This window comes from Malaclemys terrapin, chromosome 1, assembly GCF_027887155.1.
Source record: "Malaclemys terrapin pileata isolate rMalTer1 chromosome 1, rMalTer1.hap1, whole genome shotgun sequence".
Taxonomy (NCBI): Eukaryota; Metazoa; Chordata; order Testudines; family Emydidae; genus Malaclemys; species Malaclemys terrapin.
This window is the reverse complement of record NC_071505.1, coordinates 29,107,518-29,617,510: the sequence shown is the minus strand read 5'-3', so window position 1 is coordinate 29,617,510 and position 509,993 is coordinate 29,107,518. Positions and strand designations below refer to the sequence as shown.

The 509,993-nt window shown below is 42.6% G+C and overlaps 3 protein-coding genes across 3 annotated transcripts; 1 reads left to right on the top strand and 2 right to left on the bottom strand.

Annotated features, from left to right (window-relative positions):
* Positions 1-36,303: 36,303 nt before the first annotated feature.
* Positions 36,304-100,658, bottom strand: ABCD2 (ATP binding cassette subfamily D member 2). Its single transcript, XM_054018991.1, has 10 exons — positions 99,572-100,658; positions 97,941-98,121; positions 92,514-92,635; positions 85,421-85,589; positions 81,188-81,282; positions 79,292-79,437; positions 54,018-54,163; positions 44,227-44,311; positions 40,898-41,023; positions 36,304-37,441 (listed from the first exon to the last, which is right to left on the bottom strand). The coding sequence occupies exons 1-10, from the start codon at positions 100,559-100,561 to the stop codon at positions 37,231-37,233; spliced, it is 2,271 nt and encodes a 756-aa protein (XP_053874966.1). The 5' UTR covers positions 100,562-100,658; the 3' UTR covers positions 36,304-37,230.
* Positions 100,659-108,788: 8,130 nt separating this feature from the next.
* Positions 108,789-139,060, top strand: C1H12orf40 (chromosome 1 C12orf40 homolog). Its single transcript, XM_054016199.1, has 13 exons — positions 108,789-108,811; positions 115,030-115,069; positions 117,538-117,676; positions 118,988-119,120; positions 121,116-121,182; positions 124,918-125,121; positions 126,671-126,804; positions 130,125-130,645; positions 130,916-130,988; positions 132,003-132,063; positions 136,854-136,920; positions 137,977-138,059; positions 138,446-139,060. Exons 1-13 carry the CDS (start codon positions 108,789-108,791, stop codon positions 139,058-139,060), a joined length of 2,160 nt encoding a protein of 719 aa, XP_053872174.1.
* A 34,114-nt stretch (positions 139,061-173,174) lies between these two features.
* On the bottom strand, positions 173,175-497,587 carry SLC2A13 (solute carrier family 2 member 13). The gene is made up of 10 exons (XM_054018969.1): positions 496,866-497,587; positions 414,476-414,635; positions 387,246-387,454; positions 327,035-327,143; positions 277,179-277,342; positions 270,280-270,400; positions 239,041-239,166; positions 181,583-181,704; positions 181,291-181,443; positions 173,175-180,442 (listed from the first exon to the last, which is right to left on the bottom strand). Exons 1-10 carry the CDS (start codon positions 497,413-497,415, stop codon positions 180,216-180,218), a joined length of 1,941 nt encoding a protein of 646 aa, XP_053874944.1. The 5' UTR covers positions 497,416-497,587; the 3' UTR covers positions 173,175-180,215.
* Between the last annotated feature and the right edge of the window lie 12,406 nt (positions 497,588-509,993).

Sequence of the window (509,993 nt, the reverse complement as noted above, 5' to 3'; positions counted from 1 at the left end):
CCCCTCAGGGGTCACACAGCAGTGAGTGCTGTCTAGCTACAGGGGTCCCAGTTGGAGACAGGTATTGAGGGGCACTGGCCAACTGGTAACACAGAACCCTTCCTTTCTTCATGTCATTCATGGAGCAGACTGTCGATCTGTGGGACTAGGTCAATGAAGGCATCTAGATAGGTTGGGGGGCGTCCACCCAGGCTAGCTCATCCTTAATCTTCTCACATAGCCCCACTGGAACTGGTAAAGCTGGGCTTCTTCTTTCCACTCAGCGTTGGAGACTAGATGTTAGAAGTGCACGGTGTAGGAAGAGGCCGGTCCCTGCCACTGCTAGAGTTTGGAGTGGGAATTGTTAGACATGGCAAAGGATGCATGGAGGAAGGCATCTCAGATCAATAGCATCAGGCTCACTTGTATGAATAAGGGTGAGGCCCAGTCCAATGCTTCTCCTGTCAGAAGGCTAATAAGGAGTTCTACTTTCACTTGGTCAGTGGGGTAGGACTTGGGGTGGAGAACATTGATTAACAAATCTCCTGAATTTTTGGTGGTCTCCATTGAAGCATTGTGGGAGGGGGACTCCAGGGACTTGACTCCGGGTACATAGCCATAGCGCTTGCCCGTAGTGCAACGTTTTCATCCTGCAGCCAGGTTGCCCTCTCATCTACGGCATGCTGTGCCAACTGGGCCAGCAGTACCATGTTTTCCTCATGGAGCTGGGTGGTCTGCCTGTGCAGAGCTTGGTTCTTGGTGAGTTGTAATAATTGTGTTTGAAGTGTGGGGAGCTCCTCCTGGGAGCGGTCAGCCTGTTTAGGCATTTCCAGTACCCTCTGGGACAGGCTGGGCAGGGAGTGGCCTGCTGCCTTCATGTTCCCCCAGAGTAGGCCTTCACCACAGACTAGATGGTCAAGGCAAACTGTCAGGATCCCAACAAGGTCAGTCAGGGCCATGCGTCAAAGCAGGAGCAAGCCTGAGGCTAGGAGTAGTCAAGGAGTTCATTGTCAGTTCCTGGCCAGGGTGGATATGGAGGGTCCGAGTCAGGAGGCAAAGTCCAAAACAAGCTGAGATCAAGCCAGGAGTTCAATAGCATAGAACAGGAGCAGTCATGGCGGCTACAGAAAGTCCACACTGTTGCCTGGACACTTCCTGGAATGCCCTTTGGGTTTATATAGGTCAGAGAGCCAATCAGGAGTCATGGAGTTGCTGCCCGTCAAACCCTTGAGGCAGAGCTTCCCATGGTTTGTGTCCACAGTGGGGCATGGGAAATGGAACACATGTTGGTTACAGCTGCTGTTGGGTGGTAGCCTGGAGCCATTAACTGCCCGGTAGCTCTAGAAGCCTAGGTTCTAGACCTGTGGGGCCTTTAGCTATAAAATTTTATGGGATGCAGATGAAATGATGGGATGGAGAACACTGCATTATGGGAAGTTGATCCCATGCTCCCAGTCACCCCTGTGCAACTCATTTTGTCCCCATCAGGCATTGCAAACATTTCCCAAAACACCAGTGCTAGATGGTGGTGAGTTGCACAATGGGATACCTATCCACGATGCATTGTATTCTGCATCAATACAAATGCTCCTCATGAAGACATGCACACACAGAAGTGAAGTAATAACTGTGGTGGCGGTATACCAACGTAACTTAAAGTCAACATAATTTTGTAGTTAAGACATGGCCTCAGTCTTTGTCTTATCCCTCCCAGGTGAGTTCCCAAGCCACTGAGCTACAAAGTCATTCAGATGCTTTTGCTTTGGCCCAATGAATATTTACTTGTACCAGCTAAATCAGTTTAAGCAAGGGTTAAACTGGTTAAAGTTTGAATAGGGGTTTGCATATTTAATGTTCATTAAGTATCACTTTTCTGATACTATACCTAAAGAATTTATCAGCATAAGAGATATTTTGTGGGACAGAATTCATTGGAGCTGTGATAATTTACATCAGCTGAGACTCTGCCCTGTAATATTTGTGTTGAGGTATTTCTGAAAGTGTTGACTGTTCATTCAAGGTGTCATATCTAATACAGCTTCAAGATCTAGCAATAATTACATCAATGCCAATTATTTTTAAGAGTCCATTGCACATCACCCTCTCAGCTGAGTCTGTTGCTGTCATTCATTGTACAGTCATGGTACATAGCCATATCATTCAAACTTTTTCAGCAGTGCAGAACTCACCATCAACTGCATGCTTTAAATTAGGTGCTTCCCTGTTGTTTTTTCTGTGACCCAGAGCGGATATTCGTTTTGTGGAGCTTAACAATAAACAGATTCTTGTGACTCACTAACTTCTAACTAATCTGTTGTACAAACAGTGCCACCCTATTAGGACCAGTAGAAGACTAAGCAAAACCTGCTTTTCTGTCAAGTTTAATGCTAGCTCTGTCACTTGTGAAAGCTACAGTATTCTGGTAAGTAAAAATGATGTTACAATTGTTTAAGAAATAGGCTGTCTGAAAAAAAATAACTTACAGGTAGACAGTACATCATCATGCATGAGTGATCACAAATTTTCTCTGTGGTTTGTTCCCTTACCAGCAAGTCAAATGTTGAGGACCTGGGGATGTTCCAGATGGAAGAAGAAACTGATGGAGTCTGGTATTCTCCTTTATGAAATTTTGTTTATTTACAAGGAATGTACATGTTCTGTTTCTCTGAATGCAGGAGGAAGAACAAACAAAAGGAGCAGTTTCTTAGCTTACAAACCCAAGCCCCTTTAGCCAACAGCTTTTCCCAAGGTCACACTGTGCTCACAAGCTACTGCTTGACTTCATTGCTTTTTACCTTTGCTTGTCACTCTGTGTTCTTGTCTGTTCTGAGTTTCTGTGCTCTCTCTCACCCACCCACCCTGGTTACAATACCCAGTGGAACACCCCCTTACAAGAATTACAACTTCTGGGCAGCCTTGATTTAGGTGTGGCCCCTTAACCATCTTTTACAAATATCTTAAATGAAGGGTGCCTTCACACATCAATTTGAATGGGGTTTTAAACTCAACACATAAGGTTTCACTCAGCTTATTACAACACTTTGTGCAATTACATGAGTCTTTAGTTATTTGGATTCTATATCTTTCACAAAAAATTTTAAGTGGACTTCTAGATTTGATGCATTGTGTGTGATTGAAATTAACTCAGTTCTTCAGCAATCTATACTCTGTTTTCTTTAAAAGCACCAAGAGCTGCAGCAATAGAACATACACTGCATCCAAGTTTCTACCTGTTAAGGTCAAACTATGGTGGAGCGCCTCATTTCTTCTTCTACATCTCTGATTTCCACATGGCACATCAGGCTCGGGTGAATGCAAAACTGTGTCACAATGTTAATGTAAAGAGGCTATGCTAAAAACTAAATTAATGCTCTAGCAGATGTTTCATTTCTTGATTTTTCTAGGGACTTTCTAGAAGGAAATTGATCTCCCTTTTGTTGGTTGCCTTTTTTGTTTCAAAACTTCAGAACTTTGAAAGCATCAAGGCTTGTAAAAAGCTGAAATGGTTTTCCATTTTCTTGACATCGCACATAAAAACTTATATCACAGCAGGAGAGGAGAGAAAAGCATAGGCTACTCTAAACTGGCAAACAGCAATTACTAATGGTGACACAGGATTATCTCAGAAGCCAATTATGGTGGAATAGGGAAATAGGCCACTGAAGGAACTAATGGCTTCGTTGTTGGAGGATGAGGTTTCTGAAGTTTAGGTTAAGAGGAGAAAGAAGGCAGCATTGAAAGGCTCAGTGGATTTATGTACCAGGTTGCATGGAAGAATGAAAAGGTCCTGGACAGGGGAGGTGTCATCTCTGGTAGCAGGTCCAGTAGGAAGAAAGAAGTTGGAGAAGTTCCTACAGTGCTATTAAGGGAGCGAAAGGTCAGCTAGGGGATGTATCTGGAACCCGTCAGGTAGAAGAGAGAACAAAATGGCAGTGTAGATGGCTGTGGAGGGAGGATGGCTGAGAAAGCAGGATGAGTGCTGAAGGGAAGGAGGGAGAGGTGGCTGGAGAATCTGTGAAGCCACAATCAGGTTCAGGTTTGGCTGTCTGTCCCTCTTGAAGCAAGTCAGGTTAGGAAGGGAAAGAAACATCAGGAGGGATTTAGGACTAGATTCACAAAGGAACTTAGGCATGCTGATGCTGAGTGTCACAGTGCCTAACTATTAGGCACTGGGATAGTCGAAGGAACAACACTGTGATTCACAAAGCCTGAGTTAGGTGCATAGGCTCCCTATACAATGAATGGGGAGAGACTTAGCATGCTATTCACAAAAGCCAGCATGCTAGGAGGGAAATGCCTAAACTATCCCACTGGAGATGACGACAAGAGTATGTGCTGAGCCTCTCTCACATACATAGGCACCTGGGTCCAGGCTGCAGGGAGGCACCTCTCTCTGCTACCGATTCACAACCAGAAACCCCTCTCCTGGAATCTGGTAGCGAAGGTGTTTCTTGTGAAAATGGCTTAGGCAGTTGTCTCACTCCACGCAAAATGGCTAGAGAAGGTGGTGCTGTCACCACCCTCCTTATAACTTTTAGCTCCTTGAGGGCTGGCTCCAGGCCCCAGCCAACCAAGCATGTGCGTGGGGTGGCACCTTATAAGGGGTGGCCAATGTTAGGGTGGTGGGGGACGTTCGCGGTGTTTTTGTTGCGGGGCGGCCCTCGAGGGTTTTTTGTTTTGTTTTGGTGGCGCGGCGCTGGGGGGGGGGGGTGGGCGGGGGTTTGGGCAGCCCGGCGCTCGGGGGTTTGGTTGGTGCTTGGCGACCCAGAACTCGGGGGAGGGGGGTTTGGGCGGCCCAGCGTGGCAATCGGGGGGCAGGGGGGTCGGCGGGTCGGCGGCGCAGCACTGGGAGGGGCTGTTACGGAGGGGCTGTTCTTTTTTGCCTGGTGCAGCAAAAAAGTTAGAGCCAGCCCTGGCTCCTTGGTTAGAGCACTCACCTACGATGTGAGAGACATACCTTCAATTCCCCCCATAGTCAGAATGGGGGGAAAAAAAGATTTGAACAGGAGTCCCTCACCTCTCAGGAATGTGCTCTAACCACTGAGCTATGGGATAGTCCTCCTTGTAGGGCTCCTTGAGTCTCCCCTGTTGAAGCTGTTCCACTGTGGATAATTAAAGAGACATTGAAGCACTGGACCCTGGGTCTCCCTAGCCACCGGACTACAGTGTCATTTTCACTCTCTTGCTGACCCAATGACTCTTTCATTATTCATCCACAGTGCAACAGCTTCAACAGGTGAGGCCGAGGGTGCCCCATATCAAAATATCCCATTGCTCAATGGTTAGAGCGCTCTCCTGAGAGGTGGGAGACCCCCCCCCCATCCAAATCCTCTCCCCCCTTCTGGAAGAGGGGGGGAATTGGATCTGGGTCTTTCAAATCTCAGCTAGTTGCTTTACTCACTGAGCTAGAAGTTATAAAATGGGTAGTGGAGTGGCTCATCCCTGGTCACCATCTTTTGAATGGGGCCCTCTCCAGTAGCAGCTCCTGAGCATACCTACCCAGTTTGGACTCTTTGCCTGTGGACCTTCTTTAAATGCCTGTCTTCCCTAGTTCTTAATTGCTGTGGCGCTTAGGTAAGAGATAGGCATCCAGATGCCTAGAGGGAAGCAGCAGTGAACATGCCCAGAGGCAGAAACTTCAGAACGGAGGGGAACTTTTACCATGAAAATTTAGGCATCAAGTGAATTTAGACACCTATAGGGTTTGGAGTGAACACTGTGGATAAGAAGGCAACCTAAAACTGGGACACGGGTGCCTAGGTTTGGGGTTTAGGCTCCAAAGTGCCTGTGTGAGTCTGGCATTTAAATGCCAGAGGAAAGGGAGTGGGTCCCTGTACTTATGTTGCAGCAGGTGGAGGGGGAGAAGGGGTGGGAAGAAGGAGCAAGGGGCTGACAGCTCACTCAGGCAATGGATGAGGTGGACAGAAGAGGTAGTGGAAGAGACCAGGTGGAACTAGGCGTACATCTCTGGAGCCAGGCAGAGTGAAGGAGAGGAGGAAGCATTGGAAGGGAGTAGATGGCTGGGGCTGCGTGTCAGGTGAGGAAGAGAAGGGGGAGAATGTCTGTACATAAAGTGGTAAAACCTTTCTGTGTAACTATACAAGTACAGTTAAAGCAATACAACCCCTTAGTGTGGACACAGCTATAGCATCATAAGTATGCTTGTACCAATAGAGATTATTCCTTTGAAATTATACCATTACACTGGTATAATTGTGTCTACAAAAGGGGGGGTTGTACCAGTGTTACGGATGTACAAGGTCCGAGCCTTTATACAGTTTTTTGGGGGAATACCCCTATTATTTGCCAGGCCCTAGGCTTAGTTTTTGTTACAACAGCAAGCCCCACAGCTGTAGGACTCAGACTGGGCCTTTGAGCTACAGCACCCCTGTTTCTCACTGTGACTCGTCAGTGAGTCCAAACGAGTTCACACTCTTGTTAGAGACTTGCCCCCTTCAGGGAGCAATGCAAGCAGTAAGTATTGGCAGTAATACAAGGCAGCTTTTGAAAACATTTAGACACCCTAGTTAGAATGGTGCAGCAAAGCTTAAATCAGAGACCATGGCAACAATCATCTGCCCCACTTTCCCAGAGCCTGCTAGGATTTCTCTCATCTCCTCTGTCTGCCTGCCATGGGCAGCAGCAAACTTAAAAACCCACTCTGTTCACACCTGGTCTCTTTGTCCCAAGTTGCAGTAACACTGTACTCACAAGTTCACGTTGCCTTGGCTCCTAGTTATTGAAAGTTAATGTTCAATCATCCAGGCTTTCATTTTCTCTCCCGATGCTCCATTCATATGTGTTGATTCTAATCAGTTCGTGATAATGTAACCTGTTCTGGCTCACACAGGCATACCTGACATCTGCCTGTGTCTCACTTCTGCTGTTCCTGGGCACAAATCATCTTCTTCACACAGAGGGTACATCTATGCTTTGTGCTGGGGGTGTTATTTCCAGCTCAAGGAGACCTACCAGCACTAGTTCTGATTATTTTTAGGGTGGTAGCTCAGAGTGTAGCCATGGCGGGTGGGACTAGCTGCCCCAAATATGTACGTAGCATCTCACATGGACTCCCACTCAGCAGCTAGCCCCTCCCACTACTCATGCCACATGGCTATACTCCATTTTTAATGTGGTAGCTCAATTAGATTTAGCATGGGTACATCTTCTCAAGCTGGGAATTACACCTCCACCTCAAAGTGTAGCCATACCCTCAGTGGGTAGCAATCCAAAGTGAGAGGGTAAACTGAGTCAGGCACGCCATAAAATATTACAGCAATTCCCACATTCTCCACAACCAGTATAGCTATTTTGGTTAAAACACACACACACACACCCATAACCAACAGTTATACTGGGGAATGGTACAAAAATTGTGGGTAGGCCAGGCCTAAGTGTCTCAAGGGGAAACCTCCTACTCGGCAAACAGAATCATAATAGTTCCACTAAGTGAGGTGAACAGAGTGATATCAGGATGAGCATGTCTTCTGTTTAAATTTTAAAAAGAGAGTCAATTGAGGAGGAAGAGGAGATGAACAATAATATTGCAAAACCTTGCTACTCTGTCCCTAATGACTGGGAGATGTGAATTAGGAAGTGAGCACACACAATAAGAATGGATTATGGATCACAAAGTGGCCTTTTTTGTAAGTAGTAATTTAGTTTTAATTATTTATAAATGCCATTCAAATCTAAGGTAATATGCGCTGCAAAAATAACAAAGCCTTAGAAGTGTGAGATTTCACTGCAGCTCAGTATTATTCAAGCTCTCCTGAGAAGTGGGCAGAGGCTGCCCTTTTTACATGTGACGTAGAGTTTGTGGATTGGCACCATTTTATTGCACTTAGCATTTATATACACTTTTCAGGCCTGATTCTCCACTACCTTAGACAGTAATTTACACCTTGGCAAAGTGAATGAAATACTATCAGATCAGAATGTTTGTGTTCCACAATCACTTTGGACAGGTGTGAATGACTACACAACATCCAAGGGAATAGAGAATTAGGCCCACTATCTTCAAAGTGCTTTACAAATATAAACTAAAATGAGGATTAGTATTCTGATTTTTCAGATGGGGAAACTGAGGCAAGGAGGTGAAGTGGCTTGCCCAGGGCCACAGAAGAAGTCAGTGACAGAGCTAGGATTAGAATTCACAGGTTTCTGGCTCCCAGGCTTATGCTCATGTCACTCAGCCACACCTGTCTCTTGATGAGATTAATTATTACCACAAAAGATCAGCAGGAACCACATCCTTACTGCTTCTCAGCATAGGAACCAACTGTGTTCCTCTATGCAATTCCACTATGCAGAGTTGAACATGTCACAACACAGTTACACAACATAAAAGTTGCCTCAAGGGTACAGTTACCTAACAAGAAAGTTTTCACAACATCTATCCCCATAGTATAAATGTCTCCCCTGCCTCTCCTCCCTTCTAATATGGTGTTAAAGCTTTACTGGGTTCAGTGCTTGTGGAAGGTGCCAGATTGTCAACTTGAAGACTAGAGTTCTGCAGCCACAGAACAAGTGCAGCACAAGTAGTGGCAGTGCAAGCTTCTCCCCGGTAGTATTGCCTATGATCAGAGAAAATGCAGATCCCGTATTTAAAAATGAAACAAAAAACCCCTAGCACCACACGAAACTAACTTTTTTCTTTATCCCTGGTAAAATAGCAGAACAAACCCAATAACAGAATCAGCCCAAAACATCACTGGAAATTTTTCAAGTCCTCTACCTTTCCTGTGATGCCCACCGATCACTACTGCCTGGTATTGGTTAGACTGGTGTCCAGCAGTGACTACTGAGACTACTTTCACAACTAATCTATACAAACACCTTGTCCTCTGAACTGAGGGGTTCAGTCCCTCTCACCTGGCCTCAGGTTCCTTGAAAGTACCCCAGCCCTTTAAGACCTTGCTCCCGCGGCCTTCTAGTTCAACTCCAGCTGCCTTCAAATCCCTATATTATATTCTTCACAAGCCTGGCAGCAGGACCTCAGGGAGTCCGGTTTTCCTCAAGCTCGCAAACAATAGGAGAATGGATACCTGCTCAGGACTCTGCTCCATCACCTGGCAGTTTCCCCCCAGTCCTTAGAGGCTTCTGGATCCTGCTCCTTGGTCAGCTTTCTACTAGTCTGTTGCTGATACAGCATAGCTGTCAGCCTCTCTAACAACACTGGTCTACAATTGTTGAGAAGTCGTCTGCTTCAGAGATAAAATGTGCTATTTATTATGTATTTTGATGTGCTGAATTCAAATGTGACAATTAAACAACTGATTGGCTGTTTCTAAGATATTTAAGTTTTTACATTTTATGTCCATGTATATTGTGTAGATAGTAGAGTTTTAATCATAAATTGTAAACCTAGGTCTTTTCACGTGTTTATGGTTGCTTTACATGATAATATTTCACCTGTCCTGTTTATGTAACACTTTAAAAATCAGCAAAAGGGTTATATAAATAAAATTTATTATGAAACAAAAGGCAAAAAACTATTATGTACATAGTTTAGTCCTATTCAGTGTCTACTCGGCGCTTCTTGGCTTGTCTCTTGAATTCATTAAATGGAGCATCTCTTGTCACTGTCCAGCAATAGTCTGCAAGCATTGATGGGCTCCATTTGCCCTGATAGCGTTTCTCCATTGTTGCAATGTCCTGGTGAAATCGCTTGCCGTGCTCATCGCTCACTGCTCTGCAGTTCGGTGGAAAAAAATCTAGATGAGAGTGCAAAAAATGTATCTTTAGTGACGTGTTGCAACCAAGGCTTTTGTATGCCTTGAGGAGGTTTTCCACCAACAACCTGTAGTTGTCTGCCTGGTTGTTTCCGAGAAAATTTATTGCTAGTAACTGGAAGGCTTTCCATGCCATCTTTTCCTTGCCACGCAGTGCATGGTCAAATGCATCATCTCAAAGAAGTTCACGAATCTGAGGACCAACAAAGACACCTTCCTTTATCTTAGTATTACTTAACCTTGGAAATTTTCCACGGAGGTACTTGAAAGCTGCTTGTGTTTTGTCAATGGCCTTGACAAAGTTCTTCATCAGACGCAGCTTGATGTGTAAGGGTGGTAACAAAATCTTCCTTGATTCAACAAGTGGTGGATGCTGAACACTTTTCCTCCCAGGCTCCAATGACTGTCGGAGTGGCCAATCTTTCTTGATTAGTGGGAATCTCTTGCACGACTATCCCATTCGCAGAGAAAACATCAGTGCTTTGTGTATCCAGTCTGCAGACCAAGCAAGAGAGCAACAATCTTCAAATCGCCACAAAGCTGCCACTGATGTTGGTCATAGTTTATGCACCTCAAAAGTTGTTTCATGTTGTCATAGGTTTCCTTCATATGGACTGCATGACCAACTGGAATTGATGGCAAAAAATTGCCATTATGCAGTAAAACGGCTTTAAGACTCATCTTCGATGAATCAATGAACTGTCTCCACTCATCTGGATCGTGAACGATGTTGAGGGCTGTCATCACACCATCGATGTTGTTGCAGGCTACAAGATCACCTTCCATGAAGAAGAATGGGACAAGATCCTTTTGACGGTCACGAAACATGGAAACCCTAACATCACCTGCCAGGAGATTCCACTGCTGTAGTCTGGAGCCCAACAGCTCTGCCTTACTCTTGGGTAGTTCCAAATCCCTGACAAGGTCATTCAGTTCACCTTGTGTTATGAGGTGTGGTTCAGAGGAGGAGGATGGGAGAAAATGTAGGTCCTGTGACATTGATGGTTCAGGATCAGAAGTTTCGTCCTCTTCCTCTTCCTTGTTTGACTCAAGTGAGAATGATTCTGGTGCATTAGGAACCAGCAGTCCTTCTCCGTGGGGTACTGGGCATATAGCTGATGGAATGTTTGGATAATGCACAGTCCACTTTTTCTTCTTTGATACACCTTTCCCAACTGGAGGCACCATGCAGAAGTAATAATTGCTGGTATGATCTGTTGGCTCTCTCCAAATCATTGGCACTGCAAAAGGCATAGATTTCCTTTTCCTGCACAAGTGTTGCTGCATATGTGTGGGGCCCACCTCTTGTCCTGATCTCCAATTTTGCAGCCAAAATAAAGGTGATAGGCTTTCTTAACCATAGTGGTTATACTGCGCTTTTGTGATGCAAAAGTCACTTCACCACAAACATAGGAGAAATTGTCTACACTGTTCACACAAGTACGAGGCATCTCTGCTCACTTTGGCTAAACAGAAATGTGTCCCTTTGCAAAATCAAATACTGACAAATAAGAGAGCACGACACTGTATGATTTCTAGAGCTGATATAGGGCAATTTGTTCAGCAGAGTGATGTAAGCTTCGTTATGATTGCATCATCCATGACTTCTAGGAATAACATGATGCAATCCATATCATGTATGACGCAATACCAGCTTCAGATTGCATCCTTCATTGTTTTGCCTAAAAAGCAAGTACTGTCCAAACCCAGTCATAGATTTATTCATAGATCCAGTCAAAGATGTATTTTAGTCATTTCTGGTTTAAATTGAGATCCCTTCCCTTTATAACTCACTTATCCTCCGCCATTCCCAAGTCAAGGGTCGTATATACTGACCCAATAGCATATCTTGAAAACTAAAGCCAATCAACAATTTTAAGCATCATTTTCGTTCTCAGTGACCCAGAATTAGTAAAGTTTGACTACATTTATTTCAGAAGCATTTTGGGTGTAGAGCAGTGCAATCACCCCCTTCTGCCTGGGCAGCAGGCTCTTACCCCAGCTGCTGCTGGTCAACCAATTAGCCAGTTGGGGAGGTAGCTACTCTCTCTCTTAATCCCTTAGTGCTGTGACAGAACGGGGTTTATACTCCCTAACCTATTTCTGTTTCTCTGCTTATTCACCTGCCGCAGCTTGTCTAAGACTGTGAGCTCTGGTCGGGGCAGGGACTGTCATTGCATTGGTTATTTTTACAGTACCTTGACCAATGGGGTCCAGACCCTTGATGGGAGTCCGGAGGCCCTACCACCAGAGAAACAATAACTTATCATCAACTAAGAAGGGTAATAATGGTGGGGGAAATCCCTAAATATTTAAAGAATAACAAGACCATAGGCAACAAGCAGCACAGGAGGAGCAAGTGGAGGGTGTCCTGCATGAGAGCAAGTTTGGCAAATAAAGAATAACTCTTGCCAGGCAAAAACTGATATTTTGATAGCACCACAGAATTCGTAAATGAAGGGATGGCACTAGATATGTATTTAGCATGTCATGCATTGTCTTATGAAATCTCACTTTCAGCATTTACTCAGCTTGGCTTGGATAAAAGTACTGTCAGATGGATTAATAAATGTCTTCAGGAATACACATAAAGGGAATGATAAATGGCAATATATCAAGATGGGAAGAAGTCTAACTGGGTAGCACGAGGATCAGGTTTAGCACTGATCTTATTTAACATCTTCATTGAGGATGTGGAAGTGGGAGTACATGGTGCATTAATGAAATGTGCAGATGATATTAAACTGGGTGGAGCTGTGAGTACCAGTGAGGCCAAAGAAATAATGCAATAGGCACATATGAGCTATGGAAAACAGACTGCAAATGGCAAAATGCCTTAAAAAATTATGCATTAAGAAGTAGGAAGAACAAACAAAAACCAATGCTAAGCACTTTGTGGACACACAAGAAGGGATGGTCCCTGCCCTGAAAAGCTAAAAGAGATAAACTAAACATGAATTTGCCATGGAAAATAGTGTCAGGGGCAGGGGAACTGGGTCACTGTCAGTCAGGCCTAGTGGTCAGAGTCCAAAAGCCAGAGCCAAGGGTTGAGACACGGTCAAAACCAGGGCTGATGTTCAGGACTGAAATCAGAATCTGAATGCCAGAGCAAAAGGTCAAAACAGAGTTGTAGTCAGGAATCAGAAGCAAGGATCGGAACCAGATTACCAGGAGTAAGAGGAGGCAGGAGCAAGACTGGGACAGGATGGAAACAAGGCTGGGTGTAGGACAGGGTCTGAGCTGGATGTGTAGTGAAGCTTGGAGAGGGACAAACACAGGGAGGCAGTGAATCCATGGACATGGATGTTGAGCAGTCAGCAAGCTACTGCTGCTGCTGGGCTAAAGAACTGGCCTGCTGGCTTCCTCAGGCAGTCAGGCAGGATGGTCCATGAGGCAGCCTAGCTGGCTCATTTGTGTATCAGGATTACTGAGAAAGTGCAGCAGCAGGGCCTTACACCTGACAAATGGCATCAGCAAAAGCCAGTGCAATTTGGGAAGGTATGCGCAGACCTCACCTCATGAAGCAGGGAGGTATTCTCAATAGAGTTCTAACGTAACCACGCCTGCTTGTCTATCAATGGAAGGTCCCTATCAGCTTGGTATCTAAGTTTCTGAATGATTGTAAGTTATCAGAAGCTATTGACAAATCTGAGATGAGCAATAAGAATGATTAGAGAGTTGGAAGGACTGATATGAGGAAAGACTAAAAAAACTAAATGGATGTATAGCTTGGCTAGGTGACGACCACAGAGAGCATGACAAAAGTCTAGAACTATTTTGAGGGTGTGACCAAGGAGTGAGAAATTATTTAGGGTGGAACAAAGGGTATAATTAGTAACTGTAGTAGTACAAAGTTAATAAAGGAGAATTTAGGGTGAATATTAAAAGAAGTTTCTACCAGGGAGATGTGAGAATGGGGAAGGGAAGGGAAGTGGTAGAAGCCTCCTCAGTAGGGATGCTTCAAACCATGCTGGACAAGACACCAGAAAACCTGCATTGCCAGAAAGATGGACTACATGACCTCATATGGGTTTGCCATCTCTCATTTTTTTGATTCTATAACATGGAGATGGTAGAGATCTTTATTCCAGTTACTTACAAGTTATGGAATGCAGAGGTAGATCTTAATTAAGGTAGAATGCTAGGGAGTCAATTAAGGCCTTGAACTTGCAAGCCCTTAAGTGGTGGATGGTGAACGCTGTTGTTGCACTCTAGCTCAAGGAGAGGTAAAAGCTTCACATAGGCTCAATTAAGGTTAAGCCATAGGGGGGATCCTCCATACCAAGCTGCAGTAAGTCTTGAGCCCCTGGCACATCAGTTTTGTTGGATAAAATAGTTGAGGATGGAGAATAGGCATGTCCGAGAAGGTACGGGCTTAGTTAAGCATGATCCTCATCATGCTAATACCATCCTTAACTAGTTGCTCCCCTCTTAGCTACTTGACAGGGGCAACTCATCAGCCATGCAATAATACTGTCATTAATGCAAAATCATGTTCTCTTGCTCTCCCTCTCCTATTACCTTGTGCTTATATGCACAAAACACTGCACCTGCTGTCTGAAGGACACACCCTAAATCTTTCCTTGACAAAATTTAGCAAACAGAGCTAATACACCTGCAGTTTTTAAACTATTTCCACACTGAAGCTTGTTACTCAGTGTGTGATGATTCTTTTGAGCCCTTTCTAGTTTTATACACACACATACTCCAATGGAACACTAAAAAGCTGGGAAACAGGAATGCTTTACTATTTTTATATTACATTTTTTACTTACAGTTTGAGTTTTCTGTCCCAATGATGATAGTCATCATGTTACAAATAAGGCCTAAAGTCATAAAACATGCTTATTTTCTTCATAAACACAGAAGGATAATATTTTAATGGAGATAAGAGCACCATCTAGTGCTAAACAGCATTTGTTGGTCCTGATGTCTGTCACTCTTTAATTTTTTTATAGGTCATCAGGTCAAAGAAGCATTAAGCTTTAGAAGCGATGAGCACCCACAACACCCATAGGCAGTGGTTGAAGGCACTCACCACCTGTTCAGATTTCACTGGTAGGAAATAAGGTAATGCTGAAGGCAAATAATTAACACAATTGTTATTAACTTAATTCACTGAGAGCCAGAGTCTACCACCCTCACTCATGTTGAGTGGGAGCATATCACAAGCAGCCCCACTGACCTCATTAAAGGAAGGTAATACTCAATAAGTGTGTGTGAGCAGTATTGACAATCCAGACATTCAGACTCATGTATTGGGCCACCCAAAATCATGAGACTGACTTAAAAGAGGTCCCCAGTATACTTCTCACTAACTGGGTTACCTTAGAACCTCAGTTCTGCTGGTAGTGCCCAGGAAGTGAATTGGCTTCTATTGGTACCAGATTTTTAAAAGGGCTCAGGGCCAGATTTTCAACTGCTCAGAACCAACAAGTGGGGCAAGATTTCCACAAGAGTTCAGCTCCCATGAAGACAGCTAACTGAAAGCCAGATTTTCTAAAGCTCAGTACCCAGATATGTACCTGACATGCTGAGCTCTCTTGAAAATCTGGACACCTATTTAGATGCCTAAATGGGAATTGAACTCCTTTGGAAATATGCCTATAAAAGTCCTGGGGAATATGATCATGTTTCAGCAAGGGGGAGAAGGTAGATATGTATATTTGGTGGAAATGCAGATAGGTGTGGAGGTGGATTTTGTATGTGGGTGTATATCTGAATGGGGTCTGTAAATATGTGGTTTCTGGTTATCAGGGTGTATGTTACGTAGTGTGTAGGGGGTTGGTTTTGCATCTATTTTATAGTTGTAAGGAAACTGTGGACAGTTCTGGAGTGTCAGTGTGAGTATAATTACCTGCGGAGTCTGTATCTGGTGTGTAGGTCTAATACTGTTGCTGCATTGAGCGATGGAGTTTAATGCATGGCCACAGTTGCACTCATGAATCTGCAACTAAAAAAATTGCTACAGATGATGTAATAGTCTCCTGCTTCTAAGCGGGGAAGGGGGAGTTATTTATGTAAGCGTGCTTAAGTGACTGTTTCTCTTTAAGGAATTAGCCAAATGCCATGTTTGAAATTTGACACTGGAGCCAATTTTGAGTTAAGACCCACCATTTTGATTATTTTTCTGCTTGCATAACTGATAAACAGCCAGGCCAGTTCTTCTCAAACTTTCCCCAAAAATGTGAGATGTATTCAGTCATGTGATGTTTAAACACAACTGGAACCTTCTAAGAAAGAGAAAACAGAAAATACAGATTTAGGCCCAAATTATGCCCTACCATGATAAAATCCCAATGAGGGTGAAAGAGGACTGAAAGTCAATGAATTTCAGAGGCATGAGAGTCACTAGAAGGCTTTATGGCTTCATGGAAGGCCGAAGGGTATATAGCCTCCTAACCCACAGAGTATCCACTAGGAAGGCAAAATCTTTCTCCACCGATTCCAGAGCATGCATGCACAGTGGCCTGTCTTGCCACACTGCCTTCCTAGTTCTTGTTCCATCTGGCTGTGTGACTTGTGGTTCCAAGAGAGGCTAGACTCACCGACTACACTTTGTAGAAGAATGAGGTCAAGCATGAGTAAATGGTCAGTCTGGAAGCCTGATTCAGTACCGTCTGGTATAGAGTGACCAGACAGCAAATGTGAAAAATTGGGACAGGCGTAGGAGGTAATAGGGGCCTATATAAGAAAAAGACCCAAAAATTGGGACATCCCGTGCCAGGTGTTGTCATTTACATCTGTGCAACCTGAGTGTAAACCCCAGATCAGCATGACATGTTTCATAGGTAAAAATGCAAGGTGCAAGACAGTGGAGAATCAGACCCCAGATTTTTTAAACTATGGATTTATTTTCATTTCATTTTGGATGTTTAGAGTCCCCTGATTGATCCCTCTCCTTTTCCCTTCCTTTTCACACTCAAAAGCCCTGCCCACATTCAGGAAGGTTCATGCTCATTGGCAGGAATTGTGGCTGGCAGCAAGTAAAAAACCTGAGTTCTACTACACTTTAAGTATAGCTTTTGTTACAAGCAGAACCAAACAAACATCATTAGTTCAAAAACTCTTACAGACCACTTTTTTTCCCCCAGACTGTTTCTAGTTTTGGTTTTGTTCTATGTTTACAGCTACTATATAATTACCATAAATAAAACAGCATGACAAGACATGTCAAAGCCACACCCCAAATGTGTTGTGAGAAGTGGCTTGAGAAATGAGGTTACTCAACTATAATTTCCTAACACACACTCTGAAGTGTCTCCTCATAAAATAGCCTTTATTTTTACTTTAAAAAGTTACATATTAAATCTTTTCAAATCTTGATACTTTGTCCAGTGTAGCCTTAGTTTAAAATGTTCTATCTTTATAATTATAAACATACAATGTATTACAGCTATTGTATCATAACAATGTTAATATCATGAATACAAATACTATAGCTATCTTATTTCTCACAAATGTATAGAAAAATATCCTTTAGTATCTTGGCATGGAATATGGCTCATCATGCAGATTTGGGAACATCATTAACCTTCATTTCAACACCTTGATATTCCTGTGACTGACTGGCTTGCACTTTTCCTTTATCTAAGCAGTCTCTACTAAGATATTAGGAAACCGGAAAGCTGTAAAATTGTGGTGTTGTTGAGTAGGGTTATCAAGATGAATTCCTGACTCACTCATGGAGCAGCAGAATGTACTACCAGGGAATCATTGGGCCTGCCTAGTCTTTTAAATCGAAAAAGACCAAAATCCATTCTAGGCAAGTTAGAGAAAATGGATTATTGTGACTATATGAATAGGACTGAAACATATAGGAAAAATATGTTGAGGCTTTGTTTTTTGTTTGTTTGTGCACAGATGTAATCAGCCTAACTTTTCAGTTAGGATGACACAGCAGAAGTTTAGAAATTTATTCAGGAAACTGGAAAAACGTATTACTATGTTTTGTTCTTGTTCTTGAAAAAGCAGAGTAGAGTAGATCAAATATGCACTCTGTGATATGTTTTATGACTGTAGAAAAAGGCATGAACTGAGGAAGCCCTAGAGCTCTATATTAAATATTTCTATGCTGATTTTAATTCCAAAATGTTTGTTACATGAATGGACAGTCTTCAATGATTTTAAACCAATGTTTGTAGTCTAATAAACAAAATATTTGACAAAGAACTTGTGGAATCCAGCTCTTGTGTTTGTGTTTACTTTCTGAATTAACAACTGTTTTATCCTGAATAAAGTCTCACTACTTGATTAAGTATGGACCAGATCTTGAAGTCCTTACTAAGTTTTTACTTAAGGCTCAATTCTGCTTCTGATATAGTCAGTCACTTCAGCAGGTGCTGAGAAACAGGAAATATTTTGTTCACATAATTAACCTCATTACCACAAGACATTACTCAGACCAAAAATATAGTAGGATTTCAAAAAAAGAATTAGAAATGTATGAGGATAATGGAAAACATCCACAGTTACATTAGACAGAATAAAAATTGTTTAACTTAGATTGTGAGCTCTTTGTGACAGTGCCTCTTTATATGCTGAGCACAAAGGGGCTGGCACTTTTAGGTGCCTTCATTATACAAATTATGAATAAATAATAATAAATCCCTCATGTTTCAGAGCATAAGAGAAACTTTAATTAGTTGGGGTTAGTGGGAAGCTTCCCCTGTGGGCTGATTTTTACATAATTGTCCATTATGGGATTTCTTATGCCCTCTTCTGAAATGTTTGCTGCAGGCCAGCAGGACACCAGATTCTATGGACCACTGCTCTGATTTGGTGTGGCAGTTCATTAACTCCGGCAGATTCCTATTGAAATCAATTAAAGATGAATAAACACCTAAGGATTTTGCCTATATTTTTAATGTACAAAGCGACTTTCGTACAAAATATACAGTGCCTCATTCTGGCAGTCACAGTGCACAGACACCCAGCTTGACTAGAAAAACTGCACCTGTAGTGGCAGCACAGAGTGGAAATTGCCTTTCCCTATGCTTACTCTCCCCAGACCTCACAGAGGTTGTCAGGAATGATGTGTGGTGGAGTGAGTTCATAGAAATAGGCCTGAGGCTCCATAGAGCCAGAACACAAGCCCACGTTCAACACTGCCTTAGTGTGCACATCTGGATGATTCCAAAATGTGGCCCTGAATACATACAACTACTATTCCCCAATGTCTTGTATTAGATCATTAGTTCTCAAATACAATCAGTAAAAATTCGCAGTAAAGACTATGGTAAGATCCAGATAATTACCTGCCTCAGAGGCATTGTAAGGTAGCCAAGGCTCAATTCCTTTGACAGCATATGAAGGGCTACTATTCTTGTATAACTTCCCTTAGAAGTGCAGCTTGTACTGCTTTAATAACTGTTGATTGTTTTTAAATGAGGGTAATGAGTCTGACTCTAAACCTGTTTCAGTATTCTGGAGCGGCCACTGAAATAACTTCTTTCATCCCATGCATTTTATAAATTGATTTTAAATGATACCATTTACAGGTAGCAAACACTATAGTTAAAGTTGCAAAACAGTTTCTATATTCTGTAAACCACTATTTTGACTCACTCATAACTTTCAGAAAAATCCTCCTTTGCATAGGGTTAAAACTTTTCAGTGAACTCTTGCTACATTCTTGTTGCTGTAAATATAGGAAAAGGCTGGACTTGCTGACTAGAAACTTAACGCATAAATAGTCCCTAGAGAGTAGCAGCCAGTCTTCTAAATGCAAAGATATGGGCTTCCAATGAACAGAGTAAGTAACAGCTACAAATCCCATTCTGAGAACTTGCAGTAAAACATGTCACTAACTTCCAGGATGCCCAAGTCCAGATAGATGCAGTGTACATGACCCGGCAGCTCTGGAAGTGCACAATTTTAGAACTTTTTAAGACGCTGTAGTTGTTTTTTCTATCAGATAATAATCAGACATTGCTTTCTAATGTCCTGAGGTCTGAGGCTTTGCATCTTAAAATGTATGATGGCTACCCCGCCTAGGAGACTTGATATGGATAGGCAGCTACTTTTCTGGCTGAAGTGCAGGTCCCTAGGCTGATCCTTGTTTTGGTGGTGGTGATTTCCCAGTTTTGCTGTGGAGTGGGTTCTCAATCTGCTCTCTATCACCTCTAAATCAGACTAGAGCAGCAGCTCTCAAACTGTGGGTCGGGACCCCAAAGTGGGTCATGAATTCATTTTAATAGGGTCACCAGGGCTGGTTTAGACTTGCTGAGGCCTGGGGCTGAAGCCGAAGCCTGAGCCCCACTGCCTGAGGCCAAAGCCTGAGGGCTTCAGTGCTTGGCAGTGAAGCTCAGGTTACAGGCCCCCTGCCTGGGGCTGAAGCCCTCAGGCTTTGCCCCCCCCCATCTGGGGTTGTGGGGCTTGGGTGGGCTCAGACTTCAGTCCCCCCTCCTGGGGTCATGTAGTAATTTTTGTTGGCAGAAGGGGGGTGCGGTGCAATGAAGTTTGAGAAACCCTGGCTAGCGTATAGGGACCCATAGGGTCTCTGACCTTTTCACCTCAGCGGGGAAACATCTTCTTAATTTGTTTCTTGGATGACTCCATGAAGCCCCTGGTACAATACCTGTAAATACTGCACTATCTCTGTGAAAGGCACAGTCCCCAAAGCTCTTCTGTGTGCAGACAGTTTGGAATTAACTTCAAAGATGCACCAGTTCGGTGCTTAATAAGAAATGTGCTGGTGTGTCCAAAAGGGATGCATTCCATTCCATTGGCTTCTTTTCTTTAATTTTTTTTTAAAGGCCTATGCTACTGTAATGTAGTTTGCAAATTTAAACACCCAAAAGTCATGAAATGCAGAAGTTACCATGTACAGGAGTAATCTACCCAGGTGACAATAATCTCAAATAGTTCCTTTCATGGAGTTTCCTTTGGACTGAACAGCTGAGGATCTGGCCCTTAGTTTCTTACTGGACTGCACTGATAAAACAGATATAAAGGGTAATGTTCTCCATTGCAATGAAAACTCTGATACTACCCTAACTATGGTCTCACTACCTCTCCATCATAACATACAAGAATCACTTAATCACCACTGAAAGTCAGCCACAAATGGGGTAGGCTTGACAGGACTTACCAGCACACAGTACATCAGTTTAGTACAAGATATAAATACTATATTCAAATGTAAGTAGGTGGAATACACTGTAATAACCCAAACGGGAATTTGATCACAACACAGGAATGGTCAGGATTTCAGTCTAACGTCTTATCTGAAAGATACCACATACTGCTCCTTAATGCCATGTTGGAGTATTGGTTCTGTACTGATTAAGAGAGCAATGCCAGCTAATGAATCACAACCCAGCTTCTGCAATACCCTCAGTTTTCCTTGAAGTTCTTTCATCTAAGTACACACAAAGCCTGACCCTGTTAACCTTGTAAACCTAATGAGATCACAGTCCAGCAAGCCACATTGCTGCAATGTGAGATGAAATGATAAAAACTGCAGCTGAACATTGTGGGCCCAATTCCACACTCGTTACATAGGTGAAGGTCCCATGGATTTCTCTGAGTGTGGCACCCCTGTGTGGAAAGTGGGGGAAGCATTAGAGTCCAGAGGTTTAGTTAAGGAGAACATGGAACCATTTTTATTGGGGAATTAATGGGGCTTTTTTTTTTTTTTTTTGAAGGCACCTTACACCCAAGGTATTCTGGATATGGGTTAAAGTGCTACCCTTATTGATTCTTGGTTTTGATATAAATTCAGGGGTCTTCACCTGAAAAATCTCTACGTAAATACAATATAAGGCAGGACAGCAGCAGAACTGTTGGGTGGGTTCACTCCCTTTGGGGGACCCGGCATTGGTCACTGTCGGTAGACAGGATACTGGGCTAGATGGACCCAGTACGGCCATTATGTTCTAACTAGTAAAGATAGACATGGTTTCCACATTTACCAAGCGACACCCCACAGGTAAGGGTGGACAGGGCAGGGAAACAGAAATAGAGATTAAACAATATAAACAACGAAAGAAATAGAAATGCAAATATCTTCAGCACAAATGCCTCTAAGCCCGATGTACCCCAGATGTCCCTGCACTGTCTCAGCCACTGATTAGGAGCAGAGTAACTGACATAGTTCTTCTGGGCTACACTGACGGATTCATCAGACAGCTCTAATCCAGACGAACAGAAGAGGAGTGAGAAGGGAAGTTGCTAACACAAAATCTGTAGTAAATGAAGCTCCTCCTCTGTCCCTGGCCTGTGCCAAACCTCCTCAGAACACCCCTTTCTGGTACTCAATCATTTCTGGGCTGCTGTTCACTACTAGGGGGTCCCCCAGCTGTATGCGTTTATGCTGCTGACTTGGAGCAGTCAATACAGGCTGGTTTGGTATCAAGCAATGATAGGCCTGGTATGAGACCTGGAAGAGAACAGCTTAGAATGCTGCTGTGTGGCAACATCCGTGGCTGGTCAGGAGGGAGAGAAGCCTGGTTGAACCAAAGCAGTGTGACTTCTCTCCCCAGACCTCAGCTGCCCTCTGAAGTCTCTGATCCCTCAGCCTGGTATCACAAATGGACCTCAGGGGGTAACATCAACCCCCTTTACTATATTTTCACCACTGCCAGGAACCCTCTGGCAGAGAGCGGTAAGGGCTTCCTAGTTCAATCATTCCTACTAATATTTTCCCTGTTGATACATACAGGTGCCATCTAGAGGCCAAGGGAGGCAACATTCAGAGGAAGCCAGGCTTACAGCACTATTTTTAACATTGAGCAGGTGTTTGGGTTGCAGAAGTTGGGTGTGTCAGTTACCTTCTCAGTGGTGCCAATTCTCACCATTTTATCACAAGTGTCCTGGAGGCAAGTGATTGTGTGAGAATCTCAGCTTCCATTTAAAAAAATGCCAAGTTTCTAGCTTCCTGGTTGTGGAGTAAAGCCTGAAACAGGAGCTGAGCACCTTAATGGCTCAGAACCCACAAGGCAATTAGGAAAAAAAAGTCCCAAAACTATTTTTTCTTTAAATCTCATGATTTTAAGCCAATCTCATGATTTTTGACCTCTTGGGGCAACCAGTCCCGCTTTCTCTGTTTGGGAAATAGGAGACACTTAAAGAAAAGAATTCCTGAAAAGAAAAGAATTATGCTGAAGGTGTGGGATTCTGTTACTAACTTTGATTTGACTAACCATCCACATATATTGTTTGCTCCATCTTTTGAGAACACAGATTTGATAGGTGAAGGCAAAAGCAAACAGAATTAGAGGCACAAAGGATCATTCAGGGTGGGAGGTGTTTCTGCACTCTCATGAGTGGAATCCAAATATATCCATATGTAGAGGGTTTTAAAATTTTTTTTTATAAATCCTTCACCACAGAGAGATCAGGTTGTAGGACCCAGGAGCTGCCCTTTTCTCACTCTGAACACCACCTTAGAATTCAACATAAACAGGACAATATTGTCCTGTTCATGATCCCTGAGGTCCAAACCTGTTTAGAAAGTGAGCTACAGAATAAGATTGTCTCTGGAGGTCTGGCATAACCTCTTGAAAGTGCAGCAGGGAAAGTATCATCTGCTTGATAGATGAAAGGAATAATGAATAAGATTTAATTAAAAAATTTTGTCTTCCAGTCAGATTGTTTAAATATTAACTCCCATGCTCCTTCAATTCAGCTTGGAAGCTTAAAATATTGATTCTGCTTCTTGGATTGTACATTGACCTACATTTGCTGAAGCTCAGCAGCAGAGAGAATCCCAGGATTATTTTCGGGTGGGATTGTTCTTGTATAGTGGTTAGGGAATTACGGTGTGTGGGGGGGGTCATTTCAGAATGTAGAAAGAGTTTCATGCAAATGTTTTAACTTCTCCAACTTCATCATGATTAATTATCTCAAACTGGATCCCATATCAACTACATAATGGATCTCTCAAGAAGAAAGCTTTCTGGAGATGCAAGTTGCAGTTGTTTGATCAAAGTTGTGCCCTAGGCAGTGTAAGATAACTATCCTAGCCTACTCTATACTGGGTTCTGTAACGGACAGTCTGCATCAGTTTTAGTGTTGTAACTGCCTAGGACGAAACATTTTATTAGCAGTGTTTCATTTTCTTCAATATTTTTTGTCTCTGTTTGGCCGTTATTCATATGAGCTAGATCTTCAGGTGCTGTAAATCAGTGTAAATCCTCAACTGCTATAAACTTGTCCTTGATTTAAAAGGCATTTTACTGACTTACATCAGCTGAACATCTGACTCATGTGGTGTAAACAGTGTTGGCTGGCAGCAAGCATAATGCAATCAGGTGCACGTTCCCACACAACATTGGCAATACTTCTAACAGTGCCAGGAAAATACAGTGGTGATAAGTGGAGGAACCTCCACTGAGGCCTAGGCTGTGGCAAGACCCTAAGCAGGATTGATCTCAATTTCACTTTGTCTGCACACCAGATTTAAACCCACATCTCCAGGGATGAAAAGCCAGCACGTGAACCCAATTGGCCACATAACCCATAGAAGTTGTGCTTATTATGTTACCAGAACCAGGCTGACAAGCACTCGTCTGTGCCAAGGGTGGCTGCACTGTTTTCAGCAGTGGTAGAGAGAAAAGGAAACACAATGGTCTGGTATTTAGAGTGGCCACATTGTGGCCTCTGCTTCTTGGCACACAGTTTTGTGCCCACAGTTCATGGTGGCTGCAAAAATACAGGTATAAAATCGCCTCTACTACACGCTCCACTTCTGAGAAAGTGGGTCAGTGAGTCAGTTTAGTTTTTCTCACACTTGGGTATTTTGTATTTGCTCTTACTACATTAATGAGCTGGCTAGTTGTCAGGCAGTGTCATTATTTGTTGGTTTTAGTTGTGCAATGTCAGTACTAACTAGATTGTTAATTAACTATTAAAACCACAAAAATATGTAGAATGTCACTAAACTCCATTTACCTGGTTATGAGCACAACCTCAGCACAAGGAGCTAGAACAGAAGGGCTCTGCACCAGCAGATATGCATTAAACCTAAGCAGGAAGCCGGAACTAAGGGCCAAATTCAGTTCAGCTCTTATTTACACATTGCCTTCACTGAGGGAGTCACAGAACACAGTTCAGCCATAAACTTCAGCCTTGCAGTGTGATACTCATTAAACTCTTGGCGGTTGCTAGGTTACAGTACCCTCATAGCAGCACCGATGAGCCAATCAGAGATTGCTCAGATTAAGTAATGCAGGGTGCAATCTATGGGGAAAATGTATTTTAGGCAGCAAGAACTCTGGCAATAATTTTGTAAGCATTTCAATATTGACTTTAGTTCTCATGGACTATGGGTCCCATGGGAGCTGAGTGCACTTGGGATCTCCTAGGATGTGCCGAACACCCTGGCAGAATTATATCCATACCAAATAATTCCTTAAATAAATAATTAAATAGGGTATCTTTTCCCCATGACTGCTATTGCTGCAGAACAGATAGTGCATAATGTCAATGTTGCAATGATGACTTTTCAGTACACGAAGAGTGCCAGGGCTCTCTGCTCTGTTGGCATCACGCACAATCATTCTCAATGAGCCGGAGAATGCGTGGCAATAAAAAATTACCCTATCTGTCCTGCGAATAATGAGGAAACCTTTGCAGTGCTATTCCAACTTGTATCTGTAAACCTGGTAGAGTAAACTCAGACCCTTATAAATTGCTGTCCAATTCTCGAATCAGCCCCATCAAGACAAGGGGGAAAAAAGCAATACAGACTATTAATGATTCTGAGCTTCATGGGCCAAGCTTATATCTAGTTTAATTCCCCTGAAATCAATGGCGTTTCACCAGGGATACATTTAGCCCCGTGACTCTAAAAGTTCTCCTGCTGCAGCACCCAAAATCACAGAGTCAAGCAGCTTTCCGGTTCCAGTCCCAATAGATCAGAAGCTTAAGTGAGTAGTTTCAGATAGGGTTCCTGAGTTCTAAAGTCATGTGTGGGGCAGGACTCAGGGCTATAAGAGTGCACATATATAAGACATACATTGAAGCCCCTGAATTTGAGTCTAAATATCTGTGTGATACTCACGCCTGTCATAACTGCAGGTGAAATTTAATGAGATAAATGATGCAGGAGGTTAGGTGGGATCTGCAAAAGGAGTTAGGTGTCACAATGCTGAGTGTCACAGTACCTAACTTTTAGGCCCCCAGAAAGTCACAGGAACAACAGTGCAATCCACAAAGCCTGAGTTAGGTGCCTAGACTCCCTGTACAATGAATGGGGAGAGACAGGCGCCTAAGAACGCAATCCACAAAAGCCAGCACTCTACGTGGGGAGCTGCCTAAGCTAGCCAATGAGAGATAGCAATAAGAGGAGTGTGTGCTGAGCCCTGCCCCTCTCTTGGAGATAGGTGTCTAAATCCAGGCTGCAAGGAGGTGCCTACCTCTGCTTAGCAACCCACAAATGGGACCCTGCTGCCTGCAGTCAGGTAGCTTAGGCGCCTAACGCCATTCCTTGAAGGAGTTAGGCACCTGCGTCACTTCACACAAAATGGCCGGAGGAAGACATGCCCACATTATAACCCAAGGGTTAGAGCCCTCTCGTGGGATATGAGAGACACACATTCAATTCTCCCCGCCCCCCGCCTGAGGGGGAGAGAGAATTTCAACAGGAATCTCCCACCTCTCAGGATAGGTCCCTAAGCACTGAGCTGTGGGATATTCCGACGTAGGAGGAAGTTGTTCCACTGCAGATATATCATGAAAGCATGATTGGAGCAGGGGGTCTGAACCCTGGCTCTCCTGCTCCCCAAGTTGGTGCCCTAACCCGCTGGACTACAAAATCCCATTCTCAGCCTCTCTCTGGCCCAATGATTCTTTAAGTATTTATCTACAGTGGAACAGTCATTGGGCCAGACAGATTCAGTAGTTCAGTGGTTAGAGCACCCATCTGGGAAGCAGGAGACCTGGCGTCCAGTCCTCCTGCTCTAATTATTCTTTCATTATGTATCCACAATGGAACAGCTTCAACAGAAGAAATTAGGGGAGTCCTGCCTCAGACTATCCCATAGCTCAGTGATTAGAGCACCCTCCTGAGAAGTGGCAGACCCCCGTTCAAATCCTTTCTCCCCCACTCCCTGAGGTTGAAATTGAACCTGGGTCTTCTACAGCCTAGATAACTGGTCAAACCACCAACCTATGGGATATGCTGATGTGGGGCTCCCTCAGTCTCTCTTGTTGAAGTTGTTCTACTGTATATAAATAAAGAGTCATTGGATCCTAACTCTTCCAGGCCACAAAGTCATTCTTACTCTCTCTCTGGCCAAAGTACAATTGTATGTGAGATGTGCATTTGCTGGTAGAAACTGCAAGAATGTAAGAAAAGGTCTAACTGGACACCTCTCTCTCACCAACAGAAGTTGGACCAATAAAATATATTACCTCACCCACCGTGTCTTTCTAATTTCCTGGGACCAATCTAGCTACTACTACAGTGCATACAAAGTGAAAAAGAATAATTTCTGCCTGAAAATGCCTCATATTTTAGGAAAACGTGCAGCTAACCCTTCTCACCAAACTAGCAGCCAGCAAAAACTCCAAAGCATCTTTCAGAAATATCAGGAGAACTAGATTGTTGGAGGAGAAACCCAGCACATGGCTGATTTAGATACTTTAAGGTCTACAAATCTGCGAATACCAAAAATGTGGACTTTGGAAACGCAGCACTAGACTACGAGCGGGGAAGGGCCTTGGGGAAAAGGCGGGGCCTCAGGGAATAGGATGTTTGGTTTTGTGTGATTTGAAAGTTGGCAACCCTAATTTTAGAGTTATGAACAACCTCCATTCCTGAGGTGTTCGTAACTCTGAGGTTCTACTGTAATCTGTAAATATTAAGGGCCTGATTGTATATCCCTTCCACACCCAAAATGAAGATACAATTTGGGCACTGAATAAGTAATGAAATACAACTAAATGCAAGATGTAATTATTTAGTGAAGTTTTTAAAAAGCAAGATTATTACCTATTACACCATACTTGATCCTTCACCTGACATCCCATAAGGGTCAGAGTATACAGCCCTTAAAGCTTCAATTCAGTTATGCTTATTAAACAGCATTGCAAATAAAGTGAGTGCACACTTTATTATAAGAGGTAATCTATTTGTTTGGTCTTGGGGGTGACTAACAATCTCGTTTTTAAGAAACAGACACTTTTGAGTCTCTCTAAAATGTATTTTAGAACTAATTTTTTTCCTAGTCATTAATAAATACTATTTCAGGCTATTGCCAGTAATTTGAAAAAGAAATTAAAATAGCTGTCACTCAGCAACCCAGGAGGTGAGCCTTAACAGTGGACGTGCTGATAGACATTCAGCCAGCTTTAACCTTTGTATGAAATACCTTAATGGCTCCTTATGCAACATAATCATCTAAATAAGAAGGATCTAATAAACGGAGCGCCCTTATCCTCTGATGCACAGCAATGTGCCATATGGCACATACATAAGTGAAGATTAGCAATTAGACAAGGGCTGAATTCTCTGTAACATGATTACAGTATAAAAATAGGCTAGTAAGAGACTGTAAAAGCATCTGATAGTTTTCTCATTTTGCACCATCATGGAAAACAAGGATTTTTAATGGTTTGATTCTGTGGCTATAATTTTACAAATGGTCATTGTTAACCGAAGTAGCTGAAAACAGGAATATAAAATTTCAAAGTATCAAATATACTTGTGTACAAACTTATAAACATTCCCTGAGGATATTATAACAACTCTGTGATTTTGGAACCAATTGTAAAGGATTAACAGAGGATTCCAGAAAGTTCACATTTGGTTTTTATGGTTATGTGTTGTTAACTGCCATTCCGCTCTTGAACTGCAGGAATAAATGGATACTGAAAATTGCTTAGTCAATGGGAAAAAACTCTGTTGTGAGTATACTCATAGTAAACCACTATTTTATTACTACCAGCTACGGTTTTACTGAATAGTTTTAGAATTATTTCTTAAAATCTTTAATAATGGGGATTCTGACTGACTCATTGAAAATATATAGAGATGATGTATACAGTTGATTGCATCCATCTCCCTCTACCCTCACATGTGCATAACTTTAAGAATGTGACTTGTTCCATTGACCTCAAAGTTAAGTATGTGCAGGACCTGGACATTAGCTATTTGGGGCTGGGACTTTGCTGGGACTTTGTGTGTGTACACCTAGTGCAAAGTGGCCCTGATCTTGACTGGAGTCGCTGGGCGTCTCTGCAATACAAATGTTTAATAATAATAATAATTGTGAAATATTTGTTCCATAGGGTCTGGCTTTCTCAGAGAGTTTTATTAATTTTAATAGCTAAGGAATAGGGACACAGTCACATTCACCATTGGCAGAATTCAGTGACATTCACCCCAGAACCAACAGCCTGCATGGGGCCATTCATGCTGCCCAACTCCGGTAGTGACCCCAGGCAGGCTTTTTGTAGTGGGGAGGACAACAGACTGAGTTGTCGTAGGGCTAAGCTCTGTGCTCATCCCAGATCAACCAGCATGGTGTAATGGGTGAGTCATTGAATCCTTTATTATACCTATGTAAGGCCCAATCCTATAAACCTTTACTCACAGGTGTATTTCTGACCTTCAGTGCGACTACTTACCTGGCAAAGGAGGTCTTACACAACAACTTGCAGTACCAGGTCCTTCGTGGTCCTAAACACCTGCAGAGAAGACACATAAGGTCAGTGAACCCTTTAGTACATGTGATAGAGTTATAAAGAGCAAGGGTGTTTGAACATTATTGATCACAAGTTTTGCTCCTCTTTGTCTTTATGTTTTAAACCTTGCTTTTTGTTGCATTACCTGCTTAGGGTAAGAATGGTGAAATTCATTTAACAATTTTTATTTAATACAGTTATGAAGATCTGGAATATAATGCCCTTTAGGTTTGAAATGTAGGTAAAAAAAAACCATAACTCCATTTGCAAGTAATTTTTCAAAGTATGCAACTTTTATGTGGGATTTACCCAGACACACCCAGAGATTTTGCTCCTGGTTCTCATGTTAATCCAGAAATGGGATTCTGTCAATATTATGTCATCTTATGGTTAAAGGTACTAACAGGAAAAAAGGAATATTTATATATAATGTGTGTGTGTGTGAGTTAGTTATTATTTCCAATATCCATTGGAAACACAAGGAGAAAAGTCAGTTTTGACAGCTGAAATATGCAAAATCAGCTGGGAAACATATTTATTTACAAAATCCTAATTAACAAACAATTAATAGTTAAACAAAAATTGTTTTAAAAAGAACTTGACAATGTCTGGAAATATTTAGTTTTAAATAAAACAGAGTGTAAGCCAAACAAACACACCCAGGCAATTTGAAATTAATAAACATATGTATTAGTAATATATTAAAATATCAAGTAATATAACTACATAAACATTAAAATGGCATGGTAACAATTGGGCAGTTCTTGGACACTGGTTGGGGTGTGTCTTTAGAGATATGCTTCTGTTCCTGGGATGACCAGAATTTGTAGATTACCCATAAACTATTATTTTTTTAAGTCTCTCTGGCAGTTTAATATTGTTTTCTGCTGGAATTATATTTAGTCAATGCCATGAGCAATTAAGTTCTTCAGTGTGAGTATCATGCCTTTAGAGTGATGAGGGCCAGAACAGTTTCTTTTACAACTGTAGCGTTTAAGCCACAAGACAGTAATCAGTTTTTTGATCTTCTTTGCCTGGGGAAGCCTGTCAAAACATGGATGGTGAGACTCATTAGAATGTGGAGCTCTAGTTTTATGTTTATCATCTGTGATTTAATAATATAGTACATTATGCTCTTTGATGTGTGAGGAAATGTACTTGTACTATAATGCATTTTTTGCACCTGCACTTTATGAAATGGCTGTGGAGTAGTGTAGTCAAGAGTAAATGGCGTTTACTTACTACTTATTTGCGGAATGTGGAATTTAATTTAGGTTTACCTACTTCTTTTTTTTTTAATCACTACATCACTGAGCTATGGCTTAGTTATTATAAGCAAGGAAAACCTTTACCCCCTGGAGTAGCTCCCATGTACATTTTGGACATAACAAGCCCACACATGTTTATGTGAGCATCTGGCTATAGGAGAGGTGTCGATGAGACTGTAAACCAGGAGGAGCTACTTTGCATGGAGTGCATTTTTACTCCAAGCAGTAGGCCTAGATGTGGGAATACCTGGCTAGACAGGTTCCCTGTGCAGGAGAAAGGTTATCCTGCATGGGACAGGGAGGCCCTTAATAAGCAGCACACAAGTCACAAGGCAGTCAGGAATAACAGAGAGCTGGTGGGTGTTCAGGCAAGGGAACAGCTTGGTGTGGCACTCATTTATTCATGGCTTGGCTGTAGCTGGAGCACTGCAAGCACAGGGCCTGGTCCCACAACTCTTGCTCATGCTAAGCAGCACTTACTGCTGTGAGGAGGTCTGCTCCGAGGCGGGCCTGCTGCTCAGTGAGCCAGGTGTGGAGTGGCAGGGCCTCCTGCTCCACTGGAACAGGGGTGTTTATCCAAAGCTAGCTATGGCTCAATTGGGTGGGAAGAGGTGGGGTGGGATGGGGGCTTGGAGGAAGGGGTGAAGTGGGGTCTGGGGGTGGAGCAGGGTTCCAGCACCTCCTAAGTCAGTTTATGCTGGTGCCATAGGGTTAAAACTTACCGTGACAGCCTTTGAGGCTAGTCCAGCTAATGCCAGTTGATCCTGCCTGTGCTGCTCTCAAACAGTGTCAAACCTCTCCCTTAAACCTCATTGCAAATGGTGACTGCATTCTTGTCACAGATCAATTCCAATCTAAAGTTGGCTGGCCTGGGATGTGAGAAGCCAAGCAGCAGCCTGTCATTTCAGTCTGTCCTAGACAGCAAAGCCCACAGCTTCAAAGATAGTTAGGTACCTAACTCCCTTTTAAATCAAGGAGCATTCAGTGCCTAGGTACCTTTGTGGATCTGAGCCCTTTACTCCTCTATGAAGGAAATGCAGGTTTTCACTTCAAAAACTGAAAAATCTCATGAAGTTTTTAGCTCTTTCAGGAATATAGTGCCAGCCCTATCAGGGTGCTCTCTTAGTATAGTGCAGGCAAAGATCTCACGTGCTCCTTGGACTGCTTTTTGAATGGTTCAAAAACAACACAGTACAATCATAAAGCAAATGCCATGGATTTATTTGGTGTTGAAATAAATTACAACTGTAAAGCATAATTTATTGCATTAAAAATGGTCTGCTTTTAAAGGGCATTAAACCAAATGTAAACAGAACAAACGCAACTTTGATTGAGCAATTCATTTGTTTTAAACTTTATAAATAGCCAGCTGTAGTAATTTAATTCTATACTCTATATTGTTGAAACCTCTGGACATAAGTTTATAAAAAGACTTGCACATGCACAAAGGTAATTCGAGTTTACCAAAAGGATAATATAGAACTCAAATATGTTTAGTGGCTTCAGGGAGGAAGTTACTATTGTGAATTCTCCAGTACAGTTCCTTAAGCGCCTAGTCCTGCTTTCCTCATGCAGACAACTCCCTTTGATTTTAATGGAGTTTGATCTGTGAGAGTAGAATCCAGCCCTAAATGATGAATTAGTATAGAACCAAAACTGATCAGTAAAGCAAACATTCATTGCAGTTACAGTGTTAATATCCAGAGAGCAGAGACTGTTTTCTAACATGTTTAAAAACAAAACAAAACAACCCAAACCCCTGACCTTCAATGAATTAGTTTTGCTGGATAATTTGTATTTAATTTTTTCCCCCAGATATAACCATTCCTCATTTCTGAGATTATATTAATTCTGCTCAAGGCCTTTTCTCCTGTAGTAGTCAGATCCTGTGAAGTGCTGAGTACCCTGAGTTTCCATTAATTAGAATAGGGTTTGAGGGTGTTCACAGCCCACCCAGAAGTGCTCTGCACAATCCAGGATCTGGCCCCGGTTGCATAATGATTTTAGCACATGAAATTCCTTGAAACAATGAGCTCAGCTGTGGCTAGCTCTGCATGGGCGTGCAAGGGGAAATATAGGCACAAGGGCCCAGTCCCTCGAAGATATGTAGGCTCCCACCTTCCAGAGAAATCAATGGAGGTTAGGAGCCTAAACACCTTTGAGGATGTGGGCTAAGGAGGGGTTTTCCACACACCCTGGTGCTGAGACTAGACACAATTACAACGTTTGCACTCACAGTGTGAAATGACTCTGAAAGGGCAGTGCTCACAGAGGCAGAGAAAAGGGGTGGGGGGCCTGCATCATTCCTGCCTCCTGAGCTAGCTGGCTGGCTGGCTGATGTTGCGGAGAATAGACAGTGCCACAGCCACGTGCGCCCTGTACCGGATCAGTTACAATGCCTGCCAGAGCACCCATTTAGGCAGCATGCCTCCAACCCCTCGGCTCTCTGTCTCCAGGCTGCGTCTGAAGAGTCACAACTGAGCTCTGTATCGGCTCAGTCGTGCTGCCAGTAAGTCCATGGCAAAACACTCGTTGAAAGCACTAGGAACAGGATTGGGCCCTGTAGTCTTTATAATGAGTGTTTGGAGCAGTTCAGAAAGGTTACTTGGAAAATCTCCGGGGCAGCTTGTTTTTAAACCACAAAAATCAAATTTGAAAATGATGCGTCACTGGTGGAGTAACTGTGTGAAACATTATCGAGGGTAAATGTAACATATCGTAGCCACTTGGAAAGGTCCAGTTGAGTGAGCGATGTCATATATATCAAAGCGCTCACATTCTTTTCATACCAATTGGAATTTAAATCACAGACTGAAGTGTTAAAATACTTTGTACTGTATTTCTGAACTGGAATGGATAATTTATCACATCACTGGCTCCAGTAAATGTGCATCACACTTTACGGGGCTTATGGCAACATTATCCAGTTGATTCCAGTTCAATTTAATCTTTTCATTGTAAAAGAACAGGGCTGTTTTCACAGCAGTATGCAATTTGTGTACATTTTACAGAGAATTTCATTTTAAAACAATGAGAAAATAAAGTTAAAACTTCTAGACATTTCTTCTTCAGAGGCGGTCTTTCCATTACGCTTTAGTGGGCTGCATGTTTTGCAAGTGGGACAGCTCAAATAACAGGGATTCCATTGTTGCATTTAGTAATATTTTTCAAATCCCATTTAGAATGTTTCAGTGGGAGTTTATGAACCTAGGCCCAATTTTAGAGCTGCGTGGGCTGCTCACCAGCTTTTTGCACCCCTGATCCAGGGGTCAGTGGGGGAGGTGTCCATTTAGCTCTCAATGCAAGTAAGAACAGCCTTAGGGAAAAGTGCCTTTCTGACAATTGGGGAATTGCTGGAGTCCCGCAACACTCCTTCCTCCACCATCCCCCTTACACCAGGCACCATGAGAGTGGTAGCATGGAACCAGTTTTGCTATCTATGGAGGTCCCCGGGCACTGGGGGAATCCTGGGGTAACATAACTTTGTGGCTGCTTTGTGCCAGCAGGCTAATACTAAGCTATCAGGACCATGATCTGGCCTTATACTTTTTCCTGTCATCCCCATGCCTGACACAGCACCATGTGTTACAGAGGTATAAGGCCGAAATACACTGGCCTTTTCCCTTTTGAAAAGTCAGTTTTGTTAGGTTATGCTCATTTGTAACAAAGATTTTGACCCCATGGACTTTTTCTAAGCATTTACATATTTTTATTTGAAGACTAAAAGAAAGAAAGAAAGTTAGCCTTTTGGGAAGAAAAGTGCAGAGAAGCTTGCAAATTAAAATGCATGTACGTCACCAGCCAAATCAGTGACCTCCTGTCTTTGCTTTTCACCACTGCATCTAATTAGGTACTTAATTTCCCAATTCTTTTCCAATGTTCTCCGGGGCATTCCATTCTGTTCTGTTACACTGAGACATCTCAGTGGTTGTCTGAGGGAACACCTAATGAGACTAGCAAACAACTGATGCAAGGGTAGATACACGATTCCCTTCAGGAATAAGGGAGAGAAAGAGACTCAGCTGCACAGACTAAGGGCCAGGTTCATTCCAGGGTCTGGTGTAGTCCTTGGTGGAGATCTCTGGCAGCAGAAAGCCCAGGAAGGGAAGAAAGGAAGGAAAGTCATGTGCTAGCCTAGGACTTGGGAGAGCTGGGTTCAATTCCCTGCTTGCACCACCCTTCCTTTGGGACCTTGAACAAGTCACGTTGTCCTTTTGTACAATGTACTTCTCCCCTGCACCGGGTGTTGTGAAGGATATTACAGATTGTGAGTGGCTCAGATGCTGCAATCTCTAGGTACAGATAAGTGTCTGTTAGGTAGCTGCATTGCCACAAAACAACAGCCTCTCTTGAACTGTGAAAAGTGGGTGGTGCTTACCAGAAAGGGGGCACAGTCGGGATGGCGCTGGAGTCTTCTGTGGAGCACTAGCAGGAGTTACAGCTGACCTCTTCCTGATGGAAACCCCAACTAAGGGCAGTGGCAAGGATATCATCTATGGCAACCAGCTGGCATTTTGGAGTCTTTTCTAGTGCAAGTTTATTGAGCCTCCTTCTCTGCGACTAATGTCAATGCAACTCCAGTCTGAAGTACCACATGGAAGAACTAGCAGTAAGTACAGCTAAGCAAATGACCTAAAACCTCCCTGAGCCTTAACACATCGCTTGTGTTTTGTAACTCACCTTTGTCAGCCCGCAAAGCACCAGTCACACAGCAATCCCCCAAGAATTAACTCTCTCTTTCTTTTAAAAGAGACCTACCACACTTCAGATCCAATTTCTCTCTGCTTAGCCTTTCTCGTTTCCTCAGAGCACACTAATCACTTTCAAAAGCTGTCCCTTCCTATTCTACCTTCCAGAGCTGTCCATTATGAGTGGCCTGTTGTACCAGAGGGGGAAGGGATAGTTGCACATTTCTGGACTGCACTCTCTTCATCCTGTCTCATCTACCCTTGTGCTGCTGCCGCCAAGTAAAATATGGGATGCAGCAAACCTTTTATCTGGAAGGTCAGAGGCTCTGAGGCAGTGTGTTCTCGAGGAACTGGAACTCAGGAGCACTTCAAATCTATTCCCATCTCTCACCCTGACTCACTGCGTGTTTGGCCTCGGGCGAGGTACTAAGAAGGTCAACGTTTCCAGAAGCATGCTGCACTTGAGGCCCTTCAGGCTGACTGTCAAGAGGTTCAGTGCTCCCACTGAGGTAAAAAACAGAGGTGCACACAAAATTAGAGACTTCTGAAAACATGGCTGCGAACTTGTGTGTTCTCCCATTTGTAAGTGAGGATAGCAATGTTTACCCACCTTTCTGAGGGGCTGTAGGCATTAACTGATGGTTACACAGGGCTGTAACATTTTAAAGACCTCTGTAATTGCTGGGCATTTTTATTATCAGGGTGGTAGCTCATGAAAACTAAAGGGTGCATTAATAAAAAGACCTAGATCTTAGATAGGCCTTTTCATCAGTCAATCACAAAGTGCCTTACACCAGTGACAAGTATCAGAGGAGTAGCCGAGTTAGTCTGGATCTGTAAAAGGCAACAAAGAGTCCTGTGGCACCTTAAAGACTAACAGATGTATTGGAGCATAAGCTTTCATGGGTGAATGCCCATGCGTCTGATGAAGTGGGCATTCACCCATGAAAGCTTATGCTCCAATACATCTGTTAGTCTTTAAGGTGCCACAGGACTCTTTGTTGCCTTTTACACCGGTGAGTGAGTATTATTATCCTCTTTTTACAGATAGGGAAACTGAGGCAGAGAGGGGTAGTGACTTGCTCGAGGTCACAGCAGGTCAGTGGCAGAGCCAGGAACAGAACCCGAGTCTCCTGACTCAGGATCCAATGCCTTGCCTACCAAAGTATACTGTATAATGGGCATACATAAACCTTTGAAAGGTTACTAGGAATTAATGTACATGTCCTGAGGAAAAAAGGCTTCTTAAATTATGCATTGTGGCACTCCGTACTCTACATGTGTATTATCTGTCTTGTTAAATCCATGTTAATTGGTTGAAAGGACAGTTGGATGGCTGTTATGACAGTTATCTTCTGGGCTGCCTGTCATGTTGTTATTTTCTAAGGAAATGCAGCTAACAACATGCATATGGCTCAGCTGAGGAACAGATCAGTTTTACATGGACAGAAAAGTATTTCCTTGTACCCAAATTAGATTTTTGCATGCATGTGCATACTCACCCAAAGCCTGCCTTGCGTTGCTCCACGCCTGAGTTACATGCCAGATTTGCTTGGTTTAGCAGGCATATCATATGCACATGGCAATCTGGCATGAGAGCACATTCTGCCCTTCAACTCCCAAGCAAGAATTCACCAAGCAAATCTATCTGCCGGTAACTTTGTGCAGTGAATTGGGCTTTCACTAGGAATTACTGTAAGCTCTCATGACTAATCTTGTACACAGTGTATTTGCTGATCTACTTTTCAGGGTTCAAACTACTTTCTTCCTTAATGCCAAAATGCTAAAATCTTATAAAGCACTATTTTTGCTGACTACGTTTCTCTATGCTCTAAACCTACCACAAGGCATGCAAACAAGTGTCGTTAAATTCATAAAGCTTTTAACTAAAAAAAAAAAATTAAAAATATCAAACATAAATTAAGATATTTATTCCTCTTTATCCATTGTTTTAAGCACTGAATCTTCTCCCAAAATTTTGCAAAGTTCATTCAGTCTCTGCTGCATTTCAGGAATTCCTGCAAGCTGGGATTCTAGTCTTTGTTTTTCCTCACTGAGTGATAAACGGATAGCAGTGTCCAATTGTTCAAAACGCCAGCCTCCTTCTCCATCAAACTGCAACAAGTGAGTATGGTACTTCCTGCAGAAGAATTTAAAATATTAGTAATGGCTTTGGGGACATTTTCGTAAGTAAGGTTTGAGATTCCTGAGTGTCAAGTGCCTTAAGGCAGACTTTGAGCAAGGCACTTCTTTTGTATAAAACATCTTCACACTGCAATACCACCATGGCTGAGAACAGGCCGTTTTTAGAGTCACTGGGTAAAGCTTTTAAAAGTGAGTATGTGACTTGGAAGCCTAAATCCCATTTTCAAAAAGAGACTTCAGCACTTTGTAGCCTAAGACTTATTGAAAGTCACTAAGGCCTTGCCTACACAGGGATTCAGCAGTTGCTGGCCAGCAGTCTATGTAGCTGCACTGGTGCTGACCCCTGAGTTTAGACAAGCTGCAGTTTGCAGCAGTTGAGCCCCCCGCCCTCTCAGAACTCCCTGCTGAGGTGGTGCTGGAGGGCGCCCTCAGCTGGGTTATTATGGGTGCCACCCCAGGGCCTTCTGCCTCGGGGTGGAGGTGGCTGTCCCCCACTTCCTGGCTGCCCAATGAGGAACGGCAGTTGTGGCTGAAGCTGCACCCCCCTCAGGGCCGGCTCTAGCATTTTTGCCGCCCCAAGCAACGCAAAAAAAAAAAAAAAAAAAGCTGCAATCGCGGCGGCAGCTCTATCATCGCTTCATTCTACGACGGCAATTCGGCGGCAGGTCCTTTGCTCCCAGAGGGAGTGACAACCCCGCCGCCGAAAGGGCCGGACGTGCCGTCCCCCTCTTCATTGGCCGCCCCTGGCACCTGCTTGCTAGGCTGGTGCCTGGAGCTGGCCCTGACCCCCCTTCAGCTGCCAAGCAAAGTCCTGTTTCTTCAGATACTGTAACAGCAGCAGCATCTGTGGCTCTCGGTCCAGAGGGGAATGGCAGCAGGGAGCCCCCTTTCCTGGCTGCCCTCACCAAAGCAGTCGAGACCTCTACACCTCCTCAATCAGCCAAGGAAAATCCTTCTCTCCTGAAGACAATTAGCAGCTGCTCTCCATGAGCACTTACCTGAGCAGAATGCCTCATGCTGCAGGGAGTCCCCTTCACACAAGGACATCACAACTGTCATCACACAACTCCACAGCTATGGGGCCTCTATACAAACCCTATCCCCCATTTATATAAAATGGCCCCTTCCACGCCACAGAATGGAGGGAGCATATAGACCATTTAATTTTATTTATGTTACTTTCTATGTGATATTATACCTTCCTACCAGAAAGTCCACAGGTCCCGACATTTTGCAGGACGTGGTGCAACAGAATGCTATTGGTATGACTGTATTTATTTTATGTTATACATCAGCTTTCCTGAATTTCAAGCCCTGACTGTAAGCTTTGCTTGTCCAAACACTTCAGTCCTCCAGTGTTACTTGATTTGCAAGCAGTGAAAAAAAACCAACCCTGCACAGGTGTCATAGATCTTTCAATCAACAGCAAGGCGTGTGCTCAGAGAAATATTACAAGATGTGCACGTGGACTTTTTCAAGACACACTCAGACACTTAAAAGAACATGGGGGAGGGGAATTCCAGCAGATGTGCTGTTATGAGCTGGGTAATTGATAGTGAAATTTATTGATGTTGAACTATATCACAATGTGGTGATTATCAAAGGCATGTAATTCCGTAAAGGAGATGTGATAAATTAATAAACTTCCACAGTTTATGACATAATTAGCGGATGAGATATAATTAAATCATTATAATGACCACATCACATGCATTGTTCTGTATAGCACAGATTGCTTAACCAATCTTCTTATACCCACTCCCAAAAGTCACATAAATTAGAAAGAAGACACTGTCCTGAGAAGAAAATAGTCTGAGATGGCTGATTAATGCTGTCCGGGAGAGCAGCCAATCTGCTGCATGAAACATAAAATAACTGGTATTGCCCAGTGTTGTCCTTGAGGAGGAGAGAACAGTTCATAATCTGATCTTCTGTCTCTGCACTGCAATAACCAGGAAGCAAAGCTGAGTTGAAGAAGTTTTAAATCTAAATCTCAGAATGTGGTACTTCCTTCTTCCCATTCAAGACCAAGAACATCACCTGCACCTGCACAATACACAGTGTATATTCCCCACAAGTCTATGAAATGGATGTTTTAAAATTTGTGTCTTTTGCTATCAAACCATCAGATCAGTTGATAATTTTGATAAACAAATGGAGATTACAGGAGGAACTGGAAACCTGCCTGACCAGCATAATTATCTGAAAACAAGTAAAAACAGTGGAAATGTAGACCTCCAAAGACCTTCAATCCAAACCAATACACAGAAGCTCCCTCTGGGTTCTCACTCTCTTGTAGGCTAGACACCTCTCCCCCACTCCCGTACTTAACTAGATACTTCCTTTCTTATCCAGTGATTTTAAAATAGTCTTGCCCCTTTTTATATTTAAATAGGATTTTTTATTTTTAAATGTAATCTAATCTCTTTTAAAAATAAGTGGAATATGGGAGCTGAGCTTGTGGGTGGCAAACATCTATTTTTCCAGATTTCCTGTCATTTGAGTTTTTTCATAATTTAGGCCCCAATCCTACACATGCTTTACTTTCTGCTCTGTGAGTAGTCCCATTGACTAGGGAGGAATACGGCAGAAGCAATCCTTTTCTCAGAGAAGCTAAGGGAATGGGACAGAATTACAGCATATTTCAACTGTGAGGTCAAGCTGGCAGAAGGCCTTTTGTCACAGGATAAAAAAAGAAGGTGGCAGTGGAGAACTTGGACTTGAGAACTAATGGTTCCCATTTAGTAACAACAGATTTGTGCTTTTTTGCTTTCTTTGCACTTAACATTTGTATGTATCCGACTACTTGATACGCTCTATAAAAATATTGCCTATGCTGGGATCTTTTATAGTTGTTACTGCCTAATTTAGAAAGGTCTCTCTCACTGTCCTAATATTTTTCTTTGTATAAACAACCTCATTTGTAAATATGAAATATAACTTTTCTGCCTGCAGGTGCACTGAGAGGTTAAAAAAAATGCAGGATTAGAATGCATAATTGACGCTAAAAATGATGGGTCTGTTCTTCCTTGTAAAAGACAAAGGAGATTATCTTGGTGACAAATTGGCCATCTTCTTCTTCCAAGCAATGGACAACCTACCTGAGAAGTAGCCATTCTATTTATCTTTTCCCTTCATGTTTACAGAATAATATGGTGATATTTGCTGCAGCTGTGACATGATGTATTAATTAATTGGCTCTTTAGCTATCTGCATGTTGCTATTAAGAGTGAAAAATTCAATTGCATTAAAAAGGAAATAAATAGGTGTACATAAAAGGGAGAAAATCAATGCTAAATGCATTTACATGTCTATTATTGTAGTCAAGTTATCTTAAAAGGAGTGTAGATATTGATTTAACAAGTGTACTGGAGCACAGAAGAAAAGCGAGTCTATCATCTGGTAGAAAGCTAAAAATAACCCCCCATTGTAAGTACTTGGATATACTCACCAAAGAGAAGGTCTGTGTGTAATAGAAAGCAAGGATATCCCAGAACCTTTTGCAGCTTGGAATATCTTTCCTTCAACATCAATGCTTACAGCACTTGTACATTCATCCAACAATGCGTATTTTGGTCTTTCAAAAGAAAAGAAAATGTGTTACTCATTTAGTTTTTCCACAACATTCCTATACACTATAGATACAATGCTTAATTTAAAGAACAGAGATGATGCTTGTTTTGGGGTAAGATAACTGGTTTTCAAAGACCACTGTGACTCATCTAGTACTGTAAGCTGGTATGCAACAGCACAATGGCCCCACTCCTCAAACCCTTACTCAGTTAAAACTGCCTTGGTCTTTTAATTATAACCCACTAGTGCGTGGGGGTAGAGTAGAGGCTTCACTCTACATGCAGCAGATTAGTGAGAAGTTTGCAAATGCTGTACAATATCATCAGAAGCTCCAAAGTACTAATAAAAATACATTAAAAACCCTAACCTAGGAGCCCAGCTTGGTGGATCAATGATAATACACTGCACTGCCACTCAAGAGACCTGGGCTCAATCCCAGATCACACTCTCTTACTCCCCAGGCCACAATGGAAGCATACAGCACCTGAAGGAAGGGAATGCATTACGCTGCTTAAAGGCAGCCACTCTGGCTGACAAAAGAATACAGTGGGCAGCTACTCAAAATAGGTTGATGTTAAATTACACACATGAGGCTTATACCCTAGAACATTGGTTCCCAAACTGGGAGGCATGCCCCCCTGGGGGTGGATTGAAGAAATTCCAAGGGGGGCACGAGGCTGCCCGGCCCTTGAGCTCCTGGCCAGGGAGGCTAGCCCGCAGCCCCTCCCCTCCCGCCCCCCACAGCCATGCTGCCCTGCAGGCAGCACAGCTTGCACCCACCCACCTCCCAGACTTTTCAATAAGCCAGTTCTGCTGCTCTGAGCAGCCTGGTAAGGGGGAGGGAAGCGGGGGGGCAGGATAAGAGGCAGGAGGTCCCGGGGGGCAGTCAGGGGAGGGGTGGGGGCAGTCAGGGGACAAGGAACAGGGGCAGTTGGATAGGGGGTGGGGTTCCGGGAGGGGGCGGTCAGGGGACAAGGAGCAGGGGGAGTTGGATGATGGTAAAGGAGATATGGGTGTGTGTGTGTGAGTGTTTCTCAAAAATTAAAAAGGGGGCATGATGCCGAAAAGTTTGGGAACCATTGCCCTAGAACTACTACACTACTACCTTTGGAATGGAATAGATAGACTACCATCAAACAAAATCATCAGAGACAGAGATGAACATGATATGTTGGGGAAGAGTCAACACAGCTTGTGTAAAGGGAAATCATGTCTCACCAATCTGTTAGAATTCTCTGAAGGAGTCAAACAAACATGTGGACAAGGGTGATCCAGCTAATATAGTGTACTTGTAGTTTCAGAAAGCCTATGACAAGGTCCCATGTCAAAGGCTCTTAAGCAAAGTAAGTTGTCATGGGATAAGAGGGAAGGTCCTCTCATGGATCAGTGACAGTAACTGGTTAAAAGATGGGAAACAGAGGGTAGGAATAAATGGTCAGTTTTCACAATGGAGAAAGGTAAATAGCGGGGTAACCAAAGGATCTGTACTGGAACCGGTGCTGTTCAACATATTCATAAATGATCTGGAAAAGAGGGTGAACAGTGAACTGGCAAAGTTTGCAGATGATACAAAATTACTCAAGATAGTTAAGTGCAAAGCTGACTATGAAGAGTCACAAAGGGATCTCACTAAACCCAGTGTCCACTGGGTGACAAAATAGCAGATGAAATTCAATGTTGATAAATGCAAAGTAATGCACATTGGAAAAAATGATCCCGACTATACATACAAAATGATACGATCTAAATTAGCTGTTGCCACTCAAAGAGATCTTGGCATAATCGATAGTTCTCTAAAAACATCTGCTCAATATGCAATGGCACTCAAAAAAACGAACAGAATGTTAGGAACCATTAGGAAAGGGATAGATAAGAAGACAGTAAATATCATATTGCCAGTATATAAATGCATGGTATGCCCACACTTGGAAAAATGCGTGCAGATCTGGGTTGACCCATCTTAAAAAAGAGATACTAGAATTGGAAAAGGTGCAGAGAAGGGTAACCAAAATGACTAGGGGTATGGAAGAACTTCCACATAAGGAGAGATTAAAAAGACTGGGATTGTTCAGATTAGAAAAGAGATGACAGAGGTCTATAAAATCATGAATGGTGTGGAAAAAGTGGATAGGAAAGTGTTAAGTACCCCTTCACAAAAGGGAAGTAGGGGTCACCTGATTAAATTATCAGGCAGCAGATTTAAAACAAACAAAAGGAAAGGCTTCGTCTCACAACACACATTCAGCCTGTGGAACTCATTACCATGGGATGTTGTGAAGGCCAAAGGTATAACTGGGTTCAAAAAAGAATTATATAAATTCATGGAGGATAGGTCCATCTTGGCTAATAGCAACCCCATGCGCCGCTGTCCCTGAACTTCCAACTGCCCAAAGCTGGGACTGGATGAGAGGGGATGGATCATTCAAAACTGCTCTTTTCTGTTCATTCCCTTTGAAGCATCTGGCACTGGCCCCTATCAGAGAGAGGGAACTGGACTAGATGGACCACTGATCTGACCCAGTATGGCCATTCTTATGTTCTTATTAGATAAAATACCCAGCAGGGAATCTAGGTTTGAATCCCATGCTGGGACTGTTATGTGGTATATGTGTGTACAGCACCTAGCACAATGAGGCCCAGACCTGTCTGGCCTCTAGGCACTACTGCACTATAAGTGTTAAATGGCTTTTGCTTCCTGATCTTGCTTGGTGCATGGTGGTGGAACTTCTGGGTGCAGGGCTGACCTGTATTACTCAGCAGTGTTAATATATCAGAGGGTAACTAAAGACCAACTCAAGATGCTTCTATCCCTCCAGGTGCTGAGTGTGGTGCTTTGCAGAGTTTCCAGCCTCCGGTAGCCCAAGAGTAAAGGTCCAAAGGATAGGTCTCAAACTCACCTCCCCCATACGACGATATTTCCCATGATATTTCTAGGACTGCCCCAATGTAATCATTTTTGTTCAAGATGCTAAGGAGAGTAATGTCTGGAAAACGCAATGCTTTTAGTGACAAATCAAAGCAGAAACAAGAAGCATCACCCAAACTGAAAAGCTGATCTCATACACACACCTCTTATAAACTGTGAAGTCTCTTTTCCTGTGCAATTGCAGACCAGTATTGTGTGGGGGTATAAAGACTATCACTGCTCAAACCATTATCGCAAGCCTCCAAAGCTTGGCTGCCTGAAAAGCAAGTGAATACACTTACTTATGATAAAACATGCGAGCCATGCCCATCCTCTGCTTTTCTCCTCCTGATAAGACATCTTTCCAGTCCATCACAGCATCCCAGCCTTCAAAAAGATACAAACAAAATGGAACTATAATGTACAAAACAGGAAACCATAGAAAATTAAGTCCCTGCATGTCTGCAATCCTCAATTCAAAGCAAAAACAAAATTCCCAGTGGTGTGGTAGAGGAGGTAGATCAAGGCGCTGGGTAAAATTTTCCGAAGTGGCTAAGATTTATGATCCTAAATCCCATAGAGTCTTAATTGAAATAGGCTCCTAAATCCCACTTCAATTTTGAAAATGGGATTTGGCTCCTAAGTCACTTATGCAATTCTGAAATTTTTACATGTCACCTCTTTGACAAATGTATTCTTTCAGCTGTGTAAATCTATTTGTGCATTTTCATGGCATGTTTATCTCATGGGAGAGTATGCAACACTTCCTTAAAAGTTGAATAGGAATTTTCAAAAAATCAACCTACAGGATAAAGAGACAGGAAATTTAAGAAAATAAATGAGAATTCAATGAGTCAAAATATGAAACCATAACAGTTACAGAGTGACTCTCTTGCTATTGCAGGTAAGAATGATGTCTGCTCAGATTTTTGGTGACGCAGTTAGAAATGTCACACACACAGGCCTCTGCAACTGTGAATGCAGACTGTATGAACCAATGGGTACCTGTGCAGCACATGTGCATGCACACACAGATTTTTTTTGCATGCAAACCTCTCCACCCCTTTAATAAAAAAGTGACGCCACAATTTCTATAAAATTTGACACTGTTTATATAGATTTTTCCATAAATCTTTCTTTTACCATCTCTTCCTCATAGAAAAATCAGTAAAAAACCCCATTTGAATGCATTTTATTTGCTATTCTTATTACTGTTGAGCTGTGTTTATGTCAGCATTGTGGCATACTCCTGACATTATGCAGGCTACCTTATTAAAATTAAGATTTTAATAAAATTAAGCTTGATAGAACAGTGCAAAACAAGAAATTATTTTTAAAAGGGAGAAACTAGGGTAAGCACATTTCTCCCAATCAATCATTTACAGAGGAGAGAGACAGACTGTCTGACAGGTGCGAGAGCGGGTGGAAGAGGAGGAGGATATATTTCCAGATCAACCCAACAGCACTGAAACTAGAGGAATAAGGAGACCCACAAAGACCTTTTGCTGCTTCCGCTGCCTGATCCAAAATGAACAGTTGCCAGATAACACCGTAAACAAGGTCAAGTAAGCAAGTTAGACTGTGTCATTTCTTGGCTTTGGTCTATGGTTAGAAAAGTGCAGGCAGGGTTTTGTAAGGGTGCTGTAGGCTTTTGGCTACACAATTGCATTGTTTGAATTGTGCCAGGGCCCACCAGAGCTGTGCCTTTGTCATTTAAGAAGCCTCAGTAAGTCTCCTGATGGGAGGTCAAGCTAAATGAAAATGGGAATCAGTAATGCTGGAAGCTGAATTCCTAGAATTTTCTGTCTACCTGATTGTAAAATATATAGTAACACAATGACATTATTCATATATGTACATGTACGTAAATGACAGAGAAATACAACTTTTTCAGTCCTTGGTTCTATTATTCCTTAGAATTACATTTGACTCAAATCTGGAGGATCCATCTGGCTCCCAGTATATGCTGAGTGTATATTGCTTCCTATCAGCTGATTTCCTTTAAAGAATGTTGCCTAATTGTCTCCCTCTCGAGTTACCATTTGGGTGAATTCTGCCACTGGTGATAACAGAATGTGGGGGCTCTTTGTGACAGGGTGTCCCAGGTGCTAGAACCCAGCACAGCACTGAGATGGAGTGCTATTCTGCAGACTCAGCCCAGCAGACAGATGCCATAGGTCTGGTGAGCTCCAACCAAGGGGAACTGACGTTTTGGTGTGTCTCTTTACGACAAGGGGAACTGGGGTAGGGACAGAGAGTAGTAGCCATGCAAACAACTAAACTCAGGAAGTAAGTGAGGCTGATGCTTATATTCTCTTTTTATTTTACGTTAATAAAAAAGGAAACCCCAGGGACGTATTGGGATGGATGGTCTGGATCCAAAGTGGTCTGTGGGTGCGCATGTACTAAGAGTGGGAACTGTGTCCACCTATAGCCTATACCAGATACGGCACAAGAGTGATGGAAGGCAAAAGAGAGGAAAGGTTGCTGGAAAATGGAGGGAACATGACTTGTTTAGTAAACTCTGCTTATGGTCCCCTCCAAAAGAAGATATGACCTCCATTTATTAAGGCAAAATTGCCAGGTTTGCATCTGCTTTAACTTATACTTTAATCGTATTCTAATATTTTCGTTTGTTTCTGCTGCCCTATTCCCTCTAATGCCTTCCTCATCCATCCCCTCCACGAGACTTAGCAACATAAGGACTTAATAATGGTTAGGGAAGGAACATAATATAAATGTTACCTGTTGGCTAAATTTAAAATCAATGCTAATTTCTAATGCTCTGATCTCTTCCTCTGAACAGTTATTAGTGTAGCTTGCAATAAACCAGCTTCACAGTTTATATCTGCAATAACAATTGCACGTGGATAAATCCTTTGCACTTACATAGCACCTTTTAGCAAAGTATCTCAGTGCTCTGGAGACTTCAATAAAGCTCACAACACCCGGTGACACAGGCAATTATTATCCCCTTACAGATGAGGAAACTAAAGCAGAGAGGTTAAAGACCAAATCCTTATACTTCTCCTTCGTCTCTGATTGCACAACACAGGTGTAAAGAATATTGAATATCGTATATATATTCATTTTACAAATGGGAGGAAAAAATCACCCCAAAGTTGTTTATGAAAGGAGAACTGTGAGATTTCAGAATGGATTTAAAGACATTTCATAGTTAAAAGGTTAATTTAGTCACATGACAGAATATATGTAACAAAGCGATCAAGGGAAAAAAAAAATCAGACTATCAGAATAGCACACATTTAACAGCCTGGATGCTCTTGGCCAGAGTATCGTAAGTGGACGCTCTTGTCAAAACCACTCTAAATTTGATTCAGTTCCTTGTACAGGCTCCTGGATCGTCCTCTCCCACTTTCAACAACAAAAAGTAGGCATTTGTTCTGAGCACATTTGCGGCTGCAGTAAAGTACATCCCTTGAGTCCCGTCGACATGAAAAGAGTGGCACTCTGCTACCGCAAAATGGCCAATAGACAGTCACAGGTTCTTTTGAAACACTGAAAAATAGGCAAATTGAGGATCGGGGTGGTGTAGCTTCATTGGCAAAAGCATAAATAGAACTATAGTTATTAGACTGTGAAGTCTTTGGCACATACGCCAGGTCTGTCTGTCTATATAGTGCCGAAGCCTGTGGGAACCAAGTCCTGACCAGGCTCCTGGAGCTATCGTAATGCAAAATAATAATGCTGCAAAGTCATGAACTAGTTCTACTTGCTTAGCAGTTCATCAGTCCCTGAACGGGCAAAACTGGGCAAGCACTAGGCAGGTTACAACAGATGTCTGGGGATTTTATAATGTAATAAACTGATCAGTGTGCCCCAGGCTGCAGTGCTACTGACAGTTGCTAAATATGTACACCTTTTGACCCAGGATGGGGAATTAAAGCTCTACAGACCCATATTTACTTTTTTTTTTTTTTTAACTCTTTACTCTAGATTACTGGCCATGTCTTTTCAGCATCAAATGCTAAACGTGGCTTTATTTATTATGTCTAATATATTTTATGTTTCTATTCATTTATTTTATTGTAAAATTATTGGACAGCATTCTGAGCACCTTCACCAAGTTGCATTGTGGGTTTTATAAATAAACACAATATTAGGTTCCCCTAGCTCAGTAGACACTATCAGTGTCCTTTTTGTGGATCTTGGACCAAGTCCAGGGGCGGTATAAATTAACTGGCTATCAGCTGGCTAGAAAACAAGGGTAAGTGCCCCTCATCTGATCTCTGAGGCAAACCTGCAGTCAGGCCAGGGCAGGTCACTCAGCTGTCCTGACTCACTCCTCCAACAGAGCCTGCAGTGACTCATCACTCAGTATGCTGCAGCAGCCTATCCCTGAGCAAGACCCAGGTCAGATGACCCCCAGGCACAGGTATTTCACTGACCCTGCAGAGCTGCAAGTCAGTCTGTGCAACAGCACTTCCTGGCCAGGAACCCTTCTGCTGCTTTGCAGTATTACTCAGGCCCTACCAAATTCATGGTCCATTTTGGTCAATTTCATGGTCAGAGGATTTTAAAAATTGTAAATTTCACGGTTTCATATATTTAAGTCTGAAATTTCACAGTGTTGTAACCGTGGGGGTCCCAACCCAAAAGCGGGCTGGGAGGAGGGTGGTCGCAAGGATATTGTGGGAAGGTCCTGGTATTGCTACCCATACTTCTGCGCTGCTGCCTTCAGAGCCGGGTGCCATACCGTACCATGCTGCCCTCACTTCTGCGTTGCTGCTGGTGGCTGTGCTGCCTTCAGAGCTGGGCTACTGGCCAGCAGCTGCCGGTCTCCAGCCACCTAGCTCCGTGAAATCTGGTCTCCCCTACAATAACCAGACTTCATGGGGGAGATCAGATTTCACAGTCTATGACACGTTTTTCACAGCCATCAATTTGGTAGGGCCTGCAATATTACAGATTTCCTATGCTTCCAGCCTGCTCTTGATCTGGTTCTTGTTCCTGCCCCCAAGCCTTGGCCCAGTCTACTTCAGCCTGGTTCATGCCTTGCCCTGACCCTGCTCCAGGTCTGCATTAGCCTCCTGATCCCCAGACCCTTGGACTGACTCCAGCCTGGCTTCAACTCGTTTTCTGACTGTGATCCTAATTTAGTCTGTATGTGGACTCTGATCCCAGTTCTGACCCACAGCCTGTCCCTGGGCCCTGGTTTCAGAGTGGGCCTGGCCCAGTCCCAACCCCACATCTGGCTTTGACCAACACTCCAGCTACCAGGCCTGACCATGTAGAACCAGGAGCCTGACAAGTCGGTGTGGAGAACAATGATATGGATAGCAAATTCAGCCCCTAGCCTAAGGGAGTGCACCTCACACTGGGAGTTGCCTGCTGGCACCAGAGCTGAATTTGGGTTTAGGAATGTTCAGATTCAATCAGCATAAATTAATGTATTGATGAGGAAAAGACCTGCTTTTTCTTGTACCTGCTGGTTAGTTGCTTTTCCTGTTACATCCTTCTTCTGCCCCCATGGAGAGTAAGTTACATGTGGATAGTACATCTATTAAATGCCAAATCTGGGCAAGTTATTTTTCTTTGTCTCTTACACTCACTTTGACCCATTTTAGGCCAAATCTTAGTCCCAGTGCAGTAAATGGAACTTCTGCTATTGGCTATAATGAGAGTAGGAATTGGGCTCTGGGAGGGAGTTTGTGCCGGGAGGGGTGCAAGCTTACATCACCACTGAACTTGGTCCAGAGACTTCCGCAGCAGTTGCACCCGCTTGGCCAGATTTTGATTATATTTGTACCGATGTAAATCTGAAGTAACTCTACTGAAGACAATGTGATTATTCTGGTATAAGTCAGATCAGAATCAGGTTTGCTTACTCCAGGCTGTGTTTGGCTCTCTCAACCCTACCCCTAGGGAGTGGAGCACAAATCCTTACAGCACCTTATTATGTGTACCCAGCAATCACAGACGATTAAAATATAGACAAACTGTAAACTCCTCAGGGCACAGCCCTAACAGAGACATAATACAGCAAGGGATGGGAAACAAAGGGAGTGGGATGTGAAAGACAAGAGGGTGAACAACAACAAATAATGAGAAATGCTGTTTGTTATAGATATACATCTTGCCCCTTTTCTTACAAATAATAAAAACGTAAACTGTTAAAATAGCTCGCAGATATTCCCCAGGACTTGCTAGAAATTGGCTAAACTAATAATGGTTACATGAGGACCTGTTGGGTATAGTAATGTGTATTTTTTAAAAAGGTATATAATGTCTATTAACATGCACATATAAAAATGTATGTAATGCATATAAAAATACACATATTTTGATTGCAATCCTTCTCCTGCACCCTTTGTATGTTGTTTGTCTTGTGGAGAGGAAGGAAGGAGGGAAATGGAACAAACAAACTGAGAGTCTATCATGGCTCTGATTTTTTTTGCTGGTATGTTGTAACCTGCTCCTGGTCTCTTTGTCTGCTTTTGTCTTTTTAGATTGCAAACTCTCTTTGCAATCTAAAAGAGGACTTTTCTTACCATGTGTTTGTGCAGCACCTTGTGCAGTGAGGCCCTGACCCTGGCTGGGACCTCTGATTACTCCTGCAATAAGACTAATTATAATATTGTCATTTGAATTATTTGTATAAAGAACATATCCAAATCTGAGGTTCGAAAGTCAGGCAGGAGAGCAGGAATAGAGGGCAGTGATGAAAGGCTGACTGAAAGCCCTCCAGCCTCAGAAGCAAGAGACCAAGACCTTGATTTTGGGTCTTCCACTTGGTAGTATATAGCATTATTGGCAACGGCTGCTCTTTAGGTGCAGCACTGTAACTGCCTTATTGTTATCGTTTATTACAACAATCTGTAACTCCACTAGCTGTCCCCCCTTTTTTTTGGTCCTGTGACTGCAGAAGTGTTAATGGGCCACTCCATTTGAATAGGCCGATAGAACAGTGGTTCTCAAACTTTAGCAACCCGAGGACCCCCATTGTCATTTAAATTTTTTCAGGGACCCCTAAGCCCTCCACTCAGTCCTTGCCCCGCCCCCTATCCCAAGGCCCTGCCCCTTCTCTGAGGCCCTACCCCCTGCTCTCTTCCCCACCGTCACTCACTTTCACCAGGCTGGGGCAGAGGGTTGGGGTGCAGGAGGGGGTGAGGGGTGCAGGCTCTGGGAGAGCGTTTGTATGCGGGGTGCAGGCTCTGCGCTGAGGCAGGGGACTGGAGTGTGGGAGGGGGTGAGAGCTCTGGCCTCCAGCTCCCAAAAGCAACCTGCACATCCCTCTGGCAGTGGCTCCTACATAGGCGGGACAGGAGGTTCTCCGTGCGCTGCCCCTGCCTGCAGGCACTGCTTCTGCAGCTCTGATTGGCCGCAGTTCCCAGCCAATGGGAGTTGTAGAATCGGCACTCAGGGTGGGGGCAGCACATGGAGACCCCCTTTCTCCCTGGGGCCTCGGGGACATGCCGGCCACTTCCGGGAGCAGTGCGGAGCCAGGGCAGTTAGGAAGCCTGCCTTCACCCCGCTGTGCTGCCGGACTTTTAGCATGCAGGAGGTGCTGGGAGGGAGGGGGAGGAGTTGATCAGTGTGGCCCGCAAACCCCCTGGGATATCTTCAGGGACCCCAGTTTGAGAAATGCTGACTTAGAATATGTGCTAACTATCGATGCTAAACAATCTGTTCCATCTTGTATTTAGCTGTGAGGCTCTGAGTAACCTTCCCAGACCTGAAGAAGAGCTCGGTGTAGATCAAAAACTTGTCTCTCTCACCAATGGAACTTGATCCAAAAAAAAAGATATTACCTCACCCAACTTGTCTCTCTAATTAGCTGCATGTGTTCAGATACAGAGCAGCAGGCAATTCATACTGGCGCATGCAGAGATGACGCATGGCCCCCAGGGGCATGCGGCAGTCAAGTGACCCCCAGATTAGCTTGCCGGAAGCAGGGAGGGAGAGGGGCTCTGTCCTTTTCTCCTTGCGCCTCCCCCTCTTCCGCTTCCCTGGCACGTTTGGCTGCTCTCCCTGGCAGCCAGAACTGGGCGGGGAGTGGGATGGAGCCACTTCTACCTGAGGGTGCCTGTCTAGGAGGTAGCGGCAGCCCACTCCCTGCCCAGACTCGGCTGCTAGGGACAGGGGCTGAGCATGCGGCGTGGAAGAGGGGGATCCTGTTCGCTTGGTCCCTGTCCCCGGCAGAAGAACCCGGGTGGGGAGCCAGGCTCTCTCAGGCAGACGGCTCCGTCCCGCTCCTCACTCCCCACCCAGCTGCCAGGTAACGTGGGGGTAAGGAGAGCATGGTGGCCCCGGGCTGGGCAGGGTGTGTGTGGGGTCACTGGGCAGAGGAGACTTGTGGGGAGGTCACGTGTCCTCCCGTTCACATAGTGTCCCACCGCATATTGGGAGGCACGAGTTGTCTATGGTTGAAGGCCTTTTTCTTTGCCAGAGGCCTCAGGAAAGCATTGACAGCCTATGAACATACACCATGCGATAGCCTATTGCTATTATAGCACAGATGCTTGATATGAAATGTCTTTCTTTTAAAAAATATTTCTAACACTGCTATTTGGTGAAGTGTCTGTAACATATCCTTCCACTATGAAAAATAGTTCATAGTGGAAAGCTAGCATAAAAAAGCAGGGGAAAAACATAGATCCATCCTTCCTATTCAGCTCTGACTTTATTTATTGTGTGTCTTGTTTTGGGTTTATTTTGAAATTACTTCCTCCCCACCTCATCCCCAGGGCCCATTCTGCTGCTGCCCATAACAGCCACAGCTTAGCTGCTTTCACTGCTGCTCTTTTTGGTCCCACCTTCCATTACAGAAGCTAAATTGAGACTTATTAATATAGTTATAATTTTTAATTCTCGATTTAGTTAATTGGGCCCTTTGACCCTTCTGCATCTACCTCTACTAACAGGTTTAGTCTTCTGGTAAATGTTTCATGCTGTGTGTTATATTAACACATGTGAATGTTAAATATGAGTGGAGATGAAAGTAAATTTAATTTACTTTGATTTTATTTTCTCAGATTTATCTGAACAGGGCAATGTCCCCAAAACCCAAAGGGCAGAACCATCATGGCTTTTAGGTCAGTAGGTCACACAATCATTAAATTCTTCACATGGGAAATGTTAACCTAGGTAAAAATATGAGTGCAGGATTGTGGATTGGGAAAAATGGGATAGGTATGAAAAATATCATTACACACATGGACATAAAAGTGATTACTAATGTTATACTCAGGAACTATTACTATCCACACTCCACAGTAGCACAGAAAGTCACCAGTACAATATGTTTTTCAGAAAGAAACCAATATCCTGCTTTTTTAGCAGAGTAATGGACTCCAGGCAGGAACTGGAATTCAAAACTAGCCTTGAGTGTCCGACTGCCTGAGCCACCGGGGACGAAGTGCGCTGGGAGAATGATACTGTTGGTCTCCGAGAGTATGAATTACTGCACCTCAAGTATCTCCTCCTAAAGGAGCACCAACTATAGCTGCACAGCCTGCCCACCTACGGTATCCTCCTCGGTATCCTTCTGCTTTTTTAAATGCTAGTAGTTCTGTCACAAACCAATATCTACAGCACACTGCTAAGGGAGTCAATTCAAACTACAGAAAAGGAACTGGTGGGACCAGAACTATGTAAATATTCTACAGGAAAACACAACGGAACAAAAAACTCATTGACATCAGTGCTCCAACTCCCTAGATACAACAGGAGACATTAATATCTTGACATTTACTGCGCTGAGGTATTTAATGACCCCTATTCTTAGAATGAGGAATACTGGGAATACCATGGTAACTTATACTGCAAGTTATAACATGATGGTTCTAAGGGTACTCGCTGTAGTTTAGTTATTTTTAACTCATTCAGTCTGGGGATGCTTGTAAAAAATACTACTAAAAATGTGCTTGCTTTGGTCAAAGCCTTATAGGAGATATAACTGATAGTTGACAATGAATTTGAATCGCCTCTCACTTGCATCTTGTGGAGTTAATGTAGCTGCAATGTTTTAAGACAGGCGTGAGAAGGAGAATTGGGCCCAATATTTTCATGATATTACACTAACATCTATGCCTGTGAGATGTTCAATTATTTACTAAAATATAGGATTTACCTCCTTCTCTTTGAACTATGTGATACAGATGAACAATGTGCAGGATACATTCCAGATCCTGGTCTTGGTATCCTTTTTCATGCATGTCATCCACTGAGTCTGGATAAATGACTTGATCACGTAGTGTTCCAATGGACATGTAGGGCCTGTAAAACAACAACGTGAAACTAGTAATCTACACCAAGTCACTTCTCTGCCCTGCTATTTAGTACATCTTGCTGATGTTCTATGAGCAGGGTATAATGTTTTAAACACTGTTTCTAAAACTGTAATTATCTGTGGATACACCATGGGTGTATGTTTCTCTAAACTCACTCTGGGGACAATGCACTGTTTACATAAAAACTGATTACAGTGCAGCAACATGCATAACATTAGCATGAAAACAACATGATAGTTAAAGGAGAATAAACATTATTTCATGACCTAGTCTGAATCCATGTTTTTGAAAACAAAAATCGGATACTGCATACTGTTTTGCATATGTTTTATTTTTAGATTTTAAAAGTTTAACTCAACATATATACACCAAAAGGCAATTACAATAAAAACTTAGCACCGGTGAGATTCTGTGCTGCATCTCTTAGAAGTGAAACACAGAATTCACAAGCCAGAGGGAAAGACGAGGGAAGGTGCCACAAAGTCACCTTTTCACCCTCTCTATCCTGAACTGCTTTGGAGGATGGGAGGCAGCAGCCCCAGGCAGAGTCAATGGATTCTTCCTAAAAGTGGGGGGTCCACGAGGCCCTGCCCCCTCTGTGGCCCTACCCCTGCCCCTCTTCTTCTCCCTGAGGTCCAAGAACAGCCCCCGGCTCATGTTCTCTCCCCCCAGGTCACCCACCCAGGGCAGGTGGAGGGTCTGCGGCTCCTCACAGCTGCCCGCGCAACTCTTACCCCAACCCAGTTCAGCCTGGGGTCGGGGCCTCAGTGGGCAAAGAGCTGCAGCCAGGCCATGGTAAGAGCCATCTGGGCAGCTGTGTGGAGTCGCGGACCCTCCATCTGCCCTGGACAGGGGACATGGGGAGCGGGACATGGGCCAGGGGCTGCTCTTGGGTCCACCAACCCTGGGCAGGTGGAGGGTCCATGGCTCCTCACAGCTGCCCAGGCTGCTCTTACCAGCGCCAGGCTCCAGCTTCTGGCCTGCTGGGGGGTGGTGCCTTGGGGGGGAGGAGGAGGAGCAGGGGGCTGGGCCCGTGGAGAAAAGTAGATGGGCGAGGCCTGTCCACTTTCAAAAGTGGGAAGGCCGTGGCCCCTTGGCCCCCCTAACCCCAGGCATAACTCAGACAGCTGTGGTACCTGAGCTAGTGCTGACTCTTTGGAGTGGCCTAGGGGCAGGCGCCAGTGCTGCTCAGAATCTCTGCCATGCTTTGGTCTAGGGTTGCCAACCCTCCCCGACTGGCTGGGAGTTTACGGGAATTGGCATCGATTTCCCGGTGACTACTGAAAGCAATCTGGGAGATTTTAATAGGATATTTTAAGAAAACAAATTGATATAATGAATGCACATAATTCATACAGAAGTTCATTCATTGTTAAAACAGAATGGTGTCATCTCATTGTGTTTTTCTTTCCCTTGGCAGCATAATGACCTAATACGTAATAGAAACCGGTAGTACTATCATAACTGACGCGTAAGTACGCTGATGAAAGTTGCCTGTTTTTTCACTGCATTTCCCAACCGAGTGCTAGAAAATGTATTAGCTATTTAGCTAACAGTTCAAAACAAAAACCCATAAAAATGACGGTGGTGAGGGGTCATTTGAATAGTGGCACAGTGAAAAAGAAAAAGTATTTTTGCTGTTTTAATGACCAATGGTGCAAAAAAAAAAAAATGCATTCAAAAATTGGCTTCACAAAATTGACACAGTTACAGCAGAATGCATTCTGTGTTGGCAGCTTTAAGGTAAAAACATAACATTTAATTATAATTAAAGTATTTGAGTATAAAGGTTTAAAGTTTCAAGCTATTCATTGCTGTTGCTCTGTAGCTAGCTTGATATTGTGAATGGGTTAAACAGTACAATTAATGACATTACATCATGGGGGGAAAAAAATCTCCCAGAATAGCTTCAGTCAGAGTTGGCAGAGTGTGGCCCTACTGCTGATACACTACCACTCCCATTCCCCCCACACCCTTTAAGCTTGGACTTGTAAGGGGGTTCTCAGAGAATAGCCTTACAATCGTCTCTGCAGTGCCTACATTGGGAGACTCCTCCCCTACCTGGATTACTGGCTTTCAGGGCCCTTTTATGCTGCTCCTTCACTTTTATCTGGTGTGAAGGAGCTGGAGCAGGGGTGAGGATCTCACCCCATATCACAGGTGTAGCTATGGCCCACCCAATTAGCACCCAGACCCACTCAAATCTGAGCCTGTGGGAATGCCAAACTTAAGTAAATTTATTAACATGCTTTAAAAAATTTATTTATTTTAACCATGCACCCTGAAGGCAGCAGCTCAGATATTGGAGAAATATGATATTTTAAAAATATGTAACAGACTTTGGCCAATCAAAGACCAAGTTACTGTCATGCAATATTTGGGTGGGATCTTCCTTCTTATACAACAAATTATGTGCAAGCAACATTTCACTGAAAGGTTGTGACCATGTGGTGCAAATCTGTTAGAAGTCCCAACTGTTTCCATATACCAACTTTATTTTAAATGTACACACTGTGAGGAAACTTAAGTTCTAACATAAATGATTTGCTGAGATTTCACTGCTTATCCACTATAAGTAGGGGCCCACCCAAATTTCCATTTCTAACTATAACACTACCACACATGTACAAATGCAACCATCAGATTTGTGTTTTGTATGTAATTTTTACAATAACATTTGAAGACTAAAGGAAAATTACATAACATATTGAAGGGACACAAGTATTTTCTTATGACTTGTTTATTTTTGATTCCTCACTGAGATAGTTTTAAAACACCCATTCTGGTTTTGGAGCTGATTAAGGAAAGTACTTATGCATGTGCCTAAGTTTAAGCACAAGGGCAGTGGGACTACTCATGTACTTAAAGTTAGTCATGTGCTTAAGTATCTTCCTGAATCAGGGCCTTAATTATTTATTACAGGCATCTATACAAGTCCCATCACTGTAGAATTAGGCTGCACCGATTGTTGCTTAGGAATGAGGCAAAACACAATTCCCATTTAGAGGAAGTTGCTTCTCTCATTTTCTGTATGGCAAATATTGATTCCCCCCCCCACACTATAGTGATTTATGAAGAATAAGCTGGTATAGAACCTACTGCCCCTTGCTTCTTCCTCTCATAAGCACAGCGATGATAACAGTGCTGTTGGCACAGTGCAAAGAACAGAGTTTGTTAGTTAACTACAATTCCCCAAACAGCTGGGCTCCAGATCATATTATACCTACTCAGGTGGCTTAGGCCCAGTCCTGCATCCACTGGGCCAGATCCTCCAGTGCAGCCGAGCTGTGCTCAGGGCACACTGGGGTAGGTTAGTAAATGTAATTTTGAGCCACCCTGCTTCTAGCCTAAAGGCTGCTCTTTGCTTAGCTGCCCGTCTCAAGGACTGCAGCAGTCAGGGATGGCTGGTGACAGGTCCATGCAGGCCAGGCCTCTTTGCTGGGGGACCAGGATAGGTGGCATCAGTTCTGTTCTGGGGAATCCTCAGCAGACTGCATCCACTGGCTTTGTGCCACTGGAGGATTGCAAAGCCCAAGATCTGACCTTTGACTTCAATGATTAAACCTTTATTATTCTGTCTGTAATAAGTTTCTTCAGTTGGTTGCCTTAGTACTGAGGCAAGGCTCATCTGCCTCTAGTTCTGGAACCAACCTGGGCTCCATTCAAAAAAATTTACTACCTTACTACAGACACTGATACATATTAGATTGATATTCATTGGACCAGATAGTCCTAGTAAATGCACTTGTAGAGGGCTGATATCTCCCTTCCTGCTATCACCATCTTCTGCTCTCTGGGATGCTGTTGATGCACCCTGTGGGTGATCTATGAGATATTTGGGGGCGCAGGCAGGGCCTGCACAGAATCTAGTCAGCTGCAAAACACTGTTCCCTGCATTTTGTGTAGAAATCCAGGAGGAAATTGTTATAGCTGGGAGCTATATTAACTCCCTCTGGGTCCTCTTTAGCTGCTGCTGCTGATGATCATCTGCCAAAATCAGTACAGCTCCTGTTAGAGCTGTGGTGCCAGAGGCAAGAGGACCCAAAGGAGAAGTGAGGTGGGGCCAGCAGTAGAGAGCTCCACGTAAACATCTCTTGTCTCTGTGGATTGCTGTTACTGTTAGTTTTACAGTGCCCAGAGGTGTGGGCAACCCTTCTCTGCAGACTCCAGGATCTTTGGGGCTGGCAAGTCTCACCCAGGCAAACTCCATGGCCCCCATGGCCCCACTCCTTTGAGGAGAAAGTTTACAGAAAGCTGTGAAGTTATTCTTGAAAAGTTTTTGTGTCTTCATGGCCTCCTCCCATGGGAGTCCTTTCAGGAGGGAGTGGTCTAACCCACTGATATTATGACACCGATCAGACCCCACTGCAGGGTAAAGGGAAGGAATTTCATGACACTAACAGTTATGGACTTACCGGACTAAGGCCCTATATAGTTTTACATGTATTAGTGGCATTGGCCTAGGCCTCAATTACACTTTCTGTAACAGAGCTGGAAATGGTGTTGTCCTGTTTACACGAGCACAGTGGTTCCCAAACTCTGTGGTGCAACCCCAAATGGGGTCATGCCATCAGCAGATGGGGTCATGGCCATCCCGCATGTGTGGAGGAAGCCAGTTTGCTCGGAACAGCATGACCTTGTGTAATGCCAACAGACCCTGGCCATCGAACCTGGGACCTCGGAGCTTGGTGCATGAGCCTCTACCACAAGAGCTAAAAGGCTGTAGAGGAGACTCATTCTTCTCTCTCTCTCTAAGTGGTCTCAGTGCCACTAGCTGGGACAGAACACCATACCCAGAAGGTGTGTGGGTTACACTTGCATGTATGGTGTGTGTGAGTTCTCAATGCGTGGAGGACATCACTTAAAAACGGCAACCTCCACACAGCGTGATCTCACGTGCACCATAGGTACAAGGTCATGCTGTGAGGACAACACCACATTGTAGAGCAAAATGGCATCCCCCATGTGGCATGACCTCACACACACCATAGGTACGAGGTCACATTACTCTTCAAAATGGCATCCTCTGTGCTGTCTGGGGTCACGGGAGGAAATAATTCATTAAAATGGGGTTGTGCCGACAAAAAGTTTTGGAATTGCTGTACTAGCATTTAGTGAAAGTTAAACTGTTTTCAGCACCAGCTTTTTGGAGTGGGGGAGGCAGGGAATATGAATTGCTGAAAACCACTTAGTCATTTTCCTACAAAACCATTGATGGTATTTTCATCCAGGGCTTTGGAGGGGAGCCCGAAGCTGGAGCGCGGAGCAGTAGGTTTGTGCCCGGAGCTGGAGTGGAGCAATTGAAAAATTTGATTGCTCCAAATCCCTGTTTTCATCCTCTGGATAGATGGCTTAAACTGCCTCATAGGTTTCCACCACAACTTCAACAAGCACCATCCATCCATTAAACTCTCTCTGGAACACTCCCACGCTAGCATCAACTTCCTGGACACAATAATCAGCTTCAACAATGAAACCATACACACAACTATACACAACTATACACTACGCTCTGAAATGAGCTCACACAGGAAAATGATAAAAGACAAAACCACCACATCACCTGTGGGTGAACACTTTTCACAAAGCGATCACTCTGTCTGACCTATCAGGTCTCATCCTCAAAAGGAAGCCTGCACAACAGCACTTTCAAAAGCCGAGTCCGGGAGCTTAAATTCATTACTCTGCTAGACACCAAAAATCGTGAACTGAACAGAGACACTGGATTTATGGCTTATTACAATTGGTTACCCACTAACCAGAGGTGAAAGTAAGTCAGTATGGTGTACCGGTAAGAAAGTGGCTGCCGGTATGGGCTGGTACACAGCCGACTTTAAGCATCGTACCAGCAGGGCTGCTGACGGGGAGGGGGAGGCAAAAGAGGCATCTGCCCTGGGGCCCGGTGATGTAAAGGGCCTGGGGCTCCAGCCGCTGCCATGGTAGTGGTGGCCGGCAGCCCCAGGGCTCCGGCAGCGATTTATAGGGCCCGGGACTCCTGGCTGCTGCTACTGCAGCAGCGGCCGGAGACCTGGGCCCTTTAAATCGCCACCGGAGCCCCGGATGGCGCCGGCTGGACAGCACTGAAGAGCTGGCTGGGGGAGTCTGGCCCCAGCCCCAGCCCTTCCACACGAGGCCCCGCCTCTTCCAGGGCCCCAGAGCCGTCCCGTCCCGCCCCACCTTGCCCAAGACCCCAGCCACCCTGCATACCAGTAAGTCCTTTAAGTTACTTTCACCCCTGCCACTAATCCCCTCTTTTTGTCCTATAACTGCAGAGATGTTAACAGGTCACTCTAGCTTGAATAGTCCCTTATAATATATGTTAACTACTTACGCTCAATATTCTGTTCCAATTTGCATTTTCCTGTGAAGCTGGGAGTTCCTTTCTCAGACCTGAAGAAGAACTCTGTGTGACTCAAAAGCTTCTCTCTCTCACCAACAGAAGTTGGTCCAATAAAAGATATTACCTCACCCCTCAACTCTCTAATATCCTGGGACCGACACAGCTACAACTACATTGCATACAATGAAAGAGGTAGTTAACTATATGCATTTACTTAGCTATTTACGTAACAAATTAATTTAAAACACTATATACATTTCCTAAGTAATATTGTGTTACATTTGTATTGCACCTTCCATCTCACCATCCCAAAGCAGTTCCTGGAATTATTTTACCCACTCCTGAAATGCAACCATCTCTGGGGTTGAACACATCAACAGTATCAGGGCACAGCAACAGAACCCTACAATTTAGATCAAGAAGTGAACAAGAAAACTGTAATTAATTGAAAGTGCAGGGAGGATTTAGGTGGGTAGAATGTAATTACCCAAACTATAATTTGGCTGGGACACTGGGGATAATATTTTTTTAATCTTGCAAATAATGCCAAGGGACCTTTAATGACCACAAGCTCTCAGGGCCTCAGTTTCAACTCACACCTGAATGACTGCATTTCACACCAGGACACTGTGATCTCAAAACATCTATGGTCTAAGTTTTACACTATGCATGAGGGTGATGAAATCTTAGAGAGGGGACAGGATGAGGAAGAACAAAAGATGCAGGAACACGATTTCATGGTTACTCAGTTTAGACACATCTTTTTTAAAAAAAAAAATACTGCTTGCATTACTGTTATGCACAGCTCAAAAAGACACTGTTTGTAATGGCTACTGATCTCTCCAATCACAGGGTTAGCATATAGATGATGTGTTACCAAAGGAGGAGTAATGCTGGTCCACAAGGCATGACGGGATAGAAAGGCTGTAGTCCAATCCAACTGTACTAGCATTTTCTAAGTCACTGTCTTGAAGTGTGGAGGGTCTTGTTAGCATAGACGTTGTCAGGGTAGCAGGTGAGGAAAATCCATGTTTGGATGCCTGGAAATTCCTATTCCAAACCAGCATTTAAAAATACTTCCTGAATGTATTCAGGTTTTTTTTGTTTTACATGGAAATTCAAAACAGTTTAAGGTAGGATGTGCTTATAGAATGGATTAAGTATTCTAAACAACCCCAATCTTACCATAGAAAATTATTGTAACTGATTACATTTTGATCATTTCTGAGATAGGACTGTGAACCATTCAGATTAATTAAAAACAGCATGCAGTAATTAATGCACTTAAAGTATATTTTAATTAAGTGGCTTGTACTGGAGTGTGACAGAGCTCAATCCAAATGAAAAGCTAGAGCACACAGGAGACCAGATTTCAGAAGTGATCAACACTACTTTACTTCTATGGGCAGGAGCTGCAACTGTCACAGAAATGCTTTGTTTTGTATGGGGAAGAGGCAAAAGCAGCACAGTTTGCACCATTCTGTCACAACTCTGTGAAGCTGACTCAGAGATGGATATAATCTTGGATGAGTTGGCTCGCCATACACCATCCATGAGTGATTGCAACTATAACATCAAATGGTGGCTGTTGCTCGGAAGGAAGGATTGGGTTATATAGGAAAAATAAAGGGGATGTAAAAGCCCAATGAACCCCGCTCAGATTGACGTACGTTTAAAGTTTCTGCCTTCGGATGGTAAGAGACCCCCTTAACATAGGGGTAGGGCAGGGAGAGACTATACTGGGATGCTGGGATCTTGATAACCAAAGAATTACGGGTGGGATTTTTCAATAGAGCTCAGTGTTGGCTTAGATCCACTCCCTAGTGAAGTCTATTATAAAACTCCCACTGATTTCACTGGGAGGCCCAGACCCACAAAGGTACTTAGGCACTTAAACCCCAGACTCAGGTGCCTAAATCTCAGATTTAAATCTCTGAGATTTACACATCTAAGCCCCAGTTTTGGCTCCACTGCAATCCATAAACTCTTGTTGAGCCCTGTAGGTGCCTAAACTCACACAGTGAGTAAATTTTCCACAGTAAAAGTTCCCTCAGTGCCTATGCTCCTGCCTCTGGGCATGAGCACTGCTGCCTCCCTCTAGGCATCTGGGTGCCTCTCTCCTGCCTGTGCCCCAGAGTGAGCCACAAACTGGGGGAAGACAGGTGTTCATCCACCTAAATCACATGCAGGGCCCAATCTGGTGGGCCTCCTCGGTGGCAGCCTACCAGATCAGATCCATTCAAAAACAGGCTGGAAGACGTGGTGGTGCTGCCGTCCACCTTAGAACTTTATCCCAGGGATTTGAGCACTCGTCAGGAATGTGGAAGACCCAGGTTCAATTCCCCCCTGATTCCCAGAGGGGGAGAAAGTATTTGAATAGGGGTCTCCCACCTCTCAGGAAGGTGCTCTCATCACCGAGATAGTCTGACACAGGATTCCCTCAATCCCTCCTGTTGAAGGTGTTCTTCTGTGGATAAATAATGAAACAGTAATTGGAGGAGGGGGACTGGCCCCTGGGTCTCCCACCTCCCAGGTGGGTGCTCTAACCACTGGACTACAGAGTCATTTTCTCTCTGTCTCTCTGGTCCGAAGACTCTGTAAGGGTCCAGTCCCCCCTGCTCCATTCGCTCTTTTATTATTTATCCACAGTGGAACGGCTTCATCGGGAGAGATTAAAAGAGCTCCACATCAGAATTTCCCATGGCTCACTGGTTACAGCACACTTTCCCCTCCGGGAGGGGGGAGAATTGAACCTGGGTCTCTCACATTCCAGGTGAATACTCTAACCACTGGGCTAAAACTTTTAAGGTGCGCATCACCTCCTCCTCCAGCTGTTTTGTGGTTGCCACTTGTAAATCACTAAGCAGAGAGGGGAAGGGTTTAGCACACACCTCTGACATCAAAATATCTCCTATTGGCTAGCTTAGGCAGCTCCCCTCCTAGAATGCTGTCTTTTGAGGATTGCATTCTAAGGTGCCTATCTCTCCCCATTCATTGTACAGGGAGCCTAGGTGCCTAAATCAGGCTTTGTGGGACACAGTGTTGTTCCTGTGATTTTATAGGTGCCTAAAGTTAGGCATTGTAGCGCTAAGCATTACAGCATCTAAATCCTGTGAATCTGGGCCTGAGCACATTAGAAAATCCCAGCCTACAGCTATAAAGTAAAGTGATGTCGGTTCCTATTCAACTCTCTGCTGGGACTAATAAGGTGAACAAAGAACAATCACAGCAGCATAACACAACTAAGAGCTTTTATAAAGTTATAGAGTCTTGAAAGAACATTAGTTATGTTCCACTGCAGACACCAATCCTAGGATAGAAAAAGATGGCACTATTTAAAAAGAAAGTAAGATAGTGGAAATGAAGATTAGTTAAGTGGAGTGTTACTTAGAGAGCAGTAGCCTTGGTTCATAATATATTTGATTCTACTGTATCTAGTTGAAGGATTTTTTAAGGGCCAGGAAACCCTTCTGAAGTTATAAATAATTGATCTGTGCTTAAAATAGCCTACACTAAACTTTCCTCTCCACATGTACAAAAGCTATCCAAGAACATCTTCTAAATATTTCAGGTAGCTCAATTACCAAAGCTGAATGTAATTAGCTTACATCCACTAACAGGGTACGAAGTATAGAGCACAAAAGATATTTTCACTCTTCTATCAAAGGCAGAAAAATCACAATGACAATTCTGTGACTCTCTCTATAGAAAGTGCAAGCACATCTCTGGTAGAAAAGAACCTGGGAAGAAATAATAACTAGGATTGTTAACTACATGCCTTAATTAAGTATTACTGACTCGCTGCTACCAATTAGGGGTTCTCAAACTTCATTGCACCATGACCCCCTTCTGACAACAACAATTATTACATGACACCAGGAGGGGGAAACTGAAGCCTGAGCCCATCCAAGTCCTGCCGCCCCGGATGGAGGGGCCAAAGATAAAGCCAAAGGCATCAGCTCCAGGCAGAGGGTGTAACCTGAGCCCCTCTGCCCAGGGCTGAAACCCTCAGACTTCGGCTTTGTCCCTGGGCAATGGGGCTCAGGTTTCGGTTTCGGCCCTGGGCCCTAGCAAGTTCCTGGCAACACCATTAAAACGGGGTCATGACCCACAGTTTTAGATACATGCTTTAACTACCAATTCACCATCACCAAGATCACTTACATTAAAACTAGAGCTCATGAAATAGCATAAAGAACTTTTTGTGAACAATTCACCAAAACTATTTTTCCATTTAGCCTGTTCATACCTCTCTATGTAAATATATACCACAAAAAGCACCAAGGTCAACCTCTAGGTTCTTTAATCTAAAAGACACCACATCCATACAAAATAAAGACAAGAAATGCAGCCTTGAATTACCCCAGCTTTCAATGACACGTCACATTAATCAAGCAGAAAAATGAAAAAATATTCCACTTCTCCTAAGCAAGCAGTCTTTCCATGCCTCTCCTCTCTCCCTAACAGTCCAGGAAAATAGATGTGCCTAGTTGTAGACCATGAAAGTCAACAAATATAAGGGGTACAGAGGAGCAAATTTCAAAGTTAAGGACCCTTCATGGATCAGTGTATTGTGAGCCATCCCCTCCCATTTTAAACAGCGGTGCTTCAACTCAAGGGCCTCTGCTGATCACTATGTGACACAGTCACTCTGATTTACACAGGTCCCAGATCATCCATCTGTGTTTGTACAGCACAGAGCACAATGGGGTCCTGGTCCTTGACGAGGGCTCCTCGGTGGTATGATAATACAAATAATAAATAATCATAACAAGTAATCAGTTTAGGCTCATCTTCATTCTGTTTTTAAATACCAATCGCATTACTCTTATGTACATTTCAGAAAGTGTATTAATGGCATGGAAAACTGCAGTCTAAATTTCAGTCTTAAAGTTTGGCAAAATTATAAGCAAATGAAATCAGGCTCTTACCATGGGAAGTGTTGGGGAACCTAAATAATAGGCAGTACTACCAACCCCACTATAATAATTTTAATACTTAGCCACTATGTTCATTGGTCATGAAAACTGTGTAAGTGAGCCAGCAACAGTTCCCTCTAAAGAAAACATTTCTACCACCAAATACCCTTTAATACAACAGAGACCTTGAAAAGTGAAATCTACAGAAAATCAAAGAATCATAAATTGAAATACATTGTTTGGTGTCAAGAAATCTCACAGAGTTGCCTACTCTTCCTGTTCATGTTTGACTGTGTCCTTTGGAATTTCCAGTGTTTCCTAGATTGTGTTATGGTGTCAAATTGCTACTTATCACACTACATGCACAAGACACCAGAATATGCTATTTTATATTCCTGAATAATTCAAATATGATATTTAAAACATATTTCTGAAATACTAAATAGTCCCTATTGTATTCTTCTATCAATTCAATATTTACAGTATTTTGAAATCAACTAAAAGGGTTAGGTTGGAACGAATAACTCAAATTGAACACTGGAATTAGATTTCTCCATAGAAGCTACGTCATCAAAACAATGACTACCAATTAATTTGTCTAGAATACAAAGCTGTCCCCAATATAGATAGATAAAATCCACAACTTAACTTAATGCACTTTCTCTTGCCACCAATAGCAAGTTTTAAAGGGGTTCTCTCAGGGAAACAAACACCATGCACAGTTTAACTTTAAGCAAATGGTTACCTGCTTTTCTGAATCAGGTCCATAAATATCAGCCAGGTACTTCCATTCTTACAGTGTATGAAATTATAAAACATTTGTCAAGTTTGGTCTGACAATGTTACTTTAAATTGTTTCTCCTACGTATTTTTCAGATCAAAATGTTCAAGGCCTTGTTTTTCCATATTTTTAAGCCAGGTTCAGTATTAAGAGGTCTCAGTCTTTTACAGATGCAAGTGAGGGTATGAGAACACTACCAAGCCACTGGTCCTGAAGAGACTACCTTTATAAGCAAGACAGTAATTAGATCGTTATGCCAGAGTAATTCTTGGTCTCTCTGCTAAGACAAACTTGCCAATAAATATGCCAATTTGTGCCAAGAAAGGAACTGGTTTCCATGAAGAAGACAAGGGGGTCCACTAGGAAGTGGATGGAGGTGATGACCTGCCAACTGAACTAGCTTTTATCCACTGCTGACCTGGGCAGGATCTGAACCAGAGGCAAAGTTCTCTGTAATTGGAGCATACAGGGGACACAGCAATACACTATTGATATTTGCAAAACAAAATAATATAATAGAGAGTTAGCAGTCCCCTAAGCCATCCACTCCCGAGCAGTAATATACGTTACCAGAAAAAAAAAAGAAAAAAAAAAAAAGCTTATACCATTTTATATCCATGTCAGTCCCAGGATATTAGAGAGACAAGGTGGGTGAGGTAATACCTTTTATTGGACCAACTTCTGTTGGTGAGAGAGACAAGCTTTCAAGCTTACACAAAACGCTTCAGCTCATCCCTCTCACCAACAGAAGTTGGTCCAATAAAAGACATTACCTCGCCCGCTCTGTCTCTCTAAACTAAGGTTTGGTGATTCTCTCCTTGAAGATTTGTTCTCATCATACAATACAGAATGATTACTTGTTTCTGCTCAGGAGAGTATCCAAGGTATGAAGCAGGGTTAACTTAATTGCAGGTAAGGATCAATAAGCTCATATTCTGCATGTCTATAAGCAATCCTCTAAATCCATTACTCACATGAAAATTATCAACATAAAACTAGACATTTTCCCTCATTTGACTGAATCTCGTCTTACTCCAATTCATATCTCCCCAACAAGGGGACCTTTGATTTATGCAAAGAACTTTAAAATATAAACCCCAGTGTAGCATACTGAGTGTGGTTTACAATCTGGGATTTCCATAGCTCTTTGCCTACACAAAATAAAGTGCTTGTAAGCCCTACACTAATTAGTAGACTCAGTGTCTGGGTGGTAGTCAAGGCACTTTGGACGGCTTGAGAGGAAATAACAGCTAATCCAGAAAGCCAATTTTCACTTCTGGAAATGAGCCCAGATAAACCTTACTCATTTTGCAAGTCGCCTGCTGATCATTCCGGTGTTCAGAAACCATGTGCAAATTAAAATCCTTTGAAGTTCACAGTTCTAAGTGAATCCTTGATAGAACTGGGCAGATCTTCCACTGACTCAGACAGGCAAAGCCCTTAACTAACACATATGATAAAGACAAGGCCTCTTCTGATCTAGACAGGATAAGATGGACCTTCCTTCCATGAGGATGGGGTAGAGCCAAGCATCTCAACACTGAAGGTGTCCTCTATTAATTCAGATGAAGCGTTACCTGGCCTGAATTGTATCATTAGAGAACTCCTCAGAATCATGTTTAAGAAATATTGTGAAGGCTGTGTCCTAGTTGATGGACATAGCAACAGGCCTGATGAACAAAATGGCTCATTTTTTACAGGTCAGCAGAAGCTCTGTCTGACCTTAGTGCATTTGCTTCAGAAACATTTTTTTTCAAAGCATCATTCAAATAAACTAATAGCCAATTATCTAAACTAAACCTAGTTTGAAAAGGCATATGTCACTCAAAGGCTGGTTCAATAACATTTAACAGCAAGCCCACCATTAGTTTCAAATCAGACTACTTCCTCCCAGGCCTTAGAAATCCACCTATTCCTTTTTCAATATACATTAATGATGGCTGCTCAAATAAGGATGCTAGTTTATATCAGCTAACCAATTACATTGCTTTGGTTTTCACACCTCTATGATGAGTGATAACGTTTAAGGACAAATATTTGTATAGGGAGTACAATGAATATGATGAAAATCAGTCTGACAAACAATGTCACTGATGAAAACTATGTGCAAAGGAGTTAGTTTTGTGTATAAAGTGACCTGAAATAATGGTGAAAAGTTAGGAAATAAAATAGGTGGTGGCACATCGCTATTCACAAGTAGATGGGATAATAGAAGATGTTAACATGGTGCTGGAATTCAGAAGAGAACGCTACATGGCATAGTCGCAGCCAACAAACCAGTTAACTTTCTCTGCCCCCAAAATGAGTCACAGATTTACCAGAAGATGTCAAGATTATGTGACAGATACTTTAGAATATTAAACACTAGAGAGTCAGATGCACTTTACAATTGTTTGCAAGAACTACAGTATATAAAAAATGGACCTGAAACAAGACAGTCTCTGCATCCGAAGAAGTGGGCTGTAGCCCATGAAAGCTTATGCTCTAATAAATTTGTTAGTCTCTAAGGTGCCACAAGTACTCCTGTTCTTTTTGTGTCAACATGATAATACATGCTATAAAAAACTGACAGTTTACATGTCCACTAATGAAAAGAGCAAAACAAGATTTGACTTATCTAAAATAAAGTAGATAACCCACAGTTACCCACTTTACAACTTTGTCTTCTTAAAGTTGTTACCTCATCATGACATTTTGTAACATTCTGATGCATTGTCACACAAAGAAAAGCAGATAATCCAATATCTGTCAAAATACAGTCCATCCTCACTATGATGATTGTTTCTATAATTAAGAATTGCCTGTAAAATAACCATATTTTACACTTACTGACTACCTGTATACGCAAGGTAACACTGGGGCTTGAATTATAATCCCATGCTTTTAACTTTCTGAAAAAGTTATTTTAAGACTGAAATTTTCCTTGCTTAGTCTCATCCCGGAGGTGAAGTTTGGAGCTATTTGAGGAAAATCACTTCAGACATCTGGGTTACTGAAGAGTTTAGGACAAAAGAAAGAGTATCTCGGTAGTTTATGCAATTTTATTTAGTAGCCAAGGAGAATTTTAGAACACAGAAGGAGAAACACCAGGGAACAAAGCCTTGTAATGGAAATCAAGATAACACAGCAGAAACAGAAAAGTTGGAAGAAAGGACATAAGTTTCAAGAGGACTCTAGCACATTTTGCCCATTCTGTTCCATACTCTCCTGAGCTACATTTTAAACCTGAGCAGGTGAAAGACAAGTAAGGTGGGCAATACTATCAGTGAATCTTTGGTTGTTTCCATTTTAAAGATTTACAAGCCTGGTGTTGAAGGAAAAGGCTTAACATTAGAACACAGATCAAATTTCCGATTATCACTATCTTGCTAGAGAGGTACTGGAGGAAGGGAGAATTATGGAAGTGGACTCTGATGCTGACAGATATGAAAGTGGTCATGTAAGGTTTCTGTATAATACCAGAAGACTGTGCACAGTGAAAGAGGGGATATATATAGTAATGAAGAACCATATTCCTCATACAAAAAAGGCCTGATTTACACTGGAAACTATGCTGGATAGGAGATGTGGCAGCATGGGATGTGAAAATCTGAGCCTAACTGATTAAGAATATGGTTCAGAGAGATGGTTTGTGTAGTGGTCCCTTGCTCTTGAGTGGGGAGGGAGGCCACTCCGTCTCACTACAGGCAGACTGCAAGTCACGTTTTGTAGGGGAAACTCTGGCCCTCTGCACAGGGCTAGGGTTGCCAACTTTCTAACCACACAAAACCGAACACCCCTGCCCCGCCCTTCTCTGAGGCCCCACCTATACCCTGCCCCTTCTCTGATGCCCCTCACCCACTCCATTCCCCCTCCCTCCGTTGCTCACTCTTCCCCAGCCTCACTCACTTTCACTGGGCTGGGAGCAGGGAGTTGGGGTGCAGGAGGGGGTATGGGCTCTGGGCTGGGGACAACGGATTTGGGGCGCAGGAGGGGGCTTCGGACTGGGCCAGGGATTTGGGATGTGGGGGGATGCAGGGTCCCGGCAGCGCTTACTGTAGCTCTGAGAAAGCGGCCACCAGGTCCCTGCGGCCTCTAGGCGGAGGCACGGCCAGGTGGCTCTGCGTGGTGCATGCTGCCTTCACACCCGCAGGCACCACCCCTGCAACTCTCATTGATCGCAGTTCCCAGCCAATGGGAGCTGCGGAGCTGTACTTGGGGCAGGGGCAGCGCGCGGAGCCTCCCAGTCCCTGTCCGCCCCAGTGCCTAGGAGCCGCAGGGACCTGACGGCCGCTTCCAGGAGCAGCATGGAGCCAGGACAGGTAGGGAGCCTGCCTTAGTCCTGGGCCCCCGCTCCGCCACCAACGTGACATTTAATGGCCTGGGTCATTAAGGTCCCTTTTCGACAGGGCGTTCCAGTTGAAAATTGGACGCCTGGCAACCCTAGATGGGGCAGAGCCACAGTCTATAGCCCAGCACCTTCTGGCTGGGGCCAACAGTAATTAACAGTCTATAAGGGAGCTCTGGCCCTTGTGGGCCAGTGCACAGTCTAGGCTCTGGCCTGCAGTCAGGGCACAGCAGCAAAGGAATCTATGAGCCCAGGCCATTAGGGCACCAAACAGTCAGATGTCCTTACTCTAGCAGGCCGACAAACGCAGGCCTCTGGGCCTAAAGGTGGGGAGGCTGCTACCCCAGGGGTTGGAAGTCAGGGGTGGGAGGGACCCAGGCCCACCCGACTCCACCAGGTCCCAGCCCAGGGCCCTAACAATGGCGGGGTGTTCCACCACTGGGGTCAACACGCTAACTCACACTCCAGCAGCTGAACTGGACCAGAGTCTGGTTCCCCTGGGCAGTTTGGGTGTAGGGCTCTGTAGTCCAAGGTCCTCTGTCTTATCAGGGTACTCAGCCACCGGCAGTTCCCACAGCTCTTCAGGGCATTTGTCTGACGGTAGTCCTGGCAGCTCCTCGGGGTACTCATCTATCTCCTCAGACTGCAGGGCACAGCTCCACTTGGGGCCTAGTCCAGGATCCGGTTGAGATCCCAGCTCTCTGGAAGCGACGTTTGCTCCCTCTGGTGCTCCAGCCCCAACTGAGCTCCAGGGAACTCCTTTTATACTTCCTGTCCCACCCTGGGACCTCTGGTGAGGGAGGTGGGGTGGATTTAGCTCCGCCCACTGGGGGGAGTGTAGTGGTCCCTCACTCTTCAGCTCGAAGGGAGGCCACTCTGCCTCATTACAATCTGTAAGAAAGCTTAAGGAGCTAATGCTGGATGTTTTAGGAATGTGCTATACTAGGAAGATTGTGAAAAACTGAAATAGGTCTGACTGATCAACATGAACTGAATGATAAATTGCCCAAAAACAATGAAAGCCTGTTACTATAAGTAGAGCATGGTGAATAATGAACATCAGTAGCTCTAAGAACGTTTATGCTGCCATGAAGATCTACAGGCCGGAAATGTTCTAATGAATGACCTGTGGCATTGTCAAGGTAACCCACTGGGATGTCAGTCTGGGATTCTGCTGGGGATTATACTGAAAGAGAGAGAAAAGAAGTCAGAGACAAGATGGTCTGAAGGAAGCTGTGTTTCCTTACAGCTGAAGAGGTTTGGAGATTGTTTGGAGGCTTTGGATAGAAAGTGAGGAGAAGAAGAGTGAGCACTAGCTTCATCAAAATAGGAATGGAGTTCTAGAGTTCATTAGTTCAACAAAGAGCCAGAGCCAGAATATTCTCCCAAGACCAGGAGAGAACTAGGGGAGGGCAGACTTGGCAAGTCAGGTTACCCAGAGGCACAATGGGTGTGCCTACAAAGCTTGCGCCAGCGAACCTCCCAGCCCGGGACAACAGCCTCAGGCTCATATTAAAAGTAGCTGTGCAGATGTTGTGGCTTGGGCTGGAGCTCAGGCTCTGAAGCCTAGGGATGGGGGTAGGCTTCAGAGCCCAATCTCCTGCCTGAGTCGCAACTTCAAAGAGCTGGCTACACAGCTATATTTAAAAAGCTAACATGAGCCCTGCAAGTGCAAGTCTGTCAACCTAGGCTAAGAGGCTTGCTGCCACGTGTTGTGTAGGGTTACCATATTTCAGCAAGCAAAAAAGAGGACGGGAGGAGCCCCGCCCTAGCCCCGCCCCTGCCCCTCCCACTTCCCGCCCCCCCGAACCTCCAACCCTCCCCCCGTTCCTTGTCCCCTGACTGCCCCAACCCTTATCCACACCCCCACCCCCAGACAGACCCCTGGGACTCCCATGCCCCATCCAACCACTCCCCACCCCCTGACAGCCCCCCCCAAAACTCCCAACCCATCTAAACCCCTCTGCTCCCTGTCCCGACTGCTCCGATCCCTCTCCGCACTCCTGCCCCCTGACAGCCCCCCCCAGAACTCCCAACCCATCTAAACCCCTCTGCTCCCTGTCCCCTGACTGCTCCGATCCCTCTCCCCACTCCTGCCCCCTGACAGCTCCCCCCCAGAACTCCCAGCCCCCCACCCCCCCGCTCCTTGTCCCCTGACTGCCCCCTCCTGGGACTCCTGTTCCTAACTGCCCTCCAGAACCCCACCCCCTACCTAAGACTCCCTGTTCCTTGTCCCCTAACTGCCCCCTCCTAAGACCCCCCCCAACTGCCCCCCAGGACCCTACCCCCTACCTGTACCCTGACTGCCCAAAACTTTCTCCACTCCCCCCCAAAAGCCCCCCCCCCCGTTTCTTGACTGCCCCCTCCAGAACCTCCCTGCCCCCTGGCCCCCTTACCCTGCTGCTCAGAACAGGGTGTTGGGCTCTGTGCCAGCCGGACACGTGGCTGCGCTCCCCAGCACAACAAAACCCGGTCCCTGGCCCTGCACAGTGCTGCCGGAGCCGGGCTGCAGGGGAGAGCTGCCCTTGTATCAGCACAAAGTGCTCTCGCTCCCGTTTTGCTACGCTGCATGGCAGAAACCGCTCCCAGTTGCAAAAGGGGAGGGCTGCACTTTGTGCTGATACACTTGCTCAGAATGCAGGGCGGAGCTCCTCTACAGCTGCTCCTGAGTCCAGCCCGGGACTTTCCTGCAGCCCTCCCAGCCGCTCGCTCTGCTCTGCCGGGGGAGGGGGGAAATCCCGGACATTTTGAGTGCTTTACAAATTCCCCCCGGACGCTATTTTTAGCACAAAAAGGAGGACATGTCCGGGTAAATCCGGACTAATGGTAACCCTAGAGACATGCCCAATTGCTTTAGTATGGAAGGAGTGAGATTGTTTCAAGGACGAGTTCCATTTTCATATATGTAGAGTTAGTTCTTATGTTCTCCTGTGCAAGCTTTTTTGTTTTTTTAGTTTTTAAAAGTGTTTCTGGATTTTTTTAAACAAGATTTTCCGTGTCCCTTAAATTTTAAATGCATTCATCTTTTGCTTCACTCTACCCTCTTGACCATTTACATTCAATTAAAAGGGAATGTAAAAGGAATAAATAGACTAACTTTGATCCACTCTTGAAAACAAGACACAGTTAGGCCTAGAGTGACCCTGGCCTTATCAGAGGAAAAAGAGGAAGTGAAAGGAGCCTTTCCTTCACTTCCCCATTATACACCTACTGAAGCACTAGGACAGTTGCAGACCCTGTGCTTCATGGAGCACGTGAACTGCTCTCTCTATGGGCCCATGCGGGTGAAGACTGTCCCATTAGCATTACTGAGAATTTTTGCTCGACTAAGTGCTGCAAGATTTAGCCCTACGTATTGAAAAAAAAAATAATGGAAATCTCATAGTGAACTGGTAGACAGAGAACCTGGAAAAGAGATGTTGACAACAGGCCTAATTAATATTAATCAATCTAGGAGATAGAAAACAGGGAGTCCCAGGTGATGCACTGTTTTCGAATCTAGAAATCTCTAAGTAAAGCTACTGAGAAGTGTTTCAACAGCAGCAGAAATTTGGTAATATAAAAGGAGATAAATCGACCTTTTTACAAAATTTACTTATGTGTTCAGCTTTGAATTCAACCAAGCCAGCTGACTGTCCATGCATTTTTGGGACTGGATATTACATACAAAATCAGCAATGAAACAGTAATCATTCCATTTAGCCCCTTTACTTTGGAGTTTTTGTGATGGTTCATCTTTTGCCTGCCTAATATCAGCAGAGATTCTTTTTTTATTTCTTACTCAACAGTCTTTGATGCACAGCTGATGATCTCACCTGTGAGAGCACTAACTATATTGGTCTATGCAAAAAAAAAAAAAAAAAAAAGCTGACAGAGAACCACATTCAGCTCTAAGTAAGCAAGTATGGCTCCCATTGGTTTCAATGGGAATTGTGCCCATTTATTGAGTACTCAATAGGACCCTGTGATGGGATATGCAAACCCTAAATTGGGCTGGAAGGTATTCAAGGACAGTACTGGGCCCAGTCTGTTCCAACTGGAAAAGGGGTTGAAAAAGGAGCAACCCAGCCCAGAAGTAGGAGGTTGGGGAGGGGACAGATCTGCCCTGAAGGCTCCTGACAAAGGTGTCAGAGAAGCATCCCTGAGGGACTGTATGCTGAGCCTGGTTGGGGCTGATGGTTTGGTGGCTTCTACTTTTTCTGTTCACCTTATATTGGACTGGAAGCTGGGGGAGAACAGCAGATGGTAGGAAGTAACCCAGGGAGGGTAACTTGGAGAGCACTTTCAGGGGCCAGACACTGTTGACCCCTTGGAATCTGGTGGAGTGGACAGACCCAGGCTCCCCTACCACTGCCCAACTCACTGCATCTCTGGTTAAAAGAGGACTGGGACTGCAAGACCTGTCCACTGACAGGGAGCACTAAGTGTGCTAACAACTAGGCAACCTAACCCACCAAAGACTATTGGAGATATAAAAGAGATTCCAAGTATACTTTTGTGCTTCTTTAACATATTGTATTTTATGAGAGGGCTGTAATCTAATAAGCCACCCCATGTTTCATCCGCCAAACTCACTGCTCCACCAACATAGAGTTGCTTGAGGGCATTCTGCTATACAACACATTTTTCTTCTGTGAGCAAATGAAAATGGTGATCTAAATAAGCGAACCATGGTCATGCAGACCCTCTCTGGTGGCCTACAGCCTCCTTAAATCATCTCAGATTGATAGTCATGTGCCTGACTCAAAGGAGTTTTATGGAAAACCTGACATCCTGTCCCCTCTCCAACAGATCCTCTTCAGGAAATCAGGCAGGTGGACAAAGTGTTATCAAGTCTGCAATTTTTCAATTATTTAAACAAACAAACAAACAAACAAACAAACAAATAAAAATGTCACCCTGACCATGCAGCAAATTGTAACAGGCTAATAAGTAAACTGGCTAGATTTCCCAAGACACATAACAATTTGCTTCAATTGCAGGATTCAAGCACAATTTACAATCTGCTGGGATTATTCTCTGTCTCTTTTAGTCAGGAACAAGCTAAATATTTAAAACACTATATACAATTCATATAGGAATACAAATACATACTACAAAAAAGGAAGGTTCAACAGCCTTAAAATAACCCCAGCAAAGACTATTAAATTATCCACCCTTAGCTATAGTCAGAGTTCCCTGAATATTTGCCTAGCACCCCACCTAGGAAGTAACACCATTCTACTGGCCATGTTCATTCCAGGGCTCCCAGAAGAGTAAAGTCAATCCTGTCAGGTTCATATGGATGCTGCTTTGAGATCTTGAAAAGATTTGATCATAAATGTGGTAAAATAACTTGAGTGAGAGGAGAGGGGGAATTTTCACCCACCAATCTTCAAAAGTTTCAATCCCACAGTCCTTTTTACAAATACAAGCTACTTGCTGGCTGAGGACCAAGCTTCTCAGTTTTAAGGAATTTATATCCCAGAGAGCTGGACTTTCCCTTTCCTCAAAAAGAGGACTTTAAATCCTTCAACCCAGTAAGACAGAGAAGCTTTCTATTCAGATTTTAGAAGGGTCCTAAACTCCATCTCTCACTTTCATCCCGTTCTGAAGTAGAAGACCATAATGGGGCCACCTGAACTAAGATGGAACTTAGTCAACTGAGAGCTCTGAAATGGACCTGCTAGCCAGGAAAGACAACAGTCTCATTGATGTGAAAATTCCCTCCTTCTGGGGCAAGGCACACTCCAGCACACTCCCATAGGGATACTAAGGGCAGCCTTACTTTGGCATATCCTAACTTTTGAGTGCTTGACCTTATTATTGTATATAGACTATAATTTGAGCTACTTGTGTGTTAAGCTTGAGAATCTATTTTGTAGTGTAGACTATTTTTCATAAACAACCCATTCTTCTATAATTACTACTACAGTCAACCTGGTCCTGGTTCTCATGATTTTTGAAGATGGGAGAACGGGCAACAGTGCCTAAAGACCCCCTTTTGTCCTACAACTACTCATACGCTGAAGGAACAGTCTTATTTTGCAACAGTCATGGACTCTATTGCCCTTGTTTTTACTGAACTCTGTTTGTTATAGAGTTTTGTTATGTTTTGTGACCAGGCTCTTTCATCAGTTCGTTTATTTGTAACTATATAGAAAAAGATAATTGTAGAGTCGCCAGCACATTAAAACACTGTGCTTTATGCCTAATACCAACATACCTAGTGAAGCACATTAGACTATACAGTATCTTTCTATATTACGTTACATTTTTTGCTTAGACTTAACCATCATAAAATGTTTATGCAAGGATATCTCAAAAGTAGAGATTTTTGATATGCTACTTGGAGATTATAAATGAGGAAGGGCGAGAAGAGCTAGTAGTAAGATGATGATGAGACATATAAGCCCCTTTTTGTCATATTCTAATTCTAGTAAAAGCTTATGTATATGTTTATATGGCAGAGTTCAAAAAGCTCCTAGCAAAGAAATCTATTACTTTGGAAGTAGTGACAGATGTTAACAGTGCAGAGGCAAAGGCATTAACACTAAAAAAAATACCTCTTTAAAAGCAAGGAACATACTAATGTTCACCTTTCACCTCCGTGTCACAGTTACAATCAAGTGCTATGCAAGTAGTGACTGAAAGTGATAGTATCTGATGGCTACCCTGAAATGAACTGATGGTTTCAACTTACTTCCAAGAGGACATCTATGCACATCACAAAACCATAACCCCAACTGGTACCTCTGTTTGCTATCTCAGCAAGGAGGGCAAGAATTCAATGGCTAAGGAGAGTGAATTACTCTCTCCCCTTTAGAGGTGACCCCGTCAGGTCACAGCTAAGGATCACTTGCAGAGCAGTTTGGGGGAAGCCTTCTCCAAAGACACAAAAAGAGATGTTGAACACAGAAGTGGCTCCTCCAAGTGGAGTTCAGCCTCACTAGTGTCTAAATCTCTAGCAGTCAGAGGGAAGTTTAAGATGTAACCCTTCCTGACCCTTCTAAATGTTTCAGGTGGAGCCAGGAAGGAAATGAGGAGGGTGGCTTTTTCTTTAAAACTTGTTTTCCCATTGCCTAAAAAAGTCCCCTACGGTTCCAAGTGCCACTTCCGTCATCACTTCAGATCTCTGGTTCAAGGGGAGCTGGAGGATTGTAATCACGGGACCTTTGTTACCAACCAGGCTTCTTTTCCAAAATGGCCTATTTTCTTATTGCAGCTCTGCCTGGCTCCTGACAGAACTGCATTCACACTGGAGGATAATTATCCTTTGCTATTTCTATTAAATAAGCTGATTCTCGAGTTGGCTTTTAAAATCTTAAATAGAACATAAGACTTGCCATGCTTATTCAGAGCAATGGCTTACCTAGTCTAATACTGTGTTTCCCACAGTGGCCAGAACCAGATGCTCTGGGTAAAGATGCAAGAAACCCCTGAAGCGAGCATTTATAAAATAAACTCCCCATAAGGAAAAATTTTCCTAGCCACCTCAGTAACAGATTGAGTAACATGCCCTGAAGCATGACAGTTTATATCCCTTCTAAACTTCTTTTTTTTTTAATCCTTACTATTGTAACTGTGGGTGCTCATTATCCATTTTTTTAAATCCTGCTAAACTCTTGGTCCTTAATAATATCTTGTGGCAGGGAGTCCCACAGGCTAATGTTGTCATGTAAAAAGTATCCTTTTATCAATTTTAAATTTGCTGCCTTTCAGTTTCACTGAATGTCTTCTGTTACCCTTTCTCATAACAACAAGAACAAGAAGTGCCTGGTTTACCTTCTTTATACTGCTCATCATTTAAACCTTTCTTTCCAGGTGAGTGTACACCATTGATTTCTATAGTGATGTAACAGCTCCCCAGAAGTTCTGAGAAGTTCTTCTTGGGATTGTTCAACTCTTCACTGCCTTCTACTCAGTACTGAGCTTTAATGACACTATCTAGTTGCAATATACTCCTTTGCGTTATTTACACACAGGCTTTTTATGTTGTTTTGAAGGCTCTGTTTGTCTGCAGAGAAAAAATCTATCCATCACTTAACAGCTTCCATTCTACTTTATCACTGCTATTTTCTAAGCAGAAACATTGTGAACATTTACTTTTACCCAAGTGAAGAGGGTGAACTACAAAAGGCAAGCAAAGATTTTCAGTGCTTGATTTAGCTTTTGCAAAAACATGCAAGTTAGAACTCTAAAGAGAAATATTGGAATATATTGGATTGGATTGTGTTCTGGGAGGCCTACAGATTACAAAGGAAACATTCAAAACATCATACTTTCCTTGGCAAAAGGAACACAGATTTAAAAGTGAAAATGTAAAAGTAATGCTGGATTTGGTTTTGGTTTAGTATTGCAAAATTTAGGGGTTTTAAATTGTAATTCAAGTTTGGGGAAAAACAATGTTCCCCATTTGTGATACTTTATTTCACATTTATTTTAAAAACAAGCTCTATTTGGCCTATTTCAAGTTTTGCTTGATGGAAAAGGAAACTATGTTCCAAAGCCTAAACTTTCCCCCAGTGTTCTTCAGTCATCCAGCCCTCTCTGGCTGTATGTGGGCTCATCCCCATCACACGTTGGTGACTGGCAATGGGAGCTCTCCCCGTACAACTGAATGTGGCGGCAATTCTTCTGCACTTTCCAGTAATAAGAGGTGACGGTTACCACCTTCTAACCTTACTTTAGATGCCTGGGGTTCAGAAAGTGGACCAAATCTCACAAAATTGGGAAAAAAGTATTTCCAGTGTAGGCAAAGCACGTACCTTTGTGGGATATAGAACATGTGCTGGGGAGGCGGTTTGTAGAGAACACCATCATAGACTGGCCACAGACCACTTAAAATTCTGAAAAGAGAACTCTTTCCACAACCATTGGGGCCAGTGATTAAAAGATGCATTCCTTCCTGTACCTAAAATAGTCATGAAAACGATAAAACAACCACCTTTCAAAATATATCACTTTTACTATGAAGCATATAATGACACAATCTAGCACACCCCACAATGAAACCACCTAAGCATTTAGTTTAAGTAAATACAAATTGTGAAACTGGCTACAACTCTTATTTGGTCTAGTGCTTGAAAAACTGTATTTGCATAGAATATGTGGATTCAAAGAGCAAAAGCAAAGGAACCAGAAGAAATCATATTTACTAGCTCCAAAGATACAATTTAGATGTTTTTTTCCCTAATTTAGGAAACAGATGGGTATGGTACTACTTACAAAAGGCTATTTTGTGGAGGGGCATGAGTCATTAGCACTGAAACCTTTTTTAATATTTGGGCACTTTGTGTCTTAGGTAAAATCTGACTGCAGTTCATTTTAACATGTAGCAAAATTAGACCCTAGTCACATAGAGCTGGGAAAAACATGCCCACATACCATATGTCACTATCTATGATGAATCTTGGGTTCAGTATTCCTTGTTCTGCATCTACAAATCATATTTAGAGCCAAATACTCCCCTCAAGTATTTGCATGCACTGACTTTTTTGAGGAGACTGTAAGGAGTTAAGGACACTCACTACCTTAAAAACGTTAACATTTCTATAACTACACTAAATTCCATCACAATCTCATTAAACAGCATATGGTATTTTTTGTATGGGTGAATTAGGCACAAAGGGGTGAACCTCAAAATTCCATTTCTGCTTATATAGTGTCATTTTTATGCATTTCTTATATACATACATTATATATATACACACACACACACACACACCTTTGTTTATTCACCCTATACACCCCTATACTTCCCTCCACCCACCCAATAGCACTGTTTGTGAATTCTCTCTATAAATATACTAGATAAAGTGTACAAACATACAAGTATCTCTGCCTAAATATCAGTCCATCATTTTATAGTGCTAAACGAAATACATTTAAAGTAGCTGGGAGTTTTGCCAAATTAAAGGCCCTATTCTGCCAGGTGGTGACTATTTCCTTAAAGGGGCTCTCTCTCTCTGTTTCTCGCACACACCCAGAATACAAATACAGAGGTAACATGAGCAATTAGATGCATAATGAGGTAGTGGACGTTCTCATGCAACTTTCCAATGCTTTCACCTATTTCTATATAATTACTGCACTAACATTCAATATTGTGACATATTTTGGAATCATTCAATAAATGAAATGCATTAACAATGTGATGCCAATAGGAATCGATTGCTATTTGCAATAAATCATTGAAAACAATGTGAGTTTTTACTGAGCAAAGATTGTAGGATTGGGCCTGCAGATTATACTGTCAGCTGTTAGTTACTATTGATCCTTGGAGTGGTCAAGTGAAGTTCCACAGACTCACTGTTCACTCTAATGTTGTGGACTTCGAAGATTTTTAAAGCATCCTAAAGGTGTTAAGCACCTCAGTCCCATAGAAATTCAATGGGAGTTGGATGCAGAACTCCCTTAAGCAATTTTGAAAATGCAGCTGTAGTTTTTAATCTGACAATGACACAAGTCAAACCATTCCTTCTCCTCTCTCTCCATTTTCTTTGAGCAGGATACACTGTACATATCTGCCTCTAGTGAGCCACTATGCCTACCTTTCTTGACTTCCCCTCTTCTCCAAGTATTTAACATAGGGTACATGAACTCTGTGTTGTTTTGTGTTAATGTGATGGCAACAATCAGAAGATTCTTGCATATCATCTTACTTTGAAGTTTAGTCTGGAAACCACCACATCTCCATTTGGGGTAATAATAGGAACATTTTCACAAACAATTCCATGATCAACATCAATAACTTTTCCTATAAATTAAAAAAAAAAGTTAGTGAAACATTCAGGGGGACAGTGATATCTATTAGTCCAAGAACAGTGCTGAGAGCCACGAATTTCTGGAGTTTGTATGTCCCTTCAAGATATTTACGTGCCAGATACGCTAAACATTCGCATGTCCCTTCATGCTTCAATCACCATTCTAGAGGACATGCGTCCATACTGATGACAGATTCTGCTTGATAACGATCCAAAGCAGTGTGGACTGACGCATGTTCATTTTCATCATCTGAGTCAGAGGCCACCAGCAGAAGGTTGATTTTCTTTTTTGGTGGTTCGGGTTCTGTAGTTTCCACGTCAGAGTGTTGCTCTTTTAAGGTTTCTGAAAGCATGTTCCACACCTCGTCCATCTCAGATTTTGGAAGACACTTCAGATTCTTAAACTTTGGGTCGAGAGCTGTAGCTGTCTTTAGAAATCTCACATTGATACCTTCTTTGCATTTTGTCAAATCTGCAGTGAAAGTGTTCTTAAAACGAACAACATGTGCTGGGTCATCATCCAAGACTGCTATACCATGAAATATATGGCAGAATGTGGGTAAAACAGAGCAGGGGGCATACAATTCTCCCCTAAGGAGTTCAGTCACCAATTTAATTAACGCATTTTTTTTAAATGAGCATCATCAGCATAGAAGCATGTCCTCTGGAATGGTGGAGAAGCATGAAGGGGCATGCGAATGTTTAGCGTATCTGGCACGTAAATATCTTGCAATGCCAACTACAAAAGTGCCATGTGAATGCCTGTTCTCATTTTCAGGTAACTTTGTAAATAAAAAGTGGGCAGCATTATCTCCTGTAAATGTAAACAAACTTGTTTCTCTTAGTGACTAGCTGAACACGAAGTAGGACTGAGTGGACTGTAGGCTCTAAAGTTTTACATTGTTTTGTTTTTAAAATATTTGTAATAAAAATAATAATATAAAGTGAGCATCGTACACTTTGTATTCCGTGTTGTAATTGAAATCAATATATTTGAAAATGTAGAAAAACATCAAAAATATTTAATAAATTTCAATTGGTATTCTATTGTTTAAGAGTGCAATTAAAACTGTGCTTAATCACGATTAATTTTTTGAGTTAATCGCATGAGTTAACTGTGATTAATTGACAACCCTACATATTTTGTCAAGTCTTAAACTAATCCAAATAAAGAAACAATTAAATACAGGATTGTTACAGGTGGATCTGGTAGCACTGCCTATAATTAAGGCTCCGTTACACTTTCCATTATAAGACCCTGTTTTCAGTTGCTTATAACTTTACCAATCTGTAACTATTTGGGCTGAAATTTTCCATGTTGGGCATTTTCCTCAGGCTGAATTTTGCAAAGTTTCAGCTAAAATATTTTGGTGGCTTCTGGGAATGAAATTAGGGTTGTTGTTCCCATCTTAAAATAGTTCTTATGACCACTTAGTTGAGAAGCTCTGTTGCTTCCAAGCTCCGTGGCAGGAACTTGAAATTTGGCAGACAGGTCACCCTGATGTCAGGGGCGTGCCTTATGCCATCTCCATGAAAATTAATCCAAATTTGGCCAAGTTATAAGCCTCTGAAAAAAGTTTGAACATAAAGGCTTGTTAGAGTTTGGCAGCTACATTCTCTGAATATTCCATCTGTTGCCTGCCTCATTTGTCGGAGAAGTTGGAAAATGTGTAGTGAAGGAGGCAGGAGACCATCAGAAGAGAATATATAGTCTTATGGTTAGAGAATTAAAATGCTATCCTGGAGAACTAGATTCTACTTGATTGCCTCTACCATGTGATGCTGAACAAGCCACTTGAACCAAAATCACCACCATTGGCCACTAACTGTGCGTTCCTTATTTTCTAGGTGCCTGACATCAAACAGCTCGGACCAGATTTTCAGGAGTGGTCATGACTGCAACAGAAGTCAAACCTGCACTTTGGACATATAAGGTGTTATAAAAATACTAAATAATCTGAAACCCCTAGGCGTCTCAAGTTGGGCACCTATGACATATTTGTCCTTAATTTCTCTATGCCTCAGTTCCCCAGATAGAATACAGGGATAATAATACCCTCAAACAGATGTTGTGAAGATCAATTCATTAACATTTGTAAAATATTCAGATATCATGGTGAGAGTTGCATAGGTAACATTCATTCTGGGATTTCCTAATATTTGAGTGCTTGACTTTGCGACCGTAAGGCTCTCTTAATGTAAGGGGGTTGGAGGTTGTTTGTTTTGTTTTTTAATGTAATGAGGCATATACATTGATAGCACAGCTACAAAAGTTAAGTGATGATCCTTTTTTATAATTCTGAATGATAAGATAAGGAAAGACTAAGTAAAGTAATATATTATTGTTATTTGACTAAAGTATTTAAAAGGTTGTATGCAGTGTAGTTGTAGCCATGTTGGTCCCAGGATATTAGAAAGATTAGGTTGGTGAGGTAATAGCTTTTATTGGACCAACTTCTGTTGGTGAGAGAGACAAGCTGAAAAGCAGCTCTGTGTGGCTCGAAAGCTTGTCTCTCTGACCAGCACAAATCGGTCCAATAAAAGATATTACTTCACCCACCTTGTCTGTTTAAAAGGTTGTCGTTCTTTCTTAGCCTACATCAGTAAAGTTATGGGCTATAGTAAATACAGAGGATAATATAACATTATTTGGTGGCACAAGTTGATACTGACGATTTAAGAAGAAATAAGTGGTGTGGGGCAATGTAATAAACTTGCCTTAAAAGACATGGATTTTTCACATGTATCCACACATGAGTGTACACACATATGCACAGATACCCACCCACACACCCCTCCACTGTTATAAATTCTATGCAGAGATTTCTGAAATTATCAAGGCTGAAAGAAAGGAAGAAAAATGTTATTACAGTGGAACTCTGATGGGAGAGCCTCAGAAAATATGTTGCCTCTGCAACTGTAGTGGAAACAAAGTCTTGGTATGGACTGAAGAATGGGATGCTATACCGCATGGAAACATCAGCAGAGTTCTCATATTTGAACTGCATTCAGTCTTTAAAATAACTAGGCAGTCATGCTAAAGAACAATTGCCTGTGGGCCAAGTACATTAATTTACCACTATTTGGACTAAAAAACCCTTTTCTCTACTACATTACAAAATGTAGCTATTACAAAATGTTGTTTATTTTATTGGTAATCACACATTGTCATGTCCTACAAGGTCAAGAAATCAGTTAATGCTTACAGTTAATGTTTGTGCCGCCTCAGGGTGTTTATTATGACCCTGTTGAGAAATCTGTGCTGAAGGGCAATAATGTTGTAAGAGAAGGAAAAAAATATTTCACACATAGCAGTTTAACTCCTTCGCCTCTGAATAGCTACTTTTTTCCTGTGGGGGTGGAGAAGGGATTTGGTTTGTCAGCAGCAGCTGGGAAGCAGGAAATGGAAGGAGTCCAATGTGGGTAATCAGGAGAAGTAAATGGCAAAAGGCCATATGAGGGGATTGGGAAAGAAATTGGATGGTGGTGAGGGGTAGAGACAGAAGGTGAGTAATGTGGCACAGTGAGAATTCAGTCAGAGGGCACATACACAGACCTTAGAAGGAGGAGAAAGAGGGGAAATGACAGAACGTAGAGGGTAGGAGGAGCAAGGGGAAAGGCAGGCAGGAGGGTTGGAGCTGATCTGAAAAATTTTCAGTGGAAAATTGCGTCTTTTTGTTGAAAATATGAAAACTGAACACATTTTGATTTTCAGTGCCTGAAGTTTTTTAGGCCAAATCCTACTAAAAACATCAAATTTTTTCTCTTTTCAGATGAAAAATTTCAGGTTTCAGTTTTCTAATTAAAATTTAAAAAATGTAAAGGAAAGCAGATTCTTTCTGGGCGAAAAAAAATGTAAAAAAAAAACAATTTTCTGTGGAGGTTTTGATGGAGAATTTCCAGCCAGCCCTTGTGAGAATACATTGGGAAGGAATCTCAGGGTTGTCTGCTGGGAGGCATAGAAAACTGCAAAGAAGTAGGTTAGGAATATGTAATGGGAGGGGAGTTGATCTGTAGCAACTTTGAAATAGCAGCAAGGGTTGTGTAAAGAAAGACTTTGTTTATACCAGTAAAGTTGCATAGTAGGCTGAAGAGTTTATAGAGAAAAGTATCAAAATATGAATTACCCACCCTTGATTTCCAAAGGGCCATCAATGTGTAGTTCTGCTTTATCTTCATTCTTGCTGTTGGTTTCAATCTCTTGAACAACAGCAGTTCTTTTGTAAATGCCCCTCTTCACTTCATCAAAGACTGAAAACATGTTGTACACTCGAGCTGTATAGCCTGCTAACTCAGTGACCTGAGAAACAACAAATTATCTGTTTAAATTACATAATCTGGAAACTGGAAATTAAATACTTTGTCCAGTCATTTATGGATAGCATTCCCAATCGTTTTGACTCAGTACTACTTAGATTTCATTCTGGATTAAGAATAAAAGGAAATTTTTCCTCACCAATTAATTTTATTTCTTTGAGATCTTCTCTGACAGTCCCCCCAGATGCACACGTACAGTTCCTATCTGCCAGCAGATGGCGACATTACGTTGAAGGACAGATCCTAAGCTGACGTAAATTGGTATAACTCCAATAAAGGCCTTGAGAATTTTTAGTGATGTCATCACCAGCAAATAAGGGGGCTGCTACCTCCCATCTGTCAGCTGAATCTCCTAAAGCAGTTCCTATAATAGCAATTTATTGTGCAAAATACACCACACACAATTTTTAGACCTTGGAGCCCTAGCATAAAACTTGATGTTTGAAAAAGTCCTGGAAATTTGCAGAAGACAGTGCTAAGTTTGAAGGGAGGAGGCCTGGACTTGCATAGACGATATCAAAGAAAAAAAATTTAACACATAAGGAAAATTTTCCTCTCTTTGATTTTCTGTGCCACGCCAGATGTTTGGCTACCTCCAAAAGCAATGCTGTGCCATACAGTAGGCACTGATTACACTGCTCTACAGCTAAAATGCTTCTGAAATAAATGTAGTCAAACTTTACTAATTCTGGGTCACTGAGAACGAAAATGATGAGAAAATTGTTGATTGGCTCTAGTTTTCAAGTTATGCTATTGGGTCAGTATATACGACCTTTGACTTGGGAATGGCGGAGGATAAGTGAGTTATAAAGGGAAGGGATCTCAATTTAAACCAGAAATGACTAAAATACATCTTTGACTGGATCTATGAATAAATCTATGACTGGGTTTGGACAGTACTTGCTTTTTAGGCAAAACAATGAAGGATGCAATCTGAAGCTGGTATTGCGTCATACATGATATGGATTGCATCATGTTATTCCTAGAAGTCATGGATGATGCAATCATAACGAAGCTTACATCACTCTGCTGAACAAATTGCCCTAGATCAGCTCTAGAAATCATACAGTGTCATGCTCTCTTATTTGTCAGTGTTTGATTTTGCAAAGGGACACATTTCTGTTTAGCCAAAGTGAGCAGAGATGCTCGTGTACTTGTGTGAACAGTGCAGATAACTTCTGCTATGTTTGTGGTGAAGTGACTTTTGCATCACAAAAGCGCAGTATAACCATGGTTAAGAAAGCCTATCACCTTTATTTTGGCTGCAAAATTGGAGATCAGGACAAGAGGTGGGCCCCACACATATGCTGCAACACTTGTGCAACAAATCTTCACCAGTGGCTGAACAGGAAAAGGAAATCTATGCCTTTTGCAGTGCCAATGATTTGGAGAGAGCCAACAGATCATACCAGCAATTGTTACTTCTGCATGGTGCCTCCAGTTGGGAAAGGTGTGTCAAAGAAGAAAAAGTGGACTGTGCATTATCCAAACATTCCATCAGCTATACGCCCAGTACCCCACGGAGAAGGACTGCCCGTTCCTGATGCACCAGAATCATTCTCACTTGAGTCAGATGAGGAAGAGGATGAAACTTCTGGTCCTGAACCATCAATGTCACAGGAACCACATTTTCTCCCATCCTCCTCCTCTGAACCACACCTCATAACACAAGGTGAACTGAATGACCTTGTCAGGGATTTGGAACTACCCAAGAGTAAGGCAGAGCTGTTGGGCTCCAGACTACAGCAGTGGAATCTCCTGGCAGGTGGTGTTAGGGTTTCCATGTTTCATGACGTTAAAAGGATCTTGTCCTATTCTTCTTCATGGAAGGTGATCTTGTAGCCTGCAACAACATCGATGGTGTGATGGCAGCCCTCAACATCGTTCACGATCCAGATGAGTGGAGACTGTTCATTGATTCATCGAAGACGAGTCTTAAAGCTGTTTTACTGCATAATGGCAATGTTTTGCCATCAATTCCAGTTGGTCATGCAGTCCATATGAAGGAAATCTATGACAACATGAAACAACTTTTGAGGTGCATAAACTATGACCAACATCAGTGGCAGCTTTGTGGCGATTTGAAGGTTGTTGCTCTCTTGCTTGGTCTGCAGACTGGATACACAAAGTACTGCTGTTTTTTCTGCGAATGGGATAGTCGTGCAAGAGATTCCCAATACATCAAGAAAGATTGGCCACTCCAACAGTCATTGGAGCCTGGGAGGAAAAGTGTTCAGCATCCACCACTTGTTGAATCAAGGAAGATTTTGTTACCACCTTTACACCACAAGCTGAGTCTGATGAAGTACTTTGTCAAGGCCATTGACAAAACACAAGCAGCTTTCAAGTACCTCCGTGGAAAATTTCCAAGGTTAAGTGAAGCTAAGATAAAGGAAGATGTCTTTGTTGATCCTCAGATTCGTGAACTTCTTTGAGATGATGCATTTGACCATGCACTGCGTGGCAAGGAAAAGATGGCATGGAAAGTCTTCCAGTTAGTGGCAATACATTTTCTCGGAAACAACAAGGCAGACAACTACAGGTTGTTGGTGGAAAACCTCCTCAAGGCATACAAAAGCCTTGGTTGCAACATGTCACTAAAGATAAATTTTTTGCACTCTCATATAGATTTTTTTCCACCAAACTGCGGAGCAGTGAACGACGAGCACGGCGAGCGATTTCACCAGGACATTGCAACAATGGAGAAACGCTATCAGGGCAAATGGAGCCCATCAATGCTTGCAGACTATTGCTGGACAGTGACAAGAGATGCTCCATTTAATGAATACAAGAGACAAGCCAAGAAGCGCCGAGTAGACACTGAATAGGACTAAACTATGTACATAATAGTTTTTTGTCTTTTGTTTCATAATAAATTTTATTTATATAACCCTTTTGCTGATTTTTAAAGTGTTACATAAACAGGACAGGTGAAATATTATCATGTAAAGCAACCATAAACACGTGAAAAGACCTAGATTTACAATTTATGATTAAAACTCTACTATCTACACAATATGCACAGACATAAAATGTAAAAACTTAAATATCTTAGAAACAGTAGCCAATCAGTTGTTTTAATTGTCATATTTGAATTCAACACATCAAAATACATAATAAATAGCACATTTTATTTCTGAAGCAGACGACTTCTCAAAAATTGTAGACCAGTGTTATACCTCATGAAAGCTGCCTTCAGCGCTTTCACCAAATGATGAATCAGCTCATGCCTAAACATTACATTTGCTGAAAACTACAGGTTAAACAGTGAAGGACATATACCCCAGGTGGCTGCCTTCCCTATCTCCTGTAGTTCTGTATACACCTTCCAGGACACAATGCATTTAACTTTCTAATGCCACACACTCTGTATGCTTCTGGGACTTCCTTGCTGGCACTGAAGCAACTTTCCCTGACTAGAAACTTCATTCTCTTGGAAGGAATGGATTTGGATGCTGCTCACTTTGTTTTTCTCTCTTTCTTCTGTGGCACTCATGCTGCTGTTGTGAGGCTCTGAACTGCTGAGCCTTTTTGCGAGATTCCTAACACCCATCATGGGTCAATGTGGAGAAAAGCCTGCCAGTGTACCATTCTATTTAATTGTGGCAATCTAGTCTGTTTAGGTCTTCTCCTATTGTGACAAATTCTCTCAAAAAACTCACTCCTCTTTTCCACTCTCCCTAGCATATTTAGGATCTGTTTGGCTAGTCTGCACTGTTGCATACTCTGACTATGGGAATAACAAATAGGATGGCTAAGAGGAGCATGAGGGGCTGCTTTCAATACCTGGTTTTCCTTGGCCATCTCTTTGTTCCAGGTCAGTTTATTTGAGTGAGAGATGGTGGCTGTTCAGTGTACCCACGCCAAAACATTTTTCAGCCTGTGGTGAAAGTGCAGAGGAATGAGTCCAACTGTTCTCCTCCGGATATGACAGACAGACTCGTACATTTGTCAGTGAAAACTACTCCAGGGTCATGTCGTACCCCAGATACTCCCCTCTCTACACACTGGTATCTGTAGTCAGGATTCCTGGGTAGGCTGAGGCCCCAGAGCAACTGAGACTCAAATGAGAGAGGTATCTAAAACTGCACGGAAGGCTCTCCAGCAGACCCTGGCAAAGGTCCCATGAATCCTCCTTTGGATAAAGATCTGCTTGTCTGCCTGGACCTTGGACCCCCCACAATTGAGGGGGCCTCTGGGGAACAGGGCTGACAGGGTCTTGGGGAAGGTAGTTCTCACCCTTACCTTGCCCTTTTTTATTTTTACCTTGTCATCCTCTAACTTGCAGGGGAGGAATCCTGTGGGGAGAAATCTATTTTGTGTGTGAAAGCCTGAAACGACTGCAGCAGTTAGTCAGATAGTACTCTTGAGGGCTAGCTCATTGCCCGCCACACTGTCTATGCCTTTTATGGAGCCTCATATTGGTGCATAGTTGGAAATCCTCCTAGACCTTTGATGCCTGCTCAAGGACTTTCTCCTTTGTTCAGGGCTTTCTCCACAGCCATTGAAGATACTGATCCTCAGCCTGCTGGAGAAAGAAACAAATGAGCTCTAGGACCTGGCAAGCCCCTTTTCTTGCAGGTGATGACCTCACCAAAAAGTCTCAATGTACTGTCTCCATCTGCTGGCAGAGAGGAATTACACCCAAGCAGCTGCAGTAGTATAGAAGACTGAAGGGAAAAGTATTATTCCTAATATAACTGTATGATTACCAGATTCAGAAAACACAAATTCTGATGTTGAAAGCTAGAAGAGAGGCAAGAATAGCAGGACAATGAGTATAAGAGTGCATCTAAACAGCATGCTTCCTTCTGCGGCATGCAGAGCACATACTGCGTAGCCCCCACCCCCAACACGGGTATAAATAGCACCATAGACAGACAGGCACAACTTAGGCAAGTAAAGTAAAAGGTGTGGGTATGTATCTAAGTACAAACCCGACACCGCTCCAATTTGCCCAAGCCATGCCTCCTCATCTACATAGCTATTTCTAGCAGCATAGTGTTGCGCTGCCTTCCCACTGCCGGAGCCTTTTCCTATCGCAGGAAAAGATGCAACCAGGGGGGAGGCAGAGGGGAAAGGTTTTGCCAGTTCCTCATTGCTGAAGTCCTTCCCTGCCGTAGGAAAAGACTGCAGTAGGGGGAAAGGCTCTGACAGAGGGGAGCTGCTAGAACCTTTCCCAGCTGCCTCCCCCACTGCTGGAGCCTTTCACTGACACATGTAGCAACACACCACAGTGTGAATGCAGGGTGCTTTTCAATGTATCATGTAGCACACGTACCTTACACGCCACTGAAAGTGGTGTGTCGTTAGACATGCCTTAAAAAACAAATAAATTAGCTAGTTGTAGTAAAGCATTTAGAGATAGCCAGATCCAAACCTGGTGTTAGAAGACGTCTCTGGTGTAAGGAACTGTAACTCTAGACAAGTCCCATAATTGTACAAAATTCAAGAACAGCTATTTATTATGAATTATAAGGTCCCACTCTCAGTCATGGCTTTATAAGAGTATAGGAGTTTATAAGGAGAACTTTACAAAACCCATGGTAATTATCAAATGTTTCAACTCCATGAGTAAGCCTAGACTGTCCTGCACTGGCAGGTTTTTGTCTCTAACACTTGTGAAAAGAGTTGTACTGACAGTATTTAAGACTGAAGATCTCCTGTTACCAGTAGAGCAGGTACAACGTGGACAGCAGCAGGACAGCCTTTCCACATCGTCTCACCAGTGTGCCCTCCATACTGACCTGCAATGACCACTTCTAAATATGACAATGTAGTTCAGTCTCCAAGCCTATTCAAGGTCTGATCCAACTCCCACTGGGAGACTTTCCAGTGAATTCAGTGGGAGTTGAATCAAGCCCTCAATCCTTGGCCTTTGCTAAGCCTGCAAACCAGCATTCCAAATAGTGTTCTCTGTTACAGTGATTTTTGTGATACTGAATGCTGTACCCTATGAACAAACCTTAGACCATCACCTCAACTCACACGGTGCAGGAAAGGTAGCAGGTGGTAACAGTTTCAAAAGCATGAGCCTGTAGACTTACCCATCAAAACACTGAAAATTTGGATTTACACTGGTGGCCTACAGACAAAAAAATAAAATCGCAAAGAGCCAAACACTGCCCATCTTACTAACGAGGTCAGTTCCAGTGACTGCTACAGGGCTGCTCATGTAAAAAAAGGGAGTGGGATTCGTACTTTATTACCATAAAATATTAAAGTTCACAGGAAGCATATTACCATTCTATGGAAATTGCCTAAAAGTAACTTAGAATAAAATATGAAGGTGTGGTATCCCAATACTACTTTGGCAAAATGTTATGTATAAAATTAAGATGGAAGCTTTCATTTCACACTCTCTGAATTAAAGTGTAATTGTGTTACAAGTCAAATCAGTTTGCTGTCTTTCACCTATTATTTAGTGGATATTTTTTCTGCGTCATAAAGCAGCCATGTTTGCAAGGCGCCATGTAAATGTATAGCATTATATAAATGATTTTAACACTGAATGCTAATAGTAACACCTTCACATAATTGGTAACCAGGCAGTCTCTCTACATTGTAGGCCAAGTATTGAAACAGATGAATCAAAAATCACAGTCTATTAGAAGAACTGCTTGAGAAGACTGCACAATATCTGGCTCTAGTCTAGAAAATGCTGTCATGGTTTATGCTCACGGGCCACAAATTATCCCCACATTAAAATACTATCTGTACTTAAGTTACTAAGGGCTAACTTCTGCAGTCTTCACTCAAGAGAAACTCCCATTGATTTAAGGACCGCAGAATCTGCCCCAATATGATTACAAAAGAAATTAAAAAAAAAAAATCTTACGTTTGCAAATTCTGTTTTATTTTCATTTATTTCTCTTTTCAGTTGTATACTACAAATGACACCCAATACCTCTTTGTAAGAAGACATAATCCTTTCAATGGCATCTGCTCCAGAGGCCAACAGATTTCGTGAAGTAGTAAAGGCTTCTGTTCGCTCACTAACCATTGCTTGTTTATGGCCATCTTCTAATTCTAAAAGCAAAAAAGGTTCTTCTGTTCAAATATTCTTCTGAAAAATATCTCTACAAATTAAATTATGGTTAAAATGTGAGCCATTATTAAAACAGATATTAAGTTAAGAATACTAACTCTATGAAGACAACTTTCTTAAAGGAATCAGAAAGGCAAACAATTGGAATAAAACTTCTAGTAACAAAGAAAAAATGGGAGTATGAGAAATTCTTCTTCTTTCACAAATCATCCTTTTTTCTTTTTAACACCCATCAACCTCTTTTTCTTTTTAATATACTATTACTCAGTCTGAGTTTTACCACAACCGTAGTGAATCAAACAGAATTTCAGTTTCATTGTTTTGTTTTTACTAGTACTGCTATTACTCATTTTCAACCTTACTTAATTCTTCACTCCACTTAAAAAGGAACATTCATACTGATGCACATTTGGCAAAATTAGAATATTTTATAAGAATGCAATTAACTGACAGTAAGTTTCTATATTCCTCTTGGTAGTATTAGAGGGATCTGTGTCTGAGTCAGAGTCTTCTTTCTCACAACCCAGTTTCTCTGTCTGTTTGATTCCATAATCCTTTGTTATAACATTGTAGCCTGTTAGCATGAAAATTCTTCCGAATCAAATAAGAGCAAGAAGTGATGTGTGGTGAGAAAATATCCTTAACAACTGACAAAGGCAAAAATGGCAGCCGAAACTAGAGAGGGCATGGGAAAAAGAAACACTTATGTTTCAAGTATAGTATCTTCACATGAAGTGTTTGTTTTTCCCAGAGTAAAATTCATTAAGTATTTCATGCCTGGAGTCCAATTCTGCTACTGTGATATCTCTTGCCATCATCACACCCACAGAAACTGCTATACAGCATGGAGCCATCCTGTAATTTGCTCCTCCACAAAATCATCAAGATAATAATGTGGCTGAATTTTTTAAGAATGAATAATGTATAATTCTTAACATTTGCAACTAAGCAAATTAAGATGACAATATATGGTCAACCAAATGTGAAATGTTAGGTTGCAAGAGGGGTTTTGGGAAGATATCCTTAACCAGTCTATAACATTATGCAGACTGGTTAACTGTGTTGCAGATTGGAACTTCTGTCTTTCTCTGAAGTATGGCTACTGCCAGACACTAAGCTAGCCGGACTAGTAGGCTGATCTAGTATGCCAACTCCTACACCAGGAATTATTATTAATATCTTCTATTAGGCTGGCTCAGTGCTTTTAGTCAAGAAAATCTGTGAGCAGTTTCCTACAGGTGAAACGTGATGGTCATTTTATGTGCTGTTCTATGGCAGGTAATGCTAAAGCAACGTAAGCGAAATTTTCTTACGCAGCGAGTGGTTCTCTCACCTCCATGACAAGGTCAGACTCTGCAGTGTTTGAAAACATAAATCCCGTACCAAATCTTGTTGTACCTGTCTGTATCTTCTTTTTGCTTTTGAAGCTCCTGATACCCAAACGCTAGTTTGTTTTAATTTATCAAGCCACCAAAAAAAAAAAAAAAACTGGATAAATACATCTTTGGTATAACTCCACTTACATCAATGAAGATACACAAGAGATAAGTGTAAACATTTGGGGCCAAAAATATTATATAGAAAGTTACTGTCATACACATAAGACCCCAATTTGGCCTCCCTTTGTCTCAAAATTCAATTTCTGAATTATTTAAGAAAACTGTGGCTGTTCAGATTTTTTGATTTAAATTATTCCAAGTCAGTACTGCGTCACCCAGCACACTGGGATATACACATCTGGTACACAATGAGAGTCATGCCTTTCGAAAAAAGGACAGAACCTTCCTCAGTCAGGGTGTGATCCTAAAACCCTCACTCATATAGATAGTCATGTAAATTGTCACATTTACTCCAATGGGAGGACTCGTGTGAATAAGGCTCTGTAGGGAATCCAGTCCTCAGTAGTGATGCCAATTCAGTAGTTACAAAACTAAAAAAAAATAAATTATAACTCTTCCTTGGCAGATAACCAAGTTTTACTGATCTAGACAGCATTTTAGATGTCACTGTGGATTTAAAATTGGGTAAATCTGAGGAACTTTAAACTGCTCCAGAACACAATTCTCCATTATTGCATGACTGAAATCAAACCACCAGACCTGCTCAAAATAACTTTTCTTGATCATTTTCTCCAATGTTTTTCACACATAGGATTTTCCTTCTGTGTTAGAGGAAGTGCCATATTACAACAGACTGGGCCAGTGGTCTCTCTTTAGTCTAGTATCTAACCTCTGTCAGTAGTTTAACTTGTTCCCCACTTATAAAACTTCTTAATCCCATTTGTTTTATGGAAAACCCATATCTATTGTGCCTAATGAAATTAAAGTCTCATTGTCATTAATGTTTAATTTCCAGGGAACTAACTACATTCAGGATATTTTGCTCTACTTGTGTTTTTTGTATGATTCCTTTTGCATACTAGCGTACTATAAAATGATGTACAAAACTCATATACTGTAGCAGCAAACGAATATCAGAAAAGGTAGCACTAGCTGTGGTGTGTGTGTGTTTTAAATACACACAAATACCTAATTTTTTTTTTGGCAACAGTGAAAAGGCTATTGCTGTACTGATGCAATCCCTCCTGTCTGAAGACCATCTATGTGAACAGTTTCAGATTGATTTCAGGCATAGTCATAAGTTCTAAACACTAGCTATTCGGTTCCAAACACTTCCTGGATTCTAATGGGTTTATTCATCAATGACAGTTCTAGTTCCCATTCCTCAGATTTTAACCAACTTCATTTGCCTTCCACACTTGATCTGATTGGATACAGTACTATTTCACCAACTAATTCGCCTTCAGCAGTGAGCTGCACTTGTTGGATTTTTAGCATACCTGGTTTACTTCTTACCACTTGATGGGGTCAATTGGTCACCATTAATAATGCATTTCTGATCTTGTCCCTGTTCTTGTAGAATGCCTCAGGGCTCTGTAATAAGTTCTACACTTTAACATTTTGCATGTTCCTCCTGGCAAATACTCTTCAGTATTACACCTCTACCCCGATATAACACGACCCGATATATCACGAATTCGGATATAACGCGGTAAAGCAGTGCTCTGGGGGGGTTGGGCTGTGCACTCCGGCAGATCAAAGCAAATTCGATATAACGCGGTTTCACCTATAACGTGGTAAGATTTTTTGGCTCCCAAGGACAGCGTCATATCGGGGTAGAGGTGTATGTGACAGGCCTACCACTGACATGGAGAAGACAGATTTATTTTTCTGACTTCTGCTCCGTCCACATTTTAAACATATTTGTCAGAGGTCCACTCCTGGATGTCAGAGAATGTTACTTACTGTAGAGTTGATATGGGTGAAATACTGCTCCTTTCCTCTCTCTATAGAGGCTCTTTCTCTTTGAAGGACCCCTAACCTGTTTATGATTCATGGGTGAAGGGCTAAGGAGGAGACATTTACATTCTGTGGTTAAATAATCTCTTTATCAGTTAAGGGATTTTGCTGAGCTGCATTTATTTCCATTTTAGCAGAAAGTACATTAAATTGGTTAACCTCATTTCTGTTACCAAAGTACTAAAACACTGTTATCCTTCACTGGTTGTTCTGTATAATGTGGACCTGTATAAACTCCTTTGTTGAGAATATGATTGCCAAATTCCTTATCAAATTCAGACAATATGCACAGATTTCACCTCCTCTGAAAACAATCCATTGGTACTTGGTTAAATGTACTGGATTTAAAATTGATCTTTTCATTTACAAAGCATTACAGAATCTTTGCATGGTGAATCTTATTGATTTTTTAAGGCTTCTTATGATTCCAGTCATGTATATGGAAATTTGTTGAGCCAACGTCAAAGTCAGTTTTTCGCTATCCATTTATTTAGTTTAGGTATTGCTAGGATACTTATCATCATAATTTCTAAGCTCTAATATGCAGTATCTAAAAATGTTAAAAAGGAATTTTTAAATCATTGTATTCTTTTTTTGTGGATTTCTCTTCTACTGAAGTTAGTATACAATCACAAAGTACAAAGACTTGCACATGTTTCAAGTACATAAAAAGGCTGTTACAAGGAGGAGGGAGAAGAATTGTTCTTCTTAACCTCTGAAGATAGGATAAGAAGCAATGGGCTTAAACTGCAACAAGATAGGTTTAGGTTGGACATTAGGAAAAACTTCCTGTAAGAGTGGTTAAGCACCGGAATAAATTGCCTAGAGAGGCTGTAGAATCTCCATCATTGGAGATTTTTAAGACCAGATTAGACAAATACCTGTCAGGAATGGATTGGATAATACTTCGTCCTGCTATGAGTGCATGGGACTGGATCTCTCGAGGTCCCTTCCAGTCCTATGATTCTATGTAAACTACAAAATGAACAAGCAAACAATTTGTTTTTGCTTGTTACTACTTCTTAATCTAACACATTCCCCTTGCCTCCTACTCTGCCAAGTTGTATTTTTTCCCTGACTTAAAAAAAACATTTCAAACAACATTAAAATCAGGGCTTCACTTCGCTCTCATTGCTGGAAGATCTGGACATGATCTTCAGAAGACCTGAATAGTGCTGCCATACAAGCCTATAACCTGAGCTTCACTTCTCTTTCTGTACTCTACTTGAGGTGAGAGGAGATGCTGATTCTTACACAGGTCAACACAAAACAGAATAAATAAATATTAATTAATCAATGTTTGTGAAGCATTCCGATACTAAGGTGATGAGCAAACGCCACAGAAAACCCACTAGATAGGTAGATAGATGGATAGTATTTAGTAATATAGCAGCTAACATTCTGAGAATTGACACATCTTCCCAATCCTGGTTGGGCCATGAGGGCTACAGCTAACATTACAACTTGATGAGACCTCACAGCTTAGGGCCTCCTTTGAAGAGAGGAAAGCGAGCACCTGACATTCTTGATATTGCAAAAATAAAAAACAAGATTTTATTTTAAAGTTTGTGAGACCATCTTCATACATCAAAAAGGGCAGTAAATGGTTCAAGTGATATTTAAAAACTGCTTAACCACAATTCACCTTGGCATCTTATTTGAAAAACCTATCCTTTGATTCAGAATGTGTTTATCACGCTTAAGTTCAAAGATGCAGTTTCTGTCATTGATATTTCTTCAAATGGTTTGTTTGTAAAGTTTTACACATGCCAGGAGCTGCCCAAGGATGAGGCGTGTATGGTGTTTGAATATTATAGCACTACCGCTATAAATGGTATTATAATGAAATGTAGTCTTCTTACATGACTACTCTTCTACACTAATATTTTTAAAGAAACATTTGAAATTAAATAAAAGTCTTTATTACCGCCATCTGCAAATCCTGTTGCTGTGATGATAGGTACAGCCACCATAATCAAACCACAGCTACTCCAGACATACTTCATCAGGAACTGCTCTATCATGATGTACCATAAACGTTTGGACAATATGAGGTTCATTTGGTCTGCCAAAGCCTTGTAACTCTTCTGTAGTTGTTTCATTTCCACCTATAGTTAAAAAAATGTAAGTATTTACACAGTATAGTAAATATTAATATACATATGAGTACAATACACACACGTACATATAATATAATCAAATGACCAGTGTTCGGATTTGAATTCTTCACTATATCTTGCAATCAGTACAGCAAGCTATGTGGTACCTGTTTAGACAAAGGGCCACATTCTCAGTGTAAATCAGCATAGCCCATGGAACTCATTGGGCCGGATTCTGATTTACACCAATGCCCCTTTACCCCACTCTGGCAGTTTTATACCCACTTCACAGTGCCAGAGCAAAATGCAAGCGAGTGATAAAAGCTGTTCCTTACCATCGAAGTAAAACTAGTTCCACATGTTTAATGAGGAGGATTTTAAGAACTATACACCTGTAAGTTGAAACTGCAACTCCATGAACTATGCAACATTTGGGGACTCAAGCCTACAAAATTCCAATTTATTCCAATGAGAGTTTTGCCTGAGTAAATCTGCAGAACTCATACCCTGAATTGGTATTTCATGTCTTTCAGCAATGTGCCAAGAGGAAATGATAATGTACATCAAGGAAATGAGTCAAGAATAGTGACAAATCAGTATGACATAATGCAGTCAATTTGAGCCCACACAAAAGCTGGAATAGGAAAAAAAGTATTGAATTACTGTTTAATTTAGCTGCAGTTAATGCAATGCTGCAGACAATTTTTGGTGCTCATTGCTACTATAAAAATAAAATGTTTATGTTGTCTTATTAATACTTTTGACTGAAAGGGTAGTGTGAAATTTTACTATTTTCTTTTTCACATTATGGGAAACTTTTTTAAAAGCCATTTTAAACACATTACAGTCAAAACTCACAATATAATTTTGAAAATGTCTTCAATATGCTGATTTTTAAATTATCTGTTACTTTTATGTAACTGGTGACCTAAATACTGTACTGTATTTCAGCAACTTTAGGACTATAGTGACTACAATTTTTCTTAGCTATCTACACAAGACAATGTCAAAGATCGTGTTGCCATCTAAACTACAGCAAAGTTTTCTTCTGGATTACTGTGTGCTACTGATTTTTGCATTTAGAGAAAAAGTATTTCTGTATCATTAAATATTCTTAGTTAATAAAATAGGGGAGAAATAAGAGCCTGGAAAGGTTAAAAGGGCACCTTTTGGAAATGAGACAGAAGAGGGAAATTAAAATTTATTAGAGAAATGTGATGCTGCTCAGAATACTTTGAGAAAAATAAAATGGGGAATACTCTATACTTCTGTCTCTCTCCATACAATGTGAGAGAGTATATATCGTAAACGGGTTTAGGAATCAGAGGAATTCATATCCCTCATGGGGGAGAGGGTGAGGGCACATGACCAGCATTATTACAGTAGATCAACATCTAGTAGTACAGCAACAGTTCTGAACCATCTCAGATTTTAGTCCTTGCCTTTATTTCCATTTTACCTTGTGTCCTCTGTAGAAGGCGATCTCTTCCACATTGGCTATAATCCGCGAATGGACGAATCGCAGATAACCCTTTCTATGAGCTTCCTCTGCGACCAGTTTGCCAAATTTGGGCGAGCACGCTTTCAGTACTCTCGCCGTGGCATACACCACTAGGCCTGCCAGCAGCGTAGGCCCGATGGGGCTTGCTCCCCTGGACCTGGCAGTCTGGATAAGACTGTAGGATGTCAGCACCACATCCAGGATGGGCTTGGTCAGGTTGGAGTACAGGTGTGCCACCGACTGGGAGAACATCATGATGTCCTCCGTCAGGGACTGGTCGGGGTTCGCTAGCCTCCCATCCATATTGATCACCTTGTAGTAAGTTTGATTGGCAAAATAGGTCTCATAGGCATGATCCACCAGGCGGGTACGGAAGGCTAGGGCCAGCTTGCACTCCAGGTACCGTATGGCGCTGTTCACAAAAGTGGCAGGGATTGCAATCATGAGCCACTTAATTAATTTGATGGCAAAGCTCCTGGGCTTCTTCTCCACGATGCTCTTGACGATCTTCCCATCCAGCCCGGCCACGTAGATGGAGAGGAAGGTCCGGGAGACCAGAGCCACCGAGTGGAGGCAAAGCCAGCCCGATTCGGCGCTCACCAGCTTCGGGAAGAGGATCTTACGAAGTTCCAGCAGCTGCCTGAAAAAATCCGCATTCACTGCCGGGGAGGCTCTGCCCCGGATCCGGCTGCAATGCAGCGGCTCCTCGCCCCCTCCAGCCCGGCAGGCAGCATGCAAGCCCTTTTCGCAGGCTGTCTGCTGCAGGCGCTTGCGGAGGACGGGGTAGAGGATTTTCAGCCCATATGCCGCAGCCACCAGGCACGCAGCACTCTTGGCCGCGCTGGATCTGGTCCACTTCCCTCGCCCGGCTGCGGCACGCAGCAGCTGGGTCATGTCGCACAGCCGCAGGGACCGCCGCGGAGCAGGGATGCTCTGGCGCTGGGTCATGCCCAAGAGGAAGACCGCCTAGGAGGGATGTTCATGGAGCCCGGGCATGCCCCATGGCTCCTTCCTCGCCGCCCTTGTTGTGACAGAGGCGGACGGACGCCGGCTTCCACCAGGGGATGGTTCCTTCAATGCACCGAGAGCTGCCGCACGCTGTGATCCGCCGCCGCCAACTCCGCCCCCGCCGGCCGCTCATTGGCTGCGAGGAGCTGGGGAACCCGCTGATCCCTCTGGACCTTCACCAGCCCCGCGCGGCGCGCTCTGAATCGTGCGCCAGGAACGGGGCAGGTCGGTGCTGGCAGCACCCGATTCAAGCAGCCGGGAGGCTGCTCAACTAGGGCTACGCATTGGCCTTCGCAGGGGCCATCAGTGCGTCGCTAGACACTGCGAGGACCACGCAGGAGCAGCATCAGAGGGGGAAGGGAAAGAGCAGGGCTGCTGATTTTGCAAGTGTATCACTTCTAGATTTACCTACAGAGAGAGGAACAAAAGGGGAACTGAAGTGGGGGAGGAAAGGTGCTTGGGAGCTGCCTAAACTCTTGAGTGGGGAGAAGAGAAAAAAAATCAGGCATAAATTGAATTACCCCCTCTGTAAATAATGTTGCCAACCCTCCAGGATTGGCCTGGAGTCTCCAGGAATTAAAAGATTAATCTTTAATTAAAGATTATGTCTGGTGATTAAATCTCCAGGTATACATCCAGCCAAAATTGGCAACCCCAACTGTAAATGAAATCAGAATCTGGCTCTAGATGAGAGCTCTAGGCATGGCCCTAGCATTGCAACTAATTCAGAATGAAATCAGATGGGGGAGAAGACAGAGAGGAAGAATAGGCCCCATGTGAGGGAACTTAATTAGCTGGAGGTTTGAATTCTAATTCTAGGTAGGCAGTTGGGACAGCGTGAAGGATCAGATGGTTCCCTCTGGGAATATTTTGAAAAATACATGTAAACTGGAAATATTCCTCCTCTCTCCCTGCCTCCGCCCCCATTTATCCTGTTGCTACACTACTACATACAATTTATTGTATTGTCAATCATGGGACTCTATCCCCGAAAGAGATTTGAATTCCTGTTACCTGAATCATCATTAGCACCTATAACATATCATAAATCCACAAAAAATAATGACAATACAAACATGTTTCTAGCTATTTTTCATTTCCCTTATTCCCCCGATCCCCATTATCACATTATTTCAAGGTATATTGCTTAGTAAGAGTATAGTATTTAGGACTCAGAAGGAGAAAATAAAATGTAAAAAAGAGTAGTTGAGCATATTTCACATTTTAAAAGTTAAGTAATGGAGCCACTATAGCTATAAATGCAATAGTTCTTCCCCCATTTGGTGGCGGAGGGTAAATCAGAGTTTTGAAAATACATTATTAGAAATAACCATAAGACTAATATAACTAAGGATCACAAACTTCCATAAGAAATATTCATTAACATAAGGCCACTGAAAGGTGCATGACTCAACTATTCTATAAATCAGCTTATGCAGAGTAAAACTAGCTCATATTACTGCTAAAAACAGACTTTTTATGTAACAACATTTAGGAAGCATTTTACTCTGGATGTTTCAGAAATAGTAAACACTACCTTATCTTTGTGAAAGTTAGAATTGGAAAAAAAAAATCTAATCAGGCACCAATCACTGTAGTGTGAGAGCCCCCTAAACAAACCCAAAACAAGACAAGGTTCAACAAATCAGCTATTTTTCTGCCTCCTTCCCTAACAGGGTTGCAAGAAATCTGTACCCATTGTTGATTGGAAGAGTTGTGTAGACAGATGGAAATGTAAAAACAATGGAGTTAGAATATTTGTAATTCTATATATTGGCAAGGGTGTCTAGTGGCTTGGATGGGTGTCTATCTTTTTACTGTGCAAATCAAAATAAATAAAATTAATTAGATCTTAGAAAGCAGTTTTGTTGATATATGAGATAGCTGTACTCTGGTCTAACTCTTTCACAGCTGCACTTAAAATAATAACTAGTGCAATAGGGTGTCAGTAAAATAACCAGAAAACATACAACTGAAAGATACACAGGAACTAGACATGTTGAGTAAGAAAGTGCCTAGTTCAGACACTCACCGTTTTTTTAAATCACAATTTCCATTTGATGATTGCATATTTGTGCACTAGGCATAACATTATCTTAAAGTTGGTTTGCCAAACCACAGTTACTTGCAATGTGCCCCCACCCCAGCATTTTTTTTTAAATAGGGAAAAAGTTCATAGATTCCTATTTCACTTCTGCATATCTGCTGACTTCTGGCTGTACCAGAGTCTGAAAAACTGAAGCTTTCAGTCATGCGGGGCCTGTGAGAACATAAATGAAACAAAAATCTCCTGACCATACAGTACTGTAATGAATAAGAGCAATGCATTTTCTCCTTTTTTTTTTTTTTAAAGAACATGGGAAACGCCTGAACTGTCAGTTGAATTACCCACTTCCTTCTATTCTTGCTGCCCTGAGATTTTTGCAGTCACTCTCTATAACCTATCAACAAATTACATCTTTTGTGGAATGTAGCCTTAGTTGTTAGAATTTTTGGAGTGGTTGTGACTAGTGATTTTATCACTTCATAATAAAACTACTCAGGCAACACTGATGAAACAGTTACCAAAGCTGTAGTAACACCTAGATCAGGGGTCTCAAACACCCGACTGGCCTGTGGAGTTATTTCCTGCGGACGCCAAGCTCCCCTCACCCGCCGCTCTCCCTCCCCCCCAGTCTACCTCCAGGTGCTTAGCGCTTTCCAGGAGGGAGGGGGGAGGAGCGGAGAGCCACGCATTCAGGGGAGGAGGCAGAGAAGAGGCGGGGCAGGGGCGGGGATTTGGGGAAGGGGATGGAATAGGGTTGGGAAGAGGCGGGGCTTCATGGAAGAGGTGGAGTGGTGGGTGGTGGTGGGGGGGCTTTTGTACCTTTATATGAAAAGGTGTCAGTGATGTGGCCCTTGGGCCAATGTACTAGTCCTCATGTGGCCCTCGTGGTGATTTGAGTTTGAGATCCCTGATCTAGATTATTTTTAAGCTATAGGGTCTACCCAATTTCTAACAACTGATTTTATTTAAAAAACACAAAAAAGAAAGTCCATTCAAATAAATTAGAGTAATTGACACTGGAAAGGGGGCACTGTTGTAATTTCTGTCATGCATACATGGAGATCCAGAGATATGCATATGTTTTTTTGTTTTTAAAGTAATTTGGCTGCTTTTTTATTGATAAAACTGGTTTCAATCAAATACATTAAAAGTCACCTGTATGCACTTCTGAATGGAAGAACAATCCCAGAGAAGGAAAAATAAGGAGGATATGAATGACTTCTAAAGGCCAAGATGCAAGCAGAACAAAGTATACTGCAACCATCATGTTGCTCCCTGGAGATCTAATAGATTCTCCTTTTTCCAAACAGTAAAGTTGTGATGAAGGAAGGAATAGAATCATTGCATATGGAAATGGGTTGTATTCAGATAACATTACATTCTTTGGAACATAAATAGAGGTGATTAATATTAGGTTAGATAAGTTCTATGGACATATGAACATTTAGGAACTAGAATGGAGAGTGCATGAGGATGCCAACTGGCTCCTGCACCACTATAGTGTCCTGCACTACTTGTGGACATTATGCAATACTAGAGCTGGAATATAGGTGACAAGAGAATCATTTAATGATATCATCCAGCCTTCCCAACTTTTTACAATTATTTTATATCTTTTGAATAATAATATAAAATGCAAAATTTGAGGCAAAAGCCCACTTACCTGATCTCCTCTAGGCTGGTTCTATGGGATCTTGTGGAGGTTGTAACAGACATGGGGGTGGTGGAGTGTCATTGTACAGTAGGAGCTGGCTGGTGTGATATTGGAGGATTTGAAATTAAAGTCAAAGGTAAATATAAAATAGATAAATACTGTATGTCCCATAGTCTTGCTATTTTGTGCTTTCAACATTTAAAATACATTTAATTCATATATGTATATATTTTTACACACACACACAAACTGATTTCAATGGGAGTTGAGTGGCTTAGCTTCTTACACAATTGGTCCTTTAACATCTACTTTAACTAGAGATATTTCTTCTGTATTTCTACAATATGCTGATTAGTTGATTATATTTCTTCATTTTGGATGAATTCTTAGTATTTCTGTTGCCCTTCTGTAAACTAGGTACTGTGCTGTTAGGTTGTGCAAATATTTTCTTCTTCTATTTGCATTAAGAACCACCTAATTTAATATTAGACTTCAATTGTAAATTATTTGTAAGATATGCAGCATATGAGTGCATATCATAGCGTCCCTAATATTTTGTGACCATGCTTTTTTTTTATTTCACTCCACACGGTTATATATTATTGTAGGAAAGATCAGCTTTGATCTGAGCCAAATGAAATAGTGCTTGATCATGCAAATCCTTATTCACATGAATACTTCTACTCATGGGAGTAGTTCCATTTAATTTAGTGTGACAACTCACGTAAGTAGGGACTACTCTTGTAAGCAAAAGTTTGCAGGATCAGGCCTAATTCCGGTCCCCAAAGCCAATGTCAAATTAGGCCTTTTAACCAAAAAACCATTAAGGAGCCTCATATTTATTCTGAAATGTTGTGTCAGCAGCAAATACTTGCTCAATATAACTCCTGCTTTTGGTCTGACCCAGTATGGCCATTCTTATGTTCTTATGTTTAATTGCCTAATGTTTGATGACAGGATTGAAAATTCTGGCCAAACAGAGTAAAAAAAAGTGTGTTAAATTAACACACACAAAAGTTCAGTAGTAATAGACTTCATCTAAAGCCAGTTGTGAGAGTCCTCAGATTTTATCATTTATTCATTTGCTAAGTAAACAATTTTACCTAGATCCACAGAAGTATTTAGGCACTTAAACCCTAGATGCAGGCACCCAAGTCTCTGGGCCAAAGAAAGAAAGTGAGAATGACTATAGTCCAGTGGTTAGGGCACCCACCTGAGAGGTGGGAGACTCTTGGTCCAGTTTCCCTACCCCAATCACTCATTTATCTGCAGTGGAACACCTTCGGGAGAGATTGCGGGAGCCCCACATCAGAATATCCAATAGCTCAGTTGTTAGAGCACCCCACTGAGAGGCAAGAGACCCCTCTTCTAAAGTTATAAGGTAGTAACCTCCTCCTCTGGCTATTTTGGGTGGAGCACAAAATTCCTGCAAAAAATGTCTTAGATGCTTAAGCAGCCTGGAGTCAGGCAGCTGGCTCCTGTTCTTGGGTCACTAAGCAGAGATCGGGGCAGCTCCAGGCACCAGCACAGCAAGCACATGCCTGGGGCAGCAAGCCACGGTGGGCGGCCTGCCGGTCGCCCTGAGGGCGGCAGTCAGGCTGCCTTCGGCGGCATGCCTGCGGGAGGTCCGCCGGTCCCGCAGCTTCGGCAGCAATTCGGTGGCGGGGACGCCAATGATGCAGCACCGGCGGCCCTCCCGCAGACATGCCGCCGAATCCACGTGACCAGCGGACCACCCGCAGGCGCGCCACCAAAAGCCGCCTGCCTGCCGTGCTTGGAGTGGCAAAAAACATAGAGCCGCCCCGGCAGAGATAGCTACCTCCCTGCTGCCAGACTTAGGTGCTTATCTCCACAAGAGGAATAGGACTTACCACCCACACCTCTCACTGGCTAGCTTACATGGGTTCCCACCTAGCATGTGGCTTTGTGGATCACATTCTAAGGTGCCCATCTCTTCCCATTCATTGTATAGATTGCCTAACTTGACTTTGTGGATTGCAGTGTAGTCCCTGTGATTTTCTAGGTGCCCCAAAGTTAGGCCCTGTGATGTTCAGTATTGCAACACATTTGTGGATCTCGCTCTTCCTTTACCATAACCGGTAACAGATTGAGATCACTTGCTCGGAAATAACTATAAAATGAAAGGATTTAATAAGAGACATAAGAATCATTTATAATCATAGAGAAAAAGTTTATTTCTAATAAATGAGTTGAAAACTCAGTTTTTATATATCTCCTTTTGGTTAGTAAATACAGGGTTTTACATTAGCTGTTCTAATTCACTTCCCTCCATGTGAGACAGTCCTACTGAAGGAAAGCAGAGAGCTGGAGTCATTACTGAGCAGAGGCCGTAGGCTCTGTCAGTGCTCACCTCTACAACAAATTGTGCCCTGATTGTGCCCAAGAAAAAGCAGCAACTTTAGAACTGTACCTTCCCTGCCCCCAAGTACTTCTGGCAAGCCACTCTGAGCAGTTCAACACGGGAGCATTGGCGTGTGGGGCGGGGCTTGACAAAGGAATCCAGGGCAGAATTCTGTTGTTTGATGAGGTGGCTATAAAAAAATGTTATCAAATAACTGAAGTCTTCAAGACTATTTCTTTCATCAGGTTATTTCAGTTTCATGAACAGAGGAAACAGCTTTGCTGTGTACTTCACTACAAAGAAAACCAATTGGGGAAAAAAAATCATGAAACTCAATATCTCCTCCTTCCAAAAATGAATAAGAATAATGGTGTCATGCAATCCTTTGTATGTGTGATATCATCCTATACCTGAGCCCATTGTCTAAAAGCTTTCAAATGTTGACAGTGAAAACGTATTATTTAAATATTAGAAATCCTAGGTCAAATTCATCCTTGGTGTTACTTCAGTACGTTAAGCTCTGAAGATTGGACTTGAGGTCAGGAGGGGACACTGTCCGGTCATGGACTGGCAGTGACCATGCAGACACCCGTAATTAACCTGGCTGCACCAGATCAGTCATAATCCTGTGGAGCTTTTAGATGCTTGGAATAAAGCCATAGTGTGGTCATGGACTCCGTGCTACATTTCTCCACTGTTTAAGCATATTGTTGCTACTTCTCTGACTTTACTAGGCTTACACTAGAGATAAATGTGATTCCTTATGTTAAGTTTGTTTGAAAGAACTTTTCATGATTTTGGTTCCAAAAACACAATTTGCGGTGGGAGGGATGTCAATATTTTTTACACTAAAATATAATCAAGTAATTTAAATCTTCATTCATGACAGTTTTCCTAACTACCAGATCTAGTAAATGAAACAAGTGAAAAAGTTACTTGTGGTCTTTTTTCCTTTGACTCAAGGTAATACCACAAAGTGCTGCAGAATAATTAAGAACAAAGGTGGTATAGAAAGTATCAAACCTTCGTGACCAAATTCAACTCTGATATAAGACAACACATTTGCCATTAAAAGTTGGTTCAACCAGGGGCAACTTGGAAAAGGCTTTGGGGACCAGGGGCAGCCTGTGTGGAAGGGAAGCTGGTAGCTTGTTGCCAGGGTAAGAGACAGGACCCTGAAGCAGACCCCCCCCTCATTTTGCCCCATCACATTAGCCTTCCCCTGACTCAGAGTCTGTGGGAAGGGGCTTCCTTCATCCTCTGTCTCCCAAGCCTGTCACATTCCTTTCCTGCTGGTGCACCTGGCAGCTACCACTAGGGTTACCATACGTCCGGATTTTCCCGGACATGTCCGGCTTTTTGGGCTCCAAATCCCTGTCCGGGGGGAAATCCCAAAAAGCCAGACATGTCCGGGAAAATCGGGACATGCGGGGCCAGCGGTGCTAGGCTGGGGGCCTGGCCGGGGGTGCCGAGCCGGGGGCCGGGGGCCGGGGGCCGGGCCGGCGGTGCCGGGCCGGGAACCAGGGTGCTGGGCCGGGGCCCGGGGTGCTGGTGCTGGGCCGGGGGCCGGGCCGGGGACCGGCAGTGCTGGGCGGGCCGGGGGTGCTCAGCCGGGGGCTGGCCCGGAGCCGGCACCCCAGGGCCCAAGCCGATCCAGGCTGGAGACGCGCCTCCTCCCCCCACCCCCCTTACCTGCTTCAGGCTTCCCGCGAATCAAATGTTCGCGGGAAGCAGGGGAGGGGGCAGGGACTTTGGGGAAGGGGTGGAGTTGGGGCGGGGGCGGGGCCCCGTGGAGTGTCCTCCTTTTGGATACTCAAAATATGGTAACCCTAGCTACCACTTCCTTTCTTCTGCTCCTCTCTGAGCAGTCCAAGCTTGCTGGCTGCCACTCTGCCAACAAGGAGAGCACAGGGAGAGGAAGAGGAAAGACAGGCTCCCTGCTCTCAATGCCAGTGGTCCCGCTGGTTGCAAGCCGTTATTACAGAAGGTCCCAGCTGCAGCCGCTCTGCAGGCAGGCTGCCTTGATGTGGGTGGTCATTTGCGAGAGTCACACCCCCTCACCCTCAGCAGCCCTCCAAGCCCCCTGCACTCGTTCTCTCGGACAATGAACTGGGTTGGTGGCTCCCGGTGAGTGAAGCTCATCCTGGTTGTTAAGGCACAACCAGGCCCCAAGACAGTGTGAGGCTTTGACCCCCACCCCAGAGCACGCAGCCTGGAGCTGTGTGCGATGCGGCCTACACACTTCCCCCACTCCCAGACGGGGCAGCCTGGAGCTGTACACAATGGGGCCTACACACTTCCCCCACTCCCAGACGGGGCAGCCTGGAGCTGTACACAATGGGGCCTACATGCTTCACACACACACACACGGCAGCATAGGGCTATGTGAAAGGGGCCTACACACTTCCTCAGACCAGCAGCATGGGGCTGTGCAAAATGGGGCCTACACGCTTCCTACACCCACTGGGCAGCATGGGGCTGTATGCACTGGGGCCTACACACTTCCCCAGCCCACATTGGGCAGCGGTGGGCTGTGCACAATGGGGCCTAAGCATTCCCCCTGCCCAGACTGGGTAACATGGGGCTGTGCACTATGGGCCTCCTCACTTTCAAGTTGACAGAGTCAGACTGTGTGAAGGGGCCTCCCTTCCTTGGCCTCCCCTCATTTGTGCTGTGTACAGGACTCTCTTCCCAGGACTGGGTAAGGTGGGACATTCAGAAATGGCTTCTCTGCACCTACTTCCATCCTTACTTTTTGTTTGGGCAGTGCAGGGCTATATGTGAAACATAGCACTGGACAGAGTGGGGCTGGGTGAAGGGGCCATAACAAAGTGTTGTTACTGCAGTGTCATCTGACCTGGATTTACTACCCCTGTATGAATGCAATGTGTATGTTGTTAACTGGAACAGATATTTTTTAACATTTGTTCAGCAGCATCGTGATACTATCAGTACAGGAGGCTTCTATACTAAATGTTAAGATAGTTTCAGTCTATTATTATCTAAAGGTTTTAGTAGTATGACATGTTTAACATTTGTACAGCAAAGATGCATGCATTACTAATTCACAGAAAATAATTTTGGATTGCACAGAACAGGAATTAGGGGTGAAAAATATTAGGTCTTCTAGTCCTTTCTTCCACCTGTGCAGGATTGATCTCTTCAGTGTATTTTGTCAAGCTATCTTCAGTTCTGAGAGGAATTTCAGCATTATTGTGCTCTTGCTGAACACTGATCTACTAATTCAGACTGCTACAAAGACTCTCTAAATCTCAAAATCAATATTAGTAAATTCTCCCATTGTATCTCTTAGCTTAGGTCCTCCTCAGAAAGAAGAGAAAGGTAAAGCATCTTTGAATGGAGTTTCTTTCCTTCCTTCACATTCCCATTATGCTTGAGAAGATTATCTACCACATCATTATAGCTTTAGGGTAGAATTTTCAGGAAAGCCTAAACTCCCTTAGGCACTTTTAAAAACCCTAGCCATATTTATTACTCTCAGTTTCCTTATCAGAAGGAGACAAAGATTTCTCACTTCAAAAGATTTGTCTTGTTTGAATAAAAAAACACAGTTAAATGGTTTAAAAAGATAATTTCTTCCGGTCTGAACCTGGCAAAGGGATTCTGCGGACAGGCAGAGGGGTCTGCCCACTTCAAGCCCCATTGCAGGACGGGGGCTTTGATCACTAGAATAGGTTTAGTTTAATTATAGACATCGGATTCTTTTTCTCCGAATATATGCCATATGTCCTATACAGTTTTGACTGGATCCTCTTTGCTCAGTGTTCATTGGCTGTTTGCCCCCAACCCTCCCCCCTCACTCTTCACTTGAGCTTCACTGCACACTTGGCCATCTTCGCCCCTGCCCTTCCCATTTGGCTTATCCCCTCTTATTATTAATTAGTATTATCATAGCACTTAAGTACCCCCGCTCCCAACACACAGGAAAAGTGGAACATTTTGCCATCCCATTGTTCACTCTGCTGGTGTGTTCTACCCCATGTCTGTCTTGTATATTTAAATTACAGCCTCTTTGGGGAAACAGTATTGTACTCTATCTGTACAGTGCCTAGCAGCACATGGGGACCCCATTCTCTAGGAACTACTATCATAAACATGATTAATCATATGGTATTTTGGAAGGATGAAGAGTAAAAACCTGAGTGAGTTTGAGGGAAATCTCCCACCACTGTTTTAGCAAATACGAAAGACATGATGCTGGCAGCACTATACATTAGAGCTCCTTTCATTGGGAGCTTTGGCGGAACTGCAGTGGTACTAGAGCAATGGTATGCAGTTTCCCTAAAATTGTCAGTGTGGACAAGGGCTAATTGGCTCACTCAGAGATTTGATGGTCCAAGACACGTTGTAAATCTTCTGACTTCTTTTAAAATTTAAATGAAATTAAGAGGTATTTTGTAACTTTACTTTTCTGATTTTAGTTTCCAGGTCATTTTAATGATGTTTTATATTTTTAAATTCTTAGCTGTAATAGAATCATGTTATCATCAACACATCTTGTTGTTTTCTCATTTTCTTGCAATTTGGAAACAGTTTCAGACTTTGTATTCTGCAACTTTTGTAGTCTGAATTAACTATAACCTTTTATTCATATCTGCTACATTTCTAATCAAATTCAATAACTTCATCATATAAGCCAAATGTACATGTCTCAATCATGAGAAATTAAAAGGAGACAAGCTCATCTTCTGATCATTAGAATACTTTGAAAATAAAATGACAACGTTTAATTAGAGAGGAAACCTTCAGTGACTTTTGCTCCCAGTAATGGTTTTGGTGACAATATTGTCCATTCTCTTTCAACAGTGAAATTTGAAAGTTGATCATGTGTATTTTCTATTACCCTAGCTATTTTTATATCTAGTTCTGGGGAAGCGGATTTGAGACTACTGAGCTGTACAGAAACAGTAAAGTCACCACCAGCAGGTTTACTAACCTTTTTATACCAAATGATTTTGAAAAACTTTTTAAGAGCACTTAAAAAGCACTCCACCATCTATTAGAAATTTAAAATTCAAAGGATTTCACCAGGCTTTTGAGGTTAGCCTTGCTAAACAATTTTGTAATCATCCTACCCATATATGGAGAATCAAACTAAAGTAATTCCAAATGCATAAGGAAGCCTTTTTGTAAGATTCAAGTTGTTCAGCACTACATATGTGGGGGAAATTTCAGCTTGGCAAACACTGGCCTAAATGCTTGGGAACACTATCCTGTGTATGTATATATCTCATAGAATATCTAGGAGGATAACATTCATTTTGAAAAATGTATATCCCTTGTGTATTATTACGGTACCCAATACTGCTATTAATTGCATGTCAGGATTCCAGTGGTAATTCTGGGACTTACACCTTAGGCAGCAGAAAAATTGCCTTTGATTGGGGGCCCCACCTACTGCAACTACATATGATATATATTTATAAAGTGCTTATCAACACTCTGTATACTACACAAAAAGTTAAAATGTACAGTTCCATGGAGACATCCAATCCTCACCTGGTAATTGCAGAAAGAGACCTTCATACTTCATATTCCTATTCCCATAAGCATTTCCCACTTCAGCATACTGAGGCCCCTCAATCAATCAGCTGATCATCCCGAAGTCATCCCTCTCCTGGATTCCTGTCCCATAATTACCACTTAGCCCGCCAGACAAAATACCAATTTTCCTCATAGCAATGTTGAGAAAATGGGTTGGTTTTGTACTGTGTCCTGAAATTAAGACTGTGGTGAACCAGAGAGGGAAGTCAGCTCCTCACCAAGATGCTCCACTAGCAGCACCTGCCTCCATTTATATCAGGGATTGGTTGCTCCAGTATCTCAGATGGTGTCAGCTGCCATGTTAAAAACAAGAGACGGAAGGTCTCTGTCAAGGTCCTCTCACCGCTAGGGCAGCATCTCCTCCCAACTACTCTGGGGATTAGCTCGATCCAGGGCTGACACCCCCCATCTGTCTTCTCATTCTCACTAGGCCCCCACTTGGTCTTTGGGACTTTACATATTTTTTCTTTGTGACTTAGTCCTCCAGACAGGTAACTGTACAGTCCTTCCAGGCTATCAAAGTTCCACTGGATCAGCTGTCTTCATCCACTCCCCACCCAAGACCAAGTCCTATACCCCTTTCCCAGCAAGGGATGGGTGGTCCCAGGTTCCCCTACTACTCTGGGTTTCAATCCAGAGAGCCTATGTCCAGCAACTATAATCTGCTTGCTCCCAGACCCTATTGTTATTTCCCTGGACTTTCTAATTCTCTACTCTATTTTCTGTCCTCCCATCCTCGTTGGGTTTACTAACCCAAATTCCTTCCTCCAAAGGAGTGCCTACTTAGCTCTGTAACCCCGAAACATGTCTCCCAGAAAATGACTACAGGCTACTTCATCTACAGCCACCTTCTGGATACAGCTTGCTGGCTTTATACCAACCCTTTCTACCCCTGCCCAGCTGGGCTCAATCATAATCAGGCTTTCAAGCCCTGGCTCTCCCTCAGGTGCATCTTATCAGGTCAATCGACCTGATTTAACCTGCTCTACCTTGTGTGAGGGTGGACATCCAATCACAGTATCACATGTGGATGGAGCCGAACCATTAGAGGACTTTAAAGGTCAAAAAACCATACAACACTTTTAAAACTTCCAAGTAAATTGTAAATAAATGTATATGGTCTGCATAAGGCTAACCTTGAAATTCACTTAGAAGCTCCAGATAGCACTGAATGTAATCACCTGCCTTCTGAGTGATGCAGGATGCTATGATCCCATAACATTTGTAATGGCTAACACCTTTACTTATGGTTTCAATTCAAAATGTGGGTTATAATCTTGGAAGCCTAGAATGATGAGGAACTTGAGCTATATACATTAGCTTTTGTTTTTCTTTGCTATTATAACATCTGTACTACTGTTGAGCCATGGCAGAAAAGGCAGAAAGAGGGCTGTTGAAAAACTGCAGGAATAAATATATTGTCAAAAATTTCTTGTATTATTCTAAGGATTTAAAAATAGATAATTACATAGCTGGTTAGTCACTTAGAGGTTTGGACTTTTAGGTGCACAATGTATTTAGTATCATAGAATATCAGGGTTGGAAGGGACCTCAGGAGGTCATCTAGTCCAACCCCCTGCTCAAAGCAGGACCAATCCCCAACTAAATCACCCCAGCCAGGGCTTTGTCAAGCCTGACCTTAAAAACCTCTAAGGAAGGAGATTCCACCACCTCCCTAGGTAACCCATTCCAGTGCTTCACCACTCTCCTAGTGAAAAAGTTTTTCCTAATATCCAACCTAAACCTCCCCTACTGCAACTTGAGACCATTACTCCTTGTTCTGTCATCTGCTACCACTGAGAACAGTCTAGATCCATCCTCTTTGGAACCCCCTTTCAGGTAGTTGAAAGCAGCTATCAAATCCCCCCTCATTCTTCTCTTCTGCAGACTAAACAATCCCAGTTCCCTCAGTCTCTCCTCATAAGTCATGTGCTCCAGCCCCCTAATCATTTTTGTTGCCCTCCGCTGGACTCTTTCAAATTTTTCCACATCCTTCTTGTAGTGTGGGGCCAAAAACACAGTACTCCAGATGAGGCCTCACCAATGCCGAATAAAGGGGAATGATCACATCCCTTGATCTGCTGGCACTGCCGCTACTCATACAGCCCAAAATGCCGTTAGCCTTCTTGGCAACAAGGGCACACTATCGACTCATATCCAGTTTCTCGTCCACTGTAACCACTACGTCCTTTTCTGCAGAACTGCTACCTAGCCATTCGGTCCCTAGTCTGTAGCAGTGAATGGGATTCTTCCATCCTAAGTGCAGGACTCTGCACTTGTCCTTGTTGAATTTCTTTTGGCCCAATCCTCTAATTTGTCTAGGTCCCTCTGTATCCTATCCCTACCCTCCAGCGTATCTACCACTCCTCCCAGTTTAGTGTCATCTGCAAACTTGCTGAGGGTGCAGTCCACGCCGTCCTCCAGATCATTAATGAAGATATTGAACAAAACCGGCCCCAGGACTGACCCTTGGGGCACTCCACTTGATACCAGCCTCCAACTAGACATGGAGCCATTGATGATCACTAGCCCTGATATAGAGACAATGGACCAGATCCCCAGCTGGGGACATGGCTCAAATTGACTAGAGCTATGCTGACTCACCAGCAGAGGACTGGCCCACTGTCTCATCCTCAGAGGCAAGGGTTTATACATTTATCTCTCAGTAGTATTACTAAGAATTACAGTCCTGCCTCCTCATGTCTCAACTACCAACTACACTCTGCAAATAAATAATAATCCCTTTTTAAGGAACTAATTAGCTATTTGCCACCTTTCAGGAGCAGAATCATACTTAAACAGGAAAGGAGAAAGCAAAAGGTAAATTGTTATAGCTATTTGTAATAATTTTAATTTGTAATAATTTTACACGACTAAAAAAATGTTTAACATTGATTTCACACACAGATAATTTTTCAAAGCAGTTGAAGGGAGGTATAGTGCTATGGGATTGGACTAGTGTGCATACTTTCAGAGTAACTTTTCAGGGAAAAAATATTTTGTCCAGGAGAGCTTTAAGCTGAATTTCTGATTTTTAATTATTATTTGTGTGTGTATTTCTATGCATAAGAATCATGCAAAGTTTAGTAATTTCTTACCCATTACAAACATATGCCCGTTATATAGATAGGACTGCAGGAATGGCTTGCAGATTCACAGTCCTCAAATACTTGGTCATTTCAACTAATAGCTAATTACATATAGATGGTACTCTTCCTGAGGCTAAACATAAGAATCTTTAAGTACTTTTTTCTGGCTGCCAAAGTGCACTGAGTGGATCAAATTCTGCCTTGATATAAACAGAGGAAATGTCAAACCATAGGCAGGAAAGGAGAGAGGGAGGGCAGGTGGGTGCAACTATAATAAGAACAGGCATTCTCCTTCTTGGCAGGAGCTAGGAGCAGTAAGACAAGGTTAGGAAGCCCAGGCAAGGGGCCTGGACACTGAATAGATTATGGAGACTAGACTCCAAGTGGCACCTTTCACCAAGCCATAGAGGAGGAGGAAAAGCAGGTTTGTAGGATGTAGCCGGTCCCAAAAGCAGACTCCCAGCAGTAGGATGACCCTCTGGAGTCCCCTTGTTCCCTTCAAACACTCTCCCAATCCCTTGGATACATAAGTAATATGGAGCAGCTCATCAAGGGATAATTGGGCTAATCAGTAACATTACAAGTATGTAAAAAGCAACCGAGGGTCCTGTGGCACCTTTGAGGCTAACAGAAGTACTGGGAGCATAAGCTTTCGTGGGTAAGAACCTCACTTCTTCAGATTACCCACGAAAGCTTATGCTCCCAGTACTTCTGTTAGTCTCAAAGGTGTCACAGGACCCTCTGTTGCTTTTTACAGATTCAGACTAACACGGCTACCCCTCTGATACATTACAAGTATGTAGTGTGCTCCAGCATTGTAGAGATGGTAGAAGCTGGCTGGGGGGGTCCAGGAGCTGTTGGAGAGGAATTTGGTACAATAACTCTAAACAGTGCATTTAATAAGTGTGGAAGTAATGGGAGAAAGGTGTATGGGACCGTATCTGGATTTTTGCTGATAAGGGACAAGTGTGGGATTTTGAGGGTAGAGGCATTCAGAAAATTCTTGTATTGTGAGAGGGAAAGAGATTGAGGAAGAGTATGAGGGAGGGGATAAAAGTGGGAGATAAGGAAGATTACAAGGCAGCATTAAGAACACTGAGGGAAATGAAAGGATTAGAAGAGCCGGATAAGAATTGTGTTCACTTATGTCAGGGTTGAATTTGGCCCCTTGTCTTCCTAATTGGAAATAGCTTTATCTGAAGCATATGTGTATTTTGCAAAGATCAATATCATAATAACTTGAAAGATTATTATACAATTGCTTATCCTGGAAAATATATTTACCAAAAAGTTATATCTGAAATCTGTCAAATATCACATGGAGGTGGTTACTGGTCCAGTCCAAAATTATATTCCCATGAAAAGCATTGCAGCATTTTGTAATTTGGCACAGCCTGGAGTCTTTGATGTCCTTGTGGTGGCCAAAATGAACAAGTTACCATTGTTCTTATGTACTCATTCAGTATTATTTGCTGCATTTGATACCGATGATCTCAGGATGATTATTAATAATCTGTTCTCCTGCACAAAGCTTGTTCCCTGCATTGCTATGAACAGAATTCAAGGGTTAAACTGAATTTTTTACATAATCCATAGACTTTAGAAGTGTTAACCAGATCTGCTTTAGACTATTGCCACACGAGGGCAGCTATGGGAGTTTCTTTTTCTTTATTTCATAGGATTGTATATTCTGTGCCAAAGAAGGCCGTCTAAGAGAATGATAAGCTCTTTGCATCTTTGTGGATGGCCAAGTGTATATAATCCTTGTTGATTTTTCTTGCTGGTTTATAATGTGCATACAAATTCTCAGCTCTTCAAATTATTAAAAAATAGAAGTTGTTTTTCTTCAAGGGAGTCTGACGCTTTAAAAAAAATCATACAAAGTTTTAAATTGTTAATAGGTAGGTGAAGGTTGAAAAAGTGAAATTTCAGAGACTGAATTTTTCCATCAGAAGCACCATCATTCATTTAGCTTTAAAAAAAGAAATTCAGATAATATTTGTACAAGAAATAATCTTTTCAAAAGAGATGAAAGTGAATTTAAATGCTAGATTTGTGAGTATAGCAATTCAGCCATGTGATTTTGTTGATATTAAAGGCAATTGTGCAGCTAAATCATGAATATGCACCACATGTACTTCTGCGGTGCTCTGTAGTATATATCAAGCAATTTATTGTTCTGTCTTTTGAAAATTATAGGAATTCTTTGAAAAGAAAAAGCTTAGATCAAAGATGAAGCTGCTAGGAGTATCATCACCCCATAAAAGTTCAACAGTCAGTTTAGATCTACTCAATCTGTATGTTGTTAACCAGATATCCACCAAGAAAGACACTGCTGGTGAGTATAATATAGTAATAGACTTTACAATTGGAAGACCCATGTACTGTAACCTATAACTGCTATTGCCTCAACCAGGGCCGGCTCTAACTTTTTTGCTGCCCCAAGCAGCAAAAAAAAGCGCCGCCCTCCCAACCCCCCGCCGAGTGCCGCGCCACCCCCCCCCCCCAGCGCTGCCCCCCCACCGAGCGCCACTGGAACACACACCCCCCAGCGCCGCGCCCTGCGCCGCCCGCCCCGCTGAGCGCCGTGCTGCTGGAGCCCACCCCCCCGCCATGCGCCGCCGGAACCCCCCCCCCAAGCGCCGCGCCCCACGCCACCCCCCCCCTCGCCGAGCGCTGCACCGCTGGAGCCCGCCGCCGGAACCCCCCCCAGCGCCGGGCCCGCGCCGCCCCCGCGCCGAATGCCGCGCCGCCGGAGCGCCCCCCCCACCCCCGCAGAATGCCGCACCACCCCGCGCTCCCCCCGCTGCCCCTTACCAGGTGCCGCCCCAAGCATGTGCTTGGGTGCCTGGTGCCTGGAGCCGGCCCTGGCCTCAACTCTTCTGTACTCCCTTGTAAGATTGTAACTTGTAGTGTCAACAATTCAATTTATCTTTAATCAAAATCTAACTGGAAGTGAAACAACAACCACACAAAAAAGTCAGAGGACAAAAGAGGAACCCAATAATCTTGGCTAGCACATAATTTCACCTTCAAGGCTGTGCACCTGGCTAAGTAGCTGCACTTGTTTCATCATACATCCCTTTTCTTTGTTCCTTGTGACCTTCCTTCTTAAACACTCCATTCATATACTACTTCCACTTTCATTACTTCTTTCCTGGAACATCCTGTCGCTCTGGAATACCTTATCGCCACCCCCACATCAAGTGCTTCCTTCAAATCCCTCCTCAAAATCCGCTTCTTTCACAGTCTTCCTACACTGATCTCCTCAGTAACATCTCCACACCTCTTGAACCTTAATTGTTGTCCTGTATTGCATTTTTGTATGACTCAAACTGTAGAGGCCTTACCTTTCAAGTTTTTTTCATGGGCTGTGGGAACACCTTAGCCCTCAGAAACTAGATGAGAAGTGTAATAGAGCCTTGCAGTGCCCAAAATCTGATGGATTAAAAAAAGTATATACTATAATAGACTGTAAAATAGAGTTAATAATAAGCAGTTCAGATAGTGATAATGGCAAATAAAGCAAAACATGTATTTCATATTGATTATATAGAGTGAAGGATGGGTTCTGCGTGCTTATTAAAATTCAGAAATCTCAAATCCCTCAGTGACACAGATACTAACGCTCTGAACACTTTCATTACAGACAGAGTGAGAAAACCAGTCCATGTGGATCTGAACAAGGGGTTAAAAACCCCTACAAGGAGACAGAATATTGAACTTCCCATGTCACCACAACGTACATCATCTAAAATAGGCCTAGATGACATCCAGAACAGGTACTTGAATAATTATGGCCATTAGACAAACGTTAATGAAGTTCAGCAAAGATAAGAGCTTTATGATGCCATTTCTTTCTTCCTTTTGATTTATAAAAGATATATTCTAAAAGTGCCAATCCAGGCACCATCGCAAAATTGAAAAATACAATCAGAACAAGAGTAAAACCAGCAACTTCCACAACCCCAACCAAAAAAAAATAGTCAGCCCCATAGATACTCAATTCACACTAACAGCCCTTATCATGCGGCTAAATGGATAGAGCATGCTGCCGGGCCTCCTGGTCAACAAAGTTGTGCTATTTCAGACCAAAGGGAAGGGACTAAGTCCCCCGGCTGAGGACCCCTCACACAAAACATACTGCCAACAGACCCTTCTCTCTTTTTTTTTTTTAAACTGAGACCGAACACCTCTGCTGATTGGTGGTGTGGCACTATAATTCTGGGAGAGAAGCAGTCTCTCACATATGTAGTAGGTGCCAAGGCATTTCAGTCAAAACAAACACCTGAAATTCTACCTGCAATCTACAGACAGCCTTTGCAGATCCTAGGGCACTTGTATCATGTGCTCTCAGCAAGATACGCTCCTTAAAAAGTGGGCTGCTGGATTCTGCAGCAGCTTCTGGTTTCCCTTAAGATACGGCCCGATATGGAGCACACTGCAGTATATAATGTTGAGTTAACAAAGGCAGGGATCACAGTAGCAAGGTCTGCATCCAGAAGAAATTATTGCAATGTCTTAGCTGGAGCAAGATGAAAAATACTGTTGCTATGTGATTGTTTAACAGCAGATGGAAATCCAGCAACACTTCAAATACAGGCCATACTTACATAATAGGGGACTGTCTCCTGGAAACAGTGACTCTGAAAAGGATGTAGAAGTCATAGAGACAAACAACTGAACATAAGCTCCCAGTGTGATGTTGTGGCAAAAAGCACTAATGCAATCATTGGATGTATAAACAGGAGAGTAGTAAATAGGAGTAGGGAAGTGAGACTGATACTGGAATACAACATTCAGCTCTGGTGTCCACATTTTAAAGGGGATTTTGAAAAATTGGAGAGGGTGCAGGGAAGTGTTATACAGAATGTCAGACTAGATGATCTAATGGTCCCTCTGGCTTTAAAATCTCAATTTATGAACTGGCAGGACATGCACCCTCCACAGAAGGACAGATACAATTCTCACTATATTTTCTTGTTGCTTTCCCCAGCCTTCCACCATCATCTCAGCCTTATCCAGATTAAGTTCTAGCCAGCTAGGTCTCTTCCATGCCTGAGTCTCTTCCAGACATTGGGCCAGGTGCTCACCAGCACTGGCTATATTGGATATAGAGATAAGGATGTTGTCATCTCCCCACCGCTCATGACTGATACCATGGGAAGAAGGCAGTTGGAGGACTAGTGGGTGATTGGGAGCCTAGAACTGTTCTGGATCTGAAGCAGGGGATCTGCTCTTGTGAGGAGGTATCTGTATTGCCTGTGCTTGTAGCTGTCCTGTTACCCAGATAGTCCTGTCTTGAAAAGAGCTTCTGAGGAAATGTAAATTATGAATAGAAAAACAAATACAATATTTTAGGGTTGAAATAGTTCCACACCAGTGCTTTAAGTTCCAGTTAGATGGGTCATAAACATCCTTACCAATGTAATGGAGTTTGGAAATGTATTTTGAACAAACAAAAAGTTGTAGATGAGGCCCTAGATTTTCAGAAGTGACTAATGACTATTTCTTTACTCATATAAGACGCGGCATGCAGTAGCTGTATCTGAGGAGCAGGCCACTGTATTCAAACATTATTTTGAATCCTCAATCTTTCTGTGCCCAACTTGAGACCTCTTAAAGGAGCCAGATTTTCAGATGGCCCATGGTGGTTGTTCAGGACTCTTTGAAAATCAAGCCCTTTAAAGATATCTCAATTTAGGTACCCAAAATCATGAGTCTCTTTTGGCCAAGAACTCTAAATCACACAGATTTTTCTTATACTTTGTTACAAGAATACAACAACAAGTATTAGAGAACAGAAGAAAGCATCTCACAGACAAGATGAAATACCAAGCTCAGGTAAGCTAAATATACATTTCTAACTTAATATCAGTTTTGTAAACCAATGCCTAATTTCATAGATTTTGATGTGAAGTGAAGCTTTCCTCTTTAAGACTATGCTGCATCATTAAAATTATCTGCCAAATTATTCTAGGTGGTTTCAAAACACTCAAGAAGAACAGTCTCTGCTCCAAAGAGTTTACAGTAAGGACAAACAAGTACACAGAGGTTAGGGGAAAGGGAATGGGAACAACAAAAAGCAAACTATGTAAAATGTACATAAAGTCAGTTTGATTCACTATGAGCAACATGGCAGAAATGAATTTTTAAATGGGGACAGGGTATGGGCTGTGAGGATGAATTCAGAGGAGTGTACCACACGTAGCAGGTCACGTGGAAGAAGACACAGAGGTCATTGTAAGAAGTTAAGAAATTGGCAGACGAAGTTGGGAGCACTGGCAGAGCCTGGGGGATGGGAGGTAACTTGACAATGGAAGATAAACAGGGAAAGGGCAGGGTTATAGAAATCAAATTTCTCCTCAAATCGGGCCCTCAAATCTTGTCTCCCAAAACACTTTGAAACAAATTCTGCTTCCACTACACCTGTTCAACTTGATGGGGCTCTAGGGGTATAACTGAGAAGAGAATTTGTCCCTGAAAAATCTATTACAAGCATTTCCAAAAGTATATTGAATTTAGGGTAGATGTCATTAACCTATCATAAACAAATCTGTGCAGTCTTTAAAGGCATTTGCCAAAAAGAGGTGGGATCAGAGGGAATCTCGCACATCACCTCGTCTTTTAATGGATGCCACTGGATAATCTTAATAGACTAATTTAGCCTCACTTTTACTATCACTATTTTATATACTTATGGGAAAGATCATTATTTTTTAAGTTCCAGTAATTATTTCTTCTGTTGTAGTGTAAAATAGTTAACTTTCTATATGAGGTTAGGCTCTGGCCTAGAATTAAGCTTTTTTGCAGTTGTCAGGTTTGGAGGTGCTGAATGTTTCTATGTAGTCAGATGCCCATTAAGATTCAAACCAATACGTCTGCTCAGTTTCATCAATTCAGTGGGTCTTTTTTAGGAGCAAAGTACTTCTCAGCATGAGTAAGAGTGGCAAAATGTGTCTTGTAGTGTAGTGGGCCATCAGTAATGTTCACATATGGACTCTTAATTAGGCCCAGATTCAGGAAAGGACATGGTTTAATCCACCCCATTCAGAATAGAACTTAATTATATGTTTAAGTTTAAGACCGTACTTAAATAACATTGAAGTCAGTGGGACTTAAGCACAAGCTTAAGTGCTTTCCTGAAAAGAGATGCTATCCTGAATTGGGGTCATGAAGAGGATATTCTGTATGCTCCACTAAAGGGAGTGGGCTCTCTTAAACCTGTTTCCAGTCAGCCACAGAAAACCTTTGGTGACATGTAGAACTATAGATTAAAAATGTAAGGCTGAATTCTGTTTCCATATGTGAGTGCAGCGCCTATTTTACTTAACAGGAGACCTATACCTGTGCATCAGTGAGCAAAATTAGACTATTTGCATGCAGACATCCTGATTTCCAGCCAGAGTTTTGAATGAGATATAGAGTGTTGACTTGATCATTTTTTGAGCTGAATTATCCTTACTAGTGGAAAATTATTTAAAAATATAGAGAGGGATTTTTTTTTAGCCTTCCTGAATCTTACCCAAGAGGAGAAGTGGGAGGATAAAATCTGATGTTACCAACTCATGGATATTTTAAAGGAGTTCCATAGTTAAAACATGGTTTGTTTGCCTTCTTTTAGATGGTCCGAACGAGGTGATAACCATGGTTTAGCAACTTGCAAACCAATGTACTGATGGGTGCAGCTGAGTAGGAGATGGAAGGATAGCTTTATTATCCACAGGAGGCTCACTGCTAGAAGATGCCTATGAAAGAAGCTGAATCAGCACTTCTCCAGAAGGCCTAGCCTTACCTCAACCCACTTTTGCAACTGTGCTGGCCCACTACCAGGCTCCTTGGTGTAGCAGGGATTGCTGGCAATTCATAACACTGCACTCTTTAGACTGTCAACAACTGAGAGCCTGGGTTGTGTCCTCTTGCACCAAAAGAATCCATTAAGTGAATCAGGCCTATAGGTGGGACCACTAGGACTTGTGCTCTGCTCAATTAGGCCTTTTCTCTCTGTCTAGACTAAACAAACCATGTTGTCCCCAGTGTGTCACAACAAAGCTCAACCATCATTTTGCTTTAGAATGCAGATATTGAAATATTAGATCTGTGCAAATGTTACACTTCTAATAGTTTGTGTGAAAAGCATCCTTTGAATAAAGTTATCAGCCGCTTAGATGCAGCTACTAAACACAGATTCTTCTATGATTAAAGAGAGAAAATCTCTCTAGACCTAGCAATTAAGCCAAGTTCTCTACTGACATAATCCACTGAGTTCAGTGCGGTTATGCTGGTGGAGAATTTGATCCATTGTTCCTAAAGTCATGCAGTTGGGCCAAGTTTTTTAGACAGAGTAAGAAAGATAGACCTATTTGTAGGATTAAATCCTTTTTTTGAGCAAAGGAGAATTACTTGGTCTAGGTTAGGTGTTTGGCTATGAAAATGTATTTTACAAAGATCACAGCTTGCAATAAATTACTTTCCTAGACATTACTTTAGTAAAACTCTTCCACTACAGTTGTATCCCTCATACTAGTTGGGGAGAGAGAGAGAGAGGCCATCATTTTAGGTTGGTATAGAATGTCATGAAGGCAGATTGTCATCTGGGCCTCTGCCTGACTTTCACTTGCATGTACAGATCTGTGTAGGGTGACCAGATAGCAAGTGTGAAAAATCAGGACGGGGTGGGGGGTAATAGGAGCCCATATTAAAAAAAAAAAAGAGCCACAAATATCGGGACTGTCCCTATAAAATCAAGACATCTGGTCACCCTAGATCTGTGCCTGCTCTTTATATGTGCAAATACTTGCTAACACTGTGCACGTACAGGTGTCAGGCTGTTTTGAAAAGTGTGCGCCAGCATTTGCACCTGCATGCTTGTTTGCATCCAAAAATGGAGACACTGGGCTAAAAAACTATTGAAAATAAATAATTGCATTGGGTGAAATTTATCCATCTCCACAAAGCCTGAAAAAGTGGGATTTGTACAAAGTACTAAGCAGAGAGAGTGGGTCTGAAGATTCACATTCTCCAGCCTATGGCAAGCCATCGGATTGCAATGCAAAGGCATTGTCCATTAGTTTGAACAGAAGACCTTGCCACTATGTGCTCCTTATGCTGGGTGTAAGGGCCACCAGGATCTCTGTAGTTGCAGATCCCATGGCACTTCACCCAGTCTGCCTCCAAATCTCCTTTATATGCTGACCGGCTTGGGCCAACATGGCACCCTCCCTCCCACAAGAGAGCTCTCCAGGCTAGAGAGAAAAATATTCCATTTTGTCAATTTAAGTCTGAACTCAGCAAAGCACTTCAGTACATGTTTAAATTTAAAGACATGTTTAAGTCCACCTCCATTCATCATAGCCCTTAGGCACATGCATAAAGTTAGGCATGTGCATAAGTGCACTGCTGAAACCGGGCATTGGCAGAATTCTTTTTCTTCATGAAAAAGTTTATATATGGATAGGTCACATAGGTTTACATTTTTCTTGTAGTAGGTATATGTGTAATGTATTCTGTAAAATACAGAATTTTACTGAAAGTAAAATATGTTTAGATAAATAAAATGTCTGTTGTGCTTTACTTAAGTTATCACAAGTAATGGAATCAACTTGCACAGACTCTAGTCTTGAACATCTGTACAATCTAGCAGCAGACTGTAATTCCTATCCAGTGTCCTCTTCGGTTTCCTGGTCTTCTAATTACAAACAATCTCCAGAACAAAATTTCAGAACGAACCTAGCATGCAGTCCTTGGGAAGTGGCCTACGAAGAGGAGAAGCAGAGCAAACAGGTTTGATATGTTGTCATTTCAGAGGAATTCTATTAAATGACATTTTTTCTTTTGGGATGGGTCTAGTGAAATGGCAGAAGGTTTCTTGCTGATTGGTGCAAGCTACATTTAGAGTGACATTATTTTTTTTAAACAATTGGTTGGTTTGAAAATAAGCCCAGCTTGATTTTATGAACACGCAGAACTTTCTCTGAGTTCTTACTCATGAATACATAACGATAGTGTAAAGGCTAAGCAAGTTCTATGGCAGGGGTGGCCAACCTGAGCCAGAGAAGGAGCCAGAATTTACCAGTGTACATTGCCAAAGAGTCACAGTAATATGTCAGCAGCCCCTCATGAGCTCCCTCACCCCTGCTTCCAGTGCCTCCGACCCACCGGCAGCCCCACCCATCAGCGCTTCCCCCTCCCTTCCCGCACCTCCCGATCAGCTGTTTTGTGGTGTGCAGGAGACTCTGAGGGGAAGGGGGGGAGTGAGGGCATGGGAGGCTCAGGGGAGGGAAGGGGTGGAGTGGGGGCAGGGCCTGGAGCAGAGCCAGGGACTGAGCAGTGAGCACCCCCCGGCACATTGGAAAGCTGGCGCCTGTAGCTCCAGCCCTGGAGTCGGTGACTATACAAGGAGCTGCATGTGGCTCCGAGCCACAGGTTGGCTACCCCTGCTGTATGGGCTACACACCAACAGTGGCAAGTACTCTGTGGAGAGCTGGCTGGTAATATGGTGCTGACTCTACTTCAATGCAGGAACAGGAAACAGGAAAGACCGCTAAAATACATGAAATATTTTCCTAATATTACTTTCCCACATAAGCAAGTACAATCTAATTTGTGATAACACACCATCCCCCTAACCAATCTCTCTATTAAGATGTTCTCAATGCTCTGAAAAAGTTTGAGAACTCCTTCTCCAGAGGATACCTTTTAACTTAAGTCAATATTTTGATATGCCATTTTAAGGCAATTAATGACAGTTGTCTATTCTTAGGCCATCTGATTTTGTAGTTTTATTTTGTTTTAGATTTGAAAAATCATGTGAAAGAATACAATAGCAGTTATGAGCGGTTTTTCCTGCTAAAATATTTTTATTTTTTAGAAAATAATTTTTTCACACACATGTAAACCTTTTAAATTCTATTAGTGATGGTATCTTAATGCAAGTTCAGGAAGTCAGAACTTTGTAGTTCTGATGGCATTGGATGCTAGATGGACATTTGAAGGCCTTCAGCAATCTGGCTGACAGCCAGTATTTAAAATACGACCTGCACTGAAGTCAATTGAGACACTTCTGTGAATAAGGCAAGTGGGATTTGACCTGTTACATAGTGCAATACAATGAATGTTTTTCTCCATAATGAATTTATGGAAATAAATAGCATTATTCCATTTTTTCAACTGTATTAGAATAAAATCTTGTTTTTCCCCATAGAGATAGAAGGGACATTGTCTTGTTGAATTTTATTGTAAAAAAATTCTAAATAATCACAATAGTTATATAATGTGAAATGTCATTTTAAATATTAAAATTAACTATTCTCTATATTTAATATTTTGGCAGTTTCTACCATTTTCTCAGCCGGGAAATATTCTCTCTCAAGACCCTTGGGTTTCAAAACCTCAAAACAGGCAATGCATTTTTAGCAAGTCCAATATAGCAGGACCATTGGGAACATTGTTTAAGAAACTGAATAGGTAGGCAGAGATTTTGCTTTTTTTTAAAAAAAAGATAGTCACATTTAAAAATAAGAAAGAAAGGACTTTCAAGACTCATTATCTGATTATTTTTTATTGTACTTCAATGCCTTTGAAAATTAAGTTGGGATGAAATGTAAATGACAAAAGTACCAGATTACTTACAAATTACTGAAATACATCAAAAAGTTATTTTAGTTCAATATCCTAGATTCAATTGTTCATTTTCTCACTACATTATTCAGTAGTGTCACTGAATTCCTCCATTACACATGCAATTTGCAGAACAAACAAAAGCATGCACTTGCCTCCTGTTGGTTAAATAATTCTTCTAGTTTCCTTTTCTAATTAAGAATTTAATTTTTTTTCATGAAATCATTCCCTTTTCACAAAGGAGAAATAGAAACATGAAATAAAATATATTTTGAAAAATGTGCTGATAAGAGAAAACCTTTACCTATTAACTGACTGCTTAGGGTCATACGCAGTTTATAATAAATATCTTATTTCAAGTTTGTTCCAGGGGTTCTCTGCATGTCTCTTGAGCTCCTAAGGAGTCTAATTTTCCTCCCAGTTTATTCCTTCACTTGCTCTCAAGTCCCCGGTCCACCATATGACTGAGGAGGGCAAGACAGAATGCCTTTTGGAATCCATCATCATGTTCCAACACTGACTAGCGTGATCAGGGAAGCACAATAATGGGAGCTCTTCTCAAGTACACGCAGTCTATTCGCTTGTCCCTACAAGAAAGGGACTGTGGATTTCTCACTTGGTGGCAGGCAGCACTAGCTACAGAAACACTGGACTGACGCAGTCATCAGAAATTTAACTTATCTTTGCCTCTCACTTCTCCCACCTTTTCCACAGCTATCTAAAATGCAGACGATTGAAGTCCTCTTCCTGTTCTCTCACTCTGACTACATCATGCCCATCCTTGAATCCTTTCATTAACTTCCTGGACCTCATTGCATCACATTCAAAGCCCTACATAATCTTGCCTCCCCTACATTTCCGCTTTCATTTCTTCATGCCCCTTCACTCCTGTGCTCTTTTCAATCCTCTCTTCTTACTGTTCCCCTTTTGTCTCCTTCTCCCACTCAAGGATTGCACCTTAAGCTTGGACCACTTTCCTCCTCTTTGCTGAAGAAATGCTTCTCTCGGTCCTTCATATCTTCCCTCCTCCGTACTTGATGCTCTTCATCTATAATCCCTACAACCTCTTATCTGAACTGTTGTCCCACATCTTATCTTGCCTTTGACTGCCAGTTGTTCAAGGTAGGAAATGTGTTTTTCATTGTTTGTAAGGTACAGTGAAAACTTGGGGCATTATAGGAGTTTTTTTAAATAACAATTTAGAGTATTTGCATTTATTTATTAAGCAGTAACCAAAAACTTGGATGTAATGTACAAATGCCAGATGGCTATGACTCTAAATAGTAGTAGACTATGTCATAGATTAGCACTTATTTTTACTTAGCATTAAATAGTGTCACTTGGCGGTGTTATAATGCTCACAGGTTAGCTTTGGCCAACACTACTGAAGGCCATTTCAGAAACAGCATGGTATTACTGATACCACTTGAGGGAAAGAAAGACCAGGAGACAGGACAAAGTGGGAAAATGAAGTGGGAGGAGACCAATTAGGAGCTGCAGGGAAGGTAAATCAGCAGAATAAGAGGTAGTTAAAAGAAGCTGATGGTGGCAAACAGTAGCTTGGAGGAGGGCAGAAGCATAAGAGCAGAGCCCCTGCATTCTGTGTTGCTTCAGTTCTGTTACGTTCTTACAGAGATGTGTCATAGGTTTCTGCAGATAACATTTTTCCCTCCTCTCATGTAGTTAGTCTCTCAAAACTTAAATGTTTGCCAGATTTTACATAAGCAGAGGACACTGCTTTCACCCAAGAATCATTTTGGGTCTTTGTCCAATTTCTAGTATTTCCTAACAGACATTCCAACAGGGCCACCCGGGGGGTAGGGGGGCAAGTGGGGCAATTTGCCCCAGGCCCTGCAGGGGTCCCCCCGAGAATATAGTATTCTATAGTATTGCAACTTTTTTTTATGGAAGGGGCCCCCGAAATTGCTTTGCCCAAGGCCCCCTGAATCCTCTGGGCAGCCCTGCACTCCAAAACTTTTACCATGGTATGCAATACTGAGGCATTTCTCTTTCTCTGACTGTCATGCAGTTGTGCCCTGCATTGGTGACAGGACTCAAGGATGACGTATCAGCCATTGATTTGCACTCTCTTGCTTTTGTCAGTTCTCAGAGCATCAATGTGGATTAGTACTAAGATACCTCTGTATTTCTGTTCAAAAACTGTGCTGCACGTGAGCACATGTATCCTTCCTTACTGTACATGGACATGTGCTATATGCATGATTTTTTTCCCAAAGGGCTCTTCACTTGGTCAAAATCAAAAACAATTTTCACCAGAACACACCAAGGCACTTCTCTCTAGTGAGGGATTTTTCCAGATGTTTAAGTTGTGTGGTATTCAGGAAAAAAGACATATGCACTCAAATACAGTTAAACTTATTTACTTAGACTCCCCAAAAAGTTATCCTGCAGGCAGGATCCAACACTGGAAAGTTTTAGTTTGAAAGATGAAAATTTCATTAAGGTTCAAGTGAGCTTAGAATGGAAATATTTATGCAGCCTTAATTATAGTGGTCATTAATGTCACCCCTACTGTAGGCTGAGACTGTTCTATGGGCAAAAGAAAATGTATGTTTATTAAAAAATTCTGTGCTAAATGTAAATCACTGCCACTAGATACAAATGAAATTTCCCTCTGTCCACAGAGCTTGCACAAGGCCTATTCACCACTTAAGAACAGTGACTTAAGTGGCACAGAGACTTTTCATGGGTCTTCTGTACAGAGGGGAATTGTACCCTACAAGAACAAACCACCTTTTAAAAACCCTAAAGAAGATTGTCTTGCATTTGGATGTTGTGCACAGTCCAGTGTCTAATTCAGATGAGTGGAGCAGCAGTGACATACAGTGGTTGATTTAGTTATTCACAGCTCTTTGTGCAAGGTCCCCTGTTATGTCCAGAGGTGGCATGAAGCTGAATTCTAATTCTCTTTAAAGCTGCAGGTCTAGGTTCTATGTTTTTTGCCTTACTATAAAACCACATCTACAATACAGGAGAATTTATCCATTAAAAGAACATACGTTTTTGATAGAAGTAAGTATGGAGAGCATAAAGAGTAGAGGTTTTTTTGAGATTCTTAACTTAAAATTGGTAATTTAATGTTTAAGCATTTAGTGTTTTGCTTACTTTTGAACTGAGCAGGCTTTTTCTCTTTTTTTCCCTCAAAGTCCAGAATATATAAACTCTGTTGGTAATACTCCAGCTTTAATTACCAGTAAAGATTCCGGAAGCAACAACAGAATAAAAGAGCCATTATTTGGTATTGTGAAAGAAACAGCAGCAAACGACACTCATGATGAAAATGGTCTAGCATTGTCTGAAGATGAGAGGCCACTGATTCATGATATTCCTTCCATGGAATATTGTGGTCCTTTTGTTAACCAAGCCAGTATCAGCCAGTTATTTACAGATCCAGATGATATGAATGAAATATCCAACAGATGTAGCCCTTGTAATAGAGAAATTTATAACATGACTAAATGTACTGAAAGGTATACTGTAGACAGATGCCTTAAAGGGATTTTCACTGTTCCAGAGCAGACTTTCTTTAAAAGTAAGAATATTTCAAGTGCAAGCCATAAAGAAAATAAACAGCCTAATAAAAGCGACTTGAAAGAATACCCTGATGGACATTATTACATTATATCTTCTGAAAACCAAGAAAATCCTTCAAAATATGAAAGAACAGGTAAGTATAAGTGATGCAAGGAAGTAAAATACTATGCTTCCATCTTTTTGGCATTGTTTTAGTGAGCCACATGATTTGTATGTCATAGTGAGAAAGATGTTATGAAACTAGGCACTGCAGTATTTTTGTTTCAGGTGAAATTATATAATGGTAATCATCTTGTGAGCTAATATGTCATTTAATAGTAATTTCTGATCAAAATTGTTATGGAATCATTTGTTTTAATTCAAAATTGTATTTTAAATTCAAGGTTTAATTTTTGTTTTTAAGGAGCATTTACAAATCACCACAATCACAAGACTAACGTAGAGAAAAAAATACAGAATTATTCAACAATGAATAAGTAAGTTTCATAAGCAATTGTTAAATTAAAAGGTGATATCTGTATATGATAGACTTGATGGGCGAAATCCTGGCTTTACTGCAGTCAGTGGCAAAACTCCAATTGACTTCAGTGGGTCCACAGTTTCACCCACTGAGTATAAGAACATGAAAATTTCTTTAAGATTATTAGCTTTGCAGCCCATAAGTCTGCAAACATACTCAAACTAATGCAAAGTGCTTTAAAGGTAATAAGTTAAATAGACAGTGTGACAATACACCTCTACCCTGATATAACGCTGTCCTCGGGAGCCAAAAAATCTTACCGCGTTATAGGTGAAACTGCGTTGTATCGAACTTGCTTTGATCCACCGGAGTGCACAGCCCTGCCCGCCTGGAGTGCTGCTTTACCGTGTTATATCCAAATTCGTGTTATATCGGGTCGCATTATATCAGGGTAGAGGTGTATTTTTAAAGAAAATAGCCATTATTGAGCAGACCCATCAGTTACCTCAAGGCTGCTCAAGTACCCAAGTATTTCCATTACTTGCATCTGAAGAAGTGAGGTTCTTACCCATGAAAGCTTATGCTCCCAATACTTCTGTTAGTCTTAAAGGTGCCACAGGACCCTCTGTTACTTTTTACAGATTCAGACGAACACGGCTACTCCTCTGATACAAGTACCCAATGTTACAGTCTTTCCTCTGGAGCTATCTTTTCATTTTACAAAGTGGCATTGTCTTCAGTAATCTTTAATAGCATACTGTTCCACAGAAATGATGTTTATAAAATCAAGTTCTTTGTATTATATCTTGAGAATTTTAAAAAACATATAACTTTAACAAATTGTAATAGTGGAATGCATTTTGTAATTAGAGAGCAGTGACATGAGCTTACAAATTGCTATGTTTTATGAAAATAATCAAAGTGGACTGTAAGATTAGTAGTAATATTTTTCATTTGAGGAGTAAATAGATGCTGAAAACCACAGTATGAATCTCTTACCTTAGGACCTTATTTTGTTTTTATTCCTTAGTGACAGTACTCCTCAGGAACAATTCACTTGTGAGTGCTCACAAGTCTTTGGATTTGAAAAGGTAAAACAGTTTTACTTCACTTTTGCTTAAGGAGACAAATATACTTTTGTGCTATATACTACAAAATGTTGGTGCCAGATACTTTGGATCAGATTCTTTGCTGCACCTCCAGAAAGCAGCAGACAGCTACTGTTTGAGGGGTGGGTACTGTGTGAGAGGTTGCCACATACCATTCCCTGCTCTATAGCTGTGCATATGTGAATAGCTATATAGATAAGAACAGGAGTACTTGTGGCACCTTAGAGACTAACAAATTTATTTGAGCATAAGCTTTCGTGGGCTACAGCCCACTTCTTCGGATGCATAGAATGGAACATATATATATAAACACACACATACAGAGAGCATGAAAAGGTGGGAGTTGTCTTACCAACTTTGAGAGGCCAATTAAGTAAGAGAAAAAAACTTTTGAAGTGATAATCAAGATAGTCCAGTACAGACAGTTTGATAAGAAGTGTGAGAGTACTTACAAGGGGAGATAGATTCAATGTTTGTAATGGCTCAGCCATTCCCAGTCCCTATTCAAGCCTAAGTTGATTGTGTCTAGTTTGCATATCAATTCCAGCTCAGCAGTTTCTCGTTGGAGTCTGTTTTTGAAGCTTTTCTGTTGCAAAATTGCCATCTGCAGGTCTGTCATTGAATGACCAGACAGGTTAAAGTGTTCTCCTACTGGTTTTTGAGTGTTATGATTCCTGATGTCAGATTTGTGTCCATTAATTCTTTTGCGTAGAGACTGTCCGGTTTGGCCAATGTACATGGTAGAGGGGCATACATTATGGCATTTATCATATTGGTAAATGTGCAGGTGAACGAGCCCCTGATGGTATGGCTGATGTGATTAGGTCCTATGATGATGTCACTTGAATAGATATGTGGACAAAATTGGCATCGGGCTTTGTTGCAAGGATAGGTTCCTGGGTTAGTGTTTTTGTTCAGTGATGTGTGGTTGCTGGTGAGTATTTGCTTCAGATTGGGGAGTTGTCTGTAAGCGAGGACAGATCTGTCTCCCAAGATCTGTGATAGTGAGGGATCATCTTTCAGGATAGGTTGTAGATCTTTGATGATGCGCTGGAGAGGTTTTAGTTGGGGGATGAAGGTGACAGCTAGTGGTGTTCTGTTATTTTCTTTGTTGGGGCTGTCTTGTAAGAGGTGACTTCTGGGTACTCGTCTGGCTCTGTCAATCTGTTTTTTCACTTCAGCAGGTGGGTATTGTAGTTTTTAGAATGCTTGATAGAGATCTTGTAGGTGCTTGTCTCTGGCTGAGGGATTGGAGCAAATGCAGATGTATCATAAATACCACCCTATACCGGAAACCTACTGACCGCTATACTTACCTACATACCTCCAGCTTCCATCCAGGACACACCACATGATCCATTGTCTACAGCCAAGCTCTTACTTAATTGGCCTCTCAGAGTTGGTAAGACAACTCCCACCTTTTCATGCTCTCTGTATGTGTGTGTGTGTGTATATATAATATATATATATATATATATATATATATATATATATATATATTCCAGTCTATGCATCCGAAGAAGTGGGCTGTAGCCCATGAAAGCTTATGCTCAAATAAATTTGTTAGTCTCTAAGGTGCCACAAGTACTCCTGTTCTTTTTGCGGATACAGACTAACACGGCTGCTACTCTGAAACCTGTCATTATATAGATAAGGGGCCAGTAGATGGCATTCAAAAATACGTAGAATTGTTCATGAGTTTTGTAGGCCCAAAAGTACTTCTGCACTTCAGTGGCTTCCTCTGTGTTGTTCTTTACATGGAACTCTTAACATTCACCACTTGATCCAAAATATGATGCAAGGATACAGAAAGGGGCTCCTGGCCCCTGGTACCTCTCAGCACCAGAATCAGGGCGGCTGGGGGCCATGGCTCCCCAACTTTTTAACAAAAATAAACACAAAATTCATGTCTCCTTTATAAACCGCCTCCCTCCCCCTGGCAGAATAATAGATTCTGCTGGGGAGGTGCTGCAAATACATTTTTCGCCCACCAGGAGCTGCTGTAGCATCAGAAGATAGGGGAGCTGACTCACCACTGGAGCAGCCAGCTGCAGAGAGGGAAGGGCACTTTTGCCCCCCCCCCCCCCCCCCCCGCACACTTCTACAAAGGTTCTGGCATGCTAGCCTCTCAGTTGTGTTCCTTGTAGATTCCTGGGCTAGTTTCAATTCCAAATCAGATCTCATAGACCGCTTCTGTGAGAACTGGGAACTGTAGGATCCTCCCCTTCACAGTCACTATCTTGGTGTTTCTCCATATTTGGCAATGAAATTATTTGGTGGCAGCATAATTCATTTTACAACTTAAGTTCTCTGGTTATGGCTGGTTGGAGCTTTGCCATTAAAACAGAGTGACCATCCGTCCCGTTTTTAATGGCACAGTCCCGTATTTAAGCCCTCTTGCAGGTGTCCCACCTTTTTAAACAAAACAATAAAAAGGGGGCAAATTTTCTGGTATTTTCCGCTTCCCTGCTGGTCAGCGCAGCCCCAGCTGCATCTCGTTTGCGGCAGGCGGGTGAGTGCGGACAGGCAGTGGCTGGTCAGTGAGAGCATGTGGCGGTCTCATGCCAGGTGGAGAGGCGGGAAGCGGTGACATCAGGTAGGAGGAAAGGCAGCCCTGGAGGGGGGAGGGTAGGGGTGTGTGTCACCCCTCCCCATGTGAAACCTAAAGCAGGAGTTCTCAAGGGGGGTCCACAAGTCCTTTCAGGGGGGTTACTGGGCACCAATGCTGACCCAGAGCTTGACCTCCCAGTGCCCCCGTGGGGCTGAAACCCCAATCCCCGGCACCCTCCACAGGGCTGAAGGTGGGAGCTGTGGGGCTGAAGCCCCAATTTCCCCTCCCCCCCCAGGGCTGAAGCCCTGATCCCTGGCATCCCTCCTCCCCCTGCTGAAGCCTGGAGCTGCAGGCGCTGAATGCCTGAGCCCTGGTAACCCCCATGGGGCTGAAGGCAGGAGCTGTGAGGCTGAAGCCCTGATTCCCTAGCACACCCACTCCCCTTCCCAGGGCTGGAGCCGTGGGGCTGAAGCCGTGATCTCTCTCACACACACCCGTGCGCGCACACACACACACACACACACACTGGGCTGAAGCTCTGATCCCTGGTGTCCCCTGTCCCTTCCCCCGCTGAAGCCGGGAGCTGCGTGGCTGAATGCATGCCCTGGTCACCCCTGTGGGGCTGAAGGCAGGAGCCGTGGGGCTGAATCCCGGATTCCCGATGGTCCCTGTGGGGCAGAAGCTCCCTAAGCCCATGGGCAAGGTTGGGGGCATCGGGGATGTTGCCCCCCCCCCCCAAATTGCAGTGCAAGTGCAGGGCAGTCCCGGGGACAGCTCCACCCCCCGCCCCCAGCTCCTGCCATCAGCCCCACGGGGGTCGCCAGGGGGCGGAAAGCCCCGCAGTGCGGAGCAGGCAGCCATGGTGTTCCCTCCTCTCCTGCTGGTGCTGATGCAGGGGATGAAGCTACTCCTCAGCTCCCAGCCCCTTTTTTCACTCAGCTGGTAAGAGCTGCAGGGGTTGGGGACCTGGCTTCATGGCTGACAGAGCCCTTAGGGAACAGGGACCGTAGGGGGACCCTCCTGGCACACAGCCCCTAGCTACTCCTTCCCTGCACCCTGAGCTACCCCGTGCCTGCACTCAGCTCCTAGCTACCTCCCCCTGCACCCTGAGCTACCCCCTGCCAGCACCCTGAGCTGTTTTCAAACTTTTTGAGCTGGCCCCCCACCTTTTGAGTTATAACTTTTGGTTGTGCCTCTCCCCACCACCACCACCACCAAGACAGGCTGGGTGGGCTGCTGAAGTGAATCAAGGGGTGGAGGCGGCACTCCCTCCCTGGACCCGCCATATGGAGCTAGCTTGAGCCCCCTGCCGGCCCAGACCCCCAAACTCCCCCTTCCCCCACTGGGCCCTGGAGTTTTTATAGCATGTCGTGGTGTGGGGGGTGTACTGCATAGTTCTGATTGATTGCCACTGAACTCGCTTGAATTTGATTTGAGCAATTTTCCCAGGTGTCCTGTATTCAGCATAGGGAAATGTATGGTTACCCTACATTAAAAGCTGGCCATGCAGACTCCTCTAATGTTTCAGCCATGTGACTAGGTGGGGCCCACCATCAGATAAAATGATCCCAGGACATGGAAGGCAGCGTCCTTTCCTCAGATATACTCACCAAAAAGAAAAAGGCAAGAAACATGCCAAATGTTAAGGGTCCCTGCTCCAAAGCATGGAGACACAAGAGCTTCTCAATTAAATGGATGTAAGCATATTTTTTAACATGGGCAAACCATGTTTTTTCTCTCATCTTGGCAATGGCCTAACCACTTTAGCTTAAATTTTCCAGAAAAATTCATCCTGATGCTGGAAGATTTCAGCCCAAAAGGCTGAAGTGTGGCCAAGTTATAATCAACTGACAATAAGGGTTTACAATAGAAAGTGTCAGGAAACCTTAACTATTGGCAGCACTACCTGTGCCGACTACAATAAATGGTCTGGCAACTAATTTATATTTCTTAGTCAGTGAATGAAGTGATAAGTTATAAAGTGGACGAATATTAACCCCAAGAGAACTAGATAATTGCCATGTGGCTGCTATTATGTTCTTATGAGGGAAGGCTGGACACATTAGGAGGTCAGGCTAGATGCATGGCAGAACCATCATGGAGATTTCTAGTATCCTCGTCCAATGGGATACAGGAAAAAGAGATTTTATAAAAAGGAATACAGTGACGAAAAGTATGACTATTGGACTGAAAAATGTATTAACTTCCCTTTTTAAAAAAGGTTCTGACAGCAGAGGAGGAACAGTGTGATTTTGAAGTGAGTTCAAAGCTTGGAAAGATGGAAAAGGGTCAGTATACATAGTTCTAAAGTAGATTTTTCTCCATGTAAAACTAATACAGCTACATCTAAAGTCAAGAAAACAGGATGTAATCACTTTTAGTGAGCTACTACTATGTCTGATTCACCCAACAGTGAATTAAGAAATTGGAACATTAGTGCACAACTGAAATACTTTTAATTGCTTTTACCTAAAAAGATTAAAGTTAGCATCTCCCTAGTGATTAATCATCTGTAATTTTTTCATTGTCTCATTTCTCCTACTATTGGCATCTCCAAAATCATAAAAAGCTAATTCTGCGAGCAGTAGTAATTGTAAAAAAAAAAAAAACATTCCACTAGACAGCTTAGCAATGCTACTATGAACACAACAGCACAAGCCTATGAATGTCTGGCATTTGATAGTATAAGGTGATGGTTCCAGGTATAGTTTTTTCATTTGCTTCCTTTCTCATTCCTTTGGACCATGATTAGCTTGAAAAAAATTTGTAAAATGTTTTGACGTGAATTAGTCCCTGCACTGGAAGTTCAACCATAGCCTCTTACTAGACTCTTTACCCTCTTAGTGCCAGACTTTCCTGCAGCTCCACAGGGGCATGGTAGTGGTAGGAGTCTACAAGGAGTCTGCACCCCCACCTATCCCTCTGTAGCAGCAGGGCACAGATGAAGTCTGTGGTTTCCAGGAACATCCCCATCTCCTGGGGTACAAGATACCCAATGAGGTACAGCAGCTGGCACACTCCCCATAGAGCTTGCCTCTGACAGTACAGCTGCACACTGTGCCCAGCACAGGGCTGCACTTTAATGGCACAATTTGGGCTTTAGTGCATGAATAAAATTCCCATGGATTCTACCAGGAGACAACACCTATTCTGAGAGGAGAATAGGCACTTTATAATGTACTGCACAATGAACTAGCTAACCCTTAATACTATAAATAGTGTCTTAACATTGACCCAATTTATAAATAATTTTATTTTAAAGTATTGTACTGGTGCATACAGTATATGAGAGGTTTGTTTGTTTGTTTGAACTTAATTTTTCTCAGTCTAAGCTCCTTTTGTAGACATTGAATCATCACTGAGCAGTCAGTCCCCCAGTTACTCTCCAAAGCAAACAGACAGTTGTTTCTGCACTAGTTCTGAGATGGTAAGCAATGGAATTTTATCTTTATGCTTTTTATTTGTAAGAGCTCTACCACCATGCTATCTCGTGCCAAATGCAGAGGACCTTGCTGTATTACCTTAGTTATTAGCTTTCTTAATACAAGCAAAAATCACTTGTGAGAAATATAAAAAAGAATCAGTTCCAAGCTTTAAAATAGCTTAGTTAAGCAGTAATTTGCATTGTCTGTAAGGGATATTAGACCATAGGGAATTTTGATAATATCTAACGAAATACAGTTCCACTCAGTTCCTTCTATTACAGAACTGTTCATGAACAAGAAGATCATAAGTCTAGCCTTTTCACGTTACTTACAGTAGTTGTGGTAGCGACTTATGTACAACTGCATTCATACAAATCTGTTTGTACAGTCTGAAGAGGACGACCTAGCTGAAAAGTGTCTTTCTGACAGCTCCTTTCAAGTAAACAGTGCCAATCCAATTGCAGCTTCAACAAGCAAAGGACCACACCCTAGCTTTGGCAAGGAAAGTTGGCTTTTCCCTCCTGGCACTAGTGTTGCTATGAACGAAGCCAACATTACGCAACAGGCAGAGCCCAGTTTACAAGCGACAGAGGAGGAAAATAAAGACCAGGCTGCTCAGCCCAACTCTTCACACCCATCATTTAAAAGGAAGACTATTAATCACAGAGAAAGGTGTGATGCTGGGTCACAAACTGAGAGCCCTACTGGAAGGGGAGAAAAATTAAATGCTGCCGTACAATGTGATATAATACAGGCATGTTGCTGTATAAATCATCTTTCCTCTGTCCACAGCGCTGAACTACTAACTAATGTTAGTAAAGCAGATACCACTGGAGGGCAGGAAATTACAGCAGATGAGGCATTTCGGTCTTCAAGTACAGACAATGCACCAATTATTGCAGAATTTCCTCCTGAAACGGAGTATCTGACTTTGCCTGACAAGATGACTGTAGATGTACTGAACTACATTCACATAATGAAAAAGAGAGAAGAGAGCAACTGAGTACAAAGGAGAACCTATTAAATATATTGTGGGGACATCAAAAAGCCCTGTACTCTTAGGGAATTTTATTCATTCCACAATACATTATTTCCTTTTATTTGGTACATTTGGTTTTTGCTGTTGGACAAGATATTCTTTTACAAATTATTATTACTGTGTTCTCAATATTTTATAGTAGCTTAGTGAAAATAGCCCTTATTCATTAGATACATTTCCACAATACAATTATAACATTTTGTGGTTTGGGATGGATCCTGTTCTTATTGAAGTCAATGTAAATACTCCATTGACTTCCAAGGGCATTGGATAGGGCACTTGGTGCACAAAAACATGCACATGGTTATACACACACGTATCCAATTTTTATGATTTTTAGTTAAAAAAACAGCAACTTCACATCTATGCACACAGAATAAACTGAAATTATTACAACATATTAAAATGAGCTGTAGTGGTAGGTTTATGTTCTGATTGCAAATACAGACTCATCTTTTTGTAGTTTGCCTGCCGATTAAAATGCTGAGTTCTAACCTTTTTTCTTATTTAGTTCAGTATTTGTGTTAATCCATAAATCTTGAAAAATAAAGAGTTGTATTTCCTATAACACTGTTCACACTTATTTCCCCCCCCACACACACCACACACTTTAAAGTGTAGATCTCGTGAAAGGGGCCATGCAGACTACAGCTGAAATCTTCTATTCACCTACATGACCAACAGTAGACGTGCTCAATCCTGTTCAGAAAAGGCCACCCCTGGAGTTGTCTCCATTTCCTTTCAAGCTTTAGCCTCCTGCCTTCTTGCAGCGATCACATTTGTTGATAAATGAGTTTAGGCAAAAGACGCATTAGCAATTCTTCTGTGAACAGTGCTGTGGGTTTTCTTTATAAGGGTAATATGCTGTGGTTTCTCCTGTTGGTGACCCCTGTTGCAAGATTCCCTAGTTCTACCCCCATAAGGTCAGTTTCTCCTCCTACTGTGCTTTGACTACAAAGGATTCCTGGCTGAAGGGATGTGGGCAATCCCACATTGCTAAAATCCCTTTCCAGCGTAAGCAGAACGTTATTTATCCCCACGCCCATTGCTAAGCTATAGTTTGCATTTTCTACAATATTTTATGTTTGGAGCTAAGGGACACTTATATGGAGCTATTTTAAAAAAGGAACTTGGCAGTGCTCAGCAATGTGCAGGTTCGGGGCTAGGATGTTTCTAAAAAAGTGCTTTCAGAACTTTCAGAGCACCAAAATTTAGGGTATTGGCCTTTTCCCATTCACAAATCTTGTGTGCAGGGCCAGCTCTAGGTTTTTTGCCGCCCCAAGCAAAAAAAAATTTGGCTGCCCCCCACCCCAGCCCTGGGATCCTCCTGATCCTTGCTGCCCCAGCCCTGGGCTCTCCCCCCGAACCTGCACCCTCCTGCTATCCCAGCCCTGGGTCACTGGTAACTCACTCCCAGGGCGGGTCATTCAGCAGGAATTTTGGATGTGCACAGAACACAGACAGGATTGGTTCCCATATGGTTACAGAACTGCAGTAAAGTGAAACAGTTTTCAGCTTGTGTGACTGGAGGATATCTGGATGCATATTATAAGACTGTCCTACATAAATGAGGAAAAGTTGAGGTGCCTTTATTATTCTTTTGTTCCACTCTTTCTTTCTATAGGGAATTTGCCAATGCGATCACTGTCTTCCTTTTAAACAAATAAAACTAAAAAAAAAAAAAAGCAATGGCTGTTGAAAATAGCAATTCCAGTCCTAAAAATCACTGGGAAGCATTTCTTGCTCAATTTTATCCTACTTTTTCTACAGCAAGTTACAGTGGATCAGTATATTTGATTTGGGGGAAATGAAGTAACAGCTGCCCAAATTGAGCTTGAGCACTCCTGAATTTTGAGGGTGTTCAAATCTGGAAGGCAGATGCTAGATTCCCTTTCTGAATATTAGCTATATCTGGAAAGGAAAAGTCAATTTCTGCTTCCATAGCTTAGAAGTGGAATTCCTCCTACGTGCCTGGTACTGTATCTAAAGCTGCCCAGGTCCTCTAGTAGAGCCTCCCCTCCCTTACTTTTCATTTTAAAGTCTAGTGGGATCCACGTACCTCCCTTGCTAGGCTTCAGATAGAGAGGTGCACTGTCCCTTTAGTCCACCCAATTCCTTCTTTGGGGGCTGCAAGGTGAGGTCACACCAGTATCCCTAATCCAGTCTGGGGAAGTCTTCTGAAGGGGATATCTGGGGCAAAGCCTTCTACTCCTTGGGCTGGGCACACTTGTCCCCGACTCACAGTGCCACCCCGTTCTAGCAGCCAGCTCTCCATTCACAGCAAGCTGCAGCATGGCTCAGCTACCTCACTCCCTCCCCCTCCCTTTCCTGTTGATAGCTGCCAAGGGATTGCTGGGAAATGTAGTTCTTTCCCTGCTCCAGGGCTGGCTCTATAGGGGAGCTAGGCAAGGAACTACAGCTTCTGCAGCGTTGCGAGAGGGGAGGAAGTGAGTTTAAAAAATTTTTTAAAAAGGATGGCCAGAATGCCGCCCCCTGCAAATGTGCTGCCCCAAGCACCTGCTTGTTTGGCTGGTGCCTAGAGCCGGCCCTGCTTGTGTGGGATGGGATTTGTACAGCCAGACTTCTGAAAGATGGGGCCAGTATTCAGCCAGAACAGAGCCTGATTCCTGGGGCCAGACATAAACAGATTTTCTTCATTCACATTATCTCAATCTGACTTCAAAGAACACAAGCCTCCTAGTAATTTTCTTACCTGAAATTACAATGATCATCTTCCTCACAGGGAGGTATAATTATCTGAATCATATTTATGATTTGCTAAAACCACAGTCTTAACATATCATCTGAAATACTGTCCCCACAGTTCCTGACAATATTTAGTAAAAATGTGATATCCAGTATCACAACTATGAGCAAGGAGTCTATAGGGTGTTGTGTTGTAACAGGGACATAATACATTGCACACATCCCTGCAAAACTTGTGCAGACTATGTCACGTGAAGGAGGTTTTAAGTGTTGAGGTTTTAAGTCTGTGTATCCCCGATTTTCTTTTCAGAGTCTATTATATGGTATCAGAGTACCTGTAGATAACAGATTTCTTGTTGTGTCTGGAGGATTTAAGTGTGGTGGTCCATGGGTCTCTTGTATATAGTAATCTGTTGGGTTCCATCATTGAAGCTGATCGTGGTGTCTAGGAAGTTGATGCTGGTGTGGGAGTGTTCTAGAGAGAGTGATGGCTGGGTGATAGTTTGAAGTTGTGGTGGAAATGTATAAGGGAATTTAGACAGGGAATACACATTTAAAACCACCTTCTCCACCAGAGAAGTAGATTGCATCATGGAATATGCCACCTGAATACACTGGGAGAACCTGCTTTAATACAGGGGGGGAAAAATCCTACTAATCACACACCCTGAGTTGTCACCTATCACCCCACACTAGAACCCATATGGGCTATCATCAAACAATTACAATCCATACTTGAAAGGGACTGCATCCTGAAATAATTTTTTTCTAAGCCCCTTCTTCTGGCATTCAAACAAGCTCCCCATCCTCATCATCAGAAGCAGGCTCTGCACAGACCAGGATACACCAAAGCAAAGTGGCACCGGTCCATACCAGAACAACAGATGCAAAACCTGAAGATGTATTTTCACTACTATGATGATCAATACCCTCCCCCCCACACACACATCTTTCAAGATCCTGGATCCCATACATGCCTATCATAACATACAATATACTTCATCCAGTGCATCAAATGCCCCACAACAGCTATGTGGCTGAAACCAGACAATCATTACACTCTTGAATGAACTTACACACAAAAATGATAAAAAACAAAAACACCATATCATCTGTGGGCAAACACTTTTCACAAAGCGATCATGCCAGATCTGAACTTTCAGTCCTCATCCTCAAAAGAATCCTGAACAACACCTTCATAAGACAAGCCTGGGTCCTTAAATTCATAACTCTGCTGGACAATAAAAACCATGGACCAAACAGGGCCACTACTAATTTTATGGCTCATTACAACTATTTGTAACACATGCTGCTGCTTGCAAACCCTTAAGTGCCCACTTCATGTTAAGTGTGTGAACCCCTTCTGCTTAACAATCTGTTCCACCTTGTATTTAGGTTGGATACTCTGGTTACCTTCCCTAGACCTGAGGAAGAGCTCTGTGAAGCTCGAAAGCTTATCCCTTCCACTAACAGAAGTTAGCCCAATAAAAGATACACCTCTACCTCGATATAACACTGTCCTCGGGAGCCAAAAAATCTTACCGTGTTATAGGTGAAACCACATTATATTGAACTTGCTTTGATCCACCTGAGGGCACAGCCCTGCCCCCCGGAGCACTGCTTTACCGTGTTATATCCGAATTTGTGTTATATCGGGTTGCGTTATATCGAGGTAGCAGTGTATTGCCTCACCCACCTTGTCTCTCATATTTACCTGTCCGTTTTTTCAGTAGTTTGTGTCAAACATCATGCATGGCTTTACATGCCACATGTTTTTGGGCTCTGTTCTAGGGCATTAGGCTGTGCCATGCTACTACAACTATCCTGTGGCATGGATCAGCCTCCTGTAGGTGACATGTCACAGCCAAATGTTCCTGAATGACACATTTTACATTTGGGCTGCTGATTTAGCTGGAAAATGCAAAAAATCCCATGTGGCCAAGTAATTCTCTAGTGACTACGCTTGGGCAGATGCTGAAGAGTACAAATGATTCTGTCTTAAATTGGCATAAGGTTGCAGTTAAAAATCTGGCACTATGGGGACCTATTTCAGATAGAGTAACATTTCAAATAGAGTATTCGAGGTTTTTTTAGTTTTGTTCTTGTTCTCTTAATACAGCACCACCCACTTTTGGACAAAAATGGCTGATCTGTAGGCCTAAACTTTCTGCAGGACAGCATTCTACCTTGGTGTAGTGAAGATGCTACTGTAAAAAGAAAGGCAAATTTCAGGGATGTACAATACATATGTGAGAGCATCACAGAGACCTAAGCAAGGTAGCTTTAAAGGAGGCAACACTGCTTGATAAAAATAAATGTAATGTAAATATAAGAACTTAGAGCCATGCTATAGGCTGGACATTTTTCATAAATTATACTACTAATTTCTGTGTCCCCCAAGCTTATACTACTAATTTTCTGTGTCAAGCCAGATCATTGCCACTAATGTTGGCAGTGCAAAGACCACATAAAGCCATTTTAACCAGCTTCCTGAGGGTTCCCCAGCATAAGGGCAATCACTGCTTTGTGCAGATTGGTTTGACAGTTCTTAACCAACCTCTTACCTGTCATAGAAGTAATGGCTGAGGGGAAATACCTGGATGCCAGATAGGTGCCTTGGTGCTCCAGGTAGTTTAGAGCCAGCTTGAGGCTGTTCAGAATTGCACGAGGGAGGGACAAACTGGCTCCAAGATTGGAAAGCTGCAAAGTTTGTACCTCCCCTCTGGTTCAGTGGCCAGCACAGCTCATTCTGTCCAGAATGTCCTTACCAGTTTACTTAGTTTTCAGTTTCGGCTAAATGTTCAGTTTCAGTTTAGACTGAAAACGTGCAGCTCAATGGCAGAAGCAAGCATTGTACTGAGTATACGCAGGAGAGAGAGATAACGTATGTGTGAATAACCAGTCCAACACAGGTCTAGATGTCTATAACATGTAATAATTCTGTGCCAGCAATGTGTCTATCAAAGTAGATAGCCTTATTCCAAACCCTCTGGATGAGAGCATGTAAAATCCAGTTACTCACTCTTCAATGCGTCTCGCTTATAATGCTAAACCAATGAGAAGGATTAAACTGATTTTTCTAGTTATAAATATGGCAGCATGTTCCCTTGAGACACTACAAAGGTATTTTAAAGTATTTATACGCAGATAATGCATATAAGCGAATAATCCAAATACATTTGCCATAACATTCTATCCAATTTACAGAATACACAAAAGCTTAATAATAGGCATGTGTCTTAATCATCTATTCCTTCATTCTATTCATGTGCATCCTGAAGGGAATCAAAGCACATTTAATATCCTATTGAGATCTCTAAAAACTGAAAGACATGCTGTAATGGAGTCCATAAGTAAGGCTTATTAGCTAGCACAGACAGTCATGCCTTGTATCCTAGCCTCAGCATTTGTACTACTAACCTTTTCTTGAAACCCAGTTTGCACCACAGGAGTGTTTATTTACAGACAGGATCCCAAATAGACTGGACACTGCTGAAATTTGCTATGTTTGTTGTCTCAAATAAAAAAACAGGAGCATCAACGTATTGATGTAGCCCTCCCAGGATGATCAATTCAAACGAGGTGGTACAGGTTCAATTTAATAACATCAGAGTGCCATAATCAGAGCTGGGCTACATACCTCACACCTCTTTCTCATACTCACCTGAATGTCAATCCAGTTCAAGAAATCATAGCACATCCTTTCACATTTCAGGGGCTGGGGAGAGGGGGGAGGAGGTTGTGAAATTTTGGAAGCGTGAAAGCTGAATTAATGGGGATTTCTTCAGTCTTTTCCAGTGGGTGTTTCTAATAAAAAAATTCCTTAAGTCTTCACCAGCTGAGGCTTTCAAGCAACTGGTATTGGTCAACTGTACTGAAGACCATGATTTCACTGATGCACTGAGCAACCACTTCAGGTTTATCTAATCTAATGAAATTGACAGAGATGTGGTTTATCAATCCATATTTTTCTTCCTGAAATTGTAAAGGCACCTTTGAAAGTTTTAAACAACGTAGATTTGCCTTATGTAGGTTTAGTAGGAGTCAATTCTTATGTCTGTGCTATACTTCTCAGTTCACTTTTAAAAAGAAACCAGGGTTTTCTTAAGGAAGAATGTAGAAAGGTATCTGAAACTGACCACAAACTATAGAATTCTCTTAATATCACTTCAGCATTTCTAAATATAAATCACCCAGTTCTGACCAAATTTTCTAAACAAATTCATTCCCTTATTGAAAACTTTATACCAAGTCTCAGTCTGAAGCAATTTTAATGGCCAAGTTAAAAATCCTTTTTACATAAAAATGTTTCTAATTACAGTGGCCCTCCTGGGAATAAATTTAAATAGGTATGTTTTTTAGGCAAACACCAACAGGACTGTACCTTTAGTGCTACTCTACTTCATTTACTTTGTACTGGATGCAAAGATAACTGCAGCCTCCATGAACTCGGCAGAAATATTTGTTCAGTTTTTATAAAAGATCATCACTGTGTGAAATGAAAAGTTTAATGTAAGTCTTCAGACAACTGACTAGTTCTCAAGTGGAGACCATTTGGGAGAAATGGTCTCAAGTGGAGACCATTTCTCCCAAGAGTTTTAGTGGAGAGCTTGGTTTACCACTGTCAGCAGGTAATATGAGGTTGGGATTCTTGCTTAGTGTTGCCCATAGGGCTAGCTTGCCTTTATTATATTCAGCAGTAATGCAAGGAACTTACAGGCCTGTATACTGTAAGATATTGACTTCAGCCATTAGCAAAAGGCTTGAGGCAAAGATAAATGGCCTAACAATCACTCCTAAGTTTTGGGGAACTGGAAAAATAGTGTGAGGGGAAAATTTGTCCATAATGACATCATTCAAGCATAGTAACATGAGCTAACACCAGCTTTTGGATAGGACATCTGCAAACGTCTGACCACAAGAGTGCCATGGCAACGAGTTAACGCACATGATAATAAGCTGAGGTCATTAATATACTAATCTATAGGAGAATGACACCCCAACATTAGTAGAGTGAGGAAATACAAATAAGGAAGAGGGAAAAAACCCCTACTGAATATGCATTAGACATAGTGGCATCAGCGTAACATATTATAAAAGCTGTATCCCAGCCTGTGTGAGGAGAGGAGAGAGAGATGTAGCCCTTGAGAGGTGCCAGGATATGGCCACTGGTGATGATGAGAAAGGTGATGGTGATGAGAAAGATAATGGTTAACATATCAGATTGTTCTGCAAGGGATTCTGTGAGTATATGGATATCCAGATGTATATTTTGTATTATTTCCATCAACCTTACTGAGTTGGAGTGTCGATGACTTGCTAAATGTATTAATAAACCATTGTAAATATAGAAGAGTTCCTATAGTGTGAGTGTTGCAACTGTGCACATCAGGGTCCCCAACTCTACAGTAAGTTTAATAATATTGGGCCTGCTCTTGAGACACGAACCTGTCAAATCTCGACGTGATAACTGGGAATTCTTAAGTAATCAATAGAATTAATACATAATCCATAGCTCAGTTACATTAGAACAAGTCCCAACTCTCCTATCTAAATTGTAGTCTGTCCCTCTACTCCAGAGGTACAAAACCTCCCTGCTACTATTTCTCAACCTAACATTGTAAACATCCTCCTGTGGATCAATCCTGTTCATTCAACTCTGACGCACAAGCCTCTAAAACCTGAGCTAAAAGAAAACTCCTATCAGAGCTGACCCGTCCGTAGGAGGAACCGGGGCAACCGCCCCGGGCCCCGCACTTTGGGGGCCCCACATCTCAGAATGCAGGGTCCAGGGTGGCCTGAGGGGTTAGTGGGGGCAGCAGTAAGTGGCCTGGCCCCAGTCTGCTTCACTGCTGCTTGGGGTGATAATGTGGGGGCCACCCACAGGGAGCCATCTGCTGAAATGGTGGGCCATCACCCCACCAGAGGGGTCTCCTGCCAGCTCAGTAGAAGGTCTTGGCTAGACCACAGTTCCAATAAATGTGAATGCCAGCCTCCTCCATGGACCCTTGCTCCTGGAGGTGGGATCATGACCCCCTCCTGGCTGCCTGGAAAGCGTATCTGTGGCAACTGGGTCTCTCTTCCCCAGAAGAGCAGTTGGCTGGCCTGTCTTTCAGCTGTTGGGCATTGGGTACTCACCAGAGACTACAGTTGCTAATAGACAGGAACAGGCCAATAGTACATAATGTGACCCCAGGTTAGAGCTGGATACGTTCACCTGGTAGCTCTCTTCCCTACAGCCATTGTCATGAATGCTGGGGCAATCCGAGCCTGGATCTCCTCCTTTGGCCAGTGGACCGTACAGCAGCTTCATCTTTTTCTCTGTGGACTGTATGCCAGCTGCAGGGCTGATGGAACCAGGGACTCAGGTGTGCAGTGACTGAAGGGAGGCAGCTGTTCAGTGCTGGCCCATCTCCCTTCTGCCTGCTGCATTCAAATCTCCTGCCTGTCACTGCTCCAGATTTCATTGGCAATGGCCAGCAGCAGCATTTTACTGAGCCACCAATTCCCTGCCCCTGGTCTAGGTGTTTGTAAACACAATTAACAGATAATTAACAGCTGTGGTGAACCCCAATACTTAGTGGAATACAACACAGTTCTGGGCAGGATCAGGGGCTGTTGCAAATCACATTTTGAAAGAATACATGATGTTTCATCCTATGGGGTTATCTTAAGCTTTCAACTTTTCCCCATGAATCTGATACACAATAATAATTTCTGACATACTAGGAGGCTTTATGTAAAAGATATCTCAGCCGCTATCAGGCAGGGGGCATAAGTCATCCAGCTACCCAGCTTATAAGAAAATTGCTTGCACTGTTGTGACTATTTTTATGTTATCTTTACCACTCAGTCTCTGCCCAGTAATAAGAAAGCAGCAGGTGCACCAATACCAACTCCTGACTTAACTTTGATGTTCTACAATAAATACAGCCTCCCCCTCTATTCCTCAGTTAACTTGGTAGACATTGTCAAATATAAAACAGAGGGGCAAGGAGGGGAAGACACCACAGAGCATTAAGGACCAGGTCTAACTAGAATCTCATTTCTGTGACAGTCAAAGAGGACATGATTGTGACACTCTTCACCCCAGGGGAGCAACCTGTAACCCCCATGTTCATCATTTGTATATAATTGTGATATTGCATATAAGGCATGCCATGTAAGGTATCATGGGAAAGGTTATGATCTGTTGATACCCACTGTTCCATCTAAATATGTATATCATTAATGCATATGAAGTTATGAGATTGTGTTGTATGGCTATCACTAAAATATGCTGTGGGTTTGGGAAGCATCTGGATACTAGCTCCCCAAAGACAATAACCAGGGGTTTAACCAATGTCCGTGCGGGTGTCGAACAACCATAAACAGCTATTGTCCAGCAAGGGAGCTACAATGCAATGACTCATTTGCACAAGGCCACACTAGGGGAATTGCTCAACCTTGCCTGGGGACTCAGTAATGCCCCCAGACATGCCTGGACATGTGTTCTCCAAGCACATGGACTAAGAGTATAAAACAGACCACAGCAGGCCCATGCTTCGCCTTTTCTTCTTCCCCCACCTATGCTGCAAGCAACAAGGACCCTCAGAAGACTGAAGACTCTAACAGAGGAGACTGGCCCAGGTTTCAAGGGTGAAACCTGTGTAGTATGAACTGCAATATCCAGTGGGGTGAGAAATCTGCTTAAGCTAGATGTTGCCTAGTATAATTGGGTTTAGAGTTTAGACTGCATGCTTATATTTTATTTTATTTTGGTAACAATTCTGACTTTTTCCCTATCACTTATAATCACTTAAAATCTCTCTTTTGTAGTCAATAAACTTGTTTTACTGTTTATCTTAACCAGTGAGTTTGCCTGAAGTGCTTGGTAAATCTGCTCAGTTTACAAAGGCTGGTGTATATCTGCTTTCCATTGATGAAGTGGTGAACCAATTAATAAACTTGCATGGCTCAAGAAAGGGTCTTGAGCAGTGCAAAACACTATATTCCTGGGGTACAGTGCTGGGAACTGGGGGGATTTGGCTAGTGACCTTCTCTGTGTGATTCATGAGTGGCTCTGGGAGCATTCATGCAATCTAGCTGGGTATAGGGATCCACATGTGGTTGTGCTGAGTGATAACAGTGCCTGGAGGGGTTTGCTGCTTTTCACTAGCAAAGCATTGTGAGAGACAACCCACGCTGGAGAGTTAAGGGGGCACAGCAGTCGCACAGGCCTAGGCTGCACCCCGGGGATCCCGTTACAATGATTATCTGATCAAATATCTTAGACAAAACAAGGAAGATTAGTGGGAGCAATAGCATGGGATTTGGCGCTGTTCTAGTGTGAAAAGATTAAATAGGACATCTCTTTAAGAAAAATAATTACCCCCAAAGTATCATGTTACATTGTGACCATCCAACATCTTGACAGATGAAAGGAGACGCGACAAAGTTGGTCCCTCAGTGGTGCTTAGCAATGGTATGGGAAAAGAGCCCAATGCGCGAGCAGCAAACCTTTCCCAGAGCTACAGATCCATTTGCCAGATGGAACTTGAAGCATACCCTGCTTCTTGGCTTGCCTACAGGCCTCAGCCTGTGCTCTCTGATAACTCTCCATGGCAACTGCACCAGCCTTACCCCAGCTTCTCCAAACTGAGCAATTGTGGGCAGGATTTTCCCACTTGTCAGTGGGAATGCTGAATTTCTTGATACCTTTGATCTTGTGGCAGTATCAGAGCTTTGGCCTTCCTCTGCATCGTGGGCAGTTCTTAAGTTGGCCATGGAGCACAGCCTTTGGCAGATGATCTTGAGGCATATGCTCTACATGTCCCAACCAGAGAAGCCAGTGAATGTCCAGTGTAGTCTGCATAGACTGTAGGCCAGTTCATGCAAGGAACTCATTATTGGTGATCCATTGGTCCCTGTAGTGAGTCGGTGTGGCTCCCCTCCTGTCCAGAAGAGGGAGCCCACGTGCCGGCACCAGAGTGGGTGGGACCACCACCGCCTGTCCCCGCCCCCCGGAAGTCAAGGGGCGGGACAGGAAGTATAAAGGCCGGCCGCCAGAGCTCAGTTGGAGCCCAGCCACCGCAGGGAGCAGACGTGCGGCCGGGAGCTCCTGCCCAGGAGACCGTTGAAGACCGGGGCTTGGACCCTGGCTGGCCTGAGCTACCCCGGGCCCGCTACGAAGAGGAGCCGCCGGAGCCCGCTCACGCCCGCCACTGGGAGAACCCCTGGGAACCGGACCCCACTAACCCTGAGGGTGAGACTGGACCCGAACCCCTCCGCCCCTGCTGCTACCCAGAGGAGCCGCCTGGGGACCGTTGGCCTGACTTCCCGGCAGAGCTACCGGACCTGCCACCGAGCCCCGGCCCAGAGGAGCCCATGCAGGTGGACTGGCCTGAGCCCGGCGCGACGAGCGAGGTAGGCTGTGAGGGGGATCACGGAAGTAGCCCGGGGGTAGCCGACCCCGGTCCGGCTGCAACTGAATGTGAGCCTATGTCAGTGTGTTGCGGTCTGGATACCCCACTGACCAGCAGCGGCAGCAACCGCTGTTAGGGCCCCGGGCTGGAACGCAGTGGAGTGGGTGGGCCTGCGTTCCCCCCTGCCACCCCCACTCACGGGTGGCAGGCATCCCCCTCACCCGACACTCGGCTACAGCAAGCCTAGGCGTGCCTTGCGTGGGCTTTGAACTATTTGCTCGCTCAGCCCCTGCAAACAAGGGCCTGAGCTTAACTGTGTTGGCCCGCCCTGATCCAGGGCCTGGCCTCTGAACTATTTGCTCGCTCAGCCCCTGCAAACAAGGGCCTGAGCTTAACTGTGTTGGCCCCGCCCTGATCCAGGGCCTGGCCTCTGAACTATTTGCTCGCTCAGCCCCTGCAAACAAGGGCCTGAGCTTAACTGTGTTGGCCCCGCCCTGATCCAGGGCCTGGCCTCTGAACTATTTGCTCGCTCAGCCCCTGCAAACAAGGGCCTGAGCTTACCTGTGTTGGCCCGCCCTGATCCAGGGCCTGGCCTCTGAACTATTTGCTCGCTCAGCCCCTGCAAACAAGGGCCTGAGCTTAACTGTGTTGGCCCCGCCCTGATCCAGGGCCTGGCCTCTGAACTATTTGCTCGCTCAGCCCCTGCAAACAAGGGCCTGAGCTTACCTGTGTTGGCCCGCCCTGATCCAGGGCCTGGCCTCTGAACTATTTGCTCGCTCAGCCCCTGCAAACAAGGGCCTGAGCTTACCTGTGTTGGCCCGCCCTGATCCAGGGCCTGGCCTCTGAACTATTTGCTCGCTCAGCCCCTGCAAACAAGGGCCTGAGCTTACCTGTGTTGGCCCGCCCTGATCCAGGGCCTGGGCTCTGAACTGTTTACTCGCTCAGCCCCTGCCAACAAGGGCCTGAGCTTAACTGTGTTGGCCCCGCCCTGATCCAGGGCCGGGGCTTTGCACTGTTTCCTCGCTCAGCCCCTGCAAACCCGGGCCTGAGCCAACCGTGTTCGCCCCGCCCTGATCCAGGGCCTGGGCTTTGAACTCTTTGCTCGCTCAGCCCCTGCAGTCAAGGGCCTGAGCTTTAACTGTGGCTGCTCCGACTCTGCACTAAAGAGCCGGAGTTCCGGGACTAACTGACTACTTGTTCCCACAGCAGTGAGTCGGTGTGGCTCCCCTCCTGTCCAGAAGGGTCGAGCCCCGGCTAGGACCTACTACAGTCCCAATTTTTCTAAGACAGCAGAGGAGGAAACTGTTCAATCTCCACTCCTGCTTGGAGAACGTAATCCAGCTTTCACAACCATAAAGGAGGGTACTAAGGACATAAGCCTGATAGATGGACTCCTTTGTGTTCAGGGTTAGCAACTTGTTGTTCCAAACACGTGCAGTAAGTTTGTCAAAAATAACAGAAGCTTAGCTGATTCTAGCATTAAATTTCCTATCAAGGTTAAGTGAGCTGGTAGGAATTGAGCTGAGATAGCAGAAGTGATCCACGTTTTCCAGAGCTTCGTTATTGATACAGATTTTAGGTGGAATGTTGGTACATGTGACATGACAACTGTTTTCTTGATCTGATTACCATGCAGTTCATCAGGTAAACTAGAGATGAATGTAGCATCATCTGCGAAAAGCAGATACTGAATAGTTGGGTAACATGCCTTCTGCTCTGGAATTGTTTGATGTTAAACAAGCCACTGTCCAGCCTCAATTCAATTAATGCACCAGATAGATCATTTCCAAAGCTGTACTTAAGAAGAATAGAGAAGAAGATACCAAAGTCAGTGTGCACTAAGATGCAGCCTTGCTTCATACCAGAATCAATACTAAACTCAGATGATGTTTCATTTTCATACTAGATGGTAGCCTTCATTCCCTCATGGAACTCCTTGAATAGGTAGAGCACCTTTTATGGACAAATTTCTTGACAGCAAATCCAACACCATGTATCCTTGGTTCATTGTCAGATTTCCCAGACCAGTAGAAGTTGTAATTTACTTCATTTAGTGATCCAATTTCCAAAAGCCTCATTCATAGAATCATAGAATATCAGGGTTGGAAGGGACCTCAGGAGGTCATTTGGTCCAACCCCCTGCTCAAAGCAGGGCCAATCCCCAACTAAATCAATCTGTAACGCGGTGGACACCCGTTCCTGCCTGGAAGGGCTTGAAAGAGGCCCTGGAGAGGGCTGCAGCTCTAAAAGCTGGGCTGATTGGGGAAGCGGCCACAGCTGGGTCACACCCCAATCAGGCCACAGCTGGCCTGTATGAGGCTGGGAGCTAGGAGTTCAACAGTCTCTCTCTGAATTCAGAGAGAGAGAAGGGCCTGGCTGCAGGAAGCTAGAGACAGGGTACCTGAGTGGAGCAGGGCTGGGGAAAGGCAGAGAAGCTGGGGAGCTCCAGCCTGGAAAGCCCTAGGCTGTGGCCTAGCATTGGGCTAAAAGGTACTGGGGATTGCAGAGGACAGCCAGGGGTAGGCCAAGGCAGCAGGTCCAAACCCAACCATGCCGGTGATGAGTAGGCTGATACTGCAGTCTGCCCCAGGACGTGGGGCTAGACGATGACTGGCAGTAGCCTTATACTGAGGCGAGGTGAGAATAGTTGGGGGTGGTTCCCCTGGGAGGGGAGACCCTAAGACTGAGGGGTTACTACCAGGGGGCAGCATCCCAGGTAAAAGGGCACCGGGGTCCAGGGAGGGACATGGGGGCCAGAGGACAGGCGGATCACCAGCCTGCAAAGGGCGCTCCAGAGCTGGAACGAGCTAATTCCTGGAAGTCACCAGCAGGAGGCGCCACAGGGGTGAGTCCACTCCTCTACACAATCCAATCCCCAACTAAATCATTTTACTAAGGGCTCTAATATCAATGCCCAATTGATGTAGTTCTTTAGCAATCATGGCTGTTTTCCAAAGTTCATAGTCTTCCAGTTCAAGTTCAACGAACAGAGTGTGAACATTATATTAGAGGTTGTGATTCCTGCGTTTAGGATTGATTACTCTCATCTCATACTTGCAGGATAATGTACTCATATCACATGATGAAATACTTTCCAATCCATTAGGAATGAAGGAGGATGTTAAACAGCATGTATTGGGGATAAATATTATTAACCCAGTGGGCCATCATAACTTGGACCCAAGAGTCCTAAAAGAGTTGGCTAGGGAGATCCCTGGTCAGCTGTTTTTAATATTTAATAAATCTTGGAATACTGAGGAAATTCCAAAAGATTGGAAGTATGCTAATGTTGTGCCACTATTCAAAAAAGACATATAGGGTTACCAGGGTAAATATAGGTTGGTTATCTTGACATCAATTTCAGGCAAAATAATAAAAAAGGCTGATATAGGATTAAACTGATAAAGACTTAAAGGACAGGAATATAACGAATGCCCGTCAACATGGTTTTATTGAAAAGAGAACTTGTCAAGTTTGGTTGACAAAAGTAACCGCATAGATGTAACATAATTAGAATTTTGTAAGGTGCTTGATTTAGTGCCGCATGATATTCTGATTTTAAAAATAGCAGTATACAATAAATCATATATTAAATTAATTCAGAACTGACCTCTCAAAAAATAGTTGTCAATGGAGAATCATCATTGAATAGTTTACAGTGGTGCTCTGCAAGAATCGGTGCCAGGCCCAGTGCTGCTATTCAACATTTTCATCAATGAGCAGGAAGTAGATTCATAAAATCACTGCTGATAAAATTTGCAGATGACATACAGATTGATAAACAATGCTGAGGACTGGGCAGTCATACAGAGCAATTTGGATTGCTTGGTAAGGTGGATCCCGTCAAACAAAATGTATTTTAATACAGCCCAATGCCTAGTTCTATATGTTGGAGCCAGTGCTGGTGCTAGCCCATTGGGGGCCCTAAGTAGGACTACTTTTGTCCCTCCCCAAACACCACATACACCCTACCCCGATATAACGTGACCTGATATAACAAGGATTCGGATATAACGCGGTAAAGCAGCGCTCGGGGGGAGCGGGGCTGCACACTCCAGCGGATCAAAGCAAGTTTGATATAACGCAGTTTCACCTATAACACGGTAAGATTTTTTGGCTCCCCAGGACAGCGTTATATCGAGGTAGAGGTGTACTAATAATTAATAGGGGGCCCTCTTGAGCTGCTCAGGGCCCTAAGCAATTGTTTAGTCTACTTATGCCTAGCGCCGGATCTGCTAGGAGCAATGAATGCAGGCCATCCCCACAGAATGGGGGACTATATCTTGGAAAGCAGTGACTCTGAAAGCCTTAAGGGGCCATAGTGGACAAGCAACTCAACATGTATTTGTGCTGCGATTCAGTGGCATTAAGGGCTAATGCGATCCTTGGATGCATAAACAGGGAAGTAGCGAGTAGGAGCAAGGAGGTGATTACCTCTGTATTTGGCATGGTGAGCCTGATACTGGAATATTGTGACCCGTTCTGGGTTCTGCATTTTAAAAAAGATGTTGAAGAACTGGCGAGGGTGTAGAAAAGTGACACAAAAATTACTCGGGAGCAAGAGAAAATGCCTTACAGCAGGGGTCGGCAACCTTCGGCATGTGGCCCATCAAAGTAATTTGCTGGCGGGCTGCGAGACAGTTTGTTTACATTGACCGTCCACAGGCATGGCCCCCCGCAGCTCCCAGTGGCCACGGTTCGCCGTTCCCAGCCAACGGGAGCTGCAGGAAGCGGCGCCCAGCATGTCCCTGCGGCTGCCGACCCCTGCCTTAGAATGACAGATTTAAAGACCTCAATCTGTTTAGCTCATCCAAGAGATGATTGAGAGGTGACTTGATTACAGTGTATAAGTACCTTCATGAGGGAAAAATACTGGGTACAAAAGGGCTCTTTAATCTAGTGGAGAAAGGCATCACAAGAACAAATTGCTGGAAGCTGAAGCCAGACAATTAGAACCAAGGCATACATTTTAAAGAGCGAGGGTGACTAACCACTAGAGTAACTACCAGGGAAGTGGTGAAAGCCAGATATGCATTATCCAAACACAAGTTATTAGGGTTAATACAGGGGTACCTGGAAGAAATGTAATGATTTGTGATATACAGGAGATCAGACTAGATGACCTAATGTTCCCTTCTGGTCTTACACTATTAATCTACAATATAAACCTTCTTATTTTTATCAGATACACGGCTGCACATATCATGATGGATCCTGAAAACAAAATTGCACCTGAGCTGACAACTTGTATTTTACATTTCAGCTCTGTGAGACAGAAATCTCTGAAAATTGGGGATTAGAAGAGAAATGCCAGATGACTTGTCTTTCTGTCTAGGCATTTGGAGCATCATCAGTGCAGCAAGAATTTTTTTTTATGTAGAGTTCCATTTTACCTGGTAAGTGTAAGTATTTCCTGTGAAATATGCTGATGGCCAAAAAGACAGTTTTAAGATACTGGAAAAAACATGTATATAGCTTTGGTTCGCTGCTCTCCTGGATGTAGCTAATGGCAGAAGAACTCCTTTTGTTGCCTTGTACCCATGACACTATTTGGAAATTCCTGCTGAAATTACAGTACAAATAATTAAGCTGTTGCAGGCTCTTAGACTTCCCCACTATCCTACAACCTAATATGGGCTGTGGGATAGGTGCTGGGAACCTCCTCCTGCCTTAAACTAAGGCCTCTTATCCGTACTCATTCTCCTTGGTCTCTGCTGCTTTGTGAACTGGAATTGCTGTTTTGCCAGGAGACCTTCTTCTCCCAGAGAAACCATGTCTCTGTGTGTTCCTGATTCTCCTCTTGATGACCACTCCTTCAGTATCTCTTGCTTCCTCCCTCTGACATCCACCTGGGTTTTGTTCTCAATTGTCTTTTCTCCTTGCACCCTCATTTTCTTGGCAACCTAATCCAATTCCAGAGTTTCATCTACCATCATCACTCTGAAGCTTTGCACCCCTACCCCAGCCTTTCACCTGCTGTTTGACCCTGGCTGTATTGCCTTCTGCTCTTTTGATCCTCCTGGATTCCTTGCACCCTTCTGCCCCTTTCTTTTTTGCCATCTTCAATGGGACACAAGCACATGCTTAAAGGCTTTGTTAAATAGGGATGGGCTTCAACATGTGGTTAAGCGCTTGGCTGAATTGAGGCCCTAATGCCCATTTTTCTACCCCTCCCATATATGAGCTGGTGCCTTTTATGATGCCATCCCTATACCTGGTACAGCCTCTTTCTTCCCTCGACTTGCACCCTCCCACTTCACTTTCAGTTTTCTCTCTAGCACAAACTCCACTCTCGTGTTATCTACTCCTGTAATTGGGCCCGAACAGTCAGAGCTGTGTGTACGCACTGCAGATTGTAATCTCTTCAGGGCATGTGGTATTCCTACGTATGTGAGCTATTTACACTCATGGCACTCTCCAAAGATTAATACACCCAATATGGATTTGTGGGATTTTTTTCTTCTTTCCCTTCTTTTTTATGTTGTTATTAAATATGTGTAGCCCATCTCTCTGTGGCTATCCCATAACGATTTTCTTGCTACAGGATTGCGCATAGAACTGGTGAGGTATTAGCTACAATATGGATTTCTGTCCCCTGTTACACAACATGTTGTTGTTTTGGATTTATGTACCTCTAATTTGACTACAGAATCAAAGTTCTTCTTCAAGTGCTTACATACCTCCATTACACTGTAGCTGTGTGTGCATCTCGTGCTCCAGTGCCATGGAGCTTTCCCTAGCGGTACCTGCAGGGGCAGCCCCTACTGCTCCCTGGCTTCCTCCTGCTCCCAACCAAGCACATAACGGTGTGGAGCCACCTCGACCATCCTTCCATTCTTTCTTACTTCTGTGGTTGGCAGTTGGGCTGTTACTGGGCTTTACAGCTTCATTTGTCTGTAAACAAAATTGCCCGTAGTTACTTTGTTATCTAGTGGTACTTGCTGTTCATCCACTGGACATCCTATGATCTGTATTACATTTTTTCTTCTCTTCTTATTTTATATTTCTCAGATCCAGCGGTCTCAAGGCCTTGCCGGGTACCTGGAGAACCTATGCCAAGGTCCCCTGGTTTTAAACTCTGCTTCGGCTGTCATTAGCCAGTGCCTGTTAGTGACCTGTATTCTCACTGCTTGGGTGAGGGTCATGTTAGACGGTCTGCTGCAGTTTCAAATCCAGAATAAGGAAGCAGGGAGAAGAGCGCCTCAGATATATTTTCATGCTCTTTGCCTGGTGTTGGAACCCCCTTGGTCAGCAAAAGGGAGCTCAACGACTATTCCTTCTAGAGGTGCTCCCTTGGCCTTGCCAGCAGACACAGACCACAGGACATCCCCTTCACCAGGGCCATCCTCTTCAAAGGATAAGAGCTCAGACCATTCCCATCCTCTGAAGCACAAGACAAGAACAACAAAGCCCTTGGTATAGGACTCCTCTTCAGCAGAAGGCCACTCTGGTACTGAAGAGCAGGGCCGGCTCCAGGCACCAGCCCTCCAACCATGTGCTTGGGGCGGCACCTGGAGGGGGGTGGCGCTCACCTGGGGAGAGCGGGGCTGCGGCCAGGCTTGCCGCCCTCCCCCCGGCGCTCTGGCCGGCCAGGAAGAGCGAGGCCGCCCTCCCCCGGCGCTCCGGCCAGCTAGGGAGAGCGGGGCCGCGGCCAGGTGCTCCGCCCTTCTCCCAGCGCTCCAGCTGGTTGGGGAGAGCGGGGCCGTGGCTGGGCTCGCCGCCCTCCCCCCGGCACTCCGGGGACAGTGGAGCCGCGGCGGGCTCGCCGCCCTCCCCCAGCACTCTGGCCGGCCGGGGAGAGCGGGGCCGCGGCCGGGCTCGGCGCCCTCCCCTGCCACACTCCCCGCCAGGGGGGTAGGGGGGGCGGTGGGAGGCTTTTTTGCCTGGGGCGGCAAAAAAGCCAGAGCTGGCCCTGCTAAAGAGGGTGTTCCCTTTGGCTCTCTGCTCCCTGGTACCAGCTCACAATGGCACTCAACACCGTTCTCTCTGCTTCTCACCCTGGGACCATCGAGGCCAACTACTACATCGGTGATGGCCAAAGAGCCATCATTGCTGCTTACAGAAGAGCAGCCACTCATGTTGGTGCTGACAATAACAGAGGCCTACATGGCTGTGAGAGACTTATTGTGCCTATTGGTACTGCCATTGCTGCTGACTCAGGGAAAAGACCCTCTACTCACATCATTGCATGTGCTGCAGGCACTCCCGACAAGGTCGGTTGTGGCCCCCATCAGTCTCGGGTCTGGTACCACACTCATTGGCCTGTTTGGTGATGATGTCTAGGACCCTACACCCAGCTCAACCTCATTGCATGGCATGAATAGCTAGGAAGCCTTCGATGCTGCCACAGTCTTGACATCAATCCAGATTCCAGGCTCTGAGGATGCCTCTCAGTACTGCACCACCTGGCCCTTCATAGTACTCTTACTCTTTGTTAAAGTCTGAAAATGGTTTCTGGGTTTCCCACTTCAGAAAGTCCAGAGCCCCCTTCGGAACCCATTCCCCACTCCCATGGAAGATGCTCTGTCAAGTCCAGATTCAGGGATTGGGAAGCCTGGTCTAGGCACAACTGGCCTCTGGTACCACATCAGCCTCCTCACTGGCCATATTGGATGCCTACAGCATCAAGGCTGACACCTCCACTTCTTCACAGAAGCAGATCACCAGGAAAGAAAACTTCCCCAGATGGTATTGAGACCAGAAATGGTCAGCACCAAACAGCCTCCAGAGAGATTTGCTGAACTTTCCCCATCCTGCCTTGGACCAACAGTCTACCTCGGCAGTGTAAGATCAGCCTTGACTGAATATCATCCTCATCGCTGGATGAGGCTTTCATGCTGGAAGCTTCCTTCCTGGTACTGGATGACTACAACTCTACCAAGAGCTCCTGAAAAGGATAGCTACATCTGAGGGTATTCGGATGGAGTTGGTGCAGGAGAATCCTCACAAGGTAATCCTTCCTATAAATGAGGATCCATAAATATAAATAAATACATCCCATCAAGTCACTGGGGCAACCCCCTCTCATCTGTTCCACCCGTGGTTAAGTGCATGGAGTGCAAAATAGGTTCTATCCCAGAAGCTTGAGCAATTTTATTCACACTCTGCAGCAGGCTCACTGTTAGTGGCCATGGTGAATAAAAGGAACTGTCAAGGTCAAGCTGAGTTTACTTTCCAAGAAAAGGAAGCAAAAAAGCTAGATCTCTTTGGGAGAAAGATTTATTCGCTTGCAGGGTTGCAGCTCCACATTGCCAACCACTCACTTGGGCCAGTAGGACTATAAAAATTGGGCAGCAATGTCTCAGTTCAAGGATAAATTGTCTGAAAGTGATAAGGAACAGTTCCAGCCTCTCTTGGTAAAAGGTCATCTGGTTTCTCATTCAGCTCTGTAGGCTTCCTTGTATGCAGCCAATTCTGCAGCGAGAGCCATGGCAACGGCAGTAACTATATGCCATTCGTCATGGTTGCAGTCATCAGGGGTCCTTGCAAAAGTACTGCAGACGATTGAAGACCTTCCTTTGGCAGGCTATGCTTTATTTTCCTCCCAGACTGAAGAGGCTTTGCACACATTAAAAGACTCGAGAGCAGGCTTAAATTCCTAGGCTTATACACACTGGACTCAAAGAGGACAAAATATCAGCCTCGATTCCAGATGAGACAGCAGTTCTACCCCTACAGACTGCCTGATTGTTCTAGGTGCAAAGATGTCAAAGAAGGAGTCCTCCCTGTTCTATCTCTTCAGTTACTTCATCAAGGCAACCACAAACCTGTATTCAGCCTGTTTGACCCTTCCGTCAAGGACAGAATGCCTAGCAACTCTGATCTTACCGGCTCTCTCCCTCAATTTGGAAACAGGTTACTCCATTTCCTAAAAGCATGACATGCCATCAACTGAGTGCTTTGCATGGTGGGATCAGCATATACCTTACTGTTTATTTCTATCCCTGTGTCTCAGCCCCTGTTCAAGGACCCATCTTACGAAACTGTGCAAAGTCAAGAAGTGAAGAGTCTATGTTCTTTTGAGCTAAAAAGGAAGTGCCTCCTCAACAGAGAGGCAACATTTTTACTCCCAATGTTTCCTAATATCTAAAACCAGAAGGGTTCAATCCCATTGTAGACTTTCAGAATCTAAACAGATAAATGTTAACATTCCACATGAAAAGCAACAGAGGGTCCTGTGGCACCTTTGAGACTAACAGAAGTATTGGGAGCATAAGCTTTCGTGGGTAAGAACCTCACTTCTTCAGATGCAAGTAATGGAAATCTCCAGAGGCAGGTATAAATCAGTGTGGAGATAACGAGGTTAGTTCAATCAGGGAGGGTGAGGTGCTCTGCTAGCAGTTGAGGTGTGAACACCAAGGGAGGAGAAACTGCTTCTGTAGTTGGGTAGCCATTCACAGTCTTTGTTTAATCCTGATCTGATGGTGTCAAATTTGCAAATGAACTGGAGCTCAGCAGTTTCTCTTTGGAGTCTGGTCCTGAAGTTTTTTTGCTGTAAGATGGCTACCTTTACATCTGCTATTGTGTGGCCAGGGAGGTTGAAGTGTTCTCCTACAGGTTTTTGTATATTGCCATTCCTGATATCTGACTTGTGTCCATTTATCCTCTTGCGTAGTGACTGTCCAGTTTGGCCAATGTACATAGCAGAGGGGCATTGCTGGCATATGATGGCATATATAACATTGGTGGACATGCAGGTGAATGAGCCGGTGATGTTGTAGCTGATCTGGTGATGTTGTAGCTGATCTGGTTAGGTCCTGTGATGGTGTTGCTGGTGTAGATATGTGGGCAGAGTTGGCATCGAGGTTTGTTGCATGGGTTGGTTCCTGAGTTAGAGTTGTTATGGTGTGGTGCGTGGTTGCTGCTGCCTCTGGAGATTTCCATTACTTGCATCTGAAGAAGTGAGGTTCTTACCCACGAAAGCTTATGCTCCCAATACTTCTGTTAGTCTCAAAGGTGCCACAGGACCCTCTGTTGCTTTTTACAGATTCAGACTAACACGGCTACCCCTCTGATACTTGACAACATTCCACATGGTTTCCCTGGCTTCTATTATTTTCTCTCTAGATCTGGGAGATTGCCCTCAATTTACAGGATGTCTACTTCCATGTGACAATCCACCCTGAACCAGGAAGTTCATAATGCTCATGGTAGGAGGAGATTACTCTACCAGTCCACCATTCTACCCTTCAAACCATTATTAGCACTGACTGTTTTTCCCAAGTGCACGGTGGCAGCCTATCTCCACCCGGGGGACATCCTTCCCTGCATGAATCCGTACCTGGATTATTGGTTGGTACAACGTCACTCCAGTCATCAGATAGAGGCCATAATCCAGCTGATTCTCCTGTTCAGCAGCTTGGGCCTGAAAATAAACAAAGAAAAGTCAATCTTGTGACTTTTTTAAATAATAGAATTAACTGGTGCAGCTCTGGATTTGACCTAGGCCATACAGAGCCTCTCTGTGTTGTTTAACATCAGCCACAAACCACAGTGAGGAACTGCCTCAGGCTCCTACGTACATGGCTACTTGTATATATATGACCCCTCGTGTCAAGCTTCACCTCTGCAGCCATGTATACATGGATCAAATCAGTCTACTGCCCTCGGATTCACCATCATTTTGGTATATATTAACAGGAGTGTTGTAAGCAAGAAACAAGAAATAATTCTTCCATTCTATTCAGCACTGATAAGGCATCAACTGGAGTACTGTGTCCAGTTCTGGGCACCATCCTTCAGGAAAGATGTGAACAAATTGGAGAAAGTCCAGAGAAGAGCAACAAAAATTATTAAAGGTCTAGAAAACATGACCTATGAGGAAAGATTGTTTAGTCTGGAGAAGAGAAGACTGAGGGGGGGACACAATAATAGGCTTGAAGTATGTAAAAGGTTGTTATGAAGAGGATAAATTGTTCTCCCTAACAAGAAATGCTGGGCTTAAATTGCAGCAAGGGAGATTTAGGTGAACTTAGGAAAAACTTCTGTGACAAAGTTCCTCCTCTGCCTTGGTGGATTCTGCACTTTCTGTTGGATTTGCTTGCCTTAGAGGTTCACGGCAGTCCTCAGTTTGCCTCCTTTTGTTAGTAGCACAAAGCTGCCGTTCACTCAGCTAACCTCATTACTGGCCAGCATGGGGAAAAGGAGAACAATCCCCCGCAGTCTCTGCTGGCCCACCTAATAGGTCGGGGATAGGCCAGAGACCTTCCCCTCTGGTGGGACCCACAGTCCAAATCAACTCCTCTTGTATCAAATAGGGAGTTAGGAGGATGGGGGGAACCTGGGCCCACCCTCTACTCTGGATTTCAGCCCAGGGCCCTGTGGATTGCAGCTGTCTTTAGTGTCTCCTGTAACAGCTGTGTGACAGCTACAACTCCCTGGGCTACTTCCCCATGGCCTCCTCCCAACACCTTCTTTGTCCTCACCACTGGACCTTCCTCCTGATGTCTGATAACACTTGTACTTCTCAGTCCTCCAGCAGTACGCCTACTCACTCTCAGCTTCTTGTGTGCTGCTTGCTCCCAGATCCTTACATGCCCCCACTGACTGCAGTGAGGTCCTTTTTAAACCAGGTGCCCTGATTAGCCTGCCTATCTTAATGGATTCTAGCAGCTTCTTAATTGACTCCAGGTGTCCTAATTAACCTGCCTGCCATAATTGTTCCAGCAAGTTCCTGATTGTTCTGGAACCGCCCCGTTACCTTACCCAGGGAAAAGGGACCTGCTTAATCTGAGGCTAGTATATCTGCCTTCTATCATTCTCCTGTATCCACTGGCTCCCTTGACGCCTTTGAGGAGTAGTGGGCGCTGTCCGGGGTTCTCTGCTCGGTGTCGCCATCAGGTTCCCTTTGTTTGACCCTTTGACCGCACTCCTGTCCCTGTTATTTCATTAGTTGTCCCCCGGAATTACTTGGCTTCCAGGTCCTGTGGATCCTCCCCTTAAGCTCTCCGCCCGCCCACTTCCTGGATCCCAATAGGATCACTCTCCTGTAGCCATCTGGCCTGACCCTGTCACACTTCCTAACTGTAAGAGTAGTTAAACACTGGAAAAAATTACCTAGGGAGGTTGTGGAATCTCCGATATTGGCGGTTTTTAAGAACAGATTAGATAAATACATATCAAGGATGAGCTAGATAATATTTAGTCCTGCCTCAGTGCAGGGGCCTGGACTAGATGATCTATTGAGGCCTCTTCCAGTCCTACATTTCTATAATTCTATCTGGACATGTTATTATGCATACCAGTCAGGGTGTTATCATCTCTGAATTGATGGATGAGTCAGGACAATGTGTGCGGGGGAAGTTCCCTTCTCTCCATTTCTCCCCTCTTTGGTAATGTACACTTCAATTATGGGTGGGGGGCCCATTTGGGTGATCTTCAGGCTCAAGGCTTGTGGGCCACCCATTAGGCCAGATTACATATAAATGTCTTGAGTAGCATGCAATATTCCAGGTGTGTCAACAGTTCAGAATGTCTTGGCAGACCACCCCACCTGAGCAGATCCTTCACCCTGGACCACAAATGGTTTCTCAACACAACAGTTCTAGGATCAGTGTTTTGGATAGTAGAATTTCTGACAGAAGATTCATTAGCAACTCATTAGAACAGGAAATGTCCCCAGTTCTGTTCAAGAATAGGTCACAGTCCTGGGTTGATCGCTGACACTTTTCTCTTCCCATGAGGCAAGGGCCCACCAGTGCCACTCATTCCCATAGCTGTTGTCAAGCTGAAGCAAGAACGAGGCAGAATGTTTCTCATAGCTCCAGCCTGGCCAAGGCAGGCTTGGTACTTGAATCTGCACAGGCTATCCACCAGAGAATCCTTGCTTCTGTCACTAAGCAAAGATTTGACAGCCTAATGCCACGGGTGAGTAGTGCACCCTAATCCTCAGGTGCTACATGTCACAGTGTGGTTCATTAGTGGTTAAATACAGAAGAGGTGAGCTGTTAAGTGGCAGTTCAGAATGTCCTTCTTAATAGTAGGAAGCCTTCCATGACAGCTAATTACCTTAATAAATGGTTGGCTAATCCACAATTCAAAAGATTTTGGACTCTCTTTTATATCTCAGAGAATCAGGATTATGAGTCAGCTCCATTAAGGTGCATCTGGCTGCAATTTCAGCCTTTCAACCCTGTATTTAGGGTAGGACTGTTTTCTCCAAATCTATGACAGCTAGATTTCTAAAAGGGCAAGTTGTTTCCACCTATCAAGGATCCAGCTCCACCTCAGGACTTCAACTTAGTGCTGTAGCACTTATGGGTCCTCCATTCGAGTCCTTAGCCTCCTGCTCATTATAATACCACTCAGTAAAAGCGGCCTTCTTAGTGGCCATCATCTCTGCTAGAAGAGTGGGGGAATTGCATGTCCTGGTAATGGATCCCCCATACACTATATTCAGGACAATGTGAAGCTCAGGCTCCACCCCAAGTTTCTTTCAAGTTGGTGTCTGATTTCCACGTAAATCAGTATATGGAGTTGCCTGTCTTCTTTCCAAATTCACATGCTCATGAGGATGAACAAAAACTGCACACTTTAGAGGTATGCCAAGCCGTAGCTTTTTAGACCAAAGCTTTTTTCGGGTTTCTTCTCAGCTCTTCATAGCTTATGCAGAACAAATGAGATGAGAGGTCATCCTATTACAACACAACCACTCTTTAAATGGATTACCAGTTGCACTGTCAAGTGCTAAGCTGCCAAAAGTATCATGCCTCCCATGATGCTGTCAGTACATTCAACCCGAGCACTCTCAGCTTCCATGGCGTTTGTGAGCAAGGTCCCTATTGTGGATATCTGCAGAGCAGCGATGTGATCCTCGGTCCACACGTTTACTAGATACTATGTGATTACAGCTGCATTCAGGGAAGATGCAAAAGTCAGAAAAGGGTCCTACAGTCCCTCTTCCGATGAGGCCCCCTAACCCCACCTCCTTTTATAAGGGCTTGGACGTCACTTACATCGTAACAGACATACGCAAGCACTCAAAGAATTAGCAGTCACTCACCTTCTCATCACTGCTGTTCTTTGGGATGTGTTGCCCGTGTCCGTTACAGGACGCACCCTCCTTCCCCAACGCATCGGAGTCTATCATCAGGATCCCAGTGTGAAGGAACTGCAGAGGTGGCTGTGCACCTTTATGCCCTTGAGGAAGCCAGGGTACATGTGGGGCTCCCTCATCATCAGAGCACAAGACACACACCCCCTACAGCATAATGGACACGTGCAGCACGTCTTGAAGAACAACAGTTATGAGAAGGTGAGTGACCGTTTCTTATCGATCCTTTCAAAACACCCAATTTCTTGATTTGCTGTATTAATTCTATTAACACCCAGATGGGAAATGTTCTCGTTTGAAATCCAAAAATATGGTAATATCAATAGCTGCTAATTGCGGCAGACGACTGCTGTGTGTAAAGAAGTGACTGATACCAACAGACTTCTAAAGGTCCAGCCCTGCAGGCCTTCTGGATAAAACCCTCCCCTAGAATTCAATGGGTTTTTGGCTCCATAAGGTATATCTGACCATACTGCAGTTAACCTTCTTAAAAGGAGTATTTGAAAGCTGTTGAATATTAACTCCAGCAGTGCTCCCATTTTACTATTGCACTGCATATGTGTTCCCTCCTACACCCCCATTGCCAATAAGTGTCAACATCTCCCTCTCGCCAAACATCACCTCCCTCACTCCCCCCCATGATATCCCTCCTTACTTCCCATTAAACTCCCTTCCGCTCCAGGCTTCCCGCAAGCCTGTGTCCCCTGACCTTTCCTGTTAGCTCCTCTCCCTAGCTCCTGCGTGTCCCGCGCCAGCTCCCAATCCTGCCTGTGGCTGCGCCCCCTTCAGCATAACCCTGAGGCTTAGAACCTCCCCCCAAATACCTCCTTGCTGGGGTCCCACCAGCTCCAGCTTCCTCACACCTGAACCTCCTTCGTGGGCCGGGGGAGAACAAGGAAGTGTTGCTGCTGGGGACAAGGCGTAGCTGGTGTCCTGCTCTGTGCTCAGAGCCTGTGGTGGGGAGAGGCAGGGCAGGAGCTGAGGCTCCATAGAACAGCATCCTGTCTACCAAGTGGGGGAGCAGAGCAGCTCTTCCTCAAAGCCCAGCAGGTCAGCTCAACAGCTGCTCAGTGGGAAAGCCAGGAGGAAGTGCTGAGCTGCAGTAACCAGCAGGGAGACTGCCCCTCCTCGTCTCTGCTTCCTCCTCTGCTACCAAAGGGGCATAAAAGTTGAGGGGAGTGGTGGGAACAGTATGGCCCTCTACAAGGTGAACGTTGGGGAGGAAATGTCCTTTCTGGTTTAACTTAAATCAATTTTTAAATCATAGAATTATAGAAGATTAGGGTTGGAAAAGACCTCAGGAGGCTCATCTAGTCCAGCCCCCTGCTCAAAGCAGGACCAACCCCACTAAATCATCCCAGCCAGGGCTTTGACAAGCCTGACCTTAAAAACCTCTAAGGAAGGAGATTCCTCCACCTTCCTAGGTAACCCATTCCAGTGCTTCATCACCCTCCTAGTGAAAAAGTTTTTCCTAATATCCAACCTAAACCTCCCCCCCCTGCAACATGAGACCATTGCTCCTTGTTCTGTCATCTGCCACCACTGAGAACAGCCGAGCTCCATTCTCTTTGGAACCCCCCTTCAGGTAGTTGAAGGCTGCTATCAAATCCCCCCTCATTCTTCTCTCCTGCAGACTAAATAAACCCAGTTCCCTCAGCCTCTCCTTGTAAGTCATGTGCCCCAGCCCCCTAATCATTTTCGCTGCCCTCCGCTGGACTCTCTCCAATTTGTCCAAATCCTTTCTGTAGTGAGGGTCCCCCCAAAACTGGACACAATACTCCTGATGTGTCCTCACCAGTGCTGAATAGAGGGGAATAATCACTTCCCTTGATCTCCTGGCAATGCTCCTACTAAATGGATTTAGTTAACCCAGTGCAAATGCCTGTTTGGGTACTCTCTTTTTTGGGGGAGTGGGGTGGGGTGGGGAAGGTTACAAGTGGCTTATTTCAGTTCAGTTTAAATCGGTTCCTAATCTACTGAAGCCAAATTGAATTAAGTCACTCTTAGGGTATGTCTACACTATGGGGACTATAGTGGCAGAGCTATGGCTCTGCCGCTATGTCAGCGTTACCCCTTGTGTAGATGCAGCCTACAGTGCCGGAAGGGGTTTTTCTGTTAGAGTACAAACACCACCTCTTTGAGTGACAATAGCTAGGTCATGGAAATATTCTTCTGATGATACAGATGCGTCTACACTGGGTGTTAGGTTGGCCTAACTCTCTGCTCCCTGCTCTGAAGAGCTCATCCTCCAAAACAAAGCTACATAGCTGCTACCTTTTGTTAGCCTAAGTAACTGACATTTCAAGTCACCACAGTTGTCAAGGCTCCTTCCTCACTCTGAACTTTAGGGTACAGATGGGGGGCCTGCATGAAACCTTCTAAGCTTAACTACCAGCTTAGATTTGGTCTGCTGCCACCACTCCCAATGTGCTAATTCCCTTCCTTGGGTAGCCTTGAGAGACTCTTCACCAATTTCCTGGTGAGTACAGATCCAAACCCCGTGGATCTTAAAACAAGGAGAAATTAACCATTTCCACTCCTTTCTCCCACCAACTCCTGGTGGATCAAGATCCAACCCCCTTGGATCTAAAAAACAAGGAAAAATCAATCAGGTTCTTAAAAAGAAGGCTTTTAATTAAAGAAAAAGGTAAAAATCATCTCTGTAAAATCAGGATGGAAAATAACTTTACAGGGTAATCAAACTTAAAGAGCCCAGTGTTGTAACTGGAGCCGAAGTTGTGGCTGTCAAGGACAAGTGAGCAGGTGCTGTTGTTCAAATAACTGTATGGCACTAGGAGTGGAATTCTTTGGGATTAATTTTACCCCATGCAGAGGGTCAGTCCAAGGCCTAGAAACCACTCATGTCCTCAGCTAGTACTTTTGTTGGCCCTCTGCACAGATGTGAATTTCACGCTTCTGATGCGAATCAGAGCTTGTTCCAGCACAGTGCCAGAATGGACTAGGCAGATGTAAAGATAAAGACATGCGGGGAAACCCTGACTTTACTGAAGTCAGTGGCAAAATTATTCACTTCAGTGAGACAGGCTTTTGCCCGCAGTCCCTGCCCCAAAGAGTGTACCCTCTAAATGTCATGTGACAATAAGTGAGGGTCATAAGCAGCCATAAAGCAAAGATAAAAAAGGCAGGGGGGGACGGTGGAATGAGCGAGCTAGAAGAGTACCAGTAGTAAGCTCACATGGCTACCCAGCTAAAGCCTTGCCCCATTGCTAAGATCAGATCAAACCTTTTTGCTTTAACTTACCTCTTACCATGTGTAGCAGCTTCTTGTTATTGTGGTACAAATTGTAACAGCATCAGACAACAGGCAGGGGAATGTCCATGTCTCACAGGGAAAACAGAGCGAATGCAAATGCTGTCCTATGTGGCTGATTTGGGGTTAACCACAGCTCCTCAAAGCTTTGATGTTTATGGGTTTGAGCCTGCAAAGCCTTACTCATATGGGCAATTGCACTTATGTCAATGAGAGTGAGCCTGGGAGCAGTACTGCTCAAATCAGTATACATTTGCAGCAATTGGATTCTGTTTGAGCAAAGATGTGTCCATTGATTGACCTGTAATTCATCTTTGAAAGCTGCTGGGGCGGACTGGGGTGGGAGGCAGACAGAAGGGGATTATTTGACCGTCCATGTTCTGTCCTCTTTCACTTTCCACACAGCTGATGTATGCATATCGTGAAAAGTGAGTCAGAAAGGCGAGTGTCAATCACTTTGACAAGAAACCTAATAAAGCGTAACCTGTCAGTGCAGCTAGATTAGCCTCCCTTTGCTCATACCTGGTGGTGAGCTCGGTCACACATAAAGGGGATTTGCTAAACAAACGCCCGTTGCCACTAACTCTTCTCTGAGCCTTGTCGTTTTGGGTTGCATGTGAAAAGGCTGCAGCTTTGTCACAGCTGTCAAAGGCCTCCATGATGTCTGACCTTGTGTACGTGGGTAGAGGGACATAACAGCACGCAACAAGACCAGATTCACTCAGCATCTTGAGGGTTGCTCATTTAAAGCCTGGCTTTTCCGGGAGGGTAAGTGAGCAGGAGCTCACAGTGTTAGGGGTAGGGTGAATTGTCAAGATGGTGTGTGCTTGCATGTGTCCGTCTCTGCATCCCATGGCCTCAGCATTTTGGGGAAGTCATAAGTAGGGCTCCAGAACTACGGCAGTGGCCAGTGTGGCTGACCCCAGGGCTGCCCAAGCAGCTGGCTCTGGGGCCAGCTGCTCAGGTGGCCTCAGGGACAGTCACACCAACTGCTGCTCGGGCAGCGCCAGGCAGCTGGCCCGAGGGACTGCCTGAGCAGCGGCCGGTGCAGCTGGCTCTGGGGAACCGCCCGAGCAGCGGTCCTGGGGGGCAGCTGGAGCAGCCACTTTTTGGCAGCCCCTGGCAGCAGTCCCAGGGCAGCTGCTCCGCTCCCCTCCTCCCCCTCCTGCGCAGCGGTCCCAGAGGCAGCCAGAGCAGCCGCTGCTTGGCGGCCCCCGGCAGCTAGTGCCGTTGGCTCCACTCCCCCAAGCAGTGGCCCGCACTCTCCCCCCCCCTCAAGATTTAGTCAGGGGTATTTATAGTATAAGTCATGGACAGGTCACGGGCTGTGAATTTTTGTTTATTGCCCAGGGCCTGTCCATGACTTTTACTACTAAAAATACCCGTGATAACCGTAGCCATAGTCAGAAGGCTTATGTAAGTCGGCATCAGAGGGCGCTGCAGGGCCCTGCTCCCTTTGTAGTGGCTGAGTCTGGGAAGCAGTGCTGAGGAGGAGGCGGTGGCAGTTGTGCTCCCTGCCCAGCTTCTTGCACGGCAGCACGGCTGAGCCAGCAGCCATTGGGATGACAGGGTTAGCTGGTTGCTGTACTATTCATTACACTTCATCACATAGCTCTGAACGGTTTTCGCTGCAAATTACTTTAATTAAAATATATACTCCGTGACACTGGGCAGTTTTTGGCTACACATTTGTGACTTCTGCGCCCTCCTTGGTCCCCATAATCAGACAAAGTCTTTGAGTATAAATTGCCCTCCTAAATCGTTAGACTTTGTCATAAACTAAGCAGAGCTAGGCCTGGTCTGTACTTGGATGGGAGACACGGAAGACAGCAGTATTAGTGCCGCAGTAGGTGGCACTCTTCCCTTGCAATCAGTAGTAAAGCAATGCCACAGAATGATGTAAAGGAGGCATGGTGCTGGAGTTCCTTCATTCAGATGACACATAATGCATTGACCACTTGTAGCCTTAAAGAACCTAGGATACTTTTCACAAGGGTAGATGGGTAAGCCACATTCCCCATGTCATATTCAGTCTTGGATATTTACATTCTGCCTACCTCAGTGCCACCTATAATTGTAAGTGAAGTTATCATCATTAATTTCTGCTCCTAAAAAAACACTTGTGTAGTGTTGCTGGCAAGGAATCATATAATGGTTGCTGCATTTTACTCAGGGAGGGCTGTGTTTCACGGCTGCCCTGTGCTCCTGAGTTCCATTATACGTTTTATTTCAAGCCTCCAGGAAGGAAAGTGGACCAGTCAATTTTTAAGTGAGTGCTACCACCATCATTAGAAAAACTCCCTGTTTTTGAGATACCTATATAATAATATGAGCTGAGTGAAACCTTGTTATGCCTTGGAAAGCCCTGTTGATATTGATAGGTGTGAACTCATCCTTCAATTAACGTAACTGTAAACATATGCCCACCTAAGACAAAAGGGTGTGTGGACCCGCCCAGGAGCTTTTGGGCTGAGTATTGTTTTGAGAAGGAGTGGAGGCGAGTCTGAGAGAGCACATAGATACTGAAATAGCAGACAAAAAGAGAGAGAGCGGCAAAGGAAAAGAGTCAAGAAAAAAACAAGCAGGAGCCTGTAAGCACAATGTGACCCAGGAAAAAGCTAGAGTGAGTGCTTTTGGGCCTAGTGTTGGCTAAAGGGAGGCTGGTAAGCTAAGAAACTGCTTCTTTTGGTCTTGGTGAATTCTGCATTCAGAAACACAGAACGTTGTACACTCCTTGTAAATAAACAAGACTGCATCAAAGAAATACCTATCACCAATTTCTATTCCCAGCTGTAACACCCCCAGGGCCAGGGCCGGTGCAAGGAAGTTTCGCGCCCTAGGCGAAACTTCCACCTTGCGACCCCGCCCCGCCCTGCGGCAGCTCCTCGCCCCCCCTGCCCTGAGGCGCGCCCCCCTCACGGCAGCTCCCCCCCTGGGGGGCCTTGTGGCAGCTCCCCACCCCAGCTCACCTCTGCTCCGCCTCCTCCCCAAGCACGCTGCCCCCACTCTAATTCTCCTCCCCTCCCAGGCTTGCGGCGCCAAACAGCTGATTGGCGCTACAAGCCTAGGAGGCGGGAGAAGTGGAGTGGCGACCACACGCTCGGGGAGGGGGCGTAGGAACGCTGTAAAAAAAATTGGGGGCACCACTTTTTGGCACCCCCAAATCTTGGCGCCCTAGGCAACCGCCTAGTTTGCCTAAATGGTAGCACTGGCCCTGCCCAGGGCCTAAACTTTGGCTAGCCATTTGGGTCAAAAGGGGCAACAATAAGATTCCAGGAACTCTGAAGCCTAAAATGTCTATTGAGTCAGTGTGAAGTGATGGAACCTGTTGCAAGCATCGTTGAGAGCTATTTTTGTTTAGAATATTACCAGGTTCAACCATCAGTGGGATTCATGGTTTATTACCATCCAGTTTTTAAGTTCTCAGCCACTTTTGGCTTTTTTACACACACGACTTTATGAATGACTCTTGTGTGTCATCTTGGGCTTTCAGCTACTAATGTTATTTAACAGCAGAGCAATCAAATAGATTAAGAAATATTTTATATCATCTAGGCCAATATTTATATCTCATTTTGCTAGATGATTTGTTTTTCCAGCTATAAAAAGTTACTTAAATTCTAGTACAAATAAAACTCTTAGAAAGATTGTGTAATTAACTATCTCACCTTTTATTTTGTTCATTTACAAGTCTGGCAATAACAATTCTCTGAAGATGTTTATTTTTTATGTAAAGCCATTAGAACATAAAACAATCATTTAACTTTACATCACTGAAATTTCATAAAATGTACAACACTTTCATACATTATAGGCTTGTTTGGCTGCAAAAGGAAACAGCACATGTTCAACAGGCTGGTGAATAACATATTCACATTAGTTTTGCCAAAACTCATTTCTTAAGTACTACATACTGCAACATGCATTCAGGGATTAGTGTATGCCCACCAGCTTCACATGTGTACGTGTTAGTAATAAGCACATAAATATAACTAAATTTAGTCTCTAATAACATTTTGTTTCAAGTATTCTAAATCTGACTTCATTAGATAAATATCAAGTTAAAGATTCTGACAGAGTCTAAATGAGAAGTTCTGTATCTATAGGCCCTGATTCCCGGCTGGAGGCCAATCCAGCACAGCACATAAGCACGTGCTTAATTTCAAGCCTAATTCTACTGACTTCTGGGACTACTCAAGTGCTTAAAACTGAGCACGTGATTGTGTTCTGTTGGACTGAGACTGGCGTAAACTGCAGAAGGTCTGCTAAAGCATGAAACCACACTAGTTGATACCAGCTCAGGATCTGTCCCACAAGGCTGAGCCTTTGTTCAGAAATCCCTATGGTTACGTTTTCAATCCTTTCTTAATTTTGCTGAATGTTTAAAGAAATGAGATAAGTTGGCTTATATTTTAAGGCCTTCACAAACTTTATTTGTATTTTTAAGCATATGGACATTACTAATCTGTGCTACCCCTTGCTAGTCATAGAAATATGATAAAATGTCAAACTAACTTTTGAAAAGTAAAATCCAAATAAAAAGTGTACAGTTTAACAGAATCATATTTAGAGCTTTATAATTACACATGCCAAATCACTCAACTGTAACATACTATACATCTATTACATAAAAAAGTGAGGATTTACAGAAACTCTGGATTCATCAGGCCTGATTCTGGTCTAACTTACACACTGGTGTGACTCAGGAGTAACTCCACTGAAGTCAACTGTTGAGAAACTGGTGTAAGTGAGATTGGAAATGGGCCTTCAGTTAACACAAACAGATTGTGTGGCTAAAATATTTTCCTCTACAGTACTTTGGAACACCATTAACACTTTGTTACAAAACACCACAGTGATGATTATTGGCACATAAAAAACTCCTCTATGTGAAAACATACACAAAATACGCAAGAACTGCCATTTTCTCTGACTTTTAAAATCTATATAGTTGCCTCTAGGGAGTCTGCCCCCCAATAACCCAAACAACAATATTTCTTCAACAATGTTCACCTAGAAGAGTTTACTGGTCTGACATTTTTAACACGGCCACAACCTAAACCACTTCATGGATTATGTGTAACTGTACTGTACACAAGGCTATGAAGTTTTATAGAAAACAACAAGTATTTTTGCACAAAAAAAAATGACTTGTCTCAATCTGGAGAATAATTCAGAATCATTTTTATAGGCAGCAGCTACATGTAAGCTGTAAATCTTACCCGCAATAAAACACATGTTGCCATAAAGCACATATTGTGGATTATCTGCTTCTGGCCTGGTACACAAAGCTCTATTTTCTTCTAGCTGAAGAGGACTTGGGATTTGGTCAGCTTCAATCTCTCAGAAAAAGTGCACAAATATCTTTGCTTTTTTAAAGTGCTTAGCAGAACTTTGTTTATTATAATAAAATATCTCTCTAATGTGGAATGCGACATCTCTCTTTTAACAACGTCCAGAAAAATAAAGCTTCTTTTTGTAAATTACAGGTAAAGTTAAAAACCAAAACCCCTTGTTAAAATAATGTTAAAGGTGAGAAACAAAGAAAGTGAATTATGATTCTGGTCCATCTGATCCCATTGCACACAGCTACGTCTGCACACAAGGCCTGTTCCAAAGCCCGGAAAGTCAAAGGAAAGAATCCCATTAATGCAGTGAGCTTTGGCTCCTTATGGTCAAAACTTCTCTCCAGTGCCCAACCCAAGGACCTCAGGGGAGGAATGGGAAGCGCCAGAGGAAAGGGAGCTCCCTCTTCGCAGACCTCCTCTACCCAAGCTCCAGCCCAGTGTTCCCACCTTCCCATGAGAAGCTGGGACTGGAGGACATGTGGAGCAATTGCATCCTTCTTCCAACTCACCCCTGCCATGCCATCTAATTTCATGGGACACACCTGCTCTGATGTTAATGGAAGTGATCTGGGGAACTGGCTCCAGGCCACACACTCTACCATTCTCTACCCTCCCACGGAGCAGAATTACAGCATTGCCCCTGCCAGAAGTCCATTCACACCTGCAAAGGAGGTGGCAGGATTTGCCCTTTTGGCATATTCACTTTGCCGAATAGTCTTGTATGTCCCCAACTCCCTGGTTAATAGAGGATGTATAATGAGGTAAGTAAAAGACAACTCCTTGTCTTTCTTGATGGGTGTCTCAACTGTAATGTTATTTTAAGAGTCTTTTAATATGACATCTTTGCTCTTTTTTTCTCCAGCACTAACTCCTATACAAGAAAGGCATTGCGACTTCCATTTTATTCAGAAAGAAGTTAGCACAACAACATTTCTTTTAATGCCTCTTCCCTTATTACAAGGTTTGGACTTGTTATCACTACCACTCACAAGATAAAAATTATCTACTGTGTATGCACAGCAACTAAATTTCATTACTCAATGATCTCTAAATGATTCCTAAAGGGCTTAGTCCACTTTAATGATTATCTTCAAACCAAATTAAAAAGAACAAAAGACAAAAAACCCACAATTTGACCAGCAATTTGATGAGGGGCAGAAACAACTTGCAAATTACATTAAAGAAGCTTTAGAACTCTACAACAGATTAACAAATTAATTTTTAATAAAATTTTAAAAAATAAAATATGCATCTGGATTAACATCTCCTATACTTGTTATCAGACCTACATGAGCTGAAGCATCAGAGGTAAGAAATTCCCCAAACTGTAAGTATGTAATTCATATGCCAATTTAGCCAAAATTATATCACCAATTCAACTTTCCTGATGCCCTGAATTAAACATGTCGTACTTGTGAAGAAATAATTTCACATCTTCTGCAGAAAGCTTTTAATAAAAATGATATTGTGCTTAGACATACTATCTATGTTCTTTTATAAATTAAAATCCTGTCATAAGAAATTATTCAACTACATTGTACTGATATCCTTTTATCTGGAATGTTAGTAAGTCTACCCTCACTAGCAAAATCTCTTAGAACATAAAATATGCACAAATATAAAAACCTGTTGCAAAATAGAAATATTTGTTTAGTTTTCTTCATACATTATAAGTGTTAACGGATTCTAAAAATAAAATCCTAATTATGTAAGATTAATTTCAAGTATTCAGTTGATCTTGTTTTATTATAAATAATGCTTGGTATTATGTCTAATACTTATAAGAGATGGAATATTATCTCTGTATAAAGCAATAGTAAAAGGAAGACTTAAATCTAACTCCATTGGGGGGAAAAGAAAGTGACAGAAAAGAAGCCAGTAGGTTTTGTGCCCTCATTACTCAGCTGCATTCACAGCTGAAATGCATTGTGTTTTTAGTCTCTATGCCTAGAGAGTAGGGAAATGTCATGCATGACTTTAGACAATTGTCTACGATAAGATAAAAGTCATAAGTGTCAGAAATATAGCAGAGTACTGTGCACAGCGGAATGTAGTTTATGAGAACACCCAAGAAAAACTGTTGACAAAGGATAATGGTCTTCTTTTGCTAAAAAGCCCCAGCATTTGCAGAAAAACAAGTCACTGATCTTGTGACAATTTCTATTACAGTCACTTTACTTCAGTTATGCCAAATGAGTGACAGCAGTGCAGTAATTTTGTCTAATCATAGATGTTGGTGCAGTAGAGTGACAGTTGATCACTAAAGCTATTAGTGATCAGCTGCATTTCAAGTGGCTTAGGCCCCAGCCCAGCAAAAGCACTTATATCAATAGGACTAATCGCATGCTAAAAGTTAAGCACATGCTTAAGTGCATTGCTGGGTCAGGGCCTTAGGAGAGATACGTGCTAAAGTCTGTCCCTATTTAGGACAGCATTTAAACATGTGCTTACATGCTGTCCTGAATAGGAATTCTTTTCTGAATCATGGCCTTGGAGAATAGACTTTTGGGGATCAGGCAGAAGCCAGTTTACCCATAAAGTATTTAAGACTAAGTTGTGCCTTCAGTGAAGGCTATAAACTGGCAACGGTGTGCCTAATAGAGTGTACATTTGAACTTGTACATCCTGCAACATTTTCAACATCTCATACCTGAGAGCAGAGATATGAGGCCTGGGAGCCTGGCCCTCTAATGAGCAGGTGCATATTCAGAGTCCAGTCACTTAGTGACTGTGACTTATTTAAAAGCCCTCTGTTTGTCATGCTTATTTCCTCCTTTTCGAAATGACAGAGGGATATTTTAAAACATTTGCTTTTTAAACATTTCTTTTCATTAACAGTTTTATAAAGTTAAAAAGACAGTCACACCCAACTCTGACAAAATACACAATTCAAAGAAAACTCAAGGAGTTAGAAAAGCCCCTGTATAAAATTATATAGAGCAATATAAATCAGATCTAGCAAAGAGTTACAATACAAACTTATCACCCATGTGTGACCCACTACAAATAATTAGGCAACCAATAACATTCTTGTTCTTAGAGAGCAAACCCACATTCAAAATATGTCTCCCAATCCATGAAAAGGCCTCCAGACCTATATCTATAAAACCCAACGACCTCATATATTTTCATCAAAACTGTACATCATGAAAAGAAAGGGAGGAAATGGTATATGTGAAAAGGGATTTTTCCTCCAGTCTGAATTTCAGGGGTATGACTTCGAGCTTCCAAATTTTGTTAAACTTATTTCTCTGAAGGATTAACTGGGTAGGGGTGGAGAGGGAGGAAAATATCATGATAGTTTAATGCAGCTTCATAAGATTCTGCTTGCCAATGCAAGTAATTTTTTTGGCAGGTGAATAAAATACCATTAATTTTTTCATTACCATGGTGAATGTGAGTGAGCAGCTTTTTGTGCTTGACACGGTGAATTTTCCTGACAATTTTGCAATGCTTCATAAGACAATTAATATGAGTAAATATCAGCATTTGAATACTGCTAATTTTCTTTTCAGATTCAAAGACACTTTGAGTAAAGGGAGGAAAGACCTGCTAGAAATCATTTACTTTGCACATAAGACATAAATTGAAAGTGACATGTATATTAATGAGCAAAGGGGTAGTGATTGCTGTGAATTTATCAACACAAGATCTCATCCCTATTTTTCTTTTCTTTTTTTTTTTAAACTGATGATATTTGTGTTCAAAACTGGACACGTACCCGAATGCTCAGATGCACAAATGGGAATGAAAAATCACTTTTTTCCAGTTAACTTAGGCCTTTAAGTGGGACTTATCAATGTATGTCAGTTTATTTGTCCAGGCAATCATGTTTAATTACACCTTACTGTGAGCTTAAAGTCATTCTTTGGCAATTTAGCTCACAAATACCAACTACTGATCATAATATATGGTCAAAGATCAATAGCTGGATAGAGTAATATAACCAACATCCACTGTGACACTAGAGCTGAAATACTGAGCAATTTAGTACAGACCTCTGGATATCACCACAAAGAAACAAGAGTGGAATCCCATTAGGAGACACATCTCTCCCATGAAGACAGAAGATATTTGTATTTTCAAACTGTGTGATAATTTCAAGTGATTATTCTACAGCATCCAGTGGATTTCTCATTCTGCTTATTTCATATTCAGGCTGCTGTAGCAAAAACACCAAATATGTAGGGCTAGAGTCACAAAGGGATTTAGGCACCTAACTGCCACTTTGGGTACCTAAATCTCAGGATCAGGCACCACTGGGATTCACAAACCCCCTGCTTATTTGCTGCCAAACCCTGTAGGTTCCTAAGCTTTTGCATTAAAAGTTCCCCTTGGTGCTGATATTGTGCCTCTCAGTACATGCAGTATGGCTCCCCTGTAGGTGTCTGGATGCCTAAGCCCCAGTGCAATGTACAAACCAGGGGAAGATAGGAATTCTTCCGTCTAACTCGCCTACGGGGCCCAGTCTTAGAAGCATGCTCACAGGAGGAGGATGCAGACGGGGACCTCACTCAACTTTTATCCCTGTGGTTAGAGTACTCATCGGGGATGTGGGAGTGCCCTGGTTCAAGTCACCCATCCACCTGAGACAGAGAAGGATCTCAAATAGGGATCTGCCACCTCTCAGGTGAGTGCCCTAACTCCTGGTGTATCTCTAAGAGAGGGCTTGCAGCTGAGAATCCCAAGGAGAGGGAGATGCCTCCCTCCAGCCTGGATTTACGTGCCAAATTCTCAGAGAGGGACAGGGCTTAGGATACTCTCCCCCCACCCTCCCTGGCATCTCCCATTGGCTAGAGGAATCCGCCTAATGTGCTGGCTTTGGTGAATCCCATTCATAAGTGCCTATATCCTGCCAGTCATTGTACAGGAAGCCTGAGTGCTTAACTCAAATTTTGTGAATCCCAGTGATTTTTTAGGTGCCTAGAATTTTGTGAATCCAGCCCCTGTTCCCAGTTTTATTCTACTTTTATGATTCATCTGGTTGCTGATTAGCTATTACATTATTTTAACTTTTGTCAGCAAAAAAAGATAAGGATATACAGTATGGTACATGGTATGCATTTCATTTGGTATAATGCACAGATACCTGTATTGCACACCATTGGTAAATTCATACGGTCGAAGAATTAAATCCCCTTTGGAAACCATTACTTTCCATGATCAAGAAAACAGTATTACATTTCATTTTCTCCCAAATAAAGTATTTTAGTACACAAAGGCATTTGTAACTAGGCAGTAGAAAGGAGAACCAGACCAGAAGCAGGGCAGTGAGGTCACCAAGAGCTGCTCTTCCCCCAGAAGGCTTTTAAATGATTAATACATCAGCAGCTGAAAATTATTCCACATCAGAAGCATCATTGTCAGACAGATGATAATTACTTCCCTTCACCCGAATATATTCAATATATCTCCCTTCATCAGAATCTGAAATACCACATGTACATAGCCTGTTTTCAAACAAAGATTCAATTTCCTCTAGTTTTTTCCCTTTAGTCTCAGGAAGGCAGCCGTAGATGAAAATGAGTCCCATACCAGCAAACCCTGCATAGAGGAAGAATGCCCCTGCAATACAAAACAACACACATACTAGATTACAGAACTTTATCCCCCCTGTCTTTCCCCCATCTCACACAGATCAAAAGAAACAACAGAATTAGGAGGCTACAGAAATCAAAGACGTTTGTGAAATATGAACCTCAGCATTACAATAAAGGAGTACATGTCTGTGGACATGAGAAAAAAATGCTTTTTTACATCACTTTATAATAAATCAAATTAGTAAGGAGCAATACTCCATTTAGTTTTAGAGTAACATGGAAACTCATACAGATCCTTTTAACTTCCCATCAGTTAAAATAAACAACAATAACATTACTGGAGGTCTGCAGTAAAGAGACACATGAAAGGGAAGGTTTGGCTATCCCCCTGGTTGAATGGGCCCTGAGGTGCCCAAAAAACAGAGAAACATCAACAAAAATAGCCAAAAGGATTACAAAGATTAAACCAGGCTCTTGAATTTATCCTATACCTAATTATTATTTACAATGCCTGTATGACCACATGACTAGACATGTGGGCCCTATCACTAGGGTCTGTGATGGTAATGACATGAAGGAGAATCTCAGATACTACTATGTGATAAAAGATGGCAAATGCTACCCTTTTAAATGGGCACCACAGTATTACACTAAACAGAAGTTCTTCTTCTCATCTTCCTCATTTTAAATTATATGTCTACATTCCCTTCTTAAACAATGAAACTTACTAAACTAGCATTAATCAAGAGCTTTGCAGCTAAAATGGCATACCACAAAACAGCTAGTATATCATCTAAACTGTAGTAAATCTACGTGGCATGTAAGACAATACAAATGTTAATACTGCAGATTAAGACACAAACAACATCTTACCATAGTATGTAAGGTATTCTGCTGTATGCAAAAATGTCAGTGACACCAGAACATTGAAAATCCAGTTTACGCCAGATGAACATGCATTTCCTGTACTTCTAGCCCAAAGTGGATAGATTTCAGAATTTACTGTCCAGGGCATAGGTCCCATTCCTGAGAATTTAAAAAAAGATCAATTTTAGTATAACAATCAGATTGAACAGTAAGAGAAGCTTCAAATGGTCTGACCATTAAGAACTTCAAATGTTTGCTATTTACTTAAAGCTATGTGCTAAAACAAGTATTTGGTTACCAGGTGCGAAGAAAACCAAGTATAAAATAAGGCCCAGAAGTGTTGTCCAAGAGTATGGAGTAGGGCAGAAATTGTATGCCCAAAATAATTCTTCTCTTTTGAATCTGGTTTCATTCGAACACCTAAAAAATAACCATATAAAATGATCATTAGATAATTATGTTCAGGGAAATTAGCAGCATTTCAATACAAATGTGGTTTCTGGAATGTCTTAATGAAAAAAACAACAGCAGCAGCAAATATATTTTCAAAAATTTTAATGTCAAATCAAGCAAATATAAAGTTAGAAAACTGAATTGTTCCTTAATTTAATAAAGATATTTTGAGCCAAATTCTGCATTGAGATGCATGCCTATTTCAAAGCCATTCAAAGACATTTTGTGTCTGACATTGTGGCTCAAGGAAGAGTAACCAGAGGCTCTGCACTTAAATAGTGTACTTGTGTTCTTAGGGCCCAATCCTACAATTCTTCAGCTGAATAGTCTTTGCTACACATGAGTAGTCCCACCAAAACCAATTCACATAAACATTACTCATCTGAGTAAGAGGTGCAGCAGCAGTCCCATGAGTGGATGTGCTGCAACAGTAGCGTATTCATGGCAGAAGTATGGGATGCTGAACTTTGAACTCAAAGTACATACTTTTTACATTGAAATCTTTGGACATAACCAGTAAGGCATTGGCATGTGCCAAAACCAAGAAAAACATGTTTGTATAACAGGGGGGAAAAAACTCTTTTCTTCTAAAGACTACACCAATGTCTATGTATAGTACTACATGACCTAAACTGTATGTAAGGAGAAAGTATTTGAATTGCTGGAGAAAAAGTATGCTTCTCCATCTCCATCTCTCCCACTCTGCATGCATTTAGAAATTGTGCATTTCCAGCAATTATGTGTCCAAAATAGAACTTATGATCCATGCATATAAAAGCACATCAAAATGTAATGTCAAAATAGTTTAGTATCAGTGAACTAGTTTAGTATTTTAGTTTTTATAGATTTAAAGGGACACCAACAACTTGAACTTTTTGAAATTGACTTTTTTTAAAATCCACTTCCTAATAGAGCACTCTTGAAATAGTATGTTTTGATTTATTACAATTCAGTAATTATATTTGTAAGGATTTTCCTGTTTATGTTTATAAGGATCTTTTCAGCAAGTCAAAAATTAACTAACTGACTCTACAATGGCCAATTGGGCTGTGAAATGCATAAATAAATAAACTTGAAGGAGATATTTTCTTCTCCCTTCTCCCAATAGCTTTTTAATTATAATAACCTTAGCCGTTACTGTTGACTACGATAGTACACATTTTCAGTCAGAAATGTGATTTTTAAGATGACAGTGTCTCTACAGTATAGACACAATGTTCATATTTGATGACGAAAAAGTATAAAGAATTGAACATCTGTGTGGGTTAAAAATTTCAGATACAGCTGCACACCCATGCATCTGATGTGTCATATAGCATGAGAAACAGGATGCATTGGTGTAAATGGGCAATAAGTAGCGAGGAGGAAGAGCAGGAATTACCGTCTGGAATGTATTGTTGGGCCTGTCATTATTACAGTTGGTTCCCAAAAAACTCCAAAAGAAAAACTGTCACACCTTGGTACGCTGCTGGTTTGTGAAATGAATGATAAATTGCGACAGAGTGCTGAGAACCAGCAGCTGGAGCAGCACATAGCTTTCATCTCCTAACACTGATGTACCTGTGGAACCATACTTCACCCTCTGTACAATAAAGGGCACGTTTAGTAACCCTGTCTCATTCAGTTTCTGCTGGTTTGTTTCTGGCCTTCAGGTGACAAACATATGGCTAACCAAGGCCAGTTAAGTACCCCCACAAAAGATGGCTATCAACTTGCCAGGCAGAAAGAATAAACAGATCTTTAGCAACTGCTGCTACATGGATATCCAGAAGCAGCTGGCAATCTAACAAGACCCCAGGTTGCAAACCTGATTAAGACTGAGGGATCAAGGAAACTGCTATAATCTTTGTCATTTCTTCTGGTTGGCTCTCCCAACTGTTAAACATTACACCAGGTCTTGTCTTATCTCACCTCTGATATTTTGTTTGTGGCTTAGTTCAATGTCATTTTGAACACTGAAATAGCTAGAAAAACAACATCCCCTACCTTTTTTTTTTTGGCAAACTTTTACACTATAAACAGTTTCATGCATTCCTCACTGATGGGTAAAGGTTCAGTTTGATTTAGGCAATGTACAGTGTGTGATGTTCATGGAAGATTGTTAATTGCACTGGAAGACTATCCTTGTGTGTAAGTTGATGGTTCCTTAAATGGTGAGCAAATGATTTTTGATATATTTAATATCCTAGCACCTGGTGATTGCATAGCCTTCTCCCATCCACCCCTGCATGTTCACCTCCTTTGCATTTGCATCACCATGAAATCATGGAATTGCTCAGACAATGTCCTATAGTTTCATTAGCCCACATTTGCTTCTTTCACTGTTACTCTGATTTCATTTGCAGGTGCATAGTAATGAATACAAGCTGATTATTACTTTAAAATGTCTTGTTGCAAACAATACTGTAATTGGTTTTTTTGTTCCTTTCAGTCTGCACTGCAGCTGCCCATCAAAGAATAGTCCACTGCTTTCTTATGATTTTTTTCCTCACAGTAAATAAAGATGTTACTTTGTTTTATCATCTTGTAGATATATCTACCGGCATGCACCAACCTACTGATTCCCATAGGCATCACCACCAAGAGGCTTGGATGTTTCATTCTATCACAGTTTTTCTCCAAATGTGTCCTCCTACTTTTGACAGAATGGAATAAACATAAAGTATATGGGGAAAAACACGTCATTAAAAACCTCCTTCTGCTGGGGTCACTGATCTGCTCTCTTTAGAAACGTCAGTAACGGAGAGGAATTACTGTTTCAAGAAAAGCTGATTCCGTGTCACAAGAATAGGAAAACACAACATTAGAAACTAAATGTTAGTAGAAACTTGGGCAGGTATGATCCTGTGCTTTGTTTATCTTCTCTATAATGAGGTGGCACATGGCACCCAGAAGAAACCCATTAGCTACAGATAGAGATATATATTTGCACTTGCTGAAGGCTGACACATCAAGATATGTAAATAAATAAAACGAATGCAAGGCCAATAGGTTAGACTATGAAGTACTATTAATGTAGTCATTCTAATGCAATCATCTACCACTTTACTAAGAAAATATGTTAATAATAACAACTATACAGCCTGCTGCTACATAAAGAGCTGTATTTGGAACTGCATGAATGGAATATCTATGGTAGTTACCCAAATGCTTTCTGAGCAATTTCATCACTTTAATGGAAATGGAAATGCAAATACAAGGAGAAAATTCCATGGCAATAGTTTACAAAAGAAATTATGCAAATCAGGTCCCAGCAGAAAGAGTTTATAAATAACAAGAATGTGTCAGATCATAAAACTATAAGCTGTAAGGATATATCACATCACTTCCCCTTAAATTGCAGCTGAAGTGAAAACATAATAGTCTCACAGTTAAAATATTTTAATGCAAGTTGCTTTTGTCACGTATTTTCTGCAAACACTTTAAGAAGCACCCTTTACTTTAATTAATGGAAACTAAAGAGCCACAGCATATTGAGAAATCTACCCCAAATTACTTTCAGTATCTCAGGAGCACTCAAACTGCTAACAGGAGATTTTATCCTCACGGGCTGGAAACAAATCTAGAGCAATAGTTTATATAATGACATAGGCAATGGTGTTCCAGTCAAAAGCCAATTTGTAGTAATTCATGTTAATGTGGTAACACTATTTGTTTTGAACTCAGAGGAGATGCTTATTAACTCTTACCTATAGTAATGCTAGATAAGATTATTGGAACTTCACTTGAGGTAAATATGGTAAAAACTAATTTAAAACTGATGATTAATTGACTGGGTTATTTATTTCTAATACATCCATTTATACATAGTAAGTCACCACTATCGTCATCTCAAGTCAAATGCTGCTAATAATTTTAAAGTTCTTATGCTTACACAGAAGTGTATCACTTTCTGATTTCACGGTGACCACAGAATGCATTTCTTTATCAGAAAGATGACTGTAGTTAGGAATATTTGAAAAATCTTATTTTCTAAGGGCTTAATCCAAGGTCTCTTGAAGTTAACTGGAGTCTTTCCATGGACTTCAGTTGTCTTTAGATTTTTATAACCATAAATGCAGTATTTTTAATGTGCGATATATTAACACATTTTTAAAACCATGTAAACACTCAGGAGGATACAAACTGCTCTCGGTTGTCCAACGTGTTACAGGTAGAAGTAATGGGATGAAACTGAGAAGAGGATATTTTCCTTGAGAGTCAGCATTAGTTTTCCTAACGAGGCCAATTGGACTGCAAAATAACTCCCCAGGGCACTGCTGGAAATACCAGCCTGGGCATAATTTACAACTACATTAGAGAAATCATTAGGAAGTATATTGGAAAAAAGTTTCAGCAAGGCAAGAGAAGGTGACCCAACCGATCTTTTCCTTCTCTAATTCCTATTAACTTTTGCTTTGTTATAAGGGTGACATATTGGTGCAACATCATGAAATAGACAATAAGAACATAAGAATGGCCATAATGGGTTAGACCAATGGTCTATCTAGACCAATTATCCCGTCTTTTGATAGTGGCCAGTTCCAGACACTTCAGAGGAAATGAACAGAACAGGGCAATTATCGAGTGTCATCCAGTCTCAGCTTCAGGCAGTTGAAGGTTTAGGGACACTCAGAGCATAGGTGGACAGGATATTACACAACTAGCGCAGAAAAATGTTATATTCCTATAAAGATGGGTACTGTTGTCCCACTAAGCACATTTGTGGGAGTTAGATTTTTAACCAAAAGGATTTTTTCATAGTAAAATGTATTATATATGATGGCCTCCTCTTTACTAATATTTTGGCCTATTCACCAGCCTTTTAGACTAGTACAGTTAAAAGTTCAAAGCTTTAGTCCATGCAGTCTAAGGATATAAAATAATTTTCTACAAACTCACCAGTGTTATGATTCAGCTCTTTAAACTCTTCATAAAATAAACACATTTAAAAATGATCCCCTGTACTTGGAGATGATGTGTAGCTGTCAAGGCTAATTCCCCACTCTGGCACTTCAAGTGCAGAAGGTGGGGGCCCGCAAGGATGTTAAAAATTAATACTGGCCACTTCAGCCTTTTATTAAACTCCCAAGGTTACAGCTTTTCTCTGACCTTGGATTGGTAGATGCTGCCACCACCAAAGTGCAGAACCCCTTTGAGAGCCCAGGAAGTCACACTTGGGAATTCCTTCCTGTGGGGTACCCTCAAGCCCTTTCATCCCCTCTCCGGGGAAGAGCTCAGAAAGAAAGAAAAACAGGAAATCAGCTGTTTCCACCAGCTAATTAAACAACATGTGCACATACCTCTTAAGACACAAAAATCCAATCCTGTTCTTAAAAAAGGTAAATTTTATTAATAAAAAAAAGAAAGAAAATACATCTGGGAACTCAGGCTAGATTTTAAAGAGCAACTATAAGAAATAAACACCAAGAATCGCTTTCCTGAGGTCCAGTTTAAAGGTTACAAGCAAAACAAAGGCACTTGGGGTTAGCACAGAGGAATCCACAAGTCATAACACGTCTTCCTAGACATTTCCTGATTTACTTACATATCTGGGGTTTTAAATGAGTAGTTTCTAGGTATGATTTTTTTCATACCTGGCCCAAGCTTCTTACAGCATAGCTGTTGCCCTGTCTGCCTCTCCCCGAGAGAACAACAGACAGACAGACAAAAGGGGAGTCTTTTTTTTCTCAATTTTAAAAAGTTCTAGCCTTCCAATTGGCTCTTTTGGCCAGGTGATCACTCACTTCCTTTTACCTATGCATAGCAGTGAGACTTTTTAACCCTTTACAGGTAGAGCAATTAGAGAACAGCTACTAAGAGGGATTTTATAGCTACTGGCTGGCTGGGTGTCCATAAAAGGGAGCTACCCCTCCCCCCTTCATTTATCACAGTAGCCCTAGTTGCTGATGGTGTACAAAGACATTGGGTCTGATTCTCATTTACACGACTCTCGCTTTTCACTGCTCGAGCAGTGTACATCCACTTTGGGGCGATTAATACTCCGAATGCCAAGTTCCTGTGCCAAGTTATAAAGATGATGATGATCCACAATTTACTTTTGCCATAAGATAACAGGGCTGATTCACTGTGGCTGCTCTGCCTCATAGCCTCTGGTGTAAAGGAGAATTAGCCCATTAATTGATCTGACCATTTGAGGATTCTCCTTGTGTAAAGGGATTTCCAAGTAATAGAGAGGCAATCCCATCCACTGGAATTCAGCATTCAGGCAGATCTAAGTTTCACAGGATCAGAGGAGCGAAAAGCTTAAAGTCATCTTTGCACTCCTTCGTGATCTACACCATGTGCTCTTCTGGTGCAATCAAGGATCTGGGCCAATAACATCAATATTTGGAGGCATTTCCTAGTATTTATATTAAAACAGCTCCCGCTATACTCTGCCGGTGATTTCCCCTCTAAGAATCTTTATGCTCTAGCTCAGATGTCTCTAGAATAGAAAAATCTTGCTAACCACATTTAAAAAATAAAACTCAATACTTATTTTTTTTATATTGAACTTTGAAAATGTATTATGTATGTACTATGAAGAATGGTAAAAATCCAATATGGATGGTTTCAATTTGAAAACCTAACATACATATATATATACATATAAACCCATCCTTTTCTTTAGATGCAGCCTTGTTTCACCACCTGCAGTTTTACAAACGTTCCTCTCCCCAAGCAATGTCTCTACTGCAGAGGGGGAGAGAGAGAGAGAGAGATGATCATAAGAGTATCTTCTCCCAGTGTGCTCTGCAGTTGAAAAGAAAGATTCTAGTTAAAAAAAAATATCAAGGATGAAACGACTTGCGTAGGATAAAAAGTAAAATTAAATGCTTTTTAATGCAAAAATAAGAAACAGTTACTTACTGTAACTGTGGTTCTTCGAGATATGATGCAGATGTGTATTCTACTAGGTGCACGCCCAAACAGAGCTGGAGAATTTTTCCTAGCAGTACCTATAGGAGGCAGCGCTCACGTCTTGTGGCCACACTCCTTCCCCTGGCTATCTGAGACAGAGCTGCCTCAATCCCCCTTCAGTTCTTTCCCACCAATCACTCAGTGACTAGACTCTGATGCAGAGAGCATGGAGGGTGGGTCATGGAATACACAGCTGCATCACATATCGAAGAACTAGTTACAGTAAGTAACTGTTTCTTCTCCTTCGAGTAAATGCAGCCATGAATTCCACTTAGGTGACTCACAAGTAGTACCCATAGGGGGTGGGACTCAGAGTCTACTTAAACAAGGACTGCAAGACTGCCTTCACAAAGTTTGCATCTGCTCTGGATGTCATGGTAATGCCATAATGATTCATAAACATATGTATTGATGACCATGTGGCAGCCCTGCAAATGTCCAGTATTGAGACGTCACTTAAGAATGCCACTGACGTAGCTTGCACTCTGGTAGAAGGGGCTTGCTCCCACTGAGGGGGGTATAGATGAACCTATTTCACATGCAGTCTTGATACAGGATGTTACCCATTTAGAGATCATCTGTGAAGAGACCGCTTGCCCCTTCACAGGGTCTGCACATGACACAAACAGGCGAGGCGAAGCACTAAAGGGTTTAATCCTGTCCAGGTAGAAGGCTAGACATCGTCTGATGACTAACATGTGAAGGCACTGCTCCTCTGAGGTGAATGCAGCTTAGGACAGAATACAGGTAAATACACTGCCTGGTTCCAACGAAACTGAGACCACTTTAAACAAAAATTTGGAGTGCGGCTGTAAGGTCACTTTGTCTTTGGAGAACTGTATATAAGGAGGGTCTGCCATCAAAGCCTGCAGCTCACATGCTCTCCTTGCGGATGTTATTGCCACCAGGAGTATAGGTTTTTGACACAAGAGAGGCAAGGGACAAGATGTCAGGGGCTTGAATAGAGGGCCCATCAGAGCCTCTAAGATTGTGCTAAGGTCTCACAAAGGAACTGTTTCCAACTCCAGCGGATGGAGACAAAGAATTCCTTTTAAGAATCTTGCTACCGTGACATTGGAAAATACCAATCTTCCATGAATGGGTGAACGAAATGCTGAGATCACCGCCAGATGCACCTTCAAGGCCCGACAACTGAAGATGCAGCAAGAACAGTGCTGGCTGAACTCCACTGGCCAACGACCACATTGAAAACTGCTTCCATTTTGCTGAATAGGCCATTCTGATATAGGGCTTTCAAGAAGTCCAGGATCAACGGAGGGAAGTGGACCAACCTGTCAAAGGGGTGAAGGGTTGGACAGTAAACTGGCCTGAGCCACATTTAAGAGGGCGAAGGCGCAACATGGCAAACTGAACCACCTGTGTGCATGTGGCCCAAGAGTCTCAGCCACAAGTGCACCATCGTTGAAGGTTGGGACTGCAGACTGAGACAAAGGTGACAAATTGTCTGAAAACAGTCGGTTGGCAAAAATGCTCTTGAACTTGTAAGATTCATATCCACAGAGACATCCAGAGTGAATCTGGAGAGGCAACTGATGAAGCAGAACATATATTCTGGAGCAAAAGTGCAGTATTCCTTTCAATGCAGGACCTGATGATATGTTCGTGGTCTTAGTGCCATCTGAACTAAGACTCAATGCATAAATCTCTTTGCCAACAGATGAATAATAAACTGATTTCAAAAGTAACTAAATTCTGAAATATCAACAAGCATCTTTTCTCACAGTTTCCGAGTCACTGGCTCACATGCCTCAGAATGGACCCATTGAAAATGTAAGCCTTTTTGGAGGAGCTTATGTCCACATCCACAATTCTTACATCTGTAACTTACATCTGCAGTAATGTCTTGATCATTAAAACACACATGTAAGTAAAGCATTTTATGCCAGATGATCAGCCTCAATTTAAAAAGCAAACCAGATCTAGGCTTGAAAAATGTGCACATAATGTTTACCACTGTGCTTAGCTAGATGCTGCTTCACTTTTGGTTACACAGTAATATCAGGGGCATCTTCTGACAGTTGCAGCATTTTGCTAAGACTGCTAATGAGTTTTTGAAATACTGACATCCACCAAAAGGAAAGATATTGGAAAAAGAGATTACTTTGGGCAAGAAACCTAATGTCATGTTTGCAAGGTTCTTGGTGAGACTAAACAGGAATAAATTTGAATACTGTTCTAGGTGGATGACTAATCTTTATCTACCTGTCACTCCTAGAGCTTTCTATAGATCCCAGCATTATAGTATCTAACAACTAAATGTGGAGAATTTTAGATCATATGTTCCTTGGCAAAGAAGAGAAACATTACTGGGCATTTTAACTGGATAGCAGCTATAGTAATTGGAGCAGGCCAAAGTATCTAATAAATGTCAAACTGAAGTGGTAACAGCAGTTTCTGTCTCTATGCAATGCAGTGCACAGCACATAAGTTCGATAGCAGCAAGTGTGACTAGAACAATACTAATGTGAAAATATTCACTGCCAGTTGTATGACTGGCAGTTCCTACTGCAGATCTGGGAAATAAAAAGCACAGGTTACAAGGATAAATAAAAATCTCATAAAAGCTCAGCCATTTTGCTCTTTGCGCTTCATTGTGTACTGTATTTTGCTATGAATTATTTTTGCAATAAAATGTCTACATTAAAATTGGTGTTTCAGAGAAACCTGTTGCCAAGGCACCATTGTTTTGGAAAATTTTGACAAGCCTTATTTTCAGGGTCAGTGTCGACCTGCTCACACTTAGCAATGAAGCCAGGGCCGCCCAGAGGATTCAGGGGGCCTGGGGCAAAGCAATTTCGGGGGCCCCTTCCATAAAAAAAAGTTGCAATACTATAGAATACTATATTCTTGTGGGGGCCCCTGCGGGGCCCGGGGCAAATTGCCCCATTTGCCCCTCCCCCTCCCCCCCCGGCGGCCCTGAATGAAGCTACGTTGGAACTTTTGGAAGGTAGCAGGGAAAGCCCTGCTTTCTATATATTTGGCAAAGAGCTAAGCAACTGAAGAGTGTAGATGATTTTTATAATGGGTATTTTATAATTGGAAGTGTTGGCCAGTCTTAATAATAGATGGTGCTAACCTGTCCCATCCATAATATATTTAGTTTACATATGAGATGTTTACATTAATTGGTGCTGTTTCGAGGAGCTACATGAAAATTTATGCAGCACTGCTAGAACTTTACAGCTTAGTCTAGTGGACTGAGCTTGGTGCTGAAGTGAGGGACTCTTTCCCTGGTTCTGCTGCTGGCTTGCTGTGTGGCCTTGATTCCAGACACTAGGAGCTTCTGTTCCAAAGCCCATTGAACTCAGTCTGAGTCTTTACACTGACTTCAGCAGATTTGGGATCAGGCTCTTAGTGTCTCTGTTCTGCCACTGGTAAAATGAAAATGATAATACTTAAATACCTACCCGTATGGGGGAGTTGTGAGGATTATTAATTTTACAGCATTTTGAAAATATCAAGCCCCTGTAAGTGCTAAGCATTAAATGAAATATCAAATCTTACTTCCAGAGCAGGGCTGTCATCCATTAGACTGATGCACAAACAAAGTATATCATGTTAATTTCAAGCTGTACTGGAAACATGAAGGGGATTTTTTTTTTTTTTTTTTTTTTTTGGTGAGCAGAAAAGGCAAGATTAGTCTTTTCAGGTTTTTGAGAGAGTATTAAAAAATTGGAGACTCAAGTAAAACCAGGAATAAAAATGCTTGGGACAGTGGTTTTTTTTATTCTTTCTTTTCCACACACAATATTTTAAAGATATTAATTACATTATGGTTAAAAATGCTGGATTGACAGCAATAGGAAATAAGTTCTATTAATACTCACAGTAAGCATAGCCTGGGCAACTGCAGTGCAAGTTTTCTTACACTGTCTGAACAAGGTAACTCAACGTTAACCTGAAAGGATCCCCTCTATAGTAAAGCAGCATCACTGCCATTTTGGTCCATAGCTTGGGCTTTGACTGATATTACAAGGGTGCCAAGTGTGGCAGTGTTATTTTAAGTAAAGGGCTATATTTTAAAAATTTAGTGCATACATCATTTTGCTTTAACATTATGTATAATACACATATATGTTTGTTGCATTTGTGCCATTACAAGTAAAGCATGACTCCAGTGTGTTGCATTTTTTCAAATATTCCTTTGTTTACCTAAAGTGCCCCCAAAATTGATTGCTTCTCTACTCCTATGGCAATTCTAGGCACCACAGCAGGTCAGGGTGCTATACCATTGCCACCACCCATTACATCAAAATCATTAGTGGTGACAGATCTCAGGTTATTCTGTTCTAAATGCCTGGGCCTTGCCACTTTAGCTAAAAGAAAATATCCTTTAGCAGTAGCTTGATTAGAGCTTGTGAAATTCACTTGAGAGGGTTTGATCCTAGTAATACAGAAACACTTGTCAGTACATTGTACTAAGTGTCAATTTCCCCGTATTGGATATTGCTTTCTGAACCTTCTCTCATCTTCCTTCTTCCAGGAAGCTCTACAGGCATCTTAATGCCTCAAATCAATAATGAAGCTTCCTTTCTTTATCTCATACATATTTTAATATAAAAAAACTCAGCGCTTTCATTTATTTTGGCACACCCAGGCATAAGAAAACTACCTGCATAATTTTTCCATGAAAATAACAAATGCAATTTAATAATTGTATCTTCACTCATGCTCCTCAAATTCTGGCAGAGAACAGCATGTTACACATGTTTGTATCAGATTTTATATGCTATACTATGTGTATCTAACTCTGCCCATGATTGCTTGTACTTATGCATGCATGCTAATTTCCTAGGATTTAACCCAAAATGTTTAAACAGTTTTATTCTGATACCAGCATTTTTCATAGGCTGTTTGAAAAATCTGTGCTGTCTTCTTGCTTTGTAGCTGCAGCTTTCTTTACCCAATCAATAAAATGCTGGAGCTATTATTCAGTCAACAGACTGTCAAAAGATGTAAAATAGCAATGACTACGGTGAAACCGCTGCTAACAAAATCATGCATCTTCCTAATACATTTCTAAATTAGCTGCTCTGCGTTTAGCCTAAGCTTGGCTAAGTAACCTCTAAATATGAGGCATTACCTGCTGAATGTGGTAAGAAGTCTACCTAAGACAACTTCTTAGCCATTTATTAAGAATAAACAGAAAAGGGGCAACATGCTACTAATAGATGTCCAAGAAGACTGTAGTACAAGTTCATGAATTCATAGAGTCTAAGATCAGAAGGGAACATCAGATCCTCCAGTCTGACTTTCTGCATATCAAAGATCTAACCCAACCAATTATCCCTGCATTGAGCCCACAACTTAGTCTGACTAAAGTCTGTTTTCTGGAAAGGCGTCCAGTCTTGGTCTGAAGACTGCAGCAGAAGGAGAATCCATCACTTTCCCGGGAGTTTGTTCCAGTGGCTAATCACCTTCCCAGGTAAAAATGGGTGTCTTATTTGTAATTTGAATTTCTCTGTCTTCAGCTTCCGGCCATGATTTCCTATTATGCCTTTCTCTGGTAGATTAAAGAGCCCCCTAGTACTCAGTATTTCTCGCTGTGAAGGTTATACACTGTAGTCAAGTCACCTTTCAATCTTCTTTTTGATAAGCTAAAATGATGGAGCACTTTATTTTTCACAGTAAGGCATTTTCTCCAGCCCTAAAATCATTGTTGTGACTCTTTTCTGCACCCTCTCCAATCTTTAAAAATTCACTTGTGATGCCATTATCAGTCTCAATAATGCTGTATACAGAGATAAAATCACCTCTCTGCTCCTGCCCTGTTGTCATAATTTTTTTTTACTACTCTGCCAATCTTTGTGTCATCTGCAGATTTTATCAGTAGTAATTTTATATTTACTTCCAGATCATTGATGAAGATGTTGAATAGTGTTGAGTCTATTGATCCACCCGGATCCCCACTAGAACTACCCCATTCGATGATGATTCTTCAAAGACAACTACTTTTTGAGAGTTGTCAGTTAGCCAGTTCTTAATCCTTTCACGTGTTCTCATATTGACATTGTATAGTGCTAGTTTTTTAATTAAAATGTCATATGTTACTAAATCAAATGCCTAATAAAAGTCTTAAGTATATTACATCTACATAGTTACCTTTAACAAAGAAACTTGTAAGCACATCAAACAATGAAATGAGGTTTGTCAACACTTATTTTCCATAAAGCCGTATTGACTGGCATTGATGATATTCCTATCCTTTAATTCTTTTTCACCTGAATCCTGTATCAACTTTTTTTGTGAGCTCTTGACTTTCCTGGTACAGAGCATATGTGTTACGTTGTGTTACAATCACTCCTCCTAAAGGATTCTAGGCACTATGTGTCTGATCCAAAGCTCACTGATGTCAATGGGAATCATTTCATTGGCTTCAAATGGTTTAACATCAGACGCTGTGTACCTACGGATTCTCACAATTCATGAGATTTACAGGATTTATTATTTATCTTACAGAAGTGCCAAGAGGCCCAAACCAAGATTAGAGGCCCATTGTGCTAGATGCTGTACAAAACATAGTAAGACAGTCCCTACCCCAAAGAGCTTATAATCGAAATAGAGAGGGCTGACAAAGCACAGAAGAAAGGAACTAGCATGTTTTTAACACAATCTATTTTCCTAATCGCAGCATGATCCATATAAATAGGATAATATGACTTCTAATTGGGTTCCCAACGTTGTTAGGCTAAAATGAAAGGAACTATAGCTCTCTACTAGACTAATAATAATGGAGTTTCAGTGCATTATCAGATGTCAGTTGAATCCATTTTCACATTAACACACTTCTACAGTGTCTCCACATTAGTACTAAATCAGCAGTAGAGGACAAACTTTTAGTTAAAGTTTCAATAACTGAAAGTTACTTTTTAAAAAAATCAGGAATTCAGTTAATAAATCCTTGATTTTTTTTAACAGAATGTAACTACTGTATTTCATAGAAAGCATAGGCTAGCCTGCACCAGATACCTTCTTAGGTAAGCAATGAAAATCCTTATATTACTCCTGGGGGAATTCTGCCCCACTAAGCACACACAGAATTCATGTCCCCTGCAGAAAATACACCTTTCACTCCCAGGGGCTGCTGTGGTGCCAGAAGAGAGGGCAGCCAGCTCAGGGCCAAAGCAGCCATTTGTGGGGACGGTGGGGGCAGTGGCTGCCATCCTCACAGCACCCAGCCCGCAGGATCAGGTGAGGCATGGGATATAGGGGGGACAGACAGAGTGGGGCAGAGGGTTGCTAGGGGCCACACAGACTTCAGTTAGGAAGGGCTAGTGGGGGGTACAGACTGGGGTGAGGGCACAGGAGGTAGTCTAATGACAGCGTTGAGCCAAGGGTTGAATGGGAGTGGAGTGCAGGGCGACAGGGGGATGGGGGAAAAGTGGTGGCTAAGTGGGTATGCAAGGACACAAGGGGATGGGTGGAGGGGGGTGCAGGGACATATGGGGACAGGGGAGAAGGGGTGGCTGAGTGGGGGATGCAGGGACACATGGGGATGGATGAGGAGGGGTGGCTGAGTGGGGGTTCAGGGACACACGGAGACAAGGGCAGATGTGCCTGACTGAATGGGAGAGGTTAGGGGTTAGCCAGGATCTGCATGGGGGAGGCTCCCCAACTCCCTAACAATCCCACCCCCCCAAAAAAGCTGTCTCATACTTTTCCCACCCATACCCAACAACCTTCCAGGTTCACTCCCAGTCTCCTTTTCAGTAATTACTTCCCTCTCCCTCAGCTCCTCCATTATCAATAACTCCCCCAAGCCTTTGCAATGTTTCTGAGAGGTGCAGGAAATAAGTTTCTGTATTGTAGTTTAAATGAATTATTACTGAAAGTTCTGTATTAATATCCTTAGTAAGGAATCTATTTGTCAAAAATCATTTCCTGAATCTTTTTTGTGGTCTGTACTGTTACAGACACACTTGCTGACAGGTATTTTGAAATAAATTACCAAAATAATTGAAACTGAGATGATTATATTGTATTATTTTGACAATTAAATTATGCAGAAATTTGCAGAATTTTAAAATATTGTGCACTGAATTTTTTGGCACAGAATTGCTCCAGGAGTATTATATGTAATATTTTGAAAACAAGTTTTGTTATGTCAAGCATATATAGGAACAAATGCAGAAATGTAACCAACTGGCAACATTAATTGAGATGGTCAGGTGACTAAGAGTATCAGCATGGTTTATTTGGTAGTACTTTCACACCTGGGACAAAACGTTTACCCAGCATAGGCCCTGCTGCACAAAAGGGATACTGCACAGTGAGCTATACTGTACTTTTGAATCTTTTCTATTCTATCATCTCCTCTGTTAATTTCTGGAGAAGTTAAGGATTCCAGATTAAAGTAACTGTAACAGGTTTCATGACCCGCCCCTCTTCCTGGGGCCTGCCTGCTCTCCCCCATAAGGCTCAGAGAGGCTTCAGGGTTGTGCAACACCTGTGTCTTTATTTACTTAAGGTTGTCCTATCACCAGTGTCCATCTATACACAAGTTTTACAGGCAGAGTCAGCCTTCAGCTATGAGGTCTCCAGCTCCCTCCCTGACTGACTTCTCCCTTGCTGCCCCCTGCCTTTTGGCTCCCTCCCTGCCTTTATAGCCCTTGGCTTGTCAGGCCAGCAGGTGTTGCCAATCCTCAGGCCAGCATCAGGCCTTTTCCATCAGACCCACTCTGCTTCCCTTGATTGGAACTGACCGGGCAGGGGCTAATTAGGTGCTTTTGCACCAGCACCCTGCTCCAGTGACTCATGGCCAAGAAAGAGCATAAGATGTAGTTAAGTACACAGCAGCTGCTGTGAGTACCTATGTGGTCATTTATCCTAATATTTTTTGTTCAGCAGTTAGTATCAAACTTAGGAGGAGAGCTGAATGAATTGATTTTTCAGCTTTGGGACCAAATTCAAAAATCCAACAAAGAATCTGGTTCATTTCAAACTAAAACTGATTTTTTTTCAGTTTTTCTCACCTAACAAAAAACTGAAAAAATTGGATTAAAAAAACACCCACAACGAAAAACACATATGTTTACATAGTTCAGCCTCCAAAATGTTCAACTTTGGATTGGTTTCTGAACTGAGAGTCCTCTTGGATGCTGACATATTCTACTTCCAAGTATCTTCAATTTTTGTTGTTATACTCCTTCAGACCCCCTATTATGCTTCATTGATATCTTCCATGTGGCTTCCTCCAAACCATTAGCTTCAATGCACCTTTTCTTCTGTCATACTGACTTCATGTGTTTCCAGCTTCATTCTTCATTATATACTTCATGAACCAATAAAGACATCTCTCTACTTCCTTGCAGGACAATATCAGACATATTTATCTGGCCTTTCTTTTATGCTCTCCTGAGCATGTGAAAAGATCTCCTCAAAACAGGGAGAAACAGAACACTGCATTTATCCTGGTTTTAAAGATCTATTATTTGAAACTTTATAGCAGCTATTAGCTCTCATCCGGCCCAATCCATTATAGCAACTCTAATATACAGTGCATCTAAAGAATAAGAAGAGAAAAGTGCAAATACCTGTTTTTGTCATAGGAACAATGATTATATTAATTGCAGCTGACTTTTTTTTTTCCTCCTAAAATTATTTCTACTATTCTAGAGGTGGAAGGGGATAATAAACTCTTCAGGGAAGGGGCTGTGTATGTCGGTGTTTGTATAGTTAGTACCTAGTACAATGGGGCTCTGATCTTGATGGGGGCCTGTGGCTTTTACTGAAATAAAAATTCAAAATAATTAATAATTCATTAGTGCAGTTTCACAATTTTATCAGGTGCAAACCACAAATTAACTGAAAATTTAAACAAAAAAGCTGAAAGCTTATGAAGAGCTAGACAATAGCTTTGAAAAGGTACTCACTGTATGTTCAATTGACTAATTACTAACGGTATCTTCTGTAGAAATGTAATTGCTGATTAGTCAGATTTAAATTTAAGCAGTTTACATTAATATCACTGTTCATAATCTGGCCCCTTTAACTCAAAATTTTCAGATACAAAAGAAATGCATGCACAGTTTTGGCTATTTAGTAGATTGGGCTAAAAAACGTAAAATATGCTTAATAAAAATGTGTAAATTTTTCATTTTTGTCTGAAAACTTAAAAAACCCTTTTTGTTTTTCAGACATCCCCCCCAATTAAAAAACAAATCGTTTTATATTTCCTACACTGCCTTACTCCCTCCCCCACTTTTTTCCCCCTCTCTCCCCTCTTCTTCCTCCTTTTTAGTGGCAAAAAGGAAAAAAACGGGCAGAAGAAGGAAGGAAAAAAGGGGTGTCACAAGAAAACAAAAAAAGAACAAATTTTTGGTTTTCAGTTTAAAAATCTCAAAGATTTTTTTTTTAAGTTATGTTTTTTCATTAAAAAAATTCGAACATTTAGAGAGGGAAAAAACCCCAATGTTTCTGTGAGAATTTTCAAAGCCAAGCCCCTCTTTGCTTAAAAAAAAGGTTTTGAACTCAACATTTTAACTAGCTCTACTATTCTGCCCTTTAAATACCTGACTGCGCACACATATCAGGTACTTAGAGTATATTAGGGTTACCATTCGTCCGGATTCCCCCGGACATGTCCGGCTTTTTCGGGTTAAAAATAGCGTCCGGGGGGAATTTGTCAATGTCCGGACTTCCCCTCCTCCCCCATCCCATGCAGAGCGTGCGCGCGCTTACAAAGCAGCCGGTGCTCCAAAAGCCAGAGCCAGAGCCCTGCTTGCACTTCCCCCTCCTCCCTCCTGAAACTTGACACCACTTCCCTCCTCTCCCTCCCCCTCCCTGCACTCACAGATCGCTGGCTGTTCGTCTGGAGCTCCGACCCTGCTGCCCTCCCCCACTGTCGAGCGCGCTGCTCTGCAGCACAGTAAGGGGGCAGGGGGCCAGAGAAGCGGCAGGGAGGTTCGGGGGGGGGGTAGTCAAGAGACAGGGAGCAGGGGGGAGGGTTGAATGGGTCAGGGAGTTCGGGGGGGGGCTGTCTGGGGGTTGGGGGTGTAAGGTTTTGGGCAGTCAGGGTACAGGTGGGGGGGGTCTCAGGAGGGGGCAGTTAGGGGACAAGGAACAGGGAGGCTTAGGTAGGGGGTGGGGTTCTGGAGGGCAGTTAGGAGCAGGGGTCCCAGGAGGGGGCAGTCAGGGGACAGGGAGCAGAGGGGTTTAGATGGGTCAGGAGTTCTGGGGGGGGCTGTCAGGGGGTGGGGGTGTGGATAAGGGTTGGGGCAGTCAGGGGACAGGTAGGGGGGTAGGGTCCTAGGGGGCCAGTTAGGATGTGGGGAAGGTCTCAGGAGGAGGCAGTCAGGGGACAAGAGGCAGGGAGGCTTAGGGAGGGGGTGGAGTCCTGGGGGGCAGTCAGGGGACAAGGAGTGGGGGGGAGGGTTGGGGGTTCTGAGGGGGCAGGAAGTGGGAGGGAGTGGAAGGGGCAGGGGCGGGGCTAGGACAGGATGGGGGCGGGGCTAGGGCGGGGCTCCTCCCGTCCTCTTTTTTGATTGTTGAAATATGGTAACCCTAGAGTATATCAACATAGCCTGCGGAAGCCAGCGCCCAGCCCAGGTTGACAAACGTGGGGTAGTGGGGCTCATGCTAACACTCTAAAAATAGCTGTGTAGAATGTGTTTTGAAGTTGTGGCTTGGGCTGGAACTCTAAAGCTTAGGGAAGGGGTGGGCTTCAAAAAGAGGCCCGGTAAAGACCTTGTGGAAATTCAGACCCATAAAGATTTGAACACTTCTGGTGCAATTTATCTGGCAAAACTATACGCAGCACTCACAACTTTGACGTAAAAGCAAAAACAAAGTGACTGACACACATTTGCATTTGTGCCCAGAAAACTATTTTCAAGATTTCAAAATGCAAAATCCAACCCCACCAGCTTTGTGGATAAGATGGCTCTTCAGGTATATTTAGATGACTGTGAGTGAGTGAGAGAGAGAGAGAGAGGGCCTGATTGTTATAAAAAGGCAGCCAGTTGCTAACTAGCGGAGAGGCTAACAGAGGGAGTGTGCTTGGGATCTGTCTGAGAGGAGCTATGCTAAGTGCTGCATTAGGGGGGCTGTGTTGGGAGCTGGGGGGGTGAGTATCTGAGTGTCTGTTGCGGGGACAGTTTGTCAGTTTGACCGTGTGCTTGATTGTTTGAAAAGTGTGAATTGGGAGTGTTTTGTTCCATGTGGGCCTTGAGTGTTGTTATAAAAAGGCAGCTAGTTGCGAACCAGCTGAGTGGTGAACAGCGGAGAGGCTAACAGAGGGAGTTTGCCTGCCTGGAGAGAGCCCACTGAGGATTTCATCTTACAGGCTTCTCTGAGTAGTAACTGCAACAGCTGAGGAAGCTCTTAGAAGGAAGGTAATATGGTGAGCGATCAGCTGCTGTGACCTGCACAGGATGTACCATGTTTATCTTTCTTCCACAGGACAGAAGTGACTTTGTCTGTACAAAGTGCAAGCTGATCTCCATATTGGAAGAGAAGGCTCAAGGACTGGAAAAATAAGTATCAACCCTGTGTTGCATAAGAGAGAAAATGAAGATTTCCCGGACGTCAGGATATGCTTCTGCGGGCACAACATTCTGAAGAATCAGAGCAGGCTGCGCAGTGGGGACAAAAGGACGGTGAAGAAAATTGGCAGCATGTGACCTCCAGAAGAAGAAAGAGGAGCATCCATGTACCAGCAATGCAGATACAGGTGAGCAACTGTTTCATGTTCTCTCCACAGGTACAAATGCGGAGAGTGGACTAGATGATACATCTGACGGAAGGGAACAGAAGGAGACTCCACCGACTGGAAGGCATGAGATGCACTTTCCTAGGGATGGGGGTTCCACGACCACTACTCCCAAGAGAAGGAGGCGGTTGGTGGTGGTTGGGGCTCCCTCCTAAGGGGGACTGAGTCATCTATCTGCCGTCCTGATCGGGAAAGCTGAGAAGTGTGCTGCTTACCAGTAGCTAGGATTCACGATGTGATGGAGAGACTGCCGAGACTCATCAATCCCTCGGATCGCTACCCCTTCCTACTTCTCCACGTGGGCACCAGTGATACTGTCAAGAATGATGTTGAGCGGATCACTGCAGACTACGTGACTCTGGGAAGAAGGATAAAGGTGTTTGAGGTGCAAGTGGTGTTCTCGTCCCTCCTCCCTGTGAAAGGAAAAGGCCCAGGTAGAGACTGTCGAATCGTGGAAGTCAATGAATGGCTACGCAGGTGGTGTCAGAGAGAAGGCTTTGGATTCTTTGACCATGGGATGGTGTTCCAAAAAGAAGGATTGCTAGGCAGAGACGGGCTCCACCTAATGAAGACAGAGAAGAGCATCTTCGCAAGCAGGTTGGCTAACCTAATGAGGAGGGCTTTAAACTAGGGTTCACTGGGGGAAGGAGACCAAAACCTTGAAGTAAGTGGGGAAGTGGGATACCAGGAGGAAGCACAAGCAGGAGAGCGCAAGAGGGGAGGACTCCTGCCTCATAGTGAGAAAGCAGGATGATCAGCGAGTTATCTTAAGTGCCTATACACAAATGCAAGAAGCCTGGGAAACATGCAGGGAGAATTGGAAGTCCTGGCAGTCAAGGAATTATGATGTGATTGGAATAACAGAGTCTTGGTGGGATAACTCACATGACTGGAGCACTGTCATGGATGGATATAAATTGTTCAGGAAGGATAGGAAGGGCAGAAAAGGTGGGGGAGTTGCATTGTATGTAAGAGAGCAGTATGACTGCTCAGAGCTCCAGTATGAAACTGCAGAAAAACCTGAGAGTCTCTGGATTAAGTTTAGAAGTGTGAGCAACAAGGGTGATGTCGTGGTGGGAATCTGCTATAGACCACCAGACCGGGGGATGAAGTGGATGAGGCTTTCTTCATGCAACTAACAGAAATTACTAGATCACAGGCCCCGGTTCTCATGGGGGACTTCAATCACGTTGATATCTGCTGGGAGAGCAATACAGCAGTACACACACAATCCAGGAAGATTTGGGAAATGTAAGGGACAATTTCCTGGTGCACGTGATGGAGGAACAAACTAGTGGCAGACCTCTTCTTGACCTGCTGCTCACAAACAGGGAAGAATTAGTGGATGGGAACCTGGGAGGCAGTGACCATGAGATAGTGGAGTTCAGGATCTTGACAAAAGGAAGAAAGGAGAGCAGCAGAATATGGATCCTGGACTTCAGAAAAGCAGACTTTGACTTCCTCAGGGAACTGATAGGAAGGATCCCCTGGGAGAATAACATGACGGGGAAAGAAGAGAGGTGGAGGTATTTTAAAGAAGCCTTATTGAGGTTGCAGGAACAAACCATCCCGACGTGTAGAAAGAATAGTAAATATGGCAGGCAATCAGTTTGGCTTAACAGTGAAATTCTTGCTGATCTTAAGCACAAAAAAGAAGCTTACAAGAAATGGAAGCTTGGACAAATGACTAGGGAGGAGAATACAAATATTGCTCAGGCATGCAGGAGTGAAATCAGGAAGGCCAAATCACACTTGGAGTTGCAACTAGCAAGGGATGTTAAGAATAACAAGAAGGGTTTCTTCAGGTATATTAGCAACAAGAAGAAGGACAGGGAAAGTGTGGGCCCCTTACTGAATGGGGGAGGCAACCTTGTGATAGAGGATGTGGAAAAAACTAATGTACTCAATGCTTTTTTGCCTCTGTCTTCACAAACAAGGTCAGCTCCCAGACTACTGCACTGGGCAGCACAGTATGGGGAGGAGGTGACCAGCCCTCTGTGGAGAAAGAAATGGTTCAGGACTATTTAGAAAAGCTGGACGAGCACAAATCCATGGGACTGGATGCACTGCATTGGAGGGTGCTAAAGGACTTGGCGGATGTGATTGCAGAGTCATTGGCCATTATCTTTGAAAACTCACGGCAATTTGGGGAGGTGACTGGAAAAAGGCTAATGTAGTGCCCATCTTTAAAAAAGGGAAGAAGGAGGATCTGGGGAACTATAGGCCAGTCAGCCTTACTTCAGTCCCTGGAAAAATCATGGTGCAGATCCTCAAGGAATCAAATTTTGAAGCACTTAGAGGGGAGGAAAGCGATCAGGAACAGTCAGCATGGATTCACCAAGGGCAAGTCATGCCTGACTAACCTAATTGCCTTCTGTGATGAGATAACTGGCTCTGGGGATGAGGGAAAAGCAGTGGACGTGTTATTCCTTGACTTTAGCAAAGCTTCTGATACAGTCTCCTTCAGTATTCTTGCCAGCAAGTTAAAGAAGTATGAGCTGGATGAATGGACTATAAAGTGGATAGAAAGATGGCTAGATCATTGGGCTCAATGTCTAGTTGGCAGCTGGTTTCAAGCAGAGTGTCCCAAGGTCCTGGGCCCGGTTTTGTTCAATATCATAGAATATCAGGGTTGGAAGGGACCTCAGGAGGTCATCTAGTCCAACCCCTGCTCAAAGCAGGGGCAATCCCCAGACAGATTTTTGCACCAAATCCCTAAATCCCCCCGCCCCCCGGATTGAACTCACAACCCTGGGTTTAGCAGGCCAATGCTCAAACCACTGAGCTATCCCTCCCCACAATCTTCATTAATGATCTGGAGGATGGCGTGGATTGTGCCCTCAGCAAGTCTGCAGATGACACTAAACTGGGAGGAGTGGTAGATACACTGGAGGGTAGGTATAGGATACAGAGGGACCTAGACAAATTAGAGGATTGGGCCAAAAGAAATCTGATGAGGTTCAACAAGGAAAAGTGTAGTGTCCTGCACTTAGGATGGAAGAATCCCATGCACTGCTACAGACTAGGGAATGAATAGGTAGGCAGCAGTTCTGCAGAAAAGGACATAGGGGTTACAGTGAATGAGAAGCTGGATATGAGTTAACAGTATGCCCTTGTTGCCAAGCAGGCTAACAGCAGTTTGGGCTGTATAAGTAGGAGCATTGCCAGCAGATCGAGGGACATGATCATTCCCCTCTATTCAGCACTGGTGAGGTCTCACCTGGAGTACTGTGTCCAGTTTTGGGCTACAAGAAGGATGTGGAAAAATTGGAAAGAGTCCAGCGGAGGGCAACAAAAATGATTAGAGAGCTGGAGCACATAATTTATGAGGAGAGGCTGAGGGAACTGGAATTATTTAGTCTGCAGAAGATAAGAATGAGGGGGGATTTGATAGCTGTTTCAACTACCTGAACGAGGGTTCCAAAGAGGATGGATCTAGACTGTTCTCAGTGGTAGCAGATGACAGAACAAGGAGTAATGGTCTCAAGTTGCAGTGGGGGCGGTTTAGGTTGGATATTAAGAAAAACGTTTTCACTAGGACGGTGGTGAAGCACTGGAATGGGTTACCTAGGGAGGTGGTGGAATCTCCTTCCTTAGAGGTTTTTAAGGTCAGGCTTGACAAAGCCCTGGCTGGGATGATTTAGTTGGGGATTGGTCCTGCTTTGAGCAGGAGGTTGGACTAGATGACTCCTGAGGTCCCTTCCAACAACCCTGATATTCTATGATTCTATGATTAATAATTGATGTGCCCTATTTTCCTGTGCAACTTCCAGTCTTTCTAGTACTCACTAAATATTTTGTAGATACTGTACCTTTGTTCCTTTTTTTAAAAAGTTATTCTGAGGAGCCTTTTCCCCATTTTACAATGTGACTCATTTATTAGCATGATTTGTTCATATTTGGTTGTAGAAAATGCTTCCCCAAAATACCAGAGAACAATTTATTGGAACTGGATGTCATAAAAGGTTAAAAGTTGCAGTAGGAGTAGTACAAAGGAGAAGGAGGACAGCAGATGTCTTTTTATTTTTCATAAGAGAACAACTTATTATATTTTAGCAATTTTAAAAGCCTTGTCTACACTTGCAGTAGTGTGTAGGATTCTGAAAGGCAGGCTGCATCAACACTCTGATGTATAGCTACATGCAGCAGTGAAAGGCTCTGGCAGTGGGGAGCTGCCAGAGCCTTTCTCACTGCCACCCCCAGCCACAGCCTTTACCCGCTCCCAGTCTTTTACTGCAACAGAGAAAGGCTCCGGCAGCAGGAGGTTGCAGGACACTGCAAAATACAGCAGTGCAGACATGGGAAACACTGCTTGAGCAAGTAGAGAGCCATGTAGGGTTCTGGTGTGCCTGTTCTCTACTTGCCTAAGCAGTGCCTGACTGTCTACATGCTATATGCAGTTTAGTTGCAGCCGTGTCAGTCCCAGGATATTAGAGAGACAAGGTGGGTGAGGTAATATGTTTTATTGGACCAACTTCTGCTGGCGTCTCTCTCACCAGCAGAAGTTGGTCCAATAAAAGGTATTACCTCCCCAACCTTCTCTCTCTAATTAACACCGAGCTAGTTGGATGTATAGGGTCTGTTACCTACTTGCCACCATAAGTGTAGACCTACATATTCCTCCTTTTGCAACTATAATAAGAAACAAAGCATTAGTGAAAGAGTGCAATGGGGTCCAGTAAAGTTGCAAAAGGCAATGATGGGTAAAATATATTTCCCACCACAAAGAATGATGAATCCAAGTGGTCCACTATCTAACAGTTATATTACTGGGCTGAACTTCCTACATAGATTCAATTTACCATGAGCAAACACAAAGTGACTTTACACTGAATTCTAAGACCAAATTCTTCAATAGTCCTTCCGGATTCTTTGGTTTATAAGATGCAAACTTTGATCTTGTCAGGAATGACATCAAATATCACAAGCAACGTGAAATCTGGTGGTTGTTCCCCCTCCTTTCATCTGAGCCATTTAACTTTTTTTACTTAAACATAATTTTTGTGTGTGTCCTTTCTAATGATATGCATCTCATGATGTTGCTGAACTCTCCACCTCTGGAAATGAAACATTTGTCATCTTCTCCCTTCTGTTAAAAAGATAGATTTGACTTGTTTCTTACAGCATCCACACTAGCAATGCCAAAGAACCTCTCCCCCCCACAAACAATTTTATAACCATGTGGATGTGCTCCAGAATGTTGCCACAGGCAGTGGGCTGAACTATTTTTATGGAGTTTTAATAACAAGGTTCCCGCTCATATATTTGGGATACCTGAGAAGTAGTTGTTCAGATCTGTATGTGATATGGAAACAGCTGCCAAATTAAGAAAAACATGATCATTTCCACAAATAATAAAGATACAATGAAAGACAAGTCACATTTTGGATCTATACGACTTCGCATTCAAAATTGTGACAGTGTTTTGCTGCATGCTGTAATTTCCACTAATGCTTCATTGAATCTTCAATCAACTATTCAAGGTCTTTCATGAAGTTTATAAGTTTATTGAAACGTGAATGAAAGAAGTAGTGACTTATGTAAAAAGTTTAGAAGAAGTAGCATCTATAATCTAGCTACCTCGGTATTTAGGGTAGTATACAGCCCTATAACAAAGAATAACGGGAAGCTGGACAGAGTGAAATGAGTTTGAGGCAGAAGGCTTAATGGCTATTGCTATTATGATGTTTCCCACCAAAACATTGCGCTCAAAGCATTACTTATTATGTCCTGCTCACCATGACTAAATGTAAGACAGAACCAGAACCAGGCAAACTGCAGCACCAACACAACCCAACAGTAAAATGTCCACATGAAATGTCCTCAGGAATTTTTAATATGATTGATTCTATTTCACAAATTTGAAAACAGACAGTTGTTGACTAAACATGTTTTTGTTATAAATACAGTGGTAGGTTAAAGCTATCCACACATCACAACTGGCAAACAACAATCTCAGCAGAGAGACATAGCACTGAATCTTAATGGAGAACACTATTCTCTTGCCCCAGAGATGGTCACCTCTAAAGCAGAGTCGAGACACACTAATGAGATTGTGTATGCATGGTTGGGTGGGGTAAGTTGTAATGCCACTGTTTGTCCAGTACATCTTCTGTGGATAAACAGAAATGTTCAGTTCCTAGAGCTACCAACTTAGCATCTTTAATATGAATTTATATGGGGGAGGGAGGAAATGGATTAACTCATTTCTGTGAAATGATTCAAAATCAGAGTGGAACATTCACTAATGAACAGTCTATTACTTCTGACAACTGTGACTAAATTTCTGTTTCTATGAATTCCAATGATGAGCAACAACTGGAAGGAAGGTTGTAAATCACTGTGATGGATATCCAGAAGTAACATGTGCAGTACCTTGACTTACACACAAAGAAGCTAAAAGGTTTGGACATTGTCTATTAGTACTCAGTGATATATGTTATGGAGTTGTCTGAAGTGCCTGAAAATAGTAAGATATTACCCAATCATTATCCTTTTGAACAGACACTCTTTTGACTTTTAAGGGAATTATGCTGAAAGATCCAACTGCGAAGTAAAGCATAAACTTTAAAAACAATTGAGTATAAATTAATCTGACAATGATCTGCAACCTGTAGATCAGTGGCGGGCAAACTTTTTGAGGGCCGCATTGGGTTTCGGAAATTGTATGGAGGGCCGGTTAGGGGAGGGGGTCGTGGGCCGGCCCCCACCCCCTGTCCGCGCCCCCCTGGGACTCCTGCCCCATCCAACCCCCCCGTTTCCTGATGGCCCCCCGGGACCCCTTCCCCATCCACTCCTGCCCCCTGTCCCCTGACCGCCCCCGGAACTCCTGCCCCTGACTGCCACCTGCCGCCCCATCCAACCCCTCCTCTAATTCCTGACTGCCCTCCTGGGACTCCCTGCCCCCATTCAGCCCCCCTGTTCCCTGTCCTTTGACCGCCCTGACCCCTGCCCACCCCCCGGAACCGCGCAGCACAGAGCACCGGGTTAGGCTGGGATCTGCAGCGGCGCTGCCCCAGAAGCTCGCAACCCAGCCGCCCAGAGCATTGCACCGGCAGCAGAGCGAGCTGAGGCTGCGGGAGAGGGGGAACAGCAGGGGAGGGGCCGGGGCTAGCCTCCCGGGCCAGGAGCTCAGGGGCTGGGTAGGAGGGTCCCGTGGGCCGGATGTGGCCTGCGGACCATAGTTTGCCCACCTCTGCTGTAGATGCCTTTATTGTAAATGGTCTGGGAAATTGGTGTTCATGATTGGGGGCTAAAAGTGGTGGATTGAGATAGACATAGTGCAGCCTGGAACTGTGCAAACCGACCATATAGCACAGTTGACATACCCCTAACCTAATCTGCAACAATCCTGCTCCTCCAGACACAGGGCTCTTTTGTGCAGAAGTAGTTAGTTATTTCTGCGTTTTTGATGTGGTAAGAGAGGTTATGGGATTTGCCCTAATTTACACAGCAAATCAGTGGTAGAGAGTTGGGATGAGAGAATTCAGGAGTCCGTGATTTAACACCTGAATTAATATTTATTTGATACATAATTAAATTACTGAAACAAATTGTGCTGAAGATTACTTGTCTCATATTTTAAACAGTTTTGAGTGGACCACATAAAATAAAATAAAGCATGTTGGAGATTCAAGGTGTCCACTGCCAACAGTTGTCTGTTCACTATATGTTTCATCTACTTACCTATTTCTTGACCTCAGTTTTAATTTTTTTTTTAAAGTATTTGTGTAACAGATCTTGAAGGCTCTCTTATCTCAAACTGTTTGGTTGTGAACCAGATGTCAGTCACCCACGAGAGACCACTCTGCCCCTTAGTGTTGATAATGATGGTCTAGATCAGGGGTTTGGCAACGTTCAGCACGCGGCTCGCCAGGGTAAGCACCCTAGTGGGCCGGGCCAGTTTATTTACCTGCTGATGCGGCAGGTTTGGCCGATCGCAGCCCCCACTGGCCGCGGTTCGCCGTCCTGGGCCAATGGGGGTGGCGGGAAGCCGCGGCCAGCACATCCCTCGGCCTGCGCCACTTCCCGCCGCCCCCATTGGCCCGGGACGGCGAACCACGGCCAGTGGGGGCCACGATCGGCCAAACCTGCCGCGTCAGCAGCTAAATAAACTGGCCCGGCCCGCTAGGGTGCTTACCCTGGCGAGCCACATGCTGAACGTTGCTGACCCCTGGTCTAGATGTTAATGATATAAGAAATGGCCATACTTAGGGCCAGATCGAAAGCCTACTGAAGCCAATGAAAATCTTTCATTGACTTCAGTGGGAATTGGGTCAGGCCTTTAATACTGACTAGAGATTCTAAAAGGTGATGAGAACTCAGTCAGGCTATCAGGAAATTCAACACAGGAGATAACAATTGCAATAGAAGAAGCTTTTTGGGCAGTGGCCATCTCTTACTTTGTCCATGTACAGTGCCTAGCACAATGGATCCCAATATCAGTGCTACTGTAATATAAATAAATAACAATTATCCCTGAGTGCAGAATTTCCACACCTCTGTAGATAGAACAAATACTGATGAGAATGTAGGTTGAACAGAGAATTTTTTCATTAGTGGTTCCCAAGACATAATTAAGTTAACCATTCACCTTTAGTGACTCAGTCATATATGATTAATCAAATTAATAAGGATTATATTACTTTAAAGATGCTATCTTTCTAATTAAAACTTAGTTTTTTCAATTTTGATTATGATCTTGTTTTATGATATCTAAATAGACATAAAGAGCTTCTCTTCCTTTATTAATATAAAGAAATCATAACATCTCAGAATTACAGTAAAGGTTACTTATGTAAAGATTACTTAGTAAAGGCTACTTAAGACTTCTGGCAATTTCATGCATAACTATCAAAAGTGATAGGGCTAATGTAATCATAAAGTTTTGCTCTTTCTTTAAAATACTATTGATAGAACAATATGTAGGAATTACAGACATCTTGTAATGAGCAATACTTCAAAAAACTACCTTGGAATGTCTTTATAACTTAATGGAGACAGGTGGCAGTGACATTTATGAACAATACAGTATCTTTTGGGGGTTTCAGGCAGTTTTAGGAAGTCTCATAGTAAAAGAGGAATTTGTAATGAATCATAGAATCATAGAAGATTAGGGTTGGAAGAGACCTCAGGAGGTCATCTAGTCCAATCCCCTGCTCAAAGCAGGACCAACGCCAACTAAATCATCTCAGCCAGGGCTTTGTCAAGACTAACCTTAAAAACCTCAAAGGATGGAGATTCCACCACCTTCCTAGGTAACCCATTCCGGTGCTTCACCACCCTCCAAGTGAATCCATGTTGACTGTTCCTGATCACCTTCCTCTCTTCCAAGTGCTTCAAAATGGATTCCTTGAGGACCTGCTCCATGATTTTTCCAGGGACTGAGGTGAGGCTGACTGGTCTGTAGTTCCCCGGATTCTCCGTCTTCCCTTTTTAAAAGATGGGGACTATATTTGCTTTTTTCCAATTGCCTGGGAACTCCCCCTATCACCACGAGTTTTCAAAGATAATGGCCAATAACTCTGCAATCACATCAGCCAACTCCCTCAGCACACTCAGATGCATTAGATCTGGACCTATGGACTTGTGCATGTCCAGCTTTTCTAAATAGTCATTAACCTGTTCTTTCACCACTGAGGGCTGCTCACCTCCTCCCCATACTGTGCTGCCCAGTGCAGCAGTCTGGGAGCTGACTTTGTTTGTGAAGACCGGGGATTTAAATGGTATTAATAGCCACATTTCAACAGCCTTGTCATTAGGGTTTCCCAGCATACATGCATTTTGCTAAAGGAAGAAGCACAAAAACTTGTGAGCTCCATGAGGAGCTGCACTTTACTTATTCATTCACTCAATCTCACACACAGATAGACAATAAGGGGTTAGTTTCTACATACTGCAGGTGTGGACTGCTGCACATATAAACATAAGGTATAAAGTAATGAGCAGGAAAGAGAGCCTGATTCTCCACACTAGAGTGCTGCTGCACAGCCCTCAAAGTTACTCCTCTCTAGTAACAGGAAGAAAACCACCTCATCTGGATGCTGAGGATCACAATATTTAAACCTAGGTCTTCCCAGGCAAGTCCATTCTCTGCCCACAACCCACTTCTTATTTCTCCCTGCACTCTTGAAAACATGCAGGGGTGATTGAAATCAACTTTTGTTCCATGCAGAGTACCAGCATCTAGTGCTTAACTTCAGTAGAGGTGGGTGCGAAAGGTTTTACCCATCCCACAAAAAGTTGAGATTTCTAAAATTTTCCGATTTCACATTGGGACGAAACCAAGACTTTTCCAAAATTTTCATGAAAAAAGGAAGAGAAAAAGAGACCTTCCTGCCCCAGAACAGCCAATAGCCTGGTGGCTAGGTTAGGGCACTTATCCGGATGTCAGAGACCCAAGGCCAAGTACCTTCTCTGCCTAATTCAGAGTCTATGGAATCAATCTCTGCCTCTCCCTCTCTGGGCATGTCTACTCTACAGACTTAAGTTAACCTATGCAATTACTGCGGTGGCTGATGCTCACACTACCCGCCTTGTCGGTGATGCATGTCCTCACCAGGAGCGCTTTCATCGACTGAAGAGATGCAGTGTGGGGGGCTGATAGCCAGGGCTTTCAGCTCTGCGCAGCTCCCCACTGGGAGCCCAGCTGCCCCCCAGTCTCTTGGCTTCCTGGGCAGGATGGGCACAACCCGTCTGAGAATGGGGAGCCCTGAAATTGACAAGATAGCCAACAGCTGATATAAATAATGCAATGTTTACATAGGCACCGCGTCACCCTAGCTACACTGACATAAGCCCTACGCCTCTCGTGGAAGGGGCGTTATGATGGCAGTGTAGTACGGCACTTACGTCAGCAGGACAAGGCTGTAGTGTGCAGACTGACATAATTAGGTCAATGTAAGCTGCCGTCTGCCGACCTAACTGTGTAGTGTAGACCAGGCCTTAGTCTCTCCTGTTCCACTGTGTATAAGTATTCACTGGGCCAGAGAGAGAGAGAGAGAAACTGATTCTCAGCTTCAGGTCTTTGCTCCAATTAAAATGTAACAGCTCCAGGAGGAGATGTTGAGAGAGACCCACCCCAACCAGAATAGCCAACTGGTTAAGGTACTTATTGAGATGTGAGAGACTTGAGTTCAAAGTTCCTGCTCCATATCAGACAGAGCAGAGATTTCAACCCAGCTTTCCCAGTTGAGTGCCAAAACCACTATACTATTGGCTGTTCTGGGCGGAGTCTCTCTGTGACCAGAAACTCCATCCTCAACCTAAGAAATCTTCCTGACAAAAGTTTCATTGAAATTGACCCTTCTCTATGAAAAAAATTCAGTTTTCTAGTTTAAAACCGTTTTGTCGAACAATTCCTGACCGGCTCTATTCATAAGAATCCTTTGCTCACTCTTGTGCCACAGAGCAACAGCCTTGCACTTTATACAGTGCACAGTGTGAGGATTCTCAGGATTATCATTATGTATAACAGTGTCCAAAACTTTGGTAGGTGCTTCTGAAAACATAAAAATACACGATATCTGCCCTAAAGAACCTATAAGCTAACATCAGGCATGATGTAACATTAAAGTTAGAAAAAAGCTACATGCCAGGCAATTAGATCAGAAGAAAGACTACAAGAATACCAGTTACCTTCATTGCAAGTGGGAGAAAATATTGATTGCAAACAAAGTGTCTGGCAATCAGCCTGCTAAACCACCTGAACCAAGGTGAGAAATTCTGAAGGTCAGTCTTACAGACAGAACAGCTAATGCCTAAACCAAGATGACAGTGGTTCTTTGATTTTTGAGGAGACCCAGGATGCTACTAGCAGAAGTAACACATTCCCCTCCAGTCATTTACATTGGAGAAATACAGGAGCAGCAAATACAGGCCCCCAGTGATAATTCTTACAGTTCTGCTACTACAAAAAGAACTATTATGAAAACAAGAAGTAACCATGTGATCACAGAGCTGCTGAAGTTCAGCATTAGTAGTTGCTTTGTTCAGTAAGACACAATAATCCACACCTGCTAGATAGACTAGATAGATAGATAGAGTTTCAGCTAGACTACCCAGATTTCCATCCCAGACGTCTCCATTTGTATGTTTTATTAAATGACCCCATTGGTTTGCGGTTGCTGTTTTTGGTTATTTTTTATTTGCATTTGATTAAAAACAACATATGTATTTAATTGTAGAAATGTGTTTGTAGAAAAGTTGTTTAATTAGCTATTTAACATCCTCCTTCAAATTATTTACACTAATTGCACCATTTAGAGACTGTTTGCTGTCAAATTTCAGCTTTTTATTCTGAGTAAATTCTGAATTACTCACATGTAAAGAACATATATTTATAGTGGAAGCTGGGAAGCTAAGCAGTGCAGCTAATGACAATCTCTTGGGTCCTGTGTTCAAATTTCACTAAGATCAAAAGTAAAAATAAGTTTGATGGTCTCAGTTTACAGTTATATTAGTCTCTGACACACATGCAGAACTCCCAAAAATGGCAGTGCAAACATTCAATAGATATTTATCAGCATTTGAAAAATCATCATTTAATTTACAATTGCAGAAAGTGATTCTGAGTCCTGTTCTCAGAAGATGCTCAAGACAATGAAAGTTAGGATGTTGATGTAATTCAATATTAAAGGTGCCTTAAGGGAAATATTGTTTGAAGTTTGCACAACTTTTTCCAAAGAAAGTATGACCTATTCCAATGTTATGGTTTCACTTTTCTGAAATTCTCAGTACAGTCCATAAAATAATAATAAATAGCAAAAGTAATAGAACTTTACGAATCTAATACAGTCAAATGGACAAACCAAAAAGATTGTAAAGAAAATGTTGCTCCCATGCTGAAACCTTGTATATCAAGTTTCAATGAACAGTGAGGTTTTATGGTCTAATTTTAAGCTTTACAAAAGCCACATGTTCTGTAAGGGAAATGCTGACACAATCATAACTATTACAAGTTAGCAGGTGGTACTCTAAATTGCATCATTATGAATTTCATTCATATCCAATGCATATCCTTCAAAACTGCTCTTCTAAAGTTGCAGTGAGGCTTAGAAGCATTTCCTGTGTAATTAATTTCAGCTCTTTAAATAATAAAAGTATGAAGGAATAAAGAATGTAAAGGAAAATTCTCTGCATCTACAGTATATTTTGAGACCTCTATCTTAGCAATTACATGGAAAAGGTCATCCCTTTTGAAGTTTCACTGTTCTTTTTTCATTTTCAATTCTGGATAAAAGACGAAAGCCTTCTCTGTTAGCATTTATATGTATTGCTTTTTGGGGGGCCAACAAAGGCTCCTAGCGTGTAGAGTACTGAACGGCAGAGTTCAATTCATGTAATAGTGAGTTAGACTTGAGCATTATAGTCATCACATACATGGGCGGCAGGTATCACAGATCAAGGGAAGCTGAGCCTCCCCAAACAGCCCAGCGTGTCCTTGCCCATGCTCCGCCCCCAGGTCCCCTCCTGCCTGCTTCCAGTTCCCGCCCTTCTCCCATGGTGAGGGCTGGGATTCAGGGTGGCTGGTGCTGCTGCTGCCTCACCCACCTGGTGCTCCAGGGCTGGGGCCACGCTGCTCCTTCCGTGCTCGGGACTCTGGGGCTGGGGGCACCAGGGCCGTGCTGCCCACCTGGTGTTCTGGGGCGGGGGCGCTCGGGTGGCCTGGCGCTGGGGGGGCCAGTGGCCACGGAGGGGGTGCTCTGGGCTCCGGCGGGGGAGGGGGCTGGGGCCTCAGGCAGAATGGGAGGGGTCGGGCTAGCCTCCCCCAATGGGCAGTTCACGCGCCACTCATGGTCACATGCTTGCAATAGTATCTCTGACACTGTGTTTACAATCTATCACTGGATGAGCCATAAATCCGGTGTCTTTATGAAGTCCATGATTATTAGCCTAACAAATTTATGAATTTAAGCTCCCAGGCTCATGTTTTGAAAGTGTTGTAAAAAGTTTCTTTGAGAATGAGGACTGAGAGGTCAGATACGGAGTGATCGTTTTGTGAGAAATGTTTGCCCATGGGTGATATATCATTTTTATCATTTTTCAGTGAGAGTTCACTCTGGAACCGACACGGGGTATCATTAAACAATTATAACCCATATCTGATGGAAACCACATCTGAAATAAATCTTTCCTAAATGCCCTCTTCTGGCCTTCAAACAATCCCTCCAGCTCTCCATCATCAGAATCAAGCTCCCCACACAACTCAAGGCAGCACCAGACCCTGCCATAACAAACACATGCAAAACCTGCAGACATCTCTCTGTTGCTATGATGATCAATACTCCCCACAACACACCTTTCAAGATCCCTGGGTCCTACACATGCCTATCACAATGTGGTGTACTTCATCCAGTGCACTAAATGCCCCAATAAAAACTATGTGGGTGAAATGAGACAATCACTATGCTCTTAAATGAACTCATACAGAAATATGCTAAAAGACAAAAATATCCTATCACTCATGGGTGAACACTTTTCACAAAACGATCACTGACCTCTGAGTCCTTGTCTTCAAAGAAAACTTGCATAACACCTTCAAAAGACAAGCCTGAGAATTTAAATTCATAACTTTGTGAGACACTAAAAATCATGGATTTAACAAAGACACTGGATTTATGGATCATTGTAACAGTCTATAACCCACTAATCTTCCTTTGTCCTGTGACTGAAGAGGTGTTAACTGCCTACTTCACTTTCAATGGTCTCTTACAACATGTTAACTCCCTATGCTAAACTATCTTTTCCACCTAGTATTTAGCTGTGGCACCCTGAGTACCTTTCCCAGATCTGTGTAAGTTTGAAAGCTTGCCTCTTTGAGTAACAGAAGTTGGTACAATACAAGGTATTATCTCACCCACCTTGTCCCTCATGTAAGTATTTATCTATAGTCAGACAATTATTTCATAGAATCATAGAATATCAGGTTTGAAAGGGACCTCACAAAGTCATCTAGTCCAACCCCCTGCTCAAAGCAGGACCAATCCCCAGACAGATTTTTGCCCTGATCCCTAAATAGCCCTCTCAAGGACTGAACTCACAACCCTGGGTTTAGCAGGCCAATGCTCAAACCACTGAGCTATCCCTCCCCCCCGCATTTCATGGTTTAGAGTAGAAACTGGTGGTGCCTCTCCTGGTATTAAAACAAAAAGAAAACATGTGCTAAATGCAATGAAAACTATTTGGAGTGACAGGCCTTAAGAGACAAATAATCATGCAGTTTCTTAAAGATATTCCTCCTTACCACCTATTCGAAGTATACATTATAATGCAAGACAGCTACAGAAAAATAACCTACAAGCAACTAGAAGCCTTTTCTCAAATCTCCCACAGTCCACAGATATACATATAATATTCCTTGTTCTTGGTTGTTCATTTCTTTGTCCTTATTAACACATGAATTAACTTAAAAGGGGGACCTGACTTTGAACCAAATCAATCAATAATTCTGGCTCAACTTGTGCCAGTGAAGGATTAATGTCGTTGCCTTCATTTTCAAGGAAATGAGCTACAGATGCAGGCAGCACATATAATAATTCATGTAAATTAAACTAATCAAAGATATTGAATTATTCAGCAGTCCTAGTGTAGAAATCTGTGTTCTTTCAGAAAGAAAAATCCACACAAGTCTTCTTCCTTTTAAGAAGAGCAGAGATAATAATCTTTATTAGATCAGATGACATGATTACAGAGGGTATGTCTACACTTACAGTGCTGCAGTGGTGCAGCTGCACCGCTCCAGTGCGTGTGGTGAAGACACTCTATGGCGATGGGAGAGCACTCCCGTCGGTATAAAAAACCATTCCCATGAGTGACAGAAGCTATGTTTCCCGCCAACATAGCACTGTGCACACTAGCACTTATGCTGGCATAATTTATGTCGCTTGGGGGCGGGAGCAGGGGTTGGAATATTCACACACACACCCCCAAGCGGCATAAGATTTGCCGACATAAGTAGTAGTGTAGGCATAGCCTCATTTAGGAAGAGTTAGGCAGAACCATTAAATGGTCAGCACCATGATCATCAAAGGAAGGTGTATAAGAACGAAGAGATGAAAGCTGTTTACACTACAAGTGTCCATCAGGAGAAAGATTCCATTCTGCCGAATAGACTTTGCCACTTAACAAAACACAAACCTTCACATTTTCTTTTCAAAATAAAGAAAAGTATTTTTTAATTTAAGATTTGATTTGGTTACTTTAGTAATTCCACAGTATGAAACCCTGCAAGAGATCTTCTACCAAGTCAATTTGTCATAGAGTGGTCATATGTTTAAGAACATAAGAATGGCCATACTGGGTCAGATCAGTGGTCCATCTACCTCAGTATCCTGTCTTCTGACAGTGGCCGGTGCCAGATGCTTCAGAGGGAATGAACAGAGCAGGGCAATTATTGAGTGATCCATCCACGTCATCCAGCCCCAGCTTCTGGCAGTCAGAGGTTTAGAGACATCCAGAGCACGCGGTTGTGTCCCTGACCATCTCGGCTAATAGCCATTGATGGATTTATCCTCCATGAATTTATCTCATTCTTTTTTTTAACCCAGTTATACTTTTGGGCTTCACAACATCCTCTGGATGTTTAAATATGAATGTTAAATTTGATGATTAAAGTCAGTATTGAATGAATGTGAACAAAAACTGTTTGATGCCTTTTCCCAGTAGAATTCATTAAAGGAGATTTAAAAAAAATCTGTATTGAGAGATGAATGTTACAGATGAGCATGAACCAAAGCCTCAGATCTTATTCCCCTCCTCATTGCTGAGCTTTAGAGCAGTTCATCCATAAAACCCCAGCTGCAAATCAGCTCCTTCTGTTTTGGGTCTAGGTCTGATCCAAAACAAAATGGGCTCCTCTTCTCCAAAGGTAACTGCTCCCTCTCACCCCATCAGACCCATTCCCAGCGGTGATGAGAATGATAACTCCTCTTTCATCTCAATGTTGGGAGAGCTAACCCAGGAAGACAGCAAAGAGGAGAGGCAAAGCTGCTATCTGGAGTAAAGACAACAGCAGGCAGGGGAGCTGATTACCAGCAGGCTCCTATGTGCATTATATCTACACAGGGGCTGTTTTTCAGCTTTCTCCACCATGTATTTTGGCAGATATGTGGTTTTAGAATTTGCATGATCCCCCTGTATCCTAATAACATTGAGAGTGGGATTGGGAGTTCTCTTATGTACTCTGGAAAAGCTGGTTGGATTTTTTGTGCTCCTTTGTGTATCTGGGCAATGCTAAATTTGCTTCTAGGGTTATTTATTGTTTGTTATTCCCCACATAAGCTTAGTAGCAGGGCAAGAATTATTTAAAAGGGAGACAAGATTAATTTCCTTCTACTCCATCATAAGGGAGCAGAGGACAACTGAAATGTGTCAGACCGTCCGTATTCCTGCAGGATATGAATCGAAATTCGAGACACAGAGCATTGTCCTTGCACTGGTACAGAGTACTGATTTAAACATCTTGGCATACAAATTATTATAACGCAACGTTTTACTCATATAAGGCACAATTTGTGGATACTTTATACTGAGGGCCACTTATTTTCTCCTATTCCACAGATACTTCAAATGTTATAGAATTTGAAGCTGTTCTTACAATTACCAAGAAAAACTGCCAGCAAGGCACAAATCTGTCTCTTCTCTCTCCCCTTCCTTCTTCCTTTGTTCTTTTTTCAAATGATTGTTCAACACTAACTAGCATCTCTAAAAGAATAAAAAGATAAGTGAAAAGGAGGATGGAAGGAAAGATTTAAGAAAGGAATGAATTGGAGGAAAGGACAGAAAATTTTATCCCAGGAACAGAAACTCATTATTACATTGTAATTGAGTGGGATTGTCAAAAAGCACTTAAGTGACTAAGGACTACAAGTCCCAATGAAAGTCAATGGGATTAGTCAGGGCTGGCCTTACCATGAGGCGAACTGAAGTGGCTGCCTCAGGTGCCAGACTGTGGGGTGGCACCACTAGGACCCAGAATGTAGAAAATTGTGTCTGCTGCTGGTGCATATGTATTCTCTCTGCTATAGATGCACAGAGATGGTGGAGTGCTGTCCTGGAGGAAGGAGGGCACAAGAGACATAACAGGCAGGCAGGAGAAAAGGTGAGAGGGAATAAAAGAAAGCAGCAGGAGCTGCAGGGAGAGAGAGGAGGAGGAGCCTCTTATGTACCTCTCGAACACTCCCAGGAGCCTGGAATGATTAACACCAGCTTCTCAGGGAGCTTCCTGTTTCCTGCTGCTTCCCTGAACCCACTTGAGGAGAACAGTCAACTGAAGTAGTAGGAGCCAGTTAGGCCCTTAAGACGCTGATATCTTCCCTCACTCAGACCCTGCTACCGGCCTGCTTATTTGTCCCCTTCAACTGAGTGTTGAGATCCACTATAGCTGGCACAGAACAGCAGTCATGAGTGAAAGAAGAAAACACCCCTCTGGGGCCACATGCAGAAAAAGAAAGAAAGCAAAGGAAGCTTTTCTACCTAAGCAGGAAGGAGCTCTCCTGGGATACAGAGACACAAATGTTCACGGTGAGCCTTCCGGCCCCAGAGAGGATGTGAGTGGTGAGGAGATGCCTGATCTTCCAGTTAGTCAGAGTGCAGGTGACCTGGCAGCTACTGCAGCATCCATACCTCCATCTCAAATGGATATAACCATGCACATTCCTGAAGAAAAGTGTAGATCAGAGAAGAGTGCGGTGGAGGCGCAAGAAACAGCTGCTGCTGAGTTTAGTTCCTTAAGTCTAGATGATCCAGGACTGTGGACCCACTTGAGTAGTAGCCTGAGGGACTTCCTTGTACTGCATGGGCCATAGCAAGTGAAAAACTTCATGTTCCCCAAAGACAATGAAAATAGAAGTTTCCATCCAACACATTACTGGTGTGAAATCCCCAATGGTGACAAAGTGGAGAGGCCATGGCTTATGTACTCAAAAACCCAGAATGCTGCATACTGTTTTTGTTGCAAAGTCTTCCAGTCTAATGTTCCAGCCACATCGGGTTCTACAGGAACAAAGGACTGGAAAAATACAGCTAGAAATCTGGCATGCCATGAAAAGGCAGCAAATCACCAGAGAGCATTCCATAGGTGGAAAGAGCTTGAGATGAGACTAAGGTTAAAGGCCAGCATAGATGATCAGCATCAAGAGAAGATTGCATCAGAGTTTCTTTACTGGCAAAATGTTCTGAAAAGGCTCATTGCCATTGTGAGAATGCTTGCTACCCAAAACCTAGCACTGCATGGCACTTCAGATCAGCTGTATGTGCCAAACAATGGAAACTTCCTTAAAATTGTGGAGCTGATGGCTGAGTTTGATGCTGTATTCCAGGAGCATCTAAGAAGAGTCACCACCAAAGAAATGTACACACACCACTACCTTGGAAAAACAATTCAAAATGAGATCTTAGAGTTACTGGCAACAAAAGTCAAATAGAAGATTGTTGCAGATCTGAAGTCAGCAAGATATAACTCTGTTATTCTGGACTGCACACCTGACGTCAGCCATACGGAACAAATGACTTTAATGGTTCATTTTGTAACAACAACAGAACCTAGTGAAAATGTCCCTGCAATGGTGACTGTCAGAGAGCATTTTCTAGAATTTATTGACATTGATGATACTACAGGAGCTGGTATGACAAAAGTGCTTCTTAAAAAGATGGAAGATACGGGAATTGCGATAGCTGACATGAGAGGTCAGGGCTATGATAATGGTGCCAACATGAGAGGAAAGAACAGAGGAATGCAGACACGGATCCGAGAGTTAAACCCTTGAGCTTTTTTTGTCCCATGCAGTTCTCATTCATTGAACTTGGTGGTCAGTAATTCAGCCTCAGCTTCTAGTGAGGCTGCTGAATTTTTTAATGTAATTCAAAACATCTATGTATTTTTCTCTGCATCAACTCATCGATGGCAAATGTTGAAGCAACATCCTCTCTGACACTGAAACCACTGAATGCCACACGATGGGAAAGTCAAGTGGAGGCGATAAAGCCTACCAAACACCAAATTGGGAAGACAGATAATGGAGGATAATGCTATGACAGGAACTGTTCATGGGAGAACAGTGGCAGAGGGAAATGGAAGCACCAGAAACATAACTTTAAATGTCTGTGTGGCTTAGTGTTGTGGCATGACATACTGTTTGAAATAAATGTTGTAAGCAAGAGACTCCAAGGTGTTGACCTTGATATATCTGGAGCAATGGAACAACTGGACAAAGCAAAGTCATACCTACAGTCTAACCCAGGGGTCTCAAACTCAAATGACCGCGAGGACCACATGAGGACTAGTGCATTGGCCTGAGGGCCGCATCACTACACCCCCCATCGCTGCCCCTGGCCCTGCCCCCACTCCACCCCTTCCATGAGGCCCCGCCCCGTCTCTTCTCCACCTCCTCCTCCAAGCAGTTTTAATAATATATGTACACTCAGTAAAGCCCCCCACTGCACTGGGCTGCACCACCACTCCACCCCTGCTCTGCCTCTTCCAGGGGTGGCAGGTTTGTAGAAATTTTGGTGGTGCCCAAAACCTGCCCCCCCAAACTCTGCCCCCACCTGCCTAAGGCTCTGGGAGGGAGTTTGGATGGGGGAGGGGGTCTGGGGTGCAGACTCTGGGAGGGAGTTTGGATGCTGGGTGCAGGCTCCAGGCTGGGGCAGGGGGTGGGGGTGCACGCTCTGGGATGGAGTTTGGGTGCTGGGTGCAGGCTCTGGGCTGGGGCAGGGAGTGGGGGTGCAGGCTCTGGGATGGAGTTGGGTGCTGGGTGCAGGCTCTGGGCTGGGGCAGGGGTGGGGGTGCATGCTCTGGGATGGAGTTGGGTGCTGGGTGCAGGCTCTGGGCTGGGGCAGGGGTGGGGGTGCAGGCTCTGGGATGGAGTTTTGGGGTAGGAGGGGGTGCAGGGGTGAGAGCTGTGGGGCTGGGGATGAGGGGTTTGGGGCATTGGAGAGTCTCGGGGCATTGGAGAGGCTCAGGACTAGGGCAGGGGAAGGGCAACTTGCCCTGACCCTAGCGCAGGAGGCACTAGGACCCTGCGGCAGCAAGTGATGCCGGAAGCCAGCAGAGCAGAGCATGAGCTGCAGGCTCCGGGGCAGTGAAGGGGCAGCAAGTGAGGCCGCGGGACACTTGGGGGAGGTGCGTGGGGGTGGTAGGTGGGGCTGGGGGAGAGACCCGTCCCCAAACATTGGGGAGCAGCGCATGGGGAGCTTAGCTGCCACATAAAATAACTCGGGGGGGTGGTGAGGGGAGTTTGGCTGTGACAGGAAATAACTGGGGGGGCCCACGGGGAGCTTGGCGGGCCGCAGGGAAGAGCTCCGTGGGCTGCATGTGGCCCGCAGGCCGCGTGTTTGAGACCCCTGATCTAACCGGTCAGATGAGGGATTTCAAAATGTTCTCAAGAGTGCACAGAAGTTGGCAGAGGAACTTCATACTGAAGCTATTTTCCCACCCATTCAAGAATACAAGAGTCACCGAAAAAGAAGACATTTTGATTACGAGTCACACGATAATCCCATAAGAGATCCCAAACAACAATTCAAAGTTGAATTTTTTAACGAGGTGCTAGATTGTGCAATACAGTCAGTTGAAGAAGGTTTCATGCAGCTCAAGGAACACAGCAGTATATTTGGGATGTTGTATGATATTCCAAAACTCCTCACTCTGCCTGAAGAAGACCTACACCAGCAATGCAGAGCACTAGAGACAGTGTTGACACATGATGACATGTGCGATATTGATGCAAGTGATTTAGGTGATGAACTTAAAGCCCTTTCAAGATACATTTCAGCAGAATCAACTCCAAAGGCTGTTCTGGAATATATGTGTACAAATAAGATGACCACCCTCTTTCCAAATGCTTTTGTTGCTCTGCGCGTACTTCTAACACTTCCTGTAACAGTTGCCAGTAGAGAACGCAGCTTCTCGAAGCTGAAGTTAATAAAAACACGCTCCACAGTGACACAGGAGAGGCTGGTTGGCCTTGCAACCATCTCAGTAGAGCATGAGCTGGCCCAGACTGTGGACCTTCAGGAAGCAGTTCAAATCTTTGCAACCAAGAAGGCACAGAAAGCACCACTTTGATTATTCAAACAGATAAAAATGCCAGTGTTTACTATGCAGACAAGAAAAGTTACATTTGCTGTTCAGGTGTCTGAAAGTTAAGTGTTACTTAAAATTTTTGAACAAGGCATTCAAAGTTGTTAGTTCTCCTTTATTGGGGTAGGCAGCAGAGCAGTACCATGAGAGAAGTAGAACAGGAAGAAGGCAGAATTGAGACCTTTCAAAGTTTTGGCCCAAGCGAGGGGGCATGGGGGCACCATTTGAGCTCCCCGCCTCAGGTGCCAAAATGTTGTGGGCCAGCCCTGGGATTAGTGCCCCTTAAATCACTTAGGCATTTTTGAAAATCCCACCCACTAACTCATTTTGATCTAGAACAATAAATCAGTGAATTTCAGAACCACATCTATGTGTTAAATTATAAAAATTTTCCCGTAACCTTCTAGATGGTGAACAGATTTCCCTGTTTACTGGGAACATCCTGGTGTACTGGCCAATTAAACTGAAACCAGATTTTGTTCCAGTTTCTCTCTATGGAAAAGTCCAATAGAATTTATTTAAAAATTACCTCCTTTCACAGAGGAATCATCCTACGAAGCTTAATAGAGAATCATATCCCAACTATAGAATTCTACGTAATGGTTCAGGAAACTTACAAAAAGGACATTATTCGCTATTAGAACATACCACAGAATCTGGCGCATCCCAAAACAAAAAATATTCCTATTGTCTGAGACACTTTTACAATCTGGGGAGTTCTAGGATGGGGAATGATCTACATTTATAGAACATATATATATAGTCTCCATGTTTTATTTTTAATTTAAGTTTGTGTTGCCACCATCCTGACCATTTGGGAGCTGATATCTTCTCAAACATTCATGTTGAGGCTTTAACAAAGAGAATAAAATGCCTCACCATTTTCCTGAGTCTAAAATGTGTAGAAATACACCAAGGAACTGATCTGAAGCCCACTGATTTCAAATGGCGGTGGATTGGACCCTAAATAACTAATGGATGTCATTTCATGCTATTCAAGCTTCACACTATCTCTTCTGGAGTGGCCATGACAACTTCCAGCACTGGATTATTATTTCTGTTACAGACTTATACCCTTCATAACTTACTTGCTACAGCTGTTTATTTCGAATGGAACACAGTGTCTTGCCTGGAATGAACCTGCAGCCTGGCAAGACATGAAGCATTTATAGAAGATAGTTGAGAAAAGCTAGTGACTTGCTGCTGAGGGGTTTAATGAAACAAGGGGCAATAACATATGCATATTCATAAAAGACCTTCCCTTCTGTACAGCAGAGAATAAAATGCAATACTGCACACAAAAAGATTATGCCTCTTGACTTCATACATGCTGTACCTATGCACATACTATATTTTTCTGATAATTATTAAGTGGCTTCAGGCATCTGAGAAAAAGACAAAAAATGAAGTCCCCTTAGATTTTCTGAAAATAAGACAAGATACAAATGTTACCCCACACAATAAAGAAAGGCAGAATTGCTTTTCCTTCCCCTAGGGAACATCAGTCTTCTGTAGCTGAGTATCAATGGATTAGCAAATTAAATATCCTTTTTCTACCATATACAGAGGTGAGAAAATACTAGCTTGTTTTCAGGTATTGTACTCTTATACCTTATTAAAATCTTGCATGGAACATAAGGCTCTAACAAAAAGTTAATAAAATTATTTGCTAACAAAGAAGATCCTTCTGGAAGAACAGCATAAGATATTCTACACTTTGAAATTTATTTCCTTTGTTTCCTCCTATACTGTGAATTGACATTACTCAACTATGCACTTAAGAAATACACGGGTTAACAGTGGGAAGAATAAAAAAAAGATGTTCTAGACCCTAAAATAAAAAGTAAATTCAATAAAAAAAAATTAGATGATGAAACCGAAGTGTGTTTTAGTGCAACCTATGGGTAATACATGTACCTGGTTAAAAATTATGTAGGTTTTATGGAGTAATTTGCTCTGCCATTTTACCAAAAAGGGCATTTATTATTAGAACCCATGTGAATAATAAGTAGGATTGCAATTTTATAATGATAACTTTTAAGAAAAATCATGGGAAGACCATGATGAAAAGGGCAAAAGATATAGGAATACAATTAAATCGTCATCCAAAGTCACATAGATTTTTTCCTAGTTTTCTTTTTTCAATTCCATATGTGTAAAGAACGTAGAACAAATTAATAAGACTCCCTCACAGATATTATATATCCCCATATATGCAGAGAGGGGAAAATACAATAACCTAACAGTTATTAAAGCTTCGCCTGTCTGGTTGTGCAACACAACAGCAGTGCCCCTTGTTTAAGGTTCAGTAGAATAGTTCAGCAGTTCTAGCACCAAACACTTCTTCTACGTTGACCATATATTGTTAAGAGTGAAATCATAAATTCCTAGATAAAGCAAAAGTCTCTTAACCAAACAATATTTCTGCATATGGCTTTGCGATAAGTAAAACAAAATTAAGACTTTAAACAATTTAACCTTCTGTATCAATTTTTATTATTAAACAGTGACAATGTTATTAGACCTGTCACTGCCAGCTGCATTTTCAAGATACATTTTTTCTATTGATTTATAGCCAAAGGAGCATTCCAGAAGATATAGGACTTCACTTTAACCTGAATTTTTAAGATTTGCTGGGAACAAAACTAACAAGGAGTAATATTCTTCCATGAAAACGTTGACAACTGCTTTGTCTTTCCATTATGTTTGAGTTGCTGGCTGACCTCCTGTAATCTTGACTTCATCTTTGACTGCCCTACCTAAGGCCAAGTCTACACTACAGACTTCTGCTGGCACAGCTGTCGGTCAGGGGTGTGAAGAGGTGTGATCCTTGACTGGCTGTGCTAGCAATAGCCCTTAGCGAGGATGCAGTTGCACCAGCATCAGCAAGACTGCACGTTTACCAGTATAGCTTGTTTTGCTTGTGGGCATAGTCTTCTTATACTGGTACAAAGCCCAGCTTTGCTGGCATAGCTGTGACCTATACTGGTAAAGCACTCCTTGTGTAGACATAGCCTAAACCTTGCCATTTCTTCCTGCATGACATCTGCAAGATCTGACCTTTCCTCTCTGCCCACTGTCAAAACTCTTTTTCAAGCCCTGAGCATCCCATGCCTTGACTCCTGTAATCTCCTCCTCTGTGGCCTCAATGATTCAACCTTGCCCCACTCAAATCTATTCAAAATACTGCTACCAAGATCATTGTCCTGACTTGTCGTTCTGTCTAGATCACCTCCCCCTTTTTATGCCCCCTCTGGCATTGCAAACACAAATGTCTTATCCTCACTTCCAAAGCCCTTCACAACTTTGTTAGTGCAGAACTATCTGACCTTTGATCTTATCATGAGATTGATGTCTGCCTTCATTTTGCCGCTGACACCAGCCTGATTCTCTGATTCTCCAGCAAGCACGTTCATGCTTTCTCCCATGCTGCCCATACAAGTAGGAAAAGCTCACAGTTGAAATCCCTGAAGTCACTTCAAGTTCCTCCCCTTCCATAATGCATATGTAACCCACACACCTCCTGGGTGTGGTGTTCTGTCCCATCAAGTGGCACTGAGACCACTTAAAGAGGGAGAAAGCAATTGATGAGTCTGCTCTACAACCTTAGCTAAGAGGCAGCCGACTTTTAGCTCATGTGGTAGAGTCTCATGCACTAAGCTCCAGAGGACCCCCATTCGATCCCGATGACAGGGGGTCTGCCAGCAGGGAGTCTGCCAGCGTTACACATACAGTACAAAGCAACCTGATACTGACTAGGAAAATGGTGAGCTGCCATTGTTAAGCCTGATTGTCTAAGGGCAGGTCTTCACTACGGGGGTGTGTGTGTGTGTCGATTTAAGATACACAAATTCAGCTACGCGAATAGTGTAGCTGAATTCAACGTATCGGAGCCGACTTACCCCACTGTGAGGACGGCGGCAAAATCGACCTCCGCGGCTCCCCGTCGACGGCGCTTACTCCTACCTCTGCTGGTGGAGTAAGCGCGTCGATTCAGGGATCAATTGTCGCGTCCCGACAAGACGCGATAATTCGATCCCCGAGAAATTGATTTCTACCCGCCGATTCAGGCGGGTAGTGTAGACCTAGCCAAAGACAGGAATAGGCAACTGGTGGCACGCGTGCCAAAGGTGGCACGCAAGCTGATTTTCAGTGGCACTCACACTGCCTGGGTCCTGGCCACCGGTCCAGAGGGCTCTGATTTTAATTTAATTTTAAATGAAACTTCTTAAACATTTTAAAAACCTTTTTACTGTCTCCTCCAGCTGCGACCAGCTTGTTTGTCTCATCCTCCCTTTATATCTTATCTTTTAGACTGCAATACATCTGAGAACATGAGAATTTTGCTGTTGAACTCGATTCACCACTAATCTTTCTCTGACTTTACCCAAGGAAGAAAAATAGCAATTTGGGAAGTAGTTAGTGAGGCTATTTTGAGCACTTGCCTAAGCAGTGCATCACTTTCTGGGTCACTTGCAGATTTTTTTCTTTGAGGGAAAGATTCTAACAGAGATGGTGGTGGTTTTGGTTCGTTATCCTTCCATCTGTCTGGGTACTTATCTTCCATCACCATAGTATCTCAGCACCTAACAACCATTAATTGATTTTATCTTCACCGCACGCCTCGGAGGCAAAGGAACATCCCCATTTTATAAATGAGAGTCTGAGGCACAAGATAGCTTAGTGACTTGCTCAGAGTCACATAAGAAGTCTGTGGCTGAGCTGAGAACTCAGGTCTCCTTATAACTGCACAGCAGACTGTGCTTTGTGATCTCTTAATTGCTTTTATTTCAGCAGCCATTTTAGGATAAGATAAAACAAAACAACAACAGCACCCTGCCCCCCAACGCTCCTACCCCCCCTCGGTTCCAAGCATGGATTTATTTATTTCTTCTGTACTCTCCCCCCCACCGCCAATTTTTTTTTTTTAAATCAAGAAATCTATATCTTCTGTGACAGTTCTGACAAACCCCCTGCCTTCATCTGAATTCTTTATGTATACATATGAAAACTTGATGTTTTATTTTAAAAACTGTTTAAAGGGATACTGTCAAAGTTAACAGGCCCAACAGGTAATCTACCCTTAAAGTAAATTAAAAAAAAAAAAGTTACCCTCAGCTGACAGATTTTTCAGGGCTGACAGGTCAGGATGGTTAAAATATAGGGCTGTCGATTAATCGCAGTTAACTCACGCGATTAACTCAAAAAAATTAATCGCGATTAAAATATTAATCGCGATCAATTGCACTGTTAAACAATAGAATACCAATTGAAATTTATTAAATATTTGTGGATGTTTTTCTACATTTTCAAATATATCTATTTCAATTAAACACAGAATACAAAGTGCACACTGCTCACTTTATATTATTTTTTATTACATATATCTGCACTGTAAAAATTCTAAACAAAAGAAATAGCATTTTTCAATTCACCTCATACAAGTACTGTACTGCAATCTCTTTATCATGAAAGTACAATTTACAAATGTAGGTTTTTTTGTTATATAACTGCACTCGAAAACAAAACAGTAAAACTTTAGAGCCTACAAGTCCACTCCCTCCTACTTCTTGTTCAGCCAATCGCTAAGAGAAACAAGTTTGTTTACATGTACAGGAGATAATGTTGCCCACTTCTTAATTACGTCACCTGAAGGTAAGAACAGGCATTTGCATGGCACTGTTGTAGCTGGCGTTGCAAGATATTTACGTACCAGCTGTGCTAAAGATTCACATGCCTCTCCATGCTTCAGCCATCCTTCCAGAGAACATGCTGATGATGCTCGTTAAAAAAAAATGTGTTAATTAAATTTGTGTCTGAACTCCTTGGGGGAGAACTGTATGTCTCCTGCCCTGTTTTACCTGCATTCTGCCATATATTTCATGTTATAGCAGTCTCTGATGATGACCCAGCACATATTGTTCATTTTAAGAACACTTTCACTGCAAATCTGACAAAATTCAAAGACGGTACCAATGTGAAATTTCTAAAGATAGCTACAGCTCTCGACCCAAGGTTTAAGAATCTGAAGTGCCGTCCAAAATCTGAGAGGGACGAGGTATGGAGCATGCTTTCAGAAATCTTAAAAGAGCAACACTCTGATGCTGAAACTATAGAACCCAAACCACCAAAAAAGAAAATCAACCTTCTGCTGGTGGCACCTGATGCAGATGATGAAAATGAACATGCATCAGTCCGCAGTGCTTTGGATTGTTATAGAGTAGAACCCGTCATCAGCATGGACACATTTAGCGCATCTGGCATGTAAATATCTTGTGACACCGGCTACAATAGTGCCATGCAAATGCCTGTTCTCACTTTCAGGTGACATTTTAAATAAGTAGCAGGCAGCATTATCTTCTGCAAATGTAAACAAATTTGTTTGTCAGAGCTATTGGCTGAACAAGAAGTAGGACTGATTGGACTTTTAGGCTCTAAAGTTTTATATTATTTTATTTTTGAATGCAGGGTCTTTTTGTACATAATTCTACATTTGTAAGTTCAACTTTCATGATAAAGCGATTGCACTACAGTACTTGCATTAAGTGAATTGAAAAATACTATTTCTTTTGTTTTTTATAGTGCAAATATTTGTAATAAAAAATAAATATAAAGTGAACACTGTACACTTTGTATTCTGTGTTGCAATTGAAATCAATATATTTGAAGATGTAGGAAACATCCAAAATATTTAAATAAATGGTATTCTATTATTGTTTAACATCACAATTAATTGCAATTAATTTTTTTAATCGCACAATTAATGTTTTTAATCGCTTGACAGCCCTATGAAAATACCCTCTACTCTGCTTGCCACCTAACCATAAATGCAACAGGAACAGCAGGTTTATTTGTGATTGTGGACCTAATATACATATTGCTTTGTCCTGTTGTTCTGCTGCCTCACTCTGTTAATAGTTAATGGAGACAATATTGAAGTATACATCCACGATTTCTAAATTTCCTGCTACCTCTTAAGAATGGAAGCTGTCAGGATCAGCATAGGAAAAATGAAAGTGACTCCATACTCCATCCTCAGAAAAAGGATAGTTTGTCAGATTTTAGACTTCATAGTGAAATTTGAAGAACCTATAACAGTAAAAAAAACATTTTTTTCATTTCTATTTTCATATTTTCTTGTATTTTATACATGACTATTCTGCACAATGTATTTACTCAAATGGGACAATATGGCCATGTTGTTATTTTAGGACTGCACCAATAATGGTGATTCCTACTGTACAAAGATCTGCAGTTTTCAGCTTTTGGCAAATCTGCAATTAGAATAGCTGTATTCTCTTCACGTCTCTATTTACTTAATTCAGAAAATATTTTATTCTTATTTCTGAAAATGATCCAGTGAGAAAGAAAAGTAATAAAATATTGTTTTCTGCAGCCTATTAAGGCTGTGGATATTTTAGTTGACTGAATAATTATATGAGGGTCACATATATTAAGAAAGAAATCCCTCTAGGGGTACTTGATTAGTTAATGTACTCCTTCTGTGTGTTAGCAATATGGCAGATCTAGTTAGCCTCTTCAGTTAATTATTCACTCTGTTGTGCTACCATTTTAAAAATACAGGAGCAATTATATTCACGCCTGTAATCTATTAACCTGAGGTCTCCGCAAGAGAAACAGATTCTCCAATACTTCAGTTTTTACTAAAATAACTTGTAAATGCAAATCTTTATAGAAAGGTTCAGAAGATTGCAGTTTCGCTAATAATATTTTTACTGATACTGCCTGTAATGCAAAACAAGCAACTTCATTTGAATTGACAAAAACTTCATTCTCAGAGTATTTACTGATCTCAGATTGATGTACAAGGGGGATTTATGCATCTAACTCCTATGAAGAAACTGAGAGAGACTCACAGGTTTTAAATATACAAATACACACATACATTTTCATCATAAATAAAATGTCTTTTCAAAAGTGATTCATAGTATACCTGTCATATATCAGAAGCTACTATACAAATTGATCAATGGCTTGGAAAGCTGAGTAATAATGGGTTTATCACTGTACTGGACATGAAAATAATACAGAAGGGTCATTTACAAACAGCTAACGGACCCTTTGCTAATAAATCTCCACCTGCTGAATGCTCCAGGAAAATCTACTATCTCCACGAAGAAAAAAAGTATTTAAATTGCTTTTCAACCATCTTATCTGATATGTACTGGTCCAATAGAAAACATGGGATGAATTTATAACTTTCCAGAGTCTTTACAAAGCCTTTTAAATATTTTCTCTAAAGTTTCACCTACAGGCAGGTAACCAAGATGATCAGTAATACCTAAATCTCTTTGAAATTAAACAAACTTTTAAAATGTCCCCATAGCAGGAATCTATTTAGGATTTCTAGTCTCTCAAAATCTGGTCTCTAATTGTCCAATTTACTTTTTGATGAACAAGGATACTTTAAAAAAATCAGAATAGCGAACTTGCATTCTTGGAGGTGTGCCAACAACACCCTTATAGCCAACTGACTAAAAAAGTAAAATGCACATAGCTCTTGCTAATGCCTCCCTCCCTCAGTGCTAATGCATTATCTAGCGCATAAAGTCATAGCCATGGGTACTGATTTGTTTCTATCCACAGGCTGACTGTGTCCAGAACCAATCTTGGGGGCTCACATGCACAGTCCCACACTGTATTGAGGATACAGATGTGTCAAGAGTAACTACAGGTCTCATTATTTCCCCCCCTCTCCCTTGTAGAGATAAAGTCTTACATATTTTGACAATTAAAAGTCTCTCCCTGTTGCCCTCTGGATTGGCCTTGGGGTAGGAGTGTAGATGAAATGCACAAACAGAAGTCACATTGTTTGCAGTGATAGACTTTCCCTGGTTTCTCTGTTAGGAAGTAAAGGAGCAGTTCAAGAGAGGCAGTGTGGTCTAGTGGATTAAGCACAGGTTTAAGAATAATCAACTCCACATGCTGGGCCCTCACTTCTCCCACGGAATGTGGCTGGTAGTGATCTCAAGATTCCCACTCCTCTTCCTTCCTTTTACATAAAATGAATCAGTGCAGAACAATCTTACAAACCAACCCCAAAATATTTGGTCTGGCCTTGGGAACAGTGGTGCGATCGCTGTGCGCAGGAGTCAGGAAGGTTGGTGGTGCATGCCAAAATTGTTTTTCAGGCCCATACAAAAATGCCAAGGCCTGCCGTGTCTATGCTAATGAGTTAGATGAGCTGTGCCTCTATGTTTCACCCTGCAATATACCTGACATATGAGTCATGTTTATGTAACAGATCAAACATGCAACATCTCTTCTAGCCTCTTCTCTGTGGAAACTCACCCGCCTCCCAATTCCTTGTTGTCAACCAGACAGTTATGCTGGCTGCACATTTCTCATGGCATACGTTTGGGTTTTTATTTTTGTGGGTTCTTTTCATCCCCTGGTGCCACTGTCTGCCATGGGGTTCCCTATATTTGAGAGAATCAATGTATCATATTTTTCCTGTAAAAACATTTTGATACTCCAATTTTCTTCTCAGGTTTCCATGGCAACTTCTGCAACATAAACAGCCTTGCTGGCAGTCTCAAGGGACTGAAATCTCTATCTTCCTTTCCTCCACCATACAGATATTCTTGATTTGGAACATACTGTACTTGTGAATAATTGTCATTCACTGTAAACACACATGCAGTGTTATTGCTACAAAACAGGAACAGAGGAAACATTTAAAAAATATCTATAGTATTCTACAGAAGTAGTCCAAAACATTACAAGTTATAGTAATTTTATGATGTTTAGGGGCCATTACTGAAGAATAATGCAGCTTTTGGTTTTATTTAAGAAAAAAAACCCGCAGGGCTTTCTATAAGTCATTCTAGTCTTACACAGTCTGCCAGCCATGCCTTACTTAGGGGAAGAATACTACCAACTTGTGAGTGGGAATTATACCTTCAGAAGAGATATGAATGTACACTGCAAAGAAACTATATATGTGTATGAATTGGAGATACTGACAGAGTACAGAATTTCTCTTTGGGATCATCTAAACAGCTTTCCATCTTAAATATACATAGGATTCTTAAGGGGATTGTGCCAACATCAATCCAGCTTCAGACAGAATAACTTTATCAAATGAAAAAAAAAAAAGACACATATTGAAGGATGCAGAGGAAGGCAATTTCTGCCCTAGTGTCAGGATGTACACACTACATGAGGGTACCATTTCTTAATAAGAAACTAAATGTTCAGCTATTAGATACCTATTGCTCTGAATAACAATTTTGGGCCTAATTCTCAGTCCTTACTCAAGTTTAGTGAAAATTCTACCTCTTCTCATTTTATAGAGATTTTTCTGCACAGGGAGCCCAGGATTTGAGAAACCAGCAAAGGGCTGCACTAATGTGCACTTAGGCTAGCTTGGAACCCAGATCCCTGGGGATTCCCTGTGAATCATCATGCAACAGGGACCTGGAAGAAAACAGGGCCACTTTCCTGGTCCATAGCCATTCCCCTACATGTGCATATGGGGGAGAGTGTGAGGAACTGTGGTAGCTACTCCACCACAGAGGCTAGAACAGAAGCTCTGAGTGGCTCGTGTGCCACTTCACATCCTGCAGGACCTACCTTTGGAGAATTTCTCCAGCACACAACCCCGATTATCAATGCAATGGGGCCAAGATTTGGGGCTAGCAAAAGCTGTACATGCTTGTAGCGAGGCGGTGTGGCTCCCTGCCACCCTGGAGGGGGAAGAGCCCATTCGGAGGCCAGAGTGGATGGAGCTAAGGAGCTCAGAGCCCGCCCCTCAGAGGGTCAGGCGACGACCCGGAAGTATAAAGGCTTGCCCTCAGAGCTCAGTAGGGCCCCAGCCGCTGGAGAGACCAGATGTCTCCAGCCAACTCGTGGCTGGGAAAACCCCGCAGCCCAAGGCGGCTGCCAGGCCTGCCCGGTGCCCGATATCCGGAGGAGCTGCTGGGCCTGCCCTGTGCTCGCTATCCAGAGGAGCTGCCAGACCTGCCGATCAATCCCTGCCCTGACGAACCCCTGATCCTGGATCCCCCAGAGACTGGCACCAGGACCCAGGTAGGCCCCAAGGGGGAGTGTGGAAGTAGCCTGGGGGCAGCTGACCCCAGTCTAGCTGCAGCACTGCCAGAGCCTATGTCGGTGTGTTGCAGCCAGGATCCCCACTGACTAAGCAGCAGGCCTTCTGCCGCTGCTAGGGCCACGGCTGGGATGCAGTGGAGTGGGGGGGCCTGCGTCCCCCCTGCCACCCAACCCGTGGGTGGCAGACTCCCCATCTCCCTCGCCTGAGGAGGCTGGGACCTGTTGTTGCCCCGCCCTGATCTAGGGCCTGGGCTTAATCCTGTTGCTTCCAATTACAGCAAAGGCTGTCGAGGGAGACCCCCCCCAAAGCTCAACGGGGTGTAGTGAGCCGGTGTGGCTCCCCGCCACCCCGGAGAGGTTGAGCCCCGGCAAGCCCTTGTACAATGCTAAATGTGGAAATGAGGCTATATTTTATAGACTTATAATGTGAGTGTAAGAGTAGGGGTCAGAGCTGGGCTGGGTCCACACATCAGGGACAGTAGACAGTGAGCAGGGGTCATAGAAATCGCTAGAGCTGGGTTCAATAAGCAAGACTCGGGGTCAAAGTCAGGTCAGGGTCGCAGATCAGAGGTAGTACCAGACTGGAATCGGGAGGCAAGATCAGATTCGGACTGGGATCAGAGAAGAAAGGTCAGGAGCCAAGATGAGGTCTGGAGTTACAGCAGGCCTGAAGACTGTGTTGTTGCACAGAGAACTTCCTGCAGCACCCTCCAGGCTTAAATAGTGTGGATGGCCAATCAGGGGGCCACAGGGTACTGTCACTCCAGATCCCTTCAGTGGTACTTCCTGTGGTGCCTAATCTCCACAGTGCTCCCTGGCTGTGGCTCTGTATGACTTCCTGGTGGCATTGTGAGAATGTCAGCTGTTCCAGGCTCTGCAGACCCAGATTCTCATCTCTGCATCCTTACATTACCGCCCTCTTCAGGGGTGCCCTCCCTCTGGGTGGGCACTGGACCTGGTTTATGCGGGTTGTCTTGATGAAACCTTTTTACTGGAACATGGACATGGGCAGTAGCTTCCCAGGAGTGTTCTTCAGGACTGTACTACCTGCCAGCCAATTAGGTAGTACAGTCTCCCGCTCTGCAGTTTAGAGTCCAATATAGTGTGGATTATATATTCCTCATGCCCTTAGACTTGGATTGTCAGGGGAGGCTGTTGGGACTGATCAGGAAAGGGGTCTCTCTAGAAAGTTTCAGGAGGGATACATGTGGGGGGGGGGAAACATACATAGGATTCTTAAGGGGATTGTGCACAGCCCTGGACAGAGGGCAGTGGCTCAACTCGAGCCTGGAGCACAGAATTCTCTTTCTGGAACTGTGCTAACTGCTCAAGGAGTATCTGACTTTCCTCTAAGAGCTGTGCCATCTGGAACTGCAGCAGATGGTTCTTGGTTTGGAGTTGCATGACCTGCTCCTGCAGGTCTGGGGTCCAATGGGTGATGGTAGACCCATCCCTTCCATATCCTTGTTAATGGGCTCCTGCAGAGAAGGTTGGAAGTGGGTCTAGGCAAACTGTAAGAGACTAGGGCATAGGCGGTCTGGTCACAGCTGGGCTGGGTCCACACATCAGGGACAGTAGTCGGTGAGCAGGGGTCAGAGGAATCACCAGAGCTGGGTTCGTTAAGCAAGAGTCAGGGTAAAAGTCAGTCTGGGATTGGAGACCTGCATAGTACCAGACTGGAATCGGGAGGCAGGATCAGGGTCAGAGTCAGGCTGGAGTTAGAGACCGGAGATAGTACCAGGATAGAGTCATGAGGCAAGAGTCAAGGTCAGGCTGGGATTGGAGACCAGAGATCAGGAGGTGAGGTGAGGTCTGGAGTTGCGGCAGGCCTGAAGTCTCTGTTATTGCCCAGACAACTTCCTGGGGCACCCTCCAGGATTAAATACGTTGGCTGGCCAATCAGAGGGCTGCAGGGTACTGTCACTCTGGGATCCTTGGGAGGTACTTCCTGTGGTGTCTATTCTCCACAGTGCTCTCTGGCTGTTGCTGTGCATGGCCTGCAGGTGGCACTATGGGTATCACCTGTCCTAGCTCTGCAGATCTGGATTCTAGTTCCCACATCCTTACAGTGAGTACTGTAGTAGGTTTTCCTCCTCTTAGGCAGGATTTTCAGAGTAACTATAAACCTACCTGAGTCTAGTTCTCTGGTGAAATGTTTAGATCATTGCCTTCACAATAACTTCTCTGATGGAACAGAAGTATTTTTTACCTTCATACCTTATTTGTGTCAAAAGACTTTGTAAAGAAGAGTACTATGGAAGCATAAATCAGGAATATAAAAGATTACAGATGCCCATTTCATTGCAAGTTAAACAAGAAAACTGCTTAATAAATAAGTTTGATTTATCTAGCAATTATCTGTAACAAGTTTATGTCTCCATTTAAGTCTTACTGTATACTATTACATCTTCTCTAGCTACAGAGATGGTACTTAACCTTTGTTTCATGTACTCTACCATTTTGACCCTGAATATGAAGAAAGATCTATTATGACATATGGGAGCTCCTCTGAAAATCAAGATTGTGCAAGCAACAGGGGAAATATTCACTATATGCTCAAGAGCATGACGTAAGGCTCTGTAAGACTAGAACCCAGGTCTGTTGAGCCTGGAATAGTTGACATTCCCACATCACCACTGAGAGGCTATACAAAGCTCAATCCAAGGAACACTCTGGAGATTAGGCACCACAGGACGTACCACCTAATGATCCATACTGACAACCCCATGGCCCTATGTTTGGTCTATGAGCATTATTTAACCCTGGAGGTTGCTTCAGAAAGTTGTCTTGAACAACCACACAGGCTTCTGGACTGCTGTGAATCCAGACTACACCTCACTTTCTGATCTCTGGTTTCCAACCCCAGGCTGACTCTGACCCTGACTCTTGTTTATCAGTCCCAGTTCTAGTCATTATTCCAATCCCTGCTCGCTAGCTACCGCTTTGTGGCCATCCTTGACTGGTGAACACTAGCCGAGACTGCCTACACCCTGGTCCCTTACACATGAGATTTTATAGCCTTTATTTTAGATTTGCTTTTTAAATACATATTTTATTGGTCATAAAATTATCCAACCACTTTTAAAATCAAGCCACAATATGGTGATGCAGCAAAGCAGCAGTGTTGCTTTTTCATAAGTGAATAAATATAAAATCCCTCAATCTAGTGGAATTATATCACTCACCTCTATGCCTGGAACGGCCCAAGAGATTGGACATAACATTTTAATGTATAGAGAAGAAAGATGAGGTCCTTTTTAGAGACACTTTACACTTATTATTTACTGAGTTAGTTTGATATTTTCATTTCCTCTGAGCCCTGGGCAGTGGTGACTCATCATAACTAAGGCACCTGATTTTGAAGTTGGAGAAAGACAAAAAATAGCTCCAATAAAAACTTTTAAAACTTTTCTAAAACACTTTTTTATGGAACATGTGGCATAAGCAAAATACATGGTAGTGAGATGAGGTAGAAAGGTTTTATCAGCAGTCATGGATGACCTATATAATTCCCTTGTGGCTTCACACCATCCCAAACACATGTTGATAAAAACTTTACACTACACTATCACAGGTTCTTGGTCATAAAGTGATTGCCTTATAAAAGATAAAACTATACAGAATCTTTCTAAGGGTAGGGAAATGCTTTGCTACCTCATGCACAAGCGCATGATAACTGCTGATGTTTTAGTGGGAACCTCTCTGTGTGTATACATATATATTCACACACAAGCACAAAGTATACAGTGTTGCCACTTTAAAAATGTGGGAACCCACAAATTCTTGCACACACCATGCAGCTGACATTTTAGACTTGTTCAGCTGAGTGACTAAGCCTATCAGCTTTGCCTTAATTTTAAAATGTTTGAACAAAGGTAAGGTTTAAAGAAACTATTTTAAAAGAAAATGAAACTTCACAGCTTCTAATGCAACTGGAGGGCATGGGAGAAGGGGAAATTGTCTCAGAAGAAAAAATCCAAAACAACAGGGAAATGTAAAGTGTCCTTAGAGTTGGTCCTCGTGGTTTGCCACTCTCTTTGTGTTGCAGCACTTAAACATATGTGTGTACAGCTGTGTCAATACACAAACATACCCACTATATCTTGCCTTTTTAGTCACTTCATCTGAGCAGCACAGAAGGCTGCATAATTAATGTATTTCAAAGCTATCATTCAGTCATAGCACGAGTACTAATTTTTCATCGTTCTTTGCAATTAGTGTTCCGAAAAATCTGATGTGACCTTTAAGGCAACCATCATAAGTACTTCACTCCTAGACAGCTTTTATTTTCCTTGAAAAATGAAGTCTACATGGGACCTTTTTCATACTGGAAATGCATATTGTACATTATAATGAAATAATAATGTCAAAAATACCAGTCAAAAGATCAATTTTCTGGAAAGATGTTTAAGAATACCATTTTAAATTAAAGCATAAATGCTCACAGCAGCCTGAAATTAAATTCTGATTGAGGCAAGTTATGAATTAAGGAACATAAACTCTCAAAGTGACATACCTGCCCCATGCTGCTGCCATTGTAGATTCTTTCTTAACCGGAACACATGAGGACTCAACAACACTTGACTTGTTCAGTTTGTAGCAGAGACCACAATCTGGATCTAGCATGCATCCATTACAATAACTGAAAAAGAGAAACAAACAGACATGCTAAACAATATTTTCTTCACCTATACATGTGAAGTGAAACACTTACTAAGAGTTTGTTCTGAATATGCCTATTTAAAAGCATGAAGTTGTGTTAGTCTTTTCTTCTTCTGTGCCACATTCTAGTGAACGGGCGGTTCTGCGTCCCCTATCAGTGCTATTGTGAATAGTAAAATAATGCATACTAAATTGCAGCTGATCAAATACTGGGGTTCTAGGAAAATACACGTGGAACATTTTTGGTCGAGAAACAGAGAAAGTAACTGTAAGTGTATGAGAATGGTGAAGACCCCAGACATAGAAAAAGCAAATCTCACCTAATCTTTATACAAAGGTGAGTAAATGAATCAAATGATTTTAAGAGGAATTTAACCAGAAGCTAAATTTAATTAAAATCTACATGAATAAATAACTGTGACATATTTGTACATTAATCTTACATACCAAATGGTTAAAATGAATGGCTAACACACAGTGACAATTATAGTTACAATGCCCATATATGTTGAATCCTCTTAAACCACTGTATGAGAAAATAATCTTGCAGAAAGAAAATAGTAGCTGTATAGCTATTTGTTTCATAGCCTCTCTTCTACAACATAAAAGGCAGGGAAGAAGAACGATGGTCCAGTGATAAGGGTGCTAGTTTGGGCCTTAGAACAGTGGTACTCAACCAGGGCCCCAGGGAGGACGTGAGCAGGTTTTGGGGTGGGGGGCAGCAAACAAGGCCAGCATTAGACTCGCTGCAGCCCAGGGCAGTAAGCCATGGCCCCACCGCATGGGGCTGAAGTCCAGAGCTATGTGCCCCACCACCTGGGGCTGAAGCTGAAGACTGAGCAATATAGCTTTGTGGGGGACCCTGTGGCATGGGACCCCAGGCAATTGCCCTGCTTTCTACCCCCTAACGCCAGCCCTGGCTTTTATATTCAGAAAACCAGTTATTGTGGCACAGGTGGGCCATGGAGTTTTTATAGCGTGTTGGGGGGGCCTCAAAAAGAAAAAGGTTGAGAATCTCTGCCTTAGAGGATCAGCTTCAATTCCTTGCTCTGCCAAAGACTTTTTGTGGTGGACTTGAGCAAGTCACTTAGTCTCTCTCTACCTCAGTTCCCATCTGTAAAATGGAGATGACAGCACTTCCCTATCTCCCTGGGGTGTTGTGAGGCTACAACACATTAAAAATTGTGAGGTAAACAGATACATATTCCCTATTATCGGAGTAAGTAACAAAGAGATAGAGTAGCCTGTTCTTCCCCCACCCCCCCTCCACTATCTCTCTCAGCAGAAAGAGAAGAGCAGTGGCATAGACATAGAATCAAAGAAGCATGCTGACATTTTTTTCATTTCTAAAAATTTATTATTTTTAAATTAATATATTTTTTATTCTGATGTGGCTTCTGGAAGTTGAAAACCCAAATTTTATTCTGCCTTTGGGAACTTGGTAATGTATATACTGCAGCTTTTGAATTAATAATATAGCATCTAAATACAAAATCTGACTGCTTCAAGTGTTGTGGTCCCTTTCATATTCATGATTTGATCTTTAAAGTTTACTTGCATATAATTAGATGAATATATCATGTATGGTATTAAAAGCAACAGTGAAAAGGAAAAATAAGCTGAACAACTAAATAAACATTCTAAAATAAATACCAGCAGTAAATAATAGTAATAATAATAATTTTTCTTTAAAAAAAGCATGAACAAAATAAATAAAAGATAGCTGTGCTGTTTGAATCAAGTCTACCAAAAAGGAACATACTTTTTCTTATGAGACATGCTTTCAGGACAGAAATTCAGTTATGTTTTGTAAGTCATTTAGGGCTGGGATTGTCTATTTTCTGTGTTTTAGAGCACCCAGCAAAATGGGGCCCCAATCTCAAACTGGGCCTTTGGACACCCTCATAAGGGGGAAGGATAGCTCAGTGGTTTGAGTATTGGCCTGCTAAACCCAGGGTTGTGAGTTCAATCCTTGAGAGAGCCACTTAGGGATCTGAGGCAAAAATCAGTACTTGGTCCTGCTAGTGAAGGCAGGGGGCAGGACTTGACCTTCCAGTTCTATGAGATAGGTGTATCACCATATTATAATATAAATATTTACTACTGCTGCTTTGTTGCTATGTTTCAGTTGCAAGAATTTGAAAAAGCTTACATCCTAACACCACGTTACTCAAGGTAAAGTATTTTGGAGCATTTAGAGTTTTTTATATGGATTTAAAGGAGCAAACTGTAAAACTATATAAAAGTTACTGTTACATTTACCTTCTTAGGGGCTTGTGACCCTGCACTGACCCAGCTGGAGTTAATCCCACACTGTGGGCTGAAGAGGCCACGCCCCCTCGCCCCTGCTTGGCATGCTCAACCTAGAGACAGAATATAAAAGGGAGTGGCCCAGCTCAGTTTGGGCTGGCTGAGCAGGAGAGTGGACACATGCTGCCAGCTCCTGCCAGAGAATTACTGGAGCTACAGACTGTGGCGGCCGAGCCAATGGGATCGATGGTGGAACCCCTGATAACCCCGGAGGACAAGAGTGAGCTGGAAGGCCAACACCCCATGAGAACTGGCAGAGCAGAAACCATGGGTAGGAAGCAACCCAGGGAACATGACTGTAAAAATAGGAAACAGAGCTGAACCATCGACTACTGGTTTCACAGGGTGCTGGGTCGAGACCCGGTGTAGAAGGATGGGCCTGGGACCCTGCTACCATACCCCACACCTACTGCAGTGTGTGGGCACTGCTCAAGGACTCTGGCCACTGGGCCACACTGCCCCTGAGAGCAAGAGCAGCCCTGAGGACTCTGGCCACTAGGCCATGCTGCCCCGAGAGCAAAGGCAGCCCCGAGGACTCTGACCACTAGGTTGCGCTGCTTTGCTTTGTAGACTAGGACAGCAGTACCTAGTCTAGCCACTTGAACCATAACCCCTATTTTGTCCCATGCGACCAGACACCCCATGATGGGATGTATCTATGCCACGACAGTGCCATGTCTGCAGTCCTTACTCACATGAATGACAAATGCTGCAGGAATGTACCCTAGAATGTATTCCCTCTCTGATCTTTCAGAACCTGAATCTGCTGACCTGCAGAGCACCGTTTAAGATCTTGTTGAGGCTTCTTGTGATGGTGGTACATAATTCATGGCATGAGGAGTAGAGATGCATTGGAGAATCAGAGGGGGTGACCTGCAATTTATTTGTTCTCTCAAGCTCTATGGAGACTCCTGTCACTAAGCAATTAACATTTTTTTTAAATGAAGGTAATTTCCATTCAAAAATTTCATTAAACTGTTAGGCTGTAATATTTATCAATTACTTAAGGAGGGAAAAATAAGACAATGTTATATTTATCCTAAAATACAACAATAAAAAGTCTGGAAATTCCCGATTAAAATTAAACTTTAAAAAAATCCAACATTAGAAAGTGTCAATATATAAAATTAAGGAGACTGATTAGCTCTGCCCCGTATCACAAAAAAACTAGAGGAAACAATCCTAGTCGTGATGTGCATTTTCATCATCACAATGACTCAGAAAAACTGACAAGTGATCTAACTGTACTACCTTCCTAGTGCAGATAGACTAACTGTACACTCAAATTGTGTACTCCAAAATCCCTCAGTTTCATAGGCGAATTAAACCAACAGTCAGATTTAGAGTATTTAAGAGGTCCATAGCTGCAGGGTTAAAATTTTACTTCTCAATGTCCTTCAAAATTGCCATAAAAATGTTTCTAAATTGCATTCAGATAAGATGAGTATGCAGGGTATTAGGTTGACAGGAGCTGGGGGCAGAGTTAACGTTGTTTCAGTAAGCTTAACTGTGCACGTCTCTGCTTCATTAAGTTTGGGATTTCTTTAAAATGTAAATGTTACCCTAGAATTTCCAGACCGTTGTGTTTTTGAGAAAATTAATATTTGTAAGGACATTTTCCCTTTATATAACACATAGTTTGCCTGGGATTAACCTATTAAATCAAATATTTTTTACAGAATGATATAAACTGCAGAAAAGATGAGTTTTCAAAGAAAAAGAGGTAGTAGAGGGATAAATCAACTTTCCTTCACTCATCCTGATATATAAAGACACACACATCTAATAATTTGTACAACAGAAATAGAAAAAACTTTCAGGGAGAAGTCAATTTGAAAGGTAATTTCATCATAAGAATATTTCTCTTACAAGATTTCATGAGAAAAATGTAGCCCTGCAATTATCAATTGCAAAAGGAAACAATTCCAATATTATATTAGAGAGTCTTAATTACATTTTGTAAACTACTATTTGACAGGAACAGAAGACTTCAAATAAACCAGGATAAAGAGTTTTTAAAAAATCATAGAGGTGTATGTGTGGGCATGGAGATTTCACATATGGCATATAACGGGTGTATAAAAAATTGCATGACCTACTAGTGAAAATGATGCTGTGATGACAATGGAAGGCTATATTTTGGATTTTAACATTGTGATAACACATGCCATATGATTTCTTTTTAAGTGTGAGAAAACCCTCAAACTTAATACCATAGAGATACAGCTATAGACTGTATCATCTAGGCCAGTATCCTGGCTTCAAAAGTGCTCAAGCTGAAGCTGTGCCACATACTGCTGCTGTTGGCTCTCAGCAAGCCATCTGATGAGTTTCTTGACCTCCATTCTTTCTGGTTGGGAAGGTTCACCGTTTTAATGTCCAGCAGAAGGGGGAATTCGATTTGCTGCTGCACTGGGCTTGTCCCCCTGTTTCAGGGTTAGGGCGATGCCTGCATTCTCCACCGAGTGTAGTGGTCCCTTGCTCTCGAGGGCAGAGGGAGACCACTCTGCCTCGCTACAGGCAAATGGTAAACAATAGTCTATAGAGGGAAGCTCCAGTACTCTGGGCGGGACAGAGCACAGTCTTTAGCTCAGAGCCCTCTGGCTGGGACAGACAGCAATTAACAGTCTATAATGGCAGTCTATAAGGGGGCTCTGACCCTCTGGGTGGGGCATAACACAAACAATCTTTAGCCCGAGCCTTCTGGCTGGAACAGTCTATAGGTGCAGGCTTCTTGGTCTAGGATGAGTTTGCAACCACCCCAGGAGTGGGATGGCAGCTGTGGGGGAAGGGCAGGGAGACCCAGGCCCACCCTACTCCACCAGGTCCCAGTCCAGGGCCCTATCAGTGGTGGGCAGTCCTGCCACTGGGTTAATGGGGAAAGCCCCTGAACCAGGCTTCCTCACTTCCTGGTAGCACAGCTGACTCGAGGTCTGGCTCCCCCAGGCTACTTCCTACCCCACTTAGTCCTGGTCTACACTATGAGTTTAATTCGAATTTAGCAGCGTTAAATCGAATTAACCCTGCACCCGTCCACACAACGAAGCCATTTATTTCATAATAAAGGGCTCTTAAAATCGATTTCTGTACTCTTCCCTGACAAGCGGTGTAGCGCCAAAATCGATATTGTCATTTCGAATTACGGTTAGTGTGGCCACAATTCGATGGTATTGGCCTCCGGGAGCTATCCCACAGTGCACCATTGTGACCGCTCTGGACAGCAATCTGAACTCAGATGCACTGGCCAGGTAGACAGGAAAAGCCCCGCGAACATTTGAATTTCATTTCCTGTTTGCCCAGCACAGGAGAGCATAGGTGACCACAGAGAGCTCATCAGCACAGATAACCATGCAGGCCGATAATCGAAAAAGAGCACCAGCATGGACCGTATGGGAGGTACTGGATCTGATCGCTATATGGGGAGAGGATTCAGTACTAGCAGAACTTCGTTCAAAAAGACGAAATGCCAAAACTTTTGAAAAAATCTCTAAGGGCATGATGGAGAGAGGCCACAATAGGGACTCAGAGCAGTGCCGCGTGAAAGTCAAGGAGCTCAGACAAGCCTATCAGAAAACAAAGGAGGCAAACGGTCGCTCCGGGTCAGAGCCACAGAAATGCCGCTTCTACGCTGAGCTGCATGCAATTCTAGGGGGGGCCGCCACCACTACCCCACCTCTGACCGTGGATTCTGAGGCGGGGGTAATCTCATCAGCCACACCTGAGGATTCCGTGGACGGGGAAGAGGAGAAGGAGGAGGACGAGCTTGCGGAGAACAAACAGCACTCCGTTCTCCCCAGCAGCCAGGATCTTTTTCTCAGCCTGACTGAAGTACCCTCCCAAGCCAGTACCCAAGACCATGACCCCATGGAAGGGACCTCAGGTGAGTTTACCTTTTAAAATATAAAACATGGCTTAAAAGCAAGCGTTTTTTAATGATTAATTTGCCCTGAGGACTTGGGATGCATTCGCGGCCAGTACAGCTACTGGAAAAGTCTGTTAACGTGTCTGGGGATGGAGCGGAAATTCTCTAGGGACATCTCCATGAAGCTCTCCTGGAGGTACTCCAAAAGCCTTTGCAGAAGGTTTCTGGGCAGTGCAGCCTTATTCCATCCTCCGTGGTAGGACACTTGACCACGCCATGCTAGTAGCAAGTAATCTGGTATCATTGCATGACAAAGCCTGGCAGCATATGGTCCCGGTGTTTGCTGGCATTCAAGCAACATCTGTTCTTTATCTCGCTGTGTAATCCTCAGGAGAGTGATATCGCTCATGGTAACCTGGTTGAAATATGGGAATTTAATTAAGGGGACAGAGGTGGCCGTTCCTACTGGGCTGTTTGCTTGTGGCTGAAAAGAAATCCTTCCCTGCAGTTAGCCAAGCGTGGGGGGGGGGAGGAATTGGCGCTGAGCTTTTCGCCTTTGGCTAGCAGGGATCTTCCCTGATACCAGCCACGTGGTGGGGGGAGGGATAAAGCGATCATCCCAGAGAATTGGATGGGCGGCGGGGGGGGGGGGGGGTTAATTTGTTTTCTGCTGCTGAAGGTTAACAGGAAAACCGCAGCAGTCAACGGGCTTTGCTTGGTATGTGGGAAAGGAGGGCGCAGAAGCCGAAAGACAATGGCTTACCATGGCCGCATGCAAGCCGAATTCTGTTGCCCGGACCTGCGTCTGTGATCTCTAACAGCAAAGCCACAGGCACTCAATATTAAGATGGAAAATGCGACCTTGTACTGAAATCACATGTGCTATGTAATGTGAAGAGTATTTTTCACCGTGAAAGAGTCTAAGCATTGTTCTGTAAAATGTATCTGTAAAATGGGGCTGCTGCGTGATCAAACGGACATGCTCCGGCGTCTGGTGGAGCTTCAGGAATGGCAGCAGGCTAACAGAGTGCCGCTGCAGCCGCTGTATAACCTCCCTCCCCCCTCACCATGTTCCATAGCCTCCTCACCCAGACATGTAAGAACGTGGGGGGGAGGCTCCGTGCACCCTCCCACTCCACCCTAGTGGACAGCCCAACCAAAAGGCTGTCATTATATTGAATTTTTTCAGTGGCCTTTTACTTCCCTCTTATCCTCCTCCCAAACCTCATCCGGGTTACCTTGTCGGTTCTCTCCCTATGTTTATAATCAATTAATAAAGAATACATGATTTTTAAACGACAGTGACTTTATTTCCTTTAAAAGTAAGCTGTGATTTAAGGGGGGAGGGTGGTTTGCTTACAGGGAATGAGTCAATCAAGGGGGCGGGTTTTCAACAAACAGAACTTTCACACCGTAGCCTGGTCAGTCATGAAACTGGTTTTCAAAGCTTCTCTGATGCGCAGCGCTTCCTGGTGTGATCTTCTAATCGCCCTGCCATAATCAGCAGCCAGGCGATTTGCCTCAGCCTCCCACCCCGCCATAAAGGTCTCCCCCTTACTTTCACAGAGATTGTGGAGCACACAGCAAGCAGCAATAACAATGGGGATATTGGTTTGGCGGAGGTCTGACTGAGTCAGTAACGAGTGCCAGCAACCTTTTAAATGGCCAAATGCACATTCTATCACCATTCTGCACTTGCTCAGCCTGTAGTTGAACAGCTCCTGACTCCTGTCCAGGCTGCCTGTGTATGGCTTCATGAGCCATGGTATTAAGGAGTAGGCTGGGTCCCCAAGGATAACTATAGGCATTTCAACATCCCCAACGGTTATTTTCTGGTCTGGGAAGTAAGTCCCTTGCTGCAGCCGTTTAAACAGAGTAGTGTTCCTGAAGACGCGAGCGTCATGAACCCTTCCCGGCCAGCCCACGTTGATGTTGGTGAAACGTCTCTTGTGATCCACAAGTGCTTGCAGCACCACTGAAAAATACCCCTTGCGGTTTATATACTGGGTACCCTGGTGCTCCGGTGCCAAGATAGGGATATGGGTTCCATCTATCGCCCCACCACAGTTAGGGAATCCCATTGCAGCAAAGCCATCCACTATGACCTGCACATTCCCCAGAGTCACTACCTTTCGTAGCAGCAGCTCAGTGATTGTTTTGGCTACTTGCATCACAGCAGCCCCCACAGTAGATTTGCCCACTCCAAATTGATTCCCGACTGACCGGTAGCTGTCTGGCATTGTAAGCTTCCACAGGGCTATCGCCACTCGCTTCTCAACTGTGAGGGCTGCTCTCATCTTGGTATTCTGGCGCTTCAGGGCAGGGGAAAGCAAGTCACAAAGTTCCATGAAAGTGCCCTTACGCATGCGAAAGTTTCGCAGCCACTGGGAATTGTCCCACACCTGCAACACTATGTGGTCCCACCAGTCTGTGCTTGTTTCCCGGGCCCAGAATCGGCATTCCACGGCTAAAACCTGCCCCCTTAACAGCATGATCTCCAAAGCACCGGTGCCCGTGGTTTGATAGAAGTCCATGTCCATGTCCTCATTACTCTCGCCGCCGCGCTGCCGTAGCCTACTCCTCGCCGCCTGGTTTTGCAGATTCTGGTTCAGCATAAACTGCACGATAAGGCGCGAGGTGTTTACAATGTTCGTGACTGCTGTCTTAAGCTGAGCGGGCTCCATGCTTGCCGTGGTATGGCATCTGCACTGTTCATCCAGGAAAAAGGCACGAAACAGTTGTCTGCCGTTGCTTCCCTGGAGAGGGGGGAGGATATACCCAGAACCACCCACGACAATGTTTTTGGCCCCATCAGGCATTGTGATCTCAACCCAGAATTCCAATGGGCAGAGGAGACTGCGGGAACTATGGGACAGCTATGGGATAGCTACCCACAGTGCAACGCTCCGGAAATCGATGCTAGCCCCGATACATGGACGCACACCGCCGAATTAATGTGCTTAGTGTGGCCGCATACATTCGACTTTATACCATCTGTTTCCAAAATTCAAATTATATAAATCCGGATTAATCCCGTAGTGTAGACATACCCTTAGTCACTGAGGCTCTGTTGAGTGGGGGCTTGGTCTTGTTGCCTTGCAGTCAGGCAGGGGCAAGTGCAGTTCTTTGTTGGGGGTCTTCTGTCTCCTCTGACAGCAAGGCCTTGGTCCACCCAGGGGCTGGTCTGGGATCCTGCACAGGACTCTGCTACCTGAAAGAGACGTCTACTCTCTCCCGCTCTCCCGTGGCCCAGCACCTACTGAGCTCCAGGGCTCTCCTTTTATACTTCCTGTCCCGCCCTGGTATTTCCAGCGAGGGAGGCGGGGCGGATTTGGCTCCACCCACCATGGAGAGTGTAGTGGTCCCTCACTCTCCAGCTCGGAGAGAGGCCACTCTGCCTTGCTACTCTAACAAACAAGTTATTACAAAATTCAAACACGCAGGAGGAGAGAAGCGCATTGTAATTATTTCATTTAAAACATTTCTCTTTTAAAACCGTGTATAAACTATCAATTGCAGTGCATAAAAAAATACAGAAAAGGACAACTGAATAAGTTAATGGAGGACCTCAGGCCTATGATAGTACAAACCATTCAATCTTCTCTCTCTGGGTATAAGGTCATTAGGACTACCTGGCATATAATGATAAAACTTGTAAAGTTACCTGTGTAAATACTCTCTTTGGGTGGTGAGAAAAAGAAGGGGTAGAAGAGGTCTCAGAGGAGAACTGTGAGTGAACCAAATAAAAGCTACCTTAGAGCAGTCAAACAGATTCTGAGGCCTGCGAGAGACTTCAGCTGAAGACAGAAGAGACAGATGAAATGGACGAGGAACCACCATTCAGGCCCCACCAGTTCATCTGAATAAACCACTTACGAGCCAGAATTAGGGGAAACAGAACTTCAGGATCTCCATACGTCTCTAGAATTTTTCTTTCCTTTTATTAGGTCTGGCTCTGGGTGGAAATGTGGTCAAACGTATGTGACACTAGACAGGAAGTCAGGACACTTGGATTCTACTCCTAACTCTGCCACTGCCTCGCTGCGTGAGGTAAGTCACTTAACAGTTTCGTGCCTCAGTTTCCCCACTCTGAAAAAATGAGGATAATATTGTTCATCCACCTTTGTAACTTCTCAGTCCTGTACCAGTATTTTTATGACTAAAAATTTAATGACTCCAAAGTTCAATATCTTGAAGCCTGCACAGATGGAAATGGGTGCTTTATACCACTGGGAGGAGAAATTCCCAGCTTCCCGAAGGGATCCTGCATTCACTTCTAGCTCTGAAAATGCCTGAGATCAGACTTTACAACTTGTGACATGTCCAGATATAGAAAAGCTTATGGCTCTCTCTCAGCTCTGTACAGTTGGATTGACAATAACTAAGGCACTGGACTTTACAGGGAGAGGGACATAAAAAATATTCCCAGTAAAATTGGAAATATTGAACTCTCTAAAATATACCTTGTCACTTTTGGGGGGTAAGCTGTATAAATCAATTGTGTGTGGCTAAGTCACATGTATAATGTGGCTACCTCAGTTCCATGCTAATAAAATAACAATTAAAGAATTGTAATAGTCCTGGCTTTAAAGTCTAATATATCTTGAAATATTTCAGTGCTTCTGTACAAGATTGTTCTTGGTCACTTCTGGCATCCAAGCACCAGAAACAGGCAAGAAACAAACAAGACCCACAGATTGCAAACCTTGGTAACAGAAGAGGGCCAAATCCCCTTGATTAAGCAGCAGTTATCCTATTTACCATCTCTTCCAGATGGATTATAGTCAAGACATTTTCAATAACCTACTAACAATACTTCAGTCATATTCCCTGTTCATGTCTCAGATCCAAGCAACAGTCAGACATTGGGAAAGACAAAAAATGCCCTGTCCTGGAAGGATAATAAAGAGATGTAAAGCTCAATGTCACCCCCATACTGATGGCACCACACCATATAATACCTCATTATCTCCTTTAGCGTTCTCACGAAAACAATGCACAGGAGGGTAAAAGAACAGAACCTTGTAGTAGGGCACACAAGAAAGCCTTGGGGCAGATGAGGAATTGCCCTAGGCTAGCCCCCTGGGTCCACTGCCCACAACTCCACATAACCTTACCCTGCAAATGCCAATGGCCATCATTGTCAGGGACCATGGGTCTCAAATCTGGAGCCTAGTAAGCTCCAACCTGCCACACAGCAACTTGCTAACAATTGCTAAGGCAAAGCTGAACCTTGACAGAAGACTCCAGTCCTGGTACCTGACTGGCAGAATGCTGGGGGTCCTGACTGGTCCACAGTGTCTATATAAATCCAGCACAAGAACAGGAAGTTGTCCATGCAACAGGGACCCACCTTGCTCTGGACTGTGAGCCTAGTGCTTCCTGCTCCTGCTTCCGCTCCCACTCTTGCTCCCCAGGCTTGACTCTAGTTATTGATTTGTGGTTCTCCTGCTTCTGATTGCCTGGTAACCTGACCCTGCCTGCCTCCTGACACTTGATTCTTGGTATGCCCTCTGACCTATCTTAGACTCTGACCTCCTGATATCTGACCCAGCCTGACTCCTGCTTTGACCACTAGATCAGACAGCTCAGCAGATGTCTTCATGCACAGTATCAAAGGCAACTGGTAGAGCTGAAGAAATCAGCATGGACTCTTGATCATGACCTGCTGTGATGAGAGCAACCATCAATTAGATCACTGCAGACTCTGCCATACCCCAGGCCTAAAGCTAGACTGAAAGGAGTCAAGGAACGCCACGTACTTCAAGAACAGATAAACTCTCATCTGAATCTTGATTATATAAAATCCAGATGCGTTCCCCGAGCCAGTCCGATAATTAGGATTTACTTGTATTGCCAAAGTGGTTTTGCTGTGGGTACTTTTCATTTCTTCTCAATCGAAAGAAAACACACAATATTCTACCTTATCTGCCCCTTGCATTCTAGCATCCTAAAATAATAGGGTAGGAACAGGACAATAATAGGCAAGACTGTGAAAATACGGGGCTGGTTTCTTTAGTAAATATGTAATAAAAACTTATATAAGAGGTGATGGAACCTTGCTCTCTCCAGGGGGGAACTGACCATCATTTCCACCCACAGTGAACCAATGCTTCCTTCCCACAAGCTATCATCAGCCATGATGGATGTGGGTCCAAAATGCAAGTTGCAGCCAGAAGCTCCCCAAGCACATCCAGCCCTTCAAGGATTCAGGGTGGCAGAAGCTCAAGCATAGAAGATACCACATTTGTCCACTCTGAACGCAGAATCGACCATCACAGATGCAGAAAATCTGAGCGTATTGGTGTAGTAGACCAACAGAGAGCTCAGACACCACAGCAAATGTGTATCTATGCAGAGAAAACTCAGATCCTGCCTACTAGCTGGAACTGTTCTGGAAATTAGTGTTCTGCTTCTAGCCATGCCATGAGATTTCAAAAATGTATTTATGCTACAACCAGTAGTTTTCTGCTACTGATACCTTATCCTCCTCCTTTCCACTTTCTATGTCGCAGGTCATCTGTACATCTTTGTGGTGTGCAAGGACAAAGAATCAAAGGAGAGATATTAAGAGCCACAGCATGAGCCCTGGTTCAGTACTAACTCAGAAAAAAGAGCACTATCTCCCACATTATTAATGATACTTCTTGCAGCACCCAAGTGTTCCTTTGAGATCTCCCGTTGAATTTTTCTGGCTGCTTAGCTTGTAAGAGTTGGTGTGATCACAGAATAAGGTGATATAGCCACAAAGATTCAAGTGTATCCTGGCACAGTCCTGTTTGCCATAGTTCATAAAATATTACAAAGAGTCATGTATGTGATTTCTCTGTTGGTCCTCTAAGAACAATTTTCACAAAGTTTACATTCGCCCTATCACTACATTATGCAGTGAAAGAATGCTCAATTTGCAGATAAAGCATCTGACTCTCTTATTCCATGAATGAGGGAGTGTCAAAGCGACAAGGGAGTTACGACACACTATTTTCTAATTGGGTGAACAGATAGTTCTGCCTTCTTGGACTTCTGTGCTTTGCAATGAGTCTTTCCATGTACTGAATATTAGGTAAACTACCAATCTGTCCTGGTCCCACTGATCATCAAGCTGTGGTATGTGAAACTAAAAGCGTTTAAAACAAACAGAAAGAACAAAACAAGAAAGTTATAGCAAGCTTCAGTTATTGGCTCCAGATTCTTCTCATGTGATTCCCAGTTTAGTTGTTACTCAGGCTGTGGTGAGCATACTCAACTGAACTGCAGTGGAGAGCAAATAGAATAAGAGCTACTTGTTTCAGAGGTTACAGTTATCTAGCACAGCTTAAATAAATTTGTAAAAACAGACCAGAGTTCTTTTCCGTGGCTTGCCCGAAGCACCACCTTAATGATTTCTTTCTATTTCATCTGCTTGTAGCCTTGAGCTGTGTTCCAATGGAAAGTCAAATGACTACCATTGAATAGCCATTTATTCTTGGACCAGGAGTTCCATGAATAAATGAGTTACATGAATTCCGTGAGTTACATGAATTCACATTGTGTCAGGGTTTGACCTTAAGTCTTTGAGGGAAGATCAGTCTGTGTCAGAGGAAAACTAGAAATCTAGTGGATAAAAGACTTAAAGCCTTTTCAGATGTAATTTACAATTAAGTTTTAGGTACTGCAGGTGGCTTGCTGTTTCAGAACATTTTGCATTCCTCCATGCACTGTGTTATTGGAGAAGCTGAATTTTTGCACTGATTGCATCTAGGAAGATAATTTATAGCTTTTTCCAACATCAAGACTGAGTAAAGTCGAGTAGTTTATTCCAGTATCTCTTGAAAGTATACACCGGGGTAGACAACCTATGGCACGCGTGCCAAAGGCAGCACGCAAGCTGATTTTTAGTGGCACTCACACTGCCCGGGTCCTGGCCACCGGTCCGGGAGGGCTCTGCATTTTAATTTAATTTTAAATGAAGCTTCTTAAACATTTTAAAAACCTTATTTACTTTACATACAACAATAGTTTAGTTACACCTCTACCCCGATATAATGCGACCTGATATAACACGAATTCTGATATAGCGCGGTAAAGCAGTGCTCCGGGGGAGCGGGGCTGCACACTCTGGCGGATCAAAGCAAGTTCGATATAATGCGGTTTCACCTATAATGCGGTAAGATTTTTTGGCTCCCGAGGATAGCGTTATATCGAGGTAGAGGTGTCTATATTATAGACTTATAGAAAGAGACCTTCTAAAAACATTAAAATGTATTACTGGCACTCGAAACCTTAAATTAGAGTGAATAAATGAAGACTCGGCACACCACTTCTGAAAGGTTGCTGACCCCTGGTATACACCATCTCTAGTATATTAAAACTTTTTCACAGTACAGCAGACTAAGCTATACCAGTTAACAAAAAGTAAAAAGGGATTGGAAAGCTGGGTTGAAAGGAGTGAATGAGGAAGAGAAAGGGAAAATTAAGAGCATTAACACCCTAACTTTGTGTAGATGGTTTGCTTTAAATTTTATGCCCCATAAAAATCACTTTAGCACAGAATATACCTAAAAGTTTGCAGGCCAAAAGGAGTTATTGTAACAAAGATAGAAGGGTTCTTAAAGAGATCTTAAAATGTAAATGGTCTTGCAACCTTACGTCATATAGTATATTACTCACATATTATGTATGTAGGTACAGTGATGTGGCTTACACATAACATACAAAAAAGTACTGTGCACATCATAACCTTTATTGCTTTAGTAGATATCAGTATAGACCCCCAGCATTTCACCAGTAACCCCAAAGAATACTCAAATGTATGCCAGATTCAAATGTGTGCATGGATTCAACTCCCAAGGAATTGCAAATACACACTACAACCCTTGACACGTATTCAACCCCACCCACAGAACAGTGGTGCCCAACCACAGGCCTTCAAGGCGCTACACTGTAGCCCTCAAGGGTAACTGTGTTAAGAAGAAAACTAGTATTTGATTACAATTTGAAACGTGTTCCCTGAACGGGTCCCTCTCTTTTAATCTAAAGCACTGGGGAGGCGATAAAGCGGGGCCATCTCCACAACAGCCTTCCACTGATGCTCCAGAATACAGCTGGTCAGAAATTCTCCAATGAAACATTTTCTTCATCAGAGAAAGCCACTGTGTTGAAATCAAAACATTTCATGGAGACAATTCCATTTTCAACAAAGCTGCAACAGGACCGTGTCAACCAGGCAGGTTTCGAAAGCAGCCTGTCTGCCTGCCAGTTTGCCGGCATGGCCCCTCGGCAGCCTGCCTGGTAGGCTAAGATGGAGCAGAGAGTCTGGAAGCCCCAACTCCCAAGTTCCAAAGCTTCCAGGCTGTTATGTAGTGGGACTCCAAGGGCTTTCAGGATCCCAGCTCCCACAGAACTCACCAGGTGTGCTGCTACAGAACAGAGTTCCCAAGGCTTCCAGTTCCTCATCAGAGTGCCTGGTGGTCTGATGGCGAACTGGGAACCTGGAAGACACAGCTCTCAAGTGCTGAGGTTTCTAAGTTAATCAGGATTTGCAGGCTCCTGGCTTCCCTTCAGCTTGCCAGGTGGGATGATTAGGAGCAGGAGCCTGGAAGTGCCAAATTCTGAAATACTGAAACCCTCTGTGAAACGGAATGGCTTTTCTATGCAGAGTTCTACCTCCTAGACAGCTTGCATCTAAGCCAGGATCAGGTGGAGCTGTTGTCCCTGTGCTGCAGCAGCTACTCCAATAACTACATGCTTGTATCACTAACAGGCTGTGGGAGCCCCTGGGAGAGCAGAAGAGGTGCCTCACTGGTTCTGCCTATAAAGGATGGCTCCCCTCTTCCACACAGCCATCCAGGGAGGCCTAGAAGAGGGGTCAAAATGAGAACCACCAGTTACAGCTCCCTGATTTTCTGTGCTAGCCCCTAACTTGTGCCATCAGGCAATGGTTCCCAAAGGACCATACATCAGCTGGAGCACAGCATGCACCTGCCACTCCTCATACCCAAGTGGCTGCATGGAGAGAGCCACAGGGACTGGCTACATTAGGGTTACCATACGTCCGGATTTTCCCGGACATGTCCGGCTTTTGGGGGCTCAAATCCCCGTCCGGGGGGAAATCCCCAAAAGCCGGGCATGTCCGGGAAAATCGGGAGGGCTGGGTGGTGCTCGGCCGGGGCCGGCGGTGCGGGGCCGGGGGCATGGTGCCGGGCCGGGAACCAGGGGCGCAGTGCAGGGCCGGGCGCGGGGCCGGACGGGGAGCTGGGGGCGCGGTGCCGGGCCGGGGTCCGGGCTGGGAGCCGGGTCGGCCGGGCCGGCGGGGAGCCGGGTCGGCCGGGCCGGCGGGGAGCCGGGCCGGCGGGGAGCCGGGTCGGCCGGGCCCGCGGGGAGCCGGGCCGGCGGGGAGCCGGGTCGGCCGGGCCCGCGGGGAGCCGGGCCGGCGGGGAGCCGGGTCGGCGGGGAGCCGGGTCGGCCGGGCCGGCGGGGAGCCGGGCCGGCGGGGAGCCGGGTCGGCCGGGCCCGCGGGGAGCCGGGCCGGCGGGGAGCCGGGTCGGCCGGGCCCGCGGGGAGCCGGGCCGGCGGGGAGCCGGGTCGGCCGGGCCGGCGGGGAGCCGGGCCGGCGGGGAGCCGGGCCGGCCGGGCCGGCGGGGAGCCGGGTTGGCCGGGCCGGCGGGGAGCCGGGCCGGCGGGGAGCCGGGTCGGCCGGGCCCGCGGGGAGCCGGGCCGGCGGGGAGCCGGGTCGGCCGGGCCCGCGGGGAGCCGGGCCGGCGGGGAGCCGGGTCGGCCGGGCCCGCGGGGAGCCGGGGAGCCGGGCCGGGGGTGCGCCGGGGGCCGGCAGTGCTGGGCGGGCCGGGGGTGGTGGGCCGGGGCCGGGGCCGGCACCCCAGGGCCCGAGCCGACCCAGGCTGGAGCCGCCGGGGGGGCTAGCCTGGGCTGCGCCTCCTCCCCCCCACACCCCCCTTACCTGCTTCAGGCTTCCCGCGAATCAAATGTTCGCGGGAAGCAGGGGAGGGGGCGGAGACTTTGGGGAGGGGGCGGGGTTGGGGAGGGGGTATGGGCGGGGCTGGGGGCCGTGGAGTGTCCTCCATTTGGAGGTACAGAATATGGTAACCCTAGGCTACATCCACTGGGGACTCTCTTTCAGCCAGGTGTCTGTGATGGGGATGATATGGTTCATGGACAGGTAAAACTGGGGCCCTTATATTACCTGGATTCCAAGACTGTGGCTGTAACAGGGGACATTTTTTTAACCAATGCTACTATGTTCTCATCAGAACAAGAATTAGCCAAACAGATTTGACAACTGGGCTGACTTTCTTTATAGCACTCAACATGTATTGAGGGCCTTTAAAGCACAAAAGGAGGGAATAAAAGTGAAGGGTAGAAATGAAAAGAGAGAGAAGAGAAGGACAAAGAATGGGGTGGAATGATGGGAGGGAGAGGAAATCTAGAGAGAAAAGGGGAAGGGATATAAAAAAAAAATCTTTAGAAATTGAAAAGCCATTCACCACTTAGGACACTTGCAACAGAAAAAGGCAACCATTCAGTTTCTAAATACTACAACTTTAAAGGTGAAAATCATTTGGAAGCAGCTTTTATTTTATTATGAAATTAGCTTTGGAGAATGCTGTTTCACAATGGGAAATCACTTGTGAGAGTGCCTGTTGGGGACTGTTGCACACAGCTTTTCTGTTACTCAGATAGGATTTTTCTACCATTAAATAAATAATTTAGTTCAAGTAGAGATTAAGTGACTATATCTCCCTATTCTCCCAGGGTGAGTAGGATTCAGTTACTATTCATTTTAAGTTCTGCAATTGCTTCTTTCCTCACTTTTTTCCACTGGTTAGGGTGTTCTGTACTTGTATTTGTTAGACATTACACCTCATGCATGAACTTTCTGCAAAGTCCTTGTCAGTTTGGCTTTTCTATGTGCCTCAGAAGCACCTTAATTTGAAATGCAAATTGTACAATGCCTGTTTTTTGTGGCATGACTTACAGGGCCGGCTCCAGGCACCAGCTGAGCAAGCTGGTGCTTGGGGCGGCAGATTGTTCGAGGCGGCATTCTGCCCAATCTTAGGGCAGCACGGCTGCTTTTTGTTGTTGTTGTTCTGCTCCGTTCGCCCTGTAGGGGGCGGCAGCGTGGAGAACCAGAGCGCCTTGCAGGGCAGTCCTCTTCCTTCCCTCCCCTCCGACCGGAGCGGAGCCCTCGCGGCAGGTGGCAGGAGGCGATGCAGTGGGAGGGGCCACGTGGCAGCGCCCCTGCTGTAGCCCTGGCCGCCCCCTTCTCTCTCTCTCCCGCTCGCTCCCGCCCCCTCCCCCCCGCCAGCCGGTCCCCCTGCACCCGCGCTCCGGCCGTGCCGCAGGTTTCTTTAAATTTATTTATTTATTTATTTGCTTTTCCGTTCTGGCCACCTCGTTTTTTTGTTTGTTGCTAAGGGAGGCCAAAATGCCAGAGCCGGCCCTGATGACTTAGCAGTAAAGGCCTTTTTTCAGGCAGCTTGTTCTATGGATGTCATTTCTCTTTTTGACAAGTGAATTGTCCAGTTTTTTTTGCTCTGATCCTCAGTTTTGGGGTTGTTCAGTTTTGATTTATTTTAAGATTTCTGAGTGCTTTGTACAGTTTATGCTGAATTTTCAACTTTGTCTTCTGAATTCTTTTATCCTCACCAATCCTTTCCAAAGACCAATTGCAGAACAATATTAATATTCTCTTGTTGTCTGGTTAAGAAAATCAAGACAGGGCCTGAAAATCTATTCTGGGCTTAATAGTTCTTGTAGTTAATATATGGTTTTGTACTATCCTACCACATGGGCAGAGTACACAGTCACCCACCCAGAGGAGCAAAGCATTCTATAAGTAGCAGCAGGCAGTGCTCCTGTCACGTAACCCCATTAATACAGTTACTTCCCTTAATTACCTCAGGCAAGAAATTAGTACATACTTAGTATTTCTGATTATCCCTGCGTTGCTTCCAAAGATTAACCTAAATCTTGACACTAAATAATTAAATATTTAAATTTAATTAGATTAAATTCCATTAAAAAGCAACACAGGGAGAATGTTAAGGTTGCTCTGTTGAGCAGTCAAAAGCCAAGAATCACAGGGTTGTTTGGCATGCACAGAAAAGCACCCAGTTCTTCAAGGTGTTACACTTGTGTACCTAAAATTATACAAAATATTAGGATAATATATCAAGTATTTTAACAAACATAATGGTGCAGGAGAGGAAGAGTTAAGACTCCAGGTGCAACTGTAATTTTGTCATTTTCTTACTTCTGAGTGATTAACTGGGCAATCTTAACACTTTCAACTTTGTTTTCTAATGAAATTTCCTAGGATTCTTTTTTTCTTAAGTCATTTTAAACTCGATATTCCATACTATGGAAGTGCTAGGTTAGACACCAATGGCCCTGTCCTACACACTTTAAAATGTCTGCACAAGGCAACCTCTCCCCTGTACACCTTAAGAAGTTCTGCTGTGAAGCTTAAGAGCTGTGTGGCTTTTACCTCATAGACTTTAAGGCCAGAAGGGACCATTATGATCATCTAGTCTGACCTCCTGCACAACGCAGGCCACAGAATCTCACCCACCCACTCCTGTAACAAACCCCTAACCTATGCCTGAGTTACTGAAGGCCTCAAATCATGGTTTAAAGACCTCAAGGTGCAGCGAATCCTCCAGCAAGTGACCCGTGCCCCATGTTGCAGAGGAAGGCGAAAAACCTCCAGGGCCTCTGCCAATCTGCCCTGGAGGAAAATTCCTTCCCGATCCCAAATATGGCAATCAGTTAAACCCTGAGCATAAGGTAAGAAGTCATGCCTAATTCACTTCAAACTTTACAAGGATCTTGGTCCAGTAAAGAGCTGAGCCCTTCCTGAAGGTTAGTGAGCACCTACAATTCTCACTGATTTCAATGGCAGGTGAGGATGCTCACCTGGAAGATATACACGGCTCCAGGTCACCTACTGGAAACTTATGCATATCCCCTTCTCAGACCTCAGTCCCTTTCCTGCTTCCTCTCCACCTCAGCAGAATCCCTGCATTCCTCCCCAACTCCCCTTCTGAAAGCTGTAGTTTCCTTCACATGCCAGTGCAAATTCTGTCACTGCTCTGAAAAAATTTCTTTCAGCCCTGGTTTACTTCTTACATCCACTACAAGCACCAATTGCCCCAAAACACACCACCTCCCATAGACTTATGTCCTGATTTTACTCTGGCCAATCCAGGAGCTCCTGTTCCAGGTCTCTACCCACTCAACTTCCCTACAATCCCCCAAATTCCTAATAAATCTTCCCAAACGTCTCCAAATATTTCCACATGAAATTATAGAAGTTAAAAATGGAAAAGATCTATCTGATTGTGGAGTCTATCTCCCTCACAGTGCAGAACATCACAGAATAATGATGGAGGCTACCATCTGCAATATGAAACACATGGAATAAGAAAAAGCTATTATAGTAAGTTGGAGACCATGCAGTTCAAAAGTAATATATTAACAACTCTGAACAGACTATAAGTTATACTGTAAGCAATTGGGGCAAGGGATGTCTATGTACAGCACCTAGCACAATGGGCCTCTGATCTAGGATTAGGGCCTCTAGGCACTGCTGTAATACAAATAACCAGTTATTATAATTGATTCTCTTTTCCCTTTGTACCTTATCTCTTCATAAGTTCATCCACAAAACAAATTCAGCTACCATCTCTGTGCTGATGACTCTCAAACCTACTTTTTCTACTCCAAACCTGTCTCCTTCTGTCCAACGAAGATCTCGGTGTGCTCTCTGACATTTCCTCACAGATGTCTAGCTGTCAGCTCAAGCACAACATAGCTAAAACAGAGCTCTTAATCTTCCCACTCCATGATCTCCTCATTTCCTCCTTTCTTGATTACTGTGGACATCACTACAATCCTGCCTGTCACTCAGCCCCATAACGTGAGCATTATCTTCGATTTGGACCTCCTTCTAGGTCCTCATATCCAAGCAATGTATAAATCTTGCTGATTCTTTCTGCATCACACCTCAAAGATATGGCCATTTCTATCCACTCAGACGTCTAGATCTCTTGTCCTGACTCACACTGCCTCGCATCTTAATTACTGCAACATCCTTTCCCTTGGCCTTGACAAATGCAATCTTGCCTTGCTCATTTCCAGAATGCTGCCGCAAAGATAATTTTCCTAGCCTGTTGCCCCTCTCTTTGCATCCCTGAATTGGCTCTCCCTTCTCTATTGCATCAAACATACACAGCTTGTCTTCACTTTCAAGGCTCTTCCCAGCCTATCACCACTCAATGTACCATCTCTCATTCACTATGAAGATGTCTGCTCCTACCTCCAATTGGCCCATGATGCCAGCCTCCATTGCCCCTTTGTTAAATTTTCAAAAAAACATTTTCCTGGTTTCTCCCATGATGCCCCTAATGCTTGGGTGGAACTCCCTATAACAGTCTGCAAAACTAACTCATTATCCATCTTCAAAACCCTTTTCGCTGTGATGTCTACAAAAACAAACTTGACAATGGTTAGCCAGCTGGTGTGCTCAGACTACTGCCTATTATATTAACCAATATTATCCCACTGTTTCCTTGTGCTCCACCTTCTGTCTGAATACATCAGTTGTCTCTTGTCTTAGAGTGGAAGCACTTTGAGTCATGGACCATCTGTACAGTGCCTAGCACAATAGAGTCCTAGTCCATTACTAGGGTTCTTAGGTGCTATGGTAATATAAATAGTAAATGCATAATTACAACCACTGAATTTATTGTACAGAGGCCTTTGATAGGAACTCATTTATAGTATCTATACAGTGTACACACATTTGTGACCTTTCTTACACACACACACACACACACACACACACACACACACACACACAGAAAGAACATTCCACTGCCCTCTGCTGGACAAAATATCAGATCTGCTCACATGTGTAAAGTCAGCCTCTCATGACTAAAATGTACAGACAGGGCCGGCACTTCCATTTAGGCAACCAGGGCCCCAGGATTTTTTTTTTTGGGGGGGGGGGGGGGGGAGGGACGGCATTTTGCCACCCTCAGTTTCACAAATTACCTTTAGAGTATTACTTTTGTAACCCTTGTTTGTGATTAACATATTTTTAAAAATAACTCCTAGGGAATGAAAATGAAAGTGTCAGAGATATTCTATTGAATAGTGGAAATAACTGGATGTTCCCCCATTTATACAGGTCTTGACCCAAAGTCCACTGAAGTCAATGGAAAAGTTCCCATTGACTTCAGTGGCCTTTGGATCAGGATGTTTTAAATGGTTAGCTATCAAGCTCTGTGTTTTCAGTGTGATGTGAAAGGAGTTTTGCACACAACTTTCATTACTAATAGGCAGAATACCCTACACATTCTTCTGAAATGGTCCTTTCTGCCCCCTAGGATTTAAAGTTACAGTATCAGGTTTGATTTTGACCAGCAACATGCTAGCAAAAGGTTAAATGCCAACACCTGAAATGGCTTTTCCTACTTAACCAATTTCCGGATTTGTACTAAGGTCATTCTTCAGTTCTACAGCATGAGCTCTTCACTAGAATTTTAATTACATTTTGACTAGAGCAGGCAAAAGTATTCTGGAACACAGATTTGTCCCTCAATTTACTTTTAGTTCTTTTGGGCATTGGAGAGGAAAGCAATCCCTGTGTTTATCACTGTAATTCTCAGTTATTAGGATGTCTAGCAGCGCTGTCTCTTCAATATCAGAAAAATAAAACAGGAATAATATTTTAAAGGATACGAGGTCTGCAATATCTATATATCACAACTCTACAAATCCTGATCACTGCATTGTAAATAACTCATAGCTATGAATTTGGGTTAGCTGGGGCAGATGTAAGCTCCAATAGCTATTTTTTCCCATACTCACTGACAGGATACCAAAGTATGAACTCCAGGTAAAACAAATTTAAATTGTTTGTTTTGCTGGGTTTTTCAAAAGACTAAAGACAATGCTATTTTATTGTTGAACTCAAACATATGTTCTTTTTCACTTAATGAAAATTTGTTTTTATGATTGTTGTTCAGCACCCAGAGAGCTTTTGTGTGTCTGGGTGCTTTATAAATACAATTATTGATTACTATTAAATACTTAGAGCTATTAACTGTGTAATATAACTAATGTATAATATTATTAAGCATGAATGCCTTCATCTTAGTCAGTGATGCAAACTCGCTTGATGAGATTAGGAAGATTAATTGTGTGAGGATGACTCAGGCAAGGATGAACACCACAATATCTGTGTGCTGGGTACAACAGATTGGCTCCTTTACCTTAAATGAACTCTGAAGGCAACTAGTTCTGAAAGGAACTGAACGGGAAAGTTCTTGCACTGAAATAGTGTACCCACAATGATGTGAGCTGAAGAGTTACATTCATAGATACATTAATAGATTACAAGGCCAAAAGGGACCATTGTGATCATCTAATCTGACCTCCTGTATAACACAGGCCATAGAACTTCCCCCAAATAATTCTTGTTTGAACTAGAGCATATCTTCTAGAATAACATCCACATCTTGATTTAAAAATTTCCAGTGATGGAGAATCCACCCTAACCTTTGGTAAATTGTTCCAATTGTTGATTTCCCTCATTGTTAAAAATGTATACCTTACTTCCAGTCTGAATTTGTCTTGCTTCAACTTCCAACCATTACATTGTTTTATACCTTTAACTGCTAGACTGAAGAGCCCTCTATTAAATTTGTTCCCCAGGAAGGTACTCATAGACTGTGATCATGTCACCCCTTAACTCTCTCTTTGTTAAGGTAAACTGATTCCGCCACAATAAGGCATGATTTCTAATTCTTTAATTATTCTTGAAGCTTTTCTCTGAACTTTCTCCAATTCATCAACCTCCTTCTTGAACTGTAGACACCAGAACTGGACACAGTATTCATTCAGTGCCAAATGCAGAGGTAAAATAATGTCTGTATTTAAAAGTATGGACACAACCACTGTCAGTTTCAAACTGCAGCTAGTACTAAGCACAAAAACATTATTTGGGCAAAAGGTAACTCTGCATTATTTCTTCTGCACCTGGTGATCAAACCGTCAAGGAAAAACAAAAGAGAACAGTAAGGAGGAGAGACAAATGAAGGAAAGAAGAAAAGAGAGACTGAAAAATGGAACAAAATAACAATAATGGCTGTCAAAAGCTGGGTCTGTTTCTCTGAGAAGAGATGGATGGTGTGCTCATGCCACTGGATCTTTGATTTTCTAAGGGTTTGTTAAGATCTGGGAAAGATATTGCAGTGAGCTAACATGTGTTACTGAACCTCGACCTCTTTCCAAATCTGGTTAGTTCATTTTAAACCTTTTTATTTCTGAGCCAATTCATTTTTTGGAGACTGCTAACTTGCTCTCTGATATATAAACCTCTCTCTGAAGCCTTGATGATGTCCATACTGTTTTGAGTGACCTTTTTCTAAACAAACTAAGGAAATACAACCTAGATGGAGCTACTATAAGGTGGGTCCGCATAACTGGTTGGAAAACCATTCCCAGAGAGTAGTTATCAGTGGTTCACAGTCAAGTTGGAAGGGCATATTGAGTGGGATCCCACAGGAATCAGTTATGGGTCTGGTTCTGTTCAATATCTTCATCAATGATTTAGATTAGGGGTCACAAATTCCCGGCCCATGGGCCATCTGCAGCCTGTGAACCTCCCCAATGTGGCCCGTGGGTCTCCAGCAGTTTTGGGGCCGGGTCTCTCCCTTGGCCCCACCTTCCACCTCTGGGCGCTCCCCGCCCCCCAGGTGATATACAATGGCCTGGGGCCCCAGAAGCAGTGAAGCTGAGCAACATCTGCCTGCTCGCTCCACGTGTCTACCGGCCCCTCCCTGTGGTCCCAGGGCAGGGCTGTGCCTCCGTGTGCTGCCCCCGCCCCGAGCACCCCTGCGGACAATGGGAAGCTGTGGGGGCGGTGCCTGGGGCAGCAGCACGCGGAGGCCCCCCGGTCCGCCCCGCCTTGGAGCCCCAGGTAAGCGCTGCAACCCCACCCCCTCCCAGAGCGTGCACCCCCTCCCCACATAACCCCTCCTGCCCCCCAACTCCATCCCAGAGCCTGCACCCCTCCCCACTCCTCCCTCCCAGAGCCTGCAACCCCACCCCCTCCTCCTGCACCCCCACCCCCTGCCCCAGCCCAGAGTCTGCACCCAGCACCCAAACTCCATCCCAGAGCCTGCACCCCAGACCCCTCCCCCACCCAAACTCCCTCCCAGAGCCCAACCTCTTACCCTTTCTGCACCCAAACTCCCTCCCAGAGCCTGCACCCCAACCCCCTTCCCCAGACCGCCTCCCCCACCCAAACTCCCTCCCAGAGCCTTAGGCAGGTGGGGGGACAGATTTTTTGGGGGGGTGGAGTTTTGGGGGGGCAGCTTCTGGCCGGCATGAGTGACATTATTGGCCCGCTGGGAGGATTTGAGTACTGACACTAGCCCTAAGGTAAATTGGGTTTAGGCCCCTGATTTAGATAATGGCATAGAGATACACTTCTAAAGTTTGCAGACGATACCAAGCTGGGAGGGGTTGCAAGTGCTTTAGAGGATAGGATTAAAATTCAAAATGATCTGGACAAACTGGAGAAAAGATCTGAAGTAAATAGGATGAAATTCAATAAGGACAAATGCAAAGTTTGCCATTTAGAAAGGAACAATCATTTGCACACATACAAAACGGGAAATGACTGCCTAGGAAGGAGTACTGCGGAAAGGGACCTGGGGGGGGTCATAGTGGGTCACAAGCTAAATATGAGTCAACAGTGTAACATTGTTGCAAAAAAAGCAAACATCATTCTGGGATGCATTAGCAGGAGTGTTGTAAGTAAGATGAAAAATAATTCTTCCGCTCTACTCCCCACTGATACAGCCTCAACTGGAGTACTGCGTTCAGTTCTGGGTGCCACCTTTCAGGAAAAATGTGGACAAACGTGAAAAAGTCCAGAGGAGAGCAACAAAAATGATTAAAGGTCTAGAAAACATGACCTATGAGGGAAGACTGAAAACACTGAGTTTGTTTAGTCTGGAGAAGAGACTAATGAGGAACATGACAACAGTTTTTAAGTACATAAAAGGTTGTTATAAGGAGGAGGGAGAAAAATTGTTCTCTTTAACCTCTGAGGATAGGACAAGAAGCAATGGTCTTAAATTGCAGTAAGGGAGGTTTAGGTTGGACATTAGGAAAAATTCCTTACTGGAAGGGTGGTTAAGCACTGGAATAAATTGCCTAAGGAGACTGTGGAATCGCCATCATTGGAGATTTTTAAGAGCAAGTTAGATAATCACCTGTCAGGGATGGTCTAGATAATATTTAGTCTTGCTCTGAGTGCAGGGGACTGGACTAGAAGACCTCTCGTCCTTCCAGTCCTATCAGTCTATATTGATTTTGCTACTGAGCAATGCATCATTGTAGGAAGAGAGATGATCTGTAAATGACATTTTCTTTAGACATCTTATTTGAATGAAGCCCGGTTTGTGAGCCAACTTGAATTTGAGGAAGGAGCTTGAGAGGCAACCTACAATTTTTATTTTTTCCAATATGACCCTGGCCCCGCTCCATCTATGAATAGCAAGTCGAATTTAAAGGACAATGCAGCCTGCCAGAGTTTATATGAATGTCATTTCCACCATATCCTTGTAAATAAGGACTAAGGTCAAATTCCACACTGATTTACACTCCAAAGCAGTTCAATCCCTTTGCTCCTTTATTATTTTTGTAGTTACCGATTGTGATATTTTCTGTTCTTAAACCAAATGCAAGTATCAGTGAGTGTGGCACAGCTCTTCTATGGGGTGACACCTGTCCCCAAGCTACCTTAGAGAAAACAGCCACACATGGAAATTACTTTTCAGTCAGGAAAGCAATTGTGGGTTTTTTATTGGTTAAGTCTGTTCTACCTTCAATCTTATCCTAGCAATATCAGTAAAAGATGAGCTGGGGAATACAGCTCTTACCAATCAGCAGACAAATGGGACATGTGCAGTAGTATTTAGGTTTCTTTTATAGACACCACACTCAATCCTACAAAACAGACGTGCAAACATAAAAAAAAAAAATTCATAATCTGTACAGTGCTAGGGAAGTTTTGTTTCCCAGCAGAATATGTGGATAAGACAGTTTGTTCAACTTACTATTTTATAGACTGTATCAGAAACACACCCACACACCAACATGCATCTTACTTCCAACACTTACGGTACATCTACCCTGCAAAACAAAAACAAAACAAAAAAACCCACAATCCCACAGCAATGAGTCTCAGAGCCTGGGCCAACTGACTCAGACTCTTGTTATGAGGCTAAAAATATCAGTATCGACTTTCCACCAGCCTGCGCTCTGACGTCTGGTGAGGGGGATAGGTCTCAGAGCCCAGGCTCCAACATGTGCGGGAATGTCTACGCTGCTATTTTGAGCCTCACAACACCAGCCCCGCGAGCCTGAGTCAGTTGACCTGGGCTCTGAGACTTGCTGCTGCAGGGTTTTTCTGGCAGTGTAGATGTACCCACAGTTGGATGTTTGCCTCATAGGCCAACTCTATGTCAACATTAGGTGGGGTATGGTTAGCTTCAATACCTGCATGCGTGGCCATTAACTGAGGGCATTTTTGAAAGTGCCTCTGAGTTCTCCAGTGTGGCTACAAGGATGTTCCATTAATGGCTGGCACCATTCCTGAAGTCCTGCTATTTTTTGCTTTTGAAACACCTATTAAGAGCCCCTTATTACTTATGAGGTGTCTAATCAATGAGAGATACTGACGCAGCTGTCCTGCAGGGGTCCTCCATCTATTAGCCAAGGCAGTCAGGGAGGTAACTCCATGGTCTGCATGTCCCTAAACCTTTCACTGCCAGAAGCTGGGACTGGACGACAGGGCATGAATCACTTGATAATTGCCCTGTTCTGTTCATTCCCTCTGAAGAACCTAGCACCAGCCATTGTTGGAAGGATACTGGGCTGGAAGGACCATTTGGTCTGACCCAGTATGACCATTCTTATGTTCTTAATTGGGAAATAATAGAGTCCAGTTCCCTCTTCTGCTCTGCATTTCTAATAGGAGCGGAGGCAGTTAAAACTTATTTTAACCAGTGAAGTCCTGTGATAGGACTCTGAATATACAGGAAGCAAAGCTACTCAGTAACAAGGTGCCATTTTAATACAGCCACTTTTCAGAGTAGAACCAAGTGTGAAGTCTATGTATGAAGTCTATTATAGGAATAGACTTCATAGAATAGATAGAAGCTGTTCTCCTGGATTCTGTACTTGTGGATTAAAAGATTTGGAACAGAGACAGATTGGAGCTGAACTCCTCCAGGGACTCCACTGCAGACCAAATTTTTTTTTTAATTGCTTTTTCTTCACTTGAAAACTCACTAAAAACGTTAATTTTTTATTTCTATTGTCTTCGTTGGAGGAGCCAGGAACTCTGAGGTTTCATGGTACTGTGAGTGACAATGGCAGATATCAGATACTTCAGAGAAGGAAGTAAGACTCACCCCCACACCCAAATTCACAGTTATGTATAACATGCTTATGAGGGAAGATTTTCTAATCTCAGGAAGTTAGTGGTATTCTGATGACTTGAGTCAAGAGGATTGATATCCCACATACAATTTTATTCTATATAAGTGTAGACATTCTGGTTATTCGTACAAATGTCTAATCCTGTTTTGAATTCTGCTAAATTATTGGCACTGAGGCCCACAAGTTAAGTATGTGTTGTGTAGAAAACCATTTCCGTTTTTTAGTTTTAACTTTGTTGTCTTTAGTTTAATTGTGTGTCTCCTTGTAATTGTGCTATAAGAATACAAATAGGAGCACATGAGACCTTCTCTCTTATTCCAGTCACTATTTCATATACCTCTAACATGTTCACTATTATCTTTATGCAAAGACAGTTCTAGTCTTTTCAATCTCTCCGCATATGGATGTTTTTCATTACTTCTAATCCTTTTTTTCCATCTTCTCTAGACCTCTTCTATTAATATCCACTTTTTGAAAGATTCTGATGAAAGCATTCCATTGATTCATATAATGGCATCCCTTTCTTAATAGTCTAACATCTTGTTTGCCTTTTTTGCCCACAACTGCACGTTGAGATGTCCACAATAATAGCAGTTACAGTTAATTACAAAATCAACAATGTGTACAAGTAATTCAAATTATTCTTCCAAATGGGAATTATCTGGAATGTGCCTGCATCAAATTTCATCTGGCATTAGGTTGAAAATCACTTTGCTTTGTTAGGTTCTTTTGAAGGACCTCACAGTCTTGAGATGAGACTAACCTAAATAATTTTGCCCCAGATCCCTAAGTGGCCCCCTCAAGGATTGAACTCACAACCCTGGGTTTAGCAGGCCAATGCTCAAACCACTGAGCGCAAATGTTGCACCACTTACCGTTCACCTCTCTTCCAAATGACAAACACAGATCTGACTGCACAGGTTCTAGTACGGATACTTGAGGCATCTCACTGTTAATCTCCTTCCACACCCTGCAAAGTGACCATTTTTTTGGAGACTCTTTTTTTCTATCTCTTAACTAGATCCATGTGAGAAAGAGGATGGGTAACCATCAAAACCAGGCAAAGTAGTATATGTACTCTTTGCTGAGGTAGTGAACACATAAAGGGATGATATTTGCATTCAGGGATCTAACATATGGATGGTATCCAAAGCCCTGAATTCAAGTTGATTATCACCATGTGTTCTACACTTTCTCTCAAAGATGCCCAAACCCTACCTACTCCCCATGATGCTATGAGGTTCCTCTCCCCAGACTCACTTCTAGGGTATGAAGAGCAGCCAAATGTACTTCTTGCCACCTCTTCTGACATCTTTGCCCCTCCCATTCGCAGGGTCCCACTAGGAAGGTCCTCATCACCACAATCCTCCTATATCTCTTAGGAGTTAGTTATCCACTGTTAGTTTATTAGAATTCAAACAGAGGCTGGAGAAAATAATTGATCAGTCTGTGTTCTGCTGCTGAGACAGAATAGCAGATAGCAGGGACAGACAGCTAAATATTAGTGCCCAAATATTCTGCACACTGAATTGCCTGGATATTTACTGTGTTTGAAAAATTATTCAATTAACTCAGTTCTAGAATAAACACAAGACTCATTTGTACTGCAGTCTTAACTTGTCAAGCAAAGATTCTGGATTGGAACAAGAATTGTTTCAGCCTTTATAGCATTTGAGCTCAGTCACATTTAACTAGTCTTTTCTCAATGGGACACTGACATTTTCCAGCCTGCCAGCCAAATGAATGCTGAAGAGCTCATATACAAGACTGCAGTCGCCAAAGGGATAAAGACTAGCTATAGATTGTTATCCTGTGCATATCAATAGGTAAGTCAAGTCAGAAGATGCTTAGTCTTTACTAAATTCTGGTATGCAGAAAGACACAATTTTTGCTATCTTACCAGTTTCGATATTTTATTTACTAGGGGAGAAAAAAGTGAACAAAAACTCAAAATACAGAAAATTCTAGAATATTTTTTAGAAAAACGTTCTAAATAAATGACTCATCTTTTGAAACAAAGACTGGACGCGAGCTATCTATGAAAGTGCAAATTCAATTTACCATCGATAAAGGTTAACATGATCGTGTCTGCTTTGAATTAATCATTAATGGGTCTGTAATTATCACTATTTGAAAAGACAGAACTCTTTTTTTAAAAAACAGTAAAATAAAGGGCAAGGGGCACAAATGTTCTCTGGGAGAGCTCACAATTGTGGTGCAGTGTAACGTCTATGAACAGACTGTAACAGCAAGCGCATTCCCTGCTTACATTAAAAAAAATTATTCAGAGCCTTGCACTCACTGAATATTAAAATTATGTGTTTTAATAGGGTTGCAACACTTGAGAAACTGGGGAAAATCTTGCAGAAGACATTTAAAAAACAAATGATCATGAAATCTCACCTGTAATTTGTGCAAGTAGAATTTTGACCTGAAGGATCTGTTGGGTTAAGAGTGACTCGAGGTGAGACCTGAGCTGACAGCAAAAATCCCAAAGCTAGGATAATGAGTGCTACAGTAGTACCTAAAATACAAAAATAAAAAAAGATTTTACTTCAAAATACGCAAAATAATTCTTTGCTGCATAGACCTAGGTCTGGAAAAAAGAAGACACTCAATTTATATGAGCTTAGCACAGTATTTCCCCACTATGCTAATCTGTTGTATAAGGATCTTGAGAAAAAAATAATTTTTGGGGGTTGGGATTGGTGTTCAATTCAACAGCTTCTGATTTATTATCCAGATACTAAATTACTCAGATGTTTGGTTTTTTTAAACACAGAGTTGAAGACTGTATGAATTAACTCGTATTCCCTTAAGTAACAGAAATAATGTTCAAAAAGCAGAGTTAAACAGTGGCTTGTAAATCACAATATGTCCCTAGCTCCCAGACATCCAGACCTACCTGGAAGAAGGACAATAGCAACACACTTTTGCAGCACAATATTCCTAGTTATATAGAAACAAGAAAATAAATTTGATTTTTTTCACAGAGCTCAGTTTGTAGAAATGCTACCAAAAATATAAACCCACTGTTATGAATCAACCTCTTTCTACCAATCCACTCGAGCCCCCTGAATTTTCTGTGAATCTATTGTCACAATGTGTAACACCAAAAAGGGGAGGACATAGGCAAAAAAGATACATGCAATGTATTAAAAATAGTTCATTCCTGGCACAAAACTTTAGACCATATAAACTGATAACATCTTGCTCAGCCTTCACCTTTGTCCTAATAATTAACATAGGTTATTTTGCTACTGGGGAAGAATACCATACTGTGTACTATATCTTGTGTTATCTACTTCTAGCAAGTTCAATCACTGTATATCCAGATATCATATTTTATATTATGTTTGTGTTTAGATACATATTTTTCTACATACTACATATATGAAGTTGATAATCGTGATAAGTTACAAAGAAATATGATAAACTTCAGTCATTTGATGAATGAAGATATCATGCACTTTTGACCAGCACTCCTGCCCTTTTCCCAATAATCCATCTCTCTAAGACTAATTCTAAAAGCCTAAGCAACTTTAAATAGACTTTTAATATCAATCCACCAGAAAAAAATGATTTTCCTCCTCCAGATTTCACCTGTTCAAGGCTCAGGATGCACAAAAATCAACCCTACACCAGTTAAAGCTTTTCTCCAAATAAAAATAGTGTGACTTCAAAGCCTGATATCTTGCAGCCCTGCAGAGCTTGATGCTATTGGAAAGGGGAGATCATGATTTTCAACTTCCCAGTAGAACTCGGCACTCATTTTTAGTCCTGGAAAGGCCACAGATATTAGAACTTAAAAATGTGACATCTTTAGGTACAGAAAAGCAATTAAAGGTAATTTTGGAGGGTTTTATGGCTCCCTCTGAATCCTGTATAGTTCTACTAATGGTGACAAAGGGACTTTGGTGTCAGGATGGAGGGATACAAAAATTAGTGTCTATATTAAAAAATACCTCCCCAAGCCACTCCTACAGCTTTTTTCCCCCCCCCCTAAAATAGGTGGCACACAGAGAAATACATGATGGTTTTATTGAAAGCTAATTTGGAACTGTCTGTAAAACTCACGTATGGCTTCACCAGTCATGAGGAATGCGACTATTCCAAATTCATGCCGATAAAATCTTTATACTATACCACACCCTCATATATTCCTTTATTGAACTATGCATACATTTCACACACAGAAAATATCTGTATATGTCTATATGTGTAATGCAGTATGCTGTACTACACATTTATCTAACACCTTCACCCAAGGATCCGACAAAGTACTTATAATGTGAAGCTAGCTTTGACCTTATTTATGCTGAGACAATAAGTCCTTCTGTAACATATGGGGATAGATTCACAAACCACTTCACTACCATACAAGTGGAATGCAGCAGAAGTTTAGACGTGCACAACAACACTATGTGACAGTTCAGGACAAGTGAAAAGTACTTTACCCAGTTTAGTCGGCATGGGGAACAAAGGTATTGTGGGCAGAATGTAATTGTATCTAAGAAGAAGAGCACAACTAACACTTTCAAAAACTCACACACACTTGTGTGTGCCTGGCTTATGCATTAAAAACTTAGTCAGATATTCTTTAAAGAACTACCCATAATATGGTTCTTATGGTTTTTAAGAAAAACATAGGTTTTCTTGAGAAAACCAATTTACAAAATATGAAAAATACTACTACCACTACTTCTCCTAATGTCCTGTGTAGCAAAGAGTGTTTGTTTGATGTATTGTATTAATAATTATATTATTCTAGTATTATAATACCATGCACCAGCATTTGCCAGCAACGTTGCCAACATGAACGTGTGTGCATTAATTGGGTGTTTTTTTGAGCACACACAGGCAGTTTACTTATGCTGATAGATCTCTTTCTGATGCCAAAAGCTTAAGCCAAATCAGGAAGCCTAAATCTCTGGGGAAATTATCATCATCAAAATAAAAATGTGGATTTTCAATGTATTCTATATTTGGCTTTGTGATGCTACTATGACTATTTACATCAACGGCGACAGTCCTCTGGGCGTGCTGGATTTCATCCTGGATTTAATGTACTTTCCAAATGCTATAAGCCAGAACATCAAATATTGTGAGACATGTTTCACATGGGGAACTATCATCAAATTTATATTCATTTTAAATATGCTTTGTTCATCTTTTGAGAGGTTGACCTAATAAGGAAACATCTTCCTTCATCCCTTAACCCCTTGTCCAAAGGAGGAGGAAAATATTCAGATTTGGCATATAGGCATTATATAGTATTTCATTCTGTGGAAAGTTTTCCTTTGGCTAACAACACAAACCAATCATTAATTGAGGCTAAAAAACTGTAAGTATTCTGAAGATATTTAATGTCCTCTCTATTACATAAAGCTAAAATGTTGTCATATGTACAAATACAGTGTGTCTTCAGACTGCCAAAGCCTGAGAAAAAAACTAAAACAGACATTACACCCTTCAAAATCTCTCCACATTTTACATGTAATGAACAGCCTTTGAAGATACAGAACAAAGGAAAGAAAGACAACTGGCATCAAGATATAGCAGAAGTTGGAAACTAAGTGGAGTCAGCAGCCAACCATGTTAAAATTCTGTCTGTCTTCTCCCCTTTTTTGGCAGAAAGAAGCCTATGATAACTTTCGTAACTTTTCAGCGATCTATCAGCATGGTAGGATTTTTTTAAAATGTTGCCAGCTCTTTGAAACTAGTCAAGATGCCAAGCTTCAAATGGTAAACACTCCTTTACAGAACATTGGCAGAGAATGGAAAAAGTCCATAGCTAGTCCAATAAATGTCAAGGCATTACCGCAAGACAGTACTTAATGTGCGTATTGTTACACCTATGTAATGTTTAGAAATAATACTTATGACTTATACAGTGCTTTTCATAACTTCATACATTTGTGCGCAGTTTTCAAATTTTTCTTGCGCTTAGCTTTCATATATCCAAGCAGCCAGTGAGTACTGTCCTCATTTTACATATTGAGAGGTGACAGCAGAGAGGTTACCCACAGATGCAGCACCAGTTGTAACCAGGTTTAGAGTTCAAGATTTTCCAATTCCCTTGAAAGGCAGTTCAAAGTAGCAGAGTGAAAAATGCACACTTACAAACATAACAAAACCAACTATTTGAAACATTGCCCACCAGAGGATCTAAAGAGCAACATAGGACCTAATGTTTATTTATTAAGCATCTCTCCTGCTAAAATGCTCTGTATGCTGCACAGACAATTAAAATACAATAATAACAGATATGCAAGAATGAAATCATCATAGAATATCTGACTTACAAACAAACCACTGCCTCCCCCGACCAAATCCTAAAAGCCAAGCACCACACGAAAAGCTCTAAATAGTATTTCGAGATGGTATGTGATCTCAGTCTCAGCTCGAGGGGAGTCAGTATTGCATTTTTCCTTTTTCTAAAGGCCACAGTATAAAGATGACTAAAAGAAACACAACACTAATTAAAATGACTGAAAGAAGGCAACCCAGTACAGAGAAGGGACCTAGAAAAGGACATCTTTACATACTAATTCTGTTCTGCATCTAAGTACCATAAAACCAAACACTCCTTACAGTATTCTTCCTGGTTTTACTACAGTGGCCATCTGCTCTTTTACTAAACTGCTTTGTGAGAGATGTTTGCATGAACATTTTCAAATCATTGATCTTTGAATATACTAGTCAGAGGGCCTGGTCACAAAGGGCCCAAAAATTCTAAAGGCAGTGACTAAAGCCTGATGGTCAGGACCCAAAAGGATCAGTTTGTAATTCTGGCACTGAGACACTGAAAAATACACTATGCCTAACAGAGAGTACAAGATTAGTATTGCGTTATTGCAAGAAATAGGCTTAAAGTATTTTGGGAGTAATAATAAAGTAATACAATTCTGCTTTGTTCTGCTTTTGTTCATGCCCCATTATAACATTTGATAGACCACACAGAAAAAGAATGACTATCAACTGAGTAAATAGCATGAGATGACAGAGCTAGACAAATTCACACAACCTTATATATTGCTGTAAGAGTGAAATACAGTAAACAGTTTGGGGACTAAATGAGTGGCCTTTTCTGAATTCAGTCACAAGCAATGAAGTGCATATTATTTTGATGTGTGCTTTAATCTGCTAGGAAATCTAAACAAAGGTCAACAGCATGAAAGCTATAGGCAACTCAATCCAAAGAATAAAGGTGGATTTGATAAATCAGTTTCACATCTAGGGAGCATGATCAGCTGTATAAGCCATGTGTCGAGAGATATGGAAAAATAAAAGATGCAGGTTGCAGAGACGTGAGTGAGTCATTCAACATTAACTAGTGATTGCAACAGAGGGTTGCTAACATGGAGACCATTCCCCATGCATTTACAATTTTAAACTTAAACTTATCTGCTTGAGCTAAAGTTGAAGAAGTACTTTCTCAGCGTTGCTGTATTCAATTATGCTCATACAGGTTTTTACACAATACTAAAGATCACAAGAATGCAAGAAATGTACCCTGCTATCCCATACCATTTTGTCTCCTGCAATGTCATTAAATTGCCTGCTGTGGGGAGCAGCTAAGTTACTATATACTATTGATGCAAATAACGTCATGTAACTGTCTGGCTCTGACCTCAGTTGGTAGATGTTTAACGGTGATTGCTCTCTTTTATCCAAATTATCTTTGTCAAGTTTCAACCCTTCTGCTGTTGAATCAAGTATAAGAAGATTCAAGTTGTCAAAATCTGCACTTAAAAGGCATTATTTTAAATGTGGGTACCTATTGTAATTTGAACATACCAAATTTGCTCAAAATTTCATGTTTTAATGTACAAATTGGTTAACTGTGCATACCAACACGCTCAGTTACCACACACAAATGCATGTTTTGTAGGCAACATGAATGAGGACAAATTTTGCAGATCACAGAATCATAGACTTTAAGGTCAGAAGGGACCATTATGATCAACTAGTCTGACCTCCTGCACAATGCAGGCCACAGAATCTCACCCACCCACTCCTCTATCAAACCTATGTCTGAGCCATTGAAGTCCTCAAATCATGGTTTGAAGACTTCAAGGTGCAGAGAATCTTCCAGCAAGTGACCCGTGCCCCATGCTCCAGAGGAAGGCGAAAACCCCCCAGATGCAGCTTAGGTGCTATTAGTTGAGAATTTTGTCCAAATATATTGGTGTTCCACTCTGGAAAATAAGTTTTTAAATGAACTAGTAAGTTATTTTACTCTTCAGATGTTTAGATCCCCGATACAGAGACCACCACTGTCAAATGTCATGTTTCTGGGCCAACAATGGAGGTAGGAGAACTTCTCAACTACACAGTTATACAATTTTTTTTAAATGGGCAAAACAAAGTATGTTTCCCTAATCTCGTTCTCTGAAATGGCAGAACTCTTTTAGTTGAAACTTTCCAAAACAAAACCAGATCACTCAACCTGAGGCAGAAACTTGGCATGGAAAATTTCCAGCCAGTCAGGTAAAGATATAAGCAAATGAAAACAAGGTCTTATAATGAGAACTGCTGGGCTACATTAACTATAGACAGTGCTACTAGCTCTGCCTATATCACCTTCCTAGAAGTGACTGTTTTGATTGAGTTTAAGTGTGATGTTAATGCCATTATACAAGAATGCTTAGCTAATGGCTAAAATTCATAAGGCATTCAAAATTTTACACTTTAGTTTCTCATGTTACTGTGTTGGATTAGCCACTTCATGTTAAACAATTAACTATAATGCTTTTACTATTTCATATTTGGAGGGGCAATGAACAGAACAGCATTCTTCTCTTTTTAAAAGAACACAGCAACAATATGTCTTTTTGCTTTCCGTAATAATTTCTGACAAAACGTTACAAATTCACTTTAGTTGCTAAAAATTACATATGCCATATTATATATTTTAAAACTAACCAGCTGTGAAGTTAGACACATTTGATTGCTCCTAAATTAAAGTCTTAAAGGGGTATACCTATTATTGTCAACTGTGCCCTGAAGCAGAAATTGCAGCTGAACAAATATACTCCTTATGATAAATTTAAAAATTGCTTTCGTTCTTAGTGCCTCGCTGCACATTGTTTTCATTCTTAAAGGGCCCTGTGTACTTCAGTTTAATGTACTTAAACACACACACACGCACATTTTATCTGTGTGTGTGGGCAAAATAGTCAGTCGTTTATTTTACTTTTCTTTAGAAGATCGTGTTGATCAAAGTAGAATTCAGAGCCTTATTTTCATTTTGTTCACCTTCATTAGAATCTAACAGTATTCCCCAAGTAATCTCTCACCTGTTAGGCTACCAAGCGTAAGTTTCCGGCGGCCCACTTTTTCAACAAGCCAGACTCCCACTAGTGTGAAAAGGAAGTTTGTAAATGCTGTCACTGCAGCCAGCCAGATTGCAAGACTGTCATCTTGAACCCCCGACATCTGCAAAATGGTTGCACTGTAGTACCTGTAAAATGAACAAGAGTCAAATGTAAGTACCACCACTGATTTGACCTTTGCTTAGATCACAGATTAAGTCATACAGTTTAAGGCCAGAAGGGACCATTAGATCATCTAGTCTGACCTCCCGTATGACAGGCCACAGAATTTCACCCAGTTACCCCTCTACTGAGCCCAGTAGCTTGTGTTTGGCTAATGCATAGCTTCCAGAAAGGCATCCAAGTCTTGATTTGAAGTCTTCCAGGAGATGGAGAATCCACTACTTCCTTTGGTAGTTTGTTCGAATGGTTAATCACCCTCAGTGTTAAAAAGTTAAACATGTTTTAGCTAAAGTGAAGTGGAGAATGGTCTTTATCCTCAAGGAGAGAACACACTGCTGAGAGATTTCATAACCTTTCGAAGTGCTTTAAATAGAGCCACACAAATACATTCAGTGCCATTTCATGGCAAGAAGTTTTTCAGCAGCAAAAAACACAAAACAAAAACTCCAGCTGCTTGCTCACTGACAAGGAAAACAATGGATCACAATTCACAAGGGGGAAGAAAAGAACATCAATCATTACATTAACTTGTAGGGTCACTGGTCCTTGACCCTTGTGATAAACAACATTTTTGTGCATTGGAAAAGGGAGGATAGTTGTGTTGGCATCGAAAGAGGAAAAGTCAATGAAAAACTCAGGAGAAATACATCACAGCTCTATTTAACCAAAACTCCCCATTATCCAAACTTCACTTAAGCTTTGCCCTGTTTATCTCATTTATTTTAAATGTCTCAAACACTTCGGGTAAAATTGTTATTGAAAATTGACGAACAAAAGCTAATAATTGATTTTGGAGTATGTGTTTAAATTGTATTTGCCAGTTGTAATTCCAGTTCTAATTTTGTTATGGGAGAGCACTGAGTGTTTGGAATTTAGCTCTTTTTCAATATTTAAATATTTGAAGGATGAGAGATGACCAAGAGCAAAGAAGAAGGGATGATGTGAAGGGACACACTCTTGTTCTGGTGGAGAGGAAACTAACGAGCTCTTCTGGACCTGTTCAGCATTAACGAGGCGCACCTGAAAGGCTTGCTCTGCCTAGAGGTGGGGGGAGCTTAAAAAGGGAAAACCTGCCACAGGAAGGGGTGATGAACAGGAGGAGGGCTGCTACATCACAAAGATGGATCAGCCAAGAGGGAAACAGTTGCAGGCCTCACTGCCCCAAAACTGCACAGACCAGCTGCAAAGCAGGACACCAAACAGGAGGGGAATAGATACAGACTCACTGATGGACCAAGCCCAGAGAGCTGAACCGAGAGACTATCTGAGAGACAGGCCACCTTTCCCTGTCTTTGCTTTCACTTGCATTCTCTTCTCTCATAAGTGAGAGAGAAAGGAAAGGACCTTTCTTTTGCCTGTTTGTTTTGCTTAGAGCAGTGGTTCTCAACCAGAGGTCCGGGGCCCACTGGGGGGGCACGTGCAGGTTTCAGGGGGTCTGCCAAGCAGGGCTGGCATTAGACCTGCTGGGGCCTAGGGCAGAAAGGCGAAGCCCCCAACACCTGGGGCTAAAGCCTGGGGCTCCAAGTCCCGCAACCTGGGGCTGAAGCCAAAGCCTGAGCAACTAGGACAGATTACAAAGGATGAATATAGGCAAACAACACAGGAATGCAGGGGCAAGATTAGAAAGGCAAAAGCACAAAATGAGCTCAAACTAGCTACGGGAATAAAAGGAAACAAGAAGACTTTTTATCAATACATTAGAAGCAAGAGGAAGACCAAAGACAGGGTAGGCCCACTGCTTAGTGAAGAGGGAGAAACAGTAACAGGAAACTTGGAAATGGCAGAGATGCTTAATGACTTCTTTGTTTCGGTCTTCACCGAGAAGTCTGAAGGAATGCCTAACATAGTGAATACTAATGGGAAGGGGGTAGGTTTAGCAGATAAAATAAAAAAAGAACAAGTTAAAAATCACTTAGAAAAGTTAGATGCCTGCAAGTCACCCGGGCCTGATGAAATGCATCCTAGAATACTCAAGGAGCTAATAGAAGAGGTATCTGAGCCTCTAGCTATTATCTTTGGAAAGTCATGGGAGACGGGAGAGATTCCAGAAGACTGGAAAAGGGCAAATATAGTGCCCATCTATAAAAAGGGAAAAAAAAACAACCCAGGAAACTACAGACCAGTTAGTTTAACTTCTGTGCCAGGGAAGATAATGGAGCAAGTAATTAAGGAAATCATCTGCAAACACTTGGAAGGTGGTAAGGTGATAGGGAACAGCCAGCATGGATTTGTGAAGAACAAATCATGTCAAACCAATCTGATAGCTTTCTTTGATAGGATAACAAGCCTTGTGGATAAGGGTGAAGCGGTGGATGTGGTATACCTAGACTTTAGTAAGGCATTTGATACGGTCTCGCATGATATTCTCATCGATAAACTAGGCAAATACAATTTAGATGGGGCTACTATAAGGTGGGTGCATAACTGGCTGGATAACCGTACTCAGAGAGTTGTTATTAATGGTTCCCAATCCTGCTGAAAAGGCGTAACGAGTGGGGTACCGCAGGGGTCTGTTTTGGGACCGGCTCTGTTCAATATCTTCATCAACGACTTAGATATTGGCATAGAAAGTACGCTTATTAAGTTTGCGGATGATACCAAACTGGGAGGGATTGCAACTACTTTGGAGGACAGGGTCATAATTCAAAATGATCTGGACAAATTGGAGAAACGGTCTGAGTTAAACAGGATGAAGTTTAACAAAGACAAATGCAAAGTGCTCCACTTAGGAAGGAAAAATCAATTTCACACATACAGAATGGGAAAAGACTGTCTAGGAAGGAGTATGGCAGAAAGGGATCTAGGGGTTATAGTGGACCACAAGCTAAATATGAGTCAACAGTGTGATGCTGTTGCTAAAAAAGCAAACATGATTCTGGGATGTATTAACAGGTGTGTTGTGAGCAAGACACGAGAAGTCATTCTTCCGCTCTACTCTGCTCTGGTTAGGCCTCAGCTGGAGTATTGTGTCCAGTTCTGGGCGCCACATTTTAAAAAAGATGTGGAGAAATTGGAAAGGGTCCAAAGAAGAGCAACAAGAATGATTAAAGGTCTTGAGAACATGACCTATGAAGGAAGGCTGAAAGAATTGGGTTTGTTTAGTTTGGAAAAGAGAAGACTGAGGGGGACATGATAGCAGTTTTCAGGTATCTAAAAGGGTGTCATAAGGAGGAGGGAGAGAACTTGTTCACCTTAGCCTCTAAGGATAGAACCAGAAACAATGGGTTTAAACTGCAGCAAGGGAGGTGTAGGTTGGACATTAGGAAAAAGTTCCTAACGGTCAGGGTGGTTAAACACTGGAACAAATTGCCTAGGGAGGTTGTGGAATCTCCGTCTCTGGAGATATTTAAGAGTAGGTTAGATAAATGTCTATCAGGGATGGTCTAGACAGTATTTGGTCCTGCCATGCGGGTGGGCCATGGAGTTTTTATAGCATGTTGTTTTTTTTGGGGGGGGGGGAGGGACACGCCTTGGAAAGAAAAAGAAAAAGGTTGAGAACCCCTGGCTCAGAGAACTCCACCTATGCTACCAACTAGGGGCAAGGACTTTAGAAACAAGTGGTGTCTGGAGGAGGTTCGGGAGCCTCTACCCCCCCACAGATGAAATGAAGAAATAAAAAATGTGAGGTTTCACTATTGTAAAAGAGCAAGAATGGCAATCCTAATGAATGCAGACACAGCAACGGGAGAAGCAGGACAGATGTCTTTTGAGAGCAGCAGTAATGGCTCCTCTTTCTTTGGACTCCAGAAGTTCAGCATCAGGAATAAACTCTGATACTACTACTGTTGACAGCTGACATTAGCAATGTTGACACTAACCATTCATTTAGTAAGTATAATTTAGGATAGGACTTGGGATTAGGATTCATCTGTCATCATTAATCATATAGCATTTACTAACAGCACATTAATTGAGGTCACAGCCATACTATTAGCCTGCCACCAATTTTCTGCTTGTTTTATCTTGCTTGGTTCATGTATTTGGTTTGCTTCTGAAGTATCTGTTTTGTTGTGTGAAGGCTCAGAAGCTGGTATTGCACACTAGCTCAAGTGCCAACTAACACTTTTATTTATTTATTTATTTACAGTGATGGGCCTAGGTTCCTGATCCCTGTTCTCTATCTTATTTTAATACTTGTTTGTATTTAAAAAAGCAATTTTCTTTAAAAAAAAAAAAAGTTCCTGTAGAATCTTGAGAGATACCACAGGAAGCTGGTATAATTTCTATTTCTTTATCAGAAAAAAAATCAACATTTGCCCAGGAAACATAACAATTAGGGTTGTCAATTACAATGGACACAATTAAAAATAAGGAAGCCGTGCACATTTTTGCCCAAGTTTAATCAAATGCATGTCCTGTATGCTTGTTTTTAAAGTTTTGGTGAGCTGTTAAATATTTCAACAAAATATGCAGTTTATTTTGCACAGGCTCTTCCATCTTCATTTTCCTTTGTTAACCTGCACTGACTGAAGAATTGATTATTCAGTCATTCAAAAACTCCTTCAAATACATAACCGCTCTTCAAGTTTTGACACAGCAATCGCCAAACAAAATGTCAAAGCTCACCTTTGTAGTTTGCATTAAATGCCACCTCATTACTTTAATGCCCCAGCCTTCCAGCCTCTGAAATGGTTCTGTTATTTTATGTTTCGGACAGCAAAGAGTTCTTATTTCCAGCAAACAACCTATGGCTAAGCATTCAGTGCAAATGTACCTTGCAGTAGTATAGAGTTTCTTTATAAATGAAATTATAGCATGTTCACATGAAATTAAGATATGAAACATTTAGGCCCTTTGAGTCCCTACAGTGGCTGCCCTTCCCCATCACCTCAACACAAGCATCTGGCTCCTCATCTTTATAGCCCTTCACTTAGCCCAAGGGTGGCCAACCTGAACCTGAGAAGGAGCCAGAATTTACCAATGTACATTGCCAAAGAGCCATAGTAATACGTTAGCAGCCCCCCACATCAGCTCCCCACCCCGCTCCCAGCGCCTCCCACCCACCGGCAGCCCCGCCGATCAGCGCCTCCCCCTCCTTCCCAGCACCTCCCGATCAGCTGTTTCGTGGCGTGCAGGAGGCTTGGAGCGCGGGGGAGGGAGTGAGGGCATGGTAGACTCTGGGGAGGGGGTCAGGAAGGGGTGGAGTGTAGGCAGGGCCTGTGGCAGAGCCAGGGGTTGAGCAGTGAGCTTCCCCCTGGCACATTGGAAAGTTGGCATCTGTAGTTCCAGCCCCCGTGTCAGTGCTATACAAGGAGCTGCATATTAACATCTGAAGAGCCACATGTGGCTCCGGAGCCACAGGTTGGCCACCCCTGACTTAGCCTCTCTTTACTTACCCACTCTTGTAACTTACTGCATTGCTCTTACTGCTGCCTGTTCATCCAGTGGTGCTTTGCCTCCCTTGTTCATTTGTCAAGTCTCCTACAACCATCTTCATGTTTTCTTCGACACAAAGGAAATGGACCCCAGAGGTGAAATCCTGGCCTGCTGAAGTCTGTGGGAATGTCTACACTACCCACCGGATCGGCGGGCAGCAATCAATGCGGGAGAGGCAGCAGTTGACTCACCGCAGTGAAGACACCTCGGTAAGTCGATCTAAGTACGTCAACTTCAGCTACATTATTCACGTAGCTGAAGTTGCATAACTTAGATTGATCCTCCCCCACCCCACTGTAGATCAGGCCTAAGATAAAACTCACATTGACTTCAATGGGACCAGAATTTCAGCCCATGCAGTAGTACATAAAAGCCTCTACTCTTTTCTCCTTAAGATTAAATTCTACTATGATGTCTACAGGAAATTGCGAGCTGTTAACAATTAGGTACAGACTTCTGATACTTATTTTCTGTTTCGTTTATTATTTAAAAAGAAAAATAATCAACTTGAAACCATGTTGGTGTGCACATACATGGCCTATACAAACACATTCTCATGACTTTATCCACTCTCCACGTTCCTTCCAGCTGCTTGTTGCACCCCCGTGTTTCATCTGTCTTCACTAGTTTTTAAGCACTTATCTGAACCACCAAAGTTTCAGAGGTTGCGTACAGAGTTTGGATTAAAGGTTTCTATTTCATCTCATTTCTGTGGTGAGCAAACCAAGGCAGTTTGTGTTTTGTATAGGACTTTGATTAATCGCAGATAACTTATGCATTTAACTAAAAAAAAATTAATCGCGATTTAAAAAATTAATCACGATTAATCCCCCTGTTAAACAACAGAATACCAACTGAAATTTATTAAATATTTTTGGATGTCTTTCTACATTTTCAAATATATCTATTTAAATTACAACACAGAATACAAACTGTACAGTGCTCACTTTATATTATTTTTTATTACAAATACTTGCACTGTAAAAATGACAAACAAAAGAAATAGTATTTTTCAATTCACCTCATACAAGTACTGCAGTGCAATCTCTTTATCATGAAAGTGCAACTTACAAATGTAGTTTTCTTGGTTACATAACTGCACTCAAAAACAAAACAATCTAAAACTTTAGAGTCTACAAGTCCACTTAGTGCTACTTGTTGTTCAGCCAATCGCTGAGAGAAACCAGTTTGTTTAAATTTATAGGAGATAATGCTGTCCACTTCTTAATAACAATGTCACCTGAAAGTGAGAACAGGTGTTCACATGGCACTGTTGTAGCTAGCGTCGCAAGATATTTACGTGCCAGAGGCGCTAAAGATTCATATGCCTCTTCATGCTTCGGCTATTGTTCCAGAGAAATATGCTTCCATGCTGATGACGCTCGTTAAAAAAATAATGCATTAATTAAATTTGTCACTGAACTTCTTGGGGGAGAATTGTATGTCTCCTGCTCTGTTTTACGCATATTCTGCCATAGATTTCATGGTATAGCAGTCTCAGATGATGACCCAGCACATGTTCGTTTTAAGAACACTTTCACTGCAAATCTGACAATATGCAAAGAAGATACCGATGTGAAATTTCTAAAGAAAGCTACAGCACTCGACCCAAGATTTAAGAATCTGAAGTGTCTTCCAAAATCTGAAAGGGATGAGGTGTGGGGCATGCTTTCAGAAGTCTTAAATGAGCAACACTCTGATGTGGAAACTACAGAACCCAAAGCACCAAAAAAGAAAATCAGCCTTCTGCTGGTGGCCTCTGACTCAGATGGTGAAAATGAACATGTGTCAGTCTGCACTGCTTTGGATCGTTATCGAGCAGAACTCGTCATCAGCATGGACACGTCCTCTGGAATGGTGGCTGAAGCATCAAGGGATGTGAATCTTTAGCACATCTGGTATATAAATATCTTGCAAAGCCGGCTACAACAGGTGACATTGTAAACAAGAAGCAGGACTGATTTTTGAAGATGTGCCTCCTGAACTTGAAGAAAGCTGGCCTTTAATACATCACAATCTACAAAGTCAAATGGCACATTGCTAATTCTATAAACACAAGCAGTTTTATATACACGTAATTTTAAAGCAATCCTCATATAATCAAGTACTTGATATGCACACACAAATATATATCGAGAGAGAGTTCAGCTTCTAATAAAACAATACATTTAATCTCTTTCCTCTACAGAGTTGACATTGTTCAAAGTGACAACCTGCTGTAAGGAAAGGAAAATCCTCATTTACAACCAGGTCCCCAGACAATTTGTAATGCATTAGACTTTCTTGCTTAGTCCATTTAACCAGTAGACAAAAAACCCTAATGTTTCAGGTTCTGTATCTTTCAATAAAAAAATGATGACAGCTGCCAGATTCTCAGCTTCCCAATTCTGCTTGCCTGTATCCTTTATGATGCACCACTCCAATCTATCCTGCAGAACAAGGTCATTCTTACAAATTCTGTGTATAATGATGTTAGCCATTTTGGGGAGAAGATATAATTTGCAGGATTGGTAAAAAAATAATGTATAGCTGTTCTTAAACCAGAAGCACCTTCCTCAACATTTTAAAATGATCTTTGGTACAGTTTGGATTAAAAAAAAAAAACTCAATAACCGCATACTACTCAAGTAAACTACCCACTCAACTGCAATAAAACAGCCCCATGCCTCGACAAGTGGGTTGAGGGGGAACTCCATTTTTTTTTAAGGGTTGCCCCACTAACTGAGTTGACTCAGCCTGAGGCATTGTGATATTGCGAACAGAGCACTGGAAAACAAATAAATGAATTATTAAATACTGAAGCAAAATCCACAGTCGGGAAGATATATCAACAGATTCATGCATTCTGCCTCTGCTACTCCCTGTGTGAGCATCAATGGGGTCCACTTGCTGTGTTTTATTAGTTTCTACACAAGTATAACTGAACTAATAGTAAAATATCTAAAAAAAAATGAGGCTTAAATTCTTATTACCTAATAAAAAATTACTATCAAGACAGGTCTCTAATATTCAAGAAGATATATTAAGGTATTTTCTCATCTTTTCCTAGGCCCCCAAATTGATTTTCTTAAAAAACAAAACCCACAAACTCATTCCCAAATCCTATTTACAATAGGTCTGACAACTTCCAGAAGAGGGCCTCCATGGGGATGGGACTACCCACCCACACCAGGTCTGCACTGAGATTCGTCCCACCCAAAGAACTGATTTATTTCCAAAAAGCATCCAGGCTAATAGAAAGCCCCACTGACGGACTGTCCAAATATTCCTACATCCTGGCAGCACCCCGGGGGCACAATCTCAACAAGAACAATTTCTGCTGCAAAGCATAAGACAAAACATGAAGAATAAGAAAAGGGATATTAATGCACAACAGTATAGGTGTACAAATACAAGGTACGTGGGTAAATACCGGAAGCAAGAGGAGGTGTTTAGGTGTTGTTGGGTGGTCACAAGATCAGTGTTGATGGGAGATGCTCTTCCGCAGACATGGTGCTGTCCACACGGGTACTTTTGTCCATTAAGCTTATGTTGGACAGGAGTGTGTTTTTTCACCCTCCTGACAGATAAAAGTTTTACCCACAAAAGTGCTAGGGTAGACAAAGCCATAGTCATTCAGAATGGAGGAAATTCCCTCTTAATGTGATTGCCTGAATGTCTTCCCATTAACTCCAATGGCCCATCATTGTCTTTTCCTGGGCTGGACAATAGATGCTTACTTGAAGCTGGTTTCATGTAAACACCTGGCTTGGGAGGTGTCCCTCTCTACTGTCAGGTTAGGTAAAATTACAACACATAATGAATGACCATCAAGTTTGAAACATTACAAGCTTCCATAAAAGACCTTATTCAATATGCAAGAATACAGTATTCCCTCAGTTGGTTTAATTGTTCATTTTGGGGATTTAAACATTCTGTTCTCTCTTTAGGGTGTTTGGACCCTGATTGTCACACTTTCCTTTTACTGATTCAAGCAAGAGCCAAACTACATAAAAACATTAATTAAAAGTTTTCTAAGATGTTTCGTGTTTCCCTATTTTCCCAACTCTAAGCTACACATGTAAATGAGGATATATAATAGGCCTTCCTAAATTATCTTCAGTGAGTTTCAATATATGCCTTTATATGTAAAAATACAAGACATGAAGAGTTTTATTATATTAGCATGTCATTTTTTTGAGAGGAAGGATCAAGCAGCTTTTAAATGTTGCCAACCTGAATAATTACATTGCAGCAAACGGCATTGCAAAGTAAAGGTGGCTATAAAACTGCCAGAAAAATAAAACTGTTGCCCAGGGAGCATGGGAGAAGGCAGGAGAAGTGAGGAACCTACGGCTCTTCTAAGCTATGACCTTCTGGTTACCAGGAGTCCTGGTAGTGCCCAGGGCCGGCTCCAGGGTTTTTGCCACCCCACGCAGAAAAAAAAAAAAAAAAGCTGCGATCACGAACTGCTTTACCGCCACCGCTTCAGTTTTCGGCAGCAATTTGGCGGCTGGTCCTTCGCTCCGAGAGGGACTGAGAGACCTGCCGCCGAATTGCCGCCAAAGAGCCAGATGTGCCGCCCCTATCCATTGGCCGCCCCAAGCTTCTGTGTGCTTGGCTGGTGCCTGGAGCCAGCCCTAGTAGTGCCACATCTGCATTAGAGTCCAATGGAGATTTTCAAGTAAAACAATGTCTTTTTTTACCACATTCGGCTCAAACAGCTTAAATGGTGCTGTATTTATTAATCTTTGTCTCTAGGACCACAGGTGTATATGCCTTCCTCTCTAGCCATTTATTTGCAGCCTTAACACATTAACCCCTTCATCCCTGTATTTTTGAAAGTGAACAAATGTGAAAGAAGGAAGGAGAATGCAGATAATAAACATGAGCTGGGAAACTGCTGCTGGGGTTACTGAGCAGGAGCAGTCAACTTATGACAGCAGGGGGATGTAAGGAGCTGTTGCGTATGAAGGGGTGGAAGTAGTGGGAATGAAAGCTGGCTAGGGAGACACTTAGGGTTGCCAACTTTCTACTTGTACAAAACCGAACACCCGTGCCCCTCCTCCTGCCCTTCCTCCAAAGACCTGTCCATGCCCCGCCCCTTCTCTGAAGCCCCGCCTGCTCACTCCATCCCCCCCTCCCTCTGTCACTCGCTTTCCCCACCCTCACTCACTCACTTATTTTCACCAGGCTGGCTCAGGAGTAAGGGGACAGAAGGGGGTGAGACCTCCGGCTGGGGGGTACAAGCTCTGGGGTGGGGCCAGGGATGAGGGGTTTGGGGTGCAGGAGGGAACTCTGGGCTGGGGGGTGGAGCTGAGGGGTTCAGAGTATGGGAGAGGCCTCCGTACTGAGGCAGGGGGTTGGCATGTGGGAAGAGGTATGGGCTCTGGGCTGGGCGTGTGGGTTCTGGGGTGGGGCCAGAAATTAGGGGTTCAGGTTGTGGAAGGGGGCTCCGGGCTGGGGTAGGGGTGTGTGTGGTGGATGAGGACTCTGGCTGGGGGTGAGGGCTCGGAGGTGGGGTTGGGGATGAGGGGTTTGGGTGCAGGAGGGTGCTTTGGGCTGGGATCGAGGGGTTCAGAGGGTGGGAGGGGGATCAGGGAAGGGACAGTGGGTTGGGGCATGGGGGGGGCTCAGAGGTGCAGGCTCTGGGCGGCACTTACCTCAAGCAGCTCCCAGAAGCAGCAGCATGTCCCCCCTCCAGCTCCTACACGAAGGTGTGGCCAAGCGGCTCTGTGCGCTGCCCCGTCCACAGGCACTGCCCACGCAGCTCCCATTGGGAGCTGCAGGGGTGGCACTTGGAATGGGGGCACCGTGTGGCTGCCCTTTCACATAGGAGCCAGAGGGGGGACATATCGGGTGCTTCTCGGGAGCCGCGTGGCATGGATGCTAGCAGGGAGCCTGCCTGCCCTGCTGCGCAGCGTCGCCAACTGGACAATCAATGGCCCGGTCAACAGTGCTCACTGGAGCCACCAGAATCCCTTTTCGACTGGGTGTTCCAGTCGAAAACTGGATACCTGATCACCCTAGAGACACTGGAGTAGTTAGGAAGGAGCCAAAGAGGGCAGAAGCTGCAGGACTGAGGAGCAACGTAGGACCTGGGAAAGGGAGCCAAACGTGGGGGTAAGGGACTACAGAGCTAGCAGGGAGAAGCTGCTCCTGGGCTGTATTTGTGTGAACAAAGGGTTTCAGTGCACTGGCAATGCCGCAGTCCTTTGGATACGTGACCCCTATGTCCAGCTAAAGTGGTGTGTTGGGATAAAGAGGTTCATATTTCTACCTACATATCATGCATATCCCACTGGTATCCGAGATACTGCAGTGTCCACTTAGAAAAGATTGTATTACAGTGGATAAGGCATTAGACTGGTGATTAAGAGACCTAAATTCTTATTCCAGCTCTGCTACTGACCTCTTGTGACCTTGGTCAAAACTTGGTTAACCTCTCTCGGGCCCCCCCACCCCGTGTCTATCTTATCTCTTATCTAATATTGTTATGTACAACTGGGCCCTGATGTTGATTGGGAATTCTAGGCATTATTGTAATACAGGTAAGGAACAAGAAGAACAATTGCTCAGCTATTGTGTGGTAACTGAGAAAAGGTTTGCTTTTTAATGGGGTGGAGGGTGCTAAATCTGCCTTTACCAGAAAAGCTTTTCTGATTCTGAACTTCCACTAACTCAACTTGATGAAGATACAAAAAGCAAGGCCACTGAAAGAACATTTAACTTCATATTCCCTTTTAACTTTAGTATGAGTAACAAACCTGGACATACAACCTGTAAAACTACCGTTTCATTATTCTGCCTCAGCACCAGTTTACAGATTACAGCATTAATATATCTAATAGGTTTGCAGCAGCCTCTAACTCCCCTACAAAAATATAATTTTCCCTCTGGTTTTTCACTGTGTAGTGGATCAATGCTTCAGATCCTTGTTTGTTTCCATATCAGAAGGTGCTGTAAACCTGCTAGGCATCATATAAACTCTATTCTCTCCATTAAAGATTTAAGTCTTTCTTTCTGTACATGATGAAAATTTTCTATTTATCATAACTACTTCAACCACCGTAAAATTACAGTTCATCCACATTTGGATTAGACTTTTGGATCACAATGGCAGCATGGTCCAGCCATATGATACTCACAGAAAGAGGAGAAAATAAATATTCTATGCTCTCCATTTAATTAACAGAACTTCAGATCAGATTAACATCCATTAAACTGATGTAGGAGCTACTGTTCAAAAATACTTAATGCATCTGAACAACTATATTAATCCTCTGGATTTCCACCTCAGTGAGAGTCATGGGTAACCAGGCCAAAACCCAGATATATTAGTTTAATCTGATCTTGTCCAACTTCCTCCCACTTTATCAGTGCATTCCTCATATGCGTCTCTATTGTGTTTCCCTCTTATCATGCTGCCTCATTTCCAGACTATTATGCAGACACCCTCTCTGGAGATCACATTATCTGATTGCTTTCCTCTTTAGCATTTACATCTCTCTCCAATTCAAATTCTAAAATGTACCTTGCAACCTACATTTCTACCGTTATTATTTGGTTGTATTTTTCAGCTCCTAAAATCATCATCTTAACCCCTCCCTAAGTTTAAGTAGTACCTTATATCTGTGACTCAGCACCAAATATCAGACTCTGTACTGGACTGTAAAAACAGGAAAGCAATCGAGTACCTACCATGAATACTAGGAAACATATTTTCAAATCCTGATATATATTTTCATGATTTTTAAATGTGTCAAACAGGTACAATACATGTTGCACCAGAAAATATAAAATAAATGTATCTACAGAGAGACTTTCTTGGTGAATATGATTTTATGGCTCATCTAAAACATAATTTGTCATATTTTATTATTCAACATGACTGAGTAAATCCCAGACAGTCATTTCATCGGAGCAAAAGGGAACATTTTGTCATCTCCATTGTTGTCTCCCAAAAGACACTTAATACTTGCCTGTATCAATTATTAGTAAGCAGCTTTATGTATGCCTGTGGTATTCCTTGTGGCAGAAGTGAGACAAATCTCAATGATAATAATATAAAGGGGCTTCTTTATTCCGTCTGTTGGACACAAACAAGACCCTGTAGTTCTCTGGATTTCTAGCTCCCTAAATAAATGAACATAGGTAGTATAAAGGACAAAGCAAGTATCCTACACACCATGTAGATAATACAAGCTATTCTCACCCCCATCTGTAGAATAGTATGCAATAACATAAATAACCTGTACTTAAAATGCATTTCCCCTACGGCAAGTTGAGAATGGACTAGAGAATACACATGTTCCATTCCAGTCAATTTAACACAAAGACAAAATTAACCTCTTTAAGGCCCTGACCATGCAATTTATTGACTTCAGTGGGGCTCCATGTGGGCACAAGAGCCCTCTCTTGCGCAATGAGCTGCAGGATCAGGGCTTATTGTAGCATCCAAAAGGCTACACAACTGCTCTCACCAGATTACATGGACTCTGCAGACCCCTGGGGGTCCCCGAGGGTACTCCAGGGGGTCCATGGGCCCCGATGATCAACTCCTCCCCCTCCCTCTATCTCCCAGAGGCTACTGAAGCCAAACTGGGAGATTTTAGGCCTAAAATTCTGGCAGTGCAGTGGGGCTAAGGCGGGCTCCCTGCCTGCCCTAGCGCCACGCCATTCCTGGAATTGGCCAGTATGCCCCTGTGGCTCCTGGGGGGGAACAAGGGACCAGGAACTGCGGCCAATGGGAACTGCAGGGGTGGTGCTTGCGGGCAGGGGCAATGTGCGGCGACTCCCTGGTCCTCCCACCTAGGAGCCGTTGCTAGAGAGATGTGCCGGTCACTTTCAGGAGCCGCCTGAGGTAAGCGCCACCCAGCTGGAGTCTGCATCCCTCATCCCCGCCTGCACCTCAACCCAGAGCCCGTACCCTGCACCCAAACTCCCTCCCAGAGTCTGCACCCCTCACCCCCTCCCTCATCCCAACTCCCTCCCAGAGCTTGCACCGCTTCCTGCACCCCCTCTTGCACCCAAACTCCCTCCCAGAGTCCACACCCCACACACACCCCGTACCCAAACTCTCTCTCAGACCCCCCCCCACACCCAAACTCCCTCCCAGAGCCCGAACCCCACACCCCTTCCCGCACCCAAACACCCTGCCCCAGCCTGGTGAAAGTGAGTGAGGGTGGGGAAGAGCGAGCGATGGAGGAAGGGGGGATGGAGTGAGAGGGGGTGGAAAGAGATGGGGCAGAGTGGGGTCTTGGGGGAATCGGGGGAATGGGGGCAGGGCCTGGGGCTGGGGTGCTTGGGGGTCCCCAAATTTTTTTAAATCAAAATGGAGGTGCTCGGGTTGCTAAAGTTTGAGAATCACAGCATTCGAACATTCTACATCTCCCACCCCTGGCGGCAGGGATTGGGCTTCTGTGAATTTTTGGTTATTGCCCGTGACTTTTACTAAAAATAACCATGACAAAATCTCAACTTTAATGATCTCTATCTAGGATATACTGTAGATACAGGAAAAATAAGAACAAAGTCATTTGTAAAAATTGTAATAATCACCACTTAACTTTGCTAAGAAAATATGGAGGGAGAAGGAATGCATTAGTATTCAAAGAGACAAATGTCACTATTAAACAAATCCAGAAAGAGGATAACTAAATGCCTTGAAATATTTTTAAGACCCCTCAATCTTTGAAGTATGCCAATTTCCCCAATTTAAAGGGACAAAATCATACCTCTCTGATATTTTTAACCTTTGTTGCAAATAACACCCATTATTACTATATATAAACTGAAAGATCAGAGAAAAAATTACTTTTCGATTTTCCATTTGTTTACTGTGTGCACTGGAAAGCTCTTTGGATACAGTCAATTTCCCTTACAGGCTCAGACATTTTCTCCTGTTTGTGTGACTCTTTTACACAGCAAAAGGGGAGAAAAAGATCTTTTTTTTTTTAAAGGTAGGAAAATGTGATTGTGAAATAAAATGGCCAGGGGGACTTAGAATCATGTGATCATAGAATGTCAGGGTTGGAAAGGACCTCAGGAGATCATCTAGTCCAACCCCCTTGCTCAAAGGAGGACCCATCCCCAGACAGTTTTTTGCCTGAGATCCCTAAATGGCTCCCTCAAGGATTGAACTCACAACCTTGAGTTTAGCAGACCAATGCTCAAACCACTGAGCTAGTGTAGTGCCTTAAATCATTTTTAACTCTTAAAAAAACCCAACAGGATTTCAAGTTGATGACGTCCTTCAATATTTAGCCAAAGAATCCTAAAGTTAAACCAATTAAAGAAATGTGTTCACCCAGAGCAAGAAATGAAAAAATGATTGTAAAGACCAAGCAGCAGCATTTGGAATTAAATGCAAGCACCAGGGGTGAACACAGTCATGACAAAAGGAATGAGATGACATTTTCAGCTTATAAGCAGCTGGGTTTGACCATTTATTACCCACTGCCACGAGTCTTAGCATGATGCAAAACTCATTTTTTTTCTTCTTCTCTTCTATAAATTAGTCTATTTTTGTAATTCTCACTTAATAATATATTACCTAGCTCTTATACAGTGGTTTTCATCAGTAGATCTCAAAGTGCTTTACAAAGGAGATGATTTAGCATAATTTCTGCCGATTTATTCAGCAAAGAACTAGGTTGCAGTGACTCCAGCTTCAATACATACTGTATCTATATAATGAAGCTGCATTGTATGTAATATAAATTTTATATTGCATGCAAAAAAACTATGTTAAAAGAATGCTAAGGTTACAAAGCCAGGGCCTAAAAAGTTAGGCTGCCTGTACAACCTTAATTTGGCCCCTTGTGCGAATGCAAGATAATCACAGAAATGTAGGGCCAGAAAGAACCTTGCAAGATATCTAGTCTAGCTCCCTGTGCTGAGGCAGGACTGAGCATACCTAGGCATAGGCACTGACTTCCCCTCTGCCCGGTGGGTGCACGACCCCCCCTCTCCTGCCCACCTCTTCCTGCCCCTGCACCGCCCTTGCCCCACCCCCATTCCACCCTTCCACCAAGTCCCCGCCAGTGCCTTGCCTCCTCCCCTGAGTGCGCCACATCCCCGCTTCTCCCCCTCCCTCCTGGAAAGTCCTAAGCACCGCCAAACAGCTGTTAGGTGGTGGGCAGGAAGTGCTGGGATGGGGAGGAGCGGAGACACGGTGCACTCGGAGGAGGAGGCGAGGAGGGAGTGGGGGCGGGGGGAGCTTGGCTGCTGGTGGGGGCGGAGCACCTGCTAATTTTTCCCCATCATCCCCATGTGTAGCTGTGCTCTCACCCAGCCACCCCCAGTCCCTGTACCCTCTCCCCCGTCCCCTGTGTCTCTGTGCCCCCACCCAGCCACCCGCTGACCCTGTGTAGCTCTGCACCTCCCTCCCTCTGTGGCCTTGTGCCTCTGTAACCCACCCACCTCCTGGGTGTGGTGTTCTGTCCCATCTAGTGGCACCAAGACCACTCAGAGAGAGAGAGATTAATGAGTTTGCTCTCCAGCCTTAGCTAACAGCTAGTTGGCTTTTGGCTCAAGCACTAAGCTCCAGAGGTCCCAGGTTCGATCCCACCCACCAATGACCGGGGTCTGTCGGCATTACACCTCCACACCCATTCAGCCTCTGCCCCAGTCTGTCCTCCACCACTAGCCCTTGTGAGCCCGTCTGAAACTCCCCCCACCCCAGCACCCTATGCTGTCTGTATGCCCATAGCCCCTGTTTCCTAACCTGGCCAGCTGCAAAGGTGGGTCTGCAGGCTCTTACGCTTCCCTCGATGGTGAGGAGCTGCTGTGGTGTTCTATCACCACAGCACTCTCTGTTGGGCAAAAGGTGGAACTGCAGCAACATATTGGCAGAGCTTTTTTCTGTGCAAAAAATTAGAAATTTGCAGGGCTCATTAAATATGCACGCGCACAGTAGCGCAGAATTTCCCCAGGAGTAATATTTTAGGAAAAATAATGACTTTCATGGAACAAAAAGAATTTTTACCAGTAAAGATTTACTTCCCTGAAAGGAGGCTTATTTATATTTACCATTACGAACATGAAAGGTGATAGTTTAAATAACACACATACAGCATCAAAAGCAAAAAATGTAGAATTCTTAAACATTTATAAACAGCATGAATAAACACCATGGACCCTGCACACAGAATTCTGTTTTCCTAATGAAATCATCCACCTGATCAACATCATTCTCTTAGAGGCACAACAAAAGTACTTAATAGTCTAGTGACACTGCAAATATTAATTTATATGTAAAATCTTATTAATATTCTCTCCTTTTTTCAACTTTAATTAAAATCTGATGCATCAGGAATGTTTATCTTGCATAGTTTAACTTTTTTAGAACAAAGCTTGTGGAAATGTCTGTAATTTATTCTCACAAAAGGCCCACAAAATGGTTATCAAACAGTTAATGGAACTTGGTCATTTATACCACAGCACCAAAGAATCAAAGGAATGAAGACATACTCAAAGATGTAGAGCTAAACATTTTCTGGGGTGACCACCCTCTATAGCGATCCAGGAATGTTATGGGTTTGAGGTCCTGACTGGGGTTGCAGAAATTGGTCATCTGATCCAGATTTGAAGAGCCTCCATTGTCACTTAGCAGTGCACCAAACTATTGACAATTTTAGTGCCGGGGAAGCCAGCAGCTGCTTTGTGTTATGGTACTGGTGGCTTCCCTCCTCTTCCCTCCCATCTCTGTGGTTATCATTACCATAAGAGTGGGCAGGGAGGATGGTGCTCCTGTATGTGTGTAGATTAGAGCCCAAGAGGAACATGCACTAGGGACCTGATGTAAAGCCATTTTAAGTCAATGGAAAATCTACCACTGACTTTACCAGACTTTGGATTAGGCCCTAAGTACTTCCCTCACAACTTCCCAGCCCAGCTAGGAGACAGGCAACATAGTGCATGTGCACCGTTGGAAGGGAGGGCTGGCAGATGTAAAAAGAAGACTCCAGTCTAGCTGGGAGCACTGCATGAGGGAAACCAGCTACCAGCACAGGAGTTCCTGGCTCTGAGCTAGCAGGGAAAGGCAGTGTTACATGATAAAGTACTCCTGCCCTTCCTCTGGGTTAAGTAACTCAGGGGACTGACTCAGCATAAAGGGATTCTCGCAAGAAAGAAGACAAAAGCAGAGGAAAATATATTATTTAGGACCTGAGGCTGAAGATAAAGGGAGAGGAACAGAGAAAGCAATTAATATTGTGGAGGGAAGAAGGGGGGAAAAAACATCTTCTAGGGATGTTATGCTGACAAACACTATTGCACCACAGCAAGGAGAGTGTCCCAGTTTCTCATTTCATATATTATATTATTAGGGTTGACAACTTTCTACTCAGACAAAGCCAAACACCCTTGCCCCGCCTCCTGCCCTGCCCCGCCTCCAATGCCCCACACCTTCTCCAAGGCCCCGCCTCAACTCACTCCATCTCCCCTCCCTCTGTCACTCGCTCTCCCCACCCTCACTTACTGGCTCATTTTCACTGTGTTTGCTCAGTGGGTTGGGGTACAGGAGGGAATTAGGGTTCTGGCTGGGAGTGTGGGCTCTGGGTGGGGCCAGGAATGAGAGGTTTGGTGTGTAGGAGGGGGCTCTGGGCTGGGGGGTGAAGCTGAGGAGTTCGGAGTATGGGAGGGGGGTCTGGGCTGAGGCAGAGGGTTGGAGTGTGGGAGGGGGTACAGGCTCTGGGTTGAGGGGGGGTTCTGGGGTGGAGCCAGAAATGAGGGGTTCAGGGTGCAGGAGAGGGCTCCAGGCTGGGACCAAGGGGTTCAGGACAGGAGAGGGATCAGGGATGGGGTGGGGGTTGGGGTGCAGGGGATGTGAGGTCTCCGGCTGGGGTGCAGGCTCTAGGGATGAGGGTTTTGGAGTGCAGGAGGGGGATCAGGGATGGGGCAGAGGGTTGGGGTGTAAGAGGGGTCAAGTGTGCAAGCTATGGGTGGCGCTTACCTCAAGCAGCTCCCAGAAGCAACGGTATGTCCCCCCTTCAACTCCTACATGGAGATGCGGCCATGTGGCTCTGTGCGCTGCCCCATCTGCAGGCACCGCCCCCACAGCTCCCATTGGCCACGGTTCCCAGCCAATGGGAGCTGTGGAGCCAACAACTGGGGCGGGGGCAATGTGCAGAGCCCCCTGGCTGCCCCTACCCCTAGGAGCCGGAGGGGGGACATGCTGCTGCTTCTGAGAGTTGTGCGGAGCCACAGCAGGCAGGGAGCCTGCCTTAGCCCCACTGCGCTGGCAACCGGACTTTTAATGGCAACCCAGCATCCCTTTTCGGTCAAAAACTGGACACCTGGCAACCCCATATATTATGTTATGTGTTTCTATCTATCTATAAACTCTACTCTTAACACACTCTAACTTGCTGCTGCAGAATAGCAAGTACTTAGAACAAATATTGGTGAAATCTATCAACCAAGAATACTGTAAAATACTAGATGACTAATTACCATGCCCAAGACTTTTCATTTCTTGTATCTTAATGTAACATTTTATTTACCAATCTGTATCATTATCAACACTAAATAGGGATTTTCTTGTAGTGTGTTTGAGGTTGCTCCTATCCATGCAACTTCAGCCCTAGCTTTCAATTTTCCCCAGCCAGTTCCCTGATCTTTACTATAAATGTGCCTTTTGGGAAGAGATTTAAGCAGTCCTAACTATTTAGCTTATCAAAGATAAGGTTAAGAGATGATTTGATCACAGTCTATAAGTATCTGTATGAGGAGAAGACTTCTGACAGTAGAGGGTTCTTTAATGTAGCAGACAAATATAGCAAGATCCAATGGCAAGAAGCTGAAACTACACAAATTACAGATGAGATATTTATCCTGGTTCCAGTTCACTGGGTAAAATGGATGGAGGAGCATAAAAGGACCCTAAAAGCCCTGGTTCCGGCCAGGGGAGTGTGTTTACAAGGTGGGCACTGTGGTAGACAACCCTAAGGCCATCTTCAGAGGACCTGCTTTCAAGGACCAGTGGAGAGGGTGTGCTGGGGCATGGAAGGGTATGTCATGGGCTGGGCTGAAGCACACAGAGCTAATAGACTGGCCTCTCGGATTGTCTAAATTATGCTGGGGACTTCTCCAGCTGCTGGACCAGCCCAGGATCAGGGGTGTGTGCACACGCAAGTGTGTGTTTGCATGCACAGGCAGAAAAGTGCTTAAAGCCACCATAATCCCCCACTGCATGTAATTACCAATGGCAGTGGAACAAACTACATAAACTTTAATTCTGAGAACTTCCAAATATGGCAGAAATTTTCTACTCATCCTGAATTAGTCTATGAGAGTGCAACTCAAAAATTTGCTGCCCCAATTCTATAGCCATTCTGAGAAAATTCTTGCTAATTCATTGGGACATTTGTCCGTGTAAGGCATACAGAACAACATATCAAAGAATGTGTGTGAGTTTATGTGCGCTAAAGCAATAGTCACTACAGACAAGTAAAAATTTCATAGTGCACATAATTGGGCACAACACTCTTCATAGTACCAGGCTGAAAATGTATCTTGGATTAATAAAGAGGAGGGAAATACTCCATAATTACCGGGAACTTATAAAGTACTTAAAATATTGATTATAACTGCATTTATCATAAAGAAAATATTACACTGAAAAGCAAATTTTCAACCTTATCTTTAGGTTGTTTTTTTTTAAAATAAAGGATCATTTCAGACTAGTGTAACCATCTGAATTCATCTCTTGTGGTTGGGTACAATGGGTACAGGTTAGAACCCATTTTGGAATAAACATTTTGGAAAAATGCCCAAACTTGGGTGTCCAACGTTAGGGTCCTCTATCCATATATGGGAACTTAAATAAAACTGCCCATGTTTAAGAGATGATGAGCATCCAGAGATACCCTGGAAGTAAAGGTTAAGTGCAAGTGCTCAACATCTTTGAAAATCTGGCCACTTTTACCTACATGCCTAGAAATGGATTTAAAAGCCTCATTTTAGGCACCCAGGTTTGAAAAGATTGGCCATAGAGTCAAGTATCAAGACATTTGCAAAATAACTCAGAAACATGCTGCACATAGACTTAACTTTGTTTCCCTCACTCCCCAAAATATAGATAAACTGCCCAGCAAACCTAAATATGTGCAACATGAATACTAATTTGGCAGTGTTTGCTCAGGTTACTCATAATCTTAATAGTTGTATTCTGCTTAATCTAGTCCACCAGAGAAAGTTATAATCATGGGAGACCAAAAAACGATATCCTTGGCAGCTACAAGACCCAGATACTAACTTCTAAACGCTATGATCCAGCAAGATCTTCTGCCAGCAGTGACATTGCCAATGGACCCAGGCTGTTTCTCTCTTTTTAGGAGTGGGAAAACTAGCCTGGATAAAATAATAACATAGCCAAACATTAGCCCCAAAATTTGAATCTTTGATATTTGAAAATAATAGCAAAATGTTTAACCTGTCTATAACAGGTTTGGATTTTTTATATAGTGCCTTTAACCTTCCTCTTAATGATATCAACAGATGTTCAGAACATGACAAAGTAGCCCAGGTTTACTACCAACTCGATATGAAGATGGGTCCGAGTCACTTAATCTCTTTGCACCTTGGTTTTCTAACCTGTAAAATGGGTATAATGATGCTTATCCACTTGTAAAGAGGTCTAAGTTGAATGCAGTACTTATCATCCATAAGTGCTAAGTATAATCCTTACTACAATATAGTATTGAGAGGTAGGTAAACATGGTCAGAAAATAACTCTGTGGCAGATAATTCAAAATCCAAGTACCACTTTTTAGGGATATACGATAAAAGATATGACTGAAATACAAGAGAAATACTTTATTTAAGAAAAACATACCTTACAGTGTATGACAGAAACATTTAAATGTCACAAGATCCATATTTGGTTAAGCACAAAATGCTTTAATATCTTTGGCAATGAATTCAGCTGCTAACTTCTCAGTTAGAGAACTTTAATTACTTTATATGCTCCCATTACATAACCAAATTTTGTTCTTGTTTTCTTAACAAATCTTTGCAAATACTTTCATATGACAAATATATAGGGGAGGATTTAGTAACACTTTTATTCTGTGTATGAACTAACACAAAAAGTGTCGTTAGTATATCAACTTTTATATTCATGTAACATCCTACTGACCTCATTTTGATCAGTTTAGAGTTTAAAATCTTTCCATATCTATATGGTCTTTAAAAGGCACTCTGAATTTCCAATTCAGTAAAACTGCTGTAACTAGCATGAAAGAAAACCTCAAGGCTTAAGATAAAATGACCTGTGTTAAATTCTTGCATAAAACATATGTATCAACAGATGATATTGTTAAATAATTCTGTGCTGACTATTTAAATGGGGTGACTTCTGAATCCCCTTTATAAGTTATTTCTTAAATAATCAGTCAGATTTATGAGAAAAGGTGGATAGTGTATTGGCTTTGTGGTTAATTGCTTCAACCAATACATTTTTCACATCAGTTGTCTGTTTTTCATTGTTGCCCTTGAGTAAAAAATACTTTCATATTTTTGTTTCTTTGTTGCATCTAATTAAGCTGGGAAGTTTTAAATCTCTGCCAGTTCACAGTATTCAAACCAATTATCTCTTATGTTCAGGAATGCCTGACTGTACCTAATTTATGTTCCTTATCCCTGAGAGGCTTGCAATTTGAACTCAAAGTTGAGAGCCAAGAACTGAATTCTAATCCTAGTTCTGTCAGTGACTCACTCTGTAGGCTTGGACAAGTCACTCAACCTTTCTGCCTCAGTTTCCCCACCTGTAAAGTGTGGTTGATAATACCACATTCATAGGGTGATGAGAGGATTCATGTCTATATATAGTGCACGTGCTATGTAAGGACCAGATTGCAATACTCTTATTTCCTCCAAATACTATTTTACACTATGAGTCGTCCCATCGATTTCAAAAGGACTATTTATGGAGTAAGGTACTACTTAGCATGAGGATGTACATCACAATTGGCCCCTAAGTCACTAAATATTGTTACTATTGCCGATTCGTTTAAATACCTTATATGCATACTATCACAGCCAAGTTGCAGTTAGAAATAAATGTGTGAGAGGCAGTTTTAATAAAACTATCTGGCTTGAACCTCTCCTTTGCTCAAGAAATCTAGTCTTCTCCTGGGCCAGTTTGAGGAGTTTGTCCATGCCATGTCGGTAGCCTCTGATGACCCAAACTGTATGCGGCCACCCTCCAGGCCCTATGACAGAGAGCCCAGCCAGAGGCCAGCTATGTTGTGGACTTTCAGTGCCTGGTGGCAGAGACCAAAAGGAACAGGGCTGTTCAGCACTATTGCTTCTGGCTCCACCTGAACAAGCAGGCACAGGTAGAACCTCAATCAGCCAGGATGCATTTATTGACCTATCTATTAAAAACTGATGACTTGCTATCAGAACACCACCAGGAAAGAAAGAGAATGATCAACCCACGCCTGCTCCCATGACCCCGATCAGCCCACCTCCAGTACCGCCCCTTCCCATTGACTGGACTCATGCAGGTCAACGTGGAACAGCATCATCTCCCTGATGCTGAGAAGATCCAGCACCAAGCATCAGGCCTCTGTCTTTACTGTAGGGTGTTGGGGCACTTTGCCTCTTCCTGTCCAGTAAAACGCTGGGCTGCATCTGGGTCAGGAAAAGCCAGGTTACAACTCCCAATAAAGGAGTCTAGGCTGGGCTGGTTATCTTCCCCTCAAGATCGCATGTGGTCTCCACATCTGTCCACTGGTACTCTAGTAGCAGCCCATCAACATCTGATGTACCTTCTACCTCCACTTTTTCTGTGACATTCTGCCATGTCAGAGGTCATCTTGACAGCATTAATAGATTCTGGTGCTTCCGGCTGTTTTATTCAGATTTTGCTTGAGCTCATGAAATTTTGCTTGAGCTTGAGCTCACGGAACTCCAACACAGTGCAAGGCTGTTGCTGACCTGGTCAAATCTTTTGACAGGTCACTCCTCTCCTAGGGTCCTCTCATGCCTGAGACATCGCCCTTACAAGTCACTAGGTAGTACAAATTGTTTGATGTTTTGTTGCAATACTATGTACTATGACTAGGAAATGTATCAATCAATCTTAAAAAAATGCAATGTATACTACTGAAAACATAAATATGTATGTCTTTATATTTGCATTCTATTTGGATCATGGCTGAAGTCCAAGCCTTAGAACTGCAAAGAGTATTTACATTTCATAAAAACATCTATGTGGTGTTTTCCTTCTTAGATTTCTAGTTCTAGAAATGCTAAGGCCAGAAAATAATAAAGCACACTAATAATATAGCCACTTATTATTATCTTTCCAGTTACTCAGAAGATTTTTATGAGCTCCTGTAAGATTCATTTACTGGACTTTTAATAATGTACCAATACAGAGCATATAAAATATTTAAGCTGAAAAACAAACTGATCCCAATTTATGGAATCCATAAGAGAATAGGAATTAGCGTTAATGTGTTTTTTATATCATGAAAGTTTGAGGGATGTAGAATTAGTCAGTAAATGGTGATGCCCCACCTTATTCAGAAGATGAATTCCATAGTAATTAATTATACTTTTACACATTTCATCACTCAACAACACTGATTAAGCCACAGAAAATGAATGACAGACTCTATGTAGGAAGATTCTTTTCTTAACAACCTCCAGTGTTTTCTGTTAATGATGCAATATGTGTCATGCAGCATAATATTCCATGTTTTATTATGTCTTAAGGCAATTCTATTATAGTACATCACTTCTATAAGAATTGCTACTATAACAGTATATATATATAGACCAAGAATCAAATCACATAGGGAAAAAATATATTCACCCAAAAAAAAAAAAAAAGAAAAAGAAAAAAAGTGTTGACTCATTGTGATTCTCCATCCTGACTCACTCTTCTGTTACCTCAACAATATTTATCATGACTATTCTCACATGTATTGCTTATGTACTATGATGCCTAAAAAATTCACTTTGGTTTGTGCCTATAGAATACATCCATTATGCTCTCCTGATGTGGTTATGCCATGCATGTCCCTGTGCTTTGTCTTTACTAGGAAAGGTACATGGAAGTCAGAATGGAGGAATTACCTTAGGAATATGACATTAGTGTAAAAACTAATATGAAAACAGAGGGGTGACATTTTTCTCTTCTCAGAAGCCTGGGGTGCTGAGACCTTTTGGGCCCTCTTAGCAGAATTAAATTTAAATCATTACACAATTAGGATGCCACTCATATGTCATGCTGTATACAGAAATTTACACTTAAAATTCCCATGGTAGAGGTCTAAAGAACTTGGGTATTATGTGGCAGTGGTTGTTACACAGGCTGGGTTCCTAAGTCTGTAAACCCTCTGTCTCTTTCATGGTGGCTTCTGAGGACATTGGTGGTAAAACAGATGAAGAGGTGATATATACCCTGTCTATGGTGTTTTCTTTCGGGGCGAAGGTATTTAAATATTCAGCCAATGAAGCATTGTCCTTGAATCTTTGAGGGAGTGGGGAGACGAGGCTGACGGTATCAAAGGGCAGATATTGGATGGTATTCTACACCTTTCTAGAGAAACCTGAGGATTGTAACCATAAGTCTTTCCTCATAACAATGGGCAAAGCCATCCCCCTAGATGCAGTATCTGCTGTGTCCACTGCAGCTTGGAAGGAAGGTTTGGCCACCAATCTGATCTCATCTACTAAGACCTGGAAGTAGGCCCTTTCCTTCTCAGGGAGCCTGTCCTTAAATTCTATAAACTTACAATCAGTAAAATCGTATTTGGCCAAAACAGCCTGATAATTTGAGATCCTGAACTGCAGGTAGGTGGAAGAGAAGCCCTTTCTCTCTAGATGGTCGAGTCATTTGTGTCCCTTATCAGAGAAAGTAGACCTTAGGTATTGTTGCTTGGACTACTTTGTAGTCGCCAGCTCCACCAAAGAGCTAGGTGGTGGGTGAGAGAACAAAAACTCCCACTCCCTCCTTGGACAGAACAAAGTAGCACTTCTTGGTCCTTTGAGGCCAAAAAGGAGGAGTGGGCCAAAACATCTTTGTCAGATCTGTGGTGGCCTCTTTGATGGGGCGGACCACTTGCCTGGGATCGGAGGCCAAGTATACAGTGCTGAGGCTCCTGGGCTTCCTCAAGTTGAATCTATAGCTTTGCAGTTACCCTGTGCATGAGTCTTGATATTGTTTAAAGTCATCTGTCAGAGATGGAGTAACCGCCTCATCCAATGAAGCCAATGAGATCACCCTGGAACCGGTGGACCTGACTCGCCTTCCCCTTCCAAATATTCCAACAAGGCTGGTTGTGGGTGCGATGGCAATGGCAAATAGGACTCCTGCACCAGTCCTGGGTCTCTAGGATAGGGCTCCCATGGTACCCAGTATTGCCAGAAGGATGAATCAACTGGTGGAGGAGGACCCCATGGCATAACATACCACCTGTGTCTTGGCCAATCATATCTGGTTAGAGGCCATAACTCCAATCTTCTGGGGTTCATGTCTCATGCCACTTCTATCCTATGCTGCAGAGGCTCCTGCGGGGCCTCAGACTCATCTGAAGAGAAAGCTGAATCCCTGGTCTCTGGTAGATTCCACGGTACTAGTGGTTGCACCTCAAGGCTGTCAGGGGGGTTGGGAGAACAACTCTGACTTACCGGGATAGCCTCTTTCTCTGGCAAATCCATGTCCCAGAATAAAGACAGTTCCAATAGGAGGAGTGAATGTGGATAAGGAAGAGCAAAGATATTTTCTGGGAAGACTCAGGTCTCTGACAACCCAGGGGGTACAAGGAGAGCCCATTGGCAGAGCAGGCAAAGCAGAGCTTCACAGTGGTCAACTCCCTTCAGAGCCATGTCACTACCAGTACCACATCAGTTCTAGAAATGGATGGGAGCAACAGGAGCTGTTTATCCCAAGCCTTCACCATCGGAACCGATATCAGATGTTGGATCTGTACCCTTGTGGCAGAGCAGGCAAAGCAGAGCTTCACAGTGGTCAACTCCCTTCAGAGCCATGTCACTACCAGTACCACATCAGTTCTAGAAATGGATGGGAGCAACAGGAGCTGTTTATCCCAAGCCTTCACCATCGGAACCGATATCAGATGTTGGATCTGTACCCTTGTGTACCTCCTTCTCCAGTCGAGAAGATTCACTAGGGCATAAGTCCCTAGCACCTGTGCATGCCAGTTCTCCCAACTTTGACAGGGTTGTAGAAGGATCTTTTCTCTTCCAGGAAGTCTTAGATGAAGACCTCTGTCCATGAGAGTGACCTCTGCTCTAACGTAAAGCCTTTGCTTCAGGCTTAACAGTCTTAGCTTCCATTACTAGGTTCATGCTCAGAGAGATGCTGCCCGCTTGGTAAAACCAATGGATTGGGCAAGGGGTGGGGAGTGGTCCCTAGGCTGGATCTGACTGGGACTTCATCGCCTTCTCCAGGAGATGTTTTCTGAATCTCAATTCCCAACCCTCATGAGTTCTGGAGTAAAAAATATGAACCTCAACCAGACAGTAGAGGCAACGTTGATGTTCGCTGCTCATCAAAATGGAGTCAGGGCAGGAAACGCAGTTTTTGATCCCTAGGCATAGTCCCAGACTTCTCTGGGGGAAAAGTTCCCCAGGTGGGGAAGAAATGGGGAAAAAACACTAACTATACAATGTAAACTATACTATGACAGTTACTAAAACTACTAAAACTAGCTATATACAATATCTTACAGCAATGACGCAGTAAAAAGGGAGCTGAGGAGTGACATCTCTCGAGACAGGAGTCACGTTCACCATCTTCTGCTCAGACTTTATCTTCTTGTGTATCTGGAGAGTGTGGGTTTGTAGCATTTGAGGGCCAGTAAACCAATGGTGATGGACAACTGTTAGTTGCAGAGTATTACCACTCTCTAATAACATGATTTTTCATTGTTGTGTGACACTGATTAGGTCTGTGTAAACGCCCACCATGTCAATTTCTGTATCCCAGATTCCCCATCAGCGGTGCTCCTGTATTGTTAGTAAGGATAGAGGTCTTTTTCTTACTTGGCTCAAACTGATACTGTGATTTACAACAGAAATTCCAATACTCAGCATACATAATGCATGCTTCCTAGATACATTTCATTTGCAAACACCGCATGCAGTACATATTACTGAGTACTTGTATTTCTGTCAGAGGGTTGTCATGTAGGTGTTTGTCAGATCAAAACCTGCAGTTTGTCTTTACAATGTGCTTTCTTTTTATGATTTGTGGATAGAAAGTTAAACAAAGTGAAGGCAATATATTTACACACACTTCAAAATTATGGTGTATCATTCTCAGTCATTCTAACTAAAATCCCTTTACTTTTTTCTTCTAGCCAGAAACTGTCACATTTTTCTCACTTACCTTTTAACTCAGGGTTTTCTGTATATCTTAATTTCTTTATTATTGAACAACTTCCTCTATCTAGCTGAAGTCTCTAGAGTTAGTTCCCATAAGATGAAAAAAGCCCTTGAACTTACTGTATACTCTACCATATACAGTACATACTGTGGATACAAAGAAATTCACAATTTTAATAATATTAGTGCATCAACGAAGAGTGCTCTAATCAATGCAATTTTTTTTAATTATGTCACAGTCAGAAAGTTTACAGCCAGAAGGGGCCACCAGATCATGTAGTCATGACCTCCACACCAAGCCCAACAACCAGAATTAGACCCAAAGTATTACAGCCAGTAGGAGACTATACTACTGTTCGTACACAGGTACTTAACTTGTGCTACCATTAATAAGCAATACTGGGCAAATCTTGTTCCCAGCACCTTGACCAAATAATTGGGCAAGGCAGAAGGAGTCTCTGCAGAGGCAAAAGGAGGAATCCTATTTCTCACATGCTACAGAGATGCAGTGGAAAAGCTACTGCAGTCTTGAGGTGGCAGCAGGCTCCAGGCTGCATGTGCTCCTGCTCCGCTCCTATTTCTCTCCTGTAACACAACTGCCCCACATCATGTAGAGGAAGCCACCTCCTACCTTGCATAGTGAAACCACCACTGCTCTGTAGTGTTTAGGGCCCTCCATACAGACATAAAAGGGGAACATGCTTGTAAACATGCTCTGGTCTGCACTACGGGTCCCATATGAGGAGAGATTAAAGAGACTAGGACTTTTCAGCTTGGAAAAGAGGAGACTAAGGGGGGATATGATAGAGGTATATAAAATCATGAGTGATGTGGAGAAAGTACATAAGGAAAAGTTATTTACTTATTCCCATAATACAAGAACTAGGGGTCACCAAATGAAATTAATAGGCAGCAGGTTTAAAACAAATACAAGGAAGTTCTTCTTCACACAGTGCACAATCAACTTGTGGAACTACTTGCCTGAGGAGGTTGTGAAGGCTAGGACTATAACAGCGTTTAAAAGAGAACTGGATAAATTCATGGAGGTTAGTCCATTAATGGCTATTAGCCAGGATGGGTAAGGAATGGTGTCCCTAGCCTCTGTTTGTCAGAGGATGGAGATGAATGGCAGGAGAGAGAACACTTGATCATTACCTGTTAGGTCCACTGCCTCTGGGGCACCTGGCATTGGCCACTGTTGGTAGACAGGATACTGGGCTGGATGGACCTTTGGTCTGACCCAGTACGGCCATTTTTATGTTCCTATGATTACATCACTCAGGGGTGTGGATTTTCCACACCCCTGAGTGACACAGTTATACCAACATAACTCCTCGTGTAGACAGCGCTATGTCGACGGGAGGGCTTCTCTCATCTACATAGCTATCACCTCTCGGGGAGGTGGATTAACTACCTCCTCCAGTCAGCCTAGGTAGTGTCCCCACTAAGCACTACAGCAGCGCAGGCTGTTGCAGTGCTGTAAGTGTAGACAAGGCCCATTGGTGCAAACTCTCTTGCACTGCAATGATTTTACCCCCACTGTATATGTTGTTCCTTACTTTTCATGTTTAATTACAATGTCTATAAATATTTTAAAAACAAATAAAGGTCATGCATTGAGCATTTAAACTCTTATGTTGACCACAATCAAAAACAAATATAGATTTGTCTTAGTAGCTTGAATTTTCCACAAAACCAGCTCACTTGTCCCAAGAGCCACACTATGTCATGTTGCTTCACTTCTGCATTAATTAGTCTAATGAATATTGCAACCTCATTAGAGAGGGTAACAGCAGATGTGGTCCTGATATGAAGTCTCTGGAGAGTGTCTCTATGGCAGTAAGGATAACAGCCAGTCTGAAGAGCAAACAGCATTTTGCTGCCATGAAGAAATGAATTAGGCCTTGAATAGAAGTTAATTTGTTCTGGAAAAAGAGTTTTGCAGTTGAGAAAGTCTACTGTGAAACCAGGATAAATTCCTGGATTAGTGAATCACCATACTAGAATGCTTAGTTTAAGGAGTTACTATAGATGGAAGGTGCTTGTAAGTCTTCTATCTAATAACAACCAGATTTAAAACTGGCAAAAGAGTATGAAATCCTAGGAATGCTGTAAGAGAGCCAAGGAGAAAAGTCTCATACCCTTACAAAATCTTAAGTTTGTATAGTATAAATTTATATCCAGTACTTCTGTATGTCATAGTAAAGCAAACAGCGATCATGGAGCCATTGAGAAACCATGGTGTGCAGTAGTTAGCAAGAATAAAAATTTGAAAAGGACTGGCTACTAGACCACATAAGTATTTTGTGAAAAAGATTAATTATAACAAGTCTGACATTGGCTCAGAACTCAACAGAAGATGGATGACACACCTTAGAAGGCCTCAAGTCATAGGGACTGTAACCACTCTGGATGACCCAGCACATACAGTAACACAAAAACATTGAAACACACACATGGGACCATGAGCAGCTCAACCCTCAGCATAAAGGAAAACCTGTCAGACTGTTAAAACTAACCTATTAGTTCATGAATGAGAAAGAAAAAGATGGTGGTTTGTGAATGGACTGCACTGTGCCTGGCACTTAAATACTGTTGTGATAGGCATACCAGAAAGACTCACAGCAGAAAGCCTGAAAGAAGCTGTTGGTTGGCAAAAGGGCACTATTTTGTTACACTAAGTCAGAGATAATTGCTTAGAGCAGCATGCAAGTGTGTACTCCTATGCGACATATAAATTTATGTGGGGAAGGAGGGTAATGTGTTTCTTGCAGGAGTCTTACTGCTACGGATTTCATTTTTTAACCCTGGTTGAATAATTTAACAGATCTACACTCCTTAAGAAAAAGTAGATTCTGCTTCAACATAATCAAAGAGAATGAATATTGCTTCCAGGAATACCCAAAAGGGCATGAGAGGGGAGTTAAAATTCTGTGACAGTGTCTTTAAATTTCCATGACTCAAACATTTGGTTCAAGATTTTTTCCACATGTTATATTTTAAAAGCCTGTAAAAACTAGAGCTTAAGAATATACTGTTGAGCAGAGAATTAATAGTTATTTGTTGAATTATCTTAATAAAGCAAACTTCCCAGCAGTCAGCTTCTCATCAGGTGGGTTCAGCTTCTCACCAGGGTGTCACCCCCAGACCTCACTACTTGGGCTTCTCAGCCTTGTCTTTCCTATCAAGCATTAGCTAGTCTGATGACTCCAGTAGGTGTCTGGTATATTTTTCAAGCCCTATCTCTCAGACCCTATACGTCTGTATTCCTTTCTCCTTAGTACTCTTTATCGTTTTCTCTAACTTTATGCTTTGTGGTTCCTCTCATGCTCCCCCATATGCCACATCTCTCCCAATACAAATCCCTTTATCTTTAATCACCTCTTTAGTATTGTCTGCTCTCACTAATGCAACCGATCATTTGTGTTGCTGCATTATATTGCTCCTCCCAGTAGGTAAACAGTGCTGGATTCCAAATCTCAGTCCCAAGAGGTTTACTTATATTTAGAAACTGATAAATTAAAATGAGGTTCTACACCGAAGAGAGTCTCTAAAAAGTCAGGACAAATAAAGGTTAATTGGGTTAAGTTGTGATTGAGCGCATAAGTGGAATACAATGTGGTTGCACAGATGTAATTTAAGACATCATTTAGAATACAGAATCTTTTGCACACAGTGATGCCTGAGAAGGAAATAACTCATCTAGGCATTTAGAGTGAAAGGTGAATTTGCTGGTAAGGCCGTTATTTAATTTTTTTTCTAACTAGTAAGAAAATTGAGGAAGTTTCATGTGCAAAAAATGAGACCAAAATACCCATGGAACTCCCTGATGCCAGTCTTTCCAGAGAGTGTATCCAAAGCACAATCACAGTAAGCCAGTCACATATACTGTGCAAAAACACCTTGGTTCTGCCTCTGTGCATGACAGTTGCCTTGCCTGAATATACCGGTCACAACATGACCAGATGCTCATGCTAGATGAATCAATAAAATTATTCTTTTCTGTTAAAAACTATTTTAGATTTTCAAACTAGAACTACTTACCTCTGGAAAACATAATGGGCCAAATCTTGCTAATTTTTCTCATTCAAGTAATCCTAATGGCTCCAACCGGGCAAACAGTACTGGACAGGATACAGTCCTATGTTTGAAAACTATCCAACCACCCATGGTCTAAAACATGGCGGTCATTTCACTACAGTTAAATCAGATATAGCATGGAAAATGAGAGAGAAAAAAATTATTCAAAATGAGAGTGTGTTTCCCCAGAGAGCAGCCCTATTTCCCTAATAAGCCACTCTCCATTCTCAGGCACATCACAGAGACAAAATACAGGCTGTGTCCTGCCTTGTATTTTTGCTTTAAATAAGTGACCTACTGAGCAAACGTAACAGAAAAACATGTTACAATATGGATGACAAGTATAAGAACAAATGAGAGTCATGAATGTTAAAACACCATTACAATATTTGTTGACAATCTAAAATTGTGGAAAGCTGAGTAGGAAAAAAAAAAAGTCAGCTAGTGCAAATAGGATGTACAGCCGCCCTAAATTAGCAGCTGGGGATTTTTTTTAGTCCAGTAAAATCCCTAGGTGGTATATAACTAAGGTAGCGATGCATGGGCCCCTCCTTCAGAGTTAGGGTGTGTTGGGGATGGAAGGGGACTTGGACAGAACACACTGTTCCAGCAATCCTCACCAGCATAAGGACCCATAGGTTTTTTTTTAACAAGATGACAAGGTTAAAAGAGCCCTGAGATGAGTCTAATTTGCACTGGCACCTGAACCCTGGCAGCCCAAGGGATAGGTGGGGGTGGAAATCTATTTTTGCCTTCCCTTCCACCCACTCTCCCAGGCACCAAGTGGTGCTGCAGTGCACATGACAATCTGGCCCACTATATTTAAAATACTAATGAAAAAAAAATAGTTTAGACAGACAGACAGATATGCACATTTTATCTATCTAGTTAGACAGCTGTAAAGAAAATGTAGGGTGCATTTATTTCTACCAAGCCTTTTAAACAGATTAGAATTTTAAAAGGCAAAAAAATATTAGTAACATTATTAGTGAGAAGAGTTCATCTGTTCATTCCTTTCTGGAGACAACAGTATATACCAATGGTAGTTTTCTCTTCCAAATGCCAGGAGGGAAATGACTATTGAAAAGCCAGATTTTCATCTCTTCTCTCTGCCAACCACATAGCCTTTTCTCCCCTTTTACCACCAGTTATTTAACTTCAAAAGCTGCAGCTGACTGGGATAATATATAAGAACTTTTCAACCAGTTAAATCTAAATACTTCGCAAAACTACATACATTAGCTGCATTTAGAGGTTTGGGAAGCAAGTAAACTACTAAAAGGACTCATTAACACCACTCCCCTAAGAACCTACAAGTCTCCATTCAACAAGGTCATTGTATCTAACCCCAAGAGCATATTTAAAGCCCACCAAGTGGACCCGTTTTGTAGTATTTGATGTTTTTCTTAATGCCCCAGAGCTTGGAGGCTTGCAAATATATCAGAATCTCAGCTTTCATTTTAAAAAAGGTGTGTAGCACTCATGGCTGTGCAGAAAAGCCTGAAAACATTAATCCTACTTGGTCAAAAACCATATGGCACATAAAAAGTACCTAAAATTTATTATTTTAACTCATGATTTTAAAACCAGTTTTATTATTATGCTTATTGAACACCTGGTGTTGACAAAACTAAGTGACTGCCTTACAAAGTTCCTCTATTGAAACTTCTCCCTTTCTTCCCATACATATCCTCCTGCTTACTGGTAGAACCATTTATTTCATTTGGTCTAAAGTATCATGCAAATTACATGCTCCAAGGATGCAGGAACATAACCATTGGGCAATAGCAAAGCGGGAAGTTGCTATGGCCCATTGAGGGCCCTAGAAGTGTGCAAAAAGAAAGACTACTTTCCTTCAGGAGGATGTCCCAGCAAGATGGACTCTATGTGCACTGTATACATATAGAGAGTGCCAAAACTTCTTTTTAAGGTCCCTTGGATTAGGACAAACATTTGGAAGGTAGATAGCCTGATTTAAATGGAACTTCGATAGCATTTTGGGAATTAAGTTAGGACAGGTATTTTGTCCTTATGAAATGGGATGGGGGGAGGGCTGCCAGGTCACATACTCATGTACCTGAAGATATGGCTACTAAAAGGGCTACCTTCCCCCAAAAGAAAATGGACAATGAGTGGCTGGGGGTCTGGCTTAGTTTCTGAAACATGAAGTCAAAACTCCAGATGGAACCTCAAGGAGGTAAACATAGAAAGCTGCTTTCAGGACTTTGGAGATGAGAGGATGACATGATATCATTCCTTCATTTGAATCTTCCCACGAGAGCACTACTTCTGAACAAGCACAGCCTCTTAGAACCAATAGCAAGCGCTTGTCTATCCCCCATTTAAGAAAGTTCAGAAACCCTCGAAGGCACAATACCTCTGGCCTTGCACACAACGCCCTGGACCAGGGAATATGCTGCTGCTGAGGTCCCTTGTTTCATAAGAGTGGAAAGGACTTTTAGATGTCTTCTTGTTTTGTTCATTTGTTTGTTAGCAACTGCATTTCAAGAGCCAGGCTAAGAGCTTGAGTTTAAGTGAAGACAGAGGCCTTGGGAAAGCAACAGATTAACACATGAGGATCTAGCTCACTGTGGTCCAATAGATAAAAATACCCGCCTGTAGGTCAGTAAACCAGGTATTTATTCCTAACTCTGGCTCTGACTTGCTTGCAGGCAATTTTGTGCCCCAGTTTACCCCTCTGTAAAGTGAAGACAATACTTCCCTTCTTATATAAAGTGCACTGAGGTCTGCAGATCAAAAGAACTATAAAACCATATAAGACTCACCTAGTGAGGAGGAGTGTAAACTAGATTCAAAGGAGGCAGGTGACAAAAACCCACAGTACAAAGAAAGGCGAGTTTAACAGAGGGCTGGAAGTTGAGGGTGAGTGAGAATGGAAAATTAAAATAGGGTCATAGGAGCTACAAGAGGGAAGACAGTCGGGGATTCTGATGAAAATGTTAGATGTCTATCCACAAATGCAAGGCGTATAGGAAATAAGCAGGAAGAACTGTGCTCTCTTTAAGCCATTGGAGCCAAGTAAATGCACCATGTTGCTTCGACTTTTTAATAATCTGACTAAATTGGACATTCCTAGACTGCATGAACATACAGAGCATATTTATGTGTCACAACTTCACAACTTCATTTGTTTTCTCATTCCCTCACCTCATCTTGTGTAAGGTTATTTTTTCTTAAATTGCAGTGGGTTCACCCGTATTCACAGGACCTGAGGAATCTAATCTCCAAAACTGGTTCTCATGTTGTCAAGGGAAAGGTGAATAAACAAATCTAAAGGGCATCACGTCTTTTACTTCATGTTGTGTTTTGTTAACTTTTATTCTGTAAAGGCTTCACTGGTGTGTTGCACTGAATCTTTCATATTACACTAACTGACAGTGTCTGACGAGGTTACCTTTCACAATTTATTTTTATTCCTTTTCCTGAGTTTTCAAACTATCAACTTTGAATTGTTGTATATTTGCGTCATTCCATTACTTTGGATATTAAACAGCATCCAACTTTTTGGTGCTAAGAATCGGTTACAACATATCATTACACACAGTCTCTACCACTCCATAGTAAACACATTAAGTAAACAACATCCCAACCACGTACTGTATCTGAAAGAAAAACTATTGTACATTTAAATTGGTCATGTCAGAAATACTTGATTTGATAACAATTTTTCAAGCCATAATGGATACTTGACTGCAGGACACTATTTAACATAAGGATGGCTCTTGGTCAAGATAATTTTGTTAGTATATAGACTATCTTTGCATTATGCCTATTAATGTTTAATCAAGGGTGCAAGAGACATATTATAGGGACATAGCCATCTAGACAAAACATCAGAAAAATGTGAAGAGATTTAGGAACATTTCCTTAGCAATCCTTCATGAATAATTAATGAACAATATTATTATTCTGGTTTCATTTAATTAGTAAGCTTTACATATGAAAAATATTAATGCAATGCATTTAACTGGCTGACATACTCTGGCAAATTTTTGATGATACAAGACTTAAAACAAAGCCATGTTATTGCTCACATGTTTTCATAATTGTCTTACCATAATTGCTAATTACCCAAGCTGCATATTTCAACAAAGCCTTTTGCTCCCTCCCACACAATCCATACTCTCCCTGCTTTTTGATCCTGCAGTGAAGTTATAATGCCGATTTTTTGACATTACATTTATTACCAAGGCAACAGACTGAAATCAAACAATATTAGGACTTCACTATAGGCTCAAGTAGGAGAAGAAGCTGGACTGTAAGGGAGAAATCTTCATTAAAATACAAATGCCGTCAATAATAGCAAAGGGAATACCGCAAAGATATTGGCTACATATGTTTCTTTTCTTCTTTAAATCAATAATTTATGTTTTCAAGTTTTGTCCATTGTGAAAATCCATCTTTACGTAGTCTTTCACAGCCCTAATAAAATTGTCTAAAGCATATTGATTTTACCATGTACAATCTCTTAAGTTAAACGAATGCAAAACAAAGGTACACATTCTCACTCTGATTAACAGTATATTTGGCTTTCAATATTTCATAAACCTGCTGATTTACTGATGTAAACCATCTTGGTATGCATGAGAAACTGAAAATGTATTATATATTCTCTAAGAAGTTTTTTTTGAAAAGAAAAAAATGTTCAAAATTAAAAAGACAACAACCTGGCTATTCTTTCAAAATAATGAATCTCAATTAACACTTTTAACTTTTTAACTTTTATATGATTACTGGAATTGACAATGTCAAAATGTATTTACTCACATTTCAAAATGAAGCTGACTTGGTTCAATTTATATTAGCTACATTTGACTTGTAGTGAGTTTTAGGTGAATTTTAACCAGGGAAGGTGCCTGACCTAAAAAGCTGCTTAATATTAAAATCCAGCTTCTTTAATTTAACATTGTTCCATTTTTGGATGGTTGAACAAAACCAACTTCAGTTTACAGTCTAAATCATCTTATGGGGGCTGGACTTGACGACCTCTCGAGGTACCTTCTAGCCCTACATTTCTCTGAATCTGTGGAAAGGTGCTTTATGATTATAGCACAACACTTTACTAGCATTATATAATACACTGTACAATGCAATGTTACACAGTGTGTGCAGTGGTAGAGTTCTGTTCTTTAATAATCCAGAGTGGAAGGTTACATTACAATAGTTACATTAACTATTTTAAAAAGTTTAGTTATAGTAATTCTTTTAACCCTCATCATTATAATAACTGATTGGCTTACAAACCACAATATGTGAGATAATATAAATTTACTTTTGCCTGTTTTATAACTTCAGAATAGTCTGAAAATAGAATGACAAATATTAACATTTCATATATTGTGAAAATGCGGGACAATAAATGTTCCAGAAAGGAAGAGAATCTGTAGTGAAGTGGTACAATGCAATATAGTGAGTAAAACTAAGTGGAGTACACCGAGCTTGTTTCCATTAGGCATTTTGTACCACTTACCTTTTTAACAAAAGATAAAATCCAAACTAGGCTAGAAAGAACATCACTATCAACGTCCTGGAGGATATTTGGAAGGCTGAATCTTTACTGTTTTTTAAATTAGATCTTAAATAATAATCTTATTAAAATAAATATGTATGATAATACAGATACACATAATTCATGGGGAGGTTGCATGCAAGAAATTCAATTTAAATAAGACTAGCTAATTTTATATGAGCTTATGTTCTTGTTTTACATTTTAAATATAATAATTCAATTTTATGAATACCAGAAAAACAAACAGAGTGTGCTTTATAACATATCCTCTGGTTTGTATGGGCAAGTTCAAAACGTTAGAAATGATGAGCATTCTCTACTTCTCTTAAGAGACTATATCAATCTAGATCTCAGCACTAGAAATATTTTTCTGACATTCATCCTAAATTTTCCTTTTCTTGATTTCAGCCTATTACTCTAGTTATATAACCTCTTGTATGACTCTCTAGCTCTCTATCTTTGGGATTCATCCTTCAAAAATCTTTTAGAAACACTTTTCAAGGCACAAAAACTGAACCACCTACTCTCTCATACCAAATGCTCAGGGGGAGATTTTTAAAGTCCCAAAGGGCAGGTAAACACTCAACACCTATTTGTGCCTTGAATTGGTGTGTCCTGGTCTGTGGGGAGCTTGCCTCTGATGATGAATTTGGAGCAGTTGGGGAGGGGGGGCTGTTTGAAGGCCAGAAGAGGAGGGTTGGGAAAGATTTCTTTCAGAATGGGGTCTCCATCAAGTATGGGGTGTAGTAGTTTGATGATACCCCGTATGGGTGCCAGTGTGAGAACTAGGGGTGTGTGGTCAGAGGGAGCTTCATTTCTGTATTGAAGCAAATTTTCTCAGGTATTTGGGTGGCCCGTTCCATGATGCAATCTACTTCTCTGGTGGAGTGTCTTGTTTGGTGAAGGTGGTTTTAAGTGTTTTAAGGTGAATATCTTGGACTTTCCCCTCAAAGCATATTCTGTGCTATCTGCGTGCCTGGTTGTAGAGATCAGATTTCTTGGCGTGTTTGAGGTCATTACTTAGGGTGACCAGACGAGGGAAAGAAAATATCGATACACATGGAGGGGGGGGTGCCCGCCGACAGAGAAAAAAACAAAACAAAAAAACCCCCCAGTGCTGCCGGCGGATATTGGGACAAATTGCGTCCCGACCAGAGATTTTATCAGGACGTCTAGTCACCCTATCGTTACTGGATCTATGAAGTTAGGTTTGGGGATCCATGGGTTTCTTGTATATGGTTGTCCGTAAGCTTCCATTGCAAAACCTAATTGTGGTGTCCAAGAAGTTAATGTTGGTGCTGGAGTGTTCCAGATAGGGTGGTGATTGTTGAAATTATGGTGGAAATCTCTGAAGGAGTTTAAATTGTCTGGCCAGAGGATGAAAATATCATTGATCTATCTCAGGCATATCACTGGTTTTGTGATGCATTTGTCCAGAAATTCTTCAAGGTGACCCATGAAGAATTTGGCACATTGGGGAGCCATCCTAGTACCCAGGGCTGTTCCCACAGCTTGGACTAAGTGTTTGCTGTTGAATGTAAAATTGTTATGAGTGAGGAAGAAATGGATGTGTTTGGGGATGGTAATTTTCTGTTAATCACACAAATATAACACAATAGGGTGAAAAAAGTTGTATCAGTCCCTTTTCTTTATCTTTCGCTAAAACAGTTTGAAATACTATTATTTTCTAATCTTTCATCCCCATTTTAATGTATTATTAAGACACTGTGCGCATTTTTATGGTTTCATCTTGGGATGTGTCTCCTTTTGCCTTTATTCCTTGTGTATCCTTAACCCTGTCCTAATGAACAACTGTCAATTACCCTTTTACAATTATCTGAACTAATAAATTGTGGACGAGTGCAACCATCCCCTTAAACTCTCCAGCTACCAGCTGTTGTAAATGTGGTTCAATATATTTGTAAGCTTTTGTACCTTTTGAGTTTCAGTAAATAGATAAAAGAACGTTTAAGAAAGTGCTGTACTTTACAATGCTTGTGTAAGTCAAAAATTCTAAACTATGAAAAAAATATAGTCTTTTCTAACACCGCAAAGGGCACATAAAAGGTGGCAAATGTGAAGATGGCAAACATGATTGTCCCATAGCCTTTCATTTTTCATACCTAGTATGTGATATTCTAAATACAAATGCTGTAAGTGATAATGAATGCAACAAATGGGCTGGAACTAATCATGGGACTTGTTGTGGCTTTGCCACATGCCCTGAGTAAGGGGCACCATGTAGTTCTCCCAAGAGCAGGTCAGGGCCCAGTTTATGAACCAGAGTCACAATATGGTACCTGGCTCCCCACTTGCTCCAGGGAGGGGGAATAATCTGCACCAGTCCTCCTAAACCTGACACAGACTATTTCCCCCTTGCATTAGTTTAGCTGTACTGGCTGGGGATATGATGGAAACCAGGGCCTAGGCTCCACCCATTCTGGGTCCCTATTCAGGATGGGGAGTAGCAGCCCCATGGAGGCTGCCCTCCTTTCCCCAACATTGTCCTCTCAAATATAAAGAGCTTCTTATGCTCCTTTATTCCCATGTGTGGGCAGTAATAAAAATCACAAATCTAGTCTAACGAGATCATTCCAGGTCAGGCTACCCAGCAGGCTTCATGATACGTGTTTAAACAAGGGAAACAAAACTGGGTACTAGGGTGACTAGAAAAGGATGGCCTGAGAAACAAATGCCTCCATTTTTCATGGACTTTTATCATTAGCTTCCCTTTCATTTTCGTTAAAAGGTGTGAATGTGTAACTCCTAGAGAGGCAAGTTGGCCTCCAGAGAGGCAGAGCCTTCATATGTCAAACTGTTTCTCTGAGAGTTATAAGCTCTTCCTGGTGAAGACCACATCTTAGTCTGCACTTTTTAAAGCACCTTGCACATTTGCAGCACTCTATAGATAAATATTAAGTGCCATTTAAATTAACCCATTCCATGTGATCTTCAAAGCAATTCAGAAGCACCACATGGGAAATTAAAGTTTTTGATGCTCAAGGAGGCTGGAAGTTACAACTGCTCTGGTGTGCAGCCTTTCATATTTCAGAGGATGAGAGTATTATCCTCTACTTTATAGGAAAATCAAAGTAGTTTATTCTACTGTAACTTATCTACAGCTCACTCTATAAAACTTGGTCTACAACAAACACCACTCTCCTTCAGTCTGATACTTCCACATCATAAGATGCAGAAAAGTATTGATTTAGTTCAGAGACAGCTATTTTCATGTGCAATTTGACACTACCCACCATCAAACATACACCAAACAGAAAGCTAATAGTAAAATCCAATGTGATTTAAGTTAAGGTGCTGCAGTGCATTTGAGGGCAATGTCTTACTCCTTGTGTGCTCAGGACCATTTACATTGAAAGAAGTGGAAGAAGAATCACAAAGAACAGTCACCTCAGCTTTTTAACATGAGTCAGAAACAAGAAAGCTTTTAAATGTTTCCCTCACTTCTCTGAATCCCACAGCCTAATACTCTATGTTGTCAGGAAGTTTTCCTCATCTGCAACCTGAAGTTTTCCTTTTCTTAGTTTCATCCCGTTTTAGCTGTGCCACACTAAGTTTTTCTCTCACTGTGGTATTTACACTCTTCATTTATCTGTGGGTTTATATCCCTCTCTGTCAGCACTTAGACAAGCTACACATACTCTCTGTAGCTCTTTAGGCCCCAACTCAGCAAAACCTTTAAGTATGTACACCTCTACCCTGATATAACGGGACCCGATATAACACGAATTCGGATATAACGCGGTAAAGCAGTGTTTGGGGGGTGTGGCTGCGCACTCCGGCGGATCAAAGCAAGTTCGATATAACGCGGTTTCACCTATAACGCAGTAAGATTTTTTTGGCTCCCGAGGACAGTGTTATATCAGGGTAGAGGTGTATTTTACTTTGAGCACATGAATAGTCTTGTTGAAATCTTGGTTGCATCACGGCCATACTCTTTCCTGTCATCCCTCCAGGACCTGCTAACAAAATGCACTCTCTTGTGGGGTGAACTTTATTCAAACTCCATATCTTATGATGAGGAGAAGCTGTCAAAACATTGACAAGTGGAACAAAAACCTCAATGTGTGTATTTTAGATCAAAAGTCACTGCTTTTCCTGAGAGAGAGACTGTGTTCTAGTTTCCTAAAGCAAAGGAGACAGATTCCCATTCAGGCTATGGCTACACTAGACAGCTTACAGCATCGGAGCTGCACCGATGCAGCTGAACCGCTGTAAGCTCTCAAGTGTAGCCGCTCTAAGCCAACAGGAGAGAGCTCTCCCACTGACTTATTTAATCTACCACCACTGAGTGGTAGTAGCTAGGTTGGCAGGAGAAGCTCTGCCGCTGACTTCACGTCGGTGTAACTTATGTCTCTCAGGGGGATGACTTATTCACACCCGTGAGCGACATAACTTATACTGACATAAGTGGTAGTGTAGACATAGCCTAAGACAATAACAACCTGTCAACCTGCTGCTACAGGGTACATTCCAGGCACTGGGAACTGGGAGTGCAGTCTGACTGGTGGGTCTGCTGCAAAAAGCTAGTCTCGGGGAGGCAATGTGGATTGTAGTGAAGTTATGTTATGCACTCTGGACAAATTTTTAAAAACAGTCCATAACTAAGTGATTTTAAAAAAATAGTAATTATGAAACAAGCCTCGTGCCCTGGAGTCAATAAATGTATGGACTATTGGAGTCCCAGTGTTATTCTCTAATTACATCTTGAACTGTTGCAAATGTGATAAAGGCCCTCTAAGACTGCTGCAGCTACTGGAGAACATGGCCTTTTCAGAAAACAATTCTGTTCATTTTTCTTTTCAAGAGGATAGGTGAGGGTTGGTTGTAATTGTTTTACTTTTAAAATATTCCTTATTGAAGATTATTAATTAGGTATGAACATTATTAGGATCATCAGTAAATTTCCACAGTGTCTTTAATAAATGTTTATCTGTACCATTACTTTGTGGACTGTCAATCCAGTGTTTTATTTTTGAAGATGAATGGATATTAGAAGTAGTGTTTCTCCACCCTTCCTCCTCCTACTGTAATGGAAGTCAGTTGTATACTCTTACCAAGTTAGCTACAATACTAGCAAATGCATTCATTAGTAGAGGGAGCTTGATTTCCCTCTGTTTGGGTATAGTCATGTGAGTGGATGAGCACCTTTAACATCCCATTTAAGTTAACAGAAGCTGAGGGCTCACAGAACCTCACGTGATCAGACCCTATAATTGCAGCAGAGTGCATTGCAGAAGAGACTATTAAACCTATTGAGAAATGCTTTTCTTTATTTTGTTAGATGTGTGTTAGACTTTTCTCTAATACCTATTCATCTTCAAAAGCATCCTGGCCTCATTCCCATCTATCTCCAATTCTATGTCTTCCATGCAGTTTCTATTCTCTTTCTTTCATTTATACTCAGTGTGATATTTGTTCGCTTTTCATTTTCTTTTTAAATATTTCTAACTTTCCTTTGGCTTCTCTGTTTCTAAAACCTATTTCTCTTTTTCTCTCTTTTGTCTTTTCCATTTTTATCACTTACTCTTAACTGCCTTATTTGACTCTGTTTTTCTTCTTTCTTTTTTCTGTTGAGTTTTTCTTTCTTTGTTGTATTTTTTATTATCTTGTTGTATTTTTTATTCTCTTGTCATATTTCTTTCCAGCTGGAAACTGATGCTTGTTTTTGTGATTTCATTTCTTGTTCTCTTGGTATTTTTTTTTTTAATCAGTGCAAGCTTATTACGGACTGAAGATGTCTATGGACCAAATCCAGACACAGATGTATTATGTATATAGGTACATTTAATTTATTTGTTGGGAGGGAGATGGGGCACAAAACCACTTAAAATTAAATGAAGACAAGTGGCATGTTTATTAATTTGGACTAATAAAGATCAAACAGGCTTATGAAAATCCAAGGTAAAGTGGTAAGGAAACACAGAAGGACTTTAGCTCTGCTTGTTCAAGTGGCTATTAGAAAAAAATATGAAATTGAAAAATACAATGTGATTGAAGATAAAATCAAAAGGCTTTTTTTTCATAGATTATAGGACTGGAAGGGACCTCGAGAGGTCATCGAGTCCAGTGCTTCTTAGCATTACATTTAAATTTCCATCTGGAAAACAAAATCTTTTGTTTAGGCTTTATCTGTTCTGGTGCTCTCAAAATGTATCTTGTGGGGATAAGAGGAGAATTGAGATGAATCACCTGCCTCTAAAATACTACATCAGAAATCTGGGCACTCCAGGACTAGAGTTTGTAAAATGTTCAAATATGTCTACGTCCCAAAAGGACTCTTCTGCAACAATATATCCTATGGTACTGGTGTCCTTGTCCCCTAAAAAGAACTTTTGGTCCTTGACATTTACTTTTCTAGTGACCAAATTCAGCATTCCAAAATTTACTTCACTCTGATTGAGTCATTTGTCTGCTTAGACAGTCCGCTTTTTTGTTTCCCTTTTAGATCCATTTCCTTGATGGAGAGAACATTGTTCTGCACCCAGCACTCGCAGTTTCAGAGTACGTCTACGCTGCAGTCAGACACCTGAGGCTGGCCCAGGCCAGGTGGCTCGGGCTAAGAGGCTATTTAATTGCTATATAGATGTTTGGGCTTGGGTTAGAGCCCAGGCTCTACAACCCTGAAAGGTGGGAGAGTCTCAGAGTTCAAGCTGCAGTCTGATCCCAGAAGTCTACACTGTAATTAACCAGCCCTGCAGCCTGAGCTCCACAAGCCCAAATCAGCTGGCACGGACCAGCTGCGAGTTTTTAACTGCAGTGCAGACATGCCCACAATGGCTTCCTGCTTATGCTTACAGTTCTTGTCTGTCTGGGCAGCTGGATATGCTGCAGGAGCTTTGCTATCCAATACATGTAGATGTCATATGAATCTCTTTTTATATATGCTGTCAAACAAGTCCATTTTACTATAGAATTGCTTAGCAAGCACAGAGTCATTGGGAATTTTCACAAGAGCCCATTTATCCCTCCCCCTTTCTATTCCTCACCAAAAAAAGCCTATTGCAAGTGACCCATTTCTCTCCTGTAGCTATTATTGGGTTCTCCAAGTAAATTAGTTGTTTTTTTAAATTGGAAAATATATAGCAGAGTCCTAAACCTTTCAGCACCAAACCACTACAATACTTGTTGTTTGTATTTGTTTCTTTTTAGTTTTTTAAATATGTGTTTTTCAGAGTTCTCCTATTGTCCATTAGTCCTGGAATGCTCAACAACTCCACAAGAACTGTTTTGAAAGTTTTCAGAAGGTCTAACGAGCCTGGCCATTTTTTTCCTGCTTCCTAGTCACCAGCTCTTTCTGATTCGAAACTTTTGTTTCTTTTCCAGACACAGAAGTATCCTTTTCAGTACAGTGTGCGAACACAGATATAAGTGAGAGTGGGTATTACACTATTCCTCCAGCTTCTGCCTTCTCTAAAATATCTTGAATTCATCTTACTATCACCATTAATTTATCAGTAAATTACTGACTTTTTTTTTTTTTTAAAGTACAAGGCTTCTAGAGCTTTGTCTTCTTAAAAGGAGACACAGCTATATTGAATCTGTCATCTCACAAATGGTGGAAAGTCTCCAGCCAGAAGACTAGAACAGAGTATGCACTGCCATGAATGCTGCTACATTAAATCAACTGGTAAAAGAGTGCTCTGGCAGTTCTGAAAAGGTGAAAAGCCAGCTTAACAAGCTATGTGGAGATCTCTGCAGGGTAAGGGAAGCCCAGATCGCAGTGAGCCAGAATTGTCAGCCCCACTCCCCCACACAATAGAGGATGTTGGGGGAAGGGAACATGTCAGAGTACTGTTGTGCTATGGTGAACCTCATCTGACAAAACAGCCTCACTGGCAGGGCCAGCTCTAGGATTTTTGCCGCCCAAAGCAAAAACAATTTTCGCCGCCTCCCCCCCCCGTTCTTTAATTACCCCACCCCCGGCCCCGCCTCAACTCCGCCCCTTCCCCAAATCCCCAACCCTGCCTCCTCCCCCCAGGCTCTCAAGCCTTGGACAGAGGGGGAGCAGCGGCGCGCGAAACGGCCGCTCGGGATCTCCCCCTCCCTCCCAGGTTTGAGAGCCTGGGAGGGAGGGGGAGACTCCGAGTGGCTGCGGCTGGCGCCGCTTCTCCCCCTCCCTCCCAGGCTCTCAAGTCTGGGAGGGAGGGGGAGAAGCGGCGCGCGAAACAGCTGTTTCGCGAGCCGTGGCAGCAGCAGCGGAGGTGAGCTAGGGCGGCCGGGGCACATTTTTAGGGGCAGCATTCTGGCTCTGGCCATGCCACCCCTAAAAATGTGCCGCCCCTAAAAATGTGCCGCCCCAATCACCAGCTTGTTTTGCTGGTGCCTAGAGCTGGCCCTGCTCACTGGGGCCCATTACTAGCCAAGGCAACTTTGAGGAGCACTAAGAAATAAAACCATCTTTGCCCCTCCAGCTGACTGCCACTTGCCACAGCTGCAGATTCAGTCTAGAGTAGGTGTTTGTGAAACTAATATTAGGTCTGTTGTTATAATTCCTTTCTAACTGGAACTATTGCTAAGTCACTTAGTGGGATAGATCTCGGTTGACAAGAAGGTTTTACTCTCATTATTAACTGTTTGTGTTGTATCATCTACAGTCCCCAGGGCCGGCTCCAGGCACCAGCTGAGCAAGCTGGTGCTTGGGGTGGCAGATTGTTCGAGGCGGCATTCTGCCCAATCCTAGGGCAGCACGGCCGCTTTTCTTTTCTTTTGTTCCGCTCCGGCCGCCCTGGCAGCGGCGCGGAGAACCAGAGCACCCTGCAGGGCAGTCCTCTTCCTTCCCTTCCTGCCGACCGGAGCAGAGCCCTTGCGGCAGGAGGTGGCGTAGCGGGAGGGGCCGTGTGGCAGCGCCCCTGCTGTAGCCCTGGCCGCCCCCTTCTCTCTCTCTTCTGCCCGCTCCTTCCCCCTTCCCCCCCAGCCGCCCCGTTTTTTGGGGTTTTTTGGCTTGGGGTGGCCAAAAAGCCAGAGCCGGTCCTGACAGTCCCAATCAGGAATAAAGGCCTCATTGTGTTAGTGCTGTATGAACTTATGGTGAGAGACAATCCTTGCCCCAATGAGCATACAATCTAATTTGAGGTCGAGCATACAATCTAATTTGAGATCAAACACGAAGAGTGAGAACAGCAAATAAAAAGGCTAGAAGGAGAATGAGAACAATGAAAACAAGACCATGCAGTTACATAGATAGCTACTGCACAGACTGACAGTTGTAACAATTTTTTAAAATCCCCAATTTATTGTGAAACCAAACCATCAACAGATGGTCAATGTCCTGTATAAAGAAACTGCTTTCATGGGAAAATGTTCACCTAGCTTGCAAAATTTGTGACATGAAAAGGGAATTCAACTATACTGTTTTTTTAAGAAAATACTGGATACTGTAAATGATTATAAACTATTCTTTTATCAGCACTTTTTAATGTGTTTATTAAAGGCATCTTTCTATGCAAAGTCTATGAAGTCCAGCTATATTGTATAGTAGAAATTTCTTCCACCCACACTCTATCAAATTAGGTCAATTACAAGCTGTTTGTAAAAGCTATTGCACGTTAAGATGTATCTGCAATTTAGGATAAGCAAAGTAAGCTACTATAGATCTTATGCCATTTCAATATATTTCTGCTTAATGAAGATTTGGATCTGTTGCAAACATCAAAATCAAAAGTTTAACCATTTAACATTATATCCTGACACTGTATTCATGTGAACATTGTAAAGTATTATTATTCACTAATATATTTTATATGCCCTTTTGCTCCTTCTTACCAGAATCTTGGAAGTCATACTGCAGTTTAAAAAAAATCAAAGCGTATGCTTCATAAACTAGAAATGGATTGAACACACCACAGTCCCCTTCATAAACAAAATGGTGTAGACAATTCACCCATTAACATTCACACTTCTCGCCTTTACATTTCTAATATGCTGTCATATCCATTACCCAGTCCAGTTACACCCTCCCTCCCTATTCCGGCCTCTGTATTTCTTTGATTATAATCACCCTTCTTTCTGTAGGTCAGATCATAGGAGCATGTTCTTAGCAAGATGTGCAGACAGAACTTAAAACACTAATGAGTTAACACATATTAAGCAGAGGATACACTCCACAGTTTTATTTTCTCTTCTACAGGAGAACAAACTGCCACTCTCATTGTAATTGTGGGTCTTCCAGATGACTGCCTTCATGAATCCACACTGTAGACAATGCTCAAACCTTGGGTGTGTGAGCTCAGTCTATTTCATTTAACCTGACTGCTCAAAGCAAAGGTTTCAAGGCCGCAAGAGTATAAACTGACCCCTCAAATGAGTCTATTTCATCTAAATTATACAGCATCATGAAGAACTGCTGGCTTCTGGGACAGCGAGTCAGCCAAACCCTCTCTCTCTTACCGTATTCTGAGGTGATGACAGACAGTTTTCCACCTACACAAATAGTGAGTTACTCATTTTCGAAGCTTACGGTTGTGCCAGAAGTTGAACCTTAAAAGCAACTGCAGTACTATTAAGGCAGAAATGGACCATGATAATCATTTGTGACAATCTGTTGATGCAAAAGAGCATGAGGTTGCTCTTCAGATTTTTCATCACAGTGAGAGTATCATGCATGGGTGTATATGTTACAGTGCATATTGTTTTTCACTATGTGTTGGAGAAGGAAATGAAAGCATTAGTGAGTGCTGGAGTGTCTTATCTCCAGAACTGTAGGTGTATAGATGATGCGAAGGTGGCAAGGAATACTGGAAACTTTCCCCTTAACTTATTTTCATGCTCCCAAAGATTTGAATTGATGGGGTGTGTCCTGATGCAACTTGCCCAGTCCAACCAAATGAAGTTTTTGTTTGTGCTAATATTACACATAGATGTCTTTGAGGTGTAAATAAAGTAAAGATTCTGCAAATAGAACATTGTTAACAATTGTTCATGCTTACGCTGGAGTAGAGTCCAACCCACTCAACCAGAGAAGTATGGGGTCTGCAATAGAGAATAAAGTGCACAATAATAAAATCCAGTAAAGTATATGAGACTCTGGATATGGCATACAGCAAATCTGAGAAGAATGTTTTACACCAACATCTTTCTGACCATAACCATGATGCAAGGAAATCAACATCTAATTTTAAATAATAGTTCACCATCATTAAATTATTGATATTCAAAATATGGTATACTTGTAATGTTCCATACATATATTGTATTCAATTTAATGATTCAGAACCCCATTGATATTCAGTCTAAAAGCCAAACGTTGAAAAACCTCATGAAATGTTTTTCCAATATTTTATTAAAAGGAGGAACTGATACTTACATGACGGTGTTAATGCCTGACAGTTGTTGGAACATCTGTAGACCACAACCCACAATTAAAGCTCTTCGAGTTGGAGGGTATGTCAGCATTCTGCAGATCACAGGTCCAGCTTTAAAAATAGAAAAGTACAAAATGTGTTATTAACCCACCAGTTCAATACTTTCAGGTATTACACATTTTCCCCTCATTTTCACCAAATTCAGAATATTTTGTTCATACTTGGTCTAGTTTCCCATTTTATGCATTCTACTAAATAGGAGACTTTCATGGGGCTTAGGCCCAAAATGCAACTATTTAAAAAAAAATCCAGTTATAATCCACTAAATCCTGTTGATTACAAGAGGTTCATTTAATAAAAAGGCATATGCAAATTTAGATTCAGAACTTCCGCTGATATTAACAGAGACCATGAAACTAAATGAGTATGCTCTGCCACTGTTCGTATTCAGATTTTGCAATCAAAATGCATCTCCAACTCCCACTGACTTCATTTGTATAGTGATTGCAGGTGAGGATGCATTTAGGAACTCGCTGGGTTTCTGCTCTCCAGCAGAAGGGCCAGCAGACAGAGCACAAGTTAATTGACAAAATCTTTCCCACACGTTTCTGGCAGCCTCCATACGTGGAGATGGTAAAAGAGGAGCAAATGATATAGTCAAAGTAACTTTGTGCTCCACAAGGAGAACAGAAATATGTTTCCAAATAGAAAATGTTTCTTTCCCTGACAAGTTTAATTTTAAAGTTTAAGTGTCCTAAAAACAATGTGTCAAAGAAAGCTATAACATGAAAACAAACAAAAAGAGTGTATAATACTTGATTCCATTTGTTAACAGAATGAGTTTGTGCCTGTAGTGAATATGTTCTGATCCTAATTATATTTTACACATATACATTATATATGGTATAGCTACATACAGCACCTAATAAAAAATTAAGATAGGCATAAGAATCAAAATGGATTCAGTCAAAGGAATAATACAAGAAAAGCTAAACAAATCAGTTCTGACATCCTCAAAGATCTAAGCCTCATGGGTTTATTTCTAGATTTACCTCAACATTTCTCCTCAATATGTTGCTCTTGATTAACAATTAACATGAACTGTGGAAATCTCTTGTGAAATTAAGGGCTTTTAACTAACAAAGTAAGAAAGATTTCAATACACTGATATAAACAGTTCTGATTCAAGGATGCTGGATATTTGTAAGTAGTTTCAACAACTGAATTATGAAACAAGTTCAAAGAGAATCTCTTATTAAAAGCTGGTAAAACTTGTCTAGGGAAGAGCCACTTTCCACAACTTTAAAAATAATACGTTTTTTATTGACACCCCACTTCTTGTCATCAACTAACTACCTCTTCATCATTACAAGAAGAAGAGTCATGGTCCAGCATAGGAGAAAACAAAATTTACAGAATTAATGAGAGGACACTAAAATAGAAGGATAACTAGAGCTCAAGTCTTACTTCCCTAGATACCTTTAAATGTTTCATCAGCTAAATTCAGTAAATGTGTTTGTAATTTTTCATGTTTTTGACCTAGAGTCACAAATATGACATCCAAATTATCATTCTGCTTTATGCTGAAGATAGAAGGTTTACCACAAATCTGTGCCAGGGCAATTGCACATCTGATTAGATAGAAACAAAATTAAAGACTTTTCTTTCATAAAATTCATAGCTTTCGGCAAAAAAACCCAATAAAGTGACTGAATAAATAAAATGCATCATTAATCTCAGTATTACAGAAGCTTTGTAATCCTAAGAAAATCTAAAGAAACAAATTGACTGAGCATCTGTAAAACAGATGCTTTTAAAAAGATATTGAGTGTGATTCTTATATTATTTAAAACCACCTGGCTTTAACTGTTTTCAGTATTTTGCCATCTGTGTCTCTCATGCCAGCAAAATAAAAGGTGCTCTTGAACAGTACCAGCCAGCAATTTACTAGAATACTTTTCAGACAAGATGTACAATATTAAATAGGGAAGAGGAGATGTCCCTGGGTGGGTTTTTTTGGGGAGCCGTGGGGGGGTTGCATCTGTCTATTAACAGCACGGTCTCACTTCAGGCAAACAAGTTTGTAAGTGTTCATGTCAAGGTGTTTCAGAGCCAGATATCATTAGTAAGGGCAATACTAGTCTTCTTCTATGAGAAAAAGTCCAGACAGAGAGAAGAAACATTTAATGTTTCTGAGGAAACACTCTTCTTAATTGATGAAATGAAAGAATCCTATACCGACTTTAGATCTTCATGCAAATGTGACCTCTGTAAAATAGAATTGGCTGAACTTATTTAGCGCGATCGTCTCAGATAAGTAAATTTATGTCAGTTAAAATAATATCAATATATAAGCTTGAAATGAATTAAAATATCCATAGTAATGGACTGTAATATCCTGCCCCTAACTTATGTTAAAATGAGACTGATGGATGAAGTGAGAAATTGATGGAGAGAAAAGGATGATGGTGTCATCGGAAGTAAGGTCACTGGCTATGACATCACAGGAAATAAAAATGTACCACATATGATGTTATGACCTAAATATTTGCCCTTCCAGGGTCTGACCTACCCCCTCCTGCTCTAACCACCAACTGAAGGCTCATCTTAGCTACAGAGATTTCGGTGTTTGGCCTGGAACCCCTAAACCAATGACTGATAAATATTGCCACCCCAAAAATGATCAAGAAACACAGCTACAAGCATGAAAAATCTGCGAGAGGGAGAGAGAGAGAGAGGAGAGGTGGGATTTAAAAATATACCTCTACCCCGATATAACATGACCTGATATAACATGAATTCGGATAGAACACGGTAAAGCAGTGCTCTGGGAGGGCGGGGCTGCGCACTCCGGCGGATCAAAGCAAGTTCAATATAATGCGGTTTCACCTATAACGCGGTAAGATTTTTTTGGCTCCCAAGGACAGTTTTATATCGAGGTAGAGGTGTACATACTGTGATACAGGAGGGCCAGGGAGCAGTGGGAAGTGGTAGAAGGGAAGTATATAAACCCTAGGTTAATTAAGGCATGGTTCCCTGTAGACTAGGGAGGGTTGCTACAGGTTAATTGGAGCACCTGTAATCAATTAAGGCCCTGTTAGAAACCTAATAAAACCTCCTGCTTCAGGCAGTCAGGGAAAAGGAGGAAGGAGAGAGGATTGGAGCTTGGAGGTGTGCTGTGAGACTTGGAGGAATAGAAAACCGCAGTAAGGGAGACTCTGCTCCAGCAGGGGAGGGACATTCCCTCCCCCAGCGTTTAAGGACTGACGGTACCCCACCCAAGGGGGAAGAGGGTAAGAACCTGCAGGGGTTGAGAGAGGGCTGGGACTCAGAGTGAGGAGCAAACCCAGACCCCTCCCCCGCTTCCCTCCTTTACAATGTTCCTGGGCCGCTAGTGGGGCCCCCGGTGCCCCAAGACCAGGGGTAAGGGATGGTATTTTAGCCCCCCCCAGAAAAGCGCAGGACCCACCGTACTATATCGACCATCTTGTCACAATACAAAGAGATCTGTAAAGGAAAAATGGATGTTTGTGAAAAAGATCTCTTAGAATTTCAGTGTTCACCAAAAACATCTCAATGTTTTTTAAATTAGAAGTGGACCCTTCCCAAATTCTTTGGATCTCCCTGAGGCCCTTCTTACCTACAGAGGGAAATCAAAAGGATTTGGTATGTGGCTCAGAACCCATAAACCAATTACTTATATTTGGCATCCCCTTTAGAAGTGAAAAAGAACTGCATCGAAAATAGTGAAATTGTGGTGTAAGTTTTAGGCATAAAAATAGGAAATGGCAGAGTTAAGATACCTGTGCAACCTTAATTTAGCCCCCTTGTGGTTAGTCATTATGATAGTCTTTAATTACCTGATCATAAACTAGATGCCCAAAATGGACCTGCTCTGGAGAAGAATCAGGGTTGTGTAGTGAAGGAGACTTGTCTATAGCTCCCCTGCTTCATTTGTTGCAGAAGTTAGTAGATATTAAGTGAATAAGGCAGGGGAGAGAAAAGATGGTCTCATGATTACAGCAAGTTGAATGCTGCCCTGGAGAACTGGATTCTATACCTGTCTCTGCCAAAGAGTTTCTAAGCGATTCTAGGCAAGCACTTAAATCAGACATTTCACAGGCTGTCACTAACTGTGTTGCTCTTCCAGATGCATGACTTGAGATTCTAGGGTCCAATCTGCAGAAGTGCTGCGTTCTCAACTGTAGTTAATGGGAGATGGTCTTTTACTATTGAAAGGTTATAAAATGCTAAGTACATTGAAAAATCTGGTCTAGTTGTCTCAAATTGATCACCCAAAATTAGTGAATATTTTTGACCTTAATATCTGTGGCTCAGTTCCCCATCTGTAAAATGGAGATAATAATAGCCCCTCATCTCACATTCATTGATATTTGTGATACTCTGATCATAGAATCATAGACTTTAAGGTCAGAAGGGACCATTATGATCATCTAGTCTGACCTCCTGCACAATGCAGGCCACAGAATCTCACCAAACCCCTAATCCATGTCTGAGCTATTGAAGTCCTCAAATCGTGGTTTAAAGACTTCAAGGTGCAGAGAATCCTCCAGCAAGTGACCCTTGCCCCATGCTGCAGAGGAAGGCGAAAAAACCCCAGGGCCTCTGCCAATCTGCCCTGGAGGAAAATTCCTTCCCGACCCCAAATATGGCGATCAGCTAAACCCCGAGCATGTGGGCAAGACTCACCAGCCAGACACCCAGGAAAGAATTCTGTGTAGTAACTCAGATTCCACCCCATCTAACATCCCATCACAGGCCATTGGGCATATTTACCACAAATAGTCAAAGAACAATTAATTGCCAAAATTAGGCTATCCCATCATACCATCCCCTCCATAAACTTATCAAGCTCAGTCTTGATGCCAGATATGTCTTTTTCCCCCACTGCTCCCCTTGGAAGGCTGTTCCAGAACTTCACTCCTCTGATGGTTAGAAACCTTCATCTAATTTCAAGTCTAAACTTCCTGATGGCCAGAAACTCTGATGATGAGCACCACAGCAAAGCCCAAGCGGAAATTCATAATTTTGTCTTCAGAGCAGTGTTTGAAAGTGTGCAATAAATAAGGTATGGGGCCTCCCACTGAACAATGAGAAGAGAACAAAATAACAAGAGCACTGTCCTCCCTGTCCACTGAATGCAATCATCTAATTAATGCCTGCATCACAATGCATATGCACAAGGGGGCTGAAATAAGGAAGTACAGACACCCTTAATTCTGGCATTTCCTAACTTTGGAGTGCTTGATTTCACAACCTTAATAATGTTATTCTAATGCAGTTGTGTGTGTGTAAATTCGTAGGCTTTTCAAAGAGAAAACAGAAAAAAAATTCCACCACATGGCATCAGATTGACACCCTCATGGTTTATCAGCAGTGGTGGAAACATTAGCTTCACCACATAGACCTCTTTCACTTGAGGTAGAGGAGTGACTGACAGCAGTACCAGGTTCTCAGTCTCCATGGGACCAGCACTGGAGTGGGAGGGGGGACACACTTTGCCAATGGGTTTTGCAGCTATTTGCTGACAGCAGAGGAATGGTGAGATTCAGGAATCTTGGGTTCCTTGCCAATCTCTGGAGAGGGGTATGCTCTAGTGGTCACAGACCCTTCAACCTGTTCTTCCCAAGCTTGACCCTCTTTGCCTCATCCTTTCCCACCTATCTCTGTTCCAATCCTGTCCCTTCCCTACCCAGCTCCTCATCCCAATCCTGGTTTCCTTGCCCAGCCACTCCTAATCTCCTGTGAACTTCCCTGTCCCAGTCTCCTCCAACATCTAGTCCTCTCCACACTCCCAATCTCCCTCCCCAGGCTTTTCATCCAATCTCAGTTCTCCCTTAGGTTCCTGTACGAGTCTTTTTGCTCTGTCAGTCCATTTCCCGTACACACACCTTCAATCTTCATCAGATCTGTGTCCCCTCCCCCTCACTTTTTTCACCCACTGGTTTTCAGTCCCACTCTCCTTATCCAGCCAGTTCCAGTCTCTCTTCCACACCAAATCCCAGTCCCAGTTTCCCTCTCCCCACCACCAGTCTCTAATCTCAGTCTTCCCACATACAACATCTTTGTTCAAATCTACTCTTGCAGGTCCATCTTTTCTCACCCTCTGCATTCAATTCAGACAACTTCCTCCTCTGTGCTGCCCAGGCTTAGCATGGTGGGCATTTGGAGCACAGGAGAGACAGACTCCCTCTTTTCAGTTCTGGTGCCTGGATCTGGACCCGGACCCGGACCCGACACAGTCCCCTGCAACTCATAGTAGCCATTGTAAGAAAAGTCTTGCTCAGCCCTGGGCTGGAGCATGCCCAGTGACATGGAAGCTTCAGAGATTTTAGCTCTTCTACTCTTCTACTGAGCATGCAAACTGATTTTTCAAAGTCTTATAACTGGGCCAAATTCCAGTGGATTTTCATGGGGACAGCAAGGCATTCCTGAAACAAGAGCCATGCCTCTGGCAAATTCCCTTCTCCAAACATTGAGTCACTAGAAATTTTCAAAGAAAGGGTCACCAGATTTTTTTAGTGTGGGCAAAACTCTGTATTTTTCCCTAAGCACCTCCTGTCACATTGGGGTGTTTTCATAGAATCACAGAATATCAGGGTTGGAAGGGACCTCAGGAGATCATCTAGTCCAACCCCCTGCTCAAACCAGGACCAATCCCCAGCTAAATCAACAAAACTAATTTTGCATTAACACTTAAATTCTAAGCATTTTTTTTAATAAACATTCCTTTTTAACTTTACAGAACCTCCCTCTCTCTCTCTCTCTCTCTCTCACACACACACACACACACCTTTTTATGCTTTTAGCTGTGTTTCTTCATCATTTGCAGGGGTGATGCATCAGTCATTATCAGTCACTGGTTTAAAGGGTTTGGGCTACACAGTAAATACTACTGGTTTCCCTACCAAAGTGAGGAAGGTATTGGGGAGCTAAAAAGAGCTTGATTAGGCCCCTCTCTAATTAATCACGTGGGAAAACACATTGGGTCATTTTCAGGGCCGGCTCCAGGGTTTTGGCCGCCCCAAGCAGCCAAACAAAAAAACCCAAAACAAAACAAAAAAAGTTGCGATCGCGATCTGCGGCGGCAATTCAGCAGGAGGTCCTTCGCTCCGAGCAGGAGTGAGGGACCGTCCGCCAAATTGCTGCCAAACAGCTGGATGTGCCGCCCCGCTCCGAAGTGGCCGCCCCAAGCACCTGCTTGGTAAGCTGGTGCCTGGAGCCGGCCCTGGTCATTTTAGTTAACATTTGGATTTACTAACAAAGTAAAGTTGCTGGTTTAGGGTTGTGGGCCACATCCTGCATCTTACTGCCTTCTCTTTTTCAGTAAGGAGACCCTTGAAGAGCTGATAGGGTATTGTTCAGGGCCTCCCTTACCTCAGTATTTTTGTACCTCATGACAATTCCACTAAGCCAATCTGATTTGTTACGGTGAGTGTGTAAAGTATGGAAATTTGTAAGAATTCTCCCTGGTCACAAGAATGTAGAGGCAGAGCAGAAGGACAACAAAACATGGCTATTATTACAACCAGGGTTGGACGTCAAATAACAAATCAGAAGCTGGGAACCTGATAGTCACTTAACATCATTATTTTGGAAGACACAATTTATTTCAAGATCAAGATGAAAGTTACAACAATCTCAGTTTTCAGCCCTGGAAGCGTCCTAACAGAAAGAGAGGTATCAGGGAGCCATGGAGAAAAGGAAGTAGAGAAAGTCAAAAATATTTTCAATTTATGATTTTTCAAGTAAAAACCAAAAAGTGAAAGGTTGCTGTGTTGCCAACTCTAGCAATTTTATTTTGAGTCTCACGCTACTTGATGTTTCACTTAAAGCTCCTGGAGACACATGATTATGTGAGACTCGGCTTTAAAAAAGTAAAAATAAAAGCTTCTAGACATCATGACTGTGGAGAAAAGTTTGAAAAAGTGACCCATGCACACCCTACAGACTCAAAGATCAGAAAGAAAAAAAACCCTCCCAAATTATTCTTATTTTTAATCTCATGATTTTGAGGGGGCTTCATCATGAGTTTTGAACATTTAGAGCTGGCATACAGTGTATTTGGGTGAATTTTTGGATATTTTTCCTCTGCCTTTTTCTCATATCCTTGTAGGAAGAAAACAATCAAAAATCCACCAGCAGGCCACCTGGTGCCTGAGAACCTGGTGATCCCCAGACCACCAGCTTATTAGTATTGTCCCTGGCAAAATTTCACACTATCTGGCAACTATCATAGGAGACTGGACAATGCAAAGTTATCAGCATAATCTTCAATGGTCTCTTGCCAAGTAATCTAGGCAGCAGCTTGTAGCAACAGCTTAAAAATGGAAGCCTGCATCAACATTACTCTGCAGTTACTGAGAAGGAATATTTCCAAGGAAGCAAGGGCATGGAACAGTAAGAGAGACACCTCTCAGTTATTTAGCATAAATAATCTCAACCCGTAGAGTAGTTCCTCTGACCAAATCTTATCGTGATACCAAACCATGTCCTTTCTTCTATCTATATGGAGCAATACAGGAATTATCCTACCCAGAGACATAAGGCAAGAAGGAAAATGCTTTTCTCACTCTCTCTCTTTCCTAGCTACTGAGGATGGAAGACAGGTGTGTGTTTGTCTTTTTTTTTTTGCTCCTCCCCACATAGAGTGATTGCTATTACCCCATTCCCTATGGCAGCTTCCACACTCTCTTCTCCAGCATCATCAGCTCTGCAGTTCATGCTTTTTAACAGGTATCCAGTGTTCTGCTCCCTAGTCTTCCCTACTACACAACAGCCAGAGCAGGTGAGAACACCCGTAACTACCCACTCTGAGCTCAAAATGATTAGGGGTTTGGAACGGGTCACATATGAGGAGAGATTAAAGAGGCTAGGACTTTTCAGCTTGAAAAAGAGGAGACTAAGGAGGGATATGATAGAGATATATAAAATCATGAGTGGTGTGGAGAAAGTGAATAAGGAAAAGTTATTTACTTGTTCCCAGAATATAAGAACTAGGGGCCACCAAATGAAATTAATGGGCAGCAGGTTTAAAACAAATAAAAGGAAGTTCTTCTTCACACAGCGCACAGTCAACCTGTGGAACTCCTTGCCTGAGGAGGTTGTGAAGGCTAGGACTATATCAGGGTTTAAAAGAGAACTAGATAAATTCATGGAGGTTAAGTCCATTAATGGCTATTAACCAGGATGGTCCCTAGCCTCTGTTTGTCAGAGGGCAGAGATGGATGGCAGGGAAGAGATCACTTGATCATTACCTGTTAGGTTCACTCCCTCTGGGGCACCTGGCATTGGCCACTGTCAGTAGACAGGATACTGGGCTGGATGGACATTTGGTCTGACCTAGTATGGCCATTTTTATGTTCTTATGTTGTTCAACACGAGGCATAGATGTTCAACCAGAACTTATTGTGCACTGCTGTAGTTTCCAAAGTACATGTGTTAGGGATAAGAAATAGCCAGCACTGTTGCCACACAATAGGTAAGAGAGGAATAAAATTAGAGGATCCCCAGCCCACACCTTGCCTCACAATAGAACAAGTAGGACCCAGCAAGGAACATCAATATGCCAGAGGCTTCAGCCCATGTGAGGCCCTGCTCCAGCAGGAGGAGCTCCAAGGGAAACCTTAGCACCTTCAAGCTTCTTGCTCATTAGTCAGGAGCAGCAGCAGGAGGCTGCCCTATCAGATTCCGTGTCACTGGACAGTCAGACATGTTGATTGGTTGGGTGCAATGACATCTTCCTGCTCCTCTAATCTACATCCGTCAGCATCAAAGCCTCATTCCCCCTGCCCACGTTGGTCCTCTCCACCCACCCCCAGAGTCTGCCCCCTCTCCCTCAATTGTCCACCACTCTCCCCTCCCACTTTTATCCTTCACACTCATCCCTCCCTATCATTCCCCTCATCCCCACCTTTACCCCACGGTGCCCTCCCCTGTAAAGAAAAATCACTCATGTTAAAACTTAAAACATGGAAGTACCAAGATGTGATACAAGCCTTGTGCCTATCACCTCCCTGACAACTTTGGTTTTTTTTCCTTCACCCCTTTTCTCTGGGCAGAGGAGTTAGATGGGCCCGTGGTGCCCATGTTCCACCAATATTTAGGAACTTGGGCTCAGCTCCACCAGTGTTTGGGCTTACTGCGCTTTGGGGAATCCCACACTTCAAGGGGACACGGGGTCCAGGCAGAGCCATATCATCCATAGGATGGACTGTGGCAACCGCCCATGTTTTGGGCTTCCCCGTGCTCCAGGGGGATGCAGGGTCCAGGGCAGCCTGGGGGGCTAGTGGGAGGCCTGGTGCCGGCAGCAGCGAGTGACCCACCCCCAGCCCACCCCGCCGGCTCCCGGCATCACTCCAGGGAGGGGGCAGAAGCCGGAAAGAGGCAGGGTGGGGGTGGGGGCTTGGGGAAGGGGTGAAATGGGGGTGGGGAGGAGGCAGAGCAAGGGCGGGCTAGGGACGGATTGCTCACTGCTGCCAGCTCTAGGCCCCCTGCTAACCCCCAGGCTACCCTAGACGCCTTGTCCCCCTGAAGCACGGGGCACCCCAAAGCACGGGGCAGTTGCCCTGGTCCGTCCTATGGACGGGACGGCTCGGCTTGGACCCATTCTGGGCATCACCAAAAATTATACAAACCTGGTGCCCATGGGACTATCTTCTAAGCAGGGACTTTGCACACTTGGCATAACTATATTTAAATAACAGTAAATACACAACTGGTATATTTACTGAGTTGGCGGATAACATTACATTGCCCAGCTCAGAACTATTTTCTTCTAGGGGAATAGATTGTGAAGATGCAATTGGTCACGTATGGAACAAAAATGTGGGGAAGTTGGCAGAACTCCAGAAACAAAAACCTGGGAAGGCTAGTAGATCTCCAGTAGCAAACAGATTTTTCTATTTTAATAGCGAGACGGGTTGGACTCCGGGGAATCCTGAAAACAAAGACACTTTATTTTGTCAGTAAAGAAAAAAAAAATCTATCCTTTGATAACATATTATTTGAGAGGAAACTTTGTTGATGGAAAATCTAAAGCCACTGAGCACATTCACAAAGAAGGGGGCAGATGCATCTCTTAAGAATGCTTTTAAGTAGGACAAGAAGTAGAATCAAATAGGGAAACAAGATGGGGCAGAAATAAAGAGAAGAATATTTTGTCCTCATATGACACATTCTTTCTGGAAAGTACAAACTACTGTAATAAAAGCCTTCAAAACCTCAGAAATAATGATGAAACACACAGTGCACAGACAAAAGTGACAATTAAAATGATACCACAGGGAGCTCAGAGAAGTTGCTGCTATGAGTGTGAAAAGGCAATGAACTGGATAGGTGAAAGCAGAGGCTTCAGTTTGTGATGCTAGCTTGTCAGCTCCTTCAGAGACAAACACCATAATATGGTAACTCTGTGAAATTTAATTTTTAAAACTACTGATAAACAACATATAAACTATCAGGGGGGTAGCCGTGTTAGTCTGAATCTGTAAAAAGGAACAGAGGGTCCTGTGGCACCTTTAAGACTAACAGAACATATAAACTATATGTATATATAACGCCAACAGACCCCGGTCGTCGGGATCGAACCTGAGACCTCGGGAGCTTAGTGCATGAGCCTCTATCGCATAAGCTAAAAGCCAACTAGCTGTTAGCTAAGGCTGTAGAGCAAACTCATTATATCTCTCTCTTCTAAGTGGTCTCTGTGCCACTAGATGGGACAGAACACCACACCCACAAGGTGTGTGGGTTACATGTGCACTTTCTACTTTCCTTATGGCCTCGCTAAATATCTTTTGATGAGGGAAAGAGAGTTATAAAAAGGACTAATTTAGTGTAAGTGGAAAAGCTTATAATGTGATTGAAAAGAGATGATATTGAAGTACACCACATACTATTTGTTATTATGTTGGAATTAAAAAATGTTTCTACATCTGGACTTAAATATAGGAATTTGGGGAAAATCCCAAACAGATCAAGTTTCATAATAGAGAAATGTTTTTGAATGACATTTGAGATATTTCATATATACACTTCTATAATATGCTGTGCCCTGGTTCAGTGCAGGAATGGCTCTGGGGACATGTGTATTAGTACTAGGAAGTTGAGTATGTGTCAAAGTCCCTCCCAACCCCAATTAGCAATCTGCTCTCAAGGGACCCTTTCAGTCTGTTTCTGCACTTAGTTTCTTACATTAGGCATCGTACTTCATTTTCTGAACAATATATATTTTAAACTTCTCATACTTTCCTTTGAATTTTACTGCAGAAATGGGTTCCCAGTACTGTTTTCAATTAATTTATTTTTGCCTGATGCTTTTCCAGCTGATGAAATGAAAGATGGATGCATACTCTTCGGACATAAGGATATGTTCCTCATTTCCAAATAGCTGTTCCCTCTTCCTGGTTACTTTAAATCACTACCCAGATTGCTTACCAATCTTTATTAATGATAAACCTAGTTTCCCTGAAAAGAATTAAAATGGATGGAAATATTCCCAAACAAAAAAACCCATAAGCAGTAAAATATTTAAACTGATCAAGTAGCCTAGAGCTCAGTGGAAGTCTGTATGGGATATGATTTGTTCTTCATTCTTCGTTTGCTTCAGTGATGATACATTTAGTTTAAACTGGCTCGTACAAAGTCTGGTTTGTCATCCATTGAATTATATGAGAGATTTCTATCAATTTTTTTCTCTCACTTTGTGTAAATCCATTCTGAAAAATGAAATACCATTAGCAGAGAGACACTTTTATTAAAAATGGAACAGACATAACATTACATTAAGTTAAAATTGAGGGTCATATTCAAGCATGGTAAAAAGTAACTGTTTAAGTCAATGCAATTACAACATAGCTGACTGATTCCAAAATTAACGTACACACCAGGAAAGGGAAATTCAAAGTTAAATGTACTGTCTGCCTCAGTGCTTAACATCTGGTTTTCTAACACCAAACCAAGTCAACAATGGATTTACTAATGACACCCAGTATCACTAACTGCATGAGCCTCCAATGGGGTCAAAACTCAAGACCTTCACTGCTAAGACTTAAGCACATTCTTAAGTCCATCTTTATTAAGCAAAGCTCTTAAGTACGTATTTAATAATTGTAAGTACCACTGAAGTCAGCAGGACGCAAATACAAACTTAAGAACTTTGCTGAACTGGGGCCCAAGAGCATAACCTCTATAGACTGAGCTAAAGTAGCATCTCCTCTAGCTGGCAGCTATAGCAGGCTCAGGTCTTCTTATGTGCACCACCAACGACGGGAGGACAAAGTCCCAACATTCTCATAATGTAGGATACAGCAAATCAAAACATTGACTTATTTTATTAAGTGCTGCAGTTAACTGAAACAAAGGAATACATTATGAAATAAATTTGAACCTTGAACTGCCAAGAAATAAATGATCGGACCATTTGGGCATTGGTCCTGAGATCTTTTAGTAACCCTTAAGAGAAACTGAAGAATGTGAGCAGAAGCTGAATTCAACAAATGCTTTAATAAAGTATATAGTCTTCACTGCCTTGAAACATATATACTTTTTAGCATCTGTGCAAAGTGTTTTACTCTAATTTTGCACAACTGTTAAGGACTACACAATGTGCAAGGTTGTGGATAATCCATAACATCTCTCTCTCTCCATGCATTAATTTTATAATGCCATCAATAACAGCAACCAACTTTGTCTGGCAATTTATAGATTGTTTTTTATAAATCCTTATCCCACAACATCTGTTTGGTTTTCAAGGTTTATGGGGAGACTGTCATTGTATTGACATTTACAGGAGTTTCTTGTTTGGTCCCTTTTTTAGAACTACTTAAATCTTGGCAGTAATTCTTTGTTCCTGACGTATGGACAATTGTTTGTACACACTCAGACTAAAGATCTTTTCTTCAGCTGATCAAAGGGACATAGTGTGGGTTTTGGCTTAATTAAATCCTTTCCTTAATCAGTAATTTCAGTAACTGACAGACAGAAATCATTTATCTTCTGCGATGATTTAAGTGTTACTGAAGGCTAATGGATAAGATAGAATTTACAAATATAGCATAGAGTTGCATAGGTTAGTGAGGCAGAAAATCAGCAGAATCATCAAGGAGGAAGGGCACCAACTGAAAATGCAAATACTAGCTACATAACAGACACACTAAGATCTCTTGTACTGCCCAGTATATTTAATTTGGAAGCTGGTTAGTTTGTATTGAGTGGAAACATCTCTAATGATTTTCAGCATAATGAAGACAAAATGCAATTGCCTGAATATCACATTTATGTAATAACAGAAAACACGTATCACTAATCATGTCCCACCTTAATCAAATTTCTTTGCATTTAAAAAAATGTTATTCTGTACAGACTGGCTGGAGTTCCCTATAAAGCTGTGGAAGATCCAACAAAGCATAAGACCTTGGGTTTTTTTAAGTTTAAAAACCAAAATCACTCTGTACTTTATTTTTACCTAGCTGTTCCCAGTAGTACTTTGTTGCAAACAAGTGATGCAACCCAAGATCCTGCTCTCAGTACACTGAAGGATATACACCTCTACCCCGATATAACGCTGTCCTCGGGAGCCAAAAAATCTTACCGCGTTATAGGTGAAACTGCGTTATATCGAACTTGCTTTGATCCACCGGAGCGCGCAGCCCTGCCCCCCCGGAGCGCTGCTTTACCGCGTTATATCCGAATTCATGTTATATCGGGTCGCGTTATATTAGGGTAGAGGTGTACATTCAAAGTTGAGAAATACAAGATAGTCATGAGTGGTAGAAGGTGATCCCATTGTTTGCATAATGCGACATACCATTAAACTTCCAAGTCACACAGTATGTTGCACAGTCGATGGCAACGTAAGGGGTGGGACAGTTTCGCACAAAGGACAGAGCATATTATGGGCTAGAATGGCCTATAATTAGGAAAAGTAAGAAAGGAAGGATGGCCTTGTGGTTAAGGCCCCCCCAAATGCTAGCACCCTAGGCGACCACCTAAGTCGCCTAATGGATTGCACGGACCCTGGATGCAGTATACATACAAAAAACGACAGCAGTTAGGCCATGGGTGTGCCAACACCACTGCCTATCATGATGACCAATATTGTCCAATTGTTTCCTTGTACTCCTCGCATTTGTCTGCCTGTGGTCTCTTGTTTTAGACTATAAGTTCTGTAGGGAAGGGAGTCTTTATTCTGTGTTTGTACAGTGCCAAGCACAGTGGGGTCCATGCCTAGAGCTCCTAGACACTTTGGGAATAAAAATATTTAATAATAATAAAATGTGTTTAAGAATATGATGATTGGCCTTGGGCTCCATTGGCACTCCCATAATTTTAAATGCATATATTTTCACTCCAGTATCGTAAAGGAATTAAGCCATTCCAAATCATCTCCAAACAGTTAAGCAAATGGAAGCTTTTCAGATTTCTGAAGAGATAAAAGCTCAATTTTAATAGAGAGATCTCATCAAGGAAAGCAACAACATGATAATACTATTGATACAGAATGTTATTTCCTACAATACTAGCAGTAAGTTGCATCAACAGATGATTGCTTTTTCTTGGTTCAAAAAAAATAAAGAGGAGTGTCAGGAACAATTTATTTATAGAAGTGGACAGAAGCAAACATAGGCCAATCTGATAGTACAGCAAGCAGTGCAGTTCTGACCCACAAGTACAGTTTGCCATACTATAGGAAAAGTGAAGTGTTTCAAGAGGCTAATATAAATTTCAATGCAACTACCATGTGTTCAGATGATATCCTTTGTACAGCATGTAAGAATATTTCTTTGGTATACAAATATGCCCCAGGCACAGGGAAGGCAAGTATGCAGTTTTGGCTCAGAAAGTTCTATTTTAAAAGCAGAGTACAAATTTCAGTCTGTTTCACCTATGGGAGTGATTTGCTTCGGGATCACAATTTCATTCTGTCTAGGAAAACCATGATATATTACCACTCCTGAAACACAATTTATCACTGAATAAAATCCAATAAAATTCTCCTACACAAAAGCAAAGCAATGCAACACTAAAGCCACCGCACATCAGAATTTGCAGGAGGCAGTTTTAGTTTTATGTATTTTCATGCAAGTGGTCTTCTAATCAACAAAACATTAAGGCTTTTATTCAGTTAAAAATTATGTTATGCTTTCAGTACATGTTGAGGATTATCCTATTTACCAGATGTGCTTTGTTTCACAGATGGTAATCAAGACGTGTGGTGGCGATCCATTGCCAAAGGGGCACGCCAGCTCCCACCCTACCCTGCTGAGAACTCCAGTCTTCTGTTGTGAACAAAGGCAGAAGTCCAAGTGTCACTCTCCAACTCTTCAAAGCCACTTCCTCCCTCAGAACCATGGGGGCTCTATCCCCGGCCACAATCTCTGGGTTTCTTCTTTCCCAAAACAGTAGTAGTCCGTTAGCGGTTAGAAAAAGAGAGTGCAAAAACCTCTATTCTGTTTAAATTTTCAGAGAGGAGTTTCAGGGGTTCTTGCCCTGTCTACCCACCAAGACTGAAAGGGGTGATACTTCACAGTGACATATCCTGGTCCCTAATGGATAGACCAAGTAAAACCATATGAACTGTGTAAAGACAGATGGTGAAAATGGAATCCTTCCTGCCAACCCATAAGTAAGGGCTGGGGCACCTACACAGCTGCACTGTGGTTGCTATTACCAGATATATATAGATATAGAAAGATCTATATATATGTGTGTGTGTGTGTCTCTCGCTGACACAGACAGACAAACAGACAGAGCTGTAGGACAGTTGATCCACGTGGAATGTACCACCTAATCACACCACTTCAATATCACAGGGCTGTTTAAATTCCAGCCGGCACTCAGAAACACAGAGCAACAAAGTAATTCTATGCTGTGGAAGAAACAGAAATTAAAATACAAGAGAAAACCTTCTATATTACTCTTTGGGGCTATTTTTTCAGGATCAAACTTTAAGATCATGACTTCAATAAAGACAGGTTTCAGAGTAGCAGCCGTGTTAGTCTGTATCCGCAAAAAGAACAGGAGAACTTGTGGCACCTTAGAGACTAACAAATGTATTAGAGCATAAGCTTTCGTGGACTACAGCCCACTTCTTCGGATGCATAACATATGCATAACATATGCATCTGAAGAAGTGGGCTGTAGTCCACGAAAGCTTATGCTCTAATAAATTTGTTAGCATTGGTCCCCACTAACCCCCCACTTCGGACTAAGGTACGCAAATTCAGCTACGTTAATAACGTAGCTGAATTCAAAGTACCTTAGTCAGAACTTACTGCGGGTCCAGACGCGGCAGGGAGGCTCCCCCTGTCGATGCCGCGTACTCCTCTCGCCGAGTACCGGCGTCGACGGAGAGCACTTCCGGGATCGATCCGGGATTGATTTATCGCGTCTAAACCAGACACGATAAATCGATCCCAGAACATTGATTGCCTGCCGCCGGACCCTCCGGTAAGTGTAGACGTACCGTAAGTCTCTAAGGTGCCACAAGTACTCCTGTTCTTTTTGACTTCAATAAACTCAGCTAAATCCTTTTCCTGGTGATAAGTTATTATAGTTTATATTGCCGTAGTGCCTAGGAGCCCTAGTGATTGATCAGGATCCTACTGTGGTAAGTGCTGTGCAAACGCAGAACAAAAGGAGTCCCTGTCCCAAAGAATTCACTATTTAAAACAGGAGATAACAGATGAATACAGGCTGTTGGGGGAGTACAAGGAGTCAGCATGATAGGCAGTGGTCTCAGCACACCAGCTGCCTAACCATTATCAAGGTTTTTTGTAGGCAAGAGGATAAAGAGTTTTAAGGATGACATGAGGTAGTTTTCAGTCGCAGATGATTACAGGGAGTAACCCCCAAGCATGAGAAGCAGCATAGGATAAGCCAGGGGTGGGCAAACTTTTTGGCCCAGGGATCTGTTTTAGCCACATAGAGCTTGAGCTGACAGTTAGACAAGCTGTAATTTTAGTTTGGACAGAAGGAGACAGTAGGAGACAGTCTGGAGTAGAGGTAGATCTGAGAGTCATCAGCATAGAGATGGTAGCTGAATTTGTGTTTGTGGATGAGATTACCAAAGATATGGTGTAGATGGAGATGAGAAGGGGACCAAGGATACAGCCCTGTGGAACCCCCACAGAAAGTTGGAGGGGGATGAGGAGGATCCTTTGAAAAAGAAACTGAAGGAGCAATTAGAGAGGTAGGAGGAGAACCAGGGAAGACCAGGGAGGACAAGGTTTTTTAAAAAAAGAGCAGGAGTAGCAGTGTTGCAGGCAGCTGACAGGCCCAGGAGGATGAGGATGGAGTATTGGTTCTGAGCTTTAGCTAGGAAGAAGTCATTAAAAAGACTTTGCCAAGAGCAGTTTCAGTGGCATGTAAGGAGCAGAAGCTGGAGTGGAGAGGGCTTAGGATGAAAATGGAGCAGAGGAACTCCAGACAGTGTATTCAGGGAGGTTAGATTAAACAAAAGGGAGGTGGGGCAGTAGTTGAAGAGGCAAGTAGGGTCAAGGGTGGTGCTTTTTAAGTTGGAAGAAATTAGAGCATTCTTGTATCATGAGTGGAAAGAGCCAGAGGAGAGTGAAGTTAAGGAGAAAAGTAAGGAGGATGAGAGTGGGCACAAGGGAGATCAGAAGATGGGATGAGTCCCTGGGACAAGGGGAGGAGTTACAGGAGGAGAGCAGAACAGCAACTTCTATGTCCGTGATAGGGAAGAAGAAGGCCAGAGTTGTAAGAAATCAGCAAGATCCTCTGCGGAGAGAAAAGTGAAGGCAGGGGGAGAGGAGGATTTGAGTAGTGAGTACAAGTTGTGAAAATGTGGCTGGGATTGAAGACGTGGGATTCAATTAAGTTGGAGAAGTAGAATTGTTTAGCCAGGAATATGGCAGAACTGAAGGAGGAGATAAAGAATCTGTAATGGAAGAAGTCAGCCTGGTCACGGGATTTCCACCAGAATTGCTCCATAGCGCAAGAGCAGAAGACGCCAATGTTGGGGCTAGGGTTTGGCAGGGGAGACCTTGTGATTGGAGAGAAGGACAACGTCAAGGGTGGAGGAGACTGAAGCATGGAGAGAGCCAACAACCATAACAATGGAAGAATGGGAAGAGAAGGCAGGGAGCAGAGGGCTGAGAACAGATGAGAAGTTATCAATGCTGATGGATTGGATGTCATGGAAAGGCAGAGCGACAGGGTGTGCGCGTGATGCTGAAAGAGGCTGAGATGATAGGAGGGGGTAACTCAGCAATGAGAGAGAAAGAGAGTGCAGTGCTGGGTTAAGACCAACTCAACCAAACAGCTCTGTTGGCGAATGGGAGAACTGAACCAGGGCAGCGGGTCAAATGAAGAGGTGAGGGCAGCTAAGGGGTCCAAGGGATTACATGGAAACTGAAGTCACTGATTCAATGAGAGATTTGATGCAAAGAAGAGGGAGAGCCAGGAGACAAAATCAGAGAGGAAGGTTGATGGGGAGGAGTTGGGTGGACACCAGAGGACAGCAACAAGGAGGAGAGAAAAGAAGAGTAGGATGCAGTGCTGTTCAAGAGAGGAGAAAGAGTGGGAAGGGAAAGGAACAGGATAAAACTCCAACACACTCACTACAGTTGGATCAAAGATGGGGACTGTAAGAGAAGGAGAAGCCTCCATAAGAGAAGGAAGCTGCATATGGAGCATCAGATGAAGTGATCTAGGTCACTGTGAGAGCGAGATACAAACAAGTCATGGATGACTGATCTTTTTAGAGATGGAATGGGCATTTTAGAGACCGCAGAAGGGAGGATAAAAGGAAGGAGGGATGGGAGAGAGGTTAGGTTTTGTGGTACAAGAAGGGCGGTGGTGGTAGGGATGGCTGTGGGACATTGGGATGGGTATGGGCAGAGGGCCAGGGTTGGGGCAAATGTTACCAGAGATGAGGAGGCAGTGGCAAAAGGAATGTGTGGATGTAGGATCTGGATTTGTGCTTTGCTACTTCGGAAAATTAACTCAGTCTTAAATAAATTAAGAAATCTGTACTACACAAATGGAAAACCTATTGTATCTGTTCAAAACCAAGCCCTTGCCCAGGGCTTCAGAGCAATCTGTATGGGCACTGTACAAAATTAAATATGAAACCAGCTGATAAGTTCTTCATAGCAGTACACTGCACTGGCATGATAGTGCTGGCTGGCCAATGGGCTGCTAAAGTGAAGATATTCACTTCCACCCATATCCCCTGCTTTTCACAGACTAAGGCCAGAGGGACCATTATGATCATCAGAACTCTAAATAGCTGTCATGGCTGTGCGGTTACCATGTGCTATCAGCTACAGAGGTTAGTTATGGTTAAGGCTGCGAGTCTGGTTGTGGAAGTTACGGATTCCGTGACTTTCCGAGACCTCCGTGATTTCCACAGCTGAGCAGCCAGTACCACTGACCCCAGGGCCAGTTTCACCAGCTACTACTCAGGCAGTCCCAGGCAGCTGGCCCCGGGGACCCCGCAAGCAGCAGCCGGTGCGGCTGGCCCCGGAGACCGCCCAAGCAGCAGCCGGTGCGGCTGGCCCCGGAGACCGCCCAAGCAGCAGCCAGTGCGGCTGGCCCTTGGACCCACCAAGCAGCAGCCAGTGCAGCTGGCCCCAGGGACCACCCAAGCAGCAGTCCTGGGGACTGCCGGAGAAGCAGAGGTCCTGGGGACAGCCCGAGCAGGGGTCCCAGGGACTGCCGGAGAAGCAGTGGTCCCCCCCCCCCCCAGAGCAGCAGCGCCTTAGGAGCAGCTACAATTTAGTCAGGGGTATTTATAGTAAGTCATGGACTCGTCAGGGGATGTAAATTTTTGTTTATTGTCCGTGACCTGTCCATGACTTTTGCTAAAAATGCATGACTAAATCTTACCCTTAGTTATGGTTGGAGTGGACCCTACAAAACGGCAAGCTATTTTCTTTGATAAGCATGTCTCCCGGTGTACAGTAGGGACTTTTCATAATGTTTTGACAACTTTCCATAGGTGGCCTGTAACCCGCTATGAAAATACAATTGTGGCAGTGAGCTATGTCTGAAGAACCTGCAGACCCCAAAAGTATGGGTACAATCTCACATTCATCAATGAAAGAAAGCAATGGCTCCATCTAAATGTTATCAGGTTTCAAGGACAGGCAAACCTGAAAATGTCAGTGAGAACGCTTCATACGATTATTAATTATAACAGATCAGTTGATGGTGTACTGGGTCAGGAAACAATGAAAGTTATTTTTCAAGTATCATATATAAGAGCCCCCTGCTACCTAATATGTCTTTATGAAGTCATTGGGAAGATAGTTTCAGGTCAGTCAATATTAGTATTATTGTCCGACTATGCCTGCTGTCAGCTTCCCCTAATTTACTAAATGAGCTAGAGAGCAAATTCCTGATCAGGGAGATTATGGGGAAACTCTTGAACAAAACAGAGGTTTAGTGGGGGTGGGGGAAGGAAGGGAGCTGAAGCAGGAAAAAGGCAGAAGTAGTAGGGCCACCCTGACAGTTTGGAGACGAGGGATTATGTTCGCATTTTGTCCCCTGCTTACTGACTTGGCAGCTGTTGAGTTGCCGGAGAGCTGCTGAGAAAGTCTCTGTCTCTGAAGATAGGAAACAAAAGACTGGGAAGAAACATCAGTTCAGTTTTCCAGAAGCATTGTAGAGGGTGCTAAGAGGTAGACTGCACAGGAGAGGGATGGGGGAGGAAGGAAAGGAAAAGAAAGAGAAAAGGAGCCTTTTGCCTGCCTCCAGCACTTGGAAGAGGCAGAAAAAGCCCAGAAGTTCCATGCCAGATGGAGCAACATATTGTCATGACAGAGAAAAGAATGGCACTCCCTTCCCTGTGGAGTTTACAGTCTGAGATTGACGTTCAAAATGCAATGAGATGTGCAGAGGAATGATCTATCTTGGAGTATTTGGGGTTTTTAAATCTAATGGATGAGAGTATTTTTACTTATGGAGGTTAGTATTTGTGGGCTTTGCTGAAGATGAGAGTCTTGATTTGAAAGAAGAAAGTAGGTGCTCAGATAGAGTTCAAGAGATCATTAGGGGAGAGACTATCTTACACTTACACCACAGAACATACAGTGTATCGTTTCTAAATACCTTTTAAAAATAATAAAAGTGACAAAACTTCCACATGAAACTGAGATTCTTCTACTTACAGATACTGTAATAATGATACCTTTAGTACCTTCTAAAAATACATGGAAATATGATCATGCTAACTTTCCTTAGGAAAGCAGTAATAAATGAGACAGATAGATAAAATATCTTAACTATAACCTGTCCATAGAGATGCTCAGTCACATATCTTTTCATAAATATATGATTGTTAGCTTTGTTGAAGTATCTATGTAAAAAGATCACACACACATACCCAATATATATATCTAAAGCCATCCATTCCTAAACAATTGCTTCAATTTCTTCATACAAGAAAGAAGGTATATGACTGACACTGAAAAGTAGATCAGGACAACTAGCTATGTATGTAAGTGAAAATAAACACAGCATATATATACACATGTGTATTACAGATACACAATCAGTCAAACTAGCAATTCTGTGAAATGATTATGTTATAACTGTAGACAGAATTTGCATGCTTGTATCTTTTTATTTCATAAAAACTTGTTCTGGCACAATCTGACAAGCTATCTTTTCCTACCAACAGAAGGATGGGAACTGAAACCACTGCTTTTTTATTTTGTTTCTTCAATATTATGTGCATGTGTATAAATTATGACACACAGAAGCTTTGCAGCTCCCTACAGAGAATTTTTGGGTAGAGGGGGGAATGCAGGAGAGGCTAGAAGGGGGTTTGGTCAGAAAGAGAGAAAAATTTAAATGATTTTTTCCACCTCTAGCAACAAGTCTTCACTGGTTATTTCTCATGGTCAATGAAGATTGAATTTCTTTTCATAATTCAGTGCCAGAACAGCATATCAGTTAACTTTGACCCATGGCAATTTATGTCATAATTCTATATTTCTAAATCAGTAGTGTATACATTAAAGCAACACCTTTTGTATTTTCACTTAAAGACAATCAGATGCAGAACTGCCAACTATACAGAATTTTCACTTATTATCCTATGAGACCCTCCTGTATCTGTAAAGAAATACCATCTGACAACACCACTGCAAACATGAGGTCTATGGGCAAAGACACTCTGACTGGTTGCCCTTCCCCATTCTCCTGCCTTCTGGGGAAGGAGAGAGGAATTAGAACTGTTACATGTGGCAGTCAGAGCTCTGTTTTGGGGAAGGGGGCGAGAAGGAGGAGCAGATTCTGTTTACACACAAAATGAGTGGAGAGCAGAAAGAGCGAAGTAGTTCAGGATGGCTCTGCTCTCTCCTCCACATTCTTGTAAAAAAAAAACCCAATATCTACTCTTCTTCTACTCCTCCATCCTCAGGCCTCAAAGTGGTAGGGGTAGGGAAGAAGAAGAGGCTCCCTGGAGCTGACCATTCAAGACCTGGGATAGAAATGGTGGGAAAGAAAAGAACTCTGGATTAGACCTCTCTCCCCTAGTCCGAGGGGTGTGGGTGGGCATGTGTGTGAAATCTCCAGAGCTGAAGAGGAGCAGAAGTATGCTGGGGAGGGCAATGGGCAGATGTGGGGCTGGTAGGGAGGGGCACATAATTTATGTGGGACTGGAGACTGCAGAATTACGATGCATCTGCTCCCCATCCAGGGCAGCACATGATTAATTGATGTGGACCAGGGGGACAGGACTTGTTTTGGGCGGTAGAATTAGCTGGCATTTCTATTCTTGGGAGGAACTTGAAATTCCAGCATCATCAGGCAACACTTTATGCAATTTTGTGTGTTTTAATGCAAATTTGAAATATACCTTTTTTTTGGTCACAATGGGCTGATATGTATGGATACTTGTACTGCAGAATAGATTTAGATAAAGGAGGCTGAACATTTAAAACTGAACCTGCCTCCATAATAGAACACTCCAAAACACACTGAAGTATTTTTCTAAACATGGAAAGTTCCATCTGTTACTGACACGGCAATCCTTGTTAAGTCAACAAAAGGAATAATGTCTGCACAGAGACAGAGTCCATTTATAAACATGAAAGCCGTATGTAGAAATTCTACTTAATTTAGCTAGTTCAACACATGAACTGTGTGGGGGTGTCAAAAAAAATAATCCACATAAACCAGAGCTATAATAGGTACATGGGATGGTTTCACTACACTAAAACCAAGAGGATCAAGGGGAGTCCTTCACTGTAGGAGTTGAACACATCAAAAAAATACATGAATTCTAATGTCTTAACACCCACAAATAAAGTTAGATCATTACTAATTCATTATACAGTAGAACCTCAGAGTTAGACACTTCGCAAATGGAGGCTGTAACTCTGAAATGTTCCGTAATTCTGAACAAGAGATTACAGATAGGGTGACCAGATGTCCCAATTTTATAGTCCTTATATTTGGGGCTTTGTCTTATATAAGCATCTATTACACCGCATCCCTTGTCCCAATTTTTCACACTTGCTATCTGGTCACCCTAATTACCAGTTGCAGGGTAGAGGGGGGGGTTGGGGTTTCTGACCCTCAGGAGGCCAGGGCTCTGGGCAGGGAGCTGAGGGCTTCTGCCCTGTGGGATCACCAGGGCTCAGGGCTTTAGACCTGGGGGGAGCGCTGGGGCCCAGGACTCCATCCCCGCATGTCTGCTCCCGGTTTCAGCCTCACAGGGGGTGCCAGGACTGGGGGCTTCTGCCCCATCAGGGGTGCTGGGACTCAAGGCTTCAGCCCTGCAGCTCCGCTCCAGGCTTCTGCCCCATGGGGGGAGCCAGGGCTTGGGGCTCCCCATGGCTCCACCCCCAGTTTCAGCTGGTGGAGTACACCAGGGCTTGGGGTTTTAGCTACAGGAGAAACACTGGGGCTGAAACCAGCACTCCCCTTTTAGCTAAAGCCCCGAGACCCAGAGCCCCCCACAGGGCTGAAGCTGGGAACAGAGCTGCGGGGCTGAAGCCCAAGCCCCAGCACCCCCTGGTCTAAAGCCCTGAACCCCAGCGCTCCCCGGGATCAGAAGCCCTAACCGCCCCCCCCCACACACCCTGCAGTTGCAGCCCCAACCCCCCCCCCCATCCTCCTAAGCCCTGAGCCCCAGGTCTAAAGCCTTGAGGCAGTACAGTATTTGCTTTTTTTTTTTTTTTTTGTCTCCACTGCTACCTGATTGATTACTTCCAGTTTCACAGGGTGTCCAGTTGACCAATAAGTCTGTAACTCTGGTGTTCATATCTTTGAGGTTCTACTGTAAATCACATCCACCAAAAGTATGTGATGACAAGATTTAATACAGAAACAGAGATTGCATCTGGAACTGATTACCCAATTCATTTATCACACTTAGAACTATCAGTGTATCTTTTACTGAATTGAGTCCAAGATCACCATCAGCGTTGGATCTGAACAGAACATAAACCAACTTGAGTGAGTCATCCAAAGCCAGAACCAAGTATAGCAGAATCCTTCTGTGAAGTGCCCATATCCCGGTCTTCAAACTGCCTGTCCTGCAAACTCAGACTGGAATCTGAAGCCTGGTCTACACTGGGGGGGGGTGGGAGGGATCGATCTAAGTTATGCAACTTCAGCTACGTGAATAATGTAGCTGAAGTCGACGTACTTAGACCTACTCACTGCGGTGTCTTCACTGCGGTGAGTCGACTGCTGCCGCTCCCCCGTCGACTCTGCCTATGCCTCTTGCGGTGGTGGAGTACAGGAGTTGACAGGAGAGCGCTCGGGGGTCAATATATCGCATCTAGACTAGACACGATAAATCGACCCCCGCTGGATTGCTCGGTGCCCACCGATCCGGCGGGTAGTTTAGACATACCCTGAGAGTCAAGCTGGGACCCTTCATTATTAATGGTGATGCATGGTATGAGGCAGAAAGTATTACAGGTTAAATTATAGTCTCAGTGAATCTGTACTATCTTATTCTCGTCAGTGGGGTTGACTGGAAGTTAGTAAACATGGATGTCAAGAAAAAAGAGGAAAGTTGTGAAGATTGTAATTTTCTAAATCGTCCTTTTACATCCTGGCTTTTGGGGGACATCCAGCACACACTGTTAAAGGAACAAAATTTTACATCTGACAAGTCATTTTTAAAGGAGACAAGACAACAAATTTTACATTGTCAATGGAAGTTAATATCACTAGCGTATCAATTTTTCACTTATATAAGATCATATGTGTGTGTTTGCCTGAGTGGATTTGCATTTTAAACATTTTATTCTATTACATGCCTGACATCATATTTGCATATCATAAAAAATTAACAATAGTATATTTTAGAAATATATCTGTAACCTTGATCTTTAATGGACTTTTCAAAAACACATTTAAAACCTACATTTTCAGGTACAGGGAATTCAGAGATGGAAAAGAAAGGACCTCACTATAATGTTATGGTTAAAGGTTTTAATATTTCAAGTCAGAAGGGTTTTTTTAATATACATTTGATATCTTATTACTTCAGGCATCAGCCTTTCATGCTTTAGGCAAATAGCAAGCCATACTCCCATTTACTCTTTACTCTAAACTTTTAACATTTTTAAATAACTAAAAAAATTGACACCATCACCACTTCTTACATGCACCCACACACACCTTTTTTACAGTTTGGATGTAGGTTTCAAACCAAGCTTTCATCACAAAAATTGTACAGAGCTAAGGTTTTATTTTTTTATTCAGGCAGATGACCGTTTTGAAACAGTCAGAGGAGGTCTTGGATTCCTGTGTGTCTGTATCTTTCCCATGTGTTCCAATGCTGGTTGCTAGGATACAGAATCCCCTTCTCTTTGATGTATAAGATCTGGACGAGGATGAGCTCAATAGCTATCTGAACGATGGTGACATACTTTTCATTTTCCCTTATTTGAAAGCAACCTTTGCAAAGCAAAAAAAAAAAGGGGGGGGGATGGTGAGGGGGACAAGGAGAGAACCCTCACATTTAGTTTGCCTAGGGAAGTCCAGGCCTAAATTTGTCACTTTGAGGTCTGCTCGTGGGATTAGCTATTTAAACACATTATTGTATTTTGATGGAAGAAAGCAACTTCTCAGATATATAATTTTTGAAAGAATCGATTTGCTGAAGTCTGCAAATACACAAGGAATACAAGGTGATGAATCCTTTTGAACTGATGCCATAAAACAGAATGAACCTACCTAAAGTTTTCTTAGAGCACTGTATATTAAAGCATGTACAACAGCACTCACATTCAACGCTAATATTTTGATTTATTGCAAACCTTTGGTGGGATTTCTCAATTTTTACTGTCAGCCAGGGTTTTTTTTAATTATTTTTACAACTAACAGCTGCTTTTAATAGGGGCTGATTGTTTCCAAGTGAGTGATGGGAGATTCCAAATAAGCTCAGCTGTCTGCATACAGATTTGTATAGGTATGCTGCATGCTGTATTTGTTACCCTTATCTTATCCTGAGGCAAAATGTAAAAATTCAAACTATGTTTATAATCATATGTTTTAATTAATAAGCAGCATATTACTTAGGGAAAAATGTAATTACAATATCAAACATTTTAAAACAGATTTATTTAAAACCATACAAGTTTCTCATGGAAAATAGCTCCATCGTGACGAGCTCTGCACTGCTGGAGGTAGAAGAAAGGAGCCAACCGCAGTCCTTGGGCTTCCGTCCAGCAAGAGCTCCTTGAAGCTAGTACCAATAACAGTAACCTCCCCAAATGGAGTGTGTCTGGGGAGGTGGGGAGGACACAAACACACACAGGGAAAAGCATATGCTCCCCCAACTTTCAAAGTATGCAGAGGGGTAGATCTGGCTTAGATTCCCGGAGGCACTGGGATTCAGTCACGCACCTATTATTTCCACGTTATGGCTTACATTTAACAATGTTGTTGTTCAAAATTTTTTAGTAAATATAATCAGTTTGCCCTGTTTTGTAACTGTGCTTCCCAAGTTCCAAAACTACAACATATACTATCAGTTCTTCATGCCACAAGATCACTTTACTCATCCATCACTGATAGATTGCCATATTGTATACGGAAACACAAAGCATGACAAGTAAGAGTGCAAATATCCCTAATTGTTTGGGGATACTGTCCAGGGTTATTTCAGCAATATTAGTTCACAGATAAATGTGTGGTAGCTGGTATTATAAGATAATTCTTATAGTGTTTTATCTAAAAAGTATTAACAGAATCCCCCAAAGTCGTTATCTAATATTGCTTCTCACAATGGAGAAAAAAATCCCATGAGATATTTACCTTACGGAAGCAATTCTTTACTTAATGTACCTGAAAATAAGTATATTCAATGAACAGCATTAAATTTGATTTATCTAGGTTATCTTCTTGGTCAAATATTAGGACTAGTACGCCATTCTCATCCTCCTTGACCTCTCTACCGCTTTTCTCTTCAACTCTATCAAGTTCAAGTCTCCTGTCCTTGGCCTTCTAAAAACCTGCTATAACCCAGACATAAACCAGTTTAAATTGCCAGCATGATCTGGCTGCTTTGACCTTAGGGTTACCATATTTTGTGCCTCCAAAAGGAGGACACTCCACGGGGCCCCGGCCCCGCCCCCGGCCCCGCCCCCAGCCCCCCCCAACTCCGCCCCTTCCCCCAAAGTCTCCGCCCCCTCCCCTGCTTCCCGCGAACATTTGATTCGCGGGAAGCCTGAAGCAGGTAAGGGGGAGTGTGGGAGGAGGAGGTGCAGCCCAGGCTGGCCCCCCCGGCGTTTCCAGCCTGGGTCGGCTCGGGCCCCGGGCCCGGCCCCCGGTCGAGCACCCCCGGCCCACCCAGCATTGCCGGTCCCCGGCCGAGCACCCCCTGCTCCCGGCACCACACCGCCGGTCCCCAGCCCGGCCCTCAGCACCGCACCGCTGTCCCGGCCCCCGGCACCGCCGGCCCGGCCCCGGAGCCCCCGGCCCGGCCCCGCTCCGCCAGCCCGGCCCCGGAGCCCCCGGCCCCCGAGCACCCGCACGGCCGGCCCGGCATGTCCCGATTTTCCCGGACATGTCCAGCTTTTTGGGCTTTCCCCCCGGACGGGGATTTGGAGCCCAAAAAGCCGGACATGTCCGGGAAAATCCGGACGTATGGTAACCCTATTTGACCTGCTCCTGAGTAGTACAAAGCAGCCAGAATGTAGGTACTGGTGAATTTGGTTCTGAACATTAACTACTTTTTAGTTACTTAAGGCTGATACTATATATGATTAGAAATACTTCATGGTAACGTTTTCTTTGGTTTCTTGGCTAGCGGAAAACTGATATTTTTAATCATTTAAAAGAAACCACACAAGGAAATTCTCTGGACGCCCCCAAAAAAAGTTAAGATGGGAGCGAAGGTTAAGTTTATATATCAGAGTTAAAAAATGACAGGGATGATGTAATTATTAAAACAAACAAGCATTACAAACCCAGGAAATTCAGACTGTAATTAATGCAGATGCCACATAGATAGATATAATGCCTTATGTCAGTCCAAGGCTACAAATTAAGACTCTCTTAAATATCCAAACCATAATTCAATAAAAATCTTATGAGGGCTCAAATAGGAAAGAACTACATTTATTTTTTATTTCAGAGGTGACAAAAAACATTAGTGCACATAAATACATTTTTATAGGATAGAACTACTGAAATATAGTATTAGATCTTGCTTCTAATTGCTGAACACTCTGTATATGCAACTTTTTGGCTCAGCAGGATAGACTGATCACTCAAACAATTTCCCAGGCAAAAGTAGCTTTTACAGCACCATAATATTCTGAGTGTGGTGATAACCTTTTAAAAAAAAGGCTTTTGTTAATTTATCAGAATAAAATCACCATTGATTTGTTTTCCCTCAGCATGTGTTGGGAGTTAATTAAAATCAATGGGAACTACATTGCTTATCAAAGAAAAATTAGCTGGTAAAAACTTCTGAACTTTTGATATGACAGTTGTTGTTCTATATAGGCTTAGGGTTACCATATTTCAAGTTCTCAAATAGAAGACATTGCTGGGGTGATGGCGAAGGGGAACTGGAGGAGGAGAATACAGTTAGGGGGTGCTGGATGGAGTATTGGAGGAGTGTTGGAGGGGGTATTTAAGAGGGTGTGTGTGTACTGGGAGGGGGTATTTGGGGGATGCTGGAGGGATGTGTGCGTACTGGGACGTGAGGGGACATTTGGGGGGTGCTGGAGGAGGTTTGGGGGCGGTGCTGGGGGGGGTGTACTGGAAGGGGGTATTTGGGGAATGCTGGAAGAGGTACCTGCAGCTTCATACTCGAGGTGGGGGGCAGTGTCACTCAGGGTGGATAAAAATCAGTGATTTATTTTTAAACACATTTTAAAAAATTATTTATGTTGGGTTTTATTTTTAATTTAAATTAAGTATATTTTTTCTTTTTAAACATAGACCTATTTGAAAATAAATTTGAAATGATAGTTTATATTAAGGACAGAATATAAACTATTAAAATAATCTGAATTAAATACAAAAATTGAGCAGTATGCATTTGCTTTTGAAGTTTTAAATAAAGTGAAACCACTGAATTGTGGATGTCAGTAGCTAAGCACTAGGAACCAGAGTCTGAAGTGCTAAGCCAGCTTTTGACAGCAATAGCCTCTCCGGTACAAAGAAAATATTCGTTCGTTTCAATTCATTCAAAGTTAAACTGACAGGGAGCTGAAAAAGCAGGAAAGCTTGCTTTCCCTCTTCCAATCTATGAATAAACATTATGTGGTGAGAGGAGATCTACTAGTTCTAAAACCCTGAAGGACATGGAGACCAGAAACAGTCAGTTTAATTCACTAACTACGGATAATATTTCCCTTCTTTAACAAATCAATTAGTTTTAAATTCAAAACATGTTTGGAGAAACATTTTCTTCCTGTTGTATCCAGCACATTTAAAGTTGCTTATCTAAGTAAAAAACAACTTTAAAATGTTTTTATGCATAAATTGAATTCCAATTTCCTTCCAAACAGAATTTGACGCAAATCACACGTCAAAAATTGATCTAGTAATTAAGAAATGCATCACTAACCATTTTCTAACAAAAATGTAAAAATTAAAATGCGGAATAAATGTTAAGCTCTATAATTGCTTAAACAAATGTGTATAAAGTATCCTCCTGGGTACAAAAAGAAGTACTACATTTAGAGGACAGGTTGTATTTAGTTGCAAATCAACTTTCTTTAGGATAACTAAAAAGTACAAATGCAAAACAAGATTAAAATTGATTAGGTTCCATCAAGGTTTATTGCTTGCTGATTTAAATCATGATTAAAATTGGTGGCAATTTGCTTTGAATTAAATCCCCCTTCCTGAAATTATGATTTTATTCTGGTACATTCCATTTTATTAACTCACCTAATAAACTGTATCTGTGAAGTGTTGAAAAATGAGCTAATGTTAAATTTCATAAAAGAAAAATCATTTCTATTCTAAAGAACAAAATGGTACTGACAGATATCTATTTTTCTATGCTTCTCCTGGAACTGAAAGTTTATCTCACGAAAAAAATCTTAACAACATTCTCAAATCCTTCACTCAAATCCTCCACCAGCATCTCTACCACAGCAATGGAGAACTAGGATTTTATTAACTACAAATCTCAGGAGATGCCATTCAGGTGGCAGACTGAATTTTTTCCACACTGACTGATTCGTCTTTGTAAACTAGAGTGGAGAATAAATCCAGACAAAATCAGCACAATATCAACCCCAGTCTGCTACAATATGTAGATTGAGATTTATAAGCAATTTTGACCCTTCTAAGTACAGGCAAGCTGAGTCACCTAAGAAATATTGAGACTGTACTTATGGGAAGACAGCAGCCATTCACTTCAACATCTGCATCCAATTTATGCTGCTCCACTGAAATTGAGTTTAGAAGAAGGGGTTCATTTTCCATCGTCAGTTGATAAAGAGTGACGTGATCATGGAGGTCAAAGGACAAGCAAGAGAGTCATCCTTTTAACCTTTTCATTTCTTGGGCTCAGGTTGAAATGGTGGTTACTGGAGAGAAACCTATGCTCAGACAACTAAGGTGTTACACAACAAGCAAAACACACAGACTGTCACATTTTGTCATGCAATTCAGACCAGTAAGGGTTGTGTCATCACTTGTCCTGTAACCTTGAATACCTTAAAATGTTCTGCTGCAGTAGCTACCTGTCTGAATGCTTCTAGTGAGTGATTGTGTGGATTAGTCCCAATTCAGGAACTATGAATCCAGCAGCCCGATTCTTACACCACAGCCACACTCAGGCGTCCACCAATCTTGGATACTACTAACCAAGTGACCCCCAACACACTCCCAGTCCTGAATTTCTCCAAAACAATCTGTCCTAAAATGTCCAGCCCTCTCCTGAAAGATTCAGAGTAATAATAATGTCCATTGCTCCTTTAAAGAGACTAAAGCACAGTTTATTAATTTCACTAGAATTAGCAATCACTTGAACTCAAATGCAGCACTGGATTGGTTTAGATTAAAAGTTAAACAAGTTTATAAAACAAAAGACATCGGTTTTAAGTGAGTTTAAGAACAAGAGACAAAGACAAAATGGTTTCAAGCAAATAAAAATAAATACACTTTCTAGTGGCTAAGACCAGGACTGGCTCCAGGGTTTTTGCTGCCCCAAGCGGCGAAAAAAAAAAAAAAGCTGCGATTGCGATCGGCGGCAGCTCCACCGCGCCACTTTCTTCTTCAGCGGCAATTTGGTGGCAGGACCTTCCCTCCGAGAGGGACAGAGGCCCTCCGCCGAATTGCCACCGAAGAGCCCGACGTGCCGCCCCTTCCCCTTGGCCACCGCAAGCACCTGCTTGCTCAGCTGGTGCCTGGAGCCGGCCCTGGTTAAGACTTAACAAGCTACAGCCTTCATTAAAGGTAGACTTCTTACCAGTCTCTCTTATTCCAGTCATGGCTGACTGTCTCTCAGTCAGGACCTTCCACAGAAGTAAAGATGCCAGTTTCCCATTTCTTCCTAGGTGAAAGCAGGTTTCTTACCTACATTCAGTTCCCAGAGACATCAACCCCCCTGGGGCTGAAACATCCATATTTCTCCACTTCCAAGAGCTCTGGCCCCTTGTGTCTGTCCAGTGATGGATGCCAAGATGGCTTCTTCTCTCTCCTTATATCCCCCCAAACTCAATGTTTTGCCCCAGACTCAGGATGACCTCCTGCTATTCTTCCCTTCCTTGGACTTCCCATCCCCCTGCTGATTTGTATGTAAATAGGGCTTTCATTGTTTTTGGTCATGCCTTGCTTAATTTCACTTGAGATAGCTCCCTTCCCTTCTGTCTGGCAGAAAGCTTGTTTCTCTCTGTGCTTGTTCACAGTCTTTAAAGCATAATATAAGTGTTCATAATTCCTCATATAGTGCTGATACATACATTTTACAGTGACCTTAATCTCTAATGCATCATTAGCTTTCATAAAGACCTTACTTGACGTACTTTGATAATACGGTAATACTGTACACAATCCGTTGATTCAATTACTTATCATTTGAGGTTCCTAGGCTCTCTCCCCCATTTGCTAGGCTGATAGTTTTGTTTAGCTTTTATGTGAATATGTCTTCATTGTGTCTGCCTAACAAGCAGGCTGGTCACACAAACAAACACAATCCTTTGTCTAGGAGAGACTGGGCTTAGGCACTGTTTGCCCAACAGATTTTAAGAATATAATTTTAGTACATATCCATAAGTTTTTGTACACTCCCTGTACATACATCACTCAAGAATATTAATGAGCAGTGAGTTATTACTTTTCAAATGATAAGTTACATGCCACCCTTTGGGTATAGATCATGACAAAAGTGTGTTAATGAATATGTCAGGCCTGACAAGAATTGTTGACACAGAGTAGTGAACCACCAATGGGACAGCCCCTCCTTCAACCTCCCCCTCACACACACACAACAAAATGTCCATCCTTTGCATGGGTACAAAGGGCTCATTATGTGACTATGCACATGTATAGGATAAATATAATCATGGAGCAGCAATATTTCCTATTAAGAATCTATAGAATCTCATACTTAAATAGTCATTTCTGGGCAACAAACAATTTTATAATTAATACAAGATTAAACAGTAGAGTGGCTATTGTAATTTAAAATGACATTTCTTTGGAACACTAATAAAGTCTGGTGGTTCAGCACATGCAATATTAGTACAGTGCTGTTATATGTCAGAAAACACCTAATCCATCAGGTGAAATCCCATTCTCCAGTTTTTTAATATGAGTCTTGCAGTAATAAAAGAAGTGTATTTGTTCTTTACTCACAAGATTAAGTTGATAAGACTCGTACTCAACTCCCTTAGGCACTTTGGAAAATCCCATCATAAATCAAGAGGATTTCTTAGATTGCAGTGCCACCTGAAATGTGCCTAGTGCTATTCAAACATAGGAAGAAAAATCTCTGTTTCAGAGAGCACATGAAATCTTAAGTATTAATAATACATCCAAAACACAGTCACCTAAACAAATAATTTCTGGAAGCCTCACTCCCACATTCCTTTACACTAATTTTCTACAGCAGTCAAAATTCTTTACAGCACATAGAAATGTCAGCACAGATAACGATAAACACATTAATATGTCATTGACTTTTTCCCATCAGAGCCTTGTTTCAAAGAGATGTACTGTACCCGCCAGCACATATTTGGGTATCAGCTGCAAAAGCAAGTAAGACCCAAAGGCGTATAGATATTGAAGAACAGAAGAAACAAAATGAATGACTGCAGAACGGCAACTGAACCGAAGATAATTTGAAGTGAACAAGAATGGAATAATTTGTTATTTAATCCATGCTTACTATTCCCTTTTCTAAGAGCTTCACAATGCTATTAGGATCACTGGGCATCGAAAGACAAGAGCAAATCAAGAAAAATAAAGTAGGTTTCTCTTCAAAGTAAGAAGAAACTGAATTATTATTTATATAACACTCAACATGTGCTAGGCATTTTACTGGCAAAATGAAGTGCAGACATCCAATTAATGGAAAGTATTTTCAATAAATATTTCATTTCATTTTAAATTTGATGCACTTAACCAGAAATTTTGTGAACTTAGAAACAAATTTAATATAAAAATATTTTGCAATAAATTTTGAACATCTCTTTTGGATACGGATACACAAAAGATACTGGTCTGATATTATCTCTGACCCCTAGAAATGAAGGACCTCCTGGACCTCCTGGACATGGGTTGTTCAGGTTCCAAAGGGCAGCCCTGAATGGTTGCATGAAGGGGATTCATTTTCTTTGGAAAATACTCACAGTGATACACTTTCAACATTGGCCATTAGTATTAACATTGTCAACATTACATTTGCAACAAAAGGTGCAGCACCTTCCCACATATCCTCCCCTAATCACAACTTTAATATTAGCATTGGCATCTGTAGCCCTTAGAATTGCAGGGAGAACTTCAGCTGTGGCTTCACAGGCCTCAAAAGCTGCTAGGATTCTACAGTGGCAAAAGTGCTATAGTATAATGGAAAATGTCCATACTGATCCATCAAAAGTCCATAAAAATAAGGGTCCTGGTCGGATAGATATTGCTGAGCTGTACCCATCTCCTCAATCTTATTAACAACTCAAGTACTGTAACACTAAATATTGTTCTGCTTGAAATTCCAACTAAAGGTAAAGAACTATCACAGAAAATGCTCGGTTTTTATGCTAACCCGAGAGATGGTCACTATTTCCTGCTAACTTTAAAGGAAAGACCTAATTCTCAATACCTAAAGGTAGCATCATCATTAACAACAAAATCACTAAAAACCACTTAACTGCCAGGCAAACTAGATTGATCCAAACAACAATTATCAAAGCTAATTTGAGTCCTGTTTCCTTTGTACTGCAAAGCATTCAACAGTTAACAGCAAATCTCTGTGAAAATTTGCTCAGGTGTCCTTTGATAGTGCCTGTGACAGATATTACAGACACATGGAATATCTTTCAGACTGTTTTACAGTAGAACCTCAGAGTTACGAACACCTCGGGAATGGAGGTTGTTCGTCATTCTGAAATGTTCATAACTCTGAATGTTCTGGTTCTTTCAAAAGTTTACAACTGAACAATGACTTAATACAGCTTTGAAACTTCACTATGCAGAAGAAAAATGCTGTTTTTAACCATCTTAATTTAAATTAAACAAGCACAGAAACAATTTCCTTACCTTGTCAAATATTTTTTTAAACTTTCCCTTTATCTTTTTAATAGTTTACATTTAACACAGTGCTGTACTGTATTTGCTTTTGTTTATTTTTTTGGTCTCTGCTGATGCCTGATTGTATATTACCGGTTCCAAATGAGGTGTGTGGTTGATTGGTCGGTTTGTAACTCTCAGGTTCTACTGAATCAGCTTTATAAATGTTATAGGTATCTCCGTGGATTAGGTTTGCTTTTTCGCTCCATAGGGGAGTTACAGAAGCTTCAAGCAGGAACTAAAATCATAGGTGTTTGGGGGTGGAAATAAATGCAACCCCCTAGGCAGGTAGCAAGTCTGGAGCAGCCGCACCCCTTGGGGGACACTGTGAACACAGTTCAAGAGACCCTGCAAACTCAAAGAACTGCATAACAAGTCTACCGTGACATAACGCTCACTCGATCCCAGATCTCACATGAAACCGTGACCAAGACAGGCCTGTGGAAAGAGTGCGAAGTACTTTAGCCCAGATCCACAAAGGTGCTCAGGTGCTTAACTCCTAAGTCCTGTTTTCAGGCATTACTGCAATCCACAGATCACCCACTCAGCTGCAGGCATTTTACACTCATTTGGCCTCTAAGCTTTTGCAGTAAAAGTTCCCTCAGCAGCTATGTTTCTGCCTCTGGGCACCTGCACTGCTGCCTCCCTCTAGGCACCCAGACACCTCTCTCCCATCTAAGCCTAGAGCAACCCACAAGCCAGGGGACTATAGACATTCCTTCCCCTAACTCAAGTGCAGGGCCTGATCCTGGGGGCATGATCAAACATCACCTAACTCCATATTACACAGCTGAGGAAGAGCCCTCCCTTATAATCTTTAACCCAATGGTAAGAGTACCCACCTGGGCTATGGGAGACCTTCAATTCAAGTCCCCCGCTCTACCTGATGAGAAAGGATTTGAACAGGGATTTCTCACCTCTCAGGTGAGCTAACAAGTAGGTTATGGAATATTCTAATGGGGGGCTCCTTCAATTTCTTCTATTGAAGTTGTTCCACTTAATATTTAATCATTCAATTATTTAATTTAATTGGGCTGGAGAAAGTGAAAATCACTCTACAGTCCAGTGCGTAGAGCACTCACAGGAGAGGTGGCAGATTCCTGTTCAAATCCCTTCTCCTCATCAGGCAAATAGGGGACTTGAACCAGGGACTTGGCTCATCTCAGTTGAGTACCGTAGCCGTGGGTTAAAGGTTATAAAGACGGTCCTCCTCCCCTCCCCAGCCTGTTTTTTGTGGAGTGAGGTGGCCTCTGACCAGAGCCGGCTCTGGCTTTTTTGCCGCCCAAGGCAAAAAAGCCTCCCGCCGCGCCCCCTCTCCCCCCCCAGCACAGCAGGGGAGGGCGCCGAGCCAGCCGCGGGCCACTCTCCCCAACTGGCCGGAGCGCCGGGGGCAGGGCAGAGAGCCCGGCCGGGGCTCCGCTCTCCCCGGCGGCGAACCCGGCGTGGCTCCGCTCTCCCCGGCGGCCGGAGCGCCGCGCCGCCCCCCTCCAGGTGCCGCCCCAAGCACAAGCTTGGTGGGCTGGTGCCTGGAGCCGGCCCTGCCTCTGACCATGCCTACTGGATCCAACCACTCATGCAAGTTAGGGGAAGGAATATGGATTGCCAGCAGAGAGAGGCATCTCCTCACAGCCTGGACTTAGGCGCCTATCTCAGTGAGAGAGACGGGGCTTAGCACGTACCCCTGTCATCTCTCATAAGCTAATATATGAAGCTCCCTGCCTCGCATGCTGGATTCAGGGCTCACATTCTAAGGCAACTATCTCTCACCATTCATTGTATAGGGAATTTAGGGGCCTCACTCAGGCCTGTGGGATCAAGGCCTTTGTCTCCACATGGAAGATGCCAAGAACTGCATATAAGTAGTTTATCATATATGTTTTCTCTGTAATGCTTTTGACATTATATGTTCCATTCTATACGCATCCGAAGAAGTGGGCTGTAGTCCACGAAAGCTTATGCTCTAATAAATTTGTTAGTCTCTAAGGTGCCACAAGTACTCCTGTTCTTCTTTTTGCAAATAAATAAACAATGCTTTATGAAGGCCGGATGGTCACTGGTTAACTCTGTCATTGACCAAGAGACAGCAGAGCAGCACGGGCTGAACTAAACTCAGACCTGCTGGAATAATCACAGTGAGTTGCTGGAGGAATTGCAGCCTAAATCCCTGCAGGACTCTTCCCCTGAGAAATGTGACAGCTAGAAGCCTGTGGAGTGCCCTCCAGGAAGCCACGAAGGGGTCAGATACAGGTAGTGCGGGAGACGCAGTTAGTGCAGGAATTGTGACAGTACCAATTACTTAGTCCTTATTATCTAAATAATTTGCTAATAAGAAGTGCAGAATAACAGCTCTATCCCCATGAAGTCCTTTGGTATGTAATCCCAGTAGTAACCTCTTGAGATCTAGCATTGCAATGAAATCAGATTTTACCAATAAAATATATATTTTTGTTAAGAAGCTATGGGCCACTGTGCATTCCCCCATACATCATGTAGGATGGTCCATACTTTAGACATGCATTGGGTATTAACTTATGACATCCACTGTCCGGACTAGAAAATACATGTACTTTAATCATAACCAGTATTTGTGAAGTCTAGGGTCACTGACCGTCAAGGAAAGGTGTTATGTGAATGCCCTCTCATTTAGCAATGGGGAATCTGGTTCCAGAAACTGTCCTGGCCTAACCTACTCTCTCATTCAACTCTTGACAGTTTTTCAGTCTTTGGTTCAAGTTACTTAATGTTAAGTTTAAAATGGTTGCCTGTGGGTTACTATGCCCTTGCTTAACAGGTTAGTGTGCATCAAATATCAAGCCTGTACATAACAGAAAAAATATTAGACCATTTCAATGGCTTTAGATATTCAAAATGCATAAAGTAGAAAATAGGAGACATAAGTTACAATATTTTAAGCCTTTGTTTGCTCAGCAGTTAAAAAACTGGTTGACAATGCCAGTGACAGTGCCAATTGAGCGGATCAGTTGCAATATCCTGAGTTCCATGGTAACTTGCCTCCTGTTTTATGCCTTGTAGGTCATAGATAATTATTCCCTAGATGTACCTGGTTTCACAATGCAGCAGGTTAGTCATGACTTCCTTGTTTTAGTGTCATTCAGAGAAATAAAATCAGGCAAATCTTCAGTGAAGGGTAAGAAAAAGAATATTTTTTCCTATTGCTAAAGGGGAACCTACGCGAACATCCAGACAACTTAGCTCCAGCATAACAGCCTGAACAATAATAGTTTTAGTGTCATTTGCCTGGGGACATTTGACAGAAATGTCACTTCTCATTTTGGCCTTTTCAGTTACCAAGTCTGAAGCGACTGCAAAGAAGAGTCCTCCCTAGGGACACTTGTATTATCCCCAGGGGCATATATTGTTCAGAAAAGGATCTGAAGGGTGGGTCAGCATCTATAGTGCTTGCCCAGGTCTCTGGAGAGTTGGGTTGAACCACCGCTTGGGCTGTGTGAGCTTGGGCAAGGCCCTCACTTCCCCATCTGTAAAATGGGGACAATAGCAGGAAGGAGTATGGGTAGTGGAATGCCCACAGGGACCACGTATCTAAAAACTCCTTTACTGTAAGGCTGGGGCTTAATATCTTTTATGAATCATGCTCCCCCACCCAACTTCATTTTTACATTTGGAGCACCCCTTCCCCCTTACAAAATGGGACTTTCCAATGAAATCTAGATCAGGGGTTCTCACACTTTTGTACTGGTGACCCCTGTCACACAACAAGTCTCTCAATGCAAACCCCCTTATACATTAAAAACACTTTTTTATATATTTAACAAAGCGGGGCATGGGGGTGGATGCTGATAGCTCGCGACCCCCTGAAGGGTCCCAACCCCCCAGTTTGAGAACCCCTGATCTAGATGGAACTGGGGACATTAATACATTGATTCCAATAAAGGGGATTCTGCTTTAAATAAATCGGTCCTTTGATTCTGCCAACTGTACCTAGGCTAGGAAACCTTTTAAAAACACATACCTTAATATTCATAAAGTTTCCAGGACAGCATTTCTCAATTTCAGCACTGGAGAGTGATAGTGGGTGTTAAGACCCCTTGTACCAGGTCGCAATACCACACACTCAAATTTAGCTCAGCCAGCTTGCCTTCACAATGGAAGGATGGCCAGGCCAAATATGGAGTTGCAGCCCCATGAGTGGGAAGGCTTGCCGCACTCCCCTAGGAAGTCTGACATGCCCCTCCAGCTGAGAACTGCTGCTGTAAAGTGAGTAACTTTCTTTTCTTCTTCGAGTGGTGGTCCCTATGGGTAGTCTACTGTGGGTGACTCCCACACAGTACTCACCAAGGAGGGTGCAAGGAACCATGCCACACCACAATCTGCAGGATTGCCTTATGGAAGGATGTGTCTGCTGAAGAAGCTTGTATCCAGGTGTAATGTCTAATAAAGGTATGAACAGAGCCTCATGTTGCCACTTTATAGGTCTCCAGGATGGGAACACCCAGAAAAGAAGTTTTTAAGATAGCCTGGGTTCTGGATGAGTGAGCTCTTGCACTTTGAGGTGGAGGAGCTCCATCAACACATAGCAAAGCAGGGTGTAACCGGATATCCATTTAAAGAGTCTATGAGGAGACTTCTTTCCCCTTTCAGCCTCTCAGCAATGGAAACAAAGAATCTGGAAGATTTCCTGAAGGGTTTTGTCCTTTGGAAAGCTAAGGTTCAACAGACATCCAAGGAATGTAGCGTCTTGTCTTCTCTGGCGTTGTGAGGCTTTGGTGAGAATATAGGCAGGTATAAGACCTGATTTATGTGGTATTAACTTGGGGTATAACCTCAAAGAAACCTTATCCTTATGGATGACAGTGTAAGGAGGGTCCGCCGTAAGGGCCCTGGGCTCACCTACTCTTTTGGGGGAAGTGATTGCAGTCAGGAAGCTACCTTCATAGACAGATGAAGAAGGGAGCAGGAGGCCAAGTGTTTGAAAGGAGAATCCATGAGCACTGACAAAACTAGACTAAGTTTCCTAATAGGCCTCTGTCTGAGTCCCAGAGGAAAGGTTCTGTTAAGGCCTTCCAAAAACCTTATGGTTGTAGAGGGAGTGATACCTTCAGTCTGCTGGATTCAGCAACAACCTGAACCACCAGAGTTCAGGGTGGGGCAAGAATACAAATATTCTGCACCATTAGAAGTACTTTTTTTCTGTCCTTTTTGGGGTGGGGATATAGGTGACTGGGATATGCCAGACCATCTTGGCTGGCTCCACTATAGCTTCATTGATCAGAAGTGCTGCCTTGTTTGAGCCTGCCGGCGGAAGGATGAAGGATGTCCAGCAACTTGGGACTTCCTCCAGGGGAATTTGGAGTGATTCCACAATCTTCTGCAGGAGGTCCTGGAACTGCTTGTAGTCACATCAGGTGGCGATTCTGAGGCCGGTGCCACCATCTATCTCATCAGACAATGAGGATGAAAGTGCTGCATTGGGTAATTAAGTGGGTCTATTAGAATTGATCCTCCTCGAAATAATACTCCTGAAAGAGCTGACACACCTTTCTACTCAGTGACCTTTGCTGAACTTTAATTCGAATCCTTGGAGGTTGGGAGGTCTGAAGTAAGGATCCAAGAATCCCAATAGGGCCAGTGTGTGTGATCTTAAGAGTAAGGAGCTGGTGCCAAAGGGAAAGGGTACCCTTGCTCCTGAACTCTGTAATGTGCACTGTGGAAGTGTGACAGTGCCCAAGAGACTCGGGAACTCCATTAGGGCTAATTTCATGCCTTGGAGCAGTGGAGGAGCCGGTGTCTGAGCCTCCAGCTCACCAGAGAAGTAGGATCCTTCAGATTCCACCAGCAGGTGCATTGTTACTGTTTGCCTTGTGATTCCTTGGCTGGTAGAGAGTACCAGCAATGGTGAGGGTATCTCCCTAGAGACCAACACTTCCACCAGTGCAATCCTAGAGTCATCTAGGATAGTGTACCCATGTCCAGCATAAGACCAACTGAATAGTAAAGGAAAAGTAAGAAGCATGAAAAAAAACAGGAAATTGGAAACCTGAATTATACTGTAAATCTCTACAGAGCAGGGACTGTGTCTTTCTGTGTGTATGTACAGTGCCTAGTACAATGGGGCCTGATTCTACCCACAGATGTGGGGGATTTTCCATCACTTGAAATTTGTGAAGATTTTTAAAGGAGATGCTCTAGTTCAATCACAAAATTATTGATCTTAATATCAGAAAACGATGACATTCTTCGGCCTGTGTTATGCAGGAGGTCAGACTAGAGCACAGTGGTCCCTTCTGGACTTAAAATCTCCGGATGCCAATTGAGGTCTTGAGGTGCTACTAAAAATTATGTTTCATGCAATCTTAATTTAGCCGCCTTGTATGCATACATTATGATACTGTCTTTAATTACATTAATCACATACTATTTTCTCCCACTCAGGCAGCTGTTCAATATTTCATTTGTCCTCAATGTTCAACTTGTGGCCTCATGCCCAATTTACTGCATACCATTCACAACCTCAATGGAACAAAAATATTTTTTTTAAATGTCCCCATGGGCTTTTCTATAGTGCTCATCATCACAGTATCTAAGCACCTCAGAAACAATACATTTAGCTTCACAAAAGCCCAATGAGGTGACGAATTGCCATCCCCATTTTACAGATGGAAAACTGCAGCTCCCACTGGCTTCAGCTGGAGTTAGGAGTCCTCTGCACTCCTCGGCTATAGATGTCTCAAGTTTTGCACCCAGACAATGAAGAACTCATTTCCGATTACCTGTGGAAGTTCTCTTTGCAACTCTATGTTATTCATTACACATCTTCAATGTTCTGCAGCAAATAAGGCAGAGGGTCCTCAAATAAATCTCATTTACTATCATCAATCTTATACACCTATGAAGGCAGGCGTTCTGTGGAAAAAGTAATATGTTCATGCAATTCAAAGATTAATGCCTACACACAAGAGGGAAGAATTAAGATTGCCAAGGCAACATTAATTATTATTTGCATGCTTGACTCTGAAGTCTTAATGTTCTTTAATATCGGTTTTTATTTATTCTCTTTTTCTTTTTGGTAAATAAAAAAATTCTATCAATGTGCAACTAACAACTGACCCAGGGGTTATCATGAGTCTGGACCAGGACCTACAAACCCCTATCAGTTGAGCTAAAAAAAATAGATCCATTAGCTGAAAGCAGAAGTAGGCAGTTATCCTCCAGCCACTAGAAGAAGGCATGTAACACACTGAACTAGTGGGTTACATATGCAGGAGTAGCCCCATTTCAAGTCAGTATACCTAACCACAAAGGTCATAGAGTCTTTATGAGAGACAGGGTAACTACATAGGGAAGATCTGGGGGCTCTAGTCTCAGCTGCTTCAAAATGATGTTTGAGGTTCCACAGGGCTTGGGAGCGTGCAGAGAACTATTGGAATACTCAGAAAATTCACATCCAGTGTTGAGGGGGGAAAGAGTTCCACTGTGCATAAGCAAATGGTGATTTTCTGTGGCTTATAAACCACAGCAAAAACTGAACAGATTTTTACAGGAACAGCAAAAAGGCACCAACCCCAGAACTACCAACCTACTAGATTTCAAAATCTTATTTCAAACTCATGGAAAGTGTTAGGCAACCTTAATACAATGTAACTACCACTCAATTAATATTTATAGATATAAGTTACATAAATGTACACATAGTTTTGCTTATTTGCTATCAAGAATGAAGCAGAAGAGCAGGCACGATTTATTGAATTGTACAGGCTATACCTGAAAGTCTGTACTAAATCATATACCTGAAACTGCCTTGTAGCATTTGTCTAATGGGAAAAGGGAAAATTCATAGCATTTCCCAAGGAGAATAAAATGCTTTTTTTAAAAACTCTTAAAAGAACTTTCTTCAAACTGAACTACCATTCAATTTATTCTTGTTGCTTAAAACTGCCAGACATTGAAAATGTTCACTCCAAGATAATTTGGTACATTATTTGGATTTAAAATATTTTTTGTAATTTTTTCCCTTTGGGGGGCTCACCTTGAGTCACTTATATTAGAAAAATAGTCATACACAAATCAGTGCTCCAGGGGTGGGTTGGTAAGATTGAAGAAAAAAAATCAAACAGGTATGGAATCATTTTTCTCTCTTCCCTGCCATTTTCAAGTGCTAGACACTCCAAAAATATTGGGACAAATACTGTGCTTGTCACCATAGTAACACAAACTAAACTCTTTGGAGCACTCTATTTTTCACATGCTTAAATGAAAAATGATTGGTGATGTTCAGTGTTTATGTCTTAAAGGAAATTATTGCTAACTCACAAATTTATTTTAACAAGTGTAGCACTAACATCTATTCTATTATTGCTAAAAGTAAACAACAATTGAATTGTATACAAAAGGGCTACAGTGTACCTTGTCCATGTTTGCTCTCTTTTTGCTAAGAAAATGGGAGCTAAGAAAAAGGTTGGCACTAGTATGTGGAAAGGTTATTAAACTGGTTAAACTGTGTTTGAAAACTACTCAAGCAGTTTTTCAAACCATCTGAAACTGATGGCAAACAAAATACTAAGCTGAAAGTGTTTCTAGAAACTTATTTACAATCTTTATCTACTGTAGGCATTCCTACTGTCTCCATCTGTGATGGGGTCTCTGGGGTGCAACCTGGACAGTGAGAACGCTAAGCCCTCTGTCCCACCCACCTGGGTTGCCTCTCACACTGTGATGCTGATGTCAAGCTAAAAACCTCTGATTGGCACTGCAGTCACACAGACATCCACAGGCAGGAACCCACCCAACTGAATTACAAGAATGGTCTCCCAAGCACTCATGAACCAACAATAGAGAAGCTCCAGCCAATTCCCCCCAGCTTAAAGAAGCCTTATTGAGGGCGCAGGAACAAATCATCCCGATGTGCAGAAAGAATAGCAAATATGGCAGGCGACCAGCTTAGCTTAAGAGAGAAATCTTTGGTGAGCTTAAACACAAAAAAGGAAGCTTACAAGAAGGTGAAACTTGGACAGATGACTAGGGCGGAGTATAAAAATATTGCTCGAGCATGCAGGGGTGTAATCAGGAAGGCCAAAGCACAGTTGGAGTTGCAGCTAGCAAGGGATATGAAGGGTAACAAGAAGGGTTTCTACAGATATGTATAGCAACAAGAAGGTCAGGGAAAGTATGAGACCCTTACTGAATGTGGGAGGCAACCTAGTGACAGATGATGTGGAAAAAGCTGAAGTACTCAATGCCTTTCTTGCCTCAGTCTTCATAGACAAGGTCAATTCTCAGACTGCTGCAGTGGGCAGCACTATATATATATATATATATATATATATATATACGGAGAGGAGGTAAGCAGCCCTCAGTGGTGAAAGAACAGGTTAAGGACTATTTAGAAAAGCTGGATATGCACAAGTCCATGGGGCTGGATCTAATGCATCTGAGGGTGCTGAGGAAGTTGGCTGATGTGATTGCAGAGCCATTGGCCATTACCTTTGAAAATTCATGGCGATTGGGGGAGGTCCTGGATGATTGGAAAAACGCAAATATAGTGCCCATCTTTCAAAAAGGGAAGAATGATAATCCGGGAAACACAGAGCAATCAGCTTCACCTCAATCCCTAGAAAAATTATAGAGCAGGTCCTCAAGGAATCCATTTTGAAGCACTTGGAGGAGAGGATTTCCAGCTCTACATTTCTGTTATTCTACGGTGCTTTGTGGCCCAGTTCCGGGCTCCAGTGGCTGGTATTTTGTATTTGGAGTCTGGCATGAAGTACCACAAATGCTGGTGACTGGTTGCTTGCAGATGGCAGGAAGTGTTTCTTGGAAAGTGTTCGAAGGAATGTACTATGTTGGGCATTGTTTCCCAAACTTTCAAAAGCTGAGCTCCCCTTTCAAGAAAATTAAACCAATAACACCGCCTCTGTCACACTGGTGTGTGCTGTTAAAGGCCTACTCATATTTTAAAATTATTCATAGAATATCAGGGTTGGAAGGGACCTCAGGAGGTCATCTAGTCCAACCCCCTGCTCAAAGCAGGGCCCCGCCCAAGACAGATTTTTACCCCAGTTCCCTAAATAGCCCCCTCAAGGAGTGAACTCACAACCCTGGGTTTAGCAAGCCAATGCTCAAACCACTCAGCTATCCCTTCCCCCAACATGAAATTAAGTTGCATTTTAAAATAACTTCTTACATTTTTATTTTAAAGGAGTGATGTATATATTCAATACTGGATGTTAAAAAATGTTTCAGTACACATTACATAGCACAAAACTACTACATCACTTTTAAGTTTACAACAGTATTACTCAACAGCGATTTGTTATACTTGTTAATGCAAAAAGACAACATCATTGTTTTTTCCTCTAACGAAGTTTCATTGGCTTCTTCAGGCTCAACTTCCCTATGGTCAGGATCAGATACCCTGATCGGCCCAGGGCCTAGCTCCATGTTGAATTGGGGAGGGTGAAAGGGAAAAGAGATTATGGTGCATCTCAAGTCCACCATTTTAGCATCAAAATGAGAAGTCACTCAGACTACATTGTGTAGATCTTCATAAGAATGTAATGAAAGTCTCTCATTATCCCAGAGTTATTTCATGCTCTCTGCAAATTCAGGCAGACACTGCTGCATCAGTTTCAAGGTTTTCTTTGATTCCTTATGTCAGACATTGGCAAAGTGTGTGACAAATGAAAAAAATGTCAAGAACTTTCATTTTTGGAGTGTGCCATACCATAACTGATGTAATAATGTTTGCTTTATAAAAATCTCTTAAAGGGTATTCTATCACTGTATGAATTAAATATGCCAGTTTTTAAAACGAAAACTGGGAAAACATATTGCATCATGTGTCACCACCAGGGCCTCAACTCACGGATTTCAATGAGACAAACTTGTGGACCAAGGCACTAAACATGAGCCAACACAGCAGAATCTGGCTCAGGGATAGCAGCTTTGCAGAATGGGGCAGCAAGACAACTACTTTAAAGGCATTCGTCCATGAATCAGCAATGTCTGTTCTGCAATGGATTACTGTTCAGGCAGTGTGCTTCAAATATTTTTTGTATTTAAAGCTTTAAATATTGGAACCACTATACCTGTGCATGGCTGTCTCATGTTATTTGTTTTACTACTATACTGAAATGTAATTAGGAAAGGACAATGGTTTCTTGTTGTGCTTGATTCCATTTATTTGTGGCATGTTGCCCCTTTTTATGAACATTGATTTTAGTTATCTTCTGCTACAGTTCCCAGATACTTTCCAGCATTAGGTGCCATTAAAGGCCACAGTGTTTAAGAAGATATACAAATCTTAAAGGTCTTAACAAAATATACATGAAGCAAAGCTATTACAAGCTATCATTAAAATTATATACCTTGACTCCAACAAATGTTTATATGATAGTTCTGTTTGTGCACAGAGTTCTAGATTGTGATCAGGATCCTATTTTTTCTAGGCATTGTACATAGAGAGAGGGAGAATGTCCTTGTCACAAAGAACTTACAATTTAAGGGTATGTCTTCACTACAAAATTGGGTCGATTTAATTGAATTCGATTTTTTAGAAATCGATTTGATACTGTCATTTGTGTGTCCCCACTAAGCGCATTAAGTTGGCGGTGTGTGTCCACTGTACCAAGACTAGCTTCGACTTTTGGAGCATTGCACTGTGGTAGCTATCCCATAGTCCCCACAGTCTCTGCCCCCCATTGGAATTCTGGGTTGCGCTCCCAATGCCTGATGGGGCAAAAACATTGTTGCGGGTGGATCTGGGTACATGTCGTCAGCCCCCCCGTGAAAGCAACGGCAAAAAATTGTTTTTCGCCTTTTTTCCTGGGTTACCTGTGCAGACGACATACCATGGCAAGCACAGAGCCCGCTCAGCTCACTGTCACCATACGTCTCCTGAGTGCCGCTGACAGACGCGGTACTGCATTGCTACACAGCAGCAGCTCCTTGCCTTTGCAAGTTGGCAAAGACAGTTAGCAGTCATACTGTACCATCTGCTGCTGTCTTCTGGTTGTTCCTGGCCAGCCTCGGTGAGGTCCATCGGGGGCGCCTGGACAAAAATGGGAATGACTCCCCAGGTCATTCTCTTCTTTAAGTTTTGTCTAATGGAGATTCAATCCTGCCTGGAATATCAGGCAAGCCTGCTAAAGAACTAGAGAAGCAAACGGCCACTCTGGGTCAGAGCCCCAGACATCCTGCAGAAATGATGAGCTGCATGCCATTCTAGGGAGTGCCCCTACAACTACCCCACCCGTTGCGTCCCTCCTCCTCCACCCCTCCCGGGCTACCTTGGCAGTTATCCCCCCCATTTGTGCGACGAATTAATAAAGAATGCATGAATTTGAAACAACACTGACTTTATTGCCTCTGCAAGCAGAGATTAAAGGGGGGAGGGGAGGGTGGTTTACAGGGAAGTAGAGTGAAACACCATTCTGCACTTGCTCAGCCTATAGATGGACTGCTCCTTACTACTGTCCAGGCTTCATGAGCCATGGGAGCAAGGGGTAGGCTGGGGTAGGTGCGACCGCACGGTGCTGCCGACTGGGAGAGCAGCCTGAGGCAGAAGCCTCCAGCTGGCATGATATTCCAGGCAGGATTGAATCTCCATTACACAAAACTTAAAGAAGAGAATGACCTGGGGAGTCATTCCCATTTTTGTCCAGGCGCCCCCAACCGACCTCACCGAGGCGGGCCAGGAGAACCCATGTCTGCCCAGGCGCCCCCGACTGACCTCACTGAGGCCAGCTGAGAGCACCCACGGGACAACGATGACAGTTACCAGTCACATTGTACTGTCTACCGTCCGCAAGGCAAGGAAACGGGATGCTAGAGTGGCATACAGCTCATCATAGAAGCGGCATGTCTAGGGCTCTTCCCCGGAGCGGCCGATGCCTCTCTGTTTTTTTGGTAGGCTTGCCTCAGTGCCTTGAGTTTCACGCGGCACTGCTGCGGGTCCCTGTTATAATCTCTGTCCTTCATGCCCTTGGAGATTTTTTCAAATATTCTGGCATTTCGTCTTTTGGAACGGAGTTCAGATAGCACGGATTTGTCTCCCCACACAAAAGTTCGCAGGGCTTTTCCTATCTATCTGGCCAGTGCATCGGAGTTGAGAGTGCTGTCCAGAGCGGTCCCAATGGACCACTCTGGGATAACTGCCGGAGGCCAATACCATCGAATTGCATCCAAACTACCCCAAATTCGACCCAGCAAGGCCGATTTCAGTGCTAATCCCCTCATCGGGTAGGAGTACCCAAATCGATTTTAAGAGCCCCTTAAGTCGACAAAAATAGCTTCGTTGTGTGGACAGGTGTAGGGTTAAATCGATCTAATGCTGCTAAATTTGACCTAAACACATAGTGTAGACCAGGGCTAAGAAAAAGAAACTCAAATAAAAGTGTGAAATAAAAAATTTAGACCTAGCCCATGCTCCGCACACTGCAGAAGTGGTTCCTTATTGCATGTTATGTGAAACTATTAACATTCCCACTTGTCCTGATGTAGTGAATTTACCCAGAGGAAGTAATTATAGTAGTCAGGGAGGGAATTTATCCAATTCTTTTTGTGCTAATAATTAAGAAATAAGACAGGAACTGTGTTGTGACACATTATAAGCCTGAGGCAACATGAGTGATGCATTAACAGTTCATGCCCCAATATTAACAAACTACTGATGCCAAACTTCATTAAAAATGAATGTTTAACTAAGTCCATTCCATATGATTGGGTCCCGTCCACATCCTCCTAACACAACTTTCACATTTACAATCATGCATCTTAAAAATAAAACAAGTTTATACTAACTGATAGAACACCAAATTCTAACAAGACAAGTTGTCAAACATCTTTCCAATTCCATGTTTACAATTGCAATAAGATGTTTTATAATAGGGTATTATTGGAAAAAATGTTATCAATTGGGTGACATTTTACAGATTCCAGAGATTTTAAGGCCAAAAGGAACCATTATAATCTTCTAGCCTGACCTCCTGCTTAACATAAGGCCTGGTCTACACTGGAGGAGGAGGGGGGAAATCGATCTCAGATACGCAACTTCAGCTACGAGAATAGCGTAGCTGAAGTCGACGTATCTTAGATCGACTTACTTCACATCCTCGCAGTGCAGGATCGACGGCCGCCGCTCCCCCGTCGACTCCACTTCCGCCTCTCGCAGCGGTGGAGTTCCGGAGTCAATGGGGAGCACGTTCGGGGATTGATTTATCGTGTCTAGATGAGATGCAATAAATCGATCCCCGATAGATCGATCACTACCCGCCCATCCAGCAGGTAGTGTAGACGTACCCTTAGGTACAGAGTTTCACCCAATAATTTCCTGTATCAAGTTCCAAAACTCCAGCCAGTCCTTATATGACTGGGATTGTATCATTATGTTGGCCTCTAAAACAAAAATATATATAGATAATGGTTATCCACGGAAGTTGTGGAATCTCCATCATTAGAGTTTTTAAGAACAGGAGACATACACACACCTGTGGGATGGTCTAGGTCCACTTCATCCTGACTCAGCACATGGGGATGAACTAAATGACCTCAAGGTCCCTTCCAGCCCTACATTTCTATGATTTATATTAATCTAGATTGGGTTTTTTAACTGACTAGTGATTTCTAGTACATCAGTTTTTGGATGCTCAACTTAAGATACCTTAAAGACCCTGATTTTCAGAAAGTGCCAAGAACTCATCCTGTGAAAGTCAGGCCCTGTTAAGGGGTCTCATTTTGGGTACCCAAAACTAGGGTATCCGAAAATATACATCACTTTTGAAATTCTTGGCCACATTGTTAAATTGGAGGCTAGAAGTTAACAACTTTTAAATCTTCCTTAATAGAATGTTTAAAGAAACAGCTAAATGCTTTCTAATATATTGAACATTCAGAAATAGGTAAACGTTGCTAACCACCCATTTAGAAAAATTTGTGCATGTTCATCCTTAAGCAATAAAATATCAGGGTTCAACAGAACAAATTATGTAAAGTTTCCTAAATAATGTAGGTTTTGATTTGGATATTCCAGCTGTTTGCAGCACCTCTGGCCCTTGTATTATATGCTTAATCAATGAAATAAAAGCTCTTACTAGTAATATCTTTATTCTTATCTTAATTAGTACCTTTTGTTATATTTTTCTGCAAGTGTTGAGAGAGTCTGTAACCTACATAATAAGTTCAGTTCCTCTGAGGTAGAACATGCAAAGCTTTGATGAAATATGTCAGATCTACTGTGTTATGAAAGACCATTGAACAATTTTTATTTTGTGGAACAAAGTTTTAATGAATTGAGTCACTGTATATTACGCCAATGAGACTGGAGAAAAGTGCCAACACGGAAAAAATTTGCTTTTGTCCTGGGTATTTACTTCCTCTTTTTACAGATATGTAAACGCAACATTAATAGAAAGCAATATTTTAAAATGGAAAAATATCTATTTTACCTGTTGATGAGATAAATTAACATATTCTTCAATGAAGGGATCTTAGAAATGAGAGAAATCATTTTTTCCCCACCTTAAAACCAGCTGTTGTAGTAGATTTATTCATAACAGGAACAGAATTTCCCTTAATGAAATCCTGTTTTGCTCCACTGACAAGATGCCAGTTATCCTACTAGCTTATCAGTATTCTGTTATAATGGAGTAGCAAACATTTACATTGTGTATATCCCTGTAACTAAATAGCCTATAAGAGAAAGAAGCCTTGTGGAATGCAAATGAAGAACTTTAACAGAAAAGTACTAATTTCAAAGCAAGTGGCCCTTGTGTGATATGACCAGATGTCAAAGGCTAAGTGGATTCCTCACTCTCCATCATCAAAGGAAAAGCCTATGTGAGTAGTGATACTGTCAGCTTGTTTTCTGTGAGAAGAAGCTATAAGTATGGATTCAAGGAAAGATCCTTCATCTCTGGACTGTTTGGACTCTTACAGGGCAGAATAAGTGAACGAGAAGACAGAGGTCCCCGGAGATATTCTGGGTAGCCCTGAAAGGCTTTTGGGAAACTGGCAGGTTTGGTATTATAGACCGACTCACCTGTACATATATTTTACTTGATTTGACCTCTCAATAACTCACTTCCTTTTCTTAGCTAATAAACCTTTAGTTAGTTTTCTATAGAATTGGCAACCAGCATTGTCTTTGGTGTAAGATCTAGAGTACGAATTGATCTGGGGTAAGTGACTGGTCTCTTGGGACTGGGAGCAATGTGATGGTATCTTTAGTATAAGTGACCATTTATCAAAGACCAGTTTGTCTGGGTGGCAAGATAGACTGGAGTGGCTATGGGGACTGCATCTGACTCCATGGTAAGACTGGTACAGTGATCCAGGAGTTCACATTTGTTACTAGCTTGGTGAAACCTAATTATAGACACACCACCAGTTTCGGGTGCATGTCCTGAGGTAGGCACACACAGTTGTGAGCAACTCCAGACAGCATAACATTTTACCTTTATATTTGGCACTGATGCACCAATACTGGAATATTGTGTCCAGTTCTGGTGTCCAAAATTGAAGAAGGTTGATAAATTAAAGAGGGTTCAGAGAAAAACTAGAGAATGATTAAGGGGTTAGAAAACATGCCTTACAGCGATAGACTCAAGGAGCTCAATCAATTTAGCTTAACAGAGAGAAGGTTAAGGAGTGACTTGATTAAACTTCATAAGTATCTATATGAGCAACAAATATATTATAATGGGCTCTTCAATCTACCAGAGAAAGGTATCACATGATTCAAAGGCTGGAAATTGAAGCTAGACAAATTCAGACTGGAAATAAATTATTAATTTTTAACCGTCGGAGTAATTAACCATTACAACAATTTACCAAAGGTTGTGGTGGACTCTTTATCACTGACCATTTTTAAATCAAGAGTGGATGTTTTTCTAAAAGCTCTGCTCTCGGAATTATCTGAGGAAAGTTCTATGGCCTGTGTTACTCAGGAGATGAGACTAGACTATCACAATGGTCCCTTTTGACCTTGGAATCTATGAACTCAGAGTGCCGGGATGGGGGAGAGGGAGGGGAAAGCAAGCCCTGTAACCATGGCACCTACAATTTAGCAAGGTGACTATTAATAATGTTAAAAAAGGTATGCTTCAATAACTAATGTCTGAACAAACACAAGTTTATCAAATAAGAAAACCTATTCTTCTACTCTAGTCCTTTCATCATTGGAATTTCAATGTATTAAATAATTATGTGGACTTTTATTCATCAAATTAAAACATCTATTTTACAGTTTCCCACTCATCTTCACAAGGTTAAAGAGCAAAGAAGCTACAAGCTTACCTCCAATTTTAGCTGTCAGAGTATGTTCTGTGACCAAACAATGAATCGTATTGTTTAACTGCAGTGGAGTGTTACAATTGTTTCCTAGTGGTCAAAGAAATCTTTCCCCTATGCCCATTTATCTCTTTCATGGAACACTGCATTTTTGCCTAAATCCCTGTTACACGTAAATATGCAGCTACCATATGAGTAATCTTTTTGGAATTGTATATTCAGTGTTGAAGTTGAAATAGTGAAAAAACAGACATTTTTCCTTTTTAATTAAATGAACTCTTGAATACCATTAGATATTCTGAAGGTAGCATAATTTCATTTCCTTTTAAGCACATTATTGATATGTCTTTTATATTTACATATGCTTATTTCTTATCCAAAATTATATCAATATGACTACCACATAAAAACATATGTTCACAGATAGCACAAGTTGTGTGGTTAATGCATGTGCACACAAAAATCAGGAAATTCAAAGTTGTGTTTCCCTGGCTGCTTCTGACAAATTAACATGAAAATCAGAGACTATTCACCAGGCTGATTGCACTACATACTCAACCAATCTGACCTAAAATTGAACTTGCTATCTAAATGCTCTTCTTTCAGTATTGCTGGGTTATTCTCCACTCACTCTGAAGGGACACATTTATAGCCTTTAACAAGCATGTTCTTTCACCAACAAATTCTAGCACTGAGACTAGTAGCAGATTAGATATCACAGTCATCTTGAAGGAAGCAAACCTCAGACTATTGTCCAAACATATTAGGTAAATAGAATTACATTACTGAAGAATCTGTCCCAATGGCACAGGCCCCAGCCCCCAGGCCATGAACTAAGCGTTGCCACTTTCACCATAACAATCAAAATCTTCCCTGTCCTCATCATCCACGTAATCAAAACTGTCATTGTGAAGACAAGAAGCCTGCATTAATCAAGGCATGCTCCCTGCTCCAATTTATTCAATGTCACTACAAAAGTCATCTCTCCACCTTCACTATGTCACCTCCCTTGAATCTCTTTAATGAATTATTCAGAGAAGGAGTAAGCCTACTTCCTCAACTCTATAGAACCTTACCCTTTCATCTTTGCTCTTCCTTCCGATTTCCCTCAGTCCATCCTCCTTCCAGTTCCTTTTGTCCCATTGACATTATTTATGCTATACACAATAATCTCTACTTGTCAGCCAAGCAACTGCCCCTCCAGCAAGCTTACTACTTCCAGGAATCTTTCAAACCAACCACCTCTGCACATGCTTTTTTACCTGATGTCTTGTGCTCCATCTCACCTATGATTTGTCCATTAGGTTGCAAACAGTTTGGAGCATGGCATGTATCTTGTTCTAAACTTGTAAACCACTATGCAAGTTTACAATGCTATAAAGCTGACTTAACAATACTGAATTTATTTGGATGACATACTTCTTTCAAATCCAAGAAATATTCTTGCTTTTACAGTTTCCTAGAATTCAACTGAGCTCCTAAATGGTATGGAAATTGGGATTGGAAGTCTCTAACTTCTGGAAACTGACTTGAAAGCCAAGTTAGTTACTCTCACTGGTGTAACCCAAGTACAAAAGAATGTACTTTTTGCCTTATGGGATTGCCTCTTTCTCTATATTTTTAAAACTTGAGCTATAGCTGTAGCTAGACCAAAATGAATATAGTTATATATTAAGTGTTTCCATCCAACTCCAATCTATAGATGATGATTGGTTTGAAGCAACCAGTGTATGTTGATGAGTATTCTGAAGACTGATGAAGACCAAATTTCCTTGATTTACTATTTTCCAAAGTTCTGGTTTGAATTTTCTGGAGATTAAGAAACTGTTCGTACATTTTTAATTCATACACTTTTCCTTTAGTGGGGCTGGCATAAAGTTGATATGCAGAAGATTTATTGTACTTTCAAAGGCCTAGTTTTCTTTTTCAAAGGATGTAACACCCTGTTGAAGCTGGAGCTAACCAAAATAAATAAATAAATAAAAAACTTTAATGCAAGTTCTAGTTATTGAAAGCACACACCAAAATAGTAATACTAGCTTTCATGAAGTGAACTCTGTCCCATTCCTACTGATAATGTCTGAACAAATAACAGACTGACATCAAACTTGTCTTGTTACAGTGAGTAGAGTCAGCCATTCTCTACTGTTGTTCTGTCTGGGAAAATCAACAAAAAGGCAAAAGTAGAAATGTGCAAATGTGAACTTTCATGGTGAATGCCTGAAAGGTGTATTGTCTTCAGAAGCAGCCTTTGAATAAGTCTTTTCTTCCTTGGCTGTAAGTAAAGGGGATTTTGTTCTGGAATGTAGTTTAGTGCTGCATCACATCCTTCCCTGAAGAACATCTGACCTTTAAAGGGTAAAGTAATTATCCTTCCCTTCCAGGTTAAATTTCCTGACCAAGGATTTACCTACAAAATGCTACCTTAAAAACCAGGGTTTACAACTAGATTTTGTGAAGATAAGAAAACAACATCTATACATGACACTCAGAAAACTTTACTGCTAGGGAAATGAAGTCAGAGAGGATTCTTCATAGTAGTCAGCTACACATGATCTACTCTCCAATACTACAGAATAACTTTTGGAAGTTTGTGTTACTTGTGAACAGATTTAGGACCAACCTTTTAGCACTGCTCTAAAATGTTAGAAATAGAATAAATATATCCTTTAAAATATACAGTCTTCACCTTATTCGTCTCACTGAGGACATGACCATTATGCTTATTATACAGTGCCCTTTTCAATGCAGAACAGAGATGTGGTAGACAAATTAAGCCAGCTTTTCAAGGGCATGTTAATAAATGGAAGGAACATCAGAACAACTTTTTATTTGCTGCCTTATTTATCTACTGTTTACCGTTTTAGATGTGTTAACTGTCTGACACGTTCCACATTCATGGCCAAATTACTGCAGGAGTCATTTTCTAATTACACTATCTCACAATATGTTGCTTAGTGATTTCCCTAGACATTTTTGGGGACATCAGATAACTTCATATTTCATTTGCCTACATTCTCAGAATTGTAGGTCATCCAACAATGTCGTTCTTTGGCTTCAGCTCAAAGCCAGTCAAAATCTCTTACAGACTATGTGTTATCAGATGGGAAGAGTTCTGCTTGTTTCTTTCAAGAAGACTATAAAGAAAATGGATCTGAATTCAAATTGTTGAAAAGCCAAGAATAAAACTGAAATTCCCCTGTAAGCAGGACATTTTTCTGCCTGCGCCTCATAAAGTATACACACACAGCACTCTATATCCAGACCTATGCCCTTCTTGGTATTTGGTTTTGTGACAGACAACAAAAGCTTCTGGCTAAGCTGTTTACACAAACCTCGCTGTTCTTCGGTTTTCCTTAAGTATCCCTAGTTCCTTCTGTCAGAGACACCAACCCATCTTACACCGTGTTTAGAGATAAGATCCACCTAATAGCATGTGTCAGCAATAATTATTGGGTTTTACATACGGTTCTAACCCCTCAGCAAGGATGACATAAGGAGCCCTGCATCCATAATGCAGGATCATAGAAAAACCCCGCTCCAGCACACTCAAATTTAGCTGATGTCCATAGCAGCAAGCACATCAATATCTTTTTGGGCTGCAGGCCTGCCACACAGTGCAACTCTCAGTAAAGATAAAGGCATTCAAAAGGGAACTAATGGAAGAATTAATGAACAACACACCTCTAGAACCCCTCTGGAGGGCCAGTTTAAAATTGTTGTAACAAAACACCACAGACTCAAAGAGTGACAGAACCTAAACATGGTTATGAAAGAAAAGTTACAAGAAATAAAAGAAGGGATACTGGAAAACTCTGCTCCTGCAAAAATATTGGCAAAGTGCAGCTTGATGATAGAGCAGCTGGAGAAGGGAATGGTAGCCAAGAATAATCATGTATTGAGGGTACTGGTAGAGAAGAATTCCTGACTCAATTAACTTTACAGGAAAATCTGTTGCAAGCTGAAACCAAGTGAAGATGAGGAACTAACTTACAAGAAGAAAGAATGCACCAGCTCTAAGCAGGAGAATGTATAACCCAAGAATGGAGGTGGGAATTGCCCGTTTTGATTCTGATGACCAGGAACAAGTTGTGAGGGAAATTAAGGATTAATCAACTACACCATTTCAGAGAGCAAAAACACTTCTCAGATTCAGCCCAAAGCCAGGTCTGAGTTCAGAATGTACAAAAATTAACAACCATCTAGGCTGGAGGAGTAAGAGAAAAAGGAAGAGATGGATGCCTCCCTCCTGTTTCCAGAAACAAAGGATTATTTATGGAGAACACCTTCTATTATTACAGACACAAGTGGACTGTTAACCAGAGAGCAAAGGCCATAGCTGGATAGTCTGCTATAGGAGCAGAACATTAGATTGATCACCATCTACTGCAATATTGTTGAATTTTGTAGATCATTCTGGGTGAATTGCACCCAACAGCAGAGGTGCAGTGCATCATGTAAGCCCCACAGAGTGTTCCAAGGGAGAGCTACACATGAAGTCACCCTGCCGGGGAGACCTCTGCACACCAACTGTGTCTTCCCGAGGTTGTCACATAAGGTGTGATTTAGGGCAGGCCAAGGGAGGAGTCAAGAGTTGCATTATTATATAGCAGCTCATGCAAAGTAGCACAGAGGGTGATGCAGTCACTGATCTAGTCCACAGGTGGGAGTGGGGGGGGGGGGAGCAGAAGGGATTCTGTTGCAGTCCCACTCTGAATCCAGACTGTACAATCTCACACACATCATCCATGTAAACTCCAGTTATTCAGTCTTCATGCAGATAACAGCACTTTCAACAGGATCCTGAATGAAATTTAAATGTGCTTGGTTTCATGTTTGATTTCACTCGCAATATGTGCTTTGCTACATCTGTACTTTTTATATTGCTTGGAACTAGGAGTGGAGCCACCTGCATACACCCTGCATCAAACAGGAGCTGCCCCAGGTAAGTGCTCTGCACCTCCTGCTTGCCCCAGCCCTGAGCGCCCTCCCGCACCCCCACCCTGAGTGCCCTCCTGCACCCTAACTCCCTCCCAGACCCCGCACCCCCACCCGGAGCCCCAGGGGTAAGCCAGGGGCACCTCCCCACCACAGTACAGTATATAATGCCTTTTGTCTGCCCCCCCAAAATTTCCTTGGAACCTAACCCCCTACATTTATATTAAATCTTATGGGAAAATTGGATTCGTTTAACACAGTTTCACTTAAAGTTGCATTTTTCAGGAACATAACTACAACATTAAGTGAGGAGTTACTGTACTTGACTTTATATATGCTAACTTTTTTAAACCAGTGGTTCTCAACCTTTCCCAACTACTGAAACCTGAGCCCTGCCACCCACATATTAAGCATGTATCTTAGCTTTGTAGTGTCCCCTGTGCCATGGAGCCCCAGGCAGTTGCCATCCCCTAAAGCTGGCCCTGTACTTGCAACAACCCTAAACCTGTCCTGTGACCCTCCCCAACCTCCACAGGTCATGACCTATAGGTTGAGAAACACTGATCTAGATGAGATGATGTACCCCTGGAAAACCTCTGAGTACCCCCAGGGGTACGCGTACCGCTAGTTGAGAACCACGGTTTTAAATCATGCACAAAACTACTACAGTTAGAATAGCTTTGAAATGTTTGCTTTGGAGTGTGATTTTCAAAAGTGTGTAAGTCAACTACCCACCTCAAGTGCCACTGAGTTGACTTGTACTCCTGAGTTATACACTTTTGAAAATCCCAACTAAAATGCACATGACTCCAAAAACATTTCAAATCGTGTAACCTGTCGCAGACGCCAAGCCGACAGCAACAAAGTAATTTGATTATGTACTATCAGACGGGAAAATTTTTAAATACACACTACCACCAGGTAACTCCTGTTGCACTTCCCACCAGCTCTGAGTGGTAGAAGTTGTCTCCTTGGTGATTTCAGAAATAATGACTTTCAAAGGTTGTCTTGTACTTCTTACTTCCCTACATAATCACTATAGTTACTGTCCCTTAGTTGTCAACCTCAAAAAAAGGTAGGGGGAAAAAAATCAAGGAGTCAACGGAACTGCTCACATGCTTACAGTTAAACACGCACAAGTATTTGTGGGATCAGAGCATAAAGATGTAAAAGAAATACAAAGAATTTGAATGACCACACCACAATTTAAAGGTAGAGCATAAATGACTTCAAAAGACTGTGTTAACTATAATGTTGATAGTAATTTATATGTCTAGTTCTGTAAGTCTTGCTAACAGTTGCTTGCTGAGATTCTGCTCAGCCAAGACATAGCCTAGGGATAACTTCAGGCATTTGAGAGATTAACCCTTCCATAGCCTCGACTTTGTCCTTTCCTACATACCAATCTTTTTTCTATCAATGATAGAAATGAACATACAAAATAGATATATTTAACTTAAGTATAAATCTACTCATGTCCATCTTATAATATACTGATTATTTGTGAACTATATGCCTTGCTTATTCCTTCTTTAAACACACATTTCAAGTGACAACATAAAATCTTATAATATATAGCTTCATTTTTTCCTCACTTAAAAAATAAAATCAGGATAGCATTTACAACAGCATCTTCAGTTCTACAGATGAATTTCTTGAGACTTAAACTACCAATATGATAATACTTGAAATATTTACAAAATCAGGAAAAAACATTAAATTACCACAAAGTACAATTTCCTGTTATTTGCCTCCTCAGTGACATAGGTAGACAGAGATGCCAAGAAATTTCTAACCTACCTGCTCCAACTTCTTTTTCTTCCTCTTCAATGTTGTTTTTGATACTATCATATTCCTCATCAATTGTCTGGTTGCCACGTATCTGAGACAGAATTCTCCGTGCTTTCTGAGTTTGGCCTTTCTGAATCAGCCAGCGGGGGCTTTCAGGAAGAAACAGGAAGCCAAAAAACTGTATAATTGCTGGAACTGCTGAGAGGCCCAGCATGTACCTACAAACAAACAAAAATATCTTTAATTCAAACTTAAAAAATTCTCACATCTGCAAGTGCTCCAGCTCCCATTAGCCACTTTCTAAAAACACATCCTTCAGCTTAAATAACCAAATGGGTGAATGTATGCTTCACAAAAGCAGCATCCAGGATTTTCTATCAGAATCAAAAGGAATCTTGAAGAGACTGTTGTGCTGCTTACATTTAACTTGGGTGTTAAAAAAGACATAATATTCATTACAAAGACATAACTTTCAATTTCAGTTCTTTACAAAATAATTACTTTACAACACATCTGCCTTTATGTCCACACTTCTAAGCGCCACCAACAGAAGACTCAACATTATAATTGCCATTTCTATTGGGCAATTCAAGTGGATGGCCCCAAAATGTAAAACTCCCCCAAGAAGTTTCCGTGCTGTTTTATAAAATCCCAGGGGATGGAGAAAAATAGCCTCAAACACAAATGCTACAGCAGTCTTAAAAATACCAAATTCTTCACTGGGAAACCCTTCAGAAAATGGGGAAATGGCAGAAGTGCTAAATTACTTTTTTGTTTCAGTTTTCACCAAAAAGTTTAGTAGTGATTGGACGTCTAACATAGTTAATGCCAGTGAAAATGAGGTAGGATCAGAGGGTAAAATAGGGAAAGAAAAGTTAAAAATTACATAGACAAGCCAGATATCTTTTAAGTGCCCAGGGCCTGATGAAATATATCCTACAATACTCAAGGAGCTGACTAAGGAGCTATCTGAGCCATTAGCGATAATCTTTGAAAAGTCATGGAAGACAGGAGAGATTCCAGAGGACTAGAAAAATGCATATATAGTGCCACTCTATAAAAAGGGAAATAAGGACAACCTGGGGAATTACAGACCAGTCAGCTTAACTTCAGTACCCTGCAAGATAATGGAGCAAATAATTAAGCAATCAGTTTGCAAACATCTAGATGATAGTAAGGTTATAAGTAACAGTCAGCATGGATTTGTCAAGAACAAATCATGTCAAACCAACCTAATAGCTTTCTTTGACACGGTAACAAGCTTTGTGGATAGGGGGAAGTAAAGATATATCACATGTAAGGCTTTTGATACTGTCTAATGAGCTTCTCATAAACAAACTAGGGAGATACAACCTAGATGGCGTTACTATAAAGTGGGTGCATAACTTATTTTAAAACCATACCTAGGAAGTAATTATCAGTGGTTCACAGTCAAGCTGGAAGGGCATATCAAATGGGGTCCCACAGGGATCAGTTCTGGGTTCAGTTCTGTTCAATATCTTCATCAGTGATTTAGATAATGGCACAGAGATACACTTATAAAGTTTGTGGACGATGCTAAGCTGGGAAGGGTTACAAGTGCTTTGGAGGATAGGATTAAAATTCAAAATGATCTGGACAAACTGGAGAAATGGCCTGAAGTAAACAGGATGAAATTAAATACGAACAAATGCAAACTACTCTATTTAGGAACGAACAATTGGTTCCACACATACAAAATGGGAAATGATTGCCTAGGAAGGAGCAATGCAGAAAGGTGTCGGGGGAAGCATAGTGGATCAAAAGCTAAATATGAGTCAACAGTGCAACACTATTGGAAAAAAGAAAAGAAAAGAAAAGAAAAGAAAAGAAAAGAAAAGAAAGAAAGAAAGAAAGAAAGAAAGAAAGAAAGAAAGAAAGAAAGAAAGAAAGAAAGAAAGAAAGAAAGAAAGAAAGAAAGAAAGAGAAAACCCCAAAAGACATCATTTTGGGATGTGTTAGAAGGAGTGTAGTAAAGGAGACGTGAGAAATAATTCTTCCATTCTTACTCAGGCCTCAGTTGCAGTATTGTGTCCAGTTCTGGGCACCACATTTCAGGAAAGATGTGGACAAATTGGAGAAAGTCCAGAGAAGAGCAACAAAAATGATTAAAGATCTAGAAAACATGACCTACGACGGAAGATTGAAAAAACTGGGTATATTTAGGCTGGAAAAGAGAAGATTGAGAGGGGACACAATAACAGTTTTCAAGTACAGAAAAGGCTGTTACAAAGAGAAGGGAGAAAAAATATTCTCTTTAACCTCAGATGATAGGACAAGAAGCAATGCTCTTAAATTGCAGCAAGGGAGGTTTAGGTTGGACATTAGGAAAAACTTGCTGTCAGGGTAGTTAAGCACTGGAATAAATTGCCTAGGGAGGTTGTAGAATCTCCATCACTGGAGATTTTTAAGAGCAGGTTAGACAAACCTGTCAGCTATGGTCTAGATAATACTTAGTCCTGTCATGAGTGCAGGGGACTGGACTAAATGATCTTTCGAGGTCCCTTCCAGTCCTACGATTCTATGCTGGGATTACGAACACACATGATAACACAATATTCACTAAACACTAGTGTAAATCAGGACTAACTCCACTGAAATCAATGGAATTGAACTGGTATAAAATCAGCTACAGGGTAATCTGGCCCATAATTTCTTCTATTTCCCACCCGTAATAGCTCCATTCTTGTAGACCAGAAGGTGACTTAAGCAGGTGAGGATACTGCCCTCTGAAATGCTTGGAAGATAGGATGCTCGTCCATTTCAACCCAGATGGCTCACAAGAATGAATCTGGAGGTAAAAGCCCCACATGTCAGCAATCACAGTAGCGAAGAGTCTTGGGTTGATAAATACCCCAAGTCCTTACCTGGGCTATTTACAATATTGATTTTTTTTGTGTGTGGGGGGGGGGGGGGTGGAGAACTTAGGTTTGTCTCTTCAGTGAGGAGAGGAAATAAGAGAAAATTGGTTATAGAGAGAGGGGGCAAATTCTATTTCTGATGCTTGAGTCAAAATAGAATTCTCCTCACTCTCCCATAGCCATATTGGTTTTTCATTGCTAAAAAATAACACACCTATGTTGTGACAGTTAAGCTGGTGTGAATCTAAATATACACAGGAGTAAGGATCTATGGAGTAGACATATTTACAATTTTCTGACTATATGCACAAATGCAACAGAGAAACTTCATTTTAATTAATGACAGGTTTCAGAGTAGCAGCCGTGTTAGTCTGTATCCGCAAAAAGAACAGGAGTACTTGTGGCACCTTAGAGACTAACAAATTTATTAGAGCATAAGCTTTCATGGACTACAGCCCACTTCTTCGGATGCATACCGAAGAAGTGGACTGTAGTCCACGAAAGCTTATGCTCTAATAAATTTGTTAGTCTCTAAGGTGCCACAAGTACTCCTGTTCTTTCATTTTAATTGACACAGGAGCAACCCATGTAAAAAGGAGTTCATTTCTGACTTTTGGAAGGCAGTTTGCCTCGATCCAGCTCTGGAGTCTTTAAAAGTCCAATTCAAAACATCATCATCCATATGTGGAGTTGGAATTTACTCTTCCATGTACAATACGCTGGCTGATCTAACATTCTGTGATCATCTCCAGGGTTATGGTTGGGAGAATTAGCTAGGCTGCCAATGCTGGAACCCAGTAATGATTAACAACCTTATGTCATATCTTGCCCTGGCTACGCAGGGCAATTAAAACAGAAGACAAAAGTAAACTGACAGTATGGAGTTCTAGGGTTCTGATCTATGTGCTTTTGCTTATTTCTTCTGTTTTATTTCTTCAAAAATAAAATGACAGACATGAGTAATAATAAATAATGTATTTGCAAACACAAATATATTAGTTTTCAAAACAGTAAAACTGAAATACCAGTACATATTTCTAGCACACTGCACTGAAGAATTATAGACTATAAATGATCCAAACATACACATGTCTAGAAACAGACATTTGGCTCAGCTGTAAAGTAAGTTTTTCCCCCCACATTGAATCCAAGATATTCCATAACATCTAAACCTAAAGCTGATTTCCACTTATAATTGTGAAAACTAGTTATGCATATGTACTCAAAGTATTTCTGCACATATTTTTGTTCAGAATATACTCCAAAGCCTCCCCATGTGTATGAAGTTTACATAGTTTTCTGGTTTTTCAGCATGGTAATGAAAAAGTAAGTGTTATTTAGCTCACAAAAAGGTCTTTCACTTAAAATGTCACAGTAGGTCAGGCAAAGGCAGAAGTCCTCCAGTTTCATGATCTATCTCAAAAAATCTTAAAGAATAAAATGTCCTTCAGCTTTTCTAGCCAAAGTTTGATTTGTTTAGAAATTATGGATATTCAAAAAAGAACATCCAGGAAGTTGGATTTAATTTAAGTAATTTGTTTTTTAAATTCATCTTTTTACTGTACGTGAAATCACCACATTCATCAAGCATTGGAAGAAACCTGAAGATATCTGGATGTTTTATTTCAAATGGTCCTGAAACCACTCTAAATGCAGCTAACACCTTGTTCACTTCATTAGTTATCTTGACTGTACTAGCTGCAAACATACCCCTAGTAGATTGTTTATACAGCAAAATTTAGTGTACAAACATCCTCACACCCTGAAATGATTCCATTAGCTAACAGAATTAACAGTGGTTGTTTCAACTGGACTTGAAAAACAAATGTTTTTCAGTCTCAAGGTGCATGCTTCCAGACAGGGGGCGGGGGGCAACAAAATCTCATTCCTGGACATTTTGCAAAGTACACTATAAAGAGAAAACAACCAAACAGTGGGGGGAGGGATCATTGAAACATTAGAGGAATTTAATTTCAGGCCTGCTACCCAAATTCATTTAGTGATAAGCCAAAACATGGTTATAATTGAAATGGAAGCAATATAAAGGCCATCGAAAAATTTTATTTATGGGTTTAATGAAGATGATAACTGCAGGGCAAAGAGGCAGAGAATGGAACAGGAGGGGGATGAAGGAGCATGTAGTAGCTAAGGTAAAGAGGGACAGGTTGGCTATTCTGAACAGTGCGCATCCATCCCAATCTTTCATATCAACCTGTGGGTAGCAGATTTAATCCTCTGGCTACTAACTTATATCTTGACTTTAGCTAGGGTTACCATACGTCCTCTTTTTCCCGGACATGTCCGGCTTTTCGGCAGTCAAACCCCCGTCCGGGGGGAATTGCCAAAAAGCGGAACATGTCCGGGAAATGGCGGCTCTGTTTAAGAGCCCGGCTGCCTGAACGCTCCCGGCTTCGGGCAGCCCCGTGCCTGGAGACCCTGCGCCGCCGGAGCCCGGGAGGGGAAGTGCCCGGCTGGGGGCGCAGGGTCTGGAGGCACAGGGCTGCCCGAAGCCGGTAGCGCTCGGGCAGCCCGGCTCTTAAATAGAGCCGCGGGGACTGGAGCCTCCAGCCGCCGGGGCTGTGTGTAACTGACACAGTGTCAGTTACACAGCGCCAAAGAGGAGAAAAGCCTCCAGCCCCCGGGGCTCTGTGTAACTGACCCAGTGTCAGTTACACAGCGCCAAAGAGGAGAAAAGCCTCCAGCCCCCGGGGCTCTGTGTAACTGACCCAGTGTCAGTTACACAGCGCCAAAGAGGAGAAAAGCCTCCAGCGGCAGGGGCTCTGTGTAACTGACACAGTGTCAGTTACACAGAGCCCCAGCCGCTGGAGGCTCTGTTTAAGAACCGGGCTGCCCGAGAGCTACCGGCTTTGGGCAGCCGCGTGCCTCCGGACCCTGCGCCCCCAGCCGGGCACTTCCCCTCCCGGGCTCCGGCGGCGCAGGGTCCGGAGGCACGGGGGCTGCCCAAAGCCGGTAGCGCTGGGGCAGCCCGGCTCTTAAACAGAGCCTAAGAGGAGCAGAGCCTCCAGCTGCGGAGGCTCTGCTCCTCTTCGGCTCTGTGTAACTTATACAGTGTAAGTTACGCAGAGCCGCCGGAGCCCCAGAGGGGAAGTGCCCGGCTGGGGGCGCAGGGTCCGGAGGCATGGGGGCTGCCCAAAGCCCGAGCGCTACCGGCTTCACGGTTTGCTGGGCAGCCTCCAGACCCTGCGCCCCCGGCTGGGCGCTTCCCCTCCCGGGCACCAGCTGCGCTGGGGAAGCGCCGGCTGGGGGCGCAGGGTCTGGGGGCTGCCCGGGAAACCGTGATGCTGGTAGCACTGGGGCAGCCCTTTCCCCCTGGCTGGGAGTGGGAGGGAGGAGGGGGCGGAGTTAGGGTGGGGGAAGGGGCGGAGTTGGGGCAGGGCTAGGGGTGGGGAAATGGGCGGGGCCATGGCCCGTGGAGGGTCCTCTTTTTTTATTTATGAGATATGGTAACCCTAACTTTAGCAAAGCTTTTGAGGCGGTCTCCCATAGTATTCTTGCCAGCAAGTTAAAAAAGTATGGATTGGATGAATGGACTATAAGGTGGATAGAAAGCTGGCTAGATCATTGGGCTCAATGGGTAGTGATCAATGGCTCCATGTCTAGTTGGCAGCCAGTATCAAGCGGAATGCCACAGGGGTCTGTCCTGGGGCCAGTTTTGTTCAAAATCGTTATTAAAGATCTGGACGATGGGATGGATTGCACCCTCAGCAAGTTCACAGATGACACTAAGCTCCAGGGAAGAGGGATAGGGAAGGTAGGGATAGGGTCCAGAGTGACCTAGACAAATAGGAGGATTGGGCTAAAAGGAATCTGATGAGGTTCAACAAGGACAAGTGCAGAGTCCTGCAAATAGGACGGAAGAATCCCATGCACTGCTACAGGCTGGGATCAACTAGCTAAGCGGCAGTTCTGATGAAAAAGACCTAGGGATTACAGTGAACAAGAAGCTGGACATGAGTCAACAGTGTGCCCTTGTTGCCAAGAAGCCTGGGCTGCATTGCCAGCAGATCAAGGGAAGTGATTATTCCCCGTCTATTCAGCACTGGAGTATTGTGTCCAGTTCTAGAACCCCCCACCCCACTACAGAAAGGATGTGGACAAACTGAAGAGAGAGTCCAGCAGAGGGCAAAGAAAATGATATGGGGGCTGAAGCAGATGACTTATGAGGAGAAGCTGAGGGAACTGGGCTTATTTAGTCTGCCGAAGAGAAGAGTGAGGGTGGATTTGATAGCAGCCTTCAACTACCTGAAGGGGGGTTCCAAAGAGGATGGAGTTAGGCTGTTCTCAGTGGTGGCAGATGACAGAACAAGGAGCAATAGTCTCAAGTTGCAGTGGGGGAGGTCTAGGTTGGATATTAGGAAAAACTATTTCACTAGAAGGGTGGTGAAGCACTGGAATGGGTTACCTAAGGAGGTAGTGGAATCTCCATCCTTTGAGGTTTTTAAGGCCCAGCTTGACAAAGCCCTGGCTGGGATGATTTAGTTGGGGTTGGTCCTGGTTTTGAGCAGGGGGTTGGACTAGATGAACCTCCTGAGGTCCCTTCCAACTTTAATCTTTTATGATTCTGTGGTAAATTCCAAACCTTATTTGTAAGTAGACTGCAGGAAAGATGTTGAAAGGACAAGTAAAGACAACTCAGGAAACAATATCCCGTCACCTATTATAAAAAGAAAAGCAGACACTACAAAGAGAAAGTAAATCAAGAGAAGAAAGCTGTAGTAGGCAAAGCTGATTGAGCAGCATTTGGCCAATATATCTGACAAATGTCACCAGTATTCACCTAGTAATGCGCCAATTAGCCATGTGGCTATCACACACTATTCATGAATATATTTATTCAATGAACACCAGTAAATTTCATCAAATGATATACTCAACATATGGTTCTTCTACCATTTGTCCATCTCTAATAGTAAGTTGACGTTTTAAAAGAGAGGACTAAATATATTACAATCACATATAGTACATAATTGGTTAATTCCTTTAAATTACAGGGAGCGTGACAGCAGAACTGACTTTCAACCTGATCTATGAGATTTAGTCCTCTAGATTTTAGACAAAAGGTATATATTTCCTGTTTTGTCCGTGATATAGTGCTTTATCAATATAATTAATATGCTGGAGTACTATGTTTGTAGTCACAATGGAGTATGGAGAGCAAGCCAAGAGGAAAAATACCTGAAGAGCCAAGAGTATAAATCTACTGCAAGTTGACTAGCTGCCTGGGTCTGGAAACAGGAATAACTTTCAGTCTAGATTTGGTATATTACAGTATAACATAGGTCTTAACGTCACTCTGGCAATTTTTAAAAACGTACATCTAGTGAGCTAGCATTCAGAAATCTAATATATTTCTTTCCTATGGAGAGTATAAGACTGAATTTGAAGCCAAATGCCTAACAGAAGTGAAAAAAATCCAGCATGAAATTTAATATATTTTCTGTAACATTCCTCCTCAGAGACATCACTATAATACTTTTGAGTTGGCATTGGGAGAGTATATAAACATGGCAGGAGAATCATGCTGAATTTTTTTGTTTTGTTTTGTTTGTAATTTACTATCCAGTATTTGCAAGAACAAGTAGAGATTAGAGAAGGTGTTTACTATTTTCATTGGCATTAGCAGGTTAAAGAATATTTTGGTAAATTAGATGTATTCACGTCAAGAGGAAAATTCACCCGAGGATACTTGAACTAGATGAAGCAATCTTGGAACCATTAGCAATTATCGTTGAGAACTAGTGGAGGATGGGTGAGGTCCCAGAGGACTGGAGAAGAGCACACATAGTACCTTATCTTTAAAATGGGGAGCAAAGAGGACTGGGGAATTCTAGACCAATCAGCCTAACTTTGAAACCTTGAAAGTTACTGGAACAAAATTACTGTAAGCATCTTGAAGATAATAGGGTTATAAGGAAACAAAATGCAGTGATAAGGTCTCTCCAAGAAAAATACCAACGGTCCTTAAGAGAACAATGGGGGACCTGTTCATTGGGAAATGCCTACCAGCCTGTCTAACAGTCCTATTTTTCCAAGCCCAGAGTCTAAAATCAAAGGACTGCTAAGGCCAGATCTGCACTACAAACTTCTACTGGCACAGCTACTTAGTCAGGGCTGTAATTTGTAACGGACATAGGTATGCTAACAAAAGGCCATATGGTAGATGCAGTTATACTGGCAGAACTTCTCCATTATAAATTGCATCCACACTAGAAGCACCTTGCCGGTACAGTTTACCAGTGAGGCTACACCAGCAAAATGCTCCTAGTGTAGATCCTCAGCCATTAAAAACCTCTGCCTTGAGACTAAGGCTTTGTCTATACACAATTTTGTTGACAAAAGGCAGTCTGTCTCTCCCAGCCCAGAAATGGAGGAAATTGGGCTAAGGGGAAGTTACCAGAAGTGGCAATGAAAGATTAAGGTTTAAGTAATATCAGAGGTGTGTAGACTTTTGGTTGTTTTAACCCTCTTCTCTGCTTGCTTCATACCTTTTGGTGTATAAACAAGAAGCTCATTTTGGCATTCTCCACTCCTCTGCTCCTCTAAGACCTCATCCATCCTCCATGACTTTTCAAAGATAATTGTTATCGGGTCTGAGATTGCTTCAGCTAGTTCCTTAGGTACCCTACAGTGAATTTTATCAGGCCATGTGTGACGTTATTGACATAAACTGGGACCGTATAGATCATTGTTGCAACCAAGGTCCTGTAGTGGCACCCAAATCTTGTATAAAGGGGGTCAAATGGGGTGTCTAGGACAAGGTTATGGTTTACTGGTTATGATTATGCTGTCTATATGTGTGTATCCGTTTTGTAGTCGAAGTTATGAATATTGGCTCTATACTGTCTGTATGGCAAACTTATGCTATGCTTCTGGGTGACATCCCAGACAAGCTGAGATTAGCTCTGCCTAGCCTGCTTGATGGCCCATTAGGGACCATCAGCTATACAATGGACCCATTGAGAGAAGGCAGATATGTCTTGTACCTCGGCAAAGTATGCAGGGACTGGCCCATGTGACTCCAGACTCCATTTTGCTGTAATTTTCCACAGTAAGAACAAAGAGGTGTTCTTATACCTGGAAAAGACTATATAAGGCTGATGCCTGATCTCCATCTTCTTCATTCCTGCTTCTTACCTCTGGAGGAACTTTGCTATAAGCTGAAGCTTTGAACAAAGGACTGAGGACCCATCCCAGCGGGGGATGTATTCCAGAGACTTGATTTGAACCTGCAGTTTATTCCATCGCTGCTGCAAGCCTGAACCAAGAACTTTGCCATTACTGTATGTAATTGATTCCATTTAACCAATTCTAACTCTCATCTCTATCTTTTTCCTTTTATGAATAAACCTTTAGATTTTAGATTCTAAAGGATTGGCAACAGCGTGATTTGTGGGTAAGATCCGATTTGTATATTGACCTGGGTCTGGGGCTTGGTCCTTTGGGATCAGGAGAACCTTTTTCTTTTACTGGGGTATTGGTTTTCATAACCATTTGTCCCCATAACGAGTGGCACTGGTGGTGATACTGGGAAACTGGAGTGTCTAAGGAGATTGCTTGTGAGACTTGCGGTTAGCCAGGGGGTGAGACCGAAGTCCTCCTAGTCTGGCTGGTTTGGTTTGCCTTAGAGGTGGAAAAAACCCCAGCCTTGGGCTGTAACTGCCCTATTTGAGCAATTTGTCCTGAGTTGGCACTCTCAGTTGGGTTCCGCCAGAACCGCATTGTCACACCATGCCAACTTAAATACATCTAAATATTCTTTAACCTGTTCTTTACCTGATTTTGGCTTGCATTCCTTCCCCCTTGTTGTTAATATTAAGTGTTCAGAATAGGGTGACCAGATGAGGGGAAGAAAATATGGGACATATGGGGGGGGGGGAGGGTGCCCACCGGCAGAGCAAAAAAAAGCTGAGTCCTGCCCCGTGCTGCCGGCGGATATCGGGACAAAATGCGTCCCAACCAAAGATCGGTCGGGACGCGGGACAGACACCGAAATATCGAGACAGTCCCGATTTTATCGGGACGTCTGGTCACCCTAGTTCAGAATCTGATCACAATTACCTTTTAGTGAAGACTGAAGCAAAACAGGCATTAAACTCCTCAGCTTTCTTGATGCCATCAGTTATTAGCTCTGTCTTCCTGCTAAGTAGAGGACCTACACTTTCCTACATCTTTCTTTTACTCCTAATGTATTTATAGAACCTCTTCTTATTGCCTTTTACATCCCTTGGTAGATGTAACTCATTTTGTGACTTAACCTTTCTAATTCAGTTCCTTCCTGTTTGTACTATTCTTTTGGTTTCCATTTTTTGGAAAATAGACTATATATATATATATATATATATATATATATAAAATGTACAAGGTGCTCTCCATACGCATAGGAAGACAGTCCCTGCTCTGAAAACCCATAGTATTAAAAAAAAAACCACCACACACACACAGTTGAGGAGTTATCTGCTTCTCCCTACTAGTTCCTAACCAAACAGTGGGGAATGCATGTTGGAGACTGAGGACATTTCCTACCAGAAGGCTGGAAAGGTGTAATGATATTCACTTCTGATGAAACCCCAGACTGCTTAACTCCTAGCAGCCAGAAAACCTTTGTGATGCCTGGACTAGTGATCTCTGTCTGACCAAGCCAAGTCCATTTATGGGGACCCAATCCCAGGTGTTAGGTAAATAGTCATTTGGCTAATGATTAATATAGTTTTGGCACAAATACTAGTAAGGTAAATGTTTTTATAACAAGACAGGCATTTAGAATCTGCTCAAAAATGTAAAAGGGAACTACTGGCAGAACATGAAAAAAATCAAAGGTTATTTTATCTTTTACTTCAGTTTAATAAATTTACAGAAGAAAACTGAAAGCAGATAACTGACACTTGAAATAAATTGGAACGGTAATTTACACTTAAATAAGGTCACTGTTCTGAGTTACATGTAACTGTACTTCATTCTTCTGTCTGATTTAAAAATTAAAAGCAAAATCTCCTGAAACTGTAAAAGCTAATTCTTTAGATACTGACAGAGGTTTTCCAAACATGTCTAGCAATTCATTTATTTGCTGTGAATTGTAAGCTATGCAAAAAGTTTAATTTAGTTGCATAATTATAGAAAAACCACAGTCCAGCTAAGGCCTTTCATGCTTGTCAGACATACATCCTCAAAGCATAATAAAGCCCTTCACATTTGCTGTTCATTTGTAGCTTTTATTTCCTCCCCACAAATAAGCAGTTAACTCTTGATTCATAGAGCACAGGATCTGGTCCAAGAGGTGACTATAATTAAGGCTAAGATTATGTCACAAAGGTCACGATTTCCAGAGACGACCCCCCCCCCCCATGACATTTTCCGCTTCAGTCCCAGGGCAGCTGGAGCTGTCAGCTAATGGGGGGCCCCCTGCAGCTCCCAGCCACTGCGGGCAGCAGTTGCTGGACCTTCCCTCCTCTCCTGCAGCAGGGCTCAGGCTCTCGTTCCCCTGTCAGCCCCATTTTTCCAACAGTTATTTTTAGTAAAAGTCAGGGACAGGTCACAGGCATCCATGAATTTTTGTTTATTGCCCATGACCAAAATCTTAGCTATAACTAAATCGCTCAGTAATAGAGACCAAAATGCAATTAAATTCAACATCCTTGCGGGGAGGGGGAGGGGGGGAGAGAGAGAAACCCACCACAGTAGCATTTAACTTCAGAAAGAGGAACTACACAAAAATGAGGAAGCTAGTAAAGTGGAAATGTCATAGAACAGTCACAAGACTGACATGCCTGCAAGCTGCATGGAAATGTTTTAAAAACTTCATAATAGAGGCTCAAACTATATGGAGAAAAGAGAAAAAAAAAAAAAAACACCACACCACCACCACACACAGCAAAGAGACCAAAAAATTGTCACTATGGCTAAACAGAGTAAAAAAAAAAGGCGGTTAGAGACAAAAAGACATCCTTTAAAAACTGGAAGTCAAATCCTACTGAGTAACATAGGAAGGAGCATAAACTCTAGCAAGTCAAATGTAAAAGTATAATTCAGCAGCCAAAAAAGAATTTGAAGAGCAACTAGCAAAAAAAAAAAATGTTTTTAAGTACATCAGAAGCAGGAACCCTGCCAAACAATCAGTGGGTCCACAGGATGATCAAGGTGCCAAAGAAGCACTTAAGGAAGAGATGGCTGTTGCGGAGAATTCTTTGCATCACTCTTCACTGAATAGGATATGAGGGAGATTCCCACACCCCAGAGCCATTGTTTTTAGGTGACAAATCTAAGGAAACATCCCAGACTGAGGTGTCAATAGTGGAGGTTTTGGAACAAATTGATAAATTAAACAGTAATAAGTCTCCAGAACCAGATAGTTTTATTCATCCAAGAATTCAGATATGAAATTGCAGAGCTACTAACTGTGGTATGAGCCTATCACTTAAATCAGCCTCTGTACCAGATGACTGGAGGATAGGCTATGTAAATGCTCCAAAGGTAATCCTGGCAATTACAGGCTGGTAAGCCTAACATCAGTCCCAGGCAAATTGGTTGAAACTGAAGTAAATAACAGAACGATCAGACACATAGATGAACACCATATATTGGGGAAGAGTCAACATGGTTTTTGTAAAGGGAAAACCATGCCTCATCAATCTGTTACAATTCTTTGAGGCAGTCAACAAGCATGTGCACAAGGGTGATCCAGCAGATATAATGTACTAGAACTTTCAGAAAGCCTTGGTGAGGTCCCTCATCAAAGGGTCTTAGGCAAACTAAGCAGTCATGAGATAAGAGGGAAGATCCTCTCATGGATCAGTAACTGGTTAAAAGATGAGACACAAAGGGCAGAATAAATGGCCATTTTTCGCAGTGGAGAGGGGTTAATAGTGGGGTTCCCTCAAGGAAATGTACTGGGACTATGCTGTTCAAAGTATTCATAAATGATCTGTAAAAGAAGGTGAACACTAAGGTGCCAAATTTGCAGAGGATACAGAATTACTCAAGATAGTGAAGTCCAAAGCAGATTGCAAAGGGAATCTCACTAAACTGGGTGACGGGACAGCAAAATGGAAGAAATTCAAGTTGACAAGTGCAAAGTAATGCACATTGGAAAACATAATCCCAGCTATACATACAAAAATAATGGGGAGTACATTAGCTGTTACCACACAAGAATGAGATCTTGGGAGTCATCATGGATATTCTCTGAAAACATCTGTTCAATGTACTGCAGCAGTCAGAAAAAGCTAACAATGTTAGGAACCATTAGGAAAGGGATAGATAAGACAATATCATAATGCCACTATATTGTACACCCACACCTTGAACACTACATGCAGTTCTGGTCGCCTCATCTTAGAAAAGATATATTAGAACTGGAAAAGGTACAGAGAAGGGCAGTGTAGCAAAGTGAGACTCACTGGCGCAGCGCTTCCTGCTGGTCATCTTGGGAATTAGCTCTTTTCAGCCTTCGGAGCACTCCCTGCCAACAGGTGTCTCCCCTGCCTCAGGCCCCGTGTCCCACCCAGACCCCAGTGCCACTTTCCTCAGGGTTCTGCCCACCACAGTACTCCCACATACTGGGTCTCCCCTCCCAGGGGAACCCCCAACCCTCTACACCCACCTTGCTTCAGTGGCTACTGCCAGTCATCATCTAGCCCCTTTCTCCAGGGGCAGACTCCCGTAATGGCCACTCATGACTGGCAAGAGGGTTGGACCAGCTGCCTCTGTGTATTGCCAGGCTGCACCTCTGCAGCCCCAGTACCTTCTTAGGCCTTAACCAAGGCCTCAGCCTGGGGAGTTGCCAGGCTGGAGCTTCCCAGCTCCTTTGCCCTTCCCCAGCACTGCTCAACCTCAGGTACCCTTGCTCCTTCAGGCAGCTAGGTCCTTCTCTCTCCATGGCTAGAGAGAGATTCCTTCAGCTTCTGGCCCACAGCCCTCTTATCAGGGCCAGCTGGGTCCTAATTGAGCTGGCCAGAGCTGTGGCTGCTTCCCCAATCAGCCTAGTTTGGCTGCTTTCAATCCCTGTTCTCCAGGAGGTGGAGGCAGCCTTGTCACCCGTTTCTCTTGTCTTCCTGCAGTGGGCCCTGCGAGAGGGCGCTCCCCGCCCACCCCTCACCCCGGGCCCTCCAGAGATTTTTATTCGGCCCCTGTTCCGTGAGCCCCGCCGGCCTCCCCGTTCCCACACTCCAAGCCGGCTGCACACCCTGCAGCCGGTCCGGTTTGAAACCGCTCCTAGAGGCCAACTGTACACGCTCGTGCTCCACACACTGCATTTCCTCACCCTCGCGTCCCACCCCGAAACCAAATGGCGGGACTATCTTCCACCTAAAGAGGGTGAGGAGCCCCGGTGGGCCAGCCTTTATTCCACCTTGATCCTATGGCCCGCTGGGGACATCAGTTGGTGGCTCCTTCACGGAGCCATGAGCACGGGAGTGTACCTGGTGCGGTTCACACCTGTACCCGAGGCCTGCCCCTTTTGCAGCATGATGGAGAACCTGGCACACACCTATCTTGAATGCGCCAGGTTGCAGCCCCTATTCCGGCTCCTCCAGAACCTCTTGTTGAGATTCTGGCTGCACTTTTCCCCCACACCTGTTCCTTTTTGCACACCCCATCCATGGGTCCACAAAGTCGTGAGACCTCCTCCTCAACCTCCTCCTGGCCCTGGCCAAACTCTCCATCTACACTACCCAGGAGGAGGATGCTGGATGAGGGGGTGCTCTGCGACTGTGGGGCCTATTTCCATTCCTCCGTTCCACGTATCTGGGCAGAGTTCCACTGGGCAGCGTCTGCTGGCTCCCTCAACACCTTTGAGGAGCAGTGGGCGCTGTCTGGGGTTCTCTGCTCGGTGTCCCCATCCAGTACCCTTGTTTTGAACCTATGACCTTCACCTCAGTCCCTGGTTTTCTCATTAGTTGTCCCCCATATTCATTTGGTCCCTGGGTCTAGTGGTCCCTCCCGCTAGGCTGGGGGAGGGGCCTTTAGAAGTGGGCAGGTTCCAATAAGACTACAGGCAGCAAAAGTGATTAGGGATATGGTGCAGCTTCCATGTGAGGAGAGATTGAAAGACTAGGACTGTTCAGCTGGTAAAGGGGACAACTAAGGGAGGGGGATATGATAGAGATCTTTAAAATTATGAATGGTGTGAAGAAAGTGTTATTTACCCCTCCAAAGAACATAAGAACCAAGGGTCCTCCAATGAAATTAACAGGCAACAAGTTTTTTAAAAAAAAACATACGGAAGAACTTCACACAATGCACAGCCAACCTGTGGAAGTCATTGCCAGGGGATGTTGTGAAGGACAAAAGTATAACTGGGTTAAAAAAAAGAGAATTAGATACGTTCATGGAGGATAGGTTCATCAATGGCTATTTATTCCTGGGAGAATTCTGTGTTACTGCACGTGCACAGAATTCATGGCCCCCGTAGATTTATTTGCTTACCCGCAGAAAAATGACTTCTGACGGGGAAGCAAAGGGAAGCCACAAGAGCAGTCATGTGCCCACTCCCTGGCAGTGCAGACAGGTCGGTTTGGGCATCTAGAGCAGCCAGTAGAGACATAAATCACCACCGGCGGTTGGGGGCTGGGTAGTCATGTGAGAGAGAGAGAGAGAGAGAGAGAGACTGACTCTGTCCCTCTCACTCACTATTGCAGCACGCTCAGCATGGAGGGACAGGGCTTTGGGGTATTTCTGAAGACGTAGGTGTGAGGCAGGCTCTATTGCCTCAGGCAGAGTAGAATGTAGCAGCCTGCCTGATTAGTGAATTGTTCCCATTTTTCTTAGTGAATTCCCCCAGGAATATAAAACAGCTGTACAAATTTTAAGGCTCCTTTATATGACCAGAGCCATATAGAGAAAGAAGCCTTACTGTTAAAGAAGCGTTACTGTTAACACAGTATGGCCTCTTAAATGCTTATGGTGCTTTAGTGATTAGAACTGGTCTAAATTTTTGGACTGAACAAATTTCTTATCAAAATGTGCTCCATGAACTGTTTGCTACTGACCTTTTTGGAGATGGTCAGTAGACAATGTAAATTGTGAGTATGAGCCCCAGCCCTCACTTGCTCAGTGTTATATGATGGGCAACTGAAGAGCATATGGCTGCATATATTTGTTAACTAATAACTATAAGTAAAGGGTCAATACTAGCTACATTACTATTAGACAGAGGGGGTTTGGTGATTTCCTCCAAAGCTCCCCACTCCCATTCTCCATCCATTGTATTGTAGTTTAAATACCGTACCAAAATAATTGAAACTAGCTGGATTATATTGCATTACTTTAACAAAAAAAATAGGCAGAATTTTGCAGAATTTTAAAATATTGTGCGCAGAATTTTTAATTTTTTGGTGCAGAATTTTTTTTTAAAATTGGTGTAGAATTCCCCCAGGAGTAGCTGTTAACCAAGATGGTCAAGGATGCAACCCAATGGTTTGGGTCTCCCCAGCCTCTGACTACCAGAAGCTGGGATTGGATGACTGGGGATGGATCACTTGATAATTGCCCTGTTCTGTTAATTCCTATGAAGCATCTGGAACTGGCCATTGTTGGAAGACAGGATACAGGACTGGATTGACCATTGGTCTGATGCAGTACAGCCATTCTTATGGTCTTAATTATTAAAATGCATTTTAGTAAAGGACATCGTGTATTTACATAACAAATGTGCCCAATCCTGCAGTCACTTGTCAGATTCTGTTTACACCATTGAGAATAATCAGTGCATATGTCCTTCTATTGGTGAGAAATACATTTGTATCCACAAAGTTTGCTCTACTTGACGTTTTTCTGGCCATTAATTGAAGCAAACTAGGTAAATTTCTACTGAAATCAAAGGGAATCTGACCTAAATAGCAACTGCAGGAGAGGGCCCCAATACTGTATAAAATATTGCATCAGAGTTTCATTGTTAAATCTTCTATCGTAAGATTATTTTTTTTTACCAATATTATGTCAATGAGGCATAGTATTAGTGTATCTTGATTTAAAGCCCAATTTAAATAAGATACCCAGCCACATGGCCTAGACACCGAATAGGATGATTTGCTGTGGGGACTGGTTACACTTGGTTTTCTGGCATTTTGGCCTCAAGTTTATTACTCCATGTTTCTACCTTTTCAGCCTTAAAACTGAGCACATTCCTTTTACATGTAAGCAAGATACACAATTCTAAAAATCTTTGTTTTTCTTAAATGAAAAGTATTTTCCCACCAGCGATTCGAACAGGAGTCTGTAGTTGATTGCAACTGCATTACAATGAAAAAGTTATCAAAACACATTCCTCTCTCCAACATGGGTGATACTCTGTTTTCATTTGAACTAAAATAACCAATATATTATAAGTACTAAGTAGAATTACAAATGACCATTTGTAAGGTCTATGCAAACTGACTTGACAATACTGTTCTTAGTGAAAATTGCTTATGGTTCACTTGTGACCTTAAGTTCCAAGAGAAAGATTATATGATGTTAAAGAACATGTTAAAAAAAATTTTTTAAATAGTGGGTTTGACTGTAGATAGATAGATAGATAGATAGATAGATAGATAGATAGATAGATAGATAAAAAGTAAGAAAAATTTAATTGAGCAAATGGCTTCCTAACCCATCTTTCTTCAGGTTAATAATAAAGCCTAACATCCAAGAATATGTATGTACCACTTCTAGATTAATTTTTACATGGTTCAAACTTTCCAAAGTTTGGTAAGCTATTTGTCCGGTAAATAAGCAGCAATTTCTCTTCATGTCCGTGGCAACAGCAATTAACAGCAAAATATGCATTTTGTAAAAAATCCCTCAGGCTACTTCAAACTGACATTTCAGATATCAAAATAATGCTGGGTTTTAATTCTAGGAATAGAATGTTTATGGGAGAAAAAGCAACATGCCATACTACAAAGCATATCTTCCATCTCCTCCTGCTGAAGTTAAGAAGTCTGGCCTGTAAAGCATTAGGACAGTAATACTTTTTTTAATAAAGCTGGTCCCAAAAAAAACAACAACAAAAAAACACCCCATTTTCAATTAAACTTCTTTTCCATTGAAAAATGCAATTTCATCAAAACCAAAATGTTTTGTGGAAACACATTAGTTTTGGCTAAAATGTCATCGAGGAGATTTCTCAGTACAAGAATGGGATTTCTTATCAACATAAGACACGCACACGTGCACACACTCCCTAAGTTCAGAACAACCAACAGACCGGTGGTCAGGTGACTCACTGAGGATATGGGAGAGCCAGGTTCAGTCCCTGCTTCAAATTAGACGGAGAGGTACTTAAATCTTAATTTGTGATGTGGAATGAAAAACAAAACCTTTCAGAAATTGTCCATGAAAAAACATGAGAAAGATCCACCCACAGCCCAGAATAGCTAATAGTACAGTGGTTAGGTCACTCAGCTGGTATATGGGAGATATAGGTTTAATTCCTCTCTGCCTAATTTGGAGCAGGAATCTGAGTCTTCTACATACCAGACAAGTGATCTAACCACAAGACTACAGTACAGGCAATTCTGGTGTGGGTGGTGTTCTCTCTTGTTTTTCCCACTAATGTTTTTTGAAAGGTCTCACTTTCATTCCACATAACACAACAGAAGAGTTCTGAAGCCAGCCCTACTTTTAAAGTTTTTTTACAAACATTGTTCATTATGCACCGATATTATTTCTATTTCATAAATGGAGAAATTGAAGCACAGAGGTTGAGGCTGGGATTTTCAAAGGTGCCTCAGGGAGTTTGGATTTCTAGTTCCTTTAAAATCTTCTGAAAATCCCAACCTAAATAACTTCCAAGATCACATAACAGCTCAGCAGCAGAACCACAAATAGTATCCAGCTCTAAAACAGCTAACCGTTTGATTAATCAAGTTTAGAAGATAATTAGGACTATTTAACTTGTCCATTCAAACAGTTAATGTTATTTTAATGTGGCTGTTTTTATATTAGAGTTGGTGTTACTGAACTCTCTCAACTGCCAAAATATTTGAAATGTAATGGACTGGATTAGCAGTTCACATAACTGTGGTACATGCATCACTGGGGATACGCGAGTTTGATGTTCCATCCATTCACTTCACCAACTTTTTAAGAAGGTGATAAGTGAACCAATAAAATCTGGGAGCCCCTGGACAACATAAAATATTGCTGACGTTTTAGGAAAAGGGATAATAATGTACCTACAATTACTTTGATGTGAGAATCAGAAATTTTAAGGAAACTTAGTCCAAATTCTATGAAGGTTCACTGTCCTTTAAAAGGGGGAGACAGACACTATCTATTTTTGTTACAACTATTAGAATATGAAGACAATATATTGGCTACAGGAGGGTTCCCTGCTTCCTGAATACAATAGACACAAAGCTCTTGGTATGAACTGGTGAAAGCACTTAACTTTGTAGTTCTTATGCTATGTTTTTTCCTTACAATGCATTATGTATATATATATGCAAAATTATATCAAAAGAAGCTAAATTTACTTTGTTTTGCTTCAGTAACTGAATTTAGAAAATGCATGATAAAAAAAATGTTCCTAAATTGTAGCTATACATTTCTCAATAAATAAGGCACTAATTAAAGCAGGATTTGATTGAAGAATGACTTGGCCTGAGTCAAGATACAGAAAAAGCTTTTTTTAAAGGGCCTCTTCTGGTCTTGAGGATCTACCAGATGGAGCTCTAAGTAATTTAGATCAAAATTTAGATCATTAAGATTGTATCACTAATTCTCTGCACAGTGACAGCAGAATTGTCACCAAATCCACTGCCACTAATAGCTTTAGAACCTTAAAACCCCGTATGTAAGGGATTAGACAGCAAACTCTTCTTTCTCTCTCCATCTCCCGCAGCCTCTTTCTCCATGGCAACAGTGATATGTTGATTCCAAAGTCACTGGACTCAGATAGGGAATCATGTACTCTATGACTTCTGTGAGCATCATTTCAAAATTACGTGCTTCCTTTCACAAAAGCATAGGGTGCTTTGTAATTTACAATATGATACTGTGTATACAAATGGAGAATTAGAAGGCTGCAACCACCAGCAGAAATACTACCCACCACAGGAAGCTGGACATGACCCTCCCTCCCCCACACCCCAATAATGACTAGTTTATGATGGGAGTTATCAAAAATTAGCATGTGAAGAAATGTAAAAAGTAACACTTTAACTTTATAAAATAATTTCCAAGCAATCCAAAGTATGAAACACACAGTTAAGGGACCCAAAGAACCTCAACTCTGTCCTCCCGCTCCGCTGTTAAGAGCTTGTGGAGAGTGGGGAGGGATCAAGTGATGAGAATATTGTATCTATCCAAAGTGTAATTTCTGTTGTGACTATAAAAATGAAACGCCTCGCTCCTAGTCATGCAACTCTTAAACTGACTTTGGCCTTATTTACAGTCATGCTCTGTCCTCAGAAAGACGCCTTACAAATTCCTGATTAGACAAATAGCATACTGATGGCAGTCATTTCATTCCCCATTCTTCATTAAAATTCCTGTGTTACCAATTATACAATGTGTTCAGAGAGCTCAAGCATAGCCACATATGCATACCTCCTAGCCCAGTCCATGCAACTTATAATATTGATATGAAAACAGTAATGGTTACTGATAAATGACTAATAAAACATCACATGAAATAGTATAACGCTAAACTATAAAACCAATTCTCTCCGGTGCCCGGATTTTTATACTCCACTCACAAAATATCAAATAAAGTGGCTTTTCTACATGTATTATGTTCTCATCTATGGCTACAGAATTAAATGCCTTAGAAAGTCATTTCAGGAGATTATCTAATTTGATCCAAAACTAAAGTAACAAAGAAGGGAAAATAGGAGGCCAGCATCACTACAGGGCCAGAAATAAGGTTGCTTGAGTACCTTAAATGTGCGTGTTTATACTTTCAAATCTTTGGGTTTCTTTTAAGTTCAGCCTTACCTATGAATTTCCTTGCTTTGCAAGAGTGCTTTCTTGATAGCTGCAATGTTTTTGTAAGGGCTTTCACCCTGACATTACTGATTTTACTTGTTACCAAAACTGCAGCTTAAAGTGTTTTGTCTGGGATTCCATGGTAATGCTATTTTAACTTATTCTACTCTCTGTACATGCATCTGCTACCCTCACCCCTACCCAGGCCCTGTGATGATTTTCTTCAAATCCTACCCAAAACTGTGCCCAGATACTTTGATGATGGACACCAGAGAAGAACCTTGACAGTTGGTTCCCAGCTCCCACATTCTTTTCACACAGACACCAAAGCAGTCTTTTCCACTACTCAGCTGCCCTTCTGGCACTGCTAGATGAGGTGTCCTCTCCATTCTCCCTTAGAGTGAATTTCCAGATCTGGCAGGCTCAATGACTCAGTACTGTCGTTCTCAAGTGAAACACAACACCCATTGATTAGGATAGTTTTTGTTTTTTGTTGTTTTTTTACTATGGATTATAGTGTGCAGTTTAAGAGTTATAGTACTTCAATGATCAAAAAAGAGGAGAGGGGATGTATTTTGTACATATGAATATATTTTTACACACAAAAACTAAAAACACCATTAAGATTGCAAAGTTAAGCATTTAAATTTAGGAAATGCCAGAATTAAGGTTGCCTTTGAAACCTTAATTCCGACCCCTGGGCATACGCATTGTGATAAAGATCACATACTATATTTTCCAGAGGACCCCTGCCCAATTCTATGCACAGGATAGACCATGCTGAGGGGATTGATCATAGTTGTGTATTGAAGGAGGCTGTTGTCAATAGGATCCCTACCTAATTTTCTGCAGAAATATTCATGTGTATTGAATAAGGCAGGGACTGCAGAGAAAGAAAGGAGGGTCTCATGATTAAAGCAGTTGAATTCTACCCTTAAAAGCTGGATTCTCTACTCCTGCCACAGAGTTTCTACATGATGCTAGGCAAGTCACCTAAACCAACTTTTCACAGGTGGTCACTAACTGTATGTTCCTCATTTTTTGAGTGCCCAACTTGAGCCGCTGGGGTGTAATTTGCATTAACTGAAGTCAATAAGAGCTGTGCTTTGAATATATAAAGTACTATGCAATTCTATTTACTCTGAAAAATAAGGCCTGGAGAGCTCAAAATTGGACACCCAAAATAAGTGGATACTTTTTAGCTTAACCCTTCTGTGCCTCGGTTCTCCATCTGTAAAATGGAGATAATAAATACCCTGCTCATTTCACAAGAGTATTGTGAAGATAAATGTATTAATATTTGTGAAGCACTATAACAATGAGAACCATAGAAGAGACCATGAGGAAATTAACATTTCTGTCTTCAGGGCTGAGTTTGACTGGTGTACAGTAATTAAGGCATCACTGATCAGTGAGGAGATAACAGAACGCTGTGAATAGCGGCTACTAAATGAGCACTGTCGACCCTGTGAACTGAATAAATCTGGGGTCCTGTGGATTACATCATTAAAGATTATTCATAAGGCACACAAGGAGGCCGAATTAAGGTTGGACAATGTATTTTTTCCCTAGCTTCATTTTGAGAAATGGTTGAATCGTTTTGGCTGAAATGGAAAAAAAAAAAAAAATCTGCCTGAGGCAGACACTTTGCATGGAAATTTCAGTCCAAACGGTTAATTTTGGAAAAGTTATAAGAATCTGAAAACAGGATCTTATAATGAGACGTGTTGGGCAACCTTAATAATAGGTAATGTTTCGCCTGCCTATAAATTGATTGCTCTATATGTATATCCTATCCATCCTCCATACCTAGGTATATTTGCAATATTGCACTCTTAAAACATAATGCAATATTGTGGCAATGATCACTGTTTAATACTCAGATGTAACTGTGATCAGTCAAGAGACTTGGGCCTGGACTACACTATGCGGTTAGGTCAAATTTAGCTGCGTTAGGTCGATTTAAAAATGAATGCGTCCACACAACCAACCCCGTTCCGTCGACCTAAAGGGCTCTTAAAATTGACTTCTGTACTCCTCCCTGGTCAGGGGAATAGCGCTAAAATCGACTTTGCTGGGTTGAATTTGGGGTAGTGCGGACGCAAATCGATGGTATTGGCCTCCAGGAGCTATCCCAGAGTGCTCCATTGTGACCGCTCTGGACAGCACTTTGAACTCCGATGCACTAGCCAGGTACACAGGAAAAGCCCCAGGAACTTTTGAATTTCATTTCCTGTTTGGTCAGCGTGGCGAACTCAGCAGCACAGGTGACCATGCAGTCCCCGCAGAATCGTAGAGCATAGAATGTTTCTATGCTCCCCCTATCATCTCCATCCCTGAGGTTATCGCAGATTAGAAGGCAAAAAAAAATGCACTCGCGATGACATGTTTTCCGAGCTCATGAAGTCCTCCCACACTGATAGGGCACAGCTTAATGCATGGAGGCATTCAGAGGCAGAGGCCAGGAAAGAATTAAGTGAGCACAAAGAGCAGAGTCAGGACGCGATGCTGAGGCTAATGGGGAAGCAAATGGACATGATGAAGCATCTGTTAGAGCTGCAGGAAAGCCAACAAGAGCACAGACCCCCACTGCATCCACTGTATAACCGCCTATCCTCCTGCCCATGTTCCATAGCCTCCTCACCCAGACGCCCAAGAATGCAGGGGGAGAGGCTCCAGGTATCCAGTCACTCCACTCCAGAGGATGGCCCAAGCAACAGAAGGCTGTCATTCAAACAGTTTGATTTTTAATGTGGCTACAATAAGCAATGTGGCCTTGTCCTTCCCTACTCCCCCACCCCACCCGGGCTACCTTGTCCGTTATCCTCATTCTTTTTTTTAATTAATAAAGAAAGAATGCATGGTTTCAAAACAATAGTTACTTTATTTCGAAGGGGGGAGGGTGGTTGGCTTACAGGGAATTAAAATCAACAAAGGGGGTGGGTTTGCATCAAGGAGAAACACACACAACTGTCACACCGAAACCTGGCCTGTCATGAAACTGGTTTTCAAAGTCTCTGATGCGCAGCGCACCTTGCTGTGCTCTTCTAATCGCCTTGGTGTCTGACACAAAACGATTGTCTGCCGTTGCTTTCACGGAGGGAGGGGCGACTGATGACATGTACCCAAAACCACCGCGACAATGTATTTGCCCCATCAGGCATTGGGAGCTTAACCCAGAATTCCAATGGGCGGCGGAGAATGTGGGAACTGTGGGATAGCTACCCATAGTGCACCGCTCCATAAGTCGATGCTAGCCAAGGTAGTGAGAACGCACTCCGCCGACTTAATGCTCTTAGTGTGGACATACGCAATCGACTGTATAAAATAGATTTCTAAAAATCGACTTCTATAAAATCGACTTAATTTCGTAGTGTAGACATACCCTTAGAAATAAATGCTTTTCTGTTCCCTTATATACTAGTATTTAGGTAAAGGGAAAGGATTCCTTTGCTGACTTTTTAAATCTGTATTTAAATGACAATTAATGAAGCTCCACAGTGATATGATTGAAAAGCTATGAAATACAGACACAAACATTCTAGGTGTCAGTTCTTTTGAAGTCTCTGCAACCAACACAAGTTTCTAAGGAACCTCGCACTTGCTTAAATAAAAATAAGTTCCTAAAGATCAGAATGATCTTTTAATGGGAAGTCAATTTTAATTATTCTGCGTGAACAAATTTATAAGTCATCTTTTAAAAAGAAAGCCAGAGTTATAATGCATTAAACCAAAAATTTAGTGCATTCTGTTCGCATCATCATTTCTATTTTACTCTTTTGAAATATACAGCCCCGTAGGAAGGACACTCAATCAAAGTTCAACAGACTAAAACTAATAAAGAAAAACTCAGAATCCAGAAAGTGGAACAAAAGATATTAGCTAACATACTCTCAACCCACAGTTTAAATAGAATGCTGCCCTCGAGTACAAATGACATCCAATTTTCAATAAATAACTATTGCTCAAACAAGACTATTAAGCATACATACAAATGTAATCTTTAAAATGAAACATTTATTTGGAGACTGCCTTTTTAAGAAGTCAATATTTACTTTAATATATTTTAAATGCAAGAAACAAGCTGGCTTTATTATAATAGAGCAGCAGCGCCACTATAGTTAAGGTTGTGCCATGACCTCTGTTTAAAGATGTTCTAAGTCCTCTAAAATCAACAAGCTTAGTCAGAATTCTCAGAATTCTTTCACTTATCTATCTAGTTCAGTGGTACCTATACTTTTCAGTCATCGTCCCCCGCCTTCCCCTTACTCCTGTCTGCAACTCCAGGAGCCACGGTCAGGAGCCTGGGCCAGGAATGGAGCCACAGCTCCTGCCGTTGCCCCGGAATTTGACATTCTTGCCTTTACCCCAGAACTTGACAGTACTGCAGTCAGCCATTTTGTATGTTTGTTCAGCCACTGCCGGCTAAAAACCAAACATCACATAGCTAGGAATAATCTTAGGCCTTTGTGAGACAAGGTCAGATAGCTGCATATTTGCAGTTTGTTAATCAGAATGGGAGGATGGGATAGAAAGTTATGGAAAATGAGTGAATAGCGACCTTGGTTTTAAGTGCCCCTGACATATTGTTGTTATGGCTAGAAATACTTGACATTTTTGAGATAATGATAAATGTGTTGGAATTAGACGAATAGATGACCCAATAGAGGTTATTGTGCTGACTCACTAGGAGTCACTATAAGGTTATGTGTTTCGTTAAAATTAGCTATAAAAGATTAAAGTAAATACCTCGGAGTAGTCCAAGGAGGCTTTTCTCAGGGCAAGGAACTGACATCTAAACTCCCCATCAGTTGGACAGAAAGAGGGCTTCTGGAAGTCCGGCTGGTGATTACTCAAAACCATCTCAGACTGTAGATAACTATAGCAGGGATGTCCCGAACTACTGTTTATGTCTGTGTGCGCTTAATATCTAATAAATTGTAGTTTTAGATAAGAGCACACTTTCTTGTATTAATCATTTATCAGACACAATAGCTGTGTTCCCACTGATTTATTCCTGACACCACCTGGAGCGAAACAGTTAAGCTACCACTGTTTTGGGTTCTGAAAACCCAGGGTAACACCAGAAGGGGGTGAGGGGGGGCGGTGTGGACTGGAGTAAGGGGGAAAAGGCTAGGGCCGGAGCTGTGGCCAGGCCATAAACCAGGGGCTGAGGCCCGGGCCACAGCTGGGGGCAGGAGCGAGGCCGGCAGGTGGGGGAGGGGCTGGGGCCGAAGCAGAGTTGGGGGTAGAATGGGGCTGGGTGGCACTCCCTCCCTGTGGGGCTGACCCAGACCCCATCACGTCCCCCTCCCCTCCAGTGTTCCTCCATGCCCCAATAGGGAGGTGCACGCCACAGTTTGGGGACCACTGATCTAGTTCCTTCCCAAGTCACAACAACTCTATTTTCACTTTTAAATGTAAGAATTTACAAACCTCCATCCATCCTTTGCGAGGTAGCTAAAGGCTCCATCAACAACACTTGCAAAGAACTGCCCTCCTGTGATGAAGAGAGTATTAATGGTAACTAATCTGCCTCGTAAGTGGGGTGGAGCGACCTCTGCGATGTATACTGGTACTGTCATGGAAGCCACACCTACAAGAAAAAAGTGATTAATTAAACTTACAAAACTGTACACAACATTCTCTGTAGTCATGAAGCATTAAAGTACAGTATATAATAAATGTGACAGAAATTGTACACACTTGATTTCTGAGTTTCAACTGAGAAAACTAACAGCAGCATTTTGTTGCACTGCTAATAAGCGCTAGAGAATGGTTATCTGAAGCAGATGGACACAGGCATTGGGAAGTAATAATAATTACCATGTTTGTGAATATTCAGATTCACAATACATAAAGGAATTTAAAAATAGAGTTTGGCATCATGAAACAAATCACAGATTTTTAAGCAAAAACCATCTAAGATGAACTAAAGATAACCTTAAAATATGAGCAAATATATTTATAGTTTCAGTTTAAGGGAAAACAAGCAGGTACAGTACCACATGAAACTGAGTTGGAGTGAAACAGAGTCAGACATTTATAATCTAAATACAGTATCTCCTCACTTAAAGTCATCCCGGTTAACTTTTCATTGTTGATCAATTAGAGAACATTCTTGTTTAAAGTTGCGCAATGCTCCCTTATAACATTGTTTGGTAGCCACCTGCTTTGTCCACTGCTTGAAGGAAGAGCAGCCTGTTGCAGCTAGCGGGGGAGGGGGGAGAGGGGAGGGGCTTGGAATCAGCGTGGACCAACAGCCCCCCTATCGGCTCCCTGCTCCCCTAAGTTCCCTGTGCGCAGGGCCGGCTCCAGGCACCAGCTTACCAAGCAGGTGCTTGGGGCGGCCACTTCGGAGAGGGGCGGCACATCCAGCTGTTCGGCGGACGGTCCCTCACTCCTGCTCAGAGCGAAGGACCTCCCGCCGAATTGCCGCCGCAGATTGCAATCGCGGCTTTTTTTTTTGGTTTGGCTGCTTGGGGTGGCCAAAACCCTGGAGCCGGCCCTGCCTGTGCAGCAGCCACCCAGCAAGCTATCAATTGCCGGCAGTTCAGCTGTCCCTCCCCGCACTGCCATGTGCTACTCCTGCCCTCTGCCTTGGAGCTGCTCCTGGGAGCCTCCTGCTTGCTGTGCGGGGCGGGAAGAGGGGGCTAATGTCAGGGTGTCCCCCTGCTCCTGCCCCCTGCTTACCCCATCCATAGAGCAGGGGGGAGACACGACAGGGCTCAGGACGGAGGGAGCTTGCTGGCCGCATCTGCTTTCTCAACTTGCTGATCTATTTAAAAAGGCAATGTACTTAGAATGGGGTCAGTGCACTTAAAGGGGCAATGCGCATCTCTCTCACACACACAGGGTGTGTGTCTCTGTCTGCCATGCTGTCTCCCCTCCCTCCGTTCGTGCTGCCTTGTAGAGTGTGAGGCTACATTAACAACGTGTTAACCCTTGAGGGCTCAGTTGAATGCTAGTTCATCATTTAGCAGCAAGGCATTCCCTGGGAAATATCCCACCCTCTTCCACCCTCTGACTTCACCACCTCAAACAAGCTTCACAATCATCATTGCGGTGTACAGTATTAAATTGTTTGTTTAAAACATATACTGTGTGTGTGTATAGTTTTTTGTCTGGTGAAAAAAATTTCCCTGGAACCTAACCTCCCCATTTACATGAATTCTTATGCGGAAATTGGATTTGCTTAATATCATTTTGCTTAAAGTCACATTTTTCAGGAACATAACTACAACGTTAAGCAAGGAATTACTGTAGATACATGACAACCATTAGCAAAGTATTGAAAGCTTTGATTAACACATAGGACCTGATGCTGTGCAGCCACAGCTCTCCCTGGCTTCAAATGAAACTCGGGATGCTCTCCACCTCTGGAAAAATACAGCGCCATTCCCCTTACGGGTGGGGAATTTCATTTATGTTTAACAGAATTTAAGATTCATTGTATGACTGCTCTCCGAGCTGTAACTATCTCATATGGAATAAAGAGAAAGTTCTGTCTGGATTTAAATTATTTATAAGAAGCAATTCTAATACATGGTTGTCTCTTGCCTTATCAGACTGTAGCTAATGATTCCCGTGAATTAGGGAACACTTCCAAACAAATAATTTGGAGTAAGAGATCTAAAACTTGTGTTGTTTTTTTTTAAAGTTGAAAAATATGTATCAAACAGGAATTTCATTGCATATCAACAGCAGATCCATGTATTGTACCTAATCAGAAAATCTGAATATGCCACGCAAATTTATGGTGTAGTTTACAAGGAACATAAAAGGATTTTCTGGCAGAAAGAAACAATCAGTGACAGCTAGTGGCTCTGGGTTATATATGGTTAATTAAAATTAAAGATACTTTTGGGACAGAGGAGAGAAGGGGAATATTTCTATTGAAGCTTGTTTAAATGAAGCACAGTGAAATACACTATGCGGGTACAAAATAAACTGTGTCCACAGGCAAAGCCCCACGCTGAATGGGTGGCTGAGCCTTTAGATGAGGTCAAAGCCATGCACTACCTCTCATTAGCACACAGATGGCATCTCATCACCAAAATTTAACATAAAATTCCTACAGCCATTGCAATTACTTTGTCTCTTTTTCCTCTTCCCTCCTTTTGGCAGTGCTAAAGGAGCAGTCAGGTTGCTTTTATAGGTTAGCTATTATTTAAAACTGAATTAGAAGACGTATCAGAGCTCCCAGCTGAGCTAAACAAAGAGTCTATGTCATCACATACACCATGTTCAAGGTAGATTGCAGGGCTGCTACTAGCAGGTTAGGCTGTACCAGATATGGACTGGCCATAGAGCTTCCTTCTCAGAGCGATACACACCAAATGTGTTCATTATTAGATCCTTTATTAAACTGCCAGGTATACCTGTTGTATGCTCAGATAAGGTATGTTATACATGGCGCCATCTAGTGACTGAACAGTATAATACAAATTAATATTCCATTACACCTCCCCCCTAAAGTTTTACATTCTTACTATTTACAACATTTTACAAAATGTACACTATCATACTATCTTTAAAGTTCAGAACATATCAATCTGTTAAGTATCTCTGAATCATACTGGTTATCTAATTACATGACCTGAATGTGTAAAATCTTGGTCATCTGACTCTCCATTAGTTGGTTTGGAATCTTTGAGTCATTTTCTTGTTCTGCATCTGCCATCTGTACAGTTTGCTCTGTTGACTGTTCTTTGTAAGGAACAAACTATAGATACCAGTTTCTGTTGAACTTGCCACTCTCAATCACATATGATCTGGGCAATGAATTCTTTTTACGATAGATGGAGTTCATCCTTTTTCTCCATACAGTTTGACATAAAACACAGTCAACAGGGTCTAGAATCAGCAGTTCTTTAGCTGAGTGATATCTGTCATAAAAGCATTCATAAGTTCCTTTTGCCTTTTTATCTGATTTGGCTACTCTTTTCATATGTGGTCACTTCAGAGATTAGAAAAGAATTTAGTTGGAACAGTTGTCATCCCACCTGGATTTGTGCTGGGCTATATCTACTAGCTGCTACGGTGTTATCTGTAGCTCAGAAGAACAAGGAATGGCTCTTCCTAATCTAGGATTTTCTTGGCTGTCTGTAGATCTCTCTCAAGCTCTCCATTTGCTTGCGGGCAATGTGGGCTGCTAGCAATATGATCAAAATCATATTTAGTTTGGACTGAAACTCCGCTGCAGTAAATTGTGAATTGTAGTCCATCACTAGTTGCGCATTTTAGTTTCTCGATAACACTAAGACATGTTATGTCTTTCAAGTATGTTATTCCTATATACCTGGAAAAATAGTCCACTATGATCTAGTAACAATGTCCTCTCTAATCTGCATAAATCTGCAGCTAATCTCTTCCAAGGTCTGTCTGGTAGAGATGTTATTAAATGTTTCTTTCGTTGTGTTGGTCTGTTAGTTCTGCAATGTTCACATGCAGACACTTCATTTTTTGTGTCCTTGCTGATACCTGGCCACTACACTGACTGGTTGGCCTGTTCAGGGCATTTAATTAGTCCTTGATATCCTTCATGAATGAGGTTTAGGATTTCTCCTCTCATTTCATTTGGCATTACGATGCAATCGCCTTTAAACATTAATTCATTTGACACGCCTAATTGTCCACATGCCGCAAAGTAGTCTCTTATCACTTCTTGGGCACTCCTAAAGTGTCCTTTAGATACTTGAGCCAACTGATCCTACTGTAACTTAGAAATATCTTGAAGCTGTGTGGTAATGGGTGTAGTTTCTTTTCTGACACTGATCTGTATGAATTCACAGAATCCACATACACCTTTATGTCAACGTTGTGCTCCCAGTTAGTTGAGTGTGATGCTCAGCTCTGCGACAGGAATGTCTGCTACCACCAGACTTTTTTCAGGACATATTTAGCAATTGGGTTAAAACACATTAATCTGATCAAAACATATTAGCATCTCAATGGTGCTTGATCCTATTCTTTTCTGTTGATTAGGGTTATAAGCAACTTATGGTCTGTTATCAGTGCAAAAGAATCTAATCCACACAGATATGTGTAAAAGTTCTCACATGCCTGTACACTTGCCAGGCACTCCTTTTCAATCTGTGCATATAGTTTTTCTGCTTCTGAGTGTGCACGAGACCAAAATACAACTGGCTTCCACTCAAATCCATGTTATTGCAACTATACACCAGCGAGGCCATGGCTGCTTGTATCCACGCTGACCATTGTGGGTTTCTTAACACCATAATACTTGAGAACTGGAGCTGTTGAGATAATTTGTTTTACCATTTTTGAAGGCAATTTTTATTTAACCCCCATAGCTACAATGTTTTGGACTTTAAACAGTTCTTTCAGTGGTTTTGTCACTATAGAAAGGTCTTATAGATATCGATCAAGGTAATTTGCCATCCCCAGAACACAGCTCACTTCTGGTACATTCAATTCTTGAATTGCTTTTACTTTCTCAGGGCTAGGCCTGATTTCATTGTTGCTTATCCCAAAAACTCAATTTGGAATAGGTGGAAAATGCACTTTTCCTTGTTTATCTTCAGTCCGGACTGACAGATAACGTTTAGAATTTCTTTGATGATTTTGTTGTATTCTTCCATCAAATATCGTATATCAAAATATTGTCCGTGAAAACTAAAATTCCATTTGCGTTCATCAACAGTTCTGCCATCTTTCTTTGGAAAGTTTCATGTGCACTGTAATCCCAAAAGGTAAACTTCAAAAGCAAAATCTCCCAAACAGTGTGACAAATGTAGTCAGTGTAGAACTCATTGGCTAAAGGAATTTGCCAGAATCTGCTCAAGGCATCCAGCTTATAGAATATTATAGCTCTTTTCACTTTAGGGAGGAAGTTATCAACTGTGCGGAGGATATCTTTTTCTCACAACTACTTCATTAAGTCTTTTAATAGCCACACATTAATATTTTTCTTTTTAAAATAATCATTACCATTGGGGGCACCCCATGCTGTTGACTCAGATTTTCTCAATAATGACAATCTGTTTGATTCTCTTTAATTCATCTTCCACTTTATGAATAATAGGAATATGTAGTATGGTGTATGTATGGTTCAGCATTGTCTCTTAAGGTTATTTGTACTGGATCTCCTTTCATAAGTCCAATATCCCCAAATACAATGGGAAGATTGTTGGTCTTTCATCGCATACATTCTTAATGCATAACTTTTCTTTGTAAATTGTTTCTGCAGTGAACTGGCTCATGCAGTTCAGAATACCTCCAGAGAGTTATCAAGTCTGTGTTAGGGGATTTCAGCTTTAGGTGGAGTTGAATGTGATTGTAAGTCCCTTCCGAGATAATAGTTATATCTGCTCCTGAGTCAATTTTAAACTCAATAGTCTTTCTATGAATATTCAGTTTAATTCTCCAGGCAGGCTCTGTCATATTGTGATAGATACCATCATGTGATAGATATCTTGATTATCTGTAATCGTAGTTAGTTGTCTCATTGTTTTAATACAGCAAGCAGCTGTAAAATGTCCATATTTTGCACATTTATTACATATTTCACCTTTGGTTGGACACACGTCTTGAGCTATGAAATTTTCTGCACTTTGTACATTTATTGTGAAAGGCTTGGTAGTTTGCCTGGGATTTGCCCCTCTTAGCCAAATGGGTCGTGTGATAATTACTTTTATAACTCATGCTGCATCTGTTTACAGCTTCTAAATGAGTTTCTTGCTTTTCAGGTTTGTCCTGCTGTTTCACAAGTTCAGTCTTTGCTATTTGGACAGCCGTGTTTAGGGTTAAGTCAGTCTTAAATTTTAGTTGCTGTTAAAGTTCCTGTCTGCAAGACCTATATTTAGCCTCTCTCTGATGTTTGTCCATTCCCCCAAAAACACAGTTTTCAGCCAATGCATACAAAACTCTTTTAAAAGATTAACGTTTTATCTTGGTTCCTGAATTCTCTGGCAAAAACATGCTCTTTCATAAACCACATTTCTCTGAGGTATAAAGTATGAATCAAAAAGAGCCAGAATCCTTTCATAGTCATCTTTCTGACTGTGGTTAAGTTAGGCAAAAGGTTTAAAGATATGCTCTGCATTCTTACCCATAGCATAAATTACAGAGAATACCTGAATATTTCCAGTTTCCTTAAGGAGTTCTGTAGCAATTCAAAAACTTGCAAAATACTGCTTCCAGTCAGTCTATTGTGAAGGTTTGTCACCACTGAAGTTCTCTGGGGAACTAAGTGGCATATTGATACGATCCTACAATGTTTGTTGCTTTCTTGTCCTTCTGTTTGTAACCTTTATTGCTGCTTTCCTTCTATTTCTGTTGTCCTCTGGCATTAGTTTACTTTGACACCATTTCATGGAAACCTTGTACATGGTAGTTTGCAGCGCTGCTATTACTAGCATGCTAGGCTTCTGTACCAGATGCTGGACTGGTCAGTGCTTCCTTCTCAGAGAGATACATCACAGATGTGTTCACTATAAGATCCTTTAATGTACTGCCAGGTATATCTGTTGTATGCTCAGATAAGGTATGGTGCAGAATGCCACCTAGTGACTGAACAGTACAATACAGTTAATATTTCATTACTTCTGTGGAGAGGGAAAAACCAAGGGGACTGGGTATAAGGAAAGAAATGGCAAGTTTTAAAAACCAGCATTTCAGCCTCTTGGCTTCTCTTTAGCATTTTGTAGTCTAACAGCCACCTTCTACTATAAAAACAAGTGCTTAGACCTGCAATGGAATCCAAGTGGAAAGACTCTTGGACAGTCCCACTGAAGTCATGGAATCCCTTGCAGGACTGAGGCCTAGAACAGGGGTATTGAAAAGCTCCCCATTTCAGTTTTATTACAGAAATAGGGTCAGAAAGGACATCTGGACTGAAGGAGGACCAATGTGTCCAGGACATTAGAATTAGTAATAAAAACATTTCAGAAGATAGATGTTATACTACTCTTTTCTGTTATTTTTCTATAAACTATTTTGCATAATTCTGAAGGGTTTATGGGGGGGAAATCTTCTATTTGTTGTAGAAGCTTTTATAGTAAGTCACCATACTTCAGTAGCAAGAGGTTTTGCACTAGTGCATATTTTGGGTCACAGAGGTAATCTCCTTTTGCCTTAGAGTGCGCCTGAGGTGTATAACGATATCTTAACACTGCAGATGCCATTGCGGCTTATCACTATAGGCACACACTGTGAAAGGGGTTACAACACCTGACCTGAACATCTTTGCCAGAAAAAGTTACATCTCATACTCCAGAAAGCAACATGATTCATAAGTACCCTGCTGTCTGGCTGATTCACTACACTAAGAACACAACATTATCTTTAATATGGAAGTTAGTCTTACAGACCTGCTGGAAGCCTTCAAAAGCTTGAGTGAGGAATACAATTTAATAATAAAGTGGCATTGGAAAAATATTTTGTTGTGATGGGTAAATGCTTATGACACCCTCAGCATGACAACCCAATCCACGGGTAATTAAGTTACCAGAAATATATCAATACCTTTCTTAACACTACCCACTGACTGACCCATCAGAATTTCAATTTCCTAATGCTGGTACAAAGATTTTAGATATTTCAACCATTCAGTGCCAAATGAAACACATGAAATATAAAAGCACCCAAGTAGCTCTTTTCATGTTCTGAATCTTATCACATAATCCAGAAGAAAAATTTTGAATACATACCAGTGTTAAAAATACATTCACTTTCCATTTTTCATAACCAACAAGTATCTGGTATCACCAATGTTTGTACTAAATTATGTTCACAGGCATGGGATTGGTTAGGGGTGCAGACAGATAAATCATTTGTAGGAGGACCCTTGAATTATCTCCTCCCCTACAATTCTTTTTGGGGGGGCGAGGGGGTAAAGAAAATCACTATAGCCATGGCAGTATGAGAGGAGCTCATATTATATTAAAAAGAAAGGATAGTCTAGTCATCAGGGTGCTAGCCTATGACTTGAGAGACTTGGGCAGCAATTCCCTATTCTATCACATACTTGCTGCATGACCTTGGGCATGTCACAGCCTTTCTGTGCCTCAATTTTCCATGTGTAATGTGGCAATAATTATACTTCATTACCTCCTAGAGGTGCTGTGAGGATGAATACATTAAAGCTTGTGAGGTGCTCAAATATCATTGGGGACATAAAAATATCTTATTAGGGTTTCTCAGCCAGTGGCTCGCAAGCTCCCAGGTGGTGGGGGGAAATCACAAACGGCAATCAGGGGGTTGTGAGGTCTTAAAAAAACATTATTACAATCTAAAGCAAAAAAAAAAAAAAAAAACCCTCTCTCTCCCCACTATAGCGGGGTGGACACACCACTCTGGCCCTGAAAGGGTTAAAAGCCAGCCCTTGGAAAGGGCGGGAGCTGAGAGCCAATAAGGAGAGGCTGGGAGGCAGCCAATCAGGGCAAGGCTGGGCCCTATAAAAGAGCTGCTGGGCTAGAAGACAAACAGTCTCTCTCCTGTCTTGGAGGGAGAAGGGTCTAGCTGCCTGGGGGCAGGGTACTACACAGAGCAGTACTGGGGAAAAGGGCAAGAGGAGCTGGGACGTTCCAGCCTGGCAAGTCCCTAGGCTGAGGCCTTGGTCAAGGCCTAAACAGGGGTGTAGTCCGGGAATAGGCAAAGGCAGTAGGTGATGAGTGGCCATTACATACTGCAGTCTGTCCTAGGGAAAGGGGGCTGGATGATGACTGGCAGTAGCCACTGAGGCAAGGTGGGCATAGAGGGCTGGGGGTTCCCCTGGGAGAGGAAACCCAGCATGTGGGTGTACTGCTAAGGCAGAACCCTGAGGTAAAGGGCACCAGGGTCTGGGAGGGACACGGGGCCAGTGGCAGGCGAGACACTGGCCTGCAGAGGGCCCTCTGTATGCTGGAGAGCTAATTCCTGAGACGACCAGCAGGAGGTGCTGCACCGGTGAGTCTCGGCATCGCCACACACACACACACACCTACCTTTACCTTTCAAGGTCAAGTATTCTCTGTCAACCTCTTCGCACACACAAACTATATAGATTTATTATCATGGATACTTTTTTTACAATAAATGTAATTAATTTAAGGGGGTCACAATAATTTTTGACTTTGGATGAGGTGTCACCAACCTGGAAAAGGCGAAGTGAGGCACACAGCCTGAGACAGAAAGATATGCCATATGAATACATTGAGCCAGTCCTGAAAACAACACCAAGACTCCAGCCCAGTGGGCTTCCCTACATACTGTCCATTCTGTGCAGAAGAGACTACATAGACTATGGTAACACTAGAGCAGTTCTAGGTGGACTGCTGATTCAAATCCACTAGAAGCCCTTCTGATTTGAATATTTAAAAATTAGTGTTTTAAAAGCTGCTAATTAAAAATCCCCCATGAGCACCCCTCCTACTTGCAGCCTAGAGAAAGTGGCATAGGGTGTTCCTTCTCCCTGCCTTCATACCAGAAAGCAAGGCACAGAGGTAGATCTTGTGTCAGTCAGGAAAGTATGTGAATCCAAGAGCAGGAAGACAATCAGGCATATGCAGGGCAGGCCTGATAAGATGGGCAGTATGCTCACATGGGTTAATGTGCTAGTAGTAGAAAGAACAGCTTTCATGGGTAACAGCCAGGGCATTTGCTGAAGTAGATGTCATTTGGTACATTCCCCAAACAGCAAGAAACATGTTCTTCAGCGGTAGCATGATGAACCAAAAGTAAGTAAACTCTTGGCAGGGATGGGTTGCAGAAACCAAATTAGGGGTGTCTCGGAGAATAGTCTCCACCTAATCCTACCTCCCCTCAGCTCAAACTCCTCTTTCAGCCTGGAACTTTCATTCATTTATTAACATGTTAAGATCAGGTATGTTAAAGCACTAGGTGGAAATCAGAAGCCACCCACCACATTCAGAGCAAAGCAGTTTAGAAAGTGAATCTATTGATCCAGTCAAGAGTACATTTTGGCTGGAACTCTGTGGCAGCTGCAGGCTGTTTTTAAAAATAATGCCAAATTTATAAATATCCTGCATTTTCAATATTCATGCTATTTATGTTATTACATATCCTGAATAAGTACCATACACTGTAATATGTTTTAGTTTTGCCTTAATAAGATGTTAAGTTTTTGAAAACCAGCCTCTGCTACTAGAGCTGCTAAGTCAACTGGCCAGAGGCTGGCTGAGGGGGCTGCACCTTCAGCCACTCCTGAGACAAAACAAGGGTTAGTGGAATAGAATATAGGGGAGAGAGTGACAAGGGAGACACAGGAATAGGAGCAGGGGATAAGAGGGCAAAGGTGAGCGTGGAGTAGAGTGCATATAGAGAGGAAAACCCCAAACCTACCACACATCCCTGGTGGTGAGAAAAGGGTGTGTGTGTGTGTGTGTGTGTAAAACCTGAGCCATGCAATGGACAAAACGTGGGGATAAGTGAGCCTGTAAGTCCCACCCAATACCCTTGTAAACAGGCTGCCAATCCTCTCCCAAAGAGGTCAGTGAAGGGATGGCAACGAAAATGATTAGGGGGCTGGGGCACATGATTTATGAGAAGCTGAGAGAACTGGGCTTATTTAGTCTGCAAAAGAGAAGAGTGCGGGGGGATTTGATAGCTGCTTTCAACTACCTGAAGGGGGGGGGTTCCAAAGAGGATGGAGCTCGGCTGTTCTCAATGGTGGCAGATGACCAAACAAGGAGCAATGGTCTCAAGTTGCAATGTGGGAGGTCTAGGTTGGATATTAGGAAAAACTATTTCAGTTGGAGGGTAGTGAAGGACTGGAATGGGTTACATAGGGAGGTGATGGAGACTCCATCCTTGGAAGTTTTTAAGGCCCAGCGTGACCCTGGTTGGGATGATTTAGTTGGGGTTGGTCCTGCTTTGAGCAGGGGGTTGGACTAGATGACCTCCTAAGGTCTCTTCCAACCCTGATATTCTATGATTAGGGTTCTCTTCCAAGCCCCGCTGCAGATGGAGATCCAGTTGCTGGTGGTTTGGTGTGTGGTTGTTTTTTGGTTGGCTTTTTTTGGGTGGGGGCGGGGAGGGGGGGTTGAGGACTGGCATACCACATAGGAATATTTCATAGGTCCAGATAAGCATCCAAATTCCCAGATGCTTATCCCAATGCTTCTGAGTCTCTGATAATGGCAATATTCATGTTAAAATAAGCTGAATTCACCAAAATGTGCAGAACAGCTGCCCCTAGACGCTGTTTTCCTGGCAGTCTGATTACCTGGAAAACAGTCCTGTGAGGAGGAAGCGGAGATACACAGCTGGCAGTATGTGGATCTCACATGTGCATTTAATTTTCATTTTGTAAGACAACCTGATCAATAGTGTTAAAAACAGGACTACAGTACAGTGGGAAAGAAGCTTCATACATAAAGTAAAAAACACTTTATTGAATCTCTTTTTTACTTCAAATTATTTGTGCATTAATATAGTTCTAACTAAATTATGTTTTTAAAAACGCTGGATCTCTAATTTAGAATGAAATATTGGAATAATAAAATCAGCATAAGACACTCCCTGGCATGCGTCATGCTGAGACTTTCCCACTTCTTAGGAGGCTCACGGCAATTGGCCTCAAACCTGAGGCATCACAATATCCCAGTATTATATAAGCCTTGACTCATTGCCTAATGGGAAAATAAAGAATATTTTGTTTCAAGCTGCTTCAAACAGCTCAGTTTAAGAAGGCTTTAATTTTTTCTGTTCACACTGAACAAGGCCAATCATGTACTCATTATGAAATCACAAAAAAAATTATATTTTGAGCCCATGCCAAGTTATAAATGTTCAGATTATTGAGAGAGACAAAGGCACTTGAGAAAATTATTCTATTTCCTAGGTGGAAATCAAGTCACCCATTACACTCAGAGCTTAGAATATTTAATGTAAAGACACTGAAGTAGACTTCAAACAATTTGGACTATCACTTATTATATATGGGAGGCAGCATAGTTTAATGTGAGAGCAAGGGACTAGAATTCAGAAGTTCTGTATTCCAGTAAGGCACAGACTTGCTGCATGACCTGAGGTAAGCCATTTAACTTTTCTACCTCAGTTTTCTCTACCGGTTACAAGCTACAATGGCTGCCATTAAAAGTTACAATTACCATGGTATTTTCAATACCCTGCATTCTGAGTACATAGAGTATAAGAATGTTATGAACACTGCAGTTAGGTTAATTTTGCCTGCAAATAATAATTATCAATTTAATGCTGATCACTGTATCTTCATCATAAGGGTGTTGTGAGGCTTAATTAATGTTTGCAAAGTACTTCAAGGTCCTTGGACGAAAGGCACCATAAAAATGTGAAGATTGTTATAGTTGCATGCTTATCACGACCATGCCCAGCTCTATCTAGCAACCCAGCAACTACAATGGTCTCACTAGCATCAGTTGTAGGGTAAACTAAAACATCTTGAGATTAGAATCTACCAAGGATTTTAACACCAGGGTTCAAATAATTTAGCACCAAATTTATAATCCGGGGTGGCCAAACTGTGGCTCTTTTACCATTAAAGTGTGGCTCACAGAGCTCCCCACATCCATCCCCCAATTCTTCACCTACCAGACTGGCCGGGGAGGAGAGGAAAGAGGAGCTCAGGACTTCTGCCTTGCAACAAGGTGGTGTGGTAAGAGCTTCTGCCTAGCGGGGAGGGGCTTCTTAGGGCTTCAGCCCTGCGGGGTACACCTACCAGGGTTCGGGACTTCAGCAGGAGCAGGGCTGAAGCCCCAGCTCCCAGCAGATATGCCCCAGCCCTTGAACTTCTGAAGATTGTCGTATGTGGCTCCGAGGGCCAGTAAGTTTGACCACCTCTGTTATAATCACAGGAAGGATATGCTTTGTATTCTAGTTTCCTAGAAGCTCCTGAGAAATTAGACTTAGTTCAATTGTAATTATTTTTATAGGATTTTATAATTTTGTGCTCTTTTGTGGAATATACCAGTAGATTAAAGCCTATTATCCAAGCCTGTGCAAAATAAATTAATCTTTATACAGACAAGTAAATGAAGTACAGCCATCTCAGGCTGCAGATCTTAAATCACATCTTGAACGGCTCAAGCTAAATGTTGTCTAAATTTGAGTACTAGTTATTTCCTTCTACTTCCACTCTGGTGTTTACACCATAACCATCTTCCTTGTCACTTAGGAATGCAAACACTGCTAAATCTTCAATTCCCCACTCTCTCCCCCTTCATGTTCAGGCTACAGCATAACAGTGACCGATGCTAGATGCTTCAGAAGGAATGAACAGAATAGGGCAATTGTCATCCATTCCCTGTCATGCAGTCCCAGCTTCTGGCAATCAAAGGTTTAGGGACATGCAGACCATGGGGTTGCATCCCTGACCATCTTGGCTAATAGCCATCTATTAACCTATCCTCTATAAAATAATTCTTTTTTTAGCCCATTTATACTTTTGGCCTTCACAACATCCCCTGGCAACAAATTTCACAGGTTGACTGTGCATTGTGTGAAGAACTGCTTCCTTATGTTTGTTTTAAACCTGCTGCCTATTAATTTCATTGAGTGACCCCTGATTTGTTTGTTATGTGAAGGGATAGGTAACATTTCTCTATTCACTGTTTCTACACCGTTCATGATTTATAAACCTCTATCACAGTGGTTCCCAAACTGGGGTTTGTGAACCCCTGGGGGTTCATGAAATGTTACAAGGGGGTTCTTCCGGGTGGGGGGGAAGGAGGTGGATATTTTTTGCTGTTTTTTAAATTAAATAGGCAGTTAGTATTTTTTTAAATTATTATGAAGAACAAGTTTAATTTTTGTTGTAACGTGCGTTGTTTGCCTGGACTGCTCAAGACCTGACTGCTTGAGTTGGCTTCTTAAATACCTTCATGTTTCACATCTGATACTCCTTGATGAAACATAGGAGACTTGCAGGCTTATTCAAAGTGATACAAGCTACAAAAGTGAGATCTTGGAAGAGTGTTGCTGTTTTCATACTGTAATAAAAATACTGTAATGATAAATAATGGTAATAAAAACAAACTTTATATTTCCAAGATCACTGCTTTTATAATTTATACTCAGGTAAAGGAGAAAATCTTTGGAAATATTCATTTTTAGGAGGGGGTTTGCGAGACTTGACATTTTAATGAAAGGGGTTCACAGGTTGTTAAAGTTTGGGAACCTCTGCTCTATCATATTCCCCCCCCCCCACCCTTAGTCTCTATTTTAAGAAACAGTCCCAGTCTTCTTAATCTCTCCTCATGTGAAAGCTGTTCCATACCCTTAATAACTTTTGTTGCCTTGCTCTGTACCTTTTCCAATTCTAATACATCTTTTTTGAGATGGGGCAACCAGAACTATCCATAGTAATCAAGATGTGGGAATACTAACAATTTGTCATTATATATTTTGTTTTATTACCTCTCCCTTTCCTAAGGGTTCTTAACACTGTTAACTTTTTTTGACGACTGTTGCGTAGATGATTTCAGAGAGCAATCCACAATAACTCCAAAATCTTTCTTAAGTAGCAAGACCCCATCATTTTGTATGTATTCCAATGTGCATTACATTGTATATATCAACACTGAATTTCATCTGCCATTTTATTGCTTAGTCATCCAGTTTTGTGAGATCCCTTTTAAATTCTTTGCAGTCAGCTTTGGACTTAAGTATCTTGAGTAATTCTATATCATCTGCAAATTTTGCCACCTGTTTACCCCTTTTTCCAGATCACTTCTGAATATGTTGAACTGCACTGATCCCAGTACAGATCCTTGGGGATACCCTGCTATTTATCTCTCTCCATTGTGGAAAACAAACATTATTTCTCCATTTCCTGGCTTTTAACCAGTTACTGATCCATGAGAGGACCTTCCTCCTTATCCCATGATTCCTTACTTTGCTTATGACCCTTTGGTGTGGGACCTTGTCATAGACCTTCTGAAAGTCCAGTACACGATATCCACTGGATCTCCCTTGTCCACATGTTTGTTTGACCTCCCTCCAATAATTCTAATAAATTGGTAAGGCATGGTTTCCCTTTACAAAAGCAGTGTTGACTCTTCCGCAACATATTGAATTCATTTATGTGCCTGATAATTCTGTTCTTTGCTATAGTTTTAATCAATTTGCTTGGGACTGAAGCTAAGCTTCCCAGCCTGTAATTGCCATGATTGCCTCTGGAGCCTTTTTTTTTTTTTTTTTTTAATAAAATCAGCCCTACATTAGCTAACCTCCAGCCTCTGGTACAGAGGCTGGTTTAACAGAGAGGTTACATACCATAGTTAGCAGTTCTGCAATTTCATATTTGATTTCCTTCAGAACTCTTGAGTGAATACCCTATGGTTCTGGGGATTTACTACTGTTCTATTTATCAATTTGTTCTCACACCTTCTCTGACACCTTATTCAGGCACAGTTCCTCAGATTTGTCATCTAAAACAATAGTTCAGGTGTGGGAATCTCCCTCATATCCTCTTCAGTGAAGACTGATTCAAAGAATTCATTGAACTTCTCCACAACAGCTGTCTTTTCCTGGAGTGTTCATTGGCACCTCAACTTTCCAGTGGCCACCACTGAATGTTGGGCAGGCTTCTTAGTTCTCATGTACTTACAAAAACTAACAGGAAAGGTGTGTTTTGTTTTTTTTTAATCTTTTGCTCATTGCTCTTCAAATTCTTTATTAGCCTGCCTAATTATACTTTTACAGTTGACATGGCTTTCTATTTTCCTCAGCAGGATTTTGTGACATTACTGACAAACTGGGACCATATAGATCATTATTGCAACCAAGGTCCTGTAGTGGCACCAAATTTTGTATAAAGGGGGTCAAATAAGGTGTCTAAGACAAGGTTATGGTTTGCTCATTGTGCTATTTGGGTGCATGTATTGTTTTTGTATTTAAAATTATAAGTATGGGCTGTCTGTACTGTCTGTATTTCACACTTGTGCTATGCTTCTGGGTAACATCCCAGACAAGTTGGTGTCAGCTCTGCCCAGCCTGCTTGATGGCCCATTAAGGACCATCAACTATACCAGGGGTCAGCAACCTACAGCATGCGTGCCAAACACGGCATGCGAGCCGATTTTGAGTGGCACTCAGATCCCTGCTGCGGTCCCGGCCCCCAGCCCCACTCAACCCCACCGCTCTCCCCTGGGGGCAGGAGGCAGAAGCTTGGTTCTGTGACAACCCACCTTCCCCTGTCCCCTGCTTCTTCCCCAGCGGTGCTTTCCTGTCCCGCCTCCTCTCCGTCCCTGGCCAATCAGCTGATGGCCCTAGCGAGGGGGAGGGGGAAGAGCGGCAGCGTGCACACAGCTCCATTGAGGACGCAGAGAGAGGTAGGGACAGAGCCTGGGGGAAGGGGGTGGAACATGAGCCGCTCAGGGCAGGGGGCTGGGAGCACCCCCACAAGCCGAGCACCCCAGCCTTCTGCCTTGCACCCCCATACCCCAACACACACCCAGCCTTCTGCCCTGCACCCCCACAGCCCCATCCCTCTGCCCTGAACCCCCCCACTCAGCTTTCTGCTCTGCACCCCCAGCCCTCTGCCCTGAACCCCCCCCATTCAGCTTTCTGCTCTGCACCCCCAGCCCTCTGCCCTGAACCCCCCACACCACAACACACACCCAGCCTTCTGCCCTGCACCACCACAGCCCCATCCCTCTGCCCTGAACCCCCCCACTCAGCTTTCTGCTCTGCACCCCCAGCCCTCTGCCTTGAACCCCCCCCCACTCAGCCCTCTGCTCTGCACCCCCACACCTCTGCCCTGAACCCCCCACACCGCAACACACACCCAGCCTTCTGCCCTGACCCCTGAAAAACCCCTCTCTTCCCGCCCCAGGTCTGGGGTCCCAGCTGCAAGCCCTGATCAGCCCTCTGTCGGCCTAGGTGAACAGAACCCCAAGCTGGCAGCAAGCTGAGCAGGGTGGTGGTGTAAGATCAGCATTTTAATTTAATTTTAAGTGACGCTTCTTAAACATTTTGAAAACCTTGTTTACTTTTATACAATAATTTAGTTATATAATATAGACTTTTAGAAAGAGACCTTCTAAAAACGTTAAAATGTATTACCGGCACGCGAAACCTTAAATTACAGTGAATAAATGAAGACTCGGCACACCACTTCTGAACGGTTGCCGACCCCTGAGCTATACAATTGACTCACTGAAAGAAGCAGATGCACCTTGTGACTCAACAAGGTATGGCAGGGACATGCCTATGGCCAGAACTCTGAGGTTTTTCCATGCCATGTGAAAGTTTTTTCTTTGGGACAAAGAAAGCAGAGACCACATGGCAAGAGAACTTAAAAAGCTGCTGCAGCTCCTCCACCTTGTCTTCAATCCTGCTTCTGGAGGGACTTTGCTACAAACTGAAGCTCTAAACAAAGGACTGAATGACCCATCCCAGCTGTGGATGTACTCCAGAGACTTGATTTAAACCTGCAGCTTATTCCTTCACTGCTACAAGTCTGAACCAAGAACTTTGCCATTACTGTATGTAATTCCATTTAACCAATTCTAGCTCTCATCTATATCTTTTTCCTTTTTATGAATAAACCTTTAGATTCTCAAGGATTGGCAACAGCATGATTTGTGGGTAAGATCTGATTTGTATATTGACCTGGGTCTGGGGCTTGGCCCTCTCGGATCAGGAGAAATTTTTTTTCTTTTAAAAACACTGGGGTATTGGTTTTCATAACCACTTATCCCCATAACAAGTGGCACTGGTGGTGATACTGGGAGTGTCTAAGGGAATTGCTTGTATGACTTGTGGTGAGCCAGTGGGGTAAAACCAAGTCCTCTCTGTTTGGCTGGTTTGCCCTAGGAACTCCAGCTTTGGGCTGTAACTGCCCTGCACTAAACAATTTGTCTTGAATTGGCACTCTCAGAAGTGTCCCGCCAAAGGGCAGCATCGTTACAGATTTGACTTCCACTTTTTAAAGAATGTCTGTCTCTACCCACCTCTTTTACTGTTTAACCATGGTGGCATTTTTGGGGGGATCCTCTTGCTTTTTTGGGGGGGGTATATATTTAGTTTGAGTCTTTAACATTTCCATGCAGTTTGCAGGCATGTCACTCTTGTGATTATTCTTTTTAAATTTCCATTTAACTAGCTTACTCATTTTTGTGTAGTTGTCCTTTAAGTTAAATGCTACTGTGGTGGGTTTATTTGGCATTCCAAAGAATTAATTACATTATGGTTGAATCGCTCAGTAAATGACCATTTTCGCTTTTGGACCACATCCTGTGCATCACTTCAGACTAAATAAAGAATTGACTCTCCCCTTCTGGATTCCAGGACTAGCTGCTCCAAGAAGCAGTCATAATGGTGTAGAGAAAATTTCTCTCTGCATCCTGTCCTGAGGTGACATGTACCAGTCAAATTGGGGATAGCTGAAATCCCCCCATTATTAAAGAGTTTTCTCTTTTTGTAGCCTCTCTAACCTCCCTGAGTGTTTCACCATCACCTTTCTGGTCAGTCAGTAGTATATTCCTATTGCTATACTCATATTATTCAAGCATGGAATTTCTGTCCATTGAAATTTCAATCAAGTTTTCTGTAGTTTCTTCATTCAAAACATCAAAAATTCTACTCTTCAATCATACTATCATTTTTCCCAAGCCCTGGTCATCTTTCACCTCTTACTACATCCCTTTATTTATACTGGGGTATTGCCCAAATGTCCCAGTCAGAATCAGAGCCCCTCCCCTCCCTTGTGCTACATATTGCACAAACATATAGTGACATGGTACCTTCTACAAACAGCACCTCTTACCCCCCCTCCTCCTTTTCAAGTCTCTCCAGAATGCTGCTTCTAAAACTCCCCTTCCTCATCTGGCACGGAGTACAGACTTAAACCACTGCACTTTGTCTGTTACAGCTGTCCCCCTGCTGCATTCCTTTTTCCCCTCTCCTTTCTGTTTGTCCTGTGTGGCCGCCCCTCCCGGCCATTGTGCTAACTAAAGTCACAGCCCTATTCATAGGAATGGCTTATACAGACTAACTAGAGCCATTGCTCTGCCTAGGGAGCAGGGCCGGCTCTAGGCACCAGCAAACCAAGCACATGCTTGGGGCAGCACATTTTCAGGGGCAGCATTCTGGCCTTTTTTTTTTTTTTTTTTTTGGCGCTTAGAGTAGCAAAAGCCTAGAGCCAGCCCTGCCAGCAGCAGCGCAGGGGGAGCGCCCTGGGACCACTGCGGTTCGTGTCCAGGAGCAGCGCCCACCCCTTGTGGCTGGGTTGAGCGGGCTCCAAGCATGGGACGCTCGGGCTGGGGGTCACTGGCCGAGGGCAGCTGCCTACAGGTGCCGCAGGGTGGCCGCCCCGCAGTGCCGCAGCCGGGGCTGGGCGAAGCGGCCCGAGCCGCCTAGGGACTGCGGCAGGGTGGCCAGGAGCAGCAGCGGGGCCATAGTGGGGACTGGTGCCAGGGGCACTGCCATGTGAGGCCTGTGTCCCGCTCTCCGGGACTCCGCTCCCTCTGGGGCTACTCTGCCCCAGCTCCTCAGTCCCCTCCCGAGGCAGTCCCCCAGCTCTGCCCTCCTGGATCCCGGCCGGTCCTGGAGGCAGGAGCCTTCGCTGGAAGGGCCCTGGGCTAAGGTGCGGCCCAGGAGCCCCGCTGCTTACTCCAACCCTGCCAGTGCCGGACCGGCTGGAGGCGAGGGGGGAGCGGGTGGAGTCAGCACTGGTGGGGGGGGTGGGGAGCCCAGAGCTGGGGTGGCAGGGGTGTGTGGGGGGAAGCCAAAATTTTATTTGCTTGGGGTGGCAAAAAACGTAGAGCTGGCCCTGCTAGGGAGGGGGCTTCTTGCTTCTTTGTTTGGTTCCTTTGTTCAGACCCGGGCTCAGTGTGGGGGGCGCTGCCCTGAAATGCAAGACCTGAAGTGGCCAACTAATTAAGCATATGAGTCATACCTGTGGCTCAGAACATGCCCAGGCATGCCTATGCTTATCTGCAGCCTTTCCCTGCCTTCTTTCCTCCCCTGTATCAAGAGGAGCCAATCAAAAGTACTGGTGGGAAACTGCCTGAGTTTGCCTTTAAAGCCGGACATTTTCTGATCAGACCTCGGAGAAGGTCCTTGCTTTGCCACCTGGTCTGATCAGCTAGGGGTCTTTGGGGGGCCCTCTCCCTGCTCTTGTTTGTTTTTGAGCATACCCCCTGTTTTTTAAACTCCCCTCCCATGAACAATGAATTTGTGCCTGGAGATCTCCTGATTATTGTAAGCAAATAGAGTCCTCTCTCCATCCTCCGACGCTACCGCCATTCCTGTCTCTGTGCTTGCTGCTGTCCTGGGGATTGGTAAGAACTCGCTCTTGCAAACTCCCCCTGTCCTAGCTGCTGGCCTTGTTTCCCCAGCAAACAGACCCAAGCTAACTCCTTGGTCTGTATCTGTAATCTGTTTCTTGCTCCGCAGCGCCTTTGCTGCTGGAAATAAGCCTGTGCCGCTGCTAGGCTGTGCCTTCCTGGACTGTATCCTGGGCTGCCGGCTTGCAGCCACCCCACTGCTGCAGCCACCACTAGTTAACCCCTCCCACCCTGGGGCTGTACCCTGGGCACACACCACTCTCCCTTCCGGAACTGCTCCCCCTCCCGATCAAAGCAGCGGCATAGTGTAAGGTGCACCTATTAGAATCAGGTTCTTAGTCTAGATAAGTTGTAATTTCATTTTGCATAGCTGTGGTTAAGTTAGGTTTAAAGACTTGTTTGTATTGTGCTCTGTAAGTTAGGTTTAAAAAAAATTGTTGCATTGTGTTCTGTTACTTGCTAATTTGTGAGGTCTTGGTTAAGTTAGATCACAGATAAGATTTTACGGTGTTCTGTATAATTGTGGTTAAGTCTGTCTTCCTGCTGCCCTAACCCCATGTCTCCCCCGCAAGCTCCCCAGTCACTCGTTGCAGTCTCTCTGCTGTTTAAACTTGCAGCCTGTCTGCTCTCTGTGTCTCCCTGAGTTTAAATCTCCCTCCGCAGCGCCTCTGCCTTTGGTCTCTGCTCCACCACCTGCTCCTCTTCCCCCATCCCCCAATCTCACTCCTCTACCACTGTCTTTCTTTCTCTCTCTCTTTTAATCCCTTCCTCCACGTGCTCACCCCGCTCCTGCTGCTGCCAAATCTCAATTGTATTACTGAAGTCTAGCATAAAACCCCTTTGGTTACCCTTTTTCTCTCTAACACACCTCACATTTTACATTTACACCACTGTGACATATTTTTACCTAAAGTTGTTGGTTATTTAACACATTTTACCCATAACTGTTAGTTGGTTTTATGCTGCTGTGACACACCCTTTACATAGGAACTGTTAGCTACCTGCTACATTTATACTTCAGTGTTAATTGGTTACCCACTGTATTGTACCCCACTATTGAAACCCCCTATCCTATTTACTAAAAGAAACCCCTCCCTACTTGTCTACCTTAAACCCCATACCCCTCACTATTGAATTTTCCCTGTTTTTGCATTTTCTTAATAAAGTTTATTTTGCATCCCACCAGTGCAGTAGTTGTCCCCCAAGATCCCCTACCTAGTGGCAGGGTCACACTTAAGGGATTTCAACCTTTCTTCATTTGCAGACCATTTAAAAAAAAAAAACACTTCTGAATGAAGGTGCAGATCCTTTTGGAAATTCAACCTGTAGTCTGCAGCCCCCTACCATAGAAGTCTTAGGCTGAAAACTGACTGAACAGAATTAAACTAAAAATGTTGCATGTGCTTGGCATGGAATTTGATGCAGTGTGAGGAAAGGGTGCTAAACTATGGGTTTCTATGGTAACAACAGAATTTCCAGTTTTGAACTGTAAGTGGGAATATTCACATACTTTTGATCGATCAAAAAATTGAATGCCTTTTCTGGTATCTGAAACTTTATTTTCATAGTCATCTTTTGCAGACCCCTTAGACATAGTCTGTGGACCCCCAGGGGGTCAATTGACCACAGATTGAAAACCACTGCTCCAGTAGATTCCCATCACACTAGGCAACAAATTAAAACTCCAAACTTCTTGGCTGCTAGAAATCACAGACTGGAAAGAAGACTGGATGACAGATGCAGGTAGGACACAAGAGTTACCAAGATGCATGTCCTGATACCACAGAGATAAGAATGCAGTGAACAAGGAAAAGATCGAGAGAGAAACTCTAATTTGTTTAGTTGCCATTCAGCAAGGTACTTGGACATAAATAGCAATGGGTGTCACAAAATCTAGGCAGCCATAAAGTACAAAAACCATCATGATCTATTCTGGAACAGGCCATATCACAGAGACTATACAACTTCAGGAGACGCTAACTACCACATTTAAGCTTTTGGAATGTTAACGTTTAAATTACAAATTTGTTTTTAATTACACTGGTCTACAATTTTTGAGAAGTCGTCTGCTTCAGAGATAAAATGTGCTATTTATTATGTATTTTGATGTGCTGAATTCAAATATGACAATTAAAACAACTGGCTACTGTTGCGATATTTAAGTTTTTACATTTTATGTCTATTGTGTAGATAGAGTTTTAATCATAAATTGTAAACCTAGGTCATTTCATGTGTTTATGGTTGCTTTACATAATATTTCACCTGTCCTGTTTATGTAACACTTTAAAAACCGGCAAAAGGGTTATATAAGTAAAATGTATTATGAAACAAAAGGCAAAAAACTATTATGTACATAGTTTAGTCCTATTCAGTGTCTACTCGGCGCTTCTTGGCTTGTCTCTTGTATTCATTAAATGGAGCATCTCTTAAATGGAGCATCAATAGTCTGCAAGCATTGATGGGCTCCATTTGCCCGGATAGCGTTTCTCCATTGTTGCAATGTCCTGGTGAAATCGCTCGCCGTGCTCGTCGCTCACTGCTCCACAGTTCGGTGGAAAAAAAATCTAGATGAGAGTGCAAAAACTGTATCTTTAGTGACATGTTGCAACCAAGGCTTTTGTATGCCTTGAGGAGGTTTTCCACCAACAACCTGTAGTTGTCTGCCTTGTTGTTTCCGAGAATTTATTGCCACTAACTGGAAGGCTTTCCATGCAGTCTTTTCCTTGCCACGCAGTGCATGGTCAAATGCATCATCTCGAAGAAGTTCACGAATCTGAGGACCAACAAAGACACCTTCCTTTATCTTAGCTTCACTTAACCTTGGAAATTTTCCACGGAGGTACTTGAAAGCTGCTTGTGTTTTGTCAATGGGCTTGACAAAGTTCTTCATCAGACCCAGCTTGATGTGTAAGAGTGGTAACAGAATCTTCCTTGATTCAACAAGTGGTGGATGCTGAACACTTTTCCTCCCAGGCTCCAATGACTGTCAGAGTGGCCAATCTTTCTTGATGTAGTGGGAATCTCTTGCATGACTATCCCATTCGCAGAGAAAACAGCAGTTCTTTGTGTATCCAGACTGCAGACCAAGCAAGAAAGCAACAACCTTCAAATCGCCACAAAGCTGCCACTGATGTTGGTCATAGTTTATGCACCTCAAAAGTTGTTTCATGTTGTCATAGGTTTCCTTCATATGGACTGCATGACCAACTGGAATTGATGGCAAAACATTGCCATTATGCAGTAAAACAGCTTTAAGACTCATCTTCGATGAATCAATGAACAGTCTCCACTCAGCTGGATCGTGAACAATGTTGAAAGCTGCCATCACACCATCGATGTTGTTGCAGGCTACAAGTTCACCTTCCATGAAGAAGAATGGGACAAGATCCTTTTGACTGTCACGGAACATGGAAACCGTAACATCACCTGCCAGGAGATTCCACTGCTGTAGTCTGGAGCCCAACAGCTCTGCCTTACTCTTGGGTAGTTCCAAATCCCTGACAAGGTCATTCAGTTCACCCTGTGTTATGAGATGTGGTTCAGAGGAGGAGGATGGGAGAAAATGTGGGTCCTGGGACATTGATGGTTCAGGACCAGAACTTTCATCCTCTTCCTCGTCTGACTCAAGTGAGTGTGATTCCGGTGCATCAGGAACCGGCAGTCCTTCTCCGTGGGGTACTGGGCGTATAGCTGATGGAATGTTTGGATAATGCACAGTCCACTTTTTCTTCTTTGACACACCTTTCCCAACTGGAGGCACCATGCAGAAGTAACAATTGCTGGTATGATCTATTGGCTCTCTCCAAATCATTGGCACTGCAAAAGGCATAGATTTCCTTTTCCTGTTCAATCACTGGCGAAGATTTGTTGCACAAGTGTTGCAGCATATGTGTGGGGCCTACCTCTTGTCCTGATCTCCAATTTTGCAGCCAAAATAAAGGTGATAGGCTTTCTTAACCACAGTGGTTATACTATGCTTTTGTGATACAAAAGTCACTTCACCACAAACCTAGCAGAAGTTATCTGCACTGTTCACACAAGTACAAGGCATCTCTGCTCACTTTGGCTAAACAGAAATGTGTCCCTTTGCAAAATCAAACACTGACAAATAAGAGAGCATGACACTATGATTTCTAGAGCTGATATAGGGCAATTTGTTCAGCAGAGTGATGTAAGCTTCGTTAGGATTGCATTATCCATGACTTCTAGGAATAACATGATGCAATTCCTATCATGTATGATGCAATACCAGCTTATTACTTGCTTTTTAGGCAAAACACTATCCAAACCCAGTCAGATTTATTCATAGATCCAGTCAAAGATGTATTTTAGTCATTTCTGGTTTAAATTGAGATCCCTTCCCTTTATAACTCACTTATCCTTTGCCATTCCCAAGTCCAGGGTCGTATATACGGACCTAATAGCATATCTTGAAAACTAGAACCAATCAACAATTTTAAGCATCATTTTCATTCTCAGTGACCCAGAATTAGTAAAGTTTGACTACATTTATTTCAGAAGCATTTTGGCTGTACAGCAGTGTTATATTAAAATTGCATTTGAGATCTCAATATTGTACAGATTTTGCTCTTTTAGTTTCAGCTTTAGATAGTATACCGTGGGATAGTGCTTTTTTTTTTCCCCTAAAAAAGCCTGATACAAAGCAAGAAAGTTCTCTGCAAGGTGTTTCTTGTGTTAAAATTTTAAACTACAAGTTTAATACCCTTTGTGGAATATGTAATTAATTTTAATCGATTTCTGATTTAGTTTTAAATTATTTTGAAAAAAGAGAAATGTTCTGAGCACCTGGAAACATGTTTGGGAAGTAATCACTTTTCAATCTCACACCAAAGTGCTATAATTTACACTTAGAAAATGTCATCTAATATGCTCTCAATATTAAACTCTTCTCACCACATAAGCATTGTTGCTGTAGGCAAGAATATCAGTTATGTAGCAATAAGTGACAGTGTGTCAGAAAAAGATTAGAAACAACTGCTGGGATTGACATAAACAACTATTCTAAGCTCTATACCAGTACTTCTCAAACTTTTCTACGGGTGACCTCTTTCACAAAGCAAGCCTCTGAGTGCAATGCCCCTTATAAATTAAAAACACTTTTTTATATATTTAGCACCATTATAAATGCTGGATGCAAAGTGGGGTTTGGGGTGGAGGCTGACAGCTCACAACCCCACCCCCATAATAACCTTGTGAACCCCTGAAGGGTCCTGGATCCTCAGTTTGAGAACCCCTACTCTATATAGACACCATTTATGACACAATAAAAGATGCAACAGAAAAACCCATTTTTTAATCAGTCAAGCAGCCAAGGCACAAGTCATGCCTTCTGACCTTATACTTTAGTTTTCATGCAGTACACTTCAGCAAAAGTTCTTAAAATTTTGACAACAGGCTGGATAATGGTGGGAACACACAACACTTCAGATTTCCTGAAAATCCATGACAAGACCACTCTTCAGGCGATGTGTGTACGTGGCTTCCATGGGTATTTTGTGGTGGGACTGAGCACCATTGCATATACATGTCCTAATTTAGGCTTATGCCCCTTCACCCTCCGTAATTCACTACTGCTCCTAGCTGGCTGTGGGGCAGAGGCTGGCCAGAAGAGCATTTTAAGTGCAGACCACACTAAATACCAATCCCCATACAGTTAAATTTAAGTATGAACCCACTCAAGAACATTGGCCTGTTAAACCCTGGGTTGTGAGTTCAATCCTTGAGGGGGCCATTTAGGGATTGGGGCAAAAATTGGGGATTGGTCTTGCTTTGAGCAGGGACTAGATGACCTCCTGAGGTCCCTTCCAACCCTGATACTCTTCTATGAAATACTCTTCTATGAAAGACAAACAAGGAGCCATGTTTAACAGACTGGTGCTGGGAGGCACAAAACATGCTTTTACCAAAGGGGTGAACATCATTTGCTTGATGAAACACATGGGGCCTTAGGCAGAGAAATGTTACGCTAAGAAGTTGAAGCTTGGAACAAGAGTTTTTCACAGGTAAAACGCTGCTTACTCCTATTACCCAGTCCATAGTCTGCTAATGTTTCATTACTTGAAAAACAATTTTTACTCCTGTGAGAATTCTGCACCACTGTGCAATGCAGAATTTTCCAGAAATTAAAAAAACAGTGCACGTAGACTTTCCTTTCCCCCATAGAAACATGCTGCAGTGCTGCTAGCCACCACTAGGGGCCACTGGACCTAGCAGAACCCAGATTTCACATAGAAGACACTGCTGGAGGGAGGGAGAGGGAGCTAGAGGGTTCCTGGCAGCTGCAATTCCCCACATGCTATGAAGGAAGAAGGCAGGGCACAGGAAACTCCATGCAAGCCTGGGACCAAGCATCAGGCTGTTTCTCCCTCTGCATCCCTGGGCAGGTAGCTGGGCTCAGGGGGGGAGGGGGGATGCAGGTATCTGGGCCAGGAGGGCCCTGGAGCTGGACTTGGGGGTTTGTGGGTGTCTGGCCCCTTGGCTGCGCGTAGGAAGGGGACAAAGAAATAGGAACTGGGTTGTTATAGAGGTTTCTTTAACTCTCTACTACTGGGGGAATTTTTGTGGCGGGGGGGTCTGTATTTTTACAGACATACTTGCTGACAGGTATTTTGAAATAAATTACCAAAATAATTGAAACTGGCATTATTATGTAGTGTTATTTTGACAAATAAAATTTGCAGAATTTTAAAATGTGCACAAAATTTTTATTTTTTTGGTGCAGAATGCCCCCATGAGTAAAAAATGAAAACATAGGATCAACAATCAGGCAACACAAAAACATCCATACATAAATAGAATCTTGTACACTTTGGCCTGGTCCCCACTAACCCCCCACTTCGGACTAAGGTATGCAAATTCAACTACGTTAATAACGTAGCTGAATTCGAAGTACCTTAGTCCGAACTTACCGCGGGTCCAGACGCGGCAGGGAGGCTCCCCCGTCGAGCTGGAGTACCGGCGTCGACGGCGAGCACTTCCGGGATCGATTTATCACGTCTAAACCAGACGCGATAAATCGGTCCCAGAACATCGATTGCCTGCCGCCGGACCCTCTGGTAAGTGTAGACGTATCCTTTGTTCCTTTTGTAGGCCGAGCTAATTGCACACATCAGGGGCTCCTTATTCCCCACCACCCAAACACACACATGCTTCTTGTGTGAAACCGTTCCATCCCCTGCTGTTTCAGGAACTCCCTGCAATGGCCTTAGCTATCCCCTCATATCAAGACTTTTTCAATTATATTAAAATTCAAATGTATTAGAATGCAGGGAGCTGGGTCCATTAATGAAGGACTTTTCTCCTTGACCATCAAGCAGGGGACTGTGCCAGAGTCTTACTACCCTGTGAAAAGTTAATGAAATCAGAGGACTTTCAACTTGTAGTCTTTGTCACTCATGTATACCCTTGAAACCCACAAGCATGCTGCTAGGGCTCAGGTACAAGGGAAGACAGTACTGGCAAGCCCAAGCATTCAAAAATCATCTCTCCTTATTTCTTTCACACATATTATTGTCTCAGAAATTAGATTTTGTTTTTAAATTACTACATGGGGTTGGGGGTTCATTGACTGCTGCTATCTGAGCCTTTAAGGTACACACACGTCATGATTTCAAGCTTTTCTCTACAATCATGAGAGCTATAAACTTAGCATTTATTTTTTAAAACAAAGATAGATGTGATTTACATAAAAATCTTATGACTCCAGGAGCAGGGGCTTTAAGAAAAAAAAACATCAAATACTGTGAGACTCATGATAAGATCACAAGAGTTCGCAACATGGGAAAGGAGCCTCAAGCTCTCTGGAACATGGGGCTTCTTCATAATATATACAGTGGCCTGGAGACTGCTGTCCATGCATTAGATCAATAAGTGTGGATAAAGTCAGTAATAGTCTACATCGTAGGATAATAAAAGTTGAGCTCCTGCTAAGGGATTCTTTACTGATTAACACAGCAGAATGTTCACAATCAAACAAGTAGGGGGTAGAGTAGTTTTTACTGCTGTCCAGAAGAGAGAGAGTTTCAAGAAAAATAAGTTCTTCCATCCCCATGCAAGGTGGGTGCTGTGAGGGAATCTCATCCTGACTCTAAAGTTAAAATTGTTTTAATGTATATCCACTGTGTTTTGCACCCCAGTTCCATACAGCCCTGCTCCTCCACAGACCCTGCATGGACGAATAGGTATGAGTAATAGCCATGCACAGGAAGTGTGGAGAAAGTGTCACTCAGCCCTGATAACTGAAGTTCTGCTGCTGTCATGGAAGATACAAACTAGTACTGGTGAGAGATAGTAGTTCAGAACTACCACGCATATAGTTATTCCCTTATACTACTGAAAAATTACTCATTATACTGTTAACACTAAGGATAATTTCCCTCATGTTACTACATCACTTTCTAAATATGATTTTCTGTTACTATTATTCATAAGAATTCGTGTTTGCAAGGACTATAAAGACTATTTTTATCTGAACATATGAATCCCATTTGTTTTTCAGCAAGCCAAATGAGAGAAGAGACATGCTGTGATCAATTATCAATGTGTATGGCACTAGGAGTATAACAAATATTAACACTCCCAATTTTCCTGTTATCCAGGAAATTAAAAGGGAAAACCAAAAAAGTAATAATGATACACAAACTATTTAATTCATTTTTCTTATTTCAAATCAGAAGAAATCATTTAGCAGTGCTATTATTTTCTAGATTTTCAAACAATAGATGACTGCATAGGTTTCAGAAAAGCCAGGTAAAGAGTGGTGAAAGTATTCTCACTGCTTTAAGCTCATAAAAACAAAGGATGAAATAAACAGACATTTCTAGCAATAACTGTAAAATATTGTCTTCTGGACAGAAATTAACTCCACTGTGAATAACCTTCTCAAACTCTTCAGTCCCTTGAACAATATTTTATACAAACTGCCCTCTCATTTCTCAAGAATCTCTCTACCATTTTGGAGAACCTGTATAGCAAAATGGGGGACCCTATCCAAGCATAATGGACTTGTCATGTTTATTACTGGATCTAAGTTTATAGTAACCACTCGGGGGATGAAGGGAAAGAATGGGTAACTTGGACAGCTCAGTGAAAAATCGCTGTTCTATAAATTAATGGCACACCTTCAGCAGGATTACTATGTTCTGTATGTTTTAGTCAGGCAAGTTACTGGGCTCATTACAACGGCAACTGGGCAAAATACTAATGGCCTGTAATATACAGGAGGTCAGACCAGATGACCTAGTGGTCCTTTCTGGCCTTAATCTATCAAACTATCAATCCCATCCATAAAAATCCTTAACTCAATTGTGGTGGTGCTTTTAACTCAGGTTGACAGACCAGTCAAGGAAGATATGCAAATCTGAGTTTAAACCTAACTTATCAGATACTAAAAGAATCACTCTGGGCTGTTCAAATATTCTTCACAGTGTGGCTGCTCTCCCTCGAGTTATCCTAAGCTGAGAAAAGTTGGCCCAACTTGAATTATCTACACTCAAGACTTCACAGCAGAGTTAAGACTAAGTAAAAAGAGCAACACCGCAGCATTAAGCAGTCACTATAATACATAAACATGGGCCATATATATGTAGAGACAGTCACACAGACACCAAAAGGTCAATTTTTCACCAAAATACTTAGTAATATTAAGTTTTCAGAGCTTCACTTGAGACTATGAATTCAAAATCTACACTAAGTACTATACAATTGAGTTTATAATGAAAATAAATAGTGCTGTCAATTAATCGCAGTTAACAAGCAAAGAACAAAACAAATTAAAACTGATTAATAGCGATTATTTTTTAAAATAGGTTAATCACACTGGTAAACAATAGAATACCAATTGAAATTTCTTATAAATATTTTTGGATTTTTTTCTACATTTTGAAATATATTGATTTCAGTTACAACACAGAATACCAAATGTAGAGTGCTCACTTTGTAATTAGAAATAATAGTTTCTTTCATTTCTTTTTTACAGTGCAAAGAATAATATTATTCACCTCATAAGTACTGTAGTGCAATCTCTATCGTGAAAGCGCAACTTACAAATGTAGATTTCTTTTTGTTACATATCTGCACTCAAAAACAAAACAATGTAAAACTTTAGAGCCTACAAGTCCACTCAGTCCTATTTCTTGTTCAGCCAATCACTAAAACAAACAAGTGTTTACATTTGCAGGCGATAATGCTGACTGCTTCTTATTTACAATGTCATCTGAAAGTGAGAACAGGTGTCCACCTGGCACTTCTGTGGCTGGCGTTGCAAGGTATTTACGTGCCAGATATACTAAACATTCGTATGTCACTTCATGCCTCAGCCAACAGTCTAGAGGACATGCTTCCATGCTGCTGATGTTCGTTAAAAAATAAAATATGTGTTAATTAAATTCGTGACTGAACTTGGGAAAGAATTGTATGTCTTCTGCTCCATGGTTTTACTTGCATTCTGCCACATATTTCGTGTTATGGCAGTCTCGGATGACGACCCAGCATATGTTGTTCGATTTAAAAACACTTTCATTGCAGATTTGACAAAACACACCACACCACACACACAACACCACACCAATATAAGATTTCTAAACATAGCTGTAGCACTCAACCCAAGGTTTAAGAATCGAAGTGCCTTCCAAAATCTGAGAGGGATGAGCTGTGGAATATGCGGTCAGAAGTCTTCAAAGAGTAACACTCCAATTCGGAAACTATAGAACCCGAACCACCCAAAAAGAAAGTCAACCTTCTGTTGGTTGTATCTGACTCAGCTGATGAAAATGAATGCATCAGTCCGCACTGCTTTGGATCATTATCAAGCAGAACAAGTCATCAGTGTGGAAGCACATCTTCTGGAATGGTGGCCGAAGCATGAAGGGGCATATGAATGTTTAGCATATCTGGCATGTAAATACCTTGCAATGCCAGCTACAACAGTGCCATGGGAACACCTGTTCTCACTTTCAGGTGATACTGTAAATAAGCAGAGGGCAGCATTATCTCCCGTAAATGAAAACAAACTTGTTTGTTTTAGCAATTGGCTGAACAAGAAGTAGTACTCAGTGGACTTGTAGGCTCTAAAGTTTTACATTGTTTTGTTTTTGAGTGCAGATATGTAACAAAAAAAATCTACATTTGTAATTAGCACTTTCATGATAAAGAGACTGCGCTACCGTACTTGTGAATTGAAGAATACTATGTTTTACAGTGCAAATATTTGTAATAAAAAAGACTCTAAAGTGAGCACTGTACACTCTGTATTTTGTTGTAATTGAAATCTATGTTTGAAAATGTAAAAAAACTAAAAATATTTAAACATGGTATTCTGTTTAACAGTGCGATTAAAACTGCCATTAATCGCGATTTTTTTAATAGTTTGACAGCCCTAAAAATAAACACTTAGTATACCCAATTTACACAATATGCTAAATCCCAACATAGTGAGGCCCTTCATGGTTTTTGCTGCTAGCACATATTCTGCTTCATAAGCAAAACAAACAGAGGGTTTGCAGAGCCAATTTCATGATGAAGTATATAGTGAAACAAAATCAGGAATTAAATGCTTTTATTTTTCAATTAAAAAATTGCACAACTTGACAACAGATGTTCTTGTGCCATGAGACAGTGTAACAAATTTGTTGATTTTGATTTAAGCCTTTCAATTTAACAGCAAATTCCAAAGGAAAAATAATGAGAAAAAAAACTCATTACATTTCCCAAGCTAGGCATGAACACCAGAATAATGTGCTCTTCCAGTCACTTTACATGAAGTCTAATAGTCAAGATGTAAGAAATTTATCAGACATGCAACCTGAAGTTAGAATAAAACACAAGGCTTGAGGCACTGAGTTTTCTGCCTACGCCATTGATCCCAGAAGAACAGCACAATCTACAGACCAAAAGACACTTTCATCAAGTATTTTCTTTCAAATTTCCTCCCATGAATTATGCCCTAGGGTTTATAGCTTATTTCTGATAAAAAAAGGACACCGCTCTCGCTATACATAGGCTTTAAATGAGTCACTGTTGCCAGTTGGAAAATTATTTGGAAAAAAATGTGCTCATATTTCATCAGAGTTGTTAAAGCTCTTGAGTGATACAAGTCCACAAATTAGTTAACATATTCAAAGGAGTAACAAATTTCACAGTGATCGCAGTACTTCTTTTACTGTGCATCTGAGGGAGAAGCTGTTTAAATGATGCCAAGGAGGAAAATGTGACAATCTAGTTTTTAAAAATCTACTTTGACAATACCTGTAAAGTATATTTCAATCAGAGACCCACTAGCCTTCCCGTATTTCTCCACCCCCTCCAGTAATGTTACCTCAATCTATATCACAACAACTACATTTTACAGCTATTTCCATACGAATTCATTAGTGAAATTTTCTATTATATGAGGATTAAGATGCAAAAAAATTAATCAAGTGTATTAATATTCTAGCAAGGATTCTTTTTGTGCTGTTACAGAAAACTGAAGTGTTATTAGCAATGACAGTGTCAACATCAGAGAAGATTATAGTGCATCATTAGACATGCTAATAGGGAAGATTCAAGGAAGCTGCACATTTGATCATTATTCAAATTAGTATACTCAATAACAAACCTGTGCCTTGCAGCTCTAAGGTTAAAACCTCACTAGGACAGCTAATAATTCACCATTTATGTTGAGGCCGTGGGCAATAGGAGGTAACAGCCTCAAACTAGCAACTTAAATATTACACCAATTCTAAAAAAATGAAACCTCTGCAATATGCCCTCTTTAGTCCTGGTTTTATGAAATATTCATCTACAGCATTTTGAAATTTCAGAAGAGTTTCTCAGGAACCGAATTATGTTCCTGAATACTGTCTCTTAATGCATATGCCAGGGTTAATTTTTTTTCCTAACAGACATCCATGAATACATGCATGTGTACACCACCCCTACAAAAATACAAGAAGATTTAAAGAAATTTGTGACATTGCACTCCATAGATTTATGGAAATATGCTTATGAGTGTAAATATAATGTAACTGAAATATACTTTATGCAAAAGGTCTCTTTTAAGGTATCATTACAAAGCTTATAATCTGAGTGTGTTCATCCTATTTGTATGAATGTATCATTCTTGTATATGAAGCTAGAAATATGAAGTATTACCCTGAAGTCCTACCGTAAATGCAAAGTGTGGGCCATTAATGGTGGCTTGGAATCTTGATGGCTCCCATTAACTAGGCCAATTGGTGGTAAATGGCTCGGTTTACTTGTAAGTCTTCCTGTATACCGGGGTGCCAGCTAGTGGGTGATGAAGTCTCACAGGACATGTGATCACGGTCACATGATACTGGAATCTATCTTAAACCTGGTGCTTTTTCATTTAGAAGGAAGGGTGGGAACCCAGAGAAACACACAAAGGATTCCCGCCTTGTGCCAAAGCTATAGCAGGGGGTGGAACAGAACAAAGGGGGCTGCCAGTCATGAGAAATCCCTGTGTTACCACCTGAGCTGGAACAAGGACTGTACCAGGGGAAAGGATTGGACCCAGAGTAGGAAGGAGTCTAGTCTGTGAAAGAAGCTTATTGGAACATCTGAAGGTGAGATTTACCTGTATTCAGTTTCTTAATGTATTAGGCTTAGACTTCCATATGTTATTTTATTTTGCATGGTAACTTACTTTGTTCTGTCTATTACTTGAAACCACTTGAATCCTACTTTTTATACTTAATAAAATCATTTTTGTTTATTAATTAACAGAGTAAGTGATTAATTCTGGGGGAGCAAACAGCTGTGCATCTATCACTGTTATAGAGGACGGACAATTTATGAGTTTACCCTGTATAAGCTTTATACAGAGTAAAACAGATTTATCTGGAGTTTGGGTCCCATTGGAAGCTGGGTGTCTGGGTGCTGGAGAGAGGTGACCCGCAGGATTCATAGATTCATAGATTATAGGACTGGAAGGGACCTCGAGAGGTCATCGAGTCCAGTCCCCTGCCCGCATGGCAGGACCAAATACTGTCTAGACCATCCCTGATAGACATTTATCTAACCTACTCTTAAATATCTCCAGAGACGGAGATTCCACAACCTCCCTAGGCAATTTGTTCCAGTGTTTAACCACCTTGACAGTTAGGAACTTTTTCCTAATGTCCAACCTAGACCTCCCTTGCTGCAGTTTAAACCCATTGTTTCTGGTTCTATCCTTAGAGGCTAAGGTGAACAAGTTCTCTCCCTCCTCCTTATGACACCCTTTTAGATACCTGAAAACTGCTATCATGTCCCCTCTCAGTCTTAGGAGAGAGGCAGGGTTCTGGAGTCCCAAGCTGGCAGGGAGGCTTAGAGGTAATCTGAGCACGTAAGGTGACAGTCCCAAAAGGGGTCTCTGTGATCAAACCCATCACACCAGCGTTGAATTTTTTTCCTAACAGATGTCCATGAACACATGCATGAAAAAAAATTGAAAGAAATTTCTTCTACCAACCACTTCAGTTAATAGCAGCTCTTCTTTCAGTGTCAAGTCATGTCCCATTCTTATAGGTCAGCATCTGACCAGCACTATCATGTTTACCTGGAACAATTTTCGAGTTTTATCCTTGAAAATCACTTCATGACAGGGATGATTTATACCAGTGGTTCTCAACCAGGGGTACACATACCCCTGTGGGTGTGCAGAGGTCTTCCAAGGAGGAAAATCAACTCCTCTAGATATATGCCTAGTTTTACAACACGCTACATAAAAAGCACTAGCAAAGTCAGTACCAACTAAAATTTCATACAATGACTTGTTTATACTGCTAATGTAAGTACGATATTTATATTCCAATTAATTTAGTTCATAACTATATGGTAATTAAGAACATAAGCAATTTTTCAGTAACAGTGTACTGTGACACTTTTGTATTTTTAGGTCTGATTTTGTAAGCAAGTAGTTTTTAAGTGAGGTGAAACTTGGGGGTACACAAGACAAATCAGACTCCTGAAAGGGGTATAGTAGTATGGAAAGGTTGAGAGCCACTGATTTATAGTGTAGATGAGCTGACCAGCAACAGAGAAAAGTTAATGCTGTTTCATAGCAGCTGTGCCAAAAGACAGCAGCACTTTCCCATCTGTCCAGCAATTAGGGTTGCCAAAAACTTTCTAACTGCAGAAAACTGCACACCCTTGCCCCGCCTCCCACTGCATCCCTGCCCTGCCCCTTCTAAGGCCCTGTCCCCACTCACTCCAGCCCCCCTCCCTCTGTCGCTCACTCTCCCCCACCCTCACTCACTTTCACTGGGGTTGGGGTGCGGGAGAGGCTGAGGGCTCTTTGGTGCTGAAGGTCTTGGGGATGCCATACCTGTCACTGATCATTCGCTGGAATCATCAATCCTGGAAAGTTATTTTCTATAAATTGTATGTTCCACGCTGGCTCATCATACTAATCCAATCTGAAAATTGCATATTCAGAGACCTAGAGGCAGTAGCAAATTTTAGAAGCAGGTATCCAGTGGACTGTATAGAACAACTGAGTTTGCTGGGTCATGATGACCCCTACTTCTTCACACCTTCTCATGCAGCCCATTAGTGATTTCCACCTATTGTATACACAACCTAGGAGTGGGGGAAGGGAAGCAGGGTCATATCTTATAGGCAAATGTCTGCATCTAAAAAAGGTTCAGACAGGCAAGTGAACAAAAATCTATTGATATTAGGGCCCTATGAAAGCCACGTAAACAAAAACATGGACAAAATCATGGAATCAAAACACCAAACACTGAATCCAGAACTATAAAATAAAATAAATCTCCCTGCCACGGCCCTGGGGCTGGAGGAGCGCTCTGTGCCCCCTCCCACTCAAGTTTCACTATACCCCAAGGTTCGCTATTGCGAAGGGTGTTATAGTGGGGTTGTACTGTATATGTGTTTTCGCCCTTCACCACCACCGTAGATTAAGTGACCGTTGCTTAGAGACGTGGTCTGCCAATACTAGTGCCGTTCCTTCCCCTCTCCCTCCCCCCCCCCCAGTTCAGTACATGATTTAAACATGTCTAAAAGACATTCTACAACTGGAAAATGCTCATCCAAAAAGCTATGGAATGACACGCTGACACCAAAGTTAAGAGCTAATCAAGTTCCCTAATGACTTCTATGAATCGGGCAGTATGATGTTCTGCAAATGCTGTCAACATACAATAGACTGGACCTGAAAAGATACCTCAATGATCATCTAATGTCAAAAACCCATCTGAAGAATTGTGCCAAATATGATGAGAATCATTGAAGATCTCGCCTCGCTACAGAGAACAATTGCAGATAGTATGAAAACTGCAGATGCCGGACAGGAGTTTGTTGAAGATTTTGTTGTGATCTGTGCTAAGGCTGATACCCTGTTGGAAAAAATGAAGAAGCTTCAACCTTTCCTCTTAAAACACTGCGGGGGGGGGGGGGGGGGGAGAAGGGGCAGTCATTGCCTGAAAATGGCACTTCAGCAGATTCACCTGCCACATGTTTATCAGGAGCAGATGGTGGCAATACTGGCCAAAAACCACGGGGAAAAAGTTTCAGATCGACAAGACAATAGATATCCAAGACTGCGGTGTGCTATTGTCATAGGTAAGTTTTTTTCTTTTACTGTAATGACAGATGCTTAAGATGACACTTTTTTATAATGTGTGCATTGGCCTTTAGGAAAAGGTTAGTTATACTTAGAAAAGACTAATCACTTATGATTTAAAGTACAAATAATTTAAAAAAACAATGTTTAAAATGCTGTAACCCCTTAAAATAGCCTTAACCGAAAGAAAGGGGAAAGCATCATATTGGAATTTAAGCATCATATTGGAATTTTGGAGCAATTCTATTAAATGCTTGTTAATAAATTTTATCAAGCATTTCATAATTAATATGCATTGGGAAATTTGTGTATGGCCATGCACCTGTAATATTATGCTTATAGAATATTAAAAAACTTTTTTAACATTAAACGATGCTATAGCAATTTTGAAGCTGGATTTTTTTCCATTACTGATTTTGTTTGTTTAATGAAGTCCTCCAGTAACAAACAAGTAGAAAAACGATGATAGAATTTTTTTTCAGGTGCTGATGATCATATTCATGGAGAGCTGCAACCACTCCACATTCTCACAGGCTCTTCTGGAGTCAATGAATAGGAACCAGCTGAGCCTCAATGATTTTTGGGCAGTTGTAACGGACAATACAGCACACTGCATCAAAGCACAGAAAGCAGCACTGAAATGTGTCATACCCAACAATGTACATGTGACGTGTCTATGTCACATAATTAATATGATAGGTGAGATGTGGAAGTATTTTCACTTCTTTAGCGATGCAACATCTGCCTTCTTCAAAAAGCCAGCCAGAAAGTGAAGATGGGTTGCTTTCTTAAGTCCAGAGAAGATGTGCACACCACAAAGGTCCCCCCGAAGCAGCACATACAAGATGGAATAGCTAGCTTCAGGCAGTAAAATATGCAGAGCACATTGATCTCTACCGGGACTTTTTTGAAAAAGAGAAGTTCTCAGCATAGACGATGACAAACCTTTTGACATCACTTAGCAGTCAGGAGAAATCAGACTTGCTGAAACTTAAGACAGTTTTCATATCTGAAGCTTGCCCCAAACTGATAAACACCCCTGACCATCTTTGAGGGTACCCACTGCCCTACAGCTGTCTCACCTTTCAATATTATGGAAGACCTAGGGTCTTACTTGATTTCTGGAACAGCCAAAACCTGTGGGTTTGGGTGAAGAAACAGACTCTTGGATGACTTCTCCATAAGAGAAAAAGAAATATACCGGACAATCTGCATGAAGCCTATCAGCATGCTTTTCTCCAAATTCTCCAAACACTGGGATGTCCAGCCAACAAAAAGACATGTATCAACTGATCCGTGTGCTTGATCCCAGGCAGACTCCAGCAATGTAGTAAAACACTGATCAATATAGTAAGGTCTATATCACCGCCTATCACCCCTCCCCCCACCAGAACTGTTTGAACAATGGCTGGTGTTTCTGCACAGCACTCAGAAAGAGCCCATCCCAGATCCACTGGATCTTTGCACTTACTGGAAGGTTATAATGGAACAAGTGCCTAAAAGTAGCAGAGGATGTAAGGTAGGACAACATCTTCCCTGACAGCTCTCTAGACACAGAGAAAAGCTTCAGTAAATATCAAAGTCTACTTATAGACAAGAGGGAATCACTTTCTGAGGAAATCACTAAAAGGCTAACCATAACGTACCACACTGGAGATGTCTGCCACAGATGACAAACTTAAATGTCATTATTTTTGCCAATTTGTAACGCTACTCAGAAATAAACTGCTGACTTGAGGGTTTCAAATTGTTTAATCAAATTTGAAATTAATGTAAGCGTTCCTTCAAAATACAGGAAGCTTGAAAGTACTGAGTTTAATTTAAAAAGCAATGCTGCCTGCTGCAAGGATAAGTTAGTTACTTTATGTTTAGTGCATTTATTTTTAATTATTCAAATATGAATTCAGTTAAATTAACACTAAGAGGATCTTACTTCTGTGGACTCCTTGTGCTACTATTCAGCAATGTCAGTTTGGTCATATTACCGACTGGTACTTTAAAAAAGTGATTTAAAATGTTACTTTTACCATATACATTATATTTGCAGGATGTTTTGTTTAACTTGTAGTTTTTACCCCCCCCCCCCCCCCCCAAAAAAAAAAAGAAGTTTTCCCACTGCAATCCAATTCTGAACATTTTTATGCATTTATAGTTAGGCTACTTAATTGTTGTCAATGTATCAAACCATTTTGATTTAAAATTTTGAAAAAATATCAGAAAAATCCACAATAATAATATGGATTTCATAGGGCCCTATGATATGTATAGCTTCTAAAAGGAATTGCATCACAGTTAACAAGAATTTCCCCTATCTGTGCAGCCAGTTAAAAAGACTCATGGGTCTATTTGCAATAGTGCTATCTGGAGAATCCATATGAGTGTTTTTGAACTACACTATACATAAACCATTCTAAGATTTACTTGCTGTCTTCATCAGACAACCCCACACACAATTAACCTACGGTCACAAGAAATAATCCAGTCAAGCTATGAATTAAAGACACAATATTAAACATAAAAAATCTCTACTGTAGCAAATGTGCTCAAACTTCTTTCCCTGCTGCCCTCATGAACAGACTACTATCTCAGAGACCTCAGAGTCGGGGGAGGGTGGATTCATAAATGATCTGGAAAAAGGGGTAAACAGTGAGGTGGCAAAATTTGCAGACGATACAAAACTACTCAAGATAGTTAAGTCCCAAGCAGACTGCGAAGAGCTACAAAAGGATCTCTCAAAACTGGGTGCCTGGGCAACAAAATGGCAGATAAATTCAATGTTGATAAATGCAAAGCAATGCACATTGGAAAACATAATCCCAACTATACATATAAAATGTTGGTGTCTAAATTAGCTGTTACCACTCAAGAAAGATCTTGGAGTCATTGTGGATAGTTCTCTGAAAACATCCACTCAATGTGCAGCGGCAGTCAAAAAAAACTAACAGAGTGTTGGGAATCATTAAGAAAGGGATAGATAAGAAGACAGAAAATATATTGCTTCTATATAAATCCATAGTACGTCCACATTTTCAATACTGCGTGCAGATGTGGTTGACCCATCTCAAAAAAGATATATTGGAATTGGAAAAGGTCCAGAAAGGGGCAATAAAAATGATTAGGAGTTTGGAACATCTGCTGTATGAGGAGAGGTTAACAAGATCTGGGACTTTTCAGCTTGGAAAAGAGACGACTAAGGTAGGATATGATAGAGGTCTATAAAATCATGACTGGTGTGGAGAAAGTAAACAAGTGCTATTTTCTCCTTCTCATAACACAAGAACTAGGGGCCACCAAATGAAATTAATAGCAGGTTTAAAACAAAAGGAAGTATTTCTTCTCACAATGCACACTCAACCTATGGAACTCCTTGCCAGAGGAGGTTATGAAGGCCAAGACTATAACAGGGTTCAAAAAAGAACTAGATAGATTCATGGAGGATAGGTCCACCAATGGCTATTACCCAGGATAGGCAGGGATGGTGTCCCTAGCCTCTGTTTGCCAGAAGCTGGGAATGGGCAATAGGGGATGGATCACTTGATTACCTGTTCTGTTCATTCCTCTGGGGCACCTTGCATTGGCCACTGTCAGAAGATAGGATACTGGTCCAGATGGACCTTTGGTCTGACTCAGTATGGCTGTTCTTATGATTGCAGGAAAAAATCAGGAGTTTGGCTCGCCAAGATAGGAAATCTTGACTTGCTTATGTTGTTGTGGGGACAGAGGAGTATGGGGATTATATGAATCAGGGCAATTCCTAATTTTGTTTGTGATGCCAGGTGGCGAGGGAATTGGAAAACTCAAATTTGGCTAAGAAGCCAGAAGGTAAGACTGGCTAGAGAATGGGCCAGAGCCTAGGGGGCTGTAGAGTAGTTGGGCGGACTGGGGATTGAAAATATGGGTTGTGTTAAAATTTTACGTTTAATAAAAAGTTTGGAAACATATTGCAGTTTGTCAGTGATCTTTAATAACATTCACACAACAAGAAATACTTTAAAACATTCCCAGCTCTGAAGCCTGCAGCTCTTCAGCTTTACCAAGTAATATTCCTACAAAGTGCAGAGGGGAAAAAAAGAGTGCCCACAGAGACTTCCAGGGCAGCAAAGGAGCAGATGAGGCTGTGCTCTCGCGAAAGAGCAGATGGCAGAACAACAGCAGCAAAGAGGCAGCCTTCTTTTTCAGACATATTAGCAAACAAAGGATGCCCAGTAAATGTAATACATGAAAGGGCATATGATCTGGAAAGTTTAATTTATTTTCCCCATAAATTAAGGCCTTGTTTACACTACAAAGTTAAGTTGACTTAAGGCAGCCGACATTCACCTAGCTATGAAAGTATACACACTGCAATGCTCCTCCCACCACTTTTACTCGCTTGCTATGCCGATCTAATTAAACCACCTTGGTGATAGGCGTAGCACTTACTCTAACTACGTTGCCCTGATGCAGTGGAAGTGTAGACACTGCATTATTTATGTTAATGTAAGTAGCCTCCAGGAGGTGTCCCCCAATGCCCACTATGACCACTCTGGCCACCGTTTCGAACTCTGCTGTCCTGCAGCCAGGTACACGGGTATGCACCTCACCTCATTTAAAGGCTTGGGAAGTTTTGAAATTGCTCTTCCTGTTTGCTCAGTGTGCAGAGCTCACATAGCAACTGGCTCCATGCAGCAAATACACTCCTGCCTGGAGTACATGGACATGGGGGATCTCCTGGGTCTCTGGGGAGAGGAGGCTGTGCAGTCACAGCGCTGCTCCAGCCATAGGAACTTTGACATCTATGGTCAGGTCGCTCAGAGAATGGAGGAAAAGGGCTTTGACAGGGACATGCAGCAGTGCCACGTAACCATCAAGATGCTGAGGCAGGAATCCAGAAGGCAAGGGAGGCAAATAGTTGTTCTGGTGTGGAGCCGCAGACATGCCGCTTCTACAAGGAGCTGCATGCCATCCTCAGCAGCGACCCCACCTCTACCATCAAGAGCCTCGTGGATACTTTTGGAAGGGCTGGAGTAACTGGAATGAACCCTAAGGATGAGGTGCTGGACAAAGAAGAGAAGGATGAGGATGGAGGACAGGCGAGAGGGAGATCCAGTGGCGTGGCAAGCCAGGACCTCTTTTTGACTCCTGAGCAGTCTAGCCAATCTCAGCCGTCCAGCTGTGGAGAGCCTGATGCAGGGGAGGGAAGCTCTGGAAAGTACTCAGTTTGCTTCAATACTGCAGGGACACATCTGCTCATGTACTGCTTTCTTAATCAGGCTAAAAGAGGTAGTAAAATAACCAATAAAGATACAGCGAGGCAGAGGGGGCCCTGCGGAACACTTTGTTTATGCACATCGGATGACCTGTGAATCCTCTATATAGATCTCTAGGAAATCTTCTTGGAGGTACTCTGCAATCCTCTGCCTTGTTTCTTCCCCCATGGTAGGAAACTTTGCCACGCCACTCGGCAATAACTTCAGCACATAGGCTAGCTGCCTCAGTTACCGTCAGGAGTGAGATATCAGCTACAATCACCACCACCTATGGAAAATGGTGCCAGTATTCAGTACAATAGCCCTATGCACTTGTACTTGTACCCCAGTGCTACACCATGCCCATTTGTCCCAACTCACCCCTTCCTTCCCTCCCTCCCCCAAAGTGTTACTCACCATGGCTGGGGCTGCCACCGGGGTCCATGAATCCCAAGGGAACATGAGAAAGTTGTGCTTATACTTGTTTGGATCAAGGGGTGTAAATGCACTGACAATAGGACCTCTGTCCATTGTTTCTTTACCAGCTGCAGATGTGGCCTGGAGGATCTCCTCATGCACACTCGCAGAGCGGCTCGGCCAGATAAGGAGAAGAAAAAAAAAAGAGGAATAAGGAAGACATGTTCCAGGTGGTGCTGCAATCCTCCAGTGCTTCAGATTGTGAGCACAGAGCTTGGAGAGAGACAATCAATGAGAAAACGCAGCAGGAGAGTGGGGACAGGAAAGACGGACAGCAACAGATGGTAACGCTGTTCAGGGAGTAAACAGACATGCTGCGATCCCTGACTGAACTTCAAGCTGAACACATATGCACTTGCCTCCCCCTGCAGCCCAGAGAATTGAATCCTAGGACCTGCCTACACTCCCCCCACATATTCCAAGTACCCTCTGCAGCCCCAGCAGTATCCCAGGCACTCCACCTTAGGGGAGATTACGCATAATGACAGCTGTACATACACCCAGCTGTGAGAGCCTCATTGCTTATGTGCTTGTGAATTCCCTGTTCCTTCCCTTTAAAGATACTTTTCCCCCTATGTATGAGCTTTACCTCAGCATTACATAGGCATGTTAGCATGGGTGTGGAATAAAAATCTATTTATAGAAAAGTGAATGAATCTTTATTATTCTCCAGCATATGATGTCTGCTGCTAACATTCAGTGACAGTGGCAATAGATGTATTTGCATTGCATTGCTGTGTGTACGCTACTATTACAATCATTACACGTTTCATACCACAGTGCAAAAAACAATGCCAGGCTCAACATGTTACATTAACACATTATTGTGGCTCATTGAAGGAACATTTTAACAAAGCCTCCCTGATCCAAATAGAGCCCGATTGAGTCCCTCTTATAGCTCAGGTATCTGCCTGTTCAAAATCAGCAGATGGCTGATCCATCTCCATGCTCCACCCCTGGGGAAACTTCTACCCCTTTGCTTCACAGATATCATGAAGGGCATAGCAGGCAGCTATGATAATGTAGATATTGTCCTCATTGAGGTCTAACCTCCTGAGGAGACAGCGCTAGCAACCCTTTAAATGGCCAAAAGCACATCCAACAGTCGTTCTGCACCTGCTGAGCCTGTTGTTGAAGTGCTCCTTGCTGCTGTCAAGGTGACCAGCGTACAGCTTCATGAGCCATCGGACCAAGGTGTAGGCTAGATCTCCCAGGATAACTGTTGTCATTTCCACATGCTCAATGGTAATCCTCTCATCTGGAAAAAATAGTCCCTGCTTGCAGCTTTCTGTACAGGCCTGTGTTCCTAAAGATGCGTGCATCATTCACCTTCCCTGACCAGCCCATGTTGTCAGTGAAACAACCCTGGTGATCTGCCAAAACCTGCAATACCATAGAAAAGTAATCCTTTCTGTTGATTTACTCCGTCGCAAGGCGGTCTGGGGACAAAATAAAGATATGCATGCCATCTATCACCCCACCACAGTTAGGGAACCCCATTGCTGCAAAACCACCTGCTATTCCAGGCACATTGCCCAGAGTCACGGTCCTTCTTAGCAGCAGGCAATTAATGGCCCTGCACACTTTGCATCACAGCAACCCCCAAGGAGGATTTGTCAATTCCAAATTGACTTGTGATCGCCACTTGCTTCTCCACCATGAGCGCAGCTCTCATTTTGGTGTCCCTGCACCAGAGGACTGGGGCAAGCTCCGCACGCAGTTCCAGGAAGGTATCTTAGTGCATCCGAAAGTTCTGCAGCCACTTATCCCATACCTGCATAACGATGCGATTCCACTACCGTGCTTGTTTCTCATGCCCAGAATCAACTGTCCACCGTATGCAACTGCTCCATGAATGCCAACTGCAATCTTTGAACTGACACCAAGGCATTGTCATCAGACCTGCAGCTCATGAAATACTGCAGGATCAGGTACGCTGAGTTCATAACGCTCATCACAGTACTAGAGAGCAGTGCAGGATCCATGCTTTGTGACAGATGGCGGGCACACAGGTCACAGGGGCTGTTGAAAAGCAGCGCAAAGAGTACTAGGAAGCCCATGAAAGGATGGGATGGAGAAAACAATTTTGTTTCCCTAGGCCACATACAGCATTCCAAAATGCTAATTTAATGAAGAGAAAATTTAGAGTGACCAACACATTGATATATAACTAGGAGAAAGAACAAACAAACAAACAAACAAAAAAAACACTGCCAGTGAGAGTTGGGCAGACATGGTTGTTTGCACAGAGTAAATCTCTGAACAGAGCACTAGAAAGGTAGTGTAAGGAAGAGTGCTTTATGGAGTCTCCATCACTTGAAGGGACTTCCAAAGCTAAAAGCATTAGCTCAAACTGTAGCATCTCAAGAGCCAAGGCTCAGTGGCTGGGGGCATTAACAACTCATTTCCTCTGCCAATTGGCATAGAGAGAAACTTTTAATATACACTCACCAGTAGGTAACGCATTTAGGAGAGTGACAAAAAATAAGGTATTAGAGCACCTATTTGATCTACAAGATGCGGATTGGATGGAGTCATGAATGATTTTATGGTTCAGTTCAAGAAACTTGAAATTGAGGTGCTTTGATCATCAGAATGAAAAACTACTACATGAGGTTGGCAGGAACAAAACACTAGCACTTTAACAGGTTTCAGAGTAGCAGCCGTGTTAGTCTGTATCCGCAAAAAGAACAGGAGTACTTGTGGCACCTTAGAGACTAACAAATTTATTAGAGCATAAACTTTCGTGGGCTACAGCCCACTTCTTCGGATGCACAGAATGGAACATATATTGAGGAAATACACACACACACACACACACACAGAGCATGAACAGGTGGGAGTTGTCTTACCAACTCTGAGAGGCCAATTAAGTAAGTGGGGGAAAAAAAAAACGTTTGAAGTGATAATCAAGATGCCCAGTACAAACTGTCTGTACTGGGCTATCTTGATTATCACTTCAAAAGTTTTTTTTCCACTTAATTGGCCTCTCAGAGTAGGTAAGACAACTCCCACCTGTTCATGGGGGGGGGGGGGGGGGTGTGTGTGTGTGTGTGTGTGTGTGTGTGTGTGTGTGTGTGTGTGTGTGTGTGTGTGTGTGTATTTCCTCAATATATGTTCCATTCTGTGCATCCGAAGAAGTGGGCTGTAGCCCACAAAAGCTTATGCTCTAATAAATTTGTTAGTCTCTAAGGTGCCACAAGTACTCCTGTTCTTTTTACTAGCACTGTAGGCATTCAGAATATGCTTTTAAAAGGATATTAACATGCAGGCAACTTGCTCAAACATATAAAATTCATACAAAGGGCTTAGAGTTGAGTTTATATATGCACCTAAACTTTTGGGTGCTTAAGGTAATTTAGCTGACAGCAGGCCCTGTCCTCCACATAACCCCCTACTATCCCCAGCAATAGACCCTCTTCCACAGAGGATGGGGACAAAAGGGAAAAAAAAAAAGCGGCTTGCTACCCAATCCCAGGACCTTAAGGGAAATGCCAAATTCCTGCTCCCTATGACTCCAGGAGGGTCTTGTGGGGAGATGGAGATATGCAGCCCTCACATGCGGCTCTTTGCACTACTGCAGCTCACAAGGTCCTGCAACAGAGATAAAACTCCATATATCTTTGTAGGTAATTGTGAGGGGAACACCAAAATTCAGACCCCAGGGAAAAGCACTCATGATTGGCCCAGAACACACACAAAGTGTTATCACTCCCTCTGAGGAAGTGAGTCACTTGGCTTCTGCTTACACCTTCCTGAGCCTACTCAGTAGGCTCATCCCAACAGAAAGAAGATACACTATGCAACTCCAACTATTTTACTTCTGCCACAGAACCAATCCTGCTCAAGACATCATACAAAGCTGCCTAGGAATATTTGCAGAATAGAAAGGCCATATTTCATGCCAAACTAAGTTTTACACAAAACACTGCCTGGAACTATTTAAACTCAAAGTATTAAAACAATCCCCTAGAAACCTGATGAATTCACATACAAAGAAAGTATGTACGATTAACCCACACCAGACTAGCCTGTTGAACAAAACTAACCAACAAAAAGAATTAGCTAACAAGTTAGCCAAAAAAGCACATAGGAATACAAAGAGCAAAATTGCCTGTTGTCAGTAATAGTCTTCCCAAAGATTATAGGCAAATTTCTAGATTGTTATTCTGGCACCAGGGCTTTCATAGCAAACTATATTTCTACCATGCAGTCTTTTGCCAGATCACTGACACAGCTCTCATTCTGTTTGGTCCCTGATAACCTACATCCTTTAACATCTAATTGAATCTGCTCCATTCTGGATGCTTTCAAGAATTATTTTTAGCACAATATTTTTCAGAACTTCTCTCTAATGATATTAAGGCACTACATCCTTGTGACGGGTTGGATCACAGAAACCCTCTTGGGAGCTGCCACCCGATGTGCCAAGACTACTCCTACCCCTGCTTTCCCTGCCAGCTCGGGGCCCCAGCTTGGGGCCTGAATTACTTACCCCAAAGCTGCAGGTTTACCTGAAAGCAGCTAACAGAAGTGTTCCTGTCTTTAACACTCAGATGCCCAACTCCCAATGGGGGCTAAACCCAAATAAATCCGTTTTACCCTGCATAAAGCTTATACAGGGTAAACTCATAAATTGTTCACCCTCTATAACACTGATAGAGAGAGATGCACAGCTGTTTGCTCCCCCAGGTATTTATACATACTCTGAGTTAATTAATAAGAAAAAGTGATTTTATTAAATACAGAAAGTAGGATTTAAGTGGTTCCAAGTAGTAACAGACAGAAAGTAAGTCACCAAGAATAAAATACAATAAAATAAAATGCGCAAATCTATGTCTAATCAAACTGAATACAGATGAGATCCTCACAGTTCCAGAATGCTTCCTTTTACAGACTAATCTCCTTTTAGCCTGGGTCCAGCAATCATTCACACCCCTTGCAGTCACTGTCCTTTGTTCCAGTTTCTTCCAAGTATCCTGGGGGGTGGAGAGACTCTCTCATTAGCCAACTGAAGACCAAATGGAGGAGTCTCCCAGGAGTTTAAATAGACTCTCTCTTGTGGGTGGAGACCCCCTCCTCACTCCTGTGCAAAGTCCAGCTCCAAGATGGAGTTTAGGAGTCACCTCGGCAAGTCACATGTCCATGCAGGACTCTCAGTTTTTACAGGTAGCATCCATTGTTTACATGCTACCTTGAACGTCCTCAAATAGACTTCTTATGTGGATTGGAGCATTCCAAGATTCATTGTCCTTTAAGTGTTTCTTGATTAGGTACTTAATTTCAACATTCCTTTCTCCAGGAACTGACCAAATGCTCTACTAAGGTTATTTAGAAATCAAGCCAGTACACAGCCAACTTTCATAACATTCATAACGTTGAATACAAAAATGATACATGCATGCAAATGGGATTAATACATTCAGTAGATCATAACCTTTACAGAGATATGTTACATGGCATATGTAGCATAAAACACATTCTAAGCATATTTCCATAGAGCCTTATGGGAGGTACCGTCACACAATATTTTCAGAACTTCTCTCTAATGATATTAAGGCACTACATCATCATCAAGGGGTGGCTCAGGCTAAAGTTTTCCAGAAATAACTCATTTTGATTATGTTTACTTAAAAGACGGTCAAGTACTCAAAAATTCATTCAATGTATTTTACAAACTGTTTCAAGGGTTGGCACTCAACTCTGATTTATGTAACAATTTTCTCAAGGATTTAAAAATTAAGAGACTTACACCTCTTTTGGAGACTTAGGGTGTGTCTACACTGCAATTAAAAACCCACGGCTGGCCCGTGCCAGCTGACAGGATCAAGGGACTTGAGCTGCGGGGCCGTTTATTTGCATTGTAGACTTCCAGGCTCAAGCCCAGGTTCTGGGGCCTTGCGAGGTCGGAGGGTCCAAGAGCTCAGGCTGTAGCCTGAGCCCAGAAGTCTACAATTAGGCAGCAATTAAACAGCCCTGCAGCTAGCATGGGCCAGCCACAGGCAATGTAGACATACCCAATGAGCTAACTTGCCTCTCAAAAGATATAACCTGGAGATTAGGGTGCTAAACTACAAGAAAAGTAAAAAAATGCTAATGTATTAAAATTATATTTTCAGAGATTACAGTTCTATATGCTTATAAAAAATGACTGGTCTCATTCCTTTGACAAACTAGTAATACATTTGAAGCATAGAGCAAGGTTATTTTTAATCAAACTGAAGGTAAATTAAGGATTTCAAGAGAAGAAGAATAGTATTGTACCATAAAGCAAACCTCTCTCCTATTAAGAAAATACTAGAGCATTTTTCTGAATGCTGTTTATATACACACAAGCACACAAACTTTATTTTTTTAAAGGGATAAAGAAGGAAAAAGCTACATGGAGATTGTAACTTAATCTGGAGCTGCTAGACTTCCTAACCCGGAGCGGTCTTAATACGTAATAATGTGTACAAGGGGGTCACATGCTTTGTAGCTTCTGTAGGCCAAGGTCACTATACACACAAGAAGCTCGTTGCATTCCCCCATTCAACCCTTTCCCACACACTGCCACCCTTCCATCCCCATCTATTTCTGTCAGGGGCTCTGTGTGCCCCTCATCCTTCCCCCATGTTAGGGGCTCTGTGTGAAACACCTTTTTCCCTTGCAAGGGGTTGAGAGGCCTCATTCTCCATACCAGGGTCCCCAAATCTTATCATGACAGGGGCTCCATGTGCCCTCTCAGACCTTCCCCAACTATCATTATTTCTTCTCATCTTTGTGTCTGGGAGATAAATCAGATAGGATTTCAACCTTTTAAAACTGTATTGGAGGGATCAGCAGAGATCAAAGAGATATTGTTATACTGGAAGGTGTTTACGGACTGCCATAAACCGGTTCTTTGTGCTACAAACAATTACAAAGGTGCTTGTCGTTGTGGCTCTGCTGAAGAGATGCCAGGACAGGCAGTCCCATTAGTATTACCACCACGGAAGCTGCATTTTAAAACAAATAATGCTCTAGCACCGCAGAAGGATTGCAAAACATTGTACAAATGTGAATGAATTAAGCACGCAAGGTAGGAAAGTTTTGCCTATATCATTGCATGTAAGGAAAGAGGCTCAGATGTTTAGATTACTTGTCTAGGTTCACACACTGAAACCATTTCTTTTCCCTATAGAAATGTTTTCAGGCAGACCAGTTCAAAGCTTCCCTGTGATTATTTATGTCTTACTGAAAAGCTTAACCTTTTTTTAATGCGGCTGTTTTTTAATCAATATCAAATCTTTATATGGTTGGACCGTTCTCTTTAAGTTGGCTTGTCTGAAATGTTTTGGATCATATATGCTTTTTCTAAGAGAAAATAATTAAAGTTAATTTATAAACATATTCATGGGTAAAAACAGTAAGATAAGCACTTTAGAATATCAGTTCACTACTTTTAAAACAAAGGAAGATGCCTTATCTTCTGGACTACAGTATTCAGCTATTATCCATGCAAATTCACAATGGTTAATTTAGCTACAAGAATAGCCCTAGGCTCCCATGAATGTAACAACAACAGGGAAACACACAAGCAAACATTTAATTAAGGACACAACGTAAGAACTAACACTGGACTTGGATCATGTTAACTTATCAATTTCACTCCTGTTACACAGTCCCTTCCTAGTTAGTTGCACTTTCCCATACTCAGGCAGCAATATTTGGGTTACACACAGTGCAGGAGAATGTGGAGATCCAAATCAGAGACTGATTTCACTGTAGTTAAAAGAGATACAAAACCTAATGTTCATCAGAACATTAAGGTTATTTTTAAATTAAAAGCTGAAAGTTGGACCACAATTTCCCCTGACAGCCTCCTTTTAATTTTAGTGTGTTTTGATGCTTAAATAAGTAAAAGCTTCCCTGCATTTTAGCTATACCTCTTTCTATGAAGAGGGTAGCTATTAAAATTATTTATAAAAGTGTGATGTTAAAATGTCTGCGCAAAAATAGAATACGGTAAAGTTTCAGTGAGTAGTAATATGAAAGCAATAACCCAGAGACCCCTACCAAGTTCAGTTGTCATTGACAACAATGGTAATCCTCCTTTTCTTGCTTGGCAGATCACTAGTCTGACTCTCAGGATTAGCTTTTAAAATAAATCTCAAACAAATAATGTAAGGACATGTGTAAGCTAGACAATGTCCTTGATATTTTGGATGTATATGATGAACAATCAAATCTGTTACATGAATCTGTTACTCTACGAAGAATGAGGTATGAAATTTTAAAGGAGACAAAATTTTTGCATTCACATCCCTAGTGATTTTGTGCTCGTCATGTGTAACAGACTGCAATTTCTGTCTTGCAATAGTCATAACACAAAACCGTGTATCTGAATATGAAATACCTACATATAGGTAATTACCTGTTTATGCAAGTGGCAGAAATCCGATTTACAAAGATAGGTACTAAATTGGGTTTTATAAATATTACGGTTTAAAAAAAAAAATCACAAGCCTTAACACTCTATCATTAAATAATTGTGTATGCTACAAAACACATTCAGCACCACACATTTTATAAAGAAATATTTTTGAATCATTTTAAGTTAATACTCAGTTTCCTATTATGATGAAGATATTTCATGTGTGAATCTGGCTGTCGTTTGTATACCAGATTCAAAAGATAAAAACCAATTTATGCAGAGGTACAATACAACCTTATTTTTGTATAGTACTAGGTATAAATGATCTCCAACAGTGTGGTATCTGAGCACCTCTCAAGTACCTGAAAAATCAAAAACGATCTCTCCAGTTCCAGGAGAAGAAATAGCTTGATTAATTTTGAAGGTTCATTGTGCAAGGGAAAGAGGGTGAGGGGGTATTGTGTGTGTGGAACTTTGAGGTAAAGCTAAGTTGAAATAGTAAGGTTCCTGTTGTTCTGAAAATGCTGTTTCTTTTCCTTTGTGGGAGTGAGTTCCTTCTTCTAGGTCTAACTATTATGAAAGTTCTCTCTCATAGTCACTAGCCTCCTCCTATCAGACGTCCGTTTCATGGTTCCAGTGGCATACAGTTGTAATAAGAGATCATAGCCACAAAAAGCAGAGATGATCTCTAAGATAGCTAATGCCAATCCCACAGAGGGTTTTCACTATCAAGGCAGGGACCTTGAGCTGGACTTTCCTCAGAAAGGAACCTGTACTGCTAAACTATGCTGAAGCTTTTTCCAAGATACATGGCTTCATTCCTAGATAAGGAATTGCAATTGTCAGAGTCTGGTAGTCACAAATGTATGATCGGGTCAGTGTTCAGTATGATGGGGTAGAATCCTCTCATCAGTCACAGAAGAAAATGTTTTTTTGTTTTTTTGTTTGTTTGTTTTGCGCAAGACAGTGGGCATACAGTGCTGTTTACATCTGATGAAAGGGAGATGTTTTTCAAAAGATATGCTCCAGCTCAAACAGGAAATAATTCAGGGTAGTCCTATGGATATATTTAGGACACAGTTTAATGATGCCACCAACAGCTTCCATGGCAAGTGATAACATGGACATCACCTGGAACGAGAAAAGGTGACCTAGAGAAACATTATGTAGAACAATAGAGAAAGAAGCTACATCAATCAGCATGACTGTAAAAAGCAGCTAAACACACATGGAAAACGGGGAAGTATTTGCTCCAAGAGGGATTTATTCCATGTAATGGCTACCATTTATGCAGCCTATTGTGTTCCAGTAATAGTAACTTAATAAAAACAACTCCTTATAACATGAGAATTGGAACATTTCAGTGACAGAGCACCCACTCTATCCTTATAGTCTGGTACCCTGCCTCCTGCAGTTGTCCATAACTGATACTTAAGACAATAGTGAAAATAGTCCATTTTTCACCCAGTATTTGAAAAGAAGAATGAAGTAAGAACTGGTTTTCAAGTAATATTGCTGGTAGGTTCTTGATCTAGCTAACATAGTGACAATGATTGTCTTTAAGATAAAATGTGCCTCCCTTGCAAAAAATCTGGTTTGCCTCAATTATTTCTACTGGGGAATACCACAGGATGATTAAATAGACCAGAGGTGGACAAACTTTTTGGTCCGATGACCACATCTGGGTGGGGAAATTGCATGCAGGGTCTTGAATATAGGGCTGGGGCAGGGGGTTGGAGTGCGAAGTGCGGCGGGGGCTCAGGGCAGGAGGAGTTCGGGTAAGGGACAAGGTGCAGGGTGTGGGAGGGGATGTGATGTGCAGGAAGGGGCTCAGGGCAAGGGGTTGGGGCAGAGAAGGGGTGCGGGGTATACAAGGGGGCTCAGGGAAGGGGGTTAGGGTGCAGGAAGGGGTGCAGAGTGCGGGAGGGGGCTCAGGGCAGGGAGGAGTGCAGCGGGGGCTCAGGGCAGAGATTTGGGGTGTGGGTGCAGGAGGGGTTCAGGGTCCAGCCCGGCACTGCTTACCTGGAGCAGCTCCAGGGTGGCAGCGGTGTGTACGGGGCCAGGGCAGGCTCCCTGCCTGTCTGCCTGCCCTGGCCCCGCGCCACTCCCAGAAGCGGCCAGCACTACATTCTTGCGGCCCCTGGGGGGGGTGGGCAGCGCGCAGAGGACTCCATGCACTGCCCTCACCTGTGGGTACCTCCCCCAAAGCTCCCATTGGCCATGGTTCCCTGTTCCCAGCCAATGGGAGCTGCCGGGGGCGGTGCCTGCAGGCAAGTTCAGCACATGGAACCCTCTGCCCCTCCCCTCCCCCAGGCTGCAGGGACGTGGTGCCGGCTGCTGCCAGAAGGGTGGCAATCCCACTGGCTGGAACCAAAGCCCTGACGGGCCAGATCCGGCCTGCGGGCTGTAGTTTGCCCACCCCTGAAATAAAACTGTAATGGAAATAATTTCCTTTCCATTCCATCAAGTGCTCCATCACTTTTATATTATGGGACATGGCTAACAGGCTCATCAAGTTAACAATTGCCATATGCATTATTTTACAAATCTCCATCACTCTAGATAGTCTTAATCTTTAAATTTTCATTGTACTAATCTGGACATTTTCAATTTTAGCTATGCCTCTTTTTGAAGTGAGGCTGATCGTTGCTGATTTACAAAAAGACATTGCAGTGAGGGTTCCCAGTTTTAAGTGAAATGACATCAGAAATACCAAAGAAAAAACTGAAAATAGGTTTTCTATAAAATAGACCAAAGATATCCCAAATATACTCCTGAAGTGAAGTGTAAGACGTCCTCAAAGTTCTTCCACATATGCCATTGCCACAGGGCAACCATGAACGGAGTCTGACCAGACAGAAGACTAAGTCAAGTAGAGTGCATGGAGTCTAGATCAATGCACTTTGCCCAGAGTCACAGCTCAGTGCTTATCCCCTCTAAGAGCTGGGGAAGGACCATCTCCCATCTGCTCTACCATCTTGCTGACAGCAGAAGTAGAGAAGTTGAAGCTTCTTGTACAGTCTATTAACGCAGAGCTGCTTTACAACAGTATCCTCAATCACAAGGCTTTTGCTGTCAGATTCCAAAGCTCCAGGAAGCATACAGTGACCTGTCGTTCTCCTCCCATTAACTCCTTTCAAAAGAATGTTGAGATGACATCTCAACCTGATCCACGTACACTGGACCCATAGCTCACCTGACTACTAAACTGAAGTGTCAGTCAAAACTTCTTGAATTTTGAAAGCCTTAATTATATCGTAATCTCTACTTGGGTCTAACCAGATTTTTTTTTTTTTTAAATTAAGTTTCTCTATTCTTTTTAAGACTATCTCTGAAAATCTCTTCCTTACATCAAGGCTAGAGCAGCAGCAGCTCTTATGACACGTGATGCAGAACAGCATTAGGGAAACAGACAGACAGGCAGAGCCCTTGGTGCCCAATGAAGAGAACTAGTTTGGGGATGCTGCCAAGTCCTAATGTGGCAATTGTAGGAGGGAAAGGGCTCTTCTAGTTAGCTACAGTCAGTGAGGCCCAGATCCACAAAGCTATTTAGGCTCCTAACTTTCACTGAAATCCTTTGTGGATCTGGGCCGAAGTGCATTTTAGTGCCAGATGCTGGCAGCCGACTAGGAACCAGCTAGCTAGGTGACTCACAGTGGCTTTATTTCAACTCTACCTCCCCTTTCCCTTCCCTCTTCCATTCTCCATATCTGTCCAGCTTGGATTGTAAACTTTCTGGAGCAGAGACCATGTCTTTTCACATTTCTGCAAAGTGCCAGGTAAAGTTATTGTGCTATGAAAATAAAGAAAGAATATTACAGCATTCTAACTGCACTAGTTAAAATTACAATCAGTGTTACAAGCTTTTTCCATAGGTGATGACAGAGGCTTACACATGTAGAGTGCCTTCATAATAAATCCACATTCTCCAATACCGTACTGTTGTTATTCCAAACACCCATGTAGAAAATTCCCATATGATTTTTCTAACCATACAATCCTGCCTATGCTTTTCCATAGTAACACCGACATGTATGTAACGTAACAAGAACTAGAACTACCACTGTTATCTTGTGCTGCCAAAAACAACGTGCTTATCTACAATGAACCATTCAGCTACCGCTTACAACACATGCAGATAACAAGGTTGCACCTTACTTTTTAAAATCTCCAGAGTTCAAATCCCTGAACCTTACCCATACTGAATGGGTTTGGACTTCTCTCCTTTATAACCATTTTAGAAGATTTTTTTTTACTCACTGGGAAAAAACAAAAACAGTCACTAACCTTCCATAAGTGCTGCTCGAGATACGTTGCACATGTCAATTCCATGGTAGAGGTGTGCGTGCCCCAAGCACAGTTGCCAGAAATTTTTCCCTCAGTGGTACCAATTGGAGCATCTCTAGTGCTGTGCTCTCATAGCACTGGTATAAAGTGCCCAGCTGACCCCGTGTTCCCTCAGTTCCTTCCTTCTTTCGGGAAGACTCTGATGTAGAGGGGTAGGAGGGTGGATTGTGGAATGGACTTGTGCAACACATCTTGAAGAAGTTATGGGAGGTTAGTAGCTGTTCTTTCTTCAAGTGAGTGCACATGTGCATTTCACTTCAGTTGACTCCCAAGCAGTTGAATAGGTGGAGGGATCGGAGTCCATGATCGGACACACAGACCGAAGGACAACTCGACCAAATTTGACATCATCTCTGGATTGCTGCATGATGGTGTAATGGGAGAGCACTTGTGCACCAATAACTAGGTCACTGCTTTGCAAATGTCCTGAATAGGGATTTGCGCTATGAATGCTGCTGAGGATTCTAGCAACTTTGTGGAACGAGTTGTCAGGATAGCCGGAGGTGGTACTCTTGCTTGATTGTAACAAGTATGAATGCATGACATAATCCAGGATGAGATTGTCTGCGAAAAGACTGGGAGACTCTTCATCCTGTTTGCTATAGCTACGAACAGTTGGGTGGACTTTCTGAATGGTTTAGTCCATTCTACGTAGAAAGCTAGGGCTCAGCTAATGTCCAATGAGTGAAGACGCTGTTCCTCCCTATTTACATATGGCTTCAGGTTAACAACTGGAAGGTAGATTGCCTGATTGGTATTGCAATTTCATAATACTTTCGGTAGGAAACTGGGGTGAGGACATGACTGTGATGTGAGGATCCTGAGCTACGAGACTCTCCTGCCTGAAGTGATGGCCATTAAGAAAATCATTTTCCAGGAAAAAGTACAATAAGGTGCACATTAACAATTATTCAAATGAAGCTCCCATGAGCTATGAAAAGACCAAGCTGAGGTCTCAGGGAGGAACAGGCTCTCTTACTTGAGGGTATTACCTCTCTAGTCCCTTCAGAAATTGGATGCACGTCATGTGAAAACATGAACTGGTTATCCACCCGGGGTTGGAAAACCTGCTACTGCTGCATGGTGAACCTTGACAGAGGAGATACCTAAACTATGCTGCCTCTGGTGTCATAGATACTTAAGTATTTCTTGTAAGGAAGACTGTGTGGCTGAGACCACACATTGGAACACCCAGACCGAAAACCACTTCCACTTTGAAAGGTAAGTAGCCCAAGGGCAGGGCTTCCTAAAACCTAGTAGGACCTGACAAATTTCTACTGAGTAAGCCTACTTTCTGGGGCTTAGCCATGAAGCTTCCAGGCTGTCACGTGAAGGGAACTCAGGTTCAGGTGGAGCAGTCGACCACAGTCCTGAGAGATAAGGTCCAGGTATAATGGAAGTGGGATTGTAGTCACCACTGAAAGGCCTAGCACAGTGGCAAACCAGTGTTGGCAGGGCTATCAGAATAACCCAGTCCCACTTGCTCTTTAGAAGTGTGCCGTATGAATGGAAGGGGGGGGGGACATAGTAAAGTGTTCAATCCACGATAGCAGGAAGGCATCTGTGACGGACCCTGAACTGTGGCCTCTCAGGGAGCAGAATTAGTGACACTTTGTTGTAACGGGTTGCAAAGACTATCTCAGGAGTCTCCCACTGCTGGAAAACATCCATTGCCACATCTGGGTGAAGGGACCACTTGTGGTGACTGGAGTAAGTAATGCTTAGTTGATCTGTCAGCTCGTTTTGTGCTCCCTGAAGGTAAGAGGCCCCTAGGTTGATTAAGTGGGCTATACAGAATTCCCATACTTGAAATCGCCTCCTGACATAGGCAGGAAAAAGACCGAACATGGCAGCAGTGTTGTCCGTAAGAATGAACAAACCTCTGCCCGTAATATGCAGCAGGAAGGCCTGAACGGCCAAGTGAATTGATTTGAGTTCTCTGATATTATAGAGAAAGTGCCTCTGGAGACCAAAGACCTTGAGTTCCGAGGGGCCACAGGTTAGCTCCCCACCCTAGTACTGATGCTTCTGAGACCACATTTATCAGGAGGCCTAAGGCCTTGAACATCAACTGGATGAACCAAACACTGGATGCTACCGGAGTCCTGGACCATCCCTTGATTAGCCAGTCGTCCAGATAAAGGTAGACCTGCACCCCTAATCTCCCCTGGAAGACTGCCACTACCGCCAGACATTTTGTCAACACCCTCAGAGCTGCAGACAGGCCGAATGGGAGTACTGTGAATTGGTAGTATGTGTGGTTCACTATGAATCTGAGGAAGCTTCTGTGACCTTGGTGTATTGATATATGAAAATATGAGTCTCTTAAATCAAGGGCAGTATACCAATCCCCAGGATCCAGTGAGGGGGATAATGGATGCCATGGTAACCATATGGAACTCTAATTTCTTGAGGTAGCAGTTGAGGTGGTGCAGGTCTAGAATCAGTCTGAGATCTCCTTGGCTTTCGGGATTAGGAAATAATGGGAGTAGAATCCCTTCCCTTTTATATTCTTCCACAGCTCCCACCCGAAGGAAGGATTGAACTCCTGGGCCAGAAGTTCTTCATGAGAGGGGTGGGAAGAAGGAATGGTAGCAAACTGAAGGGTGTATCCCACTTCCACTATGCTCAACACTCAGTGGTCCATGGTAATATCGGACCATACACTGAGAAAGTGGGGAAAGGCAGATGATAGAACAGGAGAAACAGGGTCTGGAATCATGGGAACTGGTATGGCATCCTCAAGAGTATCCAGTCAAAATGCCTGCTTAGAGACACTTAAAGGTCTGGATGGGGCAAACACAGACATTGAGATAAAAGGGAGTGGTGGCTGACGCCTAAAAGCCTTGCTTCTTTTTCTCTGCAGATCCTGACAGGGCAGAGTACTGACTACTGGGACAGTAGTGCTTCCTTGAAGTCACTGGTGCACACAAACCAAGGGACTTTAGAGTCCTTTAACCCATGAAGCTTTGCATCAGTCTGCTCTGAAAAGAGCGAAGCTCCTTTGTAGAGTAGATTCCGAAGAATTTGCTAGACCTGCTGCGAGTGGCCAGAGGACTGTAGCCATGAACTCCTACTTCGGCTACTGCCGAAGCCATGGACCTGGCCACCAAGTCAGCCACATCCAAAGTGGCTTGCAATGAGGCCCTCACTGCTGATTTCCCCTTGTCCAGCAAGGGGAACACTTGCCAGGCTTCCTGAGGGGGCAAGTCCTTGAACTTCTCCATGGATTCCCAAATGTTGAAATCATATCTGCCCAGCAACACCTGCTGGTTTGCAATCCTGAGCTGTAACTCCCCAGTAGAATAAGCTTTTATCATTTAGTATTCACTGTTATGAAGTGTAGATGGTCACAGGTGAAGTTCATTAAGTCTAGGCTGCCTGGCCACACATCCACCTAGCAGCAGCAGGGACATGTTGCCACTTCCAGGGGTTGCCCAAGGCGAGTGCCGCTCGAATCCAGCATCCCAAAACTCCTCCTGCGCCCCAACCACCAGCGCTGAGGCCCCTCCAACACCCAAACTCACTTCTTCCATTGGTAAGTATAACTCTTAGGCTTGGTCTACACTACCCCCCCTAATTCGAACTAAGGTACGCAACTTCAGCTACGTGAATAACGTAGCTGAAGTCGAAGTACCTTAGTTCGAACTTACCTTGGTCCACACGCGGCAGGCAGGCTCCCCCGTCGACTCCGCGGTACTCCTCTCGCCGAGCTGGAGTACCGCAGTCGACGGCAAGCACTTCCGGGTTCGACTTATCGCGTCCAGACTAGACGCGATAAGTCGAACCCAGAACTTCGATTTCCAGCCGTCGAACTAGCTGGTAAGTGTAGCCAAGGCCTTAGTTAACTGGAATCTGAGACTAACTGGCACCCTCCACTAACATGTCTGATAACAAAGCTTTTCCTGTAGTATGACCTGTGAGGGTATTTATTAATTTCCTACCATCCCATTTCCATACTTTCAGATGTTAAAGGTTTGGTTTTGTAATGTTCTTCAGTATACACATTTTAACTTTTAATATTAAAGTAGCAACCTTAAAGATAGTATGGGCATACATACACTTACAATTACAGCAGATTCCACTTAGCAGCAACCCTGAGTTGCCAACAAAAAGTTGCCATTATCTGGCAGTTGCTAATAAGTCGAAGGCAGGTTTGCAAGACAGTTGCCAGGGAGGGAAGCGCTGGGACATGCCTTTCCTGGCTGCAATCTTGCAAGTTGGGAGAGGGGCTGCAGACTGGATGCCAGAACTTTCTATAGGGAGAAAGGACACAGGGAGCCTGTGGAGCTGCACTTGTACCTTTTTCTCTGCTCTCCAGGGTTCGGAACTCAGCATGTCCCAGCGATTCCTTCCCTGTGTGTTGTCCCCCAGCAGGGCACAGCCTTGATAGTGCAGGGAGAGATACCATTCAGTTCCGACATCTGGGTTACTCTGTCTGCAGCCTCCCTTCCCAGCCCGCAGCCCTTTACCGCCTGTGTAGTCAATATGTGCAGGCAGGTTTGCCGGGCTACAGCCCCAGAAGGAAGTACTGAGGCAGGCTGAGCACAGGCCACAGACTGGTTTAAAGGCTGCAGCCAAGGAAGGCACATCCTAGCACTTCCTTCCTTCCCTGGCTGCAGCCTCACAAACCTGCCTGCAAGTGGGGCCTTTTAAAAAACAAAAACAAGTTGCTATTAAGTTGCATGCCACTGTCAATATCTGAATCCTATTAACAGTGATGTTAATGGGATGGGATTGATTCCTGGAAAAGTAATGCCATTAACCAGAAGTTACTAATATCAGAATTGTTATTAAGCAGAACCTATACTGTATTTAAAATCATAGGCTTAAGTGAAGTATATATTATATTGACACATGCAACCTTAAAGCTGTATATGTTGGAGCAGAACAGTGATTTGGTTGACATCACCTTGCCACGTGGGATAGACCTACATCAGGTTCTCACACTTTGAGGGCGCAAGGAGTGAAGCCTTGCTCTAGACAGAGGCTTCATTGTGAGTTCAGCTACTAGGTTAGCTGCACTGGTGCAGACTCCCACTGTAGACAGAAAACTGGTCTTCACTTTAATTAAAGCAGAGCTAATGCTCTGCTATAATAGGCAAAGCCACCACTGCACCAAGCAGAGCCTGTCCTGGGTTCAAGTGGGTAAACACTAAGACTAGATTGGCTTGTCCTACAAGGGGGCTGTACTGACACAGCTACACTGGTGGTTACTGATGGCTGTAGTGGGCCATATCCCCAGAGCAGAGAAGGCATATAGAACAGTAGTGAAAATCTCCACCATAAGAGGGGTGAATGTATACTAACCACACTATTTAATATGTAAATATATCCTAGTAGCAACTTCATTTATGTCAGATAACATGGGGTAAATAAAAGTCTAAGCTGCAAACTGAAAATGCTGCGAAGTGCTGCTAGTTCATTCAATTAGGTTGGGAATTTGTTGTGTTTACACAACTGCCAGCAGCTGGGAATAAATGGCATTTGAGCAAAAAAAAAATATGTATCCTTTGTCTTAAGCAGGCTCAGAGCAGTGCTGCGTTTCAAGATGGGAAGCTTCCACTTTAACAGTAATGATACTGAAAAATAAACCTCAAATTCAATGAAGTATAAGAAATACAACAAATTACACAAAAAGTAATGATCTCATGCACAAGACTAGTACAAGTGTTTCTAAATGAATATCACAAAATTGTATGTTCTTGTACTGTATCATCAGGAAGTGCCTTAAAGCTAAGAAAAATCCCAAAGCATAAGATTTCCAATCTACATCTCAGCACAATGCAGCATATTTACCACAGAATTTAAGTATTATTAACCTGAACATTTAAAAAAAGCTACAGAGAGTGACATACAAAAATTCAGATGTATAGCTCCTTTATTTCTATCACTTCATGGGCCTGATTCACCACTCTGTTACACTAGTTTCACACTTATGTGGTATCAATGGGAGGCATGCTGGCCTAAAACTAGGGAAATGGAGTGATGAATCAAACTTTGTAGATTTGCTTTTTCACTCGATACCATTGTACAGATGAGAGTTTATTATTTCTATGTAGGTGTTTGCCTTGATCCAGATAATGTGGAGAACAGATAATTGTACAGGCTGTTATTCACACTTGAAGTCAACTAAGCGCTTTCTCCTTTGAAAAGAGCGTCTCCTCTGTATGGGGGGGGGGGCAGGAAAGGAGGGGAACAGCATATGTTATAAGCAGTGCCTCCTCATGTACTCAACACCACAGTGGGATCAAATTCCACAGCAAGAACCTTAAAATTCTGCAAAGTTATTTTATTCTCTCCCCATGAAACACCCTTCATTCCCATGCCTCCACCCATAGAAAGAACACATAACTATAGCTCATAGTTGAAAATGCTCACTGTGGTAAAATTAACAATTATTTTTGACTATTGTTTGCCCAGCTGTCTAGATAGCCTGGCTACACACCGCAGTCCCTTGCTCCTGTGACGTTGTCCAGGAAGCCCAGATCTGAATTTTATTCTCCCCATATGAGCCAGGAAAGCAGAGATACTGTAGCTAGCTTCAGCAACTCATCTGTGTCAGCCTTGGTTGCTTCATTGCTCTCAGATAGACTGCCAGTGCTTTGGATTCCCCCTGTTCCTTGGGCCACAAGCAGGACTCTGGCTCCTGATGCCTGGAACCAAGGACCAATGCAGGAAACATGCATTATAATCCAATTAAGACACCCCTGTGAGGGAAACTTGGAGAACAAGAGCCAAGTGTGGGCAGCTCCTGGCAAGACAGGAAGGCAAAACAAAATGTCGAGAACTTTGACTGCAACAAAATGGTGAATGTCATGGCAAAAATGCTGAATTATGCAGGATCTTGAGGACAGGACAACTTATGGCATAATGGAATCCATAGGACCCCTGACTCAGACGAACTACACAGTTGACACCTCAGATCTATTGTTTCAGGCTCTCAACAGACTCAGGAAGAACCAACATTCCATTGGTTTACATTCAATTTTCCCCACAGCCAGAAGGCCCAGAAACAGTTCCTGTTTAAAACAGAAGCTGAAACTCAGTCACAATTCTGTGACAGAGGGTTAATTTCAGGCCCATGGAACAGTGCGTGTACTGGTCATAGAATGCTAATTCATCATCATCCTCCTTCCTAGGGACACAGGAGTTGCCCTGTTTAAACATCAAGATAATATTAAGTCCGTTCAGCTAGGTAAGGAGACGGAGGCCAGAGACTGAAGTCTTATTTGCACTGAATAAAAAAAGCCACAAAATAAACCATAAAACCTCTTATATTTAAACAAAATATTCCAGTGAGAGTTCTCTTTGCTTAGTGAGCTGCACAGACCCAGGCTCTGCCACAATCTCAATCTTATTTTCTACCTGTGTCTTTCAGCTATCTAAGTCCCTTTGTATTCTGTCCATGCTGGCTCTAGGTTAGTCCGACTTCTTGCATTTAACACCTTCTGAAAATTAGTATTTGTTCCAAAGATATGAACACATACTGCAAAGCAAGTTTTTATTCAAATTAAGACTACAAGCCTAAAAGATTTCTTTTTCCTGAAAAGCTCAGGAGTACTTGTGGCACCTTAGAGACTAACAAATTTGTTAGAGCATAAGCTTTCGTGGACTACAGCCCACTTCTTCGGATCCACTCTGTATGCATCCGAAGAAGTGGGCTGTAGTCCACGAAAGCTTATGCTCTAACAAATTTGTTAGTCTCTAAGGTGCCACAAGTACTCCTGTTCTTTTTGTGGATGCAGACTAACACGGCTGCTACTCTGAAACTTTTCAGGAAAGTTTCATTACTATGCCCTTCAATTATGCAAGTTTCAAAGGTACACTAGAAGAATACAAAAAAAGCTTTCAGTCACTACAGGAGAGCAATTCCTGCAGCAATCCCACGGCAGCTCACAGCTAGCCATTTGTGTCTTCCATCAGGCCTGCAGCACGCACAGATAACACTAGTATTCTCTTTATGCAGGAAGGCTAAGTACTGAGGAAGAACTCTCTTCAGACGTTTGCTTATTGGCATTCTGTGGGCCAAATATCTGACCCACACTGTGAGCCGATATTTTAATCTTGAAAGGATAGAATTTCTGTACCAAACAGCAGACCGTTTTGTCGAAGCTGAATTGCCTAACCATACACCCTCTGCAAAAGTTGATGATACCACTAAGAAAACGACTGAATAGCCTGCTTTAAAAACAAAAACAAACTCGTTTGCTCCCAAGATAAGAGTGAGTGGAATGGACCAGGGGAAGAGAGACAGCCTAAAGAAAGTCATTCCCAAATCTTATTGATTTCAACAGGAGTCAAGGACATTCAGCACTATGCAGGATCAGACCTATAGTAATTCTACTGACACTACATTTATAGGTGAAGCTGAATTTCCATTTTAAGTCCTTTTTCAGATGCTCATAACTTTCTAAAAGTTTACTTTTTAGGTTCAAGCCTCTAACTGGCTTTTATCCCAGAGCTGAGATCATATGTGACAATGTAAGATAACCTAATAATTAAAAAATGTGTTTTTCAGTAATTCTTTTTTTTTTTTTTTTTTTTTAGAAAGTTGTTTAGAAAATAGATTTTAGATAACATTGCACTTATATATCACCTTTCAGCAAGAGCTTTCAAAGTATTTGGCAGAAATGGTATTATTCCCACTTTACAGTAGAGCAGGAGTCGGCAACGCTTGGCATGCGGCTCGCCAGGGTAAGAACCCTAGCGGGCCAGGCCAGTTTATTTACCTGCTGACACGGCAGGTTTGGCCGATCGCGTCCCCCACTGGCCGCGGTTCACCGTCCTGGGCCAATGGGGGCAGCGGGAAGCGGCGCGGGCGAGGGATGTGCTGGCCGCTGCTTCCCACCGCCCCCATTTGCCCGGGACAGTGAACCGCGGCCAGTGGGGGACGCAATCGGCCAAACCTGCCGCGTCAGCAGGTAAATAAACTGGCCTGGCCCGCTACGGTGCTTACCCTGGCGAGCCGCGTGCCAAACGTTGCCGACCCCTGCAGTAGAGGAAGCTAAGGCAAAAAACCAAACAGATTTAATTACTTGCTTAAAGCAAGCCAGCTGTTGAGTTGGGAACAGAACCCCGGGTCCTGACTCCTAGTCCTCTGCTTTATGCACTAAACACAGAAAAGTTATAAAAGATTAAAAAAACACCACATCACCTGTGATTGAATACTTTTTGCAAAACAATCACACTTATCTGACCTCTCAGTTCTAGTCCTCAAAGGAAACCTGTACAACAGCTTCAAAAGATGAACCTGGGAACTGACCATACGTTCATAATTCTGCCAGACACCACAAAGTCATGAACTTAATAAAGACACTGAACTTATGGCTCATTACAACAATCTGTAACCCACTAACCCTCCTTTGTCCTACAACTGTAGAGGTGTTAGCTGCCCACTTTGCCTTGAATGGTCTCTTGCAACACATGTTAACGCCTTATCTGTTCCACTCTTCTATTTAGCTGACACACTATAAGGCCAGGTCTACATTAGAGACCTATATTGGTATAACTGTCACTCACATCCCTGAACAATGTAGCTATACATGTGATGCTATGTATAAGAAATATGACCATTTATATCGCTGTTGCTATCATGGTTATAAAATTGCAATAAATCTTGTACAAAAGTATGTCATGTAAAGTGTCAATGTAAAAGCTATTATTTGCTAAGTATGATTATCCTGTTTATATGCATGTATCATCTTTGTATCTGAAGTTATGAATACTGGCTATGCACTTGTGACCTCAGACTCCATCTTGGGCCAGTAACTTCCCATTCACCTGGGCTGTGGGCTTTGTTTGGAATAATAAATTTCCATGCACAAGACACCCCTGCTTTGCATCTTTCTTGCTCTAATTCTCTGGACTGTCCGTTTACAACTAAAAGGAGCGTGTTGAACTATGGACTGAGGACCTTCCAAACTTTTGGAAGTTACCAGCAGTCTATTCCATCACTACTACAAACCTGCTACAAGGACTTATACATACAAATGATTGCATGTATATGATCTATTAACCATTTATAACCCTCTTTTCTTTTATTATTAAATCTTCAGTTAGTTTACTGGATTGGCTGACAGCATATTTGGGTAAGATCTAAAATACACATTGATCTGGGGTAAATGTCTGATCCTTTGGGATCAGTAAGAACCTCACATATGGTGAAATGTGTTTTCAAGAACATCTCATTATATTAGATTTGGTTGTCTGGATGGGAACCAAGGGCTGGAATGCCTAAAGGGGACTGTGTTTGGCTTCTGGTTAACCAGCATGGTACTGGAAAAGCTCTTTTGTTACTAGCTTGGTGAATCTAATTTTAGAATAAATCATCAGTTTGGGGAATTATCTGCCCTATTTCTTGCAGTCTGCCCTGAGCATGGTATTCTCAGTGTAGACTATCCCAGGCACCTGGTCACAATACCAACCTAACTACCTTTGTAGACCGCCCTATGTCGATGGGAGAGCTTCTTCCATCAACATAGCTACCGCCTCTCGCCGATGTGCTGCAGTTGTGCCGATGCAACATTTTAAATGTAGACCTGCCCTGAGTATCTTTCCTAGATCTGAAGAAGAACTCTATGTAAACTTGAAAGTTTGTCTCTGACATAAGCAGAAGTTGGTCCAATAACAGGTATGTCACCCAGCTTATCTCCCCAATATCCTGGGACCAACCCAGCTACCACACTACAAGAATGAAGTCAGTAATTAGGATTTAGAATGGATAGGATTTGTTTTCTCTGCACATTACTCCCCTCTTACATAAAGCATATCGCCACAGAACAGGACCCTATATTTTCAAAATGTAAATAAAAAAAATATATATCACATGGCTCATGCCCGGACACCTGTAATGTTTTAGTTCTTTTGAAGGTTCCTGAAGTTGTTGTCCTGCATTTTCCGGCTTCCCCTTGAGGGTGAACTGTCCCAGTGTGAACTGGACTGGTGAGGTCAGCAGCACCTATGTCCAATGCAGGAGCAGGGAATCTATCTACGAGGGAAAAAAAATCTTAGAGGTCCAACTCAGTAGTGAATAAAACTAGACTTACCTTTTCTCCTCAAGCAGATTCCCCACTCCTGTGCTCACATAGCTACTACTGACCTCAACAGTCCCGTAAGCAAGACCTGTAAACACATAAGAAGGTACCTTAGTGCAAGCATTTGCTAAAGTGCACACACTGATGCCAGCTTTGAAGTTTAAAATGCCAAATGTACCTTTCTGTCCTATATTAATTTTTATTCAGTGTGTCTGGTCACCTCAGCACTCCTCCTGGTTATGACTCTCTCCCTGGGCTCCCCCTTAAAGCATCCAAAGCTCCTTCAGTTAAAACGAGTGCCTAGATGCTCATCTCTCTTTCTGACTCTCTTGAAAAACAAATATTTTTTTAAAAAAACAGGTCTTCTCTCTACATGGATGCTAGACTCCTACTGCAAATTCCTTAATCAACCGTTACAGTTCTTATATTTCAAAAGGTTGGTTGGCATAGAAAATTAAATTGAAAATGAAGAGTAGTAATTGAGCAGAATATAAAATCATAACTAGGCTAAAAGCATGATAAATACAGCATGTTAGCATGAACTTCTTCATTAAAGAATGGCCAAAAAGATGAAGCCTCTACATGGTAGAAAAGCCTAATAGTTCCACTGTGTGTGTCCAAGTGTCCCATGATGCATCTTGTGTTCTGCAGGTTGTGTTAAGCCTCACTCTTGGGGCTTGTGCCACCTTTAGCTATTTCTGAATTCGTCCTAGTCTCAGTCTTAAGTCTTCATTAGCATAATTGGTCATCAACTGCCAGGAATTCAGAGTTCACATCCGTATTTACTAACACAATGTGTATTTTTTTTTTTTACTCTCCATACATAATTGTACCCTTTCACTCCTAATTTTCTCTTGGGCACTGTAGTGAGGCGGCCTGGCTCCCAGCCGCCCCTGTGAGGGACGAGCCAGAACAGCTGCCAGAGTGGGCAGAGTCACTGCCTGTTCCCGCCCCCCGGAAGTCAAGGGGCGGGACAGGAATTATAAAGGCCCGGCCCCAGCACTCCGTTGCAGCCTGATTGCGGGAGAGGGCAGACGCTGGTGCCCGAGCTCCTGCTGCACCGCGCCTGCCCCAAGCCCGGTATCCTGAGGAGCGGACTGAACTTCCCCTCACCGAGGGTCCGGAGGAGCCACCCGACCTACCCAACGCTCGCTGCCCTGAGGAGCCCATGATCTGGGACACGGCGGAAGAAGCTCAGGATGTACAGGTACCCATGGAGGAGGAGATGGGAAGTGGCCCGGGAATAGCCGACCCCGAACCCATGTCAGTGTGTTGCGGTCAGGATCCCCACTGACCCAGCAGCAGACGGACTGCTGCTGATAGGGCCCCTGGCTGGAACACAGTGGAGCGGGTGGACCTGTGTTCCCCCCTGGCACCCCACGCTGGGTGGCAGTCTCTCCTCCTCCCTGCCGGAGGGCCTGAGCCCCTGAACTTACTGTTTGTTTGCTCAGCCCCTGCCTGACGGCCTGAGCCCTGTACTACGGTTGGCTGCCCGCCCAACCTAGGCCTGGGCACGCAAGACTGAACAGCTCCCCCCGCCTCGTGTAGTGAGGCGGCCTGGCTCCCAGCCACCCCTGTGAGGGACGAGCCCCTCCCCGGGACGTCTACACGCACACTCAAAATATTGGCCCATTTTAGGTAACTCTTGAATCAATGCACTGTTACAGGCTGACAGTGAGTCTACACTGGCAAAACAAAACAAAAAAAAATAGGATCCATAGATCACAGCAGTCCATGCCATAGGAGAAGCTGTAAAGTAGTCAGGACACGGTTGTTTTTTACTACCATGTTTGTCTAAAGTTTGAGTTAGAGGACACTAGCTAACTATGACTGAACCTTAACACTACAGCATCTCTTCATGGAATTACAGTGATGGTGAACTTTGGGTCTTATTTTGGCCAATGTAGGAAAAGCCCTAGAAGCATCCAGCCCATGCGGGAGTAAAGTCTGTTAGGTGGTTAAAGAACACTCATCCAAGGTCAGTTCCATGCTTTTGTGATTGAGAACATATTGAAGACAAAAATTAAAACAGGCACATAAGAACCCAAAATAGAAAAATCCACTATTCCTCTTTAGGACTTTTAGGAGACATGCACAAACAAAACTGGTTAGAGTGGACTCTTTAGGTAAAGCTCAAGTTGTTATTCTACCTCAAATAGACTTTGGTTAAGATGGTAGGTTTTCTATCAGGCAAACCACTAGGCAAGAGCGGTAAACAACAAAGAAAGGAACATGAAGGCATCAGAAGCTATTAGGCAAGGAATGAAAATTAAAGTTATTTTAGAAGATATCCAGAAAGACTTTCTGCACTTGCTTAAAAGAAGAACTGCAAAGAAAAAAAAGTTGCTTCTCAAGGCACTCTTTTTTTACAGCCTTAAAAGTTTAATTTTTTTTTTAAAATAAGAAATTCAGGCCTCGTCTACACCAGAAGTCAACGATGACTGGAGAAATGGTGATGTTATGATCATGATATGTAAGGGGCCAAGCAAATTAAAGGACAAGTGATTTTTTTTTTTTAGATGTTGCTTAAAGCTCTTTTTTGTTAAAACCGTATTTTTATAAAAACATGGGAGAAAGGATCCCCTTATTATAGAATCAGTTATGGTGGGAGTTCATGATAATATCTAAAAGCTTAAATTCTCCAACAAAAATCAGGGAATATCAAGCTTGACATTGCTGATATTTCTAAAGTAAGAACATACAGGTTTGGGGTTTTTTTTTAATTAAATTAGTCTTTTCTGTATATCATAAGAGCAAAAACCTACTGTGACGCTGTACCCCATAATGCTTTATGGGAATATGACATAACTGGAATACATTTTGTGCTGCCTGTGCCATGTAACATATCTCTGTAAAGGTTATGGTCTACTATATCTATTCATCCTATTTGTACACATATATCATTTTGTACTTGAGGTTAAGAATATTGGCTGTATATTTGCTTGATTTCTAAGTAAGCTTTGTGAGGCATTTGGTCAGCTTTTTTAGGAAGGAATTCGCAAGGTTAAGTACCCGATCAGGAAGCACTTGGGGAACAATGCATCTTGGAATGCTCCAATCCACATAAGAAGTCTTCCTGGAGACATACAAGATGCCATGTGAACAATGGCTTCGGCCTGTAAAGACAGAGAGTCATGCATGGACATGTGACTTACCCAGGTGACTCCTAAGCTTCATCTTGGAGCTGGACTTTGCATAGGAGTAAGGAGGGGGTCTCCACCCACAAGAGAGTCTACTTAAACCCCTGGAAGACCCCTCAATTTTGTCTTCAGCTGTCTAAAGAAAGAGCCTCTCCACCACCACCCCCAGAATACCTGAAAGAAATTGGAACAAAGGACAGTGACTGCAAGGGGTGCAAGTGATTGCTGGACGCAGACTAAAAGGAGATTAGCCTGTAAAGGGAGCATTCTGGAACTGGTGAGGATCTTATCTGCATTCAGTTTGATTAGACGTAGATTTGCACATTTTATTTCATTTTGCCTGGTGACTTACTTTGTTCTGTCTGTTACTACTTGGAACAACTTAAATCCTACTTTCTGTATTTAATAAAATCACTTTTTACTTATTAATTAACTCAACGATGTATTAATACCTGGGGGAGCAAACAACTGTGCCTCTCTCTCTATCAGTGTTAGAGGGTGAACAGTTTATGAGTTTACCCAGTTTAAGCTTTATACAGGGTAAAATGGATTTATTTGGGTTTAGACCCAATTGGGAGTTGGGCATCTGAGTGTTAAAGACAGGAACACTTCTGTTAGCTGCTTTCAGGTAAACCTGCAGCTTTGGGGTAAGTAATTCAGACCCTGAGTCTTTGTTGAAGCAGGCGGGAGTGTCTGGCTCAGCAAGACAGGGTGCTGGAGTCCTGAGCTGGCAGGGAAAGCAGGGGTAGAAGTAGTCTTGGTACATCAGGTGGCAGCTCAAGAGAGGGATTCTGTGATTCAACCTGTCACACCTACTTTAAGAGGTTTTTGGAGATAACGTAAGCTGAATCACAAAGCATGCAGAAAAGTATTTGGTTAAAATTAATTTAGTATGAATATTTCATATTTTTCTTACAGGGGTAGTCATTCCCCCAAAAATACATTGGATTCCTGACCAAAATTGGTGCTCTCCTTGGGCTAGCATCTCGGCTTGAAAACAGCTAGAGTAGGCACTTTGAAACTAGCTTCACTGCTTGTTCAGAGGCAAAATCCTAGGCACCATCCACCATAAGTAGAGACTGAAAAATGCACACATACTCCCCACTACTGAAATCTTTTCTGAAGCGCAACAACCATGCCATTCTCCCATGTCATCCAATCCCTTAGTAAATTGTTGCATGTTGGCAATGGAAGCGATACTATCTGTCCCTGTAAAACTGTAGTAAAACAACTCTCTCAGCATTCTTCACTAGGTGAAAAAGCCTATTCCCAGTAAAAGTAATGGGTGTTACGGAAGCTGAGCATCAGTGGTCTCCGAATGCACCGTAACCACTGTAATAACTCATGTTTTAGGAGGATGCACCAAAACAATTTTGGAAATTGTGTTGCTCTGCATATGTAGCTCAACCATTGTAAGACAGTCATATATCCGTACCATGCAATCAATAATCTTGCAATTGTTTCCTCACTTCAGACTCAGTACGCACACTGTAACATCTTATCTCCTTTACATAGAAGGAAATGTCACAATAGCTACTTGCTGTGATCCATTTTTATCTTCTTCCTCTGAAGCATAATTTAATAGGATAGGAAAACTTTTGAATTAATTAGCCCAAGTATGATCCACTGTACACTCGTCCCATAGGAAGCGATACACATCTTGGAAATTTTAGGGATTAATCTACTTTAGGGATTTAGTTTGTTGCCATGAAACAATGATTGAAGCGCAATCAATCATAGTGAAACATCTGCTTGTTAGTCACTTCTAAATGCATAGAAGCATCCTCTATTGTTAAAATTTCCTTATCCCCTGCTAATTGTGGAGTGTGAATTGGTTTTAGTGGTACAACTGAACTGTTAAACTAACTGAGTTGAAGCAAACAAAATGAAGTCTTTACCATGCATTTTCCATTCTATTTTGTAAAATTATATTTTAAAAACATATACATGGTTGTAAATTCACAGGTAAGTTTTCCTCTTAGATGCTATGCTTGATATGTATAGCAAAGATACAATCTGTCTGATACAGTTTGGTAAGCAAATCCAACTGAAAAAACACCCCACTTTTCAGAGCTGTTGTATTGGGCCTCTAAGCTGCAGAACGCTACATTTCTACTGAATGTAATTCCTAAAGATTAACGGAACCTAGTTTTCTGAAACTTCACTCACTTCGCTTACACAAGAATATGGAACCACTGTAATTGAAAAGGGACTTCTAGATCAGGTCAAATATCTGAATCCAACCATGAAAATGTTAGTGATTCTCACAGCTCAAAAGAAAAAAAATAATCTAGGCATTTCAATGCCAACTTTTATTAATAAGTGTTTTAGAATTTTGTCCTCCCTGTAGATGTAAGTGTAAGATATACATTAGTACTCTCTTAGGAGTAAAATTACATACAGATTCAATTCTAATAATCCACACCAGAAAGTGTTATAGTGCAGCCAAAGCTCCAAGCTACTGTTATGGTTGCCTTTCAGGAATACCCTTGATTTTTTTTATTACATATACGTACTCAGAACTGTTTATAAACCCTTCCATTTAAGCAGTTTGTTTTGCTGAAGTTCCATTGTGTAATTTATAAAAATCATAATTTTCTTCATGTTTGCTAGACTGATGTCACTGATCTTCCCCCTTTGGAAAAAATGCATTTCGAAAATGAGTTCATATATAATAACTGCATGGATTTGGCAATGTGTGTAAATAAATAAATAAATAAATTACAATTTGGTCTTCAACTACTTTATTTTTTTATTTTTAAACAGGGACAATTCTCCTCTGCAACCCCCTCCTCACAGGAAGTTAAATGTAAACGTTATGCTAATATAACATTAAGGTTGCAGAGTTAAAATTACAGTCAGGAAGCGCAAAAGTTGATGTTTTACAACATGCTAACCTGGATCCAAGAGGCGCATGTGTTTTATGGTATGTTTCATTACATGAACTGAAATACTTTCATTGTACAAAAAATGTTTTATATTATAATGTGTAGATTAAACTCTAGTACCCCATAGTAAAGTTTGCACACAGATTTCCATGATAACTTGAAAGTTATGCAGGATCGGTGTGCTGAATTAAAAGATCAATTTCAAATGCATATTCATGTATGAGCTACATGAATTTCCTAGGGCACTTTGAAGAAAAAAATAATAAGGAGGTTAGTTATAACTATTTCAAAAAGCTCCATGTGGCCAAATCTTTTCCAAAAAGTCACATTTTCTTCATATCTCTTATTAATAAGTGCACTAGAACAGTCTGAGGAATGTAATTGAACTTGTACAATTCTTTGGTATGAGCATTTAGGACAAGTGTGAGTTAAACGTGGTCTTATGTTTTGTATTAGTAGTTAAGGTTCCTAAAAGTTAACATCCTGTATGTTGACACAATGCTACTTATGACAAACTATGGAAACAGTACAGGAGTTACGTCAATACAATGGCAGAGGGTTTGGGATGCTGCAATATAACAAATATGCTGCTTACTATGAGGTTAGAAGTCTTTAGAAGATGCAACTGTAACCTATCCTAAATCATGGGGCTCTTTGTCCCCCTGTAAGGGCTACATCACAGACAGTCATTTATGAGTCTACACTGCCTTTGAGCTAATGGACCTGTATTTCAGCTCATGCACTAGCAGTTCATACTTTTAGATGCAGGCACTGAATCCCTTCAGATTCACGTGAGGATCTGAATAGCTATGGACCTCTAAAAGCTTGGGATGAGCATCTCTGGTCATGAGGTGTATGTAACCCATTCTGATAGCTCAGGTCTTTGCCCCTTATAGGGCTGTTCACAATGACACCACCTCTCTGGGGGAAATGAAGCCCAGACCTCTAGATTTAAAAGCATGAGCCTCTACTGCTTCAGCTCAGGGGAGTTAAGCGCCTATACCCTTTTTGGAGGAAATATATATATACTTATTTATTTAAAATCATGCTATGCACCTATCACATCTAAATGCCTAAATACACCTCTACCTCGATATAACGCTGTCCTCGAGAGCCAAAAAAATCTTACTGCGTTATATCGAACTTGCTTTGACCTGCCGGAGTGCACAGCCCCCCCCTCGCTACGCTGCTTTACCACGTTATATCGGAAATAGTGTTATATCAGCTCGCATTATATCAGGGTAAATGTGTATCTTTAAAAATGTGGTCCTAAGGCCTTTAGTTCAAAAGGCAGGAGCAGGCTCAAACCTCCACATATTGTGTAGCTACTAGAGGGACAAACCCACATTGTTAGTGGGGATTTTGCAGTGTTTTCAGTATAAAAAGTGGTCCAGGGCATTTGAAACAACATCTTAAAACAGTGAAGTACAAATGGGGTCAGTATTAAATATTGACAATACTCTGGTCAAGCATTAATATCAAGATTATATTTGGTGCTGACCCTCGCTGTCAAGGGGACTCAGTCTTTCCCTCAGGAGACCCTCCACCAATTATACCCCAACCTCTGATGCCCAACCCTTTTTAATCCTAACCCTGGCCTCCTCCAGTAGATTGATTAGTCTTATTGAGGTTACAAGACAGGATGGTGATCCAGAAGAAGGATGCTAGCATGAATATGAACACACACCTAACTTATTTAATCTATCTGAAGTACAGAGGCTGAAAAGATCTATTATAAACATTTCCTACATTTGGTAAGCATTTTGAGTGCTGGTGTCACAGGAAGGGTATGCTTCAAACTGGCAGAAAAGGCGGAAGCAGAAGGAAGGGGAGCACAGAAGGCAGACCAGCCGATGGAGTGCAGGCACACAGCCTGCTGATGCACTGTTCAGGAAGTGAGAGATGACAGAGATTCTGTCATCACTACTAAATGTGGCAAGTTGCTCTTGACACACCTACTTTCCCTAACTTTTCAAATGGTGATAAAGACCCTCTTTTTGTGAGCTTCAGGAGGGTTGACACAGCCAGAAGCAGCTTCAGCAGTATAGTGCTATGGCATAGGTTAAACCTTGTTATTAGGCGTAACTACCACCTTACATTTTTACGTGTAAGGAAGCCATTGTAATCAAGTATTTGAGACAGTTAAGTGGACTTCATCACAACACAGAAGCATGTTTCCAGCCAAAACAAAGACACATCCAAGACCATTCAGGGTAGGTCTACACAGTAAATAGATAGCCCATGACAGCTGACTTGGGCTCATGGGCTCAGGCTGTGGGACAGTTCAACTGGGCTGTAGACATTTGGGCTTGGACTGCAGCCTGACCTCTGGGACCTTCCACTTCGCAGGGTCCCTGGGCTGAAGACAAGGCTCTATCCCCAGAACATCTACTCTGTAATTAAACAGCCCCTTAGCATGAGTCAGCCAGCATGGGCCAGCCATGGGTTTTTAACTGCAGCGTAGACATAGCTCAAATTCCTGACGGTACTTGGGCAAGGGCTCAGCTGGTGTTGTTTGGGTAAGGGTATCAGAGTGAGACAGGACAGAGTCAGAGAGAAGCAGAAAGCCTGCTAAGCAGACAGTAACATAAGTGGTGGTAACGTGGCCGTGAGACAGCTAAGAGGGGAGAAAAAAAAAAAGAGAAAAAAAAAAAAAAAAAACACGTTGGTGCAGAGTGCTGGTTCAAAAGGCAGGCTTCTAATACTGAGCAGAGAAATTGTCCCCTACTGTATTCTAGGATACAGGACTTCATGTATATTCTTTGTTATCTTCTGCATCAAAATTAAAAATTCTGTGCACAATATTTTAAAATTCTGCATATTTTATTTGTCAAAATGACACAATATAATGACACTCCTGCTGTCAGCCCAAGGCGGCTGGGAGTGCTGGGGGGAAAATCACAAATTTTGTGAGGAAAAATAAAGTTCTATGGGGAACATTGATTCCATGCAAATTCTACATCACATAGTGGTGCAGAATACCAGAAGGAGTACTTTGTAAATAAACAAGATTACATGAAAGAAGATAACTAGCTGACTTATCAATTTCTCCTAACTGGAACAAACCCCAACACCGCAAATTTGGCTAACTACTCATGTCAAGAGAAGTAACAAACGTTTCTCCCTTCCCTTATCATGGGGAGCTACTGACTACAGTAAACCAACCACATACAAAAGAAAATAAAGAAATTATAACAAGTCAAGTCAGGACCTTCCAGACATTTCATTTTTTCCCCACTTAACTTCTCAGTTTCCCTTCTTCTACTCACTCTTACTCCAACAACCCCTTCATCTCTGCCATCTCAACCCCCCCAAACCATCTAAAACTAGGTTATAATATGAATATGTAATTAGGAATCCATGGAATTAACAAGACATGGACAATTCATGAACCCGTTCACTTTGTATGCAGTCTCCCTTTCCTCACCACCCTTCAGTTTTTTTTCACATTGTAATCTAAAGAATAAGGACTATGTATAGTTTAGGAGCTAACGCAATAGAAAGACTATTCAGCTAATCCTTGGACAGTAAGTTTCTTTTTCCCAGAAATGTCTCCTAATGCAAGTCACTGGCGAGAAGGGAAAGCTTCACTGTGGACACTTAGTTTTTTTAAACCTAGGGTTACCATATTTTGAGTGTCCAAAAAGAGGACACTCCACGGGGCCCCGACCCCACCCCCTCCCCTGCTTCCCGCGAACATTTGATTCGCGGGAAGCCTGAAGCAGGTAAGGGTGGGGGGAGGAGGCGCGGCCCAGTCTGGCGCCCCCGGCGTCTCCAGCCTGGGTCGGCTCGGGCCCTGGGCCAGCCCCCGGCCCGGCACCCCCAGTCCCGCATATTCCGATTCTCCCGGACATGTCCGGCTTTTTAGGATTTCCCCCCGGACGGGGATTTGAGGCCCAAAAAGACGGACATGTCCGGGAAAATCCGGACGTATGGTAACCCTATTTAAACCAGAAAGAGTAAGTGTGGTGACAGAAGCAAACAAACAAAGATACTCCCTCTTTCAATGCTCCTCGTTTATAGATTTTCATTTTCAATATTTGTGAAGATCAAGTTTTCTAAGAACTTGAATACTAACCTGAAAAAAAAAATGGCTATTTTAATACACCTCTACCCCGATATAATGCTGTCCTCGGGAGCCAAAAAATCTTACCATGTTATAGGTGAAACCGCGTTATATCGAACTTGCTTTGATCCGCTGGAGTGCGCAGCCCCGCCCTCCTGGAGCACTGCTTTAACCGTGTTATATCAGGTCGCGTTATATCGGGGTAGAGGTGTACATGGAGGCCTCACTGTTGCACTAGGACTGAATGAGCTGAGTTAATGAACTTCACTACATGTTTCACACCACACCACAGCTATTGCACATGTACATTAACTCAACTCATTTCACTAAATATGCTCTACTAGGTAGCTGAGGGGAGGGTACAATCCATAGTTTGCAATGGTACACGGGTGGAAGCAGAAAGAAGAAAGTTCAATTTGCATACAAAGTCCTGAATATTACCTTTTTTTCATACAGAGGCAGATTATTTTGATCCCAAATGTTGTCATTCACCTGCAACAGCGCAATCCTAATTCAAATGCAAGACCATTCATTCCTAGCCTGCTGTTTCATTTCTGAAAAGGACTGGGGATATAGACAATGCTAAAGAGAGACTTGCATCTTAGATAACCACCAGAATATAAAAATTGCATACAGATGAAATTAGCCTAGGTTTAAACGTTGCAAGATTAGCAAGATATATAGTGGTTTTCTGCCTTGCTATTGCTTTTCATACAGGAATGAATTGTATCACACACCCAGTTCTGTTACACTTGTTTTCCAACAACATTACAAAAAAAATAAATAAATCTTTTTAACGAGCACACTTCTTATGCAAAAATATATGGCAAAAGGAGGAATAAATGTTGTTCATCTGCTGTCCTTTTCTTTTCATATGTAATACCAGGATTCCAGTTTGGTTGAACTGACAGAAATACTGACTAAAATGTCTACATTTTGCTTATCTCCAAATTTCTGTTGCTTTCATGAGATTATCCAAGCTCCCTCTGGTGGCTAATTCAAAACTCCAAAATTAACAAAAAAAAATTATGTAGAGCTTGCTGGATAAGAGCATCATTACTTTTATACAGAAGGTTGTGGGTTGTTCAAATCCTGTTGGGATCATTACATATTCTATTAATAACATTTTTGCTCAGATTGTTATGAATGAATGACTAACTTCTCATTTTCTAAAAAAATAAGCAATATCAAAATATCATCACATGTATAAAGAACCGCCACATTTGAAAGAGGTCAACAATTTTATTCAGTTTCTGCAGTGCCTTCCATCCAAGAATCTCAGCACATTTACTTTAAAAGGCCCTGCAAGACTAGCATTATCTCTGCTGTACAGATGGGAAAAGGGAAGCACAGAGAGGTAAAGTCACTTACTCAAGGTGACACAGGACGTCTGTGACTATCACAAATAAAACCCTGACCTCCTGATTTCCAGTCTGTACTTCAACCCACAAAGCCATATTGCATTCAAAAATATGGAGCCAAAATCTACTACTACTCTGGTTTGACACCAGCATCACTAACACCTTTGCAAGAGAGCGCAGAATCAAGCCTGTACATATCTATAAACACAAAAACAAATCAAATCAAAGGACCAGTCTGTCCTAGTCCCATTGAAGTAAATCATCTTCGTATGGCATTTGAAAAGCAAGGGACTGGCATTATAATTGCATTTTGAGAATCGAAAGCCATTCTAATGCTTCTGGGGTAGCTAAATGGATCCTCCTGGTGTCACCACTGTAAGCATGAATTGGACAGCTATTCATGATGTATCACATGATTTGTTCCTCACCAGTCACAATTTCTTGATTCTTTGATCTTTCCATTTGTGGAAGCGATATCCACACCTTCGTGCATTATCTGAATATCGCTGAGTGCAGTCCACTGAGTATGGGAAAGGCAGAATCCCGGGACCTCTTTGTTGGATCTTGAATCAGGTCTTTGTTTGGGATGTCACAAGTGGCCCATGATTTGAACCAGCAAGTGCTCGTGTCCTTTCCATTGCCTTGTAGTGTTGACACATGTGTCCAGAAAGGCTTCTTGGATTGGAGTCCAGAGAGTGGCAGTGGATTAAGGTGTTGCTGTATTGGCAGGTCCAGTGCAATCAGGATCTTGCTGTACACCAAGACCATAGCAGCATCTCGTCTGATATTGACTGGTGCAATGCCTGCCAAAACTAGAAGCCATGGTACAAACACGGATTTGAGACAGTCCTTGACAATCCTGAGTGCAGCACTAATGTCAGCGTCAACAAGAGTGTCTCGTTGACACTGAAATTAATTGAAGTAAATTAAGTCAAAAGAAGTTTGCCAATGGACTACATTGAGGCCCTAAGCTGGAACAAAAATAAAGTTAAACTTTTCAGATGCAAAAGATAAATAGCACAAATTAGATCTAATCTTCAGTTGTTCATAAACCCCAATTACTGTCAGAACATTATAAAAGAAACAAGTATTTATGGTAATTATGCAATTTTCCTTATTGCACTTGATAGAACATATAGACCAAATAACATACAATGTATGTTGCCATATGACACTGTAGGCAATATAGAAATAAGCCCACATACAAAGTATGAGGGCCTAGAGTTAAAAAAAAAATCATTCCCAACCTTAATATTTTTGGGTATTAACGGTGCATCAAAAGCTTTCCATCCAGGGCATACAGTATACATTCTGATTGTTTTGTACATTATCACTGCAGTAAATTTAGCTGGAACACATTGACTAAGACTTAGTTTAACTTTTTTTCTTTAAAAAAACTGAATTGCATCACAGCAAGTATGTTGGTAACAGAGTTCTCAAAAAAACGGGCTCATTCAATAGCTGAGAAAACACTCAGCCTCAAACTGAGTTTTTCTACACAACAGCTGAAAGTGCAACACACATAAGGAAGAATGATCTCCCAAAAACCAAAGGAGCCACATTGGATGGGATCGGATCTTTGGAGCCCTTCAATCTTCCTTAGATGAAGGATGGTGTCGATAAAAGCTTTAAGTCTGGGGAGAAGGTGGGGCAACTGAAGAGTGAAGTGCAGTGTTGTAACTGTGTGGGTCCCAGAATATTAGAGAAACAAAGTGTTATTTAGGACTCATTTGACATGTAGCAGACGCTCCCCCCATCAAGATTAAAATGGAGTAAGTATTGCTCACATTTTAAGCTCATCCAGTACACCCTGGAAAAGAAGCCATCAGGTAGAATTAATTGTATGTACAGTCCATACAGATGTGTATCAAGAACTACACACCAAAAACAAAAACAAAATAGCAATTCGTATTGCTCAAGGCAGCACTAATGGAATCTAAATCCTGATTCTTTGGCTTCTAAAACAAATGCTGTCTAGCTGAACCAAAGAACTTCTACTAGCTTATTAGTGTATTTTCATAGCTATACCTTCAGTATGTATCCAATGGAGCAAAACAGAGCAGAGAACTACAGAAGTTATGAGGTTAGATACCTTAACGCATTCTTTAAGTGTGTTAATCCAGAATCTAGTTTTTCATATTCTCTATTTTTGATCACTCTTTGCCTCTAGATTTGACAGGGGAGATATTCATAGAGGAGGACCCTCAAAAAAAACAAACCCACCATGGAAGTTGGAGAAGGGAATAGCAGAGAACAACTTCTCCCCCATTCCACTGCATGAGCCAGAAGGGAAAGCACTCCTCCCTTCTTAGGTGGGCCAATAAGAAAGATGATGTTCCCAAAACACGTTTCTTAAAATATTTGCCTGAGACTTGCACTACCATAAAATGGTTGTGGGGTGCTCCAACGTGAACAGTCTAACATTATGTCTACACTTAAACAAATGCAGCAGCGCATCTGCAGCTGTATCTCTTCAGCATAGCCACTCACTACCGCAACGGGTCTCCCATCACTGTAGTTAATCCACCTCCCTGACAAGCTGTAGCTAGGTCAACAGAAGAATTTTTCTAGTGCTGTCTAGACCTCCAGTTAGATTGACTTAACTATGTGGCTCGTGAGCAATGTAACTGGGTCAACTTAACTTTTTAGAGTAGACCTGACCCAAGGATATGTTCTTTTGTGGTTTGGGTAGCTACTACTTTCTAATAAACTTGCTTTCCAGCTCCACACAGTCGTATTCCTAATCAATATTTTGAGTAAGTTAGAGAACTACACATAATGGTATGTAAATACCAAGAATAAGGATCTGTGGAGATAATGTATCTCATTCTGTACAAATTTTGGAATTATTAAAAACCTATTCATAAAATATCCAGGTGCCACTCCACCCCCACATCACAGCTCATTTCCTCCCACAGCTATCTGCTTTAATGCTTTTTATGGCATGGCACATGACTCCAGAAGTAAGAATCTATGGAGGCAATTTCATGAGAAGCAACATTCCACACTCAGCTTTGAAAATGGTTCTCTAACAAATGAGAGCACCCATGTAGATAGTCATCTACTGTAAATGGAGGAGAATCAGAAAACTGGCCAAATACACAGACCAGGATACTGAGCCTGAATGAAGTGGTGGGACAGATATTTATCCTCACACTCATCAAATACTTAACATTGATATAGCACTTTTCAGGGTCAAAGCCTTATGCAGACATTAATCCTAATAACCAACTCTAGGAGGTAGTATTATTCCCATTTTACAGATGGGAAAAAGGAGAGAGATAGGCAGCGCAACCTGTCCAACGCCATAGGAGTCCACTGCAGAGCTCCAGTTAGCATTCCATCACAAGCCTCACCGCTTTCTGCTAAGCACAAAGCCCATTCTCTGACCTTGCCTTCTCTAATACACACATAGCAACAGGTATACTTACATTTAAAAAAAAAAAAAACTAACAAAACCAGTCAATCCACTGCCAGCGCTTCTCTCTCTGGGGAAGACAATGAGAGAACTAACCACACAGGTCAGATATGTAGCTACATTGCTTAATATGCTACTGGAAGGCACTCAGATACTACAGTGATGAGCCCAGGATAAAACCCGTCATTCCTCCACAGCACACAGGGGAAAGAAAGACTCTCACTTTCAGGCTACACAATAAGCATGTCATCCCTAGGTGAGGGGTTGCCCACTTTTGAGGGCCAGTGCCGGTAGCCAGATGCCCCCAAGCGGAACAGTGCTGGCCCCTCCCATGTAACCTCAACTCCTGTCACTCTAGCCGGGAGTGGCATTTCCCTGGAGGGAGACCTGTGCGGTGGGGGCAGATCCAAAGCACCCTCATTCCCCGCGCTTCCCCGGCTCCTCTGTGAGCTCGACTGTCAGCACTCAGGTCAGACTTGCCGAGTTATTGAAACAAAGTCACGCGTCACTGAAGGGGACAAGCCGCGGCGCAGGAGGGGGTGGGGGAACCGGGGCAGAGAAGTAGAGGGAAGGAAAGGAGCCAGCCGAGGAGGGAAGGGGAAGCGGCGGGGATCGAGGGGGAGAGGAGCGGGCTGGCAGCGCAGGACTCACCGATGCCCAGCCCCACCACGATGCGCCCCCCTAGCAGGGTCTCCTTGTCCTGGGCAGCGGCCAGCAGGGCGGCGCCCGCGATGAAGAAGCAGCTGGACAGGAGGATGCAGGGTCTGCGGCCCCACAGCCCGTTGAGCACCCCGCCGGCCAGCGCCGAGAGCGCGGCGGCGCCCACCGTGCTGGAGACCAGCAGCTCCTGCCAGAGGGCGCCCAGGTTGAGCTCCCTCTTGAGGAGCAGCAGGGCCCCGGACACCACGCCGGTGTCATAGCCGAAGAGGAAGCCCCCCAAGGCGGAGAACACCGACACCACGTAGACGAAGCCCGGGGTCTCGTCCTGCTGGAACTGCCGCCGGGCCGCCCGCTCCAGCTCCCCGCCGGACGCCTGGCTGTTGATGCTGGAGCAGGACTCGGCGGCGATCAGGCTGTGCTCCCCGGCCGCCGCCGCGCTGGAGCCGGCCGAGCCGTCCGGCTGCCTCCGGCGCTTCTCGCCCATCAGGTTGCTCAGGCTCCGCAGCGTGTACTCCACATTCTCACTGGCCTTGCGGGACATGGGGCAACCGCCGCCGCTCAGCGCCCCCCGCCCGGCCAGGGGGCGGGCTCGGGGCCGCTGCTGCTGCCCTGCCGGGGCCGCGATCAGCCGGGGCGCATAGGTCCTGCCCGCGCCCGCTCTTGGGGGAAAGTTACCAGCCGCGGCCGCCGCTACCGGAGCTCAGGCGGAGTTTGAGCCGGAGGGAGGCTCGGGCGGGCGGGGAGGGGACTCGAGCCCAGCTGGCCGGGCGGGGCGGAGCCGGCACGGGGGGGCGGGGCCACTTGGCTCTTACTGAGCATGCGCGGGAACTCGGCGCATGCGCGTCAGCCACAGCGAAGTCCTTCGGCCCTGACCTGATGCCCGAACCTGAGCGAGAAGGGAAAGGGGCGGGAAATGTAAACAGGGGGCGGGGAGCGGCCGGGGCCCACGCTAATGATAAAGGTCCCTCACGTGAGCCGGGCCTGGGGAGTTGCCTAGTCACGTGTGTGGGGTCGCCCCGGAGCAGGCTGGGGGCTGGCAGCTTGGGGTGCAGGCAGCCGCTGATTACTGGCTACAAGGGACGGGGGCAGCCGGCCCCGCGGAGGGGGGTGCGGGCAGCGCTGCTCTCTCCGAGGGGAAGGAGGAGATCAAAGCCCACCGCAGTGCGTGCATGTAAGAGCCTGTGCTTGGGCTGACCCTGCGCCTCGCAGGCCTAGCAAGTCCTCTGTCCCCGGACACCCTGCAGCCAGCGCTGGTGCACGGACCGCTCCTGACCCTGGGACCTAGCCAGGCTGGCGAGGGGAGTGGGCGGTAACAAGACACGGCAGGAGTCACCGAGAAAACCTGAGTCAATCCTAGTTTATGAGGCTGATAGTGGGCGGCAGTGGAAAAACCCCGGACAGGGTCACTGCCGCCTTAGTCTATTTCAGTTTCTCAACGGCAAGCAAAAAATATGTATATAGTGCGATGCACACAACAGATGCTACTCACAGTAGAGGTATATACAAGGACTGGGAGGGCTAGGTATTGAATATCTAGCTGCTTCTTTCTCCTTACCAGTATCCCTTCTTCCTCTACACAGTATCCTGCTGAGGCTAGAGCTTACAGCAGGGACTAAGGCTCAGCACTGCAACACCCAACTTTAGGCACCCTGCGGCCCTGGGAATCCTCAGCCCAGAGTTCAGCACTCGGGCTCCCTATACAAAAAATTAGGAGAGTTAGGCACCTAAGAATGGGACTGACAGAAGCCAGATAGTGAGTGGAGAGCGGCCTAAGCTAGTCACTAGGAAATTGCACTGAGAGCCCTACCCTTTTCAATGGCAGTTAGGCACCTATCTCTGCTTGGGATTCAGGCAGGGCCAGCCCACATTTTGGCACCTGAGGTGGGGAGCTCAAGTGACACCCCCATGTCCCCTTGCTAGGGCCAAAACTTTGAAAGGTCTCAATTCTGCCTTCTTCCTGTTCTACTCCTCTCATGGTACTGCTCTGCTACCTACCCCAATAAAGGAGAATTAACAACTTTAAATGCCTTGTTCAAAAATTCTAACACTTAACTTTCAGATGCTTGAACAGCAAATGTAACTTTTATTGTCTGCATAGTAAACTGTCATTTTTATCTGTTTCAATAATCGAAGTGGTGCTTTCTGTGCCTTCTTGGTTGCAAATATTTGAACTGCTTCCTGAAGGTCCACAGTCTGAGACAGCTCATGATCTACTGGGATGGTTGCAAGGCCGACCAGCCTCTCCTGTGCCATTGTGGAGCGTAGATGTGTTTTTATTAACTTCAGCTTGGAGAAGTTGCGTTCTCCACTGGGTTACAGGAAGTGTTAGAAGTATGCACAGAGCAACAAAATCATTTAGAAAGAGGGTGGTCATCTTATTTGTGCACATATATTCCAGAACAGCCTTTGGAGTTGATCCTGCTGAAATGTAACTTGAAAGGGCTTTCAGTTCATCACCTAAATCACTTGCATCAATATCATGCATGTCATGTGTCAACACTGTCGCTAGTGCCCTGCTTTGCTGGTGTAGGTCTTCTTCAGGTAGAGTGAGGAGTTTTGGAATATCGTACAACATCCCAAATATACTGCTGTGTTCCTTGAAGTGCATGAAATGTTCTTCAACTGACTGTATTGCACAATCTAGCACCTGGTTAAAGAATTCAACTTTGAATTGTTGTTTGGGGTCTCTTATGGATTATCCTGTGCCCTGTAATCAAAATATCTTCTTCTTCGTTGACTCTTATATTCTTGAATGGGTGGGAAAATAGCTTCAGTGTGAAGTTTCTCTGCCAACTTCTGTGCACTCTTCAGAACATTTTGAAATCCCTCATCTGACCTGTAAGACTGTAGGTATGACTTTGCTTTGTCCAGTTGTTCCATTGCTCCAGATATATCAAGGTCAACACATCTTGGAGTCTCTTGCATACAACATTTATTTCAAACAGTATGTCATGCCACAACACTAAGTCACACAGAAATTTGAAGTTATGTATGTTTCTGGTGATTCCATTTCCCTCTGCCACTATTCTCTCACAAACACTTCCTGTCATAGCATTATCCTCCATAGTGGCAACTATGGCATCATCTATTTTCCCAGTTTGGTGTTTGGTAGGCTTTATCACCTCCACTCTACTTTCCCATCGTGTGGTACTCAGTGGTTTCAGTGTCAGAGGATGTTGCTTCAAAATTTGCCATCGATGAGTTGATGGAGAGAAAAATACATAGATGCTTTGAATTACATTAAAAAATTCAGCAGCCTCACTAGAAACTGATGCTGCATCACTGACCACCAAGTTCAATGAACGAGAACTCCCTGGGACAAAAAAAGCTTGAGGGTTTAACTCTCAGATCCATGTCTGCACTCCTCTGTTCTTTCCTCTCATGTTGGCACCATTATCGTAGCCCTGACCTCTCATGTCAGCTATCACAATTCCCATATCTTCCATCTTTTTAAGAAGCACATTTGTCATGCCAGCTCCTATAGTATCATCAATGTCAATAAATTATAGAAAATGCTCTCTGACAGTCACCATTGCAGGGACGTTTTCATTAGGTTCTGTTATTGTTACAAAAGCACCATTAAAGTCATTTGTTCCATATGGTTGATGTCAGGTGTGCCGTCCAGAATAACAGAGTAATATCTTGCTGACTTCAGATCTGCCACAATCTTCTACTTGACTTTTGTTGCCAGTAACTCTAAGATCTCATTTTGAATTGTTTTTCCAAGGTAATGGTGTGTGTACATTTCTTGGGTAGAGACTCTTCTTAGATGCTCCTGGAGTACAGCATCAAACTCAGCCATCAGCTCCACAATTTTAAGGGAGTGTTCATTGTTTGGCACATACAGCTGATCTGAAGTGCCACACAGTGCTAGGTTTTGGGTAGCAAGCATTCTCACACTGGCAATGAGCCTTTTCAGAACATTTTGCCAGTAAAGAGACTCTGATGCAATCTTCTCTTGATGCTGATCATCTATGGTGGCCTTTAACCTTAGTCTCATCTCAAGCTCTTTCCACCTATGGAATGCTCTCTGGTGTTTGCTGCCTTCTTATTGCATGCCAGATTTCTAGTCAGATTTTTCCAGTCCTTTGTTCCTGTAGAACCCGATGTGGCTGGAACATTAGACTGGAAGAGTTTGCAATAAAAACAGTATGCAGCATTCTGGGATTTTGAGTACATAAGCCATGGCCTCTCCACTTTGTCACCAGTAATGTGTTGGATGGGGATTTCATGTGTTGGATGGAAACTTCTATTTTCATTGCCTTTGGAGAACATGAAGTTTTTCACTTGCTGTGGCCCATGCAGTACAAGGAAGCCCCTCAGGCTACTGTTGAAGTCCACAGTCCTGGATCATCTAAACTTAAGGAATTAAACTCAGCAGCAGCTGTTTCTTGCACCTCCACCACACTGTTGTCTGATCTACACTTTTCTTCAGGAATGTGCATGGTTACATCCATTTGAGATGGAGATATGGATGCTGCAGTAGCTGCCAGGTCATCTGCACTCTGACTAACTGGAAGATCAGGCATCTCCTCACCACTCGCATCCTCACTGGGGCCGGAAGGCTCACCGTGAACATTTGTGTCTCTGTATCTCAGGAGAGCTCCTTCCTGCTTAGATAGAAAAGCTTCCTTTGCTTGCTTGCTTTTTCTGAATGCTGCCCCAGAGGGGCGTTTTCTTCTTTCACTCATGACTGTTGTTGTGTGCCAGCTATAGTGGCGCTCAACACTCAGTTGAAGGGACAAATAAGCAGGATGGTAGCAGGGCCTGAGTGAGGAAAGATATCCGCATCTTAAGGGCCTAACTGGCTCCTACTACTTCAGTTGACTGCTTGTTCTCCTCAAGTGGGTTCAGGGAAGCAGCAGGAAACAGGAAGCTACCTGAGAAGCTGCTATTAATCAGTGCAGGCTCCTGGGGGTGCTAGAGAGGTACATAAGAGGCTCCTCCTCCTCTCTGTCCCTGCAGCTCCTGCTGCTTTCTGTTATTCCCTCTCACCTTTTATCCTGCCTGCCTGTTATGTCTCTTGTCCCCTCCTTCCTTGAGCACAGCATTCCACCATCTCTGTGCATCTAGAGCAGAGAGAATGCATATGCACCAGCAGCAGACACAATTTTCTACACTCTGGGTCCTAGTGGCGCCGCCCCACAGTCTGGCACCTGAGGCGACTGCCTCAGTTCGCCTCATGGTAAGGCCAGCCCTGGATTCAGGGCATCATTCGCTTTGGGGCAGAAAGGGTAATTGCCCCCCTCCACTCCTGATTTTTCATAGCTCCTTGCCACCACTGCTGTGGTGTCTCCTCAGCTTTCAGGGGCTGCTGTGGGACAAGTGGGGGGCAGGGCTCCTAATCACAATATTGTGAGCATCCCCACCCCCTCTTCCCACCAGTAGGACAGGAAGCCGCAGCTGTAGTATGGGTTGAGCAAGCCGGCCCCCAATCCCTGTCCTAGGCTGGCTGTACCTGAGAAATCTCCCACCACCCCCTTAACTTTTTGGGATAGGACTGACCCATCACCTCCTCAACCTGTCCAGGATGAGACTGGCCCATTAACCTGCCATGAGCAGCCATGGACTCAGCAAGGAGGCAGAAGCAGGGATTCTGATGCAACTTCCCAGGATTCATGTGGAGGTGGTGGTGAGTGTCCCTCTTATGCCTAATAGCCCAATGATTACCACACTCACCCAGGACATGCATGAGTTAGGTTTAAATCTGCCCTCTACCTAAATCAGAGCAGGCAAGTGAAGCTAGGTTTGCTCCCAGCTGAGTGCCCTAGTCACTGAGAGGGAAAGTATTCTAGGGTGGGTCTCTCCTGTTGAACCAATTCCACTTTGAATAAAATACTTATATATTCATTGGAGCAGGGTCTTCCTCACGAGTTTACTAACCACAAGGCTAACTCACTAACTCACTCTCTTTTTCTAACCTTCTCATTGCATTCTGTGCAAGGCCTGATCTGATAGGTGGGCTCTAAGATTTTCTCTGAGAATGCCTGCCAGGTAGGGCCCCCCAGGCAAGATAGGCAGAGGAACACCTAAAACAGGGATAATCTATTATTTTTTTGTCGAGATATAGTCAAGGTCCTGACTCTAGAAAAAATAATAATAAGATTTCACAATCCATTCAAATGTGTCTGGTGGTCCAGATTTGGCCTATTGACTACCCGAGACCTGAAAGATCCCCCTAGGGCTTAGACACCACAACTTGGTGGCATCAGGATTTAGGCTTCAGTGTGTGTGTGTCCACCAGCAAAAACTTAAGCACACAGGAGCCTTTACTAGCAGAAATATAGCCACCTACAGGATTAGGTAGCAGCTGAGCAAGGGTTTTAAGAATCTACATTTTGGAGTTAGGCACCTAAAGTCACCGTTAGGTACCTAACTGCATTTGTCAGTCTAGACCACTGTCTTTTAGGGATTGGTCCTGCAAACACTCTGAAAATTATTTTTGTCACAGGAGCAGTGCTGCTGAAGACGGAACTATTTGCATGTGTAGAGTTACTTGTTTGCAGATCAGGTGTTTTGTATAGAAGCTCTTCCAAGGCAGGAACTGTCTTCATGTAATATTTTGTCTTATCTGACCAAGTGCAGACAGTGTGTAATATATTAAAACAATTTCTGGTTTGCACCCACAGACATTGCAGGTGAGTCTTTTTCATAGTGTCATAGATTCCAAGGCTAGAAGGAACCATTGTTATCATCTAGTCGGACCGCCTGTATAACACAGACCATAGAACTTCCCCAAAATAATTCTTAGAGCATATCTTCTAGAAAAACATCCAATCTTGATTTTAAAATTGTGGGTGATGGAGAATCCACCATGCCCCTTGGTAAATTGTTTCAATGTGTAATTGCTGTCACCACTAAAAATTTACACTTTATTTCCAGTCTGAATTTGTCTTTCTTCAGCTTCCAGCCACTGGATCATGTTACACTTCTCTGTGCTAGATTGAAGAGCCCATTATTAAATATTTGATCCCCACATAGATACTTGTACCCTGTAATCAAGTCACCCCTTAACCTGTATTTTGGTAAACTAAATAGATTTAACTCCTTGAGTCTGTCACTATAAGGTTTTCTAATCCTCTAATCATTTTCATGGCTCTTCTCTGAATCTGCTTCAATTTATCAACATCCTTCTTGAATTGTGGGTACCAGAACTGAACACAGTATTCCACCAGTGGTTGTACCAGTGCCAAATACAAAGATAAAATAACCTCTCTACTCCTACTTGAGATTCTCCTGTTTATGCCTCCCAGGATCACATTAGCACTTTTGGCCACAGCATCACACTGAGAGCTCATATTTAGCTGATTATCCATTGTGATACCATAAATATTTTTCAGAGTCACTGCTTCCCAAGATAGAGGCCCTCGTTGCGTAAGTGTGGCCTAGTTCCTACTTCTTTGTTCCTAGATCTATATGTTTACATTTAGCTGTATTAAAAACACATTTTTTGCTTTCAACAAGTTTACTAAGGAGTCTAGATCGCTCTGAATCACTGTGACCTGTCCTCTCCATTATTTACCATGCTCCCAATTTTTGTGCCATCTGCAAACTTTATCAGTGATTATTTTGATCTCTGCCAAATCATCGATGAAAATGTTAAATAACATAGGGTGAAGAACTAATCCTTGTAGGACCTCACTGAAAACATGACTGTCTGATGGAGTCCCCAATTACAGTTACGTTTTGAGACCTATCAATTGGCCAACTTTTAGACCATTTTATGAGTGCCATATTTCTATTTTATTTTATCTTATTCTAGTTTTTTTAATAAAAATGTCATGCAGTACCAAGTCAAACACCTTACAGAAATCTAAGTATATTAAGTCAACACTTTTACCCTTATCAACCAAACTTATAATCTCATGAAAAATATCCTCTTTTCAATTAAAACCTTTCTGTTGATTTTATGATTTAGTAGGGTGACAATTTGAATGATAGAAGATCTCATAAAATTATGAGGTTTTTAAATCATTGAAGTAACTTTTTTGATAAGACATTTAATAATCTCTTTTTTTTAAAATCCATTCAAATTGTGAAATCATGTAACTTTTTAATGTTTTAAGGGTTAAAAGATTTGATTATGCTAAGTGGCAATAAAGAAATATCAGTTGTAGATCAGGTATTATAAAATCTTATACAGAGTCAGTTTAGGATTTTTTTCTGGAGTTTGAAGTGAAATTAGATTATAAAATATTGACCAGTCTTTAATTCCATTTTAGCTGTTTTTAACTGGGTTTTTCACCAACCAAAAAAATTTGAGGATTTCACTTCACAAAAGAGATTTCAATAGCAGCAATACTTAGTGGAATTGGTAGGAAAACTATGCCTCCTGGTGGTTAAAATGTTAGATTTAAGAAATATAAATGAGTGACTTTCACCTGAGAAGTTTAGCAGAGTCCCTGATAGTGTAAATATCAAAGAAAGGGTTTGTGGTTTTGTTTGGTTTGGTTGGTTTTTTTTTAGTTTATGTAGCAAAGATGCTGCCTCTAGAACACAAGAACCCCAATTTGACTTCACTAGCATTCAGGCTACTCTCATGGGTCTGAACTAGCACCCTTTGAAATAAGTTTTTCCATTTACTTCAGTGTATGTTGGTTTGGTAATGAGTCCAGACAGCAGATGAAGGATTTTGCTAATTGGCTAGGTATTCTCTAAGGTTTGGGTGTTAATGGGTAGATGCAATAGTGTGCAGTGGCTTTTAAAATAAAAGGTAACAACTAATTATGTATTTAGTTCGCACAATTAGTGATTAGGATTGTATTAGATTTGTAAATGTATATAATCTCTCCCATGCTAATTAATTACATACCTGGAAGGTGAGACTTGGACCTGGCAAGAATCAGACTTGTATAACAATTAACAACATTCAGTTGTTCTTAACTACCATTTGATCTGTACAGGCAGCATCTAGTTCCTGTGCAGAGCCAATTGGGCCCCAGTCAAACATGGAACTAGGATCCAGTCCCACAGCTCACATTGCAGGATCAGGGTCTGAGGCTTTACTCTGCTATGAGCCAAAATAGTCTTCTCTTCACATCCAGGAGCTCTCCAATGATAGAATGGCTTGGAATTCCAAAATGTCATCCGTCAGGAGAACATGACTATTCCAGGGTTAGGTCAATCTCTTGACTTGCTAACTTAACCTAGTGTTACAGATTCAGAACCCAGTACTCTCATATATAGGCCCCAAATCTAAAGTGCAGGAGACAGTGCATTAAAGAAACAAGCAAAACCATAATCAAACCAAATTCTTGGCCACATAAAGTACAGTACAATTACTCTGACCACAGCAGCTGGCTATGACAAAGATCACCTCTCCTTCTAGCATCCACTCCAGAAGCTGCAGTCATTCTGTAGATTATGATTAACAGAGTCCAGGCATATACCCAAGAGAGCCAGTGGAAGAATTTTTTCCATAACTAGCCCAAGGCTCTGTTACACCCTCCTAAAGGAGAGCTGAAATAGTCACGTTGTCTTCAGATCATGCTACAATACTCAACTCTTCAAAGTATTCCCTAAAGAACCAAAGCAAGGACAACCTCAGTAACAGAATCCAAAATAGAAACACAGAGGATTTGTCCATCTTTAGGCAGATTCCCACTGTTTTATATAATCTTTGTTTGTGTCTAGATTTCACAGTAATAGGTGCCTTATAAATGCCGACATACAGATATGCAATATGCAAGTTTGTATGATTTATAGGCAAGATATTTGGAGATCATTTCTAGTTTAACATTACAGAATGATTTGCATTCTAAAAACTGGATCAAAAATAGAAACATATATTTGTTGAGATTTTGAAGGTCAGCTAGGGGATTAAGCCGTACACACAACATTCATTCAGGTATTGTGTGTCTTGATCTTCAGCTTTGAAAATCTCAACCATAGTCTATCTGCTTTTTCTTGGGCCTTCACTGTAAGCACCAGATCAGCAAATAGGACTTGAATTAAGATACCAGCCACAGGCAAAGGTAAATGTATTTTAGTTTTGATATGGGTAGTACAGGAATTTGGACCACACTTGCTTTACTTTATGCTTATCTTTGCTCAATGACTAACATTAGTGCTCTGGATTCTCCTTTGTTCCCTTTCAAGAGGGGAAGAAGTTTACAGTGGCTACCACCCAGGTACTTACAACTATAACCTTCACTCTCACTGTCCCCAGAAAAGAGTTTGTATTAACTGGGGTGGAGGTTAGGGCAGTGCTCTTTAATGATAAATGCATACAGACAGGCAAAAAACTGGGCATCATATGCTGAATTAGAACCCTAATACTTTTTGCTAGTGAAAGAAGTTACTTCTTTCTTCCTGAGCTGGTATTGCTATAGGTTGCCTAATATGGATATGAGTGGCATAGTACAAAACTGCTTACAGTTTTAGTTTCCTGGAGGTAACTTTTTGTTAGTGTGGAAATGCCATTCTGTTAAATTCTGACAGGCCCTCTGTTCTGCTCCAGATATTCAAATTATTTTGCTACGAGCACAGTTGCTCTTTAATTTTATAAATACCATGTACTTCAGGTGAAGGAAAGCACAATACTGTTACTCCTTCCCCAAACAGGTAGCCAAAATTTGGATTGTTCCACTGGCAGGAGAAACTGATGAAACACGGGTATTTTCTTTGATGCAGTCTTGTTAATTGACAATGACTATATATGAAGTCCTGCTTCCCTGACTACAGTAAGAATCAAACAGCAGGAGACAGTTTCTTTCCTCACTGTTCCAAATCTGCCTTTCCAGACAGCACTCAGTCACCAGAGAGCTCTCTCTCAGAGCCACACTACCATCACTTCTCCCTTTCCAGCTTCCCCCCCTTATACACGCTTACCCAAAAACAATACTCAGCAAAGCCATCCATCCAAACAGTTCTAATTCTTACGTGGTCTCCCAGATACCTTTGTTTTATGTGTGGCCTACTTAACTGTTTTACCATTATCTTAAATGGGGGGGGGGAGGTTTATACTCAAGAGTTTAAATGAGATTTAACCCAACCCACACAACAATACTGACTTCATTGAACAGGCACTGCAAGATTAAGTTTCATTATAGCTACTATACTTATATCTGTAATACCGATAATATTGCAAATGCAAAAGACATTTCTTCATTACTGACAGTAATGTAAAAAACCACTCTCCACATCAATGACCAGCTTCCTTCAAGACACTACTGACTTCCTCCAGAAACTCTGAATCAACAGCCTCCTTCAGAACACCATCCTTTCCGCCATGGATGTCACCTCCCTATACACTAACATCCCTCACCATGGTGGCATTGCTGCCTGCCTCAAATACCTACCAGATAACATATAATACTTGGAAGTCCAGCCTAAACACATTGCCAAACTCATTCGTTTCATCCTCATCCACAACATAAGAACATAAGAACGGCCCTCTGGGTCAGACCAAAGGTCCATCTAGCCCAGTATCCTGTCTACCGACAGTGGCCAATACCAGGTGCCCCAGAGGGAGTGAACCTAACAGGCAATGATCAAGTGATCTCTCTCCTGCCATCCATCTCCACCCTCTGACAAACAGAGGCTAGGGACACCATTCCTTACCCATCCTGGCTAATAGCCATTAATGGACTTAACCACCATGAATTTATCCTGTTCTCTTTTAAACGCTGTTATAGTCCTAGCCTTCACAACCTCCTCAGGTAAGGAGTTCCACAAGTTGACTGTGCGCTGCGTGAAGAAGAACTTCCTTGTATTTGTTTTAAACCTGCTGCCTATTAATTTCATTTGGTGACCCCTAGTTCTTGTATTATGGGAATAAGTAAATAACTTTTCCTTATCCACTTTCTCCCCATCACTCATGATTTTATATACCTCTATCATATCCCCCCTTAGTCTCCTCTTTTCCAAGCTGAAGAGTCCTAGCCTCTTTAATCTCTCCTCATATGGGACCCATTCCAAACCCCTAATCATTTTAGTTGCCCTTTTCTGAACCTTTTCTAGTGCCAGTGTATCTTTTTTGAGATGAGGAGACCACATCTGTATGCAGTATTCAAGATGTGGGCGTACCATTGATTTATATAAGGGCAATAATATATTCTCAGTCTTATTCTCTATCCCCTTTTTAATGATTCCTAACATCCTGTTTGCTTTTTTGACCACCTCTGCACACTGCGTGGACATCTTCAGAGAACTATCCATGATGACTCCAAGATCTTTTTCCTAACTCATTGTAGCTAAATTAGCCCCCCTCGTATTGTACGTATAGTTGGGGTTATTTTTTCCAATGTGCATTACTTTACATTTATCCACATTAAATTTCATTTGCCATTTTGTTGCCCAATCACTTAGGTTTGTGAGATCTTTTTGAAGTTCTTCACAGTCTGCTTTGGTCTTAACTATCTTGAGCAGTTTAATATCATCTGCAAACTTTGCCACCTCACTGTTTACCCCTTTCTCCAGATCATTTATGAATAAGTTGAATAGGATTGGACCGAGAACTGACCCTTGGGGAACACCACTAGTTACCCCTCTCCATTCTGAGAATTTACCATTAATTCCTACCCTTTGTTCCCTGTCTTTTAACCAGTTCTCAATCCATGAAAGGACCTTCCCTTTTATCCCATGACAGCTTAATTTACATAAGAGCCTTTGGTGAGGGACCTTGTCAAAGGCTTTCTGGAAATCTAAGTACACTATGTCCACTGGATCCCCCTTGTCCACATGTTTGTTGACCCCTTCAAAGAACTCTAATAGATTAGTAAGGCACAATTTCCCTTTACAGAAATCATGTTGACTATTGCTCAACAGTTTATGTTTTTCTATGTGTCTGACAATTTTATTCTTAACTATTGTTTCAACTAATTTGCCCAGTACCGACGTTAGACTTACCGGTCTGTAATTGCCGGGATCACCTCTAGAGCCCTTTTTAAATATTGGTGTTACATTAGCTAACTTCCAGTCATCGAGTACAGAAGCCGATTTAAAGGACAGGTTACAAACCTTAGTTAATAGTTCCGCAACTTCATATTTGAGTTCTTTCAGAACTCTTGGGTAAATGCCATCTGGTCCCGGTGACTTGTTAATGTTGAGTTTATCAATTAATTCCAAAACCTCCTCTAGTGACACTTCAATCTGTGACAATTTCTCAGATTTGTCACC

Coding starts and splice junctions, on each gene's coding strand:
- ABCD2 (XM_054018991.1), bottom strand. CDS start 100,561: ATGACCCAGCGCCAGAGCATCCCTGCTCCGCGGCGGTCCCTGCGGCTG. Junction 85,590..92,513: donor TTATGTCTTCTTACAAAGAG/GTATTGGGTGTC, acceptor GTTGTTTCTCAG/GTCACTGAGTTAGCAGGCTA. Junction 79,438..81,187: donor TTTCCAGACTAAACTTCAAA/GTAAGATGATAT, acceptor TGACTATTTTAG/GTACAGGAAGGAATGCATCT.
- C1H12orf40 (XM_054016199.1), top strand. CDS start 108,789: ATGAACTGGGTTGGTGGCTCCCG. Junction 108,812..115,029: donor AACTGGGTTGGTGGCTCCCG/GTGAGTGAAGCT, acceptor GCCACCTTTCAG/GAGCAGAATCATACTTAAAC. Junction 130,989..132,002: donor AATTATTCAACAATGAATAA/GTAAGTTTCATA, acceptor TTTATTCCTTAG/TGACAGTACTCCTCAGGAAC.
- SLC2A13 (XM_054018969.1), bottom strand. CDS start 497,415: ATGTCCCGCAAGGCCAGTGAGAATGTGGAGTACACGCTGCGGAGCCTG. Junction 414,636..496,865: donor CGTGGTGGGGCTGGGCATCG/GTGAGTCCTGCG, acceptor TTTTTCTTGTAG/GTGTGGCTTCCATGACAGTA. Junction 387,455..414,475: donor CTCGCAAAGGATGGATGGAG/GTTTGTAAATTC, acceptor GTTTGTTTGTAG/GTACATGCTGGGCCTCTCAG.